This window comes from Rhinatrema bivittatum, chromosome 9 (assembly GCF_901001135.1).
Source record: "Rhinatrema bivittatum chromosome 9, aRhiBiv1.1, whole genome shotgun sequence".
NCBI classification, from domain to species: Eukaryota; Metazoa; Chordata; class Amphibia; order Gymnophiona; family Rhinatrematidae; genus Rhinatrema; species Rhinatrema bivittatum.
In genome coordinates this window covers 241057487-241634202 of record NC_042623.1, presented here as the reverse complement: position 1 = coordinate 241634202, position 576716 = coordinate 241057487, and the positions used below count along the sequence as shown (strand labels likewise).

General features: G+C 43.9%; 2 protein-coding genes across 2 annotated transcripts in view; one reads left to right on the top strand and one right to left on the bottom strand.

Annotated features, from left to right (window-relative positions):
- USP13 (ubiquitin specific peptidase 13) overlaps positions 1 to 164052 on the top strand; it is a 202053-nt gene extending 38001 nt beyond the window's left edge. Inside the window, 20 exon segments of the mRNA XM_029615535.1 lie at positions 1054 to 1114; positions 28771 to 28892; positions 29612 to 29671; positions 29673 to 29755; positions 39046 to 39230; positions 45630 to 45724; positions 52976 to 53163; positions 54087 to 54158; positions 54796 to 54889; positions 79856 to 79981; positions 104178 to 104331; positions 108098 to 108272; positions 112479 to 112567; positions 115381 to 115503; positions 137324 to 137350; positions 139356 to 139499; positions 140520 to 140686; positions 149715 to 149877; positions 159334 to 159418; positions 161074 to 164052. Coding sequence (XP_029471395.1) covers positions 1054 to 1114; positions 28771 to 28892; positions 29612 to 29671; positions 29673 to 29755; positions 39046 to 39230; positions 45630 to 45724; positions 52976 to 53163; positions 54087 to 54158; positions 54796 to 54889; positions 79856 to 79981; positions 104178 to 104331; positions 108098 to 108272; positions 112479 to 112567; positions 115381 to 115503; positions 137324 to 137350; positions 139356 to 139499; positions 140520 to 140686; positions 149715 to 149877; positions 159334 to 159418; positions 161074 to 161167 — 2307 coding nt within the window. The 3' untranslated portion in view covers positions 161168 to 164052.
- Positions 164053 to 185146: 21094 nt separating this feature from the next.
- PEX5L (peroxisomal biogenesis factor 5 like) lies at positions 185147 to 464935 on the bottom strand. The gene is made up of 13 exons (XM_029617366.1): positions 464927 to 464935; positions 384173 to 384284; positions 353161 to 353349; positions 318821 to 318944; positions 310603 to 310699; positions 288727 to 288822; positions 250167 to 250283; positions 247668 to 247811; positions 235192 to 235262; positions 204765 to 204962; positions 198881 to 199046; positions 191358 to 191515; positions 185147 to 185356 (listed from the first exon to the last, which is right to left on the bottom strand). Exons 1-13 carry the CDS (start codon positions 464933 to 464935, stop codon positions 185152 to 185154), a joined length of 1686 nt encoding a protein of 561 aa, XP_029473226.1. The 3' UTR covers positions 185147 to 185151.
- Between the last annotated feature and the right edge of the window lie 111781 nt (positions 464936 to 576716).

Below are 576716 nucleotides of genomic sequence, written 5' to 3'. Positions count from 1 at the left end.
GGATCCCTTGTCATGGCACAGGCCAGACAACAGGGCCGGGTCCTGATGCCAGGGCCTCAGCCTCTGACTTGGCCCAGGCCTCATACTTGTCGTTTTCTTTCTTTGTCGTCCTTTACAGTGATGGTATCTGCTAGGGATGCACGGGCGCTAACTCCAGTTCCTCCCTCCCTCAGTGGAGGGTGCCATTTTAGTGTACGGCAATTCATTTCAATTTCCGTCCAACCAAAATGGCGACCTCAGTTGAAGAGGGCGGCCCCGGAGTTAACTCTGGCATATCCCCAGCAGACGCCATCATTGTAAAGAAGAGAATGACACCTGCTTAGGCCCTGGCATCAGGACCTGACCTCCGGACTGGGTCATGGTGACGTAAGCAGGGGACCTGCCTTTGAAGCCTGGGCTTTGCGTAGGGCCTAGGCTGAGGTCATGGCAACCTAACATGGCTTGCCAAGGAGGCTTCAGCCTGGGTCTAGGCCACTTGTTCGGATTCCCTGGACCAGGTAAATGGGAGCAGAGAAGGATCCTGGCCTTGTCATTTTTTGGGTGGAAAGCAGGCCTTGGGGGGGGCCCTGTTTCTTTTTTTTCTTTGTTTTTTGGGGGGGGGTGGCTTTTTTTTTTGTTCGTTTTTGTTTTCGTTAGTTTAAAAAATGAAATAAACATTAAACAAAATTGAATTTGTGAGAAAAAAAACACCCTAACGAAATTTTAAAAATGAAACCAAATTGTTACCTCTGTGCATCCCAAGAAATAAGCCAGAATTGGCTCACAGCAACTCGTGGCAGATAAGCATAGTTGAGGTACAGTGTGGGCCCATAAGAGACCATTTTCTGCTGTCCTTAATGGCTCACTTTGCTGAGCCACTCTGAAGCAAATGGCACAAGTAGAAAGGACGAATGTGGGGCTGGTTACAATTTGTGGTCAACGTAGCCCAGCTCCCCAGAGGCATCCAGAGTACCAGCTCTGTCAATAGTTATGATTGCCGAGCAGAAGTTAACGTTTCCTGTTTCTGCCTCGCGTATCTCCTCTCTAATTATGCACTTCTCCCTTGGTTTATAGAAAGTAACCGGGGCAGCTGGTGGAGCTTTCCCAAGACGGAGGAATGGCAAGATATTTTTAGGTACTGTATCCATCAACACTTGAGTTGTGTGTGAGCGTGTCCATCCGATGCAGCACTGCTTTTGTTTAGGAATTTATGTATGCAAAAGAAGTGAATAAACAGTTTTATCTTTACTGGGATGAATGACTGAAATAAATCTGTTCACTTCCTAAGCATCTGCATTTTTCATATAAACACATGTATATAGTACAAGAGAAAACTCAACTTTGTCATAAACTCATGTTAAGTATTTCAACCAGAATCAGCATGTGATATAGCACCCGACCTTAAGCAGTCTCTAAACAAGCAAAGTCCCAGATTGTACCCTACTGTGTGTCCATTTGAATTTAGAGCTGAAGAGGGCGTCAGTACTGCTCTTTGCTTCAACTGTCAAATCCACAATACAGCAGCCTCTATCCGAAAGAAAAGCTTCAAATCCTGAAAGGGCACAGTTCAATTACTCCCAAGTCGTCCACAGCAGGGTTCCAGAAAAGAGAACCTTAATCAGCACAGATAATATTTATTAGTTCAGAGCAGGGCAGGAAACTCTGTTCAGGCTGTAGCAGTGATCTGCTGCACATGCCCAATACAATCCAATTTTGAATCTCCTTCCCCCCACCCCCAGCACTTAAAGAGACAGCACTTAAAGAGACAGCACTCTATTGTCTATTGTCTAGAGCAGAGCTTTCCAAACTTTTCATGTTGGTGACACACTTTTTAGACAAACATAATTTCACGACACGGTAATTCAGTCTACTAGTAAACCAGAGGTTAAAGTTTAAACGAACGAAACATATTTCGACAATTTATGTATGTTTCCTTAAATATATACATAAATAAAATGTTTCACGACACAACCTATCTCATGAAAATCTTAAATTTATATTAAAAATATATATTCCAAGATTCATGTTATTGTTATAATTTATGAGAAACAATAATAAAACAAATTGTCTGTCCCCCACACACTCATCTCTCTCCTCCCCCAGCACATGTCTGGCCCCCACACACTCATATCTCTCCCCCTCAAGCACATGTCTGTCCCCCCAGCACGTTTGCCCCCCACTCACTCATCTCTCTCCCCCCAGCACATGTCTGGCCCCCACACTCATGTACCTCGTCTTTTTGATTGTTGCCAGTTAAGTGCTTCACTCCCTTCCATGATCACCAGACACTGCTGCTTGCAGTCAGTACTCCTCATGGCCAGGCCTCATCGGCAGCAGCAGCCAATGCAAGGATGGCTGGGCTCGTTTCACCCACCAAGCCCCCCAAAAAAACGAGATTGACAGCAAAAATCACCAAATAATAAGCAACCCATAAACTGAAAAAAAAAAAGTGAATCTCTAGAAAAAAAAAAGCCCAAACTCGCATCAGAGTTGACCGGGCTTGCGCGACACACCTGCACACTGCAGGCGACACACTAACGTGTCCCGACACACAGTTTGGAAAGCTCTGGTCTAGAGGTATGTTACATATATATATAACAAGCCGTTAAGCTAACGGGGCTAATTAAATTTTTTTTTCAGTCCATTTTCGAACACAGCACCCTTCTATACTTTTTCTCCCTCACTCCCCCTTCCCCTCGTTCACTCACCCCTTCCCTCCACTCAGTCTTACTCACCCTCTGTCTCCCACTGCCTCCCTTCCCTCAGTTACTCCCCACCCTCAGTCACTCCCCACCCTCTCTCAATCCCATCCCCTCTCCCTCAGCCCTCCTCCACTCCCTTTTTCTCTGCTCCACAACGTCTTACCCTTCCACTTATTCACATCACTCTGTCTCTCACCTCCCTCCCCTCCCTCCCTCTCACTCTCCTTCCTTGCTACTGGCCGCCGTTCCTTGTCGCCGCCGCTACCGCTCGACGCCGCCATGTTGATATCCAGCTGACGCTCGCTGAGGCCGACATGCTTGCCCGTACGTGCGCAGTAGAGCTGCTCTCTGCTACGCATTTGCAGCTCGTCGGTCAAGCTTCGTTTATTAGGTTGATATCAGCCCTACTCTGTGCTTTATGGAGAGGGCCATTTAGCCAGCATAACTGGAGCTCTGCCATTAGAGTTATCTGCCATATATTTACCTGCCTTAATCTCCCCATGGCAGATACCTGCCTTAATCTCCCCATGGCAGATACCTGCCTTAATCTCCCCATGGCAGATAACTCTTATGGCAGAGCTCCATTTATGCTGGCTAAATGGCCCTCTCCTTATAGCACAGAGTAGGGCTGACATGCACAAATGGGGATCCTCCTTTCATGTATTCTGCTATTTGGGTTTTTGTTTTAGTGGGAGGTGCGAGGGACTTCAGAGTTCAACGTGTGCATTAAAGAAAAAATCTGATAGCTTTGTGGTCTATTTAGTTATATATTTGAAGGAGGGTTGGTTTTTTTTTTTTTTACTGTGGATGCGTTTAGTCCATTTGAATGCACCAAAGTAAAAATTAACAGAAAATATATAAGGCAGTACCTTTTTTCTGGACTCCTTTTTAATCTTGTATATATCTATTTTGTTTTTATTTGTTAACCTTTTTGTTTCTGTTTGAATTTGGCTGTAAGGCTGTTTAATACTATGGGAACACAGCAAGCAGGCCTTGCCCCGGTGTTGATCAAGCTGAGGTTGGCACGCAGGATCATTAGTGGGGCATGGCAGCAGCGAAGCAGTAAAACTTCCTTGTACTTCACTCATGGTTTTCTCTGGTTTAGTAGCTCCCCAGTCACTGGCGTTCTAGGTGCAAGGGGCCCGTGTCAGAGACTGTTGTGCTCTTCCGTCCAGCCAGTCCTGCATGGCTTTGTATTGTAGCAGAGCAGCTGCGCCGGGATAGATTTAGGATGGAGCATAGTATTCCTTCAGCAAGCCAATGAAAATCCAATCCCCCCCCCCCCCCTTCACCAGGATCCACAAGCATGTTGGGTGTTTGCAGTTTTGTTGTGGGCTTGATTTCTTTAAGACATTACAAAGGCCAGAATACATCTACTACTGGGAGGTGAGAGTAGATGAACTTCCCAGGACATCAGTATTGTGTGCAGCACTGAACAGGATTTATAAATCAGTTAGCAGCTAAAAGAAACCCAAGAACAGCTGGGTAAACCTAGAAAGAGCTCTCTTTAGAAGTTGTACCTAAGGCAGTGATTGACAGTGGTTTTCAACGAACAAGACATGCTTTCAGGCCGGTGCAATATCGGGTGCTGAGGTCAGTGCGCCGCTGAACGTGTGGTTGGAGGGCTCCTTGATGCACCTGCCTTCTCGGTGGCAGCACCCGCTCTCTGGAACACCTTTCCAATGGAACCCGGAACGTCTTACCGCACTAAAGTCCCGACTCCTTCTGAAAAACTTTGTTAAAACAGGCTTTTGGATAACAACGTTGATATTGGTCCTCCTGCGAAAAGTGTCTATGCGGTGATTTTGTTTGTGATGTAAATATGTGTTTTGTATTATCTACACGTTAATCCGTGAATGTTTTATTTTGTACATCGGTTAGGCCATCAGTATTGGGCGATAATTTTTTAATAAATGAAATGCTCTAGACTTAAGCCCGATGCAATACCGGGATTAACACGTCCAAAACGGCTAATAGCGCTCGTCACATGTAAATGAATGTGATGGAGGCTATTAGTTACTACGCCCGATGTAAAAAGTTACCCCGCACTGGATGCGCATGTTTTTAACGCTCAGAAGTTAACGTTAGCTCAGGAGGTGCCCCAAGTGATGCAAAGAAAAGCAGAAAATACTGCTTTTTTTGTTGTTCCTCCAACTTAATATCGTCGCGATACTAAGCAGGAGGAACCACAGAAGCAGAAAAAAGTCATTAAAGGAGTCAGGTTAGGAAAAGAGACGCTCAATTTAAGTGTCCATTTTGCTAACCTGCGCACAGCTATGTCGTCTGGGTGCTCGATGCCATGGACTTGCTAGGGATGCACAATTTATCCCTAGCGCGTCCTTTTAGCGTGGCGGCTCATTTTGCCTATTGCATTGTGCGCGCGTTTAAAAAAAAAAAAAAAAGCCTCCAGTTTGGATGCACGTTTTTAGCGTGTCCGTATTGCATCGGCCTGTTTCTCTGCATGTATGAAATACGAAGAATTGGATAAAACTGCAGCATCAGCAAACTCCTGGACACTCTGTTATAATGCGCCAACTTCCAGCCACTGTTTGCCATCCGTGTGTCTGGCTGCACCCGCTATAGCTAGAAGGCCCCATGGGTCGCTTTCTGTGCTTTCCCCTTCCCCTTTCAGGCTCGTGTGCTCATAGATTGGCAGGGGGGGGGGTGGGGGCCCCCCCCCCCCCCCCGAGCCCCAATCACTCCTTCCTTCCTCAGCACCCAGGGCAGTCTCCCTTCTTGTCCACTCCTTGCAGCGGCCCCGCCGTTACCCACCGCGTGCAGTAGCAGGGACTTACGTTGCTGTCCTCTGTTTTATCCCTCCCTTTCGTTACCTGCCCACGGCGGCGATGACCCCCACGAGATTGTGGCAGCACCGGCTTCCCTCGCAAAATGCGCTCCAAACCATAGTTCCACACTTAATCTTTTTTTTTTTCTTGTACAGCGAGGTGAACGTCCTTGGCAAAGCTTGCCCCGCAGTCTAATTATACCGCACTGGGAGGGGGGACTGTGTTCAGCTGGTAACTGAGCTAAATCTGAACTCGGCGTGTTCGGCCAAGCTCTCCCCTCCTCCACATTGGCTCACAGAGCGCTCTTCCGCCTATCACCCACTCAGCTGCCCTTTTCCGTCAGTGCACTTTTACTTTCACAACCATGTGTCTGAGCAGGTGATCCTTGCAGTAAATGGACTACTGCTCAAAATAACCAGCTCGGCCCATCATCGTTTGAGAGGGCCTCAGCACTTTCTGTGTGGTGTCTTTTTTTTTTTTTTCCTTCCTCTGCTTCCTTCTCTCCATCCTGATATCTGTAATCTGAGTATAAATCTGTGTTGAGGGTTTTTTTTTTTTTTTTGGAGCGCCTGTGTGAGACACTTGCTGGTGAATAGAAACATAACAGCCCCTAGCTGGAAGGTATTGTTGGCATGCTGTGCGTTCCCCCGTCCTCTCCGTAATGTGGCAGCGCCTCCTGTTGGCTGCTAATGTTTTGTGTGGTGGTGGTGAGTGAAAGACTTTTTTTGGCGGGGGAATGGGAATGAAATCCTCTTTCCCCTCCCCGCATTATCCGTTTCAGATCCAGGCCTCCGGACTGTTCCTTGCTATGCTATATTGAGCCATTTGCAGGCCTTCTCCCCATAAATATCTCCAGAAAATGGCTTACGAGTAGACACTTAGTACGTAGAGAACAATTTTCAGAGCTATTTACCTGGCTGAAGATTGCTGTTACCCGAACAGGCTGAAAGTGCAGGTGCACGTATTTTTAGCCAGCTAGAAGGGAGGTGGTTTTTTGGGGAGTGGGATTAGAAAAACACACAGATCGTATTTTCAAAAATGCGTGTGATTTCTTTTTTTTTTTTTTTCATTCAAATTTTGCCCCCACATAAAGCAGATGCAAAGTCTGCGGCTCCTTTCTACCAGTGAACAGTTTTGAAGAAAAAAGTCCACATGTACATCCCCCTTGGAAAAATTAGATATGGAATTTGCACCTAGGTGGGGAGTTCGAAAATTGTGCCTCCTCCCCCCCCCCCCCCAAAACCATTGCCAGATTTAAATGATGGTCAAAAGTAAACAATCACAAATAAACTTGCAAGTTATTTTCTCTGCACGATTCTGAAATAGCGTGTCTTTGTCAGCAGATGTAATTGCCTGCAGCTCCTGGAAGGAAAAAGAATCCACAGGAAATAATTTTTTTTTTTTTTTTAACTTGTGGGTAACGTCCTCCTCCCCACTCAAAGTATAAAATGGAAGAAGAGCTCCGGGCGCCACCCCTGCTGCATCACCAATAATCCTCTTGAAAAGCCTTCTTAACGCTCAATTTCTGTTAGTCTGGGACTCTAAACAATTCCTGTATCAGTTTGCTTATCAGATCGATCCAGATATGTCGAATTGCGGACAGAAAAAGAAAAAAAAATCGAAATGGCCGGATGACAAAATGACTTGACAGTCAAGACACTTCAGGCCCATCGGTCTTAGATGACTCCGGCAGTGATAAATGCGCCAGACCAGAAACTGGAAAAAATAAATCAAAATATCACTGACCCATCCACCGACATAGGCAGGTGGATGGGTACTGCCGAAGCCAAATATCCCTTGTATCGCTGGAAAGACAAGTAGCTGCATACGAAGAAAAAGTGATCTCTCGAATAATAGATCTCGCTGTAAGAATTTAAGGATAATTGGGCTGCCAGATTCGTTAGGTTTCCACCAAGCGATAGTCACTTGACAGACCTGGCTCCCTAATGTTTTGCAGTTGCCCACGCTGAACGGTAAAGCTACAATGGAGCGTGCTCACAGACTAGGCCCCAAGTTTTCTAAAAATACACTTCAGAGGGTGGTTTTGGCGAGATTCTTAAATTATGCACACAAACAAACTCATTTTAACATCAGCACATAAACAAGAATCATTGCTGTATAATACTCACAAAATCCACCTGTTTCAAGATTTCTCTAATGCTGTGGCTCTTGAGAGAGGAATTCGCTCTGGTTTGCGCTGACCTACATAAGCGTAAAGTCTGATTTCAATTGCAATATCCTGTAAAACTCCGAGTTTGGTTTGAAGGGAAAATTTTCCTTTTATGACTCAGCGGAGGAGGCTAAACGAGTCTTCCTCATTCAGAATTCTACAGAATCCAGCTTGGATGCAAACAATAATTTGCTGAGACAAATTTGGTAAAGTTTGGGAAGCCTGGATTTGAGATGACTACTCAGATTTTGCACTGAACTATAAAGTTGTGTTATGCTAAGAGGCAAAAGGATGCATGGTGAGTAACCACTTTTTGATAACCTGTTATTTGGTTACTTAATCATTAAGCTGTTATGGACTGGTGATTCATAAAACTGAACATTTGACTTTTTTTATTTTCTTTTTTGGCTGATCATATTATGGCAGCCTACATCATGAGAGATACTGTGCCTCACTCACTTGATTATTATGGTTTGGTGGGGCTGGCGCCCTACACATCTGTTTCCTGATCTGATCTATGTAACATTTCAGTGATTATGGTGCCACATTCAATGATTGATTGTTACTGATGGGTGTGTGTGTGTGTGTGTATTTTTTTTGGGGGGAGGGAATTGTGCTGGTTGGAGTATAACTATGGGAGCCAGAGAATTCTACATGGTTAATGGTTGATTCTTATTTCTCTTGTCACTTTGCCCTTCCTGGGTTCTTGTTCTTTTTGTGACATAATGTGGACTATGGAAGACTTGTCTGCCTTTATAAAAGGGACAGTATGGAAGTGTTTCATTCGTTGAGATACCAGTGTTTGACCTCATTTTCCTAATACACTGAAAAATGTCTGATCTAAAGTTAATTTCCTGGTATGTTGCTGGTCTAGGCAAGCGTATTAAGAGAAAAAAAGTTCTTAGTTATCTACATATGCTTAAATGTTCTAGCATGTTTCTTCAAGAAACACGTTTACATGATGAAAACATATTAACTGAGGCAGTGGCTTCCCCCAAGTATATTTTGCTTCTGGGACTACAAAAAGTAAAAGGGTGGCTACTTTGAATAAAAAATGTATCCTTTTAAATTGGATGAATCTATTGTAGATGAAGACGGATCTGTACTTGGACCTGTGCTTTTCAATATATATAAATGATCTGGAAAGGAATACGACAAGTGAGGTTATCAAATTTGCAGATGATACAAAATTATTCAGAGTAGTTAAATCACAGGCAGACTGTGATACATTACAGGAAGACCTTGCACGACTGGAAGATTGGGCATCCAAATGGAGATGAAATTTAATGAGGACAAGTGCAAGGTGTTGCATATAGGGAAAAATAACCCTTGCTGTAGTTACATGATGTTAGGTTCCATATTAGGAGCTACCACCCAGGAAAAAGATCTAGGCATCATAGTGGATAATACTTTAAAATCGTCAGCTCAGTGTGCTGTGGCAGTCAAAAAAGCAAACAGAATGTTATGAATTATTAGGAAGGGAATGGTTAATAGAACGGAAAATGTCATAATGCCTCTGTATCACTCCATGGTGAGACCGCACCTTGAATACTGTGTACAGTTCTGGTCGCCGCATCTCAAAGATATATTTATTTATTTATTTATTTAAGGTTTTTATATACCGGCAATCATGAAAACATATCTTGCTGGTTTACATAAAACAGGAGTGCAGTAGATACATCAAACTGGAACAGAGGTGCCCGAAGGTGCAGTTACATTTAACAAGGGTAGCAGAACTGGGATGAGGAGGAAGAGAGAGATAAATTAGTAACGCTTAAACAATATACAACTTAAATACTATGTACAAGAAGGATGGTTGAGGGCTGCTTGCTTTGAGGAGGAGATAGTGAAGTCATTATATTGTGTCCGGGAAGGCTTGCTTGAACAGCCAAGTCTTAAGTCTTTTTCTAAAAGTTGGGAGGCAGGGCTCCTGTCTGAGATCTGATGGAATGGAGTTCCATAGGAGAGGACCAGCTGTGGAGGTGGCATATGGTATAGTTGCAATGGAGAAGGTACAGAGAAGGGCAACCAAAATAATAAAGGGGATGGAACAGCTCCCCTATGAGGAAAGGCTGAAGAGGTTAGGGCTGTTCAGCTTGGAGAAGAGACGGCTGAGGGGGGATATGATAGAGGTCTTTAAGATCATGAGAGGTCTTGAACGAGTAGATGTGAATCGGTTATTTACACTTTCGAATAATAGAAGGACTAGGGGGCATTCCATGAAGTTAGCAAGTAGCACATTTAAGACTAATCGGATAAAATTCTTTTTCACTCAGTGCACAATAAAGCTCTGGAATTTGTTGCCAGAGGATGTGGTTAGTGCAGTTAGTGTAGCTGGGTTCAAAAAAGGTTTGGATAAGTTCTTGGAGGAGAAGTCCATTACCTGCTATTAATCAATTTTACTTAGGGAATAGCCACTGCTATTAATTGCATCAGTAGCATGGAATAGACTTAGTTTTTGGATAATTGCCAGGTTCTTGTGGCCTGGTTTTGGCCTCTGTTGGAAACAGGATGCTGGGCTTGATGGACCCTTGGTCTGACCCAGCATGGCAATTTCTTATGTTATGTTCTTATTTAGAGAACTATTTGCTAAAAAGAAATCCTCCGATCTGTATATGCACCCAATCTATATGACCATGACTATATGACCATTCAGTATGACCCTGTAATATTAAGAGGGGATTTTAATTGCATTGTGGACCCCAAATAGATAAACAACAAGTAAGGAGAGGTGACTCTGAACTCAAATAAGAGGGTACCTTTTTTTATGCTCTCATTTGGTTCTTCTTGACTTATGGAGAATACTTAAGCCTATATCCAAAGACTTTACTTATCACATGACACCTGTACCCGTACTGACTATATTCTGTATTTTTGCTATATTATTTGCTGTATTTAACAGCTTCACTTGTATATAATCCTTTCCTCCCTTTTCTCACTCTCATTTTCCCCTATTTAAATTTATACCCCTTCATTCCTTTTTCTCCCCTACAGTTTTCCCTTGATACTATAATAAGTTGTGTTATTACAACTAATCCATATTATATTATCTATATATATCTATTTATATTTTTATAACCTGTTTTTGTTAATGCATTTAACTGTTTTAATGTACTGGTTCCCAGTTGTTATCATACTGTTTATGTACAACGCAATTGCGTATTTTTTCGTTCTCTGTACACCGACGTGATATCTCTGAGCGGCGGTATATAAAAACCAATAATAAATAAATATATTCTATGTTCAGAGTCTTTAATAGGATGAATGTATTCAGAATTGAAAATATGGTGCTATCAGATCATAGTTTAATATCATATATATATATATATATAGCTCTATATACTAATCTATCTTTGAATTTTGTACATAACCTTATCCTATTTGCTACTGTTTTTCTCTTTCCCCACTCCCAATTACGACACTCCCAGTTATATATCCCCCCCTTAACATATCTAGTTTTGCTTTATTACTGCGTTTTTATCGTTCATTGTTCCATGTAAAGGCAATGCCTACTTATACCTTGGTTTCTAAGTTACATGTAAACCGACACGATGTACAAACGGTTGTCGGTATATAAAACTGTTTAAATAAATAAATATTATCCAGTGGTGGGGAGGCTGCTTTGTCGTCTTTGTGGAAGATGCCACCCTCTTTAGTTTTGGATAAAGACTTACCTGAGTTTTTAGTAAAGTGTTGGAAGAATTATGAAAGTCAAAATTCTATACATAAAGATAACCCAGTTTTGTACTGGGAAGCATGGAAAGCTGTGATGAAGGGTAATATTACTGGTTATATCATAAGGAAAAAATGGAAATTGAATGCAGACATTTTAACATTAGATAAGCAGGTCAGGAGTAAAAAAAATTAAAGTGGTTACGCACACTCTTTACAATTCATAAACAAGAATAATTGATTGCCCAACAGATTAAATGATTTGCTTCACTGTAAGGCTGGATATTCTATTCATTCTCTTAGACATAAATTTTACCTCTATGGTAACAAGGCTGACCAGATGTTATCAAATCTTAAGACTCAACAAGGATCCCGATACATAGCAGGGATTGAAGATCAGAGAGGGTATTTATTCATATCCCCAAAAAATATATGCTCAATCTTTAGGGAAATTTATGCTGCCTTATACACTGCTGACCTGGAGAATGCAACACAAAGAGAGGAGTTTGTTCGTCTTCCTCACATCACCTAGATGGAATTACATAGGCTAAATGCCCTGTTTACTTCCTTTGAAATTTTGCACGTCATGGGATCTTAAATGCTTCAAGGCACCAGGATCCAATGGGCTAGATGCACATTATTATAAGACTCTAAAGGATTTATTTGTAGAGGACCTGCGGGCTTTGAGTCTATGGCCAACAAGGTTTCTATGCCTGACTCTTATCTGTAATGCAGTGATAGTTGTATTTCCTAAACCAGGCAGAGATCCAACATTAGCTAGTTCATACAGGCCAATATCACTCCTAAACTTGGATATCAAAATTTATGCTTCTGTACTTGCCAATAGGCTAAAATACATCTTGCCTTCTTTAGTTAATAAGAGCCAAGCAGGGCTTGTGCATGGTAGGAAGTCTACAATTAATGTATGGAAACTACTGTTGGCCTTGGAGTAGTGTTTTAGGGGACGGTTCACAATCCTCTTTTAGTAGGCTTTGGTGCTGAAAAGGCCTTTGATAGGGTATATTGGTCTTTCCCAAAGCACACTTTACAAATTATGGGTTTATCTGGGTGTATATTTGACCGTACATGTACTCTGTACTCTAATCCCACAGGACAAATATTGGTAAATGGGTCCTTGTCTGATTGGTTTAATCTGAGGCTGGGTAGGAAAGACAAGAGTGTCCCTTATCCCCACTTTTATTTGTATTAACTTTGGAGCCTCTGATCTATCATTTACTACCTCATCCTAACATCACTGGCATGGGATGTGGCTCGACCTATCTTAAAAATTATTTGCAGATGATATATTGATGTCTGTCTCACTCAAGTATCTCCTTGCCAGAAATGTTAAAAATATTTGAAGTCTATGGTTCTTTTTCTGGACTGAAACTTAATTTAGATAAATCAGAAGCACTAGACGTGCTGGGTACCTTGCATCATGATTGGCCCAACTTCCCTCTTAAATGGAAGCTTCGCGCTCTCAAATACTTACACAATGACCCTTCCCAATGGTGTTCTATAAATATTACCTATTTTGGATACTTTTCAAACCAAACTGACTGGGTGGTCAAATCTTTCACTTGCCTTGCCAGGTCGTATAGTTTTAATTAAAATGGTATCACTACCTAAATTACTCTATTTTACAAATGCTTCCTATTCTTTCTTCTAGATATATTAGAATTCTTTATAGACTTTGTTCTCAATTTGTATGGAAAGGGAAAAAACCCAGACTATCTTTGGCTGAATTGATGCTTCCCAAAGAAAAGGGGGCTTTGAGTTTCCCTAACTTTAAACTTAATATGGCTTGTCTGAGGTCCCTGGGAGATTGGCTTCTACACTCTAATTTATACAAACATAGAATATGAGATGCATAAATTAAGAGGCCTCAACATATAAGAACATGCCATACTGGGTCAGACCAAGGGTCCATCAAGCCCAGCATCCCATTTCCAACAGTGGCCAATCCAGGCCATAAGAACCTGGCAAGTACCCAAAGAACACCAGTATTTGGTTCCTCTATATCCCCCATAGTTTCCTCAATGTGGAAAGCATGGGGGTTTATATGGGAGAAGCTACACCTTTCCTCAGATGTGTTGGGGTTCGTCCTGTTGGTAGGTAATATCTTTTCTCCTGGCAGCATTCATACTAGATATCAAGAGTTACATATACAGGCTTTTCAGACTTTCTCATTTTCTCAATGCAAACAACTGTTACAGTCGTTTTGCTTAAAGCCAATTTCTGTTTACAGGCCACAATCTAGACCGTTTTATTTACTTACAAATTCACAATTGTCTTCCTTGATGGAAAATGTTTCCTCTCCTTTAACCTCCTCAGAATTTAAAGTTTTAATTCAGCTATACAAGAGGAAGCATTCTTTTATCTATGATTTATCTGTATCTCCACACCATTTCTAAATATCAGAGATTGGGCGTTTTACCTGGGAGTTGGTGAAATGTTATAGGATGTGATATTCATATTAAGGATGTTAGTTTAATAACAATATCTAGATGCTCAGAAAATGTTATACATAGAGAAACTCAATTTCGATTTATACAACAAATAATTGTAACGCCAATTCATGCTTACAAAACAGGTTACTCAAATTGGTCAGCCTGTAAGAAATATTCTCAAGAACAAGCTACTTTTCATTGTATGTGGGAATGCTCAATAACTTGCTCGGTTTGGCATTCAGTAATTGGGGCATTGATGAGCTTGACGAAATACCCTGTTTCTATGACCATTTCATTTATTTTACTGGGTCTTGATGTTAAGGTTTTTGAAATATCCCCCCAAGCTTTTTCCTACTTAGTGGTGCTTGTAACGAAACACTGTATTTTACTACATTGGTTGGAATATAAATCACCAACCTTATCGTTGTGGCATGTTAAAATGTATGAGAGATTAGTTGGAATATCGTACTGCTACTTTGCCTACTGACAAATGTCAACTATTTCTGGACGGCTGGACCCCGTACCTCCAAAAGTTGCCCAGAGAATCTATGGCGGTAAAATAAGGACTTCGTGAACAGGGATCAACAGGATTGATTCCTCATGAATATGAAGATTTGGGACTCCTAAATGCAAATGTGGTCTTCGGTTATAGTTTTAGAATACAAGCTCTACAGAATGAACGTGTTCATAGTTATACAAGTAGTTTCTCTGGGAGAGTTGGGAAATGGAGGTGAAAGTGTTATGTTTGGATAGAAAAAATCACCATTACGTCTTTTCTTGCATTTGTTACTATCAGGCCGATTCAGTACGGTGCGCTCAAATCGAGCACACCATTAGCCCCCGTTTGGATGTGCGTTTTCCACACGCTATTATTACCCCTTATACAGTAAGGGGTAATAATACAGTAAGGGGTATAGCGCGTGGAAAGGTGTGTCCAACCCCCCCGAAACTAATAGCGCGCGCTCAACATGCAAATGCATGTTGATGAGCCTATTATTTAGTCCCGCTCGATACAGAAAGTAAAATGTGCAGCCCAAACTGCACATTTACTCTCAGAAATTGCCTGCCCAAAGGCAGGAGTTAATTTCGGCTGGCACTGGGAAAGTGTACAGAAAAGCAGAAAAAACTGCTTTTCTGTACACCGTCCAACTTAATATGATAGCGATATTAAGTCGGAGGCCCCCAAAAAAAAAAAAAAAAAAAAAATCTGCCCACGACTTGCAGGTTGGAAAATGGACGCTCAATTTTGCCGGTGTCTGTTTTCCGAACCCGTGGCTGTCAGCGGGTTCGACATCAGACTCCGGTAAAATTAAGCGCCAGCTGTCAGAACAGCGCTGACAGCCGCCGCTTCTTCTGCCAATAATGGAGGTGCTAGGGATGCGCTAGTGTCCCTAGCACCTCCTTATTAGCGTGGGCCCCGCATTTGCATACTGAATTGTGCGCCCAGGGGAGTGGCCTGGGCGTGCGTTGGGAGAGAGGGCGTTCGCCTCGGAGCGCGGCTCTCCCGCGCCTTTTACTGAATCGGCCCCTATGTAACTAGACTTTTGCATTGTTAATAAAGAAATTTACAAAAAAGGAAGAATCTGGCAAATGTCCCAAAGAGCGTCTTGTAGAAATGTTTTGGTTGTGCGGTGTTTTCTGTAGCGCTTATTTTCCTTCCAGAAGTCGTATGAAATCAAGACTGCAGTTTTTAAAGTGATTTTTACACAGGCAAAAGTCTGCTGTCTCAAAATGCTCTCACTCGCCCTGGCTATAGATCCCCTGACACATGGACTCAGCCACAGTGACAGGAGGCATTCCTGGGGGGGGGGGGGGGGGGGGTAACAACCTCTATGGATGGCATTTTTAAATCTATCACAAATCTCACCCCAGTACCACTGTATTCCAGTCACCCTGATTTGTATATCCACAATTCAAACAACAATGGTTCAATTCTAGGTCAAATTTTTAACACCAACTTTGGTTCACAAATTACTATGTTTGCCAAACAAAGCAAAGAACTTGAATACTCATCCATTAAAGATTCCCGACACGATCATGTTTCGGACAGCGTCCTGCCTCAGGGGATTCACTATAATCTCAGCACAGCACAGCACTCTTCCAAGAACATCATCTATGGTCCAGCATTTTGAATTCTTGCTTCTACTTCTTCGTTCCACACGCGCGGTTTCTCCTAAACCACGCTCGCTTTTAACATGGCGGCACTTCAGAGAGTTTATTTTATGCCAGTTAATGTCTGTGCAGCAGAGAGGTGAAAGTGACCCGGCAATGCGGTTTCATCCCCAGCAGCAAGCCTGAAAGCGAAAGGAAGCAACGTGTGGTGCAGGGTCCCAGGGGCTTTGTCTCCGTGCAGATGGGTTGAAACATTCCCCCTTCCCCTGACTCCATGGGCAGACTATGCCCCATTTCATTCATTCGTTTATTCTTTCTGTTAAAAACTTGAAGCAATTTGCAGCAAAGCAGGTGGCACAATTCTATGTCAGTAAACATCAGCAAAACCTACACATCCATTGTAAAAGATGTGGGCACAGACAGCCCAATCCTTCTCCAGCATTTTAAGCAGTTCTCATTATTGAGCAGGACACCCTTCCCCACAAAATAGATAAAGCTGTCTGAGTCCCACTCCTCGAGGGTGCGATGCAAACCTTTTGGCCTGGCGTTCCTCAGGAAGGCTTTCATTGGGCGCTCTGGTGAGCTGCTCCTTTTTTTGTTTTTTGGAGATGCAGATGCTCTATGTGGTGGCCGAGGAGTATTAAGCTCAGCCCTAAATATTTTTGAGACCGGGATTACTCTGAAATGCAAAGAGTTTGAGGAGACTGCTTTTTTCTAACCCCCCCCCCCCCCAAATTCAGTCCTTGCCTTGTGACGGTGTCTTCCATGAGTTCCAGGAAACAGTTAGCTATAACAGAACATAAAGACCTTTTGGAGGGGGGAAAGATATTAATTTTTTTTTTTAAATCCAGTTACGTTGGCTTTTCTGTGATCGTAGTTCTCAGATTCTAGCTGGCCTTCATTGGCTTCCGATAGCCTGGCGGGTGAAGTTTAAAGCCCTCCATGATCTGTCCCTCCAGCCATTGTTTCTTCTTAAGCAGACCCCGTCCCACCTGCTGTCTTCGCTCGTCATCTCAACATTTGGTTGAGATTCCTTCGTTCTACCTTGCCAGATTGGCAGCCTCTCAGAAGTGGATTTTTTTTTTTTTTGCATTACAGACCCTGCTCTCTGGCACAGCCTTCCAGTAGCCATTAAGCTGAGAGAGAGATCTATTATGGCTTGGGAAGATTTTAAAGACATAAGACACATCTTTTCTCTCTAGCTTTCCCAAGCTGTATCTGTTATAAATCTTTTTTTTTTTTTTTTTTACCTTAGTTCTTTAGCTATTTTGGTATGTGTGTGGTTTTTGTGTTGGATAAAGTGTATTGTTATGCTGTACTGTGTTTGTTGATTGTAATTTGCTATTGGTGGATCAGCGTAATAGAAATTGTTTAAATAAAATAAATGTGATTTAAAATTGTAAAAGTAAAACCACAGAACACGAGTTTTGCACCTTTATTTTATTTTTCTCCCCTACCCAAAACTTTTATCTGGACCTAAAGAAGGTAATCCACTCAGTAGGAAGATTAAGCTTTAGAAGAACATCAGCTGCTTTTTCCAGCACAGTATGGTTTCCGGAAATCTCATAACACCGAGACCCTCTTAATCTCGTTATCTGATACCATTCAAAGAGGCTTCGACCAGAATACCTCTTATTTACTAATTCTGTTGGCTATCTCGGCGGCATTCGATACCGTCAATCATGAAGCACTTATCTCAAGATTGCGAGAAATTGGCCTCCTAGATAAAACATTGGATTGGTTTAAATCTTTTCTCACTAATAGATCATACGTAGTTAAATTGGGAACAGTAGAATCCGAGGTAGTAGACCTCCATACTGGAGTCCCACAGGGCTCTTCCCTTTCACCAACTCTGTTTAATATTTATATGGCCCCATTGTGCAGATTCCTAGCGGGTCTGGGGTTGGTACATTTCTTATTTGCCGATGATATTCAGATTTTGCTACCTATAAAAGATTCCCTATCGGCCACATTGAAACTCTGGGACATGTACTATAAATCAATAAAACAACTTCTTACACATATGTCATTGGCATTCAATAATTCCAAAACTGAAATACTGCTTATTTGTAATAAGGTCACAGAGAAAATAGAGACAGACATCTTAACTTGTCCCCCTCCATATAATATTCAACACGAAGCCAGAGATTTGGGTTGTATCCTTGACTCTGAGCTTAATATGAAAGCAACAGTGAAGGCCATTATAAAAGATGGTTTTCATAAACTGCGAGTACTAAGGAAACTGAAGCCATTGTTGCACTCAAACGACTTTCGAATTGTTTTACAGGCCTTGATTCTACCTAAACTAGATTATTGTAACGCCCTACTGCTGGGTGTGCCAGTATCGACTATCCGTCCGCTGCAATTGTTGCAGAATGCCGCGGCATGACTTCTATCTGATACAAAAAAGTTTGATCACGTTTCCCCTGTACTGATGAAGTTTCACTGGTTACCGATCAAGTGCCTAACTTTAATTCATAAAGCCATATATGGTAGTAATTCAGAATGGCTAAATGCCTCATTGCGCATTCATGTCCCAGTCCGGAATCTGAGATCACTAGGTCAAGCCCTATTGACAATACCATCACCCAAATTAGCCCATCTCGGTTCAGTGAGGGAGAGGTCCTTGTCACTGGCAGGAGCAAAGATGTGGAATTCCTTACCTGTTGAAATTCGTACAGAGGAAAATATCAATAGCTTCAAGAAGCAGATAAAAACCTGGTTATTCAAGCAGGCTTTTATTCAAAATAATTGACCCTTCCTACCTCAGTTTTACTCAGCGGATGAGATAGAATAAGATTTGTATAAAGTGTTTGGAAGATTCCTGTTGGAGTTTGTTGCAGCTTCATTTGATTTTGCAACTTTATTGTAATGCTTGCTTTGTGCAGTTAGTAAATATCTGATGGGGATGGTAATATCTGATGGGGATGGTAATTTAGGGCCTTTTTTTTTTAAGAAGAATCTTCTCTGCTGTAATTTTCCAGCCCATTGATTAGAATGTGGAAATGCACAAAGATCTGTTTCTTTGGGTCTTTTTTTTTCTGGATTCTAGAATATTTTAAGTCACCTTGGCCCATTAGATGTATTTAAAACCAATTTTTGCTTATAAATGAGCAATCCTTGTCTGATATTCTTACATAAGAATTCTTCTAGTTAATTTTAGAAAAGACATGCACCTGCCAAAAGAGAGAATACTGAAATAATCCTAGGATGACTGACTGTCTGGCACAGACTCAGCCTGTGACTTTCACACTCTAGTACAGGGTGGGGACCCTCTGGCCCACTGCTTAATTTCATGCAGCCTGTGGCAAGACCCTCGGAAACAGTTGATCCCAGCAGGAGCTCCTGCTTGCACCTCTCACTTGCTCATCCACCTCTGCCCTGCTTCCTCTGTCAGAACAGCTGATGGCTCATGCAGCCCGTCATGTACAAAAGCTTCCTGACCCCTGCTCTAGAAGGCCTCATCCAATGTAGGAAAGACCAGGGCTGGAGCTTACTGGAAGTATAACACAGCAGTGAGAGCTCAATGACTGGCCTGTTTGTGTGCACCAGTCACTGTGCAGCCTTGAGCAAGTCACTTAGGCCAGATATACTAAGTATTTCCCCTATATACACAAAATGGGGAACAACGTTTAGTATATCTGGCCTTTTAGCTGCTGCGTGCAAAAAAAAAAAATTATGCACAAGAGTAAATCTCTGCAGGCAAAATTAAATTAGCCCTCCCCCCAAGATGACCAGACTATCTTTATTTGCAACATGAGAAATAATGCTGCTGGACCAATATCTCCAGGTATTTGGGCCATTCTGTGAGTTTTGGAGAACAGAGGCCCTTGTGCACTGTTAGACAGTGAACTCTTTGCATGATTACAATGTCTTTGTCTCGAGTTTTCTTGTACAGTATGATATAAAAATGGTGGTACATTTAAAGTTTAAAAGAGCCGCTCTCTGTTTAGATTATTTGTGATATGGTTCACTGTTTGTTCTAGGGTTAACTTTCCCTAAGGTGTTCAGTTCTTTGGGGACAGAGCTTTTAATTTGTAATTCATTTTTTCTTTTTAATTCTATTGTCTGGTTTACTAGATCGTGTGCAAGTACCAATTTTAGTTGTTCATCTGTTGTTTCTAGACTGCGCTGCAAACCACTACTTAAGCCCTCCTGCTGATGTAGTTATCACTGGGGGTGGGGGCTGGCATGTGACGACCGACCAGGATTGTCTATCATGACTCCTGCCTCCTATCTCGCTGGAACATCAGGTCTCTGTTCCTCCTCGGCTCCCACTGTGATGGAGCTCTCTATGGCCATTCTGCCAGCTTAGATAACAGCAAGAGGCTCTGGGCCTCTCTCCTCCACAGTTGTTGTCATGTGTCGGGGCAGGGATTGAAGAGCCAGCATGTGATGCTGTAGGTGCTACGTGCCAGAAGTGCACACATTCCATCACATGCACGGAGTGCAATAAAGGTGCTTCTTTGTGTGCTCCTTCATGTGCACTGCTGGCCGCCGTCGTTCCTGATTCCAAGCCAGACCTTTCCTCTACACCTACTGTTGGCAGTGCCTTTGGTCGATCTCAGGCGATACCAGCTATTTGTGGGAGAGGAAGGTATGGTCTTAAATCATCTCTATTCTCAGAGGCAGAAGCATTGTTTATCAAATTAGTATTTTGTGTAATCCCACCCAGGCCACTACGTTTTCAAACTAAGATTGTCTTGATGAACGCTCAGACTATCAGAAAGATTTGTGTGACAGTCTTGGATGAGAGATGCTGACAATGTTGTTTAATCAAACTTGCATTAATGGTTATTTAGTAATCTCTCAGCCGCGTGATAAGAGGTGGGTTTATTAATCCTTTATAAACATCATATTGTAATGTCTGTCGAGCACCATGTTAGAAGCTCAGCATATAAAGTGCTCATTTTTGTCTTCTCATGCATTCAGCATATTGTCTGATCTGTTGCCTCCTATACTTTTTAGCCACAAATTTCTCTCCAATATTTGAAATGTTGCTGAGTTGTAAGGATAAACCTCTATAATGTGTTATTGGTGAGTTCAACATTCATCTTGAACTGTTTCCTTTTGCAGTCCATGTTAGTCTTCCTTGAAGTTATGGCATATCTTGGGTGGCAGCAGATTGTCAACACTCCTACATATAAGTTGATTCATACTCTGTATGTAATCTTTATTAATGCCTCTGTTTTTGTATACATTTTTGCAAAATTTATCCATTAATTAAGCATCCTGGTTCAATCATTTCCTGTTAACCTTTTATAATCCGATGTTGGGTCATTGTGTTCTGCATGTGTCTATGGGAAGCTCCTTTAGCAGGAGAATTCAGATTGACATTGATCAGTTTAAGGAGTTAGAACCTTCTCTGACTAATTATGACTGTGCTTTTGTTGAAGCAGCTGTCGGTAATTGGGATGAGTTCCTATTAAATCTCCTTGATAAAATTGCTCCTGTTAAAACCTTCAAGGTAAGGAAGGAGAGAGCCAAATAGCTCACCTCTGACCTCCATTCATATGAGGTGTACATGGAGCGATACAGAGACATTATGACATTTTCTGTTTTATTCACCATTCCCTTTTTAATAATTTCCAACATTCTGTTTGCTTTTTTGACTTCCGCAGCACACTGTACCGACGATTTCAATGTGTTATCCACTATGATGCCTAGATCTCTTTCTTGGGTGGTAGCTCCTAATATGGAACCTAACATTGTGTAACTACAGCAAGGGTTATTTTTCCCTATATGCATCACCTTGCACTTACCCACATTTATTTATTTATTTGTTTGTTTGTTTATTGAATTTCTATACTGATATTAGTGGGGACATCATATCGGTTTACATCAAAAATATAAAGAAATGAAATTACATAAAACAGGGTGGAGGGGAGGGAGAGATAGGAACTGTAAGCATAGATTGGAAGTACATAGGAACCAGGCTACTCTGAAACAAATGAGAGCGACCAGAATTGTACACAGTATTCAAGGTGCAGTCTCACCATGGAGCGATAAATTTCATCTGCCATTTTGATGCCCAATTTTCCAGTCTCACAAGGTCTTCCTGCAATTTATCACAATCTGCTTGTGATTTAACTACTCTGAACAATTTTGTATCATCTGCAAATTTGATTATCTCACTTGTCGTATTTCTTTCCAGTTCATTTATATATATATTGAAAAGCACCGGTCCAAGTACAGATCCCTGAGGCACTCCACTGTTTACCCTTTTCCACTGAGAAAATTGTCCATTTAATCCCACTCTCTGTTTCCTGTCTTTTAACCAGTTTGCAATCCACGAAAGGACATCGCCACCTATCCCATGACTTTTTACTTTTCCTAGAAGCCTCTCATGAGGAACTTTGTCAAATGCCTTCTGAAAATCCAAGTACACTACATCTACCGGTTCACCTTTATCCACATGTTTATTAACTCCTTCAAAAAAGTGAAGCAGGTTTGTGAGGCAAGACTTGCCTTGGGTAAAGCCAAGGCACATCCACAGGTCAGTGAGACCTGTGGATGTGCCATCAGTTCATTTGTCTGAATTGCACAAGAGAATGTTTTTTTGTGGCAGGTCCGGACCTATGGAACTCTCTACAATTTACCCTACGGATCTCCTGAATGTACCACAATTTTTAAGAAGCTCCTAAAAACCCATTTATTTATTTTCCTATTTCATCAGGCATTTGATGACTGATGGGGCCTCTGTTTTGGTATCTATTAGTGCAGGAAACAGTATTGTATGTTTCTTTGGTCATTCATTTTATTTTTTTTATCTGATCTTTTAAATTATGAATGTGTTGTATGTAATCTGCCAAGAACCTTGTGATGGGCAGTCTATAAATCTGGGAAAGAAGTAAGATAATGAAATGAATATATTTGGTAGGGGGTGAAACAGTTCCATATAAGGGACCGCCAGAAAACAGTGGTTTCTAAGCAAGTCATAACTTGTGACAGGTACATGATAGCTGTCAAAACCCTTATTCAGAAAATTTTGAAAAGTATTTGGCTTCAGCCATTTCACAATTATCTCCTTGCACTGGGGAGACTGTAGTGAGCTGTCTCTCTCTCTGCCCTTGTTCAGTTTCTCTCTGGGGTAAGTAAACGTAGACAAAGTTTACATCTCCATTTCTAACTAAAGCTGGATTTTTTTTTTGTTTTGGTTTTTTTGGGGGGGGGGGGGGGGGGGGGGAATTTTTACCTTCTCGCTGACTTGTTAGCGGATCCAGCTTTTCAGCCTGCCTTTTGCCTACCGTTGGCACTTCTTGGGCAGTGGGTAGTACAAGAGAACACGAGTTCAATTTGGTTTTGCGTGGAGGTAATTCTCCGTCTCATTGTTACCCTTCTCTCGTCTAGCAGTCTCCATCTTTATTCCTGGAATCTCTAGCGCCTGCGTCCTCTTCCCCACTCGTGGAGCTTGGTGCATTTCCAGTCCCAGAATAGGAACCTACTTTCCTGGCCCCACTACAACATTTTCAGTTTGATTTTTCTTCTCTGTTGCAAAGCTAGGTTGCACATCTCTCTCGTGGGCATTGGGGGGGGGGGGGGGGTCCCTGTGGTATGCTGCCAGTTAAATTTTTTTTTCTGTGTATTTCTAGATCACCTTTCCAGTTGAAGGCGGTTTACAACATTTTTCAGCTATAAAAATCTTGCCCCAAGGAGCTTACAGTCTACGTGGGTACCTGAAGCAACGTGAGACCAAGTGGCCTGCTCAAAGGCAGGAGGGGAGCGTCTGTGGGAGAAACACGACTTGAACCCTGGGTTCCTTGGTTCTCGGCCTCTTGCTTTAACTGCTAAGCCAGGCCTCTCCACTCCCCTACTCAGCCGAGTTTTAAGGCTACTGGCCCCTGTGGTTAGGGCAATGGACCAGAAACCAGAGAAGCCAAAGTTCGTATCCCACTTCCTCCACTGATGCTGCTTGTGACCCCATTGCCTCAGGTATCCACTTGGATTGTGAGCTGTTTGGGGCAGGGATTTTATCATACCTGTTGTGCAGAGCCGTATCCATCTAATAGCAGTATAAAAATAGTGTTCTAGAAGGTCATTAACAAGTATTACGCTCTGCTGCTTGCCTCCATCACAGTGCCTCTGAAGCTTCGATTTCCTGCTAGTCTTTGCACAATAATTAGGGCATCCACATTTCCTGCATTCTTCCTTAAATTCTGGCAGTTCCTTGTCTTGTGAGTCTCTCTGCACATTGCCATGTGCTTTATGTCAGCTGCCGGGCAAATGTTGCATCTGCTTATTTAGTGTGACTTCTGTTTCTCTTGGCAGTCACTGTCTAAGATTTCATCCGATCTCGCTCTTACCATTTTGCCTCTCTAACTGTGACGTCTTCATGCAGATTGTCCATGCAGACTTTACCACTGTGCAGACAGTTACAAAATTATCCTCATAATGCACCATGCATCTGTCGAACACTTCAGCCTTGCTAACCTTTACTGAGTTTGAAGGAACCAGGAAAAAGCTGGTTCAAGCTGTGAGAGCTGATTTGAATCCGTGGAGCATTTAGCTGGTGCACTGCCCATGCCAGCATTTTAAAGATAATTTTATGGCTTCATCTCTAATTGGCTGTTGTGCACCATCCCAGTAATAACTTATAAAAATCCTTTGAAACTACTCAATTTGTCTGATCCATATTAGTACATGGCATCGCATGAACCAGATGTACATTACAACCAATTAGAAAACAGGTAGTGTGTGCTGCGCTCAGAGGACTGAGGAGGAAACGGTTTCTATACAGTAGGGGCCATGAAAAAAAGGTGGAAGTCTGCCTCGTGCTGTACAAGAGAAGTGAGTGCATCAGCAATGCAAGGTTTTACAGAGTGTGCTGTTAACTGCAGACTGGTTGGCAGCCAGGACTATGCTAATTAAATGGTAGACAGAACTTTCATTCTTTTTTTTTTTTTTTTAAATCCCTTTCCTAGTATTTGGTAATCTTCCTCTAATATGATAGAAGCAATCAAATCTGGGAGAGAGAGCAGTGACGGGAGCAACCGATCTGATTTTGCCAAAAGATTGACCAGAAATCAAAATATTCTAATAGATGGCACAGTTGCCAGGGCAGCATTGCATGACCTTTGTCACTCGGACACTTCTGCTGCACAAGGCTATTTTTTTTTTTGTACTGAATTTTTTTTTTCTCCTCTGGGTGGGTTTTTTTTTTTTTTTTTTTGTTATGATAAACCCTGATAAATTCTTGGGGGAAAATAAAATAAAAACTGAAAACAAATGTCCCTAGGGATGAGGCTTGGATATCCACATGCAGCAGTTTTCTAAATCTGAGTTCTAGCAATTTTCAGTTGAGGAAGGGACTTGACCTTATCTGTGGTGGTAGAATGAGGGATCAACGTATGAGAAGGACGGACGCAGAGGGAAATCCGAAGGGATGGGCTCCACCTTAACCAGGGTGGAACCAGACTGCTGGCGCAAACCTTTAAAAAGGAGATAGAGCAGCTTTTAAACTAGAACAAAGGGGAAAGCCGACAGTCGCTCAGCAGCGCATGGTTCAGAGAGAGGTATCTTCAAAGGATACTAATGATGCATTAGAATTAGGGCATCCCGACAGTGAGGTTCCAATAATAAGAAAAGTAGTCCAAGTGCCTGTAACTAAAAACGCATCTGAGCAAAAGAATTCTAACTTATCCCTATCAATTAAAAAGCAGAATAAAAATACAATCAAAAAACAAACTGAAATGTTTGTATGCTAATGCCAGAAGTCTAAGAAGTAAGATGGGAGAATTAGAATGTATAGCAGTAAATGATGACATAGACTTAATTGGCATCTCAGAGACATGGTGGAAAGAGGATAACCAATGGGACAGTGCTATACCGGGGTACAAATTATATCGCAATGACAGAGAGGAGCAGTCGGGAGGAGGTGTGGCGCTTTATGTCCGGGATGGCATAGAGTCCAACAGGATAAACATCCTGCATGAGACTAAATACAAAATTGAATCTTTATGGGTAGAAATCCCTTGTGTATCAGGGAAGACTACAGTGATAGGGGTATACTACTGTCCACCTGGTCAAGATGGTGAGATGGACAGTGAAATGCTAAGAGAAATTAGGGAAGCTAACCAAATTGGTAGTGCAGTAATAATGGGAGACTTCAATTACCCCAATATAGACTGGGTAAATGTATCATCGGGTCACGCTAGAGAGATAACGTTCCTGGATGGAATAAATGATAGCTTTATGGAGCAATTGGTTCAGGAACCGACGAGAGAGGGAGCAATTTTAGATCTAATTCTCAGTGGAGCACAGGACTTGGTGAGAGAGGTAACGGTGGTGGGGCCACTTGGCAATAGTGATCATAATATGATCAAATTTGATTTAATGACTGGAAAAGGAACAGTGTGCAAATCCAAGGCTCTCGTGCTAAACTTTCAAAAGGGAAACTTTGATAAAATGAGAAAAATTGTTAGAAAAAAACTGAAAGGAGCAGCTACAAAAGTAAAAAATGTCCAAGAGGCGTGGTCATTGTTAAAAAATACCATTCTAGAAGCACAGTCCAGATGTATTCCACACATTAAGAAAGGTGGAAAGAAGGCAAAACGATTACCGGCATGGTTAAAAGGGGAGGTGAAAGAAGCTATTTTAGCCAAAAGATCTTCATTCAAAAATTGGAAGAAGGATCCAACAGAAGAAAATAGGATAAAGCATAAACATTGGCAAGTTAAATGTAAGACATTGATAAGACAGGCTAAGAGAGAATTTGAAAAGAAGTTGGCTGTAGAGGCAAAAACTCACAGTAAAAACTTTTTTAAATATATCCGAAGCAGAAAGCCTGTGAGGGAGTCAGTTGGACCGTTAGATGATCGAGGGGTTAAAGGGGCACTTAGAGAAGATAAGGCCATCGCGGAAAGATTAAATGATTTCTTTGCTTCGGTGTTTACTGAAGAGGATGTTGGGGAGGTACCCGTAATGGAGAAGGTTTTCATGGGTAATGATTCAGATGGACTGAATCAAATCACGGTGAACCTAGAAGATGTGGTAGGCCTGATTGACAAACTGAAGAGTAGTAAATCACCTGGACCGGATGGTATACACCCCAGAGTTCTGAAGGAACTAAAAAATGAAATTTCAGACCTATTAGTAAAAATTTGTAACTTATCATTAAAATCATCCATTGTACCTGAAGACTGGAGGATAGCAAATGTAACCCCAATATTTAAAAAGGGCTCCAGGGGCGATCCGGGAAACTACAGACCGGTTAGCCTGACTTCAGTGCCAGGAAAAATAGTGGAAAGTGTTATAAACATCAAAATCACAGAACATATAGAAAGACATGGTTTAATGGAACAAAGTCAGCATGGCTTTACCCAGGGCAAGTCTTGCCTCACAAATCTGCTTCACTTTTTTGAAGGAGTTAATAAACATGTGGATAAAGGTGAACCGGTAGATATAGTATACTTGGATTTTCAGAAGGCGTTTGACAAAGTTCCTCATGAGAGGCTTCTAGGAAAAGTAAAAAGTCATGGGATAGGTGGCGATGTCCTTTCGTGGATTGCAAACTGGCTAAAAGACAGGAAACAGAGAGTAGGATTAAATGGGCAATTTTCTCAGTGGAAGGGAGTGGACAGTGGAGTACCTCAGGGTTCTGTGTTGGGACCCTTACTGTTCAATATATTTATAAATGATCTGGAAAGAAATACGACGAGTGAGATAATCAAATTTGCAGATGACACAAAATTGTGCAGAGTAGTTAAATCACAAGCAGATTGTGATAAATTGCAGGAAGACCTTGTGAGACTGGAAAATTGGGCATCCAAATGGCAGATGAAATTTAATGTGGATAAGTGCAAGGTGATGCATATAGGGAAAAATAACCCATGCTATAATTACACGATGTTGGGTTCCATATTAGGTGCTACAACCCAAGAAAGAGATCTAGGTGTCACAGTGGATAACACATTGAAATCGTCGGTTCAGTGTGCTGCGGCAGTCAAAAAAGCAAACAGAATGTTGGGAATTATTAGAAAAGGAATGATGAATAAAACAGAAAATGTCATAATGCCTCCGTATCGCTCCATGGTGAGACCGCACCTTGAATACTGTGTACAATTCTGGTCGCCGCATCTCAAAAAAGATATAATTGCGATGGAGAAGGTACAGAGAAGGGCTACCAAAATGATAAGGGGAATGGAACAACTCCCCTATGAGGAAAGACTAAAGAGGTTAGGACTTTTCAGCTTGGAGAAGAGACGACTGAGGGGGGATATGATAGAGGTGTTTAAAATCATGAGAGGTCTAGAACGGGTAGATGTGAATCGGTTATTTACTCTTTCGGATAGTAGAAGGACTAGGGGACACTCCATGAAGTTAGCATGGGGCACATTTAAAACTAATCGGAGAAAGTTCTTTTTTACTCAACGCACAATTAAACTCTGGAATTTGTTGCCAGAGAATGTGGTTCGTGCAGTTAGTATAGCTGTGTTTAAAAAAGGATTGGATAAGTTCTTGGAGGAGAAGTCCATTACCTGCTATTAAGTTCACTTAGAGAATAGCCACTGCCATTAGCAATGGTTACATGGAATAGACTTAGTTTTTGGGTACTTGCCAGGTTCTTATGGCCTGGATTGGCCACTGTTGGAAACAGGATGCTGGGCTTGATGGACCCTTGGTCTGACCCAGTATGGCATTTTCTTATGTTCTTATGTTCTTATAAGCTTAGCCTTCAGGAAGTACTTAAGCGGGAATGATTCCCATAGGCGGGCGGTCCTTGGGCCTTCAGAAGGCTCTTACCTGTAGTTTTTCCTTATTGTTTTCTTAACACGTAGTAATCTGGTTTCCCAGCTGACTTGCTGAAACTTTAAATGACCAACTTTTGAGTTTGACTGCTCGCTCACTAGCTGAGGCCTCTCCACTGATTGACAGAACTTTCTGCTATTTTTTTTTTCCAGATCTTGAAAGCAATGTGGATCCGAACTGCGATGATTATGAGTACGAAGATGAAGCTAAACTCGTTATATTTCCAGATCACTTTGAAATTGCATTACCAAATATAGAAGAGTTGCCAGCCCTGGTCAGTGAGTGTGCACTCCGGCAGAAGCTTTTGGGGGAAATAAAATGCCTCTTAAATCTTGTTTGTGTGGATACTACTGGGGCTGTCCAGCTGTCCAAACCTGAGCCCCTCATCCCTCCTGATGGGCTCTTGATTCCTGCTTGACTTCTACATCTAACTTTGCGCCCCCCCCAGCATAATTACTCTCATCAGAAGGTGTGACCCGTGCATCTAACCCCAGTGCCTCTCTTGCTCTGACCTGTAGGGCAGTGAGCAGGAGGGGGAAACCAAAATCCATGCTCGGTGTTGGCTCCCCCCGGGCTGCCCCAGCCAGTGGAAATACAAAGGAGAGAGTATACCCCATCTCGTCTGTCCTTCATTTCCCCTTCCTTGGTGAATGGAGGAGGATGCTTCACCCGCACATACATTTATTTAATGATTTTATATACTGACATTCATCAGTAGGTCTTCTTCTGGTCTCTTCTGCGCTGTGGCTAGCAGCGGTGCCTGTGCATAAGAACCTGAAGCCAGGCCGAAAGCATCTGATTGCAGTTCGTGACTGATGTGAACAGGTGCATTATTGGGGCAGCTCTGAAAACAGCTCACGTAGTTGAACTGTGCGTAGATTCATTTCCCCCCCCCACGGACGTTGCACAGTTCGGCAGCAAGTCCAGAGCTCGTAGGTAATTATTCTGTAATGCCAGGCATAGCTCGAGGCTTCATCTGTCCCTGTTTTGCAGGTAACAATAGCTTGTGATGCAGTGCTCCATGCAAAATCTCCTTATAGGAAGCAAGACCCAGGAATCCTGGGAAGAGGAACTGCAAGTTTCCAAGTATGCCAACAGCTTAGTGCAGATGGACAATGGCGTGAGGATTCCACCAAGGTGAGATGGGAAGAAAATCTCTCCCCCCTACCTTCACCCCTTGGAAAGTACCAGCAATTCCTCCTCATTTTACAATAGTTCAATTGGATCTGGTTTCAAACTATTTTTAAAAGCAGACAGTGATAACTGAAGGCGATATTGGTGTGAAACTGTTTTGCAAACTCATTGAACCATAAAGTTAAATGAGGATATTGTTATAATGTGTGTGTGTGTGGGATCATGGTATGTACTATAACACTGTTGTACCATGTGTAAGAACATAAGAAGTTGCCATACAGGGTTAGACCAAGGGTCCATCAAGCTCAGTGTCCTGTTTCCAACAGTGGCCAATCCAGGCTACAAGTTCCTGGCAAGTACCCAAAAACTAAGTCTGTGCCCATGCTACTGATGCTAGTAATAACTTAGAAAATAGCCACTGCTATCTTGATTAATAGCAGGTAATGGACTTCTCCTCCAAGAACTTATCAAATCCTATTTTAAACCCAGCTACGCTAACTGCACTAACTACATCCCCTGGCCACAAATTCCAGAGCTTTAATTGTACATTGAGTGAAAAAGAACTTTCTCTGATTAGTCTTAAATGTGCTATTTGATAACTTCATGGAGTGCCCCCTAGTCCTTCTATTATTTGAAAGTGTAAATAACCGATTCACATCTACTCGTTTAAGACTTTTCATGATCTTAAAGACCTCTATCATATCCCCCTTCAGCCATCTCTTCTCCAAGCTGAACAGCCCTAACCTCTTCAGCCTTTCCTCATAGGGAAGCTGTTCCATCCCCTTTATCATTTTGGTTGCCCTTCTCTGTACCTTCTCCATTGCAATTATATCTTTTTTTGAGATGCGGCGACCAGAATTGTACACAGTATTCAAGGTGTGGTCTCACTATGGAGAGATACAGAGGCATTATGACATTTTCCGTTTTATTCACCTCATGTTTCAAATTATAAATGAAAAGCTCTTTCAGATTTAGGACCTAGTGCAAGTCAGATTTTGTATAAATAAGAGGCTGCTTCGCATATATCTAAAACAAAATATGGGATTTAATGGGAAGGGTGCTTAAAAAAAAAATATATGAACTATCCATGTGTCTAAGTTTGAGGGTAAATACATACATTAGAGTACCTGGATGTGGAAGGATGTTTCTGTACATTGATATATGAATGCTGTGTAAGTGACAAAGCCCTCTCAAATGTTCTCTGATATGGGAAGGCCAAGAAAAGGCTCCTGTGGAAGTGAGGAATGGGATATGTCCATTAGGGGCTCTTCACTGATGCTGGGCGGACCACACAGCTCAGGAAGAAAATCTTCCTTGATAATGCAACCCAGGTGCTTGCTGTGGGAGCCCCCTTTGCATTGTCAACTTTCAAGGCAACAAATATATCTTCTTTGACCCTTCTCATCTGGTAAGGTTTCTGCTGGCTCATGCTCCAGAAGGGCAGTGCTCCCAATATTCCCATCTCATCGATCCTATGAAACCACTTCTGACTGGCCATTTTCTATAGCAACATGAGATGGGCTACAGCGGCAGCTGCCAAAGATAACACCATGATCCCGTCAAAATTCATTCCATTAAGCCGCAAAGCACGGAAGCCATCTTTGCTCCAGGCACTTCCACTTTCATAGATACTGTGCACTTAGACTGGAAATTGTCCACCTCTGTAAACAGGCCAGGTCCAGCTGGCTCCAGTGGCTCTGCCACCATTACCCAGGAGACTCATTGCCTCAGTCGTCCAGCTACTAGGACAGTCTCCAAAAAAAAAAAAAAAAGAATACCAAGTTGATCGTCCTTATTTCGATTGTAATTTGTACCCTGATATAGCACTGTCCCTTTGGTTATCCTCCTTCCACCAGGTCTGTGAGATGCCAATTATATCTCTCATCATACACTGCTATACACTCTAACTCTCCCATCTTACTTCTTAGACTTCTGGCATTGGCATACAGACATTTCATAGTGCATTTTTGTTTGTATTAACAACCTGTTTTTCAGTTGATAGGGATAATTTGGAATTCTTTAACTCAGGTGAATCTTTACTTATAGGCACATGGACTACTTTTGCTTTTATTGGAACCTCTCTATTTGGATGCCCTAACTCTCTTGTTTCATTAGTATCCTTCGAAGATACCTTCCTCCGAATCATGCACTGCTGAGCGACTGTCTGTTTTCCCCCTTGTTCTAGTTTAAAAGCTGCTCCTATCTCCTTTTTAAAAGTTAGCGCCAGCAGCCTGGTTCCACTCTGGTTAAGGTGGAGCTCATCCCTTCGGAAAAGTCTCCCCCTTTCCCAAAAGGTTGTCCAGTTCCTTACAAAACTGAATCCCTCTTCCCTGCACCATTGTCTCATCCACGCATTGAAACTCTGGAGCTCTGCCTGCCTCTAGGGACCTGCACGTGGAACAGGGAGCATTTCAGAGAATGCCACCTTTGAGGTCCTGGTGCCCACATGTACCACGAAAGCTGGCTCCTCCCCAGCACTTTCTAAAATACTATCTAGGTGATGCATGAAGTCTGCCACCTTCTCACCAGGCAGGCAAGATACCAGGCAGTCCTCATGTCCACCAGCCACCCTGCTATCTACATTTCTGATAATCTAAACGCCAGCTATGATGGCCGACCTAACCCTTCCCTCCTGGACAGTAGCCCTGGGAGACTTGCCCTTGGTGCGAGAGGATAATTCATCACCTGGAAAGCAGGTCCTTGCTACAGGATCACTTCTTGCATCACCAGGTGATGCTTTCCAACTGGGAGACCTTTCTGATCCAAAGCAGCACCGGTGCTGTCAGACTGGTTTTGGGACTTGGCTACTATGTCCCTGAAGGTCTCATCAATGTACTTCCTCTGTCTGCCTCAGCTCCTCCAGAACGTACTTGTTCTCTGAGCCAGGTGCACACATACAACTTCTCACCATTGGGTAAAAAATCATACATGTGACACTCGATGCAAAAGACTGGGAAGCCCCCCTCTTGCTGCCTGATTGATGACATCATCTTAATTTTGTTGAGTTTATTTTATTTAAAACTTTTTTATATTGGTATTTGGTTATGACCATCATATCTGTCTACAGTACATAAAAAAACTTATCTACCTAAAAAATACATCAAATAAAATATGACCAGCATCTTCATTCTCACAATATTAAGATTAATTATCAAATTACAATTTCATCTTAAACTTAGCTCATATACATAAACATTCATAACATTGATACTCTCATGCATTTCAGTTGTTAAGTAGTTCCTAGTTAAGTTTAGGTTTCTATGGGAGTTGGAATTAGAGTCCTTTAAATTTATAGATATATTCACTACCAGTAATTAATCTGGTAGAGACCTACAAGGGGATGAAAAAACTGTCAGTAAGGACTGTGCAATAGTATGATTTAGATAAGAGCCTGATTTGATTTTTAATGAGAACATAACTCTTGCCTATAAATCAAGGGATGAACTAGGGATGATTGGAAGGGAAAGACAGACACTAGAATTAACTCCTCTGGCGTGCTTATTATCTCAGATACACACAAACTCTCAAGAATATACCCCACTATTTCACTTCTCTCCAAACTTGAAGTCCTAAGATTTCCTAAAGCTATACTTGCCAATCCTCTTTAACTGCCAGCAAGTTGATCTCTCAGTGGCTTGAGATGTTTGGATTGCTCTCTGTGGCCTCTGGAGTCCTCTCCCAGGAGATGCTGGTAGCAGTATGCAATGAGCCTTCCAGTCCTCTTCTACTGCAAAGGATGCGGGGCCTCTAGAAGCTAGGGCTGTGGAGTTTGAAGCCTGGATTGCTCGCTGTGTGTGTGGGATAGAGACGTATAATGTGACTGCATTATACATGTGATCAAGGCATGTAATATAACAGTTTTACTGTGTGTGGTATATGTACTGTAGGCCTGTTATATCGTGTGTGTGTACTTAGCATCGTATGCTGTATGTGACATTGATATCACCTCCTATATTGAATCTCAACACATCTATTGCGTCTAAATCAACTCATGTGACGAGTGTGTCAAATCAAAGTTTATGTATCTATGAATTAAGCATAAAAGAGTTTTTTAAAGAGACAAAAGAAATTTTTGAGGAGTGAAGAGGAAGGTTTCATATAATTTCATATAGCACTGCATCCAGTGGTGTTTATAATTTTAATCATCAACCAACCTCCTCCCTCCCGTGACTTTGTGTTTATGCTTAGCGTGTAGTATTAATGCGATATGCTTTAATTGTGTACTTGCGATATTTAAATTTAAAATCGCATATATTAGGTCAAGACTATCTTGTAAATTGTGGTCAAAGCCACCAACTACTTTTGACTATAGCTTAGATTTCTTTCAAAATGCCAAACCTCTCCCAAAAACGCCGACACACTTCAAATATTAGCCAAAGGCTGGAGACACGAAATCAGAAGGCATTGGCATATACTGGGAATTCATAACATATTCCAAGAACCACCTTTTGATAGTGACATCCAGAGGCAGTAACGTCAGGGATTGTCTCGTACATGCACAAGCATTACAACAGACCGTTCAGGGTGACATTGGACACTCCAAATGCAGCCAATGTACTCATTGCATAAACTGTATTGAGGGCCAAACATGGATAGATCTAGTGTCTGAATATAAGGTGACACGCAAGTCACGCACGACGTGTAATTCAGATCACGTTGTATACGCTTTAGTTTGTGGTTGCCCTAAGGTTTACATAGGGAGGACAACTCAGAATATGAGAACAAAACTAAATGAACACAAATCTCATTTACATACTCAAACACTCACCACCGCGCCTGTAGTGACCCACTGTATGCAATGTCAGCATTCTTTTACCCAAATAAAATGGACAATTATTGATCATGTACGAGCAGCCCCACGCGGAGGTGATCGCACACATTTATTGAATTTGAGGGAAGCCTATTGGATTTTCACATTAGGTACACAATCTCCACATGGATTAAATGAAGAGCTCGGAATTGATTTCATGTCTCCAGCCTTTGGCTAATATTTAAAGAGTGTCTGAGTTTTTGGGAGAGGTTCGGCGTTTCGAAAGAAATCTAGAGCTATAGTCAAAAGTAGTTGGTGGCTTTGACCACAATTTACAAGATAGTCTTGACCTAATACATGCGATTTTAAATTTAAATATCGCAAGTACACAATTAAAGCATATCATATTAATACTACACTCTAAGCATAAACACAAAATCATGGTTGGGAGGAGGTTGGTTGATTAAAATTATAAACACCACTGGATGCAGTGATATATGAAATTATATGAAACCTTCCTCTTCACTCCTCAAAAATTTCTTTTGTCTCTTTAAAAAACTTTTATGCTTAACTCAGAGATAGGTTCATAAACTTTGATTTGACACACTCGTCACATGAATTGATTTTAGATGCAATAGATGTGTTGAGATTCAATATAGGAGGTGATATCGTGTATGAGTGACATTAGTATTATATCACTTTAGAGAACATAGTGCATAGTTGTTTGGTATGTGACATTGAAGCATGAATTATGACTAATAGCATGTGTAGGACTGAGGTGTGTAATAAAGTGCTTTTATGCCATGTGTGGGCATGTAATATAGCACTATTTTACCATGTGAGCTGTGTATTATAGCACAACAGTGCTACATGTGGAATTGAGGCTTGTATTATAGTGCTGTTATACATGTGTAGGATGTGTACCGTAGTTTTTATACCGAAGGTTTGATATGTTCTGTACCACTGTTATGCTGTATGTGGGATCGAGGCATGTAATGAAGCATTATTATACCATGTGTGGGATATGCACTGTGGCACTGTTATGCTGCATGGAATCGAGGCATGTATTGTGATTATGTAATAGCGCATGTGGGATTGAGCCTTTTCAGCACCATTGTTATAGTTATGTTTACTGTGCACCCCTGTTCTATGTGAACCAGCATGATGTGACTGCTGTCTCGAATGCCGGTATATAAAAATCTGAAATAAATAAATAAATAAATAAATGGGTACTGCAGGACTTTTTATACTGTGTGTGGGATCAAAGCATAGAATATGGTGCTGTTATGCCATGTGTAGGATGTTTACTGTAGAACTGTTATGCTGTGTGGTATTGAGGCATGTATTGTGACTTAATAGCATATGTGGGATCGAGACATGTAATATAGCATTGTTATACCATATGTAGGATATGCACTGTGGCACTGTTATGCTGCATGGAATCGAGGCATGTATTGTGATTATGTAATAGCGCATGTGGGATTGAGCCATGTAATATACTGTCTATGGGATCAGAATAGATCAGGGATACTCACAATGTTTTCGCTGGCCTCATAATGTGGCTACAAACTCTTGTTGCTCACATTGACAATTTTTTGCCTGGTGCACTCACCTCAACCTCCTTCTGATGCATTAATCTAGCCTTCCACTCCCCTTCCGTTGCACTAATCCCTCCTATCCTTTCTGACATGCTCTCCTCTCTCCCCCACTGATGCACTTAATTGTCCCCCTCTTCTCACCACCAATACACTTGGGTCACCCTTTTCTCTCCCCCCAGGAGGGAGCAGGAGGAGGGGTAAATGCATGGGGGATTAATATATCAGAGGGGAGCACATGAGAGACTGAGCACCTGGAGCAGAGAGCTAAAGGTGCATTTTTTCCTCTGCCACCCATTTACCCAGACAGCCTCTGCTCTGCCACACCTCCTGCTGTCAAAGGTCTTGAGGCCGTCCAGCACTTTGCCCAGCTGCTTCCAAACCTTAGTGCGGCTTAGTTTGAGCCCCATAATGTCTTACTCCTAAGTTCTTATTTTCCCAAATACACCGTGGGAGTAGGGTACTGGGTGGAGAGCCAGTGGCGGCAAGATCCCCGACGGCAGGTCTTGTGGCAGTTTAAAAAAAAAAAAAAAGCTTTTATGACCACATGTGGCTAGGATGGCTGCATTTGGGAAAATCTTAGAATCGATGTGACTGATGAGCACTAAGCTGTATGTTGTGTGTTCATATGTTATAATTAGAGGGGTTAGTCTGAGCTGGCCCAGTGACTTGGCAGCAAACTTGGGAACTTTTTTGTCCTGTGAGGATAAGTCAGAGGTAACGCACATTTTGACCTGGCAGAGATGGGGTGGGAGATAAATTCAAATTGTGTCCATTCGCTATGTGCGGTGTTCAGTCAAAAGCATTCATGGGGCCTTTCTGGGAGAAGACTTACTGTTGTAGCACCAGTTGGACCTTAAGTAAAGGTTAGCCGTACACCCTCTTGTAACATTTACCGGCCATATGGACCTGGGAATTGCCACAGAGCCCTGTTCCTGGCTGTAGCCATTTGTGGGAGGTGCCACGTTACTTAGAGGGGCTGCCCGTGCACTCCTGCAGATGTCAGTTGCCGTTCAGTGGGACCCTCCTATCACTCTGACCTAACAAACGTTACTAAAATTTGGGATTAACAGTCCGGCACGCGGATTGTCAGACTGCAGCGGGTAATTCCATCTGTGATAGGGCCTGATCATTTTTTGGCTTTTTGGAGAAGACTTTTTTGGGCCTGGGACTCCATTGGAGACATGATCATATAAATGATCATTGACAAAGCAGGAGACTAAACCAGCTCCTGAAAAAAGAAAATATAAAAAAAAACCCCAAAAGCCCTCAATGTAAAAAGAGGGTGGCAGTAGAAGATAAAATAAAACACACAGCTGAAAAGCTGCCACTTTTTTTCTCCATCGCTTTGCACAGTGAGGCCTGCAGCTTGAGTCCATGGCTCCCTGCCACTTCCTGGCAGGCCGTCCTCTCTTTTCCAACTCTGGGCCGCGCTGTTCGGCGTCACATTTTCAGTGATTAGCTCTGGTAATGCTCCCAGGACGGGGGAGAAGCTGGTGGTGAAATTGGGTGAAAGGTTGACAGGGGTTAAGCACCTTCACTGACTTACTGCTCCTTAATTGACCTGCTCTGTGCATTATGGCTCGGTGTTAGTAAAATTAATTGAATTGGGAGTGCACTGCATTTTAATTCCAGGATCCCACTACGTAAGAAAACTATTTTAGTTTGACACACATCTGGTAGATTAAACTCCAGGGTGAATTATAATTTACAGACAATAGTCTGGATATGGGCCTGGCATGTTATAAAAGTGCTGTTTTATCTCTTATGTTTGTTTCTTGCTAAACAGAGAAATTGCACCTTCCAGCTCTTTATTAATTTCAAAATAAAATACTGCATTTAAAATTGAAGTGCATTGTTTTAATATTGGAACGAATGATATGTTGGAGGTTTATTTCCCTGTTTGATTTCTAGGAACAGTTGGCTGCGGGTTTTGGTCTTCTCCAACACTTAATATTATTGGGCTATGTTAACATGTGCTTTGGACTCTTTAATCGAATCCATCAGATCTGGTTGAGGAAATCCTGGTGGATGTTTTTTGGGGGTATCTGGTGCGCTTCATAGCCAGAGGGAATTGGGCAGGAAATAGTATCCACTGCAGGGCAGCTAGGGGGCATCACTTTCATAGCCGAGCTGGTAGCCTGTGAACCGACGGCAGGAAGCAATTCCCACCACCTGGTCCCACTCCTAGAAGCTCAAGAGTTCCCAGAGTCACCCTCTTTCCTGGTTTTGGCCTCTCCCAGGTGACTAAAATTTGCTGTAGTTAGTCTGAGCCTCCACACAGCTCTTCCAGTCTTGTTTTGAACTGTTCTTGTCTGGTTGTCGCTGGTTTGATCTCCCTCCAGTGCTGGTACTGAAAAGCCCAGAAGTGTGTGTGCCCAGGTCTTTGTAAGTGTGGAAGTGAGTGGAAGCTGGTAAAGGAAGGGCTTGCACTCACTGAGGTGATGAGTTTTTCCAATTCTGGAGATATGGTGACCCCCCCCCCATGGTATCCTACCTCCGTGCCAGGTCTGCACCCACAGAGCAAGTGTCAGAGGGGATTCCTGACCCTGGCCGATTGAATGTGCATTTCAATATACATGATAAAGTAATAACTAGAGAAACTGGAGTCCTACCCATAGCAGTGCTGGTTAAATCTCGATCCTCATTACGGAGCTGCATGGTGCGTCATCAGAGCACATGGCTTTACTCAGGCTTCCATTTTCAAACATAATTTCCCTGTAGCCAGAATTTTGCTGCAATTCCTCATGGTTTTAGTAAGGATTTTACCCAGGGGAAGGAGCTGAGGAGTCCCACTTTATTTTTGCGAGAGAGACAAAAAAAAAAAAATGCCTCCTGCTTAACGCTGGGCCGAAACCTCATTTTGAGCAAATGATGTGACTGCCTGCTGCTGTCGTGTAAATCTTCCTCCAGGTAACCCATCTCTGCCTTTCTTGGTTTCCCTGCAGTGGCTGGAAGTGTGCGAAGTGTGACCTGCGTGACAACTTGTGGCTGAACCTGACGGATGGCTCCGTGCTGTGTGGGAGGTGGTTCTTTGACGGGCGTGGGGGAAACGGCCACGCTCTGGAACATTACAAGGACCTGGGGTACCCCTTAGCAGTAAAACTGGGAACCATCACCCCAGATGGTGCAGGTTAGTCAGAAGAAGGCCAGGGGGGATGTGTGGGTGCAACGGCAACGCAGAGTTCAGAATGGAAGAGGCGTGATATAGCGCAGGGATTACGTGGCCTAAAGCGCATACATGCGTGCGGTCCAACACCCCTTGCAGGGCTTCTGTTAGTGTTGGGTTTCATTATTTCTGGTAGAAAGAGTAATGGCAAGGCTAGAATGCAGGCATGAGGCTGCATCCGGCTGCGGCATCTGCAACAAAACCACCGCTGGGGAAAGAGAAATCGCGGCAGGACTTTGCTGTGCAGCCACTCCTACATCCAGTGGACAGAAAACGGCAAAGTATCGCAACTACACTGGATCATTTGTAAATCGCTGCTAGACATGAGCAACGCTATACAGATACACATCAGAGACTGTCCCTGATCCATGGAGCTTAGTCTAGTCAAGACAAATGTGCATGACAAGTCTATGGGAAGAATATTTATTATAGAGAAGTGGTTAGGATTTAATAGTAGCCTCAAAAAGGTGAATTGCTAGACTGGACCTGAATATGGCCAGTGAGGGAGCATGATGCACCGACTCAGCCTGTTCCAGGCATGCTGTACAGCAAGGTGAAAAGCACGGAGTCAGGTGTTGGTGGTGGTGGTGAAGGGCACGGACCAGATCAACTTACGTGATGAATGGAGTTCATGAGGAAATGTGTAGGGGGAGAGATGAGGTAATGAGGACCTGCAGTGAATGCATTTGTAAGCAAATAAGAAAAGCTTGAACAGTATGTGGAAGAGGATAGGTAGTGTGTAATGACTTGAGAAGATGGGGTTACATGGTCATAGGCTGAAAGAAGATATTTGCTCCAACCAAATTTTAAATAGATTGCAGTGGAGGAAGATACATAGAGCAAGTTGCAGTAGTCTTAAGCAGGAGGTAAGACAGAGGATGATAGTGTTTTGGTAGTGTGCTCAGAAAGGAAGGGACAGATTTCAGTGAAGAGAGGAAGAAACTACATTCTTTAGCAGTGTTTTTGGTTGTAGCTGGATAAATAGAGCAGCATCAAAGAAGACCCCAAGGTTATGAGCCATGGGAACTGGGAGGAAACAGAAGAGAGGGTATGGGTTCGACTGGAAAGACAAGAAGTTCCATTTTGGCCATGGTAAGTTTAAGGTGGTGGTGGGACATCCAGGTAGAGATGTCAGACAAGCAAACTGCTACTTGGAACTGGATTCCTGGTGTAGAGATGTAAATCTGGGTGTCAGAATAAAAATAGTACTGAAAGCCATGGGAGGAGATCAGAGCATCAAGGAAAGAAGTAGAGAAAATACAAGAGAACCTAGGACAGAGCTTTGAGGAATAGTGGTGGAAGGAGAATCATCATAAGATACAGTAAAAGTACAATGGAAGAGGTAAGAAGAAAACCAGGATAAAGCAGTCCCAAAATCATGAGCATCAGAACATAAGAAAATGCCATACTGGATCAGACCAAGGGTCCATCAAGCCCAGTAGCCTGTTTCCAACAATGGCCAATTCAGGCCACAAGTACCCGGCAGGATCCCAAATAGTAGATTTCATGCTGCTAAGGGAGTACAGTGTATCAAGGAGCAGACAGTGATCAACTATGACAAAATCAGTGAATAGCTTGAGGAGGAGGATGAGGCTATAGAGTAAAGGGCCTTGGCCATGAAGACATTGCTGGCAGCTTTGGCGAGAGCAATTTCTGCCAAATGTAGAGTAAAAACCAGACTGGAGTACATCTAAAATAGCATGAAATGAGAGAAAAATCAAGACAGCAGAGATGAAAGCATGTTCAGTTTGGACGCAAAAGGGAGGAGGGAGATGGGACAGGAAGGTCTGGTGAAGGTTTTTTTGAGGAGTGGCGTGATCACAGCATTTTGGACGTTAGAGGGGACAATCGCAGTTCCAAGTGATCGACTGAGTACATGATGCGTGGAAGAGGTGATTGCAGGGAAGATAGAACTAAGGAGCTGTGGGGAATGGGTTCAGAAGAAAAAGCGAGTGAAGAGGAGGAGGGAAGCTTCCTCCTTTTGTGAGCTCAGAAAAGAGTGTAGCTAAGGCAAAGGAAGGGGAGGTGAAGAGGGGGAGGAGGAAGCAGTCTGGGGGACAATACAAGATTGATCTTGTCCATCTTCATGGAAGAAGCCATCCATAGGCCGAGCAGAGGATGGGAAGTGGAGACATTTTTTGAGGGTGTTGGTGAGTGTGGCAGAGGTGGGGATGGGGGATGAGGGGTTTGGAGGCAACTGTGTCTGTCAGATGGATGTAATAATCTTGCTTGGTACGTGTAATAGCAGAATGGAAGGAGATGATCAGGATTTTGAAATGCATGGGAACAGGACTTCAGATACTCTGCAGAGCGGGAACGTAAGCAATCTGTGTAGCTGAGCAAGGCTGGGATTTAGCACAACCTACAGGTCTGGAGAGGCATGGAGCAAGAGTGTCCAAAGTAGAAGAGAGAATAGTGTTGTAAGAAGCAACTGCCTCGTCCACAGACACTCATGGTTGCAGAGGAGAGATGAGACAGTATATTCAGGAGGCAATAGACTGGATATTTCTAAGGGTAGGAGGTGGTAACTGGATGAGACTGCGGGGTCGGGGGGGGGGGGGGTGTTTGAAGTATTCAGATGGGATGATAGTTGCCTTGGAAGGCCAGGATTGGGATTTTATATCTTCAGCAGAGAGGAGGAGGAGGAGAAATGTACAGAGTAGAGATGCGATGACAATGACGAGCACAAGATACTGGTGGGGAGAGGTGGAGGCTGGATGAGAATTAGAATATTTTGAAGCTCGAGCACCAGATAGGGCAGGAGATAAAATGGCTGGGAGGCATGGGGTGGAAAATGTAGACCATGGACTTAATTCTTGCAGTGGTTTGTAGTGGGGAATAAGATTGGGTAGGGTAAGCATCAGAAAGTAGTGGAGCCATAGAAGTATGGAGAAGATGATGATGCTGCTGCTTGCCTGAGGAAGTCGTATGGCATGTGTTGAGGTGCTGGCTTTATGATCTTGATGAAGGAGCATGGGGTGGCAGATGCCCAGTTCTCAGTGGATTGTGGTGTACTGTTTATAAATTGTTCAGGTCCAGGTTAAGGTATTATAATTGTATCCGGGAAAATGCACGAAATGGGAAGGGAAGAGGGTGGGGCTAAAGTGAGCAAGTCTATTATAGGTGCAGTGGGAGGGTTAAAAGTCCCAAATGCAGATAGCTCAGCACAGACCTTGGGCTTTTGCACGCTTTCTCTCTCCTCAATTCTGAAAGGGGATTGGTCTCTTTGTTGACAGCTGTCAGTAAAGAAACCAATCATTGATCTTTTCACCCAGAGGGAAACTAACAATAATGTGCTGGGAGCTGTCAGCTGTATTGTAGTTAGTCCTCAGCCCAGCGGGCCACGTTTGGAGGTTCACAGGGTGGGGGAGGAGATTTGGTCAACACTTTTTTTTTTTTTTTTTTTTTTTTTTTTTTTAAATCTGGCTATATTTTATCTGGGTAATTTCTTATCAGGTTAAAACATAACCATTCGGCAGCACAGGATATTTAAAACTCTGGCACCATCCAACTAAGTCCCAAAATTTAACCAAATTCTTTTGAATATCAATCTCCCAATTATTAAGCGGGTCAGTGAGTGAGATTTTGTAAGATGAATTTGTCAGGGCTTGGTTTAAGATTATGGTGCCCATAGGCAGAGGACTAGGAGTGGGCGACTTTGACCCCAGGAAATCTCACAGCAGCAGGGGGGGGGGGGGGAAGACCCAGTTTTTGGGTGCCTCAGGGATCTCTACTTGGACCGGTGCTTTTTAATATATTTATAAATGATCTGGAAAGGGGTACGACGAGTGAGGGTGATCAAATTTGCAGATGACACAAAATTATGCAGAGTAGTTAAATCTCAAACGGACTGTGATGAATTGCAGGAGGACCTTGTGAGACTGGAAAATTGGGCATTCAAATGGCAGATGAAATTTAATGTGGACAAGTGCAAGGTGTTGCATATGGGGAAAAATAACCCTTGCTGTAGTTACACGATGTTAGGTTCTATCTTAGGAGCTACCACCCAGGAAAGAGATCTAGGCGTCGGTGGATAATTAATTGAAATCGTCAGCTCAGTGTGCTGTGGCAGTCAAAAAAGCAAACAGAATGTTGGGAATTATTAGGAAGGGAATGTAAAATAAAACAGAGGATGTCATAATGTCTTTGTATCACTCCATGGTGAGACCGCACCTTGAATACTGTGTGCAGTTCTGGTCACTGCATATAGCTGCACTGGAGAACGTGCAGAGAAGGGAGACCAAAATGACGAGGGGCATGAAACGGCTGCCCTATGAGGAAAGGCTAAGGAAGTTAGGGCTGTTCAGTTTGGAGAAGAGATGACTGAGGGGGGGGGGGGGGATGATATGAAAGAAGTCTACAAAATCATGAAAGGACTTGAACAGGTTTTATGTAAATCAGTTATTTACTCTCTCAGATAATAGGAGGACCAGGGGGCTCTCCATGAAGTTGCAAATGGAAGAAAATTATTTTTCACTCAGCGCATAGTTAAGCTCTGGAATTCATTGCCAGAGGATGTGGTTACAGCAGTTAGTGTAACTGGGTTTAAAAAACGTTTGGATAAGTTCTTAAGAGGTTAAATCCATAAACTGCTATTATGGTAATTATAATCCTGGGGGAATTCTGTGGAGCACAGAATTTTCTCAGAATTGCCAAATTCTGCACAGAAGATGGCAGAGGAGACCCTGGCATGCCACGAATGGAGCACGCCAGTTGCGGCGAAGATGAAGGCCCTGGAGTGCTGCAAACGGAGCGTGCGCACCTTTCACAGCGAATATGAAGGCCATGTGTGCCTCGGGACGCACTCCACTTGCGGCAAAGAGGAAGGCCTCGCTGAGCATGAATGTATGTAGAGGGGTGTGTGTGTGAGAGAGAGAGACGGGAGAGAGTGGTGAGAAATGAGGAGGGGGTGAGAGACAGAGAGAAGGGGAGTGAGCAGTAGGGGTGAGAGAGACCAGGGAGGGTAAGCAGGGAGTGTGTGAGAGGGAGAGCCTATATGTGGAAACTGTGAAGCAGTGTGTAAGTGTGTGAGAGATTGGGAGCTGGTATGTATATAAAAAAAAAAAGGATCCTGTGTATGTGAGAATGCTGGCCCGTGTAAAGGGACTGTGTATCTGTGAGAGAGAGAGACATAGGTAGCCTGTGTGAGGGTATATGCGTGAGAGAGAAAGGGAGCTTGTGAGTGTGTGCATGCAAGAGAGAGGGACCATATATGAGGGGATGTGTGTGTGTGCGAGAGAGTGAGGGAGCCTGTGTGAGGGGGGTCTGTATCTGCACTAGAGAAAGGGGAGCATGTGTGTGTGAGAGAGGGAGGGACAAGAAGGAGCCTGTGTGAGGGGCAGTACTGAACAGGGTCAAACTCTGGGAGTGGAGATAAGAGTAGAAGGGGTTGAGCCTAGAGGTGGAGGGGAGAGATACTGGCAGGTGGAGGAGATGGGGCCTGAGAGGGCAAAGTGGCCAGGGGAGTAGGGAGAGAGAGAGTGGAAGGGACACTCTTACAGTGAATTTCTAGGGAAATTCTGCTCAAAATATTTAAAATTCTGCACCTTTAAGTAATCAATTATTTCTTTATTAATTTAAAATGTAATTAACACAATTTACATGTCAGACCTTATTTTGACCAATATAAAGTTTGCCGAATTTTAAGTTTTTGTGCACAGAATTTATATTTTTTTTATGCGCAGAATTCCCCTAGGAGTATAATAAGCAATGGTAGCTTGTGGTTTATCTAATGTTTTGGGTACTTGCCAGGTTCTTGTGACTTGGACTGGCCACTGTTGGAGACAGGATGCTGGGCTTGATGGACCCTTGGACTGACCCAGTATGGCATGTTCTTATGTTCTTATGTTCTTATGCCTGTGTTGCCTGTTCATAAGTTTGGCCCGGATTCCAGTCAGACTTGATGTTGACTCTGGCTGGTGGGTAACTGGAGTTGCTACAGCTGGCTCCACCTGTCCCTGGTGATCTGTTACCCTCTGCCTATCTTAATTGGAGGAGAAATGTCATTTTTTTGATGAAGGAAACTATTTTTTTTTTCCCCTGAAATAAAACCAAAAGTTGCAACTTATACATTTCTCATGGAGCTTTTGGGAGGCTTTCGACTCCTGCTGTCTAGAACTTGGCTGAGTGAGCTAAATTTGCCCCTTAAAGTCTGGGACCACCTCAGAATAAGTTGTCGTAAGGTATCTTTCTGGGTGACCATATGGCAAGTCTGGCGCTTTATAGTGCAGTATTCATACGGCTGCTTGCTCCTTGATGTTCCGAGATTCAGCCGTCCTTCATCAAGTGCACGCCCTTCAATTCATGCTGTTGCACAGATGCAGTGCTAACTTTGTTTTTGCCTTTTTTTTTTTTTTTTGGTAGATGTTTATTCATTTGAAGAAGAGGAGGCAGTTGTGGACCCTCACATAGCCAAACACTTAGCGCATTTTGGAATTGATATGCTTCAGATGCATGCGGTAAGGAAAGTCTGCGTTCTGTAAAACTTAGCTGGCTTTTCTGGCTTCTTGTTTGCTTTTTTATTTTTTTTTTAAACGTGGTAAGTTGCATTGGGATCCTGCTGAGCTTGCATCGGTGTCCCACTACATTTTTACCCACTAGTTTTCTTCTGGAAAGCCACAGCTGTGAGGAGCAGCACTAGTGGCCTAGTGGTTAGAGCAGTGGGCTGAGAACGAGGGAAATCTGAGTTCAAATCCTCCTCCCTCCACTGGCACTACTTGCAACCTTGGGCAAGTCACTTTATCTCAGGTACCCCCTTTGGGGCGGCGGGGGTAATTTTCAAAAGCATTTCTGCGTAGAACGCAATTTTATGTGTAATTTCCCCGGGGTTGTGCATGTAAAAGTGAAGTGATTTTTGGGCATACATGAGAGATGTTGCTAGGGTTGGTGGGGGAGGTTGTGGAGTTAGGACAGGGAAACCGTTTTCACGCACACCCTCGATTTTTAGAATTGGTGTGTAAATATACCTGTGTGTGTCTGCACTTGCTCCCAAGCAAGTGTAAATGGAAGCATGATGGCAGAAAAAGACCAAAGGCCATGCAGGGTTCCCTGTACAGCTGCTAATTTTCAAAGCGGTCTTAGGTGCCAAAGTGTGCTTGGGAAATTAGGGCTGGAGTCCTTGTGTACTTGCTACAGTTCTGCGTGGGCCATTTATAAAATTGCCCTCCTCGATTCTAAGCTCTTTAGGGCAGGGACTTATTGTACCAGAATTCCAATAATTCCAATAAGCCGCCTGGAGCATCATTTGGGACGGTGGGTTAAAAGCCCTAAAATTATTATAAATAGTTTCTGCATTTATATGCAGTGTCCCTGTGTCAGTTTTATCATTCAAGCGGGTCTCTGAGGCACTTGGAAAGTGACTTGCTGAAGGTCACAATGAGTATCGGCGGCAGAAGTAGGATTTAAATCCAGGTCCATTAGTCTAACCATTAGGATACCTCCTCGATGCACTGCTAAGCTTTAGGCTTTGAAGGAATGGTTTCGTAAAAAATTGTTGTGTAGAGCAAAAAGCCTTGCAGCTGTGAAATCCTAATTCCATCTTGAAACGGCACAAAAGCGGACAACTGACCTCACATCCCAAATAATTGGGGGAAACCACTGCATGCTACTGCTGATGTTGCAGATCATTCTTTCATTCTTAGACAAAATAACTGTATGGCGGTGCTTTCTTTGCACTGGGAATGGGGGAGGCAGTGGTTTATATTTTCAGAAGTTGAGTGGGATTGACCTGTGATATGGAGTTTATAATTTTTTTTTTAAAATTACATTTTTATTGAAAAACAGTTGTTTTCCAGTCGCATAGAATATGAATAATACATGACATAAACCCTTGTAAAACACTTTACTGAATCCCTAAACCTACCCTCCACCCCTCTATTGAATTTCAACAGTCCAGGAAAGCTGCACTCTTGTGTTTATCCCAAACTTGAAAAACATTCCAAATTTTTTCAAGCTTCCCAACAGTTTTATATTTAAGTGCTGTCAGCTTTTCCATTTGAAAAATATGTAGAAGATGTTTATAAATTGAAAGTTTGCTAGGAGGTCTCTTCTTTTTCCAGTGGGTGGCTGTTTCGCATCGTGCCGCTAGATGGATTTGGGATATCAAGTAGTTTGTATGTTTTGTCATCCCATCCACTGGGGCCGACAATATTAAAACCAAAGGATCACTGTCCAGAGTAAATTGAGTAATATCCCTAACTAGCTTTTGAATCATATCCCAAAAGGGGTCAATCCCTGGACAAGACCACCACATATGGTCCATAGACCCTCGATTCCACATTCTCACCAACATAATCTGACAAACGTGGCTTTGTCTAACCAGGGTATAATACCAACATAAAACAGATTTTATAGGAATTTTCAGCTAAAGAAACAGCACCAGAAGTTTTCCAAACTCGCCACCTGATAGCTGCCCAGTCTTCTTCCTGGTTGAGCAAACCATCAGACGGGTAACCCAGTCTCTTATAAATATGTGAAATCAATCCCTTGAGCGATATCCCCTTAAGACAGTCATTTTCAAATATAGATGGCCCCTTGCCCATCCATATTGAACCCAGGGCCTGATGCATATATGACCTTAATTGTAAATAGCAAAATAATCACCCGCTACTAAACTTATATTTATTCCTTAAATCTGTAAAAGTTGGTCCCAGGAGCTGTCCCATGTGAATGAGACCCTTACTTTCCCATAAAAGGAATCTTGCACCTTCCATTCCAACTGGGAAATCTTCATTATACTTATAGGCATTAATTGAGATACATGTCTCTAGCTATCCTAGGTGATGTATGCTGCCATACAAAATTAAGAAATCAGTTCTGAATCGTTTTAAGGTCCCCTTGGAGAAGATCTACAGGAAGCACCTGAAAAAGATGACAAAGCTCGGCAGAACATTCATTTTTAATACGGCGATTCTCCCTAACCAGGAAATATTAATTTTATCCCACGTATACAGGTCTTGCATTAATTCTTTAAGATAGGAATAATTCAGATTAGCCAATTGAGTGATATCAAACTCTTTTCACTGCTAAATATTTGACATGTTCTGAAGCCCAATTAAAAGGGAAACAATCACGTAGATGATTTTCTAGCTCTTGAAGAACGGACAAATTAAGAATTTCGGACTTACTCATGTTCATCTTGAATCCTGAGGCTCTACTGTATAATGTGAGCTCATGCACCAAAACCAGTAAAGACATCAAAGGGCTGGACAGGTTGAACATGACATCGTCCACAAATGATGAAATCTTATAATCTACACTGCCTACCCTAATCCCTGTAATATCCACTCTAATTCTGATCCTTTCTGCTGATGGTTCCATAACAAGGGCAAAGAGAAGTGGGGAGAGAGGGCACCCCTGCCTCGTCCCCCTCTCCAAAGGGAATCACTCAGATAGCCTGCGGCTTATCGTAAAGCTTCCATATCCAAATATTGAACTGTACCCCCCCAACCCATATTTTTCTATAATTTTATACATAAATTGCCAATGGACTCTATCAAATGCCTTTTCAGTGTTGATAGTTAGTAGTAAAGCCTCTTGTCTGTCTGGTTTCTTTCATTGCCCAAATAAGATTCAAGACCCTCCGAATATTATCTGATGTGTTCCTTCCCATTATAAATCCTGATTGGTCTGCATGCTCCAGACCTGGCATCAACTTTGCTAGCCGATCAGCCAGTACTTTGGCGAGGATTTTAACATGAATGTTAAGTAACAAAATAGGTCTATATGACCCACAGACCATATTGTCCCTCCCTAGTTTTGGAATAACAGTAATGCTTGGTAACTTCATCGGGGGTAACTCACCTTCCATTAGCAGTGAGTTATATAATCTTCTAAGTGAAGTCACCAACTGAGGAGAAAATTGCTTATAAAGCACACAGAGTACCCATCTAAGCCCGGTGACTTATCTAATTTTAAGCCTTTAATAGCCAAGGCAACCTCTCCCGTCAAAATCTCTTTAACATCTTTTGTTCCGGGTTTAGACAAATATCCATCAATATCTTCATCCTTAAATCGTCTCCCTTCTTGCGATACAGGTCCCAAAAGTCCTGAAACCTTTTTTTTTTTTTTTTTTTTAAATTAGACTACTGTCCTGTTCTAAACGCCCCTCAATTTTTATCTCCGAAACATGAGACAGTACCATTCGTTCCTTCAATTTCAATGCTAAAAGCTTTGAGGCTTTGTTTCCCTGCTCATAATAACTTTGATAATTAATTTGATCAAGCATTAACATTTTCAAATGATCCTGTGCCCTTTCCAAATTAGCCAATACTTTTGGTGTTCCCTTTTCTTTTATGTTGTTTCTCTAAATCTCTCTGATAAGAGTTCCTCAAGTCTGTCGCCTTCTATTGTGCTTTCTGCTGCTTCTGGGAAGCCCACGTAATGAGTTCTCTTAAAACATATTTTAATCTGCCCCATAGAATCGTGTCATTAACTTCTCCAGTCCTCATAATCAAAATAATCTTGTATCTCTTGTTTGCTTTTTTGACAAAGATTCTCATCCCCTAATAAGGAGTCATTCAGTCTCCAGGATTTCCTTGGCTGGAATGGACTAAAATAAAAAATGCAGCCCAAATGGGTACATGATCAGCCCACACTCCTGCATCTGTTTCCACCCATGTAAGCTTTCCTACTAAAGTAGCTGAACAAAATAGCATATCAATACAACAATAAGATTTATTTGGATTGGAGTAAAAAGTAAAATCTTTTGTAGTAGGAAACCTAAATCTCCAACTATCCACCAACCCATACATTTCAAGAAGGTGTAATTGCTTTTGATGAGCTTTTTGAGAAGCTCCAGTAATTCTGGAGTTATCAATGGAGGGACGTAGTCAAATTTAAAATCACCTCCTAATATCATTGGACAATTAACAAATCCCACCATTTGTTTTGTCAGGGATTCGAAGAAAAGGCCCTGGTTCTGATTAGGGGTGTATATGTTAGCCAACATATCCATGCCTTCAGTATTTGCATGAAGGAATATATACCGACCCTCTCTCTCTTTGTACCTCCCTGATGTGCAAGTTCAAAGATCTATGCAAAAGAATCCCCACTCCTCTGCTCTTTTTGTCACCTGCTGAAGCTAGAAAAATGTGTGTGTAGTTTCGGTGTTTGAATAGGTGATCATCTTTTTTTCCTAAATGTCTCCTGAATAAAGGCAATATCTAACCCTTTGTCTACCTAATTCCTTAAGTTGTCTCTTAGTATGTATATTAGGACCCTGGACATTTATAGAAACAATTTTCTTAATAGATGCCATTGGTTAACATTAAATTGCCCTCTCCCCCCTTGCCCATATGAGGAAGTTCGACCTCCTGCCCCTTCTGACAGACAGCTTTTCCCCTCACTGTATTCCCTCCCTCTCCCTCTAAACTCTCCCAACCTCCACTTCATAACTGGCTGACAGCGCCCTATCGAAGAATGGCCCCCATCCTCCAGATGCAGAGCAGTATTTGAAATATCAGTATAGATACTGTTTACAAAAGCATAGTCGTATTCAGCAACAACAAACTAAAACTCCTTTTTTCCTTCAAACTTACTTAGAGAAATCAGAAAGCAAAATAACTCTCCTATTTTTATCCAGGTATTGCGCACTGCGTGGAAACATTTCACTGTTACAGATCTTCCATGAAAAGGTTCACATAAATTGGCTTCTCTGAAAATCTTCCTTTATGCCAGAGATGCTTTCTTTCCAGGAGATAGAAAAAGCTTGCCAGGCCCCCATAGATATTCCTGTCTTTTTCTTGGGTACAACCAATTGCAGATATGTGACATCCATAGCCACTCTTTGAAATGCGTGAAACGCCTCTTCTCTGGACTTGACTCTGTAACTGACTCCATTTACCGTGAATGCTAGACCAAAGGGAAAAGTCCAGCGACACCTTATATTTTCTTCTCGGAGTTTCCCAGTTATGTCTCTTAACTCTCCACAATGGCGCAAAGTAGCCGGAGCCAGGTCATTGTATATGGTCACTTTATGACCTTCCCAAAGCACAGTTCCTGGAGACCTGGCCACCCCCATGATTTTTCTCCTTAACTGAAAAATCTTTCAAACAGGCCACAATGTCCCGGGGGAGGTTTCCCTTTTGTTGCCCCAAAGCCCAATTTGTGCCCGCTCATCTGAATCGACACTACCATCATTCCATAAAGTGGAGCAGATAACACTGTGTCTGAGCAATTTCATCCTCATATTGCACACTTTCAGGCAAGCCTCGGATGGAAATATTCCGCCTGGATCTCTTCTCCAGATCCTCGATCTTAACCAAAATTTCTGCTTGACTATCCAATACTATTGACGTGGAACTCGCCGCCTTCCCGTCTTTGCTCGACTCCCTCCACCCGGCCTCACAACTTGGACATCTCACCCCACATCTCGTTCATAAAATTCATTATCTCTTTCTTAACGAACATTATGTTCTGGTAGAGATTGTGAAACCATCCCTTCAGCTCAGCTCAGTTAAGTGCCTGATCTGCCGATGACTTTCTCTCCCGCCGCACTATCAGCCTCAGAGTCAGATGAGGCCTGCGACCTGCTCACATGCTTTTCCGACTTTGCTGCTATGCTCAGGGAAGTGCTTCGAATTGGCGATTTTTTTTTTTTTTTTTTTTTTTAAGGGTCCCCATCCCAACGATAGTAAGTTAGGTGCACAGCATGCTTAAACTCCCATCTCAGAGATCACTTTCTCTCCATGGAGTAATTTTTATTGTTTTGATTGGGAAAGGAATATTTGTTTAGTTATGTTCTATGGTCTTTTCTGTTTTACCTAGTGGGAGGAGGGGACAGGACAGGTTGTATTAGAGATTTTGTTTACTGGAATTGTAGGGATATGATTTTTTTGAATTTAGTGATTTTGTTTAATATACTTATGTATTTAATTATTTTGTAACGTGTTGAGCATGGGTTTACCTGTAGAAAGGCAAAACACAACTGAAATGCATATAGATATACATGTATATTATATATCTATAACTGTATGGCTAAGATATATCCTTAATGGTGGTAGTGGTCTTTAGGTGAGTGGTCAGTCAGGACAGTGCATGAAAGCACTTGTTGTAAGGAAGACCACTGAGTGGCAACACATTTCGCTGTGGTCAGGACCCAGAATAACTGCAGACCGCTCCAAAGCTGTGGTTCCAAAGACCAATCTGACTTTATTTACGCAGGAAATCTATTTACATGCTGCTTTTCACAGGAGCAATAAGTGTGCACAATTCTCAAATTCTGTGTTGAGCATATGGCTTAGGCTTTACAGATGCAACAGAGAGTTCCCTGGATTGCCTGGCAGTTCTTCCTCTGCCATACTTCCAGTGTACTCTGTCTCTCAGCTCCTTTCTGCTCTGGCTTCTTTCAGCATACGTGCACTCGCTGCCTCCACACAGTGAACCAGCTCCACAACTACTGAACATCTCCCCTTTGAGCATGCTTAAAACATTCCCTGTTCCACTATGGACTTAAATATAGGGCTGCACAATTCTCTAGGTCATTTAGGCATTGTGGCCCTTGATCATTTTACTCCTATGGTCCAGGGACCGCAACTGCAGTACATTTTTTTTTTTAAGTTTATTTATTTAATGAACTTGTACGCTGATCTGCAATTCTCATCAGCACATGTAAAATTAAAACCTAGCAAAGACATGGTTTTTATAGGTGCATGGGAGAATTCTAGTTTAACTAGAAGGACTGTGCTGCTTATACAATATCTTTCCTCCAGACAGAGAATGGGGTGACAGACGATGATGTGAAACCTCGAATCAGCGAGTGGGAAGTGATTCAGGAGGCAGGGCTGAAGCTGAAGCCAATCTATGGTTCTGGATACACGGGCATATGGAACCTGGGAAACAGCTCTTACCTATCTACGGTCATGCAGCTCATCTTCAGCATCCCCGAATTTCAGCGCATGTAAGTATCTCCCTAGTATCCGCTGTGTGTTCTGGGGTGTGCACACCGTATGGAGAGATCTATTATGGAAATGCTCACGAGCATGTGGCATGCCTACAGGACTCCTGTCGCAAACCTTCGAAGCACAGATGCAGAAATCCAGTCCTTGGTACAAAACCGGTCTGCTTTTCAAGGTATTTGTGCTATGCAAATTAACCTGCTTCCTAACCCACATCTATGCCAATCTATCTGTATATTCATTGTTGACTTCCTTAAAGCTATACCTGTTTGCAGCCTGGTCTGGGAATGTTCATCTTTGCTTTATCTGCAGGTGATACACAAGCAGACGTTACTCCTGGAGCCATGTTTTCCGCGTCTATTAAAATTGAAAGAATTCATTTTGTGCTCACCTAGAAAATTTTGCCGTGTGAAGGAACCATACTGGGATGCTTTATGTGGCTCCTGAGACACATGGGGTGTATCACTACACTGCAGGGATGTGCATCCATTCGTTTCATTTGTTTGGATGCGTATTGAATGAATGAATGTACGCACGAGAAATGGTGTGTGCCCAATGGATTCACTTCAGATGGACACACATACCATTCGTTTTGTGCATGCATTTGCCATTATATATGTGTGAAACAAATGGATATCCAAAAACTAATGAATGCAAATCCCTACTATACTGTGAGAATGTCTACTCCAGATCTTCCTTGTTGCATGTCCTTGATCATGACCCACTTTTAGATATTTCACAGCTGATTAGACGGCATATGGAGCTTGTGCACTAGGAGGGAGGATATATTACCTTCTTTCTAAAGAGCACCACGCTCATTGTCATGGTGACACATCCCAATTGATGAGTTTTGGAAAGCTGCAAAGTCTTGGGATGCCATTTGTATAACCACTACAGACGCACATATTTTACTGTTGCTCACCAGGTATGTGGGAAACCTTCCCAGGATATTTGACTACTCTCCTTTGAACCCAACACAAGATTTCAACACACAGATGTAAGTGTCAAGTGTCAGATTTCTGGTGTAAAGCACATTGAACGGTCAAGATGCCAGAAACGGAACATATGCGGCCTTATTTTCAAAATGCGGACCCCTTTTAGCTCTGTTCTTTGGAAAGCTGCGAGACCCACAGGAAGTAGTTTGGGGGAGATTATGAAAGGTTGTATGTAAATTGTTGTGAAACATGTAATCAGTGTTTCATGTGCCTCATGATGGAATGAGCCATATATATAAAAAAAAAAATGCTAGATTCTGAATTCATGGGAAAGAACAGGAAAATTTAAAAAAAAATGAACTTCATGTTTTTCTTTATGAAGGATGTTTCCATATTATAGGTGGTTTGTGGGAGGGGGAAACAGAAAATCAGGGGTTAGTCTTATCAATGGGAAATAGAATTGGGGGGGTTATCAGGTGTGGGGGAGCACATTAAGGGGAGTCTTAGTCCCTGGAAAACATGGTGGGAGCATGAGGGGGGAGGTAGGTTGTAAACTATGAGGAAAACACATTAAGGAGTTTATGAGGGAAGAATTGAAACCTTAAGCTTAGTTTATAGATAATCTTTCTTGTCAGAGCCTATCTGATATAAAACCTGTTCACATCAGATTTTTTTTTTCTGTCTGTTTTCCCTTCACAGGACTAAGTTAGGACATGGGTTACTTTCCGGTCAGTTTTCCAAACCTCCCATGAAATCCGAGCTGATCGAGCAGGTGATGAAAGAAGAACACAAGGTATCTGGGCGCATGCATGTGCCGTGTGATATCTTGAGGGGGGGGAAGAGTCACGGAGCGCGTTGTCCCCCCCCAGCAACAGGTGCAGGAGGCAGGAACTGATGAGCACGACAGTTGGCGCCTTTCAGCCTTACTCAGGAGAATGGCGAACCGGACTTCCAGCTGATCAGAATCTGTTTCCGGACAGCCTGCCTTCCCATGGATTTAGGGGACCTTTTATATACTTAGAGAAAGATTTGGTAGAAAACGACATAGCCTTTCTTGTTTTAGAGAGATTATCACCTGGAATCTGTAACTTTCCTCTGCCAAGGAATTTCCTTGAGGGGAAAATTCTTTCTCTTCTCCTGTGTAGTTTTAAGCAGTGGCGCAACCGTACGGTCACATTTGCAGTTTTCAAGATTTTATATAGGTTTTTATTGATCCCGACTCGCTTCCTCGAAATATAGTAGCAGCATTTGCTGTCTGAGGGAGAAAAGTGCTCTTAAATGAAGTGGTTTTTTTTTCTGATTCAGAGCTTGTTTCTGGGTGCTATGTGCCCCCCACTTCCCCTCCCCAATAGGGACCTGGGTCTTGGAGCATAGGGCTCCCTAATAGGCTCAGCAGAAGTTTTGAGCTTTGCTGGAGAGGGGCATTCCCTAAGCCCAAGCCACGGATGGAAAAAAACCGTATCCTTTAAAAGTATTTTACTGCTGTTCATCCCAGGTAGTATAAACCAGGTTTTTGGCTGGGCTGAAATACCCCTTTGGTGGTGGTGGTGGTGGTGGAAAGGTATAAGCTGTCTGAAATGGAAGCGCTTTTTTTCCTTTCACTGTTACTCGTGGCGTTTCTGTTGCGTTCGGTAGGGCTGCAGTATAGTATTGGTCACGGGGAAAGAAGCTTCTCTGCCAGGTCGTCAGCGACATCATTAGGAAACAAAATGGCTCCCTCCAGGTCAGTTTGATTGGCTGTTCAGTCCAAGAGAAAATGGGGAATATTGTGAGGAAAAAAAATTCACTTGGCAAGGTGGGTTGTTAATTTCACAGCATACCTTAGAGACTGAGTCAGAGGCCGGTCTCCTTTCTAAAGTGTTCCCCACACACCCTGGCCTACAGTCTTTACGTGAGCAGACTCAAAAGCTCTCTTGCGCTCCACCAGCTGAGGGGCAGGCCTGGTATCTGGGTCAGTGTCGGATGCTTCGCCGTTCTCACGACCTAGCAGTGTACTTGACCAGTGGCAGCCTGTAGTTCCCTGTACGTACCAGGATCAGTCCAGGACACCTGGGTTGTGACTCCGCACCAGTAGGTGGAGACAGAGCAAAACTTGTGGGCGGAGCCATATATAAGCCCCTGTGCCAGTCACAGCCCCTCAGTCTTACTCTGTCTCCAGTAGGTGGTGCAGGTCTAGTCACAGCCTCTGAGTGGCCTGAGGACTGATAGTTGGTTAGTCAGGGTCATGGTGGTTTTATTGGTTTCAGTTTATCGGTTTTGGTTATTTAAAAAAAAACAAAAAAACAAACAAAGAAAGAAAAGGATTTGAAGGTGAGAAGAGACATGAAGAAGCTGTCCGTCCTGCCTCCCAGGGGGGTGGGAAGGTTCTGAGGGGACTATCCCCCCCTGGTTGAGGCCGCTGCTGAGGGTCGAGGACCCGGCCTACCACTGGCAGCAGCGTGGGGGTGACACCGGGGAGCCCGGTTCACTCACCCCCAACAGAAGCAGGAGACCCAGGACCCTGGACAGCGTCAGGTTTGCATATAAAAAAAAAAAAAAAAAAAATTGTACTTTTATTTTTCTTGTGCGGCTCTCCGTTTTCTTCGCCGGTGGGGAGTTTTCTCGGTTCGGCGAGGCGCGGGGAGTGTTTTCGGCAGTAGGAATTGATTATTTTAGTTTCTGTCTTGTTAGTGCGCCGTCCGTTCCGCCGCGACCGCATGGAGGCCGAGGGGAACGGTTGGCCATGCTTGCGGCTCGGCGCGCGCGCAGCTCCCGCGTGAGGGGATTTGCTCCGTTTGCATCCCGGGCGGGAGGGACCGTCCGGGACAGACAGGGGGAGCCGATCCCGGTCGGCACGTTTGCAGTCGCGCGTTTTCGCCGCTCCAGTCATGCCGGCTGACCCCTTCCCGCTCAGCGCGGGAGCGGCGGCCATCTTGGGGTCAGCTCGCGAACTTGTGCGCGAACCGGTAGGGAATCCCGGCATGCCTCCCGTGTTGTCTCCTTAGCGGAGGCCTTCGGGGGGAGTCCCCCGGGGGGGCTGAGTCCTCGGATGAGGCTAGCGTGGATGGGAACTCCTCGTTTCGGGGTCCTCATTTTTCGGACGTTTTCGCGCCCACGCGCCTCTAGCAAGCTCGGCTCTCCTCAGGCTGCGCAACGAGGGGCGCAGTATCGTTGGCCTTGCTTCGGGGGGTGCTTGTTCGGCGGCGGCATTTCGCTCTTGCGGCGTACTTGGTCGCGGGGACCGTCCGGTGGCCTTCCCCAAGCAGTTTTCTGCCTGCCGCGGGCAAAGATTTAAAAAAAAAAAAAAAAATTCTACACAGACTTTTCACGCGAAATTTGGCGGGAAAGTCGGCCATCTTGGTGCGGCGTCGAGCGCGACACCAAGCGCGGCAGGCCCCAGGGGTTTGTTCCCTCATTTCCGTTCCCCCCCCCCCCCAGTTGCCGGCTCCGCGGTCTGTTTTGCCATTGGAGGCGGTGGGGGGGGAGGACCGGGGGAGACACGCCACGATCTCTGAGGGACTCTTTGTCCCTGGTTTTTCTTTTGGCCAGGCATAGGCCCTTTAAGGCTGCAGTGCCCACAAGCGACCTTCTGGCCAGGCGGAGAGCCTGAGAGGCCAATCAAGTTAGGACCGGACGCGTACTCGGCCGCAGTTCGCGGTGGGGCGATTCATAGCCAAACGCCCGTTGCGGGCCATACCGCCTGGTTTGGGCACGGTCCCTACCTCTGCCTCGTCGGATCCGGTAATTTCCTAGGTGTCCTCCCCTCCTCCGAAGGGGGCTGAGGGAGATGTCGACGTTTGAATCTTCTGGTCCGGAGATTTCCAAGGCGCCCTCCCCGCCTCCGAGGGGGGCTGAGGGGGATGGCACGCCGCCGCAGTGGACGGCTGGGCAGGCACAGCCTTCAGAAGGGGATTACTCGAGCTCTATCCACCTCTTCATCAGGAAGGAGCTGGCCCTTGATTCCCACCATCCTGGAGGGGTTGGTCATCCCACCCCGCTGGGGGTAGTCTCGGCTGGGCTTCATTCCTTTTCACCTGTCTGTGTCATCCCTGCTCTATCGAGAATAGGATACTCCGGCTTTGCACCTCCAGGTCACGAACGCTATGGGTAAGCTCTCTCTCTTGCCGGAGATCGACTGATTCCCGAGGCTCGAGGATAAATTCAGGGTGCGGTTTTCATTTTCGACCAGGTCCCGCTTTCGTGATCCCAGGACGTTGCGTTCTCCAAAGTCTCCTGGTCAGTCGTATAGGTCTTCTTCCTCCCGGACCCCGCCATGGCAGCAGCAGTCCTTTCGGGGGAAACAAGGGAGCCCCGGCAAGCGCGGTTGATTTCAGTTGTAGAGAGATGGGCCGGTGTATCGTCAGACCAGTGGGTCCTCCGCGTGATCAGACTCGGCTGCCTCCTCCGTTCCGGTCAACCGCACGGCAGGGGCCGTTACTCCATTTACTTCGTCGTCCCCAAGAGAGGCGGTACGGCAGATCTATTCTGGATCTTGGTAGAGTGAACTGATGCCTTCGCGATGCCTTCGCGTTTCTCACTTCAAAATGGAGTCGGTTCGGTCGGTAATTGCTGCGGGGCGGCCCGGCGAGTTTTCTGGCCTCCCTGGATTTCGCGAAGGCGTATCATCACATAGGCATTCAGCCGTCGTTCCTGTTCCTCATCAGGTTCTGCGTTTTTAGGATGGCACTGCCAGTTACAAGCGCTCCTGGTTGGTCTCGCGACGGCCCCCGCACGTTCACGAAGGTGATGGTCGCGGTGGTGGCGCGGCTGCGCCAGTATGATCTGGTCTATCCGTCCCTGGACGATTGGTGGATTCGGGCGAAGCCCGAGGATCAATGTCTGTTGTCAGTGGGCCAGGGTCTTATACCTTGGCAGTCCCTAGGATGGGTGGTCAACTTCAACAAGAGTCATCGGGCACCCTCGCGGACCTTGAAATTTCTGGGAGCCGTTGTCGACACGTTGCAGGGCTAGGTGTTCCTGTCACACGATTGGAGATACGAGCTGCCAGCTCAAGTACGGCGCTTCTTGTCTGCGACTGCCTTGCGGTCCGGGGTTATATGGCTTCTGAACGGCAAGATTCACGCCTGCGCTGGTTTCCTGGGCGTTCGCTCATCTGCGGCCTTTTACCATCGTCCTTACTATCTTGCTGGGCGCCGGTTTCCGAGGAGTTCCACTTACCGCTTCCACTAGGGGGACTCGCGAGGTCCAGCCTGCTCTCGTGGCTGGATTCCAGTCATCTGTCCTCTGGAGTGTCTCTTCTGGTGCCCAATTGGACGGTGGTGACCGCGGATGCCAGCCTCTCCGGTCGGGGAGCGGTCTGCCTAGGGAGCTCGATCCAAGGCCTATGGTCAGTGTCGCTAGCCCAGTGGTCTATCAACAGACTAGAGACCAGAGCGGTCCGTTGGGCTCTGCAAGCCTTCCTACCGGTAGTGCGGGGAAAGGCAGTCCGAATGTTGTCGGACAACGCGACCACCATGACCTACATCAACCGCCAAGGCGGGACAAGGAGCCCACAGGTGGCGGAGGAGGCTCAGCGCTTAATGGTCTGTCAGGACTCCATCTCGGCCACATGGCAGCCTCTCACAGTGCAGGAGTCGGCAACGTTCAGGCGGATTTACTCAGCCGGCATCGCCTGGATCCCGGTGAGTGGGAACTGGCGGACGAAGCGTTGCCTCTCATTTGCGAGAAGTGGGGAGTGCCCCACATGGATCTGATGGACACGTGGCACAACGCGAAGGCTCCGCGATGTTTCGGTCGAAGTCGAGAAAAGGGGGCGGAAGGCGTCGATGCGTTGGCGCTTCCCGGGCCGACGGATGTTCTGCTGTACGTGTTTTCTCCCGTGGCCGATGAACGGCAAGATTCTGCGGCGCATAGAGTTGCACTCAGCCATCGTGCTCCCGGTGGCACCGGAGTTGCCGCGCCGGCAGTGGTTCGCAGACCTCATCCAGCTCACAGTGGCGGCACCCCTTCAGCTCCAGGGGATGGCGGGTCTACTCCATCAGGGCTCCGTCTGTTTGGAGACTGCGGATCACTTCTGCCTCGCGGCATGGTTTTGAGAGGAATCGGCTGAAGAGAAAAGGTTACTCAGCTGCGGTGGTAGCCACGTTGCTACGTTCCAGGACACAGGCGACGTCCCTGGCTTATGTCCGTGTCTGGGTGGATTGGAGGAATGGTGCGTGCAGCGTGGGTGGTCCCTACTGCGGCTTCTGGCGTTCCTCCAAGCAGTTTTTTGCCAAGGTAAGGTCTGGCTTGTAGTTCCCTACGGGTCCAAGTGGCGGCGATTGGTTGTTTGCGAGGTAAGGTCCGTGGTACTTTCCTGGATCTTCACCCGGATATCTCCCGTTTCCTTCGGGGAGCTAAGCACCTTCGTCCTCCATTGCGTCTCCCCTGTCCAGCTTGGAACCTCCATTCCGTTCTCTCCGCTTTATGCGCGGCGCTGTTTGAACCCTTGAAACGCTTAACTATTCAGGATCTCACGTTGAAGACGGTGTTCTTGGTGGCGATTGCTTCGGCACGGCGTGTTTCAGAGTTACGGGCTTTGTCCTGTAGGGAACCCTTCTTGTGTATTTCCGATTCCGGAGTTTTTTTGCGGACGGTTCCTTCCTTCCTGCCGAAAGTGGTGTCGGCTTTCCATGTTTTTCAATTGAGCTATCCGCTTTTGCGGTCGGGGAGCCCTCTGATCCAGAAGCGAGGGATTTACGGAAGCTTGACGTGCGGAGATCCCCCCTTCGCTGTCTGGAGGTCAATTATCCATTTCGGGTCACGGCTCTTCTCTTTGTTTTGTTATCTGGTTCAAAGAAAGGAGTTGCAGCGTCCCGCACAACGCTTGCCACTTGGCTCAAGGAGGCCATTGGTTCGGCGTACTTGGTGCGGGGGAAAATCACTTCCCATGGGTCTTCGGGCTCCCTCGACTCGCTCTCCAGCTGCGTCTTGACCAAAGCTTCTCAGGTGTAGCCTCAAGAGATTTGCAGGGTGGCTACCTGGAAGTCGTTGCATACCTTTATCTGGCATTACCGGTTGGATGTCCGGGCTCACTATTCCGGGGGATTTGGAGAGAGGGTTCTCCGAGCGGGACTCTCTGCTTCCCACCCTCGGTAAGTTGGCTCTGGTACATCCCAGGTGTCCTGGACTGATCCTGGTACGTACAGGGAAAGGAAAATTAGTTTCTTACCTGATAATTTTCGTTCCTGTAGTACCAAGGATCAGTCCAGGATCCCGCCCGCAGGGCTTCGCTACAGTAACGGAGAGTCCGCTCATCATGTTTTCTTAGTTTTGCTGTTAGCTTGTTTAGCTCTCCCGGTTGGGGAATCCGGGTTCAAGTAGGAGTTTGGTGTTAGTTTAAAGTTAGAAGTGCATTTTCTAGCCAGTTTTGTTACTTGGTTGCATGGCTACTTTGACATTACGTATGACTGAGGGGCTGTGACTGGCACAGGGGCTTATATATGGCTCCGCCCACAAGTTTTGCTCTGTCTCCACCTACTGGTGCGGAGTCACAACCCAGGTGTCCTGGACTGATCCTTGGTACTACAGGAACGAAAATTATCAGGTAAGAAACTAATTTTCCTTTAATGATTTCTACAAATTGGCTAAAAAAAAAAAGGGTGGGGGAGGCAGCTGATCTAAAGGATGAAATGTGCATATTTTTATGCACAAAACCTGAATATACACCCCCTTGCTGGAAAAGTACTGGGAGTTCAGAAGCAGTAGTCTGCGCAGGTGAGAAATCATCTCTCGGGATACTGCCATTTCTCTGCATTCCTGTGTTGTAACGACAGAGGGCTGGGAGCACCGGGCACAGTTTGTATCAGAGCTGGGTTCTGTATCGGGAATACTTGTAGCAAGCTGTTGTCTCATTGCTCTTGTTTACTGGGGCACTATTGGTTGTTATGGATCAGTTTCTTTCCTGGCAGGGGTTTGGTTGAAGATTTTTGTTCAGCGTAGCGTCAATAATAACAGAGCTCTCTGTAACAAGAGACCAGCTTTGGTAGCGTGTGTTGGTTTTTTTCCTAAGTAACTAATATAAATATTTTGTTTTGGTTTTTTTTCTATGTAGAAATCTCCAGCAAATTTATTTAAGATAATTAAATGCAGACTTAGGCTGCTGATGGCAATTTTTTTCTTTCTGTGGTACAGGGCTACTCCTGTATCCCCCTTAGACGGTGGCTAATTCAGGTTCTTATCGGAAGATTCCCTGAGCACTAGTGCCCTACCGGCGCCGTGCACAGTGTTTAAGCCAGTTTTGCAGAAAACTGCGGGCCAGCAATGGACGTCAAGTTCTCGGTGGCTACTCAGCAAGCAATAAATTATACACTTATCTGAATTATAAATTTATATGCAAAAAATCTAAAATGGTTGTTGAAAGTGTCCACACACCTCTTTCCTGTCCCAAAGGAGGGCCGACTTTTTAGTGTTTGATAACCTTGTCATAGTTCGAAGTCCCTATTTCTTGCAGAACGTCTTAGTCTGAGACGTCCAGCACACAGGTAATTCTGTGTAGATGCTTGGTCCTCTCTAGTCCTGCATCGCTCTGGCTTAGTGGTATTCACTTCCTGTCCTCAAGGGCCGCAACCGGCTCAGGTTTTCAGGATATCCTTCATGAATATTCATGAGAAATTTGTATTGCAAACCTACCTCATGCATATTTAATAGGGATATCCTGAAAATCTAACCTGTCTGTGGCCCTCAAGGACGGGTGGTGAATACCACTGCTCTTGCTGCTTGTCTTGAAACAATACCAATATTCAGTGATCTCAGAAAGGTGAAAGTAAATATACCAAATCATTGATCAATTCACCTTAGTAGATGGTTGAGATCAGCACCTTCAGGGGCGGATTGGCCTATTGGGGGATCGGCCATCCCCTGATTAGCTGGTCACGAGGTCTCCCCTGCTCCTGCTTGCATTGTGGCTGTTTCCTTGCGCTGCCTGTAGTGGTGAGCAGCTGTGACCACAAAAAAGCTGGGAAGGTGGTGGGCCGGTCCTGCAAAGAGCCACGCCACTTCTGGGTCTGATTCCGACTTTCCAATTTTGCTCCACTCTCCCCTCACTAGAGGGAAAAGCCATCAAAGGGGTGTCTGCAGGCTGTGGGAGCCGGGCCACGTTCTGCCGGTGTTGCCTTAAGATTTTGCACCAGGCATAATTTTGGAACCGCTAGACTTCGATGGGTCTCCAATTAGGCAGGAGCCGGACAGCGTTGGCAGAAAGTGTCCCCGGCTCCCGCAGCCCACAAACAAGCAATAGAAGAGGCCCAGGCTCTGTAAGGCTGATAGCACCAACCCTACCACCTGTGAACAGGGGAAAAAAAAAAGTCTTGTACAGCCGCTGATATTTAGCCTCCTGCCCGAGACTGAATCAAAAACCCAACTTTCCCACCCCTGGCCGAAGAAAGGAACCAGAGGGGGTGAATAGGAGGCTTAGCGAGACGGGGCCAGCACACCCCTCCCACAGGATATAAATGCAAAGGACCTGCAGGGCTGCCGGCACTGTCATTCCCGCTGCAGGCAAAGAAGAGGCCTACAGGAGCTGGCACACCCCTCCCTGCATTTGCTAAATACAAAGGCCCCAGCACATCTCCTGGCACCTGCAGCAGGTGGCCTGGTCTGTGAGAGAGCCAGTGAGTGTGTGAGGGGGAGAGACAGCCTGTGAGTATGTGCTAGAGAGCTTGAGGGTGAATATGTATGATTGTGTTTGAGAGAATGAACTTGTGTGGTATATGTGTTTGTGAGAAGATATTTCATTCGCTCTCCTGCTCCCCTACACACAACAATTTCAGGGTGATTGAAAATCAAAAAGTTCCAGAGTATGGCAGACTTTTTCATCTCTATTTGTTTTAATTATTGGATAGTATTTGATGTCTGCTGTTTTGAAATATTTTATGTTTGATAAATTTTAAAACATTTGAATGAGCTTTAAAAATTATTGGATATCCTAATTGTCAGCTATTTTGAAATATGTATTCTGTTTTATTAGTATGTTGAGGCTTTTGTTTTGTTTGTTTTTTACATTTTATTGTTTTATTAGGAATGGTAGTGTTTCTGTTTATCTATAGTTGCACTGCATACAGAATCTGGCAGTTTCTAATTCAGTTTTTGTTTGCACATTTCCATTTATACTTTGTTTCTTTATTCTGCATGTGTGACCAAGGTGAGGGATTCTGCTAACATGCAATTTCTGTATATGGATCTATAGCAGCCTGGCTTGTTCTGTTTTCCTAATAGGGGGTGTATTGGTGTTTTAGGGCCTGATGTTAAATTTCCAGTTTTGCCTTTTTATAGGTAGGGCTGATACTGTTTGAGTCTAGCAGTTAGAAGGTTATCCGTATGGCAGAAGTACTTTCTTTTTGCTGGATTTTGGATTAAACAATGTTCCTGGTAGTGGAGGGAATTGTTGCTGTTGCTGAGGTGATGCAAACATTTGAATATATTTATTTTTCTATAGTGAGTGGTAAGGGGAAATGTCCTAGTTCAGCTTTTTCTGACTCTGGGATTAAGCCCATCATCTCAAGCTGTCTGTGACTCACGGGCACACAGCATTGTTGTGTTGCCACCTGTTCTTCCACTGAAAATAGAAAATGTACTCAAACTAGTAGGTAACGTTAATTGAAAGTGCTTACTAAAATACTTTATTTTTCATTTATAATATATTTAAACATTTCCCTATATTACAATGTTGGAACTTTCTATTTTTTGCCTTTTGTTCAATAATTGTTACACAAATTTCTTGACCACTTAAGTATATGTAGGGTATATATATAAATATACTGTATATATACATTTTTTGTGTGCAATTGTATACCCATGGACCAGTATAGATAAAAATCCCCTTGGGCTGATATTTTCCCACAATTTAACTCACATTTTAGCATGCTTTTTAACTCCTGCTTGATTTGCATCCTGTGGGGACCTCTGTTTTTAAAATGTGTGTTAAGTAAAACCCGCCCTAAAACTTAACTCCAATTTTAGGGCAGGTTTTATTACATCAGCCCCATTATGATTTGTGCCATCCAGACAACGAGGCCATCCTGTTCTATGCTGTGATTACTCATAACATCACTCTGCTTCAACCCAGCTAATCACAGCGAAATCCTAAGGCAATGTAAAAGCATAGCACATGTATACAACAGGATAATATTATATAGATTATCAGATAATAAATAAAAGAAGGGGTGGGCTTTTCAAAATAGTACCCCATTTCCAAAACTTATATAAATTGCAAATGTTACTGTGTTGGCCAGCAGTTAAACACGTGTCCATTAAAAATCAGCAGCCAGAAGACCATGCCTCCCAGGATATATCTATCAATAAGAACATGCCATACTGGGTCAGACCAAAGGTCCATCATGCCCAGCACCCTGTTTCCAACAGTGGCCAATCCAGGCCATAAGAACCTGTGTGTATATGTGAATTGCTTAATATGAATCTGTGATGTACCATAAACAATCATAAAAATTCAAAACGCACAGAATAAAAACACAATATATAAATATCTGCATCAAAACTTACATGCTTCTATGGTCTTAATCATCTGACTTCCTGACAAAATTAATATTTTTGTTTAAGCAAGCATATCTTTAAAATAGACTTAATTTTCAAGCTGTCTGACAAGCTCTGGATCTCTGGTAAGGAGTTCCAGAAGAACGGGGCAGCAACTGAAAAGGCCATGCTTATTGTAATGGTGGAACATCCAGAAGACCTCTCTGTGAGGATCTTAGCTGGCAGGGAGGGCAGTACATATGTGACAATGCATTATTCCAAGGGGAGGCTGAGGAGGAAATCAATCTGAAAATTGTAGTGCCAGTCTTGTACTGTATCCATGGATTAATTGGTAGCCAGTGAAGAAGGATTAAAACTGGACTGATATGGTCCCACCACATGTTACCCGATATTAAGCGGGCCGCTGCATTCAATAAGAGCTGCAATGGTTTTAGTATCTTTGCAGGGAGGCCTACATAGATAGAATTACGACTTCCGAAATTCAGACTTATCTAGCAGATGTTTCGGGCTGCATAAAACTCATAGGGGGTCATTTATCAAAGTGCAATGTGGCGTTTTCGCATGGTGCAATGCAAATTAGGAAAAGGGGAGGAGTTTGGGGTGGGATTTCTGGCCGGCTTCGCAATTTGCAAAGCCATATCGCACGGCTTAATGCGAATTTTAACTACACCTTTTTCATTTGCATTAAGCCGTGCGATATGGCTTTATCGCACTTTGCGATGTTTTCGCAAATAGCATTTTCAGTATTTTAAGCTGCTAGGGGAGAGAGAACCTCCCGGGGGGGGAGGGAAGGGAGAGAGAGAGAAACTAGCTATAAGGCCCTCATTCTAGGTAGGTATTTATACTTCTATATGAGGCCCACCTAGCTACTCTAGGTGAGGTGTAGGTATTAGTGTAGGGGTTAGGGGCCACTTTGACATGCAGAGTGTGATGTACGAACAGAACAGTGCACTCTTGTGAAGATTTGATGACCTTCGGAGTGAGGAAGCTCACCCAAAGATGAGATTTGTGCAATGTTCTGGCACAAGTGTCCTATCTGTTTTTAGAATTGAAATAATTCAAGGGTTCAAGGAACAGTATGAGGTCCATATTTGACATGTGTGAAAGTTACACCTTACATGTACAAGCCATAGAGTAAGATTAGTCACCTGCGACACTTAGGAACTTATCGTAGTGTACCAGTGAATTTCACCAGGAGTGGATTAGTCCATCGGGGCTTTGGGCATGCCCTGGTGGGCTGGTCAGGCCATTCACGTGGCTCACACATCACTTGCTGGAGGCTTCTTGCAGCCTCTGTGGAGAAGGGGAATGAGTGCTGCAGAAAAATGAGCAATGGCAGCAGTGGCAGAGGCGAGAAGATGAGGGCCGCAATTCCAGCAAGAGATGAAAGTTAGGTCTCCGGTGGCAGCAGCAGGCAGCGAATATTAGGGTCATGTCTGCTGCAGGATGATGAAAATGAAGGCCACGTTGGCTGGGAGGTGAGGAGAGATGAGGGCTGGGCTGCGTCAGTGGCAGCAGTGGGAAGATGAGGGCTGCAGCAGGAGCAATAATAGCTCAGTTAGTTGAAATGGCAGTGACAGCGAGAACATTAGGGGAGAGGAGGAGGGCTGACAGCAAGAGCTAGAGTTTGCAAAACTGAGACTGCTGGATTGAGGGAGGGGGTGAGAGGGGGAGAATTAGAATGAGAATGTAGGCAAAATGATTGGGATGGAGTGAATGGAGAAGTGAGACTGCTGGGGAGATGCTGATGTAGGGAGAATGAGAAGGGTGAGGAATGGGTAGGGGTAGGTGGAGAGTGTGGGGAAAAGTGAGATTGCTGGGTAGGGCATGGGATGGGGAGAGACTGCTAGGGATGCGGTGTGGGAGAGGGAGACTGGGGAAGGTGGGATGGGTTGGAGGGAGGGAGATGGGTTGGATGGAGAGTGCGTGAGATGGGGTGGGGAGAAGAAGATGGATTGGTAGGGAGGGCAACTGCTGGGGACAGCCAGTGAAAGTGAAGGAGTTCGATTCCGTGAACCCCTGAACAATGCACAGCTGTGACGCCTCTCGTCTCATCATGCTGCAGTGAAACGCACAGCCATTTTGATTTACTAACATTTGCAACGCAAACGGAACCTAATACGTAATGACGTACTTACGCACTAACGTTTAGTGAACGTAACTCCATTTTGGATTTATATTTTGTATTGTATTAATACGAACGCTATCGCGAATGTCTAACCCGTCAATTAAATGACGAAACAATAGTCTGATCATAAGCTACACCTACTAGAGACCACGCTAGCTATTGCTTGCTCAGCAGTTTGTAAAATGTTTGTTCAGCAAAACCAGAACGCATGTGTGAAAGATAAGAATTGTAAAGTGTATAAAGGTTTGCTCCGAAGGGGGCGTGGCATGCAGTTGTACTAAGCCGTTGTCTTAGCTGCATCTTGCTGGCAATAAAAGTCTATCTTTGCGGATCAGTTGTCTGGACCTCCTTACTGACAGAAAAACAGACGGTTACATTGGCGAGCCCAGCCAGGAGGTACCGGAGACGCTATTTTAGCTCTCCAGAAGGTCCGGTAGTTTGGAGGCGGAGCAGTCCCCCAGACATACCTGGTGAGTGGCCACCGCTGAGTTCAGCGATCAGGTTTCTGAGGGGATCGTTCCACAGAAATTCTGCCGGAACCTCTGGATTGATGATCCGGGAAGAAGGCTTTCATGACGATCGGAAGACCCCTGCAGGCGAGTATTAAGGGAATCTGGAAATAAGTAAAGACTAGCTAGCTCAGGAAATAGCCCGGTCTTTTCTGGCTGACCGAGGGGGGCCTTGATCACGCCCCATGCAGTGTGGTTAGTAGGAATTATGCTCCGAAAACCACGCGAATAATCTGTCTGAAAATAATAATCTGTCTGGAAATAATAATCTGTCTGGAAACAATAAGTAGCGTATACGACAGTGGGAATAGGTTTCTTGTTGTGTGAAAGAGAGTGAATGGCCTCGCAGTTCTAGACCGGGCGACCGCGTTCTAGTCGGGGCAATTGTGACCCTTTGTGTCTGACGGATACGGACCCCTTACCTATCCGTCTTCCCTTCCCTCCTTTGTCTGTGAATTCTATCCTAATGGGAGGGAGCGGGTCGACTCCGTTAAAAGTCATGACGGAACACTATAGCGAAGTGTTTGATGACCATAAATGTACAAAACCCGGAATGATTCAACGATGCACCCATAAGTGGCCCGGTTTCTGTGTAAATTGGCCTCCTACAGGAACCTTTAATTTCCAAACGGCCACACGGGTTCAGAAAATAGTTATACGAGAAGGGAATCCGGGTTGCCCTGAGGATATACCATATATAACCGCGTGGATCGCGGTTATTGAAAATCCTCCATCCTGGGCGAAGAAACTAGTAGAGGGAGCCGCCCTCGTAATGGTGGCTCAAGCATGTAAGATGGGAGACCGGAAATCCCCAAACCGGAAGAGAAAGGGCAAAGCGGCCATATTGGACTCTACAGAGCATGCGTCAGCTGAGGCGGCCATATTTGTAGTACAAGGGAATCCACGGACTCCAGAAAAAAAAATTAAACCCCTGCCGCCTCCAGCATTGCCCGACGCTGAAAATATTTTGCCGCCGCCATATGCCCCCAGTTATCCCCCCACATATCCCACGCCACCAAGCCCCCCAGTCCCCTCCAATGCGCAAGCTGATCCAAGGATGGCACCATCTCATGAAGAACGACCCGGAACGGCGACCGCAAAGGAAGAAGGCGGCGGCGAGGCATCCGTGTCAGACGGAACTCGCAGTAAGACCCAAGCCGCAGCTAGTTTGCAATTACCAATCAGGGAAACATCAACTGTTGTTCCCGTAGTCCCAACTGAAGAAAACGAGCATCGTACTACGCAAACAATAAGATTATTCACTTATATACCTTTCACATCCAGCGATCTTTTTAATTGGAAACAGCTGGGGCCATCATATGCTGAAAAGCCAGAACAGATGGTAGACTTTTTACGGGGCATTTTCGCTGCCCACAATCCTAACTGGGCTGACATCCGGCACCTAGCCTCTATTCTTTTCACCACTGAAGAACGCCGGCAAATACAGTTAAACATGGAGGAGGCAGCTCGATTAGGAGCCGGATCAGACGGACGTCCCGAAGACACAGTAAGAGGCTTAGCCCCGACTGCGGATCCCAACTGGGATTTCCAGACTGCGGCAGGGCGGGAGCGCATAACCGCCTATCAGACCGCATTTCTTGAAGCTTTGAAGAAAGGAAAGCAGAAGGTTGTAAATATGGGAAAAATCAAAGACGTGGTGCAGCAGAGAGATGAATCCCCCGGAAACTTTTTGGAGCGATTAATGGACGCATATCGTCAATACAGCCCATTCGATCCTGAGGATCCCAAGTATCAATCTATTATACTGATGAGCTTCGTTAGTCAGTCCTGCCCAGACATCCGCCGGAAGTTGCAAAAGCAGGAAGGGTTCGAGGGCATGAATATCAGCCAATTAAAGGCAATGGCTGATAAAGTGTATGTAAACCGAGAACCGGATGGAGACGGCAAAGAAAAGAAAGAAACTAGAAAGTTAAGAGAACGTGTTAGTCTGTTAGCCGCAGCGTTGGAAGAAACTAATTTCGGGAACCCGTCTAGGCAGTACAACGGGTATCCCGGATTCCGAGGAAGGGGCAACCCACCCTCAAGAGGGCTGCCAAGAGGACGAGCGAATAGAGGAGGATTGGTTAGAGGTGGGAAAATGCCATTGGGAGCCAACCAATGCGCATATTGTAAACAAGAAGGGCATTGGAAGTCTGAGTGTACGGTGCGCCGGCAAGCAAAACCGGGAGAATACGCACCGCCCAAATCTAAAGAAACGGAATGGCAGATGACTGTAGGCGAAACTTCCGGCGAGGATAGTGAAGCATGACTAGAAAGGGGAACTCTTCCTCTAGACCCCCTTGTGGAGATAAGAGTGGGCGCTGAAACGTTCAAAGGACTGTTGGATACGGGGGCTCAACGATCTGTAATGACCACAGCCATCACCACGCCTACTTCAAGAAACATCTCTATAGTTGGGGCTTCCGGAAAACCATTAACTGCTCCTTTCCTTCAGAAACGGCAAGTTACAATAGGAGGACAGTTAGTGTCCCATCAATTCCTCTACGTGCCAGGGTGCCCAGTACCCCTCATAGGAAGAGACCTCCTATGTAAATTAAGGGCTACCTTGCAATTCGAACCTACCGGTGAAATAAAGGCATCCTTTGCCGATAGTCCAGTTTCCCTGATATGTCCACTACAAGAAGAATGGAGACTACACCTCCCCGTTCTTGAACAAATCACTCTGCATCGATACGAAAGGGATACCCCTCTTAACAAACAACGCAGACAACTGATGGATAGTGTGCCCCAAGTATGGTCCGAACAGAATCCGGGAGGAATAGCTATCGACGCTATCCCCGTATGGATAGAAATGAAGCAGAATGCACAGGTGATCAATCAACCTCAATACCCCATTCCATACATGGCCAGAGAAGGAATTGAAATGCATCTGCAAAGACTGTATGATTTGGGAATTCTCAGGCGAATCCGATCTGCTTGGAACACCCCTCTACTGCCCGTAAAGAAACCCGGTTCTACTGATTACCGACCTGTACAAGATTTACGGAAAGTGAATAATCAAGTAGCAGATCTAGTAGCCCTTGTACCAAATCCATACTCAATCTTGGCTCAAGTTTCCCCTACCTCTAAGTGGTACAGCGTCATTGACCTCAAAGATGCTTTCTTCTCCGTTCCAGTAGCAGAAGAATGCCAGAACATCTTTGCCTTCACATGGGAAAATGCACAAACTGGAATCAAGCAGCAGTACACATGGACTCGCTTACCGCAAGGATTTAAGCACTCACCCACGATGTTCGGGGAGCAACTGGCAAAAGACTTAAAGATGTACCAAGTAACGTATGGGCCAGTCATACAGTATGTGGATGACCTTCTGTTGTTTCGTGAAACGTATCACGAATGTGCTATAGCCACACTCCACTTGTTAAAGACGTTGTACTCAAAAGGATACCGTGCAAGTAAAAAGAAGGTGCAAATTTGTGAATTGGAAGTAGAATACTTGGGATTCCAGATCCGGGAAGGTACCCGTTGCCTTGGAATATCCCGTACCAGTTCAATACGAGGTCAACCTGTACCCACTTGCAAGAAAGAGCTCCGAGCGTTCCTTGGAGCTGCAGGATACTGTAGGCTGTGGATTGCTAACTACGCTGTTATCGCCCAGTCCCTGTACGATAAGCTGCGGGGAAAGGAGGCAGAATCTCAGCCTTTTCAGTGGGAAACCCATGAACTGACAAGCTTACAACAACTGAAAGATGCCTTGATTGAACCACCTGCACTAGGACTGCCAGATGTAATGAAACCATTCCATCTATTTGTCGACGAGAAAAAAGGCATGGCCATAGGGGTATTGACTCAAACTCTAGGCTCATGGGAGCGACCTGTTGCATATCTCTCGAAAGGAATGGACAATGTTGCAAAAGGATGGCCAGGTTGTCTAAGAAGCATTGCGGCTGCATGCTTACTAATTCCAGAAGCAGTCAAATTAACTTTTGGACAAATCTTGAATGTAACGACCCCCCACACCATTCAAGGACTGCTAGAAACTCATGGACCAAAATGGATGACTAATTCACGTCTTGTAAAATATCAAGCTCTGCTATGTGAAACTCCTGAAATCCAAATACAGGACAGCAAAAACTTGAACCCGGCCACTCTTATGCCGGCACCTGAACCCGTCGCACATGACTGTGAAGAGGTCATGACTACAATACATTCCAGCAGACCAGACTTGAGAGATCAACCATGGCAGGGAGCATGGACATTATTTACTGATGGAAGCAGCCAGGTTATTGATGGGATTCGAGTTGCTGGATATGCTATAGTTTCTGAAGACGATATTATTGAAGCTGAGCCCTTACCACCCGGGACATCAGCCCAAAAAGCTGAACTAATCGCTCTCACCCGAGCTTTACAATTGGCAGAAGGACAGACTGTGAATATTTATACAGATTCCAAATATGCTTTCCTCACAATCCAGGTACATGGAGCCCTATATAAGGAGCGAGGGTTCCTAACAGCCGAAGGAAAGCAATTGGCCAATGCATCTGAAATACATCAATTACTAAATGCTGTGTGGGCACCACAAAAGGTAGCTGTCATGCATTGTAAAGCCCATACCGGAAAGTCAGATCCCGTTGCAAAAGGAAACCAATGGGCAGATAAAACAGCAAAAGAAGCAGCCCGTGCACATTTATTATCAATTCCAACTACGACATGTCCACTTCTACAATTCCCAACAGAAACTCCCACCTATTCAACAGAGGAGAATGACTGGGCACAGGCTGAACAGATCCACCATCACAATGGCTGGTGGATTCTGCAAGATAACAGAATATGGATTCCAGAAACATTAGCTTGGACTATTGTCAAGGAAGCACATAACAAGACCCATCTCGGACGAGATGCACTGGTAAAGTTGCTGGGAAAGACGTATTACATCAATAAAATAATCCAACTAACAAAACACGCGATCAGCCAATGTGTCACATGTGCTAAAAATAATCCCAGAAGTGGACCTGGTCCATCACCTGGACATATTTTAAGAGGAACTACACCTTTCCAAGTTTGCCAAATTGACTTTACTCACATGACTCCGTCCAAAGGTTACAAAGCAATGCTGGTGGCTGTTTGCACCTATACAGGATGGATCGAAGCCACACCAACACGAACTGAAACCTCCAAAGAAGTTGCATCCTTGCTCCTTCACCAAATCTTACCACGCTACGGATTGCCAAGACAAATCAATTCAGACAATGGACCAGCATTCACCAGCGATGTTATCCAAAAACTAAGTAAAATCCTCGGTATCACATGGCATCTGCACTGCGCATGGCGACCGCAGAGCAGTGGATCTGTTGAACGGGCTAACAGAACACTGAAGAATCAGATAGCTAAACTATGTCAAGAAACAAAGACCAAATGGCCAGACATCCTACCCTTAGCATTGCTACATCTCAGATGCAGTCCAAAACGATCAGGGCTAACACCGTATGAGATGATGTATGCAAGACCTCCACCTCTCCCTTCTTTTCCTGAATCATTGCAGATACAAGGAGAGTTGTCACTAAGTAATCAGCTCAAAGGACTATATAACACAGTCATTGCAATTCAAGACTATACATGTGACGTTGAACCGCTAGTTTTGTTGACACCAATTCATCCATTCCAAGTTGGAAATTCTGTATGGGTGAAGGACTGGGATGAATCCGATTTCCTTAAACCACGTTGGAAGGGTCCATACACAGTATTACTCACCACTCCTACTGCTGTAAAGGTCTCTGGATGTCCTTCCTGGATTCACTGGACTCGCCTAAAACCTGCTGCCTCCAATTGGCAGGTCTCTAGGATTGGAGACCACAAGTTAAGATTCACTCAAAACAGGCAACAAGATAGTCCAGATTAGATGGTTATAGTACTTTGCTAAAGAGTACTAACGTATACGTTTTTTCTTCCTTTCAGAATTAATCTACTGAACTACTTACAACTCAAGTTCAACGTGTTCACCCTCAACTTTCGGCTATGACAACCAGACTACTACTAGTTATTCTACTACTTTCCTGTTCTACAGCAACATCTCTTGTTCTACCTCTAAGCAAAAACTGCACTGAATGTGTCAAGTTAATCCATACCACTACTCCAGATGGATTCCAGATTGTCTCTACCATTATACACCAATCTCAGCCACCTGACTCATGTGCAACTCAGCCTGCGTGCTCATTGAATACTACTCAAGGATACCAATCTTTTCACCGGTGCCTACAAAATGACAAGGTCATTTGTCATACACCTACAACTCCCAAGTACTATAACATCACTTTGACCGCCGGATTACCAAAGAGCTATACCTCAACCATCGTTCCAGAAGGAAAAGGCATCCTGTACTACATCAACTCGACCAAAGTCCTTGTTGGAGGAGAAACTACTGCCACCATTATCTTCAACGCCTGTGAAGCCATTGGAAAGCACCCGAACGCCCTCCACTGCGGATCCAAAGCCTGGAAACAGGCCTATACTCACAACCATAAGTACCTTTGCCCTTACAATCGGGTGGCCAATCCATCGCAATGGCTACCATGTCAAGGAGACTTAATTTCATCAGGATGGGCTCTGGTATGTGACTATACAGGAGGAGGATATCATGGTTGCCATGGAATTGGCCGGTTAACTGCAGTAACTGGTAATACCATGTCCATACAATGGCCCATACGGGGTGAAGGATATCCCTGGCAAGATACTTGGGGCTTTGGAATCGATGGAACAGGAAAAGACCCCATGACCTATATAACAATTACCCAACGTCGAGACAAACCTCGACCAATTATTCATCAGACTACTGTAGTGGGCTATCAGTCCTTCTTTGATGAAATATCACACGCCTCAGAAGAATTGAAAAAACATGCATTCTCCAAGCAAGCAAAGAATATGTTTGTCAATCTGGCTGAGAATATAGCTCTCTCTCTTGAAATTAAAAATTGTTTTGTCTGCGGAGGAACGCACACTGGGGAACAATGGCCATGGGAAGCTAAAGAGGTCTTCCAAACCGATCTAAATCAATTGAACGCGACAATAACTTACAAACGAAAAACTCACCCATATGAATGGGCTCTCCAAACAGATGTCATTGGCAGACATTGCATATCTCGACAACATTCCCGAGTATATACTACCTCTGTTGGTAATTCCCCATGTACTGGGGTCCTTACTGCTAACCTAACCAAACAAACCTGGTGGCAAACTGAGAATTTGACAATGCCCACCACCATGTGGACTGAAGCAGTCCTCAACAAAACGTGGACTGATGCTGGAATGCCAACCACCCTCTTCGCTGCACCAGACGGCTATTATTTCGTTTGTGGCCGCCGGGCATATGAATTACTCCCGCTAAACTGGTATGGCACCTGTTTCCTAGCCACCATACGACCAAGTTTCTTTCTCTTACCAATCACAGCGGGTGAAACATTGGGTGTACCTGTCTATAGCCCTATGAAACCAAACAAACGTCGCAGAAGTCCTAAAGTTTCCATTGGTGACTGGAAAGATCAGGAGTGGCCCCCTGAGCGAATTGTACAATACTACGGCCCTGCCACATGGGCTGAAGATGGATCCTATGGATATAGAACCCCAATATACATGTTAAATCGCATCATTCGCTTACAAGCAGTACTAGAACTCTTGACCAATGACTCCGCTATGGCACTCAATATTTTGGCCAAACAAAACACCAAAATAATAACAGCTGTCTATCAAAACCGTTTAGCCTTGGACTACCTCCTTGCACAAGAAGGTGGTGTCTGTGGCAAATTTAATCTCTCCAATTGTTGTTTACAGATCGATGATAAAAGCAAAGTTATCGAAGAGATTACTGATCGCATGATACGATTAGCTCATGTCCCTGTACAAACATGGACCGGTATCCTTGATTGGACTTCCTCACTACCAAATTGGCTTACTTCAATCCCCGGATTGAAGGACATCTTCATTCCTCTTTTATTTTTTATTCTAACTTGCATTCTGTTCCCTCTTTGTTTACCTCTTATTTTCAGAAATCTACGATCTATGATTGAAACCATTGCTGATCGCAGAGCTGCAGCACATATTATGATGATCAATAAGTATGTGTCAATTTCTACTTTCCCTGATTCTGATGGTTCAGACTCTGATGATATCTCTTTTGATTCTGATTATTTTGATACTAAACTCTAAAACCACCTAATCCACCGATAGGACCACTTTTGTTACTAGGGAAAGCCGGGCTACAAAGGGGGTTGACGCCATTAGGGCCCATCCGTCTCAAACCCGTGAAGAAACCAACGACCTAGTAACATTTTAGGGTCCATCTTAACAGTTATTAGTATTGATTTTTTGCTTCTCTTTTCAGTTACTTAACAGCAACGAGTGATACTTCCACTATACATCGTCGTTGAAGTATCAAAGGGGGGAATGAAGGAGTTCGATTCCGTGAACCCCTGAACAATGCACAGCTGTGACGCCTCTCGTCTCATCATGCTGCAGTGAAACGCACAGCCATTTTGATTTACTAACATTTGCAACGCAAACGGAACCTAATACGTAATGACGTACTTACGCACTAACGTTTAGTGAACGTAACTCCATTTTGGATTTATATTTTGTATTGTATTAATACGAACGCTATCGCGAATGTCTAACCCGTCAATTAAATGACGAAACAATAGTCTGATCATAAGCTACACCTACTAGAGACCACGCTAGCTATTGCTTGCTCAGCAGTTTGTAAAATGTTTGTTCAGCAAAACCAGAACGCATGTGTGAAAGATAAGAATTGTAAAGTGTATAAAGGTTTGCTCCGAAGGGGGCGTGGCATGCAGTTGTACTAAGCCGTTGTCTTAGCTGCATCTTGCTGGCAATAAAAGTCTATCTTTGCGGATCAGTTGTCTGGACCTCCTTACTGACAGAAAAACAGACGGTTACAAAAGGACTAGATAGCAGCCTAGAGAGCTACAGTCCGTGGGGCAGCAATGACTCCTCCTCCCCTCCTGTGCTGGCAGGAAGGAGTATCATCGCGAGCAGGAAGCAGCAAGGATGGCCCATGTGCCCAGAGCAGGAGGCAGTATCGATGGCTCGAGGGGCCTGAAAGCGCATGAAGCAGCGGGGTCACCCTGCAGGGCTTTGAGAAGCCAGAAGTATCGGGGTTGGCCTGTATGCGGAATAAAAAGCAGCAGCGTTGACCCTCTGAGCTGGAAGGAGTGGGAGGCCAGCAGCACTGGCGCTGGCCTGTGCACCAGGAGGAGGAAGGGGCTGGAGGCAGATCAGCATTGGACCCATGGGCCCGAAGAAAGAGAGGCGTCCTGAGGGTTAAGGGGATTGAAGAAGGAGGCTGCTGCTGCCCCGTATTTGTGCTTCCAGAGGGAGACCGCGCATGTTTATTTTATGAAGAACGGTGATCTTTGTTTTTCCACTGTTGCTTTCGTATGGTATCTGGCTTTCAGTTCCAGTTCAGCTTTTGTCTGCACATTTGTATTTATACTTTATGATCTCTTTATTCTATATCTGGCAAGGGTCTGTCTATGTTCTGCATGTGTGATTGAGTTGAGGTATTCTGCGCTGCTGGGTACTTTCTGTGTAGTGCTCTATAGCAGCCTGGCTTATTCTGTTTTCCCAGTAACAGGCATATTGCTATTTTAGGGCCTGGGGTAATATTTGCAGTGTTACCTTTTCCTAGGTATAATTGTTGCTGGCAGTTAGTGGTGTTTTGATATGAGAGGTTTACTATATGCATTGTTGTGGTGCACACCAGAAAAACAAGAGACCCTTAGAACCCACATGGTATTAGGCCTATTGTAATAGGTGTTCAGTGTTGGCTTGGACCTCAGAAAGCCTTGAGTAAACAATCACAAGTGATATTTTTAATTCAACTGTAATTTGTTTTTTCTTATAAAACCTATTATAAATGCATAATTTTTTAATTGTGTGTGAGGTGGGTTCGGCAGAGGCCAGGCACATGGCTGTAAGCTTTGCTTAGGGCACCTAATTTCCTTGCCCTTGCCTTGGAGGGAGATGTATGGGGTGGGAGACAACAGTATAATACAATTACAGGTTTAAGAGAGGACAGTAACAATTCCCAGGTTTTGGTGCTGGTCCATATTGCATCTAGTCAGATTATATTTCTGGCCATGGGATAAAACAAATTTTATTGTAACTGTAGTTTCTCCAGCTTTTTAAATTTTTTTTCTTAATAGAGGATGGATGTAGTTTTAGAATAAAGGTGGTATGGTGTTAGATAATTTTCTGCTGATGTTTTTAGATATTTTATGCTTATTATATTCTTGTTGTAAACCATATTGGGTCTCCTTTGGATTGAGGAAGGCATTATATAAAAGTGAATGTTATGGTCTTAAAGCATTTAATCTTTTTTCTGTTAGTTTTGGGAAATGTGCATCTCTGATATCTCTTGTATTTTGCACAGTATAGGAGGAAATGCATTTCTTTTTTTTTTTCCTAATTTTGGACAATAGACTAGCTTATTTGAGTTTTCAGTTCAATTTTTGTCTGTGTATTTCCAACTTGTGGTGAGGGTCTCTGTTTTTTGCATGTGACCATGATTAGGTATCTGTAGCAGTCTATTCTTCCAATCTGCACTTCCCAGTAGAGTTCTAGGACATTGGTTCTCAACTTTTCATTACTATATATCCCTTTACATTGTGGGCTGATTTTGATAAAATCCCCCATGCTGATATTTTCCTACAATCTACCCCTGATTTTCACTTTCATATTATCTGGGTAACAATATGTTTAGTCAAATGTAGAGCCAAGTCCAACCTTACAGGTTAGGATTTTGACAAAACCATGTGTCCAGTTTTGAGTTTTTCTGTACCTAGAATGCTGTGTTGGATCATACTGATGATTCATTGAGCCCAGCATCCTGTCTGATAGTGGCCAATCTAGAAATTCCCAGCAGATCTCAAGGGGGAGATTCCCTTCTATTTTGCTTGTATGGCATAGACACATTGAACCAACAGAATTGCTCTCCAAGCAGTTGACTGCTTGAAGGAACCCCTAAACACATGCAGTGTTTCTGCCTGCTGGTAGGAGGTAGGATGCTTTGCTGTGGGTTTAGAGAGCATGAAATGAGGGAGAGGCAGGCTGATGGTGACACTTATAATTGAATCTCTGTTCAGCACGTCACAGTTTCCACTATTTTCCTGTTTCATATTGTTGAGGAGAAAACGGAATCGCTCTTAAAATAAATAAATAAAAACAAAAAAAAACAACTTGTTTCACTGACCTCAAAAGTTGTTTTATGAAACAAATTTTCAGAAAGATCTAGAGGGTTTGTAAGAATTCTCCTTTCACAAATCTATTGCGTTTCCTGACTTTCCGTTATTGCAATTGTCGAGCATTATCCCATAAATCTTCTTGCTACAGCTCACGTAATGGAGGGTGATTGCTATTGTTGAGTGCACCTTTTCAGCCCAACCCTAGCTGGCTCATTTTTTTTTTCTTAAATAAAATTAAGAACAATTGGAGGATTCAGCGTCTGCCTTCTCGCTTCCTGCAGTAGTTTAATTGGCATTTCCCTAGCTGAGCTGACAGGTGTATGGAATTAGAGACAAGAATTAGAATTAGAGACTGGCCCATTGGTATGTTAGTGGACATTCTATGGTAATGTGGTTCTGTGATCACGTGATCTAATTTTGTTTGTTTTATATGCTTTTAGCCTCAACGGCAGGGGATCACATCACGAATGTTTAAAGCTTTAATTGGTAAAGGGCATCCAGAATTCTCCTCCAATAGACAGCAGGATGCCCAGGAGTTTTTCCTGCATCTTATAAATCTGGTGGAGGTAAGTAGGAAAAACAGCTACTTCCTTTTGACTCATTTTTAATTTGAACAAAACAAATTAAATTTTGGCTCTTTTCTTTTCATTTTGGTTTTAGAACTAGCACGCACTATGTATTTTTTTTTTTAATTTATATTTTTATTGGGCAAAACAGTCATGATCATAACATGAAAACCATGTACATTGTCCAAGACACTTGAACCTAATATACAATACATAAACTGCCAATACACATTTTACTGCCCCCACCCAATCCCCCCCCCTTTGTTATATCACACATCTGAGCTTTCCTCTTCATAAAGTACCAATAACAGCAATAAAAATAAGATACAGTAAGTAAAAAGGAAAGTTCCCCATCCGGGTATCCAGTATCATCCCCATCAGTCTGAGCCCAAGCACCCATCCCCACATCTGCTGTCTTGTAGGTCCAGAGCAACATACTTCAGAAGGTTTTATACCAATGTAGAAACTGTTCCCAAAGTCCAATGTGAGAGACCAACTTGTCTGTCTGCCCTGCGCGCAAATAGTACCAGTAGTGCACAGCCCATAATCTTTTTATGACTGTTTCCACTGCTGAAGGGACTTCTTTGCGCCAATGTGAGGCCAATTCCTGACGGGCTGCGCAAAGTATGTGATTAATCAGGATCCGTATTTGAGATGGCCACTCCGTAGGATAAGCAGATGATACGTATATTTCAGGGATGAAAAGGACTTCCACCCCCCAACATCTGTGAAATAATGGTCGCAACCCACTTCCAGTAGGGCATCACCTTAGGACACGTCCACCAGATATGTATGAAGGAGCCCTCCGACTTACAGTTCCTCCAACAGGTAGCGACTCTAACCGAATGCATTTTGCTAAATTTAAGGGGAGTAAGGTACCATCAATATAACAATTTATAATTTGTTTCCACCGCATTAGCAGAGAGAACTTTTGGCAGCATTCATATAACACTGTGTCCATTGTTTGGCAGAACACGAGTTCCCCCAGTCCCGTTCCCATTGTGTTTGATAAGGACTAGGATCAGTAGAATGTTGTCCCAGCCACGCGTAGATGTTAGATATCACCCTTTTAAATACCCCTAGATTGAAACACATGTCCTCAAATTCTGTCCTCAGACGACTGACAAGCTCCCTCAGGTAGGCGTCCTGTGCACAGTGGCAGAGTTGAAGATGATGGAAGTGTTCAATACCAGGGATCTGAAACTGACGTTGCAAGTCCGCAAAGAGAATTACTATCATGTTGTCTATTTGACCATAACACCATACGCTCCATTGATTCCACTTATGAAAAGCACGTGCCACATTGGAGACTGGACGACCCGACGACCCGCTTCATAAATACCCAAGGGCAGGAGTAGTGATATCTGCTTATGACCAGACAATACTTACCTACATTTGTTCCAAATCTTTAAAGTCAGCTTAGTAAAGGGATTCTGAATCCCACTCCCCCCAACTCCTTCGCGGGTATTCCCCAAATTAGATTATATCTCCACATGTTAATTGTTGTTTTCTTCTATTGAAACCCTAATATCATTCGTGTTTTTTTTATTAATATGTTTATAGTTTGTACCATATCTTAATTTTACTATGTTAACCAATTGTTCCATGTGAATGTTATCCTTTATTATTTATTCACCCTGATCTATGTAAACAGATACGTTGTGCAAACAGTTATCGGTATATAAAAGCCTTTAAATAAATAAGTAAATAAATAAATATAAAGTATCCCCATTAAGTCCCATCTGTTCACTATTTATCCACTGTTTGTTGATTTGACGGGCCGTCCACTCCGGAATCACCCTAAGCTGCGCCGCTCGGTAGTATTTAAAAAAAGATTTGGGACTGCCAGTCCCCTGTTTTCCTTGGGGCGGTGAAGAATTTTCCACGCAATGCAGGGTGGCAGTCTCCGCCAGATAAAATGGAAAACCTTGGTGTGCAAGGATTTCAAAAACTTAGTTGGAATTTCTATGGGAAGCGTCTGGAACAGGTATAGTCACCGTGGGAGCACATTCATTTTAATAACTGCCACCCTTCCCATCCAAGAAAGCCGATATGAATCCCTGATCTCTAGATCTTTTGTGGTTTTGGACATCAATGGTGCATAATTTAAAGTAAATAATTGCCTCCAGTCTGCTCCCAACTGTATGCCCAAATATTTAATGCTGTGAGAAGTCCATTTAAACAGAAAATGAGCCTGGATGATGATGGATGCCTGGTCGGCCGTGAGGGATAAGTTCAGGATTTCCGTTTTTGTCATATTGACCTTAAACCCCAATAAAGCACTAATTTTATCCAGCTCCTGGACCAATATGAGTAGGGTGAGCTGAGGATAAGCTATTGAAAAAAGAATATCAGCAAATAATGAGATCTCGTATTGGGTGTTCTCTGCTGTAATCCCTTTGATATCAGCATTGTGGCGGACCATCGACGCAAGGGGCTCCATACAAAGGGCAAACAGGAGGGGGGAGAGGGGACACCCCTGCCGTGTTCCCCTTCCCAGGTCAAAGACCGGAGAATATGATCCATTCACCTTTGGGAGAAGAGAACATGGCAGATAACAAAGTTCTAAAATTGTCCCCAAGGCCTACTTTTTGTAAAACTTGAAACAGAAATCCCCAATGGACCCCATCAAAGGCCTTCTCCGCATCCATGGCCATTAGCACCGATGGAATCTGGCGGCAGCGGGCTGACCACATTGTTGGTTATTTTGCGCAAATTATCCCCCACCTGCCTGCCAGGGATGAAACACGATTGATCATTATGTACTATCATAGGTAATAGCTTGTTGAGTCTACATGCCAAAATTTTCGCTAAAATCTTTGTCTAGATTTAAAAGGGATATTGGTCTGTAGGACCCACATACAGGCCAATACAGAACGGTGCGCTCAGCTGAGCTCCCCGTTTGGACATGTGTTTTTGACCTGCTATTACCCCTTATACAGTAAGGGGTAGTAGCACGTAGAAAACACGCGGCCAACCCCCCGAAACTAATAGCGCTCATCATATGCAAATGCATGTTGATGAGCCTATTAGGTAGTCACCCGCAATGCAGAAAGCAAAATGTGCGGCCAAGCTGCACATTTTACTCTCAGAAATTAAGTCCTGCCAAATTTGTCCTTAAAATTTGACACTGAGAGATTTGTTGTTTCATAGCAATATTAAGTCAGAGGCCCCAAAAAAAAAAAAAATTCTGCCCACGGGTTGAAAAACGGACGCTCAATTGTTCCGAACCCGTGGCTGTCAGTTAGACAACAGACGCCGGTAATATTAAGCGTCAGCTGTCAGACCCGCTGACAGCCGCCGCCTCCTTATTAGTGCGGGCCCTAATTTAAATACTGAATCGCGTGCCTGGGCGCTTGTTGGGAGAGCGGGCGCTCGCCTCGGAGCGCTGGCTCTCCCGCGCAGTTTACTGTATGGGCCTGATAGATTTATCTGTACCTGGCTTTGGCAAAATAGTGATACCTGCTAAATCCATTGACGGTGGCAGTCGGATTGACAAATATGTTATACACTTTTTATAAATTTGGTATAAGTAACTCCCCAGATTTTTTGTAGAAAAGGCTATGTCCCTATCTGAAATTGGGTGCTCCTTCATATATAATTCTCGGTAAAATTGTGCAAGCTGCTTCCTAATATTCTTATTGTGAATGAGGAACTTTCCTTGTTGGTCCTTAATCCTTAAAATTTGACACTGAGAGATTTGTTGTTTTGTCTGGCTAATAGTTTACCGGGTCTATTACCCTCAGCAAAATAGGTACCCCTAGATTTATCCAACTTATTACTAGTCTCTCCGTCTAATATCTCTCTGAGTTCATTCCTTTTCCTGTCCAACTCTCTTAATATCTTCCCGCCTCCCCTGGTTTGTGTTTTTCTAGTTGACTAATATCTCTAAGCAGGTCTCTCCGAGTTTGTTGGGATTATCACTTACTGGCAGTCGCCTTGGCAATCGGCTTTCCTCGGATAACTGCCTTGAAGCAGTCCCAAACAACCCCTGGTGCTACTTCACCATTGTCATTAAGAGTAAAGTATTCTTTAATGTCGTCCCGTAGAGTTGATTATCAGGGAGCAATGCATTATTCAATCTCCAATATTTAATCCCGGTGTCTTCTATTTGCAGGGAAAAAGACCCCAGAATGAGCGAATGATCCAACCACGTTGTAGGTCCAATTTTCACATTCTTGCATCCCACACACCAGATTTTGCTACCCAACCACATATCTATGCGGGAATAAGTGCCGTGAACCCGGGAATGAAAAGTAAAGTCCTTAACCGATGGGTTTTATAGTCACCATACGTCAGACACCCCATGTTCCCATAAGTGCTTTTAGACGTTGTCTATGACTCTTAGGCCCTCCTCCAGGGGGGTTGCTATGGTCCATTTTGGGGTTTAAGATAGTATTAAAATCGCCTCCCATCAATAATGGACCTTGTATAAAGTCACTTAGGGACTGTTCTAGGTGAGTAAAAAAGTCCCCCTGGTTGATGTTAGGGGCATAGATGTTAGGGTCATGAGAATATTATCTAACTTAATCACCGTAGCGATGTACCTTCCCCCTTTATCTCGTCTGCAGTCAAGTACTTCCACTCTGAGATCCTTTACAAATATAATGCCCACCCCCCTTGTCTTCTTAGCTTCGCAATTGGAGGCCAAATAGTATCTGTGGGTATACCATATCACGCAGTAAATGCTCATCCTTTCTAAGAAGATGCGTTTCCTGTATAAAAAAGACACTCTGTGTCTTGGCATCCGCAAACAGCAATTGTCGTTTTCTAGGGTGATTAAGTCCCTTAACATTCAGGGATACAATTTTCAGGTCAGCCATTAAGGATACTGGATGAACAATATAATAAAACCTTTAAGCGCTGTTCATTATCCTGAAGCCCACCACTAGTGATATATACAATATTTCCTGTAGAGTATGGAGGCAAGGAACACACTTGAGACAGCTTTCATCGCAGGCAGGAAGAGAAGGAGAAAAGGGCTGAGCCCTCACGAGGCTCTTCCTTTTATTGTACATTCATACAAAGGCAGATGATGTGTCATTACATGATTGGCTACTTTCCCATAGCAACAGACGAGTCCCTACACTATTGGCTTTGGCTCAGGGGGTGTGCACGGATCATTTCATTGGCTGCTGAAATCTATACCTCCTGACTTTGTCCTGCCTCTGACTAGGGAACACCCAGCCCCTCCCCCAGGAATTCAGGGCTAAGCACAAGCCGGAGAAATACATGAAGTCAGGTATCCTTTCCTAGGCAGAGAGGCCTAAGCACAAGTGATGCTTTTATTCAGGCAAATGTCAGGGAGAAGGGAAGTTAGTGTTTAAACCCTGATGAAATGGCTTGCTGGCAAGCGCATATTTCCCACATCTCACCCTTTCTGTTTTTGTTTAGGTAGCTCAATAAAGCTTTAGACCCTTACTGAAATCTGTTATGTCTTGGTATGGGCTGGAAATAGGGGAAGGGGGATTATGGAGAGAAGAAAGCTAATTCGACGTGGTGTGCCAGCTGCCGATGAGCTCCTGAATCTCCATATCACCCAGAGCAGGTGCAGGTGGTGTGCCAACGCTGCAGGGCTCAAGATTCCCTATTAGGCATCTTACAAGACATCTTTGTATCCGGGCTGAGAGCAAGGTTTCAATATGGATATGAGGGTTGGGTATGCACTGAATACAGCATCACAGGCAAATAATTAAGATAATTACAGTAATTATAATAGAAATCACCCTTTTGAGACCAGAAATATCAGGGAGTCAGGACCATAGCCAATCCCATGGAGAAGTAGGTATTCTGCCTGAAAATGGTGCATCAGCAACCATGGTTTCTATCTGCTCTATGGTATGTGTGAGGTTTGCTTTATAGTCTGATATGTATACACAGCAATGAGATCCAATTAATGCACAAACACCACCCTTTAAGGCTAAAATGGTTTCTAAGGTATAGCTGTTCTGTAATGCTACTTCTCTAATCTGAGAGACTTCTGTTGTGAGTAATTTTAATACATGGACTGTCTGATTAAATAGGGCAGTCGTCCAGTTAGCTAGGATGTGTAAGTCTCTGTAATTCATAGCTGTCCCCATTGGGGGAAACAGGCTTCTAGCTATCTGAGTTTCTGTATACTTTTCTATGGGATTATTTATCGCCTCCCTTTTGTTACGGAGCCTTGCTTTGGGTAAATTTTTGACTGCATAGTATGAGGGGAGGATGTAGCCTAAAGTGCATCTGTCTCTCCATCTTGGGGAAATGTACATATATGCTCTACGCCCACATAACATCCATATGTTTCCTAACAGATTAGTGGACATGTCATTGGTTATCATTTGGGCTATATAACTACAAAGGGTAAATCCTTCATCCCCTCTATACTTTCTGTACCTGCTTGGGTCTCCCACTGCACATCCTGAAATCTGCCAATTGCATACATATATGTGGTATAATTATGTAAGTGTTCAGTGATTAATACAAAGGTTCGGTTACAATATGGATATTTCCCACCTGAAGTCCCTTTCCATCCCCTGTATCATAGTCCCAACAACAAAGAGCGGCAGTCTCTTGAATACAGCTACCAATGTGTAGTATGGTATTATTAACTGGAGAGTTAATGAAAACCTCTCTGTAAAGGATAATTAGTCCATACTGTAAGGTTAAATGGTACAGCATGCATCAGTAGTTCTCCGCAGGCATGGGTTGGCATGTGTGTGCAGATCCAACAGTCTGTTCGATTCAACAGGTGTGAAAAGTTCTGTCAGAGTCCTTGTTCTGAAATCGCCATAGCTGGAGAAATAAGGCAAAGGAGGAGGATGCAGAACACAATTGTTAATGAGTTGGCATTCAGGCAAGAAAAAGCGGCTAATAAGTTCTCTGGAGTTTTCTCAAGGCCTTGCTGTTCTAAGAGTTGTGCAGATTGGTTGGATAGGGCCTTGATCTTTCCCCAGGTCATGTGGTGCTGCTTTTTGCAAGGAGTCCGGTCTCTGTCCTTCTGAGGGCTGTGGAGGCTCATGGAGAAGTTGGGGATCGGGTCCTGTAGACCTGGACACCTTTCCATCTTTCCACGGCTTGATATAACTGTGGAAGCAAGCAGAGAAACATATCCTCGTTCCCCATTTTAAGGGAACGGGACCGTACCAGACATTAAATATTCTATACAAAACTGATGGCTGTGGGTGACTAACCCTAGTCCCATATATTCTATACAAAACTGATGGCTGTGGGTGACTAACCCTAGTCCCATAATGATTACTCATGGCTGTGGTCTTATGTAAACCTGATATGTTTAGATGATTTAAACAATACTTTGTTCAGCCAGTCCTTCTTAGGGGAAAATTCAGGGGCAATCCCTCCTTTTTCTTTTTGTTTGGTCCAGAGCTCTTAAGGGTATGATTGCTCTCTCCACAATGGCTTGCCCTGTGGTGTTGTAGGGGATGCCAAATACGTATTTAATGTTCAATTATTGACAAAATTCATGTAAAGGAATGGCTGCAGTAAATAGAGCCATTATCAGTTTTCAGGACAGAGGGTAGCCCCATTATCAAGCAAGTTTTTATGCAGTGATCAATTTTCATTCAGGAAAATAGCAATAAATGTAAATTAATCATTAAAAGGAAAAGTCATTTGCTGTAAGCTGAATCAAATGACAAGTATATTAGACATTACATTAAACATATGTTACACAAGACTGACATGTATTCATTCATCCTGCAAATCTGCAAATATTCATTCATAGTCTTCTTGGCATCAAGACAGACAACAGATAACACATAATTTAAGCTAAAAATCTTATCAAAAAGTAATCAAAAACAAAATTAGATCAAGGATCAAAAGTCAAAAGGTGTTAGAAAAATGTTAAAATAAACTGCAAAGTGTTCACCTTCACATCTCATGGCAGGAAGGCTGTAAATCTGGAAAATATTAAAAACTGGCATACAGCAAAAAATTACTAAGGTAAGGATTAAAGTGAAATTCTTACTTTTTTAACCTTGAAGAAATCAATTCTATTATTCAATTTAATAAAATCAATTTGGATTTGCAAGAAAAGGCTTGGGAGGGATTGCTTTAGAAGTAGCAACCTCTATCAGTAAAAATTATAAGGTTCAGAATTCTGTAAAAATTTGTGAAAAAGAAAATAAAACTGAAGTGTCCTTAATACAGAAGGTCTGTAGGCCTGAAAAATAAAAACTATTATACAACAGAATTATTAAAACAATAATATAACCTGTAGAATAACATAGCGCCTCCTAGTGGAGACACCATCATTACTTTATAGAATGCAACTATTGTGCCAAGTTGCAATCAATAATACTCTGAGCTTACTTTCAATGTGGAGTATCAGAATAGAATTTCTTCATATAATTATTAGAATAGGAAATTAAACACGCTGTTTGCTCTGCTCTGTCTGGTGCACGCTAAAGTTTGAAAGTATTAAAAATTAGACGAGGAAGGGCTAGTGCAGGAATGCTGAGTTATAACATATAGAAGCTAGAGAGAGAAACTGCAGGACTAAGTCCAGTTTTTTTTTTCTTTTCAAAAGTTCTCCCTCCCTCCCCCATGAGTGGCAAGCAAGAGTTACAGTAAAGGTGGGGAGGAGCAGTGTTTCTCAAAAGAAAAGAACTGCACCCAAGGAGTTAATCCTTCAGTCAATAGGAACTTAAAGATAGCATTGTTTAACAATTGATAACATCGACCACAGACAATGGCTTGGCAAGGATTTGCTGATTCCTTGCAGACAGATACTATTTTAATTTACTTTTGTCCTGAAAGGGAGAATTACAATAAAAATCTGTGCACTGGCAATTCAAGCAATTGCTTTAAACTTAAATCTCAGAGAAATGGAGTCATTTTAAATGTGAGCCAAATAAACTTTGCAAAAGGGAAACTTTCACATGTAATTTACACAGAATATTATTCAAATTTCAGTACAGTTTTAACATAAGGCTGTGCATACACTTTGTGGGGGAAAATACTCTCAAAGTATGCAGATTTTCTGTAACTGAATTCAAAGACTAATAGAAACCATTTTTTCCAAGTTTGCTGTGCCTGCTCCAGCACTAGATGTAGTCTGGTTTGTAACAGGTCATTGTACTGTCTCATTAAATCATTTTTTTCATAGTGATTTTTTCTTTGCTTGTAACGCAGGAGTCTAATTAAATCCTTTTTTTCATATTGATATTTTCTTTGCTTGTAACGCAGGAGTGCAGCTGCCTGGCCCAAGGTCTTATATGCTGATTTCTTTGAAGACCTGGGGGCATAGCCACTGCTCATGGCATTTGCTGCCACACCCAGCTCTTTAATCCCTTTTGTAATAGGAGAGGCTTGAATCCCTTTCAATAATTCCTCTCTTGTGAGATTTCCATGTTCTAGATGAAATCCCATGCTGACCACGGCACATAAATTGTTACCGGGAGCAGTGGTTTGAGATGGTAATTTACCTGGACAAATTGATGATGCAGAATCAATGACTGTCTCAGGCAATGGCAAATGAGGGTACAGGGAGTGGTTGGTGGGGGAAGGGGGTTGCAGGCAAGATGGAGGAAGGCTAGTTTTTCTGACCTCAGTGTTTTCTATTTCCTGGGGCCTTTTCTCTGAGGTGGACGCAGAGGAAGCCACAGGAGCCATGTGAGTGTGTGTCCCCAGATGTTCTATTTCATTTTCTGTCCCCCTTTGTTCATGGTTCTTTTCTGTGATGGGGAAGGCTTGAAGTCCTTCTAATAATTCTTCTTCTGTAAAGTTTTCTTTCTGCTGAAATTCAATGCTAATCGCCCCACCCAGGCCAGGTTGAGGCTCTATTGTTCTCAAGGGTTGCTTTTCTAAAGAAATGGGGAAGGTGTGAATGGGCTTGGGTGTGGGTATGGAGAGCTGATACAAAGAATTTGCTGTCTCTGAGGGAGACTGAGCATAAGATGGGGGAAGGGTATTCTGATTGAGTCTGCCTGCTTCTAAAAGCACATGGTTTGAAACTGCTGTCTTTAAACTTTTTTTTTCTATGTGTTCGATGGCCTCTGTGCATTTTTGCCAGATTAATCTTTGCTTTATGGGAGCTCTGGGAGCCATATGAAGACAATTGCCGATTGAAATCCATTCCTGGGTATTTAGAGTATTTAGAGTTCCAGAATACCAAGGGCAACGGCAAGCTATTTCACTTATTAATTTTTCTAAGTCCCCCAGGCTGACTTGCGCTATTTTTCTTCTGGTGATGAAATAATGATTATTGATTATTTTCTGCAGCTCCCTGGCATGTAGCCTCTGCTGTACAGTCAAATCACTGCCCATGCTTACGAGTGTGGGGAACAAACTTGCTGAGAAATACTCTAAAAATTACTAAGAAGTACTTTTTTCAAAATATTACGACCAGCCGAAATAAGCATGGAGTTTATCATCACTGTCGGGCTCACCAGATGTAGAGTATGGAGGCAAGGAACACACTTGAGACAGCTTTCATCGCAGGCAGGAAGAGAAGGAGAAAAGGGCTGAGCCCTCACGAGGCTCTTCCTTTTATTGTACATTCATACAAAGGCAGATGATGTGTCATTACATGATTGGCTACTTTCCCATAGCAACAGACGAGTCCCTACACTATTGGCTTTGGCTCAGGGGGTGTGCACGGATCATTTCATTGGCTGCTGAAATCTATACCTCCTGACTTTGTCCTGCCTCTGACTAGGGAACACCCAGCCCCTCCCCCAGGAATTCAGGGCTAAGCACAAGCCAGAGAAATACATGAAGTCAGGTATCCTTTCCTAGGCAGAGAGGCCTAAGCACAAGTGATGCTTTTATTCAGGCAAATGTCAGGGAGAAGGGAAGTTAGTGTTTAAACCCTGATGAAATGGCTTGCTGGCAAGCGCATATTTCCCACAATTTCCACTGCCCCCTCCTATAGTTATCCCATCCCCTGCCCGCCCCATATCAATCATCAGTGAGGAACCCATCCTCACCCTGTCTAGTAAGGAGGAATGAAGTCACCTCCTGTAGCCTGCTAATGATTACCCCAATATATGGTGTCATTAAGTAACAAACATTTTTACATTTCCTCCCCCCTACCCATACCGTCCAAATGTTCGCTTCAGATCTTAGTTCATCACACTCGCTTATAAATGGGCCCCATCAGCGCTAGGCCCTCTTTATAAAGTGGTTCAGTGAGGAGGAGTATGGACCAATCTGTGTCAAGGTGGCACAAAGGAGTTCCACTCTCGTCCCTGGTATCAGACTGCTTCATCCTCTTCTTGTGCTTTGGCGTCTTGATTCCTTCTGAGTCATTTACCGCCCTTGCTGGTTCTCTGCCACCGCGGTGCTGCTGTACGCTCTAGGGGTGTGCATCTTTCTGCTTGCGATTTCACCTCCATGCCCTTTTGCCTTAGGAATTTTTCAGCTGTCTCCGGATTTCTCACCGTGCATGAATGGCCACTAATGTTAAAAAGCAGCCCGAAGGGGTGTAGAGCCATTTATATTGGACGTTTTCTGCTTTCAGCGTGTCAGGTGACATATTTCATGGCTTTGTGCCTTCGGAGCGTGGTGGCTGAGAGATCATTATAAAGTTGTACTGTGGATCCCTTCCATAGTATGTTGCCCATTGTTCATAATTTTTTCCTTAATAGAATAATCATGTAGGCATGCAGTGATATCTCTGGGCTGGTGGTTGTTAGATCTGCCTAGCGAGCGATGAGCTCGCTCGATAGCAATTTCTTTATCATAAGGGTGAGCAGCATCTGAGCTTAAGATGGCCTTACGTATAGCCTGAACCAAGGCAGTGTGGTCAGTCGTCCCTTCAGCTTCGGGTACTCCCCTGATCCTAATATTATTGTGTCTATTTCTATTTTCTAAGTCCTCCATCTTAGTAGTCAGTTCCTCTGTGGCTTGTCTTAACTGTGCCAGTTCCTTCGTCTGCTGCATCAGCCTGGTGGTGTGCTCTTCAGCGGCCTGCTCCACCTCGTGGGTCCGTCCTCCCAGCTCCTCCACTTCTTTGCGGATGTCCCCCAGGGCGTCCTGTATTTCCTCTCTGAACGCTTTTATAATTTCGATTTTTATGTCCTGGAGCCATGATTTGAGTTCCTGGCGGGACGGGCAGGTTTCCGCTCCCGTTTCAGCGTGGTCTCCGGCGCCACTGCTTCCTCCTCCCCAGTGGATGTTTCAGAGCCGCGGGACTGCCCCCGTACGAAAAGTCCACCAGGTCCGCTGTCCTCCGTTGGGTCGCCGCCATCAATACCGGACCGATTCAGAAAAAGTTAGTGGGCTGGGGGCCGAGTGCTAACTGCTGACCCCTCTAATAGTCCTCAGATACCCGGAGCCGAAGATTCAGGCGGCCATTCAGTGAGGCTGACGTCCCTGCCTCCTAGCACCCACTACATAGTTTTAGTGTTCGCCATGTGCAAATAATGCATGCTATTTCTAAAAGCAAAATAAAAACCCCATAAAAACAAAAAGGAAAATTTGGGGACTGCAAACCCCCCCTAGTAAGTAACCGCCCCCTATCAACTTATTCCACACAGCTTGTGATTTTGTTGGCATCAATCACGTTTGTTTGCTTATTTATTTAAAAGGACTTATTGCCTGCGCCCTCCAACGTTCGGGGCAGGTTACAGATAGCACAATCATAATAAAACAACAAAAGGAAAAAAAAAAGGGCAGAGTAGAAGAGGAGAAATAGTGGTGAGGAAATGTAGGGTTCACCTAGATCTTTGAATGCTAGGTTAAGTAGATAGTCTAGTACTTTAAGGATCTCAGGGTGGGAGGAATGGAGTTCCATATGATTGGATCTGCGATGGAGAAAGCCCTTTCACGGGTCGCTGCGAGCCTGCTGCTTCCAGGAGAAGGAACTGAAGAGCCCTAAACTGTTTCGCCTTCCTTCATAAAGGAGCTATTCTAACCCCTTTATCAGGTTTGTCCCTCTTCTGTGCACCTTTTCTGGTTCTGCTATTTATTTTTGAAAAAGTGCTTTAAAAATGTTAGAAATTTACTCCTGGGGGAATTCTGCCCACAAAAATTAAAATTCTGCAAACTTTATATTGGTCAAAATAACACAATTTACATGACAGTCTTTTTAAGTAATTACATTTTAAATTAATACAGAAAAAAGTTATTACTTAAAGATGGAGAATTTTAAATATTTTGAGCAGAATTTCCCTAGAAATTCACTGTAAGAGTGTCCCTTCCACTCTCTCTCTCCCTACTCCCCTGGCCACTTTGCCCTCTCAGGCCCCAACTCCTCCACCTGCCAGTATCTCTCCCCTCCACCTCTAGGCTCAACCCCTTCCACTCTATCACCACTCCCAGACTTTGACCCTGTTCTCAGTACTGCCCCTCACACAGGCTCCCTCTGTCCCTCCCTCTCTCACACACACATGCTCCCTCTCTCTAGTGCACATGCACACCCCCTCACATAGGCTCCCTCACTCTCTCGCACACACACACATCCCCTTATACAGGGTCCCTCTCTCTTGCATGCACAGTCTCACAAGCTCCCTTTCTCTCTCACTCACTTCTTCACACAGGCTCTCCCTCCCATACACAATCCCTTCACACAGGCCAGCACCCTCATGTATACAGGATCCCTTTTTCATACACACCAGCTCCCAATCTCCCACACACATACACACTGTTTTAGGTTGTGCTGACTGACTACATTCATTTTAAAAAGTGATACTGCTGCTTTAAATCTAGGGGATGCTTTAGTAGTATAAATCAGTGGGCTGAGCATTCGCTTGCTTTTTTTTTTTTGAGCCATCTGAAATGAGTGTGCGATCCATTTATATTGAGAAGGATCTGTGTCCCTAGGGGTTGAGGGCATTTATACATAGTTCATAAAGGATACTGTGCTAATCCAAACTTATTCACTAGGCACTGGAAAGCTGCTGCATTTATTATAGCCTGGCTAATAGTTTCCATGGCTCGAGTTTGGGAGGTTAAAATGCATAGGGATCATTGGTGTGGGCTTTATGATGGTAATAAAAGCTGCACATCAATACAGTTAATATATATATGTGTGTGTGTATAATCATGCATATGCACATAATCTTTCCATATTTCTGGACTCGCTGGCATCTGAGACCAGAAAAAAATTACTTTTCCCAAGGAAAAAAAGTATTTTTAGTTGATACGTTGCCATATTAATTGTGCAGGAGCCATACAAGGATTTATATTGGATACAAATATTTTCTACAGTAATTACTATAGCACTGCTGACTGTGATAACTTTACTAGGCACCTGGAGTGTTTTTCAGTGTAGTTCCTGCTACTGTTACATAGTAGATGAGGATGAGTCAGCCCACCTAGTCACTAGGCTACCCAAACCCTCCTGTACACCAAATTGACCTGACCTCTGCCAAAAGTACATAATACCATAAATTGTCATACTTTCTAAGCACACTGATTTATACTACTAAAGCATCCCCTAGATTTAAAGCAGCAGTATCCCTTTTTAAAATGAATCAATAATACCATAAAATGTCATACTTTCTAAGACCTCGCTTTTTGCCTTCATGAAGGTTAAGTCCTTAACATGACAGACATCACAATCCCAAAAACCCAGTGGCATGGGGCACCCTGAGTGTAGCGCTGGGCCCTAACAGTAGAAACTGTAGTGTTAAGATGGGAGGTGGGAGGACATCTTTACATCAGTTTAATCTGCCTTCACATACTGCAAAAGTTCACAATGCCCTGGTTTCCCCTATAGGAATGTCCCAAATCAGTCCAGACCAGTGGGTTGTGCATTCCTACCAGCAGATGGAGTCAGAGAACAATTAGAACTTTGGGCACTGCTACATAACGAGAGGGCCACCTGCTGTCCCCTCAGTATTTCTCTGACTCCAGCAGATGGTAGAGATGCAAATCTGCAGTCTGATAGTTAACTTTTTTTTTTTTTTTTTTTTTAAATTAGGGAAAGGTTTTTTTTTCCAGGGATAGGCTAGTTCAGGGGTCAGGAACCTTTTTGGCTGAGAGAGCCATAAACGCCACATATTTTAAAATGTAATTCCATGAGAGCCATACAATATGTTTAAAACTAAATACAAGTAAATGTGTGCATTTTATGTAAGATCACACTTTTAAAGTACAATAAGTCTCTGAAAATATTACACCAGGCCTTAAGACACCAATACATCTCCTATTAGGAAAACGGACCAAGTCAGGCTGCTATAGAGTCCTACACAGAAACTACACGCCAGCAGAAAACCTCACCTGAATCACGTGCTGTCCCTCACCTAACATAGAATAAAGAGACCAAAACGCATAACAAGAAGCATGCAGACAAAAACTGAATTGGAAACTGCAACAAGCCAGAGTCTCTGTATGCAGTGTAACAAAGGAAAAAAGAAACATCACACATCCTTATAAAACAAATCAAGAAATATAAAATCATCAGCAGTAAAACTGTACTAACAAAAAGAACATATTTCGAAACAGCTGATGAGTGGAATATCCAATAATTAAAAACTCATATAAAACATTTCCAGATACCAACAAAATATTTCAAAATAGCAGACACAAAGATCCAGTAATGAAAAATAATAAAGTAATGAAAAATAATAAGGATACAAAATTTTTTTTGCTCTGCATACCTGGGAACGTTTGATATCCAGGTGTCCTGAGATTGTTCTGAATTAGCAGGAGGTGGGGTGGTTTGCTTGGAACTTTCTCCTCTCTCAGTCACATACCAGCGCTCTCTCTCACACTGGCTCTCAATGACACACCTATACACACATGCTCTCAGTCACTCACATATACAAATGTTTTTTCTCTCTCACTTATATAGGCTCTTAATTACACATTTACACACATGCTGTCTATCTTTTCACGCTTACACACACACAGGCTTTCAATCACATAAATACATGCTGTCTTTTTCTCTCACACACAGACTCTCATTCACATGCTTACAAACATGTCCTCTCTTTCTCTCATTTACACACAGGCTCTCAATCACATACTCACATGCTCCCTCACCTAAATCAGCTCTCAATCACACACAGACACACATGGTCTCTCTCTCTCATTTAAACACAGGCTCTCAATCACATACTCACATGCTCCATCACCTAAACCAGCTGTCAATCAGACACAGACACACATGATCTCTCTCTTACTTATACACACAGGCTCTTAATCATACATACACATGATCTCTCTCACACACAAAGGATCTCAATCATACACACATACTCTTTCAAACAAACAGGTTTTCAATTACAAACTTACACATACAGGTTCCCAATGGTAAACTTACATTCATGCTCTCTCTCTCACAGGCAGGATCTCAATCACAGACATACTCTCTTTCACATATACAGGCTCTCAATCAATCATTCACATACATGCAATCTCTCACTCACACACACAGGATCTCAAACACACATGCTTGCTCGCTCATTCACTCTCCCCCCCCCCCCCCCCGGGAACTCGCGGCAGCAGCAGCCACCTCCCAACGCTAACCTCCTTCATTTTCAGCCCTCGCGGAGGCGAAGGCGGAGTCCCATCGGCCGCGGTTGAAGATTTTCATTTTCCTCCGAGCCGCGCTGCAGTCTTCTTCCCGCGCAGGCACCCGATGCTCTCCACTTCCTCTTCCGGGCCGCGGGAAGAAGAGAGCACCGGCGTGCTCTCTTCTTCCCGCGGCCCGGAAGAGGAAGTGGAGAGCATCGGGTGCCTGCGCGATGACTCCAGCGCTGGCACCCGGCTGACACCCGATGACTCCCGCGCAGGCACCCGGATGACTCCAGTCGGCGTGCTCTCTTCTCCTCCCCCCCCCCCCGCGGCCCGGAAGAGGAAGTGGTGAGCATCGGGTGCCTGCGCGGAAGAAGAGACCACGCTAGTGTGGTCTCTTCTTCCCGCGCAGGCACCCGATGCTCTCCACTTCCTCTTCCGGGCCGCGGGGGGGGGGAGGAGAAGAGAGCACGCCGGTGCCGCTGACTCCAGCTGTCCTGCCGCGTTCTGCCCGGGCTGACAGCATTTTAAGCCCGGGCGGCGGAGGACCGGGGAGCAGCTGGGTCAGCGGGGAACCGCGAAGTATGGCGACACTTGTCTGCGAGCCAGATGCAGCCCTCAAAAGAGCCATATCTGGCTCGCGAGCCATGGGTTCCCGACCCCTGGGCTAGTTTGTAGTTAGTAATGTAGCTTCCTGAGGTGTTAGGCACCTTCGTGGGCCATCCCTCAGTTGAAGCTGGGTATCCAGGGGGCTGGATACCCCTGCCTATGTCTCGCCCACATCGGTGCCAGTGTCTCGATATCCAGGGGCTCCTGGTTTCCTCGAGCACTGAGGAGGCTCCTCTCACTCCTTCCCTCAGACTCCAACTCTTGTCAGGGTAAAAGTTTTCTTCAAAAAAAAAAATCAGAAAGAAAGCAAGGAAGAAGCCTTTCAAGGTAGGAGGAGTTCATTTGGGGGTCGGGCTGTGCCGTTTCGTCGGCAGGCCAGCTGGAGTGGTGAGCTTAACCCTGCAGGTCCTCACGACTGCCCGGGGCTCCAAGTACGTCAGCGGGGGGGGGGGGGGGGTAGGCCTTTGCACGTGTGAAGCCTCTTTTTATTTTCACACTGGCAGCTCTCCTCACAGCAATTTCGCGCCAGTGGGGAGTCTTTCTATTTTTAGCTCCTGCAGTCGCGCAAAGGTTTTCTTACTGGCCGACCACATTGCTGCTAGTTTTTCTCAATGGCACCCCAGCCTAAATTGGGAACCTGCTGTGCATGTGGGGCATCAGGGCAGGCCATAAATGCTAGTTCCAGTGTTCTGCCTGTTCAGGGCAAGAGGGAACTTCCTCAGGGGGAGCAGCAAGCAGGCAAGGGCTCTGGTCCTCCTTGGCGGGGGAGGGTGGCTCGTGGCAGCTGCCGAGGGGAGGAAGAGGCCCCCTCCCATTCTTTCTCCGGTGGACTAAATTCCAGCTTTTGGGGATGAACCTGGGCCCCCGGACCCTCCTTCAGGGGGTGGTGTTGATTCAGGGGAATTTTGCCCTGAGTTTGTGCTCCTGCTGCATCAGGTGTTCCTGGCCAGGAAGCAGGAGATCCTGAAGAGAGCAGTGCAGCCGGACCTTTTGGCAGAACCTCCACCAAAGCGGATACCCACGGGGTCCCCGGACTGCCATCACCCTGCAGGGGCTCACCAAGGGGCTCAAGATGTGGATAGATTGCTGGCCCCACTCGGGGATCCCTCAGACTCTGGGGCGGATCAGGATCCGGGACTCACCCAGGATATGGGTGATCTGATACAGGACAACCCGGACAAGATGACCTCCCATCCTCTGAAGACTATCTCAGCATAGTGCGCTTGTTTAAGCGAGAGGAGCTTCGACCTCTCATTCCCCAGAGCTTGGAGGTCCTGGAGATCAGTTTCACAGGGGGAATCAGACAGTAAAGGTGTCAACCGGTCCTGGATGGGATTTGGGGTCCGACTTCCTTCCCATTACCTATGAAGGTCCATAAGCTAGTGACCCAGGAGTGGGACTCGCCAGATGTGGGTTTAAAAGTGGGAAGAGCCATGGTGAAACTTTACCCGCTATCGCAGGATGTTTTCCATTTTCTAAAGATACCGAAGATGGACGCGGTGGTGTCTGCCGTGACCAAGAAGACCACCATTCCTGTGGCCGGGGCCGCTATGCTGAAGGACATTCAGGACCGCAAACTGGAGATTCATCTGAAGCAAGTCTTTGAGGTCTCAGCGTCGAGTCTCAGGGCGGTGAATTGCGCCCACCTCATGCAGAGAGCCTGTCTTTGCTGGGTTCAGGAGGCGGCTGCAACCCCCAGTCCCGACGGGGGGGCGGCCTTGCAAGCTGCGCATTTGAAGGCAGGAGTTGCCTTTGTCGCGGACGCATTGTATGACTTGATTAGGTCCTCGTGATGTAGTATGGTGTCTGTGGTTACGGCTCGTAGACTGCTCTGGTTGCGTAATTGGTCAGCAGACTTATCTCCCAGTCTCAACTTTGTAACCTCCCCTTTAAGGGCAAGCTTCTCTTCGGGGAGGATCTCGACGAGTTGGTGAAATTGCTGGGGGAGTCCAAGGGCAACAGATTGCCAGAGGATAGGAAACCTTCAGGGAAGGTTTTCCCCCCCGCGGGCTCGTTTTCGGGATTCTCGCAGATTTCGCCCTGGTAGGTCTTCAGCTCCTTCAGGGTCCAAGCCGGGCTCGGGACGTCAGCAGTCCTTTCGTTAAGGTCGGTGCCCAGGCAAAGAGTCCACGGGCCAGGTGCTGGTCGTGGAAAACCTACCCAATGAAGCCAGGGGCACCCATTCCGTTGTAGAAGCTGTCTGAGGCAGATTGTCTCGAGTTTTCGCATCTGGTGCGGGAGGCCTTATAACGTCAACCGCGAGGCAGTATAGGGGACGCTACAATGGCTGCTTGATCTCCTGACCATTGTTCCAGTTCCTCTGGTGGAACAGGGCAAGGGACTATATTCGGTCTACTTTGTGGTTCCCAAAAAAAAAAGAGGGTACCTTTCGTCCCATTCTGGATTTGCAGAAGGTGAACAGGTGTTTGCGAGTTCCCCGTTTTCGCATGGAGACGTTGAGAACTGTGGTGGCCACAGTACGCAGAGGAGAGTATCTTGCATCATTAGACCTCACTGAGGCATATCTCCACATCCTGATTTGCTGGATTCACCAGCGGTTCCTCTGCTTCAAGGTGATGGGCCAGTTTTTCCAGTTTCAAGCTCTTCCTTTTGGCCTGGCGACGGCTTCACGTACTTTCACCAAGGTCATGGTGGTCGTGGCGGCGTTCTGTGCAAGGAGGGAGTCCTTGTTCACCCATATCTTGACGACTGGCTAATCTGAGTGAAGTCTCAGGAGGACTGCGTAAGATCGGTTCAGAGGGTGTTGCTCACCTTGCAGTCGCTCGGCTGGGTCATAAATGTCCAGAAGAGTCATTTGGAGCCCACGCAGTCATTGGTCTACTTGGGAGCTCTATTCGACACTTTCCAAGGCAAGGTTTCTCTGGCAGTGGACCGTGTAACAAAGTTGCAGGATCAGGTCCAAGCCCTGCTTCAGAGGAAGAATCTGACTGACATCACTTTCAGGTTCTGGGATCCATGGCCTCCACCTTGGATTTGGTCCCATGGGCGTTTGCTCATTTGCGTCCGATGCACTGTTCGCTGTTATCGTGGTGGTGTCCGGTGTCGTCATCTCTCCTTCTAGAGTCCAGAGTCAGTCTATCATGGTGGCTTTCACGCAGCACCCTGGAACAGGGAGTAGACTTAACCACCCAATTTGGAGGGTCTATCTCCACGGATGCCACTCTATCCGGATGGGGTGCAGTCTGCCTCAACAAAGGGCTTTGGTCTCCAATGGAGAAATCCTGATCCATCAACCGCCTTAAGACGAGGGCTGGCCCTCCAAGCATTTCTTCCTCAGGTCAAGAACACAATGGTTTGAGTGTTCAGAGAACGCGACGATGGTAGATTACATCAACCGGCAAGGCGGGACACGGAGTCTCGCGGTGGCATTGGAGGCGAGGCTGTTGTTCGCTTGGATGGAGTGCCATCTCAAAGGAATCGCCTTGTCTCATGTCGCAGGTGTGGAAAATGTACAAACGGACTTCCTCAGCAGGCAACAGCTCAATCCGGGAGAGTGGGAGTTAGCTCCCGAAGCATGGAACCTCATTTGCGCCAGGTGGGACATGCCTCAGTTGGATCTGATGGCAACTTGAGCCAATGCAAAGATGGAGCGCTTCGTCAGCCGTTGTCGAGAAATAGGCTCGGTAGGACTGGACCATCTGGTATGTCCGTGGCTCACGGGCATTCTTCTCTCTTTCCTCCCTGGCCTCTCATCGGTCGGCCTCTATGGCGCATAGAGTGGCATCCAGGCAGTGTAGTGTTGGTGACTCAGGAGTGGCTGCGTCGCCCGTGGTTCGTGGACACGGTGCGATTAGCCTTGGAAGGTCCTCTACAGCTGGCACATTTTCCACATCTACTCCGTCAGGGGCCCATATTTTCGGATCGGGAGAATCACTTCTCTCTCGCGGCCTTTCTTTTGAGAGGGGATATTCAGAGCAGGTCATTTCCACTCTTCTTCAGGCGCATCTGTCTTCTACTTCTATGGCCTATGTTAGGGTCTGGAAGTTATTTGAGGCATGGTGCTGCCAGCGCTCTTTGGATCCTTTGTCAATGGAGATTCCCCAGGTGTCGAACTTCCTGCAATAAGGGTTGCCAAGGGTTTAGCTTTCAACTCTCTTAGGGTTCAGGTGGCTGCCTTAGGTGCCTTAAGGGGCACAGTTCACGGTTGGTCGCTGGCAGTGCATCCAGACATTTCGCATTTTCTCAAAGCATTTACGTTCTCCCGTACACCCGTTATGTCCGGACTGGAGTTTGAACCTGATGCTTCGGGTGTTTTGCAGAGCTCCCTTTGAGCCTTTATGGAGGGCTCCCATTAAGGATTTGACCTTGAAGACAGTTTTCCTCGTAGCCATTTGTTCTGCTCGATGCATTTCAGAGTTACAGGCTTTGTTGTGTCGAGATCCCTTAGGATTTACGAAAGAGTTTTGCTGTGCACTGTTCTTTCCTTCATGCCCAAGGTGGTCTCTGCTTTTCATGTCAATCAGGCGGTGGATCTGCCAGCATTTCCGAACTGGTTCAGGGATTCTCCTCAGGAGAGGGAACTTCATCTTTTGGATGTGCGTCGCATTCTTTTGCGCTATTTGGAGGTTACTAATGACTTCCGGCGTTCGGACCATCTGTTTGTCTTGTTTGGGGGTCCTAAGTAGGGTGACGAGGCTTCGAAGGTGACTATTTTGTGCTGGATTAAGGAGGCTATCGCTTAATCTGCCTTCACATACTGCAAAAGTTTACAATGCCCTGGTTTCCCCTGTAGGAATGTCCATCAGACCAGATGAACATGTGGTTGTAAACAGAACTTTTCTCAGCATTCAGACAGGTTAATCCACGACCAGTGGGTTATGCATCTCTGCCAGCAGATTGAAACGGAACAAAGCTGACGTCATGGTATATATACCCCAGCACTGACATCTGCCCACCAGTATTCTCCATCTCCAGCAGATTAGTGGATGTACATCTCTACTGGGGATTGCTTGTTTAAAAAAAAAAAAAAAAAAAAGAGGAGAGTAATTGCACATCACTTTTCCTGAGGTGATAACCTTTTAGGCCCTCCCTCTGAGTTCTGCTGAGGTGATATCTGATGATCCCTCCCTCAGTTGAGTGTCTGTCTGGTAGCTGGTTTTCCAGCATGGACTTAGCTGCCAGGAGAGGATCAGCTGAGTCTGGCAGGTGCGGGAAGCCAAGCATGGTGCAGGAAGCCCTCGCCGCTAAAGCTGGAGACAGACTCTGTACTTGGCCAGGACAGGCTGGTTTCAGGTAAGGGGGGATGTAAATAAATAAATACATAAGAGAGAATTTTAGGATTCCTCTCCCCCCTCTTCTGGTCTGATCTCCAAGCCTCGGCACGCTGATCCAATGTTCATTTTCACCTCTGTGAAGGGATTGTGGAGTCTCGTCTGTTTTGGTGATTGAGCAGTCTTTTGGCTAGGCCCCGCTCTCAGGCTTCTCTGAGATGCTGCGTGGTAGGCTGTGGCTGCGTTTGCGTGCCTTCTGCACAAGTCTGTGGCAAAAAAGTGACAGTCCACGCCTGCACATTAAGGTTGGGCATCCATTTAGACTGCGCAAATTGTGCATCCAAATTTTGGGCATCTGGGGTTAGTGTTCATAGGATCCTAGTGCCTTGTGGGAGTACACACATGGAATGTCCCATCTCACATATATGAAAAACCACAAAATCCTTCACAATAAATTTATCCCTTCGCTCTGTTGAATTTCAAATCTCAAAAAAGAGTAATATGGTTCGCAAATATTAATAAGTATTACCAGAAAAATTTTTATGGAAGGAGAGGAACGTTTCATATACAATTGTCATAAATCCCCACCGGGGTAATATGGTTGTGAAATATAATCATAAACGGACCTCCTCCATCCAGTGTGTACTATCAACATGTGAAAACATTGAGTGAAAATTGTTTCAAAAAAAACTTTTTTGTGTCTATATAAAATATTTGTATTACTAATAAAGGTGAATGAAATCACTCCCGCAATGAACTGTTTCAAATTGACACTTCCAACAGCCTTTTAAATGATCCCAACGAAGGGTATAGGTGGAACTATTGAAACGCTTATAAAACAACCTAGATAGGCATGATAGGCAGTCTCTGGTGGCTTGAAAAATAAGCTCATTCAACACCCCGACTTATCTGATGGTTTGAAGGGTCACCGACGTAGCCATGTTTCAGGTCCGTTCCAGGACCTTTCATCAGGGAAATGGTCCTCTGGCGATGTTTTATCGGTGGATGTTGAGCCGTTGCCTGCTAGGTCTGAAGCGTGAGTCCTTAGACTCTATCCAAGGCAACAGCCTCTTTGATAGAGTCTAAGGAATGCTGAGAAATTACTACTTACCTGATAATTTCCTTTTCTCTAGTGAAGACAGGTTAATCCACCTTCCCGCCCTTGGCTGCCGGTTTGAGTTCTGTGGTGGTCCTGAGTGGCTGCGTGTCTGGGAATAACTGGTGTCTGTTTAGTCCCTAGATTAGTGATGTTTTCCTCTTTGTCTGAGCTCAGTGTTTCCTATTGACTGAGTACTTGAGTAGTTGTCTGATAAGTTATAATCAAGTGGTGTTAGTTGTCCACAGTTGGCTTTTGCAGAGAATACTGACGGGCTGATGTCAGTGCAGGGTATATATACCATGACATCAGCTCTGCTCAGTCTTCATCTGCTGGTAGAGGTGCATAACCCACTGATCGTGGAGTAACCTGTCTTCACTAGAGAAAAGGAAATTATCAGGTAAGTAGTAATTTCTCATTCTTTAAAAAAAAAAAGTCTTTATATACCATGAATGCAGTAATACAGTAACTGTATTAATTGTGCAATTGTTTATAAAGCACACTGGGACCTTTTGGACACAAAGCACTGTAAAAACAGTGACACTGTTTTGTTAATTACATTGCCCTTATCTGTGTAAGTTCAATCTTCAACCTGAGGAAAGGGCAGGTAACTGGTATTGGTCATTCCCCAAAGTACCTGTCTGTTTTCTGCGCAGGAGGAAGCTAAATAAGAAAAACAGTCTTATTGTAAATGGTAAATCCACAAAAGAAACATTTTTATTATAGCATACTGTAATCTGTATTCTTTTTGGTTCAGTCTTCCTCTGCTTAGAAAAGCCCATGTTTTTGGTGGGGGAGAGGGTGTGCTTAATTCCTCTTGGAAATCCCCCTGACTCTCCCTCTCCGTCCATCGCAGAGAAACAATATCGGTTTTGAGAACCCCAGTGACGTCTTCCGGTTTCTTGTGGAAGAGCGGATTCAGTGCTGTCAGTCCAGGAAGGTGCGCTACACGGAGAGAGTAGACTATCTCATGCAGCTGCCGGTGGCCATGGAGGCCATGACCAACAAAGGTAAGAGCGGAGCAGGTGGGTTTTTCCAAAAGGATCTCAGCAGGCATAATCTGAGGTGAGAGAAAAGTTGTCCCTTTGCAGTCTTGAGAAAATGGAATCACTCCAGAAATATGTTTCCTCTTTGAAGAATTCTTCAATGCACAAATGCTGTCGCACACCTTTCTGCTTGGCAGCTTAGAGTCACCTCCAGAATGACTCTCATGTGTGTCTGGACAGTGCTGACTACATGTGGCAGTGCTGCACAAACGATGAAGGATGCTGATAAATAGTGACCCTGGCTGGAGATCCCAAGATGGCGTCGTAGGGAGAGGTCGGCGTTTGAGCTCCCCAGTCTGACTACTTTACCTCAAATCATGCCTCATACGAAGAGGAAGGGGCAGGGTGTGATTGAATACCTCTACACCTACCGTACCTATCCCTTCCCAACCTACAATTGAGGGGTTCTTCATGCTGACAAGCGTTCTACACCGGGAAGAGAGTCCGCGGAGGAGCCGGCTATAGAACATGGCCAGGCCCTCATGGACGAACAAGCTTCGCTAAGCCCAGGAGCACCTGAGATGCCCTCCCCTCCGTACCAAAGCAAACTTCCGGACCAGAATCGAAAGCCGCGGCAATTGTTGGCCGAAAGGGGCTCGATGTTGGAGGCTGGTATCTGAGGTATGGCGGCGGTTACGTTACCTGCACCTGCGGGAGCCTTAGCAGGCAGCATGGAGGCTGCGACTGCTGGAGAGGCAGGAAAGATTGTGCCGGGCTCGAGCGGAGTGTTCAACAAGCAGGAGAGGAGAGAGGACACGGCAGACGAATCCTCGCAGATAGAAGAGGTCTTCCGGCAAAGTGGGGTAAGACAAGACCTTCCTATGCCAAAGTTACCGAGACCAGGTGTGATTACTCTGGACTCTCTATGGAAGGTTCTTGTTGCATTAGAAAAATCTGTTTCTTCTTTAGTCACTGTGGTGAATGATGCACAGAATTCGGTTCAGATTATGGAACCCCTGATAAAAGTTCAAGAGAATAAGATGGGACATGACTAAGCAAATAACTTCCATTAAGGAAGTACAAACAAAATTGATTCAAGGTGAAGATATTGCTGCAAAAAAAATTGAAAACTTGGAGAACAAATCAAGGTCCTTTGAACCTCAGGGTTCTAAATTTTCCTTCTATTAAATTGGTTCCGATAAGGGATCAATTTAAAAAATATCTAGTTGAAATTTTTTCAGTGCCTATAGAAGCAATACCACCAGTCTTCAAAATATTTTTTGCTGCTTCACCAAGAAATATGAGTGAATTACCTCCACCAGAGCAAGCTCAAGATGCGGGAATTGAGCTCACTGCTTTCCTGGAAACTTCATTGGAAGAGCAAATAGAGTTCTGTGGAACGTTACTAGTTTCTTTTCTGTTCCCCACAGATAGAGATACGATATTAAGAGTATTTCTACGGAATAGGAACAAGCTATATTTTGGTCAAAAAGTCTGGATATATCCAGACTTGACAAGAGTGACACAGATTCGGAGGAAACTTTTCTTGGGCATGAGTCAAGAAGTTAGATAAATGGGTGTTCAATTTAATATCAGATATCCATTTAAATGTATATTAAAGTTAGAAAACAACAAAAATATTTTCTTTGAACCAGCTCAGTTAAGGAGTTTGGATAATCGCATAGCGGAGGCTAGTACTACCTAACTGACAGGTGATATAAGAAGGATGAGTTTTTACTCCCTATTTCTTTCTAAAGAATTTTTCTAAAAATGTTTTTGTCCTAATAAAGTCTTGGATCTCCATATTACCTTATGACCTTACTAACAGAAAAAGTTTGTAGATTGTGAAGTGCAGTGGTAAAAATCTGTAAAAAAAAAATGTTTTCTTTCCTTTTTTATCTTTGTAATGTTTGCCTTAATTTGAATGCGGTGTGAGTTAACAGGCTTTTCTGCTTTGTAAAAATTGAAAAATTGAATAAATGAAGAATTATAAAAAAAAAAAAAAAAATGACCCTGGCTGTGTAGGCAAGTGGCTGCAGCTTAGCAAGCAGGATCTTGAAGCCTTCTCTTCTAATTATAACATCCTGCAGGTCACTTTTCAAAACATGCCCACATTTCCAGCCAAATTTAGGCCCCTAACTTTGCAGCTGATGGTCTCCCTAAACTGGTTAAAGAGCTACCCACTTGCAGTAATTCCATTGTAAATGCAGCAAGGTCGCATCCGGGAATCATCCTCCCCAGGATGAAGGAAGCCGAGGTGGTGGGGCAGTGCCTGGGCTCCAGGATCTTTCCATGAGAGAGATTTTGAAGTGACGGCCCCCCCTTTTTTTTTTTTTTTTTTTTGTTTTGGCTTCATGCGCCGAGCCTCTGGTGGCAGGTGAATCAGCCATGGCTGATCTGGAGGTTTCCCGGGCTCCACTGTCTGCAGTCGGTGTTTTGCATAGAAGTCTGTTGGTTCACCTGCTCCTCTGGCGGCTGTTTGACTTGCTATGGTTGTCCGCAGCTTTTGTTTCTTTGGTTAAATGTTTGTTTACTGTGGACCTTCTCCCCCTGCCCTCCATCCCATCCCTTCACCCCCTGACAGTGTAAGTGCAACAGGCCGTGAACCCTTCCAGCTGTGTCAGGGCACAAGGGAGACTTCGCAGCTGCCTTCATGGCGTTGGACTGACATAAAAGAAACTGGAATCATTTTCAGGTCTTGATCACGATTTTCAAAGCCACTGGCCTAGCTGAAAGTTGTCCTCCCTCCACCTGGGTAAAAGGGTTATGCATGCACCTTTTAGCTGGGACTATAAAGAAGAAAACGTCGCATATACGTAGCATGCATGCTCTGGAAACAGCTGCTTGAGGCACAAAGTCCCTGGATATTTTTAGGTGTGTCCTCTATGCTACCTGGGCAGCTTCTCTTTGAAAGTTAGCCACAAATCAGTGCAGTAAAAGTACCGAGGTAATTGGCACCTGTGGAGGCCTGTTGTAAAAAATGTGACGTTCCTCATTGCGACGGGTTCTTGCTAAATTTTGCACCCCTTTAGTTTGATTTCTTTGCACTCTGTAGACCGAGACCCAGTGTTGTAAAGCAACAGCCCAGCTTTCTCAATGTAAGTAAATCAGGCCACTGCTGTATCTGGGGCTGCCAGCTGGTTCCTTTTGGTTTTTCTTCAGGGCAGGCAAGCTCTTGCTTTTTTTTTTTTTTTTTTAGTATAAGCAGAACCAGCGCTTCCTGCATGCAATGAAGGGAGAACAGGACTGGACTGGCCTTCCCCGAAGGGGGGGGGGGGGGGGAAGTATGCTGATCCTCCTCGGAGGCTCCTGCAGGTTTCACATGGATGCAAGTAAATCCGAAATACATATAGCATGAACTGCTGCAGGGATGAAAATGTAAGGAATATTGGAGCAAAAAGGAACTTTGAAATAAGACCCAACAGAGAGGCACTGGAGTCAGGAAATAGACTGGGTAATATTTAGATGTCTCTAAGGCAGTCGTTCTTGTCTATTTTGGGGGACTCCCAGCAGGTTGGGTTTTCAGGATATCAGCAATTAATATGCATGAGAGAGATTTGCATGCACTGCCTCCATTGTATGCATATTCATTGTGGGTATCCTGAAAACCCAACTGGCTGGAGGTCCCTCAGGACAGGTTTGGGAGCCACTGCATCTGAGGCTTTACTGCTGCCGCTTCTTAAACGCTGATTACTTGGTGGGAATCAGTGCTGCATTGCCAGACAGAGAGAGAGAGCTTCTGTGTAAGATGCTGTCAGCCATTCATTTGCTGCCCTGTGCTTTTCATCAGATGAAGTGATTGCATATGAGCAGAAGAAAAAAGAAGCAGAGACATTGAGGAGGCCTCCGCCGGAGCTGGTGCGTGCCAGGGTGCCCTTCAGGGCCTGTCTGCAGGCCTTTACTGAGCCAAGCAACGTCGACGACTTCTGGAGCAGCGCTCTGCAGGCCAAGTCTGCTGGCATAAAGTAAGCTCAGCAGTTTGTTTACTTTTTTTTTTTTTTTTGCCTGCTTTCACCATTTGCTTGCTCCATGTATACAGGTGTTAACCCAGGTACTCCACAGGTTACCAGAGTGCCCTAGTGCTTAGTGACAATGGGGGCCGATGCAAAACAGTGCGCTCAGTCGAGCGCAATGTTTACCCATGGCTGGACACATGTCCATGTCCCTTAGGCTATAAAGGGATTAGCATGCCCAAAACGTGCGTCCACACCTCTGCGAAACTAATAGCGCTATTCACATGCAAATGCATAAGAACATGCCATACTAGGTCAGACCAAGGGTCAATCCAGGCTATAAGAACCTGGAAAGTTCCCAAAAACTAAGTCTATCCCATGCTACTGATGCTAGTAATAGCAGTGGCTGTTTTCTAAGTCAACTTGATTAATAGCAGGTAATGGATTTTTCCTCCAAGAATGTATCCAATCCTTTCTTAAACCCAGCTACACTAACTGCACTAACCACATCCCCTGGCAACAAATTCCAGAGTTTAATTGTGGGTTGAGTGAAAAAGTCTTAAATGTGCTACTTGCTAACTTCATGGAGTGCCCCCTAGTCCTTCTATTATCCGAAAGAGTAAATAACTGATTCACATTTACCCAGAGCAGGCGTTATTTTCTGAGCTGCCCAAAAAAATGTGCAGAAAATACTGCTTTTCTGTACATCCTCAGACTTAATATTGTGGCGATATTAAGTCAGAGGAACCAAAAGGTTAAAAAAAAAAAAAAAAAAGGGCCGGCGGTCAGGTTAGGGAAACAGACGCTCAATTAACGAGCATTCATTTTCCTAACCAGTGGCTGTACCCCGGTTAGGAAAACAGGCATTCGTAAAATTGAGCATCTGTTTTCCTAACCCGCTGACAGCCACCTCTCCTGGGCACCCACTGGCAAGGAGCAGCTAGGGGCGCACGTTAGTTCCCTAGCGCCTCCTTGGCAGCGCAACCCCTCGTTTATTATATAGTGCATCGCTCACTCAGGAGAGGTGTCTGGGCACGCGTTAGGAAAGCGGGCGCTCAACACTGAGCTCCTGCTTTCCGTGCTCGTTTGTTGCATCGGCCCCATTGACGATTAGAGAGAGATTAGGTTAGAGTAGAGGGAGGTTCCATTCAAATACAGCTCCTCCCTTTTGAGGAGCCTGGCGTGGCCCTCCCCCCTGTGAGTCTGTCTGGGAGCTCGCCACACTGAGCTCAGGGAGCAGGCCTTTAGGTTGTCAGAGAGTAAGGAGCTAGAGAGAGTTTATCTCTTTTATTTTCCAGGCCCAGTCAGTAAAGGCAGGCTAGCCCAGCTTGCTGTTCCTGACCAGGGTCTGGAGGGATTTCCTCTTCCAGCTGAGTTCCCTCTGGGTCTAATGTTAAGGGATTTTTGATCATTTTATTTAGGAGCTCACTGGACACTGTTTTGGGGATTGGAGAACCCTGCGTGTGAGCCGCCCAGGGACAGGGAAGATAACGCGCCGGACGTGGTGGTGACCTGCTGTGAGGAGGGGACTCCGCTGTTAGTTTTTGTTCCAGTTTGGGGAAAGAACCTTTTTGTTAGGAGAACAAGGAGGAGGGTTTTTTTTGGCTGCTCCTTCTCTCCTGTTAGAAGCAAGAGAACTGCTTGTTTCCAAGAAGGTCCCTCACGTCAGGGATCCAGGGAGAGTACTAAAGAGACTGTGTAATATCAGGGAGATCCTGAAGGTCTGCGAACCACGAGTAAAGGAAAAATAACATCACTGGGGCTGCCTCCCCCTGGGGAGAGAGAGAGGATTTACTCTCTCTGCCACATACTTTGCTATTTTTATCAGCTTGGAAGGGGGTTTGATCATCCTAAAGATCCTGCCCATCGGGGAACTTCCACTTAATTAAACCAGGAGAATGGAAGTCTCCCCTTACCCTGATATAAGTGAGTCCTGCACAGATAGAGGGATTTCTGTGGGGCTGCAGTTTGAGTTGTGACATTCACCGTCCGTGTTTAACAGTAAAGCCTTTTCTTTTGGACACTTAACCAAATGGCTCCAGAGTATTTATTTCTGTGCTCACTGCCTGCACAACAGGGACCAGTACCCTCCCCATGGGAGAGACACAAGGGAATGTGCAAAGGATCCATCCCTGTCACATCGGGAGCCGAGAGGACTCCTTTCTTCCCCCCCCCAGCCCAACGAACCTACACCTTGGGAAGTCAAGGCGCGGTACAAGAGCGAGTCGGGGTTCCTGCCCCAAAGAGTCCAAATAACTTTATGGCCTCGCCCATGCTAGACCGGCACACGGGGCTGGGGTCACGCAAGGAAAGTGTTGCATTCTCCACAAGCAGCGTCAAGGCAGGCAGTGGTGCAGGCTTTCGGAGTAATGGCAGGAGAAATAAGCTCAGAGGGGAGAGGCGTGTTACCTGTCTGCTTTCCCTGTGAGGTGCTGACCACCTTTAGAGGGGGCAGAGGCGCTGAAGGCCATGTGTCGTGTCCTGGGCTTGTCACACTGGGTGAGGCGGGGGGGAGGACATGAAGGGGAAAGACACAGAGTGCTAAAAGTGAACCACCTCAGGGGAGGGGTGGTCCCTTTTTCACGTGACTTTTCTCATGGGAGCAGAGTTGGAGGAGCTGCTTTCAGGCTAGGGCCCTCCAGGCGACCTTGACTGTGATTCCAGTCCTGCTTTTCTTGGAAGACGGGAAAGGGGGCACACGGGTAGAGTTGGCTTTCAGCCTGACTGCATCCCTGGATTCTCGAGCCTTCTGGGTTTTTAGATGGTGCGGTCTGCAGGCCGGTTTCCTAGTGTTCGGTTTGGCAGGCCACAGCAGGTACGGCCCGGCCAGTCGCATGCTTTTCCTGGCAAAGGAACTTAAGAAAAGAAGCAAAAAAAAACCCCAAAATGGATCATCTGTTCCACCAATTTACCCAAGCCCTACTTTTTTCTGGTTTTGCAAAAAAAAGATAAGACGTCTTCATAAAGTGTTATGCTAGGGATAAAAAAACCCCACACAAGGACATTGTTGTTCAATAACGTAGGTGCCACGCCCCACCTTGCTCATGCCTGCGTGTTCGTACTGGGATCACTGTGCTTGGGACGATGCACCGGGGTCCGAGAGCTGCCTTCCCTCCCAGTGCCGGAAGCTGGTCCCTCGGCGGTTTCCTGTTCGGCCCCACTCCGCAGTGCAAGGAAGCACGAGCACGCCGCCGTCACCTGCCCGAAGGCTCCTCTCCAGTGGCAGCCGGGAGCAAATAGTCAAGATGTTAGGTTACCACTGAAACTGTGTTCATCCAGCCAAGTGGGATGAAAATGAGGCACTCAAGTTTGTTTTTATTTTTCTGGATACCTGATAAAGAGGATGGAACATATAAAGAAACTGTACGGTGTTTATATTCAAGAATTATCAACACACACTTAAATTATTTACAAAAGTTCACAGATGTTCTAAAAGTTTTGGGGTTTTTTTGTGAAAAAGTAAAAACTGCGCATTGAAGGAACCGGCCCAGCTGCATTCTGCCGCCTGAGGGATTTGGGTCCTGTTTCCCATTCAAGTCTTCGCTTCCTAGGTTGGCCGGGGCTGGAAAGGGAGCTCACGGTCAGCACATTGTGGCAACCCCCCAGTGGCCGGATTTCGGGTTCCCGGGGGGCTGTGGCTGCAGTTACTGGACTTGTCAGCGCATTGAGAGGAGACGTAACGTAGTGGGGAAGGCTCCCTGGGTTGTTGCGTACGAAGGCTCCAGGGCGTCTGATCCCAGCCCAGGGTCCAATTGAGCTGGAAGTACAAAAGGAGAACTACCGGACCCAAAGTCTGCACTTCATTGCGTTGACGCATCCTCTGCTGACGCAGTGGGTCGCATACTGGCTCCGTCTCTTCAGGACAGGCTGAATCATGAAAGATGAAGAGACATCCGCTTGATGGACACTCCAGAAAGTGGCAGCTCCTTTTGGGTAGTTTCCAGGAGGTAGTGTTAGCAGAGGTAAGTACATCTCCAACAGTACAGAACAGGGGCTGGGAAGTCCAGGCCTGCACAGTCTCTTTAAATTGCCATTTTCTGATTGGGGGGGGGCATTTATTTTTATTGTCCACACTCCCCCCCCCCCACCCCCCGCCTGTTTCGAAAACCTCAGTTGTCGTGAACGTGCCGCAAATCCTCACTCTGCCCCAGCGCCGTTGAGCTTGTTCAGAAATGCTGTTGGCCCCGTTGTCGTTGACGATCTGCTTGTATTTCCCAGAACCTCTCGCTTTGCCTCGTTCCCTGAATACTTGGTGGTGCAGATCAAGAAGTTCACGTTTGGCCTCGACTGGGTACCCAAGAAATTTGGTAGGTGTCTTGCATGCTCTGCCGCTGAAAACGTTTGGTGCATAATAAAGCATGTGGGGGCCGGGAAGACACAAACCCAGCTCCACTTCGACCCTTTCTTTGTGGAGAAGATTGCAGAGAGGTGATTTTATGAAAGCAGTGAGAGCCTTTCTCCTAAAAGAGGTGACCCAGGAAATAGGGAACTCCTTTCTCGTGCTGCTGACTGACATTTTTAGCAAAAATGAGATGTCGCAATTGTCAGCGGTCTAAAGGGCCTGGACGTATGACGAAGCCTCATCCTCTTTCCGATTCCTGAGATGAGATCTCGGCTGGCTTTGGAAAGGTCTTCTGTATGTTTTTCTGTCCCCTCCCCCATGTTTACAATAGAAAAGCACAAAAAAGATGCAAAAAAAGAAACATAAATCTACAATAACAAAGAAAATTGAGCCATCAATTCACACACACAAATATCCAAATAAATAGATGTAAACTAAAATATCCAAATAATGGGATATACAGAGATCTTTAGCATTCCTAAACCCGGTCTTCATTTACTTTTAAAAACACACTTATTCAACCACAAACATTAAACAAATGCAAACTACTCTGAGAGTCATTTTCAAGGGACTTCTGTGCAGAAATGGCCTTTTATAAATCTGCCCTCCCGATGTCCCGTTCGTGCTTTCCAACCCCACTCCCGGGGGTGGGGTTGGAAAGCCTTGAGTGGGTATTTCTGCCTCCTTAGGCTGTCCCTGGGCCTTGGGAGAGCCTGCAGGCCAGTGTGTGATTTGCTCCTTATCTTTGTATTATTGACTTATATTATAATCCACACTGTGCAATTTTACCGACCAATGTAGATCACAAATGAAATCAAATAAAACTGTTCCCTGGGTCAAAGCGGAAGGCGGCGTTTGTACATTTCACACGCAGAAAGAGGGTGCAATGGAGACGGTAAGGAGGCGCTTCGGAGCAGCTCATGGAGTTGCAGAGTTTGAGGATACATCTGCATGGACTTTGCGCTTTCGTTGTCGAAGAGAAACCCATGGTGGGTAGTTTCCCGCTGAAAGTCAGCTGGCAAAAATGATGCCCTTGATAAAAGCATTCACACGCTTTGTGCCTGCTCTGTGTGGGTGGCCGAGCAGGGTAAAACAGTGCGTGCGTTCTTGAAAATGTTTAAGTCTTCATTCTGTTTTGTGCCCCCTTTTAAGAGAGCTAAAAGTACACTTATTGTGAGCCATGTGTGGACTTTCACTCTGAGGAAGGGGGCTCCCACTCAGGCCAAGTTGCCCGGGACTTTGTCTGTGGCTCCGAGCATTACCCTCTGTTTTGCTGCTGTAACTGTGACATGGAAGAGGCTTTAGGCTTTGAAAATGGACAACTGCAGAGGCCTGCTCAGACCAGGAGAGAGCCTACAAAGCTCGGAGATCCTTTCGTATTGCGCTGCTAAAGAATTCTGCACACTGCTGCCAGCAACAGGGTCCGATGACCTCTGCCTGCCATGATCCAAAAAAACCCCCAATGTGTACCCTAGCACTATGAAAGAAATTTAAATTGCTTATCAGCAGATGCCCTGTCCTGGGCCACAGCTCATCGCGATTTTAGCAGAGACTCAAAACACTCCAGCGACGTGCAGGAAAGGCTAGGAACACGAATGAAGATCAGTTTTGACACGAGGCAGTCCCATGCACCCTTCCACTCCTCCTGCCTTGCACCAAGCAGCTCAGTTGGTTTCTTTGCACTGAATATTTGGTTCTCAGAACTGTTTCTCCATGAGTCAGCAGAACTCCTCTAACACAAGTCTAAATGGTCTCCTTCTGTCTGTGAAGATCTTTATTAAAATATATCGAAGCAACAAGCATAAAATAGTGATCTACAAAACAAGATTACAGCATGTCACTGCTTCATCCAAACCAAGCCATGCCAAAAGTCTTATCATACAAGCGGACAAACTTAATGAGCTCCTTCCCAAAGACATGCATTTCCAGAGTATTATAAGCACTCTTTGCTCCACCTGCTCCCAGGGGATGCTGGTGTTGCTGGACCAGATCAGATTCGGGATGATCTAAACTAGGTGTGCAAGACCCAGTCCCTCAAGGGTCATGAATGCTCTCAGAAGGATTTGGGAGGTCCCAGACTGTCCAGGTCTTTGATAGCTTTGAAAATCTTCTTCAGTCTGGCTGAAATGGCCTGGATGGAAATCTTAAAGTACCCGTGGCTTCCACCATGCATGTGCTGCTCAGCCTCAATAATGGGATACGTTTCTGTGGACGTGTTTAGGTTTGGGGGTGGAGGGAAGATGGCTCAAGTGCATGGGATTTCCAAAAATATGCATGCTGTGTCTGCCTCCTCTCAGCTACCTGCACAAAGAGCAGGCACTCAGTTTCCGGGCTTTGTACCTGCGAAGGGAGCGATGTGGCTTGCTTTTCTTTTGAGAGCTGGTACACTGTGCATGAGCTACACTAACCCGCCTGCTGTGCAGACAATGCAGGCCATTGAATATGGCCCCCTTAATGCTCTCTGTAATGGCTCTGGCCTGCTTTCTCGGTTAATTTTGCTCTTTGTCTGTTAGCACTGGAATGCTTCCATGTTTGAGTTGCGACTTGTATGCAAGTTGGTCTTCAGCAGTGCATGGTTGCTAAGCAGAGGTGGTAGGACTGAGCCCCTATGTCTGCGAGGCGATGGGCGTCTTTCCAATGGTAGGCTCTGTGCTTGGCCTGTGAAGCGATTGGATCTGTATCTTGGTCTGAGAACACAGCGCTGCATGCTTTTTAAGTTCTGACGTTATACAATCTGTTGGGTTTCCTGAGTGACGGAGCCGCCTCCTTGTTTTGTAGATGTATCTGTGGACATGCCAGACCTGCTGGACATCAGCCACCTCCGGGCCGCAGGGTTCCAGCCTGGTGAGGAGGAACTTCCAGACCTTGCTCCACCCATTGTTGTTCCTGATGACCCTAAAGGTACCGCCTTCTGCTGCCAGGATTTCTTCTACTGCCCCACTGACAGAAAGTTAGTCCTTAATTTCCACCTCTCTGATACGTTGGCTGAAGCTTTGGGCTGCAGTGTCCCGTTTTCAATATCCAGGGTATTTTGGAGTAGGGCAGCAAAGAGTGAGCCACTAATAATGCAAGCCTCATAGGATGTCACTCTTTGTGAAGACACAAGACGAAAACATTGCAGAAGGGAAGAGGATAACTGAATAAACCTTACCTGCAGATCCCCCTGTTTTTTTCGCACAGTATTTTTTTTCCCTTTCTATCTTCAGATCCATTATGAGTAACTTTATGTAGAGTTACGTATATATACACTACAGATATAATCCAACATGAAACAAGGAGAGGAGATATGCACTCCAAAAAATTATTAAACACACAATATGAGGGAGATGCCAAAAAAAAAAAGTAATGGTCCAAACAAGGAATAAAGTTAATCTTTTCCCAAGTTGTCATTTATTAGGTTTTCATTTTTCGGCTGCTCCAGAACTCAACATATTAGATTACAGTTCTCAAACCGGTCCCCTGACACGGACCCGTGTTTCACTCCAAGCTGCGTCGGGAGGGACTAGAAATAATTTTAAACACTGTAAATCAAAGCAAAAAATACAAATATGTGAATAACACTGGACCAAATAAAAGGGGGCTGTACTTTAAATAACGCTGAGACACATACCTTAATGCTGGTATTTTGTTGAACATAATTCGACTAAAGGAGAGCGGACAGAGCTGACTGTAGCGTCCATTTAAAGAGCCGGGTTTTGGCACGAAACGCTACACCAATCAAGGAGCACAAACACAAAGCAAGTGAACCAATAAGAAAACAGTAAATCAATGAAAAAAATGAAGAAAAAAAACAAACAAAATAAAATGAAACCATTCTATTTCATTGAGACCTTTAGGAGCTAGACAATCCAATTTGAAAATCCATTTTTGCTCCCTGCGTAATAAAGTTTCTGAAAAGTTGCCCCCACGTTCTGGTGGGGGAACAACATCAATAATCAAAAACTTAAGATCTGCTTCTGTATGAGATTGCTGGGACCAATGGGGCACCAAGAGAGCTGTTTCACGACCAGTCCGAATATTAGACCTGTGTTCAATGATCCGAGTACGAACTGAGCGAATAGTTTTACCCATGGGCACACTATCACATCCTCCTCGTGAAGCACAGGTGGTAGAAACATTTAAATGATACACACGATGTTCAAAGGTAGAGCTGGGTAGCCCGTCAGGGCATACGGAACAATGACCGCAGGGTAAGAAACCAGATGACAGAGAGAGATTTGTATCCTTTAACTGGGAGTGAGCTAATAAATCTTTGAGGTTACGACCACGTCGAAAAGTGAACCTTAAAGGAAAATCAAAACATTTATGTAACGCCAGAATGGGCCAATGGCGACTTATAATAGTTGTAAGATCCCGGGTGTGAGTGGTGAAAGGTAGAATACAATTAATGCACCCATCAGAGGAACGGCGAGGATACCCTCTCTCCCTAAACCGGGATATCATCTGCTTAGCTTGATAAAAAAAAAAGTCAGCTTTAGATGAGCAGAGCCGGCATAGCCTTAATAGTTGCCCCATGGGAATGTTCTTCCTTAAATGAGAAGGATGGTGACTGTCATATTTTAACAGAGTATTTCTATCAGTAGGTCCACGGAATATAGATGTGGAAAAGGAACCGGACTCAATTGTAATAGTGACATCCAAAAATGCAATTTGTTGAGAACTGATACAAAAATTAAATTGTAGATGTTTATTACATGAATTTAACCACTCAATAAACATGTAAAATTGTATGTCAGTGCCAGTCCAAATCATAAATACATCGTCAATGTAATGTCTCCATGTGTGAATGAATGGAAGCCAAGTAGATGAGTAAATAAACAGTTCCTCAAACTTGGAAACATAGAGACAAGCCAAACTGGGGACCATAGTGGCCCCCATGGCTGTCCCTTTAATTTGTTGGTAAATGACAGATTGGAATTGAAAATAATTTTATCAAGCAGATGATATCCTGGTTTAGGAAGAGAGGGTACCCTCGCTGCAAAAGGCTTTTAAACGAGCACTTTTTGTGAATCGTGATCTTTTATTTTTTCCTCAAACCCGTTCCTCTGATGGGTGCATTAATTGTATTCTACCTTTCACCACTCACACCCGGGATCCTACAACTATTATAAGTCGCCATTGGCCCATTCTGGTGTTACATAAATGTTTTGATTTTCCTTTAAGGTTCACTTTTCGACGTGGTCGTAACCTCAAAGATTTATTAGCTCACTCCCAGTTAAAGGATACAAATCTCTCTCTCATCTGGTTTCTTACCCTGCGGTCATTGTTCCGTATGCCCTGACGGGCTACCCAGCTCTACCTTTGAACATCGTGTGTATCATTTAAATGTTTCTACCAGCTGTGCTTCACGAGGAGGATGTGATAGTGTGCCCATGGGTAAAACTATTCGCTCAGTTCGTACTCGGATCATTGAACACAGGTCTAATATTCGGACTGGTCGTGAACCAGCTCCCTTGGTGCCCCATTGGTCCCAGCAATCTCATACAGAAGCAGATCTTAAGTTTTTGATTATTGATGTTGTTCCCCCACCAGAACGTGGGGGCAACTCTTCAGAAACTTTATTACGCAGGGAGCAAAAATGGATTTTCAAATTGGATTGTTTAGCTCCTAAAGGTCTCAATGAAATAGAATGGTTTCATTTTATTTTGTTTTTTTTCTTCATTTTTTTCATTGATTTACTGTTTTCTTATTGGTTCACTTGCTTTGTGTTTGTGCTCCTTGATTGGTGTAGCGTTTCGTGTCAAAACCCGGCTCTTTAAATGGACGCTACAGTCAGCTCTGTCCGCTCTCCTTTAGTCGAATTATGTTCAACAAAATACCAGCATTAAGGTATGTGTCTCAGCGTTATTTAAAGTACAGCCCCCTTTTATTTGGTCCAGTGTTATTCACATATTTGTATTTTTTGCTTTGATTTACAGTGTTTAAAATTATTTCTAGTCCCACCCGACGCAGCTTGGAGTGAAACATGGGTCCGTGTCGGGGGACCGGTTTGAGAATTGTAATCTAATATGTTGAGTTCTGGAGCAGCCGAAAAATGAAAACCTAATAAATGACAACTTGGGAAAAGATTAACTTTTTATTCCTTGTTTGAACTATTACTTTTTTTGCATCTCCCTCATATTGTGGAGTTATATATACACACCATACATTTTGGTCTGCTGTGTTAAGAACAAAAACCTCAGCGTTCAAGCCTAGAGGCAACCTTTTCCCAAACCTTTGCCTTCTATCCTGGAGCAGATCTTGTCTTGTCACTTGTGCCTATGATATTGAAAGTTTAAAAAAGAAGAAAAATACCGCAACTCTTACTATTGCTACAGCATATTTCTGTAGCAGCAATAGACGTATGCAGCATTGTTCAGATATACACAAGAATGGTCCCTACTCCATGGAGCTTACAATCTAAAGGTGCACACAATGCGCAAACGAAGCTTCAGGAAATTTTATTATACAAAAATAGTTTAAAAAAAAATCAAGGCTTTGATTTAACACTATTATGTTTACTGTTAGTGCATACATTGTTTTACAGGATACTTCAGGTGTTTGTAAAGGCCTTTTCCTCGTGTGTGTACAGTCTCAAGTTTGAAGACCGGGTGGGTAGATGACATTTTGTGTAATGGTTAGAGTGAAGGGTAAGCAATGGGTTTGAACCCATCTCTCCAAGTTTTACAGATCTCGTGTCTAATCTCTAGGCTACACTGCCAGGACCAGAAAAATTGAACTGCCTTAAGATCTTCAGATGAAGAGAGGAAATTTGTTTATTTTTTGTTTAAAGTAATAAATGCTGTGTAGATATTTTGAAAAGCCTACACTGGCTACCTGTCAGTTTCAGAATACTCTTCAAAGTGCTTTCATCAATACACAAAGCATTACACAATCTGACCCCACTCAAGCTCAAATTCCCTCTCCAACTCCACACCTCTACTAGACCAGTGAGACAAGCCTACCGAAACAATCTACAGATACCACCAATGAAATCAGTGTTAAGCAAAAGAGCATTCTCCACAGCTGGTCCTAAACTCTGGAATACGCTCCCGCCAGAACTCAAATCAGTGCAATGCCACATTATTTTCAAAAAAAGACTTAAAACTTGGCTCTTCCACCAAGCTTTCCCATAACATTAGACTTTGCACAACCCCACACCGATGTTTTTCTGCCTATATTAGGCCATGTATATTTTATATTGTATCTCACTGTTAGTATCTCATTGTTAGTTAACCTATATATTTATCTCCAAGTTATTTCTACCTGTTTTTTGTAAGACATTCTCTTGTCACTGTTATTGTTCAAAATGTAAACCGAATTGATCAGTAATTCTGTTATTGGAAAGTCGGTATAGAAAAGTTCTAAATAAAATAAATAAGTCTGTTCTGTGCACATAGTTGAAGGTCGGTAGAGTGCTGCAGCTCAGGAGTTTTAGGCTGGCTGAATCGCCCCCAGCCTGTATCGGCTGGCCTGATGGCAGGAGCTCTATCACTGCACTGCAGCAGAGGTCAGAGTTAGTGGCTATCCTGGCTAGCAAAACTCAGGGATTTACTGAACAGATCCAGCAGCACTGGCCGAGGCTTCACGTGCTAGATGTGTGTTAACAGCAGATGGTGCCCCACTGTTCACACATCTGTGTCTTCACCCAAACTGTCACAAGCTAATGTTCTTAAAGTAGTAAGAAATGTCTAAATTTCCCCTTTAACTTGCATTACACTCAAAGCCATTTTTTCAGCTTGATGTGCAAATGGAAGGTCCTGAATCCTTAGAGCAGAAAACTACGCAAGCTTATTTACAGTTCTGTTATGTCCTGTAGAGCATTCTTAGATCCTGCAGGGCAAGCTGGACGTTCTTGTGGCCATTTCTGTAAGTTTAAGCTAAAAAAACACAAATTGTCTGCGCTTCACTGCTCCTTGTGCAGGTCTTTCTGTTTGAAAGCACCTTGCATCTTGCCAGCTTTAGCCACCCAGAATACCAAATGATCCTGCACACAAGCCATCTATCAACTCTGCACAAGAAACTGCCTTTCAAACCTAATCCAGTTCTGGACAGAGACTGCAAGCAAATTCCTTCTAGCATGACAGACCCATCGCTCAGGCTGTCTTTTGTCATCGGTCATACTGCAGCTTCTGTAATTATTCTCTTGTTAGTCCTGGCTGATGGTAATCTACAAAATGAAAAAGCAAAAAAGAAAAGTATAGATCACATAATGCGGAGAGGACGTTCTGCCTTGCGCTCCAGGTGCCTTCCCCCCGTGAATCCAATAACATTTGGTTAAAGGAGTCCTTCCTTACTATTTTTTTATCCTCTGCCTGCCCTCATTACAGTGCAAGTGAGCCTACTCAGTTTGTGGAGTTTGTCTGCGGGATGTCCGTGTGGCTCACTAGGAAAGAGAAGGAGAAGCTGAGCGTGTTAAAAGGTAAAATGGCTGCCGTACCCGACCCGCTGCCAGCCCTGAGTTGATCTCACTGCAGCAGTCGTTGCAGTGCTAACCCTCCCCCCTCATTTGATGAACTAGCTGCTCAGATGGCAGAGGTTAAAGCCTCATTATCTGATTATAATTCTTGCTGGATAAAGTGGAGGGCCAGTTGAAGATACTACTGCTCTACAGGTCAAGCTCGCTTCATTGGAAAAGCTGGTGGCCTCACAAGACACAAAAATAGATGACCTGGAGAATCGGTCCTGGAGGTTGAACTTTGGTTTGTGGGATTTCCCAATCATATTACAGATATTAAGCTGTAGGAATTGCTTGAGACCTGGCTGCCTTTGGAACTGGGTCTGCCTGCCCTGGTAGGGTGCCTTAAAAGTTGAACGTGTGCACCATGTGGTGTGTCAGAGGCAGGCAATTAAAAAAAAAAAACCCCAGGGACATGGTGGCTAAGCTTCTCAACTATGTCCACAAGGTACTCATTATGCAGGCCTACCATAAGAAAAGTGAAAAAACGAATAACCCACTTGATAAAGCAGTTTTTTACACAAATGTTTTTCGTTTTATCTGCTCATATCTCTAAATATCTGAGAGATGAATGGTGGTAGTTTCTTATGTTCATTAATCAAGGTACCATCCAGGTTACCCAATAATCGACAAATTATAATCATTAACTGACCATCGACCACCCTTAATTGCAGTACCAGAAAATTATTTTTTTAGAATTTGTCATATGAAATATACCATTGTAATTGATGGATTCATTTCTTAAATTTCTTAATAAATCGCCATTTAAAAATTGTTTGTTTACATATACTTTCTACTTTCTCACACCAAAAATTGCTTCAGTTCATATGTGCTCTCTTTTCTCACCCCAATATATGATAATTTTTTATAAAATGTTTAAATAGACTTGAATCATATGTAGCTTTAATTCACCCATGATTTCTTAGCTTGTCGTCCAACATGGCCAGTTTTGGAACTGGTTATTCATCAGGGTAAAAGATGTGGTGATGGTGCTTATATCTTGAATAGAATTAATTCATATATCCAACAACTTCAGTGATTTTCTTCAAAATGGCGAAGAGAAACTTTCAAACATTCAGATTTAAATATACTTTCATGTGACTCAGAACCTACCAATAAGATGATAGAAAAATTGTCCAAGGGGTTTACGGATACAAAAAGAACCCATGTTGTTCACTGAAGATAGTGAGTTTGTGGGCACATGGACAGCCATTCTAAATGAAAGTTCCCTAGATTTGATGTTGCACATAGTGAATTGAGTTAAGAAATACACTGAGCTTAATGAAAAAATGCAAGAAGCTTTAGATTTGGTCAAATCAACATCAGATTTTGATGCCAAATTAACAAAGTATAAAATGTTAGAACAATTTCAAACATCAATTAAGAATGTTAAGAGTAACAAGTTAAGTGTGAACAATCTGATTATTCTACTAATCGAGTATACATTTGGACTGATAAGAATCGTCAGGAGAAAATCCAGAAGCGTGAACGCATTACATTTTCATCTAGTGACAGTTTTAGTGAGTCTGATGATCCAGAAGACAAGACGGACAATCGAGTGGATGAAAGAACCATTCTTTTAAATGTTTTGGAAGGCAACTTCCAAAACACAGGATCTCTGCTGGAGTCTCCTTTGTAAATTTTTCTGACCCCCATCAAGAACACCACCAACTGCCAGGGAGAACTACCCACCAACAATCCTACAGGAGTCATCAATAGTAAACTTGTCTTCTATGGAGCTTAATATAGCTCAAGTACAGTTACTAGACAATGGTCTCTTGTTTGTTCCAACTAACTTTCATAAGCCTTTTGATAGCAGAATAGCAATACATCTATTACAAATCATTGGCATATTTTTGCTCTTCATAATATTTTTAAAGAGCCTCTGTTAAGTCATATCACATGGGTCAAATATACAAGACCAAATAGTACATTCTTATTTGAGTTCTAATTTAGCTCAAGCTCCTGGAAACCATCGGAAGTGCAATCAATGCAGTATATGTAACAATGCCATTGAAGGGGAAATTTGGATAGATCTAATCATGGGGTATCGGGTGAAGGGAAAATTTATTACCAATTGTGAGTCTAAAAATGTAATTTATGTATTAATCTGTCCTTGAGCTAAAGCATATGTGGGATGCACAAGTCAGGCAGTAAAACTTCGATTGATTGAACACTGGTCCCGATTAAATACTGCAACGATGATGGCTCCTATAGTGTCGCATTGTTTGAAAAAACAGCACACATTGAACACATAATTCATGGCGACAATTATCCATCACGATTGAACTGTCAAGAGCAGTATTGGATTTATATTTTACAGAGTCCCCTAATGGCTTGAATGAAGAACTCTATTGGTTATCGCTGATTTGACGCTTTTTCTATCAATTTATTGGTAGGTTCCGAGTCACATGGTAGTATATTTAAATCTGAATGTTTGAAACAATTTTTCTTCACCATTTTGAAGAAAATCACTGAAGTTGTTGGATATATGAATTAAATCCATTCAAGATATAAGCACCATCACTACGTCTTTTCCCTGATGGACCAGTTCCGAAATCTAGCCATGTTGGGTGACGACAAGCTAAGAAACCATAGGTGAATTAAAGTTACGTATGATTTGAGTCTATTTAGATGTTTTATAAAAATATTATCATATATTGGGGTGAGAAAATAGAGTATATATGAACTGAAGCAACAACTTTTGGTGTGAGAAAGTATATGTGAACTGAAACAATTTTAAATGGCGATTTATTAAGAACTTTAAGAAATGTATCCATCAATTATAATGGTATACACTTCATATGATATATAAAAAATTTTTTCTAGAAAAAATCATTTTGTGGCACTGCAATTAAGTAAGGATGGTTGGTGGTCAGTTAATGATTATAATTTTGTTGATTATTGGGTAACCTGGATGGTACCTTGATTAGTATATGAAACTACTACTTTTTATCCCTTAGATATTTAGAGAGAGGAGCAGATAAAGCAGTTTTTTCCACAGATGTTTTTCATTTTATCAAGTGGGTTATTAGTTTTTTCACTTTTGTTATGAGCTAACCCTCTGAGTGGAGATCTCTTCACGTTTGGCCTACCATAAGAAGCAGGAATTGAATTATGAGGGACAACACTTAGTGATTTTTCAGGACTTTTCGCCCAAAGTCTCTGTTGCGGAGGGCCTTTCCGCCAATTTGTTCTGACCTGGTTAATCTTCATTTTCGCTTTGTGCTCACCTGAAGATCTGGGCCAAGGATGGTGCTCTTTTTTTTTTTTTAATCATCTACAGCAGTGGAGGCCTTTCTACTTGAGCTTCCCAAGCCTGTGACATGAAGCATAGATGGTGGACTACGTGCCATTTCACATTTGCTGGCTAATGAGGTGCTCTACATCTCTTGTACCGCTACTTTACTTTTTTTTGGACATTTCATCTAGACTGGACTGGCTAAACTTTTTTCGTGGTTCAGGTCTTTTGTTTGCTGGGAGTTCCCACTCAGTGGGAGACTGTTCGCTGTGGGTTAGCGACTTTATATGTTTGGATGTTTTCAGGATTTTTAAATGTTTTTCTGGACTGTAGTGTCTCTTTTCTGCTGTTCTTCGGGGACACTGTTACTGACAGCCTTGACTTTATTATCCATGGGGGTCCACTATTAAACTGTTGTGTTATGGCCACAGCGGTTACACAGTCATTTAAGCAATTTCTGTTTTTCAGTAGTTTGTCAGGCTGCTTTCTATGGGCTGTTTATTTATACTTTTTTATATACAGACATTATATCAGTGATGTCACATCTGTTTACAGAAGAACAGAACTGAAATAAGAATGGGGTTCTTATTTTTTACAGAGAACGTAATAAACATAACTGGTCTGTAACATGGTTAGCTAGCAAACGAGCAACGAGTGGAGCAGGGGTCTAATGGGAGAAAGCCCGAAAACCCAAATTTCTCTAAAAGACCACAAAACCTCGTCAAAGGTCTTCTCAGCATAAAACCCCCACCAGGACAGGGTCAACAAAATGGTGGTGTTTGTAAAGGTGAAGTAAAAGAGAAATATGGTAAATGTTGATAATAGAATGCCACTTTTTCATGAACCCAGCCTGGCCCGGAGAGACCAAGAATAACCGCCAAGTGGTTGGCCAAAAGCTTAGCATAAATTTTAACAACATTTAGCAAAGAAATCAGTCGATAAACAGATGGCTCTTTGGAATCTCGGCCAGGCTTAGGAAGTACAATTATATTTGCCATACGAAGTGTATTAGGCATCTCCCCCCTTGACCACCATGGCATTAAACAGACTTCAAAATCAGTAGTACAACTGAGTTCAGTACTTTTGGTTGGGTTTTTTTGGGGTTGTTTTTTTTTTAATAAAGTCAACCCATCAAGGCCGGAAGCTTTGAAATTTTTTAGGTCTGTAATCACCGAAGCATTTTCCTCTGCCCTAAAGGGCATGTTTAGCCTAACTAGATGATCAGAATCTGTAAAGATATTTTCTCCTTAAACTGGGCTCTAGCTGAGAGGTCCTCTGCAGTATATAATTGATGATAATTCTGAAAATAGCACCAATATCATTAATGGAAGTGGCCAGTTTCCCATCAACCCCGGAGACTGGAAATAAAAACAGATTTCCATTCCCCCCCCCCCCCATTAAATTGGCCAACATTTTATCAGACTTATTTCCAAATAGAAATAGTCTGTTTCAACAAAAACATATCACTCTCTTATGTAAGCTCTCATTTAAAGTTTTCCACAAAAAAGAAAGTTGCATTGGAGGACCTGGGTTGAATGTGCATTAAGGTCCTGCTTACTTTGATTTAACTGATTAGTAAGTTCCAAAATATCCTTATGCAGTTCCCGTTTACAATGAATAGAGTACCGAATGATTTCTCCCCAAGCATAACTTTTGCCATTTCTCAGAAGAGCATAGGGTCAGATTGATGTTACTGATTGTGCAACTCATAGGCAGTAACCAAGGAGCCATTTGCCAATTTAAAAAGTTTTGCTCAGAGCTCGGCCCCTGCAAAACACAAGTCATCAGGCAGTGATCAGCTACCACCCCATAGGTTCAATAACACAGAGCTCTGTAATTGAGAGAAAAGGGAATCCGAGACCAGTATACAATCAAGTCTGGATTTAGAATCGGCAGATCTTGCACAGTGAGTGAAGTCCCTGGTGTAGGGATTGAGCACTCTCCATGCATCAAGAACATGTAGGGAGTCACACAGAAAAGGTACTCCTTTAGTGCTACTAAGTGGTCTACCCAGGGAGCGCAACTGATGATCTAGAACAGATCAGCCGCACAAAGAGGCACTCTACCTAAGGAGACCCCCCGAAAAACAAGATCAGAAAAAAACCCATGATCATACTGATTTGGTCCATAAACCAAAACCAATATTGTGAGCTTACCAAAGATGAGCCCCACAATAATATAGCACCCCCTAGGGTCCACTGTGGACTGTTGCCATTGAAGTGAGACTGACGAATTAAGATGGTAATGCCTCTACTATGAGAAGAACCTGGTGCCACAAAAACTTGATTAAAATCTTTTGTTTTTAATTTGAGATATGCTTTGGGTTTCCTGCAAAAAAAAAAAAAAAGGGAAGCTTGAAGTTGATTTAGGTTAGAAAGTACCTTTCCCCTCTCACAGGGATGCCCAGTCCCACCACACTTCACGTGAGGAATTTAATTGCACTACCGATTAGCCAATAGATAAAGGGGACTCCACAAAAGCTGAACAAAGGAAAAAATGGAGTATACACTAGTCTACAGTAAGACTGGGCATTATGAGAGGCATAGCAGAAGATTCAAAATAAGCAATACTCCATGCTATAGTTACATAATGTTAGGTTCCATAGTAGGAGCTACCACCCAAGAAAGAGATCTAGGCGTCATAGTGGATAACACATTGAAACAGTCTGTTCAGTGTGCTGCGGCAGTCAAAAAAGCACACTGAAACAGAGGATGACAATGCCTCTGTATCACTCCATGGTGAAACCGCACCTTGAATACTGTGTACAATTCTGGTCGCCATGTCTCAAAAAATATATAGCTGCAATGGAGAAGGTACAGAGAAGGGCAACCAAAATGATAAAGGGAATGGAACAGCTCCCCTATGAGGAAAGACTAAAAACGTTAGGACTGTTCAGCTTGGAGACAAGTTTGTTGAGGGGAGATATGATAGAGGTGTTTAAAATCATGAGAGGTCTAGAACTGGTAAATGTGAATCTGTTAGTTACTCTTTCGGATAATAGAAGGACTAGGGGGCACTCCATGAAGTTAGCATGTGGCACATTTCAAACTAATCGGAGAAAATTCTTTTTCACTCAATGCACAATTAAAGTCTGGAATTTGTTGCCAGGGGATGTGGTTAGTGCAGTTAGTGTAGCTGGGTTTAAAAAAGGATTGGATACATTCTTGGAGAAGTCCATTACCTGCTCTTAAGTTGACTTAGAAAATAGCCACTGCTATTACTAGCAACAGTATACACCAATCACCAACTCAACCACTGTTTCCCTCCAATATCAAACATCAACAAATCACCATCAGGGAAACTCCCTAATGTGTGGTAATGTGCGGTTGCTATCTATGAGGAAACCACTCTGTGATCCCCTCTTAATAGCTACTGGCTTTATTCTTCAAAATCTTATTTTTATTTTATTTTTTTTATTTTTATAATGCAACCATGTACTTGTTCATAAATGAACCGTGTGTTTCATTTCATTTCAAGTAAGTGTCCTCCCCCCTGGCGGTCAGCTCAACCTTGTGTAGCGTTCCCGCTCCCTTTTATGAATACTTATCAGTTCCGACCGAATTCCTGCGCTTCAACAAGGTCATAAGAGAAACTACAGGTACTTCGAAATTGTTCAAAGCGTAAAGTGGCAAAGAAATTTGAACTGTAAGACGGTGAGCAAGATTCCTCCATGGTCCCTGAAGCAGGCAAGCAGTCATAACATGGCCAGTGTCGGGCAGGAGGCTTCGACCTTGTAGAAGCTCAAGAGTTCGGTCAGAACTGATAAGTATTCATAAAAGGGAGCGGGAACGCTGCACATGGTCGAGCTGACTGCCAGGGGGGGAGGTCACTTACTTGAAATGAAACGAAACACACGGTTCATTTATGAACAAGAAGTACATGGTTGCATTATAAAAATAATAACAAAAATAAGATTTTGAAGAATAAAGCCGGTAGCTATTAAGAGGGGATCACAGAGTGGTTTCCTCATAGATAGCAACCGCACATTACCACACATTAGGTAGTTTCCCTGATGGTGAGTTGTTGATTACTAGCAACAGTAGCATGGGATAGACTTAGTCTTGGGGAACTTGCCAGGTTCTTATGGCCTGGATTGACTACTGTTGGAGACAGGATGCTGGGCTTGATGGACCCTTGGTCTGACCTAGTATGGCATGTTCTTATGTTCTTAGACCAAAGAACTATGCACACAGGACAATTTCCACTGAAACCAACTCCTCACTGCTTCCAGGATACCACCCTTATTACCTTCCCCCTTCCTTACAGCCCCCAACTCCCTCCCATCTGCCCACCTATACTAGAAAACACATTCTCTACCATCTGAGAACTGAAGTCACCATTGATGCACACAGGTGCCTTCCCCCTTCCCCTCCTCACCCATCTTATAATAGTGTGCAGGGAAAACAGAATCAACCACACGAAGAACAAACCCAGCCACGCACCCCCTCAACCCCAATCCTATAAAATGCCTCAAGCAAGTCCCAAACATCATTGCCAAACCAATAGCCGACATCATCAACCTCTCACTAGAACAAGGTACCTTCCCTGACAGACTCAAATCTGCAATCATCAAACCCATCCCCAAAAAACCCAACCTTGATACTGCTGATCCCTCCAATTTCAGACCTATCTCCAACCTCCCCTTCATTGCTAAGATCCTAGAAAAAATAGTCAACAAACAACTCTCCGAACATCTGGAAAACCATAACATTCTATACCTGGCACAACATGGCTTCAGAAAATTCCTTAGCACAGAGACACTTCTTCTATCCCTCACAGACTCCATCCTCAGAGGCCTGGACAAAAGGCACATCCTTCCTACTGATCCTCCTGGACATTTCTGCAGTGTTGACACCATCAACCACAACACCCTGCTAACCAGACTAAAAGAAATTGGCCTATAGAAATATAGAAACATTGAAATGATGGCAGAAGAAGACCAAACGGCCCATCCAGTCTACCCAGCAAGCTTCACACTTTTTTTTCCTTCTTATAATCTGTTTCTCTTGACTCTTAGTAACCTTTTGGTTCTATTTCCCTTCCACCCCCACCATTAATGTAGAGAGCAGTGTTGGAACTGCATCTAAGTGAAATATCTAGCTTAATTAGTTAGGGGTAGTAACCGCCGCAATAAGCAAGCTACACCCATGCTTATTTGTTTACCCAAGACTATGTAATTCAATCCTTGTTGGTTGTTCTCTGTATATAGATCCACTTTTCTTCATTCCCCCTGCCGTTGAAGCAGAGAGCTATGCTGGATATGCGTAACACCACACTCAAATGATTTGACTCTTATCTCTCCGGCAGATCCTACTCAGTAAGAATAGACTCCTCACAATCCAAAGAAATTCCCCTCCCACATGGCATACCCCAAAGATTCTCCCTCTCCTCCACCCTGTTTAACATCTACATGCTCCCCCTCTGCAAGCTACTTTCCAACAGAGGTCTTACCTACTACATATACGCAGATGACATTCAGGTTCTATATGCTAATTCTGGTGCTCGTATTTGGGTTGTAAATAGTCTTGCTCCTTCCTTCCCTCTGTCCAGGGGTACCTGTCAAGGTTGCCTCTTGTTCCCCCCCCCCCCCCCCATTCATCTAGTTGATTGAGCCCTTGGTCCAGGCTCTTTGGGACCTCCTTCAGGCCTATACAGTGTTTAATATGTTTTCTTTTATGAGCATGTTCTTATTTGCAGATATCCTACTTTTTATCCGTCAGGCCAGATGCCTTCTACCTCAAATTCTGGGACTTTTTCGGGAATTTGGTTCTTTTTCCGGCTTTAAATTAAATTTGGACAAGTCCGAGGTACTAGATGATATGGAGCATTTACAAGATTCATGGCCAGATCTCCCTTTGTGCTGGGTGGAGGATTCGTTTAAATATCTGGGCGTCCTTATTCATAGGGATACTGATAAATGGTACCAAGTCAATATCCCACTGTTGTTAGGGGATATTCCTAAACACACTCTGGGATGGATGAAACTTCCTTTTTTGCTCATGGGCCGGATAGCATTGTTCAAGATGTCTCTTCTCCATAAATTACTCTGTTACAAATGATGTCTCTCTCATTTTTCACTTCTTTGGATCTTAAGGGCTTTTATCGTGTTTATTCCAGGTTTATCTGGAGGGAGCGTAAAGTGAAGGGTGTCTTTTGCTAAGCTGATGGTACCCTCTTGGGAAGGGACCTGGGGTTTTCCTAATTTGCAGTATTATAATTTGGCATGTGCTTTGAGGGCCTTAGGAGACCGGCTTCTGGGTAGTCCTTGTTTCGCAGATGAACCTGCGGAGCAATGTGTTGCTTCACCTTATGACTTACGATTTCTGCTTCACGTGAGTTCGAAAGATCTTCCTCATCATTTATCCCATAACATATTTGTGACGTACATGTAGTTTGGCTGGAAATCTGTGAGGCAGAGGATGTCGCTCTGTTGGAAGACTTCTCCTTGGTTGCCCTTATGTGGTAAGCCATGGTTTTGTGAGAAGGATTGTAACATTTTTGTGCAGTTGACGCGTGTGGGTCATTAGCACATTTCATGATTTTACAGACTACCAATGCCAGCAAATTTATTCATTCCCCCAATGCCAAGAATTGTTTGGCTTTGAGCCCCGACACGTTTTTCACTATTTTCAACTTGCAAGTTTTATGTAAAAAAAAATGTTGGTTCTCGTCAACCCCCTTACTTTTTGGGTCCATTTCAAAGACTTTTGTCCTTATTTCAGGGACAGAAGCAATCCTTGGCAGGTTTGTACAAATTCCTGCACTCCATTACCTCTTACAAAATGTTTATGGTACTGGCAGAGTTGTGGAATTTGGATTTGGGATTGCAACTTGATGATGATTTTTATAAAGCTATTCCATTAGTTTGGTTGCAGGAGCAGTATTTTCGGGTGATTTGTTAATTATCTCTCCCAATAGGGCATATCATATGAAGCTTATTTTTACTCCGCAGTGTCTTAAATGCTCTCGGGCTAACACATCCTTGAGTCATGGGCTCTGAGAGTGGCCCTCGATTTATAGTTTCTGAGAATCTGTTATGCACTATTCGTCTGAATTACTGGGGAGTACAGTCCCTGTGGGTACCTCTTTGTGTTTTGGGAATTCTCACGGATGAAGTGGAGTGTATTACTTCCACTTGTATACTTCTGAACAAGGGGACTTGCATTGCTTGGAAATGCATTTTATATAAATGGATTCAGAGTGATGCTCAGCTGTTTTACTGGTTTGTAGAAATGTTAGATCTTTTGAATCTGGAATATAGGTCTTGGACCATGATGTTGCAGGGCAGGAAAGCTGCCTTCGCTAGGATCTGGGAGCCATTCATTAAGCAACGTTCAGTCGCATGCATAGGAGGTACATGCCTTCCCAGCTAGCATGTGATTCTCTGTCATCTGCTAGATGATACTCCACTGTTTCTTTTTCTTTTTCTTATTCTTTTTATTTTGTTCAAGGATGTTTCCTGTGTGTCATTTCTGTGGCTCCAGGATGTGGTAGGTGGAGATATTTAGGGTTTGGTCGGGAGGGTTGACTGTTGTATATTCTGCTCTTTTTGTCTGTTAAAATTCAATAAAGACATTTTATACAAAAATAAAAGTATATCTCTGCCTACAGGAAACTCTTTATTGTTTTAAGAGCCATGGCAAAATAAGGAAAAAAAAAACTCTGTACAATCCCTGTAAGTCATTTTTTCTTGCATAGCGTTGAATTGTTGTATATTTTTGTCCAAGGATTCAATTTCACAGGCAAAAATAGTGCACAGCAGATTTGTACCAAAATGTCATGTGGATTAAATGCTTGGATAAAGGATATATACTGTTTTCCAAATCATTCAAGTGAGCTGCCTGGTCACACGTTGGATTTAGAAACACAGAAATATGACCTGCCTAGTTTGCCCATCTCTACCATCCCCACCGCTCCTTCAGAGATCCCCTGTGCTTGTCAGGGCCTGATTAAAGGTATGAGTAAGCTCTTTGGATCAGTGACTGTGCTAGCAGGTGGTTTACTTCATACAGAATTGCCCATTATGGATACCGATACAGAGAGAGTTCATGCTTTGAAACATTTTGTTTCCACAGATTTATTTTTTTTTAATTACAAATCTCAATGGAATTCTCCTCACATAGAAGAAGTTAAGAGTATCTGGCTATAAGACGCTGTCAGGTTTGGATTTCACTCTGTTTCTTTGTCAGTGAAAGAATTTGATGCTGTACATAACATATAGCTTGTGAGACATACCAGTGACTCAAAGCTTACAGTTGCCCAGTACTTTAAATTTTTTTGGCCTGATAGTTTTTTCTTTCTCTTATTTATTTTTCAGTTAGTGGAAACCAGAGCTGGGATTCTGGTATCATTAACCTTCATTCACAAGCACCCAGAGATTTTTCCCCTGTTTTAATGGGTCCTTCCAACATTCCTAGGCTGGTCATTGCAGCGGCTGGCCTAAGGTCAGGAACTCCTTCTGAACATTATACCATGGGCTCTAAATCCAAGCACCACGTGTCATGCTTACTGATGACCATGACTCGCTCCCCCTGCCCCCTCACGTGCTATGAATGTTGCTCTGCAGCACATCACCCAACTGATCCTTAATGATTAGGGAAGATAGAAGTGAATTTCCTGCTAGTCTCCTGACCCTGAATGGGATGCATCCAGAGGTGAGGATGCCATGTGACTTGGTATCTGGAAGGGGATTTTGTCATTCCTGGGTTTCTAAGCTACATCTGTTTCACACAGTTTTGACTGTACATTAGCAGTGTGGTATAAGTGGCCTAGTGTCTATTAGAAGTTGACCCTAAAATAAGTATTGGAATGCATCTTGAAGACGTGCCTGAAAGCCTCCCAGCAGAAACCAGATCATTTAGGAGTTCCCCAAGGGCAAGCTGCCTCCTGGCATGAAGGGGTTAATAGTAATACTTGCGCTATTTGAAGGATTCAGTTTATGGTGTTAACCTTTCATTTTGAAAGCTATTACTGGTCTCAACACTAAACTGAAACAGCAAGGGGTGAGAACACATCGCCTACTCTGCTCTTCGTTTTGTTAGTGATGTTCTCGAAGTAACCGCTTGACAGTTTTTCAGCCGACATATAAGCCTTAACACAGTCTTTTCTTATTAAAATATGTTACCGTACTATGTTGACACATGAATAATTTGTAATCTATACCAATTATAGTTTTGGGGTTTTTTTTTTCTTATTGTGCCTTTCTGTAAACCGTTGTGATGGTGAATTAACTTAACGACGGTATAGAAGAGTTTTAAAGTAAATAAATAAAATCCATCCGCTTGGAATGCGAGAATGAAACTTTGACTCGTTTTAGGAAGCATCTGAAAGTGCTTTGGCTTACTCGGGCTTTCAATGATTTGATTTTTCAAGCTTGTTGTTAGTCGATAGCTGCCTCCTCTTAGAACTGAAGACATTTCATCTGCTCAACTGAACAACCTGATGTCTCTTGGTAACCTCTCCATCTTTGGGCAGAAGTTGTATTAGTGCCTGATGCTGTAAGCAGTGTTTGTTCTGGTGTAGGTTGTTGTGGCTGATTTTACAGTATGCTTTGTTTGTATAACTGATAATCAGATTTGTCAGTTTTCATGTTTGTTTTATTGTGACCTGCCCAGAGCTGTGGATGGAGCAGGATAGAAATATTTGGAATAAATAAATGCGTGATCTTCACAGCTCAGAAAACCTTTCTACACGTTGCAATACTTCATGGGCTCAAAAAGCAAACTCTCTCCTTACTCCCTAAAAAGGAATGTTTACTTTTTTCAGGTTATTAATACTGCTTTCATAATTTTAATTGCAATTTATTAAGCAAATATAAATCAATGTGATGTACATATAAAACCAAAACAGGTGAGATAACTAAAGCAATAAAATCTTAAATAATGAGCAATAACATAATATAAGACACAAACAATCTGAAAATAAAAATGAAGCCCTAATTAAAACAATGATCAAATTATAGTTTAAATTAAAACAAAATTAAAAAGCAACCTTAACATAACAAAAAATACTAGTTAGATGGGAAAGCTTTTCATAAACTGTACAGACTAATAGGAAGAGGACTTATTTCTAAATTTAAAAAAAAGTGAAAATTATATTGAAAAGACCTGGGGACCTCTCTAATAAAACGTGTGCTATATAAGCAAACACATACCTTGGTAAAATATTGTGTACATTAAAATGAGATATAATGTGGCACACAAATATTTAATTTTTTTGGTAACACACTATCTGGCCGATACAGTAAAAACGCGGGAGAGCGGGCACAGGCCACTCTCCTGTGTGTGCGATTCTGTATTTAAATAAAGCCCAGTGGTAAACAGGCAAAAGGAGCGTCCCTAGCGCCTCCTTTTGGACTGGAGCGGCGGCTGTCAGCGGGTTTGACAGCCGACGCTCAGTTTTGCCGGCGTCTGTTCTTGAGCCCGCTGACAGCCACAGACTCGGAAACCGGACGCCGGCAAAATCGAGCATCCGGTTTTCGACCCAACAGCTGTGGGCTGACTAAAATTTTTTTAGTCCGAAGGGACCTTAGTTTTTTTTTTACCCTTCAGGACCTCCGACTTAATATCGCCATGATATTAAGTCGGAGGTTGCACAGAAAAGCAGTTTTTACTGCTTTTCTGTGCACTTTCCCGGTGACCGAAGAAATTTCTGAAAGCAAAATGTGCGGCTTGGCTGCACATTTTGTTTTCTGAATCGCGCAGGAATACCTAATAGGGCCAGCAACATGCATTTGCATGTTGCTGGCCCTATTAGGTTCGGGGGATTGGACGTGCGTTTTCGGCCCCTTACTGAATAAGGGGGTAACGCTAGTGCGTCAAAAATGCGCGTCCAATGGTGGGTTAACAGTGCGCTCCTTCGGAGGGCACCGTACTGTATCGGCCCGATTGTTACTAGAAACAATTATAGCTCATTTTTATCCAAAGGATAATCCAGATCCATAAACCTTTGGGACTTTAGTTTCCTAAATTAGCCCCTTTGAAGATTGGCTAGGATTGAGCACCTAAAGTGCCTGTTTCCACTGGGCACCTAAATCTAGAAGCCTAAAAAGTGAGTGGCTCTGGAGGCGGGGAAAAATGTTAGTTGCTTAGCACCAATTTTCAGCCAAAGTTAGAGGCCTCCATTTAGGCTGCAATTCATTTGCATAAGTTAGGCGCCAGTGCTGAAACATTTAGTGCTTAGCACTGATTTTTCTCTTCCTTCCCCCAGTTCTGACCCCATATGCACCCACTCTTTAGGGTCCTCAATTTAGGTCTTCAACTCCATAGCATCCATACTAGCTGCCTAGAGATGCAGTGTGTTAACAAGTAGAAGGGCCGGTTAGCAAGGGGGGATTTTAGCCCTCCCAGTACAGATCTGAAGGGGCCAGCATGCCCTGATGCCCCCCCACCATACATGTACAAGACTGAAGGGATTTGGTGACTCTGGCCTTGCCCTGTAATAGGCATGTTGATATCTGATCACACCTCCCAACAGGTGCGATTGATGGGGAGGGGTTGGCAACCCCAAAATCCAGTTTTTGTGGCCCTCTCCACAACATAAATAATAATAGATGGGGTTTATGTATCCCAACAGCCATCCTGGAGCAGGGATAAAGGGGATCAAAGGCCCCGCTCGATTCTTCCCCCTCACCACTTCCATCCCTTCTGTTGTGGGGTAAGGATGATACAGACCTAAAAGAGTAAACTTTCCTCATGCCCTACTTCTTGTGCCTTCAAATTGGCACAGACTATGTTCTTGTACTACTTTGCCCCATTGTGAGGAGATAAATCCTACCCTGGATTCTATTTAGGTTTTCATGAGACTTTTTTGTTATCCGGACAGCCAGAGTAATCCATCCTGTGTTTATGGGGAAGACCAAAAGGCTAAGACTGTCAGGCAGGCAGGCAGGAAGGAGTAGATGTTTTTCTGTAACCGAGCAAAAGAGGAGCATAAAGTGCTGTGTCTGGAATCAAAGAAGTCTGCTGCCTCCTCAAAGCAGGGACACCAAGAACACTGTGGTACCTCTTAGACCAGTTCTCCATGCCGGATCATTCTATCGACGACCTTATGATGAGGATACTAAACAGGGGGGATATTTAGAAGTACCCAGGGACATATGAACACCAAGGTCTTTCTCCCCAGCCCCATTCTTGCGCAGCACAGATCTTCACAACTTGGAAAACAAATGCTACTGTTGTAATCAAAGCCACGGTTGTATATTGCATACTCACACAGTCATCTTCCATTCACTTTGCACTGACTTGGTGAGGGAGAGCCAGTCACAGATGGATCAAATTAGTCCAGTGGAAAGATATCACCTGCAGCTTGCTTAACACGTGAGTGCGTTAAAGTAATAATAAAGAACTGCACAGCACAAAAAAAATGTGGCATTAATGTGATTCCTTGTTCAGGCCTTACTGAATGAATCCTTATTCACAGGATATGACGTTGGCTCCCTGTATAGTTTGCCTCCATATTTTCTTGTTAGATGGCAAGAGGCCGCTAGTCAAAAAAGCTGAGAACCTGACCCCATTTAGAAGCCTAAAATGGAGGTGCTTGCTGGTCACTACCTAAATGTAGGTGTTTTAAGTTAAGCGCGTAGGTACTGGCTATTGGAGCTGAACGCCAAACTTTCATTTCCCCAATCTGACCCTGCCCTGGGCCCCACCCACATTTTAGGAATCTAAATTTTGTCATTCAGCTCTCAAAGAGCCAAAGTTAGGCACCTAAACCCTTTCAATAGCATCCTTGGAGATGTTTGTGCGTTTCTGCCTTTGCCCTGAGCCTCTTGACGTCGTGTTTACAAACTGACACAGGGGCAGCTGATTGTGGCCACTGCTCAGAGGCAACACAAACATTCATGAGCAGGCATAGAATTGTCATCTTTTGATACCAGCTTGGACTCGTCTGTGTGAAAAATTAAATAGTCCATAAGACATTGTATTTTCAGTAAATGTACACAAGAGGAAGAATAAACTCTCACTTTGCTGCCTTGTGTTTCCTATTCTCTCTGGGTTTAAACAGTGCATCTCATTTTGTGCTTTTGTTTTTTTCATTTCCAGATCGCTGGATGAATCATTTCATGGACTGTACGTATCTCATTTTGTATTTTGGGGTTTTTCAGTTGTGCTCATTCTGTTGATTCCGTGGCCTCACAGTCACAGTCGCCACCAGCGCAGAAAATAGCGAGCTGCTCCAACTGTCTGCATAAGATTCACCTTTTGCTTTTCCAAATGTTCCAAAGTACAGATCTGCCAGGTCACAGAATCCCTCTCAATAAGGCTGTTCTCTAGAAGGAGCCTAGAAACTCAGGTGGTGATACAATAAGCCAGGGGGCCCGATGGAATTCGGAGTCAGATGATAGCACAACCTTAAAAAAAAAAAAATGGGGGATAAAGTTTATTTGGATACCTCAGTTATATTATTTTTTCAAAACTGACCAACCAATGAAGAGCTGAGCTGCCTGCCAAGATTAGAGCTTCAGATAAAGTGCAGGTTTGTTAGGGTGCACAGGCAGGAGCATTGAACTATTATGGGTGATAGCCCAGGGACTATACTGTGCATTCTGTTTGGGCCTTGTGGCCCCTATCTCTGGTTTTCCTTCACATTCTCGCAGCTAGGGGTCATCCATGCTTTCTCTGTGCCTTCATGCATTCTGTCACTGGGAGGCTGTCCTCTGCATCTGCCACAGTTGTTGCGAAGTTTATAGAGAAAAATGAAGTAGTAGATGTGCATGGATGAAGCTGGAAGAAGGGACAGAGTGTGCAGGTCCAGAAACAAAAGTATTTAAAAAAAAAAAAAAGCCACACATCTCTCATTTTAAAGAGCATATTTATCATTTTTTCCTCAAAGAAATATCCAATACTTAGATCCAAAATAAATAAAGAAATGTGGAAAATATTACTTTGTTGTTGAATTAAGTAAAAAAAAAAGAATTAAATGCAAAGTGAAAGCATAAAAAGAGAATGCAATAAAATATTTTAAAATCAAGTCCTTAACGCTTCTGTATCATCAGAAGACTTCCCTTGGCTTTCGTTTATAATTGACTGTGTAAACTGCTTTGAAGAGATGGGTCAGTCAGTTGGGATACAAGTGCTCTTGCTATACTATACTAGTTGTACACATTGGGGTAGAATTTCAAAGGGGTACGTGTGTAAGATACGCACGTACCCCCCAAAAACCTACCCCAACCCCCCCCCCAGCGCCCCGAGCCTATTTTGCATAGGCTCGACGGAGCGCGCAAGCCCCGGGACACGCGTAAGTGTCGGGGGCGTGTCCGGGGGCGTGGTTCTGGCCCGGGGGCGTGACAGCGGCCCCTGTGCCAGCCCCCGGATCGGAACATGGAGCACGGCAGCTGGCCCGGCGCGCGCAGAGTTACGCCTGCTTCGAGCAGGCGTAACTTTCGTGATAGAGGTAGGGGGTAGGTTTAGACAGGGCCGGGGGGGGGGTGGGTTAGGGAGGGGAAGGTGGGGGGAGGGCGAAGGAAAGTTCCCTCTGAGGCCGCTCCGATTTCGGAGCGGCCTCGGAGGGAACGGAGGCAGCCTGCGCGGCTCGGCGCGCGCAGGCTGCCGCTTTTGGGCAGCCTTGCGTGTGCCGACCCCGGATTTAATGGATACGCGCAGCTACGCGCGTATCCATTGAAATCCCGCGTACTCAGATTTATAAAATCTGCCCCATTATCTCTACGTACTTGCTATGATTTACTCTAATGCACCCATGTGAGACTGTCCCCGATGGATAGGGGTAACCAAACCTGGATCCTGTGTATTCCAACATCTGCTGCTTTTACCTTCAGTAACATATGTTAAGAGTATGAGTTCATGACAGTTCTCCTTTAATGGATGGTTCTATAAGATACTCTCTTAATTTTGGTTTGACTTTAGATAGATGCAGTTTTCTCTAATGTACTACAAAAAGTGTATACCATCCTAACTTACTAGTCATTCTACATTTATTTGACTTGTGTACTAAGTGCATAAGGAAAGCTTGGTCTGATGTCGGTGAGAAGTCGCCATGCAAGTTATAGAGTTAAGACAAAATCTGAATGCTGTGGAACAGTTGGAATTATTTTTCATGCATGTATCTTGTTTGTAGCTCCTGAAATAGATGAATCCTCAGTAATGCAGCTAGCAGAGATGGGCTTCCCACTCGAAGCTTGTCGGAAAGCCGTCTACTACACAGGAAACATGGGGGCAGAGGTGGCCTTCAACTGGATCATTGCACACATGGAGGAACCAGGTCAGTACTTATTAGGGATACTTGGTTGCTGGTTGACTTGACGACATAGTTCTGTCAGTGCAGTACATCATCCATGCCACAGCACAAAAGAAGTTTTGTCTTAACACGAACACTTTTATGTGAATTAATGTTTTCTTTTGTGCACATGTAATATGTACAATTTCTAGTCATCGAATGCTTGGCTTTATAGATTTATGCAAGGTGCTTGCAGTATCAGTAGATACAGTGCATCACTGTCTCTTCCGGTCTGAAAATGCTAGCTGTTATACCCACAGTTATAGGATGAATGCCCAACCTGCAACAGTGATGTAACATAGTAAATGACAGCAGAAATAAACAGAATTGGTCCATCTGGTCTGCCTAGCTGCAGTACTTCCAATTTGAGTAGATGAGTTTAAACATAATAATTTATTTTCTCAACACCAGCTCCCCACTCCCTGTGCTCTTATCTGAACTCTCACCCTCTTTTCTACCTCTGTCCTCTTATTTCAGTCCCAAGTCTGCCCAGAATCTGTAAAGTACTGCCTCTACTGGTAGGTAATTTCAGGCCTTCTCATTTCCCTCTGATTCTTACAAGACAAACATTAAACCAACATCCAAGCCCCCTTCCATGTCTTATCGAGGTTTCAGTAATCCATACAGCTATAAAAACCAGTGAAGCCATTGTCTGGAACATCTGACCACCCTCTGCTCACTGAAGTTGGGTTTTAACCATGTAGGTTACCCCAATGCCTTCTTGGTAGCCCGATGAAGTCCTATCGCTGCTGTTAGGTCGTAACTGCCGCTCTGTTTAGGTTACCCCCATGGGCTTTGGTGCCAATAAATGATGTTTTTGCTGTCCCTTCACTATTTTGCAAACAGGGCTCCTCTGTGTTTGTTCTAGAACTTTTTTGAAGTCCATTTACATGATGGGTCGCTTCTTTCCTAAGGGGCCGAGAAAGGTGGTGGTTTGTTTCTTGGATGAAAGTTAATCATGCCTTCTGTCTTTAAGAATGTTACCTGAGAGTTTATCCGGTTCAGATTTTGCAGAGCCATTGGCGATACCTGGTCTGGGAGCTGTGATCTCAGCTGGCACAGCCGCCATACGACCTCTTGGTGTGGATAGCTCGCCCCCAGAAGAGATTGTAGCAATCATTACTTCAATGGGTTTCCAGAGGAGTCAAGCCATTCATGCACTAAAAGCCACAGTAAGTCTTTCCCTGGACTTAGGATTGTTGCAGCTGCTTGCCTTTCTTTTGCTGTTGTAGGCCATGAGCATGTGAACATCTTATTCTCCAACTCTTTTTTTTTTTTTTATTTCTAGCTGCCCCGGCTTTCCCCTCAGTTTTCTACTACTGGTAGTGCCATTTGGAAGAGAATCCCTTACGATCTGATATGCTCAGAGCTTAGTTGTAAATTTTTATCCATTTTACTGATTTTACTGGAGACTCAAATAGACTTTCAAATATGTTGGGTAGGGCGGTAGAAGGTAGGACAATACAGGGCTCTCCAGTAGCAGTGCAAACAGAGCTGGAGAGGCTTTGGGGCATGGTTGATTATTCTGTATCAATAATCAGAAAATAGTGGGCTTGGGGAAGGGCGAAGACATACAAAGATGTGATGTGGCCTCTTGGATAGCAGAAAGGAGCGACTCTTCCAGTATTGACTCTTCTTGGGTCACGTCCCACAATTCTTTCATAGGAAATGGCCCAAGAATGGTGATGCTGGGAGAGTCTCTCCTCTCTGCGGTTTATAGCTGAAGAGCTTTGTCTGTTACATCGTATAAAGCCATGGCGATGTGGGAATAAGAGCGAGACGAGACAGATCCTGTTGTATTTTATGGTCTCTGGAGAAGGGTTTTCCTGTGCACCATTTTGTTTTATCGCCTGAGAATTTCCCCCCCCCCCACCCCAGGCTTTGGGCCTCATGAATTTTTGTGTCTGTCGGCAAAAGCTTAATAAGAGGGTCTGGGTGTAGAAAGTACCCACAGATTTTAGCCTGAATTTTCAACATGAACTTGTGTGCAGAAGCGTACTCTTGGAGAAAGCAGCTGGTGTGTGGGAAACCCTGCGTGGTTTCCCGGGTGCATTTCCACCTGCTCCTCGGTGATTAGCAGGGTAGATTTCCACACATGCTTTGGAAACTCAAAGGTTTCTCCATTCCTTTAAGGCTTCCTTGTAATGCACGTAAATGTACACGTGAAGTCGCTTTTGCTTGTACTTTTAGGTGCACGGCCCCCCCTCCCCCCCATTCTCATATCAATCTTCAAAAGCTCATTTAAATACATAACACTTCTTTTTTTTTTATGTGGAAATATTTTTGAAAGTTCAGTCCAAGATAGGGAAAACTTGTTAGTCCAGTCTAGCCTTCAGCTATCTTACGGTTGTGCCCGTAGGTCGCAGACGGCTGCGCCCTCTATTGCTCACCTTTTTTTCTACCTGATTCAGCTCAGTTTGGGAAGATGGCTGCCTCTGCTTCTCCACGCCGACCCCTTCGGTGTTCCCAGTCTGGCATGGGCGATTGCGTTTGCCTTCTTTCTCCTGGAGTCACCTAGAGCACCGACGCACGCAGCCCCGTCCTTTACGTGCATCATGGCGGGAACCTCGGAGGCGTCCCCGCCACATGATGTCACAAGCTCTGGTATTTAATTTCTGTTCACGAATACAGATACGAGTTTCCAAGGAATCCTCCATGCTGATCTCTCCTCGCTACCAGACGCCTCCGCTCTGTGTACTCTTGTTCCAGGACGACTTAGGTACCCGCTCCTCGGGGGCCTTGCCTCGCTCCTGTCTACCCTCCGGGGTTGCCTACTACCTTCAAGAACGCCTAAGGCACCCGCTCTTCGGGGGCCTTATTTCGTCCCGGACCTCCACTCCTCGGAGGATTTCTGCTTCTCAACCGCCAGTATCAGAGAGAGTATTACCACTCCAGTTCTGTATCTGCATTGTCTCATCTCTCTTCTCAGATCCTCTGCCTACCCTGCAACATGGACCACTACCGGATCTATTCTCACTGGCCTTTCCATCTAGGCCTGGGTTCTTGGCCTACCCCGCTTTGTGGACCACTACCAGACCCATCTCCCTCTTGGGACCTGGTGAGACTGTGGAACTGCCTTTTCCACCTTGCAGCCCTCAGAATGGAACATTGCCATCCGACATCTCCTCTTCTGGCTGGGAACACTACCCGTTCCTCTACATCTACATTGCAGTATAATAAAAACTACACTTCTCTGTGTCCATCTCTGCTCGGAGCTAGCCTATCGTTGCAAGTCCCCACAGGGCAGAGCCCTGTGGGAGGTGCCATCTCTTGCAGCAACCAAGGGCCCACACCTCAATGTCCAAAGTACAACAGATTGCTAACTCCATGGACCCGGCTCAGCTCACAGCCCTACAGGCCATTCCTGGCCTGGCCCAACTGATTACAGAGCAACAGAAATCTCTGAAGACACTAGCTGCCACTTTCAACCAGTTAAATGCCTGACTGAATACGCCAACAGTTTCAGAGAAAGATTCTTCTCCTTTAGTGGTTGCAGTTCGCACCACTGTACCTCTTCCAGCTCCTACACGCTTCTCTGGTGATGCCCAGATGTGCAGGGGTTTTATTAATCAGTGCTGTATGCACTTCTTGTTGCAACCGAACTACTTTCCTAATGCTGTTTCCAAGACTACCTATATTCTATCGTTTGATGGAAAAGCCCTGGCCTGGGCTTCACCTCTCTGGGAACGTAGCAACCCTGTTTTAAATGATCTGACTGAATTCTTGAACCTGTTCAAATCAGTATTTGATGATCCAGCATGTCAGACCATCGCAGGGTCTACTCTTCTTCACCTTCAACAAGGAAGTAAGCCTTTACCGGACTATGTTATTGAATTCAAGACACTAGCCTCTGAACTCCATTGGGACTCAGGATGTCTACGTGCTATAATTTTAGAGGGCCTCAACACCCATATAAAAGACGAACTAGCGGCTCCTGACTTGCCAGACACCTTGGAATCTCTCATTGAATTAGCTGGGAGAGTGGATCGCAGGATACGCGATCGGACCCAAGAAGCAAAAGGTCACAAAAAGCAGTCTGTGGGAGGTAATCGCCTTTGAGCCATGCACACGACTTCAGCCCAGTCTTCTGCACCCAGTGAAGAGGAAGAAGAGCCTATGCAGGTAGGACGCAGTCACCTGATCTCTAAAGAGACGTTTTCGCAGACGCTCTGGTTTCTGTATGTATTGCAGCCAATCCAGCCATGCTGTCCAGATCTGCCCTATCTGTCCAGGAAAAGGCCAGACCTAGGATCTGCAGGAGGACTCCTCCTAGGTCTAACTGCTCTTTCTCCTGCATTATCTCTCCCGTCTCTTTCATCTCTGGAGGCCTTGAATTCTCAACACTCGCACTCGTGGACTCTGGTGCGGGAGGAAATTTTATGCTAAAGAGAATTGCAGACCACTTGCGAATTCCTACTACACCTATAGCTACCCCTCTACTGCAGTCCTTTATTCACAGAGAATCACTTCCAGGAGAGGTCTCGCTGACCACGCAACCCATATGGCTTCACACAGAGGCCTTACACACTGAGAACATCTCCTTCCTACTCCTGGAGAATGCCATTCACCCCGTGGTGCTCGGTCTACTGTGGCTACAGGAACACACCCCTCAGTTCAACTGGACCACCATGGAGCTTTGAGTGGAGCCCTGGTTGCCATGATTGTTGTCTAGCCAAAGTTTCACCGCTGCCCTGCATGACAACGACTCCCTCACTACTTGGTCTACCACCACAATATGCGTCTTTTCAGGAAATCTTCTCCAAGCAAGTAGCAGAAGTATTACCTCCGCACAGGACCTTTGATTGTGCGATAAACCTCAAGCCTAACTCTGAGCCTCCCAAAGGAAGGGTCTACCCCCTTTTAATAACAGAAACTGAGGCCATGTCGGCCTATATTCAAGAAAACCTGCAAAAAAGGTTTATTAGACCTTCTAAGTCCCTGGTTGGTGCGGGGTTTTTTTTTGTTGGGAAAAAAGATGGATCGTTTCGCCCTTGTTTCGATTACAGAGGTCTCAATGAAATCACCATCAAGGATCGCTACCCTCTACCATTGATAACCGAGCTATTTGACAGGCTTCAGGGGGCCAAGGTGTTTACTAAGCTGGACTTAAAAGGGGCCTACAACTTGGTCCGAATCCGTCACGGGGATGAATGGAAAACAGCTTTTAACACCCATGATGGACACTTTGAATACCTAGTCATTGCTTTTGGACTGTGCAATGCACCAGCGGTGTTTTAGAATATGATGAATGATATTCTGCAAGATCTACTGTACCAGTGCGTAGTGATATATTTAGATGACATCCTGATTTTTTTTCTCAGGACCTTCAATCACACTAGGCAGACGTGAAAAAGGTACTACAAAGGCTACGGGACAATAGTCTATATGCGAAGCTCGAAGTGCGCTTTCCACCAAGAGCCAGTGCCCTTTCTGGGGTACATCGTTTCCAAGAAAGGCTTCCAGATGGACCCTCAAAAATTGAAAAGCATCCACGATTGGCCTCAACCCACTGGCTTGAAAGCATTGTGCCATTTCCTCGGCTTCACTATTACCGTACCTTCATCAAGCACTACTCCACCCTTACAGCACCACTCACTGCCATGACCAGAAAAGGGGCTGATCCATCCCAATGGTCTGCTGAGGCTGTAACGGCCTTCCAAACTAAGCCTTGTCTTCACCATCCTAATCCGCAGCATCCTTTCATCGTCGAGGTTGACGCCTCGACATCGGCGTGGGAGCAGTACTGAGTCAATACAGTGATGCCAATGTTCTCCATCCCTGCTCTTTCTTCTCACGGTGATTCTCTCCCATCGAGAAGAATTATGGTATTGGAGATAAAGAATTGTTAGCTATAAAATTGGCCTTTGAGGAGTGGTGTTCATGGCTGGAAGATGCGCAGCACCAAATAACTGTGTATACCTATCATAAAAATTTGGAATACCTTCGACATGCCCAGCGTCTTAATCACCGGCAAGCGAAGTGGTCATTGTTTTTTCAACCGCTTTGACTTCCTACTAAAATAGTCCTGCAGAAAATGTTAGGGCCGATGCCCTTTTGCACTCCTTCTCTATGGTAGACATACCTGACAAACCTAGTCACATCATCAGTCCGGAGAAGGTGGTGTTAGCGACCACTCACACCGTCCCCGCTGGAAAAACTGTGGTGCCGCTGGGAACGAGAGAGAAATTACCAAAATGGGCACTTGACTCTCGCCTGGCCAGCCACCCTGGTCAAGGCCCTACATTAGCCATGCTCCAACATTTCTATTGGTGGCTTACCATGAAGACTGATGTCCAGGCTTACATGGCCTCCTGCGCCACCTATGTGAGACAAAAAAACCCTGCCGGACGTCCTTGGGTCTCCTCCAACCTCTGCCTGTACCAGAGGAACTTTGGATGCACATCGCGACCAACTTTGTGGTGGACTTACCCCCTTCTGCCGGTAACAATACGATCTGGGTGACCGTTGATCGATTCTCGAAAATGGCACATTTTGTGGCTCTACCAGGTCTACCATCCGCTGCTGAATTGGCTAAATTATTCGTGAAGCACATCTTCGGAAGTTCAACATTGCCTTGGATCTGACCTCGGCCTATCACCCACAGTCCAATGGCCAAACATAGCGAATGACTAGAATGCCCAAACAATTCCTACGTTCTTACGTGAACACTAGACAAAGTGACTGGGCAGAATTACTCCCTTGGGCCGAATTCGCCCTAAATTCACATCCAGCTGCTGCTATGGGATCAAAACCTTTTCAAGTGGTGTATGGCCGCCAACCATTAACTCCGTTACCACTGCCACTCTCCATGACTTCTCAAACAGCTCAGATCACAGCAATGGAATTGCAACAATTGTGGAAACAGACTAAGGATCTACTCCTCAAGGCAGGAGAAAGGGCCAAAAAGACTTAAGATGCCCACTACAGGAAGGCACCTCAATTTCAGCCTGGGGACAAGTTATAGCTTAGTACAAAGTTCGTCCGTTTAAAGCTGCCCTCTGCATGCTTCGCTCCACGGTACGTCTGACCTTTTGCTGTCCTCCAACGCCTTGGGAACTTGACCTATAGTTTGAAGCTACCACCATCCATGAAGATTCATAATGCCTTTCATGTGGCACTACTGAAACCTCTTGTCCTGTCTGAATTTTCCAGCAAAGCTCCAGAGCCAGCACCGCTTGATGCTGAAGAAGATATCGCATATACCGTTGATGACATCGTGCATGTATGCAAAAGAGGTAGATGTTGGGAGTACCTTATCTCCTGGAAGGGATATGGACCGGAGGAAAACTCCTGGGAGCCCATGACCAATATCCTAGATAAAGATATGCTTCGTCATTTCCATCAGTCTCATCCTCACAAGCCGAAACACCCTGGGGCAGGCCCTTGGAAGGGGGGGTACTGTTGCGCCCATCGGTCGCAGACTGCTGCGCCCTCTATTGCTCACCTTTTTTCTACCTGATTCAGCTCAGTTTGGGAAGATGGCTGCCTCTGCTTCTCCACGCCGACCCCTTCAGCTTTCCAGTCCAGCATGGACGATTGCGTTCGCCATCTTTCTCCCGGAGTCACCTAGAGCACGCGCGCAGCCCCGTCCTTTACATGGCAGGAACCTCGGGGGCGTCCCCACCGCATGAAATCACAAGCTCTGGTATTTAATCTCTGTTCACGCATACAGATACGAGTTAGCAAAGAATCCTCCATGCTGATCTCTCCTCGCTACCAGACGCTTCCGCTCTGTGTACTCTCGCTCCAGGATGACTTAGGTACCTGCTCCTCGGGGGCCTTGCCTCTCTCCTCTACACCCTCCGAGGTTGCCTACCACCTTCAAGGACGCCTAAGGTACCCGCTCCTCGGGGGCCTTATTTCGTCCCGGACCTCCACTCTTCGGAGGATCTCTGCTTCTACAACCGCCAGTATCAGAGTGAGTACTACCACTCCAGTTCTGTCTCTGCATTGTCTCATCTCTCATCTCAGATCCTCGGCCTACCCCGCAACATGGAGCACTACCAGGTCTACTCTCACTGGCCTTTCCATCTAGGCCTGGGTTCTCGGCCTACCCCGCTTCGCAGACCACTTCCAGACCCATCTCCCTCATGGGACCTGGTGAGACTGTGGAACTGCCTTTTCCACCTTGCAGCCCTCGGAACGGAACATTGCCATCCGACATCTCCTCTTCTGGCTGGGAACACTACCCATTCCTCGGGTCACCATCTACATTGCAGTACAATAAAAACTATACTTCTGTGTCCATCTCTGCTCTGAGCTAGCCTATTGCTGCAAGTCCCCGCAGGGCTCGGCTCCCCCCCCCCCCCCCCCCTGTGGGAGGTGCCATCTCTTGCAGCGACCAAGGGCCCATGCCTCAATGTCCAATACAACATTTTTAAGTTTTCTACTTCCTAAAACTATATAAGACTCTTAATAAAGAGAGTGGATGCGTTCAGACAAATAGTTCACTTTAGTTTTGTAGGGGGGGTGTGGCTTTTTTAATAGAAAGGCGTAATGCTGGGACTCTTGGACAGAAGATCAGATCTTGAGGAAAACAGTACAAAATGCTCCTCCTAGGGTTGCCAGCTGACTTCAGATCTTCAGGACAAAGTTGATTCGGCCCTGGTTTTACCTCATTGCATGCTGGGACTTGTGGTTCTGACTTTCCTATTGCATTCCTTAAAAGCAAAACTGCAGGTTCCAGCATGCAGTGGGGAAAAGGCAAGACTGGATCCAACCGGTCCTTAAAAAAAAAAGTCATCAGCTGGAGCCAGTTGGCAACCCGAGCCCATTCCCTTATGTAGCAGAGCGATTGTCCCTGAATTTATGGATGATGCTGGGAAATCCGGACTCTCCATAGGCTTGCTTTTTTCTGAGAGCCTCTGGTGGCCTCGCCTTTACTTCCAAAGGGCCTCCAGCAGACAAGTCACAGTTGCTGCCGAAGAGCTGTGGGGGCTGGGAACAGCCCGGCACCACCAGTCCTGCTGCCAGATTTGTGTCAAAAGCTAGATGCGTCTAGCACAATGTAATTGATCTGGGTGGATGATACATATTTTAAGAAATCAATAGATTCTGGGACAGTATTGCACAAGCACAGAAGGTTTAATTTTGTTGGCTATTATTTTTTATAATACTTACAATTAAAGCAATACTTTTTTTTTTTTTTTTTTAAATTATAATCAGGGACTTAATTTTTGTGGGTTTATTTATTTTTCCTGACAATTTCAGAGTTCATTCTAACAAGAACAAACATGGAAGAAAATCAATGGAAAAATAGGAATCCTTATTCTTCTGGATAAATATTGGAGTCTATTTAGGTGGACAGGAGCCAGGACAGTTTAGAGCAAACAGTAAATTCTGCTTAATTTTTTTTTTAAACACTTGATGCCTCTCTCACCTTGCTCAATAGCATCCCTCTCTCTTCTTCCAGGCCCCTGCCTAGTATGTTTGTTTATTTATTTGCTTTTCTATACCTATGTTCGTTGGCACATCACATCGGTTCCTCTCTTTCTCTCTTCCCCTGCCAAGAATCTCCCTCTCTCCCCACCACCTCAACAGCATCCATCCCAAGCTTGCTGGTGGTGGCTCCCAGCTCTTCCTCCCCTCTCCACTTCTGATGGGCTGCTTGCATGCACTTGCTGTGGCTCCCGTACTCTGCTGCACTTGTCTGCAAGGGTTCTGGGGAGCCTTCTGCCCGCTGTGCTCTCCAGCAGCTTCCGCGGTGGGTGGGTTGGGGGTGTGCTTGAATCAGCACATTGGTGGCACTGGGCGGCGGGAACTTCGGCCAGGGAGGTGGATGGAGGGCTCTCAAAATCCCACATCGGTGGCACCCGCTCTTCCTTCCGTCTGTGGCAAGGAGGGCGGGGGATGCTTGAAATGGTGCGTCAGTAGCTTCGGCATGGTAGTCAGGACTTGAAGCTCCTCATTGGCGGCAGATGCTTGAGCCCGCTCTGGAGCTGTTCCTTTGTCTTTAAAAAAAAATTGAAGGTAAAAAGTTTAAATCAAATTTCATCTTTGTAAAAATCCAGGAATGCTAAATGAAGAATTTTACATACTGTGTGTGGCTGCTAATAAACTCTACAAATATACTTCTGCATCCAGTTAGTGGTTGAGTGTGAATGTAATATGCACCCTTAAAACTTGTTCTGGGATTTATTTGTTCTAAGCCTAATAATTTCAGAGTTTTCTTTTTTTTTTTGCTTTTGTTTAAATTGCTAGAAGAATAATTTGGAGCGAGCACTGGAGTGGATCTTCTCTCACCCGGAGAGCGAGGAAGAGAGCGGGAGCACTTCAGGCGCCGTGGAAGCAGAGAACGGCACCAATGTCCACATCACGGCGGAAGCCCAACCAGAAGAACCCCGCATCAAAGACGGGTCTGGAAGTAAGCAAGCCTGCCCAGGTGGAGTTAGAGGAACATTACTTGGGTGTCTGGAGGACTTTTTGACAAAGATTCTCTGTGCCCGACAGGTTATTGATGCAGGCCTGCTGCATACAGTCCCCGCTATCAGAGAGGGCGAGTTGAGCTCTTCAGATCAAAAATGGTCAGCAAAGTTTTAGTGGTCTTTAGAGAGCTAGACTGGTTTAAAAGGCCCGCTGAAGAGCTGGGATGTACAGTAGTCCCATCACCATGCGGATGTCAATCCACAGATCCATAAAAATCTAACGCTTTGAAGGAACAAGCAAAAAAAAAAGCCCTTTCTATAAAAATGGAAACTCAATTCACTTGCTGTCTGTTATAATAATGGGGAGGGCAATGTTCAAAGCTATTTGCTGGGATAATTAGCAATTTTCCTGGAGAAATTGGCTCAGAAGTTTGCCCTTCCTCGATCAGACTGAAAGTGTGCTCAGGACTGCACGGCGTGCGTGTTAGCCACATACAGAGGATCTGTTCCCAGGGGCAGAGAGTTAGGCATGCAAATTCAAACTACAGGCGTATCTGCTTTATTTTCCTTGCCAAATCAGTCTTCACAGAAAGCAGCTGTCCAGGGGGAGCACAGGTGTACTTCTTAAAGAAAACTTAATGCAAAGTCCATGGGTAAAATGTACCTATGGCCTTTCCCCGAAAGCAAGCGTTCTTAAAATCGTCCCCAAGCGAGGAGCCGACACAGTGGGTCCCTCAAGTTTTCGAGGTCCGTGTTTAGATGAGTCTTCTCTAGATGAGGATCTCTGTGCGTGGCTCATGATTCCTGCCCTGGGAAAATGTTCACGGACTGTGGGTCACAGAATTCTGCGTACCACCAGATGGCGCTGTTGTGAAAGAAGTTTCTTGTTGTTCAGTGCCTCCTGCTCCACTCCTCTGAGGCACACCTGCTTTTCGCACTAGCCACAATGAATATGCAAGAGTTGCATGCTCTGTGTCTCCAGTGTATGCAAGTCTCATCTCATGTTTATTCATTAAGGATATCCTGAAAACAGATTGGTCAGTTGTGCAAAGTTGCCAACTCCATTAAATCTTTTTTTTTTTTTTTTTTTTTTTTACTGCCGACCTAATTTTATTACAGACACACGTTTTTCTACTATTTCCATGTGAGGGAATGTTCTCCTTAGTAAACTATTTGTGGTGGGGGCTTGTCTTTTTTTTCCCTCCTTCCCACGGGTAAGGCATGACATATAGGTTTTTATCTATCTTCACTCAGTCGCAACCAGTAAATAATGGATTCCCTGTACATACCCGGATCACAAGAACATAAGAACATGCCATGCTGGGTCAGACCAAGGGTCCATCAAGCCCAGCATCCTGTTTCCAACAAACCAGGCCACAAGAACCTGGCAATTACCCAAACACTAAGAAGAACCCATGCTACTGATGCAATTAATAGCAGTGGCTATTCCCTAAGTAAACTTGATTATTAGCCGTTAATGGTCTTCTCCAACAACTTATCCAAACCTTTTTTGAACTGCACTAACCACATCCTTTGGCAACAAATTCCAGAGCTTTATTGTGCGTTGAGTGAAAGAATTTTCTCCGATTAGTCTTGAATGTGCTACTTGCTAACTTCATGGAATGCCCCCTTGTCTTTCTATTATTCGAAAGTGTAAACAACCAATTCACAACTACTCGTTCAAGACCTCTCATGATCTTAAAAACCTCTATCATATCCCCCCTCAGTCGTCTCTTCTCCAAGCTGAACAGCCCTAACCTCTTCAGCCTTTCCTCATAGTGGAGCTGTTCCATCCCCTTTATCATTTTGGTTGCCCTTCTCTGTACCTTCTCCATCACAACTATATCTTTTTTGAGATGCGGCGACCAGAATTGTACACAGAATTCAAGGTGCGGTCTCACCATGGAGCGATATAGAGGCATTATGACATTTTCCGTTTTATTAACCATTCCCTTCCTTAATTCCTAACATTGTTTGCTTTTTCGACTGCTGCAGCACACTGAACCGCAGATTTCAACGTTTTTTATCCACTATGATGCCTAGATCTTTTTCCTGGGTGGTAGCTCCTAATATGGAACCTAACATCTTGTAACTACAACAAGGGTTATTTTTCTCTATATGCACCACCTTGCACTTGTCCACATTAAATTTCATCTGCCATTTGGATGCCCAGTCTTCCAGTCTTGCAAGGTCCTCCTGTAATGTAGAATAATCTGCTTGTGATTTAACTACTCTGAATAATATTGTATCATCCGCAAATTTGATAACCTCACTCGTCGTATTCTTTTCCAGATCATTTATATATATATATATATATATATATATATATATATTGAAAAGCACTGATCCAAGTACAGATCCCTGAGGCACGCCACTTTTTACCCTTTTCCACTGAGAAAATTGTCCATTTAATCCCACTCTCTATTTCCTGGCTTTTAACCAGTTTGTAATCCACGAACGGACATCTCCTCCTACCCATGACTTTTTAGTTTTCTTAGAAGCCTCTCATGAGGGACTTTGTCAAATGCCTTCTGAAAATCCAAATACACTACACCTACCGGTTCACCTTTATCCACATGTTTATTAACCCCTTCAAAAAAATGAAGCAGATTTGTTAGGCAAGACTTCCCTTGGGTAAATCCATGTTGACTGTCTTCCATTAAACCATGTCTTTCTAAATGCTCTACTATTTTGATCTTGAGAATAGTTTCCACTATTTTTCCTGGCACTGAAGTCAGGCTTACTGGTCTATAGTTACCCGGATCACCCCTGGATTATGCCTCAATTTCAGCAGGTGGAGACAGAGAAAAACTTGAAAGGCACCCTCATTTAACCTGATGTGCCTCCTGCATCCCTTCAGTATTTCTCTGTCTCCAGCAGATGGAGGGTGTGCAAACCCTGCAGTCTTGCCCTGTTTCTGGGGTTAGGCTATCCCTTAAAATTAACTAAGAGTGAACTAGCTATAAGTTTGAATCTAGCAAGTTAAAAAAAAAAAAAAAAAAAAAGAAGCAGCTCTTCTACAAGGGAGTGTTTCCCTATCCTCCCAGAGGATTGTTAGATCCTGCGGGGTCATCCTCTCTGGTGGCAGGTTATTGGAGCTGGGGTTGGTAACCCCACGGGGCTCCAGCCAGGTAAGGTGCTGGGGAAGAGATTACTGGTGGTCCAGTCCCTCTTACCCCGTGGTGATTCTGAGCATTTAAAAAAAAAAAAATTGAAAATTTTCAAAAATTTTCTTTTTTGCTCTGCTGCAATCCAGGACCCCTCCCCATCTGAATTGCCACGTTTTTGACAAATTTCACCGCGTTTTTCATTTGTTTTGGGCCGTTTCCCCCCCCCCCCCCCACGATGCCACAGCCATCTTTGTGTGTGGTATGTGGAGAATCGTCCGTGCGGCTTTCGAAGGCCGGTATTTGCTCCCGCTGCCTAGCTGGAGGGGAAGGCAGCTCTTTTTCAGGATCTGCAGCATTAGACAAACCTCGAGGGGCTCAAAAACGCTCTGCTCCGCAAGAGCTGGCTGATCAGTTTCCTCTCAGTGCAGGGACGGCAGCCATTTTGAACACCTTTGCTGAAGCTCAGGAAGAGCTATGGCGGTGGGGGAGCTTCCCCCAGCTCTGTCTCCGGTCCCTGCCAGTCCTGAGGATACTTTAGATCACTACCAGGATTCTTTACAGGAGGATCCTATTTTACCAGGAGGACAGGATGTTGATTCGGATTCCTTTTCTTTAGATTTTGTCCTCCTTGTGCCTAAAGCATTTTTGGCTTCCAAGGTGCTGCTTTGCCGTTGAGACCTGCACAGGGACTATCCCCCCAAGGTAGCCAAGCGCACGGATGTATCGGCGTCTCTACGGGTCGTGAAGTTAAAAGGCATTGTGGCTTCGGGAGGCTCAGCCGCTCCAGTGGTTCCGGGCAGTGCGGCTCCCCCCCCCCCCCCCCCCCCCCCCCGCAGGAGGGGGATTGGATGATGACCAGGGGAAACAGAACCTCTTGGATGGAGATGACCCTAAGGTGGTTCGTCTGTTCCAGAGAGAGGAATTAGAACCCCTTATTCCTGAAATTCTTTCTGAGCTTGGAGTGGATCTCCCCCCGCAGGCTCCGCCGAAGGACATGGTGGATCCAGTCCTGGCAGGATTGCGAATGCCGACCCGGGCTTTTCCTTTCCATCCCATGCTTCAGCAGCTGATGACCAGAGAGTGGGATGCTCTGAATGCTGGTTTGCGGGTTGGTCGAGCCATGGATAAGCTTTATCCATTATTGGATGAGTTTCTGGAGCTCCTGCGGTCCCCTAAGGTAGACGCTTGTTTCGGCTGTTGTCAAGTGGACCACTATTCCAGTTGCAGGCTCGGTGGCTCTCAAGGATCTTCAGGACCACAAGCTGGAAATCCTGCTTGTGCATTTTTGAGGTGTTGGCCCTGGGTATCTGGGCGGTGCTGTATAGCAGTTATATGCTGCGAGCGAGCCTAGCTGGGTCTAGTAATTACTGAAGTCTCGAGTTCTTCCTCCGGGAGAGTCCAAGCAAGTGCAGCATTTGGAGGTTGCGGTGGCATATGGGGCGGATGCACTATATGACTTGCTCCGCACCTCCTCTCGCACCATGTTGTTGGCAGTGGCTCTGCAACTGGTCAGCATATGTTTCCTCCAAAGCTCAGCTTGGGGCTATTCCATTTAAAGGTGGTTTTTTATTCAGGGATGATTTGGAGCAGTTGATAAAGCCCCTGGGGGAGAACAAAGTTCACAAGTTACCAGAAGACAGACCGAAACCCTCCAAAGAGTTTCCATCTTCCCGCTCACGCTTTGGGCAGCGGAGGTTTCAGCAGAACAGGCAGCAAGCGCCCGGACAGCGGCAACCTTTGGCCAGGAACCAAGCCTTGTCCTCGTCCTTTCAGGGACACAGAACCTCTCGAGAAGGGGGTCCTTCCTCCTCTCTTGCCTCCAAGACCACACAATGAGATGGGGCTGGCCCATCCCTCGATCCCTCGGGTTCGGGGGTCGCCTGTCCCGGTTTTACAAGGCATGGGCCAGAATTACTTCCGCTCAGCGGGTGCTAAGCATAATAGAACGAGGCTACGCTTTGGAGTTTGCTCGGCCTCTCAGAGACTTCTACTTAATATCTCCATGTGGTCCACAAGTCAAATGTCAGATTGTGCGTCAGACTCTCGAACATCTCCTAGCTCTGGGAGCAGTAAAGCCGGTTCCTCCAGAACACTGGAGGAAAGGAAGATACTCCATTTACTTTGTGGTTCCAAAGAAAGAGGGATCCTTCCTGCCAATTTTGGACCTCAAGAGAGTAAAGACTCTCAAGGTGCCACACTTTCGCATGGAGTCTCTGCGGTCCGTCATCGCGGCTGTACCCAAGGGAGAATTCCTGGCTTCTCTGGATCTGATGGAGGCATACTTGCACATTCCCATCTGCAAAGATCATCAAAAGTTCCTTCGCTTCATGGTCCTGGGAATGCATTACTAATTCTGCGCTCTGCCCTTCAGTCTCGTGATCGCACCCCGTACATTCACCAAGGTCATGGTGGTTGTGGCAGCGTCCCTATGGAGACAAAGCCTCCTCATTCATACCTACCTGGATGATTGGCTCATCAGGGCGAAGTCAAGGGAATGCTGTCTGGAAGCGATCCACAAGGTGACCACTCTCTTGGAATCCCTAGGCTGGGTAATCAATCAGGCCAAGAGCAATCTTGACCCCTCTCGGATATTGGAATTTCTGGGAGCCCAGTTCGACTCCTCGGTCGGAAAAGGTTTTCTCCCAATGGACCGAATGAACAAAATGATGGGGCAAGTTCATTGTTTGTTGGCTCTCCCCCTGCCCAGGGCCTAGGACTACCTTCAAGTACTCTGCTTGATGGCATCTACTCTGGAGGTGGTTCCCTTGGCTTTTGCTCATATGAGACCGCTACAATGAGCATTGCTTTCCCGGTGGGATCCCAAGTCGGAGAATTTCCAATTCCCTCTGCCACTCATCAATCACGCCAGGTCCAGTCTTAGGTTGTGTGGGCAAAGCCACCACCCATCTCAAGGGGTGGATCTAGAAGTTCTGAACTGGATAGTGGTGACCACGGATGCAGTCTCTCCAGCTGGGGAGCTGTTTGCCAGTCTCTTTCAGTACAGGGCAGCTGGTCCCCGGAGGATTCCGGATGGTCAATCAATCGCCTGGAGACTAGAGCGGTTCGCTTGGTCTTGCAACATTTTCTCTCCCGATTACGCCATCAGGCGAGTCGCGTCCTGTTCGACAATGCGACGACGGTGGCCTATATCAACCATCAAGGAGGTACCAGAAGTCAAGCTGTAGCCGACGAGGCGGAGCTACTCATGACTTGGGCGGAGCAAAATCTTGCGATGCTAGCGGCTTCTCACATCGCTGGGAAGGACAACATACAAGTGGATTTCCTGAGTCGGAAGCGCATAGATCCCGTAGAGTGGGAACTCTGACAGAGCAATGGATCTCATTTCTTGCAGATGCAGGACTCCCCTCATGGACTTGATGGCAACGTGGGACAATGCCAAGGGTCCTCGCCTTTTCAGTCGCAGGAGAGATAACAGCGCAGAGGGGATCGATGCACTAGTACTTCCCTGGCCTACCTCAGTTCTCCTGTACGTGTTCCCTCCTTGGCCTCTGGTAGGCAAGGTGCTTCGCAGAATAGAGGTCCACCCAGGGAGGGTAATACTCGTGGCTCCTGAGTGGCCCCATCGTCCGTGGTTTGCAGATCTCATCAATCTGGCCGTGGATGGCCCTCTACGACTCTGGCATCTTCTCTGTCAAGGGCCTATATATTTCGACAGGCAGCTTGCTTTTGTCTAGCGGCTTGGCTTTTGAAAGGCGGAGATTAAGGAAGAAAGGGTATTCTGAGGAGGTGATCACTACTTATTCTTTTTCCTGTCAGTAAGTTTGCTGCTGGCAACCCTGTATGTGTGCCTCCAGGTCAGGCTGGGAACCATTGGTTTCATCGGAAGATATACAAGTTGCATCAACAGTTTCTCTTTCTAATGACAGCAACATTAGCCCTAGGGCAGGGCTTCCCAAACTTTTAGCCAATGTGACCCCATTTTAGCACTTGAAACATCACATGACCCCCAGAGGACAACCAAACCCAATTAGCGGGGGTGTAGTTTGCCTCCAACAAGCCCTCCACTCACCATTCCTGCACTTCAACCGATCCCCTCTCTCAACCTTCATCCCCCTCCAGAGGGCCTCTCAACCTCTGCCCCTCCAGCTGATCCCCCTCTTACATCCCCCAGTTCCTCTCCCCTTCCCAGCCTAGCCTGTCACTCACCCACTCCAGCTTTTTACATCCTTCCCACTGAACCTCCCATTGATAATCTGTCATCTCCTTCCTCTCTTTTCTCACATACCACCCCCAGTTGATACTCTCACCCCTAGTTCCTCTCTTGCATCCCCCCTCTCACCTTCCACAGCCGATCCTTCTCCCACTGATCCAACCCTCAAACCCTTCCTGTATCGGATCCCTCCCTTCAAACAGCCCCCATCCAAACATCCCCTTGACTAGGATCAGCAGCAACATTTTCCTTTGGGCCTCAGGCGATGTGGATGACAACTAGTGGGAAGAGAGGGCAGGCTGATGACGGGCAACATTTTTCTCTTAGGTAAGTTCAGTGAGGGGAGAGTATAGAGAAGAAGTGACAACCTGCACAGACCTGTGCACACTCTGCCCACTCCTCCCCAATGACTGTTCCAATGCCTGATGTTGATCTGCAACTGGCAACAGCATTAATAATGAAAGTCAGCACAGGATCTGTGAGCCAGTAAAAGCTCACAGGCCCTGCAGTGGCCTGGTCCCTCCTCACACATGGCTTCCTGTTAACGTGGAAACTCAAGTGAGGGCGGGACCATTGCAGGACCTGAGAGTGCATGCTAGTTCAAAGATCCCATGCTGATTTCCACTACTTCTGCTGCTGGAGAGGGCTGCTCTTTGAGGAATTTGTGATCCCAACCCATCGTTTGGGAAGCTCTGCCCTAGGGGAACCTCGGACCAGTCAGGTTTACAGAATATCCAGACTGAATTGACGTGAGAGAGATTATATGCAGATCTATGTCATGCATATTCATTGTGGATGTGCTGAAAACCTGACTAATATAGGGGGGATCGCCTAGGACCCGGCTGAGGTTTGCCAACAGTGTCTAAATTTGACTGTGTATTCCATGCTTGTTGTGAAAACTAAGTTGAATCCCTATTTATCAATTAAAGAATCTAATCAGTTTGCTATGGAGCCTGTCCAGCGAGAAACGTGGCTGCACAGGATGCCTTCTCTTTGTAGAAACCCCAAAACCCAATCCAAGCTCCAGCTTATGTGAGGTTTTGGTATGTGATTGATTGAATCTAAAGAAAAAGAAGAGAATATTGAATAAAAATCCACAGGTTCGGAGCAGGGAGGTGGAAATAGAGGTGTAGACCTGATGTTAACACCCTAAACTCTGTATGGTCAAACAGAGTCCTACAAGGACAGAAAAAGAAGTTTATTAAGAGACAAAACCAGGATTGTAGATACTGTTTCAGGAGCAGAAGGGAGTTTAAAGCAGACTGAATGCAGGAAAAGGAAGTGTCTGAGAGCTCCAGTCAGTGCTGACTCCACTTCTGTGTCTGTTCTCTGAAACACGAACCATGTCACATGTTTGCAGTCTGTGGTGTGAACCCTCTGCTCTTTTCGGTTGTTTTTTGATTTCTAGGTGGCCTTTGTATTAAGACAATAGATTGAAAGCTCTTGTAGGTAAGAGTAGCTTGAGCTGCATGCAGGAAGGGATAGGAAGTAGAGACGTGAGAAGAGGGTAGTGACCTTGACGCTAAGTTGTGTAGCTGAATTCTGGAAAGATTGTAATGGAAACAGTTGGTTCGCTGGGAGACCTGTGACGAGCAGGTTGCAATAGTCTAAGCTGGAGGGGACCAGAGAGTGAATAAAGGTTCTGGATTTTGGTGGTGGTTTTAGATTTCTGTATAATCTAAAATCGATATAGGGCTATCTGGTCAGTAGTAGTCCTACGCAAGCAAGTGCAACAGTGAGAACTGGTAAGGGACAAAGCCAGAAGACCCTAAAAACGTGAATGTATTGTAGAAGCAGCGCTAGAAGAGACTTTCCAAGGCTTGCACTAGGTGAACTTCCACAGTGGCTGCCAATTGGCAGCAGCTTGGAGAGTTGCCCAATCTGAATTTATAAAGAAGAATAATGTTTTTATTTAGAATAAGAGCTGCTGTTTTGTAAATTTAAGCATGTGTGTCTAAGTGCACTTATCCCACGTGAAAAAAAAAATCTACTCAGTGTACACAGTGAGTTAAACAAATAGCATTTAGAAGAGAGACCCACAGCAAATAAATAAACCTATAATCAATTGCAAAGAAGCTTCCAGTGCTAAGAGGCAGTGAGTGTGGCTAGTTTTTATAAAACAGAGAGTTTGTGTTGGGCAGACGTGAACGTCCATATCTGATGTTTCTCCTCAGGATATGAACTTTTTGGCTTCATCAGTCACATGGGAACCTCCACGATGTGTGGCCATTACGTCTGCCACATCAAGAAGGAAGGCCGGTGAGTTGTTTGCTTGGGTGGGAGTGAAACCGAGGTGGAATATTGCTTGTGCTTTCTCAGTATAATGGGTTTCTATGAATTCATCTTAAACATCTCAGAGCAGTCTTTATTTACTTTTGACAATGTAAATGATAAAATGTCTGGGAAGTCTGCTTCCACGTAATACATGTGAAGATGCTATTTATGATTTATGTTGCCATCCCTTTTGCTTTTGGGGAAGCCTTTCCTGCCCAGGGTTTACTGCCCTGTTTCAATAAGTTGAAGACGTGGGCATTAGCAGAGAGCAAATACCCTGTCCAGAGGGGATTATTGCTAAAGATACCTTTATTTTAGGGTTATTCTGAGATCTTGAAAGTCCATGATATTGTCAAGCAAGCAGATGACACAGACACGGGAATATTTAAGTGCGTGAAACAGAGCAATTTCCGGGGGATCCGTGCCCTGTGTTGCAGCCAATCGGATTGGTAGAAACTTAGTCTTGAATATTTCTGTTCATAATATCAAGGGTAAGCGGCAAATCCTGGGTAAAACAGAGCTTCACCCGCAGAAATGAACTTTTCGAAAATTGCCCTCCTCGCATGTGGGGAAACCTCTTCTTGAGCGCGGGGTCAGGGAGAGTCTCTCAGATAAACCACCTGCTCAGACTGGCAGGTGTGAAAGCGTGAGTGGGTTTCCGGGGATCGTAGTCTCTGTATTTTCCCTTTTGCAGGTAAAAAGTACCCCCAGACTTTGCACGAGTGCGAGCGGTCATAAAGTCCCCCCCCCTCCCACGACGAGCAGCAGTCCACTCGCAGTCTGGATTTATAGCTGCAGTTTTCAAAGGGATTTCCACAGGCCACCGTTGGCAGTTCAGCAGGGAAACACCACCTTTCAGCACTGCCTCTAAATATCTTTACTCTAGTCAGTACTTTGGTTACTCAGTTTGAAAGATTTTTTTACTTTCAAAAAAATGTATTTTTCTTTTAAAATGTGAGGTCCCATTAACTTGTGCTCTATCCACCCACCCCCCACAAAGGTGAGAATTTTTACAGATTTGAATGGATACACATTTTTTTTTAATTTACCATAACGTTTTCATTTAACCTTTTATGTAATGTTAAAAAAAAAAAAGCCCCTGGTTGTTTGTCTTGTACTGGTTCGGATGTTTCCAGAATTCCTCAAAGTACTTATGTAAAGGACACACACAATGGTATGGAGCATTAAAACCAATCAGCTTGTGCCCATATTATTCTGACAGTGCTCACTTGTGGTTTTACTCCATGTGGAAGGCTTTGTGCTTACCTAGCGAAATATAAAATGCAGGTGTTAAATTAACCTACTGTGCACCTTTTTTCGTCATGTGTAGCCATCCTTCAGTGCGAGTGTGATGTCATCAAGCATAGCCAATTCCTGCCTTGCCATTGGCCATTGCTTGTAGATATCACAAGAATGTAGTGGTGAAGGCAGCCTGGCATGATCCAGACCCAGGGTCAGCCACTTCGAATGCTTCCTAGGTCATTCTCATTTTTAATAAATTGTAGTATGAGGTTTTTTTTTTTACTTTGTTCTTCCTACCATATTTTACACAACAATAGTATATTAACACAAAATGCTAATCCTTTCCTGCTTGAGTGGTTGATTATCCTGTTTATTTTTCATCTTTTTTTTTTTTTCAGGTGGGTGATCTATAATGATCATAAAGTCTGTGCCTCAGAAAGACCTCCCAAAGACCTGGGCTACATTTACTTCTATCACAGGATACCTTGTTAGGCCTCAGAGGATTGTACTTGATTTATAAAAGCCATGCACTGTTTTTTTAAATCTGCCAAGGAAAAGCTAAAAAAACCAAACCAAAAAACCCAAAGGAATACACTGAAGTATTTATAACTTATTTAAAAAGATGACATAAACTGAGACCTTGTTACATGTCCGGGACATTTTCTATTAATGCTGTAGACTTTTTTTTTTAAATGCACATTAAGTGTTGCCTTAATACCATGCAGAAAAGATGCAGTGTCGGGAGCCAGTGGTCTGCGAAATCCATTTGATAGCCTCTAAAATAATGCTGTATGGATCAACAGTATTCCTCTAGAGAAGTGAAAGCGGTAGGAACTGGTTACTGCTCACACCTGGGAAACGAGGGATGACGTTTTCTTTGCTTGTCCTCAGAACTCACTCTCTGTGTCACTTCCTTAATGCTTTTATTACTGTGGGAAATTTAGGTGTGAATGTGTTTCCAAGTTACCAGTGGTGTTCAAAATTTAGAGCTAAATTCATGGAAGAAACTGGAGGTTAGTCCACACACATCTTATGTGGGTTAAAGAAACTTTCAATGAGTTAGCGTGCCATCCCTATCCGGAAACTGGCCTCTAGTTAGGCGTTGTGTATCACCATATTTGGATAGACAAATCAAAAACACTCAGTGTGGGTCTGTATCATATAAAGGTTTTTTGTGGGTTGGGTTTTTTTTTTGGTTTTTTTTTTAACAAAGTTTAATCTTCCTGCTTTGGCCATGGTTTATAACATTTCTGTGTCCCCAGTAGGGCCAGGTGGGAGGGTGTTAACCTATTTTCTTCCCCTTACTCCCCATCCCATATTGCACAGGTTCTGAATCCTAGCTAAAAGGCCAAGCACAGACAGACCATCCTGAGCTTTGTGGCTTAGACCTTACAATTTGATCTTGGCTAAAAGAGAGACTGATTAAGTTTGATAGATTTGCCATTTCCTTTTATCTGCTGGCAAGAGTTTTGTCAACGTCCCAGGGGTGCACAGAGAGACAGTATCGTGCTACGATGCTGCTTACCAAGGCTGTGCAATGAACCAGTTATCAATTACAGTTCTTCCATTGCTGGAACAAACCATTTGTTTATTCATTTGTCAAGTTGACAATCTCCCCACTGATAGGTGCTTCCAGACCCCCTGCTCCTCTGAACTTTTGCAGAATTATTATTTGTATAGCACATGTCAGATGTGCAGGGTCATAATGGCCATTCCCTACAGTTTACATTATAGGCGAGACAGACAAACAAGACCCACACAAGCAGGAGGTTGTGAGATAAGGTTAATGGGGTCTTTTTGTTGGATGCAGATTCTTTACTTGGTGCTTAAAAGGTCTCCAGCAACTCGCAGGTCTTTCTGTCCCAGATCTGCCTCTTCCCACTCTCTTCATCTCATTTGACCTTGCATTGTTTGTACCAATGCAGGAATCTGCTGCTCCTCTTTGTTCACTTCCTTTCTCTATCCCTGAAAACCTACTGAATGGTGTACACAAACAAATGTTATCTGTGTTTGAATTGTTCTTCTTCTGGAAGTGGAAAACAGAGCAGCGCATACTTCATTTGGTTTCACATTCTGTGAAATTGTCCCTGATAATTGTTTTTGATATTGAATTGCAGTGTCTGTCCTTTGGAACATTGGAAGCCCTCTCAACCCCATAGGACAGACAGACACACATTTGAAACAAATTGAGGCTCAACACATAGTCACTGCTGTGTTTCAAATACTGCGAGAGCGCCATTAAGGTCAACAAACACGTTGTAGGTGATACTTTTTTTTTTTTTTAAATCACTTAGAACTTGTTTGACTCTTAGTCTACTTGGAATTAACACGCTCTCCACAGTTCTTTGCTCAGGGTGGAAGATGCTGCGGGGCAATGACTGGAGGTACACGGTGATGCCTGACAGCCAGATTAGCTGTTGCACTTTAATAATGCAGCACCCTTCTCATGAGCCGGTTGAAACTGTCTTCTCACATGCCTTGGTTCTTCTGAACTTCCTGTGCAGAGGGTGCATCACTTCCCCTCCACACCATGCAAGGAGTTAAATAGGCTGTTACAGAGGACGTGGCAAGTCAACTCTGCGGTAGGTTCAGACAAGGGAGAAGATGAGAACCACCACAAATAACATTTTATTCATCTTTCCCAATATTGAAAAATATACCACCTACCTCTGCAATTAGCAACCAAGACCGGGAACTTCTTCTGCAGTCAGAACGGATCAAAAGCCATTTTTGCTAATTGTAGTAGGCCTGATATTAATTAAATTGGGGAACCACCCCTCCACCTTTATATTTTTGGGCTTGATCAAAGATGGTGTGAAAACCCACGCTACCATGAGGTCCTATGAACAAGCTGCAGTTATGACTAGAATCATCAATATTAGAGGTTTCCAAACCTGTCCTCAAGCACTTATCCCTTAGCCAGTCAAGTTTTCCAGATATTCGCAATGAATATGTATATGAGAGATTTTCATACAATGAAAGCAGCCCCCCCCCACCACTGAATTCAGATGATATGCAAATTGTCACTCAGCAGATTTTTAAGATAAGGATGCATCTAATGTAACATTGAACGGAGTCTGTTATTTTTCCTGGCAGTCATCTTGGGTTTTTTATGCGCGATGCAGTGACTTACTATGCAAGACGTATCTGGAGAAAATATCCTTGTTTTCCCTTTCTAATGGTTCTCAAACATTTCTGATTCCTGGTCCACCTTCCAGGTTGTACTGTTCTCCTGTGGAAGAGTTTGTATTGATCTCTTTTGCACCATTTTGGAATGGTTTGCTTGAAGCACTTCGAACAGATTGAGAAGTATCTATTTGATAAGAGAGGATGTGAATGATTGCCACAACTATTTTAAATTAAAAGATATTCTCACAGCTCTAGTTTCCATGTTATTGATTCTTCAGTGGGGGGGGGGGGGCATGATTCATTTTAACATGAATGCATACTTTTTTTTTAGTGATTTGATTTCTCTGCCTTTGAATGTGTGGCAAATTGCTTTCGTTTTTCCACGGCAGCTGGTTTGGAAGGTGGAGGCTGCCATTGGGCCTGACCCACCCACTCCTTTATTTTTGAGGGGGAGGGGCAAAAACAACTGCTTTGTTAACATTTGCCTGTTAATTGGTAAGCTGGTATTAAACAATGTATGCTCATCTAACTACATTTGAGGGAACAGGCACGGGGAGGTATAATTGATTGGCTGAAATGTTCACAGTTCATGTGTGAGATGGGTTTCAAGTAGCAGGAGAGATGCTGGCCCCATTCATTGCACTAATAATCACTGAAGCAAGGTTCATGGACTGGCACAGGGTCCCGTCAGCCTTTCTGCTTATCCTCCGAGCCACGGTGATTGTGGGAGGATGAGGAAGCGAGACCTGCCCGTGCTGCACCACAGCCAGCAGACTTCCTCACCCTGCCCTGCCCTGTGGACCATTTCCCCAGCGGGGGGCAGATTCTGAGGCCCCCATCTCTAGGAGGGGGACTAATTAGCCTGGGGTGAGACTGAGCCTGGGGGCTGCTGTGCCGTATGGAAGCAGGGGGCCACCATGGGGCCCGAGAGCACAGCAGACACGGACTGCCTCATGCAGGCTCGTTACACTGGGCCTTGGGCCTGGTCCCATCTAAAAATAAAGTCCATGGGGCAGAGCTATTAATTGTAACAGAGGGGAGGGGGAAAGAGGGAGGGATTTTTAATTTATTTTTAATGATGAGCTGGTGACTTGAGGCGGGGAGGGAAAGAGAAGGATTTTTTTTCTATTTTATTAATGGCTAACTTAATTGGAGGAAATTTTTTTCAATGATTAACTGTGGCTAAAGGAGAAGGCTTTTTTTTTTTTCTTTTATTAGGATGCTTGGCTGGCTAGAAGAGGGACGGGGAACAGGGAGAGGTTTGTTTGTTTTGTTTTTTTTAAATAAGAGCAATTTTTTTTTTTTAAAAGAAAGCTTTCTTAAACTGGCTACTAACCTTCTGAGAATGATGCAGACCAGCTGAGGGCTGACCCATGTGATCCAGTACTGAGAGAATGGGGAGGGAGTATATCCTTGCTCCCCCCACGGCTGAAATGGGTCCACTTAATTTAAGGAAGGCAGCTAACTGGGCCCTACACACCAAAGGCTGAGAAACACTGAGCTGCAGCATAGCTGCTTCCCACATAAGGTTCAGATACAAGGAAATGCATTATTAGCCGTGTATTGTATATTTCTTTTGTTCTCCTCGAACCCTACCAAAAGGCTTTTAATAGAGACGTGAATCACAGCTAATTTCTACAGTAGCTTGAAAAGGTGTGGGGGCATACCCAGTTCCTTAACAGGCTGTTGGCCAGCAGTGTGCGTCGGAGGTCTCCATCCAGACTCTGCCACTATAGGTGAGATGTGTTAATGAACTGGACCCTCTCATTGGACAAAACTCCTGTGCCCACATGACAAGAGGGAGTCAAGAATCAGCCTTAGCAGAGGTCTGAGGGAGCAGGTGTCTCTCCTGGCGGGAGGACACTTGGTGGGCTTTATCCCTATAAAGGGAAGCTGGGAGGAGAAGAAGAGGTTCAGGGTTGCAGGAAGGGAAGTCCTGGGGCCATAGAGGGAAGAGGTACTGAGATTACAGAGAGGGTTTGGAAGAAGTGTTCCAGAGGTTGCACATCGCTTTAATAAATCATAGAAATACATGTTTAATAGAATGATTGAGTTTATTTTAAAGAGCAGTGCAAGTAGATCGATTTTAAAATAGTATGAAACTATAGGTCTACATTGGCTATGCACCATGCAACAAGCAGAACGATGCAGGATTCCTTCTGAAATTACTAGAGCTGTGCTTCCAATTCCTTGACATTTGCTGATGACCAGAAATGTCTGAATGTGCAACATAAACTGTAGACAAAGATTGCAAATGCTCCAAAACCAGTTTTGCCTTACAGCACATTATATTTGCTTTAAAGAGAAGATAAAACCATTATGCTATTTGCAGCTGTTTGAAAAGTTTATACAGTGACCAAAGAATGAACCACAAAACAGCTTTCCAAACTATAGATTTAGCTTATTCATATTTTATGTATTACAGATATACAAAATTTATATACACAAATCTTCAGTTTTGTGTTTTTACATCAAATGCTGTGATAACATTTTTTTAAAAATGCTTTTTAAAACAAATGAAAAGTGAAAGTCAAGCATAATGTTTCAACATGGAAGTCATGGCAGCTTGTTTGCTTCCTGTAGATGAGGCCGTGCTGTGAGCTTTCAAGTCCAGCAGATATGGTCAGGGCTTGATTGCTGTCAGGTTGTCTTCCTTGCTGTAGTATTTATCTTTTTTTTTTTTTTTTTTGTCTGCAAGAGAATTTTTACTCCTCTTGAAGCTGTCACCAGGAACCAACGTTTGTTTCTCGTCATGGCTCAGCTTTGATGCCATATATTCTCCTGGGCTTTCTTGCATATTTATATTGTACTCCATGGTCCATTATGAATATTGGTGGCCAAGTGCCTGACACTGCCCACTGCTCCTCCACCACTGTCAGAGTTAGAGTTTGTGTTTGAAACCTTGCTGAAAGCATCAGCTAATTAGCTGACTTATGGGCCTCGGAATGGAATAACTTAGCTAAGAATACTGCAGCTGAAAGTGATGGGGAAAGATAAACAAATACTATGGTCTTTTTCTAGTATTTAAAATATTGTGAACGCAAACTTTTTTCCCTTCCTTCCCTATAACTACCATTTATATTTCGATTTTGCAGAAATCAAGATTTGGTTGAGCAATATCTGCCCAAAGGTGGTTTGTTCCTGTGTTTGGGGAACTAGTACCATTCAGTTCTGCTTCATGAATCTTCCAACCCAGTATCATAAAACCTGTAAGGGACCAATTAAGTAAGGCCTTTTCCCATTCTGTGTCTGTAGGAAAAAGATTTGCACAAATCAGCTTCCATTACTATATACTACAGACAGACGTGCTGGACTTCACGCTCTATAGTTTTTAGATAACCACTTAACTTCATGAACTACACTAAAGGCTCTCAGATGTCTTCATCACCTTAGCCAGTTGCTTTATGACATGGGAGCAGCTCTTGTAACAAAATTAATCCAATCTGTCATAAAATATTTAGTTTTACATATATACAAGGATCATCATATAATAAACCCAAAATGCCAAAGTTGATAAGGGTTCTACAGTTTCATACTCATTGGTCCAATAGTGTTTGTTTTGTTCTTTTTAAACTTGCCATTGAATTTGAAGACTGTAGTGTTGAGAGTTGTGGACAATGCCATATCCCCTGATGCAGACTGTGCTTGAAACATGAATTCATGTTGGGATCTATATATGCAGCTAAGTAATTCTGTTCAGATTTGATGTTTTGCAGCCACTAAGTGATGTTAGTTTATTTGTTTTATTTGCATACTGTTGTTCAATGATCAGTCACCGCAGTTTACAGCAGAGGCTTAAAAACATGTCAATATAATAAAAATTTGTGAAGTCATGACAGTTTACAATAAAATTTAGTGATATAACAATATCATACAACATTCCTAACTTTTCGGTATATCTAGCTTAAAGCTAATACAATCCAAATAAGCCTGTTTTTCAATTAGCTTTCTGTCTCCCTCAATTGCAATTATTTTTGTTAATTCTCTGTTTGCATTACTGCTCTCATGTTTTGAGGTTTTTCTTAAATAATTTAAAATCTCTGTGTTCTTAACTCTCAAGGTATGGAATTCCATAATTTAGGCCCTGCTATCGATATTGCTCGTTCCCTTAGCTCATTTAAGGGTGCAGTTCACAGAGATGGAATATTTGAGTCCTTTCTTAGTTGATCATAAGTTTCGTTGTGGGGTGAAGAGATGTAGTGATGCATTTAGCCATTCTGAATTGTCAGTATTAACCACTTTATGTAATAGGCATAATACTTTAATTGTATTCTGAATTTTACAGGTAACCAATGAGGAGAGATGAGTGTTGGAGTAATATGATCGTATTTTTTATTGACCATCAAGACCCTTGCTGTGGCATTTTGCAATAACTGTAAGGGTCTTATTGTGCTTGCAGGCAAACCAAGTAAGAGCACATTACAGTATCTTAGATTGGAAAATATTAGTTTGGAGTACTGTACAGAAAAGTAAAGGTTTCAAATGCTTTAGCAGATATTATATATATATATATTTTATTTTTATTTTTTTCACAAACGTTTTTAGTTTTTTTTAAAGGAGACACTGTTGAACCAATGATTATATAAATGCAGAACCCTTTACCATTTTGGATTCTTTATATGACTATCCTTGTATATAAAAGTAAAAAAATTTATGACTGATTAGATTCATTTAGTTAAATGTATTTTTGTCCCTTTCTCAAGTCAGTGTAAGTTATTCTATTCTGGTTTTTAAAAGCCCTCCGCATGCCAACGCTGGGAGATATGCGCGTGACTCAGTCTGCTGCATGTCGCACCGATTTTAAAACCCACACAGGTATGCACACAAAACTTTTTCTCACCAAAAAGGGGGTAGGGTGTGAGTGTGGTCTAAGATAATGGCGGGCTGGAACTGCATCATGAACTCTGCACCTACGTGTTTGCATGCACCGGGGGCTCCTACCGCGTAACTACTGCTATGGACAAGCGTGTAAGTCGTGTAACAAAAAAAACTAGGCGAAGCAGTGGGGATTATAGGGTAAAAGGGAGGCAAGTTAGCTTGGGGGTTTAGGAAGTCCTCTCCCCTACTGGGCTGAACGGGAAACAAACTGGGGAAACAGGTAATTCCATCAGCACACTTAGCTACTAAAATCCCCCCCCCCCCCCACTTACACACGTCAGTAAAAAATCATGCGCACATGTATGAGCATATAGCAGACTATAGCGTGCACCTGTTATAAAATCGCTGCATCCATGTGCACGCACCAGTAAATGCACGTACATGTGCGCCCGTGACTTCATTGTTAGTAACTCTTGTATCAAGAGTGCAGGTACAGGTAAAATCAATTTGCTTGGAATTTCTAAAGGACTTAGTGTCTGAACTGAAACCATAACGGCAAATTTTAAAATTCCTATGTGTGCCGAAGCTGAGAGATATGCGCAGAAGTTGGGCCAGCGCATGGATTTTTAAAAAGTGCATGAGTACGCGCGAATCTCCCAGTACGCGCACAAAAATATTTTTACAAAAGGGCGTGAGCGTGGTGTGGGTGGGGCATGGGCGTTCCAGGAAATATGAAACCGGCATGTAAGTATTTTCACGTACCAGCGCATGCCGGGGTCCCTATCCATGTAACTTCACTTCTGCTATGGATGGCAAGTAACTAATAAAACAACCACAACAAAAAAAAAGGCTAGGTGGTGAGGTTTTAAGGCTTGGGGATAAAAGGGAGGTTTATTAATTAGGGGCGTTAGGAAGTCCTGTCTTTTAACTGGGCCAACCGGGTACAGACTGGGGAAACTGGTAATTGCGTCAGCGTGTGTATCTACCAAAATCCTCCCTACTTACGCGCTAGAGGTGGCATCTGTGCGCACTTGCATGCGTCTCTATAAAATTACGCGAACATGTACAGCCTATTTTCTATCATGCGCACATATAGGTGCATATGTTATAAAATGGCCGCATTTTGCACAGGCCAGCATACACGTCTACATGTGTGCCTGCGTGGTTGTTTAAAAGTTGCCATCAGAGAGAAGAGAACAAAAACTGACAGTTAAGCAGCAATATTTTACAGTCCCTCAAGTTTCTAAGACTGGTGACTGGGCTGAATGTAGACCGTAATAACTAGGCAGACTACATAGACCAGTATGGTGGTATTTGTCACAATCCTCTACTATGCCATGATGTGATTTATTTTGGTTTTTAGAATATTTGCAGGCTTTGTTCCATCCCCATGACTTCAGAATCTAAACAGCTTTTGTTACCTAAGTTCTACCATTTCCAAGTTTAGGTAGTGCATGCTGAAAATGCCTAACAGTTTTAATGGCCAATGTACCAATCACAGTGCTGCAAAATAGCAAATTATGCTTTTAAGTCGTGCACATGGCTACAACAGTACAGGGGGATGTTGTACACACAGCCCTTAAAGACAGTTTTTTTTAAAGGGAAATTACACAAGTAGTTTTCCCTTTGAACATTTGCCAACAGGGTGCTTGTGAACAAGTCCCCCCATTCATCTGCGCCTTCTTTTTCTGTGGCTGGTGGAGCAGGGGGCGTAGTTTTGAAAATATGATTTACAGGTGCTGTCTTCCTCCCTAATCTAAAGGCAGAGTCCTTGCAATCCAGCTAAAAGTAGAGATGCCGTGAAGGCCAGGGTGCACTCTTAGCCAGGCTCAGGAGGGCAATTAATGCTGGTAATTATATAGAGGGGGGTTATGGCTTTCAAAACTGCCTTGTAGGAAGACAATTTTCTAAGCCATTTACAGGGATTTAAATCGCTGTGTACCAGAGTAAAGTGCCTTGAATGAAAATGACTGCCCCCTGCCTGGCTGAAAGCCCATGCCGGTTTTTATAGCTTTTAGCTGGCTTAAAGGGAGGAGTTTGGGTGGGTGGGTCTAGGCTGTTTATCCTCCACTGGGCTGCCCACACCAATAACAGGTGCAAAATATGCATCTGCTTCTAGTGCAAGTACTTTGCAGCTGTTGGATATCAAAGCTAAAGAGCACGGCTAGTTTTTTCTTTGAAAAGCAGCTGTACTGTACTCGGACTGAAAGTGTCCACATAATTTGCAAACAATGCTGGTTAATTATAGCTGCCCCCTTCATAGCTATGTTAAAATATAGATTATACTAGGAAAAACACAAATGTCTAATGGCAGGAAGCATTCCCTTAGTTTTAAAAATAAAAAACAAATCCCTATTTTGCAAATCCTATATCAGAATGGGTCATGCAGCCTGCACACATTGCATTTATATTCAAATGTTCTACTGCTCTGGATTTATAATGTATTTGTTCACAGATATTAACACATGCAACAACACTTTGCTGTCTTTTCACCTGAGATTATATGGTATACATTTCAAAAACAAGATCGCTATTTTACAAATTGTATGTCTGCAGCCATCTAAGAAAACAATTTAAAAATATATATTTTTTAATCTAAACCTTCAAACATTGATTCCTGTGGATGTATAAATACTTGTACAATCTGGGATACATGACAAGCAGGAACTTTTTTTTTTTTGTTTAAAATCTTAAATCGATTTAACACAATTTAGAATTTTCTTGGTTGGGCAAATTTGAGTAAACCCTGCTTTCAATATATATTTACCATATCTGTAAAATGTCAATTACACAACCTTGCTCTGATTGCCCATCGACCACATTTGAGGGTGGGCTGGCAGCACTGATGCCATTTTCGCAAAGCCTGGGTCAGTTATCTGCAACTGCTAAGATGCATAGCTCCTCTTAACTCAAATCTATAAGATCCTCCTGGAGCCGCCTCATATTGCTCCCTATGAAGCACTGTGATGTCTACATCTCTACACAACAGAGCCCAGAATACAGAAAAGACAAAGCAGTGCCAGCCTGTGGCAGGAGTGACTCTCTTATCTCCTTTTTAGCTGTCCTCTTTAAAACTGGTCCATGGCCCTGTTCCCCATGGGCTTATCTGAATCCTCATTGGTCAGTTGCATGGGATGCTTTGTACGGTTGGAGCCTCTGAATCATCCCTGATTTGTTGTTCAAACTCTTTTAATCTAAATACTCATTTAGTGTGAATGGTGAAATTACTACTTACCTGATAATTTCCTTTTCTTTAGTGAAGGGTAGATCAATCCCAATGAGTGGGTTATGCACCTCTGCCAGCAGATGGAGATGGAGCAAAAGCTGACACTACAGCCATATTATCCCACCCCGACGACATCCTGCAACTATTCCCTGGAAAAGCCAAACTGTGGACAGACTGATTATACTTGAACATTATTATCAACAGGCAAACATCCATGTTTCTCAATCAACAGAAACATAGGTATCAAACTAAGGGCTAGAGAAGCAACTTACCAGTTGACAATGAAGAGCAGGAATATACTGTGCATAGCTTGCCCTAAGAAAGGCTAACTACAAATTCAAACACCAGAAGCTGAGGGTGGGTCTGAGATTGACCTACCCTTCACAAAAGGAAATCAGATAAGTAGTAATTTCTCCTTCCTTAGCATTTTGGGTAGGTCATTCCCAATGAGTGGGATGTACCAAAGCTAATCTTGAAAAAAGTGGGAGCCTGTCAGCAGTCTAGACAATACTGCCTGCGAAAACACAGCATCTTCCCTAGCTCTAACATCTAAGCAGTAATGCTTGAAGGTGAGCAAAGCTGACCATGTTGCCGCTTGGCAAATTTCAACAGGCGACAACAAATGACGTTTCTCCCATGATACTGCCTGAACCCATGTGGAATGTGGTCTAATCTGTCTTGGTAAGGCAACTTCAGCAGCCACATGGGCTGTTGTAACTATTTCCTTAACCCAGCGAGCAATTGTTGCCTGTGTCGCCAGTGCTCCCTTACCTCCACCATGGAGCACAAATAGCTGATCAGTAGTAATCTACTAGCACTACCATACAGAACGCTTGATATCAAAGGAGCACAAAAGGTGGTGTTCATCTTCATTTCTATCACTGTCCAAGGCAGGCAGAGAAAGGGACTGATTCAAATGAAATTCCAAAACCACCTTGGGCAAAAAAGGAAAGCACAGTCCAAAGTTAGACCACACCCAGGTCATATGGAGAAAAGGCTGTTGGCAGGAAGAGCTTGCAGCTTAGAGATCAGACGTGCTGAACAGATTGCTACACAAAAAACCCCTCTTCAAGGCAAGCAGCCTCAAGGAAAGAGTACGCAATGGTAGAAAAGTTGGACCTGCCAAAAATTCGAGGACCAAGTTAAGTTTCCACAGAGGCACCGGAAGCCACAACGGGGGTGAAGATGTTTAACTCCCTGCAAGAAATGGGACATGCCCAGATGGGAAAACCCTTCCCCTATAAAAAGCCAGGCTGCAACATAAACCTTCAAGGTGCTAAGGGCCAAACCCTTAAGCAAGCAGTCCTATAAAAATTCCAAAATCAAAAGAATATCCACCTTGAGCAGTTGAGCATCTCACTCAGAACATCAGGCTTCAAAGACCCTACAAACTCTAACCTCGGCTAGAGCAATAGAAAATTTCCAGGCCTGAAGAAGAGTGGAAATTTCAAGCAGCTGAAAAACTTTTTTTCAACAACTGAGATCTTTCAATGGCCAAACTGTAAGACCATTTTGACCTGGATCCTTTTGCAGAATGGGCCCCTGATGTAACAGGTCCATTGGAGATGATAGCCTAAGGGGACTGACCATCAGAAGTTTCTGGAGATGGGTGTACTATGGCCTTCCACCCAATCCGGAGTAAGCAAAAGGACAGTGTTGATTTAACTTGTAAACCTTCTGGAAGAGCCTGCCTATCAGAGGCCAAAGGAAAACGCATACAGCTGTGTGGCCACTCCTGAATAAGAGCATTGATACCCATCGCTTTTGGGTCCTGCCTATGACTGAAGAAGTGTGGAACCTTCAGGTGGTTGAAGTTTGCCTAGAACCTATAGGCTCCAGCGGTTCACCAGAAGAAGAAAGCCTTTTCCGTCAGCCCCCATTCTACTACATCCAGGTTTCTCCTGATGAGAAAAGTGGTTCTGATTATCTTTCTGGCCATAAGAAAGGTGGATATGCGTAGGAGAAGCTGGTCTAACTGCTCGGCAAATCACCGGCACAATAACCACACTGCTCTTGCTTCCAGTTTGTTGATGTTCCACTATTGCTCTGCTGCATTCCAGTGCCCTTGCACCACCAACTCCTGTTCGTGAGCCCCCCTCAGTCCCAGAGGCTTGCATCTGTTGAGTACCAACCAATCCAGAGTCGTCGGAAATTCCTTTCCTAAAATGAACCACCTGTAATCACCAGTCCAACGGATCAACAGCCTCATCGTATAGTTCAACTGTGGACTCCAACAAGAGATCAATGGGTGCTGAAAAGGACGCATATGTGCCCTCTCCCAGGGACTCGTTTCTAATGCGGCAGCCACAATCCCTGGACCTGTAGGTAAGACCTCATGGATGGACAAATGGGGTTCTGCAGGGATTGAACTCGCAGCATCAAGGTGTGGATCCAAGACTGTGGCAGGTATATCCTGCCCCGCCTTGCATCAAACTAACCCTCGAGATACTACAGGTCCGAGGCAGCTACAAATCACTCTAGGCCAGGTTCAGCACAGACCTAGTTCCTGTAGCAAGGAACCACCCTGTAGGAAGTGTGAAGACTCTTTTCCACCATTTTGGTTTGAATCAACCAGTCCAGATAGGGGTGAACTAGAATGCTCTCCTTGTGGAGAACTACTGCTACTACCCCCATGACCTTGAAAAAAAGTTCTGAAACTATTAAAGGTGATCCAAAATAACAAAATGGACTGCTAATGTTCCTGAAGGATGGGAATATGCATCCAGTATGGGCCAAAGCAACTTTTCTTTCTTGAGCATGACCAACAAAATGGATAACAAGCTGTATATCTCTGTGATTTGGTAACGGGAATCGCTGTTTTCAGGTTCAACATCCATTGTAATGTCGCTTCCATTTCTACCTTCTGCTGAGGGGAGTTAGAACATGAAGGCATCCAGAGGAATGTGAAGAAATTCTAGAGCATCCCACCCAAAAAGCTTCGAGAACACATTGATGTGAAGTACTCTGGACCCACATGTGGTAAAAATGGGATAAATGCCATCAATCACCTGTATCAACAGGTGAGCCTGCAAACCTTCATTGGAAGACAGAGGGTCTCCACCTCTGGGGTCTGTATCTTTTCAGGGTCCTTGGGGGTGAAAGAACTGAGATCTGCAGAAGGGACGGGCCCTCTGGGAAGAACCTCCCCTATCAGGTTGAAAACACCTCAAGGCTTTGCTTTAGGATAGCCTCAATCCTCATATTCTGAGCATCCTTCAGTGCCACACCTTTGTCTACCATGATGCTGATACAGGTTGTGAAAGAACACACCAAGGAGTCCACTCTAGGGAACTGCAGCTACTCTCGGGTCTGTGGATCCAAGGGCTATAAACTTGCCAAGATGTGTCCTCCTTTAAAAGACGGCCCTGGCGCACTCCTTTCCAGATCACTGAACTCCTGGAGTGCAACCCAGAAGGGAACGAAACAAGAAACCTTGCATAGGGTGACCAAAATAGTTTCTATCTTCTGCAATCCCAAGGAGTCAGTGGCAGCCACTCGAGGGTCTTCAATGACTGAGAGACCAAACTTGGCACCTCATTTCTAAAAAAAGAAACTGACTAGAGTTCGATTTTGCTCCAAAGGTGTGGAAATGTTCCCCATCATCATCATTGGTATCATTTTGATTCACCTGCATTTGAGCTTAGTCAGGCCCTACTGTGTTATGCTCCTTGGCCACAGAGCCAGGCAGAGGAGGATTTGGAACACAGGGCCCAACCTTAGTAGGCACTGCTGATACAGAAGACCGGTCCTGTAGAAACATCTATAAATCCTGGAAGGGTCCATTCCAGGCACATCAGACTCGAACCTGATGTCCTGAGAGCTAGCAGTTCATGACTACTCAGCCTGTGCATCAATCAAGGGAGGGGATACTCTTGTGTCTCCTTCGGTCCCAGCCCCCACAAATTGTGGGAAAATCAGAAGGGAGTAAACTGCCCTGAGCATCCAAGCAATGTTGACACAGGCTTAAAGAAACTGTGGCTGAATGACTCTGAAGTGGCATGCAGCCTAACTAGATCAGGGCTTAGGTTTCCTCGCGGAGGGCACTAGTTGTAAGCATGCAAAATGGTCAAAGCTCATGCCTGGAATATGTGCCCATATACCCGGTGTCCAAAAAGTGAGCGCACATGTAAATATATGCACCTAAGCTGCATGCCTAACTAAGCACCCAATCTAGGCGCTTAGTACACCAAAGCGCCTAAGCAAGATGCAAAAAGGGGCATACAGGTGCACGCTGTGCACAAAACCACACAAACATCTTGCAGCTGATCACATGCTCAAAGAGGGAGAAGCCTGTGAGCAAGGCCTAGCCAAATGCCTGGTCACCTTGCCATGCCTGCACTGCCTCCTCAGCTCACGGAACTCCTCAGAGACGTGAGTGGACTAACCTATGATTTTTCTTCCCTTTTTTTTTTAAATAAGAAAAATGTTCACCTGAGCACAGCCCTCTGTGGCTGAGAGCAGGAACAGGTCTCGGCTACAGGGGGCACGAGATAAGCTCTTGCCACAGAGCCTTTCGTAGCTCGTAACTGCTTATTTATTTATTTATTTTTGGTTTTTTATATACCGATCTTCTTGCATTGGATACAAATCAAACCGGTTTACAGTGAAACAGTTAAACTTGCCTAAGAGCATTACATAGAACGAGGAACATAAAACAAATTAAAATTGCTTGAGAGCATTACATAGAACGAAGAACATATAAAAACTTTTTGGTAACATGGAATTAAAAGTAAAAAGTAAACCTCTTATACAAGATGTCTTGCAAAAAAGCCATCAATGTTAAAAGCAATCAAGCAGTTGATTGCCTCGAGTGAATTTAGTCTAGAGTGCAGGGAGGAGGAAGTCAGAGGGCGGACGGGGGGATGGGGGATAGGGGATAAGAGGAACAGTGGGTCCAGAATTGGTGGAACATGGGGGGTGGGGGGGTTTAAGGGTGGATTAATAACATAAAGAACAAATCATGGTTGCCAAGAGAAGTAAACTGTGAGCCATCAAGGAAACGCTAGGCTGAATAGCCATGTTTTCAGTTTTTTCTTGAAGGAAAGCTGGCAGGGGTCTTGTCTGAGGTCTGGTGGGAGTGTGTTCCAGTGGGTAGGACCTGCAGTGGATAGAGCCCTATTCCTTAGCAAGGTTTTGGCTTGAGGGACAAAAAGGGTGCCTTGGTAAGCTTTTCTAATCGGTCTCGTGGATTTGTTGGTACGCAGCTGATATGTAAGATCCATTGGGGCTAAGTTGTATAAGGATTTGTGCACGATGGTCAGAACTTTGTAGAGAATTCTGTATTTGATCGGAAGCCAGTGGAGGTTGTAGAGGATGGGTGTGATGTGGTCTCTCTTATTAGAGTTAGTCAAGATCCTGGCCGCGGAGTTCTGTAGCATCTGTAGAGGCTTAATGGTGGTAGCTGGTAGACCGAGTAGCAGAGAGTTACAGTAGTCAATTTTGGTAAGGATGATTGATTGTAGAACCAGGTGGAAATCTTGTGAGTGCAGAAGAGGTTTTAGCTTTTTCAGAACTTGTAATTTGAAGAAGCACTCTTTTGTCATGTTGTTTACAAATCTTTTAAGGTTCAGCTGATTGTCAAGGAGCACGCCTAGATCTCTTACAAAGGACGAGTTTTTGAGGTTGTCCAGGATAGTTGAAGGGAGGTTGGAGAGAGAGTTGAAGTCATTTTGTGGTTGACCAGTTATAGGTGAGGCTGCCTCTCTAGACATGGGGTTGCACTTTTATGGCACTTTAGGGTCAGGCCTCTCAAGGCTATCGGGCTGATGCACTCTACTGAGGGAGAAATTGCATGGTCTCTCTCAGGAGGCAAGCAGTGCTATATAGCTGTTTCCCTAAGTTGGGTGCACAACTTGATGCGCAGGAGTGCGCCTATGGCCCACAGTGAAAAAAGGCACAAAATCACTTTGAGGCTTGTTGTGGCAAAGGAAAGCCTGGAAGCGGGTCCTAGCCTAACAGCTGCTCAACTGGCCGTGCCTGCACTACCTCCTCACCTCAGCCTTCACCTGTCCTGCTCATTGCTGGGGAGTTCAGTGAGGTAACTAACACTTTCTCCTGCTTTCCTCTTACTGATTTTTTTTTTTTTTTTGTATAGCAAAAAGCTTTTAGCTGATGAGAGCCTTCCCTAGCTGAGAAACGGGTCCCAGCTAAGGGGGGGTAGGGAGAGGGCTAAGCCTTCACTGCTGAGACTCTTCTTTGGGAACAGGTCCTGGCTATGAGGGGAGAGGGCTAAAACTTTCACGGCTGAGCTACCGGACTGAGGGCACTCTGCTGAGGGAGGGACTGCACAGTATCACCGTGAGAGGCAAGTGGTGCTCTTAGCCTTCCATTATCTCCTTTTGATTTTTTGTTTTTCCATAGGCAAGCCTCCAAAGGGAAATGCATGTCCACCATCTACTGGAGACAGAGAATACTGGTGGGCTGATGTCGGGGCGGGACTATATGGTTGTGACGTCAGCTTTTGCTCCATCTGCTGGCAGAGGTGCTTAACCTACTCCTTGGGATTGCACTTCCCGAATGCTAAGGAAGTTTGTCATCTTATGACTTTTTGGTGTGGGGTAGGTTAAGGGAAGCGATCACTTCTCTTACCTGCTGCCTGCCTTCTAATCCAAAAGATGTGCCCGACTGCCAAGTCTGTGATGTGAGCATAAACAACAAACAAATGCCAGAAGTCTGCATTGACTCCATAGTGGGCGAGATGTACAAAAAGGCTTCTCTCCTCCCCACCCTTTTGTGCCTATAGAAAAGAAGCACTTTACTAAATCTCATACACTGTCCGGGCTGCACCTCGCTCGGAGGGGAGAGAAGAGGTTTAGGATGGTAAATTATATTCACTCTGCATCTTATTCAAAAATATTTCCCGTTCTGTGCTGATGGGATAAAGAAGGAGTTTCTAATTCATTACCAACCATAACAAGGGGGACAGACCATAGAATTCCTCTAACATCATCTTCCCTTACTTCCTTTTCCACCACCCCTGTGCCAAACCCCCACTCTAATGTAATCTGTGATGCACATGTATATTCAGGTACGGTTGCCCTTTGCCTCGATCTGCTTACTTAGATCAGATGGCAAATTAGCTCTCTTGAAAGCTAATCAAGAACTGTACTAAGTTAGTTTAATCAAAAGGACTCACTTTTTTTCATGCTCTTATTTCGGTACTTACAGAAAAAGACCTTTAACGCCAACCTCCTCAGCTCTGGCGCTGGACTTCAAAATGGATTCTATTAAAAATCAGAGCATTGTTACTTTCAATAACCTGCACTCTTTCAGATGGCAATTTTCAAAGGCCATTTGCCCTTCTAACTGGTTTTGTACTGAGAAAAAGCGCTTTTTGCAAACTGAAGCAAGTCGTGTTGATTGGACACGGCGAGTGGAACAGAGGGAAAGCGCGCGAACTAGGATAGTAGCAGGGGGAAGGGTAGATTTATGAGGGCGGGAAAGAAGCAGTATGGAGTGGGGGGGGGGGGGGGGAAGAGCGGAGATAATTCAAACTAGAAGACGTGATTGGTTGGGGGGGCTGACGTCAGCTGAACTCAGGCAGTTGCCGAGGGAGAGTCAGAGGACAGGCAGGCGAAAAGTGTCCCACCCTCCCTCCCCTATAGTTCAGCAAGTTATGTGTTAAGCTTTGTCGCAGTGTCAGCGGTTAACCCGAGCCCAGAGTTATTTGTTGTTAAAAATGTGAGTTGGGGGGGGCACTTGGAGGAGGGGTCAAGGCCCCGCGTAGCTTGGGGGGGGGCTGCTACGCAGAAGACCGGCGAACCGCGGGGATAGGTTCCCGGTACAAGCTTGCTCACGCTGGCACGAGGCGGAGCAGGTGAGGGGTGGGGGAAAGGTAGCTCCACCATTAGGGATCAAGGTGGTGGGGGCATAGGAGGAGGTGGGGCAGGGGGGGGTTTATATTCATGATTGTAAGGGCTCGGGTTCATTGGAATAAACTGCGACCAATTTTACTGCCATTGGAGAGTCATTGTCTTTGGTGGGATGGTGGGGTGGGAAGGGGTCAGACGATGTGAGCGCATGTCTTTCATCCTGCTGTTACTCCTCCCGTATGTGGGTAAAAGCACACGTTCCACAGCACCTACCCTTTTACCCCCATACAAGGGGCGGCATTGCCAGGGCGGAGTTAGGCCAAGGAGAGCAGCCGGGGCTAGAGTTTTTTTTTTGCATTTTTAAGAAGTGTGCACATTGTTTTGGCAGGGCAAAAGTATCTCCAGGAAAAAGAAGGTGCAATTCTTATCCTTGGGCAATTTTTGAAAGAGAAGGAATGTTTGTACATTCTCTGGGCGAACCAGTACAATATCTACAGGGAAAAGTCGCTGCAGCCTTTTGAAAATTGTCCCATACCCACTATTGAATTCTTTTGGGAGGTAATAGAATTTGACACGCTACCCAGTCACATATACAAATAAAAAGATGGGATGATCGTAGCCATGCTGATAAAATGATTGACAGTGAGGAAGACAGAGAAGGCATTAATGGTGAAAGGGGTAATGTGGAATAATGAGGAGACGGTGTACCCTCTATCTTTTGCTAATAGTTGAGGCCTTTTCTAGAAGAATTTTTACCAGGAGTTGACAGTCATTCTATACTGACTAAATTATTCCTCATTCTGTAAAGCATGGGTCTGGGATGGCTCTCAGCTGCTCTAAGGCTTTTAAACACAAACTTAATCTGTGTAATTTCTAATTGAACTCACTTAATCCGAATTTAACAATGCTCTGCCTACATCACTCTGAAATTTCTACCACTCCCTTTCATAAAACACCTAAACCTGAATGAAACCCTGATTGGCTCTTTTGCCCTCTACCTTTAAATGAGGCCACTTTCTCAAATGCTGTTTTTAAAGGGGAATTTGGTAGGTCATTAGACTTTCAAGTAGATTTATCAACAAAAGCCTTTGGGGAAACAATGCAAATCTGCTTTATGCTTCTCTAATTTAATATTTTGTGTATTCTTAACTACGCTGGGAACATTTCAAATATTTCATGCTCAAAACAAGAGGCCCAGCTGCTTGAGGCAGGGGCAGGTGTGCTACAGGCAGCTCGGGGGAAGGGTAGGGAGCAAGTGGCCACCAAGGCTCCCTGGCTGATTTAAAACTAAGCCTTGAGCCAATGAGAGGGGGAGAAGCAGCAAGGGCTCAGGAGCACTAGGAGGGATTGCAGCACATTTTGCCAGAGGAAGACAAGGAAGCAACGACCCTACAGGGGCATAGGTTGTGGGTGTCACAGCCTTTTAAGCTTACAGCAACAGGCCCCTCACTGGCACATAGGGGGATGCTTTGGTGTTTGTGAGAGGGGGAAGGGTCCAGAAACCAAAGATTAGGCATAGGGGGAAGCTTGTGGGGATGCCTGAAGCAGGGTGCTATAGGTCAGCCTATTACTAGGTTGGGGGGGGAGGGGAGGGGAGGGGACGATGGACATGCAATGCATGGTGCAGACCGAGATGGTGGCCAGTCTGGGGCTGGCCAAATGGAGCCTGCTGTAAATAAATAGGCGAGGATGGCCAGGGGGTTGGTGCTGCGGTGGCCACGGCAGTAATCACGGAGTGGGATGCCAGTGGGTACCACCTTCACAGATCGGAAGATTGGAGGGCTGCTGCCTCACCGGGATAATGGCAGCAGGTGGGGGATAACAGCACAGCATGCAGTCTTTGCAGGGGCGGGTGTAAGCCAGTCTCTTATAAATGGTCAATATTAAGTTTGCATAAAGTATTTCTGTATTGTTGGGTTTAAGTTCATGCTTGTAATGCTGTGGCCATTTTTATCCACGTAATAAAGAGCATTATGGGAATTGTATTGTGTCTTTGCTGGTAATGGAGGCCGGGGGGGAGGGGGGGGGGTGAAATTCCAGGAAGCTATGACATGCCCAAGTTATGTTAAACACGTAGGATCAGGCCATGAGAAGGGAACAACCTCAGGGGCTCCCAACGTTTAACTGGAGCTGAGGTAAAAATCAACTCTAAGGTGGCTGGCCACATGAGTGGGCCCTGTAGCAGGCCAAGTAAAAATGTACATCGGACGTCGTGGAAAGAAAACCAACATCATCTGATCTTAAAAGTGGAATGTGGTGTCGGAGGATGTGGTAAAAGCTGTTAGTGTAGTTGGGCTCAAAAAAGGTTTGAACAAGTTCCTGGATGCAAAGTCCATAAACAGTTATTAAGCGGGAGCTGAGGAAAGCCACTGCTTTGTGATAAGCAGCATGGAATCTTATCAACCTTTTGGGATCCTGCCAGCTACGTCTGACCTGAACTTGCCACTGTTGGAAACAGGATACTGGGCCTGATGCACCTTTGGTCTGACCCAGAATGCCATATCTTGCGTGCTAGTAAATGCCCCAGATCCCCTCCACTCATTCCTGCCACATATCCATAGGGATTCTGTTTCTTCCCTTTTATCTTTCTTTGTTATTCTGTATAGAGGGCAGAGGAATAGACCTCATCAATGGCAAAGAAACTAGCAAATATTCTCCAGTTTGCTCCCATACTAATTAACCAAGTCCCTTTCAGTTAAATGAAAATGCTGAATATGCTGAAGGCACATGAGGCCTCACTGTTTCTGTAGAAGATGCCAGATAAAATTAGCACATCCATATGATCGAAATCACTGAAACTGTCAAGCCAAATCTAAAATCTTACATTAACACTGGTGCATTCCATGTCTAGGATAAGGATTCAAATCAGGTCAAATGATTTAGCAGGAAATTTTTTGTTTTTCAATAACATTTTATGCATATACGTATATACTAAATACAATTATAGCATCTATATAATTAAAAGAATGTTTCTTTTTAAGAAAATAGGAAGTACTGTATAAATCTGTAAACTACAGCTATATTTTATGTTAAAGTATGCTTGTTCTAGAGGTTGGTGTGTGGCACTTGACTAACATTTTGTATGCTCCTAAGAAGATTTTCATGCATGGCTTCTGTTCATTTACTTGCCTGCTCCTACATGTTCTGTAGCACACTCGTGGCTGACAGGTAGATGCAGGCCACTGAAGAGCCATTTCCATTTGCCCTCTGTGACCAGGCTAGCGGATAAGCAGGTCCCAGCTCTCCTCTCAAGGGTTTTGAATACTTCTGCAGCAAATTAGACCCATGGTGGGGATAAAGCCTGAGCTCCCACCAAAATTAAACCCATACATCTTGTGTGGCAGTGTCAAATATTTACATTCTGCTTTTTGCAGTGCTTCAAAGTGGATTACATTCAGGTACTGGAGGTATTTCCCTATCCCCAGGAGGGCTTACAATCTTAAGTTTATACCTGAGGCAGTGGAGGGTAAAGTGACTTGCCCAAGGTCACAAGGACCTGCAACAGCAGGACTCGAACCCTGGTCTCCTCACACTTAGCCCTCTGCTCTAACCACTAGGCTGCTCCTCCACTCTGTTAAGCACTAACCATTGTGCTTAACACTTTTCCAGGGACGTGATGACAAATCTCACAGGGTGCATGTGATTGTCTCAAGAAGGAAAGAGTGACTTATTACACACTGTGGGGCAGATTTTAAAACCGGCGCGCGGGCGCAGATTTCTTCGCGCAACCCGGCGCGAACAAATCTGCGCCCCATTTTATAACATGCGCGCGCATGTTATAAAATCCAGGGTCGGCGCGCGCAAGGGGGGTGCACAATTGTGCGACTTGCACGTGCAGAGCCGCGCAGCTGCCTCGGAGGGAACTTTCCTTCCGCCCCCCCCAACCCTACCTAGAATCCCCCCTTACCTTTATTGAAGAAGTTATGCCTGCCGGCCTGCGATCCCGGCCACAGCGGCAAATGGCCGCTGTGCCTGGAGGCTCAGGCCCCGCCCCGGACCGCCCACACCCCGCCCCTTTTTGCAAGCCCCGGGACATACGCGCGTCCCGGGGCTTGCGTGCGCCGCCGAGCTTATGCAAGATAGGCTCGGCGCATACAAGGGGAGGCAGGGGTAGGTTTTTGGGGGTTGCGCGCATATCTTACGCGCGCAACCCTTTGAAAATCTACCCCTGTATGTCATGTTGGTGTTTTGGTGCTATTATTAAAAAAAAAAAAAAAAAAAAAAGGAACTTTTTTTCCCTAAACTTGGTTACAAGAATTAAAGCTAAAACGATTTTTTTTTTTTTTAAAGAAGGTATTGACCATTTTAATTAGGCAAAGGGCCTGACTTTTATTGTTGATAATCTCCTAATGCTTATTTGAAAACAAAGGATAGCTCTGATAGGGACTCTGCTCAGGGTACCCAGTGAGGAATGGAGTGATGCCCTAAGAACAGTTTAGCACCTATGTCAGCTGAGCAGCACAGAAACGAATCCGGTTCTTACTTTGAGTCAGTGTCTTTGCTGTCGGACAGTTAAGTTCTAGACCTATGAGTGCCCCTTTTCTTCCCGCAAAAACTGCAGAGCTCTTATAAAGCTGCCTACACAACAGCATTCAGATTACATTCAAGTTAACCTGCTCGAAAACATATGAAATCTTTTTTCTTTACCCATCAGAATATGAAAAACATCCGGCTTATTTGGTCCAGTATGTCAACATGGCTGATTCTTTGAATCATTTATTTCCACAGTACCTAAAAAGATTGCATAAATTAAAAAATACTAAAGTGCAAATGTCCATCACATAAATTAGTATGTACAGCATAAATTCTAGTGCAAATTACTGCTTTCTGTATGTAAAATTAGATCTTCAAGAAAAAAAAAAAAAAGCTGCATCATCCATATACAAGAGTAGGGGTTAATGGAGGTGCTTTGTCAATAAAAGCCCTCGCTGATTACTAGCCAGTGTATTCACAATGAAACAAGTTTACATGCATCTATTGTTGGAGCTAACTTGTTTTTTTTCCCCCCATGGTAATGGCTTACTTCATTGTGGAAGAAGCACCTTGCAGGAGGACATCAAACAGGAAGATAAGAGGTATTCTGTTTTTCCTGCAGTGCTTCAAAACACTTAGTGCCCTGATGATCTAGGGATGATGTGCTGAGCTGTCGTGAATGTGGCTCACTGTGCTAGTAAGCAATCGGATATTGTTTGAATCCCTCATAAATGATGCATGAAGCAAACGTTTGGCGCTCCTTAGTAAGTCTTGGTCAGATTTTTCTTTCCCAGCAAGTGATTAGATTAGTTGGCTAGTTTTAGCTGACAAATCAAGCTTTCATCCTTATACATTTCTATTTTGTGCTTTTCAACAGCAGCTGAGCCATCTTTGTAAAAATTAAGGAGTTTATTCATGCCCAGTCATTTGGAAGTATAGTTAGTGCTGTGTTTTGTTTTCTTCTATAATTGATAATAAAAAAAAAAAAAAAAGTTCTGCATTTCCAAAGCTCTCTCTTGTCATGGATCCAAGTTAAAAGCTCTTAAAAGGACATCGAGATCACCAACATTAGCTGCCTGAAATAGCTCGGGCTGGTCCATCATAGAAAGAGCGATTCTGAGGGCAGCCCAGATGTTGCCTGAGATCACAGGATAGGGAACTTGCTGCTGATATCTACTCTTTCTCTGCAAACTTAGGGCTGTGAGAAAATTACTGGCAGCCTCCCTGCAAAATAAAGGACAAGAGTATTAAAACATGGTTTTATTGTTTTGGTTTGGTTTTTTAAAGCGTAGCAAACAAATTTAAAAATTGTAACCTCTGTGTCTTGTTCACCTTTTCAAAAGTTCATATGACAAGTGGTTTTATTTATTCATTAACCAGCAATTTTAAATTGATAGTTTTTTTTAATTTTTTTTAACCAAAATTGCCATGGAAAGCAAGATGACACATGACCTCATATTCACTAGATCTGATTGGTTCATAGTGGCAATGATTTCACATAATACTTTTATTTACATGTTCAAAGCATGATATCGCATTTGTAAAATATACAGAAAAATAGATACAAAGATCAAATAATAAATATACCATCAAACAACATCATAATAAATATAAATCACACCATATTAAATAGAGCACAAATAAAAACATGAGGTCAATATTCAAAAGCCCTTTAGATAGATAACTCAAAAGTTATCTGTCCAAATGGCACAAAAGACATAATTCAGCCACTTATCTGGCTAAATGATAGCCAGATAAGTAGTTATCTGGCTATCATTTAGCTAGATAAAAAAGGGGCATTCTGGGGAGGGGTTGAGATATCTGGCTAACTTAGCTGAATATCGCATATATCCACCTAAGTTAGCTGGATAACTTTTAGACATGCTGCAGAGCAGGTCTAAAGTTGTCCAGCCTTGTGTGGCTGGATAACTTTACACTTAACCAGCTGTATTCAAATGAATATATCCGGTTAAGTTACGTTCCTTTAAAAAAAAAAAAAAAAAAAATTACCCCACATCGTGAGCCTACAGGCCCAAATGTTCCTCCTACTCTGGTTCTAAAGGCCCACTGGACCTCCTCAGCTTAAATCATCACATATCCCACAGCAAAATCATCACATATTCCACAGCAAAACTTCACAAACAAAATAAAGTCATAGGGCCCTCAAAGTCAGCATAAAAAAATAAAACAGCAAAACCTAAAAGCACTTTCTGCTCAGATTACTCAGTAAAGCTAAGGAAAATAGTAAAGACTATAATTTTTTTTTTCCAAAACAGAGTCTTACAACAAATACCTAATGGAAGAGAGGTTCATAGTACAACTGATGAACAAAAAATGTATGACTGCACATCTTTGAGAGATGAGTTTCCCTTGCTGATGGGATGATAGTCTATCAAAGACTACCTAGGTCCAGGACCATGCAATGCCCTATGCAGAAGTATCAAAATCTTAAACTGGGCCTTGAACCCCAATAGTAGCTAACGGAGCCTCTTTAGCACAGGTGCTATGCTAGCTCGCCATTTTAACCCCAAGAGGGACTCTGGCAGCTGCATCCTGTACCATTTGTAATTTAGGAACCATGTAAGCACTTTCACCCAGTACCAATAGACATCTCTCACTATACCATGGTTCCTTTCTTACATACAAAACCTGTTTTTGAGTCATTTAAACAAAGTCTGTTAGACGCTAGCCAGCATCTAATCTGCTCTAGACATTGGCTCAAATGATCAATCTGTTTCCCTAATGGAACAATAATCTCAAAATGGTCTGCGTATGTGTAAAACCTTAGAGGTAAATTTTAAAACAAACGCGCGGGTGTACATGTGCGCGTGCTACCTGGCATGCATTTTATAAAATTGGGGGTCAGCGCATGCAAGGGGGTGCATACTAGTGCATCTTGCGTGCGCCGACACTCACAGCCTTCCCCCTAAACTAACCTTCCCACCCCTTCCCCTAACCTTTCCACCCCCCTAGCCCTATTCTAAACCCCCCTCCCGACCTCTATCTTACATTTTGTGCCTGCCTCTGGCCAGGCGCATGTTGTGTGCGCCGGCAGCCTTCCAGCACGCGATCCTCTGACACAGCGGCAAATGGCTGCTATGCTGGAGGCCTTTGACTCCGCCCCCACCCCGCCCCCTTTTTAAAGCCCCAGGACTTAGATGTGTCCCGGGGCTTTATGCATGTCGCCGGGCCTTTATATATTAGGCCCGGCGCGCGTAAACCCCTCTACTTGCATAAAGCTTTTAAAATCCGGCCCTTAGATTTTATTTTTTGAATAAAAGCTGCCAGTGGTCTCAATTAAATGTTAAACAGTAGTGTGGACAATATTGAACCCTGCAGGAGTCTGAAATCAAGGGGTCTTCTAGTTAAATTCACTTCCTGAGATCTCCAATGAGATAGTTTAAATCAGACGGATCCATTTATTCTAATCTTTCAAAAATTTGATAACAGGATGTTCTACATTTATCAAAGGCTGCAGAGAGATCAAGTGACAACAGTGCACCCCTGGTTCTCTGTTAATAGCAGCATCAAATCATCTAAAAAAAACTGTCTCAGTATTATGAGCGGCTCAGAAACCAGGCTGCTGTTCATCTAAAAACTGATGTACCTCCAAAACGTGGGTAATCTGAGCAAATATCTTTGGCTAGGAAAAGCAAAATTGGAAACCAGGATGAAAATTTATCAAAGTTCTTCTGGTCCAAGGTAGGAATTTCTTCTTTTTTTTTTTTTTTTTTTAAGAGTCTAGTAAATGGGCCCCTAATAAAAAGGCATTATTTCAACCACCCAAATCAACTTTCGATGTCCTAACAAGACAAATAGGACATGAGTCCAGGCTACATGTTGATTTACTACTGTAAACTGCTTTGAGCACTCCCTTCAGTACAACAGGACAGAAATAACCCAAGTCTTTTGCCTGTCCTGAGCATGCAGCCACAACTAGCGGTACCTTAAATGAAGCCACGCCTACATCTTCTATAGCACTACTCGATGCGCACAGCTCTGTGCAAGAGCACATAAGAGATTGTCTCTACTCAGTAGAGTTTACAATCTAATCAAGGCAAATATAGCGGGCAAAAGAGAGTTTGGGAATTTCATTTACTAAGAAAATGAATGAGAGATGTGAATCGGAACTGAAATCCGAACCGATTCTGGTTCCGATTCACATCTCTATGATTATTCCCTCTTTGCCAAGGTTAGGGTGGTAACCTTGAAAGGCCTTTGGGATGCAATCAATGTTATTTCCACTTAAAATGTCTCTCTTCCTTTCACAATATCAGTCTCTTTCCTGTTGAGTACAGGATAATCAGAAAACCATGGCTACAACACAACAAAAAGTTGCAACGTTGGAAGGGACGATCTCTGTACTACAAGACTTGGGGACTTCTTTACTGGGCGGACATTCCCAGATTCAATACAGGGTTGAAGCGCCTGATAATTCATTTAGACAAAAGAACCTATGTCTGATTAATTTTTCTAAGCAAAAATATGTGACACCTTTGGAAATATTTAAAAAGGTATCTTTCGGAGATTTTGAATGTGCCTGAAAATGTAATTCTGCCAGTCTCTAGAATATACTATATGTCACCGTATAAGAAGACAGATGGCGTGGAAGTGTTAGGAGCTCAAGCTTCTTTGGGTTTCTCCAATCTGACTGCTATTCTTGAAAAATCTAATGAAGAAGAAATATCTTCAACTTTGTCAGTTTCCTTTCAGATTCAGGTAGAGACTATTTGCTGAAACTATATTTTTGGAAGAGAAATGTTTTGTTTTCTAATTTAAAGATTGCTATGTACCCGGATATAGGAAACTCAGAAGGAAGCAGTTTCTCCTATTAAGACCTGGAGTTGATCAGAATGGTTAAATGTCCCCTGTAGTGAAATTAGCTGCTGTGAAATGTTTTTTTTATGAGCCTTCACATTTGCCACAATTTATTACGGGTAGTTGGTGTGATGTCTTCCCCAGTAGTTACTTCTCCACCTGTTGAATAATTCCTCCTAGATATCACAAAATTTAATATAGGCGAGTAATAGCAGCAGTGAGTGTCTTTATCTTATTATATAAGATAAAGACTTGACTTTAGGTAACTCCTACCCTTAATTGTCGACTATAATTTCTTTTTATTTCCTTGAAACATATGGCATATGTATATATGTAATTTTCCTTATGTTTATTTCACTATTCCTATTGTCTGTTCTGGATTATCTTGGGTTCTTCTTTTGGTTTTGTCTGGATTATCTCAGAACATGTATAAATAAATTGAAAAAAGAAAAGAAAATTAATGATTACATCATTTGTCCCTGCGTTTCTTTTCAAGGGTCCTAATAGAAAATGTTTTATTCTGTAAATGCCTAGGAAAACACTCTCACATTCCTCCTGTAGCATTAAAACTGAGGAGTCAGTACCTGGAGTGTAAGCAGGTAATTTTGTAAAGCTATTTCCTGATTTTTATGTATGTGAATGGTTGTACTAAAACAGTCCAGGGCTCTGTGAGTGTGAAAGTATGTGCATAACAGTTACATGTGTACTTTTACGTGAACCACAGAGAGACATTTGGAAGGGAGGGGGGAAGAGTTAAAATTACACGCATACTTTATGATTTTTATATGTATGCATGTACTTGGCTAGTTACCCAAGGATTTTCAAAGTGAATTCATGCACACAAGTTTGCTTTGAAAAACTCAGTATAGTCTGCATGTACAATGTATGCACAGACTTTATCACTATGTGGACTACTTAATGATTACCCTCTAAATAATTCTTTTAGATGAAGTATGTGCAGCTGCTAACTTCCCTGAAAAATCTTCTTAGCTTACATTATAGATCTGTCATAATTTCCAGAGCAAATATTGCACATCAATTTATCTTCTACCGCCTTAGACTAATGCCATTTATGTTCCAGCTAATGCTATTCTAACTTTGAATATACCTTTAAAGTTATTAACTTTGAAAAGGAGATCAGCTTCCTGGGTTTACAGAACAGCTCATAATTCTAGAGTGCTAGGAATCTTCTAATTCAATCATTGACAAATTCTCCCAGCCTCTATCAGGCAACCTCAAAGCACTTAAAACGTCTTCCAGCTATACCCTAGTCCATGCCTGCACGCTCTTTATAAGTACCTTCTTTTCAATTTTCCTAACTATGAAATCACACACTGCTACGTGTATTGATGCAATAAAACTGCAAACCACATACCCACTGCGTGGACCAATCCTATCTCATTCCATATAAGGTCATTTTGTGGCACTGCTCTGAACATGGCGCTCTGGGGAATATGGGGAAATTGCAGTTTAAAGAATTAAAACATTAATGATAGCAACATGTATTTCAGTAGAGGATAGGTATCAGTGCTTGTACAACATTTTAGAATATGCAAAAATATTTCCTGTAGCACAGTTTAGTTGATATACAGTCCAGAGAAAAACGCATGGATTAGTTATTGACTTCATCCTGGGTCATTTAGTAAAGTCACAAAACTGCCTGAACCCAACTCTCCTTCAGAAAGAAATTCATTTTGATGGATGCATTTTCTTTACTTACTTCCTTGCACTTCACAACACCAGTGAAATGCAGGGAGCTAATTCTGACTAAGTGTCCAGGCTGTGCATTTTCACACAGTGCCACAGTATTCCTGTTCAGCAGGAAAAAAGACTTGCAGTTGCTATTCAATTATGGCAAACAAAGATTGGGGGAGGAGGGCCTTTAAATTTGTGCTCCTTCCATGCATTCTATGGGACACTGATGGCTGGCTGGCTGTAATAGAAATTTACAAATTGAATACATTATCTATCTGATTTTTTTAAATATTTTGTTTTTCAACACTTCATAGCAGATTACATTCAGGTACTGTAGGTATTTCCCTACATTATTTTATAACTGTAGTGCATATACAGATGTGTGCAAACTAAAGTCGGGAATGACCCATCCTGTTGAGACACTTCCTGTTCAGATGCTGCACAGCCTAGGATGGTTCTCTTTTCTTATCTTTGCTGCTGCAGCACAGCTCTAGAGAAACCTTAGTTTTAATGGATATGTGGCACACCATAAGCTTTAATTTTCTAATTTTCATTTACATCTTAAAAACATACAAAAAGCCATAGAAAATTAAAAATAAAACTATACTCAGGATATGGAAACAAGTGTGACAGGAATAACATTTCTTTTTCAGAGATTTTCAAATTCTATTACTAACCCCCCCTGCAAGGGTTCCTTTCATGAATAACTTACCTGTGAGCTCCCAGATTAATGCAGCTTATTCCTAAATTGTATCTGGACCTAATGAAGCCTGGTTGTATCTCTAGAGCTCTGGTGTAGGCCTCCACCGCTTCTTCACTCCGGTCACCATTGGCCAAAGTTGCACCAAGACGGTTCCATAAAGAATAGTCCTAACAATAAAAGAAGGGGGTTATTTTTCCTTTAAAATGTTCAAATTCACAGTTTCATCTCCAAGTACTACATTGTGAACCCCCCCCCCAAGAGATGGAGGTTAAAGAGCATGCTACCATTTAAATGAACTGCAGCAGAAAAAAAAAAGAAAAAAAAAAAGAGGTCAATGCAGTTATGTATCATGAGCTGCCAGCCCAGGAAATCCAGAATGAAATTGAAAAGGTTGCCAGACCCCTTACTGTGAAGGTGCTTAAATGACCATTGATTAGATGAATCAGAGACTCAGGGAATTTGCATGTCATAGACTCCTGGACTATTGTTGATAACTTGCAGTGAAATATCACTTTAAATCAAAGACTAGCAAAATCCTAAATTACAGAACCATGACTGGAAAAGTCCTTCATTGGAGAATGAGAGGGGATTTGTGAGAAAAATGTACTGAAAAACAGCAATAGGAGACAAACAGATTCTCACCCTGACTAACAAGAGGAGTCAGACCCTTGGGTACCCATTTCTTAGACAACAGAAAATAAAAAGCCAGGCAGGATGGAACAGTGTGCACATATTCTCTTTCCATGGTCCTGCCTAGGTCTTAGCCTTTTGGCTGAAAGATGACCCATCCAGGGTGGGTAATAGCAAACGACTAGTCATGAGCTTAGCAAAGCTAAAAATCACTGAAAGCTGAGACTGCAGAGGGCCTGAATCACTGAATAACTAAACAAGCCATGAGCCTAGTGGAGCTGTAAACCCAAGGTAAGAAAAAACCCTCCTATGAAGGGAGAAGAGCCGAAGGACAGCGGAAGATCGAGGTGGAACAGTCCCCTAGGAGAAAGGGGACCCCAGCAGCAGATTGGCAGGTGACCTTGGGTCCCCCTTGAGCAAAGGGTCCCCAGTGGCAGATTGAGCAGTCCCCCAGGAGAGTGTGAACCCTCAGCAGCATATCTAGCATTCCCCCAGGCGGGTATGACCCCATCGGCAGATTGAGCAGACCTCAGGAGGGTGGGGACCCCAGCAGCAGATTGAGTAGTTCCCCAGGAAGAAGGTGACCACAGCAGCATTCCAGGAGATGGTCGGGTCCCCCAGGAGGGTGTGGACTCCAGTGGCAGACCAGGAGACAGAGTCAGGTCCCCAGGATGGAGTGGACCCCAGCATTGACACGGAACTTTCAGCAGAGCAGAAGCAGCACCAAGGAGAAGGCAGCAGTTTAAATACCCCCAGGCCAACACTGCCCACCAGCCCAGTTGTATCTTTTCACATGGGTAAGACTTGGGGAAAAATGGGGGAGGATAATAATAACACTTGATCAAGCAGGAACTCAAGAGGTCCTTTCTATTCTATATGGTGTTATACTGTGGGGGCCAACAATTCCAAATTGCCAAAAATTAAATGTTCTTGCTAACTTGAAGAAATGTATATAGTTGTGTAGCCTGAGACTATTAACCACAAGTAGATAACTGTTCTGTTTGAGATCCTATTAGTGATGTACATAGTCATGTAGAAATGTATATTCTTATATAGTCTAATAAACCTGTATATATTTGTACATACTGCCAGACTTGTTCACGGTCCCATTTCTTTTTGTGGGATGAAGAGAGGGAAATCCCACCCACTAACATCTTCTTCCCCAGGTGCCAAGAACATGAGGACAGACAGAGTCGGGGGGGGGGCTCCCGCCAGGTTGCTCCCGCCAGGTTGCTCTTGGACCCAGGAGCGCTTCACGAGGTAAGCGGCCAAAGGAGTGTTACGCTTGTTTTTGAAACTCCTTGGTTTGAAGCAGCAGCTCAACAAACCAACAACAGGACTAGAAGCACTAAGTAGTATTTCTACAGACACAGAGCGGTCTGTACCCTGCTGTGTAAAGATTAACTAATGTAGCATGTACTGCTGCACTGTGCCATTAGACATCTTGAGAAGGGGGAAAAAAAGGAAAATTTCCTGAAAAATCATCTGACCTGCGCCAGACTCTTGCCACTCTTTTCTCTTTCCTGAGGGTTCCAGTCTGAGAGCCCTCATCTTAGCGCTGCCTTTGATTAAAATAAGATGGGCTGGTGAACACATCAAAGACCAGCTTATGGAAAAGAGAAACAAAACTACTAGTGACATTTAAAAAAGCTTTTTATTATTCAGATGTCCTTCTGCCACTGGGTAGCACTAACTAAACAACTGGATTTTTCCTTCAGTTTTGGTGCGTTGAACTTGCAGCTTGAACCTGCACATCATGTATATGATTCAGCACGTTGTGTGTCCCATCTGCGGCAGGCCCGCAACCAGGCCTACTCACCTCCGGTGCCCAGCTCCTGGTCTTGGCCCGTCCTCTCTCGTGGTTGTGGGCAGCCACCTATGCTCCCGAGCCTCTGTTGCCTCCTCAGCCATTCCTGACTCCACCACGGACCTCTCCAGCTCCCGGTCCAGTGTTCTGCTGTCCTCTAGGCGCATGCGCGCGCTTGCCTTGCTGTCTTTTAAAGGGGCCGCGGCAGGAAACTAACCCGCGGACCTGGATGATGACATCCCCGAGCCCTGCTATTTAAGGCTGGGCCCGCCACTAGTTCCTCGTCTTGGCAATAGGTCTCCACGCTTGTCATATGCTCGTTGCTTGTTCCTGACTTTGTTCCTTGTTCTTGTTCCTGGTCCCTTCCTAGCCTTGCGTGGATTGAATGCTGGCTTAGACCCTTGCTACGTTTTGGACCATGCTCAGGACTGACCTCTGGCTTTGACCCTTGCTACGTCTGGACCATGCTCAGGACTGATCTCTGGCTTTGACCTTTGCTACGTTTTGGTTTACGCTTCAGACTGACCCCCGGCTTTGACCCTCGCTCTGTTGAACTCCGTACCTCACCTAATTCAGCTGCCTGCCCTGACGCCAGCCTGTTCTTCATTATGCCTTTTGGTATCTTCCTGGACTTGGCCCTCTCAGGCTCCGGCCTACTACTACTACTACCCGGGCATCACCCATTCTTGTTCCTGGCCCTCCTTGGCACTCCCTGCCTCATCCGGACCTGCTTCAGTCTTCCTAATACCTCTGCTGCTCCCTGGCTACCTACGACTTTTTCAACTGGGAGTCATCTGATGGAGGTCCGCCTAAGACCAGCCGGCCCCGGCACCCAAGGGCTCAACCTGCGGGGAACATGGGCTGGTATTGGTGAAGCTGCAGTTGGCCTCTGTCTCCCAGCCAGCTCTGCCTCCCGACGGAGGGGACCTGTTGGGCTTGCCCTGCGAGTAGTGTCAACCCCACCTCCGACTAAGGGTCCACCTCCAACGCAACAGCACTACCATTGCTGATCTAACTCAAAGCTCTCTAGCCTCAGTAATGTACAATGTAATACAGCAACATTGCCATACACAGCATGGATAATGTTGCACATCTTGGCATGCCTTCTGTATAATGAATAGTTTAGCAGCCAACAATGATGGTTATAAAAGGGATAAACTTTCAAAAGTTTCATCTGGACATACGCGCGCTTCAAAATAAGGCGTTATGCACATAAGTTGCTTGTATATTCTATAGTGTATTGTCAGCCACCTCAAAATCCACATATAAGTTCATAATACACATAAATTTGGCTGCATAAAAAAGGAGGTATTTCAGGGGCATATTAGATTACATTTTTGATTTACACATTGCCCTCCTTTCAAAGGACCCAGGGTGTCTTACATCAATATCAATAAATATAAACACATAAGAGTATAATAACATAATACAATAGCATAAATAAAATGAAATACAAAAGCATGTACACATGAAAAAATATAACATAATATAATAATATATCAATGCACTAGCATAAATAGAAATGCATTTCAACCTACCCAAATAACCTATCATGCTTAATTTCCTAAAGTCTCCCTCTCATAGAGATGCCAGGAAGAAACAGAACATCTCCACCCATAACAAAGAAAACTAGCCCACCCAACCTTCCCTTGCTAACCCAGTACATAAAACCTAATAAACCTCCCTTTTCTTTCTGGTTGCTCCAGAAGGAGATCCCAAAGGGGCAACCCCCCTTTGAGTCTCACTTTTGGAAGTGACTCACTCCAGAACCATAGCTAGCCTATGGCTGATATGGCGTCGGCCATAGGCACCATCCTTCAGGGGTGCTGTCAGTTCCAAAATTTGTGGATCAGCCTCCCCTCCACTGAAACAGCTTTATTTATTTTTATATACTGACATTCATCTCAATTGAGACATCACACCGGTTTACATTCAGGTACTATAGGTATTTCTCTATCCCCAGAGGGCTTATAATCTAAGTTTTTGTACCTGAGGCAATGTAGGGTAAAGTGACTTGCCCAAGGTCACAAGGAGTGACAGTGAGACTTGAATCTTGGTCTCCTGGTTCATAGTCCACTGCTCTAACCACTAGGCTATTCCTCCTCCGCCTCAAGAGCTCAGTTCTCATTATACTTATTGATTACATTCCACATTTTTAACATGCCCTTCCACAATCACAGCGAAAGTTCCTTTTTATGTACAGCTCAAAGTTTGTGCCCTTCGTGGCACTTGTAACTGCAAGTCAAGCAGATCCCCGCTAGTTCTTCTCCCTTGAGTGTGCAGGTATTACAAGTGCACACTGCTTGTCTCTTTATGTAACCGTCTGGGAAGGAGCTCTTCTCAGCATCGCTCCAGCCCAGCACCCTGCAGGCCTTGTTCTATAGCTCTTCATCATCCTCCTCCAGCACGTCCACCAGGGTCAGAACCAGGTCCTTGGTGCCCTCTTCCTTGGACTGCAGCCTGTGCTTCGAACCACCCTCACTGGATGCCATGTTGTGCTTCCCGCTGGGGCTGCCAAGCAGAGCAGAGTGGCGGGAAAGATGAGCCCCATGCCCTAGAGAAGGTCCACAGCTGCTGTGCTCACGGGCAGGATCAACTCTTGCTGACAGAGGGGAGAAAAACAGCTGCAGTGCCTGCTTCTGACGTCCCGCTTACCATCTGGGCCATCTTTGGGTGGCGGCCCCCCAGATCAGAACAAAAAATATCAACAAAGCTGCTGCTCTCCCCATCTGTGTACAATCAGAAGCACAGTGGCCCATATTGCTGCAAGAAGAAGCATCAGCCTCCCACCCCGGGAAGTCAGGAGAAGCACAGTCCATGGAGCATCGGCCTCTCCCATCTCTTCCAGCATTTAGAAAGAGCATGGCCCCTGGTCCGAAAAAAGAAACATCGACCTCCCACCCTGGCCCAGCAGTCAGAAGAAATACGGCCTGCAGAGAGAAAAAAGGAGCATGTGTGTGTGAGCCAGAGAGAGAGCAAAGGACTGTTTGTGTGTGATGAGGAGAATGTGTATGTGTGTACAGTTGATCATGTGTGTATGAGAGAGAGAGTACAAGAACATTTGTGTGTCTGAGCATGTAAGAGAGCGAATGAGTGTGTGTATGATTGAGCATGCATGAGAGTGAATGAGCATGTGTGTGTGTGTGTGTGATTGAGCATGTATGAGAGGGAATGAGAGTGTGTATGATTGAGCATGTATGAGAGAGCAAACAAGCATGTGTGTGTGTGTGTGTGATTGAGCATGTAAGAGAGGGAATGAGTGTGTATGATTGAGCATGTATGAGAGAGCAAACAAGCATGTGTGTGTGTGTGTGAGCATGTATGAGAGGGAATGAGTGTGTATGATTGAGCATGTATGAGAGAGCAAACAAGCATGTGTGTGTGTATGAGTGAACATGTGTTTATGTGAGAGAGAGCAAAGGAGCATGTGTGTGTTAGAGAGAAGGGAGAAAGTTTGTGCGTAGCAAACGCCTTCCCTCTCCCTGCTAATCCACAACAACCTCAGGGCATCTGGAAATCAAATGTTCCCAGGTATAGAAAGCGGGGGATATATTAATCCTTATTAGTTTTAATTATTGGGTGTTATTTGATGTATCTGCTGTTTTTAAATATTTTATTGCCATTTGGAAAAGTTTTATTTGAGTTTTTAATGATTGGTTGCTATTCTATTCGTCAGCTGTTTTGAAATAGATGTTTAATATTTCTTGATTTTATTGATTGATGTTTTATGAGGACTGGTGATGTTTCTCTTTTTTCCCTGTTGCACTGTTTACATAATCTGGCTTGTTGCAGTTTCCAATTCACTTTTTGTCTGCACATTTCTATTTATACTTTATGGTCTCTTTATTCTGTATTTGGTAAATATCTGTCTGTGTTCTGCATATGTGACAGAGGTGAGAAATTCTGCTAGCGTGTAGTTTCTGAGTAGGGATATATAGCAGTCTGGCTTGTTTTGTTTTTCTAATAGCAGATATATTGGTGTTTTAGGATCTGGTATAATATTTGCAGTGTTGCCTTTTCATAGGTAGGATTGTTACTGTTTGAGTGCTAGCAGTTAGTACTGTTTTAGTATGGGAGATTAGCAATACTGTAATTGTAATTCAGTTTACTCATGGCTTTCCCAGGGCCAATTCCACACCCAACCATGTTACCATAGGCCTAATACCATATGGCAGGGCTTCCCAAACCTGTCCTGGGGACCCCACAGCCAGTTGGATTTTCAGGATATCCACAATGAATATACATGAGATAAATTTGCATATACTGAGTCTCTATCAGGCAGGGCAAGAACATTCTGGAGCAGCTAGATGGACCAAGCATTCAGCTGTGGCTCTGCATATTGAACCTCAAGCCTCACCTTGCAATGGGTCAAGTTACATGTATGTATGCACAGTACCCTGGTATTCAAATCCAAATTATGCAGGTACTTTGTGTTTGAAAATCAGGTTGTTTTGTGTATGTTTAAAATTTTGTGTTAAATGTTGCAGTTGGAAGCACCACTAAAAGTTTACCTCCAGTAGGATTTGTTATAGAAGAATCTAGTATTTGCTCTGAAAGCTTCAGTTTATTACATCCCAGGTTTATTTATAAACAGGGTTATAATAAAGTCAGCTGATTCTAGGTTTTACTTGAGAAACATTAAATCACAAGTCCAGTCCTTGTGATTTTCCTTTCTGTTCCTAGGTTATGCAATGCTATAACTATTAAAAAAAAAAAAAAAGTTAAAAACACATCCCAGGTCCAAAAAACACTGAAAAGAGTTTGGAAATTAGCCAGGACTGATCATGTTCTTTCAATCTTGCAAATCAATGAAGACTAAAGAAATTGATTAATTGCTTTGAGCACAGAAAATGAAAAGTAATTTCTGAAAGTAATTATAGGCAGCTATGTATAACCACAAGATTAATCTATGCAAAACGGAAATACCTTTTCATAGATTTTGTTTAAATGGGACTTTCTCCCAGCAAACATGATGAACAGAGGCATTAAACTATTGATAGCAAAAATGACATCATGGTCTTATTTCTGAACTTTAAAAGGTTTAAAAGAGAAGGCTTTTGGAGCCCGATTTTCCAGCTAAAGTCACAAAATTTACCTCTGGCCGAACAGTTAAAGCAGCATTAAATGCATCGACTGCTCGACCAAATTCTCCACTGAGATTAAAAAGCACACCGAGTCCCGTCTGCAAATCTGGGTCTATTGCGTCCCCATTTTGGTGAGCTGCCTCCAGGTACAAGTCCTTTACTTCTTCTAGTGAGGTGCTGAAAGGAAAGAAAAGAAGAGCGAAGTAAAGGCCTCACATTGCACATCTATTCCATTATATGGAAAGGCAGGTTAAAAATCCTAATTTTATTATTAGCAATATTGGGAAAACAGAACGAGCTGAACTATACAGAAACTATGCATTAGCAGAATACCTCACATTGGTCACATGAATAGAACACAGGAAAATCTCACCATCTCATAAATTATCAATACAGATATGCAGATAAAAACTGAACTCTTGTCCATTCCTTCCTCCTCCTCTGCAGGACAAGAATGAAGGAGGGGAAGGGGTGGGTGTAAGGAGCAGGGGGTCTCTTATTTGCTTTGTTCTGTTCCCTGCACAGGCCCAGCGCCACCAGGTGTGCAAACTGTGTAACTGCATGGGGCAACACACCCGGTGGGGCAGCATCGGGAGCAGGGAAGGGGCCTGTGTTGCCACCGGTGGACCCAATTCCACCGTCGGCAGAAGATTTTCAGTTTTTCTGCCGCCGGTGGATCTGGTCCACCGGCGGCAGAAAAAGCAGGAAACAGTTTTGCATACTGAGGGAGGGTGGGGGCGGGGGTGTGTGTGTCTCTTTGATGCTGTGTGCTGGCCACGCACAGCAGGAAGATTGGTGGGGCCATTGTGCAGCTCATCCCACCATGGGCCGAAGAAAAATTCACGTCTAGTTGCCCTTCCTCCTTCCTGCCTGTGCCACCCTAGAAGAAAAACATTGCCGGAGCTGCGCGGACAGGAAATGGCCACATGCAGAGGAGAAATAGCGAATGTAGCAGGGCTGCTGTAGATCCCACCTCGCTGCGGCTTGAGAAGATCAGGGCCGCCACGGAGCCCATCCCATGGCAACCCATGAAGTGGCGGCCAAGAGGTGTGAGAGAGGCTGAGGCCCTGTAGAGTGTGTGTGTATGAGAGTGAGTTGAGAGATTGTGAGTGAGAGAGAGTGAGTTGAGAGACTGTGTGTGTGGGAGTGAGAGCCTGTATGATCAGAGAGACAGCATGTGAGAGCCTATGTGTGTGTGTGTGTGTGTGTGAGACAGCATGGGTGGAAGTGAAGGTGGGAGATCAGTGGCTCTCTTTTATTTTTACTTAACTAGTTACCATTGATTTTCTCGATTAATCAGCTAAGAGTCAACAACCTGCAATGTACATTAAAGGCTGGAAAGACTTAAAGGAGACACACAATGGGGAAAATGAGGAGGTGCTGTCAGAGCCATAGCGTGCCTATGGCTAATATGGCCATGGCCATAGGTGCCGCTACCAAAAGGTGCACTAGCTCTGCTATGTGCCAATGAGAGCAGTGCAGCCGGTGAGTCCTCAGCAAAAGAAAAAGCAGCGTGGCACAGTCAAAACAGAGTGGTCGGCACGGCCTTAGTAAGTGGAAAAGCAGTGCAGCCCTGCTGGTAACACTGCTGATTCTGGTGGGGCTGTTCTGCTTTTCTACTTACTAAGGCCGTGCTTACCCCACCATCAATTTCAGCAGGGCCACGCTGCTTCAGAGGCGGAGGAGGAGTGTGCCCTGCCAGAAGTAGTCCAATGCTAGAGCTGGCTAGGCCCCGTGGCCAGAAGTCATTCCCTTGTCCACGGGTACTGAAGAAAGAGATTGCTGCTGACTTCTAAGTCAAGGAGGAAGTGAGTGAGAGAAAGCATGTGTACTTGTGTGTGGGAAAGTGAGAGAGAGCATGTGTGCATGTGTGTGGGATAGTGAGAGAACATGTGTGCAAGTATGTGGGAGAGAGCGCATGTATGTGGGAGTGAGAGAGAGCATGTGTGCTTGTGTGTGGGAGGGTGAGAGACAGCATGCGTGCTTGCATGTGGGAAAGTGAGAGATAGCATGTGTGAGAGGGAGAGAGCATGTGTGTTTGTATGTGGGAGAGTGAGAGAGAGCATGTGTGTGTATGAGAGTGAACATGTGTGCGCACAACTACCCCAGTTACTCTCTGCCATGACAATTTCAGGGCATCTGGAAATCAAACGTTTCAAGGTATGGATAATGGGGAAATTTTTAAAATCCTTATTTTAATTGCTGGGTGTTATTTGATGTGTCTATTTTGAAATATTTTATTGATGTTTGGAAGATTTTTATGAGTTTTTAATTATTGAATATTATTCTATTCTTTAATTATTTTCACTTATGCCACATACGGTATAAACTGCATATACCACTTTGTATATTGTATATCTTCCCGAACTGTTGCATATACCACTGATCCTTGTATATAGCTCATTGTTAATTTTAATGTTATGCCTGTTCCTGGCAAGTTCATTTTTTGTTCCTCTCTCTCTCTCCACCTTGACCTCTTCGTTCCTATTGTTCCCATCCCATGCCCTGTTCTATGTATTTTCCAACCATTTGTTGAATGTAAACCGTCATGATGTGCCCTCGAATGCCGGTATAAAAAAGTTAATAAATACATAAATACATAAATTTTGAATTATTCTTTTTATTGGTATGGTTTTACTAATTTTGTTTTATGAGGAATGGTAATGTTTCTGTTTTTTACAAGGTTGAAGTGCATATAGAATTTGGCTTGTTGCAGTTTCCAGTTCAGTTTTGTCTCTGCATTCCTATTCATACTGTATGGTCTCTTTATTCTGTATTTGAGGATCTATCTGTGTTTTGCATGTGTGACTGAAGTGAGTTATTCCTTTAGGGGTAGATTTTCAAAGGGTTACGTGCGTAACCCCAAAAACCTGCTCCTGCGCGCGGCGAGCGCAAGCCCCGGGACCCGCTATGTTCCGGGGTTTTGAAAAAGGGGCAGGAAGGGGCGTGGGCGTGGCACCAATCTGGGGCGGTCTGAGGCGGGACCGAGGCCTCCGGCACAGTGGCTGTGCCGGGGGATGGCGCGCCGGCAGCCGGCCGGTGCATGCAAGATACGCCTGCCAAAGGCAGGCGTAAATAAGTAAAACAAGGTCGGGGAGGATTTAGGTAGGGTTGGGGGTTGGGTTAGATAGGGGAAGGAAGGGGAAGGTGAGAGGGAGTGGAAGAAAAGTTCCCTCCGAGGCTGCTCCGATTTCAGAGCGGCCTTGGAGGGAACGGGGAAAGCCATTGGGGCTCCCCTTGGGCTCGGCGCACGCAAGGTGCACAAGTGTGCATCCCTTTGCGCGCGCCAACCCTGGATTTTATAACATGCGCGCGCTACTGCGCGCGCATGTTATAAAATCAGGTGTACATTTGTGCGCACTGGGTAGCACGCACAAATGTACCCTGCGCGCGCTTCTTTAAAAATCTACCCTTAGTGTGTAGTTTCTATGTAGGGATCTATAGGAGTTTGGATTGTTCTGTTTTCCTAATAGGGGGTTTATTACTATTTTAGGCTTGGTATAATATTTGTAATATTAACTTTCATAGGTAGAGTTGTTACTGTTTGAGTGCTGGCAGTTAGTGCTGTTTTTATATATAAATTCTTTTTATTCGTGGCTCTCTGAGGCTCATGCCCATGCCCAAGATGCATTGCAGTAGGTCTAATACCATATGAGTTCCAAGCATCTCTTGCTTTTATGTAGGGTTTTCTGGTTGGCACATCAGCAGTGCATGTAAATAAAATATACATATTGTAAGTGATATTTTTACCTCAGAAGACTGCTTTGAATGTTCTTTTTCATGTAAAATCTTTTATTATAAATGCATAATTTTTAATTCTGTGTAAGGAGGGTGTGATGGAGTGAGGGTGCAAGGCTGTAAAGTTTTCCTAGGGCACTTAATACCTTTGTACTGGCCATGGGAATTGCTGTATAAACATTGAATAGAGCCTCCCAACTCTTGGTGTCATGTGTTGTGTAAAGAGGAGGACACGGCTTTTCATTTGGACATAGGTACCAAATTGCCTGGCTACAGCTCTGGGTGCTGTGTGCATTGTGTGCCATATAAAGCGGAATCCAGCTAGCTGTGCCCTGCATGCGGCCCATTAATTACTGCTCTCCAAGGTTCATGCTGTAGCCAGGAGGAAGAGGCATGCATGATTACACGTGTTCTCAGAAAGGAGCTCCTACATGTTTAAGAGCCACTGCTGGCATCTTTGTTGCTGTGAGGTGCTGACAGCAGAGCCCAGATGCTGGCCTGTATTTGAGCATCAGGCAATGGTGACTTTTCTGTGGCACACCTGCTCAGATATGAGGGCACACTGGATGGGTGATAATGAGTTAAGGTAAGTAAAATAGATCTTGGTGGTTTTTTTTCTAACATCAATATTTATTTGTTAGAAATTTAAAAAAAAACTTTCCCAAATTACTCAAGAAACAAACTGTCAATGCTTCTATATTGTAATATATTATTTCAAGGTAATTTATAAAAAAAAGGACCAGTTATATCAACTAGGAATTGCAAAAAGTAAAGTAGCTGAAAAATATTGTGTCACAGATGATGAGATTAGAATGAAGTAGAAAAAAAGAGATATTTAGTCTGGAGGTTAGGCAAAGAGAATGCAAAGGAGAAGATTATGACAATAAACAGAATTCAAGCATGGAATAGGGCAGGAGCAAGGGAGAAAAAATGAGAAAAAGAAAGAGCCAAGAGGACAAGATGAAAAAAATGTACCTACTCTGTGAGCACAAACCAATCAAGGTATCTGTGTATGTGTGCAACATCTATATTTCTGGTACCATATTTGGAAAAAACTATATTAATAGGGAATTTTATTTCTATCAGATGCGGTTTACATAAAATTAAGGAAAATCCGTCCTAAGCAGGGTCATTCATCAAAATGCGTTATGGCGCGAATGTAAATTTTTCAAAGGGGCGGGATTAGGGAGGGGTTTGGGCTGCATTAATGAAAATGAGGGGCATTATCGCACTATGCGATTGCATAACGCACGCTATCGCACTCTTTTAACGCCAGAAATAACTGCACCTTTTTCCTGGCGTTAAGCTGTGCGAAATGGCCATAACACAATGCACGATAAAGATTGCAAATTGCATTTCGGGCATTTTTGGCTGAGGGGAGAGGAGCGAGGGAGAGGGAATGGTGTGGAGTAGAGAGAAAAAGAGAGAGAGAGCCCCTGGGATGGCACACATAGTAGTCATCTATTTATACTGCTGTAGCAGGGCCAGCTAGTAACTTGAGGTGAGGTTTTGTTGGTGGTGCAGGGTTTAGGGGCCAGTTTTACAAGCAGAGACGTACGAACAGCACAGTAGACCTCAGTGAAGATTTAACATCATTTGGAGTGAGTAAAGTCACACAAAGATGAGATTTCTACAATGTTCTCTCGCCCTAGCTTAATGGACTCTTTACCAGGGTTCTATCAAGCTAGGGCGAGAGAACCCTGAAGAAATCTCATCTTTGTGTGACTTTCCTCACTCCAAATGATGTCACATTTTCACTGAGGTCTACTGTGCTGTTTGTACGTCCCACTTTGCATGTAAAACTGGCCCCAAAACCCTACGCCACCTCCAAAACCTCACCTCGAGTTCCTAGCTGGCCCTCCTATACTGATATAAATAGTTCAGTACTATGAAGCCATATAAAGAGTCTCTCTCTCCATCTCTTTCTCTCTCTCTCACTCAGTAAATGCCTGAACATAACCACACCCCTTTTTCTTATCGCAGGCATTATCATACAAAAGTATAGCATTTTGATGAATCTAGGGGTTAGATAGACAATGCATTTTTCACTGACTCTGGTTATATTTCTATGTTTGAATAATTTAAAATCTTGTATTTTTTACTCACTGAATACGGATGGACCTCAGACATTGTTGAACACAGTTACTTCTTTCTTACCTGCCGACTAATGTTTTGGATGCCCTCCTGGTGAGGCCAGGTGATCCATTTTTCTTCTTCGTCAGGAATTTGTACCTTGAGTTTTGCTTCATCCAATTCCTTAGAGCCTCGTAGGCCTCTTGGTGCTGACCAGTGTTAGTGTAGCTTACAGCCAAGGCCATCAGAGCTTTCAAGTTATTTGGCTGCAGCTCTAAGCATCTGTGCAAAAGGATGAAAGAAAGAACATATGTGTGATTCTAATTATCAGTCGACATTTTAAAACAATTCTTCCTGTTGTATATCTTTATTTTAAAAATTCCTTAGTTATAGTATCCAAGATAGATTATGATGTAAAGCAGTCTTGCAAATATTTCACTAGCTTTCAAAAACAAATGCTGAAAACAGAAATGAAAAAAACAAATTATTATTTAAGGAACTTTTGCCAAGTTCTGTAAAAAAGACATTCATCCTCTCAGTAGTTGTTGTGTAGTAGGCCTTCCCCTTCTCAATGCTGTTATACTAGAAACCTGTGGTTTCTGTCTGGTGAGAGTTAAGTGTTCCAGCTCTCCCAGATTGCGTTCATGTCTTATTTTTGAAATTCAATAAAAAATTATTGTACTATGAAATGTTCTTTAATATGCCTAGAAGTTTCATTTGACATTTATTTTATTTACTAAATATTTAATGACCCCCATTTTGAAGGTTGTGACAATTTACAATAAAACATTCATAATATAACATAACTTCTACATACTACAATTATCTTATATAACAGAAATAAAATAAAAATTCAAAAAATAAAAATAATTTTAAAATACTAAGCACTATAAAATCAAAAGAAAATACACAATAAAAGAAAAATATAAAAGAAAATAAATCTCTATCATCCTTGTAAAAATATTTGCCTGTTTAGTGCTATCCCACCATCTTTGCTTCTAATGATCAATCTTTAATTGTGCTAACCTGTAAAGCCAAATTACAAAGCCATGTTTTCAAACTCTTCTTAAAAAATCTTATTGTCAGAAATAGTTCTTAGATCATCTGGCATTTTATTCCATAGGACTGGGCCTGCCACAGACACTGCATGATTTCTTACATCACCTAAGCATGCCTGGGAAATATTTGATACTTCTAACATGCTCAGATTTCTTAGTTTTGACTACACAACTACTTAATTACCATAGATAAGTGTCACTCAAAGCATATTTATAAAGCAATGTACAAAAAGGAAAGCAAGAAATTATATATTGACATGCATAAATAGTGTAATTTGATTAACCAATTCAGATCGTATAACAGTTCAAATAAAGTTCATTTCAATACATTGTTTCCCAAACAGGTGATGGAGCATCCCCTAGCCAGTGATTTTTAGGAGATCCACAATGAGGCCGATATTCAAAACAGCACTTAGGCCTGGATTCACCATTCTATCGCAGAATGGTGAATCCAGTGAAAATGGAGGGGGGGGGGGGGGGCGGTGCTGCCCTGCGAAAGCCAGCAGCCTTCGCATCACCGCAGTGTTTTTGCTGCCGGCTTTTGCACTCAATAGTGCCACCATGAGTCTGCCGAGTCTGCCTCCTCGCCACCCCGACTTCTCCCCTCGCTGCCCCGATTCTGCCACGACTTCTCCCCCAGCATGCTATCGCACGCGAAAAGGGACTTTTCGCGTGCGATAGTGGCTTATCAAATGCAATAAGTGTTTGAAAATGACCCCCTAAGCTAGATAAGTACTACTTATCTAGCTAAGTGGCACCACTGAATATCTGGCTTGGTTTTCAGCTGGCTAAATCAGGAGCAGGGAATGGGAAGATCAGAGAGGAGTCAAGTTGGCTGGATAAGTTCACTGGTTGGACAATAAAGCTATTCTAACGTTAGCCAGTTTAACTTTATTCGTTTACCTTTAAGATAGCCAGAGGTATATTCAGTGGTGCACTGGGTTTATCTGGCTAACTAGCACAGCCACATAACAGCTGAATATGGACCTCAATAAATACACATTAGATTTGTATGCAATACAGACAGTGCATATGTAATGGAATTTACTGAGACTAGTTTGAAGGCCACAGGCAAACCTCTGAATGAACTCATATTTACTGTTTTTCACTGTGAAATGCTAAAAAATGCTCACAAACAGACAAGAAAATGAGAACTTTAGTGATTGACAGCAGTTCCAAGATGGGAAAGTAAACAGAACACTCAGTAACAGAACATTCTGTGCTTAGAACTGATAAGAAGCAGTGAGGGAGGGGGACATTGCTCTTATGCCAAGTAACTTTACAGCCAAAGATTGCAGAGTTCCTTATCCACACTTTTGCAGCTTCTCTGAGTGCTGATTCAGATGCAGGTTGTACCGTAGAGCAAGCAGACTCCCCACTGCACATAGAATCATCCTTGAGCCTTGGAGCACCAGTGGTTCCTCCTCCACCTCCATTGGGTGACATCTGCAGGTGATCCTTCGCTACTGCTTGGGTGGTTAATGAGATCCAAAGCAGCTGCATCTGGAGGATTTTTGCCATGCAATGGGAGAGGATCTTTCCAGTAGCAGGGAGCCTCATGCCTAGTTTTAAGGCATAATTTTCTAGAATTCTCTGTCTTCATATGATTATTTTTTCATTCAAAATATATTTTACAAAAGCAGTAGGTGTACAATAAGGTAACTCTTAAGCTAGAGGCAACAACTCAGCTTTATTGATAATGTATTTAATATTTATAATCTGCTTTTCAAAATAGCTGAAAAAGCAACAATCATTAAAAGAAACATATTACATTTAAAATAAATCACAGTAAAGATCTCAGAATCATCAAAGTTCAATGTAAGAGAACATTTGATTATAAAAGATGGACTTAACATATATGTCGCAGGTAGAGAGAAACCAAGATGGCGTCCTGAGAGGTCGCAACTCCATTTGCTCAGTCTTCTCAGATTTTTTGGATTAAGCTTTGGCAAATTTTCCTTGCAAAGTCATGCCTCATAAGAGAAAAGGCAAAGTCCGGGTATATCCACCCGACCCGGACATTGCTACTGGGCAATGATTGATATCCGAGTTCGCCTCTTCCATACCTGTTTTGAGGGCTTCAACCCCGGCTGGAGAGCAGGCGAGAGGAGAGCCTTACTCCCCTGGGGAGCTTTCGTTGAGCCCTCCAGCTCCGAGAACACTGCTAGGAGCTTTGCCGCATGCCAACGACGGAAGGGCTGAGGCTCATACCGATGACATCATCGGGGGCGCCTGGCTGGGTGGCCCAGAAGCTGCTGGTTCGCTTGGAGGAGGATTGAGAACCCAAGCTTTTGCTTCGCCGGGAGGAGAGGCGCAGGAAGCAACTGATATCCCCATACCAGCAGGAGAAGCCAGTGTATCTACTGGAGTTGGGGTAAGAAAATCCCCTCCACTGCAATTTATTAAACCAGCAGTAGTAACCCTTGATACAATCTGGGACCTTATGGCGAGGATGTCGGATAAACTAGACAATCAGGCCCTAAAGTTGGATGAGATTGCAGCTAAAGTTGTGACACAGGAACGGGACAATCAGCAGAAATTTGTTGAATATGATGACACTTTCAAGAAAGTAAATGAGGAAATAAAAAGCCTCCATAGTTTAAATGCCACGATGATATCTGAGAGGGCTTATATGTCGAGGAGATTGGAATCCATAGAAAACTATATGAGGCATTTGAATATAAGATTATTAAATTTTCCTATTGTAATGGGTGAGATACCCCTGTTAACTTTTAGGAAATATGCAATGGAGACTTTAAAGATTCCACAAGAGGAGATTCCAGCTGTAAAGAAATTATTCTTTTTACCTAAAAAAACCAATTCGGTCTCAGCCATTTCAAATGTTCAAAGGTTGGACTTTCAAAACCTAACTGGATATTTAGAAAATTCTAGTATTGAAATTGTGGACAGGGCTGCACTCTTTATTTCCTTTTTTGATTAAACAAGTGTTTCAAAGATTATGAAGAATTATTTTAAATATATAAATGAATTATACTGCCGTGGTCTTGTACATGTGTATCCAGACTTAGCTAAATCCATGCAACAGCGTAGGAAAGCTTTCTTACAAATGAGATCTGAGACCCTAGCACTAGGAGCCAGTTTCATGCTGCGTTATCCTTGTAAGTGCATCATTAAACTGGCCAGAAATACTTATATATTTTTCTTACCGGACCAACTGCGGGTCTTTTTGGATGGGAGGAGACAACCTAGTGAACTATAAGGGGAGAATTAGTTTGGGAATGGAAAACAGGAGCTAAAGTTTGTATTTTGTTTTTTCCTCTTTATGCTCCTCTGTTATGTTTCTTTTCTCTCCATGTTTACCTATGTAACAAGAGAAATTTAAATAGCAAGTGTAATTATAAACCCTCTGAGTTAAGAGGGTTAATTATTTCGAGATGATAGTTACTTTAGTGGAAATTCTCTGTATTTCTAATGCAAAAGTTTATTTTGTATATTGTTAAAAGATGAAAAATAAAAAACCCCCCAAAAAACCCCATATATGTCAAGGTATATAGGGGCCGATATATAGCTATCCAGTTAATTTAACGGAGATACTCAGCAGCACCACCAGCTATCTTAAAGTTAGCCGGATAAGTATATCCGGTTAACTTTAGGACAACCATATTGCGGAGTAAGCCGCTTAATCAATGTGGTTAACTCTGGCCCGCCCCTAGACTGCCCCAAATTATGCGACTAAATTCTGGTCGCATACAGCGCTGAATATCCTTGGCTAGCCATTTAGATGGTTAACTTTTCAGTTATTGGTCTAAACGGCTTTCGAATATTGTCTTCTGAGTAAAAGCATATTTATGAAAATGCATAAATGAGTAGTTTATTTAAAAAGTAGTTTACATAGTACCCATCCAATGCCATACTGTGAGATTTTAATCCTGTCTTGCTGTCTTCATAGATTAAATTTTCATAACATGCAACAAATAGAATAGTAGCGCCAGGAACACTTGGCATGGGATAGAACTAGATCAGTATGATGTTGCTATGGAGTTAGATTTTCAACACTTCTTATGGATATCATGCCAGGAATATCCTCTTTGTTTGCTGATTTGCTGTTCTGGAGTCCTCAAATAATGTGCCATTGTAAAGTTATTTATTCCGAGAGAAGAATCTTTTTTTCTAAGTCTTTAAATTAAGATTTTTACCATTTACTAAATTTGAAAGGCAATTTTTACTTATGTCTAAGCATAAAAAAATGTTAAAAGGTTATTATCTAACTACAATTTCTTGCATTAAATTGTAGTTAACATGAATAAAAAATTACACACAATACACTTCTACCACCATCAGATGGCAGCAGAAGGCTATTTATTTATTTATTTGTATAGCTTTTCTATACCGTTGTGGAGAGAACAATGTCTCTATGTCTACGGTTTACAGAATAACAGTAAAAAAAACAATAGTTGATAAAATATCACAGTTTAGAATTAAAATTACATTAAAACAATCAATAAAAAATGTAGATAAAAGTAAATAAAAATGCAATTACTTAAAAGAAAAAGCATAAAAGAAGGAATAAAAAGAATGAAAAAAATAAAAAATCAGGTTTAAAACTCTCCGTCTTGGATTCAGGCTGCATCTTGTGGATTACTTGTTTAGGCTTGCCGAAAGCACCAGGTCTTTAACTCCTTCTTAAATATTTTCAAATTTGACTGCAGTCTCAAATTGGGTGGTAACGTGTTCCATAATTTCGGACCGACGATTGATATCGCACAGTCTCTGACCTCACTGAGGTGTGCAGATCTTACCGTAGGAATGGTGAGCAGACCTTTATTAGCAGATCTTAATTTGCGTTGGGGTACATGTAGTCTTATAGTCAAATTTAGCCAGTCGGTTTTTTCTCCATATAGAATTTTGTGAATAATGCATAACATTTTGTGTTTTATTCTAAATTCAATTGGTAGCCAATGAAGATTTTGTAGAACGGGGGAAATATGTTCTCTACGACTGGTATTAGTCAGCACCCGAGCTGCAGCATTCTGTAAAATCTGTAATGGCTGAATCGATGATTTAGGTAGGCCCAACATTGTGGAGTTACAATAGTCAATACCTGTGAACAGCATCACCTGGAGTACATTTCTAAAACTGTCTCTGGAGAGTAACGGTTTCAAATGTTTGAGCATCCTCAGTTTACCAAAGCCTTCGTTAACTTTCTTTTTAATATGGGTCTTTAAATTTAATTCAAAATCAATAAATAAACCTAAGTTCCTGGCTACATCAACTAATTTAAAACTAGTATCATCATTCAACACTATAGTTTTTTGTTCCAAATTTACATTTTTTATATCTAACACCATAAAAACTGACTTTTCCAGGTTTAAAATTAATTTCATTTGGATTAGCAGTTGGCTGATAATCTTCAAGTACATCTCAATACTTTTAAAAGTGTCTTCTAAACTACATTTAATTGAAAATAAAATCTGGATATCATCTGCATAGATAAAATAAATTAGGTTAAGACCAGTTAAAAGATGGCACAACAGCAATAAATATATATTAAAAAGGGTAGCTGAGAGGGCAGAACCCTGTGGTACTCCAGTCTCTAATTTTATTTTGGCAGATGTCTTATCTTTAATTTTTACTGAGAATGTCCTATTGTTCAAAAAAGAAGAAAACCATTTTAAAGTATTGTTTAGGAGACCTATTTCCTGTAACCTCGTAATAAGAATTTTATGATCTACCATATCAAATGCAGAGGAAAGATCTAACATTACTAATAAATAGCTTTGGCCTCGATCGAATCCTCTCAATACAGTGTCAGAGAGAGACAACAATAGTGTCTCAGTACTGTGTAATTTTCGGAACCCATGCTGGGAAGGATATAATACCTCATTCTTTTCAAGATGATCAGTTAGTTGTTTATTAACAACTTTTTCGATTAGTTTAGCCACAAAAGATAAATTTGAGATGGGTCTGTGGTTCTTCAAATTAGAAGGATCAAGCCCTTTCTGCTTCAAATGAGTTTCACTATAGCATTCTTTAGTATGGATTGAACTTTGCCTTCTGTTAAGGAGTAATTAACAATGTTTGTTAAATACGGACTAATTGTTTCTACACACAATTTTAAAGTGGCTGTATCAATTACATCTAAAGGATGATTAGCGGGATTCAATTTTTTTTTATCAATGATTCTATTTCTATCTTTGATATTGTTTCAAAGTCTGACCAAACTGGAATGTCTCTATTCGGCATATTTATTGTTTGGGGGGCGGTAGATTCAAATATTTTTAAAAGAACATCAATTTTCTCCTTGAAAAAGGAAGCTAGTTCATTACAGCATGTATCAGCTAAGGTTACAATTTTTTGAGGGTCACTAGTTAGTTTAGATACAATCTCAAAAAGCACTTTGGGACTGTTAGAGAACCTTTGAATCTTAGCATCATAATAGGTCCTTTTTGCGATAGTAATTTTTTTTACGGTAATGGGCGAGAAAAATACAATAATTGGTTAATGCTAATAAAGATTTCGTTTTCTTCCACATTCTTTCTTTCTTATGTAGGATAAGTTTAATTTGTCTCAATTCGTTGTTATACCATGGGTTCTGCTGTTTAGTAAGTTTCACAGTTTTAACTTTCAGTGGGTTTATCTTATCAGCTATTTCATGAGTTATCTTATACCAGTTCTCAGTTGGATCCAAGAATGAAGGAGTTGATGAAATAGGGTGATTTCTATTTTGGGTCTTGGATAAGTATTCCGCCAGTTCAACCTGAAGCACTTCCGAATTATACGGTTTCCTATATTTAAAGGTTAGAGGCTTTTTTTCTTCATTTGAAACGTAACTGAGATATGATAGTTTAGAACAAATTAAGTAATGGTCTAACCAGGGCACAGGCCAGATACTAGTTTTAGCATTTTTAATTAGAGTCGAATTAACAAAAATTAAATCCAAAGCATGTCCATATATATGAGTCGCCTGTTTATTTTACTTTTTTTTACTTTAAATCAAGATTTTATATACAGTATAAAGATTATAGGTTAAATGTTCCATCAGCAATTTACTGTAACAATTACTAACAATTTTCTTTATTACAATGTCTTTAATAAGAAGCACACTTACTACTACTTAAATACCTACAATACTTCTCTTTCAGAATTTTTAGGAAAAATATACTTCAAAGAGCAATATTTTTCTTTTTATAATAAATTATTTTTGAGTCTGAACTTATTGATAGCAGAAATTCTTCAGTGCTGTGGTGCTGATTTCTTTTTCTGCTGCATGTGCATATATCTATTGGATTCTGTTTTCTCTGCTGGGTTTTTCTGGGATTATCTGTGCATACGTGGATCTCATTGCATGAACGGATCTTCTTTGTGAATCTTTTATGTATATGTGAGAAACTCAATCTGCATCTCCTAGTCTCTGTTTTCCACTTGTACGACTGCAGGGACATAGGCCGCATGTTTTGTAGTGACCCAAACATATAGCAGGAAGAGGTGAGACCAGCCTTTTCTGGTTCTTGACATGGATATGGTGGGGAGACTGAACTAGTTTTATTTTACTGACACAAGAGGTGAACATTCACTTGAAAGTGAGGTGGTCAGCTGCTGATTGTGATACATCCAGAAACTTCCAGATTATTGCATCAGAGGTCACCAGTACTTGACATTTAAAGGTGAATTTTCAAATATTGCGTGTGTAAAAATTAGCATATGTGTGTATAAGTAGCCTCTACTTACATAGAGGTAGATTTTAAAAGAAAGCGCGATCGCGTACTTTTGTTGGCGCACCAGGCGCAAACAAAAGTACGCTTGATTTTATAAGATACGCGCGTAGCCGCGTGTATCTTATAAAATCCTGGATCGGCGCGCGCAAGGCTGCCGATTTTGGGCAGCCGGTGCGCGCCGAGCCGCGCAGCCTGCCTCCATTCCCTCCGAGGCCGCTCCGAAATCGGAGCGGCCTCGGAGGGAACTTTCTTTCGCCCTGCCCTCACCTTCCCCTCCCTTCCCCTACCTAACCCACCCCCCTGGCCCTATCTAAACCCCCTCCTACATTTATCCACGGATTTACGCCTCCCGGAGGCGCGCCGAGACCCGACCCGGGGGCGGTTCCGGAGGGCGCGGCCACGCCCCCGGAACGCCCCGGCCTGAAACCACGCCCCCGGGCCCGCCCCCGAAAAGCCGCATCGTTCGGCCCCGCCCCCGACACGCCCCTGACACGCCCCCTTCCAAAAACCCCGGGACCTACGCGCGTCCCGGGGTTCTGCACGCGCTGGCGGCCTATGGAAAATAGGCGCGCCGGCGCGCAAGGCCCTGCTCACGTAAATCCGGGCGGATTTACGCGAGCAGGGCTTTTAAAATCCGCCCGTCATTGCATATTTTATAAAAGTTCAAAACATGTGCATATTTTCACTTATGCGCACACATATACGTGTGCCATAAAGGGGTAGTCTAGGGTGTTCCTTGGTGAGGCCAACAGTTATGCAAGTAAGTTATTTTAAAAGATACTTCCGAGCATACATTTTCTAATTTGCTTACATATTTTTATACCTGCTAATTATCTGACATAAGGAGAAATTACTATGTACCTGATAATTTCTTTTTCTTTAATAAAGATAGGTGGATCCACGACCAACTGATGTCACGATATGTCTACCCCTGCATTGACATCAGTAGAGGAGGACCGGAAGGCTCATCTGCATACTGCTCCCAGCATTCCCCGGGAGAAGAGTTCAGAGATCACCGCAAGCGATCCAGGGATTGACTTCCACAACCCCAGCTTCCAGAGGCCCTTCATCATTTGCAGTAGAGGACCGGAAGCGCGCGCCATTCTCAAACCCTTCCATTAACTGAGTGAAGATTAATTTAATGGTGGTTAAAGAGGATTGTAAGTATAGATTTCAGAAATTTTTGGGCGTATAAAAGTTTGATGAAATGTGAAATTAAGGGATATATTCTTTAGAGTTTGTGTGCATCAGGGGTAATAAGCAAGCCAGAGATAGTTAATTCTAGTGTCTGTCTTTCCTACCCTCTCAACCCTTGAGTTTTAGGCATGAGACACTTCTCATTAAAAATTAATCAGGGTCTTATCTAAATCATACTTTTGTACCAGCCTTTATTGAAAGTTTAATCATCCCCTTGTAGGACACTAGCTGATTAGTTAGTAAATTCACCTGTAAATTTAAAGTACTCTCATTCCAACTCCCTTAGTATCCTAAACTTAACTAGGATCTCAATAAAACGAAGATGAAGGCAGCAGTCCAGCAGCAAGAGGGGGGAGCTTTCCAGTCTTTTGTATTGAGTGTCACATGTATGATTTTTTCCATGCCAGTGAGAGATTGTATGTGTGCACTAGGTGCAAAGAGCTCCTGGCTCTCAGGAACAAGTCCGATCTCTGGAGGCTAGAGTAGCAGACTTGGAGGAACTGAGGCAGAGAGGTACATTGATGAGACCTTCAGGGGCATAGTAGCCAAGTCCCAAATCCAGTCTGGCAGCCCTAGTGCTGCCTTGGATCAGAAAGGTCTACCAGTAGGAGAACATCACTCTGGTGTAGCAGGAAGTGATCCTGTAGCAAGGACCTGCTCTCCAGGTGATGTATTGTCCTCTCGCACTGAGGACAAGTCTCCCAGGGCTACTGCCCAGGAGGGAAGAGTTAGACCGGTCATCATAGTTGGTGATTCGATTATTAGAAATGTAGATAGCAGGGTGGCTGGTGGACGAGAGGACTGCCTGGTAACTTGTCTGCCTGGTGCGAAGGTGGCAGACCTCACGCGTCACCTAGATAGGATTATAGACAGTGCTGGGGAGGAGCATGTCATGGTACATGTGGGCACCAAAGATATAGTAAAATGTGGGAGAGAGGTTCTGGAAGCCAAATTTAGGATTTTAGGTAGGAAGCTGAAATCCAGAACCTCCAGGGTGGCATTCTCTGAAATGTTTTCTGTTCCATGTGCAGGTCCCCAGAGGCAGGCAGAGCTCCAGAGTTTCAATGCGTGGATGAGACGATGGTGCAGGGAAGAGGGATTCAGTTTTGTAAGGAATTGGGGAAACATTTGGGGAAAGGGGAGACTTTTCCGAAAGGATGGGCTCCATCTTAACCAGAGTGGAACCAAGCTGCTAGCACTAACTTTCAAAAAGGAGATAGAGCAGCTTTTAAACTAGAACAAGGGGGAAAGCCGACAATCAGCAGTGCATGGTTTGGAGAAATGTATCCTTGAAGGATACTAATGAAACAGGAGAGTCAGGGCTTCCCAACAGAGAGGTTCCATTAAAAGCAAACATAGTCTATGGGGCAGATTTTCAGAGCCCTGCTCGCCTAAATCCGCCCAAAACCGGGCGGATTTAGGCGAGCAGGGCCCTGCGCGCCGGTGAGCCTATTTTACATAGGCCTACCGGCGCGCGCAGAGCCCCGGGACTCGCATAAGTCCCGGGGTTCTCCGAGGGGGGGCGTGTCGGGGGTGAGTCGGGGGGTGGGCCCGGTCGTCACGGCATTTCGGGGGCGTGTCGGCAGCGTTTTGGGGGCGGGTGCGGGGGCGTGGCTACGGCCCGGGGCGGTCCGGGGGCGTGGCCGCGCCCTCCGTACCCGCCCCCAGGTTGCGGCCCGGTGCGCAGGAGGCCCGCTGGCGCGCGGGGATTTACGTCTCCCTCCGGGAGGCGTAAATCCCCGGAGAAAGGTAAAGGGGGGGGTGTAGACAGGGCCGGGCGGGTGGGGAAGGTGAGGGGAGGGCGTTAGAGGATTCCCTCCAAGGCCGCTCCGATTTCGGAGCGGCCTTGGAGGGAACAGGGGGTAGGCTGCGCGGCTCGGCGCGCGCCGGCTATACAGAATTCATAGCCTTGCGCGCGCCGATCCAGGATTTTAGTGGATACGCGCGGCTCCGCGCATATCTACTAAAATCCAGCGTACTTTTGCTGGCGCCTGATGCGCCAGCAAAAGTACGCCTATTCGCGTATTTTGAAAATCTACCCCTATTTGCCTATATGTAAAAAATCACCGAAGCTAATGATTTCCGAATTATCCCTAACAACTGAAAAGCAGGTTGTTAATACAAACAAAAAAAACCACTTTGAAATGTCTGTATGGCAATGCCAGAAGTCTAAGAAGTAAGATGGGAGAGTTAGAGTTTATAGCAGTTTGTGAGATTGACATAATTGGCATCACAGAGACTTGGTGGAAGGAGGATAACCAATGGGACAATGCTATATCAGAGTACAAATTATATCGCAATGATAGGGAGGACCAACTTGTTGGGGGGTTGCACTTTATGTCCGGGAGGGTATAGAGTCCAACAGGATAAAGATCATACAAGAGACTAAATGCTCAGTAGAATCTATATGGGTAAAAATCCCATGTGTGTTGGGTAAGAGTATAATGATAGGAGTATACTACCATCCACCTGGACAAAATGGTCAGACAGATGATGAAATGCTAAGAGAAATCAAGGAAGCTAACCAATTTGGCAGTGCAATAATAATGGGAGAGTCCAATTACCCCAATATTGACTGGGTAAATGTAACATCAGGACTTGCTAGAGACAAAGTTCCTGGATGTAATAAATGACTGCTTCATGGAGTAATTAGTTCAGGAACCAACAAGAGAGGGAGCTATTTTAGATTTAATTCTTAGTGGAATGCAGGATTTGGTGAGAGAGTTAATGGTGGTGGGGCCTCTTGGCAGCAGTGATCATAACATGATCAAATTTAAACTAATAACTGGAAGGGGGACAATAAGTAAATCTGCAGCTCTAACACTAAACTTTCAAAAGGGAAACTTTGGTAAAATGAGGAAAATAGTTAGGAAAAACTGAAAGGTGCAGCTGCAAAGGTTAAAAGTGTTCAACAGGCATGGACATTGTTTAAAAATACAATCCTAGAGGCGCAGTCCATATGTATTCCACACATTAATAAAGGTGGAAGGAAGGCAAAACGATTACTGTCTTGGTTAAAATGTGAGGTGAAAGAGGCTATTTTAGCCAAAAAAAATCATCCTTCAAAAATTGGAAGAAGGATCCATCTGAAGAAAATAGGATAAAACATAAGCATGGTCAAGTTAAGTGTAAACATCAAAAGGAGCGGAAACTGCTCTCCACAAACAATATGTAAATCACCACGGAGAGACAGAAGAATTAAATCAGTCCCAAAGCATCCACATTTTTTAAATATGCAGTATTTTTATTCATCAAATCGGCAACTCCATTGCTCAAAGATGCGGAATTAACTTAACACGGGTCCCGGTGTTAAGTTAATTCCGCATCTTTGAGCAATGGAGTTGCCGATTTGATGAATAAAAATACTGCATATTTAAAAAATTTGGATGCTTTGGGACTGATTTAATACAAGTTAAGTGTAAAACATTGATAAGACAGGCGAAGAGAGAATTTGAAATGAAGTTGGCCACAGAGGCAAAAACTCACAATAAAAACTTTTTAAAATATATCCAAAGCAAGAAACCTGTGAGGGAGTCTGTTGGATCATTAGATGACCGAGGGGTTAAAGGGGCTCTTAGAAAAGATAAGGCCATTGCAGAAAGACTAAATGAATTCTTTGCTTCCGTGTTTACTAATGAGGATGTCGGGGAGATACCAGTTCCGGAGATAGTTTTCAGGGATGATAAGTCAGATGAACTGAACGAAATCACTGTGAACCTGGAAGATGTAGTAGGCCAGATTGACAAACTAAAGGGTAGCAAATCACATAGACCAGATGGTATGCATCCTAGGGTACTAAAGGAACTAAAAAATGAAATTTCTGATCTATTAGTTAAAATTTGTAACCTATCATTAAAATCATCCATTGTACCTGAAGACTGGAGGGTGGCCAATGTAACCTCAATATTTAAAAAAGGCTCCAGGGGTGATCCGGGTAACTATAGACCAGTAAGCCTGACTTCAGTGCCGGGAAAAATAGTGGAAACTATTCTCAAGATCAAAATTGTAGAGCATATAGAAAGACATGGTTTAATGGAACACAGTCAACATGGATTTACCCAAGGGAAGTCTTGCCTAACAAATCTGCTTCATTTTTTTGAAGGGGTTAATAAACATGTGGATAAAGGTGAACCAGTAGATGTAGTGTATTTGGATTTTCAGAAGGCGTTTGACAAAGTCCCTCAGGAGAGTCTTCTAAGAAAACTAAAAAGTCATGGAATAGGAGGTGATGTCCTTTCGTGGATTACAAACTGGTTAAAAGACAGGAAACAGAGTAGGATTAAATGGTCAATTTTCTCAGTGGAAAAGGGTACAGTGGAGACCTCAGGGATCTGTACTTGGACCAGTGCTTTTCAATATATATATATATATAAATGATCTGGAAAGGAATACAATGAGTGACATTATCAGATTTGCTGATGATACAAAATTATTCAGAGTAGTTAAATCACAAGCGGATTGTGATACATTACAGGAGGACCTTGCAAGATTGCAAGACTGGGCATCCAAATGGCAGATGAAATTTAATGTGGACAAGTTCAAGGTGTTGCATATAGGGAAAAATAACTCTTGCTGTAGTTACACGATGTTAGGTTCCATATTAGGAGCTACCACCCAGGAAAAAGATCTAGGCATCATAGTGGATAATACTTTAAAATCATCGGCTCAGTGTGTTGTAGCAGTCAAAAAAGCAAACAGAATGTTAGAAACATAGAAACATAGAAATGACGGCAGAAGAAGACCAAACAGCCATCCAGTCTGCCCAGTAAGCTTTTACACTTTTTTTTTCCTCATACATATCTGTTACTCTTGGCCCTTAGTAACCTTTTGGTTCTATTTCCCTTCCACCCCTGCCATTAATGTAGAGAGCAGTGCTGGAACTGCATCTAAGTGAAGTATCTAGCTTAATTGGTTAGGGGTAGTAACTGCCGTAACAAGCAAGCTACACCCATGCTTATTTGTTTACCCAGACTACGTAATTCAGTCCTTCTTGTTGTTGTCTGAATATAAATCATCTTTTCTTCATCCCCCCCTGCTGTTGAAGCAGAAAGTTACGCTGGATATGCATTGAAAGTGAAGTATCAGGCTTATTTGGTTTGGGGTAGTAACTGCCATAACAAGCAAGCTACTTCCTGCTTTTTTGCGAATGCAAATCCTTTTTTCCACATTTCCTCTTGCCGTTGAAGCATAGAGCAATGTTGGAGTCGCATTAACCATGTGTATGTTTATTGAATAAGGGTATTATCTCCAGGTAGTAGCAGTCATTCCTGCAAGCCACCATCTCTTCATTCACATCCTCTAGACTTTATGGATCCACAGTGTTTATCCCATGCCCCTTTGAAGTCCTTCACAGTTTTAGTCTTCACCACTTCCTCTGGAAGGGCATTCCAGGCATTATTAGGAAGGAAATTGTTAATAAAACAGAAAATGTCATAATGCCTCTATATCGCTCTATGGTGAGACTGCACCTTGAATACTGTGTACAATTCTGGTCACCACATCTCAAAAAAGATATAGTTGCGATGGAGAAGGTACAGAGTAGGGCAACCAAAATGATAAAGGGGCTGGAACAGCTCCCTTATGAGGAAAGGCTGAAGAGGTTAGGGCTGTTCAGCTTGGAGAAGAGACGGCTGAGGGGAGATATGATAGAGGTCTTTAAGATCATGAGAGGTCTTGAACGAGTAGATGTGAATCGGTTATTTACACTTTTGAATAATAGAAGGACTAGGGGTCATTCCATGAAGTTAGCAAGTAGAACATTTAAGACCAATCAGAGAAAATTCTTTTTCACTCAACGCACAATAAAGCTCAGGAGTTTGTTGCCAGAGGATGTGGTTAGTGCAGTTAGTGTAGCTGGGTTCAAAAAAGGTTTGGATGGGTTCTTGGAGGAGAAGCCCATTAACGGCTATTAATCAAGTTTACTTAGGGAATAGCCACTGCTATCAATTGCATCAGTAGCATGGGATCTTCTTAGTGTTTGGGTAATTGCCAGGTTCTTGTACCCTGGTTTGGCCTCTGTTGGAAACAGGATGCTGGGCTTGATGGACCTTGGTCTGACCCAGCATGGCAATTTCTTATGTTTTTATGCCAGTATTTTCTGCAAAAGCCAACTGTGGACTAACACAAACTTGATTATTAAGAGACAACCACTCCAGCACTCAGCTAACAGGAAACCACTGAGCTCAGACAAAAAATGTAATAACACTAGTCTAGGGACTGGATTAACATTTACCAGTAACTCCTGGAATACACAGCCATGCAGGAGAACAATAGCACCTCCATCTGGCAGTCAAGGGCGGGAAGGTGATCCACTTATTTTCATTAATGAAAAGGAAATTATCAGGTACGTAGTAATTTCACCTTTCTTAGCATTCAGATAGGTGGATTCACGACCAGTGGGATGTACCAAAGCTACTCCCAAACAGGGCGGGAGGCTGCCCACGGTCTGATCATTACCGCATGTGCGAAGGCTGAGTCCTCCCGGGCCTGCACATCCAAGCAATAATGCCTGGAAATAGTATGTGAGGAAGACCATATCTCAGCTCAGTAAATCTCGATGGGAGAGAGCAATCTAATCTTTGCCCATGACACTGCCTGAGCCCTAGTGGAATGAGCCCTAACCTGACTAGGCAATGGCTGCTCAGCATCCACATATGTGGCTGTGACTACTTCCTTAATCCAGCAGGCTACTCCCCCTGTTTACTCCCACCATAAAGTATAACCAGCTGGTCCATCTTCCTGAGAGGTTCAGAAACTTCTAAATACCTCAAGCTATGCCTCTTGACATCCAAGGACAGTAACAGGAAATATTCATCCACATCTTTCTCCCTGTCCAGAGTCGGCAAGGAAATTGACTGATTCAAGTGAAAATCTGAGATCACCTTTAACAGTAAGCTTCTGTATCATCCCTAGAGTCACTTGCAAAAATGGTTCCCAGCAAAACAAGGCCTGTAGTTCAGAGGGAGGGAGCACTGGATGGCCGGTGCCATCTTTAAAAATGGCGCGGGCCATCCAGTGCTCCTACCATGTGACAGGGGCCGGCCAATAGCACGGATACCCTGTCACATGGTAAGGGTAAAGGGCCATCGGCGCCATTTTGATTAGTGGCAGCTGACGGCCCGGGAGTGGGAGATTGCTCCCGGGACCCCCACTGGACCACCAGGTACCTGTAAAATGTTTTTGGGGGGGGTCGGGAGGGTGGGGGAAACTAAGGGATTAGTTTTAAAGGGTCGGGGTGGGTTTTTTGTTTATCGGCTTGGGGGCAGCCGATAAAAAAAACACGATGTGAATCGGAACCGGAATCCGAACCGATTCCGGTTCCGATTCACATCTCTAATCACTGCAGAGGAATATCCATGCTTCAGCATATGAGCCCTCTCAAGGGCCATACCATAAGACAAAATCGAGTTAGATCTTTGTGAAGAACAGGCCCTGCCTTAGCAGATCCCTGTGAACCGGTAATCGGATAGGAGGGTCAGTCATGAGCCTTCATAAATCTGCATACTACGGTTTCCTGGGCCAATCAGTTGCCACCAAAAGCCCCATCCCTGTGTGATTCTCGATTTTCCGAATCATTCTACCCAACATGGGCCATAGGGGAAAGGCATATAGAAGCTTGCTCACCAGCCACTCCTGCATGAAAGCATCGATGCCCAAGGACTTTTGATTTCTCCTGTGATTGAAGAAGCGAGGAACATTTGCATTGTGAGATGTCACCAGCAAGTCTAGAAACAGGAAGCCCCAGATCCAAGATGGTGGATCTGATCAGATGTACATGAGGCTGCTCCTTTCGGTCCTTAATTAAAATACTTTTTCAATATGCCTCATACAAGGTGGAAGCGGTGAGCCAAAAAGTGCGAGACTCAATCTGCTTCCCCTGGCTTACCAGTTTAAGGCCCGGGAAGCTCTCATGCTGGGAGTTTGCTCGCAGTGGGGTGAGCGGGAGGAAGCTGAATCCGCCGTCTCACAGGAACTCCAGACAACTCTGTCCCTGGCAGATCATAAACCTCCATTGGATCCGACGGATGCACGGTTTACTAGCTATCCTCCCACTTTGCAAGTGGGCGAAGAAGTGGAGGAAGATGGTTTGGGCCTGGAGAGCAGGAGCGATTATGGAGGCCCGCTGCTGCCTCTTGGAGAGCTAGTCGGCAATAGAGTCGCTGCAGTCAGCACAGACACTCATTCATCTGAAAGGGAGGTACCTATAATTCTTTTTCCACCTAAAAAAGAGCTGGTGAGACCTGAAACAATCTCTCTTGATATTATTTGGGATGCGATCCAGACTGTGAATGACAATTTGTTTCAGCAGTTAAATCCACTTGTTTCTTTTCTCAATAATATGGATTCCCACTTAAAAAATGTTGAAAAAGTGGTAGAAGAAAATAAAACTTTTCGAATATCTTTGGAAGGAAAGAATCTTCTAAATTACAACAAAATATTATTAGAGAAAATCAGATTCTGTTAAATACTATGGAACATTAAGAAAATCAAATTAAAGGGAAAAACCTTAGATTTATAAACTCCTCTAAAGTTCCTCTGGTAACTCCTCGAGATATATGGAAAAAATATCTTGTTCAGGTTTTAAAAATTCCTGAAGCAACTCTTCCTTCAATGTCTAAAGTATATTACATACTACCCGTTAAAAAGGATCCTAATTCTTGTAAGGGGTTTCAGGTTCTTATGCTTACAACACTCAAACTGGATATTACAAACATCTTAGAGACTACCTAAAAAGATCAAGTTATGCCTGCCTCGTTGATTGTTTTGTACCTGCTGGAATCTGATAAAGAGTGGATCCTACAAATGTTTTTTCGCCACCGTTCTGAGATATTTTTGGGTTTGAAAGTTGGTGCTTTTCCAGACCTAGCCAGGTCTACTCAAATGAGGAGAAAACAATTTCTTCAATTAAGGCCCCAAGTTTAACTTTTGGGTGCCCTATTTCTATTAAAATATCCTTGCAAATGTGTAATCAAATACCAGAATAATACATATCTTTTTTCTCCCCTTTACAGCTATCTAATTTCCTGAAAAAGAAAGTGCCATCTTTCTCCATTTCCTCCCCTTCAGCCCCTGAGTGAATGCATATATGTCTGCAGTTTGATCCAGTCGTAAGTAATAGCTTCCCGTAATTCAGATTCTATTTTCCTATGTTGTTTAAGATATACCTCTGAGTGTGACTGGATCCCCATTTGAGGACTTAATGTGCAGAATAATCAGTGGTCTAAATTTGTTTATTTTCTAATTTGTTGTTAGTTTTTCCTATTTCTGCTTGCAAATTCAAGTATATTTCTTGAACTGTATTGTGAAAATTCATAAATAAAAAATAAAAAAAAGAAACAGGAAGCCCCAGCGGTCCATTATGAGCTGGAATGCCTCATTTGACAATTTTCATTCTCCTGGGTCTAGACTCTCTGCTGAGAAAATCAGCTCTTATATTGTCTTTTCCTGCAATGTGGGAGGCTAAGATCTCCTGAAGATGCACTTCTGCCTATTCCATGAGCTGAGCTATCTCCGGCGACACTTGCTGGCTCTTGGTTCCTCCCTGGCAATTGATGTAATCCACTGTCGTTGCATTGTCTGACATTATCCGGACCACTCAACCCTGCAATCAGGGTACAAATCGTAGACATACCAACCAGAAGACTGGGCTTCTAGCCAATTAATGCTCCAGAGAAACTCTTCTGTACGCCTGCACCCTTGTGCCGTCAACTACTGACAGTGGGCCCCCAACCTTGGAGGCTCACATCCATCATGAGTACCAGTCAGTCTGGTGATAGTAAGGAAACCCCCTTCCTTAGATGGTCTACTTGCAACACCACTGCACCTGTATGTTGATGTCCACTGGCAGGTGAAGCTGTATCAAATAGTTTCAAGACTGTAGACTCCAAGGAGCCAGCAGAGTGCACTGAAGAGGGCGTATATACACCCTTGCCCACTGAACCAACTCTAGGGTGGCCGCTATCAACCTGAGCACCTGTAGCTAAGACTACACTGTCGGGCATATTGTTTCTTTTAATAGTCGCATCCGCGCCATGAGCTTCTGAATGCAGCCCTCCGGCAGGAAGACTCTGCCTTGCTTCATGTCAAACTGAACACAGAGATATTTCAGTGTCTGGGATGGGTGTAGCTTGCTCTTGGCCAAATTCACCACCCAACCTAGTTCCTGAGGCAAGGAGATCACCTTGCGAGAGACCCGCAGGCTCTCTTCCAGACTCTTAGCCCAAGGACAGCAGGATGTTAGTGCTCATACATGGGTGACATCATCCGAGGGAGCCCAGAACGGAAAAGCGTTGTCTAGATACTTTGACTGGCACAGTGAGCATGTCTAGCATGCCACTAACCACGCATCCGCGCAGGGTCCCTCTTCAGTCTTATAACAGAGTTCATGAAAAATAAAATAACAAATCGAGAGAAAAGACCCAACTCTGTGGGGTGGTGGGTGGGTTTTGTGAGGACTAACATCCTGCTGACCTTGGAGAACACCTGTTACAGGTAAGAAACTCTCCAAGCATAAGCAGGATGGTAGACCTCAGACATGGTTGACTAAGTAGCTTCAGGCCTCTCCAAACATGTGCAGGCGAGAACAGGTGCCAACGTGCACAACAACTAGAGCTGGAACAACCACAGGCACAGGCCTGCACCCAAGGACAGTGTCCAAGGAGAAAGAGTTGGGTTTTCATGGCTGGAAGAGATTACGGAGGATGAATTATGGAGGACGGATTGTCCAAATCAACTGTCCAGGCAATAATGTGAGGCAAATGTGTGAAGAGATCTCCAGGTCGCTGCTCTACAAATCTCGTGAATGGGGACTGCACGCAAATGAGCCACCAAGACCAACATGGCTTGTACTGAGAGAACCTTGATGTGACCATCAAGCTGCAGACCTGCCTGTGCATAGCAGAAGGCAATGTAGTCTGCAAGCCAACGGGATAAATTCTGCTTGGAGACAGCAATCCCTAGTCTATCCTTGTTAAAGGAGACAAAGAGTTGAGCAGAGAGGCAGTGAGGCACTGTCCACTCCAAGAAAAATGTCAGCGCTCTCTTTCAATCTAGAGTGTACATTCACCCCGGTGAGTGTGAGGCCTTGGGAAAAAGGAAGGCAGCACGATGGACTGGTTAAGGTGGAACTCTGAAACCACCTTGGGAAGGAATTTCAGGTGTGTCTAGAGGACCATTTTGTCGTGACAAAATTTTGTATAAGGTGGGTATGATACTAGGGCTTGCAGTTCGTTGACCCTGCAAGCTGATGTCACTGCGACCAAGAAAATGACCTTCCAGTCGAGGTTCTTCATGTTGCAAGATTGCAATAGTTCAAACGGAGATGTCATGAGTTGCCACAAGACGATGTTGAGATCCCAGGAAACCGCTGAGGGGCAAGTGGAGGGCTTTAATTGCAATAAACCCTTCAAAAACTGCCCCACAAGCAGATGAGAGGAGACCACCATACCATCCGTACCCCGGTGGTAAGCCCCTATGCTGCTGAGGTGAAACCTTACCAATGTGGTTTGGAGACCGGATTCGGAGAGAGACAACAGATAGTCTAAAAGCGCAGGAGCGCCTCTCGCACCAAGTGGAAAACCTCTTCTACTTCATATTGTAAAACTTTCTGGTAGAAGGTTTTCTGGACTCCAGAATAACTCGCGATACCCCTTCCAAAAGGCCAAGGGCTTGTACAGTCACCTGGTCAACATCCAAGCAATGAGGACTAGGGCTTGCAGTTTGGGGTGATTAGGTCCGGATCCATCCCCAACTGTATCGGGGATGTGAGGTCAGAAACCAGACCTGATAGGCCAAAAGGAGGTGATCAGAATCATGGTGCCCTGATCCTGCTGAAGCTTCTGGAATATTTTTGAGATGAGTGAAAGGGGAGGGTAAGTGTACAGCAGCATGGTGCTCCAGTGACTTGTGAATGCATCCGCTAACGATCATCTGCTCCTCTGACCTAGGGAGTAGAAGCGGTCTACCTTCTTGTTTTCCAGGGAGGCGAAGAGGTCTATGGTATGGGGTTCCCCATGAGTGAAAAACATCCTGTTTGCCAACATTTGACTGAGGGATCACTCATGATCCAACCTCTCCCCGATCCCTTCTTTCCCACTATTACTTTATGCATCAATGTTTTTAATGGTTTATTCTCTGTTTGATTTTTGTAAACCGTTATGATGGCTGCACCGGATGACGGTATATAAAACTGAACAAATAAATAAATAAATAAATAAATAAATGATGTCGAAAGGCACGGCTCAAGGAGTCCACCAGGGTGTTGTCCACCCCTGGGAGGTACACTGACCTGAGAAGGATGCCATTGTCAATGGCCCACGACCAGATGTGGACTGTCACTTGACAGAGGGTGAAGCAGACTGTGATACATTACAGGAGGACCTTGCAAGACTGGAAGATTGGGCATCCAAATGGCAGATGAAATTTAATGTGGACAAGTGCAAGGTGTTGCATATAGGGAAAAATAACCCTTGCTGTAGTTACACGATGTTAGGTTCCATATTAGGAGCTACCACCCAGGAAAAAGATCTAGGCATCATAGTGGATAATACTTTAAAATCGTCGGCTCCGTGTGCTGCAGCAGTCAAAAAAGCAAACAGAATGTTAGGAATTATTAGGAAGGGAATGGTTAATAGAACGGAAAATGTCATAATGCTTCTATATCGCTCCATGGTGAGACCGCACCTTGAGTACTGTGTACAATTCTGGTCGCCGCATCTCAAAAAAGATATAGTTGCGATGGAGAAGGTACAGAGAAGGGCAACCAAAATGATAAAGGGGATGGAACAGCTCCCCTATGAGGAAAGGCTGAAGAGGTTAGGGCTGTTCAGCTTGGAGAAGAGGCGGCTGAGGGGGGATATGATAGAGGTCTTTAAGATCATGAGAGGTCTTGAATGAGTAGATGTGACTTGGTTATTTACACTTTTGAATAATAGAAGGACTAGGGGGCATTCCATGAAGTTAGCAAGTAGAACATTTAAGACTAATCGGAGAAAATTCTTTTTCACTCAACGCACAATAAAGCTCTGGAATTTGTTGCCAGAGGATGTGGTTAGTGCAGTTAGTGTAGCTGGGTTCAAAAAAGGTTTGGATAAGTTCTTGGAGGAGAAGTCCATTAAAGGCTATTAATCAAGTTTACTTAGGGAATAGCCACTGCTATTAATTGCATCAGTAGCATGGGATCTTCTTAGTGTTTGGATAATTGCCAGGTTCTTGTGGCCTGGTTTGGCCTCTGTTGGAAAAAGGATGCTGGGCTTGATGGACACTTGGTCTGACCCAGCATGGCAATTTCTTATGTTCTTAAGGATTCCGTTCCCCCTTGTTTGTTCAGATACCACATAGCTACCTAATTGTTAGTCTGAACAAGAACTACCTTGTTCAGGAGCTGCTCTTGGAATGCCTGGAGTGCATATAGAATCGCTTGTAGCTCCAGGAAATTGATTTGAGACTGATTCTTGTGCGGACCAGAGACCCTGGGTGTGGAGACCCACCAGATGCTCCCTACTCTGTCCAAGATGCGTCTGTGGTGAGGGTAGCCTGGGGTTGGGGTTGTGACACCAGAAGGGGATTCCCCTTTCCAGATTGGAGGGAGTTGCCCACCACTGGAGGGACTGAAGTAGCAGTGTGGTGATTAGAACACACGCACGCAAGTCTTGAGAAGCCTGACACCATTTAGAGCGTAGCATTCACTGCGCCCTGTGCATGTGCAGTCTTGCAAAGGGGGGTGACATGCATTGTTGCTGCCATGTGGCCTAGCAATCTGAAAAACTGGTGTGCTGAGACATGAGAGCAAACGGAGACCGCGTGAACAAGAGCCGCGAGGATCTCTGCCCTGTCCCGAGGCAGGAAAGCCTTCACCTTGGCAGTGTCCAGTCAAGTCCCAATGAAGTCCAGTTGCAAGGACGGTTGGAGGTGGGATTTTGAATAGTTGATCAGAAATCCCAGAGTTTCCAGAATGTGGATCGAGGTGCGCATAGCACTCTGTGCCCCCTGTCCTGAAGTGCTCTTGATAAGCCAATCTTCGAGGTATGGGAAGACATGAATCCCCCGTCTCTGAAGATATGCACTGACAACCGCTAGACATTTGGTAAAGACATGGGGTTCGGATGCCAGGTCAAAGGGCAGAATGCGATTCTGGTAGTGATTCCCGTCGACTAGGAATTGAGGGTATTGCCGATCCTCCTGAAAGATGGGGATATGGGCATATGCGTTTTTTAGATCTAGGGAGCAGAGCCAGTCTCCCGCTTTGAGAAGGGGAATCAAGGTGCCCAGTGAGACCATATTGAACTTCTCTTTTACCAAGAAACAGTTTAAGGCCCTCAGGTCCAAAATGGACCAGAGTCCCCCGTCTTTTTAGGGATTAGAAAATACCTGGAGTTAGAACCCCTCGCCGTGCTGACTGGGTGGAATGGGTTCGAGCTCTGCCTGAAGCATTTGTAAGATCCCTGTTGGCATCCACTGAGGACATGGAGGTGAACAGGGTGGAACTCGCTGGAAGTGCAACCTGTAGCCCTGATGCATGATGGACAGGATCCAGAGGTCCGATGTTATGGAGGTCCATCAGTCTGCAAACAGCAGGAGCCGACTCCTGATTGGGGGTTGGTGTCCTGTGGTGAGGACTGGTTCGTGCTCCCTGGCCGCAGAACCCCATTGAGGGGTTCTGTGGTGGAACCATGGTTGCTTGGGGTGTCCGAGGCTGCCTGGGCCTCACTCTGGAGGGAGGTCATTGAGGGCTGGCCCTCAGTGCCGGCGGGTAGTATTTGCGTGGCCAGTAGAAGGGCCTCTTTGGATATTGCCAAGGGGGCTTCATGGGTGGCTGGGTGTCAGAGGTGCTAGCTGACAATTGCTGAAGGGTCTCCTGATAGTCCTTCATTGTGTCACTGCCTCCTTGAATTTGTCTCCAGACAGATTTTCCCCTGTGCATGGCAAGTCAGCCAGGAGGTCCTGGCTTTCAGGGTGTAAATCTGAGGCATGGAGCCATGCCGTCCACCAAGCTCCAATGCCTGCCGCAACGGTTTTCATTGCTGTTTTGAAAATGTCATAAGCAGAGCGAGCTTCGTGCTTATCGCACTCCAGGCCCTGCTGCACAATTTTTTGGAAGACCTCCTGGAATTGCTGTGGTAGGCATTCACTAAATTCAAGGGCCTGTTTCCACAGGTTCCTGGAGTACTGCCCCATGTACAATTGGTAGCAAGCAATTCAGGCAGTTAACATTGTGCTCTGAAAAATCCGGTGCCCAAGGGCATCAAGTGCCCTATGCTTCTGCCCTGGGGGAGCTGAGGCATGGGTACGGATCCTCTTTTCCTTCTTCAAGACTGATTCTACCACCACCGATTGGTGGGGAAATTGATGGCACTCGAACCCGGTGGTAGGCTGGACTAGGTAAACTGCATCCATCTTCCGGTTCACCGGTGGCACCGAGATGGGGAGCTTCCAAAGGTGGGCTACCAGCTCCTTGAAGATATCATGGACTGGCACCACCACTACCTCTTTATGGTCATTCATGAACTGCAGAATCTCAAGCATCCTGTGCCTGGTGTCTTGCTCTGTTAAAAGCTGGAAGGGCACCAATTCTGCCATGGCTTTTACGAACCCTGTGAAGGAGAGTTCCTCTGGAGGAGATTTCCGCCACTCTTCTGGTGGAGAGGGCTCAAGGGCAGATCCTCCAATTCCTTGGAGGAGGACATGGATGCCTCCCCTTCCCAGGGGTCATAAGGGGCCTCCCCCTCTGCATCCTTCCAGGGATGCAGGGGAATGAGCACCCAATAGTGGTCGAGGTGCAGGCCTCGAAGGCACCAAAGAAGGAGCTGGAGGCAAGGAAGAAACTGAAGAGGGACCCTGCGTGGACACATGGTTAGCGACATGCTGGGCATGCTCAGTATGCGAGTCAAAGTTTCTAGAAACTTTTTTTTTGTCAAAGTTTTTTTTGTCAAAGTTTCTAGAAACTTGCTTCAAAGGCTTGCTTAAGGATGGCCTCAATTCTTCTATCTTGTGCATCTTTCAATGCCACTCCCCATTCTACGGGGATAGTTGACCGCTTGGTGCTCGCACACACAAGCGCAACCACTTTTGGAAAGCACAATTGCTCTCTTGCAGCTGGATCCAGGGGGTACAGCCCGTCTAAGGTTCGTCTCCCTTTAAAATTAGCTTCTGGGGTGCCCCATTCAAGATCAATCAATTCTTAAATAGCCTCCATAATACAGAAGAAACATGAGGCTTTACGCAAAGAAATCAAAATGGGATCTTTCTTTGACTCAGACATGGAATCAGCCCCCAGTAACCCCAGCATCTTCAATGTCTGGGAAATCAGAACTGGTAACTCATCTCTGTGAAAGAAGTACAACATAGTTCTGTACAGCTCCAGCCTCAGAGGAATCACCCCATCCTCCAGGCAGTAAGGATCGGCTTCATCATCCGTGCCATCCGAGCTCCTATTGGCATGACCCGTGGCAGGTCTAGGCATACTCCGATGCTTATCTGCAGTACTAGGTACGCGGGAATCTGCAGCCTGTGATCCTGATCTGTTAAGATTGGCTGGGGCCAATGACTACATCTAAAGAAAGGACTGCACCCCTTGAAAAAATTCCACCCAAGAAAAGGCAGAGGGGTCCATGCCAAAACTAGGGGGCGTCAGTCCTGCACCTGCTGAACTACCTTCTCCCACTGACAAAACAGTTAGGGGACCCCCAATTCCAGCAAAACCTCTGACAACTATATATCCATTCCCGTAGCATGCTGGGAAGGACCAAGCTTAGCAAAATCAGATGGAGACAAGTCTCCTTGAACCTCCAAACAGTGCTGACACAAGTTAGAGAGGACACCAGGCTGAGATGCCTGAATATTGCAAGCAGCACATAGGATAAGGCGCATAGGCTTCTTTGCTATCGGCTCCATAGTCATTTGTCAGTATGCTCTAAACAGGCATCTGAGAACTGTGTGCCCAACTGTGCTCGCAATAGGCGCTTGTAAAAAAAATAAGCGCTCAAAAAATATTCACTCAAAAATTAGGTGTCCAATGCAATATTCAAATAGACACATGACCTGAGCGTCCACCTAGGCACCCTTAAGCACACAACTGTGAATCCACTTAGGCACCCTATGCGCCCAACTGAGCAACCAGCTAGGCACACAACTAGTTGCACGGAGGGATGTGTAAGGATGAACTGACTTATCTGAAGAGGGTAGTTTTATGCACAGAGAAAAGCGCACAAACGCCGCCACAGCTTCCCATGCGGCGAACAATCTAAGCCCGAGAGCGGGGCCTAGCCCAGAAGGCTGCTCAACCTGCCAAGCTGCCCGAGTCCCCCAAACTCCCCAGGAGATGGGAATGGAAGTCAGATCGGTGCACCGAACACAGAGACCGGAGAGGGGAGGAATCCCTAAAATCAACTCCCCCTTACCTCTTTTCACTTCACACATCTGCTGGATGTGTGAAGTATCAGTTATTCTTCTCCCCTGTCATTGAAGCAGAGAGCTATGCTGTATATGCATTGAAAGTGAAGTATCAGGCATATTTGGTTTGGGGTAGTAACCGCCGTAACAAGCCAGCTACTCCCCTCTTTGTGAGTGCAAATCCTTTTTTCCATTACCTCTTGCTGTTGAAGCTTAGAGCGATGTAGGAGTCACAGTAAGCATGTGTATGTTTATTTAATAAGGGTATTGTGTCAATAGCCATCATTCTGGCGAGTCACCCACTCTACATTGGCGGCCTCTTGACTTTATGGATCCGCAGTGTTTATCCCACGCCCCTTTGAAGTCTTTCACAGTTCTGGTCTTCACCACTTCCTCCGGAAGGGCATTCCAGGCATCCACCACCCTCTCCGTGAAGAAATACTTCCTGACATTGGTTCTGAATCTTCCTCCCTGGAGCCTCAAATCATGACCCCTGGTTCTGCTGATTATTTTCCTACGGAAGAGGTTTGTCGTTGTTTTAATGATCCAAAAACAACGACAAACCTCTTCTGTAGGAAAATAATCAGCAGAACCAGGGGTCATGATTTGAGGCTCCAGGGAGGAAGATTCAGAACCAATGTCAGGAAGTATTTCTTCACGGAGAGGGTGGTGGATGCCTGGAATGCCCTTCCGGAGGAAGTGGTGAAGACCAGAACTGTGAAAGACTTCAAAGGGGCGTGGGATAAACACTGCGGATCCATAAAGTCAAGAGGCCGCCAATGTAGAGTGGGTGACTCGCCAGAATGATGGCTATTGACACAATACCCTTATTAAATAAACATACACATGCTTACTGTGACTCCTACATCGCTCTAAGCTTCAACAGCAAGAGGTAATGGAAAAAAGGATTTGCACTCACAAAGAGGGGAGTAGCTGGCTTGTTACGGCGGTTACTACCCCAAACCAAATATGCCTGATACTTCACTTTCAATGCATATACAGCATAGCTCTCTGCTTCAATGACAGGGGAGAAGAATAACTGATACTTCACACATCCAGCAGAGCTCTCTGCTACAACGGCAAGGGAGAAGAAAAAAGGGTTCGCACTCAAAACGCGGGGAGTAGCTGGCTTGTTACGGCGGTTACTACCCCAAACCAAATGTGCCTGATACTTCACTTTCCATGCATATCCAGCATGGTTCTCTGCTGCATCGGCATGGGAGAAAGACTGATACATCACGCATTTCCAGCATAGCTCTCTGCTTCAACGGCAGGGGAAAAAAAAATTAACAAACAAACAAACAATGGCAGGGGGAAAAATAAAACAAAAACAAAAAACTGATGCTTCACGCATATCCTGCATAGCTTCAACAACAGGGGTGAAGAAAAAAAGGATTCGCAATCACAAAGCGAGGAGTAGCTGGCTTGTTACGGCGGTTACTACCCCAAACCAAATGTGCCTGATACTTCACTTTCAATGCATATCCAGCATGGCTCTCTGCTTCTACAGCAGGGGAGAAGTAAAAAAAAACCAACAAGAGCTGTACAACATAGTCTAGGTAAAACAAATAAGCATGGGTGTAGCTTGCTTATCGCGGCAGTTACTGCCCCTACTACCCCTAACTAATCAAGCTAGATATTTCACTTGCATGCAGCTCCATCACTGCTCTCTACATTAATGGTGGGGGTGGAAGGGGAATAGAACAAGGAGCTAAGAGTAACAGATAAGAATGAGAGAAAAAATGTGTGAGGCTTGCTGGGCAGACTGGATGGGCCATTCGGTCTTCTTCTGCCGTCATTTCTATGTTTCTATGTTTTCTTTTTTTTTTTTACTCTTTACCTGAGCTCAGCCTGTCCTGGTTGAGTACAGAGTCTGTCTCCAGCTGTGGGGATAGAGGGCATATACCTTCACTGCCGCGCTCGGTTTCCTGCACCCGCTTGCCTTTCAGCTTTTTTTTTTTTTTTTTTTTTTTTTTACAGCTAAGTCCAAACTGGCAGAAACCAACTAACGAGACCAAGGCACTCATCGGAGGGAAGGATCCGAAGATATCACCTCAGGAATTTGACTGAGGGAGGACTATAAGGTATCACCACAGGAGAGTGGGGCAATAAACTTCTTTTCTCCTTCTATAAAAAACTGTTAACTCAATCCCCAGTAAGGAGATGCACGTCTACCATCTGCTGCAGACGGAGAATACTGGCAGGCTGATGTCAGTGTGGGGTATATATACTGTGACTTTAGCTTTGCTCCATCTCCATCTGCTGGTAGACGTGCATAACCCACTGGTCGTGGATCCACCTATCTGAATGCTAAAAAAGTGATATTAACATGTTTTATTGTGTAGTACTGACTGGGTGGAAGGTCTGGGTGAACTAGAAGGAGTTCAATCTGAAGAAACAGGAGAGTCTTGATGAGCTGGAGAAGGATTGGGCAAACTGTTAATTTCACTCACATATGTATGTTTTAAAATAAACTGATTTACATGAGAAATCCTGACTTAACATGTCCTACTTTATTTTCGCTCATAAAATATATGCACGCATAATTTTAAAATAGTTGGAAATCTACACGTATTTAATGCATTGATAAACATGGTTTCAAAGCATTGCATGTAGTTGCTGGTTGTGGGGTAAACATTATGCATATTTTATAATACGCACATATGTGATATGCCCATGTTATAATATTCAGTGGTAAAACTACGCATGGCCATGCAGAGTTGTTTGACAGTTATCCTCCCTGTTAGTAAAGCTCTGCCCAGTAGTTGTAGGCCATTGTCTGAAAACATTCATGTCACAACAGGGAACTTGGTCTATCCTGCTACATGCTCAGACCTGTATATCTCTGCTGCTTTGGGTGTGGAGAAGGTTACAACAGTATCACATACTAAGATGGTTTCTTCAGCCATTTCTCTCATAACCAGATCATGCAATGTCCCTGCATCAGTGTAATTAATAATTCAGCACAAAATACATATTCACCTTATACTACATAGTGTACTCTCTATGCTAATCTTTCTTTGCTTAACAGCATAAATCTTGGCCCTTATGGCAAACAATTTGTAGCATTTCATTTTTGTATTAATTTTGCAAACACAACTAAAGGGTCAACTCATCAATGTCACATTAAATAAAAACAAATCCTTTAGTCAAAAATATCGATGAGTCTGTTTTTCAATTAATTTTGTTTACCTCTGGAGGGAGACAATTGCTGCCTGTTCATTCTCATTCTCTGCTTGTGTTATTCCAAGATACTGCCAAGCCTGAATAATAATGATAGTGATAACAAAGATTACATAAGTACAGTAATAGTGTATTGAAATAAAATCTGTCATCATTGTTGGTAAGTTTTCACTAGCAATGAACCCAAAGGCCTTCAGCCAACTGATGAATAGCTTTCTGTGAATGACACTCTATGCGTAATAGAACTCTCTTGTGCAAGAAGTTTAATATGTAACTAATATTAGTATTTTTAGGAACTATATTTATGATCAAAGTTACATTAGGAATTTATTTTTAGTCAAATTTGGGTGCCTACATTTTTGGCTGAAAATTCACTGAAATTAAGGGTCTAAATTTGGGTCTGCTATTCTTTTTCCTAGATTTGGGTTCCTACGTTAGGTGCCTAGTGCTGAAAATCAGTGTTTATCCCCATCCTAACTCTGCCCTTTAGGTACTCACATTTTAGGTGCCTAAATTTAGGAGCCTAGTAGAAGTAGGAGCCTAAATTTAGGCCAGTACTTCTCAATCCAGTCCTCGAGCCAGTCAGGTTTTCAGGATATCCATAATGAATATGTATGAGATGGATCTGCAAGTACTGCTTCCATTGTATGCAAATCTATCTCATGCATATTCATTGGCATGAATATGCATGTGTCTTCAAGGCACACCCAGCCACGTGACTGGCTGGGTGTGCCTTGAAGACTGGGTTGAGAAGCACTGATTTAGAGATTCAGCCCTAGTAAATTTTCAAAAAGGCGAATTTAGGAGCCTAACTCCAAAAGCTAGGAGCCTAAACCCTGATAATTGGTTTGGTGAGTTGCCCCACACTTGTATTGCCAGTATGCAAATTGAGCTTTGCCCTCTCTCTCCCTGTACTCTCCAGGTTCTTCTCACTCTCCAGCTCTGTCCTACTCTCTCTCTCTTTCAGGTCGATGCAAAAAGGTACGTTCAGCAGAATGTAATTTTCTGCCCACATTTCAATGCTCATTTTCTGTGCACAAAACTTATTGCCAATGCAGCAAGGAGTACTGCCCACAGAAAACGCATGTTTCCAAACAGGTCTAGAATGGGTAGATGTGAATCGGTTATTTACACTTTCGGATAATAGAAAAACTAGGGGGCACTCCATGAAGTTAGCATGTGGCACATTTAAAACTAATCGGAGAAAGTTCTTTTTCACTCAATGCACAATTAAACTCTGGAGTTTGTTGCCAGAGGATGTGGTTAGTGCAGTTAGTGTAGCTGTGTTTAAAAAAGGATTGGATAAGTTCTTGGAGAAGACCATTACCTGCTATTAAGTTGACTTAGAGATTAGCCACTGCTATAACTAGCAACGGTAACATGGAATAGACTTAGTTTTTGGGTACTTGCCAGGTTCTTATGGCCTGGATTGGCCACTGTTGGAAACAGGATGCTGGGCTTGATGGACCCTTGGTCTGACCCAGTATGGCATGTTCTTATGCTTAATGTCCTTGCATGGAAATACCATTGCAAATAAAGGCATTAAGCATCACCACGGATGCAGACAGACTGAAAACTTAACCCCTGGTTAGAGTTAAGTTTCCAGTGCTATTTAAAAAAAACAATTTTTTTTTTTTTTTTTTACAAAGTTTAAAAAGTAGTCAAAAACTCTCTGGCCAGCAGCTGCCACCACTTACCTGAATAATAACTGACGTCACAGTGTTTCCCCAACCTTGCATGGGCTTTTACTACTAGAAAATATATAAAATATGAATGAGGCTGATATTCAGCCGTGGAATGGCAAGTTAAGTTAGCTGGGTACACCTATCCAGCTAACTTAACCAGGATTTTCTGCGGCGCGGCTGAATATACTCGCCATCTTAAAATTAGTTGGATAAGTATATCCGGCTAATTTTAGGACAGTCCTACGATGCGACCAGAGTTAGCCGCATAAGTTAAGTGGCTAATTCCGAATATCATTATGTGGCTAATTCTGCTCCTCCCGGAAATGCCTTTGGCCCACCCCCAAAGTGAGGGAGTCAGTTGGACCATTAGATGACCGAGGAGTTAAAGGGGCTCTTAGGGAAGTTAAGGCCATTGCAGAAAGACTAAATTAATTCTTTGCTTCCGTGTTTATGATTGAGGATGTTGGGGAAATACCAGTTCCGGAGATCATTTTCAGGGATGATGAGTCAGACGAACTGAATGAAATCACTGTGAACCTGGAAGATGTAGTAGGCCAGATTGACAAACTAAAGAGTAGCAAACCACCTGGCCCGGATGGTATTCATCCTAGGGTACTGAAGGAACTAAAAAATGAAATTTCTGATCTATTAGTTAAAATTTGTAACCTATCATTAAAATCATCCATTGTACCTGATGACTGGAGGGTGGCCAATGTAACCCCAACATTTTAAAAAGGCTCCAGGGGCGATCTGGGTAACTATAGACCAGTGAGCCTGACTTCAGTGCTGGGAAAAAAAGTGGAAATTATTCTCAAGATCAAAATCGTAGAGCATACAGAAAGGTATGGTTTAATGGAACACAGTCAACATGGATTTACCCAAAGGAAGTCTTGCCTAACAAATCTGCTTCATTTTTTTGAAGGGGTTAATAAACATGTGGATAAAGGTGAACCGGTAGATGTAGTGTATTTGGATTTTCAGAAGGCGTTTGACAAAGTCCCTCATGAGAGGCTTCTAAGAAAACTAAAAAGTCATGGGATAGGAGGTGATGTCCTTTCGTGGATTACAAACTGGTTAAAAGACAGGAAACAGAGAGGATTAAATGGTCAATTTTCTCAGTGGAAAAGGGTAAACAGTGGAATGCCTCAGGGATCTGTCCTTGGACTGGTGCTTTTCAATATATTTAAAAATGATCTGAAAAGGACTATGATGAGTGAGGTTATCAAATTTGCAGATGATACAAAATTATTCAGAGTAGTTAAATCACAAGCGGATTGTGATACATTACAGGAGGACCTTGCAAGAATGGAAGACTGGGCATCCAAATGGCAGATGAAATTTAATGTGGACAAGTTCAAGGTGTTGCATATAGGGAAAAATAACCTTTGCTGTAGTTACACGATGTTAGGTTCCATATTAGGAGCTAGCACCCAGGAAAAAGATCTAAGCATCATAGTGGATAATACTTTAAAATTGTCGGCTCAGTGTGCTGCAGCAGTCAAAAAAGCAAACAATGTTAGGAATTATTAGGAAGGGAATGATTAATAAAACAGAAAATGTCATAATGCCTCTGTATCGCTCCATGGTGAGACCGCACCTTGATTATATTATAGAGGTCTTTAAGATCATTAGAGGTCTTGAACGAGTAGTTCTTGGAGGAGACGTCCATTAACTGCTATTAATTAAGTTGACTTAGAAATTAGCCACTGCTATTACTAGCAACAGTAACATGGAATAGACTTAGTTTTTGGGTACTTGCCAGGTTCTTATGACCTGGATTGGCCACTGTTAGAAACAGGATGCTGGGCTTGATGGACCCTTGGTCGGACCCAGTATGGCATGTTCTTCTTAATGCCTCTATATCGCTTCATGGTGAGACCGCACCTTGAATACTGTGTACAATTCTGTTCGCCGCATCTAAAAAAAGATATAGTTGTGATGGAGTAGGTACAGAGAAGGGCAACCAAAATGGTAAAGGGGATGGAACAGCTCCCCTATGAGGAAAGGCTGAAGAGGTTAGGGCTGTTCAGCTTTAAGAAGAGACGGCTGAGGGGAGATATGATAGAGGTCTTTAAGATCATGAGAGGTCTTGAATGAGTAGATGTGAATCGGTTATTTACACTTTCGAATAATAGAAGGACTAGGGGGCATTCCATGAAGTTAGCAAGTAGCACATTTAAGACTAATCGAAGAAAATCTTTTTTCACTCAATGCACAATAAAGCTCTGGAATTTGTTGCCAGAGGATGTGGTTAGTGAAGCTGGGTTCAAAAAAGGTTTGGATAAGTTCTTGGGGGAGAAGTCCATTAACGGCTATTAATCAAGTTTACTTAGGGAATAGCTACTGCTATTAATTGCATCACTAGCATGGGATCTTCTTAGTGTTTGGGTAATTGCCAGGTTCTTGTGGCCTGGTTTGGCCTCTGTTGGGCTTGATGGACCCTTGGCCTGACCCAGCATGGCAATTTCTTATGTTCTTAGGTTCTTAAATGGCTTTTCAATATTGACCTATGTTACAATGTGTATAACATTGTAACATAGTGATGATGGATGAAAAAGACCAATTGATCCATCCAGTCTGTCAAGTTATTTCAGTCCACACTGCAATAGATATAGCCAGCTGACAGCCATAGAAGCTTGGTTAGTTGTAGGATATTGCTCCTTATTGAAGTCAATTTTTGTTGTCTTCCTCATGGATAATCTTTTGTCTTGGGTAGATATAAGTTAAGTTCCCATACTTAAATAAATATCCAGCTCCCTCCATGGCTTACCAGGAAGCTTTGTAATAATCTAAGCAGCTACCATAATCACTGAGACAGTTGCCCTAACATCTTGCCTCCTAAATCCCAGTGACCTTGCTGGACAGTACCCAGCCAACTTTAACCTCTTGGCAGCAATCTGGTTGGTTACTGGGGAGTGATAGCCTGATGTTGCCAATGCAGTTAAACCATGGCCTACAATGTTGCTAGGTTATGTGTCCTTTATCTGCCACGTGATTTCTCCTTAGCACCCTGCTGCAGTGATAGATTTAGAATTTTGCCATCCTAGGCACTGTCAAACTCCCTCCTCCCACCCCCTCCATACTTTCCATAAGGTCAGAAAACAAGGACGACAAGGACAGCAGAAGATCTAAGGCACAGCCCCTTCCATAGTTTCCTGTGGCAGCTCAAGGCACCTAACCATCTCTTTTCCTCCGACTATGCTTCCTTCATGTTTTCCTATGCTACTGTAAACTATGCTTATTGTAAACCATGAGGCTAATGTAACACAAAAGTAATTATAAAGTTGATTATAATCCACTTTGAGACCAGCTTGGTAAAGGCAGAATACCAAATGTTTATAAATAAAATAGACCACTGCAGTAACAATTAGAAAATCTTTTATTTAACATTACTTATATAAAGTAATTTTCCAACCTTGTTTGTGTCTGTAGAATTTCTTTTCTTTTCTTTTTGGGCGAGGAAAAGGGATCTTGTGTTTTAGTATAGGGAGATCTCAGTGGGTAGGAATGGTGTGAGGCGGTGGTGAGTGGACTTGGGATGGGAGGAGAAGGAAAGAGGATTGGGAAAGGGGGAAGGAAAGGGAAAGCGGATTGGGGATAGGGAGGATGGGAGGTAGGGAAGGTCAAGGAAGTGGGGAGGAAAGATCAGAAATCTGGGATGGGGAAAAGGAGAGAAATAGGGAGAATCTGGGACTGAGGGATTAGGAGGGGGCACTTCCAGAATCGGGAATAGAATTCAAGGTCAAGGGAAAGCGAACAAAATTGTGGTAGTGGTGTTTGGTGGAGGGGGGGGGGGGGGGGGGGAGGGAAGAGGCAAGTGTGCCTACTTTGCTCTGATCCTTCATCCCTCTAACCACCCAATCAACCTAGTATATGTCACCCCACCCTTGGCACCAATCTCTCTCTCTCTCTCTCACACACAAAAACTGCTCCACCCCCCACCATTCCCTTCTCTTACACACCAACACGTGAGCCCCTCATTCCCCAGTCCTCACCCTCCACTGATCCCCACTCAGCCCCTCCTAACCTCTCCAAAATAACCCCCCTTTAATCTGTCTGATCCAGGCTCATACCTCACCCCCCCCCCCTCCCTTCTTATCTCTGACAGGAAGGAAGGATCTGGATTAGGGAGCATAGTAGTCTCCCCTGTTTGCTCAAGTGTTTCTACTCCAGACTCACCTCCACTCCTCCTGTTCCCTGCAGGCTGGCTAAGAGGGGGAGGGCCTGGATAGGAAGCAGAGCACTGTTCTCTGCTGAGTGGGATTCAGCACAGCTGGAAGGCAGCAAATCTTCAGCCAGTCTGCTGCCTCCAGAATTTTGCCGCCCTAGGCAGGCACAGGCTTGCCCAGCTGGGCGATTCCTACCCACCACCAAGCTGGCAGCATTGCCCCAATAGGCTTCTGAGGAGTTATAGTTTGCTAGTTCCTTTATCCACCCTTTGTATTATTCTTACTGCTTCTCTTTAATCTCTGAAGGGCGAGTTGTTTGAAATAATTCAAACTCTGTCCTCTGTCTGTCCCAAGCATGCTTGCAATTACTCTAGGCATCTACCACCCTCTCAGTAAAGTATTTTCTCATGTTTCCTCTGAGCCTGCCTCCCTCCAACTTCGTATCATGACCCCCTGGTCACTGAAATTCCTCTCCTGTCAAAAATTTCACCTTCCTGTATTTTATTGAAACCTGTCAAATATTTGACTGATTCCATCATATCCCTCTTTCCCTACTTTCCTTCAGCTTGTACATTTTGAGTGTGTTAAGCCTTTCTTTGTGGGGTTTATATTTCAAACTTATTTTAGTATCCCTTTTCTTTACCATTATATCCTTTTGACCTCCTTACAAAGATACGGCCTCCAGGACTGAACTCAAGGTGGGGTGTCTCACTAGTGATCTATACAAAGGCAATACTACCTCCTCTTTTCAATGATGATCTCTGCTTGTGCCACTAAGCATACTATTAGCTTTTCCTGCAGCTTTATTATATTGATTGGCTACCTTAAGCTATGGTGAAATATGATAAAATATACCTATGCAATATTATATAAGTGACCTCTGTCTCTTGGCCACCTCAGACATTATTAGATGGGCAAAAATATCTGATTTTACCTTAGAGTTCTTGCTAAGAACATGCTGGGTAACACCCTTGCCAAGATGGCTACAGGGATTTGGTGATTCATTGGGACTGTGCGCATGCTGGAAGGGGGCTTCAATAGCTTAAAAAGGGCAAATGATGTGACTTTGGGAGACTGTCGGTAAGATTTATGAGCCTTAACATTCCCAGCAACAATTCTGCGGCTGTTCATTAGTCAAGACATTTACTGATTTGATTTATAGCCTGCTTTTCAGACACTTTAAAGCAGATTACACTCAGGTACTGTAGTCACTACCCATACAGGAATACATGTTTTGTATGGCATTTTGAAATCAGTTCATATGACTGGCTAAGGGTTTAGTCTCTGTCTTTAGAGTACAGTAATCATATGGGTGAAGGATCATAAACATTTCTCTGTCAACTATCTCCATCACAGGAGACTTGGAATTTTAAAGCCTACAAGAAGGCAACTGAACAATTAATTGGTACAATACAATAAATCACTGTTTAAGCTCATAGATACCATTTCTGGTTCATGGTAAGGTTTGTTGCAATTTATTGAAATGGAATAATGCTGTAAGTTGCCTTGAGCCTCATTTGGAAAGTGTTAGGGGAGTTAAAAATAAATAATAATAATTATAAATTATAACTACAGTTTTCATGAACCTAGCACCTCACTGCACTCTCACTGCGACTGTCCAGTTTTACCTTTTGTTTCAAGAGGAACTGTCATGATTGATAAAATGTGAATATGAAAATACTGATAAAATTTACACTTTTTCATCCTACCGCTGCTTGCTGTCTTCTGTTTAGTTATGCAGCTGCCTTGTGTAACTTGTTGAGACTTTTGGTCAGCTAAGCGCTTTTAAATGAAGATAAGCAGGTTTTAGGGCCATGGCGTGGCGCATTTGAGTACAGCTCTGTTTTGACAGCAAAGATGTGCATACTGAGGGAAAGGAGAGGCCGCTGCAACTCAACAGGAAATGGTTCAGTACAGTGATGCAATCCTGGGAATCTTCAAATCGCATAGTTGGAGACAATAAAAAGGACTGGAATCAAAAAAGAGATTAGACCAGTTACAGGGATGCCACTCCAGGTCCAGTGTGTGACTGCTAGAAATTGCAAGAGCATGATAGGGGGATAGACAATTCTGCACATGTCTTACTACTTATACATTTCCTCCTGCTTGCCTCTGATGGAGACAGGGTTCTGATGTAATTGGGCCTTTGATCTGATCCAGTTTGGCACACTGCACCGCTAGAACAGAATTTCTTCTGCTTTTTTTTTTTTTTTTCATTTTACCAGCAGACCATTTAAATGTACATCCCCCAACAAAGGTAGCCAGGCCCATACATTCAAAACTTTTGGATTTTTCCTGCTGTATAGCACATATTCCTCATTATATGAAGAAAAGCAAATTAAACAACCTACAATTATAATTAATTTTCAGCATTTGCTTAGCATCTTTTATTTAAATAAGATCCTAAGGTATAACAGTCATGAGACTGCAGCCAGGGACATAGTGCCACCTCCAGAGAGGACAAGTCTTTAAAGTTATTGCATGACATCATCTGATATAAGTACATAACAAATTGCCATACTGGGTCAGACCAAGGGTCCATCAAGTCCAGCATCCTGTTTCCAACAGTGGCCAATCCAGGCTATAAGTACCTGGCAAGTACCCAAACACTAAGTAGATCCCATGTAATAGCAGTGGCTATTCCCTAAGTCAACTTAATTAATAGCAGTTAATGGACTACTCCTCCAAGAACTTATCCAAACCTTTTTTAAACCCATCTACACTAACTGCACTAACCACATCCTCTAGCAATAAATTCCAGAGCTTAACTGTGCGGTGTGTGAAAGAATTTTCTACGATTAGTTTTAAATGTGCCCCATGCTAACTTCACGGAGTGCCCCCTAGTCCTTCTATTATCCAAAAGAGTAAATAACCGATTCACATCTACCCGTTCTAAACCTCTCATGATTTTAAACACCTCTATCTTATCCCCCCTCAGCCATCTATTCCCTAAGCTGAACAGCTCTAACATCTTTAGTCTTTCCTCATAGGGGAGCTGTTCCATCCCCTTTATCATTTTGGTCACCCTTCTCTATATCTTCTCCAGTGCAACTTTATCTTTTTTGAAATGTGGTGACCAAAATTGTACAAAGTACTCAAGGTGCGGTCTCACCATGAAGCGATAACAGAGGCATTATGACATTTTCCGTGTTATTCACCATTCCCTTCCTAATAATTCCTAACATTCTGTTTTCTTTTTTGACTGCCGCAGCACACTGAATGTATTATCCACTAAGATGCCTAGATCTTTTTCTTGGGTGGTAGCTCCTAATATGGAACCTAATATCGTGTAACCACAGCAAGGGTTATTTTTCCCCATATGCAACACCTTGCATTTGTCCACATTAAATTTCATCTGCCATTTGGATGCCCAATCGTCCAGTTTCGCAAGATCCTCCTGCAATTTATCACAATCCTCTTGTGATTTAACTATTCTGAATAATTTTGTATCATTTGCAAATTTGATAACCTCACTCGTCATATTCCTTTTCAGATCATTTTTAAATATATTGAAAAGCACCAGTCCAAGACAAGTACAGATCCCTGAGGAAATCCACTATTTACCCTTTTCCATTGAGAAATTTGTCCATTTAATCCTACTCTCTGTTCCTATCTTTTAAACAGTTTGTAATCCACGAAAGGACATCGCCTCCTATCCCATGACTTTTTAGTTTTCTTAGAAGTCTCTCATGAGGGACTTTGTCAAATGCCTTCTGAAAATCCAAATACACTACATCTACCGGTTCACCTTTATTCACATGTTTATTAACCCCTGCAAAAAAATGAAGCAGATTTGTTAGGCAAGACTTCCCTTGGGTAAATCCATGTTGACTATGTTCTATTAAACCATGTCATGGTTTAATATGGAAATATGCTCTACGATTTTGATCTTTAGAATAGTTGCCACTATTTTTTCCGGCACTGAAGTCAGGCTCACTGGTCTATAGTTTCCCAGATCGTCCCTGGAGCCCTTATAAAATATTGGGGTTACAATGGCCACCCTCCAGTCCAGGTAAAATGGATGATTTTAATGATAGGTTACAAATTTTAACTAATAGATCTGAAATTTCATTTTTGAGTTCCTTCAGAACTCTGGGATGCATACCATCTGTTCCAGGTGATTTGCTATTCTTTAGTTTGTCAATCTGGCCTATATCTTCCAGGTTCATGGTCATTTGGTTCAGTTCATCTGACTCATCACCCTTGAAACCATCTCCGGAACCGGTATCTCCCCAACATCCTCATTAGTAAACACAGAAGCAAAGAATTAATTTAGTCTTTCTGCAGTGGTCTTATCTTCTCTAACAACCCCTTTAACCCCTCAGTCATCTAACAGTCCAACCGACTCCCTCACACATTTTTTGCTTCAGAAATATTTTAAAATGTTTTTATTATGAGTTTTTGCCTCTACGGCCAACTTCATTTCAAATTCTCTCTTAACCTGCCTTATCCAAGTTTTACATTTAACTCAACAATGCTTATACTTTTTCCTATTTTCTTCAGACGGATCCTTCTTCAAATTTTTGAAGGATTTTTTTGGCTAAAATAGCCTCTTTCACCTCTCTTTTAACCATGCCAGTAATCATTTTGCCTTCCTTCCACCTTTCTTAGTGCATGGAATACATCTGGACTGCACTTCTAAGATTGCATTTTTAAACAATATCCACACCTGTTGTACACTTTTAACCTTTGCATCTGCAACTTTCAGTTTTTTCTATTTTCCTCATTTTATCAAAGTTTCCTTTTTGAAAATTTAGTGTCTGAGCTGTAGATTTACATATTGACCCCTTCCAGTCATTAGTTCAAATTTTATCATATTATGATCACTATTACCAAGTGACCCCCACCACCGTTACTCTCTCACCAAATCATGCATTCCACTAAGAATTAATTCTAAAATAGCTCCCTCTCTCATTGGTTCCTGAACCAATTCCTCCATGAACCAGTCATTTATTCCATCCAGGAGCTTTATGTCTCTAGTATGTCCTGATGTTACATTTACTCGATCAACATTGGGGTAATTGGTTAGCTTCCCTGATTTCTCTTAGCATTTCATAATCTGTCTAACCATTTTGGCTAGGTGGATGGTAGTATACTCCTATCACTATACTCTTACCCAACACACATGGGATTTCTACCCATACAGATTCTACTGAGCATTTAGTCTCTTGTATGATCTTTATCCTGTTGGACTCTATAGCCCCCTGGACATAAAGTGCCACACCCCCACCAAGTTGATCCTCCCTATCATTGCAATATAATTTGTACCTTGATATAGCACTGTCCCATTGTTAGTCCTCCTTCCACCAGGTCTTTGAGATGCCAGTTATGTCTATCTCATCATTTACTGCTATACACTCTAATTCTACTATCTTACTTCTTTTTTTTGTTTGTATTAACAACCTGCTTTACAGTTATAGGGATAATTTGGAATTCTTTAGCTCAGCTGATTCATTACTTATAAGCACATGGACTATATTTGCTTTTATTGGAACCTCTCGGTTGGGATGCTCTCTCCTGTTTCATTAATATCTTTCAAAGATACATTCCTCTGAACCATGCACTGCTGAGTGACTGTCAGCTTTCCCCCTTGTTCTAGTTTAAAAGCTGCTCTGTCTCCTTTTTAAAAGTCAATGCCAGCAGCCTGGTTCCACTCTGGTTAAGGTGGAGCCTGTCCTTTGGGAAAAATCTCCCCTTCCCTAAAAGTTTCCCCAGTTCCTTATAAAACTGAATCCCTCTTCCCTGCACCATCGTCTCATCCATGCATTGAGACTCCGTAGCTCTGCCTGCCTCTGGGGACCTGCACGTGGAACAGGGAGCATTTCAGAAAATGCCACCCTGGAGGTTACATATCTACTCCAGTACATTTATTTACCAAGAATGTTTTTTATTCTGTGCTTTGCATTCAGCGGATTAATCTTTATTCCCATCTCTTCCCTTTTACTGTGTCCCTATTCTAAGCCTCATTACATCACAAAATTACCATCACTTTAATAGCTAAAGATGATTTCTTTGTCATTAGTTCATTTTTACTCTTTTCAATTATTTCTAAATATTTACATTCCCCTAGCTTTTTTCTTTTTTTTCAGTTTGTCAAATATTTTATTGTTCCACACTCTGATGCAAGGTGAGAAAGTATTTAAACTTTTATCAGTATAAGAAACTTACTGCTTAGTTTTCTACAAACACTCAGATGCAGAATCTGTTTGGGATTTAGATTTCTTGAGAATCTGATCTCATGAACTCTCAGAGGCTGAAGTATATTTAGCACTCTGCAGGACCTGAACGTGAAATCTCTAAGAAAATCCCTATGTTGCGGGAAGTGATATTGGTGTATTAATTAGGTGCATTGTTCCCTCTGATGGTGCATGGAACCCATATCTCAGCATGGATGCTGAGGGTGCCAACATTAAGGTGACTCATTGAAGTGAGGGCTCATCTTCCCTGTGCACACCATTTTTGTACATGCTTGGATGGTACCTGCCAACATTGTCCCTTTATAAGGACCAAATTGGTATTAGGAAAAAAACTGCCCCATTCTGTTCTACATATCTGCTATTAAATTAATTGCCAAGAGCTTTGCATAAAAGTGCTACACAAATCCATAACAAAGATGAAGAGTAAAATTTACCTCAGCATCAGCTGGATCATGAAGAATGGCAGCTTCGAGATATAATATTGCCATAGGCAGATCTCCTTCCTTTAGCTTTTTCATGCCTTCCTCAAAGGCTCCAGGCCATTCTTTGAAAGGGTTCTCCTTGTGAAAGGAATAGCCCTGAAGCATAAACTGCAATTAATGGGCTGGTAGTAAAGAAAGTTACAAAGTAATATAGCAACACACTGGTTGTCTACTGTCCAATTGCCCCTGTCTACACTTTTATGCTCTGGCCAAAACCCTTCCTTGACTTTAACCATTGCTCTTTGCACAAAACAGATCTCCCAGCTGTCAGAGACATAAGCTTGCTAGAGGTAGCATCTTATCCTGATGTACCTTTAGACAGAGAGTGTAGCCAAGCCATCCTGCGCTGCTGCCCATGCTAGACAAACTTTCCATCGCCCCCTCCCCCCAATTATACCTACAAATGTACTAAAACCTTGCTACTGCTCTGTAATGGTCAACCTCTCCCTGAGAACTTGACACAGCATGATCATTGCTTCTTACCAGTTAAAGCAGAAAGCAGCACAGCTGGAGACTGTAGTTCAGTTCTAATATTCACCACTCACCCTAGTCAAGACATTTAACCTCCTTGATCTTAAATTTTAAGATTGTAAGCTTGTTGGGATAAGGACACTGCTACTATAGAAATAATTATTATTTATGAATTAATGATGAAACACATAAGCAATGATTCCTAAATTAGGTACATACACTGCAAAATGTTAGCTTCAAATTTTTCAGAAGACTAATTGAATAAAAACATCATCATACTTTTTTTTTTTTTTGCACAGAGGTAGTCTTGAAAGTCCATTTACAGCAACATATTTGGTTGAACAGAAGACTACCACAACATGCAAACCAATACAGTTACTAGAATTCTTCCAGTGTATTAATGAAACCAATCAGGGAGTTGGTTTCTTCTTCAGATTTTACAGGGGACAACTTTAATGGTGACCAGTGCCATATGTGACGTCCATGAGATGTGCTCTTAACTTAGGAACTTATTCTCCCCCCCCCCCCCCCAATCACAAGCGGGGACTCCCAGCATTCTGTCTTTCTGTTGTAATTAACGAGGCATCGCTGCCATGCTGTGAGCAACAGTAAATACAGTAGAGAGAGTTTCTCAATAATAATTTCAAAAAGGAAGAAAATATACTTTATATACTTTTTTTTTTTTTTACTTTATCTCATCTTACTGATGATGCAATATTTTTACTTTTGTGCTAGAAAGAATTCGGCCATGAGTTATTCTCCTACTGCTCCTGCGAATTATCAGATCGGTTTGAATGTGGTCCAAGATGAAGGGGTAAAGGGGAGGAATCCTTGGGGGCGGGGGACGGACTTGTTGGCTTTAAAAAGAAAATGTTCATACTTAGTAAGGATGGGTGGACAATTTGTTTTCCCAAACTTAGGACCTCATTTACTAAGCATGTTTCCCATAGAAATAGAATGGGAGAATGGCCTTTGTAAATCAGGCCCTTAATTATGCAACTTTTGATGAATTTAAATTCATGTATATTTTTGCATTTTGCAGGAAAGGTGTGTTCTTTAGGATTCGACCTATCTTGCAGAAGAAACGCTGCCATTTTATTTTATTTTTTTAAGAACTGCTGTTTTATAGAGTGACACTTACATAAAAGTACATTCCACGCTATTGCTTTTGCTGATACTGGAATAATATGAAAAGCTGATGAAGAAGTTATAATGGCAGTGCAGGCCATTTCTATTAAGGAAGGTTCACCATTGCATCGTGTGGAATAAAAGAGCTATTTACAACAGAAATTAATAGAACAGGCTGAGATTGCAATTATTTCTTTCAGTAAACATTGCAAATATTATGTACGTAAGGTTGAGCAAGAAAATAAAAATCAGGAACCCTAAGTCAGTTTATCCTCATATCTTTGTCATTATGGACCTAAGTCCAAATACAAGGAAAAATAAGCCACTGTCTTGGATTTAGGCCCAGGCAACTGCCTAGGGTGACAATTTTTGAAAGACCTAAACAAGAACCTGCTTGAGCTTACTTTAAGGTTGTGTGGCCACTCCTGTTGCAGATCCTTTGGCAAATGAAGAGACCTAACCCCAGAGTTTGGGCATAATTTCACTTCTCCACACAAGTATTAATGTTGCATGCTGTGTGCCTGTGCTTGCTGTAATGAAACTATTGTGGTATTCCACTCTGAACAAAGTGCCATTAAGGACAGGTTGATTCAGCCCTGGTTTTAACACCACTCTATGCAACAGTTTTGATTGCCCTAAGAAAAGCAGCACTACATCTTCACATATGCATTGGGAGATGAGGGGAGCACGAGAGGTTAAATCAGGATAGCTCAGCTTATCTGTTCCTCTTAACTCCCAAGGCTGGTACTTGCTCAATGTTTGCATGTCTAATCGATCTGTGATATCTAGCATCAAGGGGCTGATGAGGCTGTAGGAGGTCACATTTTTCTTACTGTATGTAGATTTATCTACCATCTCTCCAGGTGCAGCGCCCGTTTGATTTGGGGCATCGGGATTTTCTGAAATCCAATTCCTTCGAGCCATTTCTTCCCATTCTGCTTGCATCTTATCCCAGAACTCTGTGTCCGACTAAGGGAAGGGGAGAAGAAAAAAAAAAGGGGGGGAAAGTGTTTTAGAATGCAGCAGCAGCAGTAGGGTTGCCAAACATCGATACACTTACTGGCAGCAGGTATTAAAAAAAAAAACAAAACAAAGTCTATAAAAATAATTTTATGTCACTAAAAATGTTATGAGTGAGAGTGCCTGTCTTTGATGCAATGAATTTAGGATCCGTGAGGTTGTACTGCTCGAAAGTTAGGAACCATGCTTCAGTACATGGAGAGGTAAATCTCAGCTGTGCATAATATTGCAATGGTAAAATGTGGGGTCATAAAAAAGTTAGCTTGCCAGAAAATATCTGGCTGACTGTCAGTAAAAAAAAAAACCAACCCAACATTTTCATTAGCTGGCAATCCCGAACAGAACACCATCCTTACTAGGCTCAGAAATACAGATTAATATATGTGGCAGCACGAAAGTGACCTGTTTTAGATTAAAAGCTTTGAAATCGAATGTTAGTACTAACAATGTGGGAAATGGCAGACAGCCTGGGAAATTTGCATTCTAATCCCTAATCCTTGTAATACAATCAAATGACTGATAACATTTTGCACTTAAATTTACACTACAATATTTTTTTGTTGGTTCAGTAATAGGTACGTTTGATTTCTTTTGCAGGACACAGCACAGAATTGCAGCTAACTTGGGCCTGGATTTTCTTACGGCGCACCTCTTCTTGAATCCCGCGGTAATGGGGGATGGGGGGGAAGCGGGGGGGGGGGGCCACGGGCCTGCGAAAGCCGGCAGCGATCGCACCACCGCGGTGTTATCGCTGCCGGCTTTCACACCCAATAGAGCCACCGCGCCACTGTAAAAGGTGGCGCTATTGGGTGTGCTACTGGTGGCGCTAGCGGGTCTTACCTCATCGCCGCCAGTGAAGTTTCCATGGCGTCCGCCCCAGCGCCGCCTCAACTCCTCTTCTGGTCCCGACGCCACCCCGACTCCGCCCCTATCTAGCTATCGCACGCGAAAAGTCCCTTTTCGCGTGCGATAGGGATAGAAAATGACCCCCTTGGTGCGATACATAACAGAATTATAAATGCTTTGCAGCCTACATGCATGTAATACCAAGCTTTGTGAACATAAATGCTCAAAGCATTCAGCAGGTTTATTCCTGGGAGGCATAAGGGTTTCTTGTGTGATCGTGTGTGACTGGTTTATTGTTCAACCCTAATTTTTCGAAGGCAGGTATTCCACATGATAATTTTAACCTCATGAGAGCGGCCCTGGACAACAGGCTGAGAATCTTGCTTTTTGAATGACTGAAAAAAACCTAACCTCAAACCAGCATTTTGTCGGCTTCAAAAATCTGTCTCAGAATGTTCTCAGTGGCAATTCAAAAACAGTTTTAAAACTGGAATTTATAAGTCTGGCCATTAGGTTTTGCTATTCCACAATGACCTACATCCCTCTCCCAGGTCATCCCCAGCCCCTGGCCAACCTGATGAGTGGAAGATCAGAGCTGGCAATTAAACTGAGGTCTCTCCCTGGACCAATACTTTTTCTTTTTTTTTTTTTTATTTATCTTGAACATAAGCTCATGAGCGTTTTGGAAAATTTTGGTCATAGAAAACAGATCACTTTTGCTTTACCCCAATACAGAATTCTTTCTAAAGCAACTCTAATGTGTCTAGAATCAGAATGATAGTATTTCCCAAAGACTGAAGACTAATACAACAGATAATTTTTTGTAATGTATAATGAGCACCTTTCCATCTTCCCTGTAAAAATGGATCTCAAAACTTCCTGGTTCAGTGTATCAATTCTGGGCACTAATGCTGACTCCTCTGTGCTCATGCGGTACTTTTTAAAAAATGTTTTTTTTTTATATCAATACAAACTGCAAACACTTCTTCATGTATGTTCTCCTTTCCAATAAATATTTTTCAGGGCTCATTACACATTTCAGATTTGATAGGGGAAGAATTTCATTCAACTGCTTTCTTATGGAACTGGCAACAAAGCACTTGATTAAGCTGTACGTTAACATTTCTGGAATACCTGCTGGTACTTTCTTATTCTCAGATCATCCTGCTTTTTCTCACTTGCCTCAGGTGGCTGAACTATAATCCTATAAACACTCTCTTTCCAAACCCTGCCTTGCCTTATTGGGTGCCTTCTCTTTGTTCTATATCCTTCTCCCCCACAATCCTCACCCATCTTCATAAATGTTTACCCACCTCATGCATCTGATTAAATGGATCCTGGTCCTTGAAAATTCTTGCCTCAATAAATTACTTAGTTTATAAGCAATTTATTGAGGCATGCCCCTGTCATTTTTGCTATATCAGACAGACCCAGCTAGCCCTCCGAATATTCTACTGGTACTTGTATAACTTAATTTTAGTGTCCAACTTTCCACTGAACCTAATTTACTAAGATTTGCTCAAAAGGCAGGAAACGGGAGAAAACCCTCAATAACTCATGTCCACTATTGCATTTTAAAAAAGATATTGCTCATGCTGTAAGACTAGAGTGCTAAGGGGCACCACAGTGAAAAAAGAAAGTCCTGCCGTAGGTCCCAGATGAAATAGATAAATAAAACCTTAACATATCTGTCTAGGCCAGGATGTAATAGACTCTACAAACTAATGTGATTTGGGAGCCAGTGCATTTGCCGATCATTCTAAGAACGTAAGAACATAAGATTTGCTAGGTCAGACCTCTCAACGTACAATAAAGCTCTGGAATTTGTTGCCAGAGGATGTGGTTAGTGCAGTTAGTGTAGCTGGGTTCAAAAAGGGTTTGGATAAGTTCTTGGAGGAGAAGTCCATTAATGGCTATTAATCAAATTTACTTAAGGAATAGCCACTGCTATTAATTGTATCAGTGGCATTGGATCTTCTTAGTGTTTGGGTAATTGCCAGGTTCTTGTGGCCTGGTTTGGCCTCTGTTGGAAATAGGATGCTGGGCTTGATGGACCCTTGGTCTGACCCAGCATGGCAATTTCTTATGTTCTTATGTTCTATGTTCTTATGACCAAAGGTCCATCAAGCCCAATATCCTGTTTCAAACAGTGGCCAATCCAAGTCACAAGTACCTGACAGGATCCCAAAAGGTCGATAGATTCCATGCTGCTTATACCAGGGATAAGCAGTGGATTTCTCCAAGTCCACCCTAATAATGGTTTATGGACTTTTCTTCCAGGAACTTGTCTAAACCTTTTTTAATCCCAGCTATTCTAACATCTTTCACCACATCCCCCTGGCAACAAATTCCAGATTTTAATTATGTATCGAGTAAACACATAGGGGTAGATTTTATAAATCTGCGCCCGCACGTACCTTTGTTCGCGCACCAGGCGCAAACAAGAGTACATGAGATTTTAATAGATATGCGCTTAGCCGCACGTATCCATTAAAATCCGGGGTTGGCACGTGCAAGGCTGCCCAAAATCGGCAGCCTGTGTGCGCCGAGCCGAGCAGCCTGCCTCCATTCCCTCCGAGGCCGCTCCGATTTCGGAGCGGCCTCGGAGGGAACTTTCCTTCTGCCTCCCCCCACCTTCCCCTCCCTTCCCCTACCTAACCCACCCCCCAGCCCTATCGAAACCCCCCCACCTCTTGTTGTACAAGTTACACCTGCCCGAAGCAGGCGAAACTTGTGCGCACCGGGCCGGCCGCCGGCGCACGATTTTCAGGCCGGGAGCCGTTTCGGAGGCCTCGGCCATGCCCCCGAAACGCCCCCGGGCTGGAAACACGCCTGCAGCCCCACCCCTAAATGACGCGCTGCCGCGACACGCCCCCCCAGGAAAGCCCCGGGACTTACGTGCGTCCTGAGGCTTGCGCGCACCACTGAGCCTACTCAGGCTCGGCGTGCACAGGAGGTACTTCGGCCAGGTTTTCGGTGGGTACGCACGTATCTTACGCGCATACCCCTTTGAAAATCTGACCCATATTTTCTCCTATTTGTCTTAAATGTATCACCTAAAAAATCATTGAATATGCTCCTAGTCTTGTACTTTTTGAAAGAGTAAACAATAAATTCATGTTTACCTGCTCCAGTCCACTCAATATTTTATACACCACTATCTTCCCTTGGCTCTTCCCCAAACTGATCAGCCTCAACCTCTTTAGCCTGTTCTCAAAAGGGAATCGTTCCATCTCTTTTATCATTTTAGTCACTCTTTTTGTACCTTTTCTAATTCTATGTCTTTTTAGAGATGCGGTGAACAGAACTTCACACAATCCTCAAGGTGTGATTGCATAATGTTTTATTCTCCATTCCTTTCCTAATAATTCCTAGCATTCTAGTTGCTTTTTGGCTGCTGCTGCACACTGAGCAGAGGATTTTAACATATTGACCACGATGATGTCTAGATCCTTTTCCTGGGTGGTGACTTCCAATGTGGAACCTTGCATTGTATAGCTATAATTTGGGTTGCTCTTCCCTACATGCATCTCTTTACACTTGTCCACATTAAATGTCATCTGCCATTTGGATGCCCAGTCTCCCAGTGTCGCAAGGTCCTCTTGTAATTGCTCATAATTCTCTTGTGATTTAACAACTTTGAATAATTTTGTACCATAAGCAAATCTGATCATGTCACTTGTTTCCATCTCTAGATCATGTATGAATATGTTAAAAGAAGTTCCTAGTATAAATCCCTGGGGCACTCCACTATTCATCTTTCTCCTTTGAGAAAATTGACCATTTAGCTCTACTCTCTGTTTTCTATCTTTTAATCAGTTCTCAATCCACAATAGAACATTGCTTCCTATCCCATGACTTTTTAATATTTATTTATTTATTTAAGCATTTTATATACCGTCATTCCAAAAGAAGATCACAACGGTTTACAAAAGCGACATTCATATTATAGGTTAACATAACACTTAGAACATATTAACTCAGGGTTTATAAAGTGATTTGTGCTACAAAATTTCCTTTTCAAAAGTCTTAGTACATTAGTCAGGGAGTTGTTTTATGATACTTTATATTATTCATTTCTTGTCATTCATTCTTCAAGCATTGTTCATAGTGATATATTATGTTAGATTGTACGCATTTCTGAAGACCCATGTTTTCACCTCATGTTTAAACCTATTTCTTTCTGTTAACAGACGTAGCAACTCTTGTAGAGAATTCAATAGTTTGGGGCCTGCTATGGAAAACATTCTGGGGCCAATGCAATAATTATGCGCAGAAAGTGGTCGCTGAACTGTCAGCGCCCGCTTAACGTGCCCCCAGGCGCCCCTCCTGGGGGCACCATGCAATATTTAAATTAGGGGTCGCATTAGCAAGGAGTTACTAGGGTTGCTTGCATGCCCCTAGTGCCTCCTTGCTAGCGAGAACCCGATCGGCGTCGGCCATCCACCGGTTTTTTTCTTGCATCGGGAGTGAATAGCTAATAGACTCATGCACATGTATTTGGATAAGGGGATTAGTTAGCACCTCTACAACCCGCATCCAACTGCATCGGCCCCTCTATCTCTTATTTGCATTAGATGTGTGTGTTTCACGTTGATGGTACAGTTAATAGTCTTTTATTTCGCTGTGACGTGTACAGTTGGAGATTCACACCTATTAAGCAGTTGTTTCTGTCATTGATGATGTTGAAGATTAGGGTTAGTACTTTATACTGGATTCTAGCTTGTACTGGCAGCCAGTGTAGTGCTATCAGTGATGGGGTGATGTGGTCGAAGTTTTTTGCCCCTAACAGGAGTCTTGCAGAAGCCTGTTGTAATAGCTATATTTGTTTTAGAAGTTCTGAAGAAAGGTCTAGTAATAGGAAATTGCAGTAATCTATATTAGAGAACATTAGTGTTTGTAACAGTGTGGAAATCCTGGAATGTTAGCAATGGTTTCAACCAATGTAGGAGTATCCAGTTTAAATAATGGGTCGGATTTTTAAAAATTTACGCGCGTAACCTATCTTACACGTGTCGGGCCTATTTTAAAAAGGCCCTGGGACGCGTGTAAATCCTGGGGCTTTACAAAAGGGGCAGTCTGGGGGCGGAGCCAGAGACCTCCGACATAGTGGCTAATGCTGCTGTGTTGGAGGATTGTGTGCTGGCAGGCTGCCGGCAGGCGCAAAAGGTAAGACGAGTCGGGAGGGGGGGGTTAGAGTAGGGCTAGGGGAAAGGCGGATGAAGGCAGTGCGGCTCGGTGCACGCAAGGTGCACAATGGAGCACCCCCTTGCGTGCGCCGACCCCGGATTTTATAACATGCGTGCACATGTTATAAAATCAGGTGTACATGTGCAAAGCACATGTAGACCGCGCGCGCTTCTTTTAAAATCTACCCCAATTTGTTTGTGTTTTTTCATAGTGATGTTCTCATTAATCTGTATTCCTAGGTCTCGTATTTGTTCAGAGGGTATATCCTGAAAATTACCCAGGTCAAGGGGAGGTGTGTTTACTGTGGAGGGGTTTCTCTTTAGCCATACAATTTCAGTTTTATTTGTGTTTAGTGTTAGTTTAAGCTATGTCAGTTCATTCTGTATTACCTTCATATATGTTGAGAGTGTTGATGCTATAATTTCATTTGATTTGGTGTAAGGAATATAGAACTGAATGTCATCTGCATATAAAACGAATTTGATACCTAGTTTTGCTAGTAATGTACACAAAGGAAGCATATAAATGTTGAAAATGTTTGCTGATAGTGCTGAAGCTTGAGGAACACCAGTTTCAATAGGGAATATGTCAGAGATGTGGTTGCCCAGTTTGACTTGGAATGTCCTGTCCACTAGGAAAGAAGAGAACCATTTGAGCACAGTTCCTTCTATTCCAATTTCTCATCTGGTAACATACAGGCCAATACAGAAAAACGCCACTCTCCTGGGTGCACGATTCAGGAGGGTGGCCTATGCAAATTAAAGCCCACGGTAAAAGGAGGTGCTAGGGACAGGGACAGGGACAGGAGCGGTGGGTTGACAGCCGATAGGAGCAGTGGGTTTGACAGCCGACGCTCAATTTTGCTGGCGTCGGTTCTCAAACCCGCTGTCAGCCACGGGTTCAGAAAACAGACGCTGGCATAATTGAGCATCCGTCTTCCGACCCACGGGCCGATTTTACATTTTTTTTTTTAAATTTTTACTTTTTTTTTTACTTTTGGGGCCTCCGACTTAATATCGCTATGATATTAAGTTGGATATTAATGCCTGCCTTTGGGCAGGCATTAATTTCTGAAAGTAAAATGTATGGCTTGGCTGCACATTTTACTTTCTGTATCGCGCAGGAATAACTAATAGGGCCATCAACATGCATTTGCATGTTGCGGGCGCTATTAGTTTCGGGGGGAGGGGGGGGGGGGGTTGGACGCGCGTTTTCGACGTGCTATTACCCCTTACTGTATAAGGGGTAAAGCTAGCGTGTCAAAAACGCGCGTCCAAATCTGGGCTAACAGTGCGCTCTACCAGAGTGCACTGTACTGTATCGGCCTGATAGTAGGGTAAGGTCCACTGTGTCAAAAGCAGCTTTTAAGTGTATTAAAACTAGTATACAAGATTCATCAGCGTCAAACCCCTGTAGAACAGGGTCTATTAGAGAAATGAGAAGAGCTTCTGTTGAGCGATCTTTTCTGAATCGGAATTGGTTTGAGTATAGAATATCATTGTCTTCTAAGTGGTTTTCCAATTGAGATAGCACAGCCTTTTCTAGAATTTTTGTGATAAAAGATAGGTTGGATATTGGTCTGTGATTGTCACAGTCATCTATTTTGCCAGTTTTATTTTTTAGGATTAGTTGATAACAGCTTGTTTCGCCCTATAAGGGACTATACCTTCTGAGTGCAAGTGGTTGATTATGGTTGCAATTGTTGGGGTGATTGCGTCGTGTACTAATTTAATGGAACTCACAGGAATTGGGTCTAGTGGGTGGATCACTGATTTAATTTTGGTAAATATTTGATTTATTTCCATTTTAGTGACTGTCGAATGTGTTCCAAATAGGCTGTCCTTGCTTCAAGTGTTTTTAATGGTGAGCAGGTGGGGAATTGTGTTTTTAAGTTATTAATTTTATCTAGTAGTGATGAGGCATATTCGTTGCAGGCATTCTTTGAGAAGTTGGTTACTCGAGATGAATGAAGATGGGTCTTTGATTAGGTGTTTTACTGTTTTGAAGAGTAGTTTGGAATTAAATATTACTCCGTGAATCCACTTTGCATAGTAATCTCTCATGAGGTACTTTTTCAAATGCTTTCTGAAAATCCAGATACACTATATCAGCTGGCTCAACTTTATCCACATGTTTATTCAAGCCTTCACAAAAATGTAGCAAATTGGTGAGGCAAGACTTCCCTTGGCTAAATCATTATTTACTTTGTTCCATTAAACTATGTCTATCTATATGTTCAGTAATTTTCTTCCTTAAAATAGTTTCAACCATTTTTCCAGGCACTGATATCAGGCTCACTCATGGATGACCCCTGGAACCCCTGGACCCCTGGAACCCTTTTTAGAAACCGGCATTACATTGGCCACCTTCCAATCTTCAGGAACTATAGCTGATTTTAATGATAGTTTACAGATTATCAACAGTAGGTCTGCAATTTCATTTTTCAATACTTTCAGCACTCTAGGATTTATACTATCTGGTCCAGGTGATTTGCTACTTTCCAGTTTGTACTGAATTGCTCTAGTACCTCATCCAGGTTCACCAAGATTTCTTTCAGTTCCTCTGAATTATCATCTTTAAATATCACTTTTGGCATGGGTATCTGCCTAAAACAAAAACAAAAATGAGAGGGAAAACCAAAATCTTCCAAAAAAAAAGATCTAATTTTATAAAACATGTTACTTAATAAACTTCTATTAGCTTATGAAGGGATTGAAGGTATCAGAAATATTCCTGCAACAATTATAATCTGCTGTCTCTCACCCACAATGGGCCTCATGCATAATCAGCATTTCTTGCACTCTAGGTTTAAATCATTTACCATCTACCTCCAACCAATCCAATTGTTCCAATATACTAAATTTTATTACTTCCAAAATCCATCCAAGTAGTAGTACAATAAAGTCAATCCACAAAATACTTAGCTGTTCATGGCCACTCACAAAATCCTCCCAACATGGACCATTTTTCGGGGAATACTGCCTTCCTCAGGAGTATATATGCATGCTCATTGCTTGCAGAGACACCTAATACATAGTAACCAAAGCATTACGTTATTTGCCGGAATAAATAATATCGGGTGATTTTGTGAGTAGCCATGAACGCCTGTACAGCTAAGTATTTTGTGGATTGACTTTATGGTACTGTTTTGGTGGATTTTGGAAGTAATAAAATTTAGTATATTGGAACAATTGGATTGGTTGGAGATAGACAATAAATGATTTAAACCTAGAGTAAAAGAATCCCTGATACTGCCTGAGGCCCACTGTAGGCGAGAAACAGCAGATTATAATTGCATGATTATTTCTGATATCATCAATCCCTTCATAAGCTAATAGAAGTTTATTAAGTCGAATTTTTTATAAAATTAGTTCATTTTTTGGAAGATTTTGGTTTTCCCTCTCATTTTTGTTTTTGTTAATTTTAGAGCAGTGGTTCTCAACCCTGTCCTGGGGACCCCCCCAGCCAGTCGGGTTTTCAGGCTATCCACAATGAATATGCATGAGAGAAAATGTGCATGTTCTGGAGGCAGTGTATGCAAATTTTCTCTCATGCATATTCATTGTGGATAGCCTGAAAACCCGACTGGCTGTGGGGGTCCCCAGGACAGGGTTGAGAACCACTGTTTTAGAGAGATGTTGCTCTGTATTGTGATTGTTAGATCATGGGTATCTGTCTTACATCTTCATCAGTAAATACCAAAGCAAAGAATTCATGTAATCTCTCTGCTATGGCCTTGTCCTCCCTTAGTGCCCCTTTTACCTCTTGATCATCTAATGACTCCCCTGCAGGCTTTTTGCTTCAAATGCACCCAAAAAAGTTTTTATTATGAATTTTTGCTTCCACAGCAAACTTTTTTCAAATTCTGTCTTTGCCATCCTTACCAATGCATTACATCTAACTTGCTAGTGCTTATGCTGTTTCTTGTTTTATTCATTCATATCCCTTTTCCATTTCTTGAAGGATGTTCTTTTGGCTAGAATAGCCTCTTTCACCTTACCTTTTAACTACGCTGGCAGTCTTTTTGCCTTCCTTCCACCTTTTTAAATGCATGGAATACATCTGGTCTGGGCTTCCATTGCCACTGGTGCCAATTTTCTAATAAACACCCAATATTTTCCAATGTGATTTCTCCAGACTTATTTTTTAATTTGTTTATTTTATATTTTAGAAATAACATAGCAGAAAGCAATGCAGACACAAGCTGCTGCCTGGTACGATTGTAAAACTCTTGCCCTGAAGTGGCATTTCTGCAAAACATGTCCATGTCGGCAGTACTGTTTAAGCTAAGTACTAAATGAATTTTTGAATGGGTCTTTGTCACGAAAATTGATTCTTAAATTTATATTGTGTGGAATTGATTCAAGAAGAACAAAGTTAATTAAGATGCCAAAAACAGTGTTCTAAATAAAGGTTTATTTTTCCCAATGAGGGCAGCTTGACGCTGAGCATTTTGCTATAAGAGGTTTTCTCCTTAGTAAAAATTTATTTGTAAAGTTTGGTGTGTTTAGCTTATTAACAAAAAATAAAATAAACAAATTAAAAAAATAGGTCTGCAGAAATCACATTGGAAAATACTGGATGTTTTTTTGGAAGAATATTAGAAAAGGAGGCAGTCTTAGGAAAGCCTCAGGAGAAGCAGGATCAGATAGGCCCAAAGGCTGGAACTGGGCAGGGCACAGGAGGAAGGGGACCCCAAATGTAGATCCACAGAGTTGTGACTTAAAGAGAATATGTAAGCCTTGAGGAGAAAAGAGTTTCAGATGGAACAATCTAGAAACTAGTCTAGAGAACTTTTAGGAGGGAGTTGAGGGGTCCCAAGGCAGAAAGGAGATTCATGACAGTATGAGGATCACCCATTTTCTTACACAGAAAATATTTATAATTCACTTTTATACAAAAACAAAATATGAAAAAAATTGCATCCTTTTATGTTATACAAAGCTTTTCTTTTAAAATACATGTTTTAGACTAGGCAAACCATATGCTCTGTAAAATATGATTTTCTTTCCATTAGATCATTATTTTAAAAAAATCTCTATACTTATAATAGATTATTGTGTATTTGATAAAAAGCTTTCCACTTCACAGGTGGTGTACATTCGATATGATGCAAAGGTTGCTATAGTAACTAGAAACGCAATGCACAAATAAATAGCCACACACAAGGGATAACTACAGTGCTGTAAATAAATAGAGCATTGCTAAAACAAAAATGTAGTACTTTAGAAATGGAATCCCTGTTGCGCTTCCTCCCACGGCTGGAGCCACGGGAGGCTGCTTACCTTCGTAGAGCGGTAGGCCGCATCCCCGGACTTTCCTTGCGGAAGGAGCCGCTGCCATTCCACGGCCCAGAGGCCGCATTCTGGGATCTCCCCTGTGGCAGGCTGCCACCGACCGGGTCCTCTACGCAGCTCTGGCTCTGCGGCCTGGAGGCCACATCCCTGGACTGTCCTTCGTGGCTGAAGCCACTCTCCCTCCTCCTTCAGTGGCAGGAGAGCCGCCTCGTGCGTCGGGGCCTGTTTCCTCGGCCCAGCCCTGCTCCATCTCCACAGCGGCAGCATGGCCGCTGTCCAGGGTCCTGCCCCTTCTTTCCTGAGGGGCAGGCCTGCGGCTTCCTTCCAGATTTAAAGGGCCAGTGCAGGTGTGGTCCTCTTCAGGCTCCTCCCTGGGTGTTTCCTGCTTCGCCCTACAAAAGGGCTCCGTGCTCAGTTCAACTTTGCCTTCGCAAGGAGCTTGGTCCCTCCTGGAACTGTCCTTCAGGAGCTAGTCTTCTATTGGACTTCCGTGTACTCCTCGCTCCTTCTTGGCATTCCATGCTCTTTGTTGGATCCTTCATTGTCTTCTCTCCTGGTCTCTGCTGATGCCTCGCCCATCCTGATGTCTCCATTGTCCTAGTCTTGATGTTCCTTGACCTCGTTACCATGTACTGATGTCTGTCTTCGAGATGTCTTCCTGGACTCGACTTGATCCATCCCAGCATGGTCCATGACCAGCCGGTTGGGCTGTGTAGGGTGCGCTGTGGCCCAGTGGTCCACGACCACCCCAAGCGCAGGGTGTAGGGCGCTGGTGGGTTTCCCTCATCTGGAAAGAGGATAACCAATGGGACAGTGCTATACCGGGGTACAAATTATATCGCAATGACAGAGAGGAGCACTTGGGAGGAGGTGTGGCGCTTTATGTCTGGGATGGCATAGAGTCCAACAGGATAAACATCCTGCATGAGACTAAATACAAAATTTAATCTTTATGGGTAGAAATCCCTTGTGTGTCGGGGAAGACTATAGTGATAGGGGTATACTACCATCCACCTGGTCAAGATGGAGAGATGGACAGTGAAATGCTAAGAGGGAAGCTAACCAAATTGATAGTGCAGTAATAATGGGAGACTTCAATTACCCCAATATTGACTGGGTAAATGTATCATCGGGACACGCTAGAGAGATAGCTTTATGGAGCAATTGGTTCAGGAACCGACGAGAGAGCGAGCAATTTTAGATCTAATTCTCAGTGGAGCACAGGACTTGGTGAGCGAGGTAACGGTGGTGGGGCCGCTTGGCAATAGTGATCATAATATGATCAAATTTGATTTAATGACTGGAAGAGGAACAGTGTGCAAATCCAAGGCTCTCGTGCTAAACTTTCAAAAGGGAAACTTTGATAAAATGAGAAAAATTGTTAGAAAAAAACTGAAAGGAGCAGCTACAAAAGTAAAAAATGTCCAAGAGGCGTGGTCATTGTTAAAAAATACCATTCTAGAAGCACAGTCCAGATGTATTCCACACATTAAGAAAGGTGGAAAGAAGGCAAAACGATTACCGGCATGGTTAAAAGGGGAGGTGAAAGAAGCTATTTTAGCCAAAAGATCTTCATTCAAAAATTGGAAGAAGCATGAGTAAAAAATGTGCACTCAGCCTTGCGCACCTTATTATATTGATCTCTCTTTTAAGGAACTTTAATCTAACTTGGAGCCTCCAGCCCTGTGATCTATGGTACAGCCTCATAGCACTATACCATATATGTCTCCTTACTGAGATAACCATTTTCATGCTTCTGGAGTCTGCCTAGGACACTGCATTTTTTTCTGGCACACACAAGCCATAATTTCTCTGCACAGGTTAAAACGTACGCATACTTGCTGCTGTTCTGTGGGAAGACTCAGTATGAGCTTTTGAAATTAAAACCCTTAATTAGCTAATGTGTAAATGTACAGCTGCCTTAAGTAGTCATTAATTTCTCAGTCTGTGCATTCAGAATATTTGTTCCTTTTAATGCTTTAATAACCTGGTAATAGCAAGACAATGCACTGTTAAGCTTATTAGTTCTTAAAGTTAGGAAAATTACACCTAGGATTAATTTTATGGTGACTCAGATTATTCCTTTCTACTGTGTGTTAAATTGCAAAAATTGGCGGGGGGTGTAACCAAGATGGCCGACTGAGAGGCAGCAGGTCACGGACGCTCTGATCTTTGTTCGGATTTCCACAGTTTAGCAGCACGGTATTGCTGTTTTTCTTGCAGTATGCCTCACAAAAAAAAGGGCAGAGTGAAGGTATTTCCCTCCGAACCTTCTCTACCCACTGATCAGAAGCTAATCTGCGATTTTGCGATACCTACGGGACGGGCTGTCTCTCCCGCGGGCGGAGGGGTAGGAGGAGAACCCCTCTCGCCGGGAGAAATAACGCTGAGCCCGCCTAACCCGAGGAATATGCAGCTAGTTTCCCCCCTGGAGACACCCGGAGCTGCTGGTTTGATCCGAGGAAACTCGATAGAGGCGGACCAGCTGGAGGGAGCAGAGGGAGCCAGTCCAGGGGTAGCGATGACATCGACCCCGATAAGGTTAAATGGAGCTGCGGTAGAAGGAGAAAGTAAGAGGCCTGCAGCTGAGAGGATAGATTCGATTTCTAGAGATGACGGGGTGAGTCAGATCGCTTATTGGATTGAAAAACCTGCTATTGTGACTTGACTCCCTATGGGAGCTAATGGCTGGAATGGATATAAAGCTACAGGAACAATCTCATAAGTTATTAGGCGTTTCAGCCAAACTAGATGTGGTAGCCCATGATCACCAGCATATATTACAGGAACAAGAACAGTTATCCAGAAAATAGAATCGGAGGTAAAAGATTTAAAGGAAGTAACAGCTGCTTTCTCTAGGGAAAGATTAGCAACGCTGCGTAAAATGGAGTTCCTCAAACTCCATAAAACATTTGAACCTATGTTTTTTTAATTTTCCGATGATAAAAGATGAACAGTGCATGGGAACGCTAAAGAAATATCTGGGAGAATTCTTGGAAATATCCCAGGAGAAAATTCCTGTGATTAAGAAGATACTACATCTGTCCCAGAAGCAAAGTACACCTAGAATTAGTGTTTTGGACAATATGGATAACTTGACGCAGTATCTGGAAGCATCTGATGTAGAGGTCACTGGAAGAGAGACTCTTTTAGTGACTTTGAGTGTAGAGGAAGATATAAATTTAATAATGAGCAATTACTATAAGAAATTAAGGGTACCTTTCTGTGGCGGCCTAGTCAGGATTTTTCCTGATCTGGCCAAGGCCACTCAAGTAAGGCATAAAGCTTTCTTCAGATGAAGCCCGAGGTTATAGCTATCGGTGCTAGTTTCATTGTAAAGTACCCCTGTAAGTGTGTTATTGGCTGGCATGGGTCAACCTATATTTTCTTTGATACTCCACAACTGAGACAATTCTTGAGCTCTAAATATCCAATGACAGTTGTAACATCGAATGAAGGTTGACCATGTTTAAGTTTAAATTACCTAATGCTAGACTCCTCTGTATTTCTATACGCCCCCCCACACTATTTCCTCTATAATGTGAAAGTGCATTAAGTAGATGAGGTTTTTTCATATGGAAAAAGTATTTACGTTATACATTTTGTTTCTTTTATAAGCTCATCGATAATGCACTTGTATTTCTTTATAACAAAGATTTTGTTATTGTAAATTGTAAATTCAATAAAAATTAAATGGAAAAAAAAAATTGCAAAAATTGGTTTTGCTGTGTCACATAAATGCAGCTCACCAATGTGTGAAATATGGCACATAAAATGAAAGTTGCTTACCTGTAACAGGTGTTCTCTGAGAACAGCAGGATTATAAGTCTTCACATGTGGGTGATATGATTGGATGGAGCCTGGTGCGGAAAGCTTATAAAAAAGCTTTCGGAAGATTTTGGCATGCTCGATTGTGCAGCACAACTTGCATTGCACTGGGCCCCCTTAGTTTTTGACATAACTATGTATAATGTAAGGAACTAACTCCAAGGGTAGATGGGTGAGTTTTATAAGCACTTACATCCTGTTGTCCTTGGAGAACACCTGTTACAAGTAAACAACTTTTGCTTTCTTTGAGAACAAGAAGGATTGTAATGTCCTTACATGTGGGGAATTCTTAGCTACAGACTTCCCCGAACGAAAAAGGGGAAATGACATTAGAAAAATACTACCAATGGATAAAATATTTTTGGTGGGAACCAGCCATTTTTTTTTTTTTTTAATAAGCAGCCTGGAAAAGAATGGGTTCTAAACCTTAAAGAGACTGCAGGATAGATTGACCAAACCTACTGTCGTGTTCAGGACCAGCTCTATGGCAAGTGGTGCCCTGGGTAAAGATTGTCAATGGTGCCCCTCCCCCACACATACTCTCCTTCTCCCCCTCCCTCCATTCAATCTCCACATTCTCTCCCTGTCTCCAGGCAATCTCTCCTCTCTTCTGGCATTCTCTCCTCCTCCCTTTTCTACAAGTATTCCCCCCCCCCACTCTCCCTCCCTCCAGGTGCTCTCTCCCTTCCCTCACCTTCCCTCCTTTCTACCAGGCACATTCTGACATTTCCCCCACCTCCACTCTCCTTCAGGCATTCCCTTCCCTTTATCTCCCCCTCTCCTGGTATTCTCTCAATGTACATAAAATACAAAAACTCAATTAGAAATTCTAAGAAGTCAGATAACACTGGAAAAGAGAAACAGAAATGCATTTCATTCTGTACTGTACAAAATATAAAGACCTCAGAGATGCACATTCCCAAAGCTGACAAAATTCCAATCACTAAAATTATTATAAAATATTTTCTACCCTTTTTGATAGGCATTTTATTTTCTCTAATCACATTGATCCTTGTCTTTTTCTGCTTTCATTGCATTCCTCTTTCCAGTTTCTATTTCTTCTCTCATCTCCTCTGTGCTTCACTTCCTCCCCTATGTCTGTCTCTGATATTAATTTTTTCCTTTCATCTCATTTCTGTCTCAGTTCACTCTTAGCTAGATTTCATCCCATCCCATAGAAATAAAACACACTTTGAAATGTCTGAATGCCAATGCCAGATGGGAGAGTTAGAGTGTATAGCAGTGAATGATGCGTGTTGTATTTTGGACTTTGAAGCGTGGGCCCTTGGTCGCTGTAAGAGATTAACACCTCCCACAGGGTGGGGCCCTGTGGGGACTTGTAGCGATAGGCTAGCTCAAGGCAGAGATGGACACAGAGAATTAGCTTTATGGTACTGCAATGTAGATGGTAACCCGAGGAACGGGTGATGACTCCAGCCAGGAGAGGAGGAACCAGATGGCAATGTTCCGTCTGTAGGTTGCAGGGTGGAAAAGTCAGTTCCACAGTCTCACCAGGTCCCAAGAGAGAGATGGGTCCAGTAGTGGTCCGCGAAGCGGGGTAGACCGAGAACCCAAGCTTAGATGGAGAAGCCAATAGATCTGGTAGTGGTCCGCGGTGCGGTGTAGGCCGAGGATCTATGGAGAGAGAGATGAGACAATGCAAAGACAGAACTGGAACGGCAGTACTCACTCTGATCCTGGTAGTTGTAGTAGAATGGAATCCCTGAGGAGCGGAGGTCCCAGACGAACAAGGCCCCCGAGGAATGGGTACCGTAGGTGTCCTGGTAATGGGTAGGCAACCCCGAAGGGTAGGTAGGAGCATGGCAAGGCCCCCCGAAGAGCGGTACCTTAGGCATCCTAGTTGGTAGGAGGTAACCCTGGAGGGTAAGGAGGAATGAGGCAAGGCCCCCGTGGAGCAGGTACCTAAGTCATCCTGGAGCAAGAGTACACAGAGCGGGAGCATCTGGTAACGTGGAGAGATTAGCATGGAGGATTCCTTGCTAACTCATAAAAGGAATCATGAGCGGAGATTAAATACCAGAGCTAGTGACGTCATGTGGTGGGCATGCCCCCGAGGTTCCCGCCATGACGCACGTAAAGGACGGGGCTGCGCGCATGCGCATGCCCTAGGTGACTCCTGGAGAAAGATGGCGAACGCAATCGCCCATGCTGGACCGGGGACGCCGGAAGGTACGGTGAGGAGAAGCGGAGGCAGCCATCTTTCCAAAATGAACTGTCAAGTAGAAAAAAGGTGAGCAATAGAGGGTGCAGCCGTCTGCGACCAACGGGCGCAACAGTACCCCCCCCTTCCAAGTGCCCCCCTCAGGGGGTTTCGGCTTCCGAGGATGAGACTGATGGAAGAGACGGATCATGTCTTTATCCAAGATATTGGCCATGAGACCAGGTCAACAAACTATGCAAAAACACATTGCAACTTCCGAAACACCAATGTATTCCCCTATCCGGAAACCAGTATTTCTCCTATGTTCCATACCTCCCAGTCCCTCCCACCCATCATTCCCCCCCCTAGTCCCTCCCACCCACCATCCCCCCCTAGTGCTGTTCTCCAACCCCCTCCCCCTTCTGCATTCTGAAACGTGAGACCACTCTCCCGTTCCCGTCAGAGAAAGGGAGATGGAGGAGCCCCCCTGTCCCCCTACCATCCCCCATCCAGCCCCACCCCCACATCATCATATTGAAACAGCATACAACTGAGATATACACATACAAAACTAGCAAGAACAGTTGTTAACAAACATACACGTTAGAAGTGCAGAGGATTATGACCCCACAATACATAGAAAAAGGCCAAAGAAATCAGTTAGCATTACAAGAGAGTTGAAAGTGATGCACCTCCCAGGGAGGAAACCAGCCCCAGCATCTGACCACATAATAATTCCCAGCCCCTGTAAACCACAAAAAAAAAAACGCTGTTGAAAGCTAAGCAGGTTAAGCAAGATACGGCATCCCAGGCAAACCCCCCCCCCAAAAACCCCCCCTACGATGACAGAGAACCCGCTCCCCTCAAATGAAATCCCCAGCCTTGCAATGTGGTACTATGTCCCCCCAACAAGGCACGGACCTTTCAAAAATAATCGAGGGGAAATCATATCCATAATTGAGTGTTTGGATTCCAGCGGGATAGTAGAAAATAATTAAAAAAACCAGATGGTCCGTATATGAAAACACCAAGGTCCTTCACACCCTCCTCCCTCAAATTAGCTGATGTGTCCACCGGATCAAAGGAAAGTCACGCCAACAGTGCCCAAAAAACCGGGAAGAAGCTCACCCGATCCCTGGAGAACAAGATATCTGCCACATTAGGAGCACCCGAAATAGGAGAAGGGAGGGGGAAAAAGAAAAAAAAAGCCATATAGATTGTTTTTAATCTTTAACTCATTTGAAATATCCAGTTTCAAACTACCCTGGTCACAGGCAGGATATGGCGCGTAAACAGTCTTTTTTAAAAGGCGTAGAAAAGAAGGTACTCCTACAGTATACTTTGGTCTGACAGTGAAGGTTGAACAATAGCAACAGGTACATAGATTTTGATTTAGTTTATCTGTTCTTTTATTCTTATGTAAAATTGACAGTTCAGTCACCACTGCCCTCTTATATCACCTGTAATGCACAAATATTTTGTTCGGTTTGCCATTATATAGATGTGGATGAGCACACTACTAGAACTGATGACAGTTGAATCTAATGCTAACAGATACCACCGACTTCAACAGGTAGTCATTTCTTTTTAACCATTGTTTTATTCATATTTATTTTTATTCTTATGTTTATTGTAATCTATATTAGAAATATAGGTACCTGTTATTTATTCCCTATACTTTTCATATTATAACCCATTTAATATCTTAATGGGAGCTTAAGGTTGCTGATACAACTATTTTTGATAAGGATCAACAAAAATGTGACCACAGTGTTATAACAGTATAGCTATGGGCTTACTACATTTTCTCTTTAAATCATTCTTGTTATCGTTTATCATGATTTAACCATTAATGTCTGTGTGGTGTATATATGTCTATATCTGTTTATATGTATTTGGTTATATCTATTATGTTGTTTTTATATTAGCCCCTGAAGCAGCTCAGAATTGAGCGAAACTCGGCCTGAGTCGGGCATTTTTTCAATAAAGTTCACTTGGTGTCTACCGATCCTCTCCTTTTGGTTGCTACTTGCAATATTAGATCGGTTTCCGGTTTGTTTCTTTGGGAGTGAGAGTTTGCAGAGACAGCATGTGAGAACCTTTGTGTGTGTGTGAGAGACAGCTTGTGAGAGAGCCTGTGTGTGTGTGTGTGAGAGTGAGATAGCATGTGAAAGAGAGAGCCAGTATGTATGTGAGACAGCATGTAAGAGTGAGAGCTATGTGTGTGAGAGACAGCATGTGAGAATGAGAGCCTGAGTGTGTGTGTTTGAGGGAGGAAGGGAAGAAGACAGGTGGAGAGAGAAGAAACAGAAAATAAGGAGACCCTGCAAAAGGAATTGGCAAAAGACCAAGAAAGGGAACCTGTGACCAACTGTTTGGAAAACTAAGATCAGACAGCAAAAGTAAAAAAAAAATTATTTTGAATTTTTAGTGATTGGCACATGTAATCTTTGGGAAAGTGCAAGAATAGCACTTTCTCTCTGCTGATCTCACGAGGTATGAGATTAGCATGGAGGAACTGGAAGCCCTGCAAATTTTTTATACCATGGGCCTGCACAAAGGAGGCAGCAGCACAGGTTTCAGTACCAGTAGCAGCAATTAGTGGCTCCCGAATAGCCACGTGGCAGCAGTGACAGCAGCAGCAGAGGAACGAGAGAGGCCACGAGGTTGCTGGCAAAAGAAAGAGAGGGGGGGGGGGTGTCTGCCTTCAGTGTGTGCATGTGTATGAATGGTATCTGCCTGGATATGTGTGTGTACGTGTGTGTGAATGAATGGGTGCCTTCCTGGGGTCTGTCTGTGTGAGAATGGGTGCCTGCCTAGGGTGTGTGTGTGTGTGTGAGTGTGTGTGTGTGAGAATGAATGTGTACATGCCTGGGGAGTTTGTGTGGGGGAGAAACTGTGAGATTGAATGTGTATGTGTGTGAGAATGACTGGGAGCTTGCCTGGGTGTGTATGTGAGGAAGCCAGTGAGAGTGAGAATGCGTATGTTTATGAAATAATTTGGAGGAGTAAGAGCTTGTGTGTGGGGAGTGGGAGGAGAGAGAGGGTCAGACCCTGAGAGTATGTCTGTGTGAGAGAGAGAGGATGTGGGTGTGTATAAGAGCATGTATGTGTGTGTATGTGACAATGTAAGTGTGAGAGAGAGAATGGGCATGTGAGTATGTGTCAGAGAGAGAGAGGACGAAGTTTGTGCCCCCCTTCCCCCCCAACCCCCTAATCCTCGACAATATCAGGGTGACTGGAAATCAAGAGTTCCCAGGTATGGACAGCAGGGGCTTTCTAAAATCCTTATTAGTTTTAAGTACTGGGTGTTATTTGATATGTGTGCTGATTTGAAATATGTTATTGGTGCTTGGGAAATTAAAAAAAAATGTATGATTTTAATAGAATTTATTCTATTTGTCAGTAGTTTTAAAATATTCTTTTATTAGTATGGTTTTACTATTATACTTGCTTCTTTATGTTTCTTGATTTTATTTATTTTATGAGGATTGGTGGTTCTGTTTTTCCATTGTTACACAGAGTCTGGCTTCTTGGGGTTTCCATTTCAGTGTTTGTCTAATTTGTCATCCTTTATTCTGTATTTGGTGAGGGTCTGTCTCTGCTCAGTGCGTGTGACCAAGATGAGAGATTCTGCTAGCGTGTAGAATCTGTATAGAGATCTATAGCAATCGGATTTGTTTTGTTTCCTCAGTAGGCGGTGTATTGGTATTCTGGGACCCAGTGTAATATTTACCTCTGCTTTTTCACAGGTAGGGATCTTGTTGTTTGCGTCCTTGGTGTTACTACTGTTATGATAGGTTTGCCTTATAGATTTTGAGTGTCTTTTTTTGCGGGGTTTTGTGTTAGCTCATAACATGACTGGCAGTGGAAGGTGTTTGTGCTGTTATTACCATGAAGTGACACCAGAATTTGAAAATATTTTTTTGTATGATGAGCTGTAAGGGAAACATCCAAGCTCCATTGTTGGGGGAATTTCTGTGGATGCACAGTGTTTTACAGAACTGGAGGTGCTGTTAAGCTCAGGCTTGTGAACCCTTGGGCCGACGGGAGGATGGTATACCTTGCAGAAGATCTGTAGGTTCTCTCGTCGGGTGGCGAGGCAGAGCAGAAGACGAGACCAGCTGACCCTCGGCACTGGAGACTGAGGCGACTGCGGAGGCAGATGAAGAGATGAGAAGAGGACCTGTGTCTTCGCCACTGGAAGTCTGCGATCCCCCCAGGAGGAGCCCGTAGGGACCCAGACCACTGGGACTTAGGTGGACCTTTGGGAGGTCAAGGTATCGGTGCAAGGGCTGACTGGATCTTCGCCCTGGAAGCCCGCGGTTCCCCCATGAGGAGCCCGTAGGGACCCGGACCGCTGGGACTTAGGCGGGCCCTTGGAGACGGTAGACCGGAAGAAGTCCAAGGTCAAGTGCCAGAGGGTCGTCGCTTACCAGTCCGAAGTCACGCACCGAGGGATCACCACTTGCCAGTCCAAAGTCACACACCGGAGAATCACCGCTTGCCAATCCGAAGTCACACACCAGAGAATCACCATAAGCCAATCCGAAGTCAGGAACCGGGAACACCAAGATGTAACAGGAACAAGGATCCAAAGCACAAGGAACTCACAGAAGCAAGCAGACTAGACAGCACTGGAGAACGTTGCCAAGTCAGGGAACGAGCAGAGGAAGCCTCCCTTTATACTTCCCCTGCTCAGGCTGATCAGGAACAGGTGAAGCTGTCCCTTTAAATCTGTGAAGGAGGCGTGGCCTCACGCCTAAAGATGGCGGGGGCCATCTTTGATTTTTCCCGCGGAGGAGAAACGCTGCTGGACACCGCGAGGGGGAAGCAGGGACGGCTCCCCCTGCAGCGAGTAGCACCAAGGCCTGTGCCGGAGCGACGGGCCTGAAGTCAGGGCCCTCCCCTGGGGCTCCTGCGGCGGCGGACCGCCGTGGGCAAGGTAGGGGGCCACGGTCGTGGCCTGCCTCGGCCCTGGAACACAACAGGTGCAGGATTTGTATTAACATTGTTTCCCTTCCTGTAGACATTCCAGACTTCACTCTCATTGCCATATAAAATTGGTTGAATGAGGCTATCAAATAATTTTAACAATAGTTTTACTGTAAGTGTGAAACTAACCAGCTTTTATAAATTATGCAGAAGACCCTTTGGACTTTCTTATGAAGTCTTTTTTTATAGCCAATTTTAAAGCAAGGGGCCATGCTATGGAGGCGGGTGTGATATAAGAACATAAGAACATAAGAAAATGCCATACTGGGTCAGACCAAGGGTCCATCAAGCCCAGCATCCTGTTTCCAACAGTGGCCAATCCAGGCCACAAGAACCTGGCAAGTACCCAAAAACTAAGTTTATTCCATGTAACCATTGCTAATGGCAGTGGCTATTCTCTAAGTGAACTTAATAGCAGGTAATGGACTTCTCCTCCAAGAACTTATCCGATCCTTTTTTAAACACAGCTATACTAACTGCACGAACCACATTCTCTGGCAACAAATTCCAGAGTTTAATTGTGCGTTGAGTAAAAAAGAATTTTCTCCGATTAGTTTTAAATGTGCCCCATGCTAACTTCATGGAGTGCCCCCTAGTCCTTCTACTATCCGAAAGAGTAAATAACCGATTCACATCTACCCGTTCTAGACCTCTCATGATTTTAAACACCTCTATCATATCCCCCCTCAGTCGTCTCTTCTCCAAGCTGAAAAGTCCTAACCTCTTTAGTCTTTCCTCATAGGGGAGTTGTTCCATTCCCTTTATCATTTTGGTAGCCCTTCTCTGTACCTTCTCTATCGCAATTATATCTTTTTTGAGATGCGGCGACCAGAATTGTACACAGTATTCAAGGTGCGGTCTCACCATGGAGCGATACAGAGGCATTATGACATTTTCTGTTTTATTCATCATTCCTTTTCTAATAATTCCCAACATTCTGTTTGCTTTTTTGACTGCCGCAGCACACTGCACCGACGATTTCAATGTGTTGTCCACTATGACACCTAGATCTCTTTCTTGGGTTGTAGCACCTAATATGGAACCCAACATTGAGTAATTATAGCATGGGTTATTTTTCCCTATATGCATCACCTTGCACTTATCCACATTAAATTTCATCTGCCATTTGGATGCCCAATTTTCCAGTCTCACAAGGTCTTCCTGCAATTTATCACAATCTGCTTGTAATTTAACTACTCTGCACAATTTTGTGTCATCTGCAAATTTGATTATCTCACTCGTCGTATTTCTTTCCAGATCATTTATAAATATATTGAACAGTAAGGGTCCCAATACAGATCCCTGAGGCACTCCACTGTCCACTCCCTTCCACTGAGAAAATTGCCCATTTAATCCTACTCTCTGTTTCCTGTCTTTTAGCCAGTTTGCAATCCACGAAAGGACATCGCCACCTATCCCATGACTTTTTACTTTTCCTAGAAGCCTCTCATGAGGAACTTTGTCAAACGCCTTCTGAAAATCCAAGTATACTATATCTACCGGTTCACCTTTATCCACATGTTTATTAACTCCTTCAAAAAAGTGAAGCAGATTTGTGAGGCAAGACTTGCCCTGGGTAAAGCCATGCTGACTTTGTTCCATTAAACCATGTCTTTCTATATGTTCTGTGATTTTGATGTTTAGAACACTTTCCACTATTTTTCCTGGCACTGAAGTCAGGCTAACCAGTCTGTAGTTTCCCGGATCGCCCCTGGAGCCCTTTTTAAATATTGGGGTTACATTTGCTATCCTCCAGTCTTCAGGTACAATGGATGATTTTAATGATAAGTTACAAATTTTTACTAATAGGTCTGAAATTTCATTTTTTAGTTCCTTCAGAACTCTGGGGTGTATACCATCCGGTCCAGGTGATTTACTACTCTTCAGTTTGTCAATCAGGCCTACCACATCTTCTAGGTTCACCGTGATTTGATTCAGTCTATCTGAATCATTACCCATGAAAACCTTCTCCATTACGGGTACCTCCCCAACATCCTCTTCAGTAAACACCGAAGCAAAGAAATCATTTAATCTTTCCGCGATGGCCTTATCTTCTCTAAGTGCCCCTTTAACCCCTCGATCATCTAACGGTCCAACTGACTCCCTCACAGGCTTTCTGCTTCGGATATATTTAAAAAAGTTTTTACTGTGAGTTTTTGCCTCTCCAGCCAACTTCTTTTCAAATTCTCTCTTAGCCTGTCTTATCAATGTCTTACATTTAACTTGCCAATGTTTATGCTTTATCCTATTTTCTTCTGTTGGATCCTTCTTCCAATTTTTGAATGAAGATCTTTTGGCTAAAATAGCTTCTTTTGGCTAAAATAGCTTCTTTCACCTCCCCTTTTAACCATGCCGGTAATCGTTTTGCCTTCTTTCCACCTTTCTTATGAGGAAATGTCATTTTGGCTCCCCCTATAAATTCTTCTGTTTAGAGACACCACTTATTTCTGTGACCTTAAGCATTAGTACAAGAAGGATGGGGGGGATACTGCTGCTGGAGAAGCACACAAATACATTTGCCCCAGAGCGCTTGAGACCCTCAGTATGCCATTGTCCAAATGGCAGATGAAATTTAATGTGGACAAGTGCAAGGTGTTGCATATAGGGAAAAGATAACCCTTGCTGTAGTTACACGATGTTAGGTTCCATATTAGGAGTTACCACCCAAGAAAGAGATCTAGGCTTCATAGTGGATAGTACATTGAAATTGTCGGCTCAGTATGTTGCGGCAGTCAAAAAAGCAAACAGAATTTTAGGAATTATTGGGAACAGAATGGCAAATAAAAACTCCTTGATGAGGCTGCACCTAGAGTACCGTGTGCAATTCTGGATGCCACATCTCAAAAATGATATAGTAGCACAGGTACAGAGAAGAACGACCAAAATGATAAAGGGGATGGAACAGCTCCTCTATGAGGGAAAGGCTAAAGAGGTTAAGGCTATTCAGCTTGGAGAAGAGATGGCTGAGTGGGGATATGATAGAGGTCTATAAAATCATGAGAGGACTAGAACAGGTAAATGTTCTAGTCCTCTTTCAGATAATAGAAGGACTGGGGGGCACTCCATGAAGTTAGCAAGCAACACATTTAAAACAAATCAGAGAAAATTCTTTTTCACTCATCGCACAATTAAACTCTGGAATTCATTGCCGGAGGATGTGGTTAGGCCAGTTAGTGTAGCTGGGTTTAAAAAATGTTTGTATAAAATCCTGGAGAAGTTCATAAACTGCTATTAATCAAGTTGACTTAGGGAATAGCCATTGCTATTACTGGCATTAGTAGTATGGGATGTATTTAATGTTTGGGTACTTTCCTGGTACTTGTAACTTGGATTGGCCACTGTAGGAAACAGGATGCTAGGCTTGACAGACCTTTGGTCTGACCCAGTTATGGCAATTTCTTATGTTCTTCTCCCCCTTCGTTTCTCATTGCTCCAACTTTATACCTCCCTAACTTTCTCTTCCATTGTTTCCTCTCAGCTCTCCATCTTCCCCTCACTGATATCCAGATATCTTGCTCCAGTGTCCTTACTCCCCCTCCCTACTGCCACTTCCTTTCTGACTCTCTCACTCCCTGCCATCCCCAAACTGACTCTCTCTCCAGCCATCCCACTTCAAGTTCTCCTATCCTCTCTTTCTGTGCTGTCTTCAAATCTTATACTGTTTTGCATGTCCTTTTATCCTACTTCTCTTACCTCATTGTCCTTTTCAGTCCTCACAATATTCCTATCGTCATCTCTCACATTCTATCTCCCAATCTCACCCCCTCCCTAACCCTTCTTCCCCCATTCTCACTCCTTTCCCAGGCTTCTGTTTCTCTACCTGTCTTTTACCCCATCCTCAGCCCTCATCTACTTTTTTCCACCTCTCATCCCATCACCAACTCAAGCTCTTTCCCTGTTACTTACCCATTTCTGTGATCCCAGTCCATTTCTTTTACCATTTTAGATCCTTTTCCCCTCTTCATCCTCTCATCCCTAATAACCTCTACATCCCCATGTCCTCTCTCTCTCTCTCTCTCTCTCTGCCTCTCCCTTTCATTCTAAGATTTGGTCTGCCCTATTCCCAATCCCTTGTACACTTTCCATCTACTACAATACAGTCCTCTCTTCCACCAATCCCAGTCCTCACTCCTATCTGTCAGATCGATACTCTAAGGCCGCGGTAGAAACAGTGCGGCAGTGTCAGGCGCACCCTCGTTCCCCGCACGCACAGTTCTTTTCACCTACCGCTCGATACTCTCTTCAAATTGCATGCAAATGCATGCCGCGGCTGCGTTAGACCCGCGCAACCCATTTTACTGTATTTATTTATTTATTTATAATATTTTATATACCGCCGCTCATCAAAGATATCAGGTCGGTGTATAGATACTGTATAGAGATACTGTATAGAGATACTGTATAGAGATATCAGGTCGGTGTATAGATACTGTATAGAGCGCCTATACAGTATCCTGGGTTCACGGGCCTAACGCTTCACGGCCACGCTGGTATCTGTCATTTCAAATGTCATTTCAAATGACATTTGAAATGACAGGTACCAGGAAGTGGACAGTTATGTTCCCCGATGCTCAGCAAACTTTCCCCCAGCCCCCGCTTACCTGCCCTGGCCCCGTCCGGTCTCCGGTGCAGCTCCAGTCCTGTCCCCTCCTCCCGAAGCAAAAAAAAAAACCGAAAAAGTAGCAAGGCTCGGGCCTGCTACGGTAGTCCCTTCTCCCTTCTCCTCTCCTCCCAATTTCGGTGCTCAAGGCGGCCGGGTGGGCGTGCATTCATCCAGGCAGAGGGAGCCGGCGGCGAAAGCGGCCTCCGGCTCCTCTGCCTGGATGAATGCACGGCCCCCGCCGGCAGTGAATGAATGCCCGTGCGATTTCGGCGCTCAAGGCGTGACGTCACACGCTTGACGTCACGGCATGTGACTGCCTTGAGCGCTGAAATCGCACGGGCATTCATTCACTGCTGGCGGGGGCCGTGCATTCATCCAGGCAGAGGGAGCTGGCGGCGAAAGCGGCCTCTGGAGGCCGCTTTCGCCGCCAGCTCCCTCTGCCTGGATGAATGCACGGCCGCCTTGAGCGCCGAAATCGCACAGGCATTCATTCACTGCCGGCGGGGGCCGTGCATTCATCCAGGCAGAGAGAGCCGGAGGCCGCTTTCGCCGCCGGCTCCCTCTGCCTGGATGAATGCACGCCCACCCGGCCGCCTTGAGCGCCGAAATCGGGAGGAGAGGAGAAGGGAGAAGGGACTACCGTAGCAGGCCCGAGCCTTGCTACTTTTTCGGTTTTTTTTTTTTTTTGCTTCGGGAGGAGGGGACAGGACTGGGGCTGCACCGGAGACCGAACGGGGCCTTGAGCACCGAAATCGCACGGGCATTCATTCACTGCCGGCGGGGGCCGTGCATTCATCCAGGCAGAGGGAGCCGGAGGCCGCTTTCGCCGCCGGCTCCCTCTGCCTGGATGAATGCACGACCACCCGGCTGCGGCCTGGATCGAACACGCGCCCACCCGCCCGCTGGCTCCCACCGCCGCCTGGATCCAACGCGCGCCCACCCGCTCGCTGGCTCCCGCCGCCGCCTGGATGAACGGGCGCCTGGGGGATTCAGAAAGTGACAGGTATTTATACATATAAACAACTTACGCTGCAATGTTTTTTACACTTTACGGTTTTACCCCCATTTTTTACACTTTATTCCCGTTTTAATTTTCGAACACCACACTAACACCAAGTAGAGGGTAGGCGGTAAACTAACAGGTTAAGGACGCGGTAAAATAGCGGGTTACAAAGGAGATAATCTGAGCGCACATCACAGTATCAGAGGGGAATAGCTAATTCCTTCATTATACAGCTAATTCGTTCATTTACATATCATATACATGCTGCGTGCGGAAAGGGTTATGCGTCTGTTTTAAGAAGCGCTAAGGACGTGTGAAACAGGAGACTGTATCGCTGGATCGCCTTATGCGTCCGAATTGTGCGCTCCCAGCACGTTACAGACGGGAAATCTTCAACCGCATGTTACAGTATCGACCTGTGTGATCTTCTGTCTCCCTTTCCCTCTCTTTCCTTCCCTCCTCATCCTGTGTCCTTCAATCTAAACTGGATCCTCTCTACCACTTCATGTATACATCTTGAGGAGTCCTTCTATCACCCTGCACCCCCATTACCCCAGGTACAGTTTTTGTCTCCCCACTCCCTTGTCTCTCTTACCCTGAATGAACAGATTGAACTGCTCCTACCAGCTCCCAACTCCACTCTGGGAGCTTCTCTGCCTTGCTAACCCGCTGGAACCTGCTACTGACTTGTTTTTGCTGCAACGAAAATCGTGCAGCCCCCCCCCCCCCCCCGTGCCACTCAAATTGTTCCCTCCCTGCCCCTCCAGTGACATCATTAGGGCACTGGCATAAGGGGCCCAGCATGATGTCGGAGGCTTACTATCTCTGCTGCTCCTACCAGCTCCCAACTCCAATCTGGGATCTTCTCTGCCTTGCTAACCTGCTAGAACCTGCTATCACTTACTTGTTGTTGCTGCTGCACACGTGGGTTGTTCCCACCCTGCCCCTCCAGTGACATCATTAGGGTGCCGGCATAAGGGCCCATCATGATGCCAGAGGCGTTGCACACCAAAGGAGTGCGACAAAGGGGCTTGCACCTTTGTGCGCCCCTTCGAGCCCCCTTCTGCACTCATTCACTATAATTCTCTCCACTGTTTCTGGACTTATTCATTGGTCCTCATAGGCTCATATCAATTTGTTTTACCCCTTTCAATTTATCTGTATTGCATATCGCATTGCATATCCCAACTGTCATTGGTAAAGGGAAATATGGTGACCTCAATATGTATCATCGTAAACCTCCTCCATTTCATAAACCATCCTTGATTACCATCACACCCACCTTTAAAGCAGCCACCCTAATGCTTACTTCTATTTCACTCCTAATCCTCAACATTCAATTCATTAGGAAAAAAGTCACAATTATCCATGATCTAATTTCTACACATTTGCCTGATGCTGTCTTGATCTCTGAAACATGGCTTTTCAACTTTGACAACTTAATTCTACATACTATTTGCCTTGAAGGTTATATCCCTTCCTCAGAACCACGAACCAACTAAAGAGGAGGAGGTTTACTCATCATTATCAAGGCTTCCCTTCACCCATGCAGGAAAGCTTTGACCTCAATACATCCATATGAACTGATGCTCATCTCCTCTACTATTGCTAACATCTGTATTGTATACTGTCCTCCTGGATTACTCACCAATGATTTGTCTCCCCTTCTAGAATCCCTGCACTACTCTGCCTGTGGACGTATCCAATACTTTACTTGTTGGTGATTTCAGTCTCCACCTTAACTCAAAGCCCCTTCTACCTGCAGCCTCATATTTGCGAGAATCCGCTGTGCGCTGATTTTGCGAGCTCTGTTTGCCTTCAACAATTGGTATGTAATACTGATATTTTTAAAGCTCTGCTTTGAAACCTAAGGAACCTCCTCTTGATTGCACCTTGCGTTATTTTAAGCCAATTGATGTGGCTTGTAAGCCCCTGAGGCAGTTCTTTGAGCGAAACTCGGCCAGAGTTGGGCAAGCTTCAATAAATATTTTGTTTACACCGATCCATCCACGTGTTTCATTGCTGACAGCCATCTTGGATCGGCTACCGGTTTGTTTTCTTGGACTAAAGAAAAATACTACTGACTACTGACTATCAATTTTCGTCCAACAGCATCCTTAACCACCCTAGCAAAAGTCATAAGAATCCACAGTTCTCCATCAACTAACAATATATCAATGACAACAATATTCTCCACCTAAATCAACATGGCTTTCATAAAGGACACAGTACTGAAACTTTACTTCTTTCCTCTTTCAATTCTATCATTGGATGCTTTGATGCCAACACAGACTACATCATAGTCCTTCTTGACATCTCTGCAACTTGTGTTACACTAAACCATGATATTCTTCTCACCAACTTACAATTCATAGGTATTAAGGATGTAGTCCTTCAATGGTTCACTTAATTTATTTCCAACTGCCCTCAGCAAATCATCTTTGGTACACATTACTCAGATTGGTACACCACTGCATCTGGAGACCCACAAGGCTCCACTCTGTCTGTTATGTTAGTTATAGTTTATAGTTTATTGATTTTTCTATACCGCCACATTGGCGTTAGCCTTCACAGCGGTTTACAGCTAAACAGCTAAAATAATTTATTTAACATTTACCTACTTCCTCTCTGCCATATTTTAAGAGGTCTAGGCATAGATTTCAAAATCTATGCTCACGACATACAAGTCCTCATACCTTACACTTCCTCCTGGTCCCACACACTCTCATTAACTGTACTCTATTTAGAGACTCTTAAAACCTGATTATCACACAACCGTTTAAAACTTAATGCTGCAAAAACTGAAATCGTACACCTATCCACCATACTCCAATCTTCCTGTTGCCCACCCTCACATCTCATATTTGATAACCATACAATTCCCATCACTAATCAAACTTGCAACCTAGGAGTCATTCTTGACTCCAATCTATCCCTGTCCACCAACATTGCTAAAAAACATTCTTCTACAAACTCAATCTTCTCAAATGATTAAAACCTCTGTTATACCCGGCTGGCTTCAGAACTGTTCTACAAGCTCTTATACTCTCTGGACCAGACTATTGCAATGCGCTATACACATAGGCCTCCCAGATTCACCAATCCGTCTGCTACAATTAATTCAAAATGCTGCAGCTCGCCTCCTCACAAATGCTAAAATTAGAGAACATATCACCCCAGTCCTCCTCGATCTCCACTGGTTCCCAATTTGGCAATGTATCCACTACAAAACTTTGATGTTAATTTTCAACTTAATCCACAACTCCTTTGCTGTCTGGCTGTGCACTTCCTTAATGCTTGTATCAACTCCCGCGCCACCTATCTTCAGTTGGCAAAAATCTTCTTCAGGTCCCAACAATTAAAATAGCTAGGCTTAAAATGACCAGAAATTGTGCCTTCTCAGTGGCAGATCAATCCCTTTGGAACTCCATCCCAGCAACACTCAGACTTCTGACTAATCCCAAATAATTCAGGAAAAAATTAAAAACTTACATATGCCCTATTGCATTCAGTACATTACAATCAGAATGATATCTTTCCATTTATGTTATTTATTACTCCTTTTTAAGTGTATACCCAGACATACGTCGTAACTGTAAAACTTTTTATTTGAGTACTTATTTGTCTAATCATGCATGTTTACTTTTTGTAAACTGCCTAGATCTCACTTTGTATAAGCAGTATACAAAAGATTTTAAATAATAATAAATAATAACTATATTGGCATCAAGAGACAGGAGAATTACTTTTGTAGTTAAGAAATCCACCAAGAGCTTCTTGGTGGGTAATTTTGTTTGTTTTCCAGTAGATGCAATCTGAATCCATTCCTGATTATGCTGAGATCCCAAGTGCCTGAAGTTATGTTGGGCCAATGGTTTATGTAAAACCTCAGCCTTCCTCTGACAGGAATATTCTCTGGCACAAATACTGGGATCTTGGCTATACTCTCCTGCATACAGTCAAAACCCCTTCCCAGGTTTTGACTAAGGAGCTGGCTGTGGCTTTGTAGGCTGGGATGAGAGCAAAGTCCCTGCCATTGACAGGGATGAAGGAGTGAAGGATAACATTTCCTCAATGGATAGAAAGGTCTTCTCTGAACTCCAATTGTAAATCTTCTACATGAAGGTGGTGGGCCTGGAGTAGCAGTAGAAAGGGTCTGAAACATAGCACAGTAGTCTTATTTGAGCCATTGCTTCTTTGACCTTATTCAAAAAATACTCTCTATTGCAGGGCCCACAGTCTTGCAAGTCTACAGGTGCCAATACTTACTGCAAGGACTCTCCATGCCACACTCTATCCCCTTATACACTAGTCCCTCCAGGGTGTCATGCTGCTCTTGAGGGAGATTCTCTGATAAACCCTTCAGGTTTCACTTGTACTGGCTCATGAAGAGCTGAAAGGATGCTATGTGGGCACTGAGCATAGATACCTGGTAAATATTTCTCCCAATAAATGTCAAGCGTATGAGAATCCTTCTCTGGGAGCACCGAAGAGTGTGTTCTATACTTCTTGGCCTATTTTGAGAGTTGGTTTGACTATAACTGTCTGATGAGGTAATTGCTGCATCTCAAATCTGAGATATTGTGTCTGTCTTCCAATTCACTATTGACACAGAGGAGGTTTTCCCATTTTATTTATTTAATAAAATTTGATTGCACACTTCTCACATTAAAAAACCACCTCATCATTTCAACCCCCCCCCCCAACTAAAGTCCATTTCAGTCCACATATAATATAAAAATTATATCGCTCATCCCTCTAGTTATAAATCAAAACCCACTAAAATTCCCAAACAATCCCCCCCAATCCTTTCACAGTGAACTTCAGCTAACCTCAAAAAAGAAAAGATAACAGATTCTCATTTCAATATATCTTAAACTAGCCTGAAATGCATATTCTCATCTGCATCTCCTGAAGGATTTCATGGATGGACATTGTCACAATTTCCTTGGGGTATCCACAAACTGGAAGATGTTGAGTATTTTTGCCCTGAAACTCTCTTCCTGCATATTAAATCCATTATCTTTATAAAGTCAGCAAAGGAGAGATCCTCTGGAGGAAACCTTCTTCTTCTTTCCTGTGGAGAGACTGAGTGGAAATCTATTGACCCCTCCTGATCACTCAGATCAATAGGCATAGCCCCATGACTACTCAGAGTCAGAGCCAGAATGGTAAGTTGGCAGTGTGGACTGAACTTTTATCCAGCTAGCGGACAAGGGCTCAGTGAGGACAGTTTAAATTAGTTGGAGTCTAGAACCCAATGAACTTCTGTGTCTTGGGTAAGTTTCCTGTCCCAATGCACTAGAAATTAACACTGGTACAGTAGTATCTGATGTTGTTGACTCTCCAAGATCCAGCATTGGGGCCCCTCCATCAGATGCTCTTAGAGTTTCCAGCAGAAGTAGTACTTCAGTCTGCAAGGAAGCCAATGTTGTCTATGCTGGTGCAGTGCCATCTTTCGGTCCATTGCCTTTTGGATTCTTCTGTTTAATTCTTCCTTGAAAACTGTCGAAGCTAATACTGCTTGGATAGCAGGAGGAGAGGCCATGTCTTCCTGGGTCACTTGAAGAAGATTAGTGGCTAACTTCTGGACCCTTGGAGTCTGTTGCAATTTCTGAGAGTGATGTGAGGATGATCTGTTCTCTACAGAAATGCTTATGGGGATTTATGATTATAGCAGCCAGAATTTGCCTGCTCGCAGCATCATAATCCAATGGAAACCAATGCCCTCTTGATGTCAATGCATCACCAGCAGTTGGTACAGCAACTGGATCCCTTAATTTTGATGCCTCTGATGCTGATGGGTTACACTTAACTCTCCTGAAGAGCTTTTCTGTCAGTTCCCAGGGGAATGGCATCTTTCTGCATGTGGAACATCCCGAAATGTCATGATCCTCCCCCAGGCAAAGCCCACATCTGTCATGGGGACAGACATGATGCCTTGTAACAAAGGCACTTATTGAAGCAACTAGCCTTCTTCACCTGGAACATCAGCCAAAAGACAAATAACACAATATCAAATTGCTCTGCTTTACCAAAAACCTGAATTGATACTGCCTTGTTCACAGATGCTGGTGCACACAGTGGTCAGAAAAAAATTAAGAAAACTTGAAAATGATCAGCAAAATCTATCTAGTGAAACTAAGAAGGGTGAGGTCAGAAGATCTGCAAGATCCCACATAAAAATTACTGAAAATTCATGGAAAAACAAGAACTGAGAGGGTCCCATATGACGCAGTGAAGTGAGTCTTAATGCACATGCTCAGTCAAGCATGCCAAAAGCTTCTAGATGCTTTTGTATAATTTTCCCACACCAGGCTCCATTAGATGATGTAACTCATAAGTGAGGCATTCACATCCTGCTTGTCCTCAGAGGAAAAACTTTGTTTCACTGTTGATAGCAAGATGCACTTATGAGCAGGATATAACAAAGGAACACATAACCTTGAATTACCTTTCACTGAAAAATAATGGGGTAGATTTTATAAATCTGCGCCCGCGCATACTTTTGTTCGCGCACCAGGCGCAAACAAGAGTACGTGGGATTTTTTTTTTTAATTCTTTATTTATTACTTTTTCAAAATGTTTACAATAAACAAAACATTTAAGAAATCTCATAATGACTGAGTCCTTACTAAGAAACAGGAAAAATTTTTTAGCCTAACATTAAGCATACAATTCAGTCATTATTATACTTAAGGAAATTCAAGTGAGTCTCAAGATATTTGAACGGATATAGAAAAAACATTAGTCAAGGAAAAATGCATTGTCAATACTCTACTAATCATATAAGCCGATCATTTTCCTGCTAGGAGATCCCTAAGACCTACTGGCTCTGTGAATGTGTAGGTATTCCCCTCTAACTTAACAGTACACTTGCATGGATATTTTAAAATAAAATATCCACCTTTATCTGTTACTTCTTTCCTATAAGATAGGAATTTCTTTCTGCGTAATTGAGTCGTCTTAACTAGATCTGGAAAGATCCATACTCTTTCCCCATAGAAAGTACTTAATCGATTTCGAAAAAAGGATTTCAAAACGTTTTCCTTATCAGTTGCAAAAGCAAACTGAATTAATAATGTTCCTCGTTCTTTAACAACCAAGTCTTGTTGAGACTTTTGCAGTAAATCAGATAAGTTTATAGAACTATTTTGAACTACCTCTATTTCTAATTTTTCCTTTTCTTTTTCTTTAGCGCTCTCTACAAGTTGTTCTTCATGATCCCCAAATAAAAAGCTTTCACTATAACTGGTAAACATTTCTCTGGTATTTTTAATATCTGCAACATATATTCCCTAAATAATTCCACCGAGTTTATTTTATTTAAAATTGGAAAGTTATTTACCCTTAAATTTAGGGATCTTATAGAGTTTTCAAGAATTTCTAATCTCTTATTTATATTTCCTTTTGCTGTAACCTGATAGCTCTGAACTTTTTCAATCTGAGAAGCACGTGTAGTCAGTGTCCTAATTTCTTTATTTTGTTTCTCCAGTTCGAGGGCATTTTGTACCGCCGAATTAGATGTTTTCAAAACTGCACCAGTTAATTTATTAATTGAGTCATCTAATTTCACTAAATAGTTCCACAAACTTTCTAACGTTATATTTACTGGTTTTTTAATTTGAGAATCCGTTTTTATTAACACTTCAATACTATCCTGTTTTTCTACCGATGGTACAAAAGTCTTTGGGGTACTTGTTTCTTTTGGGGTCGGCACAGATTTTTCTAACACACTCAGTTGTCCTAATTGCACAGATATATCTGTCTCCTTAGCAGAATGCACAAACTCATTCACCCGCTCACTAGGTCTCTGAGACTCCATCTGCGGATCCCCTGGATTTACTGAAGTGAAACCTTCAGCTCCTCCAGGGGGAGGTGGTGTATCCGGTGCCCCTGGACTTAAAGATGTTTCTAGGGCCTGGGAGGAGGCATTCCGTTCTAATGCTTCTCCTCCAACGGTCTATCCTACAGGGGTATTTAAGTTAGAGTCTATCCATTCTGTTACAGTTCTCTGTCCGGAATCTGCCATAATCACTCCAGCTGGAGGCCTTAACTTGGCTTTCCGTTTGGTGTGTGGCATATTTATATCAGAATACTAAAAGGAAAAATAACTAAACCAGGACTTATACTGAGCAGAATGGAACAATGCATATAACAAAAAAGAGAATCACTTGTTGGAGGCTTTTTTTAAAGGAGACACACCATATTAAACATTTAACAATCCTACCTGAGGTAAATCTTTAATCGAACAATTTCCAGGCAAACACGGCAAATCCCGGCGAAGCCCGGCTAAGCCCTACGTGCTTAGCCGCGCACCCCTTAAACACGCGCCGGCTCTGCTGCGTGCCGCTTATGGCTTGAATTTATAGTCTGTTTCCGGGCTCAGGCCACGCCCCTCAATCGAGGAATCAGCTGGGGTAGATCTTTACCGTAGGAGCAGGCAGCGCTTACCCCCGGGTCCCTCTGCTGCAGGTAATAACGTCTCTTTTCTGCCTCAGTAAAACCAAAGCAGTCAGTTCAATCAGCTGGGGTAGATCTTTACCGTAGGAGCAAGCAGCGCTTACTCCCGCAAACGCGCCGAGCCGTGCAGCCTGCCTCCGTTCCCTCCGAAGCCGCTCCGAAATCGGAGCGGCCTCGGAGGGAACTTTCCTTTCGCTTCCCCTCCCTTTCCCTACCTAACCCACCCCCAGCCCTTTCTAAACCCCCCCACCTCTTGCTGTACAAGTTACGCCTGCCCGAAGCAGGCGTAACTTGCGCGCGCCGGGCCGGCCGCCGGCGCGCGATTCCCAGGCCCGGAAGCCATTTCGGAGGCCTCAGCCACGCCCCCGAAATGCCCCCGGGCCGGAACCACGCCTGCGGCCCCGCCCCCAAATGACGCGATGCCGCAACACCCCCCCCCAGGAAAGCCCCGGGACTTACGCGCATCCCGGGGCTTGCGCGCGCCACTGAGCCTACTCAACATAGGCTCAGTGCGCGCAGGGGGTACTTTGGCCAGGTTTTCAGGAGGTACACATGTATCTTACGCGCGTACCCCCTTTGAAAATCTGGCCCAATGGGTTTATGTGGCATAAGGGTCAGTTTAAAAAAAAAAAGGCTCCATGCGTCACTTAGGTGGCCAAATTTGGGCTGTCCATAGTTATGTGAATTTTTAGCTGAAGTTAGGAGCCTCAGATTTTGGCAGTAAATGTTCTTAAATCTAGGTAGTCAAAATCAGACTGCCTAGATTTAGGCCTGCTTAAGTTGGGAACTTAGAAGTAGATTTTAAAAGCCCTGCGCATGCATGAATTAGAGGATGTGTGACTAAGTTAGGCTCGCGTGCACTGATCACATTTTAAAAGCCACCCAGATACGTGCATCTCCTACAGTGCACACATCTTCAAAGATTTAAAAAAGGGGTGAGGTTTGGGTGTGGTATGGGCAGGGCATGGGCATTTCGGGGCGTGAACCAGAGATGTGCGCTTCGATATTTACACGCCCCAGGGTGCACTGAGGTCCCCTGCTGCATAACTTTATTTCTGCTATGAATGACATGTAAGTTAAAAAAAAAATAAAGAAAACTAGGCATATTTGTGGGGTTTTAAGGGTTGGGGCTAGCTGGGGGGAGTGAAGGTTATTAAACTAGGGGGTTTGTAGGACCTATCTCTTAACTGGGCGAAATGGGGACAAACTGGTAAAATTGGGAATGGCATTAGCGCACGCCCCTTTAAAAATCCCCTGATTTATGCGGTAGAAGCAGGATTTGCGCACACATACGTGCACACACTTAAAATTTGGCGCACATGAGTATGCGGTCAAACTATTTTATAACACGCATGCAAATGCGTGTGTACGTTATAAAATGGCCGGCTCCCTGGGCAAGGGCTGATATATGAGCACAAATGTGCACCTGTGCGCCTGGGCAGAAAATGAGTGCTAAGCTCCTAACTAGCTTCCCTTGCCCTGTCCCTGCCTACATTTTGGCTTCCTCAATAAAATGATCTTGTATGCAAGGCACCTAAATTTAGGCACTCATCCTGGCTCAGTTTTCAAAGAGGGGTTGATTTAGCTTTCTCCCAAAATTAAAAGGCTAAACTCTTTGAAAATGGCTCTCATAACATAACAGATAATGGCAGAAAAAGACCAACTGACCCATCCAATCTGCCCAATTATTTTGTCCACACTGCAAAGGGTATATATCAAATGCCAGCCATAGATTGTGCTGCCTGTAAGACATCGTTCTTTATCCAAGACAGTTACTATCTTCTTCCTTTTTTATACACCGCCTTTTCAGGTAGATGAGCATGCCAGATCCTCTCTTTAGTTCATACCCCAAACATCCCTCTCTTCCCATATCTAACCTCAAAGCTTTGTAAGAAAAAAAAATGGTGACATGGAATGTATTCATTCTGTAGTTCTAAAAGGTTTGTTCAATGTGTATTCACAAAATAAACAGACTTCTGGATCATGAAAAAAATAAAACAAGTTACCTCAACGGCTGCCTTTGCTCTTTCAAATTCTTCCTCTAGGGAATGGTTTCTGGACAGAAATGCACTTCCCAAGTGATGTTCTTTGGTCAACCGTGCCTAAAGAGGCCAGAAAGACAAGATTGTGAAATACACATGCTGGCATGAGCTTCTTTCTGCCTTTTCCACAGATTTCAGCAGGGCCTAAAGTGTCATTCTTTTGGCATGCAATAATAAACCTCTCTGAAATGAAACCCTGCCACTTTCAGAACTGGCAGCATGCACCACTCTAGTGGAGCAAGGCAGCTCATATTTCCCTTTACTTTCTATTAGCATGGGATAGACTGTAATGAATAATGGTACCCTTCTTGGGGTAAACCTTAATTAGCAATATTTGCTTGGGGTTTCTGTGTAAAAGAGTAATGAAACATAGTTAAAATCTATATGACTGAAATATCTTTCCTTCTTTTCAGTATACAGCTGGCACAGTCATAAGAAACAGAAGTGACAGCATGCATGCTTCTGAATTATTAAATTGTAAAACAAAGAGCAGGATGAAAGGTGCTATGTAAATCCACATTACCATATAATTATTAGAGCAACTGAAGTATTCTTTTCACATATATGCTGCATATATAATTTATAAATCACAACACAAAAGTGGGAACGTGACATAAATTTAACATTGCCAAGCTACTCAGAATGAAGGTGTCAGCAAGTCCATTGGTGTTCCTTCATAAAAACAGAGGCCACCCGGTCAACTCATTCATCCACCTTATGTAGAATTGGCTAAATGTCCACCTCAGAATTTTTTTGGATCGCTGATTTAGTTGTCATGGATATTCAGTGACTGTTTTAATTTGCATATAAAATCCCAAAATATTTTTGAGGACATTTAGCCAGTCCTACATAAGATGGATAAATGAGTTGACCGGGTGGCCTCCAGGTTTTAAAGGCAAACCGTCTGGCTTATTGACAACTTTATTCTGAGTAGCTGGGTGATGTTAAATTCCCACTTTTGTGTTGTGATTTGTACTGCTTTGTGGGATCTTTTGGCTCTTTGTTTATTTTGGCATATGTAATGTAACCATTGGCTTATGAGTCAAGATAAGAACAGTCTAAGAGTAAGGCCTGGAGAGATAGCTGTTCCATTCCCCTCCGCCAATGCCTTTGTACCACCAGCTACCTCTCCCCCACGGTGTCCCAGTTTGTATAACAATTTATAACATTGCTCCAGTGTTGTCCCCCTCAGGAGTAAACCTTGGTGCTGCATCTTCTTCATGAAATTTTTTATAATATATTGAGAAATAACTACTTACCTGATAATTTCCTTTTCTTTAATCATAGACAGGTGGATCCAGAACAAGTGGGCTATTTACCTCTAACAGCAGATGGAGACGGAGCAAAGCTGACATCATGATACATATACCCCTGCAGTGACACCAGCCCGCCAGTAGTCACTGCAAAAGCCAACTATGGACAGACTAACAAAACTTGATTATTAACAGATGGAACCATTCCAGCACTCAGCCAACAAGAACACTGAGCTCATACAAATAATGTATTAACACTAGTCTAGGGACTGGATTAACACTTACCAGTAACCCCTGGAAACACGCAGCCATGCAGGAGGACAATAGCACAGCCTGCCGGCAACCAAGGCTGGAAGGTGGATCCACTTGTCTCTACTAAAGAAAAGGAAATTATCAGGTAAGTAGTAATTTCTCATTTCTCAACATTGAGACAGGTGGATCCAGAACAAGTGGGATATACCAAAGCTTCTCCCAAACAGGAGGGGAGGCTGCCCGCGGTCCAGTCAAAGCTGCACATGCAAAGGCTGCATCGTTCCGGACCTGCACATCCAGACGATAACACCTGGAAAAGGTATGTAAGGAGGACTATGTCGCAGCTCGGCAAATGTTGACAAGAGACAACAATCTCACCTCTGCTCATGACACTGCCTGAGCCCTAGTGGAATGAGCCCTAACCTGACTAGGCAATGGCTGCTCTGCATCCACATACACAGCTGTGACTACCTCCTTAATACAGCGTGCTATTGTAGCCCTTGAAGCCGGCTCACCCTGTTTACTTCCATCATGGAGGACAAGCAGCCGATCCATCTTCCTGAGAGGTTTAGAAACCCCCAGATACCTCACGATATGTCTCTTGACATCCATGGGCCACAACAGGAGATATTCCTCCGCATCTCTCTCCCTATCTAGAGACAGCAGGGGATGGACTGATTCAAGTGAAAATCCAAAACCATTTTTGGCAAAAAGGAAGGAACAGTATGCAGCTGTATCACTCTCAGAATCACTTGAAGGAACAGCTCTCGGCAAGACAAGGCCTGCAGCTCAGATACTCTGGGGTAGATTTTAAAAGAAGCGCGATCAGCCTACTTTTGCTTGCGCATCAGACTCAAGCAAAAGTACGCTGGATTTTAGTAGATACGCGCGGAGCCGCGCGTATCCACTAAAATCCTGGATCGGCGCGCGCAAGGCTATCGATTTTGTATAGCCTGCGCGCGCCGAGCCGCGCTACCTCCCCCCGTTCCCTCCAAGGCCGCTCCGAAATCGGAGCGGCCTTGGAGGGAACTTTCCTTTGCCCTCCCCTCACCTTCCCCTCCCTTCCCCTACCTAACCCACCCGCCCGGCCCTGTCTACACCCCCCCCTTACCTTTGTCGGGGGATTTACGCCTCCCGGAGGGAGACGTAAATCCCCGCGCGCCAGCGGGCCTGCTGCGCGCCGGGCCGCGACCTGGGGGCGGGTACGGAGGGCGCGGCCACGCCCCCGGGCCGTAGCCACGCCCCGTACCCGCCCCCAAAACGCTGCCGACACGCCCCCGGAACTCAGCGACGACCGGGCCCGCCCCCCCCGACACGCCCCCGACACGCCCCCCTCCGAGAACCCCGGGACTTACGCGAGTCCGGGGCTCTGCGCGCGCCGGGAGGCCTATGTAAAATAGGCTTCCCGGCGCGCAGGGCCCTGCTCGCCTAAATCCGCCCGGTTTTGGGCGGATTTAGGCGAGCAGGGCTCTGAAAATCTACCCCTCTATGCGCAGAACAAACTGCCAAAAAAACCACCATTTTCAAGGTCAGTAACCACAAGGAAAGGTTACACATCAGTTGAAAAATAGGGCCTGCTAAGAAATCCAAAACCAGATTAAGATTCCACAAAGGTACCAATAACCGCAAAGGAGGATGAAGATGTTTCACTACTTTCAAGAAATGGGCCAAAGGTCAGGTTCCCCATTCACCTGACCCCTGAAACAGGCAAGAGCTACTACCTGTACCTTTAAGGAATTAAGGGCCAACCCTTTATTCAATCCATCCTGTAAAAATTCCAAAATGAGCGGGATCTTAACTGAACAAGGAACCACCCCTCGATCTTCACACCAAGCCTCAAACACTCACAAAATACACAAGTAAGCCAAGGAAGTGGAAAACTTTCTTGCTCACAGCAAGATGGCAATCACCGCAGTAGAATATTCACGCTTCAGCAAGCGAGCCCTCTCAAGAACCATACAGTAAAACAAAATTGAGTCTGATCTTTGTGAAGAATAGGTCCCTGAGGCAGCAGATCCCTGTGTGCCGAAAGCTGGAAGGGAGAGTCCATTAGGAGCCTTCGCAGATCTGCATACCATGGTCTCCTGGGCCAATTTGGTACCACCAGTAGCACTATTCCCCTGTGACTCTTGATCTTCCGAGTCACCCTGCCCAACATGGACAATGGGGAAAGGCATACAGCAGCTCACCCTCTAACCCCTCCTGCACAAAAGCATAGATGCCCAAGGACTTTGGAACTCTCCTGCAACTGAAGAAATGAGAAACCTATGCAGTGCGAGAAGTAGGTCCAGAAACGGAAGACTCCAGCAGTCCACTACCAGCTGAAACGTCTTGTTTGAGAATTCTCATTCTCCTGAATCCAGACTCTGCTGAGAAAGTCCGCTCTTACATTGCCTTTTCCTGTAATGTGAGAGGCTGACAGCTCCTGAACTTGCACTTCCACCCATTCCAAAAGTTGGGCTATTTCCTGCAACACTTGCTGGCTCTTGGTACCTCCCTGCTGATTGATGTAAGCCAGTTGTTGCATTGTCCAACAGTACTCAGACCGCTCAACCCTGCAATCGATCGCTGAACCGCAAGCATGCCAATCAGACCACATGGGGTTCCAGAGATACTCCAGAGAGACTCTTCTGCACTCTGTTGCAAAGTGGAACCTTGGACTGAGGGGGAGTTAATGCAACCTGCAGGGAGGAGCCCTGCAGGTCCCCACAGTTGGCAGGCGGAGTCAGTTGGAGCAGAGGCCCAGCTAGAACTTCGCCACTACCAGCCCACGTTTCCCTTAGGTTGAGCCCTCGGGTGCTGGGGTCAGCTGGACTTAGGGATGTGCCGCCGGGTGGATGAATCCTACATGGTGCAATATGACAGGCCAGGAGTGGGAGCAATTCAATGGTGACAAAATCTGAGCAGAAGGTCAGAGGTGGCAACGAATCAGACAAAGACCAAGAGCCAGGCTGAAGGTCAGGACAGGCGGTGATCAGACGAAGTTGAAGAACCAGGCAGCAGGTCAACCAGAGGATGATACCATGTAACACTGAAGCAGGATGCAAGAAGCAAGGCAGGAATCCAACAGCGCAATATCCCAGGGGACCAATGAAACAGGAAGCCACGAGAGGAATCTGGTTGCTAAAGCACTGGAAAGGGAGAGCGCTGTCCTTAAATAGGCCAGCTCCTCTGATGTCATAGAGGGAGTGCCGCTGGCCATTCCCACCATTGGCTCTTTAAATGTGGGGGAATCGGCTGCACGCGTGCCTAGGAGGCGGAGCTAGCATTGGGCTATGCCGCAGCCCTGCCAGCTTCCTGCAAAGGAGGCGTGGCTCAGCCTCTTGCCATGCTCTGGATAACCAGCCATGCCGGGCCCGTCGTGGGCAGGAGGCACATGGCGGCACAAGATCACACAGCTGGACCCAGCAAAGGGGTAAGGTCAGCGGGACATGGGATTGGCCGCGGACTGCCACATGGGAGGAGGAATAGCCTAGTGGTTAGAGCAGTGGACTATGAACCAGGAGACCAGTGTTCAAGTCCTGCTGTCACTCCTTGTGACCTTGGGCAAGTCACTTTACCCCACATTGCCTCAGGTACAAAAACTTAGATTGTAAGCCCTCTGGGGATAGAGAAATACCTACAGTACCTGAATGTAAACCGGTGTGATATCTCAATTGAGATGAATGTCAGTATATAAAAATAATAAATAAATAAAATAATAAATAAATAAAACATGTAACAGTACCCCCTCCTCTAAACCTCCTCCCTGAAGGTTTAGGTTTCCTGGGATGTGTGGCATGGAATTCGTGCAGGAGATTCTTGTCTAGAATATTGGAAGCAGGCTCCCAGGTGTTTTCTTCTAGGCCATAACCTTCCCAAGAAATGAGATACTCCCATCTTTTTCCTTGTCGATGGATGTTGAGAATGTCCTTCACCTGATATATGGTAGCGGTCTCGGAGGAAATCTCCTGGGGCTTTGGTGATCTCTGAGAGGGCCAAGAAAGGATCAATGGCTTGAGAGGGAGATATGGAAGACATTATGAACCCCGAAAGAATTAGGTAGACGTAGCTGGTAAGTTACGGGCCCAATCTATTTGATGATAGGTAAAGGCCCAATGTATCTGGGAGCTAGGACACAGATGGTAGCCTAAGACGGATATGGTGAGAACTGAGCCAGAATTTATTTCCTGGTTTAAATTGGGGTGCAGATCTCTGATGGGCATCTACTGATCTCTTGGACTGGTTAGCTACCTTCTGTAACATTTCTGAAGTGTGAATCCATAGCTTCTGAAGTTCCATTGCCGTCAATTGAGCCGTCAGAGATGGAACGGTGAGAGGAACAAGTAATGGAAGTAGGGGCTGCCTACCATACATGATTTGGAACAGTGATGATCCGGAAGAGGTGCAGATATGGGAGTTATGAGAGAACTCCAACCAAGGCAAAAGGTAGGCCCGCTTGTTGTGGTGTAGCCCTTGAGGAAGGTCTTTAAGGAGTGGTTGGTTTGCTTGGCCTGGCCAACGGCCAGGCCAAGCAAACCAAACCACTCCTTAAAGCGATTGTAAAGTCCAGTGCTATATTGAACTTTTTACATAGAGATAGGCCAGAATGGGGCTGTGAATTGGGATCCTTAGTTGGAGACCAGATGCTGGGGTAGCCCATGAAGGCAGAAAACATGCTGAGAGAAGAGTTGGGTGAGCTTGGGTGCCATAGGAAGGCCTGGAAATGGAACAAAATGGGCTATTTTAGAGAAACGGTCAATCACAACCCAAATAACAGAGTAGCCATTTGAGAGAGGGAGGTCCACCACAAAGTCGGTGGGCAAGTGGGTCCAGGGTTCCCTAGGTGCTGGTAATGACTGTAACAGCCCCCAGGGTCGCCCCTCCAGTGGTTTCTGCTGTGCGCAGGTAGAACATGAGTCCACATAGGCTCAGTCATCACATTGCATTTGAGGCCACCAGTAGTAGCATTGGGGAAGAGCAAAAGTCCGAGCCTGACTAGGGTGACCTGCTAAACGGGAGTCGTGAGACCATCTCAAAACCTTTTCATGGAGCCTGCAGGGCACGACTGGTTTCCCTGGAGGAACAGTCAGGGAAGCAGACAAGAGGATCTGTGCTGGATCTATGATATTCTGCGGTTGTTCAGGGAGATCCTCTGTCAGAAAGGAGCGGGAGAGCACATCAGCCCAGGCATTCTTGTTCGCCGGACAATACCTCAAATCGAAAATGAAGCGGGTGAAGAAGAGTAACCAGCAGACCTAACGGGCATTCAAATGTTGGGCGTGTTGAAGGTGTTCTAGATTCTTACAATCGGCGTAGATCGTAATTCCATGCTGGGCGCCCTCCAGCCAGTGGTGCCATTCTTCTAGGGCTAACTTGATAGCGAGGAGTTCCCAGTCTACTATTCTGTAATTATGTTCAGCAGAAGAGAACTTCCTTGAGAAGAATGAACATGGGTGCAGGGTGTGTTGCGGGAGTGCTAGGGAGCGGTCTCAATTCCGGGGAGGTTAGTGTGCCCCTGGACCACGGCGTAACTGCAGAGGAGCTCAGAGGAAGTGCCGAGGCAGGCATGACATGTTCAAGCACGGGCAGTCAGGCTGAAGACCAGGAGCTCTGACTTCTGCCGAACCTGAACGCACCAGAAGAGACCCAACAACGCAATGCTGGTCTCTGGGGTAGCCCTCCGGCCACTCAATAGCCCTTTCGGACCTGCCTCCTAGAAACGGCAGATGCGACAGGAAGGACAGAGGTCGAGGACAGGCAATGGTATTGGAACAAGATGAAGACAGGAAGACATGGTCGGGCAAAGGTACTTTGAGACATGGATGGATGAGAACACTAGGCAAAAAGGCGAGGCTAAGGCAAGGCTGAGACAAGGCTGAGGCTTCAGGATGAAGAGAGGAACATCAGGAACATCGACAAGGACACTTGATGAATGGATAGAGGACAGCAGGGTTAAAACTCAACATGAAGAGGAATCCGGGCAACACCTGAAGCAGCCTCCGACCTGGACAGAAGCTTCAGTGACCCCACGTGATTGACACACCTGACAGGTCAACCAGAAGAAAACGAAACTTCAGACCCGGCATGGAAAATGCACCAGAAGGTCATCTCGAAGCTGAATAGAGGACGGCAGGAAGCTAGTAGTTGAATCCGGAACCAGGACATCCGAGGACAAGGATTCCAAGGAAAGGAGCCAGAAGGAGTGAACGCCTGAAGGCGGAACATCTGAAGACATAGACATCAGGATCATTTGAAGACGAGGACATCTGGACATCTGAAGATGAGGACATCAGGATCATCTGAAGACGAGGACATCTGGACATCTGAAGCTGAGGAGAAGGGATTCAATGAGAGACCAGAAACCATAGACAAAGACAAGATGAAGGACCAGGAACCACCGAAGAAACCAAAGGAATTCCCACGAAGAAACAGAGTGCCTTGAAGAAGCAAGGATGGACTTCGGAGCCTCCTGGACGAAAAGCTGGAACAGCGGAGAATCCAGGAGTAGGCAGCTCCTTGCGAAGGTGCTGGAAAACTGGCGAAGGGCCCTTTAATAGGGCTGAAGTGGAGACACCTGGATGACATCATCAATCAGGGCCGCGGGGCCTTACCCACCGCGGGCCCTTTAAATAAGCTGAAGAGGCGCAGCCACGTGCCTAGGAGGCAGGACCAGAAACAGCGGCAGCCATGCCACAGAGAAGGAGCAGGAGCGGCACTAGGCCGTGAAGCCAGGTTCTTGCTTCAGTGGCAGCCACCAGGCCGCAAGGAGGAGGCTGGAGGCAGAGGCCCCCATGCAGGGGGAGAAAATGATGCATGTAAGCACTGCGGCACAGCCCGCCGTGCAGGAGAAAGATGTGGGTGGCTTCCTGGCTCCGACTGCCGCAGAAGACAGGCGGCGGCCTCCGGGCCACGAGAGACTGTCAGGACGGCCTGGGAGACTGGCGGCAGAGAGGTGAGAGGCTGCTTGCGGCTAGGCCCACGAGCAGCATCATAACAGGGTGCCCTTAGGGGTGTACTGACTCAAGACGACCTTAACCCCCACCAAGGTTGCATCCACCTCTAGGATGAAGGGGTGATTAGGGCCTGGATGGTGCTGGCAGTGTTCCCATAGAAACTCACTCTTCAACTCTTGGAAGGCTGTCATAGCCTCAAGAGACTGGGTCTTAACGTCGGCTCCTTTACATTTGAGGCCTGTGAGGGGAGCAGCAATTGAGGAGTAATTAGCGATGAAATGTTGGTAATAATTGGCAAAGCCCAGGAACCTCTGTTGTGCCCGCAGTCCAGTTGGCTGGGGCCAGTCATGGATGCTTTTGAGTTTATTCGGATCCATGGAGAAGCCTCAGCTGGAAACAATGTACCCTAGAAAGGCTTTCTTTCTCAAACAAGCATTTGTCTGGTTTGGCATATAAGTGATGTTCCCAGAAGCATTGAAGAATAGGCGTATGTCACAACAATGGGATGGAAGGTCCTTGGAAAATATAAGGATATCATCCAGGCACACCATGTCACTGGTATAAAGAAGATCTCGGAAGAGGAGGAATAGCCTAGTGGCTAGAGCAGTGGGCTACGAACCAGGAGACCAGGGTTTAAGTCCCTCTGTTACTCCTTGTGACCTTGGGCAAGTCACTTCACCCTCCATTGCCTCAGGTACAAAAACTTAGATTGTAAGCCCTCTGGGGATAGGGAAATACCTACAGTACCTGAATGTAAACTGATGTGATATTGCAGATTGCGCCGGTCTTGTCCGTTGCCTCAGGTACAAACTTAGAGGTGAATTTTAAAAGCCCGATGCACGCATTAATAAGGGGTTGCACGAGGGAGTGGAGCTTGTGCATGCCGAGTAGATTTTAAAAGCCGCCAAGATTCAAGCATATCTCCCGCAGCGCGCATATATCATAAGTTTTCAAAAATGGGTGGGGCATAGGTGTGGTCTGGGGGGGTATGGGAGTTTCGGTCATGTACCTAAAATGTGTGTGTAAATACTGAGAAAGCCCAAAAAAGGGCTGGGGAATGGGCATGGTCTGGACAGAGCAAGCAGGGACATGGGCGTTCCAGGACTTTAACATGAAATGTGCGCAAAGTATTTACGTGCACAAGCGCGCACTGGTGTCCCCTGCCACGCAACTTACTTTACCACTGCTATGGATGGCGTATAAGTAATAAAACAAAAAAAACTAGACTAGTCAGCGGGATTTTAAGGGTTGGGGCTAATGAAAGGAAGATTAATAAACTAGGGGGATTTGGAAGTCCTATCCCTTAACTGGGTGAACTGGGAACAAACTGGGAAAACTAGTTACTGTGTTGGCGCGCTTCCATTATAAAATGTCCTCACTTACGTGGTAGAGGCGACATCTGCGTGTATGTTATAAAATGGCCAAGTACTTTGCTGAAGCCGGCATACACGCATAAATGTGCGCCCTCACGCCGATATCAAAGTTACCGTCCCTAAGAATTATGGAGAATTATTGCAAAACACTTTTAAAATTATCTTACATTGCAAGCAATCAACTAGCTCATGCCAAATCATACGATAACCATTATCTATTAATTAATTAACATTTTACACATTATTTTAATCGAATAAATGGACTGGAGTAATGTTGGAAAATACTGAGGTAGTAGTGCTCCTTGTCAGATCGACAAGTAATGATACACTTACAGAGTGCATGGGCCATGGTGTAGTGTCTTGATGTGAATTCCTTGTTTTGATTGTCTAGAGCATGACGGGGGCAGGGGGCAGGGAAGAAGGGAAGTGGGTCATTATACATAGACTAGCCACTGTACCCGTTCTACGCCCGGGCGGCGAGCCTTTTTATTGGCACATATGCTCTTGTATGGAAGCGTTAGCTGAAAAGGAAAAACTGAATTGTTTTCACCCAGGGCAAGGGACGTGGAGGCACATTTGCTAAAGCCAGGGCTGGCAAAGTTTATTTACCAAGCTGTCTCTCGCACTCCCCCACACCCCCTCTCCTCTCTCACACACACATTCTCTTTCACCGGCATCCCCCTCCCCTCATATAGGCTCCCTCTCTCTGAAACCCACACTCAAGCATCCCCCCACCCACCCTCTCTTACCTCCCATGCTCTCTCTCACACCCTCCCCACCCCCCTCTTACCAACCATGCTCTCTGTCATCCCCCTCTCTCACACACACATTCTCTCTCACTGGCAACCCCCCCTCCCCATGCTCTCTCTCACACCCTCCCCACCCCCCTCTTACCAACCATGCTCTCTGTCATCCCCCTCTCTCACACACACACATTCTCTCTCACACCCTCCCCACCCCCCTCTTACCAACCATGCTCTCTGTCATCCCCCTCTCTCACACACACACACATTCTCTCTCACTGGCAACCCCCCCCCCATGCTCTCTCTCACACCCTCCCCACCCCCCTCTTACCAACCATGCTCTCTGTCATCCCCCTCTCTCACACACACACACATTCTCTCTCACACCCTCCCCACCCCCCTCTTACCAACCATGCTCTCTGTCATCCCCCTCTCTCACACACACATTCTCTCTCACTGGCAACCCCCCTCCCCATGCTCTCTCTCACACCCTCCCCACCCCCCTCTTACCAACCATGCTCTCTGTCATCCCCCTCTCTCACACACACACACATTCTCTCTCACACCCTCCCCACCCCCCTCTTACCAACCATGCTCTCTGTCATCCCCCTCTCTCACACACACACATTCTCTCTCACACCCTCCCCACCCCCCTCTTACCAACCATGCTCTCTGTCATCCCCCTCTCTCACACACACACACATTCTCTCTCACTGGCAACCCCCCCCCATGCTCTCTCTCACACCCTCCCCACCCCCCTCTTACCAACCATGCTCTCTGTCATCCCCCTCTCTCACACACACACATTCTCTCTCACACCCTCCCCACCCCCCTCTTACCAACCATGCTCTCTGTCATCCCCCTCTCTCACACACACACATTCTCTCTCACACCCTCCCCACCCCCCTCTTACCAACCATGCTCTCTGTCATCCCCCCTCTCTCACAAACACATTCTCTCTCACCGGCATCCCCCCCCCCCCCATGCTCTCTCTCACACCCTCCTGCTTTCTCTCATCGTCCCCTCCCCGACACATTCTCTCTCACCAGCATGCCGTGGGACCCTCGCCGTTACCGGTGAGCCGTTCGCGGCAAAGATGAAGGCCCAGAGTGCTGTTCGCGGCACACGGGGGCCTTCCATTTTTGCCTTGAGCAGAAAATAGCAGCGGAAATCCCGGCATGCCGCGAACAGAGCGCGTGCCGCGGCACACTCTCCGTTCGCAGCGAAGATGACGGCCCGGGCGCGACGATCGCGGCATACAGGGCCTTCCCTTTTCACCGCGAATGGTGCGCCAGGCCTTCATCTTCACCGCGAACGGAGCGTGTGCCGAGGGACGCACTCTGTACGCAGCATGCCAGGGTCTCCTCTGCTAATTTTCTGCCTGTCCCGCGATGGCCGCTATCCTTCCAGTTTTGAATAGTCTTCCGGCGAGGGAGGAAATTGGCGAGGTGAGGGAGGAAATCTGCGGGAAGGAGGAATTCTGCGCAAAATCTGCATTCCGCAGTAGCGCTGAATTCCCCCAGGAGTACCTCTTGTAGCTGGTGTTGTGACATGGCCGCTGTACGGCGTGTTTGAGCCTCCAAGGTGGCCAGAGAGCCGCCTGCGCCATCTATCGGCAGGCTGGGGAACATGCGCGAACACTTACGGACATACTACCAAGCCCGATATATTATAGCGCCATCTATCGGCGGGCCGGGGAACATGCGCGAGCACTGACGGACATACTACCAAGCCCAATATATTATGGGTATCATAGTCACCAGGGTAAATAGATGCTGATAAATGGTTTGAGCAGAGTAAAATAGTAAACAAACTTTTTTTTGCTTTTTATTGATATATAATAATACTAGAGCTTTTTTATTTTCATTGTAGACAATGTTTTTTTGCTTCTTCATCTGCTGACCTTCAGTCAAAAATTGGCCTACAGTAAATAAGAAAATCTTGGTTTAATTATAAAAGAACTTAGACTAAAGAAGGATACTTTATTGCTGGTGCACCTAGTTCAGTGAAAGTTTTAAATTAATGTAGCTCTTTTGCTTGCACAGTAGTGTCCTGAATCAATATTGAATCGAGTCCATTATTTCCCAATAGCTGGTTGTGCACGTTGGCATCATTACTTAATTTCATGTGTCTATAAATTTATAGACAGCCTGAGGAGTACAGCTTGGCTCTGTGGCAAAACTGTTTATATTCTTGAATTTAAGCCCTTGCAAAACTGTAACTTTAAAGTTTCAGCTGTCTGGAATTTGAATGTGATTATGTGGTTTGTAGAAGGAGCTAAAATAAGTAAAGAGAAGTGACTGGAATGTGGAGCTAAAAATCTATTACACCTGTGAAGTGTAGATGGAGACAGATGGGAAAATACCAGGAGATTGATTTTTGTTACATTTTTACAGTAATTTCTATATTTACTGTGTAAGTGTAGCACATATAAAAAGAATATGAGGAATACTTTTTCTATTTTATTTATTTAGGAACTTTTACCAGTCCCGTTGAAGCATGCCCAGAACAAGTTACAATAAAAACATTCAAACTGATTGATTGTACTTTTTCTTTGTTTCTGAGTGAGTTTGCTTTGAATGCACTATGACGGCAATATTCAGTAGGCCTTTTAGAGGACAAGTTATCCGGCTACACTTGTCCATTATATTTAGCAGGATAAACGTCCTGCTGACTGTACTTGCTTAAAGATATCTGGCTACATGTGGCTGGATAACTTTGAAACTTAACCAGCTATGGTGGTCATTTATCAAAATGTGCTAAGGCTTTTTCGCATGAGTTAAGGGCTTAGTGCATGCGAAAAGCCCCATTAATGCATGTGATAGGTCCTTACTGCATGCGAAAATGTGTTTAATGCATGTGATAGCACCATATCGTATGGTGTGATGCAAATAAGGAAAGGGCTGGGTCTGCCAAGAGCTATTGCACAGACTTAACAACACCTTTTTGAATTGTGTTAGGCTGTGTGATAGCTGCTGTGACCATGCGGTAAGGTTTTATTGCCTTATGTGATGTCTTTTGCAAGGCCTATTTAGTTGAGGTTCAGAGAGAGAGAGAGAGAGAGAGAGAGAGAGAGAGAGAGAGAGAGAGAGAGAGAGAGAGAGAGAGAGACTGGCCATAATGTCATCTCCCTAGAAAGGTATTTGTATCCCTATGGCAGGCCCACCTAGTAACTCGAGGTGAGGGTTAGGTATCAGTGTAGGGGGTTAGGGGCCCCTTTGACATTCAATGTTAGATGTACGAACAGAACAGAGGTCTCTTGTGAACATTTGATGACCCTCGGAGCGAGGAAACTCACTCCAAGATGAGATTTGGGCAATGTTCTCTCCACCTAACTTGATGTTACCCAGGTAGAGAGTTCATCCATATTTACCGCATTTTGATAAATCCAGGCCTATGTTTGAATATAGCCGGTTAGGTTATAAAGTTATCCTTCCACATGTGGACGGATAACATGCTACTTTAACCAATATCTTTAACGATATCCGGCTATATAATGCTATCAAAAGTTGAAAAGTATTAAATTAAGAGAGCGGGCCATCCCCTCCCTCAGCTGCCCCCCCCCCTCAAATATCTTTAAACGTCTTTTCGGGCCGTGCGTTCTTCACTCCCTCACTCCTAAAATTTTTAACTAGACCCCACTCCGGCCCATTGTATTGTCAATGTTAACATTTGGTGGCCTCTTCCCTCCCAACCACCCACAAGGGTATACTATATACTATATTATACATACTATAACTTTTTATATAGTTCTGTTTCATTTATTTATTTATTTATTTTTGGCTTTTATATACCGATCTTCTTGCATTGGATACAAATCAAACCGGTTTACAGTGAAACAAACAGAATACTTGCCCTAGAGCAATTACATAGAACAAAAAACATTCAAAAACAGAAAACTTTGAGTAACATGGTATAAGAGTTAAATAATATCATAAACAAAAAACCTTAACAGAGCAAAAAGAAAAACATAGGCTTACGATTGCCCAAAACAATTTGGGCAGGTTGCAAAAAGGGGTGAACGGAAAGACTGAGAAAGTGCACGGAGCATGAAAGAAAGGAGACATGAAAAAGGCAGAACCAGAGGGGATCAATGGCCCTTATCGAGGGATAAAGGGTGAATAGAGACTATGAGAGTGAATATGAGAACAAGTTGAAAACATTATATACTTGAGAAGGAGAAATTAGAAAGGGAATGTTGAGGCATGATATGATGGTTGTAATAAATGGAAGCAATTAGCACAATTATTTTGTTCTAAGTCAGTACTCAGTATGAGTAATTTGTATGGGGAAATCTCCCCTTCGCCCCTTTCCATTTCTCTCTCCCTCCTCATGTTGCCTGGGTCAGATGTTCTGTAAATTTCCCTCTAAGGGCTGACTAGGTAAACGGCTTTTTTCCAAGCATAAAAAAAAAGACTAATTTTTTTTTCTAAACCTGCCTAAACCTGTTTAAATGTAATTCTGGCTAGATGAGGAAGTAACTCGGAGAGTTCAGGATACAATAGTTTAACAGGCTACATGGCAGCATGTCTGAGGTCTTATTAACAAAGGAAATGTGTGGCAGTTTTGCTTTCTGTCTTGTGCTTTATTGCCCTGTATGTTGAAAACACACACCGTGGAGTGAATTTTCAAAGGAGTTATGTGCGTAAAAGAAGAATATATTTGTCAATTTTCAAAAACTCATTTACATGCATAAAGTCCTCTTACGCGCATACAGGTGAATTTTCAAAGAAGTTATGCGTGTAAATGTAACATACTATCATAGCAATTTTCAAAAGCCATTTATGTGCATAAAGTGCACTCACGCAGGTAAATCCTATAGCCAATTCAATGGCATATATTGTAGCAATTTTCAAAAGCCGATTTACACGGGTAAAGTACATTTACACATGTAAACTCCAATTTTAAGCATGTAAATGCTTTTTAAAATCAGGGCCATAGGGTGGATAACTTTCAAAACTGCTCATGCAAAGCTGCTACCGTGTTTTATAACCAGCATAGAAAGGTTATAAAATATAAGTACATATGCACGCACAAATGCTTGCATCTGTAAAAACCATGAGCCATGCAAGATTGGACTTGTACGGATAAATGCCGATTTATCCAGCTATGTAGCAGCACACAGACAGATAAATCTGAAAAATGCTACTTGGTCAGACAAGTAGCGCTTTTCAGATTTATCCGGCTATGTAGGTCTGCTGCTACTTAGCCGGATAAATTGGAATATAGCCAGATAAGTGCCACTACTTATATGAAGAAGTTCAAATTTCTCTGTCTAAGTAGCAGGAAAGGCACTACTTGGCTGGAGAAGTGTATGCAACTCATATAACCGTGTATTTCTACTTCAAGTTTTACATGTGTTTGTAGATTTTTATAGCATTAGTTTGACGCCTTTAAGCCCCGTAAGGCGGCTTTTACACACGCAAGTCAGGGGATTTTATAACATGTGCTAATGAAATAACCAGTTTTGCTAATTAGTCTACCAGTTCACCCAGTCCATGTGCAGCTTGCGAAGACCCTCTTGACTCTTCATCCTGAAATCCCCCCATTGCATCCAGACCATCTAGCCAGTCGTTTTTTCACTTTAACAATGCTTATGATCATTTACACCAGCTACTGAGCAGAAGTAAATATAGACACGTAAAAGACCTACACGCATTACTGTGGCACGTTTTAAAATAGCAAATTATTTGAATAAATGTTAGCCCTGCCCCAGAATACACATGCAAAGTTACTGGCAGACCCCTATTCACATGTGTAAGTTGAAGTTTTGAAAATAGCATGTATTTGCATATGAGTTATTTTATGTAAACAACATTTGAAAATTCACCCGAAAACATTTTGAAAATTCAGCCCTATGGACTGAATTTTCAAAGCAGTTACACACAGTTTTCAAAAGTCCATTTACTTATTTTAAAAATGTATATACCGTGTAATCAGTGCAAATACAATAAAAGCAGTTCACAATTTTACATATGTAATAAAAAACACAAATCAATACATCAACAAAACAAAATCTACTTGTTACCACTGTCCTCTATCAAAATGCATCCACAATGTACCACCCTCACTTCCCACACTAAGAAGGAAAATACACTTTTTAATCATCTTCCTGAACTTGGAATAATTATCCTAATAAAATCTGGAAGGGAGATGTTACTGATTAAAAAGGCCTGCTTCCATCCCTCACCAGATTTGAACTTATGCCCAAATGAAAACTCCAGTTGAGTCCCTTGAGAAGATCTAAGGGCTTATGCCTTACCAATTTTACTGACAAATACCTTGGCCCATCCGCACTCATACACTGAAAGTAAGAGATAGCAATTTAAATTTAGCTTGTTCTATAACTGGAAGCCAGAGCAGATATGCTATAAATGAGAACATCTTCTCCTGCCTAGACTTTCCACACACATACCATTCTAGCAGTGCTATTTTGAACAAGTTGTAATTTCCTTATCAAAGTATTAGGCAACCCTACCAAAAGGGAATTACAATAATCCAACACCCCAATGACAAGTGAAAACCTAGTTTTATGAGCATAAATCCTTTTGAAAATTCAGTCATATCAATTGTTTCTTTCCTTGTAAAAAACAAACATTGATGTCAGATATTAAAGGTTTCCTCTAACTTCTGACCAGACTATGGCAAATAAAATTCTGCTGATTGTTACCTATGACTGGCTTGGTCTTTATGTGAGTAAGAAGTAGGGATGTGAATCGTTTTTGAACGATTAAAATTATCGTCAGATAATTTTAAAATCGTTCTAAATCGTTAGAGTGCACGATACAATACAAATGCCCCCGATTTATCGTCAGGGGCATTTGTATTGTATCATTAAATAGGGCACGGGAATTATTTGGGGGAGGGCGGGAAAACCGGCACACCAAAACAACCCCTAAACCCACCCCGACCCTTTAAAACCAATTCCTTACCCTCCCCCACCCTCCCAAACCCCCCCAAAATGTTAAAGTTACCTGGTGGTCCAGTGGGGGGGGGGGGGTCCCGGCGCGATCTCCCACTCTCAGGCCATCGGTGCCATTTTTTTTTAGGGAGGCTCGTGCCGCTAAAAAAAACAACCCACCCAACCCTTTAAATCTACACCCCCCTCCCGACCCCCCCCCCAAACCTTTTAAAATTACCTGGTGGTCCAGAGGGGCCTCGGGGGGCCTCGGGGCCATAAAGATGGCGCCGGCCATCCAGTGCTCCTACCATGTGACAGGGGCCGGCCAATGGCACGGATACCCTGTCACATGGTAAGGGCAAAGGGGCATCGGCGCCATTTTTTTTTTAGAACAGCTGATGCCTGGGAACGGGAAATCTTTCCCTGAGGCCCCCCTGGATCTCTCCTCTCACCCGAGGCCCCCCTGGATCTCTCCCCGAGGCCCCCCTGGACCACCAGGTAATTTTAAAAGGTTTTGGGGGGATCGATTTAAAGGGTCGGGTGGGTTTTTTTTTTTTTAGCGGCGCGGGCCTCCCTAAAAAAAAATTAGCGATGTGAATTGGAATCGGAAACTATTCCAATTCACATATCTTAACGATCAGATTTCCCCCCCCCCCCCCCCAGCCAAATCTGATCGTTAAGACGATCTGGCACACGATTCACATCTCTAGTAAGAAGTGCTGCTGGTCGAGCTTCATGAAGGTTATCTATTACAAATATGTGGCATCCCTAAGGGTTGACCACTAGATGTCACCTAGTCCTTGTAGAAAGAACAATTTAGCTAGAGGGAATAGCATTTCACAGCTCCTCCTCTGTGATTCATGGAGTGCTCCTTAGTCTTTGTATTATCTGAAAGAGTAATTAACCATTTCACATTTACCCATTCAAGTCTGTTCATGATTTTGTAGACATTTATCATATCCCTCCTCAGCCATCTTTTCTCCAAGCTGAACAGACCTAACCTCTTTAGTCTTTCCTCATAAGGGAGCCGTTCCATGCCCTTTATAATTTGGATCTTATTTATTTAGACTTTTATATTCCGCTTTTCAGACTTTTTTCAGCACTTCAGTTGATTACATTCAGGTACTGTAGATATTTCCCTATCCCCAGAGGGCTTACAATTTAAGTTGTACCTGAGGCAATGGAGGGTAAAGTGACTTGCCAAAGGTCACAAGGACCCTGCTATATAACTAGGGGAGTAGGATGAGTTTCAGGAGGAGTGAGAGGGGAGAGTCTGAGGAGAGAGGAGCCTTATTGGAGTGGTTGCTTTCTTTTGGGTGAGGCCTACAGCTTCACCACAGATATTCTGAGAAAACCACCTGCCTGTGTGCTTCCTGCCAGGTCAGGTGCTACTATAGAGATAACAAGATAATTTATTAAGGATTTGGACTGTGTTAAAGCAGAGTTGTCTGAGTTATAGTCCGGAGCTCTGAGGAAAGATTACCACTTTGGATCCAGAGACCAAGTCACTGAGCCCTGTTAGTAATCTTCCAAAGTCAGTGAAGGGCTGCAGGGACAGTGGGCTCAGAAGATATAGAAACAGTCACTGAGATACCCTATCTACATTGAGGGAAGGTTGTTTACCCTTCTCTCATGTTGAGCGATTTAATGCCTTCCCTTCTGTGAGGCTCAGAAGAAGAAAAACACCAATAAGAGATTGAGGAGCATCAGTAAGACCCTCAACAGGATCTTCAAATTGCACACAGGTGCAGGTTGGGTCATGGTGTGAAATCTGCTGGATCCAGGTAGGACTAAGAAAATCAAATGGGAATCTGTCATAGCCTGGGACCCTTCAGGAGTAGGGGGACCACTACTCTCTCTTAAAGGGAATTAGGAATTCCCCTGGAACCTGGAGTGTAGCACTTACACAGAGAAAGAGAAGGGACACTCATTTGTACAGACATTTACATCACCTGGAATATTGATTACCTTTTCACTAAATCAGTAAAGTTAATTTTGAGCACCCAATCCTGTGTCCTGCATTTATTGCCCTGATCGGCCTCAGAATTACACTAACCAGCTGCACACCAGAAAGGAGGTCACCTCACCACCAGGGTCATAAGCATTCTGCTTTTCCCCATTTCTAGAATCTGGATACTTGTTGCTGAATCTCTACTAAAGGAGCATACCAATTCATTAAGTAGGTAGAGAAAAGAGTTAGATTTAGTTGGGTAACAGCTCCCTCATATGGGAGAATTGAATGGATTTCGAGTTGTCCTTTTCAGAAGCAGCATGGTATCATACTTGCTTCTGGCTTTTGTTTAGTTTTTGGGGAGAGGCCTTTCGGAACCAGGTACTCGCTCCTCGAGGGCCTGCCCTCTGTTCTGGTGCCAGACCTCTCATCTAGTGGAATCTCTGTTACTGCTACGTGAGCACAAAACAACTGAGTGTCTCTGCTCTAAGGGATCAGGTACTCGCTCCTCGAGGGCCTGCTCTCCCTGTCTCGGAGCTTCTCCTATTTCTATCTGGGACTCTGAATGCTTCTCATTGTGTTCTCATAACTCTCAGTCTCTTTCCACTACAGCACAGCCAAGCAGAGGATTCGCTGTTCCAGCGTCCTGTGTGAGACCTGCCCAGCCGGGCTCAACATCTATCCCTCACTACTGCCACCTCTGGTGGTTTCCAAAACTGTTTAATAAAAGATTCAAATCTGTGTTTGTGTGTCCAGAGTCTAGCCTGACACTGTGGTCCCTCACGGGACTGCCCCCCGTGGGCATGGTCAGCTGCCACAGTGTCCAAGGATCCACCCAAACATCAATAACCATAACACACAAGTACCGGAAAAAACACTTACCGAGCGTCGGAGGGAACGGAGTGCGATGGGTGACCCCGGTGAGGGATTTTTTGAGAAGAGAAACTTCAAATAGTTCCGTGAGGAAAGTTGTGAGAAATTTCTCACAGAGCTCCTAAATCGCAAGGCAACTGCTGCGTGGAAATAAAGAGACTGAAGGGGGACCCCTGGGGGCTGCAGGCTTAGTGCCATGCTCAGTGTGCAAAAGTGTTCCATGACAGGGCTCCTTCTGATGATGTCACCCATATGTGAGGACTACCATCCTGCTTGTCCTGGGAGAAATGAAAAGTTCAAAAAAGGAATGGGGCATGGGTGTGGCCTGGACAAAGTTTGGGAGTTACTGGATTCAAACTTGGTATTTGCGTGTAAATATTTATGCACATAGGCACGCGCCAGGGTCCCCTGCTGTGTAACTTTACTTCTGCTATGGATGATGTGTAAGTTGCAAAACAAAAAATTTTAGCAGACTAGTGGGGTTTTAAATATTGGGGCTAACAGGGGAGACGGGAGGCTATTAAACTAGGGGGGGGGGTTTGGAAGTCCTATCCCTTATCTGGTTGAACTGGGAATGAACTGGGAAAACTGGTAATGGCTTCGGTGCGTGTGTCTTTTAAAATCCTCCTACTTACGCGGTAGAAGCAGCATTTGCATGCATAGGCATGCATCCACTTAAAATTGTGCATTCAGTCAGGCTGTTTTATAACATATGCGCACATATATGCGCATATGTTATAAAATGGCCGTGTCCCTGGGCGTGGGTTGACAAACGCTTGCACATGTGCGCCCGTGCACCGGTTTAAAAGTTGCTATCTTAGTCCATACCATACTATAAACAAACTATTTACAACTTCTGTCTCTTGCTGTGGATGATAATGGCATTAGTATCATAATAGAGGAGAGCAGATTCCAAAAAAATTGAAAAATAAATAAATGGAGACCCCCAACCCCAACCCCTCCCCATCTCCCCCCAATAGACACTGTGCTGTAAATTCTGTATCTGGTTGAAAACCAATGTAAGAAACACAGTTGAAAAGTGATTGTGTTTTTTAAAAGGTTGTGTAAATAAGAAGAAACCTCATGATAAATCATTGTCAGTCAACCTCCATAGTATCTGCAGCCAGACAAAGTCACAAAGGCAACAAAACTTGCACCACTGAAATTTCTCATTTCATGGATGATTTTGTTTGAGAGGATTTATATCCTCTTAAGAGGGGGTCTCTTATTGTACTTTCTATTGATTTTGTTTGAGAGCCACTTTTTTTTCACATAAACTTTTGCCATGGGTTTCAATTCAAAATCTTTCACGTAAAATGAAAAATCTCCTGTTTTACTGAAACTGATGGCAAATTCTAGAGGGGAAAAAAAATGCAATGCAAACAAAACATGGCTGTGTACTAACATGATTCTATGGATGAGTGAGAGGTAACATATTTATTTCCCAGTTTTTGCAGGAAGGAAAAAAATGCCTGTTTCCCCCCCCCATTTTTACTTTTGATGCAAAAACGATTGTATATCTCTGCTGCTGAAACACTCTTTTCATGTGGTTTACTTACCCTGGTTGCCGGTGCTAACTCGAGATCTGATGTGGATTCAGACTCCAGGGCCCCTTTGCTGTTAGTTAGTTCAGGCTGTGATTTATTCTCTGCAGACCTGCATGGGGGGGCGGGTACATTTTTAGAAATTATTCAAAGCTTTCCACGAAACCAAAAATATAATACACCTTGGAGACCAGACACTAAACACATCCGTTTGGCCGACCTTCATTTACTGACTGGCAATTCTCCAAGTAAGCATTCTGTAAAATGGTTTGTTGAATACGTTAAAATATTTTGTTTCGCTTCAGCCCCACCACGTGCACTGATGCAAGAAATAAACTGAACATTGTGATTTCAAAGAACAATAATATACACACAATCAGGAAATTTCCTGAACAAAAGTTATTCTTCTTAAAATATTCTTATAAAACAGAATGGGCAACACTGTTTTGAAAAGCATGATATACCAAAGGGCCCTACTTAATTAGGGTACATTAGAAATGTGCATTCCACATTGAAAATGGTTCATCAAATTAAGGCCTGGATTTATCAAAATGCACTAAATATTGCCGGGCAGATTTTAAAAGCCCTGCTCGCGTAAATCCGCCCGGATTTACGCGAGCAGGGCCTTGTGAGCCGGCGCGCGCAGAACCCTGGGACGCGCGTAGGTCCCGGGGTTTTCGGAAGGGGGCGTGTCGGGGGCATGTCGGGGGCGGGGCCGAACGACGTGGCGTTTTGGGGGCGGGACGCGGTGTTTCGGGGGCGGGCCCGGGGGCGTGGTTTTGGGCCGGGGTGTTCCGGGGGCGTGGCCGTGCCCTCCGGAACCGCCCCCGGGTCGAGTTTCAGCGCGCCAGCAGCCTGCTGGCGCGCGTGGATTTATGTCTCCCTCCGGGCTAAAGGTAAGGGGGGGGTTTAGATAGGGCCGGGGGGGTGGGTTAGGTAGAGGAAGGGAGGGGAAGGTGAGGGGAGGGCGAAAGAGAGTTCCCTCCGAGGCCGCTCCGATTTCGGAGTGGCCTCGGAGGGAACGGAGACAGGCTGCGCGGCTCGGCGCACGCCGGCTGCCCAAAATCGGCAGCCTTGCGCGCGCCGATCCAGGATTTTAGAAGATACGCGCGCTGCGCGTATCTTCTAAAATCCTGGATCGGCGCGCGCAAGGCGCGTTCGCGTACTTTTGTTTGCGCCTGCTGCGCAAACAAAAGTACGCGAACGCGCTTTTTAAAAAAATCTACCCCTGCATGTGATAGGAAAAGGGGTGTGTTTTATGGTAATAGGCAGTTTATGCTAATACCTATGTGACGTGCTATCTGTGATAACTTTTTTGAACTTTGTGATAAGTGCCAGAATTGATGTATTTCTACATACATGAAGCTAGCTTGATGTTACCCAGGTAGGGAGTCCATCAAGCTAGGTTGAGAGAACATTGCACAAATCTCATCTTTGGGTGAGTTTCCTCACTCCGAAGGTCATCAAATCTTCACAAGAGAGCACTGTTCTGTTCGTACGTCTCACTTTGAATGTCAAAGTGGCCCCTAACCCCTGCACTAATACCTAAACCTCACCTCGAGTGGGCCTCCCATAGAGATATAAATACCTATGTAGTGTGAGGGCATTACAGCTAGGTTCTCTCTCTCTCTCTCTCTCTTTCTCCCTCCCCTAGCTAGGCTGGCTCTTCAGGAGCTCAAAACAGCATGTGCAAAAAACATCACAACTGCGATAAAGCCCTATCATATGATTTTACACAAATGAAAAAGGTGTAATTTAAATTGGTATTAAAGTCATGCAATACAGTTTCACAAAACTGTGAGCCTTTTTCTCATTTGCATCACACCAAACATTATGGTGCTTTCGCATGCGTTAATGTTGTTTTCGCATGCGTTAAAGGTGTTTTTTGCACGTGAAAACGCCTTAACGCATGCGAAAACGCCATATAGCACTTTGATAAATGACCCCCTAAGCTGGAAAAATTTCAAAGGTTCATCAAGCTGCTAAATGCCACAGCATGACTCATCACTGGCTTCAATAAGCGCGAACACATCACTCCAGTGCTCTCTGAATTATATTGGCTCTCGATTGCAGAACACATTAAGTACAGATCGTAACAATCACCTTTAACCTTGTCTCCTCTAATGCTTCACCGTGGAGCAACGCTCTTTTACGGCTTTACTGTCTGCCCATCAGCTTCGATCTGCACAATGAGACCCTTTTAGATGTGCCCTCACCACTGCACGCTAGACTTAGTGTTACCAAAGACTGCGCTTTCTCTGTGGCCGCTCCGGTTATCTGGAACTCTCTTCCCGAAGCCCTACAATTGGCAGACAGCGCTAAGACCTTTAAGACTCCACTAAAAACATGGCTATTCAGACAAGTGTTTTATTAAGTCTGCAGAAGGTTCCTGTATGTGTGAATTCTATTGTTTATTTATTTATTTATTTATTTACTTAAGCGTTTTTATATACTGAAATACGTTGGGAACATCATCTCGGTTTACAGTTAACTTAATACAGCAAGAAGCTTTACAAAGAACAGATAACAATATGTAACAACAGGATACAAGTTATAATATTGATTAACTGTGTATGATGAAGGTATTTACAAGATATTTACAAGGAAATTACAAGGGAGGAGGTGGGTGAAGGGGACGGGTACATAGAGGGGGTTTAGGTGTAGGAGTGCTTAAAGAGCCAGATCTTGAGGTTCTGTTTGAATCTTTTTGGGCAAGGCTCCTGGCGAAGACTAGGAGGCATCTTGTTCCAAAGGGTTGGACCGGCAATGGAGAGGGCACGTTCTTTGATAGACTTAAGCTTTGTCATTTTAGGGGAGGGAGTGTGTAGCGTGGCATGGTGTTGTGACCTGATGGGTCTGTTAGGGGGTTACCATTGCTAATGGCAGTGGCTATTCTCTAAGTGAACTTAATAGCAGGTAATGGACTTCTCCTCCAAGAACTTATCCAATCCTTTTTTAAACACAGCTATACTAACTGCACTAACCACATCCTCTGGCAACAAATTCCAGAGTTTAATTGTGCGTTGAGTAAAAAAGAACTTTCTCCGATTAGTTTTAAATGTGCCCCATGCTAACTTCATGGAGTGCCCCCTAGTCTTTCTACTAGGGGGCACTTGGGGGGGGGGGGGGAGCGGAAGCGCAGCGCACAACTTCCGCTTCCTCCCCCTTCCCCCCCAAGCAGGAAGATTGACAGGCCGTATGGCCCGACCTCGAAGATAGCAGGAGGCCTGTGGCAGCAGGAGAGGCCAGCTGATCTTCCTGCTTTGGGGGGAGGAAGCAGAAGCTGTGCACGTGCTTGAATGTGTATGTGTGGATGAGAATGGGAGTCTGGGTGTGTGTGTGGATGAGAATGGGAGTCTGGGTGTGTGTGTGTGGGTGAGAATGGAAGCTTGAATATGTGTATGTGTGGGTGAGAATGGGAGTCTGGGTTTGTGTGGGTGGGTGAGAATGGAAGCCGGCCCGTGATCCTGGACACAGTGGCCATTTGCCGCTGTGTTCGGGATCACGGGCCGGCTGTTGGCCGGCGCACACAATCTACGCCTGCTCGGAGGCAGGTGCAACTTATAGGACAAAGATAAGGGGGGGGTTTAGGTAGGGCTGGGGGGCGGGGAAGGGAGGGGAAGGTGGGGGGGGGGGGCGGAAAGAAAGTTCCCTCCAAGGCCGCTCCAATTTCGGAACGGCCTCGGACGGAACGGAGGAAGGCTGCACGGCTCAGCGTGCGCAAGTTGTACAATTGTGCACCCCCTTGCGTGCGCCGACCCTGGATTTTATAAGATGCGCGCGGCTGCGCGTGCTTGTTATAAAATCGGGATTAGATTTGTGCGCTACGGGTTGTGCGCCCAAATCTACGCCCGCGCGTAGTTTTTAAAATCTGGCCCTTGGTGTACAAGGTAAGGGTAATGAGAATAATCCTGGCATTTCTACTTTTTTAGAAGAATCATTGGATATTATCAATAAGAGGGCTACATTGTTTGTTTCTTTTTCCTTGTAAAGAGTTAAAGAAATGGTCTGAGAAATTTTTTAAAAACAAAGAAATGTTATTTTGTGGACAGAAAATTAATATTTTTCCTCATGTCTCCAGACCTACCCAGGCTCAAAGGAGACATTTCCTGACCTTGAACAGTAGAGTTTTGGGTATTGATGTGACTTTTTTTTTTTTAATTTCCCTGTAGATGTTTTATAATTTTTCAAGGTAAGAATTTTATATTTTCTGACCCAATTTATCTCAAGTCCTTTTTGATGGATAAATATGAGGTAATAGTGAGTCCATCAATAGCAACTTAATTTAGGACCTAATTGGATTTTACTTCCTCTCTCCTAAGTTTAATTGTGTATTTTCCTTTTGATATTTTTTTATTGTCCCCCTATTTTTATTGGGTCCTTGTGGTGCAGTAAATATCTTGGCTGGTATGTTTCCTTTACTTGAGAGTACTGTACACAAGTTTTCTTTGTATTATTTCTTTATGTTTGTTTGTAAAAAGCTCAATAAAGAAAAAATTATAAAAAAAAAAAAAAAGTCTTTCAAATTGATTTAGCATTTTCCCTAAATCTGGCAGTAAAAATTAGATCAATCTCCCCAGCGAATCTGGGGGAAATTAGAAAATGCTTGTAAACTTAAACTAGGCTGAAATGTGTGTTTGAGTTTGACTTTGAATTGCTCACACATTTCCAGTGCATACCAAGGTCAAAATGAAATATATGCCCTGCAGGTAGCTCCAGGTGACTAAGATGCTTAATCCATGAGTAGGATAATTTACAAAGCAATTTCAGAAGGTAAAAAAACGTTTTACCCAGTTAAAATTGGCTACCTATATGGCTCAATATGGCTAAATGTTCATGAGGCAGATGCAATAAATCTGTGTGGAAAACAGGCGCTCAGTGTTGAGCGCCCACTTTTCTAACGTGGGCCCAGCCACTTCTCCTGGGTGTGCGATCGAATATTTAAAATGAGGGGTTGCACTAAAAAGGAAGCACTAGGGATAAACGTGTGCTCCTAGCGCCTCCTTGGCAGCAGGTGCCCTGGAGAGGTGAATGTCAGCTGGTTAGGAAAACAGATGATCAATTTTACCAGCATCCGTTTTCCTGTGCACAGCCACGGGTTAGGAAAATGGACACTTGTTAATTCCCTAACCTGACCACAGGGACACTTAAAAAAAAATGTTTTTTTTAAACATTCTGGACCTTTTAGTTCCTCTGACTTAATATCGTGGCGATATTAAGTCAGAGGAAGTACAGTAAAGCAGGATTTTCTGCTTTTCTGTGCACTTTTTGGGCTGCTCAGAAATTAACGCCTGCTCTGGGTAATCCCCTTATAGAATAAGGGGTTGTGGACACGTGGTTTGGGCAGGGTGGGGCAGGGGGCAGGCTGGGTCAGCGTCATTCGATTCTGTCCTGGGGAAGCACGCGCCGGCAGTCGGCCAGTGAGCAGAGATTACTTCTGCTTCAGAGGAGCAGTAAGTACCAAAATAAAAAACTTAGAAGCAGGTTAGGTTTAGGGGGCGGGGAGGAGAGGGGAAGTGGGAGGAAGGTTAGGTAGGGGGGGTAGGGAATTTCCCTCCCAATCTGCTCCTTAATTGGAGCGGACTGGGAGAGAAGTGGGGGAGGCGCGATTGTGTTGCCACGCGTATTTAGCAAAAATCCAGCGTGCATGTGTGTGTGGCCATCGTATTTTATAACATGTGCATGTTGAAAATTACCCCCAAGTACATACTCTCATTCTCCCCACACAAAAAGCATGTACAAGTCACCATGCGTACTTTGTACTTGCAGCATTTTTCAAAGAGAAAGTACATGCATATCTTTGCTTCAAGAATTGGAGCAAAGTCTGCGGGTAAAAAAAGCTATGCATAATCTTTGTCCCACTATGGACAAATGTGCATTTTCAAAGAGTTGCATGCATACAAATCAGCATATCTGCATGTAAATAGCATATACTTGCATATAAACCTCAAAATACACGCATAAATAAAGGCATGCAAGTAAATTTGTGCATGTAAAAAAGGGGAGGACCGGGGACGTTCCAGGGCAGGGCCAACATTTACATGAGTAACTTGCTAATTTATAAGCATTTTATGCACGCATATTTGGCAGCTTACTTGCATATATTTACACCTGTTCTACATCTGGAGTAAGTGTTCATATATTTCTTAAAAATGAAATACAGACTGGGTGGGAGGGTCTGTGTGAAATAGGGAGAGTTGAGGCTGAAGAGCCAGGAGGCTCTCAATGCCCTACAGATGAACTGGGTGAACTGGTAGACTAATTGGTAAATCTGGTAATTTAATTGCCACGCGCATGTTAGAAAATCTCCCAACTTATTTGTGTAAAAACCTACTTACGGAGAGGGGGGTAAATGAATGTAAATTATGTAGGTAAAATCTCTATGCGTATATTTTTAAAGTTAGTTGTAAACATACACAAGTATAGCAGTTGTGCACTACTTATTTGGATAAATTTATATAGCTAAATCCTGAAAGCGGCATTTATCTGGAAATGGTCCAACTTATCTGGTTAAGTAGCAACACTTATCTGACCAAGTTCCGACTTTTCCAGCTAAGCAGTTTCAAAGTCACTACTTATTCGGATAAGTCTTAAAACACTACATATCTGGCTAAGTCAGATTGCCAGAAAAGTCTAAAATGCTCTATTTATCTGACTATCTGACTTAGCTGGATAATTGGCAATTTAAGACTATGTGGACAAGTCAGAACTTATCTGGATAAGTACAATATGTATTTACATTTTCTTTTTATGTTTGCGCATGTTGCAGGGTGCATTTATGTAATTTATAACCTATACATGCGTACGTGTATTTTATATCATTATTCATGCATATTAGAAAATACAAGAGAAGACTTTTGCACGTCCATATACACGTGAATATGGGTGCACGGGCAGCAATTTGAAAGTTATCTTCCTTGTGAGGAAGTTTAGGTGTAAAATTAGGGGTAGATTTTCCAAACCTACACGCGATTTTATAACATTTATTTAATTTATTTATTTTGAGGCTTTTTTATACAGATGTTCAAAGGACATCACATCGGTTTACATGTAACAGGAGGAGAAACAATATATAAAAATTGTAACTGTGCAGTACATAAGATGAAAAATAAGGCAAACTAACAAGGTATAACTGGATAAGGAGCAAAAAAACAAGGTATAATATTATAACATTATAAACATGGAATTTACAGTGTCAATAAATATGCGCGCGCATTGTATAAAATGCCAGGTCGGCGCGCGCAAGGGGGAGTCTACTTTTGCAATTATGCGCAGTGATGCATCGGGGCCTTTCCCAGTTCCAACCCAGTTCGCTCCAATTAAGGAGTGGACTGGGAGAGAACTTCCCAACTCCCTAGCCTAACCTCCCTTCCTCTTCCCCTATCCTGCCCTCCCCCTATCCCTATCCTAACTAGCCCTAATTTTTCTATTTTACCTTTTGCTTCTGCAAAGGAGCAGGAGCAAGTTGAGCGTGCCGGCACCCTGTCGGCGCACAATCCCCCAGCACAGCGGTAAATGGCTGCTGTACTGGGCCTCTAGCCCCACCCCGGACCACCCCGCCCCCCCAGACCACCCCTTTTTCAAGCCCCAGGACTTACACGTGTCCCGGGGTTTACGTTTGTGGCCGGGCCGTTTGAAAATTGGCCTGGTGTGCATAAGGCCCGGGATTTATGTGCACCGGGATTTGAAAATCTACTCCTTAATGTTAATTGTATAGGAATATTTATGCATTTTTATCCTATTATAGACACAGAAATGTTTAATGCACACAAATAGTAGATTATGGAAAGAAATGAAAGCAAAAATTCACTAGGCACATTTTGTGTGATCTAAATAAGAAAAAAGAAAAATCAGCTGTTATTGGTGCATACAGTTTTCCACCCCTAGGCTGTATTAGAGCATGTAATGTAGCCAGCTTGGTTTGCAAGAGACAAATTAGTCAAATTGGATTATGATTCTGAAATACAGAGCTAATGATGAGATTATAGAAGTTCCCATGTAATGAGAAAATATATCTAGAAGATGTTCTTTTTGGTAGCATAATGTTTTAAAAAGTGGTCAGCATGCAAAGATGTTACACTCCGATTTACAATCCATTATATGCAATATCTCAGAAAAGCAAATTTCTAGTAAAGCACCAATTACAACTCTACCTTACAAAAGAATAATTAAAGACCATCAGTGAGGACAAAACTATTATGTGTTGTTGATTGGAACTTGAGAAACACTTTACCACAAAAGCTCTTTTGAAGCCGCCTTGGATGAGGATTTTCTTTCCAAAATTCGATGCCTCTCATTGCTTTTATCGCCACAAAGAGTTGCTTCATCCCATTTTTCCAGTTGTGCACGGATATCAACTGAAGAAAGAAAAAAAAAAAAAAGAGCACTTGGCAATGACAATATAACTTGGAGAACATTATTCATCCTGGAGCTCTGTAAAACTGTTCAGGGAAATACCAATGTCTTTGACCTGCCTGTCTCTCTTTTTATAAGAATGTGAAGCTAGTAGCAAACACCATCCTCACACAGGTGAATTTTAATCTACTAGAGATTTTGATTTTAGCAAGACAGTGTAATTGATGCCTTGTGAAATAAAATGACTTCGATATCAACATTAGGATAAATGACACCACTGCCTCTCCTTTTGAAGTTTTAATTTTAAAATCCAAACAACTTAACATATGCTTGTCTACTGTCCCCCAGGACTATTAATTCACAACGTCACCTCTAATTGAGTTATTAAGAAATTGTGGCTTAAACACTGAATCTACTATTGTACTGGGAGACTTTAATCTTCATATTGATGTACTTCATTTGTCTGATGTGTTCAAAACTTTCATGGAATCCATGAATGCCTTAGGATGGGACCAGATCATTCAAGGTCTCATCCACAAAGCCAGGCATACACTGGACCTGGCTTTTATGAATTTAACCTCTTTCTTGGTATATGGACCAACATTAAAATATCTGACATTCCCTGGTCAGACCACAATTAAATTCCACACAAAGCCATTAATAGAGAATAAAAAATCCTTAATTAAGCACGGACAGATGGACATCGTAAAACTCAAATAAAAACTACCCTTATAGCTCAGTAAAATTGAAGCTGAAGACATTGCTTTGGCAATTGATGACTGGAATAATATGCTTAATCAGTTTGCTGATGAGTTGGCTCCTCTGAGCACAATTAACTCAGTCAAAAGAAAAAGGGACCCCATGGTTTTCTAATTAGCTGAAGGAGGCAAAGCATGAATTACGTCACACCGAATGCAAATGGAGGAAAAGGAAATCTACCTCTAATCATAAATTTTATTTACAAAAAACATTTAGGTAGCTATAGAAAAAAGATTAATGAAGCAAAAAACCCCAATATTTTTCAAAGAAAATTTATGAAATTGGATATAATCCTTAAACTGTTATTCTCTACTGTAAAAAACTTTACAAAGTCGTCAGAAAATAGTCAACTAAATAAAATCTCTTGCCTATACCTCCAAAATTTATTTATTTATTTATTTAGAAACTTTTATATACCGGTATTAGTGGGGACATCATACCGGTTCACATATTAACAGAAGGTTTAAAAATACATTTCAACAGGGAAGGCGAACTGGGCAGGGGGTTAACCTAGGGCAGTAAGGAAAATAGCTTAAACAACAAGAAATCAACAAGAGGTCATAACAAGAAGACAACAATGTACAATGTGATTAAATTCCTTAATATAAGGAAAAGGGCGGTCACCTAGGGGGTATGAGCAATAGAGGGGAAGGGAGGATCTATGACCTGAGCAAAATGATTACAAAATTGTAATCATTTTGCTCAGGTCTCTAGAAATAAAGTGAAGAGATAAGAAAGAAATTTCCACCGATTACAGACTCCATATTATCTGCTTCAATTGCTCTGATATCATGCTGGAACCACTTTGAGTTGGTCTCCAGCACTGAAATACAGCAGATTTTAGAGAAACTAAATCCTTCCTTTTGCCCCTTAAATTCAATTCACATCAGCGCATTAAAAGCAATTAGAGCAGATAGCCCCAACATAGTGTGAGTGAACCTTTCACTCACACAAGGTCATTTACCTGACTCTCTAAAAGTGCCCTATGCGCAGACCCCCTCAAGAGTTTTCAAGCTACAGATCCATATCAAATTTACCTTTTTTTGGCCAAAGTACAGTCATTGAAAATGCAATCCATAAGCAACTAAATGATTACCTTGAAGAGAACAGCCTACTGAATCTTAACCTATTTGGTTTCAGGAAAAATCACAGCACGAAAACCTTACCCTTATCTGTAACAGATATACTTCATAGTGAATTTGATAGTGATCAGGATTATGTCTTGGTGTTATTAGATATTTCCATCACATTCAACATGGTTGACCAAACAATAATTTCTAAATGGTTTGAGGAATTTGGTAGTTCTGGATCCATCCTTAAATGGCTCACTTTTTCACTATCCCATCACAGACAATAGATTCAAATAGAGAATGAAACCTCAAACTGAATCCCAGTCAAGACCAGAGTGCCTTAGGGTTCTGCACTCTCATCCACTCCTTTCAACCTATACATGATCCCTCTATATAAGCTTCTTGGCAGTTTGTGATTACATTTCCACATCTATGCAGATGACATACTATTCTTCTTCTCAGTCCTCATTTAAAGAGTTAGAAATGTATTTGACAGCTATTCAGAAGTGCTCTTACAATAGGCCATCCCCTAAACATATTAAAAACCAAAATTTTCAATTTGTCACGCATCCTGCGAATGGATATTCCATCAAAACTGAAATCTGAAGGGATTGAGATATGGTCTCAGGCCTGGATTTATCAAAATGCGGTAAGTACCGCATGCGATAGCAAAAGGGGCGTGTTTTATGCTAATATAGTATTTATCGCAATTTGCGATAATTACCTGTGCGAAGAGCTAAGTTAGTGCACATTGCGATACCATTTCAGATTCTGCGATAAGTGCCAAACTTGATGTATTTCCTGCATTCAACCACTGGGGGACCAGTTTTTCAATGATCCCAGACACAAGAGAGAGAGAGAGAGAGAGAGAGAGAGAGAGAGCCTGGCCATAATATCATGGCCCATAGGCAGGTATTTGTATCCCTAAGATAGGCCCACCTAGTGGGCCCGTATGACATAGTGAGGGCAAAGGTAGCGCCGGCACCATTTTGAAGATTGGCAATACGGCCCACGTGCAGGAGGTCACTCCCGGACCCCCGCTGGACTTTTGGCAAGTCTTGTGGGGGTCAGGAGGCCCCCCAAGCTGGCCAAAAGTCCCTGGGGGTCCAGCGGGGGTCCAGGGGCGATCTCCAGCAGGCGTGACGTCGGGAGCCAGGAAACAAAATGGCGTCGGCGCTACCTTTGCCCTGTCACATGATAAGGGCAAAGGGCCACCGGCGCCATTTCTCAACGCAGCCGTGGCCAGAGAGAGAGAGGGAGATCACGTCAGGAACCCCCAATGGACCCCAGGTAATTTAAAACATTTTTGGGGGGGGTTGGGAGGGTGGGGGATTTCTTTTAAAGGTTCGGGGTGGGTTTTAGGGTTTTTTTGGTGTGCTGGTTTTCCCGCCCTCCCCCGATTTACGATTTTTAACAATTTTTTAAAACAAAAAAACCCGACAATAAGATTTCCCTCCCCCCCAGCCAAAATCGATCGTTAAGACGATGACACAATTCACACCTCTAGGGTAGAACCAGACTGCTGGCGCTAACCTTTAAAAAGTAGATAGAGCAGCTTTTAAACTAGAACAAAGGGGAAAGCCGACAGTCGCTCAGCAGCGCATGGTTCGGAGGGAGGTATCTTCAAAGAATACTAATGACGCATTGGAATTAGGGCATCCCGACAGTGAGGTTCCAATAATAAGAAAAGTAGTCCAAGTGCCTGTAACTAAAAATTCACCTGAGCTAAAAAATTCTAACATCCCTATCAATTAAAAAGCAGAATGAAAACACAAACAAAAAACAAACTTTGCAAATTTGATTACCTAACTCGTTGTATTTCTTTCCAGATCGTTTATAAATATATTGAAAAGTAAGGGTCCCAATACAGATCCCTGAGGCACTCCACTGCCCACTCCCTTCCACTGAGAAAATTGTCCATTTAATTCTACTCTCTGTTTCCTGTCTTTTAGCCAGTTTGTAATCCATGAAAGGACATCGCCACCTATCCCATGAAGAAGCCTCTCATGAGGGATTTTGTGAAACAACTTTTGAAAATCCAAATACACCACATTTACCGATTCACCTTTGTCCACAGGTTTATTCATCCCTTCAAAAAAATGTAGGAGATTTGTGAGGCAAGACTTCCCTTGGGTAAATCCATACTGGTTGTGTCCCATTAAACTGTGTCTATCTAAATGTTTTGTGATTTTATTCTTTATAATAGTTTCCACAATTTTTCCCAGCACTGAAGTCAGATTCACTGGTCTACAGTTTCCTGGATCACCCCTGGAGCCCTTTTGAAATATCGGGGTTACATTGGCCACCTTCCAGTCTTCAGGTACAATGGATGATTTTATTGATAGGCTACAAATGTAATGAAATAGTTCTGAAATTTTATTTTTTAGTTCTTTCAGAACCCTGGGGTGTATACCATCTGGTCCAGGTCATTTACTACTCTTCAGTTTGTCAGTCTGGCCTACTACATCTTCCAGATTCACCTGATTTGGTTCAGTTCATCTGAATCGTCACCCTTGAAAACCATCTCTGGAACAGGTATCTCCCCAACATCCTCTTCTGTAAACACCAAGGGCCTGATTTTTAAAAGCATTTACTTGAGTAAAACTGGGCTTTATTCGAGTAAATGCACTTTACTCGAGTAAGTGGGTTTTTGAAAATTGCTACAATATATGCCATTGAATTGTCCTTAGGATTTACTCACATAAATGCACTTTACATACAGATTATATACAGATTATATATATATACAGATTTATTATATATATTATATATATATAATACATCTGTATAATAAATATAATAAATATATATAATAAATATAATGAATAATATAATATAATATAATATATAATAAATATAATAAATATATATTATATATATATATACAGATTTATATACAGATTATATTACATAATTTTATTAATTACAATGTTAATCTATAATATTTATTATCATTATGTTATATTGTCATCCAGTTATATTGTTACATATGTGCCACTGTTCTATGTAAAGCCCCTTATCTCTGTTGGGCAGTTTATTGTTATATGTAAACTGGAGTGATTTGTAGTCTCTATAAGAACCTCGGTATATAAAAATTAAAAATAAATAAATAAATATAAATATTTACGTGAGTAAATAGCGTTTGAAAATTGCTACAATAGTAGTTACATTTATGCGCATAACTCCTTTTGAAAATTACCCCCTAAAGCAAATAATTTGTTTAGTCTTTTTGTGATGGCCTTATCTTCCGTAAGTGCCCCTTTAACTCCTTGATCATCTAATGTCCAACTGACTCCCTTGCAGGGTTTCTGCTTTGGATATATTTTTATTATTAGTTTTTGTCTCCACGGCCAACTTCTTTTCAAATTCTGTCTTAGCCTGTCTCAGCAGTGTCTTATATTTAGCTTGCCAATGCTTATGCTTTATACTGTTTTCTTCTGATGGATCCTTCTTTCAATTTTTTGAAAGATGTTTTTTGGCTAAAATAGTCTCTTTCATCTCACCTTTTAACCATGCCAGTCTTTGTTTGACCTTCCTACCACCTTTCTTAATGTGTGGAATACATCTGGACTGTGCTTCTAAAATGGTATATTTTAATAATGCCCATACCTGTTGCACACTCTTAACCTTTGCAGCTGTACCTTTGAGGTTTTTTTAAACTATTTTTCTCATTTTATCAAAGTTTCCCTTTTTGAACATTTAGTGCTAGAGCCATGGATTTACTTACTGTCTCCCTTCCAGTCATTAATACAATTTGATCATATTATGATTACTATTGCCAAGCGGCCCCCACCACCATTATCTCTCTTACCAAATCCTGTGCTCTACTAAGAATTAGATCTAAAATTGCTGCCTCTATCATCAGTTCCTGAACCAATTGCTCCAAAATACTGTCATTTATTCCATTCAGGAACTTTATCACTCAAGCATGTCCTGATCTTTCATTTACCTAGTCAATATTGAGGAAAATGAAACATCAGGACATTTGGGTATAGTCAGAAATCTGTCTATATTGGTTGCTGGTCCTAACCTGTGGAATACTATGCCTGTACAAATGAGGACATTATCTGATACTAAAGCATTTAAGAAAGTATTGAAAACCTGTTTGTATAAACAAGCATTTGGGGAAACCGCATCATGAATACAGTATAATCTACATAGGTACTTTAGGATCCCTATAAATATTTATGGAGTCATTTATCATCAAGACCTCAGTCATTTTAGAATAAGATTTGTCAGCCTATGTTATTAATTGGTTTTATATATGTACTTCTGTTTCATAGGATTTATTTGAATTATCTATATTGTGAATCAATTTTATGTAGGCATTTTGTTGTTACATGATTTTATGAATGTATATTTGTCAGCTGCCATGATCTAATGGAGTATGCAGAAAAATTCAAAATTCCATCAACCAAACAGTAATACTCCATATCAATATTTTCATCCCATAATTCCCCTCCCATTAGTTGCTATATATATTTGTAAAAATCATCCCTTTCCCTCAATGTTCCCCTTTTTTCCATATATATACAGTAGCTGTAAGATGGCACTTGATTTTGATTTTTGATTTAACTAGATAATTTATAATTATTAACCTTTTATTTTATTATTATGTGATTTATGTAATTTTTTAAGTTATTTTATTTTTATGTTTTTTACAATTATGTAAACCATTTTGACTAAACTGTTTGTAAAAGCGGGATAGAAACACTTTTAAATAAATACATAAATAAATTGAAATAAATAAAATAAGGTGTTGGATATCCTTATTGGACTTGATTTATTCAAGGTGTTCCCTATAGATATAAAATGTTAGAGAAATTTGCTAAATCACTGAATTTTAAATGATAGTATTGAAAAATATACTCCCAAGATTGGTTTATAATAAGCTTTTTTATATATTGCTCTTATGCTTTCAAATCCATATCTTTGAAATCTGTTTGAGCACTCGATATTGTAATCAGTCATATTGTGAGCACTGACTCATTTGGAGGAGTTACTGCCTGTGCTAATGAGGACAGCAAGATAGCCTAACCCAAACTGGCAATAAGCCAGGCCAAAAAATAATTTGAGGAGCATTTTGCTACTGAAATAAAACTAATATATATGTGCTTATATAAAAAACAATGAAAAATCACATCAAGGATAACACCAATGAAACACCAGTTCCGAACTAAGATACCTAAAGAGCTTAATTCAGTGAGGAAAGGAATACAAAAGTATCAGTAAAATAATGCATTGCGGAGATTTAACAATATGCTAACATAGAAGAATAGCTTTCATATTGTTCTGACAATGGTAAATGAGTAATGAAGTGTACTAGCTGATAAACAATGCAGCATAACAGAATAGTGAAAATACTTGCTACCACTTATATTCTGATTGAGTCTAAACAATACATGTATCTGACCAAAAATGTAACAAAGTCCATTCAGAAATAAAAACATGTGCTCATGCCAACAGCAACTAGCCACTCTGCCTCTTAAAATGATCCAACTGAAAAAGACAAGTTCCAGATCGTTCAGAGATGCAGCACCAGATATATGGAATGCTGTCCTTATAAGGAATCAAAGACAACTTAAACTTTCAGTGCCTACTAAAAAAAATGGCTGTTTACTGAACAGTTTGAGGCCCTCAGTAACCTAGCACCATGATCAGCATTGTAACACTGAATAACTGTACTGTAATGTACTGTGTGACAGTGGCTCCAAAATATGTCCTGGCCATTAGAGTTTGTTTCTGGAGAAATTCCAGAGCAGCTTACTAGTGGGTTATGGTGAGGTGTCTTTATGACAGAGGTTTTGGTATATTTCCTTATAGGAGTATAATAAGGGACAATATAAGGAGGTGTTCAGAGCAGTGCCATTCAAGTCACCTAGGAGAATCATAACAGAGTCACAGAGGAAGAAAAAGTATTTGTGAGGTTTTTTCTGTCCAGCATGTTGCGGTCCCGGGCCGTGCCCCGGTCCCTCCACCTACCTCGGGGGCGGCCCGGGCCGTTTCGGAGCTCCCCCGGGCCTGCAGGCCCCTCAGCGCGTCTCTCCCTCCTCGGGAGAGACGTCGACGACTCGGCGTGGCTGGCCCCGCCCCCTGACACGTGCGAGCGGGGAGGAGCCTTTCTTAAAGGGGCCAGTGCGGGAAAATCAGCTGTACAGCTGAGGATGACGTCAGACGTCTTCAGCCATAAGTATCTTGCTTCTAGGATCCTCCAGTGCCTTGCAACAAGGTTCCTGGACTTGTCCTATGTTTGCTGCGTTCCTGGTTGTCTTCGTCCCACTTCTGCCTGCTTCCCTTGCTGTGGATTCTTCTGGACTTGACCCCTGTACTGGCTTTGGATCGCTCTCTGGCTCTGACCCCTGGACTGGCTTTGGATCACTCTCTGGCTCCGACCCTGGACTGGCTGCGGACCGCTCTCTGGATACCGACCCCTGACTAGCTGCGGACCATCCTTGGACTCCGACTCCTGGACTGACTTCTGGATTTCCTACAACCTGCTGGAGGTGCCAGCCGTCCGGAACCACGACCGGCAGGAGGCGCCTGCATCCGGACCACCCGCATCATCAGGAAGTCGCCTAAGTCCCAGCGGCCGTGTCCCTACGGGCTCTTCCTGGGGGGACTTCGGCTTCCAGGGTGAATCTCCTAAAGTCCCAGCGGCTGGACTCCTAAGGGCTCCTCCCGGGGGAGTGCTGGTCTCCAGGGCGAAGAGTCTTCTTCCTCTCCGGTCCAACACCGTCCATCCGTCCAGTGAGGGTCTAGTCCTTGGTCGCAAAGGACTTCACCGTAGACAAGAGCGTCAGCCAGCACCGAGATTCCGAACCGCCTCCTGGTTGGGACATTCGCTGTGGACTTCTACAGCACTCCATCTTCTGTTCCAACCAGCCCAAGGGTCCACAATCACAACACAGCATAGGCTATACAATCATTGCCTCTGTGCCAGGTCTATGACATTATCGTCTCAGCCATTTTTATTCTTTTTGAACTCACAGAAAGACTGGATCTTAGTTATTTAATTAATTTCTCTACCTTTCGGCACTTCAAAGTGGATTACATTCAGGTACTCCTCACAAACAGGCAACAAACACCTCTCTTATTTTATGTGCCCTATCAGGGGGTTTCAAAGTTAATGTAGTGCCTTTTCATGCAATGCCCTCATCCCTTGACCTAACCTCTCTTTAATATGACTTATAATGTGATGCCTATAATTTAACACCACTGGCCTTGCCTACCTCACTGTAAGCCACCTTGAAGTGACTGTCCAGCCGCGAAAGACAGAATGGAAATATTAAATTAAATTTTAAAACTCTATTAAACATCATGCTGCAAATTATGTCAGCATACATCACAGGGCCCTACAAGTTACCCACATGGGGAAGATGTTCAGCATAAAGGGTTTACACTTATGCTCCTCTATAAATATAGTATATATGATCTGATACAAAAGGGATGCTAGATGAATGAATCGAGCCAAAAATTAAGAACAAGAATGAACCTTCACAGACAAAACAGAGTGCAGAGAAGAACAAAGTGACACCTCAAGTAGGTGAACATTTTTCAAGGAAAGACAACTGTGTGAATAATCTTACAATTAAGATACTTAAAGGGAGCTTCAGAACTACAAAGAAACTCAAAATGTTTGAAATTAAGGTGAACAAATATTTTGGCACAAATACAAGAGGTCTTAATAAGGTTATTGGCTTCCTCACTTAGGACATTGGCAGTAGTCAGGACTGAAGTTGCTTCACCATTTGGAGGCACCAGAATGCTTTCTTCATAAGGCCCCATGTAACAGTAAAGTGCTACTCTTTCTGTCAAACCCCATCCCATTCCTGTCCTGAGCTGTAATTGTAATGCAATTTTTACCTTCCTAGAATATGCAAGTAAATGAGGCAACCTCATACTAGCCGATTCTGTACTACTTAAACCCATTATGACGGGGTCATGTGATGTGGTGAGCTGAGGTGGACGCTTTCTCCTGAGCTCCAGGTGCCAAGCTCCTCATAATCAGCTGCAATCTTCTGTTTTTGAAACACTTTCACAGTGCTTCTTCTGTGATTGATCGGAGTCTATGTCAATAGTACCCTACATGCAAAAATCATTGTCAGTGATGCCCAATAAGGGAGGAAAAAAAGATAGAAACCCCATGGAACAGATACCAAAATGGCGGCAGTGCAAGACTAAAGTGGAGAAAAGTTACACAGTGAAGCCATGATTGCAGAAATCAAGTCTGTTGTGCTAACAGCCCTAGATGAATAGCTGTCCGGCATTTCTACGCAACTTTTAGAGGTAAAAATGGTATTTACTGAGCTGGGTCTGTGCACGGAACACACCGAGGGCATCTCCTTACTTGAAGATGACTCTCTAGCAACTGCTGCTAAAATGGCGGCTTTAGAGAAGGCTCGGGTGGAGCAGGCCAACAAATATGATGACTTAGAGAAGAGATTCAGGAGATCTAATTTACAGTTCTTAGGCTTGCCAGAATCCATCGAGGACAGAAACCTTGGAGGGTTTCTAGAAACTTGGCTCCCCGATGCCCTAGGTATTACAGATCTGAAATTGTGCTTTTGCAAGAAAGAGTGCATCGCCGGGGGTAAGGTCAGACGGGGCCTTGTGACCATTCATAGTGATAGCGAATATTTTAAACGTCACAAATAAGTTGGTGATCATTCAAACCTACTGTAAGTGCCATGACTTGGTGTACAACTCCACCGGGTGCGCATCTTCCAAGACTACTCAGCAAAGGTTTCAGCACTGCACAAGGGTTTTTCACTGATGTGCTCTATACCAGTGGTTAACCTTTTTTCTGTCGGAACACACTTGATAGATGATCCTCACATGACAGTCACAGGGCTAACCCCACCCCCCCATCCCCACCCCTGACCTTAGTAATGGGTATAAAGCAAAACAAGAACATACCCCGTACAACTCACCATGCAAAAAAGATATTCTGGTGTTATCTCAATAACAGCAACACAAACTTCCTCTACTACCAGATGCAAAAGCCCTACTTATAAAAAGACAGCAGTTCACCACCAATGCATGTCCAATTGAGAAAACACAACAGATATTCAGGCTGATACAGTACAGTGTGCTCCGACGGAGCACACTGTACTGTAACCTGCCCTTGGATGCGCGTTTTCCCTTATCCCTTATTCAGTAAGGGGCGGAAAACGCACATCCAACCCGCGGAACCTAATAGTGCCCTCAACATGCAAATGCATGTTGAGGGCCCTATTAGGTATTCCCACGTGATACAGAAAGTAAAATGTGCAGCCAAGCTGCACATTTTACTTTAAGAAATTAGCGCCTACCTTTGGGTAGGCGCTAGTTTCTGCCGGCACTGGGAAAGTGCACAGAAAAGCAGTAAAAACTGTTTTTCTGTGCATCCTCTGACTTAATATCATGGCGATATTAAGTCGGAGGTCCTGAAGGGTAAAAAAAGTAAAAAAAAAAGAAAAAAAATGTAAAATGGGCTGGCGGCTGTTGGATCGAAAACCGGACGCTCAATTTTTCCGGCATCAGGTTTCCGAGCCCGTGGCTGTCAGCGGGCTCGAGAACCGACGCTGGCAAAATTGAGCGTCGGCTGTCAAACCCGCTGACAGCCGCCGCTCCGGACAAAAAGGAGGCACTAGGGACGCGCTAGTGTCCCTAGCGCCTCCTTTTGCCTGTTTCTACCGCCGGGCCTCATTAGAATAGAGAATCGCACGCACAGGCGAGTGGCCTGTGCGTGCGCCAGGAGAGCGGGCGTTCGTCTGCTCTCCCGTGGACTTTACTGAATCAGCCTGAAAATGAGGTATTTTATGTGCCTACATGCTAGTTAAATATCTCACCTCAGTCATACACACAAGATCGACCTTCACCAAGTACAGAAAGACCACAAATTACAAATATGGAGACAAACTGGAATGAAAACCCAAAAAAAGCCACTGTGCATGCAGAGCAAACCTGGAAAAATGGAAGCCAAGATATAGCACCTAACAAAGTCCCAGGATCTGCAATAATGCACACAAACTACTCCAGACAAAGTTACACCTGCATTATGGCAAGTACTCAAATGGAACAACCCTACCTATAAAAAGGCAATACTACAAATATTAAACCAGGCCCTAAACACCAATACACCTCCCATTAGGAAAACAGAAAAAGCCAGGCTAGATTCCCACACAGAAATAATTATAAAACTATATGAAAAAATGTTTCAAAACAGCTGATGAACAGAACATCATCTAACAATTAAAAACTCTTCAAAATTATTAAAAATTCTTCAAACACCAATATTTCAAAACAGCAGACACATCACATACTACCCAATAATTAAAATAGCAGTCAATCAAGAAAAATGAACTTAAAAAGCCACCTTTACTTACCCTCTCCTGCAGTTCTCCTACTCCTTTTCCCTTGCAGGCCACACCAGAATCAGCTATAGCTGCTGAAGCTATCTTCACAGTCCTCTTCCTTAGGGACCACAACTAGTCTTTTCTCTCTCTCTCACACACAAACACACACACCAGTCGCACCCTCAGGACCAGTTTCTGTCTCTCACACACCAATCATCTCTCAACCAGTCTCTCTCTCTCTCTCTCTCACTGTTGCGTTTGTGCCTGTTCTCGCCCTCGCTCCACCTTCTCTACCTTTGTGACGACTCCCTTCGGGTCTGACGGACAGATGCTGCTGCGGCTTCTCCTCGCCGCTTCTCCCCAGAATCCCCGGGCTGGCCTGACGCGGCAGATCCGCCATGTTCCTGAAGAGGGCGTGCGCGCGCTCCAGAGTTTGTACCTGCAAGGGTGCGAACCTCGGAGGCGTCCCCCCGTAGTGACGTCATCCGCTTCCAACTTAAAAGGTCTTTGCTTGCAACTACGAATCGAGTTAGCAAGGGGGGAATTCTCTCTCTGCTACTCTGCCTCCACAAACTTACCAAGGGGTACCCGCTCCTTGGGGCCCCACTCTCTCTTCTTGATTTCAGATTGCTAAGATGGGATCCAGTACTCGCTCCTCGAGGGCCTACGTCCCTGAAAGCTCAGAAGACTCCTTTCTGCCTGGAAGCGATTGCAGACGTGAACACTGTGAGTTCTATTACAGATAGGAACCGGTACTCGCTCCACGAGGGCCTATGTTCCTAATCTCTGAAGACTCTCTTCTGTCTAAGACGTTATCACAGGTATGGAGATCATGAGTTATTATTGCAGATAGGAACCGGTACTCGCTCCACGAGGGCCTATGTTCCTAAAGCCCTCCAAAGCTCTCTTCTATTCCAGAAGCCATCTCATACACAGATATTGTGAGTTCTTATTCCAGACTGCATATAGGAACCAGTACTCGCCTATGGCTCCTGTTCCTGAATATACTGAAGACTCTCAGGTGCATAGAAGCCATTACAGATATCTACAATTGTGAGTGTATCATCTACTACTGGTTATGTATCCAGCATACCCTGTCTACTCACTACCTATAGTCTCTCTCTACAGCTCAGCAACCCAGAGATCGCAGTTCCAGGATCGGAGGGACTTCAGCCCTGCCGGGCACATCAGCTCACTACTGCCATCTCTGGTGGTTCTCCTTCCTGTCTAATAAAGAACTATCTGTGTTTGTCTCCATACTCCAGCCTAGCCGGTGGTCCCTCTCAGGATATCCTCCTGGGGGCGCTGTTATCTGCCATCAGCCCAAGGATTCACCAATTTACATTAAAGTGTTAATTCCTTACACTACTAGAGCGGTATCATAACAGGCTGCCACTCTGTGGGGAGCCAACCCACAACAGATCACTAACTCCGTCTACGGAGTACAACGGATTGCTGGCTACTCTCCTCGGGGGAGCAGATTCCATAACAGATTGCTACTCCTCATCTCTGGAGGAACAGATCTACATCAGGTTGCTAACTCCTCTCCTCTGGAGGAGCTGATTACTAACAGTCTGCTAACTCCTCCCCTCTGGGGAAGCAGATCCATAACAGATTGCTACTCCTCCCCTCGGGAGGAGCTGATCGATAACAGATTGCTAGCTCCTCCCCTCTGGGGGAGCAGATCAACAACACTCACACACACACATAAGCATACACATACCAGTCATCTCCCTGATCAGTCTTTCTCACACATACACATGTCACCTCTCTGACCAATCACACAATGCTCTTGCTCTCTCTTATTTACACACAGGCTTTCAAACACACACATGCTCTCTCTATTTCACTTACATACAAGCTCTCAATCACACACACATGTTCTCTCTATATCACTTACAAACAAGCTCAATCACACACATGCCCCTTCTCTCTCTCACAGCCACAGCCAGCCAAAAACATGCTCCATCTCTCTCTCGCACACACACATTGACACATACAAGCATGCTCTCTGTCCACATATACACTACATACACACACAGAAGCAACCTCCCTGTCTCCTATACACACCACACAGAAGCACCCTTCCTGTCTCACATACACACCACACATACACAGAAGCACCCTCCCTTTCTCACATTTTCACCATACACACACACACACACACACACACACAAACACACACACACATAGAAGCACCATTCCTTTCTTATATACTCACCATAGACACACACACAGAAACACCCTTCCGATCTCAAATACACACACACATATTCACACACAAAGGCCCCCAGCTGAACAGCTCGTCTTTGGCCCACTGGCCTGGTCTCTGGCGGCGGCTAGCAGCAGAGACCTGGCCCTGCTGGCCAGATTTCTGGCAGCAGCAGCCAGCAGCTCCAATCTTCGGCCCCACTGGCCTGGTCTCCAGTAGCAGCTGACAGCACCAGTCTTCATTTCTTCGGTCCCTCAGGCCTGGTCTCCGGCGGCAACAGCCAGCAGCTCCGATCTTCGGCCCCACTGGCCTGGTCTCCAGTGGCAGCTAGCAGCACCAGTCTTCATTTCTTCGGCCCCCGCCGGCTGTGAGTAGCACGCGACACACCTGCCAGATTGAAAATCGCTGCTCTATACTATTCAAAAAGCAAATAAAATTTTTGCTTTAATTCCCTGCAAAACTAAAAATTTGGCTTGCAGGAAGTGTTAAATTTTTTGACTTGATTATCAAAGCCCAGAAATTTATGGCTGGAATGATAAAATAAGTGACCCGCATGGCAAGATCATTTCTAATCTGCAGCTACTGGGCACTGGATCTTGTTGTGTCTACTTTTTCACACAGTCCATGTAGCCTGTTTGCTGACACAGAGCGTGCAATCTGTGAAGCTGGAGAATGAAAGATAGTTTGACGTGGGATCATTTATCCTTGTTCTTTTTCCTTTCCTCATGAGATGGAATTTATAACTGTTGATGCCTGCAAGTCTTTAATGAACTACTGGCACGGATGCCTCCATTTTGTTTCTTATAATCTGGTCTCTGTAGTGGTTAAGATTAAAATTAGATTAACATCCCTTTGCTAAACAACTGCCGTGGCAGGCCAGGCTTCAGAGTAGCTTTGTTTTTAGACAGTGCTTTGTTTTTGTTATGGCTGTATTTTCTGCACACTTTTCTCTGGCCTCTGCGGCTCGGACAGAACATCAGAGCCCTAGACAACATCAGTAATTCTCACTCTCAAGGTCTTCAAAGTGACGATTGATGGTTTCTCCACCGAGCAGATGAATGGACCCTTTCTATTTCGTTGTGGCTGCAGACTTAGACGGTTTTGCTCTTATACCTTTACCTAGTTTGATATTGCTTCAGTTACCAAATCCCACATAGAATAAATTTCGGTAATCTTTGGAGATCTAGAGGTACCTAATGGGAATATATATTTTATATTAGCTAATGAGTTTTGGGAATTCATATATTTAGCCATCTTATTTACCTGGTAACTTTTTAATTTTCTTTTTTTCTTTTTACCTTTGTATCATCCTTCACAGAAAGAAGTGGGGGCGTGTCACCCGAACAAATGTAGCATGACCCTATTCCCCTACTTTATTGGGTGATGAGAACTTATTGGGGATGAAGGGGGGAGGGGGTGGTGGGTTGTAGAGGGCAGGAGGGAGATATGCTGCAACATATGGTTAGAGGATTGGGGGGAGTTTGGGTGGGAACAGTTTCAACAGTCAGCAGATTGCCCATTAGCTCAAGATAGAATGAGAGAGCCTGGGTCACGTGATCCAAGATGGCGACATAGCGTGTAGCCTGGGCGTCTGTTTTTTCCTTGTTGGATATCTTTTTCCTTGGATTAATGCCGCATTCAGCCTGCAAACGCAGGGCAAGGGAGTGTCTAGCTCTGGAGACATCCTCTCCACAAACTTTGGCCGGACCCATGGACACACATGTATTTCAGGTCCTTGGAAATACCGTGGAGGGCTTGCTGGGAGAAGAGCGTGGGGAAGAAGTGCCCGCAACCTCCCCTGAGCTGATGACAACATTATCTCTGGTGGAGAGATCACCACCTGAGAATCCAGCGGAGGCGTGACCCCAGCATCGGTTGAGGGACTCAGAGGGGTCAGAATTCGGCGCCCAAGGTGAGTCCTTTTCGGAGCCTCCGGTGCTGGAGAGAGAGGCCCCTATATCACCGGGCGAAATTGTGGCTCAAGTTGCCCAGTCCCAGGGATATGGGAAAGAACCTAAATATCCCCCATTTCAAATAACGGAGCTGGTGAGACCTCAGCAGATTAGCTTTGAAATGACATGGGAAGCCATTTATATTTTGAACACTGTTTCATTCCAAATTAATAATATTTCTAAAGCAGTTCAAGATGTGGATAGAAGATTGGAACTGGTTGAAAATGATTTGGGAGAAAGTAAAAAGATTTGGGACTTACATAGTACTAAAATTGAAAGTCTTTCTCTTACTCAGCAAGAGATGATTAAAGAAAATATCTCTTTCAATTTTAAGCTGGAAAATCTATCATGTGCAAAGAATATTCGTTGTATAAATTTTCCGAAAATCCCATATGCTTCACCTACAGATATCTGGAAAAGGTATCTAATTGAAACATTGAAAATTCCAGAAGAAACATTCCCTATAGTAGCTAAAGTGTATTATATACTAGAGATGTGAATTGGAACCGGAATCAGTTTGGTTCCGGTTCCGATTCAAATCTTATAATTTTTATTGTCCAGCCCGATTGGTTTTCTGTTTATCGGCTGCGCCCGATCCGATAAACAAAAAACCCACCCTGACCCTTTAAAACTGACCCCTTAGCCTCCCCCACCCTCCCGACCCCCCCCCCCAAAATGTTTTAAAATTACCTGGTGGTCCAGTGGGGGCGCGGGGAGCAATCTCCTGCTCTCGGGCCGTCGGCTGCGCTAATAAAAATGGCGCTGATGGCCCTTTGCCCTTACCATGTGACAGGGTATCTGTGCCATTGGCCAGCCCCTGTCACATGGTAGGAGCACTGGATGGCCGGAGCCATCTTTAAAAATGGCATGGGCATGGCCGGCGCTATCTTTAAAAATGGTGTGGGCATGGCCGGCGCCATCTTTAAAAATGGCACGGGCATGGCCGGCTCCATCTTTAAAAATGGTGCGGGCATGTCCGGTGCCCTATGTTTTTTGCTTTTTCCTTTTTTTGTATATGTGTATTTTATTATTTATTTATTTGTGTGTGCACACCTCATAATCTTTATCATCGTCAATGTAGCATAAACAATTGCTTTTACTGTTTAGCTGTTAAATAGTTACTTAACTTGCGTTTGGAAAGTCCCCAATGGTAAATGGTTACAATGTCCTCCGACTTGTACAAGTTTCGGCATGAAATGCCTTCTTCAGGAAATTTTTTCTCATTTTTTCAAAACGCTGTCTTGCAACTGAAAATCACTGTTTCTCCTTTATCGGTGCTTAAAAAGCCTCCGCCCGACGCATAACCGTCAAGCGGAACAGTCAAGCGGAACCTCACAGGCTTTCTGCTTCGGATATATTTTAAAAAGTTTTTACTGTAAGTTTTTGCCTCTATGGCCAACTTCTTTTTAAATACAAACAGTCTAACTTCAGTTAGTCAGCCAGAGTGACTCACTGCTCTCTTGATTAACAATGTTGGTACCTAAGCAAACCAAATCACACTACCTTAACACCTTTCCAAGGTGAGTGCTGAACTTTTCAACCTTTTTACTTAGGTATATTTATTTATTTATTTATTTAAAACTTTTTATATACCGGTGTTAGTGTGCACATCACACCGGTTTACATCATAACAAAATGTTTAGAAAATACATTTAACAAGGGTACAACATGGTAGGGCAGGGTGCATGAATAAAGAAAGGCATAGAAAAAAATAGCGCAACTGGCGAGAGGTTCTTAATATAAGTGACTATTGTAATATATCATGCTAATTGTGTGCTATTATATGCATATATTATATGCATATAATATATATTATATGCATATATATTATATGCATATGGTCATATAGTACAATGGTAATAGCGAAAGGTGGGAGGTAATGGATTATTGTAGGCAGATAGAGGTAGGGAGAGAGAGTTAGTCAGGAAAGGCCTGTCTAAACAACCATGTTTTTAGTGTTTTTTTTAAAATTTGAAATGACAGGATTCGGTACCTTTTGATAGTGTTTGTTCGGAAACCAAACTGTACAGGATGAAGGATTTTGTGGTCTTCGAGGTAGTCTGTCAGCTGTGCATTGACAACTCTTTCCATTATTTTGGCTAAGAATGGGAGGTTTGAGATGGGGCGGAAATTGGCAGGGTCCTTTGGGTCCAGAGAGGGTTTCTTAAGGAGGGGTTTAACCACTGCTTGTTTTAGTGTGTCTGGGACTATGCCTGTGGAGAGGATACAATTGATGATGTCAGATAGAGATTTTGCAATGGAGGTTGGAACAGATAGGAGTGCCTTGGTAGGGATGGTATCGTGAGGGTGGGAGGTTGGTCTGAGCTTTTTAAGGATAGATTCAACTTCTTTGGTGGAGATGAGATCCAGAGAGCTTAAGGAAGTGGCGGAAAGGCTGGTCCCTGATGGTGTGGGGTGTGGGGGGTTGGAGAATCTGGAAAGGAGGTTTGTTATTTTATTGTTCTTCACATTTGGTGTGGGCTTCGGAATCGGGGATCGTATGTGGAATGGATTTGGTGAGGCTTGATACATAGGAGAAGAGCGCTTTGGGGTTGTACAGGTATTGGTGGATCTTTAAGGCGTAGAAGTCTCGTTTGTGGTTGTTTTTTTTTTAATTCTTTATTACTTTTTCAAAATGTTTACAATAAACAAAACATTTAAGAAATCTCATAATGACTGAGTCCTTAATAAGAAACAGGAAAATTTTTTCAACCTAACATTAAGCATACAATTCAGTCATTATTATACTTAAGGAAATTCAAGTGAGTCTCAAGATATTTGAACGGATTATAAAGAAAACATTAGTCAAGGAAAAATGCATTGTCAATACTCTACTAATCATATAAGCCGATCATTTTCCTGCTAGGAGATCCCTAAGACCTACTGGCTCTGTGAATGTGTAGGTATTCCCCTCTAACTTAACAGTGCACTTGCATGGATATTTTAAAATAAAATATCCACCTTTATCTATTACTTCTTTCCTATAAGATAGAAATTTCTTTCTGCGCAATTGAGTCATCTTAACTAGGTCTGGAAAGATCCATACTCTTTCCCCTTAGAAAGTACTTAATCGATTTCGAAAAAAGGATTTCAAAACGTTTTCCTTATCAGTTGCAAAAGCAAACTGAATTAATAATGTTCCTCGTTCTTTAACAACCAAGTCTCAGTAAATCAGATAAGTTTATAGAACTATTTTGAACTACCTCTATTTCTAATGTTTCCTTTTCTTTTTCTTTAGCGCTCTCTACAAATTGTTCTTCTCTTAACACTTTCTTCATGATCCCCAAATAAAAAGCTTTCACTATAACTGGTAAACATTTCTCTGGTATTTTTAATATCTGCAACATATATTCCCTAAATAATTCCACCGAGTCTATTTTATTTAAAATTGGAAAGTTATTTACCCTTAAATTTAGGGATCTTATAGAGTTTTCAAGAATTTCTAATCTCTTATTTATATTTCCTTCTGCTATAACCTGATAGCTCTGAACTTTTTCAATCTGAGAAACACGTGTAGTCAGTGTGCTAATTTCTTTATTTTGTTTCTCTAGTTCGAGGGTATTTTGTACCGACGAATTAGATGTTTTCAAAACTGCAGCAGTTAATTTATTAATTGAGTCATCTAATTTCACTAAATAGTTCCACAAACTTTCTAACGTTATATTTACTGGTTTTTTAATTTGAGAATCCGTTTTTATTAACACTTCAATACTATCCTGTTTTTCTACCGATGGTACAAAAGTCGTTGAGGTACTTGTTTCTTTTGGGGTCGGCACAGATTTTTCTAACACACTCAGTTGTCCTAATTGCACAGATATATCTGTCTCCTTAGCAAAATGCACGGACTCATTCAGCCGCTCACTAGGTCTCTGGGACTCCATCTGCGGATCCCCTGGATTTACTGAAGTGAAACCTTCAGCTCCTCCAGGGGGAGGTGGCGTATCCGGCGCCCCTGGACTTAAAGATGTTTCTAGGGCCTGGGAGGAGGCATTCCGTTCTAATGCTTCTCCTCCAACAGTCTGTCCTACAGGGGTATTTAAGTTAGAGTCTATCCATTCTGTTACAGTTCTATGTCCGGAATCTGCCATAATCACTCCAGCTGGAGGCCTTAACTTGGCCTTCCGTTTGGTGTGTGGCATGTTTATATCAGAATACTAAAAGGAAAAATAACTAAACCAGGACTTATACTGAGCAGAATGGAACAATGCATATAACAAAAAAGAGAATCACTTGTTGGAGGCTTTTTTTAAGGAGACACATCATATTTAAAACATTTAACAATCCTACCTGAGGTAAATCTTTAAACGAACAATTTCCAGGCAAACACAGCAAATCCCGGCGAAGCCCGGCTAAGCCCTACGTGCTTAGCCGCGCGTTGCTTATGGCTTGAATTTATAGTCCGTTTCCGGGCTCAGGCCACGCCCCTCAATCGAGGAATCAGCTGGGATAGATCTTTACCGTAGGAGCAGGCAGCGCTTACCCCCGGGTCCCTCTGCTGCAGGTAATAACGTCTCTTTTCTGCCTCAGTAAAACCAAAGCAGTCAGTTCAATCAGCTGGGGTAGATCTTTACCGTAGGAGCAGGCAGCGCTTACCCCCGGGTCCCTCTGCTGCAGGTAATAACGTCTCTTTTCTGCCTCAGTAAAACCAAAGCAGTCAGTTCAATCAGCTGGGGTAGATCTTTACCGTAGGAGCAAGCAGCGCTTACCCCCGGGTCCCTCTGCTGCAGGTAATAGCGTCTCTTTTCTGCCTCAGTAAAACCAATGCAGTCAGTTCAATCAGCAGGGGGTAGATCTTTACCGTAGGAGCAAGCAGCGTTTACCCCCGGGTCCCTCTGCTGCAGGTAATAGCGTCTCCTTTCTGCCTCCCTCGTTTGTGTTTAAGTGTGGTGATTCTATAGCAGTGAAGGGCCGTCTTGTAGTTAGAGGTATGCTGTGGGGTGGGGTTCTTGCACCAAATTCGCTTTTTTTTTGTCTTAGTTTATTTTTCATTGTTTTTAGCTCCGAGGTGTACCATGGGTTTGAGTGCTTGGACTCCGTATTTAGTTCACGTTTGGATATTGGGCAGAGGTTGTTGGCAATCTCTAATGTGATGTTGTACCATGAAATCATGGCCGAGTCAGGGTCGGTGCATTAAAGATTGGGTAAGGAGGTTGCTAGAGCTGAGACAAGGTCATCAGTGTTGCAGGATTTTCGGGAGATTATATTGGAGCTAATGGTGGTGTGGCTCGGGGTAGAGGTTTTGATGGAGAAGAGGGTTTCAATAAGGAAGTGGTCAGACCACGGGACTGGAGAGCAGGAAGGGGGGGGGGGGTTGTATGTTGAAGGCCGGCATTAGTGAAGATCAGGTCTAATGTGTGTCCAGCTTTGTGGGTGGGGGAGGCAATGATTTGTTTAAATCCTATTGCCTGGAGGGAATTGAGGAGGGTGTCACATGAGGATGTCAATGGAAGGGAGTCAACGTGGAGGTTGAAATCTCCCAGGATGATGGTCGGAATATCAGAGTTGATATTGTCTGCAATGAATTCAATAATGGGTGACGGGTTGGATTCCAGGAGGGCAGGTGGGGAGTAGACTAGACATACTTGTAGTTTGGAATACTTGAAGAGGCCGATTTCAAGTTTAGATTGGGTGACTATGTGGATATGTTTGAGATTCAAGGGTTTCTTGGTAGCAAGTAGAAGACCACCGCCTCATTTTTGGGTCTGGGGATGGAGAAAATATCATAGGAAGAGGTGGGGAGTTGGTTGAGAAGTACAATATCAGAGTCTTTAAGCCAGGCCTCAGTAACGGCGCAGATGTCTGGCTTGCAATCAATCAGAAGGTCATTGAGGATGGGAGTTTTTTTAGAGAGTGATTGTGCATTGAATAGCACTAAAGAGAGAGTGGTAAGGCCCAGGAGTTGTGTCAGCAGAGATATAAGGATCGGAATTAGGGATTTACGTTGGTAGAAGGATGGTGGATGTGAAGGAAGGGAAGTCTTTGAGAAAGGTGGCGGATGCAAGGGATGGGGTATGTGGCCATTGCAAGTGAGTTGGGGTGGTATGGCGAGTAATGTAGAGGTAGGGCGGGGGGTATATAGATAGAGGGAGGGAAAAAAATAGGAGGAGAGGGAGGTGGTAATTAATGTTCCATTGGGTGATGGAGGTGCAGAGAGGGGAGGTGCGAGACCCTTAAGCAGGGTCAAAGCAGCTAGAGAGTAGATTAGGGGAGCGATAGTGGATAGCTAGTGATATTCAGGGATCAGTGGAGGTACAATAGAAATCATGGAACACTGTGAGGTAAAATGTACAGCGATGCAGAATTCAATATAGGATGTGTTCAGGGTAGAGGTTTCTTGTACTAAGCATTCAGCAGGTGATGGATAAAATCATTGCTAATCGTTGGGCTGGGTAGCAAATATAAGTAGAGTCAAATTTCACATAGAGGTGCAAGGTGCCATAGAGTATCTCTGGTATGAGTGGTAGTGGAATTGCTATCGCATATAAGGGGGGGGGGGGATAGGGGTAGGGAAAGATGGTATAAGGGGTAGTGGGAGGGGAGAGGGACGGGGTAGGGAGGTCGGGAGGTAGGGTAGCGGGGATGGGGGATAGGGGGCACAAAGGGGCGCACTAAGGTCGCGCTCCTTCGGGCGCGCGATGCCCGGCACGCGGCGCCTGGAGTGAGTTAGAATTTAAAAGACTCACTTGGCGCCTCCTCTGATGTCAGGTGGGGGCGGTCCTCAAAAGCTTCGTCACATTGGTGGGCCTCAGGGGCTGGGGCCTTGGTTGATCCGGTCACGGGGGGACTTGCTGTGTTTTTCCTCGACGTCAGGTGTGTCAGGGGATGGACTCAGGCCTCCGAAGCAGGATCCCTGAAGAATCAGGTGAGTCGGGCTTTCGGATGGCTGGGGCCTCTCTCTTCCGGTCGCGGCTGGTAGCAGCCTCCTCCGGTGCTTGAGTGCGTCGGTGGGGGAGGGTGGAAACCGGGCCTTGGAGCTGGACCCCGATGGGTCTCTGTAATGGACGGGACGGCTGGTAGTGATCCTTCCCGGCAAAGAGGAAGGCGCCTGGAGTGAGTTAGAATTTAAAAGACTCACTCGGCGCCTCCTCTGACGTCAGGTGGGGGCGGTCCTCAAAAGCTTCGTCGCATTGGTGGGCCTCAGGGGCTGGGGCCTTGGCTGATCCGGTCGCAGGGGGACTTGCTGCGTTTTTCCTCGACGTCGGGTGCGTCGGGGGATGGACTCGGGCTTCCGAAGCAGGATCCCTGAAGAATCAGGTGAGTCGGGCTTTCGGGTGGCTGGGGCCTCTCTCTTCCGGTCGCGGCTGGTCGCGGCCTCCTCCGGTGCTTGAATGCGTCGGTGGGGGAGGGTGGAAGCCGGGCCTCGGAGCCTGGACCCCGATGGGTCTCTGTTGTGGACGGGACGGCTGGTAGCGATCCTTCCCTACACTGCTCCTAGCTTATTTCTACAAACACTCTAACTTCTGCTTATTAGCTGCCTTACTGACTATTTAAAAATACAAAGTCTAACTTCAGTTTATTCCTGTTGCGCCGGGAGGTGGACCCTTGGCCTAGTGCAGGAATGGTAGGCTCACTGGCGGGACCCAGAGAGCGCCTGCCACCAGGAGGCGGAGCACAGGAGGAGACAGATGCTAGCTAGAGCTTTACCACTAGCAACCCAGGGTTCCCTTGGTTACCTGGGCCGCCTGGTTTTAGGTGGGCCTCGTAGGATCTCCTTGAGAGATCAGAGGTGTGCTCACCACGATCAAGGGTGCGCAGTCGATGTTCAGGACAGAAGTCCGGGGTGCCTGAGAAGGCCAGAAGAGAGTCTCTAAATGTAAGGCTAGGATCAAGGCCATAGTCAAGGTATCGTGGTCAGTCAATGCAAGGGTCAATGCCAGTGATCAGTCCGTGGATAGTCAGCCAAAGCAGGTGTCAAATACCAGAAGTCAGTCCGTGGGCTGTCAACCAAAGCAGAGGTCAAGTTCCAGGAAGCAGTCTGACGTGGTCGAGTTCAGGCAGAGGTCAGTTCCAGGCAGTGTGCAGACATGGTCGGTAATTAGGCAGCGGTCGGTTCCAGGCAGCGAGTAGACGTGGTTGTAGAAACAGGCAGAAGGTCAGAGGCAGGCAGCAATCAACATGGTCAAGAACAGGCTGAGGTCAGTACCGAGAAGACAGTCCTAGAGGTACTACCTGAGGAGACGAGGAGACAGAAGGACGCTGGAACAGGAGGACTTTGGAACAGGAGGACACTGGAACAGAACTGGAACGAGACTGGAACAGGACTGGTACAGGACTGGAACTAGACAGGAAAAAGGCTGGAACAAGACTGGAACACAGACTGGAAATGCAGAGGCAAACTAGAAATCATGAAGTGATCGATCTGATCGCCAAGGCAAGGAAGTGAGGGCAGGAGCTTCCTGTTATACTGTGGTTAATCAGGGCGCGCTGAGGAGCTGGGATCTGCCCCTGGCCCTTTCAGGAGCCGGGCGGTCCGTGCGCACCTAGGGGCGGGGAACGATGCCACGGAGGACACCGAGCCCCGCCGTGAGGCCTGGCTGGAGGAAGAAGGCCCGGCGACCGCCGCGGGATGCCGAGGCCTGGCTGTGCTTATCACCGCTGCAGGGGAGGATGACCCAGGACCCTTGGAGGAGCTGGAGAGGTGAGCAAGCCCGGGCGCGGGCAGAGCACGGACGGGACACGCAATAATTCCTTGCCTTAATTATTAAAAGCACAAATACACACAAACACACTAAATAATATTTCCAAATAGTTAACTTCATCCCAATAATTTTAAAAAGAAAATTTCCCAAGCAAAAACGTACTGATTCCTTTCAGCCACCAGCAAGGCGATCCTCTCCTCTCAGTGCTCCCACTGGATTGTGGGTTACTGAGTTCTTCCCTTACAATATATATTGTGCTTCTAAGGTAAATTAGTGCAAAAAAAAAATCCCTTTGGAGATTTACACTGCAGTTAGTTGTCCTGAGTGACTCACTGCTGTTCTGATTAACAAATGATGGTACCTAATCAAATTTATCATACAACCTTAACACTTCAGTTAGTCAGCCAGAGTGACTCACTGCTCTCTTGATTAACAAATGTTGGTACCTAATCAAACCAAATCACACTACCTGAACACCTTTCCAAGGTAAGTGCTGAACTTTTCAACCTTTTTACTTAGGTATACACTGCGCCTAGCTTATTTCTAGCTTCTGGATATATATATTTTTTAATATATAAACACTAACTTCTGCTTATTAGTTGCTTTACAGACTATTAAAAATAAACACACTAACTACACTATTTAAAAATACAAACAGTCTAACCAGTTTATTCCCTGCCTGGAAGGAAATTGGACAATCTGCTCCCTACTGGAGGTGTCTGTGACGGTGGCAGCATAATTCCTAAAAACCTGGTTGGGTTTTGCAGGTTGAGGGTCAGCTTGTTGACGTGGCTGACAAGGGGCTCTGGCACGTTGGCGTGATGGCTGGTGCTGATATGGCTGTTGCCTCAATGGTTGATAGGATTGAGGCTTGTAGTATGGGTAAGGTTTATAGGCTTTGAAGTTGGTTCTTCTATATGGAGCAGAAGAAGAATTCAGTGGGAGTTGTCCACTTTCCTGTTGCTTTCGGTCGCAAAGAGGTTGATGGAAGGAACACCCTAAATGGAGAATATGTGCTGTGCAACCTCTTGGTGTAGTTCCTATTCGTGGGGAGGAAATATTCTGCTGCATTTGTCTGCTCTGGAATTGCTGATTCCGAGCAGATAAGTTTGCTCGGAATCAGCTTGGAGAGAGATGGATCTGTGGTGAGCCCACTCCAGTATCTGAACTGTTTCCTTGCAGAGGTTCCAAGAACCAGACCCTCTTTATTAGTTTATGTAGAACATTGTAACCTGGTTGTCTGTGTGAATCATCACTGCTTTTCCCCATAAGGAGCTTTTGAAGGCTCGAAGGGAGTTTCTGACTGCTCTGAGTTCTAGAAAATTTATGTGTAGTTTGCGTTTGTATGTGGTTCACAGACACTGTGTTTGTAGCTGGTCCAGGTGACCTCCCCATCCCTTGAGGGATGCGTCTGTGGTGAGTATTACTTGATGTCGAAGGAGTCATAGAGGTGAGCCTGTTAATAACGTTGATGGTAGCCACCATTGCAGATCTTTCTTCATGCTGTTGGTTAAGGAAATGGGAGTGGACATTGGATGGAGAAATTGTGTCCATTGGTTTTTTAGACCCCCATTGTAGGTGACGCATATGTAGACACGTATGTGGGACTACATAGATGGATGCTGCCATGTGTCCTAGAATGGTTAGGATTTGGCGAGTCGGAACTGTTGCACTGTGAAGTAGAAATGTAGACAGTGTGGAGAGAGCTAATGCTCGTGGGTGTGGTAGGAAGGCCTTGTCTTGAACTATGTTGATGTAGGCTCCTATGAATTGTAAGGTTTGAGTGGCTTCTAGATTTGACTTTTCAAAGTTGATTAAGAGACCTAGATTGTCCAGGCAAGAAGCAGGTTGTCTCGTAAGAGAGTCTGATTTGGTGCTACTAGATGCCAGTTGTCCAGATAAGAAAATATTTGCACTCCCTGATGATGGAGGTGTGCCACCGCTACTGCCAGACATTTGGTGAAGACTCTGGGGGCAGAGGAAAGGCTGAATGGAAGAACCTTGTATTGGAAGTCTTGGTTGTCCATTTGGAAACAGAGGTAACACCAGGAGTTGGGATGCATTGGTATGTGAGCATATGCATCCTTCAAATCCAGTGAACATATCCAATCCATGGGTCATAGAAATGGAAGAATGGATTTGAGAGAAGTCATTTTTAACTTCTCCTTGCGGAGGTGTTTGTTGAGTGAACGTAGGTCTAAGATGGGACGCAGTCCTCCTGACTTCTTGGGAATAAGGAAGTATTGTGAGTAGAACCCTTGATGAAATTGCGGGTGAGGCAATTTCTGAATGCACTAGTTCTGGAGAAGAATTTGGAGCTCCTGTAGGATAGTCCTCGGTGTACTGTTTGCTGTTTCTGAGGAACTAAGTGCGGGAGGGATGAGAAATGGAGAGAGTAACCTATTATTGTGAGGATCCATTGATCCGAAGTGATGTGGTTGCAGGCTGGAAGGAAATTAGACAATCTGCCCCCTACTGGAGGTGTTTGTGATGGTGGCAGCATAATTTCTAAAACCCCGGTTGGGTTTTTGCAGGTTGAGGGTAAGCTTTTTGATGTGGCTGACAAGGGGCTCTGGCATGTTGGCATGATGGTTGGTGCTGATATGGCTGTTACCTCGATGGTTGATAGGATTGAGGCTTGTAGTATGGGTAAGGTTTATAGGCCTTGAAGTTGGTTCTTCTATATGGAGCAGAAGATGAATATTGACACTGAGATTTGGATGGTTGGTGGATGTGGATGGTTGAGGAGAGGATGTGAGCGAAAGAACTGCTGTTTTCTGTTCTTTAAGGTTTGTCGCTGTGTCAGTGAACTTATCCCCAAATAAGTTATCTGGATGGCAAGGCAGATTCGCTAATTTATCATGAACATCATCCTTTATTGCACTGGAATGGAGCCATGCCAGACGTCTTGCTGCTATGGCATTATCCAAAGTTTTGGAAGAAACATCAAATACTTCGTAAATAGACCGCAGCAGGTGTCTTAAACCTTCCTCTAGGTTGTGGTACAGTACAGGCAAACTTGTGTCCTGGGTGGCCTGTTGGAGATGTGGCTTCAGCGCTTGTAAATTTTCGAAAAGATATTGTGCTATATAGAATTGGTGGTTTTGTATATGGGCATTCAGCATCCCAGATTGAAATGACTTTTTTGCAAAGCCGTCAAGCATTTTATTATCTCTGGTTGACAGTGTATTCGAATAGAGTCACGATTTATGAGCCTTCTGCATTGCCGACTCTACCACTACTGATTGATGTGGGAGCTGGACTGTTGAATGGAAGGGGGAATCCTTCATTCGATATTTCAAGTCTATTTTGCGTGATGTTGGAGGAATGGATAGCGAGGTATCCCATGTCTTCTCCATCAACGCGGTCAATACCGAATGTTGTGGTAGCGCCACCAGTTCATTAGGAGCATCAAAAATTTTGAGAATTCCTAACATCTCCTGATGTGGATCAGGGACTCTCCTTGTCTCCACATTGAGCATCTGACCCACCTTTTCTATAAACTGAGAATAAGTAGGATCCTCTGGAGGAGAGGAGGGCTCAGGGGGCACCTCTGCTGGATCAGACGGATAGCCCGTCGATGGATTTGATGAAGAATCTGAGTGTGGAATATCTTCAACTGGCGAGGAAGGTGCAGTCGGTAGGTCTTTTGGTGCTGGACCAGGGAGTGCGGGTCCCTCTGGAACCATTGGTGATATGGGAGGAGAATGCTGAGGCGGCAGACGAAATTGTTCCACAGATTGTAGGAACTGGCTCAAAATAGAGGTTATCTGTGACATAGCTTGGTTAGCTAATCCCGAGATAGACCCATGGTGGTGGGTCTGCAATGGGTGGTATGTCTGCCTGCATAAGTTTTTGTATGAAACCTTTTCTGGAGGTGGAGTAACTGGTGGCACTGTTGGAGGATGATCAGGGGCAAGGGTGCCCATGGAGGTTAGAGAAACACTTGATAGCGCACCAGGTGATGATGAAGCGGTGTCTGACAGAAGAGGTGGAGAGATGTCTGGATCAGACTCAATAACTAGAAGGGGTGATAGCTCTCTGGGTCTTTTATGACCTGTGTGGTGTTTTTTGGGCTTGATTTGTGTCGGTCGCTTTGGTGAGGCGATATCTGTGCCGATGTGTGCCAACTGCGTTGGTGGTGCGTCGGTCGGGCAAGGATGTGATGCACCGCTATCCTTGCGTCGATGATGTGCTGGCTGGGCGTGGATTCGACGCACCGCCCTCCTTGCGTCAATGAGTCGGTGCTTCGCTTCTTAGATGGTGCATCGATGCCTCGATGCTTTGGATCTGAGCCGGCGTTGTTCTTCGGAGTGCCAGTGCGTCGACTGCGTCGGTGTAGCACGCGGCCTCGAAGATACTGACGCATCCCCTGTGCTTTGCGCCGATTTTTGGCGGGCCAGCAATGGTGCATGTTCTGACCAGGGGGGGCGAGGTCGACTGAAGAAGCCCTTCTCGAAGAAGGAGACTTTTTCCTCCTTTTTGGGCCTGGGGAGGATCTGATGGAAGCCTCCAAAGGGGCATAGGAGCCCGATGATCTTGACTTCAATTCTTGAAGTTTAGCAGCCCATTGACGCAGCGCTCATGGGGACATGCGCTGCAGTCCACACAATTTGCCTGGTCATGGAGTGAACCCAAGCATATATATATCAAGAAATGTGGCCATCGGTAGCCGACATTATCTTACCGCAGACACAAAATTTGAATCCTGGATGAGGCATGTCGCTGGATGTTGTCCTGCTAACGATTTTAAACTTTTTTTTTTCTTACAGAATGTTTCTCTCAGGAGAGAAGAGCTCCACGTGCTAACCGTCGCACAGAAAAAAACTGACTGAGGAGCCTCAGGCAAACCCGGGAAGATACAAGAGGGAGCACCTAGCTGAAAGACTTTACTAGACTTAGAGAGCTCCGCCACCTAGTGGCATGGAAGGCATACCGAGATAGCTAATGGCTAATTCAGCTGCTTATCAATGTGAAAAATGAAAACACCTCAAAATCCTGGAAGGTATGTCTGGCTTCTGAAAGAAATGCTTCCAAGATCTGAGAGACATAGCAGGTATTTTTTTTCAGGTTTAAGAACCCAGAAGAGAAGAGCACTGTCTGTTGCTGCCATGAAATATATATATGTTTGTATTTATGTTCATATATGTATGTCTGTGTGTGTGATGTAGCTCTTATTAACATGTGCTATATATCTATGCTAGAAAACTCAGTAGGAAGACAGTAAGGTGAGATACGTTTTCTACTGCTAAAGTCCAAGCACCATACCAGGAACTAATGGTGGCAAAGCACATAATAAAAAAATTTCTAAGCTTTCGCTATTACTGTCTAGTTAAAATCCAAACTTGTACCAGGGAAAGTGCTTGCTAGAAGAAGTACTTATAACTGTTTAAGCTCTTGTTTTTGCGTAGCTTTGTTTTGTATGGGAACACATTCTACTCGAGAGCACCTTTTTGATGTGAATAATGTTGTATGTTCCATTACAACAACATCAAATAATCTGACAGAATGGGAGCTGGTTTGGTCTGCATGCCTCACCTGACCTGTTTCTAATTTCAAAACATCTATTGATGCTGCCATTAGACATAATTCACATAGAAGACAAGGGTCCACAAGGTTAGATTAGCCATTAGAAATGTCTTTCTATAGGAAGACAGAGCCATTCCCCTGTCCTGTGCTCAGAAAAAAGAAAGAAAATGAAAAGGGGACAACAGGCCCAGGAGACAGTCACTGTCAGAATCATAAGAACATAAGAACATGCCATACTGGGTCAGACCAAGGGTCCATCAAGCCTAGCATCCTGTTTCCAATAGTGCCTCTAATTTGTGGAAAATGCATTTGGTATCACAGATCAGAGAACCAATGCTGGGCTTAGGCAAAGGGAGGATGTCTGTTCATGTATGTATGTATGTTTGTATGTGTGTATGATGTAGCTCTTATTATGATGATGGCCCTAGTGGAAGTACTGCCTGCTGCACTGTGAAGCAGTCAGGCATGGCTCCTGAATTTGGCTTCGGCCCCTCAGGCTAATCGCTGCTGGGGATGCTGTTCCTGGCCTCAGAGGGGAGGGAGCCTCAGCCATTGTATAACAGTGACCAGTAGAGATGTGAATCGTGTGATCGATCGTCAACGATCGATTTCGGCTGGGAGGGGGAGGGAATCGGATCGTCGCAGTTTGGGTTTTTTAAATATCGTGTAAATCGTGTAAATCGAAAACCGGCACACTAAAACATCCCTAAAACCCACCCCGACCCTTTAAAATAAATCCCCCACCCTCCCGAACCCCCCCAAAATGCCTTAAATTACCTGGGGTCCAGTGGGGGGGAGGGGAAGGGGGAGGGCGGGAAAACCAGCACACTAAAACAACCCTAAAACCCACCCGACCCTTTAAAATAAATCCCCCACCCTCCCGAACCCCCCCAAAATGCCTTAAATTACCTGGGGTCCAGTGGAAGGGTCCAGGTGTGATCTTTTACTCTCGGGCCTCCAGTGCGTTGTAGAAATGGCGCCGGCGCTACCTTTGACCTGTCATATGACAGGGCAAAGGTAGCGCCGGCACCATTTTGTTTTTTTGTCCCCCGACGGCAGGAGCGTAGGAGATCGCTCCCGGACCCCCGCTGGACCCCCAGGGACTTTTGGCCAGCTTGGGGGGGCCTCCTGACCCCCACAAGACTTGCCAAAAGTCCAGCGGGGGTCCGGAACGATCTCCTACCGCGAATCGTTTTTCCGTACGGAAAATGGTGCCGGCCATACACCGTATGGCCGGCGCCATTTTCCGTACGGCCGGCGCCATTTTCCGTACGGAAAAATGATTCGACTGCAGGAGGTCGTTCTGGACCCCCGCTGGACCTCCAGAGACTTTTGGCCAGCTTGGGGGGGCCTCCTGACCCCCACAAGACTTGCCAAAAGTCCAGCGGGGGTCCGGAACGACCTCCTGCAGTCGAATCGTGTTGCCGTATGGCCGGCGCCATTTTCCGAACGGAAAAACGATTCGCAGTAGGAGATCGTTCCGGACCCCTGCTGGACTTTTGGCAAGTCTTGTGGGGGTCAGAAGGCCCCCCCAAGCTGGCCAAAAGTCCCTGGGGGTCCAGCGGGGGTCCGGGAGCGATCTCCTACGCTCCTGACATCGGGGGACAAAAAACAAAATGGCGCCGGCGCTATGACAGGTCAAAGGTAGCGCCGGCGCCATTTCTACAACGCACGGAGGTCCGAGAGTAAAAGATCACACCGGGACCCTTCCTCTGGATCCCAGGTAATTTAAGGCATTTTGGGGGGGTTCGGGAGGGTGGGGGATTTATTTTAAAGGGTCGGGGTGGGTTTTAGGGTTGTTTTAGTGTGCCGGTTTTCCCGCTCTCCCCCTTCCCCCGATTTACGATTTTTTGACGATAAATCGGGGGAATTGTTATTGTATCGCGGCTCTAACGATTTTTGACGATTTAAATTATATCAGACGATATTTTAAATCGTCAAAAAACTATTCACATCCCTAGTGACCAGACTTGGTGTACATGTATAATGGGTTTGGGTTCTGGAATACATCACATTCTGTGGCCCCTGGTTCAAGGATTATCATTTTAATGGCTGGATGAGATAGATGAGAGGGTTAAAAAAGTTGAAAAAAACCCACCAGGAAATTGCCAGTGAAGGCTCTTGGTATCATTGTCTGAATAGTAAGTTGAAGCTCAAACGAGCAGGAAGAAAATATCAGATTAAATTAAAGGAAAGATATCAGTTTTTGGCACTAATCAAATGGAAGATGCACAAAATTCAGTTTTAAATGTATTTATGAGCATTTGCTTATAAAATGGTATCAATATATCCAAGGATGTGTGGGACTAGAAAGCTGTATAAAAGTTATATAAAATATGCTAAACCTTTAAAATATCCATTATCTCAGACATATTTAAATTTATATGCACCTGTATATATATATATATATATATATATATACTAGCCGTTAAGCCTGTAACAACGGGCTACATTAAATTTTTTCGGTCCATTTCCTTCCCCCTCCCTCTCCCTCTCCCTCCCTTCCCCCCTCCCCCTCATTCTCCCTTCCACCTCCCCCTCCCTCCTCTCCTCCCTCATTCTCCCTTTCCCCTCCCCCTCCCCCTCCCTCATTCTCCCTTCCACCTCCCTTCCCCTCCCTCATTCTCCCTTCCCTCTCCCCTCCCCATTCTCCCTCCCACCTCTATTCTCCCTCCCACCTCCTCTCAGCCCTCCCTCTCACCTCCCTCCTTCTCACTCTCTCCTCCCTCCCCCTCCCCTCAGTAACTCCCCTCCCCTCAGTCACTCCCCCTCTCTCAATCCCCTCCCCTCCCAGCTCACTCACAACCCCTTCGGATGGCGCAGATGGAAGATCTCCGGGGGGGGGGGGGAGGTCCCTCCCTCTCTCCCTCGTGCGTGCCACCGCCGCTGCTGCTACTGCTCCTCCCAGCGCCATTTTTGTTAACAGGCAAGCTCTGACCGATGTGCTCACCCGCGCATGCACGGTACAGCTGCTTTCTACTGCACATTTGCGGCACGTCGGTCAGGGCTCCTTTATCTAGTAGATGTAATATGACAATGAACAAAATAGTCATATGCAGAGGTATGAGCCCAATCTATATATCCACTCCTACTGCTATAAAGAACTGCAGGTGACTACTAACTAATATTATTGCATAACTTCCTTTCTGTTTAATATGAATTTTATATGAATATGTGTAGGAACTTCAAAGAGTGGCTAGGTATGCAAATATATATCACTTATTTAATACTAGCTCTCAAGGTAGGCCGCTATTGACTCTTATCATCCGTCCTTTTCTAAATAAATTTTTGGTTTTGCATTTAAAATCTTTCAAAAATATCTTCAACAAAAAAGCAAGCATCTTGACAAGATGAGTCAATAGCAGTCTGTCTTGAGAAGTGGTATTAAACAGCTCTGAAGGTCCTACACATATTCATATAAAATTCATATTAAACAAAGAGAAAGTTATGCAATGATATCAGTTATAGTGGTCATCTGCAGTTCTTTATAGCAGTAAGAGTGTTTATTTATAATATAATACTCCATACTGTGGGCAATCTATAGTGGTAGTTCCCCATTAATCAACTGAGCCACAGGAATCTATACTTTCCCAGTGCTCTGTATGATAGTTTACTGTCCGCTCATTTTGTGACCTCAAACTTTCCAACACAAACTGACCAGAAAGTGTAGTTTAGGTTACAGGCATATAGCATGAAATAAAAATGATCTTTAGTTCTTACTTAAGTCTAATGAAGACTTCCCATTTTTCTCAGCTTCTGTTTTAATGAGGTCGGTACTGTTAGCCTTCTTTCTGTGTGATGGGCCCTTTGATCCCTCACCCCTGGATGTAGCCTCCAACTTCTTTGCTTTGCTTTGAGCAGGTGCGACAGGTTCACTCAGGTCCAAGAGATCCAAACCAGTGGATAATACTGTCAGAAGCAGAAGATGTCAAGATTTCAGTTAGGTGAGGGAAGAACAATGTGACATTGGTTAGCTTGTAGCTTCTTGGCTACGATGACAACTTTTAACATTCTTTTATTTTTCCCCCAGCAGTTTCCTCATACTCCTTTGTACTTTAACGTTCAATCAGAACCAGAGATCTGGTGCCATGTGTCATTATTCACAACTACCCAGGAGATGTTCCTCCTATTTTATATCCTCCCCCTCCCCTCAATATACCTAGTCTAGTCATTGACCTATCTACTGCTTTTGACATTGTTGATCTCTGTCCTCACTTGCGTTTCAGGATTCCATTCTGTCTTGGTTCTCTTCTTACCTTACCCATCACACTCTAGAGTATGTCCTAGTGGATCCTCCTTCACCACTGTCCCATTACCAATCAATGTGCCTCAAGATTCTGTCTTGAGACTCTCTTTTCTCTATATTTTTTCCCTCAGTGCTCTGATCTCCCATAGCTTTCAGTACCATCTTTATGCTGATGACTCCCAGACAGCAGAGTTGCTTACCTGTAACAGGTGTTCTCCCAGGACAGCAGGATGTAGTCATCACATGTGGGTGACATCATCAGGTGGAGCCCTGTCACGGAACACTTTTGTCAAAGTTTCTAGAAACTTCGACTGGGCCACTGAGCATGCCCAGCATTGCACCAACCCTGCAGGCACCAGAGTCCCCCTTCAGTCTCGTTTGTAGCAAAAAGTACGAGTGAAAAAATAAAATAAGAAAATGTAAGCGAACCCAACTCCGCGGGGTGGCGAGCGGGTTTCGTGAGGACTACATCCTGCTTTCCTGGGAGAACACCTTTTACAGGTAAGCAACTCTGCTTTCTCCCAGGACAAGCAGGATGGTAGTCCTCACATGTGGGTGAATAGCAAGCTACAGACTGACTCATGAAAATCCGCTCAAGCAGCACTGAACATGTGCAACAGGCACAACAACTGGGGTGCTGTTGGTAACTATGAGTCAGTCTGAAATATAGAACGGGTCGTGGTAGTACGAGTTGCATTTCCATATGAAAGAAATTCTGTTGTACAGATAGGCCAAAGGTAGTATGATTTGTTTTGATCTCATCTAGGTAATAGTGGGCTGCAAAGGAATGAAGATAACTTCGTGTCACAGACCCACTGGTGCAGTCAGTCAGTATTCAATGATAGTGTGCTACTGATGCTGTTATGGTTCTGTGCATTGTTTGAAGCAAGTGAAGGAAGGTGTTACAGCCACCATACTCCTAGGTAAGCTTTAAGAAAGAAACTAAGAGTCTGGTGGATTTCACATGGACTGTAGAAAGTGCATAGAAAATGCAAGTTGTATCTTACAGTTCAAGTGAGTAAGGGTCTATCACTCTAGCGAATGTAAGTCCTTGAAGTGGATAGCTGGATTCTGATTGTAATCAGATAACACCTGAAGAAGGAATGTAAGTGAGTGTACAGAACTATCAGGTTATGTAGATAAGCTTCTGATGAAGTACCTCACCCGGGATTGAACTGGTATGGATTGTCCCATCTCTGGTATCGTGTAATTAATGGTAGTGTAGTAACTTCAAACAGAGAAGACTGGAAACTAGAGTTGAAATATCTGCCATAGAGAGTGTACCAGTTGTCATGTGGCACTTTCTGAAGAGGCCCATGAATATCATGGGGCCTTTTGTGTGTCGTAGGTCCACAAGTGTCTTGCTATGAGTGGTGTCTGAGGATACATCTATAGCAGACCTAGTTTCCAAGGAAGAGTTAAGGTCTCTATGGATGGTGGCCTGCCATCTCTGTGTTGAGAGCAGATTCATTCATTTTGTGGTTCAGAAGGGACGCAAGAAGAGATGCCCAATTAATTTTATCGGTAGATGCTTCTGCTCTCAAAAGAGGGATTAAGACCATCCTAGGGCTGGAACTGTTCATTGAGTCAGGTCACTAGTGATTTGAATGCGTGTGCCAGAAATTGGCATGCAGTAGGAAGGAGTGTCGTATGAAAAAAGGCCGATGGCATAGAAGGAGTCAACATGGCACCGATGAGCTCATCTAGGCGCTCGAAAAGTGGTGCAAACATTGAGTGTTCCAACTGCACCGATGGCGAATGAAAGCCCTGGAGGGCTTTAAGCACTGCCTCTTGGACCATTTCGTCCAATTCCCTCTTTGAGGCTGGCATTGAAAGCACTGTGCCTGGGGAAGGAGGCAGGCTAGGCATTACTGATGTTTCCACAGTGATCTGTGGAGATTCAGTACCTGGCACCGATATCGGTGGGGAATGCCTCGGTGAGGGGATGGGGGCTCCTCTCCCTGGATCTTCTTCGCAGGTGGCTCGATGGCCATCGATGCCCCTATGGAATCAGTGCCGGCACCGGGCGTGGGATCGTGACGGTGCCAGTAACAGTGTTTTCCCCGGTGCTCGGCTCAGTCTTTCCCCGCTGCTGAGGATGAAGAAGCTGATGTCTGCGAGGGGGGCCTGCTCTCCTGGATTGGAATGGGGCCTAGGAAAAAAGATAGGTAGTATAATGGATTGATTGAGATGAAACTCCGAAACTACCTTAGGCAAGAATTTAGGGTGAGTGCGGAGTACTGCCCGGTCCTTCAGAAGTTTAGTGTAAGGCGGATAGGTTACTAGAGCCTGTAATTCACTAACTCTGCGAGCGGAAGTGATTGCCAAAAGGAAAATCACTTTCCATGTGAGATATCGAAGGTCACAGGATTGAAGAGGCTCGAATGGTCGTTTCATGACCTGACCCAACACTAGGTTGAGAACCCAGGAAGGGGCCGGAGGACGCAGAGGAGACTTGAGGTTAAGCAAGCCCTTCAAAAAACGTGTTACAAGGGGTTGTACTGATATGGGAACATCCCCGACACCTTTATGGAAGGTGGCTACCGCACTCTTGCATCCTGATGGAGGAAGTTTTTAGACCTGACTCTGACAAGTGCCAGAGATAGTCCAGAAACTTCATGATTAGACAGGTAAAGGGGTCAAGGGACTGAGAAGAACACCATGTCATAAACCTGGTCCATTTGTAAGAATAAGATTTTCTTGTGGAAGGCTTCCGTGAAGCAATCAGGACATGGGAAACTGGTTCAGAAAGGTTAAGTGGCTGAAGGATTAACCTTTCAACATCCATGCCGCCAGGGACAAGGCTTGAAGAGTGGGGTGGCGTAGGCACCCGTCGTTCTGAGTGATTAGAAGCGGGTCCTTTCCCAAGGGAATGTGCTTGCGAATGGAGAGATCCTGAAGAATTGGAAACCACACTTGGCATGGCCAGTGAGGTGCTATCAGGATCATGGTTCCCTTGTCCTGACGTAACTTCACGAGAGTCTTCGAGAGAAGTGGAAGTGAAAGGAATGCATATAGGAGACCGGTTGTCCATGAGCGTGAGAACGCGTCTCTTGGCTGATAGTGTTGGCTGCTAGTGAGAGAGCAGAAGTTGTCTACTTTGTGATTTTGAGGTGACGCAAAGAGTTTGCTACTGTGGGGTTGAGAGACCACTCGTGCAGTTGAAAAGTGTGACTCAGCTTGTCTCCCAATACATTGTCCACTCCTGGCAAGTAGGTGGCCCTGAGGTACATCGAGTGGGAGAGGGCCTCCGCCCATATCTGTGCAGCTTCCTGACACAGAAGGTAGGAGCCCGTCCCTCCCTGTTTGTTGATGTACCACATGGCCACCTGGTTGTCCATCTGGATCAGGATGACATGATTGGAGAGGCGATCCTGAAATACCCTGAGAGCATATCTGATTGCTCGAAAAGTTATTTGGTGTTTGGCTTCCTCTGGAGACCAAGATCCTTGCGTCTGCAGATCGGCCACGTGAGCTCCCCAGCCGAGGTTGGAAGCATCGGTGGTGAGAGTTATTTGAGGGTCTGGAGCCTGGAAGGGCAAGCCTTGGTGGAGATTGACCTGATTTCTCCACCAGGCGAGAGACTGACGGAGTGAGTCGGTTACATGGACACTGGTCGACAGGGGCTGAATGGATTGAGTCCATTGTGACCTTAAGAGTCCACTGCATGACTCTCATGGCCAAGCGGGCCATTGGGGTGACCCGAACTGAGGACGCCATGTGTCCCAGGAGGATGAGAAAGTGATGTGCAGTCATGGAGTGCTGAGACTGCAGCTGGTGTGCAAGAGATGCGAGAGTGAGAGCTCGCTGTCGAGACAGAAAAGCCTTTGCCTGCAAGGTGTCCAAGTCTGCCCCAATGAACGATAAGGTTTGAGACTAAGTAGGATTTGTCGTAGTTGATGAGAAATCCGAGCGAAATTAGAGTGTGTAAGGTAAGATGTAGGGATGACAGAGCAGCTTGTTGAGTGGGAGCCCTGATCAAATAATCGTCTAGATAGGAGTAGACGTGAACACCTTGAGTCCTGAGGAAGGCTGCAACTACGACGAGGCATTTCGTGAAGACTCGTGGTGCAGACACGAGGCCGAATGGAAGCACTCGGTACTGATAGTGCTTGGGGCCTACTAGAAACCTCAGGTATTTGCGATGAGATGGAATTATTGCGACATGAGTGTATGCGTCCTGAAGGTCTAGAGAGTACAGCCAGTCTCCTCTTGTAGACAAGGAAGAAGAGAGCCTAAGGTTACCATTTTGAACTTCTCTCGCTGGAGGTACTTGTTGAGAGCACATAGGTCCAGAATTGGATGAACACCCCCCGATTTTTGGGGATTAGAAAGTACCAGGAATAGAACCCTAGGCCGTGTTGAGAGTAGGGTACTGGTTCTATTGCCTTGGACTGGAGGAGGAGGGAGACCTCCTGTTCCCGAAGGATGGAGTGATCAGATGTTCTCCACGTCGATAGAGGTGGGGAGTCCGGAGGAATGGAGAGAAAGTTCAGATGATAACCCCGAGCAATTATCACCAGGAACCACTGGTCTGAGGTAATCGAGTTCCACCTGTTGTTGAAATGGCACAATTGACCTCCCACCGGTATGTGGGGCAATGGAAGCTGGCTGCTGCTCTCTATGCAGGAGTCAAAAACCGGAAGCAGGACCTGGTTGAGGAGCTGCTTGCGATTTTTGTTTTCGTGTCTGATGAGACTGGGTCTTTTGAAATTGTCTCGTAGAACGGGTTCTAGCTGGTGGCGGGTAGGATTTCTTCGGGCGGAATAATGACTTCTTAGAGTCCTTACGGAAGGGCTTTTTTGAAGAGTACTCAGAAGGCATCAGAGAGTGTCTGAGGGTCTCATGATGGTCCTTGAGTTCTGCCATCGTTCGTTGAATGTGCTCGTCAAACAGATTATCTCCTACACATGGCAAATTCGATAATCTGTCTTATACTTCAGGGCGAAGGTCGGAAGACTTGAGCCAGGCCCATCGTCTTGCCGAGATAACAGCTGCAGATACCCTAGTAGCAGTGTCAAAGATATCGTAAGATGATCTGATCTCATGCTTGCCTGCCTCAAAACCCTTGTTTACTAGGGTTTGGAGTTGATCTTGAAATTGCTGAGGCAGGGAGTCTGTCAAGTCTTGTATCTGCTTAAATAAGACCCTATTATATTGGGTCATATAGAGCTGATAAGAGGCAATTCTGGAGATAAGCATTGATCCCTGGAAGACACGGCGACCAATGGTATCTAGAAATTTCTGTTCCTTGCCAGGGGGAAAGGAAGTGTGAGGTTTTGATCTCCTTGCTCTTTTCTGGGGAGATTCTACAACCACAGATTGGTGATCCAACTGAGGTTTGTGAAAGCCTGGAGCTGACTGTACGAGATAGGTGGTGTCAGCTTTCCTGTTGACTGGAGCAACAGAGCCAGGATGTTCCCGGTTCTTTTTGAGGATATCCAGAAGAACTTGGTGGATAGGGATGGAGGTTATTTCCTTGGGAGCATCCAGGAATTGTAGCAACTCCATCATTTGATGCCTATCATCCTGTTCCGTCTGTAATTGGAAGGGAACCAATTCAGACATCTCCTTCACAACAAATGTATAAAGGAAAGGTCCTCTGGAGAAGAACGCTTTCTACTTTCAGTAGGTGAAGGTGGTGAAGGCAAATCATCAGTATCTGGTGAAGAATCATCAGTCCAGGTATCATAGGGATCAGCACCTGCTCCTCTAGTGACTAGAGGAGGACGGGGTGGTGGGATCCCTGAAGGTCCTGTCTAGGTTCCGAAGGACTCGAAGGAATAACTGGAGGCACCGATGAAGGCATCGAAAGCACCGGTGCAGGCATCCAGGGCATCGATGGATGGCTCGGTGGTGCCGATGGATGGCTCGGTGGTGCCGATGGACGTATCGGCACCGATGTATGGATCGGTGGCACTGACGGATGTATCAGCATCAATGGCTAAGGCATTGGCAGAACTCCCAATGGAGGGATGCGGAACGGTGTTTCTCCTGATGACAAAGTAAGCGGGGAGGGCACCGGAGCCATCGGTGACCCAGGGTCCATCGGTGGAAAAGCGGCCATGAGCACTTCCATCCTTGAAAGCAGCAGTGCCAACGCTGCTGGAATCGGATCGGTGGTCGGTTCTGCAATCGGTACCGGTGTCGGTGCCGGAGGAACTTGGAGTTGATGCATCGCCTTGTCGATGGCCTCCTGAACCATCCGGTCCAGTTCTTCTCAGAGACCTGGAGCAAGCAGCCCCGGCTCCGGAACAGAAGAAGGAGGCAGAAGCATAGCCAGAGGGACCACCGTTAAAGGCGGAGTCGCGGCTCCCGATACCCTGTCGGGTGAGGGTTGCCTCGGTGACCCGGTCGCCGAAAAGGTTGGTGCCTTTTCTGGACGGGTTTTCTTCGACGGCGGCTCGGACGATGGCGAGGTCGATGATTTCGCTCCCTCGATGGTCCGAGACTTTCAATGCCAGTGGCGATGTTTATCTCTACGATCCCCACTGTCCTGAGGGGGAGTAGAGGGTGTTAAAGGCTGAGAAGTTGTCGATGCCAGATGGTCACCGGCTGGAGGTTGATACTGGCGCGAAGTTGACGGTGCCGGTTCTGACTACGTCAATGCAACAGATGGCGTCGGGGGTTTGAGCATGGAAGAGAAGTTCCATCTTCTCCATTCTGACCTTGCGACCTTTTGGTGTCATTAGGGCACATTTGGTGCAGGTTAGTACATCGTGCTCACATCTGAGACACATTACACAGACTTTGTGAGGGTCTGTGATGGACATGGTGCGATTACAGTCCGGGCACCGGTGGAACCCCGACACCATGGCCATGAAAAAATTGAGCCACTGTACGTTCGACGGCCAGTAGGCCGCGAGGGCCAAACTCTACGGTAATTGACGGAAAACGGGTAAAAAACTTACCGGAGTACCGCGGCTTGTAAAAGTTGAAGGAGGGACCCCTGTGGGGTAAATTAAATTTTAGTAATTCCCTGAGGAAAATTCCTGTCAGGAATCTCTGCAGAGCTCCTTAACCGCGTGGCTATCGCTGCGCGGAAAAAAGAAGACTGAAGGGGGACCCCTGCTGGCTGCAGGGTTAGTGCCATGCTGGGCATGCCCAGTAGGGGCCAGTCAAAGTTCTGGAAACTTTGACAGAATTCTGTTCCGTGACTGGGCTCCATTCTGTGATGTCACCCATATGTGAGGACTACCATCCTGCTTGTCCTGTGAGAAAACAGAAATTCTGCTGCTCACTGAGAAAAAATCACCATCATTTAAAATTCCTACTATGCATAACTTCCAAGGACATTGCATCCCAATTGTCCAAAATGTCAGAAATTTAGGAATTATGCAACAGCATATTAAAAAAAATTGTAACTTCCTTATTTTACAAACTTTGTCTACTCAAAAAAATTGAAATCATTACTTGAACTTCAGGATTTTCAATTAGTGTTACAATCCCTGATACCACCTAGATTATCATAACTCATTAATTTTTTGTTTCCTTGCGATTAAAATACACCCCTTGCAAGTCGTTCAAAATGCTGCAGCTAGGATTCTAACCAGTTCATGGCTCAGGGACCACATTATGCTTGACCTATGTTCCTTGCTCTGGCTTCCAATACCTTACAGGATTCAATGCAAGATGTTAACACTCAAACACAACCTACTTTATGGGAACTTTTCTTTATGGCTGAGCTTGATTTCTCGTCTACAAACCTTCTAGGCAACTACGCTCCTCCACCAAGAACCTCCTCAATTCCCATCTCCAAAACTGGCCAGACTGGATATTACAAGGAACAGAGCTTTTTCAGTTGCTGGCCCATAGTTGTGGAACTGTATTCCAGAATGCTTGCATGACCTTCCTAGCTCTAAGACATTAAAAAAGGCACCAAAGACTTTTCTCGTCTCCAAGGCCTTTAATCTGCCTTACCAGTATCCAAAGCAGTAAATTGTTTTGTCTTATTTTATCATGATGTGTAACCTTTTATCTGTCTCTTTGCTCCTGTATTATGTATATTTTTAACGATGTAAGCTGCTTTGGGCTAAAATGAAGAGTGAGGGTTAAAAATTCTTTTAAAATAAATAAATAAAATATATCTCATGCATATTCATTGTGAATATCCTGAAAACCAGACCTTATTATGGACTGGAGGCACTGGAATTGTCTGCCCCTGTGCGAGAGGCTGACCTGCTGACCAGTTTGAGCATCACTGAATTGCACCATGGATAGATGTGTATGAATGTGATGGACAAAAATATTCTTAAGAGTTAAGTCTATAAATAAATGAAGAGGAATAAGAAGCCATTAGGAGTAAATTTAAGATATTGAGACCATTCCTAACATACCCTGACAAATGAGGATTATTCCTGTCAAGGTATGGGCAAAACAAACTCATTTAGAGAAACTGTCAATCATAATTTTGTGGGCATGCATCAGTATGAAATATTTATCACATTAATGTAAGTGAACAATAATGCAGTTGTCCACCATACCTTAGCTGACTATATTAATGGTATTGGTAAATGGTAATGGTAATATTTAATTTTGCTATACTGATTTTAAGTTAAAAAATTTTCAAAATGAATTGCAGAAAAAAATGATAATAAACATATAGTCAAATTACAATCTTAGCACTCTAGGAAAGTTACTTATGCTCAAGGGGTTGTTGATGTTGGCGTACAATTCTAACATCAGATAGATATATACAGGGTACCAGTTTTAAATATGAAACTGCTGTAATGGGAGGAGGCGGGTACCTTTTAGGGCTGTCGTTCTGGGATGACTATTAAAATGTTGTTGCGCACCCCATGTGCGCTCGGCCCGCGCATGGGCCTGCTCACCTCACTAGCTCCTCTGTAGGTCATGGGTCGGCCTCTCCAGCTACAGCAGCGAGCTCCTCCAGGCCTTGGTGTCCTGCGGCGGCGGTCGCCGGGCCTTCCATTGTACACCAGGCCTCACGCCGGAGTTCGGTATCCCCAGTGGCATTGGCCACTACCCTAAGTGTGCGCGCACGGACCACCCGGCCTCTTGTAGGGCCAGGGGCAGGTCCTAGCTCCGCGGCGCACCCTGATTGAACGTACGATATAAGGAAGTCCCTGCCTGCACTTCCTTGCCTTGGCAATCGGGTCGGCACTGTAAGTGTACTAGTTTGCCTCCATGTTCATAGTCTTGTTCCAGTCTTGTTCTAGTCTTGTTCCAGTCTTGTTCTAGCATCCTACTGTTCCAGCCTTGTCCAGTGTCCTTCTATTCCAGCGTCTGTCTGTCCTGTCTCCCCAGATAGTACCCTCAGACTGTCTCTCTGGTACTGACCTCGGCTTGCTCCTTGACCAATCTGTTCGCTGCCTGGATCCTGACCGCTGCCTGCCTTGTGACCTCATCTGACCTCTGGAATCTGACCCCTGCTTCATTGACTACTCCTTGGACTGATCCTCAGATTCTGACCCCGGCTGCCATTGACCACGACTCCTGATTCTGGCTTTGACCCTTGCCTTGTCATCGCCTACGCTGTACTGGCCTTACTTGCTCCTCCTGACTTACAGCCTAGAGTCCGACCGCTCTCCTTTGCTGCTCATGGGCATGCCTCTCTACTACCTCTCCTGGGAGACCCTGCGAGGCCCACCTATATCCAAGTGGCCCGGGTCCCTACGGGCTCCACCGGGGGGGGGGGGGGGGACGGGGGACCGCAGGCTTCCAGTGGTGAAGCTCATCCTAGCCTCTGTCGCCTCCTGTGCTCCACCCCCCTGGGGGCAGGTGTTTCCTGGTCCCTACCAGGGATCCGTTCTCCACTGCTCCAGGACAAGGGTCCACCTCCAAGCGCAACAAATGTTATATTATTTGTTTTAACATTCTGGCTTATTTTAATGTTTTGGAAACTTTTTGTTGTCATATGTGTACATCGCTTTGGAAATTTTATTATAAAAGTGGAAAGCGATTAATAAATTTTATAAATAAATATTAATTAATTAATAAAATAAAACATATTAATTAAAACAAAATCAAATAAAAAATCTTACAGATAATAATATAAAATAAAATACAATAATAAAAATCAATAACATAAAATAAAGCATGTCAATAAAAATAAATACTTCAGATGACAACAGTTTATATTTTGCCTCTCAGCTAAGCTATTAATGACAAAGGAAGCTATGGCATTAGCACAGAGGTCCTCATACCCGGTCTTCAGGGTCACAACCTAGTTAAGTTTTCAGGATTGCCACAATGAATATACATGAGATCTATTTGCATGCACTGACTCCACTGAATGCGAATAGATCTCATGCACATTCATTGTCAAAATCCTGAAAACCGACTGAATTGTGGCCCTCGAGGAATGAATTTCAGAACACTTGCTTTAGTGTACTGAGCAATATTTCAAGCACACAAATTTAGTGATACTCACTCTGTGTCAATTAAAATGGTACTATTAATTATTTTTAAAATTCTCTGTTTTGTAGCTTCTCAGAAAGATGAGAATGGTCATGTTAGTGAAGCAGTCACTTTACACTCAGTGGAACTGATTAGTCAGTAGTGGCTACGATGTCACCAGTAACAACATACACTGCATAAACTAATGAGATCCTATGAGGTAATTTGCGGCACCACTCTGAACATGTTGATTTTCTGGAGTTCAGAGAAACTTTAGGTGAGTTTTAAATATAAAATTGACTTGTCAACAAATTCTCAGTTGAGAAAGTATGGAGTATTGCTATTTTGAATCTGAAATATTGTACAGCATATAGAGGCCACAACTTTCTTTCAAATTCACCTGTCCCAGAGCAAAATACTTGCCCTCAAATAACAAGCTAATTTCAATTTCTAGGATTATCTTATTTATGTATCCCATTTTCTTTGGAATACAAATCAACCATTGAAATTTGTTGAAACCCTGTGAGAACAATGTCTAAGAATTTATTTCTGACACAACTGAAGGCTATTTTTCACAGAAGCAGCACAATGAGGACCAAATAAATTTTTTTCTGGTCTTTGATAGTGTGCTCACATCTGAATTTTAAGCCATTTAAAAAAGTCAGCAATGAATAGGGTTATTTATTGTAAGGAATGATTATGTGCTTTTTGTGAAATAACTAGTTCTGACCTGTAGTACAAAGGACATTTTTCAAAGTCGTTTATACAGGTGAAAAGCATTTTAACTGCATAAATTGGCTGTCTGAAAATTGCCCACATTCAATGTGACTAAAAGTACTTGCGTTGCTCCACAACATGCATTCTTTTAGCCATGGCTGATGTAAGCACTAGGAGAACTAGGTAGCCACTAAGTTGCCATGGTTCTGGGGGTGGCACCGCAAAGGCGTCTCTTCCTTCCCGCCCGCACAAGATCAGAGGAGGAAATAATGCTATTGGGGGTCTTTCCTTTCTATGGAAAGTAGCTGGAGTGGGACCTTCTCACCCCTGAGGACTGTCCGGAGAAAAGAAGAACTTTTGTCCAGTAATGTAGTAACATAGTTAATGATGGCAGATAAATATCAAAATGGTGCATCTAGTCTGCCCAGCAAGTTGCTTAGGATAATAACTGTGCTCCATGCAAGTTACCCCCATTTCTTCTGTTAAGGCTAGTAACTGCTATTCCATGCAGGTACTCCCATGCAGTAATGTAAACTTTGAATTTAATAGAGGTTCCCACTTCTATCCTTTAGCTTCTTTGGACTTTCTTCTATCCTGCGTTTAATTCATGTACTTTTGAATTCCATTATCATTCTTGCCTTCACTACCTCATCCAGGGAGACATTCCATTCATCCATCACACTCCCCCCGTTTGTGAAGAAATATTTCCTGTCACAATTTGTAAGCAATCTCTTCAAATATATTCCAATGAACAAAAATAAGCAACCAAACACCAACTAAATATCATGAAGAAATGGTATCAGAAACAAGAAGGTGCTCAAAAAGTAATCTCATGTCTCCTGCCCACAATGGGCTTCAGACAGGAATCCGAAGAATAGCACTGGGATTGAGATCATTTACTTATTTCTTCAAATCTCTACTCAACAGAAAATATTGTAAATAATTAATCTCAATGATGGATATCAAATATCTCATAGATGAATGACCAAAAATATTCTCAATAAAAGATGTCGTCTGGAATCACTCAAGTCAGTGCTCTCCGCTCCTAGTACCCAACATGGCCAATGTTTTGCCAGTAATCCTGTGCTGCCATTGTTTTAAAGATGTAGATGAGTGCTTTATGAAAATGTTCATTGCTTTGATCCCTGAGGAAGGCAGGATTACTGTCGAAACACTGGGCGAAAAATAAGCTTTTTGTAAGTTACAACAGAAAACCACTAACCCCATTGTATTTCTCAGTTCAGTTTGTTTTATAAAAATTAAAATAATGCGTATCAAACTTCCCTTCTAAATTCTGGCCAGAATATAAGCATAAGCTCTAAATTTAATCTCACATGATGATTGAATCCTTTTGACAAATTTCTCTGTGGTCCAGATGAGTGATGAAGCAGTGACTCATGTGTAGGAGATCCGTGAGCCATGTAGACTAGATGATCCTCATCAAATTAAAAGAAAATTCCCTCTCTACTCTGCACAAACACAGCAAATCTTCTGAAAATCCCTGCAACCAAATTAGACTAATACTAATAGTGTGCATCGTTTATCTAGCTTGAAATAAAACAAAAATCAGGAAATATTTAAAATTTACCTTCCTTTTCACCACTACAAAATAACAAACAGCTATCTGTCTTAGCATTGCTAGATAAGTATTTCTCTTCAGCTAATGACCACAAGGGAAAAAAACCTGCAGCCTGCTGAAACTGTCCCTTTGTAACCAAACTCTAATGTAAAAAAAAAAAAAAAAATACCATTCATCAATTCAAATATAAGTTAGGATCTCATAAAAAGTTAATTATAATAAGTCCTAATATCTTCCCCTCCATTAACATCCAGTTGGTAACTCTGTTTGTCAAAAAATAAAGCATTAGCTTCCGGCCAAAGGTGCTCCCCACTTCATGCTGTGACAGGTACAGCAAACCATTTAACAGTCCACTATAAACACAGTTAATTACCCTTCCCATTATCTTTCAAACATTTGTCATTTGCATTCCTCTAATTGACAAAAGAAAGATTTCAAGTAACCACTTCAAGTTACCACTAGCCATTTCCTGAGTTCAATGGAAAGTGGCCAAGGGCTCTTTTGTAATTTAATATACCCTAGCCAAGCAGGGAAAAACAACAATTTAATAAGCTACTAGCTTACATTTATTTTACCTTCTATCATAGTAACACAGTAAATGACAGCAGATAAAGACTCAAATGGTCCAGTGCCAGAAAAACATTTTCCCTTTGAACAACAGTCTGGAAGTCTTAAGTGGTGCTTTTGCTTGTGTTTTGTTTTTTTTCTTATTGACTGGATGGTAGCAGCAGAGACCCATCAAGGAAAAACCCTAAGAGCTTTCAAGAGTTAAATCTTCCCTCCCCCCACGCGGGATCCCCAGGGGTAATGATGCCTGTGCTAGGCCATGAGCCTCCCTGTAAGCCCCAGTGACCAGGCCAGATCAGGGCAGGAGCTAACAGAATTATCCAAAGAAGGACTGGGGACATTGCCTCTAGTTACATGTAATTGCTATAAAAAGAGAATATATGTAATCTTCATAATTTTTTTTGTGTTAACTGTTTCTCTTATACTTCAAACACAGCAAAGTAACATAATACCATAGTAAATGAAAGCAGAAAAAGAAATAAATGACCCATCCAGTCATCCCAGCAATTTTTTTTAGGATTCTAACTGCTGCTTTGTATAGGTTACTCCATACCTTCTGTGCATGTTAACCCAGTACTTTATTACCATCTTAGGGATCTTATGTGTTTATCCTGTTCCTTTTTAAATTCTGGGACCATTTTTTTCTCCACTGCCTCCAATGGGAGTACATTCCAGGTATCCGCCACCCCTTCTGTAAAAAATAATTTTCTGAGATTGGTCCCGAGGCTACTCCCTTGGAACTTCATATCATGCCCCTTAGTTCCAGAACTTACTTGCAATTGAAAAAAGTTTGCCTCCTGTGCATTACTAATACTTTTCAGGTATTTAAAAATCCATATTTCCTTCCTGTTTTTCCTCTCCTCTAAGGAGTCATTTTTAGATAGATCCCCAAGTCTTATCTCATATGGCTTTTGATGTAGACCTTACATCATTTTAATTGACTTTCTGTATACTGTCTCTATCTTCTCTCTATCCTTTTTGAGCTATGGCCCCCAGGATTGAACATAGTATTCCAGATGAGGCCTCACCAATGATCTGTATGGTAATCTAGACCACTTTTTTTCTGCTGGTTATGCTTGTCTCGATGCATCTCAGCATTTTTCTGGCTCCAGCCATCACTATGGGGCAGATTTTTAAACGAGCGCGCGTGGGGTACATTTGTGCGTGCTACCCGGCGCACACAAATGTACACCCGATTTTATAACATGCGCGCGGCAAAATCCAGGGTCAGCACGCACAAGGGGGTGCACACTTGTGCATCTTGTGCGAGCCGAGCCCTAGGGGAGCCCCAATGGCTTTCCCTGTTTCCTCCAAGGCCGCTCCGATTTCGGAGCGGCCTCGGAGGGAACTTTTCTTCCATTCCCCCCCCCCACCTTCCCCTCCCTTCCCCTATCTAACCCACCCCCCAGCCCTACCTAAATCCCCCCCACACCTTATTTCAGCCAGCTGCCGGCACGCCATCCCCTGGTACAGCCGCTGTGCCGGAGGCCTCGGTCCAGCCCCCGGACCAGTGCCCCGCCCATGACCCCGCCCCTTCCCACCCCTTTTTCAAAGTCCTGGGGGTTTTAAAGGGTTACGTGCATATATTTGAAAATCTACCCCTATGTGTCACTGTTTCATTTCCTTGAGATCATCAGATGCTATCACCTCCAGGTCTCTCTTCTGGTCATACACATTAGATTCTTACTCACCATGTCATATAGCACCTTTGAACTTCTATACTCCAAATGCATGACTTTGCATTTGTTTGCATTGAATCTCAATTGCCCACAGTACTTGACCACTTCTCAAGCTTTCTTAGATCACCTCATTTTGATTACTCCCTTAGGTATATTCACTTTCTTGCAGATTTTTGTGTCAGCTGCAAAAAAAAGACACTTTTCATTCTATACTAATACTTTTGTAAGCAACATAGCTCTCAAAAGTATTAAGCAGAACTGGCCTCAGGACCAATCCCTAAAGTATTCAACTAATCACTGCTCTTTCCTCAGAATTAATTTCATTTACTACTTCTCTCTCTCATCTATCCTCAACCAGACTTTAATCCAATCCTCCACCTTAAGAAAATGCATCCACCACCCTTTCCTTAAAAAATTATCTCCTGATATTGGGGCCAATGCAATAAAAGCGTGTAGAAAGCGGGCGCTGAACAGTCAGCACCCGCTCTCTTAATGTGCGTATGGTGCCCCAAAGGGAGGGTGCCATGCAATATTTAAATTAGGGGGTCACGCTAGGAAGGAGGCGCTAGAGTCGCAGAGTTTATCGACGGTCATTTTCATTACTGGCAGACGGCCGGTTATGAAAACCGATGCAGAGTTTACCGGCGTCGGTCTTCATAACTCAGTGGTTTGCCAAGTTATTTAGTTTTATTTTTTTTACTTTAAAAAAGAAGTACAGAATAGCAGTTTTTTCTGCTTTTCTGTACTTCTTTTCAATGTGCTCAGCTATTAACGCCTGCTCCAGGCAGTCATTAATATCTGAGCGATAAATGTGCATCTGAGATGCACATTTTTCTTTTTGCATTGGGAGTGAGCGTTATCTCATTCACTCCGCGTTAGACACGCGTTAAATAGGCGCTAATCACCTTATTGCATTAGGGGATTGATTAGTGCTCATTTTACCCGTGTTTAACTGCTCGTTAAGAGTGCACTCGGCATATTGTATCAGCCCCATTATTCCTAAACCGCAAATCATGATCCCTCGTTCTAGAGCTTCCTTCCTATCCAAAACGTTTTCTCTTGTTCGTTATTAATAACTTTAATACCTCTAAATAATGCAATCTAATTTCTGGAGTGCTCAATGATGATCTTTTCACAAGAATAAATACACATCTTGTACATCCAAAAATACACGGTCTAAAATTTAGAATATGCTTAACAGTGAAGATTGAAAATAGCCCTTACTACATTATCAGAAAACAGTAATGAACTCAGGAACAACTCCTGACTTGGTCCATTTTATTACTTTAATTGGGTCATTCATCAAAATGCGTTATGGCGTTAACGCATGCGGTAACACGCGATAACATGTTAATGCATGTGTTAACACCATAAAGTATGCAATAGGAAGGGGTGGGATCAGGGAGAACTTTGGGCAGGATTTAGTAAAATGAGGGGCACTATCACACTGTGCAATAGCATATCGCATGCTATTGCAAGGTTGGCCATAACGCAATTTGCAATACATTTTTAGAAATGCATTTTGGCAAGAGAGAGAGCGAGAGCCTCTGCAGAGGACCTCATAGTGTGCAACTAATTATAACTCTATAGGAGGGCCATCTAATAGGTCGAGGTGAGGTGTTGGTGGTGGTTTAGGGGCCAGTTTCTCATGTAGAGTGAGACGTATGAACAGTACAGTACACCTTGGTGAAGATTTGACGTCATTTGGAGTGAGGAATGTCTCACAAAGATGAACATTTGTACTATGTTATCTCACCCTAGCTTGATAGTACTCTGTCCCAGGGAAACGCATGCCGGCCAGCTGCTGGCGCGCAAAACTTACTGCTGCTCAAAGGAGCACGTAAGTTATTAAACAAAAAAAATATAAAGGAGTTAGGATGGGTAGGGGTCAGAGAGGAGAGGGGAAAAGAGAGGAAGGCTAGGTAGGGGGATAGGAAAGTTCCCTCCCACACCGCTCCTTAATTGGAACAGACTGGGAGGGAACTGGGAAAGGCCTACTTGTGTCACCATGCGTATTTTTTTAAAATCCACCTCCCTTGTGCGCATGAGACGCCACCCACCCGCACATGCATGTGCCGATATTAAAAATCGGGTACGCATGTGTGTGCAGGAATCGTATCTTATAACATGCACGCAGCAATGTGCACGTTATAAAACTGGCATGTCCATGTGCACGTGCTGGGAACCGCACACACATGGACGCACGTACGCTTCTTTGAAAATCTACCCCTATGTTTGTTGGTGCCTGCAGTACTATTCCATCCTAACATGTTGCACACCTGCTTTATTGCCTTAGAGAGTAAGGCTTTCAGCATCTTTCACTCCTTTAATGCCTGGATACTATGTACTCTAGCTATCTGCTGTAAATGTGCCTCACTGCCGCATCAACATGCAGCCATCTCTGATCAGTGGTGTTGCAATAGCCCTTGTTCTAACATTATACGTAAGCTATGTGCACTGCAGTATGCTTAATTTCCTAAAACGATGTTGATGTTAAGGCAATCATTTATCTATCAGGACAGATTTAGGATTGAAGTTTTTTTTTTTTTTTTTTTTAATAAAGGCAAACAGAATGCATTTTCTGTAACAGTGGAAACAAATGGGCTTAGTCAGTCAGATTTCCAATGAGGGGTAAATTATAAGGGAATACCTACGTAAGCACATGTGATGATCAGCAGTAATGTCAACACTAAATTTATCAGTGTTACTGCAAAAAGTGCTAAGTAGGACACTTACAATATTACAGAGCTCCATTTAAATCTTATTTTGATTAATTAACTGCAATATTATAACATTTATCATATTATATATTTTTTTAAATCTGTCATCACTTACTCCATTCTACTCTATCAGAAGCAATATTGTGCACATATTGTCCTTAGCTTGTGGTGGATAATCATATTTTGCTTTGGATATATTATAGTGAAGTATGAGGGTGAATAGGATACTCTTCAACTCAGGCTGATGGCATGAAACCACAAAATGCTGACCTTTGACAACTGTTTTATATTAAAAATGATACATGTAGTGTAACCAGATGACTCTGTTTTGGCAGGACAGGTATATCGTTGCCTGGCTTTAACTTATGGCATCAGGGCCGGCACTTTCTTTATGAACCTAGGGCAATCACCTAGAGCAGGGATGGGCAATTCTTGTCCTTTGGGCCACAAACCAGTCAGGTTTTTGGAATATCCCTAATGAATATGCATGAAATAGATTTGCATACAACTAAGGCAAAGTGCAGGCAAATTTCTCTCATGCATATTCATTAAGTATATCCTGAAAACCCAACAGGTTCATGATCCTCAAGTACCAGAATTGCGCACCCCTGGTCTAGAGACCCAAAATTTTGGGAGCAGCACACCAGTGTGAGGTCTTGGGCCACTGGTGCAGCCCATCCTGCCAGCAGCTGAAGAACAGGAAGAGGTCTAAGACCACTGACAGAATCCATCCTTCAAGCAGCTGAAGAATGCAGGAGGAGACCTGGAGCTGCAGAAAGAAGACAGATTGGAGTGATATTAGTATGATAGGCATGGAGTGGAGAGGGGGAGAAAGAGGAGAATGGAGAAGAGATGCTGGGCATGGAGAAAAAGCAGATGCTGAGCACTCTGGGTAGGAGGCAAAGAGAGGGATGTGGGGCAGAAGATCAGGGAAGAGAATGAGAGTGATGCTATTACAGGGCCAATGCCACCAAAGAAGGAAACACTGTGCTGGAGTTGACTCCAGTAGGTAAATTTTGGGTTGGGGGATTGGGGTGCAAGACCAAAGGTTTGCATAGGGCACCAAATACCCTTGCTCTGGCACTGAATGGCATGCACGGACTTGTCATACTGATTTCCCTAATAAAAGCAAGACTAAAAGTCTATACATGCCATGGAACTAAATATTATCTGCCTGTCCTGCAGAAGCAGGGCTGCTTAGTTATCTTAATCCAGGGATTATAAACTCCAGTGCTCAGGTGCAGCCAAAAGGTTTGGTTTTCAGGCTAGACAGATTTTGGAAATGAATTTGATTCTTGAATCAAATGTATGCAAATACATCTCAAATATTCATGGTGGAAATCCTGTAAACCAGAATGACTTTTCAGCGGTATTATAATAACTAATAAAATGGGTGAGCGATAGGAGTCTCATTTTCAAGCATGTCCTCAGGATATTGGGGGGGGGGGGGGGGGAGGGATATTTCTCTTTAAAAACCATGCAAGGGCCACTCAAAGAAAGAATTCCTGCCCAGTTCTAATTCCAGAGTATTGAAGTAGAGGTGTTCGATTTTTCCTTAGAAATCTGCCCAGCTAGAATTTTCAGAGAGCTGCAAGTTAAAAGAAAACTGCTCAGCTCAGTGAGAGAACAGAAAGCAGTGAGCTGTACCTTCAGTATGTCTGAGGGAGTCAAATGCTGTAATATTTTCCTATGGATAGATTTAAACAGCTGGACTCATCCAATAGGGATTTGCTGTCATTTGAAAATAGTGAAATGACAGTATATATTGTTTTGTATTGGAAACATTAAAAAAAACAAACAATAAAATAGTTTAAGAACATAAGAACATGCCATACTGGGTCAGACCAAGGGTCCATCAAGCCCAGCATCCTGTTTCCAACAGTGGCCAATCCAGGCCATAGGAACCTGGCAAGTACCCAAAAACTAAGTCTATTCCATGTTACCGTTGCTAGTAATAGCAGTGGCTATTTTCTAAGTCAACTTAATTAATAGCAGGTAATGGACTTCTCCAAGAATTATCCAATCCTTTTTTTAAACACAGCTATATTAACTGCACTAACCACAACCTCTGGCAACAAATTCCAGAGCTTAATTGTGCGTTGAGTGAAAAATAACTTTCTCCGATTAGTTTTAATGTGCCACATTCTAACTTCATGAAGTGCCCCTTAGCCTTTCTATTATCTGAAAGAGTAAATAACCGATTCACATATACCCGTTCTAGACCTCTCATGATTTTAAACACCTCTATCATATCGCCCCTCAGCCGTCTCTTCTCCAAGCTGAAAAGTCCTAACCTCTTTAGTCTTTCCTCATTGGGGAGCTGTTCCATTCCCCTTATCATTTTGGTAGCCCTTCTCTGTACCTTCTCCATCGCAATTATATCTTTTTTGAGATGCGGCAACCAGAATTGTACACAGCTTTCAAGGTGCGGTCTCACCATGGAGCGATACAGAGGCATTATGACATTTTCTGTTTTATTCACCATTCCCTTTCTAATAATTCCCAACATTCCGTTTGCTTTTTTGACTGCCGCAGCACACTGAACCAACGAGTTCAATGTGTTATCCACTATGACTCCTAGATCTCTTTCTTGGGTTGTAACACCTTATATGAACCTAACATTGTATAACTATAGCATGGGTTATTTTTCCCTATATGCATCACCTTGCACTTATCCACATTAAATTTCATCTGCCATTTGGATGCCCAATTTTCCAGTCTCACAAGGTCTTCCTGCAATTTATCACAATCTGCTTGTGATTTAACTACTCTGAACAATTTTGTATCATCTGCAAATTTGATTATCTCACTCGTTGTATTTCTTTCCAAATCATTTGTAAATATATTGAAAAGTAAGGGTCCCAAAACAGATCCCTGAGGCACTCCACTGCCCACTCCCTTCCACTGAGAAAATTGTCCATTTAATCCTACTCTCTGTTTCTTGTCTTTTAGCCAGTTTGCAATCCACGAAAGGACATCGCCACCTATCCCATGACTTTTTACTTTTCCTAGAAGCCTCTCATGAGGAACTTTGTCAAACACCTTCTGAAAATCCAAGTATACTACATCTACCGGTTCACCTTTACATGTTTATTAACTCCTTCAAAAAAGTGAAGCAGATTTGTGAGGCAAGACTTGTCTTGGGTAAAGCCATGATGACTTTTTTCCATTAAACCATGTCTTTCTATATGTTCTGTGATTCTCATGTTTAGAACACTTTCCACTATTTTTCCTGGCACTGAAGTCAGGCTAACTGGTCTGTAGTTTCCCGGATCGCCCCTGGAGCCCTTTTTAAATAATGGGGTTCCATTAGCTATCCTCCAGTCTTCAGGTACAATGGATGATTTTAATGATAGGTTAAAAATTTTTACTAATACGTCTGAAATTTCATTTTTTAGTTCCTTCAGAACTCTGGGGTGTATACCATCCAGTCCAGGTGATTTACTACTCTTCAGTTTGTCAATCAGGTCTACCACATCTTCTAGGTTCACCGTGATTTGATTCAGTCCATCTGAATCATTACCCATGAAAACCTTCTCCAGTACGGGTACCTCCCCAACATCCTCTTCAGTAAACACCGAAGAAAAGAAATCATTTAATCTTTCCGCAATGGCCTTATCTTCTCTAAGTGCCCCTTTAACCCCTCGATCATCTAACAGACCAACTGACTCCCTCACAGGCTTTCTGCTTCGGATATATTTAAAAAAGATTTTACTGTGAGTTTTTGCCTCTACAGCCAACTTCTTTTCAAATTCTCTCTTAGCCTGTCTTATCAATGTCTTACACTTAACTTGCCAACGGTTATGCATTATCCTATTTTCTTCTGTTGGATCATTCTTTCAATTTTTGAATGAAGATCTTTTGGCTAAAATAGCTTCTTTCACCTCCCCTTTTAACCATGCCGGTAATCCGTTTGCCTTCTTTCCACCTTTCTTAATATGTGGAATACATCTGGACTGTGCTTCTAGAATGGTATTTTTTTTTATCAATGACCACGCCTCTTGCACATTTTTTACTTTTGTAGCTGCTACTTTCAGTTTTTTTCTAACAATTTTTCTCATTTTATCAAAGTTTCCCTTTTGAAAGTTTAGCACGAGAGCGTGGATTTGCATACTGTTCCTCTTCCAGTCATTAATTCAAATTTGATCATATTATGATCACTATTGCCATGTGGCCCCACCACCGTTACCTCTCTCACCAAGTCCTGTGCTCCACTGAGAATTAGATCTAAAATTGCTCCCTCTCTCTTCGGTTCCTGAACCAATTGCTCCATAAAGCTATAATTTATTCCATCCAGGAACGTTATCTCTCTAGCGTGTCCTGATGATACATTTACCCAGTCAATACTGGGGTAATTGAAGTCTCCCATTATTACCGCACCACCAATTTGGTTAGCTTCCCTAATTTCTCTTAGCATTTCACTGTCCGTCCCACCATCTTGACCAAGTGGACGGTAGTTTGTTTTAGCTAAAACAATTTAAAGCATGCTAAAACTAGAAACAAAATGAACATGAAATCAAAACAAATAAAAAAAAAAGAAATAAAATGTTTTCCCTGCATACCTGTATTATCCAGAGCTGAAACTGTAAATAAACTGCATGTGAGAAAGCAAAGCCCTTGGCAATCAGTCTTTAGTGTGAATGTTCCGGTATTGGGTTGAGGGTAATTCCCTACTAGAATAGCTTGCTGGGTAGGAAATAGGTGGAGCTTCTGCTGGAAGAGAGTAAGGACTTTTCCAATAAAATAATTTCTACACATCACTTCTAAAATGACTATGTGAAGAAATTACCTGTACTTTTTAAATGAAGCAAGATTTCTTTAGGAACAACAATTTAGTGTTGAGTGTTTCATGTCAGATATCAGCTGAATGTAATCCTTGAGAGTGGTTTCTCACATTGGAGAATCTTTGAGATTATTCATCTCTTTGCACCCCAAATGGACAAAAACCAAGTGCACGTTTTATGTCATATAGCAAGGCAGGGTCACAAAAGAACCAGACTAGATTAAAACTCATCTATAGACCATGGTCTCTATTCTTCAAAATTTGGAGCTTTACCAAAATAAATTATACAGGAGAACAGTAATTCTCAAATTGGTTCTTGTGACCCTCGCTTCACTAAGTCAGTCTGTTTTTATGCTGTCCCTACTGATTATGCCTGTGCAATTCAGTCCTTGTTGATTGTTGTCTGGATATAAATCCTCTTTTCTTCATCCCCCACCATTAAAGCAGTGAGCTGCACTGGATATGTATTCCAAGTGAAGTTTCAGGCTTAATTGATTTGGGGTAGTAACCGCCATAACAAGCAAGCCACTCCCACGCTTATTTGTTTACCCAGCCTGTGCAATTCAGTCCTTGTTGATTGTTGTCTGAATACAAATCCTCTTGTCTTCATTCCCTCCTGCCGTTGAAGCAGTGAGCTGCGCTGGATATGTATTCCAAGTGAAGTATCAGGCTTATTTGGTTTGGGGTAGTAACCACCTTTTCTTTTTTGCAGAAAACCCATTTAAGTGCATCGGAGCACATTAAGTTGTGAGGAGCATCCGTGGGCACAGTTTATTTTGCCTCTGCATCCAAACGTTCTGCAGGGGTTGTTATTCTAATCCATAAACATGCATCCCTTACTGTTAAAACAAGAAATAAAAGATCCTGATGGAAGATTTTTGCTATTGGTGGCTATCTTTGATAATCAACCTATAGTGTTATGTAATTTATATGCCCCTAATATGTTGACCACTCTTTTTTTTGTAAGATCTATCAGTATCTCCTCCCTTATGTTGATCAAGGCTTGATTCTGGGAGGGGATTTTAATTTGGTCCGAGATCCCAATATAGATAAATCTTATAGGGCAAAGGCTATCAAATGTATGTCGGGGAACGGTATAGAGTTTCTAAAAAACGTTACATGTGGTGGATGCGTGGCGGATATTGCATCCTTCTGAAAAGGATTTCACCTACTTATTTATTTATTTATTTATTTATTTATTTCTTTTGTATACCGACATTCGATCGAGATATCACATTGGTTTCCAGATAACTAAAGGAATAGGGTGGTAACAGCCCTATTTTACATTATAACATGGTATTAAATAGATATAAGAATATTTTACATTATAACATGGTAATAAATATAACAAGAATATTTTACATTATAACATGGTAATAAATATAACAAGTTGTAACAGAACTAACAGGAGTACATGGAACATTAGACTATAGTATATAACATATGTACATAAATGGCTTGTTGATGAGGATAAATTATGGTAAGGAGAGCAGGTAGTGTAGAGGGGGGAGGGGAGAGGAAGGGATGTGTGGGAGGAAGGTAGTGATAGGGAGGGAAAGGGTGGTGGGAGATGCTTGTGTAGGGAGGGAAAGGTGTGGGGCGAGATGCTTGTGGAGGGGGCATGGAGTTCATTCCACTTATTCCAGAATAGATTATATTCTGACGGGCAGGGAGATTTTTTCACAGATCCTGGCCACTGGAATAGATGGAATTGCGATTTCTGATCATGCCCTGGTATGGATTCAAATTTCTTTCCACTCAGGGGACCCGGTGTTTCCCCTACTATTAAGTGACGGATTAAATAATCATGGTAGGAAATTTCATACTTTTTCTTTTGCCTGATACCTTAAATAGTAAATACAAAATAAATAAACAAAGAAATGCAACAGTGGACATCGCTGTCCAACATATTATGTATTTGACAATGATGACAAATATTATATGTAAAAAAATTACCATTTATCTTGGAGGAAAAGGAAAAAAATGAAGAGAGGAAGTGGGACGAGAAAGCAGAGTTGCTTACCTGTAACAGGTGTTCTTACAGGACAGCAGGATGTTAGTCCTCACATGTGGGTGACATCATCAGGATGGAGCCCAATCACGGAAAACTTCTGTCAAAGTTTCTAGAACTTTGACTGGCACCACTGAGCATGCCCAGCATGGTACCAACCCTGCATTCAGCAGGGGTCCCCCTTCAGTCTCGTTTGTAGTAAAGTACAAGCAAAAAATAAAATAATAAATCGTAACAAACCCAACTCTGCAGAGTGGCGGGCGGGTTTCGTGAGGACTAACATCCTGCTGTCCTGTGAGAACACCTGTTACAGGTAAGCAACTCTGCTTTCTCACAGGACAAGCAGGATGGTAGTCCTCACATGTGGATGATTAGCAAGCTACAGGATGCCCGAATGTCAAATAGCCAAAATACCTAACATCGTGCAACAGGCACAACAACTGAGGTAGTTTTGGTGAGTTGGGCAGCCTGATCATCTTCCTGGGTCGCAGGAAGGGGTTATTCTATGAGAAACAGGTTACGTAGGACCGATTGGCCGAAGATGGAATCCTGTCTGCCAGCTTTGTCAAGACAATAACAAGCTGCAAAAGTATGGAGAGAGCTCTAAGTAGCAGCTCTACAGATGTCAGCAAGAGGAACGGAGCGGAGGTGTGCCACTGATATTGCCATTGCTCTTATATAGTGTGCTTTAACACGGTCCTGCAAAGGAATACCTGCTTGATGATAGCAAAAAGAAATGCAATCTGCTAGCCAGATTGAAATGGTCTGTTTGCCTACTGGAGTACCCAATTTGGTTTTATCAAAAGAGACAAATAGTTGAGTGAACGACCTGTGGGCTGCAGTATGATCTAAGTAAAAAGCAAGAGCGTGTTTGCAGTCCAAGGAGTGGAGAGCTTGCTCACCTGGATGTGAGTAAAGTCTGGGAAAAAAGGTTGGAAGAGTTATACATTGATTTAAATGAAACTCAGAAACTACTTTTGGTAGGAATTTAGGGTGAGGAGAGAGTACAATACTGTCGTGAAGGAACCTAGTGTAAGGTGGATATGTAACTAGTGTATGTAACTCATTGACTCTGCGAGCGGATGTTATGGCTACTAGAAAGACCACCTTCCAAGTGAGATGGCGAAGCTCAAGGAATGTAACGGCTCGAAGGGAGGCTTCATAAGTTGTGCCAGAACAACATTAAGGTTCCAGGTAGGAACTGGAGGATGTAGGGGAGGTTTAAGGTGTAGTAAACCTCTCATGAAGTGAGCTACGAGTGGTTGTGCTGATATCATGGTGTTGCCGTTACCTTTGTGATAAGCCGCAATAGCACTAATGTGTACACGAATAGAGGAAGTCTGTAGTCCAGATTCCGAAAGATGCCATAGGTAGTCTAGGAATTTTACTACGGAACAGGAAAAAGGATCTATTTCCTTTGTATCACACCATGAGGAAAAACTTTTCCATTTTGCACGATTCAATTTTCTGTAGAAGGCTTTCGTGAAACCACGAGGACTTGTGAAACACTGTCTGAAAGGTTTAAAGATTGCAGCGTCAACCTTTCAACATCCAAGCTGTCAGGGACAGTGATGGAGGTTGGGATGACGTAATAGACCATTGTTCTGCGTTATTAGCATTGGGTCCGTGCCCAGGCGAATGGGTGGTTGGACTGATTGGTCGCAAAGAATGGGAAACCAGACCTAATTGGCCAGTGAGGGGCTATGAGAATCAGTGTTCCCCTGTCCTGTCGTAACTTCACGAGAGTCTTGCTGATGAGTGGAAGTGGAGGGTAAGCATAGAGGAGACCTATTGACCACTAGTGGGCGAAGGCATCCCGTGGGGGAGCTTCGTGGCTGTGGTGTAGAGAATAAAAGTTTGCTACTTTGTGGTTGTGTATTGACGGAAAGAGGTCTATGTGAGTATGGCCCCAAGGGTGAAATATGCGTTCTGCTACTGTGGGGTTCAGGGACCATTCGGGAGGATAAAAGGTCCGGCTGAGATTGTCCGCCATCACATTGTTTGTGCCTGCTAGATAGGTCGCTCTCAATAGTATGAAATGGGAGAGAGGCCAGGCCCCATTCTGCGCCATCTCCTGACATAGTAGATGAGCCTGTGCACCCTTGTTTGTTTAGATACCACATTGCAACCTGATTGTCCATTTGGATGAGGATCACTTTGTTCGATAGGCAATCTTGAAAGGCAAAAAGGGTATATTGAATTGCTCGGAGTTCCAGAAAGTTGATCTAATGCTTGGACTCCGCCTTGGTCCAAAAACCCTGAGTTTGGAGGTTGTGGACATGAGCTCCCCAACCCAGGGGAGATGCATCTGTGGTTAGTATAATTTGGGATTGTGGAGGTTGGAAGGGTAGTCGTACCAGGAGATTGGCCTCCTGTATCTACCAATTCAGGGAGAGATGTAGCTGATTTGTAACGTGGACAATATGAGACATCTCTTGATTTAACTGGGACCATTGGGATTTTAAAGTCCATTGTGAGACTCTCATGGCTAAGGGAGCCATGGGAGTTACGTGAACTGTGGACGCCATGTGGCCCAGTAGAGTCAAGAGATGACGCGCCATAATGGTCTGGCGAGACTGTAATGATCTTGCTAGGATGGATAAGGAGCATGCTCTGGTCCATGGAAGGAACGCTTTTGCCTGGATAGTGTCGAGATCTGCTCCTATGAATGAGATTTTTTGAGATGGAGTCAGATGTGACTTGGGGTAGTTGATAAGGAACCCCAGTGATTGGAGCAGATTGATTGTGTAATGTAGGGACTGAAAAGCTCCCGTTTGAGTTGGAGCCCTTATAAGCCAATCGCCCAGGTATGGATAGACATGGACATTGCTTTTCCTTAAATGGGCTGCTACAACTGACAGGCATTTTGTGAAAACCCTTGGGGCTGATGCAAGCCCGAATGGTAGTACACAGTATTGAAAATTGAGTTGACCTACTGTGAATCTGAGGTATTTGCAATGAGGAGGATATATCGCGATGTGTGCGTAAGCCTCCTGCAGATCCAGAGAGCAAAGCCAATCTGTTCTTTGAATCAGTGGGAGCTTGGTACCCAAGGTTACCATTCTGACTTTTCTTTTTTGAGATATTTGTTTAGGGCTCGTAAGTCTAAAATAGGACAAATAACTCCTGATTTTTTTGGAATCAGGAAGTAACGAGAGTAGAACCCCTGATCCCAATGCTGTCGAGGTACTGGTTCTACAGCATTGGATTGTAAAAGGGTCGAGTTCCGCTTCGAGGAGCAGGGAATGAACGTTGGGGTTTGAGAGTGGAGGGATAGCCTGTTTGGCGGTATGGTGAGAAAGTTTAGATGGTATCCTTGGGTTATTACAGTTAGTACCCACTGATCTGTTGTGATGGTGTGCCAGAGATGGGAGAAGAGGCACAAATGACCTCCCACTGGAGAGGCAAGAGAAGGAAGAGATTGGCTGTTGCTCTCTAGAAGAGAGTCAAAAACCCAAATCAGGACCTGTCTGTGGGGCTGGTTGGGTTTTAGGTGTCCTAGTTTGACGAGTCTGACCTCTTTGAGGAGGTTTAGATTGTCGAGGCCGAGACTGAGGTGGATAATATCTTCTCGGTTTATATGCAAATCATCTAGGATCTCGTCTAAAAAATCTCTTTGACGTAGATGGATAATTCTGAGGAAGAGCAGATAGCTGACGTACGGTGTCGTGGTAGTCTTTTAACTGTGCAAATGTTTCTTGGACTTTAGTTCCAAATAAGTTGTCGCCAGTACATGGGAGGTCTGCAAGAAGGAGGTCTGCAAGATGGAGGACTTAAGCTATGCCCAACGTCGTGCACTGATATCTGCTGCAGAGACCCTGGAGGGGGTGCCGAAGATATCATAAATTGCTCTTATCGCATGCTTGCCAGCATCTAGACCCTTTAGGAGAATGTTGTTTAGTCCTTCCTGGTATTCATCAGGTAAAGATTCAGAATACTCCTTTACTTTCTTCCAGAGATTTCTGGAGTACTGAGTCATATATAACTGGTATGCTGCAATGCGTGCAATAAGCATTGAGCCACGGAAGACCCTTCGTCCAAAGGCATCTAATGACTTTTGTTCCTTACCTGGAGGTGCTGAGGAATGAGTCCTGGACTTTTTAGATTTCTTTTGGGCCGACTCTACAACTACTGGCTGGTGAGATAGTTGAGACTTTTGGAAACCTGGAATTGATTGCACCAAACAGATAGCATCAGCTTTCCTATTTACAGGAGGAACTGAGCAGGATGCTCCCAGTTACGGTTTAGAAGGTCCAGTAGTACTTCATGAATAGGAACTGCCATGACTTCTTTGGGTGCATCTATGAATTGCAGCACTTCAAACATTTTATGCCTGGCATCCTCTTCTGTTTTCAAATTAAAAGGAATTGTGTCAGACATTTCCTTAATAAAATTTGCAAATGTCAAGTCTTCCAGTAGGGAACGTCGACGTTCATCTGGGGGTGAAGGTTGTGAAAGAAGATCATCTGAATCATCAGAGTCAGTAGTATCAAATCCCCATGGATTGTAAGGGTGGTCACTGGTGCTTCCAGGACCTTGAGGTTGATGTAAAGATGCAAATCCAGCCGGATCTGCAAGTGGCACAGATGGGAATCAAGGCGGCATCGATGGAGGAACCGAGGGTGAAGGCATCGAAGGCATCAGTGTTTTCGAAGGACGATGCAATGGTATGAAACCTGATGGACCCGGTATTGGCTCAGGCATCGGCCGATCTGGTTTCTCGTCCGAGGACAAGGGTATTGGCATCAGTGTTGTGACTTTGCAGGAGCCGATGGCACCGCTGGAACTGAGAGAAGAGCACAGATTAATGAATCTAGTCTTTCCAGAAGAGGAGCCAGCATCATCGAAGTGGGATCGGGCATCGGCATGGGAACCGATGCCAGTGTCGCTGGAGACTGGAAAGACCTTAAAGCCTGAAGCACCACCTCTTGGACAATCCTGTCCAATTCCACCCAAGAAGCCGGCATGGAGGGCATGCTATTGGGGGTGGAGGCTCAGAAAGTGTAGCCGGAGGCTCCACTGGTAGCAGTGAAGTTCCGGATCCTGGCACCGATACCGGTGGGGAACGCATTGGTGCCCCGAGTCCAGACGGGGATGGGGCCTCGTATCCTCAGGGCTTTTTGGTTGGTGGCTCCGTCGCCGATGTCGATGGTTTTTCGATTCCTACATTGGAGGAAACACTTCGTCGATGATGGTGTCAATGTTTATCCCGATGATCAGTGCGCTGTTTATCTGGCATCGAAGATGAAGATGTCAATGCTTTGGACCGAGAAGAGGCAGGTGAAGGGACTTTGATGGGGATGGAGTCTTCGAAAGAGGGTTTTGGCTCGATGTCGGTTTGGTAGAAGTCGATGGAGAGACCTTAAAAAGGAGTTCCATCTTCTCCAAACTGGCCCTGCGGCCTTTTGGAGTCATTTGTGAACAGCTTGTACACTGTTGCACATCATGAATGGGTCCAAGACACAGAACACACACATCGTGCAGGTTTGTGATGGACATAGTTCTTGGGCACTTGGGACACTTGCGGAACCCAATGGCCATGATTTTTGAAAGAAAAAACGGTCATGCGGTCAATGACCGTCAAATACCGTGAGAGGAAATCTCTGGGAACCGACCGAAAAAACGACGGAAACAACTTACCGGCATAGACGGTGGTCGGTGGTTGATGGGGGACCCCAGGATAAGGAAAAAATATATAATTTTGAAGTTTAAGTTCCGTGAGAAAAATTTGTGAGGTAAACTCACAGAGCTCCAGAATCCGTGAGGCTACTACTGCGCAGAAAAAAAAGAGACTGAAGGGGGACCCCTGCTAGATGCAGGGTTGGTACCATGCTGGGCATGCTCAGTGGTGCCAGTCAAAGTTCTAGAAGCTTTGACAGAAGTTTTCCGTGATTGGGCTCCATCCTGATGATGTCATCCACATGTGAGGACTACCATCCTGTTTGTCCTGTGAGAAATGTCTAAAAGGTAAATCTGGTTAGATGGAGGGTAACCATTTGTGAAAAAATATTTAAACTGATCAGAGTATAAAATCAGTTTTCTTCAGGAAGCTAAACATGGAAAATAATTACCTGCAGTATTTGACGTTACCGGTTTTGCTTTTGCCTCTGATTTGGTATCACAGAGAAAGTCATCAATGGAGGGACTCAGAAGGGGTCTGCTTTCTTGCTGCTCATTTACCAGCTGGAAATAGAAAAAAAATGCCTTTAATAGGTGACAGGAAATCAAGTTGCAAAGAATTTGAAAGCAGTTTTGTAAGTAGAAATGTCTAGTTCAGGTTGTGGCTTGCTCAGGTCTTTGAGGGCCACAAGCAGGCCTAGTACTGATGTCAATCAAAATATGCAAATTTCCTCTACTCTTAGGCAGCAACTGTATTTCATTAAAACACCTGAAAATATTTATCGATATTTTCTGAAAACAAGTTATCAAAGCATTATCTTGTCAGTAGTACTCTTCTCTGTAAGGTTCATAAAATACCACTGCTGCATTGCCACTCAGATGAGTGAGAAATGGAAGGTATGGTAACAGATATATTGAGGAGCTATGGCCTGCAGATCAGAGAGAGGCCCTGCTAGGACATAAGTTACACTGATCTCTCAACCTCAGTACACATAGCAGCAGGAGCTAACATATACTGGGATGAATACATAATGCTACTCTACTTTAGAGACATAGTTATTCAGATGATGGGGTTCAAACTTGAATATGGTGCAATCTTGTGATATGTTCAGGAGGTGCTTAATGGTGGGTGGTGGTAATGATGGCATTGCATCTTTGAGTACATTTGACTCAATAATTGCATTAACAGGTATTCCATCTGATCATTGTGTTGCGCTGGTAGTGGACCCTTGGCCCGAGGTGGGGTTGATGCTACCTGTAGGGCAAGCCCCACGGGTCCCCACCATCGGGAGGTGTAGTAGACCGGGAGACAGAGGCCGACCTGAGCTTCGCCAATACCAGCCCTCGTTCCCCGCAGGTTGAGCCCTTAGGTGCCGGGGGCTGGCTGGTCTTAGGCGGGCCTCCGTCAGATGAATCCCAGTGGGTGTGAATCCCAGTGGGTGTTCAAAATAGGCAGCCAGGAACCAGCAGAGGTATCGAGGGACCTAGATTGCTCCGGAAGAGGCAGGAGTACAGAGGCCCGGGCAGCAATGATGAACCAAAGTGGAAGGATAGGTGACCCCCGGGCAGTAGAAGGCCAAAGCCTAACAAGGCCAAGTCCAAAAAGATACCAGAGGCGAGGTCAGGAACAGGCTGGAGTCAGGGCAGGCGGCAGTGCTAGGCAAGGTATGGCGGAGCAAGGTTCAAAGTCAGAAATCAGTCCTGAGCATAGTCCAACGAAGCAAGGGTCAAAGCCAGTAATCAGTCCTGAGCGTGGTCCAACGAAGTAAGGGTCAAAGCCAGTAATCAGTCCTGAGCCTGGTCCAAGGAAGTAAGGGTGAAAGCCAGTAATCAGTCCTGAGCCTGGTCCAAAGAAGTAACGGTCAAAGCCAGAAATCAGTCCAAGGCTAGGCAGGAACCAGGAACGGAGTCAGGAACAGGAATCAGGAACAAAGTCAGGAACAGGAATCAGGAACTGCTTCTTGGAGCAATTGGTTCAGGAACCAACAAGAGAGGGAGCTATTTTAGATTTAATTCTTAGTGGAATGCAGGATTTGGTGACAGAGGTAATAGTGGTGAGGCAACTTGGCAATAATGATCATAACATGATCAAATTTAAACTAATAACTGGAAGGGAGACAATAAGTAAATCTACAGCTCTAACACTAAATTTTCAAAAGGGAAACTTTGATAAAATGAGGAAAACAGTTAGAAAAAAACTGAAAGGTGCAGCTGCAAAGGTTAAAAGTGTTGAACAGACTTGGACATTGTTTAAAAATATAATCCTAGAAGCTCAGTCCAAGTGCATTCCACGCATTAAGAAAGGTGGAAGGAAGGCAAAACGATTATCGGCATGGTTAAAAGGTGAGGTAAAAGGGGCAATTTTAGCCAAAACAAATCCTTCAAAAATTGGAAGAAGGATCCATCTGAAGAAAATAGGATAAAGCATAAGCATTGTCAAGTTAAGTGTAAAACATTGTTAAGACAGGCGAAGAGAGAATTTTAACTGAAGTTGGCCGTAGAGGCAAAAACTCATAATAAAAACTTTAAAAAATATATCCGAAGCAAAAAACCTGTGAGGGAGTCGGTTGGACCGTTACATGATGGAAGGGTTAAAGGGGCTCTTAAGGAAGATAAAGCCATTGCAGAAAGACTTAATGAATTCTTTGCTTCTGTGTTTACTAATGAGGATATTGGGGAGATACCAGTTCCGGAGATGGTTTTCAAGGGTGATGAGTCAGACGAACTGAACCAAATCACTGTGAACCTGGATGATGTAATAGGCCACATTGACAAACTAAAGAGTAGCAAATCACCTGGACCAGATGGTATGCATCCTAGGGTACTGAAGGAACTCAAAAATGAAATTTCTGATCTCTTAGTTAAAATGTGTAACCTGTCATTAAAATCATCTATTTTACCTGAAGATTGGAGAGTTGCCAATGTAACCCCAATATTTAAAAAGGGCTCCAGGGGTGATCCTGGAAACTATAGACCAGTGAGCCTGACTTCAGTGCCAGGAAAAATAGTGGAAACTATTCTAAAGATCAAAATCGTAGAGCATATAGAAAGACATGGTTTAATGGAACACAGTCAACATGGATTTACTCATGGGAAGTCTTGCCTAACAAATCTGCTTCATTTTTTTGAAGGGGTTAATAAACATGTGGATAAAGGTGAACCAGTAGATGTAGTGTATTTGGATTTTCAAAAGACGTTTGACAGTCCCTCATGAGAGGCTTCTAAGAAAACTAAAAAATCATGGGATAGGAAGCGATATCCTTTTGTGGATTACAAACTGGCTAAAAGACAGGAAACAGAGAGTAGGATTAAATGGACAATTTTCTCAGTGGAAGGGAGTGGGCAGTGGAGGGCCTCAGGGATCTGTATTGGGACCCGTACATTACAATATATTTATAAATGATCTAGAAAGAAATACTACGAGTGAGGTAATCAAATTTGCAGATAATACAAAATTGTTCAGAGTAGTTGAATCACAAGCAGATTGTGATAAATTGCAGGAAGACCTTCTGAGATTGGAAAATTGGGCATCCAAATAGCAGATGAAATTTAATGTGGATAAGTGCAAGGTGATGCGTATAGGGAAAAATAACCCATGCTATAGTTACAAAATGTTAGGTTCCATATTAGGAGCTACCACCCAAGAAAGAGATTTAGGCTTCATAGTGGATAACACATTGAAATCATCGGTGCAGTGTGCTGCGGCAGTCAAAAAAGCAAACAGTATGTTGGGAATTATTAGAAAGGGAATGTTGAATAAAACGGAAAATGTCATAATGCCTCTGTATCACTCCAAGGTGAGACCGTACCTTGAATACTATGTACCATTTTGGCCGCCACATCTCATAAAAGATATAGCTGCGATGGAGAAGGGTGACCAAAATGATAAAGGGAATGGAACAGCTCCCCTATGAGGAAAGACTAAAGAGGTTAGGACTTTTCAGCTTGGAGAAGAGATGGCTGAGGGGGGATATGATAGAGGTATTTAAAATCATGAGAGGTCTAGAACGGGTTAATGTGAATCAGTTACTTACTCTTTCAGATAATAGAAAGACTAGGGGGCACTCCATGAAGTTAGCATAGGGCACATTTAAAACTAATCGGAGAAAGTTCTTTTTCACTCAACGCACAATTAAACTCTGAAATTTGTTGCCAGAGGATGTGGTTAGTGTAGTTAGTATAGCTGTGTTTAAAAAAGGATTGGATAAGTTCTTGGAGGAGAAATCCATTACCTGCTATTAATTACGTTGACTTAGAAAATAGCCACTGCTATTACTAGTAACAGTAGCATGGAATAGACTTAGTTTTTGGGTACTTGTCAGGTACTTATGGCCTGGATTGGCCACTGTTGGAAACAGGATGCTGGGCTTGATGGACCCTTGGTCTGACCCAGTATAGGCATGTTCTTATGTTCTTATGAACAGGAATGAGCAATGGAGTACACCACTAGCGTGACCAAGGCAAGGAGTGGGCCCTGCCTTAAATAGCAGGGCCTGATGATGTAATCATCTGGGGCCGTGGGTTAGTTTCCCGCCACGGCCCCTTTAAAGACTGACGGGATGCGCGCGCGTGTGCCTAGGAGGAGGCAGGATGCTGGACAGCAGCATCTCCCAGCGGCACATGTGGGGAGACCAGCTGGGAGCTGGAGTGGTCTGCGGAGGAACTGGGAGCGCCTGAGGAGGAAGTGGGGGTGCAGGAGCGCAGGCAGCTGCCCACCGCCGCCAGTGAGGATGGGCCAGGTCCAGGAGCAGGGCACCGGAGGTGAGTAGGTCCAGTCGCGGGCCTGCCGCAGCCGGGGCATGCAACACATTGTTCCATGGGTTCAGCCAGTTCTGTAGCAAGTCGTGGTGTATCTATTAGGCTCAGTGACAGAATTTCTATTGGTCCAGAAACCACAGTTTGTTTTGATGGTGTTTCCTGCTCAGGGCATGGAGTTTCTCATGTAAAATTGATTAAATGTTCTTGTGGTGCTTGAAATGATTCCAGTTACCTCAGTGGTAGTTGGCAGACATTTTAGCTTTGACGACTGAATCATCCTTTTGATATTTCTGGTGCTTTGGATACTGTATCTCAATAGCAGAACCCTGCTTCACTTTAAGATTTGCAGCTGAGTGTCTGCAGCCTAGTCTGAGTGTAAGTGATTAAAACAAGTCTTCAGACTATGAACCATGTGTATTTCTGCTGGATCTCATCCTGTTAAATAAGTTGTAACATGTTGTTGTATTAGGAAACAAGGGTATTAAGATGACCAGTCTTCAATGATATTCTTCTGTGAATGTTTGATCTTCTCTACCATCAGGACTGGTACAAGAGTATTTGGTGTCCTAGGTGAAACTTCAGTCATGCATTCATTCTACCCCAACTTATCTATTAGTTGTCGTTCCAGTACAGCGCACCCTCCTACTGGCGGCAGTGGCTCTAGCACCATGCTACCTTCTTTGCTATTGGTTCTGACACAGCATCCTTCTTGACCTTGTACTGGTGGGATCTTGCTACCCCTAAACGTTTGGTGCGCTATTAGTTTGTCTAATGGAAGCACCGTCTCTGTGTATTATTCATTTGACTAGACCATTTCATGTGGTGTGAAAAGTGCTATGATGAGTCAGATTTTGCTTCATAAATTAATTCTTCAGATGTGAAAAAGGACTCTTATTTGGCACGATGTCTGGAGTTCCATGTCATAATAGGTGGCATAATACAGTGATAGTGATAATTGCAGATGTAGTCCTGATCAAGACAATGTCTAACCACTTGGAGGAAAGGAACACATTGTTGGAATGATCCAGGAAAGTCAGTGTATTCTTAACTGTGGGTTCATTGTAATTTCCTAATGGTGTAGTGCAACCTTCATGGCTCAATTTCTTGAAAATAAGTTCAATTTCAGCATCTATTCCTGTCCATCAAAACCAACTGCTAGCAATAGTTTTCATAAGTAAGATTTCTGGAAGTGAAGTCTGCAGAATTCCAGGGGACAATGTTTCTGATGTGGTAATAGATGATCACTTGAGATCCAGTAATCACTGGATGATATGGTTCAGTATTAAAGCAAAGGCAGTGGTGGTTCATTTTGAGGTGAGGCTGCTAGACATCAGGAAAACTAACTTTGATAAAATGGGGGAGTACCTCAAGGAGTTGTTAGCTGCACAGGAAAATCTAGCAGGAGGAAAAATTAAAAGGAGATATCATATGTACAACTAACCTTTATGTTAGGAAAGCAAATAAAGGTAAGAGAAAAAAGAGGCTGTTTTGTTTTGTTTTTTTACAGAAATAGCTGAAAAGGTAAGGAGAAAAAGATTAGCATTCATAACCTTCAAAAGATTAGCATTCATAAACTATAAAAGATTGTAGAAAAAGGAAAACAGGTGACAATATCTGGAAAAGCTAGAGAAGCTCGGAGAGTAAAGATGCACATGGAAGAAAAAGAGAGAAGGGGAAAATAATTTTTTAAAGATATGTTAGTGGTAGGAGAAAGTGCAAAAGTGGCATTATGACACTAAGAGGTGAAGGGGAGAAATATGTAGAAGCTGACAAAGAAAAAAAACCAGACTGAACAAATATTTATGTTCTGTGTTTACTGAGGAAGGGCCAAACCGCTGAGGAAGGAACACAGAAAATGGACAAAAATGGGATTATAAGTGAGGTAAACCTCAAATGATTTTCAGAAGACTGTTCGTGAGGAGCTAGCTAAACTAAAAGTAGATAAAGCAATGGGGACAGATGGGATACATCAGAGGATTTTAAGGCAACTTAGAGACGTTCTGGCAGCTCTGCTGGGCTGATCTTTTCAATTCTTCTTTAGAGCTGGGAGTAGTTCTGGATAACTGAAGATATGCAGATGTAGTTCCTCCAGAAAAGTGGAAGTAAGGAGGAGGCTGGGAACTATAGGCAAATTAGTATGACCTCTGTGGTGAGTAAATTAAAGGAATAATGCAGTTTCTGAAATGCAACAGATTACAAGATCTTAGGCAGCATACTTTTACCAGAGGTAGGTCTTGTCAGACGATCTGATCAGTTTCTTTCACTGGGTTACAGAGAGCTGAAGCAAGCAGAGTGCTAGGCATTGTGAACTTGGAGTTCAGTAAGGTCTGCAAAAATGGCTCTAAATAGGTGACATAAATAAACTGAGTGCCTTTGACATTGGCTCTAAAGTGATTGGGTTAGAAACCAGTTAGGTGGGAGGAGACAAAGAGGAGTGGGAAATGAAGTTCCCTCCAAGGTAAGGGATGTTGTTAGTGGTGTGCCACTGGGATTGTCCCTTGAACTGGTCCTTTTCAACACAAAAGAAAATTCAATATTGAATGAAAAGTTTAAACTACTCCTTCTATGTGCCTATCCACATATAGACCTGGTCCTTTGATGCTACTTCTGCAATATAGTTTGCATTCAGGGGCAACTCTGGCATTTCTGCCAGCATCAGGACTACTATCAATGGCAGAATATTAAATTCTTGACACTTCAGTAGCAATCAGTTCAAGGGATCATATTTGTGAGATTTTCTAGGGTAGCAGACTAGGTTATAATTGCATGCATTCAACAAAATCCCCAACAGAGCATTCAGGAAGACATCACATGTGGTATAGGCTTGTCTTTGGCTAGCAATCCTAGCAATGTTTTATGTTCTGTTAAATTCTTTATCTCATGAGAATAGACTCCTTGAATTATAGAAAGTGCTTCACAATTTCTGCATAGCCTTTTTCTGCAAATGTAGTGAAAACAAGTAATAAGCCAGTTCCAACTGGCATTCTGTACTTTGTACAGCATTCAAGTGTATAGGACCTAAAAGATTCTGTACTAGAAAGACTAATCCAATTCTTTTAAAGGGGAGCAGAGTGATGTAGTTAGCAGTATTAGTGTGTTTTGGCTCCTCCATATGGAAGATTCAGATGGTGTGCTCTAATAGTTTATAAACCTCTGCCAACCTCTCACGGCATTGATTTTTATTTTGGATTTTGTGTGACAGGATTCTGGGGTCTTTTGAATTAAGACATGGGTAAAGAATGAGACACAGTGCCTCATCCCTTACTTATTTGGTTTCCTCTTTCAATATGATTTTTCCTTTTTGTTTTATTTCATTAACTGAGTGCCCTAGAGTCCAGGGACAGATTCTTTGACATCTGGAGCAAGTGGCATCTATATCATCAGGGAAAAACGGATTTACAACCATCACCAGAGAGAAGGGGTTTGAGAGTATCATTCAAGAGCAGATCATTACCGACTCAGGTGAGAAACACTTGAATGGAAAGGAGTAACAGTGTCAACCCGGTACAGCTAGAAGAAGAAAAGGAGAATAGGGAAGACTACAGGAGAGGTATGAGAACTGGGGACTTGAAATTCATTTAAGCAATTGGGACTACATTTCTAACTATTTCACAAAGGGAAGAGCTAAACCAAATTGTGCTGAATGGCAAGGAGAAGGAGCTTAATTAGTGAAGGAATTGACTTTATTCATCTAAAGACATTTGCTGGAAGTTGAAGGTCACAAATTTTTTGAGAACTTAAAAAGTAACAGTAGCTGTGAAGAACATTTCATTCAATTCTACCGAATTATTCATAAAACTGAGTTGGAAACCAGAGTAGCTTCCAGCATTATTGATGCTGTTTACCTACTTGAGATCATCATTGCTGTTTACAAGGGACTTAAAAAGCAACTTGGTGTTAAGCAGTACATTAGGGCCTAGACGTTACCCCCCCCCCCCCCCTCCATACACACACACAGAGAATTCTGGACACTGAGAGTGAATTGACACCTTTTTAATAACTGAACACTTAGGGCCGGATTTTAAAACCTTTATGCGCGTAGAGTGCATTACGCGTGCCGGGCCAGGGCTGAAGTAAGTTTTGAAACAAAACAAAAAAGAAGAAAAAGGTAGGGGGGAAAGGGCAGGGGAAGTAGGGGGAAGGGAAGGTGGGGTGGGGGGGGTAGGGAAGTTCTCTCTGAGGCCGTTCCAATTTCGGAGCAGCCTGGGAGGGAACGGGGGAAGGCAGCGTGGCTCGGCACGCACAAGGTGCACCCCTTAATATTTGAACTGAGACTTATGCTCTGGGCCCTTATCCAGAACTACCCAGCCTGGGGATTAGACACATTTATATGGTAAAGGGTCAACATGAAAATCAGTGGCTTCCTTTCATTGTAGTATAGCAGTAGTGCTTCAGGTGACAGTATGTTTAACTGCAAAGAAAACATCTTTGTGATGATTCATCCACTTCCACTGTGCTCCTTTGTCAAAACTGGTGGAGGTCTGGCATCTATGACTTTATCTTTCAAGAAATGATGATAGAAGGGTTAAGAACTGCAAATAAAGTTTGCAACTTTGGTTTGGAATGTCATAAAGTGGCATTGTGGATGGTTCTGGCTTTATCCATTGGTCAAAGTTTTTGTTCATCAATACAATAATGTAAGAACTTTATGTTGAGTACTCTAAAAACCTCTTTTTCCATCTTTAGTCATAAGCCAATGTCTCCTAGGCAGCATACAATCTCTCATAAGATTTTGGCTGACACTTCTTTTGAACCAGTCACAATCAAGATATTTTCAAAATACAAAAAGAATCCCCCCCCCCCCAATTCAACAAGAAATATCCATGAATTGTTGAAATATTCTTAGTGTGGTTGCTGCGCCAAACTGTAGGCATTTAACATGAACTGTTCCTTGATGAATGATGAATATGTTTGTATCTTCCAATTGTGTCAATTTCCAGCTGTAGTCAGATCTGGACTAAGTCCATTTTGGTGAAAATTTTCCCTCTTCTTATGTCATTAACCGTTGTTTTACAGATAGGAAATAATGATACTTTATTTGATTTCAAATATTTACAATAAAATACATTCATAATCCAGTATTGATACCTTGTAGATGCCACAGACACATGCCTCTCAATCTTAAACAATGTACGATACCAAATCAGGTAACATGATAATACATTGACCTTCATGTGTTTTAAAGCCTAAGCCACAGAGGGTTCTGTGGAAATGAACCGGTAATGTGTGGAAGGTTTTGCATGTTACCAGCCCACAAATATGCACTTTTTTTTGCTGACCAAATTTACAATAAAAATTGCGCAAAATCAAATTATTGTAAAAAGCTTTGCACCTCTCTGAGGAATAGTTAAGTTTCACTTTTGTAAAATTTTTCATGCTTAATTTCACTAATGTTGAATTGCTAAGGAGCTGATTTGCCTGATTTTTCAGCTCATTAGCCATTTAGCATAATTTTTGTGAAAAGCTTTGCAAACACCAAATTGCAAGCATTAAAAGAGCAAATAGCATGCATTAAAATTTGCATACAAGATTATGAGTGCCACCTGCTATTTTAACATTTGAAAATGCATTTGTGAAGCTGTTCACAACCTAAAACATCAACCTCTTTGTAAAGTATTTTGTGCAACCCGTATATTGGGTTTTGCTTGAAACACAAATTCTATCATTCTGATTGGTGTCACTTTTGGGTCTAACTTCAAAAAGACATGGTTATTAGTAAATGTCAATTATTTTGTGAAAACATCTTGAATGTGAGTACTGTTTTTATTAGATCATCTTGAAGCAGATGAACACTTAGTTAAATTCCAAGTGCACTGTGTCCACTGGTGACCAGTGGCTGCCATAAACATTGGCATTTGACTCATTGGACATTCACACACAAGATCTCACAATACTTAGATAGTCACATAGCATGCGCAACGTCTTAACCACCGACAAGCTAGATGGTCCTTTTTCTTCAATCGCTTTGACTTTGTGCTTAAATATCGCCCCGGAGACAGGGCTTTGTAACGCTCCTTTCTCTCGGAGGATGTGCCTGAAGAACCTCAGCACATAACTGACCCGAAGAAAGTCATCTTGGCGACTACACATTCTGTGCCCCCTGGTAAAACCATCATACCTAAACACCTCAGGAAGAAAGTGCTCTTTTGGACACACGATTCCAAGCTGGCTGGCCATCCTGGTCAATGCCGCACCCTGCTCAAAATCCAGATGTTCTATTGGTGGCCTACTATCAAAAAAGATACGCTATCCTACGTGGCATCTTGTACCAACTGTGCCAAACACAAACCCGCTTCTGACCAACTGTGGGGATTGCTGCAATCGCTGCCAGCTCCGGAACAGCCCTGGTCACACATCGCTACTGACTTTGTAGTTGATTTACCCCTTTCTGGAGGAATGAATACCATCTGGGTAACAGTCGATCGCTTCAGCAAGATAGCTCATTTCGTGGTGCTGCCTGGCTTACCTTCAGCCTTGGAGCTTGCGAAGCTCTTCATATTGCACATTTTTTACCTTCATGGCCTACCAAAATACATAGTCTCAGACCGAGGATCCCAATTCACGGCAAGATTCTGGAGGGCCTTGTGCAAGCTATTCGACATCTCTCTAGACTACATTTCAGCCTATCATCCGCAATCAAATGGCCAAACAGAACGGATGAATAGAACCTTAAGAGTTCATTCGAGCCTACGTGAGTTGCTGTCAGAACAACTGGGCTGAACTGTTACCTTGGGCTGAATTCGCCATCAATTCTCATCCAGCAACATCAACTGGATCAACACCTTTTGAAGTGGTATATGGACGTTCACCAACACCGCCACTTCCACTGAAGCTCTCAGTGACGTCCCCAGCAGCTCAATCTACTGCTGATGAAATCCATAATCTGTGGACTCAGAAGAAAGACATGCTAATTAAAGCGAGTGACCGAGCTAAGAGGTTTTATGACGCTCACCATTCTCAAGCGCCTGTCTTCAAACCAGGTGACAAAGTCTGGTTATCCACCAAACATCTCAGACTGAAGTTACCTTCTACTCGATTTGCTCCTCACTACGTTGGACCGTTTCCAATCCTCCGACGTCTTGGCAACATCACTTACAGTCTGAAGGTACCACCGGACTAAACATCCACAACGCTTTTCACGTTTCACTCTTGAAACCTCTCATACTCAGTGAATTCTCTTCCAAGACTCAGGAACCACCTGCCATCAATGCAGAAGTTGACCTAGAATATAAAGTCAAAGCTATTCTTGATGTCCGAAGACGAGGCAAAACATTTGAATACTTTCTTTCTTGGGAAGGATTCGGCCTCGAAGAAAACTCTTGGGAGCCTCAGGCTAATATCCTTGATAAAGAGATGCTCCATCAATTTCATCTCGCGCATTCTTTGAAGCCAAAACCTGGTACCCGCAGAGGAGACCACCCTTTGAAGGGGAGTAGTGTTACGACTGTTGCTGCCCGACGTCTCCACTCCGCCCACCTTACCTTTTTTGCGACCCCTCCTGCGGTTGATGGATGTCTGGCTGTCGCGGCGTCTGCCTGCCGTTCTCTCCTGCGTCCCCGGTCCGGCTTGGGCGCTGCATTCCGCCATGTTGTCCAGGTACCATAGGGCACGTGTGCCACGCAGCCCTGCTTCTTATTCTCTCTTTGGCGTGAACCTCAGGGGCGTCCCCCTGTGATGACGTCATGCATCCCGAATACAAAAGCCTACACTTTTTGCTAGCTAATCGAGTTAGCAAGGGGAATCCTTATGGATGGGATTCACTCTCCGTACTCTGCCTCTCCAACTTTTGGACTTTATCCTAACGGGGTACCTGCTCCTCGGGGGCCTCTCTCATTTCTTGCAGGTCGCTATCAGGAACCGGGACTCGCTCCTCGAGGGCCCATGTTCTCTGACTCACTGCCTAAACCTATCTCTTCTGATTGGAAGAAACCACTGCCTACATCATCAGTGAGTTACCAATTTTATTTCCTCAGAGCTGTTCTCTGGAACCAGGTACTTGCTCCTCGAGGGTCTGCCTCTATTCCAGCTTCTGTGTGGTTCCAATAATTAGAAAAATAGTCCAAGTGCCTGTAACTAAAAACTCAACTGAGCTAAAAAATTCTAACTTATCCCTATCAACTAAAAAGCAGAATGAAAATACAAACAAAAAACAAACTTTGAAATGTCTGTATGCTAATGCCAGAAGTCTAAGAAGTAAGATGGGAGAATTAGAATGTATAGCAGTGAATGATAATAAAAACCTCAAAACAAATCCTTCATAATGCCTGTGTAGCTTTTCTCTCTACAACTCCTCAATCCTCATAAAAGAGTGTAAAGCTTCAACTTTTAGCAAGGAAATTTTTTTTTTGGAAGGAGAGGAACGTTTCATATGCAATAATCATAAATCCCCACCAGGGTGATATGATTGTGGATTGTTTATAACATTTATCTATTTTGTATACTACATTTAAATTGTATATTGTTTAACCATTTTCTATCCTCTTTTCTATTTTTCCTACTCCAAGTTTGGCCACCTTGTTAAATGTAACTGTACCTTCTGTCACCACAGTTCTAGTTCTTTGTTCTTAAGTTCTATGTATTTTATTGCACCCCCATTCTATGTAAACCAGCAAGATATGTTTTCATGATTGCCGGTATATAAAAACTCTAAATAAATAAAAATAAAATGTAATCATAAACGTCCCTCCTCCAACCAGTGTGTACAGTCAATGTGCAAACAGTGCTACAATCCAAAAGCTTTTTATTAGATAATTTTTTGTGTGTGTGTCTCTAAAACATTTTTCGTTTATTGATCAAGGTGAAATCAATCACTCCAAATATTCAAAATACTTTCAAATCAACTCTCCTCGCAGCCTTGTAACTGCAGCCTTTCAGATCTTGAAAAACGCTGATTACATGACCTAGGTAGGCTTAATCGGCAGTCTCTTATGGCTTAAAAATAAGCTCGTACAACACCCCGACTTATCTAGTGGTTTGGCGGGTCGCCGACGTAGCCACGTTTCAGGTCCGCACTGAGACCTTTCATCAGGGAATTGGTCCGCTTACGATGTCTCGTCGGTCAATGTTGAGCCATTGCCTGCTAGGTTCGTAGCGTGAGTCGTGCGACTCTATCCAAGGCTGACGATTAAGACTGCCGATTAAGCCTACCTAGGTCGTGTAATCAGCGTTTTTCAAGATCTATTTATACCCTTTGTTGGGATCAGTTACAAGGCTGCGAGGAGCGTTGATTTGAAAGTATTTTGAATATTTGGAGTGATTGATTTCACCTTGATCAATAAATGAAAAATGTTTTAGAGACACACACACAAAAAATTATCTAATAAAAAGCTTTTGGATTGTAGCACTGTTTGCACATTGACTGTACACACTGGTTGGAGGAGGGACATTTATGATTACATCCACAATCATATCACCCTGGTGGGGATTTATGATTATTGCATATGAAACGTTCCTCTCCTTCCAAAAAAATTTTTTCCTTGCTAAAAGTTGAAGCTTTACACTCTTTTATGAGGATTGAGGAGTTGTAGAGAGAAAAGCTACACAGGCATTATGAAGGATTTGTTTTGAGGTTTTTATTAGCATTGTAAGGATCCTTCTTAAATTACTTTGGTGCCCATTGATAATAGGTTAGCAGTGAATGATGACATAGACTTAATTGGCATCTCAGAAACATGGTGGAAAGAGGATAACCAATGGGACAGTGCTATACCGGGGTGCAAATTATATTGCAATGGCAGAGAGGAGCACCTGGGAGGAGGTGTGGCGCTTTATGTCCGGGATGGCATATAATCCAACAGGATAAACATTCTGCATGAGACTAAATACAAAATTGAATCTTTATGGGTAGAAATCCCTTGTGTGTCGGGGTAGACTATAGTGATAGTGGTATACTACCGTCCACCTGGTCAAGATGGTGAGACGGACAGTAAATGGTAAGAGTAATTAGGGAAGCTAACCAAATTGGTAGTGCAGTAATAATGGGAGACTTCAATTACCCCAATATTGACTGGGTAAATGTATCATCGGGACATGCTAGAGAGATAACATTCCTGGATGGAATAGCTTTATGGAGCAATTAGTTCAGGAACCGATGAGAGGGAGCAATTTTAGATCTAATTCTCAGTGGAGCACAGGACTTGGTGAGAGAGGTAACAGTGGTGGGGCTGCTTGGCAATAGTGATCATAATATGATCAAATTTGATTTAATGACTGGAAGAGGAACAGTGTGCAAATCCAAGGCTCTAGTGCTAAACTTTCAAAAGGGAAACTTTGATAAAATGAGAAAAATTGTTAGAAAAAAACTGAAAGGAGCAGCTACAAAAGTAAAAAATGTCCAAGAGGCATGGTCATTGTTAAAAAATACCATTCTAGAAGCACAGTCTAGATGTATTCCACACATTAAGAAAGGTGGAAAGAAGGCAAAACGATTACCGGCATGGTTAAAAGGGGAGGTGAAAGAAGCTATTTTAGCCAAAAGATCTTCATTCAAAAATTGGAAGAAGGAACCAACAAAAGAAAATAGGATAAAGCATAAACATTGGCAAGTTAAATGTAAGACATTGATAAGACAGGCTAAGAGAAAATTTGAAAAGAAGTTGGCTGTAGAGGCAAAAACTCAAAGTAAAAACTTTTTAAAATATATCCGAAGCAGAAAGCCTGTGAGGGAGTCAGTTGGACCGTTAAATGATTGAGGGGTTAAAGGGGCACTTAGAGAAGATAAGGCCATCACGGAAAGATTAAATGATTTCTTTGCTTCGGTGTTTACTGAAGAGGATGTTGGGGAGGTACCTGTAATGGAGAAGGTTTTCATGGGTAATGATTCAGATGGACTGAATCAAATCACAGTGAACCTAGAAGATGTGGTAGGCCTGATTGACAAACTGAAGAGTAGTAAATCACCTGGACCGGATGGTATACACCCCAGAGTTCTGAAGGAACTAAAAAATGAAATTTCAGACCTATTAGTAAAAATTTGTAACCTATCATTAAAATCATCCATTGTACCTGGAGGATAGCAAATGTAACCCCAATATTTAAAAAGGGCTCCAGGGGTGATCCGAGAAACTACAGACCGGTTAGCCTGACTTCAGTGCTAGGGAAAATAGTGGAAAGTGTTCTAAACATCAAAATCACAGAACATATAGAAAGAAATGGTTTAATGGAACAAAGTCAGCATGGCTTTACCCAAGGCAAGTCTTGCCTCACAAATCTGCTTCACTTTTTTGAAGGAGTTAATAAACATGTGTATAAAGGTGAACCGGTAGATGTAGTATACTTGGATTTTCAGAAGGCGTTTGACAAAGTTCCTCATGAGAGGCTTCTAGGAAAAGTAAAAAGTCTTGGGATAGGTGGTGATGTCCTTTTGTGGATTACAACTGGCTAAAAGATAGGTGAATCAGGCCATTGAGGGGTCTGGCATAGAGCGGATGCCAAATCTTCTGGCCGAGGCATCTTTGAGTCCCGGAGCCCCAGATACTCCTCCTCCACCTCAAATACTTTCTACTGATTTTTTGGTTATTGATTCTTCTAAAGATGAGATGGGAGAAGGAAACCAGGCTAAAGAGGGTCAAGGGGATCTTAGTACCCTGAAAGGTGACGCATTGATAGTGTCAAAACCAGAAGAGATTAGTATGGACTCTATCTGGACAGCTATAAAATCGCTTGAATCTGCAATTGTAAATTTGACTAAAATAACTGAGTCATCTAACCAATGTTCTAACAAAATTGAGGCTGGAATTTCAAAACTGGATAAAGAACAACATGTAACTGATGGAAGACTAAATAAGTTGGAATTGTGTTATCAGAGATTTACCAGAACAGAGATTCTTAACGATAAAAGACTCGAGGCTATTGAAAATACTCTAAAGTATTTAAATTTAAGGGTCTTGAATTTTCCAAGACATGACTTAATAGAACCTATAGATATGTTTAAAGAATATCTCAGTGTTATTTTACAGATGCCATTAAAATCGCTTCCCCCAATATCAAAAATTTATTATGTTACATCAAAAGAGAATGATTTGACTGTAGATGGTAAATCGTCAGAACCACAATTAAACTTGTTAGAAATTATAGAAGCATCCACAGAAACTATAATTAATACCAGGTCGACACTACATGTCTCATTTGTTTTTGCAGCTGATAGGGACGCTGTATGTCGCATATACATGAGGAAAAGATCAGAGAAATTCCACGGGGCACCTATTTGGATATACCCCGATTTCTCAAGACAAACACGGTTAAGGAGCAAGCAATTCCTTGCTTGTAAAACTGATGTAGAGAATTTAGGGGGGAAAATGATTATAAAATTCCCTTGTAGATGCGAGATATTTCGCCTAAATCAGAGATATACTTTTTATGAAGTGTCACAATTAAGAGTGTATTTGGATTCACTAACCCACGAGTCTTTAGTTCTGGAAAAAGAGGCAGAGTAAATTAGAAGGCGCAACCTTAATTTTCAGTTGTTTTAGTGTTTTCACTTATTACCTTTAACCGCTTATGTTCCTTATCATACTCCTAGAGGATTTTCTTTAGATTAATACATGCAGAATTAATGTTGCTTAAAGTTTTTCGCATAATTTCTGAATGTCTGTAATTTCTGAATGTCTGTAATGAATTATTGCCTATTGTAATTTAAAATGCATAAATAAAAAAAATTAAAAAGGATTGGATAATTTCTTGGAGAAGTGCATTACCTGCTATTAATTAAGTTGACTTAGAAAATAGCCACTGCTATTACTAGCAACAGTAACATGGGATAGACTTAGTTTTTGGGAACTTGCCAGGTTCTTATGGCCTGGATTGGCCAGTGTTGGAGACAGGATGCTGGGCTTGATGGACCCTTGGTCTGACCCAGTATGAAATGTTCTTATCCTCATCATCATCAAACTAAAGGGCGAATGCAAAAAGATGCATTCAGCAGAGTGCACAATATTAGCCTTAGTGTACACATTTTTTGTGCACAAATATCACTCTTGATTGGTGTAAAACTGTGCATCCTGCTTAGCGCCCTCGCATGGAAATCCATGCAAATGAACGCATTAACTATTGCCCCCACAATGCAAAGGGGTACTTTGGCTTAACTCAGGTTTTCTTAGGGCTGGAAATTTTACTCCTGATCAGAGGTGGAGTAAAGTTTCTAGTGCTTGTGTCAGTCTATAGGCAGAAGCTGAAATTCTGACACTGATACTGTATGCACATTTTTGTGCACATACTGTAAATATTGTATATGCACAAATTATGTTGTGTACATAAAAGTCTTTTATGCACACAAAATATGTTTTGTGCTCATAAATCACATCTGAGTTTAAAATATGCATTCAGCCTCTGCTGAGCGCACATTTTCCAGTTAGCTCACTTTAACTCCTGATATATTCGCATACCATTAGTTTACTGCATCGGGAGTTAAATTTTTAACCTGTGCATTCAATTGTGTGTTGAGTTTCAGCACACAGTTTATTTACCCACCTTATTGCATTGGCCCTGCAGTAAGGAGAGGCAGGAAGTAATGGTATGATAACATAGGAAGTGAGTTTATATATGTTTACACAGACAGGGAATCAACAAAGTCCCTCTGCAGATGCTATTATATCAGCTATAGACTAGTGAAATCTCAGCAACAATACACTTTGCCACCTAGTGTCTCAAGCTATTACATGCTAGGCTGAATACACAGTTATATTTAATTAACTGTGTGCTTGCATTGTGCTTTTATCCATACAGATACATATCCATACAGATTTTATCCATTTTATTTTATCCATACAGATTTTGAAAGGCATTTCCACAGGTAAAACGATACTGTACCTGTGGAAAAGGCCCGTTATAAAAGTACCCACCCGATATATGGGCAAACGTACGAGCATATGTTGACTCAGATTGAATGGAGGCATTCGGAGAGGTGGAGTTGGGGAGGGAGTTGGATTTGCCTGCATGCTTTTCGATTTTTCAAAAGTATGCACATACACAGGCCACGTAGTTTTGGCGGAATAATTTTCAAAGTGAACATACCCACAAATTTGTTTTGAAAATTGGCGAAATGTATGCACATATTTGCCGACTTTCTTACATGGGCTCTTATAAAATTACTCCCTTAATAAGGAATTTCTATGTAAGATAATACATAGCAGAATATCAGACCTAAAATGTTCTCAGATTAGTGGTAGGCTTGCACTTTCAAAGTATAACCACACATGAAAGATGATGAATCTGGCAGTAAGAAAAAAATAGGTAATTGAAAAGTTCTCTCTGTTGCACTAACTATATCACATCTTGGCAGCAATTAATGATTCAAAACACATACTCTTAGTTAAGGATGGTAATGGAACAGAACATTTAAAATGACATCTATTAACCTTTTTAACTATTCTGTACTATTTCCAGTGTTGAAATTTGATATTTATGAGATTTATGTTTAAAGGGAAGCTTCATCTTTCATAATCCATTGTCTTCTTCTTTTGCAAGTTCATACAAAGAGGGACCCTAATCTTCTTGCTGACACATCTTCCCAGTTCCCACAGCAACTGGCCTATGAAGAGCTGCTGTAATCTCCTACAGCCCCATTCAGAAACAGCTTCTCTCTCTCAGCAGTTTACATTCTTTTTCACTCTTATATGAATGGCCAAAACAGCATATTCTTATCACCATATTCATAAGAATATCCAGCAAAATACCATCTGACAGCTGTGGTGCTTTCCTATTACTGGGAAGACTTTGGTATATTACACAGGGTACTAATGCAAGTAACCATCAAACTACCATGTACTAAAGAACATAACCACACACTGGGGTGAATTTTCAAAGCCACTTATGCACATAAAATATGGGTTTATGCATGTAAATGGTTTGCTATAAAATTAATCAGGGGTTGTGTGCATAAAAGTATGTGTGAAATCCCGTTTCACACATACTTTTACATGTACAAAAAAAATGAGAGGCATTCAGAGGGAGAAGTTGGAGTGAAGTCTGGATTTATGTGTACACTTTTGATTAAAATATGTATGCACATAAATTCACATGCAAATGTAAAAGGAGGTTAGGTTTTCCCCACAGTCTATTAGGAAATACCAGCAATGGGAGCTTTCAGGAGAATGCTGTATAACTGGAGTGACAGGTGGGTCCAACCCTTATTAAAGGGTGGAATATTTTGGGAGTATAAATGAATCATTTGGGGGAGTTCTGGGAGTTTGCTCTAAGTTTCTCGATGGTCTATGTCCAAGGAGTTGGTGAGGAGCAGTCAAGGGGAGTCTAAAGATGTCAGATTCAAGCTGGGTTCCTTCATTCCAAGGTTGCAGGAAGTTGATACAGCCATCAGGTAGAGTACTACTGCTTTTTTTTGTGTGGGAGAAGAAGATTTTCCTGGAATCCAAGTATTTCAAGGGGAGAAGATTCCTTTTGGAAAGCTAGAAGGGATCTCCAAGTCCTGCCCTAGTATTCAAGTGATTTGAGGATTCTGAACGTGTATGCTTCGGACTGGGCTTAGATTTCTTGTGGATAAAAGTTCTTCCTATTTTTGAACTGCTGAATTTTGGATCTTGATCAGTAAACTATTTTTGTTTGGAATACATTTGGTATCTGGTCTGTTTATTTTCAAGACTGCTTCCCTTTAGGAGGTTTATCCTCATCCCATCACATGTCAGTGCTCAGCAGAGCAACTCCCTCTTGTTAGTGTGTGGTTTACACACAAGTTATGTGTTGCAAACAGTAGATGTAACTTTGTATGGGTCAGTGTCTGCAAATACTAATTTTCAGAATGAACTTATGTGTATAAATTACACCAATTTTCAAAACTAACCAATGTATATAGCTATCACATAAGTAAGTTATTTGCACTGTTACAAAATTACCCTCCCTATGTGCAATATTTTAATGATGTGGACAAATATCTACTACACCCATTCAAAAGATTTCTGGAATCAAAGCCAGTAGATAAAGCTATGTCTCCAGTCATGAAGCGATAATGGATTGGTGCCCTGCTGAATCTTCAGGATAGCTCCACATTACCAGTGTTTCCTCAAGAACCTGAAGAACCTGAGAAGTACAAACAGTAGATTCTGCTGTGAAATTATTATGCTATTGCCAGTAATCAATCAATTTTTTTTGGCCCAGTAGTTTTCTCCTGCCACTTTGGGTTTCCAGCTCAATCGGAAATAGCCTCTACTGGGCCACAGCACTATGAGCCTCCATTCACAACTATCCAGAAAATGTTGCCCCTATTTTATATCCTCCTCCTCCCAACTCACTTAACCCATTCACTGCAGATACAATCTTGATGGAGGAGTCATACACCAGGTGTCCCTCTGAAACTCTGTAATCGCAGACCTCAGTTCCAGCTGCTAGGTTTGCCATTGCTTGATAACTAACTCCCTCCGAGGGGGAGTGCTATACTGTTGGTCCAGGGAGTGCAAGACCTGACCCAGGAATTGAATCTAGGTGTTCCACATGCCAGTGCGCAGCACTGACACTGAGCTACTAGGGCAGCTCAATCACTTATTTTTATACAATCCTGCATTTTTTTTCAGGTCATGATTCCTTTCATTGTTCCAATATAACTTATCCAAAGATGAGGCTGTGCATATGTGTTTGAGATATATGGATCCCTTCTTCATATTTTTACAGAATGGGACACTTTTAAGGCAAATGCATTTCACTACAATGGCCTTAACTAAAACAAAACAAAAAAACAAAACGAAAAACACCCCACATACAAGTTTCGTGGATGTCACTTCGATATGAACCTTTCCCTTGGAATATGTAAGGATGCACACTCACATAATGACAAACCTTTAATTGTAAACAGCCAAAAATCATGCTGCTATTTACCAATGAAGTGCAATGATCACTTTTTCCCATGTGGAAACTCCAGGAACAAAGAATTATTTACTGTTCAGTGGTCCACAAAGCTGAAAATTTATAACATCATTCTCACAATGGCTGCATTGGGGAATTTTTTTCTCTTGCTATCACAACTACAGTAGGCCAGCACCTACTGTAAAATGCCACTGAACAGATGGTGCTTACCACAGTGGAACATAATTGCACAAAAGCTCAATGGATAGACACAATATACAGAAATGATTACAGAATGCCATCAATCTGATTCAGTTGTATATTCAGGCAACGTCATCCTTAATCTGTTCAAGTTGCTTTCACTTGATTGAAGGGAGTATAAATCCTGAAAGCTAGTACTGTTAGCCCAATATAAAGGTAGCACATTATGGGGCGGATTTTCAAAGGGTTATGCACTATTACTCGCTTAACCCTGAAAACCCGTTTCTGCGCGTGCCGAGCCTATTATGTCCCGGGGCTTGGCCAGAAGCCTCTGAAGGCCTACTAGGCCGGGGAATCGTGAGCTGGCACTTGACCGGCGCACGCAACCTACGCCTGCCCAGAGACAGGTGCAACTTAAATAATAAAGGTGTGTGGAGGGGGGGGGGGATTTAGGTAGGGCTGGGGGGGCGGGCGAAAGGAAAGTTCCCTCCGAGGCCGCTCTGATTTCAGTAAGTTAGAATTAGGTGGTCAGCAGGAGTTTGCAGATCATCCTTTGCAGGCACCTCCTGTGAGACTGGCTGGAATGATCAGCCAGCCTGTATAAAAGCAGGCAGAGCACAAGGAGCTGGTTGGGTTTCTGTAGTTTTGAGTTTGAGTTTTGGAGAACCTGAAGAGTTTTTGGAGTTTTTGCCATTTTTAGGCCTCACAGCCTGATACAAGGGGAAGAGGAATATTTCTGACCAGTACCTCCTTGATCTGGCAGAGAATGTCCTGAGAGTGGTAGAAGAGATTTTGAGAGTATCTGTTCTTGAAGAGTTAGGATTTTTTGTGGAGCCTGGTTCTGCCTCAGGAGGATTTTCCCCCTGCCTGGAGGTGGTCAGAGCCCATCCTGCCACAGCTGGAAGTGAAGACTGTGGTTGCCACAGCAGAGCCCATCCTGCTATGGTCTGAAGAAAGGCCTGTGGAGCTGCAGCAGAGCCCATCCTGCCGCAGTCTGAAGAGAAGCCTTCAAGGCCATGCGGCCTTTCCCCCTTCTAACGTTGCAGAAGCAGCGTGGCCTCCTTCTGCCTCCCTTTGGGGAGTGAGGAGCAATGCTGAGATTCAAAAACTGGCATAGAGAAGGCCCTGAAAAAAGGAGAAGGCCTGAAAGGTATGCTTGTGTGTATGAGAGAGACAGACTGCATGTGTATGTGAGAGAGAGAGAGAGTGCCTGGGTGTGTATGTGAAAGAGAGCCTGCATGTATGTTTGAGACAGCCTGCATGTATGTGTCAGAGCCTGTATGTGTATGAGCATAACAGAGCCTTCATGTGTGTGTAAGAACCTGCGTGTGTATGCAAGAGCAAGGGAGAATGCTTATGTATGAGAGACTGTGTATATATAAACGAGAGAATCTGTGCATGTAATAGCAAATATATGAGTGTGAGGAAGCCTGTGTGTGTGACAGCATGTGTGTGTGTGTGTGTGGTGGGGGTGTAGGAGAGAGATTGTGAGGTCCCCCTCCCCCAATCCACAACAATCTTTGGATGACTGGAAATTGAAAGATCCCAGCTATGGAGATCTGGAGATTTTTAATCCTATTTTAAATGTTTGGATGTTTTAAATATTTGAAATATTTCTTGTGTCTGATGTTTGAAATATTTGGTTTGGGAAATATTAGAAAAATATGAGTAATTTTAAATATTGGATGTTGCCTTCTTGACATATTACAACCATACTAATAAAAAGAATAAATATTATGAATGATGTTTTAAATCTCTTGACTTTATTGCTTAATGTTTTATGAGGCATGATAATGTTTCTGTTTTTCCATTGTTGCATTGCATAATACAGTCAGATCTGCAGTGTTTTCCAGAGCATATGTGTCAGTGAGAGTGAGTGAGTGAGCATGTGTGTTAGTGAGGAGGAAGGAGCATGCCATTGACATTATGTGTGAGCAAGAGAACTATTTAAACCAATGAGTCTATATGTAGGTCCAAGAGCGAGTCAGTGAACATGTGTGTGAGCCAATCAGCATGAATTGAGAGAGAATATAAGGGAGTTTGTGTAAGAACGAACATGTATGTTAGAGTGTGGGGCGGATTTTCAGAGCCCTGCTCGCGTAAATCTGCCCAAAACCGGGCGGATTTACGCGAGCAGGGCCCTGCGCGCCGGTGAGCCTATTTTACATAGGCTCACCGGCGCGCGCAGAACCCCGGGACTCGCGTAAGTCCCGGGGTTTTCGGAGTGGGCGTGTCGGGAGGCGTGTCGGGGGGTGGGGCCGGAGCGCGTGGCGTTGCGGGGGCGTGTCGGCAGCGTTTTGGGGCGGGTACGGGGGCGTGGCTACGGCCCGGGGGCGTGGCCGCGCCCTCCGTACCCGCCCCCAGGTCGCGGCCCGGCGCGCAGGAGGCCCGCTGGCGCGCGGGGATTTACGCCTCCCTCCGGGAGGCGTAAATCCCCCGACAAAGGTAGGATGGGGGTTTAGACAGGGCCGGGCGGGTGGGTTAGGTAGGGGAAGGGAGGGGAAGGTGAGGGGAGGGCAAAGGAAAGTTCCCTTCTAGGCCGCTCCGATTTCGGAGCGGCCTAGGAGGGAACGGGGGTAGGCAGCGCGGCTCGGCGCGCGCAGGCTATACGAAATCGATAGCCTTGCGCGCGCCGATCCAGGATTTTAGCCGATACGCGCGACTACGCACGTATCTACTAAAATCCAGCGTACTTTTGTTTGCGCCTGGAGCGCAAACAAAAGTAGGCTGTTCGCGCTCGTCTGAAAATCTACCCCTGTGTGTATAAAGTATATGTGAGGAGAAAGTTTGTGCATAACTCCTATCTCTGAATACTCCATGACAATCTAGGGTGACTAGAGTCTAAAATTCCTAGGTATGTTTTTAAATATTTTATTGATGTTTTAAAAAAAAGTTATATGTTTTTAATGATTAAATGTTCTATTCATCAGCTGCTTTGAAATATTTTTCTTTTTATGAGTATGGTTTTACTATTATGATTGATGGTTTATATATCTTGATTTTATTGTTTGATGTTTAATGAGGAATGGCGATGTTTCTGTTTTTCCATTGTTTCTCTGCCTATGGAGTCTGTCTTGTTAGGGTTTCAAATTCAGTTTTTGTCTAAATGTTTCTAGTTATACTTTATTGTCTCTTTATTATGAATTTGATGAGGGACTGTGTGTTCTGCTATTTCTGTGTAGGGTTCTATAATAGCTTGCCTTGTTCTGTTTTCCTAATATCAGGTGTATTGGTGTTTTAGGGACAGTTGTAATATTTGCAGTGCTGCCTTTTCATAAGTAGGGTCCTCCCCTCCATGCCCCCATCCACTTCTCCCAACTACTCAATCATCCCTTCACATGCTCATATCCCTGTCCAACATTCCTGATATTCCTCCACCCCACATCCTCTTCCCTGTGCTCCCTCTCTCCCCTACTCAACTCTCTCTGCTCTTCCCTACCACAGAATACCTCTGACCACCTCTTTCCTACCCCTTCCTGCCCACCATCCCCCATTCCCCGCTTCCCTCTCCCCCAACCCAGCAGTCCACACCTCCATCTCTCTCTTCTCTATCTAGCTGCCCCCCAACCCCTCCCCTCCTCCACCTCTCCCTACCCAGCAACCCCAACCTCCTTTCCCCCACCCCTTTCTATCCAGCAAACTCCTGACTTCCCATGCCTTTCTGCCCAGTACATTTTCCCCTCCTCCTGACTCTCAGTCAGCAGAAAAGACTGCAGCCCAAACCAGAATCTCTCCCCCCCCCCCACTCTTTATCAGCAGCAGATAAGGGCAAGAAGCAATGAGGAGAGGAAGATGAGGAGGCAGCAGCAGATCTACACAGCATGCACCTTTCTTCCTTATGCTCCTGCTTTCACATCTAGGCCCCATGGGGTGACCAGAGCATCAGCAGCCTCACTGCCAGGCCAGGCAGAGAAAGATAAAGTTGATGTCCTGCCGGGTCCATATGAACAGGAGTTTGTGATATCGCGCTCTGATCTGGGTGAAGGAGGAGGGTACAACCTTGCACTGGCCAGGAAGAGAAGAAGAAAGAAAGGCAGCTTCCTGTCATACCCAATAAAAGAGAAGTCAGCCACCTCCTGCCCACACTGATGAGGAAAGATCAGTCTTCTGCTGGCTCTGCGACACACCTTCCAGGACTTTGCAACACACTAGTGTGTCTCAACACACCTGTTCAGAACCACTGTCCTAGAGAATGGGATTGAGAAAGGGAGGGGGCTGCTGCAGAATGGGGAAGGGCTGGCAGCAAGCAAGAACTTCACATCATGATGCAGCAGTGCTGGACTGGGGCACATAAGCAGCAGCACAACAGTAACATGCCTGTGTATGTGTGTGTGTCTGTGTCAAAAAGAGAGAGACACCCATACCCATACACAATTTGTTTTGAGAGAGAGAGTGTGTGTATGGGTGTCTCTCTCTCTCTGACACAGACACACACACACACACACATACTCTATGTGTGGGTGTGTTTTTGTGTCTGAGAGAGAGTATGTGTCTTTGTGGGTGTCAGTGTGTACATGCCAATAAAGTTTCTGCAATCTAAAAATCCTTTTGTGACTGAGCGTGTGTGTGTCTGACACTGACTGGCAGAGTCATTACTTGCAACTACTACAACAGCCAGACCAGGAATCCAGGATATATCTCTATAAGAGATATAAGCAGATGTGTAGAGGGCCCAACCAATTTGCAGTTGTGTTGAAGTTTATTTTAGAGATATTTTGGCTCAATTGTGCCAGATTCCAGTGTTTACTTGGTGTGCTTTTGGGAGCTGTTGACACATGTGCTGCAGAGAAGGTGCATGAGGATGTCAGATAGCCCTTGGGCCAGTTTTGAACAAATCCCCTGGGCCAATATTTTCCTGCAATCCGCCCCTGGTCCTGGGACAATTGTGTATCACTGTATTCAAGATACCAACTGAAAAGGGGATTTACATGATTTAACTGAGCAGTGTTTTTAAATGCATTTGAGATTCTTCATGTTTTTTCCTATTTAGTTGTCTCTCATCTGCCACTTTTCCCTCTTCACATCCTGGGTAAAGCTGCTGCTATTTCTTGATGTAGCTTGCACTGGTTCTTTACTGTCCTTGCAGCTGTCATGTTTGCTTTGCATCTGCTAGATAACAGTGTAGGATCTATTGCAGTAGTAAAAAGTAGAAGACAGAAGAGAAGATTACCTTTAAAGATAGATAAACTATCTGTGGGGATTAGTTATATCTGGAAGAACAAATTCTTCCCTTTTGATTTTTGTTCTCATTGAATCCAACATTGCTCTCCAACTATTCTATGAAGTGACCCATCTGGATTTATGATAGATTTTGCATAGCTCAATTTTATTTATTATTTTTTTGGAAAAAGGAAACACAGTCTGGCCTCTCACACCAGTCAATACTAGATCCTTGTCAGTTATGGTTCAGATCTATGGGCAATGTGATTTTCTCCCAAGTCTGATGAGGTTTATCAGGCTGACCTAGCTGAGACTCAGGAGAAGCAACTAAAATCTGAACCAAGAAACAGCTAACTGTGGGGGTCATTTATCAAAGTGCTATATGGCATTTTTGCATGCGTTAAAGTGTTTTCGCATGCAAAAGCACCATGATGCAAATAAGAAAAAGGAGAGGATATTGGCCAAGCTCACAGTTTTGCATGGCTTTAATGTGAATTTTAACTATACTCTTTTCATTAAGCTGTGTGATGAGTGAGAGAGAGAGAGAGAACCTAGCCATGATGGCCTAACCCTAGATAGGTATTTATATCTCTATGGGAGGCCCACCTAGTCACTCGAGGTGAGGTTTAGGTATTAGTGTAGGGGTTAGGGGCCACTTTGACATTCAAAGTGAGACGTACGAACAGAACAGTGCTCTCTTGTGAAGATTTGATGAACTTCAGAGTGAGGAAACTCACCCAAAGATGAGATCTGTACAATGTTTTCTCAAGCTAGCTTGATGGACTTTCTATCTGGGTAACATCAAGCTAGGTTGAAAGAACATTGTACAGATCTCATCTTTGGGTGAGTTTCCTCACTCCGAAGTTCATCAAATCTTCACAAGAGAGCACTGTTCAGTTCGTACATCTCACTTTGAATGTCAAAGTGGCCCCTAACCCCTACACTAATACCTAAACCTCACCTCGAGTGACCAGGTGGGCCTCCTATAGAGATATAAATACCTACCTAGGATGAGGGTACTATGGTTAGGTTCTCTCTCTCTCCCTCCTTAAACCTACTAAACATGGTCCCCCCCACTAGTTGTATATAGAAATACATCAATTCTGGCACTTATCACAAAATGCAAAAAAGTTATCACAGCACTTCACATAGGTATTAGCACAAATTGCAATAAACTGCCTATTACCATAAAACACACCCCTTTTCCTATCACATGCAATATTTAGTGCATTTTGATAAATCCAGGCCTGTATTTCCCAGAGCAGAGAACAGGTCTTTTTCTTTAATAAACCACATGTGTCTGTCATATCTGAATCGGTTAATAAATATAACGGGGTCTAGTAACAGTATTTTGGTGGGACCTGAGACCAATAAAGTTTGAAGCTAGAGAAAGATATATTATGTTCCTATTTTTGTCACTACAAGCCTTACGCTTTATCTTCTTTGAGATTAATGGCATCAGTATGTCATTACCCTACAACACAAACATGATACCATATTAATTTCAGCCTCTGTATGGCTTTTCATTACAAACAGCATGTTGCCTTATAGAAAAAAAAATCAGTTTTCATTGGACTGCTTAGCAAAAATCACACAAATTTATATATTTAAATATTGCTATGCAACATCTTGCCAAAGGTACTCGGGGCATGCTATAATACTTAAAAAGTAATATACAATTTTTTTCGATGAGTGAAATATTGTATTTGTTTTCGATAAAAAAAAAATACAGCTATCTGCTAATAACCTTTCTTGGAGAAAATGTGCCTATAGTAAATAACAACTTGGGCTTAAGGGGGGCATTGTCAAGTGAGGGCATGGATTTAATTCTTGGCCTTTGCTCCTTCTCCTTGGGCTCGCAGAGAATGGGGAGGCTAAAGAGGCGGTATTTTCATTCCCAACCATTGCTCAGTGTCACCTACAGACTGACTTAAGGAAAAGACTTGTGCTATATTCTAGGGATGGATGAACTCTGCTGTTTGGATGGTGGTCTACCACTGCAATGGCTAGACTGTATATGAGAGAGAGTTAGAATAAAAGGGAAAACCTTGATTAGCCACAAATGAAGACCAATGAGGCCTTATTCTTGGATCTTCCTCCATCCATTATAAATGATGGCAGCAGGCAGGGGTAAACCTGGCCAACTATAGCTACAGGCACAGAGTTAAAGAATTTAATTGAAGACTTCATCTGTTCTGGTACTTAACAGAACAGAAGCAGTAAACATCAATGCATTTTCTTTTTGTACACGCATTTGTTATACCTTAAGCTTTATTAAAAATATGGCTAAAATGTTAAATGTTCCTAGGTAACACAAAAGCAATGGTTTCTTAGCTACCAAATGCTATAATCAAAGCCTCTAGTCTTTTGTAATTCTGCAGAGGTAGAACTGGCCATATAATTTGCTTATGGCTGCTGAAGTTTTGTTTTTTTTTTTTTATTAATTCCATATCAAAAATTTAATTTTTACATTAAGTAAGTTCTACCATGAAAGAAAATGTTCAAGCAAACCCAGTATTCTTACAGAATGCCTCCAGCAGATTTTGCAGAGATATAAAATCACTGAGGCAGCTGAGTAATCCTATTATGCTGAGGTATGATGTGGCTTGCTCTGTGACCAGCAAGATCATTGTTAGGCCTAGTTCTCTTCAGTGTCTTTAAAGGTGATGTTATTGTGGAAGGGTTAAAAGGAAAAGCATGAAAATATGCAACAATAGACATGGCAAGGAGGATAACTAAGATGAAAAAAATTGGAGAAATGGTCAAGGGTTTGACACCTGCATTTTAACTAAAAATAAAAAAGTAAAATCATGTATTTGGAGTTCAGAAATCCAATAAGTATACACTAGTTTGGTAGGGAAGAACTGACAGATACCAGACAAGAAAGGAACCTTGAGCCATTATCTCTAATGATCTCAAGGTAGCCAGTCAGTGCGACAAAGCAATTGGGAAAGTTAATAATCTACTTGGGTGCATAAAGAGAAATGTCACTAGTAGAAAGAGGGAAGTAATATTACTTCTGTGCACATCTCTAGTGACACCTCACTTTAGACACTGCATTTAATTCTGAAGACCGCAGCCACAAAAGACACTATCTCATAATGGAGAGGCATATCAAAGGAGGGTAATGAAAATAGTGTATGGTTTGAACTAGATGAAAAAGGGAAATAGGGGATATGATTTCAACTTCCAAATATTTTTCAGGCTTTAAAAGCGTACCAGAAGTTATCACTTTTCATAAAATGAGAATCTCGAAGGAGGGGTCATCACATGAAGCTGGAGGGAGCGATGCTCAAAAGGAATGTTAGGTACATTTTCATATGGATCAGACTTCTAGCAGAAGTGGTAACAGAATTCAGTCCTACTTGGAAAGAAAGAAAGGGACCTTAATGATAGGATAAGGAAGAAAGACACTTAAACAGCGTAAGATCTGTGGCAGCACATTTGGTAGGCACAAATGGGCAGGCTGGGTGAATCAAATGATCCTTTTCTGCCTATATCTTCTATGTTTCTTTGAATGAATACCAAACCTTTCAAACTAGATGAATATGATAAGGTCAAGACTATTTGTTCTTAATGGGGTTGTGCATTTGATCAGTGTGTTAAGCAAACTTTCCATACCACCACAATAAGGATAAGATTTCAAGGAGAGTCAATGAATCATGACAACATCACGTATAGTTAAGTAGTTATAGATACATGGTTCTGAATACCTAATGACTAAAGAATCATCTTCCTTCCATGTGCATTGAGCTTTCAGTAGCTAATGACAAAATACAGACATATTTTACAAGGAAGACAATGCAGATCTGCTTAGAATTTTAAAAAGTTTGGCTCAAGGAATCCTACAGAAAATCTACTGACAGACAGCTAAAGACCGTGATCACAGTGACTGCTGACCAACTCCAATGACAAGTGAATAACATTGGGAACTCTTTAATATTTACTAATAACCTGATCCAATGCAAAATGTCAAGGCACCTCAAGTGGGGAGAAGAAGACTATGAAAGGGTAAACTTTTAATCATTTAACTTGCAGTTACTGCAGGATTTGTGTCAATTGTAAACTTGCTCCTCACATACCCCCTGGATGACGCTCATCCCTTCTGTAGGGTCTCCAAAGTCAAAATAGAGCAGGATCAAGCCCCACTTGCTCCGGTCCTGCAGAGTCTTGTTTTCAAAATGGTATTAGCCAACTCTAAGGCTGGCACTATTTTGTTTTACTGCCAAATGCTGTAAGGTTAAGGAAACCGTGCTTATAGAAATTAACTTTGGAAAAATGAAAGTAACTATTTCAGTTTTTAATGATTATAACATTGTAGCTGTTCTATGGTTTTCTTAATTTTGTTGGCTTTTTTTTTGTCTGTCTTTTAAGTGACATACATTTCAGTAGAGAATAAAGAAACACACCTGGATCCATTTAAACCTTCTCCTCCTTCCCATCATAGTTAGGGTTTCCAGCTGAACCCAGGTCAATTGAACAGCCTGATCCAGTCCTGCTTTTTAACCCTTTGCATTTATGGATTTGTTGTTCCAATTGTCCTATCGATTTCCCTATGAAAATCGGGCCAGTCCTCTTGCAGTAACCCTGGGAGTATACCTGGCAGTGGAACCCCTGTCCTCCCCCCTTCCCCCATATTCTGAGCTCGGAACTCGGGACACCTCTGAACAGCTAAGTCACAACAACACCATGTGACTCCTGCTCAGGTCAATTAGTGTGGCCCTGCGGGATGCAGGGCCACAGTCGTATCTTGGATCTTGTCGAGAGGCAAGGCTAACGCCACCCTCCCAGAGTGTACAGGGATGGCCTGAAATAGTCCCTATGAAAATCAGGGATCATTCTTTGATATAAAGTGCAACTAGTAAGACAATGAGGCCAAAACAAAGCATACCAAGTAGATTATGCAATTCATTTTCTCCTTTTGGATTCTTGCATACATATGAGCCTACCCTAACTCCTGTATAACATTCTCTTTTACTTTTCTACTTATGAGAGTATTTATTCCATCAGGAATAGAATATTTCTAGCTTTTTTCTCTTTCCTTCTTTCACATTGCTTCCTGTGGAATCAAACCACATACATGGTCTGGAGTAAATAAATAGGGCAGTGTGGTGACTGAAGTGTGACTTCTTGCCCTTAATTGGGGCAGATATCACAGCAGGAACTTGCTGAGTGGGTGTCCTCAGCCAAAGTCCAGTAGAACAAACCTGTATATCAATAAGCAGAAAATGATGGTGATAAGGTATAATATTATACAGTGTGATGGCTGACCAAAACCCATTGTAAAGAAGGCTTATTTGTTGTCCCTGAAATGAACAGTGCTTATGATCTATGGGTTTATTTTTTTAGATACCAAATGTGATTATTTTTTAAATATCAGTTGATGTATACCCTTTTTTGCTGGAACATTTTCAAAGGTGTACTAAAACACTACTTAGGCACTTTTAGTTGTTGCCAACCATCACTGCCAGATTGCTTTTTTGGGGGTGAAAAAGACAGATTTAGTCACTCCAATCCTATATAAGCTCCATTGGTTACCTTTAGTGTATAGGATTACATTTTAGATCTTATCTTTGGTGTTCAATATACCAGGGGGCATCCCTAGTATATTGCAGATCAATTATTCCTTTGCAGAGCATCTTGTACTTTATTGTCAACCCAGCAGGATCTACTGATTGTGCCTTCTCTTACAATAAGGTTGGAACAAACCCAAAGATCTATGTTTTATTTTATTGCTCCTTCCCAGTGGAATACCTCTTCCTTTAACCATTAGGAATGAGAACAATTACTTAAAATTCTAGAAAAAAAATTGAAAACCTGGTTATTCAATCAAGTTTACAGTGAAGTTTAGATTTATATTCTCAGAAACTATTTCTTGGTCATTGAATTTATTTTAAAGTTGGGTCCGTGTTTTTAGCCTGCATTTTTTTTAAGACTGGTTGTTTTATAATTGTTTACTGTTTTATTTTGGTATTGTTTCATCAATTTTTGATCTTAACTATTTGTTATTATATATGGTTTCTTGATTTATTACTGTCTATAGAAATGGTGTAGTTTATGTTTTTTATCTGTAAATTATACGTTACTGTTTTCTGAACTGTTTTGATTTTCAATGGAATTATGGTATTTCAAATAAAGAATATGGTTCACATTTTATAAAGACACTTTGTATTACTTTATTAAACTGTAGATATTCTACTAAAACATAAAGAGGTCCATGAAAAAGGGGTTTGTCTGAGAAACTTTTCAGTTAACTGAACAAAAACCTTTAATTGGAAACTTCCTCTTTCACTAGCTAAAGAAACTTTTTACCCAGGTAAAATTTAGCATGGTAAAAAGAGAGAAAGAGAGCAGAAGACATTCCAGGGTAGGGCTTAAGTTTGGTTAGGTAGCATGAATATTGTGCATTCCTGACTAAACTTATCAAGTTATCTTGATAACTTGATAAGTTATCAAGATAACTTGTTATCTTGATATCTGGATAACGTTTTCAGTGGCAGACTTACCCAAGTTAGTCCTGCTCAATTTCTCACCTAATGTGACAGAGAGAACATTACGCTTCTTAGGTTGTTGAACATAGGCCTCTAAAGATTACGATATTTAACTAAACCTTTTTCCCCATAGACACAGAATGGGAAAAAAGTTTTAATAAATCAGGTCCTTACAGCTAAATGCTAAATTTCATACTTATATAGCTGAATTTGCAATTCAGAAAGCACCTTTTTAAAAAAGCAAGTCACATGAACAACACAACACAGAATTTTAGACCCATCAAGGTATAGCAGAGGTAAACAAGTTCACTTATCTTAACTTTTGAAAATTGATGCATGCTATTATTCTTAGCTGACTTGAAAATTAATCCTCTTACAAATCCAGCTGACATGTCAAAGCCATAGAATGTCTTTTTCACTAATCTGTTTCAAATGATTGATTATCATTCCAAGAGATAATATAAAAAGGTATCCAGTATGCTTTAAACTTCCTAATGCCACAGATTATGGTTTGCTTATTTATTTGCCGCTTATACATAAGCCCTAAGCGGCTAACAAAAGAATATACAAAATAGGATCAATAACCACATGTCATACAAAACCCCCCAAAATTCTAAAGTATTAAAAACATACAATTGTGCTATATCATCTTAAAACAATCAGGAAACAATCTTAAAATCATCTCTAAACACATTAAAAATAGACCCTTAAACCAGTTCATTCAATAAAAGTATCCCAAGAATAAGCATCAATAAAAAGAAAAGTCTTAATTGTTTTTTAAAAATGTTAGTGCATGAAATGGATCTCAAATCAGAAGGCATCCTATTCTAAAGATCAGGGGCTGCTACTGAAAAGGTACATTGACGAGGCTCAAAGAAATGTACTTGACGTACAGAAGGAACTTCTAAAAGCGCCTTCTGAGAGGTACGTAATGATCTTGATGAGATATAGGGTTTAATTGTGCTGTATATAAGACCACAATACAAAGCATTGCAGTTGTCAAGCAAAGGCATAATCAGAGCTTGAACTGCTGATCAGAAGTCATTAGGCTGAAGCAGTGGAACAAGTGAATATAACAGATGTAGTTTGTAGAAACTGGCTCTTACCCCAGATTTCACTTGTGATATGAATGATAATTTGGATTAATTCATGTTGCACCTACTCTGAAGCTCTAGCCTGTCCTCCTATCAAATACAGTGAAATTCACCCAAAGCTCCCTCCCTGGCTTCTGAAGAATAGACTGACCTGAGACTGTCAGTGAGTAAGCACTGCTCTTCTGCCTCTCCTATGCTTACACAAGGATGTGAGCGCAACCTTTGCCATGCCACCTTAGCCTGAGCTAAGAACATAAGAAATTGCTATACTAGGTCAGACCAAGGGTCCATCAAATCCAGCATCCTGTTTCCAACAGTGGCCAATCCAGGCCATAAGAACCTGGCAATTACCCAAACACTAAGTAGATCCCATGCTATGATACCAGTAAATGCAGTGCTTATTCTCTAAGACTCTCTTAGACTCTTAATAGCAGTAAATGCAGTGCTTAGTAAATGCAGTGCTTAGTAAATGCAGTGCTTATTCTCTAAGGGCCGGATTTTCAGAGCCCTGCTCGCGTAAATCCGCCCAAAACCGGGCGGATTTACGTGAGCAGGGCCCTGCGCGCCGGGAAGCCTATTTTACATAGGCCTCCCGGCACGCGCAGAGCCCCGGGACTCGCGTAAGTCCCGGGATTCTCCGAGGGGGGCGTGTCGGGGGGCGGGCCCGGTCGTCGCGGCGTTTCGGGGGTGTGTCGGCAACGTTTTGGGGGCGGGTATGGGGGCGTGGCTACGGCCCGGGGCGGCCCGGGGGCGTGGCCGCGCCCTCCATACCCGCCCCCAGGTTGCGGGCCGGCGCGCAGGAGGCCCGCTGGCGCGCAGGGATTTACGCCTCCCGGAGGGAGGCGTAAATCCCCCGACAAAGGTAAGGGGGGGGTGGGCAAAGGAAAGTTCCCTCCGAGGCCGCTCCGATTTCGGAGCGGCCTTGGAGGGAACGGGGGTAGGCTGCGCGGCTTGGCGCGCGCCGGCTATACAAAATCCATAGCCTTGCGCGCGCCGATCCAGGTTTTTAGCAGATACGCGCGGCTCCGCGCGTATCTACTAAAATCCAGCGTACTTTTGTTTGCGCCTGGAGCGCAAACAAAAGTAGGCTATTCGCGCGCCTTTTAAAATCCGCCCCTAAGACTCTCTAAGACTCTTAATAGCAGTTAATGGACTTCTCCAAGAACTTCTCCAAAACTTTTTTAAACCCAGCTACACTAACTACATCCTCTGGCAACAGATTCCAGAGCTTAATTGTGCGTTGAATGAAAAAGAATTTTCTCTGATTAGTTTTAAATGTGCCCCATGCTAACTTCATGAAGTGCCCCCTAGTCCTTCTATTATCCGAAAGAGTAAATAACCGATTCACATTTACCCATTCTACACCTCTCAGGGGGGGCGAAGTGAGGGGCAGGCCTGCAAAAGCCGGCAGCGATCGCACCACCACGGTGTTATCACTGCCGGCTTTCGTACCCAATAGCGCCACCGTGAAAGGTGGCGCTATTGGGCGCACTACTAGCGACGATGAGTTTTACCTTTCGCCGTCAGCGAAGTCATCGCGGAGTCCGCCCCGACGCCGCCCCGACTCCTCCCCTTCCAGTGCGGACTCTGCCCTGATCTAGGTATCGCACACGAAAAGTCCCTTTTCGCGTGCGATCCCTTTAGAAAATGACCCCCTTAATGTTATCCTGCTCTCAGTGGGGAGTGAATGGAGCTCATACAGGATAGGCTTCACATGGTCATTGGATCTGTCCCCTGCCAAAAGCCTCGCTGCTATGTTTTGCAATAACTGGAGGCACTTAAGACTATGATGTGGATACTGTGGCATACGGAATTGCAATAGTCAGTTTGGCTGGTGAAAAAGGAGTGAATGATGGGGCAAGACCATGTTTTTATAGAAATGTATGCCAGACATGATAATACTGAATGTGACTTCAATATATGTGATTTATTCAATTTACAATGAAACCACAGGACCAGTTTTTGTTTAGGCAAAAGTAATGTTAATTATCAAAACACTTCCCAAACTCTAGGCATTTACGATCACCACATATTTATCTTGAAAGACCAAAAGGACATTGCAACCAGATCATGGGCATCCATTTTCACTGTAGACTAATGGGATTGAACTGCAAGTGAATGGTAACTTTTCTTGCCTTGGCAGAGAGCCACTACAATGTTAAATCATTACAATGCTGAAAGCTGTGCAAGAGATGAGACCAGGATAGTGTATCTATTGCTGGATTAATGCCAGGCTGGAGCCATAAAAGAAACAAAGGGTAAGATGTAATACCCTTGGAATCACATGTGATCCACACTAATGAGCCAATGTACTAACCAGCACTGAAGTTTGTAAACATGTTAACACACAATAAAAATGTAAAAGATACATTTGAGAAATATTGGCACATTATTTACCAATTTATCATGCATTATTTAGCCATCAAGATTTTCTGCGCAACATCTACTCAAAAGCAGATGTTGAATTCCATAATTATATCAGCTCATTACTAGATTTGCAAAGCAAAATAACACACATTAAAGTAGGCAAATATCAATGCAGAAACATTATTGTGATGACTGTGATTATGTGAGAAATTTAATGCGTGCTAGTATTTACATCAGAACTCTTTTGTATGTGATTAATATGGGCCATTATAGTGCATTATCATGGCCCATGTTATCACAATTTAGTACACTGGCATCCAAGAATCTTATTAAAAAAAAAAAAGATTTTCCCATTATCGAAAAAATCTTTATTGAATAACGTCCCAAATATGCTACACAATACTATAAGCAGGTAGAGAGAGTAAATTACAGAGATGCAGACAAAGCTACTTGAAATAAATTGCTTCTTTTAGCTGAAGAGGACTTCTTAATATTCTCTCTCAGAGAAAGCTTCTTAAAAACTTCAATGCCAAATAATGACTTGCTGAACTGAACAAAGCCTGACTTCAAGGGAAAACAAGAGTGAAATGGAAATCCAGAGCTATTCTTTTGAAATGAACATAACTATATACTTCAGGAGCAGATATACTGCTATATATACATAATGGTCATTTTTTCTTTCCATTGTATCCTGGGTTTATGGACTTATAAACCTAATATTAAACCTCCTGATCTTCAATCTTATGGTTTATGGAGTCATCAGAACCCTGAGCCAGAATTATGTCCTTACCATGTATAACACTGACCAGTTAAATACTGCAGGCCATCTACAGTATCCTCAGTGTTTCAAAGATTTCCCTGACCACTTCCGACTAGCAACATTATCTTCAACTATACAACTGTAGCTCGTGATAGTTCCAAACTGCTGGTATATGCATGTACACATGCATGTGGCCCAGACCCTAAATTCTGGTTCTGTGTTACAAATAATGGGCCCTTTACTTTGATTCAACATGTTCACGAAAGACCAGATTTCCAAAGGGACTGTGCATGTGTCCATGTGTGCGAGGTTCCCGGCGCGCATAAATGGATGCGATTATTTTATAACATGCATGTGTTGACTTCTTCCCAGTTAACTCCCAATCCGCTTCAATCGGACTGGGAGGGAACTTCCCTACCCCCCCTATCTAACCTTCCTCCCTTTTCTCCTCTCCACCCGGACGCCTAAATCTAGCCTAATCCTTTTTTTTTTTGTTTTGTAACTTACCTGCTCTGATGAGCAGAAGTGACGCACTGGCCGGCTGCCGGCGCGCGCTTCCCCGGGACAGTGTAATGGCGCTGTCCTGGCCTGCCCGGCCCTTTCATCTGGCCCGGCACTTTAGCGAGGGTTGTGCTCGTGGCCAGGCCCTTTAGAAAATGCGCGTGCAGGGCCCGGTCACTCGCATAACCGCTGAATTTTATGCACACGGGCATTTTAAAATCTAGGCCTATTGGGGCGGATTTTAAAAGCCCTGCGCGCCGGCGGCCTATTTTGCATAGGCCGCCGGCGCGCGTAAAGACCCGGGACGCGCGTAAGTCCCAGGGCTTTCGAAAAGGGGCGGGAGGGGGCATGTCCGGGGGCGTTCCTGAAACGACGCGGCGTTTCGGGGGAGGGCCCGGGGGCGTGGCGCCGGCCCGGGGGCGTGGTCGAGGCCTCAGGACCAGCCCCAGGGACCGGAGGACGGAGCGGGGCTGCCGGCCGACGCACGCAAAGTTACGCCTGCTGAAAGCAGGCGTAACTTTGCCGACATAGGTAAGGGGGGGTTTAGATAGGGCCAAGGGGGTGGGTTAGGTAGGGGAAGGGAGGGGAAGGTGGGGGGAGGGCGAAGGAAAGTTCCCTCCGAGGTCGCTCCGAAATCGGAGCGGCCTCGGAGGGAACAGGCAGTGCGCGCTGGGCTCGGCGCACAAATGTGCACCCCCTTGTGCGCGCCGACCCCGGATTTTATAAGATACGTGCGGCTACACGCGTATCTTATAAAATCCGGCGTACTTTTGTTCGCGCCTGGTGCGCGAACAAAAGTACGCGATCTCGTAAGTATTTAAAATCTACCCCTTAGTATCTATTTTTAGTTATAATGGGATAATGGTGTTATAGAAGCGGATGGCACTGGTTTTTTTGCCTTTCTTTAAGTAAGTGTTGGTATAGGTGACCGTTTAAATTTAAGTTTGAGCTCAGAGTGGGAATGTATTTTTTCTCTTTGGAGTGAATCAGAGGGCAATACTGAAGTGATTGTGGACCTGTTCTATCTTCCAGTCCAGCAGGGCCCTCTGTCACCATGGGTGCTGGTATGCTAAAGGAATACTCTTGGGAGGACATAGCTACATTATGATGAATTTGGTAGCCTTATCTAGATTATTCCTTTTGTGAAGAATTCAGTGATTTGTGTGAGTACTGATAAACTTACGTAAGAAAAATGACTAATTCACCAGGGTTGTTTGAAGTAAGAGTTAGAGATCTAAATGCTCAGCTAAAGGAACAGGAAAAGTGTTTATTTTGTTGCTACTGTTTCTCTGCTGTGGAATCCTGCGACTCATTCTTTTGTGATTTTGATTGTGATTGACTGTTGGTACCCCAGAATAAAAAACAAAATATATTTTTTTATAATTTTGAAATACAAATTGTATAAAACTCTAATTGAGGGCTCAAGTCTACCAGTGACTAGAAAAGAAGAGATTAGAGATTTATATGCGGGGCTGCAATCTGATGATCAAAGAGGAGAAAAGTGGATTTTGTATTTTCCCTCTACAGCAGTAGAAAATATTGCTCTTAAGCTTCTGAGCTTGGTCCAAACCAACCATCTACTCAACCATTACATTTTTTGAATCTACAGAGCTGGTGCCAGGATGACAAAACTCCATCATCAGACTTCTTTTATGTGGCCCAGACTATGGATACAAAAATGTTTGTATGTATCTACCTATATATAAAATCATACACACAATTACACATATGCCTGCTTTGAAAAAATTTCTCTCTCATTCTGTGATGGAGAAAAATAAAGATAGGAGAGGTTTATTGCAGACTTATTTTAATTGCTTTGTTTTCTTATTTTCTTTTTTTCGTCACATTTTAAGGGTAATTTTCAAGTAGTCCTTTACCTGCAGAAATGGCCCTTTGGAAAACTGCATGACTGATACATAAAAATTACACACACACACTGTAGGGAGTAGAGTCTGGGTGGGGTTCAGACTTACACACATCCTTTTTGATTTTAAAAAGTATGCATGTACATTTTTTTGGCACGACTACGCCCACCAAATAGCAGGTGTAATTTGTGTGTGTGTGTAGTTTTGCTGGGATAATTTTCAAAGGAGACTTATATGTGTAAGCCACTTTGAAAATTGCTGTAATTGATGTGCAATGTTACAAAATGACCCCCCCTTTATGCACTGGTTTTTGAAACCGTAAAACAAGAGTGAAATGTCAAAAGATGTATGAGAAATGCTGTATAAACACCAAAGTCAACTCTTGACATTAATTCTTTTTTTTTTTTTACAAAGCACAGATAAAAAGCAAAATAACATCACAATGATACTATTAGATGGATGCAATCTGTAAGGACTGCAGAAGTTTTATCTTTACATAACGGCTTGCTGTGAAAATGTATGTCCTGGTACTTCAGCTGTCCAGAATCACTGATATGCTTGTATTCAAGTGTGGCAGGAAAACAACATTTTTACATATAAAAGTCCAAGCTGGGCACAAGTTTCTGAAACCTGACCTGCTCTGAATCTCTTCCAGAATATCTGAAACTGCACAGCCAAGCAAAAGACATTCAGTGTCAGAGCTTTTATTCTGTTTCCAGGTCTGTTTTTTCACAGCTACACCATAGCTCATTCCCTGTAGCTACAAGTTAAATTAGTCATGCACTGTACAGGCTGGCCCCAAAATCCAGACAACCACCAAAACTCTTCCAATTTGACATGTTGTTAAGCCACTAGCAGTAGGTTCAGTAGTCCTCTAACTGGAATGGCACTGACAAGCAGGGCTGGTGATTTCATTTGGCAAACTAGATGGTTGCCTAGAGCACCAGCATTTTAGGGGCAGCAAACTCCTGCCGGCAGGACAGCCAATACTGCCAAGGAAAGGAGTGCTGTGTTGGAGTTACTGCTTCCTGTAGGAGGAAGGGCTGTGCTGGAGGCGAGTTGCAGGAAGGGGCCACATGGCCAAAGGTTCGCCTCGGGTGCTAAATACTCTTGTACCGGCTCTGCTAACAAGCTTGCCAGTGTCTTACTCTGACCAGTCCGTGTTTCTGGTGACATTCCCCAAAGCACTGGCCTCTGCTCCTCTGGCAGTTTGGCTCTGCCGGAGATTCTTCTCCCACTCAAACCACATCCGGATTGCCTTCACCTGGCCTTCCCAGGTGGGACTATATTTCCAAAAGTCTCTCTCAAATTAACATAACTGTACCTTGAGAATCACAATTTCACCTGGAGGCTCAGGGGAAACTGGTACCAGTTGCCAGGTCTCCAAGGGAAGCACTAGAAAGCTCTGCGCTTATCTCTCTATTGCTTCAACCACTCCCCTTCAGGAAGCCTGCAGGGAACAGAAGAGGAAACCTGGAGCACATACTGCAGGCAGCAGGTGGAGAGAAACTGGAGAGGGCCTGCAACAGACAACTCGGTCTGCAGCTGTGATTCTGGGGCTCAGGTGAAGGCAGAGTGAGGGCCTACAAGCCAGGTGGCTGTCATCTATAGGGGGAGGTGAGAGCAAAGAGTGCTGTCAGAGACGGAGAAGGAAAGAATGCTGGGAATCATCCTCGGTGGTGGGAAAGATACAGAGAGAGAGAGCAAGGAAGGGAGGGGGAGAGAGGGAGGATTAGTGGAAGGTGAAAGAGAGAAAGCTGATACACATTATTCCTCCCCCCCCCCTCCCCCCACTATTTAACAGCAATATCAGCATGACCACCACTCAAACGTTTCCATGTATGATCATACCACCTTGAACTACGATTCCCAGCAGTCCATTACTACTTCCTTCTCTGCTCTGGCAGACTAACTGATCTGTGCCTCTGAGCTGCAACTACTCATATGTAGTCATTGCTTTGTGCCAACCAGTCACAAAGAAACACCAGTCTTGTTAGGCTCCTGGTCGAACCAAAATGAAGACCATTACCCTCCTGGACCTAACCTGATAAAAGGACTGAATCTGCCCAATATTTTGAAAGTGAGGCATTGTTAGTCCATCTTCATTTCATTGTGATACTATATGTATCCAAAGACATACCTGTGCACCAGTGCAAAACCTAAACAAGAATTAAAACAAACACTCTATACCCTTATAAGAAAATCTAAAAAAAACAAAAAACAACCTTTCCATGATCCTTTTGAAGATTTCATTATATGTTATAATATTAGAAACAAATCATTGTCACTTTTATGCACATTTAGCCACAATGGCAGCATAATACAGTATTAACACGCAGTGTTTTATTTCAATTACACTACATCCAAAAGGGGACAAAAACAGCAAAATAAATTTCACATGAAATATTTATTTCAGCACATCCTCTGTAGTTTCAGCACCCCCTCCCCCACTTAAAAATTCAAAATGCAGTAATGGTGAAACAATTTTTAAATGAAACGGCCACTGAGCCATGCATGAGGAGGTTGCACTGTATTAAGTGTCACAAGGGATAGTTGATGTCATTGCAAAAGCATGTTTGTTTTTTCTAATCGAAGCCCAGTTCTGGCTATATAATAAGCTATAGCGGTTTGCAATAAATAACTTAACAATACCTGGGTAGCGAGGTAAGATAACATTTGCAGATTTTTTTCTGTATGACAATAATCAGACCCTGTTAATAATCTCAGAAAGTCCCCCACCCCCCAAAAAATATGATTACACTGAATTTGGGCCCATATGATCTTAGTTTAGAAGCTGCAAATGAAGTTAATTAATTTAATGAATGTGAAAACATTGTACTGGATATAATCATACATATGTTGTACACACACACAAACACATACACTTGACAACACTGGTAATGGTTGACATTTATCAGTTAATAACACCGTACTGGCAAACTGACATATGCAAACTGTGCTGGCAGTAAAGCAGCTTATTTAGAGCTTTTCTTATAACATTTATTCATTTTTATTTTGCACAAAATGCTGTATAATAAAATTTGAGTAGGTAAAATTTAATTGCACAGACAGAAGCCATACAAGGAGTGAGCTTCTCTTCAATTGTTTTAATGTTTTAAATTTCATTTTGACAGCTCTGTAATGTGTTTGTGAAAATTATTCTGTATGTTTTTGAAAAATATTGTCTCAAATTTGTAAACATTGCTGGGTAGATAACAAAAATTGCATCCTGTAACAGAATTGACATATGTCAGCCTCCTACTGGAAATCCCATCGTTCTGCCCACCTGTGATGTCATAGTAAGGAGGGGCTTTTCTTCTGCAGACTCCTGCCTCGGTATCTCCTTCATCACCATGGCAACAGCCTTATCTGCCGCCCTAGAGCCTTTCCCCTACAACAGTGAAATCAACAACGACTTGTGTCAAGAAACTGCATTTTGAACCTGGTTTCCAAAAAATTATCTTTAGATCATGAAGGCTAAAACTGAAAAGGAAATGTTCTCGTTTTGTTTCAGAACAACTATGTCTTTGATAAAGGTAAAGAAGTGCTTTGAGAGCCAGGCAACAAGCTATACTGTTAGTCAGAGCTGGTTAATAATGCTAACCATTCTTAGCACCCCTGTAGCTTTTTATTTCAGGTTGAAATGGGAAAATATTTGTCATTCAAAATGTATTATCTATGTGGGTGTTTTGAAAGAAAAAAAGTGAAATTCATCTGCAAGGCCACCTAAACTTTATAAATTAAATTAGGTAATACAAGTGCTTAAATATTTGTTTGAAAATATTAATACTTGTTCGATATTAAACCAGAATGGACTGTACTTTCAAAAGGTGAGCAAGCAATCTAGTTGCCACGTTCAAATACACTCAAAAAAGAAAGGTCAGCAAATATGCTGTAGGCCTAACCTAATGCATTTCTGAGTTGCTGCCAAGCGCATGCTCCCTTCTTCCCCATGTCATAGTTCGCGTCTCGATGAAAGTTAGACCAATAAAAAAATAACATTTTACGTCCCGATGCTGACCTTTGTATGATTAGGCTGTGCACTTATTGTTGCCATTTGCACATTCACTTTGATTATGTGCATTATTATAGAATCTAAAGAAATGCATACATTAATCAAATTGGGCACACTGCAGAAAATAACCAAGCATATCACCCGAGGTATGCACATAACTGGGGCCCTTTGATTTTGCTACTTTTGCAGAATGGAGACCAGCAAGCTGGACACTAAGATGTGCAGTTTGTTACCATGATGGGATATTCGTAACATGATAACAAAGGTATAAATATCATTCTAACTTTGAACTATATACTTTTTGACTGTATCAAGAAGTGGAGCTATCAAAAATGAATTATGATGATTATAATTCTTGGATCATAGGTTCTTCAGGAGATATATAAATATATGCATGCATGCTTTCAGCTGTAAAAATATTGCATATCATAATATTTAAAATGTATCATATGGCTTTAACAGCTGTATAGATTTTACTTAATAAACACTAAACTCAATAAGGTTTCTATTTTTTTAACATGGTTATCATATAACAATAGAGCTGATTTATCAAGAGTATTTTCCCATTCGATGTCTATGGGGAAAACTTTTGTAGAATCAGTCCCACCGTTAGTAAATACAACACAGTGCTGTCACCCAAGGAGAATCCTTGCATGCTGTAAGACATTCTCCTTGGCATCTCATTCATTATACACAGACACATGCTATATCCAAACACTGTGCATAGCATTAGAAATGCATTTTAGAAATAGCTGCTTTTGATTTGACTTTCATCTTATGGAAATACCTTTCTAGGACTCCAGTCCATATTCATTTCATAGCATGGGACTATATACAAATGCTAAAACTGCATGAAGACAGTTTACTAGGTGACCCCCCCCCCCCCCTCCAGCTATTATGTTGCATTTACTGCAGCTATATCAGCGGCATGCTTCTTTGGTTTTGAGAAAAAAAAACACATTTTCTTGTTGAATATTAGAGTGAAAGCCCAATCAGCTAGAAAAGATGCTTCGGAAGCATGCAGCGATTTTACTCTTGCACAATACAGTTAACCCACCAAAGTCCGGGTCAGGTCGCTTTTTTGCAAACTGAGCCACTTTTTCTTCAAGTTCACACCTACTGCCTGAAAAGAGTCACAATACTTGCGTTAGTGCCCACTGTCAGCTTTAAAGTTAAGTGCACTGCTGGCTTTTGACTGTACACACCGCCAGTTACATTTTCCAATTTATCAGTGTGACATATTTTTCAGGACACGCCCCCAAATATTACAGAGCATGTAAACAAAACCGATGGCGTTAATGCTAATACATGGTTGGGCACCCAAAGTGATATTGTCCAAGTCGGAATAACTTTATGTGCACAATATTTGTTAAAGGTTAATTCATACATCCTCTCAAAGGTCAACAGAATCAGTGCTTACTAATATTTTACTGAAAATGAGAAAAAATGAATTTTGGGCTAGCCCAAGATAAAGAAAGGCGATGTTAGAGCATGAGAAGGGAAGGCATTTAGAAAGACATGGTGTGGAGAGGGGAGGATATGGGGTTTGTCACCTTGTTAATTTATTTAGCAAAGAAAAACATTTTACCACATCTCCCTACTTTTGTTTTGGTTTGTTTCTATCTTCTGGTGCTTTCATTTGTTTGTTTTTATTTACCTTTAGTTTTTCCCACATACCCACTTTTAGGGTGGGCTAATAAAGCTTTCCCCCACTCTTGAGATATTACTATAACATTTTCACCTATTTATTTATTTATTTATTTATTTAATAGGTTTTCTTACCTGCCCTTCCAAAACATTCGGAGTGTGGAAGCATGTGATATGTTAGGTACAGTATTACTATATTCTGATTAATAAAATTGCCTAAGTGAACAGGCACTCTGGCACAGGCAGTGAGCCAAGCTGATGTGTTATCCTGTTCAGTTGGGCAATTACTTCATGAAGGAACATGCCAACACATTTCACTATGCTAGTGTGATCCTGTGTTAAAGATTTATTATATTTAAGGACCATCATTTTCAGTTTTTATTTTATTTCTTCTGGGAATTTCAATGTTACAGTTAAGGTCCCAGTCGCGACCGGGGCCTTACCTTCCCTTCCTGGGCCTCGGTGGTGCAGATGTCAGCGGCGTTCCCGCGGAGGCCTCCGCGGGAACGCCCTTTTTCTAGACGCACGCGCGTGCAGGAAGGGGGCTGAAATAGCCCGCTTCCCGCCGCGCGACGCTCCGCCCTCTTCGAGGACGTCAGACGCTGTGGGGGGATTTAACCCCGGCGTCTGCTCTCACTCAGGGCCTTGCAACCGGGTTCCACCACGGTCCCTAGTTGATCCAGGCCCCGAGGTGTGCTACAGTGCCTACCTGTCTGCCACAGTGCCTGCCTGCCTGCTACAGTTCCTGCCTTCTTGCTACAGTGGCCGGGCCCCTACGGGCCCCTCCCGGGGGGGCTCCGGTCTCCGCTACAGTTCCTGCTACAGCTTCCAAGTCTTGCTACAGTCCCTGCCTGGTTCCAGTACCTGTCTTGCTTCAGTTCCAGTCTGGTTCCAGTACCCGTCTTGCTTCAGCTCCAGTCCGGTTCCAGTATCTGTCTTGCTTCAGTTCCAGTCCGGTTCCAGTACTCGCCTTACCTGTCCTGATCCACTACCCGCCTAAGTCCCAGCGACCGGGCCCCTACGGGCTCCTCCCAGGGGGGCTTCGGCTTCCAAGGGTGAAGCCACCTAAGTCCCAGCGGTTGGGCTCCTACGGGCTCCTCCCAGGGGAGCACCAGCTTCCAGGGTGAACAGCATCGTCTACGTCCTGCCAGATATCCGCCTCCCGACCTGCTCATATCGAAAGACATTAGAACTCCTTATCCCAGTCTCTTGCAGGTCAGCCCAAGGGTCCACTAAACAGAGATTTCCACAATAGACTGCAAGGCCATGGACTCGGTGGATCTGTCAGGCCTTAGAGCCATCCCAGGAATGGCCCAACGATTGCAGCAATTACAGCAATGTTTTGATGGCTTGGCAGCTATGGTGGAGCAACTAGCTGCCCGCCTAGACAAGATGTCCACGAATCCTCCGCCCGCCGATGGGTCGGCACCCAAGGAACAAGTTATCTCGACAACTCAATTACCCGCACCTTCTCGTTACACCGGGGATGCAAAGACCTGCCGCGGCTTTCTGAACCAGTGTTTCTTACGGTTCACTCTGTTGCCCCGGCAGTTCCCCACTGACTCGGTGAAGGTGGCCTACATTCTCTCCCTGCTCGATGGAAAGGCCCTATTGTGGGCCTCCCCATGTTGGGAACATCCCTCGCTTGAGGATTTATAGCAGTTCATCTCGAGCTTCCGACAGGCTTTTGACGAACCGGCCCGCTTGGTCACTGCTACGACTGAACTGCTCCAGTTATGCCAGGGGGTCCGTTCCCTGGCAGACTATGCTATGGATTTCCGTACTCTTGCCCAGGAGGTCGGTTGGCAAGATGGCAGCCTAAAAGCTATTTTCCTAGGACTATCCGGGCGTATCAAGAATGAGCTCGCGGCCCGTGATCTCCCGGAGGACCTCAATGCACTAATAGACATGGCTGGCCGCCTCGACCGCCGCCTTCAGCAGAGGGCGAGAGAGCAACGAGCTGCCGAAGTAAGTCCCCGTTGGTTTCCGCGTATTCCGAGGCATCATCTTCTCCTACGATTGAGTGTCTGGAGACTACCCCTACTGAACCTATACGGTTGGGACGTTCCCCGCTCTCCACGGAAGAGAGACAGCGTCGCCGCACACAGGGCTTGTGTCTCTATTGCGGCCAGCAAGGTCATTTTCTGGTCAACTGCCAGGAGCGTTTGGAAAGACGCCAGAACCTAGGAGGTCGTGAGGAGCTCCTCCTGGGTTGTGCCTCAGTTCCTCAATGCACCGTACCAATTACATTGGAGTTCCCAGGAGGGTCACTGGAGACCCTCGCATTCCTGGACTCTGGAGCAGGGGGTAATTTTATTCGACAGGAGTTAGTCTCTCAAATGCTGATTCCCACGCAAGAGCGGGAGACCCCGCTACGAATCACCTCCGTCCAAGGCACGCTCCTTCCGGGGCGTATCAAGATGTCCACAACACCCGTTACGGTCCGCACCGGGGCGATTCACTCGGAGGAGATGGTTTTCCTAGTCTTAGAGAAAGCCATCCACCCCGTGGTGCTAGGGTTGCCGTGGCTGCAGAAGCATTCACCCACAATTCAATGGGATACCCTGTGAATTACCCAGTGGAGTCCATCTTGCCACTCCACCTGCTTGCAGACGTCTGAGGATCCTGCTTCCATCTCTTGTGCCATTTCCAACTCGGTTCCCGCTTCAAAGCCTTGCCGTGATCCCAGTCCGGGTTCTGCTTCCGTTATCATGGGGAAGGAACTACTACGGCAGTTTCCCCAGGTTCACTCCGGTAAACCCAGGCCTCCCAGGAGGGGGCGTAAGAGGGGAGGTACTGTTATGGTCCCGGTCGCAACCGGGGCCTTACCTTCCCTTCCTGGACCTCGGCGATGCAGATGTCGGCGGCGTTCCCGCGGAGGCCTCCGCGGGAACGCCTTTTCTCCAGACGCGCGCGCAGGAACGGGGCTGAAATAGCCCGCTTCCCGCCGTGCAACGCTCCGCCCTCTTCGAGGACATCAGATGCCGTGGGGGATTTAAACCCGGCGTCTGCTCTCACTCGGGGCCTTGCAACCGGGTTCCACCACGGTCCCCTAGTTACTCCAGGCCCCAAGGTGTGCTACAGTGCCTGCCTGCCTGCCACAGTGCCTGTCTGCCTGCTACAGTTCCTGCCTTCTTGCTACAGTGGCCGGGCCCCTACGGGCCCCTACCGGGGAGGCTCCGGTCTCCGCTACAGTTCCTGCTACAGCTTCTGAGTCTTGTTACAGTCCCTGCCTGGTTCCAATACCTGTCTTGTTTCAATTCCAGTCTGGTTCCAGTACCCGTCTTGCTTCAGTCCCAGTCCGGTTCCAGTACCCGTCTTGCTTCTGCTCCAGTCCGGTTCCAGTACTTGCCTTACCTGTCCTGATCCACTACCTGCTTAAGTCCCAGCGGCCGGGCCCCTACGGGCTCCTCCAGGGGGGGCTTCGGCTTCCAAGGGTGAAGCCACCTAAGTCCCAGCAGTTGGGCTTCTACGGGCTCCTCCCAGGGGAGCACCAGCTTCCAGGGTGAAGAGCATTGTCTATGTCCTGCCAGATATCTGCCTCCTGACCTGCTCATATCAAGAGACATTAGAACTCCTTATCCCAGTCTCTTGCAGGTCGGCCCAAGGGTCCACTAAACAGAGACTTCCATAACAGTTATAACAAAAAAAAAAACAAAAAAAACCTGTAAAAAAAAAAAGACTTTCCACTGATTTTTATCCTGTGTTATTCCTGGGGGAATTCTGAACAATTGTGGACAATGCGCCCTCCAAGGAGTGACTAGGTATGTACACATGTTTTTCATTTGAGCAACAATTATTTTAAACCAACAATTTTTGAGCACCAGTATTAGCGTTGCATTTCTGTATATAGCACAAAGAAAAATTTATGGAAGCAACCATGTAAAACTATGAGCGATGCTTCGAAATATATGAGCAATCGCTCACATGCTCACCTTAATGGGAACTATGACTGTGGAGCACAGAATTTGCACAGAATTCTCCTCCTGTACAGAATTTTAATTTTTGGTGCAGAATTTGGAGAGGCACAGGCCATGAGTGGAACCGATCCCATCCCAGCATGCCACGAGCAGAGCCCATCCTGCTCGCGATGAAGATGTCACATGGCTTGCTGCATGCGGAGCCCATCTCACTTGTGGAAAAGATGTCACAGGACTGGCGATTGTGAGTGGAACCCATCTCATTCACAGTGAAGATGAGTGAGGCCCGGCGGCCACAACAGAGCCCATCCCGCTAATGGCGAAGATGTCACATGCCCACCGGCTACTCGAGGTGAAGATCTGACAGGCCTGTGAGAGAGAGTTTGTGTGTGGAGGAGGTGTGTGTGTGTGTGTATGTGTGCGAGAGAGAGAGAGAGAGAGAGGGAGCCAGTGTACAAGAGTGTGAGAATGAGAGAGAGGGAGCCTGTGTGAGGGTGCATGAGTATGTGTGAATGTGAGGAGAGATTATGTGCACGAGTGAGAGATTGGGAGCTAGTGTATGTGTATGAGAGAGTGAGGGTGCATGTTTGTGATAAAGGGAGCTTGTGTCAGGGTGTGTGGGTGTGTATGCAAGAAAGAAAGGGAGCCTGTGTGCAGGGGTGTGTGTGTGTGAGAGACAGAGAGAATAGAGAGTGTGTGTGTGTGAAAAAGAGAGAGGGAGCCTGGGTGAGAGTGTGTATGTACTAGAAAGAGAGGAAGACTGTGTGAGGGGACGTGTGTGTGAAAGAGAGAGGGAGCCTATGAGAGGGTTTCTATGAACAAGTGATAGAGAGATCCTATGTGAAGGAGTGTGTGTGTGTGAGAGAGAGGGAGGGACAGAGCTTGTGTGAAGGGCAGTATGAGAGAGGGGGTCAAATTCTGGGAGTGGAGGGCTGGGGAGTAAAGACAGAGTGGAAGGGGTTGAGCCCAAAGGGGGAGGGAAGAGAGGGTGGAGGAATTTGGGCCTGAAAGGGCAAAATGAAAGGGGTCTGGCCAGGGGAGTAGGAAAAGAGGGTGGAAGGGACACTCTTACATTGTACTTCTAGGGAAATTCTGTTCAAAATATTTAAAACTCTGCATCTTTGAGTAATATTTTTTCTGTATTACATTTTAAATTAATTACTCAAAGACTGTGATATACATAGTATTATTTTGACCAATATAAAGAATGCAAAATTTTGCAGAATTTTACATTTCTGTGTGCAGAATTCCCACAAGAGTGTATTATAACAAACTCATTGTTCCGCTGATTTTTTTTTTTTTTTTATAACATTGAAATTCCCAGCAAAAATAAAATAAACACTGAAAATGAAAGTCCCTATTATGTAATGGTGACTAAGATAAGTTGTGTTAGTCTTAGCCAGTCCAGTCTTTAATTTTCCCTGCTGCAGTTCAGCTAGCACAGGGGCAGCCAACTCCAGTCCCCAAGAGCCACAAATAGAGCTGGTTTTCAGAATATCCACAACGATTATACATAAGATAGATTTGCATTAAGTTAGCAGAGGGCTTCAGACCGAACATACAGAAGCAGATGAAAGTTTCCAGAAACAAAATGTTTTGGGCAGCCAAATTTCTGCTAGGATGGCAACACATCTAGACATGATGTGAGATAAGAGGGAAGTGTATATGTATCTCACCCCTCTGTGGATCAAGCTAGACTAGCTAGCATGGTCAACAGCTCTTTGGACTGCTACAGAGTTTTAGGAATGTGTTGTGGATCCTGTTATCCGATTGCCTTAGTAGTTACTACCAGGGCTCAGATTTGGAAGGACAGGTCTTCAGAGTGAATACAGTGATATCTCTGCTCAGGGAGTTTTAGAAAGACTTTGTGCTTTCATTTAATGCTTGTTCTTGAAGTTAGTTCCACTTGTGAGGTTCCAGGTCGCTGAGTTTGCCCCTTCCTTCGAGAGGCTTGATTTTTGATCTGTATATACCTGCTATCTTCTGTCTGGAAGCAATTTCCCACCCAGGAAGAGACTTTTGGTCAGTTTGAATCATGCCAAACATTCCCACACTCAGTTTTATTTTTGGATTTTCCTCTTTTGTTCTGTGTTTAACCAGCTAAACCATAAACAGTATTTTGCAATAAATTTTGTGTTTGAATTTTTATTCCTGTTGTTGGACTATATTTCCTTTGCATTCACTCTGTACATGAACTATAGCTGAAACTAGGAACATCCTAACAAACATCTGCTTGTCCCCAATTCATGGTTTTTGAATATCCAAACGCAAGACCCATCTGAGGACCCTAGCTTGATACTCCAGGCTAGGAAAGGGCTATTGATTAAAAATGTTTACTATCAAGTACATCCAAGCTATATAAAATCTGTAATTTTTTATTATTTTGTTTAAAATTTCCCAGAAATGTAAACAGATACCGCCCTTTTCTTGCATTCTGAAACTTATCAAATCTCAGTCCCGGGTACTATAAAATTGAGATGTCATTTGTTTTTAATCACTTGCCTTCCATCATTTAAAAATATACTTTTAAGAAATTCTCAGAAAATCTGATTGATAGCTGAACTTGACTTGTTACCCTCTATTCATACAACAAAATCTATTTGTATATATGCAAATGGAGACAATGACTTGTCAGTATACTTCTGTGCATAATATATAGATGTGTGGTATTGTGAAGGGTCAATGTGCATACTTGCAATAGATCAATATTTTCCATTGTAAAATATTTAATGTATTTGAAATAGAAATCTGTATCACAGAAACAGAGAAAAGTGACAGCAGAAAAATAACATATGGCTTATCTAGTCTGCCCATCCACACCGACTACTAAGCTTCACAATCCCTACCCCTCCCTCAGAGATTCCCTGCACTTATCACAAGCTTTCTTCAATTTAGATACTGTCTTTGCCTCCATCACATGCACAAGGAGATTATTCAACACATCCACCACCCTCTCTAAGAAATATTTCCTTAGATTATTCCTTAATCTACACCCTTTCACCGTTATTCCATGAACCCAAATTCTAGAACCTTTTTTCCATTGATAGAAGCCTACTGCCTGTGCATTGAACATAATCCTTGCTCTACAAAATCATTCCTAATTTTACATTGAGTATATTGTGTGCTCAAGATCTGTGACTTTGCAGAATGAAATAATACAGTATTGTATTTCACAGTCCAGTGCCTTACAATGAATCTGTCATCATACCAAAAGCATTGACTAAAAGCAACTTATAATTTTGATAATTCAGAGAATCAGTAATGGATACAAATCTGTAGCATGCAGATTTTTATGTTATGATGCAAAGCATGTGAGCTGCAGATTCCTGAATGATAGCAGAATTTATTTATTTTTGTTTTCATACAAGTGTTTCCAGCTAATATCAGGATAGTATTTTTTGATTCCTGAATGATGGCATCCAGTTTGACTTTCAAATTCTCAGCACTCTCCTACATAGGAATGACAGAAGGTTATGTGCTATAGAACATATACATAAAGAGTTTCTCTTGGGAAATGTCTTCAAAATTAAATGTATGTTGCCAGAAATTTCAGTATTGAGAAATTACTACTTAACTGATAATTTTTTTCTTTAATGAGGACAAGCTAATGCACACCAGTGGGTTATGCACTTCTACCAGCAGTTGGAGACGGAGCAAAGCTGACATGATGGTATATATACACCCCTGTACCAGCATCAGCCCGCCAGTATTCTCTGCAAAAACCAATTGTGGACAACTAAAGAAAACATGATCATAACCATTAAGACAAATTATCGCCCAATCTCAGTACTGCCGTTCTTGGCAAAACTACTTGAAAAAGTGGTTAACCAACAGCTGATGGAGTATCTAGAGGAACATCAAATACTGTTCCCAGCACAATATGGTTTTAGGAAAGCTCATAACACTGAGACTCTCCTGATTTCACTTTGTGACACCATTCAAAGAGGCTTTGATCAAAATACTTCCTATCTACTTATCCTGCTAGATATTTCAGCGGCGTTTGACACCGTCAGTCATGAAGCACTTGTTTTAAGACTACAAGAAGCTGGGCTTTCAGATAAAACATTGGATTGGTTCACATCCTTTCTCACTAATAGATCATATATAGTCAAATTAGGAACAGCAGAATCCAAGGTAGTGGACCTCCAAACGGGAGTACCTCAGGGTTCCTCCCTTTCGCCAACCCTATTTAATATTTACATGGCTCCACTCTGTAGATTTTTAGCAGGACTAGGTTTGGTATATTTTTTGTTTGCTGATGATATCCAGATTTTGATGCCTATAAAAGATTCCTTAACAGCTACCTTAAAACTATGGGATATTTATCTCAAGTCAATAAAACAACTGTTGACACATATGTCGTTAGCACTGAACAACTCCAAAACGGAAATACTGTTTATCTGTAATAAGGTTACTGAGAAAATAAAAGCAGAGATTTCAACCCATTCCTCGGTACACAAGATTCTATACGACACTAGAGATTTAGGCATTATCCTGGATTCCGAAATGAATATGAAATCATCAATAAAGGCAATCATAAAAGATGGCTTCTATAAATTAAGGGTGCTAAGAAAATTGAAGCCATTATTACATACAAACGATTTTAGAATCGTGTTACAGGCCCTGATACTACCAAAAATAGATTACTGCAATGCCTTATTTCTTAGGGTCCCGTTATCAACTATTCGCCCGCTGCAATTATTGCAGAATGCTGCGGCCTGACTTTTGTCTAACACAAATAGATGTGATCATCTTTCTCTCGTATTGATGGAACTGCATTGGCTTCCTGTGCAGTTCCGTATTCATTACAAGTGTCTCACACTAATTCATAAGGCCGTATATGGCTCTAATACTGAATGGCTGAATGCTTCATTACGCATTCATGTTCTGGCTCGGAATTTAAGATCACTTGGACAGGCACTACTTACAATTCCATCACCCAAATTAGCCCATTTGGGATCAGTGAGAGAGAGGTCATTGGCCCTGGCAGGTCCTAAATTGTGGAATTCCCTCCCGGTAGACATTCGCTTAGAGGATAACATCAACAGTTTTAAGAAACTGATAAAGACCTGTGGTTATTTCAACAGGCACTCAAGGTAATTGATCGATTACCAGAAATATAAAGTTGAGGAGAGCTGAAGGAATAAGTACAACATCAAAATGGTTTCAAGGGTACATAAAGAGCAATAGGAATAAGGGAGGTTGGATAAGTTTAGTTAAGGGCTTGAACGTGGATGGGTTCTTATATACTTTTTAGAATTATTTTAAATTTAATTATATTTTTTTAAAGTGTTTTTTTTAGTGTTTTAATTGTATATTTTATATTATTTTTCAGATTAATAGATTATTGAAAGTATGTAAAAGTTAAACTGACAAGTTGCTTATATATATTTTTGAATTTGCTACTGCAAACTCTATGAATGTAAACCGCCTTGACATGTATTTGAAAGTCGGTATATAAAGTTGAATAAATAAATAAATAAATAAATAAATAAGACAACCATTCAAACACTCAGTTAACAGGAAAACATTGAGGTCAGACAAGGAGTGTAATATTACTAATCTAGGGACTGGATCTGACACTTACCAGTAATTCCCGGAAACGCAGCCACTACCATCCAGCAGCCAAGGACAGGAAGGTGGATTAACCTCTCCTCATTAAAGAAAAGGAAATTACCAGGTAAGTAGTAATTTCTCATTTCTTAGCATTCAGACAGGTTAATTCACGCCAGTGAGATGGACCAAAGCTACTCCCGAACAAGCTGCCCATGGACCAGTCAAAACTGCATGTGCGAAGGCTGCGTTTTCCTGGGCCTGCACATCCAGACAATAATACCTGGAAAAGGTGTGCAAGGAGAACCATGTCAAAGCTCGGCAAATGTTGTTGGGAGACAACCATCTAATCTCCGTTCATGACACTGCTTGAGTCCTAGTGGAATAAGCACTAACCTGACTAGAAAGTGGATGCTCAGCATCCACATATGTGGCCATGATAACCTCCTTAATCTAGTGGGCTATCGTAGCCTGCAACGCCAGTTTATCCTTTTACTCCCACTGTGGAGTATAAACAGCTAATCTATCTTGTTAAGAGGTTTAGAACCCGCTCATATCTCAAGATATGCCACTTGACACTCAAGGACCATAACAGGTGATATCCATCCACCTCTCTCTCCCTGCCAGGAGTTGGCAGGGACTGATTGATTCTAGTGAAAATCCAAGACCATCTTTGGCCAAAAAGATGGAGCAGTTTGCATCTGAACTGCTCCCAGAAACACTTACAGAGATGGTTCCCGGCAAGTCAGAGCCTGCAGTTTGGAAACTCTATGTGCAGAGCATCATCCTCTAGTAAGTAACCTCAGGAAGAGGCTGCAAGGGGTCAAAAGATTGGACCCGCCAGAATTCCAGAACCAGATTAAGACTCCACAAGGGCATCAGCAACTGCAAGGGGGCATGAAGATATTCATCCCTTTCAAGGCTGTGCCGACAAGGGTTCACCATTCATGTGACCTCAGAAACATGCCAGAGCCGTACCTTCAAGGAATTAAGGGCCAAGTCGTACCTTCAAGGAAATAAGGGCCAAGTCCAAACTGAGCAGGATTTTAACTGAAAGATGATGAACCCTTCGTTCCTCACACCAAGCCAAAAACATTTGCCAAATGTGAACATAGGCTAAGGAAGTGAATAACTTTCATGCTCGAAGCAAGATGGAAAACACCGCAGTGCACTACCCATGCTTCTGCAATTGAGCCTTCACAAGGGCCACTTTGTAACACAAAAATCAAGTCAGATATTCGAGAAGAATCGGCCCCTGCTGTAGCAGATCCCTGTGGACCAGTAATCAGAGAGGATATTCCACCAGAAGCCTTTGCAGATCTGCATACCACAGCCTCCTGGGCTAATTTGGTGTCACCAGAAGTACCAACCTCATGTGTGTCTTGAATTTCCGAATCATTCTGTCCAACATGGGCCACGGGGAAAAAGGCATACAGAAGTTTGCCTTCCGGCCACTCCTGCACAAGGGCATCAATGCCTGAAAACTTCAGATCGCTCCTGGGACTGAAGAAGCGAGGAGCCTTCGCATTGTATGATGTTGCCAGCAGAAATGGGAGGTCTTAGCAGCCCACTATGAGCTAGAAATCTTCACTGTACCATTCCTTCTCCAGGATCCAGACACTGCTGATAAGGTCAGTTCTTACATTGTCTTTTCCTGCAATGGGCGAGGTTGAGATCTTCTGAAGATGTACTTCTGCCCATTCTATGAGTTGGGCTATTTCCTGTGACACTTGCTGGCTCTTGGTTCCTCCCTGTTGATCGATGTAAGTCACTGTCATCACACTAACATTATTCGGACCACTTGATCCTGCAAGTGATCGACAAATCGCAAGCATGCCAAACAAATGGCATTGGCTTCCAGCCGATTGTTGCTCCAGATGTACTCCTCTGTACTACAGCGTTCCTGCACTTTCAACTCCTGACAGTAGGCCTTCCAACCCTGAAGGCTCATATCTGTTGTGTGTAGTAGACAGTCCAGTGTTCATAGGGGAATGCCCCTCATTAGATGATCGCCTGCAACCACCACTGCAGTTGGATGCAGATCTCCACTGGTAAATGAAATCATATCAAAGAGTTCTGAGACTGTGGACTCCAATGCATAAGCAGTGTGCCCTGAAGAAGATGGAAATGCACCCCTGCCCATGGAACCACCTCTCAGATGGCTTCCATCAACCCATGAACCTGTAGATATGTCTACACCACTGGGCATATCGTTTCTGTGAATAGTCGCACCTGCACCATCAATTCTGAATGCAGACCCCCGATAGGGACACCTGTCTTGCTTTGTAATGAAAACAAACACCTAGATACTACAGTGTCTGGGATGGCTGCAGATTGCTCTTGGCCACATTCACCACCCAACCTAATTCCTGCAGCAAGGAGATTACCTTGTGTGGGGCCTGAAAATTCTCTTTCATAGCTCTTGGTCCAAATTAGCCAAACATCAAAGTACGAGTGGATCAGAATGCCATCCTTTCTCAACAATGCTGCTAACAGCACCATGACCTTAGAGAAGGTTCTGAGCATGGTGTCCAAACTGAAGGGTAGCACTCAAAAAGTGACAAAGTTGCCCCAAAACAGCAAAAGAGATGCTCCAGCCAGATGGGAATATGCAGATACTCCTCTGACAATCCAGAGATTTCATAAACTACCCGACTTTACCACTCTTATCAGCGAGCGCAAAGTTTCCATGTGGCAGCAAGTCACTTGCAAAAGTCAATTGACTCCCTTGAGATCCAGGATGGGGCGAAGGAATATCGGCTCAAATTATCTTGAAACATGGGCCCTGGGCCCTGGGCCCTGGCATCACAGTCCACAGGCTGAGGAGTCCTGACAACTTACACTCCACTGTCTGTATCTTCTTTGGAGAGCTGCAAGGAGACACCATGAAAACATCCCAAGGCATGCTGAGAAATTCCAGAACATAGCCATTATTTATCACCTCCAGATCCCACTGATCTGACATGATCTTGATCCACCTCCAATAAAAAGGAGAGACAGGCAAACCCCTACCTCCTAATCCTGGGAGTGGGTCAGCACACCCTCATTGCCGAGTCCATACCCCATCTGGACTGCCTGGGACAAAGGACTGAACCCACTCAAAAGTCAAGCCCTTGAAAGGTTGCTTCTCTTTAGGGTTGAAAATGTTTGAAACCCCCCAGCACAATATACTGTGCTGAACGAGCATGGTGCCTGCTTTTAATCCTCTGCTAACCAAGGAACCTGAGACTCACCTCACTTACTGGCCAATTCTTTTTTTTTTTTTCCACTCCCAAACCAATGTGATCCTTAAAACGTCATTTCATAAGAGTAGGCTTTAGATTGTCTCGGCACCCATTCATCAGCCATAGTTGATGCTCAACCCTGCTTAACTTCCGAGATCAGATGAGATTGGGCTTATCCATAGTGGAAAGGTTGTAGAGCACTGCCTTGAATTCAAACCAGACTCACTGACTTCCTGAGAGAGAGCAAGGAAGAGAGATTCACCAGGCAGCAGCAAGAGGCCATCTGCAATTCATTGCCACCGCCTCAAGGCCTGCTTAAGGATAGCTTCAGTTCTCCTATCCTGTGCCTCCTTCAAGCCGCTCCCTCTTCCACAGGGATAGTCACCTCCTTGGTGACTATCCACTTTCAACAAGTGCAACTGCTCTCTCTCTCTGCCGGATCCAGGGGATATAGCACTACCAAGGCTCGTCCCCCTGTAAAAAGAGCATTTGAGGTTCCCCATTCAAGATCAATAATTTCTTCAAGTAAGGAATCTAAATGGGATTCTTGTTTGGCTTCAGCACCCGGCAACCCCAGTGTTACGGCTATGGCTGCTGTGCAACCGCCTCACCACCAGGGGTCCTTCAAGAGCAGGCTCTCCTGGCTGGCCCAATCAATCTGCTCTATATCTTGGATGTGCCTTTATAGCCCTGCCTACCCTAGACTCCAGTGCTTCGGCATCGAGCTCATTGGGCTCCCTGCTCTAGCCTTGCCTTGCTGTGTGTGGCCTTCTGCCTTGTCTTGCCTTGCTGCCTTGTGTGGCCTTCGGGCCTTCTGCCTTGCCTTGCTGTGTGTGGCCTTCGGGCCTTCTGCCTTGTCTTGCCTTGCTGCATGTGTGTGGCCTTCGGGCCTTCTGCCTTGTCTTGCCTTGCTGCATGTGTGTGGCCTTCGGGCCTTCTGCCTTGCCTTGCCTTACTGTGTGTGTGTGGCCTTCGGGTCTCCTGCCTTACCGTGTGTATGTGTGGCCTTCAGGTCTCCTGCCTTGCTCTGTGTGTGTGTGTGTGGCCTTCGAGTCTCCTGCCTTGCTGTGTGTGCGTGGCCTTCGGGTCTCCTGCCTTACTGTGTGTGCGTGGCCTTCAGGCTCTCTGCCTTGCCATGTGTGTATGGCCTTCGGGCCCTCTGCCTTGTCGTGTGTGTGTGTGGCCTTCGGGCTCTCTGTCTTGCTATAAGGTTCTTGTGACCCTGCCTGGACTTTGTTGCCTGCCGCCTGCCTTGACCCTGCCTGGACCTTGACTCTGTTTGCCTGCCGCCTGCCTTGACCTTGCTTGGACCTTGACATTGTTCCCAACTAGTACTCTGCTCCATATGTCACAGCCATCGTCCAGCTCCATACACTCCTGCCGCATCACATTCCTTCCCAGCCATCATCAGAGACATTCCAGCTATCCCTGTCTCTCTCTACCTGGAGTCACTCCCGAAGGTGGTGTTCACTACACCGGATCACTGCCCAAACGTAACACCCAGCATCTTCAGTGCCTGGGCAATACGAGCCAGCAACCCATCTCTATGAAAGAAATGCAGCATTATGCTTTACAGTTCCAATCCCGGAGGAATTTCCCATCCTCCAGGGAGTAAGGGCTGCTTTCACCATCCATGCCATCTGGGTCCCTATCTAAGTGACCCGCAGTAGGCGTAGACACACTCTAAAGCTTACCTGCAGCACCAAGTGGGTGGGAATTTGCAGACTGCGATCTGGAACTCTTAGGCCTACATTTGCGAATGAGCAAAAACTGCGGGTGGGGCCTAGCCAAACGGTTGCTCAACCTGCCAAGCTGTTTTGTGGCAGACTTGTGCGTAGAAAAGTACGTGAATGCTGCCGTGGCCCATACCAAAACCAGGGGGTGTCGGTCCAGAAGCCTTCTTCTGCTAATGATCCAGTTGGAGGAGCCCCAAAACCAGGCAGATACTTCTGACAGGTCCCCCTCTGGACCAATTCCTGCATCATGCTGGGAAGGGCTGACTCAGCAAAAAACAGTCAGAGAAAACTCTCCCTGAGCCTCCAAGTAGCGCTGATACTAGTTAGTGGGGGGCGGGGGGAACGGAAGCCAAGCTGAGATGCCTGAATATGGCAGACAGCACAAAAGTAAATGCCCAGTAGCAGCACACTCCAAAAGCATCTGACCATTGTGCGCCAGGCTGTGCACCCGCACAAGCGAGTGTGGACAGGGCGGCCAAAAACAAGGCCTGTCCTATAAGCGTCCAAAAATTATAGGTGCACTCGGTCCAGGTAGGCACCCACCCGAACACCCACCTGTGTATCCACCCGAGCGACCACCTGAGTGCCCACCTAAGCGCACACCTGGGCACACAAGCACGGGCCAACTTCAGACAGTGTTTCGTGACAGTCTTGTGCACAGAAAAGCGAGTGAACGCTGTCGCAGCCTAACACATAGCATCATTGTTTTTTTACTCCTTACCTGAACTCAGCCCGTCCTGGCTGAGTATAGAGTCTCTCTCTGGCTGCCTCGCTTGGCTTCCTGAATCCGCTACCCTCTCAGCTGTTTCTCTCTCTACAGCTAAGTCCATGCTGAAAAACCAGCTACTGGTTTTTCAGCGTGAGACTGAGAGAGGGAGCCACAGAAATCACCTCAAGATAACTCAACTGAGGGAGGGACAGTAAGGTATCATCACAGGACAGTGGGGCAAATCAATTTTCTTCTTCTTTTCTCTTTCATTTTTACATTTTTTTTTTAACCTAATCCCCAGTAGGGAGTTGCACGTCCACCATCTGCTGGAAATGGAGAATATTGGTGGGCAGTTGCCAGTGCGGAGATTTATATATCATGACATCAGTTTTGCTCCATCTCCATCTGCTGGTAGAGGTGCATAACCCACTGATGTGGATTAACCTGTCTGAATGCTAAGAAATAATTGGCCTGATTTTAAAAGGGCCACTCGCGTGAAAACTGGGGTTTACCTGTGTGGCCGGGTCCTTAACTGGAGCAGACTGGGAGGGAACTGGGGGAGGCCCGACTGCATCACTGCTTGTAATTTTCTAAAATTCACCCCCGTGCGCGGAGCAGGCCACCCGCCCACACATGTGCACGCAGACATGAAAATCCGGCACGCATGTGCACCCGGGACTGGTATTTTATAACATGAGCACGCCAACGCGCGCATGTTATAAAATAGCCACATCCATGTGCGCACACCAGGAAACGCTCGCATATTTTTAAAAATCTACCTTAATATCTTTAAAGCAAGTATAAGAAATGTCACAAGCCTGATGGCTCAATGCTAGTACTGCACACTGCCACCATGCAGGATTTCTAAACTACAATCTCAATCTTTGCTCCTTAGGTTTGATGGGGCTATGAATTTTGCTCACAGCCCTCCAAAGGAGAAGGGGGAGAATTCCAGCCACTGATCAACAGTGACATATATTTGTCCATATTCAGGGTGCATGTATACCAGTTGCATGAGGAAGCTATTGTCTGTGGATTTTGATTGAGAAATATCACAGCAATGGCTGGGCTAGATGAGCAAGAGTTTACAAAAAATGTAAGAAAACCCCCCAGGCTTAAGCAAAAGAATACTCTCAGTCCGAATGCCCAGTATAGGCTGGTTCTGTCTAAGCTGGAAGCCTGAAGGTGGGGGAAACTACTGAACCAAATAAAAAAAGCAACAATACTTTGGATTCACTCAAGACATGGTCTATCAAACATCAATTTACCGTTGTGCTGACAAAATCACCAGATGGCAGATTCAATGGATCACTGCTCAGCTGACATCAGGAAGATCTGATGTCAAGGCACCAAGCAGTACTTAACATACTGAAAAACCAGCAGTAGCAGAGGCTTCAACATAACAATTACCAATTTATATGTTTTTAAAAAAGATTTTATTTGTTAAATAATGTTAGACACCTTTCCCTAATCTATTAAGGGAAAGTGACCCTACTAGGAGAAAGATATCATTAATAAAGGTGTCCTTTTAGGTTTTTTTTTTTTGGCCCAACAGATTCTGTCTGCTTTTTTGGGCTTTGAACTCAATCAGAATCAGTCTCACCTTGGGCCTTTATTTACAACTACCTAGCAATTTTTCCCATATTCTGTATCCTCTCCTATTTATAGTACTTTGAAATGGAATGCATCAGTCATATAGCTTTTAAAGCATACAGAATATTATTCCTTTCTAAATGCTTCCACTCAGAAGCTATGGGGCAATATCTTTCCACTGTTAAAGCTGTCTTGTCATTTATCTTCATGATAGTTGTATGCAGGTCTTTGAAGAGCTCTTATTGTGAAGTGGGTTCAGATGCAATACATTATGTAGCTTGTAATAATTTTAATGATTGTTTATAATATACAAGGAATATGTCACGGTTTTTGAAATTGTGCTATAAATTATATTTCCTTCTACACACAATCAATATAACATATAACATGGTAATGCAGTAGATGATGGCAAATAAAGACCAATTGCCCCATCCGGTCTGCCCAGTTATTCTATTATATAATGCTAAGGATATGTCACAGCTGCTAGCCATAGAAGCTGCAATATTGTTCCTTATCCAAGTCTTGTTGTTTTCCTCTTTGGTTCTTTACCATCCTGGGTAGATGAGCATACAAATTCCAGTACTTAATGAAACACTCAGCCTCCCAATGTCTTACCACTAAGCTGTGCAATAACCTAAACTACCAAAACTAGTGAAGCTGTTGCCCAAACATTCCACCACCCAGGTCTCCATGGCCTTGGTTGAAGGTACCTGGCCACAACCAATCTGCCAGCATCAATTCAGTTGTTTCTAAGGACCTATAAAATGGAAAAATATCATAAGCCCTCTGTATCAATTCATGGAGGGACTATACCTTCCGTACTGTGTGATTGCTCCATTGCAAAAAAGATACAGTAGAACTAGAAAAGGTACAAAAAATGTAACACAAAATGAAAAGGTAGATGGAACATCTCCCCTATGAAGAAAGGTTAAACAGGTTCAGGATCTTCACTTTGGAAAAGAGAAGACAGAGGGAATATGATAGACGTTTATAAAATCATGAGTGGAATGATTATTTAACTAGAGGGACACTCCATGAAACTAACTAGTAGCTGATTTAAACACATTGGAGAAAGTGTTTTTTCACTCAATGCAAAATCAAAGTATGAAATTTGCATATTGTGGTCAAGCATTCTGGCATAGCTGAATATAAAAGTGGTCTGGAAAGTTCCTAGAGGAAAAGTCCATAAACAATTATTAACATACATAGAAACATAGAAATGATGGCAGAAGAAGACCAATCGGTCCATCCAGTCTGCCCAGCAAGCTTCACACTTCTTTTTTCTCATACTTATCTGTTTCTCTTGGCTCTTAGTAACCTTAGGTTCTATTTCCCTTTCACCCCCACTATTAATTTATTTATTTATTTAACAGTTTTATATACCGACCTTCATAGTAAATAACTATATCGGATCGGTTTACATTTAACAAGGGTATAACTGGAGAATAATTCAAATAAACGATAGATAACAATAAGTAGGAATAAGTCAAAGTTACAATCAACAGGGAAAGAGAAATTGGGAGCTTGCAACAAGCTGGAAAGAAGATAAGGCCGGAAATAACTATAGATGTTACCATATAATGCACGGGATAAAGCTTAATAGGTGCTTTAACCTGTAAGTGTCAGAGTCCATTGTTCGTGAGTATAGACCGGTCAGAGTGAAGGACATCTAGTGATTGTCTGGTGGGTCGGTGAAGGCTTGGTGAAAGAGCCAGGTTTTAAGTCTTTTTCTGAAAGTTAAAAGGCAAGGGTCCAATCTGAGGTTTGATGGGATGCTATTCCAGATCGATGGGCCTGCTATCGAAAAAGCTCTGTCTTTGGTCGTAGAGAGGCGTGAGGCTTTAGTGGGGGGAAATTTCAGAGTGCCTTTGAGAATATCTCTAGTTGGTCTGTTAGAGGAGTGGAGTTTAAATGGGATTTCTAACTAATTAATGTAGAGAGCAGTGATGGAGCTGCTTCCAAGTGAAATATTAAGTTTGATTAGTTGGGTAAGCGGCAGCATAGCTCTCTGCCGTTGAAGCAGAGAGCAATGCTGGATATGCGTGAAGTATTAGTTTTTCTTCTCCCCTGCCGTTGAAGCAGGGAGCTATGCTGGATATGCATTGAAAGTGAAGTATGCCTTGAAAGTCACATTAACTATCATCAAATATTGAAAAGCCTAATAATTGGTAATTGAATAAGCCTAATAATTGGTAATACCTATAGCCCATGAACCCATCCCTGTTTTTATTTTTTTGTTTGTTTTTTTTCTTTTTTTAATTGGGAGATGGCAGCCCTCCATCCTTCCGCTCCGTGAAGGTGGAACACCAACCACTGGCCACTGGCATCCCGCTCCGTGAATGCCTCTGTGGCTACTGCCGCTCTGTGCAGTGTTTTGCTGCCTGCTCTTTATACGCGTCCCTTAGACCTGATGGATCCACAGTGTTTATCCCACGCCCCTTTGACATCCTTCACAGTTTTGGACTTCACCACTTCCTCCGGAAGGGCATTTCAGGCATCCGGAGGAAGTAGTGAAGTCCAAAACTGTGAAGGACTTCAAAGGGGCGTGGGATAAACACGCCCCTTTGAAGTCTAGCCAGGTAGACTTGAGAAATTCACCACTTGTCTCTGGGAGTGAGAAATAAGGAACATATCTACTATTATTTGGATCTTCCAGGTACTTCCTAGTGACCTGGGTTGGCCACTATTGGAGAAGATGCTGGACTCGATGGACCTTTGGTCTGACCCAGCATGGCACATTTTATGTTATCTGTTGGTTCCAACTGGCTATTCATATCCTGTGATATTGTTTGGGTATGTGACTTTTATCTGCTCTTTGTTTTCTATTTGTCACTTTGCTGGACTAAGCCCAGCCACCAGCAATATGCCATCATTGTCCTGGTTGGTTTCTGGCAGACTCCTCTTGGTCAGGTTTTCCACTCAGAGCATAAAGAAATGAAGTTGGCCGTAGAGGCAAAAATTCATAATAAAAACTTTTAAAATATATCCGAAGCAAGAAACCTGTGAGGGAGTTGGTTGGACCATTAGATGACTGAGGGATTAAAGGGGATCTTAGGGAAGATAAGGCCATTGAAGAAAGACTACATTAATTCTTTGCTTCTGTGCTTACTAATGAGGATGTTGGGGAGATACAGGTTCTGGAGATGGTTTTCAAGGGTGAGGAGTCAGATGAACTGAACCAAATCACTGTGAACCTGGAAGATGTAGTAGGCCAGAATGACAAACTAAAGAGTAGCAAATCACCTGAACTCAAAAATGAAATTTCAGATCTATTATGTCACTCATTCAAAACTTGAAGTTATGTACTTTTGTCACTCATTCAATGGTTGTTTTTACTTCTGTTGTCAGGGTGGGAGGGGGGTTGAGGGTTGTATTACTATTTTCAGTTATGATGATTGCTATTCTGTATGTACATACTGTCTTGTGTTTGCTACGAATTGACAATTATTTGCTTTATTGCTCTGACAAATCTGATTGTAAGGCTTTCTTTTGTACAATCATTTAATAAAAAATATTTAAATACAAAAAAAAACAAATTGTAACCTATCATTAAAATCATCCATTGTACCTGAAGACTGGAGGGTGGCCAATGTAACCCAATATTTAAAAAGGGCTCCAGGGGCAATCCAGGAAACTATAGACCAATAAGCCTGACTTCAGTGCCGGGAAAAATAGAGGAAACTGTTCTAAAGATCAAAATCACAGAACATATAGAAAGACATAGTTTAATAAAACACAATCAGCATGGATTTACCCAAGGGAAGTCTTGCCTCACAAATCTGCTTCACTTTTTTGAAGGGGTTAATAAACATTTGGATAAAGGTGAACCGGTAGATGTAGTGTATTTGGATTTTCAGAAAGCGTTTGACAAAGTTCCTTATGAGAGCTTCTAAGAAAACTAAAAAGTCATGGGATAGGAAGCGATGTCCTTTCATGGATTACAAACTGGCAAAAGACTGGAAACAGAGGGTAGGATTAAATGGTCAATGTTCTTAGTGCAAAAAGGGTAAATAGTGGAGGGCCTCAGGGATCTGTACTTGGACCGATGCTTTTCAATAAATGATCTAGAAAGGAATACAACGAGTGAGGTAATGAAATTTGCAGATGATACAAAATTATTCACAGTAGTTAAATCACAAGCTGATTGTGATAAATTGCAGGAAGACCTTGCAACACTAGAAGATTAGGCATCCAAATGGCAGATGAAATTTAATGTGGACAAGTGTAAGGTGATGCATATAGGGAAAAATAACCTTTGCTGTAGTTACATGATATTAGGTTCCATATTAGGAGCTACCACCCAGGAAAAAGATCTAGGCATCATAGTGGATAATACATTTAAATTGTTGGCTCAGGGGCAGATTTTTAATCTTACGCATGCGGGGTACATTTGTGCGTGCTACCCGGCACGCACAAATGTACACCCAATTTTATAACATGCATGCGCTGCCGCACGCATGTTATAAAATCCGGTTCAGCGTGCACAAGGGGGTGCACACTTGTGCACCTTGTGCACGCCAAGCCCTAGGGGAGGCCCGATTGCTTTCCCTGTTCCCTCCGAGGCCGCTCCGAAATCGGAGCGGCCTCGGAGGGAACTTTACTTTCGCTTCCCCCCACCCCCTCCCTTCCCCTATCTAACCCACCCCCTGCCCTATATAAATCCCCCCCTACCTTTATTGCAGGAGCACAGCCGCTGTGCTGGAGGGCTCGGGACCGCCCCCGGACCGCCGCCCTGCCCCCGCCCCACCCCTTTTTCAAAGCCCCGGGACATACGCGCGTCCCGGGGCTTGCGTGTGCCGCCGAGCCTATGCAAAATAGGCTCGGCGTGCGCAGGGGTAGGTTTTAAAGGGTTACGCGCTTATATTACACGGCAGTCAAAAAAGCAAACAGAATGTTAGGAATTATTAGGAAGCGAATGGTGACTAAAACGAAAAATGTCATAATGCCTCTGTATCGCTCCATGGTGAGACCGCATCTTGAGTACTGTGTACAGTTCTGGTCACCGCATCTCAAAAAAGATATAGTTGCACTGGAGAAGGTACAGAGAAGGGATGGATCAGCTCCCCTATGAGGAAAGGCTAAAGAGGTTAAGGCTGTTCAGCTTGGAGAAGAGACGGCTGAGGGGAGACATGATAGAGGTCTTTAAAATCATGAGAGGTCTTGAATGAGTAGATGTGAATCGGTTATTTACACTTTCAGATAATAGAAGGACCATGAAGTTAGCAAGTAGCACATTTAAGACTAATTGCAGAAAATTCTTTTTCACTCTGTTGCGTTCGACGCTGCTCTACGCTCTCACTCCACCCTCTCTACATCTGTGGCGACTCCCTCCGGGTCTGATGGACAACTTGCTGCCGCGGCGTCTCCATGCTGCCTCTCTCCGGTGTACCCGGACCGGCTCAACGCTGCGGATCCGCCATGTTCCTGATGACGTAGGGCGCGCGCTCCGATGTATGTACCAACAAGGGCGCGAACCTCAGGGGCGTCCCCTGAGATGACGTCATCCGCTTCCAGTATAAAAGGTCTCATACTTTTGTTAACAGATTGAGTTAGCAAGGACTACGAATCGGACATGAATTCAGACTTTGATTCGGACTCACTATGGATTCGTCCAATCTACTCTGCCTCCTCGGACTTACCAGGGGTACCCGCTCCTCGGGGGCCTCGCTCTCTTTTCTCTATTCCAGATTGCAGATAGGAACCGGTACTCGCTCCTCGAGGGCCCATGTTCTTGGACACTGAAGATTCTCTACTGCCTGGAAGCTATTGCATATACAGACATTTGTGAGTGATAGGAACCGGTACTCGCTCCTTGAGGGTCCATGTTCCTGGACACTCTGAAGATTCTCTATTGCCTGGAAACTATCGCAGATACAGACATTTGTGAGTTACCATTGCTCTCTCAGAGCTTTCCCTGGAACCAGGTACTCGCTCCTCGAGGGCCTAACTCTTTCCAGCTACTGAGCCTTCTTAAGACCTTATGTGAGATTTGTCATCTAGTTCTGGCTATGAATACAGCATACCCTGTCTACTCACTATTTATAGTCTTTCTACAGCTCAGCAACCCTGGCAGCACTGTTCCAGTATCTGAGGGACTTCAGCCCTGCCGGGCACAACAGCTCACTACTGCCACCTCTGGTGGTTCTACTAACCTGTCTAATAAAAGAACTATCTGTGTCTGTCTCCATAACCAAGCCTAGCCGGTGGTTCCTCTCAGGATATCCTCCTGGGGGCGCTGTCATCTGCCATCGGCCCAAGGATCCACCTATTTACATTTCTCTACAGCTGAGTGCTCTCTCTACACTCCGCTGATACAGATTGCTAACTCTGCAGTCTATATCCTAAATACGTTATTAACTCTGCCTACGGAGCATAACAGATTGCTAACTCCTCCTTCAATGGGAGTATCCAGCAGCCAGTTCATAACAGATTGCTAACTCCCACCTGCTTGCTCCTCCTATCAGCATAGCAGATTATAACACACTCAATGTACAGTTAAGCTCTGGAATTTGTTGCCAGAGGATGTGTTAGTGCAGTTAATGTAGCTGGGTTTATAAAAGGTTTGGATAAGTTCTTGGAGGAGAAGTCCATTAACTGTTACTAATCAAGTTGACTTAGGGAATGGCCTCGGCTTTTACTGCCATCAGTAGCATGGGATCTTCTTAGTGTTTGGGTACTTGCCAGGTTCTTGTAGCTTGGTTTGGCCTCTGTTGGAAACAGGATGCTGGGCTTGATGGACCCTTGGTCTGACCCAGTATGACAATTTCTTATGTTCTTATGTATCGCTCCATGGTGAGACCATACCTTGGGTACTGTGTACATTTCTGGTCGCCGCATCTCAAAAAAGATATAGTTGCAGTGGAGATGATACAGAGAAGGGCGACCAAAATGATAAAGGGCATGGAACAGCTCCCCTATGAGGAAAGCCTAAAGAGGTTATTGCTGTTCAGCTTGGAGAAGAGACGGCTGAGGGGGGATATGATAGATGTCTTTAAAATCAAAAAGGGTCTAGAACAGGTAAATGTGAATCGGTTATTTACACTTTCGGATAATAGAAGGACTAGGGGGCACTCCATGAAGTTAGCAAGGCCGGGACAGCGGCAGCAAATCAGTGTCGCCAAAACGTGCGCACTGGGACCCAACGACGGCATAACCTGCTGCTGCTCTGGACTGCGGGTAAGTATTAAAACAAAAACTTCTAGGGTAGTCAGCGGGATTTTAGGGGTCGGGGCTGGTAAGGTAAAAGGGAGGCAGGATAGGTAGGGGTTTAGGAAGTTTGGTTATTTGCAGGGGCGCACTGGAGGGAAGAGGGAATTGGGCCTTTCGCATTGCCATGCATACCTACTAAAATCTCCCTCTTAAGCGATCGAGATAGGATTTGTACACACATGCGCACGTCGATGTAAAATCGTGCACGTATGTGCACTTGGGTAGACAATTTTCTAACATGCATGCGTTTATGAGAGAGTGTTGGAAAATTGGTGCATCCATGTGTGCATGCCAGCAACCGCGCACACATGGATGCCCTTGTGTTGGTCTTAAAATCTATCTTTTAGGGAATAGCCACTGCTATTATTGGTATCAGTAGCTTGGGATCTACTTAGTGTTTGGGTACTTGTCAGGTACTTGTAGCATGGATTGGCCACTGCTGGAAGCAGGATACTGGACCCTTGGTCTGACCCAGTAAGGCAATTTCTTATGTTCTTAAGGAAAATCTCCTCATCCTAACTCGAGGAAAATAAAAAGGGCCGATTAGCATGGGGGATTTTTGGCCTCAGTATGCACACTCAAAATTTAACACCTGGTATGGGGGAGGTGTTAAAATGTTACTCTTTATCGCCCTTGGTAAATAGCAGGAATGAAGAGTATAAGACACTTTTATGAAGTGCCTGGTAAAGCCTCATTTGCACATGATGCTCCCTCATTTACAAGCAGGTAAATGCTAATTTGAACACATACATGCTAATATGCTAGGGAAACATTTTAATGGGCATAAGTCTTTCTTGCATAGTATGCAATTTTACCGGGCACATAAAGCCCTTCGGGGCCCTCTAAATTTTATTGCATAGGTTCACTGGTGCCATACAGATACAGACCTTCATTTTTAGTTTTTATTTTATTTTTCCTGGAAATGTATCAGTGTTTATTACAAGGACAAAAATGGGAGAGATCAGGGGGAAAATGGCACATCATTTTTCTGGATACATTTAATTTTTGTTCTTGTTAAAATAAGCACTAGTAAATTCCTGGGAGAAAAACATAAAAAATAAAAACAAAGATTCCTACATACAGTAACATTTTTTAGATTTCAGCTTTGGCAGACACCTAAATATATTTTTTTATTCCTATAAAAAACCTTCTTATTACCAGTTGCTTCAGATAATTTGGAATAATTCATATTTGTATGCTCTTCATTTAACTTGAACTGCCTCTGCTTCCTCCGTATCTTTTCTGACCCAGCCCTGCAGAATTCTCCTCATTTTACCTGTCCATTTCTGTGGCCCAGACTGTGCTGGTCATTGTTATCCCCAGTTTATGAACATAAAACATTTTTTTCATGTTAATAAAGTTTGGAGTGTCTGCAAGTAAAGACCAAGTTAAGCTATCTATTTAAGCTGCACATACAAAACATGTAGTGGAGAAAGAATAGTAAAATGAGGGATTAAACTATAGAGATAGTAAAGAATCAGCACCCCAGTGGTTCCTACAGTAGATTCACTCCTATAGCTGCACCTCTACAGTCAGGCCTCTCCTCATGGCCACGCTTCAGACATACAGTCAAATCCAGGAGTGGAGCACAGGCTCCAGATATGCTGTCCCACTGACTGATGTGACTTCTCAATATCCAGCTGATCCATAACAGGACTCTAAGCAGTACTATTTGAACTCTTGTCAGTTTTCATCCTTGCTGCAAGATAGTTGCCTTTGTTACCAATGCTACAGACTCCTAAGCAGTGCATCATGGCAGAACCTAAGCTCATAGACAGCACACTACTCTTTCTCCAGAATCAGCAGAGGCCGAAATCCTAACTCAGCAAATTCAGGAAAGTAGAATTAGCGGGTTAAAGAGGCACTTAGGTCTAAGGGGTTAAAGATAAGGCCATCGTGGAAAGATTAAATTATTTCTTTTCTTCTGTGTTTTACTGAAGAGGATGTTGGAGAGATACCCGTTCCGGAGAAGGATTTCATGGGTGATGATTCAGATGAACTGAACCAAATCACGGTGAACCTGGAATATGTGGTAGGCCTGATTGACAAACTGAAGACTAGTAAATCACCTGGAATGGATGGTATATACCCCAGGGTTCTGAAAGAACTAAAAAATGAAATTTCAGACCTATTTCAATTAATTTGTATCCTATCATTAAAATCATCCGACATATATGAAGATTGGATAATGGACAATGCAACCCCTATATTTAAAAAGGGATCCAAGGGTGATTCGGGAAACTATAGACCGGTGAGCCTGACTTCAGTGCCGGGAAAAATCGTGGAAACTGTTATAAAGAATAAAATCACAAAATATTTAGAAAGACATGGTTTGATGGGACACAGCCAACATGGATTTACCCAAGGGAAGTCTTCCCTCACAAACCTACATTTTTTTGAAGGGGTGAATAAACATGTGGACAAAGGTGAACTGGTAGATGTGTTGTATTTGGGTATTCAGAAGGCATTCGACAAAGTCCCACATGATGAGCTTCTAAGAAAACTAAGAAGTCATGGGACAGGATGCGATGTCCTTTTGTGGATTGCAAGTTGTTTAAAAGATAGGAAACAGAGAGTAGGATTAAATAGTCATTCTCATTGGAAAAACATAAACAGTGGAGTGCCTCAGGGATCTATACTTGGACCAGTGCTTTTTAATATATTTATAAATGATCTGGAAAGGGGTACGACGAGTGAGGTGATCAAATTTGCGGATGACACTAGATTATGCAAAGTAGTTAAATCTCAAGCGGATTGTGATGAATTGCAGGAGGACTAGAAGATTGGGCTTCCCAATGGCAGATGAAATTTAATGTGGACAAGTGCAAAGTGATGCATATAGGAAAAAATAACCCTTGCTGTAATTACACAATGTTAGGTTCTATCTTAGAAGTTACCACCCAGGAAAGAGTTCTAGATGTCATAGTGGATAATACATTGAAATCGTCAGTTCAGTGTGCTGTGTTGACAAAAAAGCAAACAGAATGTTAGGAATTATTAGGAAGGGAATGGAAAATAAAACAGAATTGTTGGGTTTGTGGCATAATGTGGACTCTTGGTCGAAGTGGCGATGACTCCTCCCACGGGGAGGGGCCCCGTAGGGAACCACAACGATAGGCTGAATAGCAAAGCGGACACAGAGGAAAGGAAGCTTTATTATACTGCTGTGATGAAGATACTTGTCCAAGGAACGGACAGTGCTGTAGTCCAGCGATATCACAGTAAGGCTCCAGATAGTCTCAGTAGTAATGTAGTTGATGATCTCACCCAGATGTAGCAAAGGTCCGGTAGTGTTCCACAGCACGGGATAAGCCGTGAACCTGAAGGGTGGAGTGAGGCAAGCTTGGAGCGTAGTGGTACTCACAGAGTAGCAGCGATGATAGCTTCCTTCGGTAGTCGAGTGAAGAGAAGGACCCATGGTCCGAGGTGCAGGATACCCAGAGCAGGATAGGCCCTCGAGGAGCGAGTACCTAGGAGCACCGAGGGTACCTGGAATAAAGCAGACAAGATCCCCGAGGGGCGGGTGTCCTGAAGGTTAGGCTGAATAACCCCAGAGGGCGAGTAGAAGTGAGGGGCACCCGAGGAGCGGGTACCCAGAGCTTCAGTAGGTAGTGAAATACTCCGGAGGGTAGTGAGGAATCCAAGCAAGCAGCTTAGAAGCGGTCAGAGTAGCAAAACCGAAGACCTTTCTAACTCATTGTATTGGAGCGGAGCGGAGGTTTAAATACCCGGAGGCACTGACGTCATGCGGTGGGGCCGCCCCCGAGGTTCCCGCATTGACGTGCATAAGAACGTGGGCAGCGTGCGCGCGCGCGCGCCCTAGGAGGCCTCAGGAAGAAGCATGGTGGGCGGGGACGCCCATGCTGGCTCAGAGACACCGAGGAGTTCGGCAAACAGCAGCGGAGGAGAAAGGTAAAAGAGAGGTAAAAGGTAAAAGAGGAGAAAGGTAAAAGAGAGGTGAGGCAGAGCAGTCGCAGCTGTCTGCAACCAACGGACGCAACAGGAGTATGTCATAATGCCTCTGTATCGCTCCTTGGTGAGACCGCACCTTGAATACTGTGTACAATCCTGGTCAAGGTACAGAAAAGAGCGACCAAAATGATAAAGGGGATGGAACAGCTCCCCTCTTTTTGAGACATGTTTACGGCAAGATGAGATTGAATTGAATAAGACATTGTTTGGCAAATGGTAGATGATGATAATATAAGATAGTTGGCGATACCTTTTGTGTTGACATGTTCTTATGTTCACCATATCTCAAAAAGATATAGCTGCACTGGAGAAAGTGCAGTAAAGGGCAACCAAAATGATAAGGGTCATGGAACGGCTGCCCTATGAGGAAAGCTTAAAGAAGTTAGGGCTGTTCAGTTTGGAAACAACTGAGAGGGATATGATAGAAGTGTACAAAATCATGAAAGGACTTGAACAAGTTAATGTATATCAGTTATTTACTCTCTCAAATAATAGAAGGACCAGGGAGCACTCCATGAAGTTAGCAAGTAGCTCATTTAAAACAAATCGAAGAAAATTATTTTTTACACAGTGCATAGTTAAGCTCTGAAATTCATTGCCAGAGAATATGGTTACAGCAGTTAGTGTAACAAGGTTTAGAAAAGGTTTGGATAAGTTCCTAGAGGAAAAATCCATAAACTGCTATTATGGTAATTAATAAGCAATAGTAGCTTGTAATTTATCTAATGTTTGGGTACTTGCGACTTGGACTGGCTACTTTTGGAAACAGGATACTGGCCTTGATGGACCCTTGGCCTGACCCAGTATAGCGTATCTTATATTCTTATGTTCTTATGATTCTCGCACAGAAGGCCAGAGAAAACTATGAAATTGTCAGAGACAAGTATTAGAAATTGGACAAAGCCTGGAAAAAGATTCAGTGATATGTGTACAAGCACAGAAAGTAAATAAACTGTCAGCCAGGTCAGAAGTTACCAATTCCTGTCACAAGAATATTTCACTTTCCTAACATGGATCAATTCAGATAAAAACTTGCAGGTGCATGATTTTCAGTAAGCTAGTGATCAGAGACATGACAGTTTGATCAGAGAGATTACAGCAGAAGTAGAATCTCAAATGGAATGTTCAAAAGAAACAACATCTCAGTGCTCCAGGTCCTCCAGACACATCTCAAAAGTCTCAAAATCACTATCAGGCCGATTCGGTATGGAGCGCACCTTTAGCCCTGGTTCGGCTGCGCGTTTTCTACGCGCTATTTTTACCCCTTATACAGTAAGGGGTAATAGTGCGTTGAAAACGTGCGGCCAAACCCCGCCATCCCCCCCCCCCCCCCCCCGAAACTAATAGCGCCCGCAACATGCAAATGCATGTTGCGGGCGCTATTAGTTATTCCCGCTCGATTCAGAAAGTAACGCCTGCCCAAAGGCAGAATTTCATTTCAGCCGGCACAGGGAAAGTGTACAGAAAAGCAGAAAAAACTGCTTTTCTGTACACCCTCCGACTTAATATCATAGTGATATTAAGTCGGAGGCCCCAAAATTTAAAAAAATTTAAAATTAAAAAAAAAAAAATTAAAATCTGCCTGCGGCCCACGGGTTGGAAGACGGACGCTCAATTTAGCCGGCGTCCACTTTCCGAACCCGTGGCTGTCAGTGGGTTTGAGAACCGATGCCGGTAAAACTGAGCGTCGGCTGTCAAACCCGCTGACAGCCTCCTTTTACCGTGGGCCCTCATTTAAATACTCGATCGCGTGCCCAGGAGCGCCGGCTCTTCCCCGGTTTTTACTGCATTGGCCCGTATGTGCTCAAACTTACATTCAACAAGTGCACTTGCCACCAGAGTACATACTGAAGCAGAAACTGCACAGATATGTACATCTTATAGCAAGAAGGAAGCAGTCTTAAAACTAGAAAGAATTAGAGCACAGGAGGAAGAGCGGAACATTGTTGCCACAGCCATTGCTGCCTTTGCTGCTGCTGCACACAAGAAAGCAGAGTTGGAAGACCAGGAATAGAGTTCTGCCACCACCACTGCTGCTGCTGCTACATGCAAACCCATTCAATGGTTGAATTCTACGGGGATGGGGGAGGCCTGGGAGGGGCCCGGTGAGGCCCTGGCTGAGCTGAACCAAGCCCTAGAGTATTGGTGGGGGATTGGACTCAGAGGAGCCCACAGAGACCCTGGGAAGCTGCAGCAGAGGCCCCAGGGGAGTCCGGGGAAGTCACTAATGTTTTTTTATAATCAAACCAGAAATACCAAAAATTTGAGTATTTTCGGGCAAGGCTATTTTCAGTTTGTTCCATTTGGAATGAACCAAAAATGGCCTTTCGGGTGGATGTGCCATTCATTTTAAACAAATGCACATCCTTAGTACACGTGTACAGATTAAAAACCATAATGGAATTGACTATATTTATTTATTTATTTTTATATACTGACATTTGATCTGAGATATCACATCGGTTTACATTCAGGTACATATATGAATGTGTATGTGTTGTTCCTAACCTCAGAAAATCAACCAACAAATTACAGATTGGTACACTTAATTGTTATCCCAACAGGTTTACAATCTAATTGGGTACTTTGACCGTGAGAGACTGATTTGCCCAAGGCAACTGCAAATGGCAGTGACAAAAGATAAACTAGTTGCCAGTCCATTATTCTAACCAATGGGCCACTCCATGTACACAAATATATTACTAATGAAAGTAATGGGGAGTGGGGGGGGGGGGAGGGTTTGGCATAAATAACAATTTAAAAATTTCATAGAAATACTATATAATTGTAGTATATAATTATTTTCCTGCATACCCATTAATATAATTTATACCACGTCATGTAATTTTCCAGCATCAGCTGCAGCACCAGCTGGTACACCAGTGATGTTATAAGAACATTTTATCCTTATGAAGATATTTCTACAGTCACACTGCCAAGATAGGCATCAGCATAATATTTCTGACACGCAAATACTGACTGAGCCAGTTTAAATTACCCAGGCAACTTTGTTTTAGTCTGACAATTTTATACACAGCTTTAGAAAAACCAATTTCTAAATAAGTGCATCGGTACTGTGGCAAAGACTTCTCTAAATGTGCATTCTGATTTGCACAAAAATGAATTTTTCCTTATTCCCAACTATGCACTGGCTATATCCTAAATTAAAATAGTACAAATTACTGATTTCTCACAATTTACTATAAACCTTAGCAACACATTCTGTTTTTTGTTGTTGTTGTTGTTGTTTAACAAGATGCAAGAAACTGGAGGGGACTGGCTGGTTCAGAGGATTGGAAGAGGATTAGAGAATTTCCCTTCTAGATCACTGGCTTAGATCTGTTATGCTGCGGTGGAGGCCTTGAGCATCGGAACGCTTGGAGGCCTTGGCAAATCTGTTGCATTGTGGTGGAGGCCTTGAGCATTGGAACGCTCAGAGGCCTTGGCAAATCTGTTGCGCTGCGATGGAAGGGAGCACTAGGGGGCGCTCCTCATAGCGGGATGAGGGATGTGTGCCCTTGCAGCGAGCCGAAACCTTGTCTAGGAGTGGAGCTTGGACATCTGGAGACAAGACATGGAGCTTGGAACTCTGAAGACAAGACGTGGAGCTTGGGACTCTGAAAACAAGACGTGGAGCTTGGAACACAGAGGATGAGACATGGCGAGCAAGGTCCCTCAGGTGCCCTACACAGCCCGTAGGCTGGTCACGGACCACACTGCGCGCCCTCCACAGCCAGGTGGCTGGTCACGGACCATGAGAGGAGCAGGCAAGCTCTGGACATAGACACAGGTCAGGACAAGTTAACCCTTGGATCCTCCGGAGTCGGAACAGGAAACAGTCTTTAAAACCACGGAACTTGGAACCGGAATTTCGGATCAGGTAAAAGCAAGGAATGTCCGGAGGCATAGGTACTCAGGACCTGGGACAACAAGATGAGGACATTAGGAACTCAGACATCAGGAACTCAGATGCCAGGTAGGAGCAAGATGCAACGAAGTCCATGGAGGAGAAGCTCCCAGGAGGACAAGCTCCATACGAAGGCCAGGATAGACTGACTCCTTGCCAAGGCAAAGATGGACTGAGCTCAGAGCCCTTTTGTAGGGCAGAACCAGGAATGCCCAGGGAGGGGTTTCCAGAGGGCTACACCTGCGCTGTCCCTTTAAGAAGGGAAAGGAGGTGTGGCCTCATCCCTTAGGGGAAGGGGCAGGACCAAGGAGAGCAGACATGCTGCTGCGCCAGGAGAAGCAGGCCCTGAGGCATCGGAGCGGCTCCTGCCGCGAAGAGGAGAAGGAGGGCGGCTCCTGCCACTGAAGAGGAGCTCCGAAGCGGCCCACCGGCGGCGGAAGAAGACGGCGTCAATGGCGGCTTCCACGCCGCAGGAAAGGCCCTGGCTTTGGCGGCCTCCAGGCCGCAGGCCGGAACACAGCAGTGGCGGTCTGGACTGTGGAAGGCCGCGGCGTTGGGAGAGGTGAAAGGCCTCCTGTGGCTCCAGCTGTGGGAGGAAGCGTAACAAGATCCAGGCTAAAATCAGATGTGGCAAAAAGTCAAGTAAAGATTATTAAGTTATACACCCTGGGCCTCGCAATGCTATCCACTGTAAATTTGATTCAACTGTGATTGAAATTAACTTTCAACCAATATACTGCAAATGAAAATTGGTTCTTACCTGCTAATTTTTGTTCCTGTAATACCACAGATCAGTCCAGAGAAGTGGGTTGTGTATCCCTACCAACAGGTGGAGTCAGAGAGCAAAACTTTGGGCATTGCTATATACACAAGAGTGCCACCTGCAGTCCCTCAGTATTGGCCTGTACCCAAGCCCATGCTAACAGAACTAACTAGCGGAAAGAGGTTGAACCCCAAACAAATCAACAACCTCTTCGCCATCATAACGAAAATTAATGAGAACGAACATGAAGAAACTGCTCCATCAAGAAATTCTGTCAACCCGGAGCTCTATAACTAAATACAGCAAATCTCAAGCAAAGGCAATCTTTCGGTGTCTGAAGAAAGGGGTGGGCCTCTGGACTGATCTGTGGTATTACAGGAATGAAAATTAGCAGGTAAGAACCAATTTTCATTTCCTGAACATACCCAGATCAGTCCAGAGAAGTGGGATGTACCCAAGCCACCCTACACTGGGCGGGAACCCGAAAGACCCGCAAGCAGTACACTCTCACCAAAGGACGATTCATCAGTAGCTTGAACGTCCAATTGATAATGTTTAGTGAAAGTGTGTAAAGAAGACCACACTGCCGCCCTACAGATCTCCTGAGGCGAAAGAAGTTGACACTCCACCCAGGAAGTAGCCTGGGCCCTGGTGGAATGAGCTCTGAGGCCCAAAGGCACTTGCTGCCCTCGGGCAATGTACAAGGAACCTATAGCTTCCTTAATCCAATGAGAGATGGTCGCCTTAGACACCTTGACCCCTTTTTGGGACCCACAAAAAGGATGAACAAATGATCTGAACGTTGGAAGTCATTGGTAACCTCCAGATAGCGTAACAAGGTGCGCCTCACATCCAAAAGATGAAGATCCAGGTCCTGAGTGGAGACCCGAGACCTCTGTGGAAAACCCAGAAGCTCCACTGTCTGATTGACATGAAAAGCTGAGATGACTTTGGGAACAAAAGACGGAACCGTACGCAACGAAACTATCGTCGTAAATCCGCAGGAAGGGGTCATGACAGGACAACGCCTGTAATTCGTAGATCTGACGAGCCACCAAATGGCCACCAAAAATACTGTCTTTAAGGTCAGATCTTTCAATGACGCTCTTCAGATAGGCTCAAAAGGGGCTCCGCAGAGAACACGAAGCACTAGGTTCAAACTCCAATCTGGACACACAGGAAGGACTGGAGGACGGAGATGTTTGACCCCCTTGAAAAACTGAACAATAACCGGATGGACAGCCAGAGAAACACCATTAACACGTCCCCGCAAGGCACCCAGAGCTGCGACTTGAACCCGAAGGGAATTGAACGCTAAACCTTTAGCGAGCCCCTGCTGCAGGAAGTCCAGCACCCGTGGAACATTCACAGTTAACGAATCACAGGAAAGTTGATGGCACCACGACTCAAACAGCTTCCAGACTCTAACATAGGCCATAGAAGTGGACGGGCGCCTCTCCTGAAGGAGAGTGGAAATGACCTGTTCAGAATACCCCTTCAAGCGTAAACATCACCTCTCAAAAGCCAAGCCGCGAGAGAGAAGTGATCCTCCCGATCCGAAAAGATAGGACCCTGGCGAAGTAGATGCAGCAGATGAGCCAGCTGCAAAGGACCCTCCAGAGCCATGCGAACCAGATCCACGAACCACGAGCGACGCGGCCACTCTGGTGCCACTAGCACCACCCTGCCTGGATGGAGTTCTATGCAACGGAGAATGCGACCGATGAGCGGCCATGGAGGAAAGGCGTACAGAAGAATTCCCGTGGGCCAGGGGCACACCAGCGCGTCAAGACCCACCGAGCCCTGCTCTCGCCGATGGCTGAAAAAAAGTTTCATCTTCGCATTCGCCCTGGTTGCCATCAGATCCAACTGCGGCACGCCCCATCTGGCGCAAATGAGATTCCATGCATCGCGAGACAGTTCCCACTCCCCTGGATCGAGTTGTTGTCTGCTGAGAAAATCGGCCTGCACATTCTCCACTCCTGCAACGTGAGAAGCTGCGATTCCCTTGAGATGGCATTCCAGCCAAGCGAACAGGAGGCACACCTCCAGCGCCACCGCGGGACTTCTTGACCCTCTTTGCCGGTTGATGTAAGCCACTCGAACCATTCTGTCTCATATCCAGGGAAGAACCGCTTGTAGGGCTAGCCGTATCACTCTCGTCTCGAGTCGATTGATGGACAGGAGCCCTGCGTCAGAGTCCTTGGGCGGATCTGTCTGCGCATACCGCTCCCCAGCCGGACAGGCTGGCATCGGTGGAGATTATCAGCCAATCCAGCGTTTCCAAATCCACTTCCCGGCCCAGATTGTCGCGCGACAGCCACCATGACAGACTGAGTCTGGACTCGGGAAGCAGCGGCATTGGAAGGTGGAACTGTTCTGACACTGGACTTCAGCGTGACAAAAGTGCATGCTGTAACGGTCGTAAGTGAGCGAACGCCCAGGGAACCAAATCCAAGGTGGAAGCCATGAAGCCCAGGACCTGCAGATAATGCCATACTATGAGATTCTTCTTCTGAAGCATAGCGTGGATCTGGTCCTGTAATTTTATCAGACGATCCTCCACAAGAAACACCTTGCCTTGCCAGGTATCGAATCACGCTCCCAAGTAAACCAGTTCCTGGACGGGTTCCAGTGACTTTTCTGCAGGTTGATGATCCACCCAAGCGATTGTAAGGTGACCATCACCATGTGTATTGACCTCTCACAATCCTCCAGAGACTTGGCGCGAATCAACCAGTCGTCCAGGTAAGGATTGACCAAGATCCCTTCCTTGCGAAGAAAGGCCGCTACCACCACCATCACCTTGGTGAAAGTCTGGGGAGCTGTTGCAAGACCAAATGGGAAGGCACGAAATTGGAAGAGCTGACTCAAGACCTTGAAGCGCAGGAACCTCTGGTGATTCAGCTGGATTGGAATATGAAAATACACCTCCGTGAGATCCAGGGACGCTAGAAACTCTCCTATTCTCACCGTTGCCATTACCGTCCGCAGGGTTTCCATATGAAAACGAGGGACACGCAGACGATTGACCTTCTGCAGATCGAGAATGGGACAAAACGTGCCCTCCTTTTTGGGAACTACGAAGTACATTGGGTACCGACCCCATCCCTGCTGTTCTTCCGGAACCGGGACAACGGCTCTGAGCTCGAGCAGCCGTTGCAGGGTATTCTGTACCATCACGCGTTTGGAACAAGAGACCACTCGGGACTCCACGAATGCCTCTTGAACCGGACGCAAGAACTCCAGGGCATAACCATCTCTGATCACCTCCAAGACCCAGCGGTCCAAAGTAATTCTTGTCCATTCCGTGTAAGTTGGATAATCTGCCTCCAACAGCTTCAATGACGGAATGGGTACTTGTGGCTTCATTGGGCGGGTTTACTGCTTCCCGCCCCGAGGGGACCGGAGTCCCTACCGGAGCGGTGACCACCTCGAAAGGACTGCTTGCGTCCCGACACTTGCTTAGTACCAAACGGAGCGGAATATCTGCCAGATCGAAAATGGCAAGAATCCCGAAAACGAGCTTGAGGGGGAAAATCTTTCTTAGAAGTTCTTCTATCCTCGGGTAACCTATTGCCCTTGGATTTCCCGAGCAGCTTGACCAATTGGTCCAACTCTTCCCCGAAGAGCAGCTTGCCCTTAAAGGGAAGGTTACAAAGCTGGGATTTGGAGGACAAGTCCGCTGCCCAATTCCGCAACCAAAGAAGACGATGAGCTGCCACCATGGACACCATGGACCGAGCCGAGGTCCAAACGAGATCGTAGAGTGCATCCGCTCCGTACGCAATGTCTGCTTCCAAACGGGTAAGCTGCAGCGTACCAGCGTCGGCGTCCCCAACATTGGTGCCAGCCTCCTGGATCCAGCACAGGCATGCCCTCTGCATAAGACTAGCGCAGACTGCCGCTCGCAGGCTCAAAGCGGACACCTCAAAAACCCACTTCAACTGGATCTCCAGTTTGCGGTCTTGCATGTCTTTTAAGGCGGCAGCTCCAGCTACGGGTATCGTGGTCTTCTTCGTGACCGCAAAGACAGCCGCATCCACCTTCGGAATCTTCAGCAGGTCCAGAGCATCTGACAGTGGGTAGAGCTTACCCATAGCCCTACCCACCTTTAAACCTGCCTCTGGAGCATCCCATTCGCGAGTCACTAGCTTGCGGACCTTCTTAGGGAGAGGGAACGAGGTCGTCGGACCCTGTATACCATCGAGGACCAGACTGACCCCTTTACTATCGGATTCCTCCTGAGAAATCTTAAGGTCCAGAACATCCAGAATCTGAGGGATAAGCGGACAGAGCTCATCTCGCTTAAACAGGTGGACAACACAGGGATCATCTCCCTCCACCGGAGTAAGGTCCTCCCCATCAGGATCATCCGTGTCCATGTCCACCAAACCAGGATTCTAACTACACTGAAAAAATGACTAAGACTGCAGGAGTGCACCTCTACTGCCTGCTGGAATCAGAGAAATACTGAGGGACTGCAGGTGGCACTCTTGTATATATAGAAGTGCCCAAAGTTTTGCTCTGACTCCACCTGCTGGTAGGGGTACACAATCCACTTCTCTCGACTGATCTGGGTATGTTCAAGAACTGTTATTTAAAACTTGTTTTGCAATCTACCTTGCATCCATTCATGGAAAAAGGCAGAATAACAAATGACTACAAATAAATCAGTCTGATAGCCTATGTGAAATGGTGTCGTGTTTTCAGTCCAGTTCCCAATGCACAGGAATCCATGAGAAAAAAATATTCCACTATTACAACATGGCTATAATTGACCCCCTTGTGGGCACTCTTAGCAGAAAGGCCAAAAACAGCATAGGGATGCAGACTGAATTACTCCCACCCTCTGGAGGGGAACCTCCCAGAGTAAGATTGAAGTACACTAGTAAGACAGTTTGGAGGAAACTTAAATGCTGCAGCCTGTGCTGTGCCTGTTGTGTGGAGAAATGAAAGACTTTGCTTTCCAGTGCAATCAAGCCAATACTTTTCACAAACTCTAAATAAATATTGAGCGACAGTTATGGTTCAGGGCAGGAGTGATATGGTTGCATTGTGCTTCCTGGAAGGCATGGGGTAATCTGCACACAGTAGCACTTGCAACCCTACAGGGGACACAACAGTATTGGGGGTTGGGTTCCATGTTTCTTCACGGAAAGGGCATTGGATACTTGGCAGGCCCTTCCAGAAGGGCCTGCCAATTACTACCACCCTTAACAGAAGGCTTGGAGGTACCCTGCACAGAGTGGCAGTTGCTACCACCGTAAAAAAAAACTTGCTGGGCAGACTAGATGGACCATTTTGGTCTTTCTGACATCTTTTACTATGTTACTGTTTTAATTTTGTATTATATTAATACGAATTCAATACTCTCTATACCACCCCACTGTTCTTTAGAAAAGAATCCCAATCCAATACCAAAACAGTATCAATAAAGATTCATAAAATCTAGATACCCATAATCATCCATTTTATTATAAATACAAACTTTATATTCAAGAAAAATTTTTACTTTTTGTATAAATATAATTACAGTAATGAGCCAAACCACCCTATTAATTAAAAGCTAAAATCCCATTTCCACTCACATACTACAAGTGCACCACACATTCACATCACATCATAAAACCCAAACCATTTTCCTGCTTATGGTGTATATCAAATGTACATCCTAAACCCATATATAACATTCAATTGCAAACAAGATGTGCTCAACAAAGAACAAATTCCAAAAGTATCTTAGTACCGATGAAACTACCATAGAAGGAAAAGTAATCTTCTTGTTCCTAGGGGCCATCATCGCCAATTTAAAAATATAGGATTGTTGACTCTGCACCAAATATTTCTCAAAATCCCCACCCCTGACTATGTTGCTCAACTTTTTCCAGTACTGTGAATCTCAGATTTTCAGTAACGTCCCTTATATATCCAATAATGACCTAAAGGAGCCTCACGCCTCCCCCATCTAATGCAGCTCACATGTTCCTGTGCTCTAATCTTGACAGGTCAAATTGTCTTACCAATGTAACATAATTTACAGGGACATCAAATTAAATAGATGACTCCCAACAACTCACAGGCAGTGTATGATAACAATCTAAATGGACGGCAGTCAGAGAAACATAACAAATCTCCACTGAAAGACAAAGCACACATGTTGCAATGTCCACATTGAAAATGACCCCTCTGACCATACTACGCTGAACCCACCATGTTTTTGGGGAAAATGGACTTACGTGGTCTAAATGACCTAGTAGGTACAGAAGAAGGGCGACCAAAATGATAAAGGGAATGGAACAGCTCCCCTATGAGGAAAGACTAAAGAGGTTAGGACTTTTCAGCTTGGAGAAGAGACGGCTGAGGGGGGATATGATAGAGGTGTTTAAAATTATGAGAGGTCTAGAACGGGTAGATGTGAATCAGTTTTTTACTCTTTCAGATAATAGAAAGACTAGGGGGCACTCCATGAAGTTAGCATGTGGCACATTTAATCGGAGAAAGTTCTTTTTCTCTCAATGCACAATTAAACTCTGGAATTTGTTGCCAGAGGATATGGTTAGTGCAGTTGGTGTAGCTGTGTTTAAAAAAGGAATGGATAAGTTCTTGGAGGAGAAGTCCATTACTTGCTATTAATTAAGTTGACTTAGAGAATAGCCACTGCCATTAGCAATGGTAACATGGAATAGACTTAGTTTTTGGGTACTTGCCAGGTTCTTATGGCCTGGATTGGCCACTGTTGGAAACAGGATGCTGGGCTTGATGTACCCTTGGTCTGACCCAGTATGGCATGTTCTTATGTTCTTATAGTACTATCAGAGTTTCCAAATGTTGAAAATCCAGCTACCATTCAGAGTATACAGTTAGGAAAATATCATACAGTGCTGGCTTTATCTAACGTGTTTTTCTGTGGCCCCCCTCCACCCTGACAGTCGCCCCCTCACTGCTTTTCAGTCAGACCTATCAGTGGACTAGACTCCCACAAGGATATACTAAAAGCCCCTCAGTATTTCCACGTATACTTTCACGAGATTTAGAAGCCTTTGAATGTTCCCTGCCAGAGGATGTGCAGCTAGTTCATTATGCAGATGACTTACTGCTTTCTGCCCCTACCTCAGATGCATGTTTGAAATATACTGAGTTATTACTTGACCAGATTGCACAGGCAGGATGCAAAGTAAATCTGTATAAAGCACAGATATGCCTGAAGTTTCTTTTTTTAGGATTCACCTTAGGAATCATGGTAAGAAGCTCCAGTGCCCTTTGCGTAAGGAATTAAATGAACTCACTAGTCCACACACCATCAAACAGTTAAGAGATTTGCTAGGACTTTTGAATTTTTGCCACTTATGGATCCCTGCATTCAGTAATGAACAACTCCTTTGCGTAGACACTTGAAAGGGAATCCAGCGGGGTCTACCCAAATTGCTTTATTCCCTAATGATGAGGAAATCATTGCGAAAATAGTCTCTGTAATTTTAGAAACTCCTTTCCTAGCTCTGCTTAATCTGCAATTACCGTTTAAGTTCTATGTTTATCATGGGGGAAGGGCAGCTGCTGCTTCCCAGGATAATTGCACTATCCCAATTGCATTTTTATCTGGTACAGTCACACCTGTGGAACAGGCTTTTTCCTCCTGTGAACAAGGGCTATTGGTAGGAAGTGCTGCGGTTCTAAAACTCTTAGCCCATGCTCCTGGTATGATAATCAAATTACACATCTCCCACGATGTAAAAGTTTTGTTGGCTTGTCCGCAACTCACATTTACAGCTCCCTGGTTGGGGGTCTTGTGTGACAACACTATTAAATTCAGGAGTGACCCTAGTGCCTTTGACTAAATCTGACCCTTTCCAATTCCTTCTTGAATACCTGGAGGGAGGCCCAGCAGTGGAGCATTTGTGTGGGATCAATGCTCTGCCACTCCCAGGGAATTTTATCGCAGGAATTGATCCCTTACAGCTGGGGCCAGTGTGGTTTACTGACGGCTCCTTCCATGGGACCATTGTAGGATTTGCAGCCGTACATTATACACCCGATGGCAACATTCTACAGTGTGAACAGAGACTGTTGCCTCCGGGGAATTCAGTCCAGCGGGCAGAGCTTGCAGCTCTATGTTATGTGCTGCTAAATGCATCATCCACTGAGCCAGTAACTATTGTGTCTGATTCACAATATGTGATTGACTCTTTGCATGAACATTTAAGAAAATGGCATAAGAGAGGTTTTATTTCATCTTCGGGTGAACCTATTGCTAATTTGCCACTCTGGGAAATAATTATTGGGACCCTACAGGACAGAAGTAGAAATAAAACTGAGTCTGCCCTTTGTTGTCAGCGGGCTCGTCAGAGCCCTGAGCATTGGCTCACCCAAGGAAACAGCCTGGCAGATGCTGCTGCTAAAGAGGCTGTTTCTGGCCACCATGACCTACAGTTACAAGTAGTACAAACACAAAATAGTTCCTCTGCACCCCCTGTGCTGTCAGTAGCTGATTTCCAACAATATCAGCTTTAACACAGCCAAGACCGAATTACTCCTCATATCCTCGGACTATAATAAACTTTCCCTCCCTGACCCCGCCCCCACCACGGCTGCCCAAGCAAGAGGGCATGTAATCTAATGAGCCGATGTGAAGAAACTGTTTCCAGTTGATGGATATGTACAACTGCTGTGCCCAGGCATGGAATATATATCCCAGAGGGACATATTCCTAAACCCTTTGTTATGACCGTCGGTCGCCTTGTTCTGGGACTCCACATGGCTTCCCCGCTCTTCGGGTAAGTCTATGTCATTTCTTCCGTGCTGACTCACCCCGTGGCTCCGCCTCTTGGGGTTGTCCCCTTAGTAGTCCTCCATACCCTGCCTTGCATTCCCCGCTCCTCGGGGCCTGATCTGCACGTCACCACAGTGAGTTCCTACTCTGGCACTTGCATCCACACCTCAGTCTCTCTCTCTTTTCCTGTATTCTCTGGGCTGTGTCATCTGCTGCTACAGACCTTGCCTCCCGATGGTGAGGCCCAGTGGGGCTCCTCCCCATGGGTGGTACCATCTTTCACCTCAGGTCAAGGGCCCACTAACTCACAGATCCTAACACCTAGGGATGTGCAGACAAAAAGTTTATGTTCATAAGACCTTAAGTCGAAAGGGGGGGTCAATTTCGGTCAATATGGACATATGTAGAATTCTATAAGTTGAGTCTATGTCCATATGTGCCTCCTGACCCCCCCAAGCTGGCCAAAAGTTCCGGTTGTGTCAACGAGGGTCCCGGAGCGAACGCGCGGGGAATCACGTGACGTCCGCGTCACTCCGACGTGATGCCGACATCACGTGCTCCTCGCAAAGGAATACAGAAATGGCGTCCTGACTCCCCGCTCGACCACCAGGGAGTTTTGGTAAGTCTTGGGGGGGGATTAAGGAGGGTGAGGGGTTTACATTTTTATTTAGGATCAACAATCGCGATTTCCAACGTATTCAACATAGCTATGTTGAATAAGTTGGAAATCCGATCGTTTTCGCCTCATCACTTTTTTAAGTTAAAAAAAAATTAACGTTGCGTTTTACATATGTGTTCAAAACGAATGCACACCCCTACTAACACCCTTAGGTCCTTACTTGGAATGGCATTGTGATTTCACAGATATGATTGACACATGTAAAGGATTTAGATATTTACTTGACTATGTGTATCCATTTTCTCAATGGATAAAGGCTATTCCCTGCCGATAGGAAACAGACAAGGTTATGGCTGAGACACTGGTGAGTCATATCATTCCCAGATTTGGAGTGCCACACAAAATAGTTACTGATAATGGGTCACATTTCCAGAAAAGTCTTTTACAAGACTTGAAGGGGCACTTGGCATTTGACTCGAGGTATGTGTGGTTTGCTGAAAACTAAGCTATACCAGTTAATAACAATCACTGGCCAATCGTGGTTACAGGCATTGCCTGCCACGTTAATGATTCTCAGAAGCACTCCACTGCGAGTGTATAAGATTACTCCTTTTGAGCTTTGCTCTGGTAGAGCTTTATGTCCACCCATGACTGGGAATGCCCCCAGCACTCCTACACTTCCTGATGACCTTTCTGTTTTTGTCAGTAATTTGTAGGTGGGCAATCAGCAAATAGCAGTCATAAGAACTGAAGTACCACCCTTGCTATTGCTACTTTATCGATATCACACTGAGGATCTTGTTTACAGGAAGAACTTCACACACAAGACTTAGAAAGCCCCTGTGTATACAGGTCCATTTCAGATCGAGACTGTTACTCCTACAGCTGCCATTCTTGCTGGAGAAACTAACTGGACCCACTTAACTGATCTTCGCTCTTGTCCTTTTGCTGCTTATTGACAGTAACATATTTCCACTTTGTGGATTTAAAGAACTTCTTAAGTACATTTGCATTTCATTTTTTATCACTTATTTCAATTACTCTTTTATTGCATTTTATATTTGTTTTGCTTTCTAATGATGTTTTCCTTCCTGTTCTTTATTTTGTGTATCATTGCCACTGATGCCATACTTCATGAGAACTCTGTAATTAAGTGTTGCAAGCGCGTCCTCCACGCTGCTGACGATCCGAGGGCTGGGAGGCCTTTCAGATCCTGCTGCGAGCGTGAGGAGCACGGTCGCCTCTGAAGCAGGTGTAGTGAGCCCTTGGGCCACGGCGAGACAGGGAGGAGCCCCAAGCCACACTGTGGGAGGTGAGCCAGTGCAAGCATGGAGAGCTAGACGAGGCAAGGCTGAAGCAAGGACAAGAGAACAAGGTCTGACCCTCAACCGGACCTGCACGCCCACGGCAACCAACAATGCAATGTTGATTGATGAATGGTCCTCCGACTGTTCCAAGCCCTTTCGGACCTGCCGCTGGGTAATGGCATTGGGCAGCAGGCCGGACAGAGGACGAGGGCAGACAGATTCCTTGGAACACAGAAAACATCATAGACGAGGGCTGAGGCGGAGACATCATTGACGAGGGCTGAGGCGGAGACATCAGACGAGGGCTGGGAAGGAAGACATTGGCACAGTCCCTCAGGGCACCCTACTCAGCCCACCGACACGGGCAGACCCAATGGGCTGGTCGCGGACCACCCTGTTCCACTGCGCGCCCTACACAGCCCAGGAAGGCTGGTCACGGAGCACGCTGAGAATGGGACAAGCGCAGGGAAGAAGCGGGTTACTTCACTCCTGGCAGTCTGAGGCGGGATACTGCACTCCTGGCAGTCTGAGGCAAGCTGGAACATCAGAAACTGGAACAGGAACAAACATCTAGGAACATCTGGAACCAACATCAAGGAAACAGGCAGAGACACAGGACAGGGAGCCGTCAAGACAAGCGAAGACCACGGAGGACCTGGATCAGTCAGAAAACACAGGCAACTGTGGAACCCAATCCAAAGGCAAACAGGAACTGAAGTGAAAGTCCTTTTATACTGCTGTATGCAGACAACTCCCTGGGAGGAGTTCACCTGGACCGTCCCTCACCGGCCCTATAACTGCGGTGGAGTGCTGCGGGCCGGCCTCTAGGGAGAAGGGCGTGGCCGAACCAGGAAGTCCAAGCAGAGCCAAGCAAGCCACAGGAAGGCCTCAAGAACAGCGAGGCCTCCCAGGCCCTGGAGCAAGTCCTGGATAGTTCGCAGGCGAGGCCCTGGCTTCGGAGCAGCACAGGAGGGATCGCAACATTAAGTATGTGACCAATCTAACCTCCACTCTGAACATTTCTGAGAGTTGGGTATGTGTCAGTACTCCACTTTTCATTAGTACAGGGATGCACTTCTTAGCTTATCCCCTGACTCCATCACAATTAACTGCCAATGGTATCTACTGGTTCACTGGTTCCAACCCTATAAGTAATGGTTCCCGAAACATTGTCACAAGGGACAACAGTTTTTTTTACATTAGTCAACACTTTTTTTTTTTGCTCAGACCCACTTTTAAAGCCGTCACTTGTTTTTCAAACTGGGGTAACAGTACATTTTTAGGTAATTCCCCTGATAGTTGTATCTGGTTCTTAATAAGTTTGGTTGGACTGCTCATAATGGGTCCGTGAAGCAAGGTTTCTGTTGGGGTAATACTCATCAATCAATTATCCCATATGAGGTGGATATTATACAGACCACTGGGGGGCAAATAGTTCAGATGCAACTCAGAGTTTGCTCCCAAGGGTATGGTCACTCTCCTTGGACAGTATTTTGTTTGTGGCAACACAGCACTCAGATCCCTCCCAAGCAACTGGAAGGGCACATGCAGTTTGGCTTTTATTCATCCTCCTGTGAAGGTACAAAAAAACATTACTGAAATGTCATACTCCAACACATGGCTATCCCATAGAAAAAGAGACCTTAAAGAGGCCTATGATATATTAAACTGGACCTCACCTATGACTGAGGAAAAGGCAGTAGGATGGTCCATTTTGGGGTCAGTACCATTGTTAACAGGAATAACTGATGCTGTCCTATCTACTAAGATCCATCACCTTAAGGCTTTATTAGAAACTATGGCCCATGATTATGAGATAGCTTTTTATTCACTAACCTCAGAGTTAAACCAGCTCCGTACTTTTTCTCTCCAGAACCGTATGGCTCTGGACTATCTGCTTCTCTCATAAGGAGGCATTTGTGGTCTTATTCATGATCAATGTTGCCTTTATGTTAATGATTCCACACAGGTGGTTATGGATGCTGCCCATCACATTTCCAATCTCACAGCTGTAAAGGACACCTTGCCTATCAGATCCTGGTTTCAGGATGTCTTTGCCTGGCTCACCTCCTGGGGGTTCTATGGACGAGTTTGATTTCATCTGCTTTCCTTATTTTGTTTTCAATCATATTATTTGTATATTGTACAAATGTAAAGTTTTCTACCTCCCCTCCTCTCAATTCTATCGTTTTGCTGTCATAGATTAGAGAACATTATGCTATGCTGCAGCACACGCCTTGTGTTTGATTGCTTGCACTCTATTGTTCCATCCCCAATTTCAGCCTAATTGTATATAGAGGGACTCACAGCAGACATTCCCCTTGTGAACAAAGCTGTGAAATGGAGTATATTTGTTCTTTGGTTTTATTTAGGGTTACCTCTTTCCTGTCTGTTATGCTCAAATGCTGAAGAACCCCAGGTCCTTGTATTTCCTCTGCGGATAATGAGAAATCCCTAATTATAAGGAATTTCTCAAGAGGGATTATGTAGAAATATATACAGCTGTGAGTCCAAAGAATGATTAGCCCGTGTGTGCAGGGCCTGGCCAGCTCTGTTTCACTGGGCAGAAGGACATTAATGGACAGAACATACAGGTATAAAAAAATGCATATTCCCAAATGAGATTGAGGATACCTGGAGGAGGGTGTGCCTTGAGCTGGCAGCCAGAGTGTCTCGGTTCATACAGTGGGGGGCAGAGTTTGCATCCTGTGCCTACAGGAAAGGGGGATGTTATGGCCTTCGGCCACGGCAGTCCACGGCCAGGACCAAGTACTTACCTGCGGCGTTGGGTTAGCACCAACAACCCTGTCTTCGGCATCCCGATCCCAAACGTCCATTTATCGTGGAGGTGGACGCATCTGCTGAAGGAGTAGGAGCTGTTTTAATCCAAAATGACAGGTCCGGGACATCTCATCCCTGCTCATATTTTTCAAAACAATTTTCTTCAGCGGAACGTAACTACTCCATCGGGGATAAAGAGCTGCTTGTCATAAAACTGGCCTTTGAGGAATGGCGGCAGTGGCTGGAAGGAGCTCAACACCGTATAACGGTATATACAGACCATAAAAATTTGGTATATCTACAGCAAGCTCATCGTTTGAACCCACGACAAGCTCGTTGGGCACTCTTTTTTACACGTTTTCACTTCGAACTTGAATATCGCCCAGCGAACAAGAATGTTAAGGCAGATGCCTTATCCCGATCCTTTGCTACAGATGACACTGAGGAACCCATTCAACACATCACGCTCGCTGCAACCTTCACTGTTCCACCTGGTAAAACGGTGGTACCTAAGAGACTACGTAACAAAGTGTTGGGCTGGGGGAACGATTCTCAGCTAGCCGGGCACCCAGGAAGAGCCCGGACTCAAACACTTCTTCAACAGTACTTTTGGTGGCCTGGAATGTGCAAAGACATACAAGCATATGTGGCTTCTTGTCCAACCTGTGCCCAACATAAGATTCCTACGGGGAAAATTTAAGGACTTTTACAACCATTACCGGTACCCTCGAAGCCTTGGACACACATCTCCACAGACATTATTGTGGACCTTCCTCCATCGGAGGGTAACACAGTAATATGGGTAGTAGAGGACCGGTTTTCAAAAATGGCCCACTTTACCCCACTGCCCTCCCTCCCGTCGGCTCCTCGTTTGGCTCAACTGTTTATGCTTCATATTTTCAGACTTCACGGCCTACCACAGCACATTGTTTCCGACCGTGGTCCTCAGTTCACAGCACATTACTGGTATAGTCTCTGTAAAAAATTTCATATCTCATTAGACTTTACCACTGCGTTTCATCCGCAAGCCAATGGCCAGGTTGAATGTACGAATCGCACCCTAAAACAATTTCTGCAAATATACGTCAACTCTCGTCAAAACGATTGGGCGAATCTTCTCTCGTGGGCTGAATTCTCCCATAATTCTCATGCATGTACTTCTACGAGGGCCTCTCCCTTTCAAATCGTATTTGGACGGCAACCCAGGCCGCCCTTACCTTTGCCGTTACTAGTTCCATCCCCAGCAGCCCAGCTCACTGCTACACAACTAAGATGACTCTGGATTCATACCCAACTCATGCTTCGTAAAGCGGCTCATACCACTAAGACATTTGCCGACAGACATTGGTGATTGGCTCCACGGTTCCGTCCGGGAGAAAAGGTGTGGCTTAGCACCAGGCACATCCGTTTGAGAGTTCCTTCCATGCGACTGGCTCCCCGTTATATTGGACCGTTTCCGGTGCTACGACAGCTTGGTCCGGTAACCTATCAACTTCATCTGCCGACCTCATTGAGAATACAATTCCTTCCACAAGTCTCTTTTGAAGCCTTTGGTCCTCACCTGGCCTACTTGGAAGGTTCCTGAAGCACCTCAGCTCAGGGCGGAGGAGGACACTATATATCAAGTGTGTGAGGTACTAGATGTTCGGAAACAAGGCACCACATGGGAATACCTCCTAGCGTGGGAAGGATTCGAATCTGAGGAGAATTCGTTAGAGCCTGCTAAGAACATCCTGGATAAAACTCTTCTCAAGAACTTTCACAATGAACATCCAGGTAAACCCAAGCTTTCTAGAGAGAGACCTAAAGGAGGGAGTACTGTTATGGCCGTCGGCTGCGGTGGGCTGCGACCAGGGCCGACTGTCATGGCCACTGGCCGTGGCGGTCCGCGGCCAGGACCAAGTACTTACCCGCGGCGTCGGGTTAGCACCGAGGCCCCTGCTGGAGCAGGCAGGCCCCTTAGGCGCTCTTCCCACGGCCATGGCTGCTGCGGAGGCTGGCCGCTGGGCTCTGCACGGCCGGGACGACTCCTCCCCCTTCTGTCTACTAAAGAGCTGCGCGCGCGGCTGAAGAGAGATTTAAAGGGGCTACGACAGGAAGTGTCGTGACTCCTTCCCATGACTCCTCCCTCGCCTTGGGTATTTAAGGCAAGGTCTGCGGAGTAGACCTTGCCTTGGTATTGAGGCTTCTGGTTGTTCAGTCTCGGTACTGGTGTTCCTGGTTCCTGACCTTCGTTCCTGTTTCTGTTCTTCTCCCTCGTTGGATTGATTCTTGGCTTCTGACCCTTGAACCGGCTGTCATTCTTCGCTTGGCTTGACCCTGGACTGGCTGCGGACCCTACTCCTGGCTTGCTTCTAGACTGGCTGCGGACCATTCTCCTGCATTGCTTCTGGAACGGATTTGACTCTTCTCCTGGCTTCGACCCTCGGAACGGCTCCTGACCACTCTTCGGCTTCTACTCCTAGACTGACTCGACTTGCTGGAGGCGCCAGCCGTCTAGAATCCACGACCTGCAGGAGGCGCCTGCATCCAGACCAATCTTCATTCAAGAAGTTCTTAAGTCCCAGTGGCCGGGTTCCTACAGGCTCCTCCTGGGGGAACCACGAGCTTCCAGGGCGAAGTCTTCATTCGACTGCTGAACCTTCAAGCCTTGCCCTCCTACGGTACGACCAGAGAGGGTTTACTCTCTTTGGTAACTCTAACTTACCTCGGAACAGGGGTTCACCTCCGGATTTGTAACAGGGGATATTAGCGATATAACACTGTTTTTTTCTTAATGATCATAGAAAACTAAAGAACAAAGGAAGAAAGGGAGTATATGGTCAGTAACAAGGAAACGGTATGAACAGGTGCAGGCTGGACACTGGGATATAACAAAGGATTGCCAAGTGAATGTGTCCTGGCAGTCACGTGTACACACATACACAACCCACACACACACATAAAAGTTACCTATTAGCAAGATGTATTTTGGAGAGGTGCATAGGGATATCTTGCAACTTGTAGCATTCTTTCCCCAGGAAGAGGGAACGCTGGCAATAAACCCTAATTTTATGTACTAAGATATTTGCTGGCTACAGAATACATTTTTCAAAATTGTACATTGGCTTTATGTGAATCTTTTCTTGTCCATCAGTTTCTGGTAAGAGAAAAATTGTAATTACAGCAAAACCTGGGGACACCTGGAAGGTTTAGCCTGCATCATTCCTTACCCCTATCAGGGAAGACAGACAAAGAAAAGGATAAACAGGAAGAACACAAATCAATCTTGTATTATCATAGAATGGGGAGCTGTTTGTAAAAATAAGTCCTGATTAACCCAATGGCATTAGCGGGGGAGGCATGAGGCACCTTTAGTTCCTCATTGGATAGATAAGGGACATGTTACTAAAGATCTGAGATTCACGGTATTGGAAAAAGTTGAGCGATGTAGTCAGGGTGGGGATTTTGAGAAATATTTGGTACTGAATGAACAATCCTATATTTTTCAATTGGTGATTGTGGCCCCTAGAGGATTGAATAGGGAGATTAAGTGGAACCAGTTTTTTGGGGTTTTTTTTTAATGTTTTGCTATTTCTAACACATACAAAAATGAGATGGAGTAGTTTATAGGGATTGCATATGAGACATGTGCTCTGTCATTGGACAGTTTGCATTTAAATAACACATAGACTCTTGCAATGAGTGTTTGATACTGTCATCTTGGAATTAAGAATGGGTGCTGGTAACAGCGGTAAGTGCTCTGATAATTTTTTGCTTATGTTTAAATGACTGGACACATTTTTATTGTAATTATGATTATTATTTTTTAGATTGAGGTTTTGATTCCCCTGATGCAGAGGTAGAGATATGTTAAAACGCTGAAGCATCGGGTTATCATTACTCATGTAATGCAGAATTGAGAAGCCATTGACAGTGAAATGCATAGATCCAGTAAAATAAGGGATATTATGATTCATGCAATGTGTGATATCATTACTTATGTAATGCAGGATTGAGAAGTCATTGACAGTGAAATGCAGAGATATGGAAAAATAAGAGATATCATTATTCATGAAAGGAGAAGCTATACAAAGAGGTCTGAAGTTTGACGTAATAGAGATTTAATTCAATGAGAATATCTGTTGAGTGAGAGGAATAACATTACAGCTGACTATACAAAATCTGGATCTTTTATTGACAACCAGCATAACTGGACATTATAAAAGTTTTGGCAACTTTGCCATGATGAACCGATGAGATGTTCCCAACGTTCGTCGGTAATTTTATAAGAGATAGCAAACTATACAAGAGACTTCACATTATAATATAAATAATGTAAATAATGTAATCCTTACTGTTCGGCTCTCTTATTCTAATTTCTCTTCCCAGTTTAAGACCCTTGTTGTAATGTAACTTTGATCTCCTTGCACTTGTTTATGTTTCGTTTCTTGTTCTCACCCCTTGTTGCATGTAAACCGGCATGATGTGGTTTCTAATCATGAATGGCGGTATAGAAAAACGCTAAATAAATAAATATAAATAAATAAATAAATAAATAAATGTTTTGGTGAACTCTTCAATTTCAAGGAAAAAAAAGATTGCTTTTCCTTCTATGGTGATTTCATCGGTACTTTTGGAATTTGCTCTTTGTTGAGCACATCTTATTTGTAATTAAATGTTATATATGGGTTTAGCATGTACATTTGCTACCCACCATAAGTAGGAGAACGGTTTGGGTTTTATGATGTGATGTGTATATGTGGTGTACTTGTGGTATGGAAATGGAAATGGGATTTTAGTTTTTAAATAGTAGGGTGGTTTGACTCATTACTGTAATTACATTTATACAGAAAATAAAAATTGTTCTTCAATATAAAGTTTGTATTCATAATAAAATGGATGATTATGGGTATCTAGATCAGCGATTCTCAACAAGTATGTTGCAACACACTAGAGATGTGAATCGTGTGATCGATCGTCTTAACGATCGATTTCGGCTGGGAGGGGGAGGGAATCGGATCGTCGCAGTTTGGGTTTTTTAAATATCGTGTAAATCGTGTAAATCGTGTAAATCGAAAACCGGCACACTAAAACATCCCTAAAACCCACCCCGACCCTTTAAAATAAATCCCCCACCCTCCCGAACCCCCCCAAAATGCCTTAAATTACCTGGGGTCCAGTGGGGGGGGGAGGGGAAGGGGGAGGGCGGGAAAACCGGCACACTAAAACAACCCTAAAACCCACCCCGACCCTTTAAAATAAATCCCCCACCCTCCCGAACCCCCCCAAAATGCCTTAAATTACCTGGGGTCCAGAGGAAGGGTCCCGGTGTGATCTTTTACTCTCGGACCTCCGTGCGTTGTAGAAATGGCGCCGGCGCCATTTTGTTTTTTTGTCCCCCGACGTCAGGAACGTAGGAGATCGCTCCTGGACCCCCGCTGGACCCCCAGGGACTTTTGGCCAGCTTGGGGGGGCCTCCTGACCCCCACAAGACTTGCCAAAAGTCCAGCGAGGGTCCGGGAGCGATCTCCTACCGCGAATAATTTTTCCGTACGGAAATTGGCGCCGGCCATATGGCGCCGGCCGTATGGCAACACGATTCGACTGCAGGAGGTCGTTCCGGACCCCCGCTGGACTTTTGGCAAGTCTTGTGGGGGTCAGGAGGCCCCCCCAAGCTGGCCAAAAGTCCCTGGGGGTCCAGCGGGGGTCCGGAACGATCTCCTGCAGTCGAATCGTTTTTCCGTACGGAAAAACGATTCGCGGTAGGAGATCGTTCCGGACCCCCGCGGGACTTTTGGCAAGTCTTGTGGGGGTCAGGAGGCCCCCCCAAGCTGGCCAAAAGTCCCTGGGGGTCCAGCGGGGGTCCGGGAGCAATCTCCTATGCTCCTGACGTCGGGGGACAAAAAAACAAAATGGCGCCGGCGCTACCTTTGACCTGTCATATGACAGGTCAAAGGTAGCGCCGGCACCATTTCTACAATGCACGGAGGTCCGTGAGTAAAAGATCACACCGGGACCCTTCCTCTGGACCCCAGGTAATTTAAGGCATTTTGGGGGGGTTCGGGAGGGTGGGGGATTTATTTTAAAGGGTCGGGGTGGGTTTTAGGGTTGTTTTAGTGTGCCGGTTTTCCCGCCCTCCCCCTTCCCCTCCCCCTTCCCCCGATTTACGATTTTTTGACGATAAATCGGGGGAATTGTTATTGTATCGCGGCTCTAACGATTTTTGATGATTTAAAATATATCGGACGATATTTTAAATCGTCAAAAAACGATTCACATCCCTACAACACACCAGTGTGTCGCCAAGCACCTGCAGGTGTGGCGCGGCTCCCAGTATCCCACTGCCCTGGTTGTACTTCCCTTCTCCCTTTTTCCAGCCCCCCATGGGCCAATGGGAAGTCTCCTTTCTTCCTGCCCCCGCTGCCCAATAGGAAGCCTCCTTCATTCTTCCTGTCACCACGCAGGCCAATCGGAAGCCTCCTCCCTTCTACCTGCCAGTGGGAGTAGGAAGAAGGGAGGAAGCCTCTGATTGGCCAGTGAGGCAGGAAGATAGGGCATTGCATAGCCCGGGGATGGGGTGAGAAGAATGGCAGTGTTGAATCCCGACGAAGCAAGGCCGCCACAGGAGATCATCCCCATGGTGGCGAAGAGGAAACCTGACCCTGACCAAGCAAGGCTGCCACAGGAGCTCATCCCCGTGGTGGCAAAGAGGAAACCCGACCCCATCCAAGGCCGCCACAGGAGCTCATCCCCAAGGCGGCGAAGAGGAAATCTGACCCTGACCAAGCAAGGCCACCACGGGAGCTTATCCCTGTGGCCGCTGTGTCAGAAGCCTCTGGCCCCGCCTCCGCCCCGCCCATGCTCCTCCCCTTTTGTAAAGCCCTGGGACTTACACGCGTCCCGCGGCTTTACGCGCGTCGCTGGGCCTTTTTAAAATAGGCCCGGCGTGTGTAAGACCGGTTATGCGCGTAATTTTTAAAAAAATCTGGCCCTTAGTGAAAGACTAACTTCGCATGTCCGTGCAGAGCGCGGAAAAAAATCAAACTGAGGAGATTCGCTCGAGATGCACAGGAAGAGCCGCGCAGCTGCAAAGACGGAAAACTCTTCAAGCTTAGAGAGAAAGCTCTGCCCCGTGTAGCCCGGATGATATCACCCAGAAAGCATGGCTAAATAGCTTGCTTATTGATGGAAAAAGAGGATAACTTTCAAACAGCCACGCAACCATACATGTATGCGCGTATGCAGGCTCGCGCCCAGAGACGTGGCCATTTTATAACATATGCACGAATATGTGTGTATGATATAAAATTGGCTGTATGGTCATACATGTGCATGCAATTTTATATGGACGTGCCCATATGCATAAGTGCACATGGGCACTGCATAAGTGCATAAGTGAGGGCATTTTATTAGATACATGCACTGAATCATTTACCAGTTTCTCCAGTCCATTCCTAGTTCGCCCAGGTAAAGGATAGGACTTCCTAACCCCCCCATATGCCTCCTTTTTCCTATTTTAGCCCCCAACCCTTAAAACCCTAACTAGCCTTGTTTTTTTGTTTCATTACTTTCATGCCATTCAAACTTTATGGAACTCCATTCCCCCGGATCTTAGAATGGAACCCAGCATCTCAACATTCAAGAAAAGACTCAAGACGTGGCTGTTCACGCAGGCCTTTCCTAACTCCAACATTACTTAACTCCCTTCAATCAACATACTTCGCTAGTAATAGCATTAATAGCCACCCCTTATAATGTTATTATATATATATATAATTATCTGATCTTCATTTTCCTTCTTACTCCAAGTTATTGTTTCCCTGTTACATGTAACTGCTTTTCTGTACTATTGTTCAAATTGTAAAGTTTATTTTAATTGCACCCCTGTTTCTTGTGAACCTGCGTGATGGGACTATCGTCTTGAATGTTGGTATATAAAAAAAACTTAAATAAATAAAAATAAAAAAAAATAGCAGAAGTAAAGTTATGTGGTAGGGGATCCCGGCAGATGCTGGACCTTCCAGACCCCACTTATGCCTTGCCCCTTTTTTGCTTTTCCCATTTGTGTGCATACTCGGGCACTTCTTAAAATCCATGTGGTGCGTGCCGGCCCGAGATACTCATATATCTCCCGATTTTAGCACCTTAAAATCCTTTCCCATGTTATAAATTCCAAGCAAATACTTGCCATTTGACCACATCTACTGAAATGATAGCATCAGTCAAATAACGAAGTCAATGTGGCCTGAAAGGAAATTATTATTCTACTGTATCACTTTTTCCTAAGGATGTGCACAAACATGTTTTGCCAAAGTCATCAAATTTGAGACAGCACATCAGTTTAGCAGCACCATTAATAAGGCTTGTTATTTTTATCTTAATCCCTTTAATATAGCAATACAAAATATTAACAGATAGCGCAACTAAAACCTCTTTCTCATTAAAAACACAAATATTGCTTGCAATAAGAACAAGTGATTACAATTATAATATTGCTTTTTTGGTTGGGTAAATAATATTACCTAAAAAATTGTGCTCATTGTACTGATAAGAACCCATGCATATTATGAATTCTTCTCAACATGATTTGTGCCTTTTGGCTCATAGATTGATAGTGGCTCATCAGTCTCAGACGGTTTTAAAGAACCTTTATGGATAAAGGAGAAGGCAGCAAATTATACAATAATGAGCACTGATCAAAACATAGAAACAAATAGAAGCATAGAAGGATAGAAATGACGGGCAGAAAAGGACCAAACGGTCCATCCAGTCTGCCCAGCAAGCTTGTGGTAGCATCAAAAGCATCAGGCTTATTGGTTAGGGGTAGTAACAGCCGCATCAGCAAGTTACCCCCACTCCTGTTTGTTTTCCCAAATCTTAAAATTTAGTGTCCTCGTTGTTGCAGTCCGATTCCCTCCATTTTTCCTTTTTTTTTGTTTTAATTTCCCCCTACTGTTAAAGCAAAGAGTAATTTTGGAGCATAATGCAATATTGTAGTTGCATCAATAGCATGAAGGCCTATTGGTTAAGGGTAGCAACTGCCACACAGCAAGTTACCCCCATGCACTTCCCTCTTCATTTCCATCCTTTAGTCCCTAGGGATCCACAGTGTTTATCCCATGCCCCTTTGAAATCTTTCACTGTTTTTGTCTTCACCACCTCTATTTCTCTGTTTATGCTGAAGGCGGCACTGCGAAGGTAGCAAAAGAGTCAGATTCCAGGATATCCCTAATAAATATTCATGAGATAAATGTGCATACCATTGAGGCAGTGTGCTCACAAATCTCTCTCATGCATATTCATTAGGGATATCCTGAAAACCTGACTCTTTTGCAGCCCTTGAAGACTAGAAGTGAATACTACCATCTTAGAGGGAAAAAGAAAGCAGAACTTTAAAATAAATTAGAAAAAAGATACAGGAAACATCTATGCCTGATGAAACATTTTTTTCTTTCTGTTATTCTGCAATTATTTGCTTATACAGCATTTGAAATTGATTGAATATATTTGCTTTGTCTTTGGAGATGAACACAAGGGAACTGCATGCATGGGCAAGCTTATGTAAAGTCAGCAAAGGAACCTTAGTGACAAATTAGAGATTAAAAGGATACGGGAAAACACAATCAGCAAAAGAAGGTGAAAGTAGTTTGGAAGTTGGGAAGAAATCCAAATAAGAAGTAAAATATAGTATTTATTTTTCCACTATAGTATTCCTTTACAAAAAAAGCATAAAAGAGTTCAGTAAGATGCATTCGCTCAGCCACAGTTTCCAGTATAACATTGATTCGGCAGTTTGAAAAAAAGAAAAACTACTATGCTGGATATGAGTCAAGGAAGATGAAAGTAGGAACTTGGAGAAGAAGAAGAAGAAAAATACAAATCAAACATTCCATCTAGCTTCATGGAGCTAAACAGAATGTAAAGCAGAAGTGACAGGACGATCCACAAACGAACAAAAGCAAGATAACCAGTATAATGGCCCCTTGGGCTCATTACCATTAATACCCTTAGTTACTCCTCTGAGCTAAGGATAGAGTATTATAGGTCAGAGATTAGGGGATGTACCATTCATATGCAACCTCTCCCTTTGAGGGTGCTGGAATGGCCGTCTCCCTGGTGAGTTAACAAAAGTAGCTCTCTTCTGAATGTTTTGGGGGCAGTGCAGTTTGGTTTTGGAAGTAAGAGGAGGTGCTGGAATTTTGCTTTCGTTGGATTTTGGGCCTACCCTTGGACTCAGGTACCATATGCTTGCCAGTTCCTGGGCAAGGTCAGGGAACATCTGTTTCAAACCCCCCTGATCCACTGGCTGGGGTTGTATCCCGAATTGTTTTTTGGGGATTTTGAATATTTTCTTTGTAAGAAGACTGTGAGACTTCTGGGTGTTGCTTGGGGTGAGAAACCGTATCCCTGGTGGCCTCAGGATACGGAAGATCTGCCCCGCTGTGACTTTCCAAGGAAGCAGAGAATGATGGTGACCTACTGCAGCACCTTCTGGTATTAAGATTTATTTTTTGGGAAAAGAGACATTTTGGATTAGAAGATCTATGAGGAAGAGTTTTGCTGCCCCTTCATCCATTGAGAGCTCTGTGTTCCAGGGGATCCAACTTGGGATTTGAGAAAGTGTCTAAGATCAAGAAGGACTGAGGAGAACTATGAGTAATCTCAAACTGAGTTACACTTGAGGACCACCACTTGGAATGATCACCTCTGGGAGAAAGAGAATTGGGATTCTGTGCAGAGACTGTGTAATAGATTTTTGGCCAGTTGAAGGGGTTAATCCATCCCAACAGGATACTCTTGCCCACTTGGGAAGCTCATTAATTCAAGCCCTGGATGGTGAGTGTTTCCCTTATCCCTAGAACAAGATAAAGAGACCCTTGCACCGATAGAGAAGGAAATCTAACAGCCACCTGTGGAAAAAAGAGTTTATTTGCCATTGTGCCATTTACCATTCAAAGAACCCTGTTAGTATAGATTGATTTTGGACCCTCAACCAATCTCTCGAGATGTTTTTGGCACTTTCGGTATCTATAGTGTTGGGAAAAGTGAATCTTCCAGGGAATAAAAAGTAAAATCATCCTTATCACATCTGGGTCTTGAAAGGGTTTTTCCTTTCCCCCCCCATCTACAAAGAATCCTGTCCCTATGAAAGGGTCAGTAACAGAGCTAGCCAGAAGTTGTTCCAGCCCTGAAGAGACTTTCAATTTCTTTTATGGTTTCATCGGAGTGCAGTAAGCTCCCTGGGATGGGATTACATCAGTTTAACACTTTCTGCCTTGAGTGTCAACACTGAAGACACTGCTATGATACCCCCATAAGAGCACTTCAGATTCCAGTGTGTGCACAGAAATAAAGGCATTGCATGGACAGAGGCTAGTTAGCAAGCAGACCTTTTTATTTCAGAGCTGTATATGAGGAAGAAACTAGCTAGAAAAATATCTGAAATTAAACAAAATACTACTACTACTTATTTTTAAAGTGCTACTAGACACACTGCTGTACAGACATATATAGCCTCTCTTCTAGGCCCTACTACGAATTTTGGGGGGGGGGGGGGGTCATACTCAGTCCTGGGGCTGTCCAAACAAACCCTTAGTATCATCAAAATGCGTTATTAATGGATAAAGAAAAGGAGCATGTTTAGGGTAATTTTATAATTATACCACTTTGCATCAGTAGTACTGGATGGTGCAGTAAACGTTTTGCATATATGTGAGAGAGAGAGAGAGATACAATCCAAAAGCCTGTCATAATAGACTATTTATATCTCTATAGGAGGGCCATCTAATAGCTCGAGGTGAGGTGTTGGTGGTGGTTCAGTGTTTAGGAGCCAGTTTCTCATGTAGAGTGAGATGTCCAAACAGCACAATACACCTCAGTGAAGGTTTGACATCATTTGGAGTGAGGAAAGTCTCACACAAATGCCTTTGCTACTTTGTTCTCTCACCCTAGCTTAATGGACTCTATAAAAGGGAAAAAAAAAAAAAGGGAACCATCAAGCTAAGGCGAGATAACATAGTACAAAATTTCATCTTTGTGAGACTTTCCTCACTCCAAATGACGTCAAATCTTCACCAAGGTATACTGTGCTGTTCGTACGTCTCACTCTACATGAAAAACTGGCCCCTAAACCCTAAATCACCACCAACACCTCACCTTATCAAAACCCAAATTCAGTTCAGTCTGTGAAAGTGTCCCTCAGTGTTGCAGGCTCTAGGAGTATCCTCTCCTCTAGAATATGGAAAGAAAGGCTCCCAGGTTAGAACAGGATCTCCCTGTCCAAAAGTAAGAAAAATACCTGAGGTCACAGATGTTAGCCAAACACTCCATTCCTCTCAGTCCTTTCTTCTTCAAGGGTAGAGACTTTTGTAGGGGGTGCCTCCTGCTGAAATTCTTTTTTACTTCCCCAACTCTCTTCTCAAATGTTAACTGGATCTTTCTAGCTGAAACTCTCAAAAATCAATACAGCGGGGAAAAAAATCTCCTTTCTTCTTCTCCATTCTTAGGTAGAAGGGTGGGCAAAACAAATGCATTCTTTCAAACCCAAAAAGTAAAAAATCACTCAAAACATCACAAAAGGTGGAGTCAGCAACATTCCAACCACTGGATGTGAATTAGGGGACAAAATTTCAGGCCTCTCTCTTCCTAGCCTTTCCCAAAGCAGGGGATATTTCCCTCTTTGAGCAGGACTAGGGGAATCAGGAAAAAAATCAAGAAATTAAAGATTTTTGGACTGTTTGCCTTCCAAAATCACTGAGGCATACTTGCTCTCTTACTTCCTATTCTGTGTAGCCAAGGATGTGAGACCCAACCTAACAAGAAAATGAGAAACAAAGAAAATAGATTCTTCTCTTCCAAAAGCAAAAACAAAAAGCCACACTGCATCCCCTTCAACATCCAAAGCAGAAATCCACATATATATCTAACACCAACTGTTCTTGAGTAGGTAGTAAACCCATTATTGAGGCAACCTCAAAAGAGGTACTTTAGCAAAGTTATGTACAACTTCATAGGTCTTATACTAGGGCCCAATTCTCATGGAGATCCCAAGAGAGGTCTCAGCATATAAATGGCAGTCCTTGCTCTATGGAGCTTTCAGTCTAGTCAAGATAAATGTACATGATAAACAAGAGTCTGTAGAACGTGTTGAAGACAGGTGAGTTTTTAGATTAGACGAATATGGTCGGATAGGGGGCATGATGCACCAAATCAGGAAGTCTATTTTATGCATATGGTGCAGCAAAGTGGAAAGCTCGGATTTGGAAGTTGAAGAAGGAGGAGCAGGAGGAGGAAGGGCATAGAAAAAAGCAACTTGCCCAATGAACAGTTCACAAGGAACGGTGTAGGAAGAGAGAAGATAGGTAATGCAGAGTTGCAGAGCGAAAGCATTTGTAGGTAAGAGATCTTGAACTGTATACAGAAGTGGATGGGGAACTAATGTAGCAACTTATGAGGGTTTATATAGTCATAGTGATGTTGAAGGAAGATAACTTGTACAACAAAATTTGGAATAGACTGCAGTGGAGAAAGATGTCTCAATGAGAGGCCAGCAAAGAGCAAGTTGCAGTAGTCTAAGCAAGAAGAGATAAAAGAGTGTATGAGTACTTTGGTAGCATGCTCAGAAAGGAAGGGACAATTTTAGCAATGTTATAGAGGAAGAAACTCATTTTACCAGTGTTTTAGATGTGCATATGGAAGGAAAGAGGCATCAAGGATGACCCCAAGGTTATAGGCTGAGGCAAGCAGGAAAATAAGATTGCAATCCACAGACAGAAAGAGGGAGGAGGGGAAGTGGGTTGGGGGAAAGACAGGAAATTCCATCTTGGGCATGTTCAAGGTTGGAGTGGGACATTCAGGTAGAGAGGTCAGACAAGTAGGCTAAAATTTGAGACTGGATTCTTGGTGAAATTTCTGGTGTGGAGAAGTAGATTTGGGAGTTGTCAGCATAAAAGTGGTATTGAAAGCTATGGGAGGAGATCAGAGCACCAAGAGAAGAAGTGTAGAGAGAAAAGAGAAGAGGGCATAGAACAGAGTTTTGAGCTACACCAACTGGTAAAAGTATGATGGGAAAGGTAAGAAGAAAGCCAGGATAGAGAAGAGTCCTGCAATCCAACAACATACTGTGTCAACAAGTAGACAGCGATCAATGGTATCAAATACAGTGGAGATGTTAAAGAATGAGTAAAGGCCCTTGGTCCTGGAGACTTTGGCAATATGAGGGCAAACGTCAGACTGAAGCAGATCCAGAATGGCTTGAGATAAAAGAATGTCAAGATATCGGAGGTGAACAGCAAGTTCAAGCAGTTTGGATGCAAAAGGGAGGATAGAGATGGGACAATAGTTAACAGGGCAGGCAGGTATAGTGAGTTCTTTGAAGAGCAGCATGATCATAGCATTTGTGAAGCAAAATGGGACAGTCAAAGTAGCAAGTGATTGAGGATGTGAAAGATGGAGAGGATGACTGCAGGAGAGACAGAACTGAGGAGCTGGGTGGGGAATGGGATCAAAGGAACAAGCAATAGCTAATATTTGTGCTTCTCCACAACCTTTCCAGGTTTTTACCTCGAAACCTTATTATGGGAACAGTATCTCCTGTGAGTGGGGAATGATGTAAAGATGATTTATATTCGGACAACAACCAACAAGGACTGAGTTGCACAGGCTGGATAAATATGCATGGGAGTAGCTTGCTATGACGGCGGTTACTACCCCTAAACAATTAGCTAGATAGATACTTCACTTAGATGCAGCTCCAGCACTGCTAACTACATTGATGGCGGGGGTGGAAGGGAAATAGATCGATGGCGGGGGTGGAAGGGATGGCGGGGTGGAAGGGAAATAAAACAAAAAGTCACTTACAAGGGACAAGAGAAACAGATAAGTATGGGGGGAAAAAAAAGTGAAAGCTTGCTGGGCAGATTGGATGGACCGTTTGGTCTTCTTCTGCCGTCATTTCTATGTTTCTATGGTCCATAGTTGTGAGTTTAGCACAATAGAGTGTGAAAGGTATACATTGAAGTATGATATAAAGAGAAAGACGAAGAGGCAACAACACTACAAAACAAATGAACAAGATAGAGTGGTGGAAAATAGCAAGGAGGTATTTTATCTTATTCATACTATAAAATAAAACATTAGGTCAAGTAGTCTTTACTAAAGACATAGGGCCAGATTTTCAAATGGTTACGTTCGTAAGGCCCGGAGGCGCACATAAAGCCTGGGACACTTGTAAGTCCCGGGGTTTTACAAAAGGGGCAGTCCGGGGGCAGGGAGGGGTGGGGAAGGGGCGTGGCCAGAGGCCTCTGCACGGCCGCTGGGCCGGGGATCGCGCACCGGCAGTTGGCCGGCGCTCGCAACTTACTTCAGCCCCAGGGCTGGAGATAAAAAAAAAGAAGACGAAAAAGGTAGAGGGGAAAGGGCGGGGGAGGTAGGGGAAGGGAAGGGAAGGTGGAGTGGGGGGGTTGGGAAGTTCCCTCCAAGGTCGCTCGATTTCGGAGCGGCCTGGGAGGGAACGGGGGAAGTCTGCGCAGCTCGGCACTTGCAAGGTGCACAATTGTGCACCCCCTTGCGCGCATCGAACCCGGATTTTATAACTTGCGCGCGCAAGTTATAAAGTCGGGTGTACATGTGCATGCGCCAGGTAGCGCGCACACATGTACGCCTGAGCGCAACCTTTTAAAATCTACCCCATAATACATTAGCTGGGGGTCTAACCCTCTTACATATGAATACAGACTTATGGCACAATACTCCAGTGTTTAAGAACATGTTTATTTTTTCCACACAGGTTTTAGAACACTGTGTTAGAATGTATATTGTGATTAAGAGAGATAAAAATGTTGCTGTATATTTAAGCCCTATTTATATCCACCTACTTTAAATCTTCTCAGCCATGGCCTTGCTCTCTTAACTCAAAGCCTCTTATTTATTTTTGTTGTATGTGTTGTCTGTCTTGACTAATTTGTAAGTCCCAAGGAATTAGGACTGTCCATTATGTGTCTCTGTACAGCACTGCATACAGTGGTATGTGCTATTCAAATGATAATTAGGGTAGATGCCATGTACAGCTACTGGTGTGTTCTGTAGTTCATATTTTTATTCTCAATAGCATCCTGGTAGGTGTTTCCGCCAGTGTTACTATATCCTGTATGTGAAGGAAATTCATGTACTCGTGTTTTAAAATCTCATCTTCTTAGAGCATGTTTTCTTAGTGTCAAGAATGTCTTCCCCTATTATTATAATACAGATAACCCCGACAAGATTTATAGCCATTTTACAAAAAAAGGAAAACTAATCTCATATATGAATGAAACATCTGGCTGACTCCAGTTACAGAGAAACACTTGGAGATTTCTGATACTGTATAAATAATTAAGGGCCTGATGTACTAAAAAATTTTTTTTCCCATTTTGGGCCCAATTCACTGTGGCTTTTCTCCCATTCTGTTTTCAGGGGGAGGGGGGAAAGCTTAGAAAATCAGGTCCTAAATATAATCATTCCTTTTGAATATATTATTTCAGTTTGGCTGACACATGCCAGAGCTTTATAAAATGCTCTTCATTGAAAGAAAATGTTAAAAATTTAAATGCAGAGACATAATGACAGTAACTTTCAAAGGGGCGCACATTGACACGTGTGCATTGGTGCAGGCCAAGGGATGCAGCTATTTTATAACATACGCACACATTATAAAATAGCATAGGTGCGCTTATGTGTGCACCCTATTTTGCAACTGGGCAAGCACAGACGCGTGTTACCGGAGAGCGCTAGGAAAGCAGTCCCCCTTATAGAGAGCGTGCCCTTGGGCCCCCTGGCATGATCCCGCACCAAGGGTAGGTGTGGCGTGGACCCGACCCCTAGCCGGACCTGCAAGCCTCTGGAACCAACATGTGGAGTGTTGGTGATGAACGGTCGGAGGGGGACGGGCCCGCGGCTCCTCTCCATTCTTATAGACCAGTGAGGGACGGCTCATCTGGACACCTCCCAGGGAGTTGTCTGCTCCTGGGGTATAAAAGCTTTGCTTCAGCACTCATGCTCTGCCTTGCATTCTCTTACCGGAGAGCGCTAGGTCGTTCATCACCAACACTCCACATGTTGGTTCCAGAGGCTTGCAGGTCCGGCTAGGGGTCGGGACCACGCTACACCTACCCTTGGGGCGGGTTTGTGCCAGGGGCCCAAGGGCATGCTCTCTATAAGGAGGACCGCTCTCTGGTAACAGAATGCAAGGCAAAGCATGAGTGCTGAGGCAAAGCTTTTATACCCCAGGAGCAGGCAACTCCCTGGGAGGAGTCCAGATGGGCCGTCCCTCGTTGGCTCTATAAGAGTGGAGAGGAACCGTGGGCCCGCCCCTTAGGAGAAGGGCGTGGCCCACACCAGAGCATCCAGGCTGCAATGGAGCAGGCCTCGAGTAGGCCCCAAACAACCCTGAAGGCCTCCCAGGCCGTGGAGCAGGATCTGGACAATTGCTCAGGCGAAGCCCTGGCTTCAGAGCGGCCTCCAGAAAAAGGTGAGATGCCTCCTGTGGCACAGCTACAGGAGGAATCGTAACAGTACCCCCCCCCCTCTCAAAGGGGTCCCCCCCTTTCAGAAGGACCAGAAATACAAGACCAGAGAACACGAGACCAAGGGAACACGAGACCAAGGGAACACGAGACCAAGGGAACGCGCGACCAGAGAATGCGCGACCAGAGAACACGAGAATGACATTAAAAAAAAACAAAAGAGGGAGCATGTGAAAGGGGAGCTCATGAACGGGGAGCACGAGAACGGGGAGCGACAAGCGCAACCGCACACAGCACAAACGAGCGCAACCACACACAGCACAAACAGAAGACAGCACAAACCAGCAACAAGTGGAAGACAGCACAAACGAGCAACAAGCGGAACAGCAGAAACAAGCAAAAGCAGGACCACAGCAGAAACAAGCAAAAACAGGACCACAGCAGAAACAAGCAAAAGCAGGAAACAAGGGGAGGAATCCAGGGTGGGAGCAGGCCATGGCAAAAACATCAGGAGAAACGCAGGCGCCTCCTGCAGGTCGTGGAACTCCATCCTGGAAACAAAGAGCAGATGGTCTGGATGCAGGCGCATCCTGCCGGTCGTGGGAACCAGACAGCTGGTGCCTCCAGCAGGTTGTAAAAAATGGCAGAAGCTGGCACCTCCAGCAGGTCATGAGACGAAAACCAGAAAAAAAATTCAGAGTCCAGATACAAGCAAGTCCCAACACCGGACCACGTACACCAGGCACATGGCCTTGCATTCTGCTACAGGGGAGCGCTGGGAGAGCGGTCCCCATTAGAGAAAGTGTGCCCTTGGTGCGGGATAGTGCCAGGGGCCCAGGGGCACACTCTCTCTAATGGGACCGCTCTCCCAGTACTCCCCTGTAACAACGTGCACATGCGGGTCTGAGCCGCATACGTGAAGAAAGTTTTATAACCAGCCGCATCCATGCCATGACTATTTTCACCAGTTCATCTGCTAGTTCACCCAGTGTAGGGCTAGGTCCTTCAAACCCCCTGGTTTAACAGCCTACATTCCCCCCAGATACCCCAAACTCTTTACGCCCCTCAGAAAAGGCTGTTTTTTTTATTTTTTAAGTTACACTTCGTCCATAGCAGAAATTATGTTATGCAGCACTATATCTGGGCATGTGCCCAGGCATGTAGCTATTTGCATGCACATTTCTTGGCCCCACCCAGAAATGCCCATGCTCCACCCACACCATGCCCACATCACGCCCATTTTTAAATCAGATTGAGATATTCACATATCAGCTTTTAAAATCTGATGCACATGCGCATATCCTACAGGTATGCGCATCTCCCGATTTTGGTGCACGCCCGGCTTTTAAAATTTAATTCAATATGTCCTGTTTACAGAGCCAGTCCTTGAGTTGGCATGAAGAAGGAGCACCCACTTAAAATGAGTGACCAGGTTGGTAGTCTGGAGATAAAAATTGATATGGCCTGACTTTGGAACCACAGATTGCCTCTTTGGTACAAAGCTGATATTTACAGCTTAGTCAACTTTGGTTTGCTGCATTCATTCTTTGATCAAAAAACTTTGCAACTATCATGTAACTTTGACGGCCTGTTTAAATTACTGTAATCTCTTATACTTTGCTCTACCAAACAAAAAGATTTTTTAGGCCTTAAATTAAGAGAACATTTCCACGGTTTTGGTGAAATTTCACTAGTTGCCAATCAGATGGATTTTGTCTTCTTCTGCCCCTAGACACCATCAGTGCACAAGCAGTGGCACCATACCTCCCTTTCCCCACCATACCTTTGTCTCCACAGATCTGCAATTTCTTTCCCTTTCCTCCACCCAACCAATCCCCCTCTAGCCAGGTTATTTTCCCCTTCTGCTGCCTCACCACCCTATAAGCCTCAAAACTGCAGTTCTGATACAGGTACTTTTCTTCTGACAAGGCAGCGTGTGCCCTGCATGGGGACTTAGTGAGCTCATAGTCTGGCACTCACAGGAAGGGTAGTGTCTCCAACAACAAATGTTGATCAATGAACAGTCCTCCGACCGTTCCAAGCCCTTTCGGACCTGCTGCTGGGTAATGGCAATAGGCGGAAGGCCGGACAGAGGATGAGGGCAGACGGAGACCTTGGAACAAGAAGACTCTTGGTCATAGACATAGGCGAAGACTCAGGCGAGGACGCTGTAGACGAAGACTCAGGCGAGGACGAGGATATGAAGGCAAGGATTAAGACACTGTAGACATAGGCTTAAGGCATAGGATCAAAGCACTGTAGACGAAGAATCAAGGCATAGGATCAAAGTGCTGGGTCAAGACTGCGACGCAGCGCGCCCTACACAGTCCACCCACGGGACTGGTCATGGACCACGCTGGGCTTGAAGCAGACTCTAGGAGAGATAATGGAGTCTGATACTGGAGCATGGCGAAGATACTGAAGAGGCCTGCACCGGGGCGCGCCCTACACAGTCCACCTGCAGGACTGGTCACGAACCACGCTGGTGTGAAGCAGGTTTGAACAGAGACTTTGGCATGGACGGACACAAATGCAAGAAGCTCCGAAGACTGGGACAAGATTCAAGCACAGGATTCAAAATACACGATTCTTCAGACAACTCGGGATTCAAAACTTCAGGAGACAAGAAGTCTTCTGGAAGCTTGCACTGCATAGGAGAAGATAGCCTTGTACCTTGAGGCACCCTACACAGCCCGCCCATGGGCTGGTCGTGGACCACGACAACGGCACGCCGAGAAAGTGGACATCAAGGAACCAAAGCATGAAGGTGGAGATGAAGGCAAGGTGTCAGGAAGGAACAGCGGACTTCAGGAACATGGAGACATCTGGACACACAGATGAAGGAAGGAGCTCCGAGGAAGGAGGAGACCAGGCCATCAGAAACATCAGGACGAGGAGACCAGGAACATCAGGATCAGGAACAAGAAGAACAAGAAGAAGAACAAGAGGAAGAACAAGAAGAAGAACAACAAGAACAACAAGAAGAAGAATTAGCCATCATAGTAAAGGAGACCACAGAGGACCTGGACCGGAGAAGAGGACACAGACGACTGTGAAGTCTGATCCGAAGGCCAGGAGTGACTGAAGAGAGGCCCTTATATAGGGCTGAACCAGGAAATGAAGACCAGCTGGATTCCAGTGGGGCCAGGAGCACTTCCTGCTACTGGCCCTTTAAATACATTGAAGAGGTGTGCGCCGGGGCCTACAGGAGGCCCTGGAGGAAGCAGGACCATGGACAGCGGCGTCTTCCTGCATGCAGACGCGAAGGAGCAGGCAGGCTTCGGGGCAGCCTCCAGGCCGCAAGCTGACGTGGGGATGGCAGCGGCTTCCTCTGCTGCTCGAAGAAGACCTTGGCAGCGGCTCCAGGCCACAAGGCAGGTTGGCGGCGGCTCTAGGCCGCAGAGAGAAGCGGGTGGGCGCGGCCTCCAGGCCGCATGCAGATGGCGTTAGCAGCGGCCCACCACGGAGGCTCCCAGCGCGGGTATAGCCCTGCTGAGCAGGGCAGGAAACTGCCACGGCCTCTGGGCCACAGGGGACGGCAGCAGCGGCAGACTGCCGCGAAGAAAAGCAGATGGGTGGAGGGGCTGCCCGCGGCTCACAGCGGGTAGAACCGTAACAATATTATGTTATGTATGCGATATCTTGCTGTATTATATGGATGTTTTATGTGTTAATAAGATTGTATTACTGTTACTATGTAATAAATTATAAGCCACCTTGATTGTTTTTAGAAAGTTGGGGTTTAAGCATTGGAAATAAATACATTGAAACACTGCTAACTATGTTGCATGAGAACTTTAAAACAGTTTTTGTGAAATCTGAATTTGTATTTCAGGTGATAATGCAAGAGGAAATCAGTCACATTTAAGTATCTTAAACACTATATACATTTATTTATGAAATGCTTACCATTTATAGTAATAACTAATATCATGTTATGCTAAAAATGAAAGAAAAAGGCCAAAAATAGAAAACAAATCCAGGTCTCTTGCTTACCATCCAAACTGTTAGCCAGATGAAGCATTAGCTTGGTAATTATTTATTTTACACATGATTTATCACCTTATAGCAAAACCCCAAAGTAATTACATAGTAAAAATGCAAAATTTATAAAAATTCATCTCCCCCCCACCTTCTACCTAGAATTTGGAGCTTACCTGCATAAACCCTAGAGCCACCTACAAAATATGCAGAATGCATTGGGAGCACTGTTGAAGGGTCCATGGCACAGGAAAGGAAAGTTATGTGAAAGGGCCAATGGCGTTAACTATGGAGAATTTGTAGGCTGTACTAGAGAAACTATGATCCAGTGTGGCAGATCCTTTTTCTTTGAAACTTGCTTTAGATGGAATGGCTATTGGATCCAGTGTGTAAAAATAAAATAAGTGGTGCCGGCCCCTGGACATTTCCTGTCTCTATTTGGAGCTAAACAACTAGCCCTAAAGAGCATAACCATGGATGGAATTTGGCAGATTATCTCCAGGATTAAAGGCATTTTATCTGGCTGTCTCGTTCAGCTTTGGTTTTTTTTAACAAAGAAGGAGTATCCAAATACAAGGCCCAGGACATGATACTAGAAGAGCATGAGAGTAAATTATCTGTGCTGGGGAACCAGGTTTCTAATTTGCAGGCCTCCAATCTGGCTATTACGAAAGACAATTCAGTATGTCACAATTTAATTTATTTTAAATTTAAGTTTTAATTTAATCTGTGATATGATGCAAGGTGGTGAAACCAGAAAATCCAGGAAGGAGCTGGATCCCATCCAATATCTATCTGCATTGGAGGATGTTCCATAGAAGTTGGAAGGACTTCTGTTGAAGGAGTTAGTTACTGGGTAGTGTGTGAATTTATGAGCTGTAAATATTATTGCTCCTCTAAACCCAAGAACTATGCATATAACTCATTCCTTTCCTTGGTTTTCAAAAGAACTTTGTGATCTGAAGAGAACAAAACACAGATGTGAGCTTATCTGGATGAAACCTAATAGAAAGTTTACACCCCACCCCTCGCAAATAGTCTTATGATATCTGGTGTTTTTATGCAATAGAGACCCAACCTCAACCAGCAATGAAGAGCAAGACTTTGTGATGTTGACCTGGTAAGGAGTTCTAGTCATTATAGCAGCAACCATGGACTGCTAAGGATTAACAAAATTCTTTAGTATGTTAAGCATTAGTCATGAAACATCAACTCTGTAAAATCTGATGTGTGTCAGAAGCATTTTTTTCAAATTAAACTATAGACTGAAGTATTTTTTTCCAGGAGGAAAAGAAAATCAAATTAATATTGCAATATTCCACCTATGTTATTTGGAACAGTGGAATATAAATGCTTTAAATACATATATGGTAATTGAAAGGACCATTTTGGCCAAAAAGATATATCGAATCATATTGGCCAGCTTCAAAAACACATACAGTAGAATGTTTACATTTTTTTTTTACCAATATGTTTAAATTGTCAATTAATGAAAAATATATAGCCCACGGAATGGAGGCATCTGACGCTCTAGTCCAACCTTCAGTATTTTTGATTATTTGTTATTTTTTTAACTTTGAAGTTGCAATTCCCTAATTTTATACATTGTCCATCAAGCTAGCTTCAAATGGGGAATGCCTAGCTGGAAATACCCAATAAGTTCCAGTTTACAACTGCTCAAACATATGAGAAGTGTTGCAAAAGACCAGTTCAGCATAAAAAAGTTTAATGCCTGAAACTAATAAATCCATAAAATCTGAAATGGAAAATAATGCAGTCATGTTGACAGCTTGTTAAAATAAAAAGAAATTGTATCTAATTAGTTTATCCTGCCGTTACTGGAGGAGTCAGAAACAAAATGACATTCCTGAACACAATAAAATAAAATTTTCCTCAGAATGAAATAGCCAAAATTTAGATGTATGAGTCATGTGAGTACATAATTTTTAATTCCACTACTGACAGGACAATAGTACACCTCTGGTTGTGGAAGGGCAAATTTTAAAACCCAGGTAAACAGGCCTGTCTTCAAATTGTTGTCCTCTACCTGACTGAACGTGCATTCAGGATTCCATAGCGTGCTACTTTTGCAAGGTTAAAAAGAGGCATTCGGGGAGTCCAAGATGGCCGCCGAGTGAATAGGCTGTACAGGACGCTCGCTCTGACTTCCTTAAAAATTAGCTGCTTTAAAATAACGCCGCATTCAAAACGGAAGGCCAAGCTTCGGGAGGCGATAGCTACATCTTCATCGCCGAACCCAGAAGCTGGCCAGCCACGGATCGAGACTTTCTTCACCGCCGAGGTAACAGGAAAAACGCCGGTGGAAGCAGCCGCTACGAGCCCTGATTTGGGGCGGATATCAGACTCGTTGGCTGAAGAGGTCACCCTTAGCCCCGGCGCTCCGACTACCCCCCCCTCCCCAGTTCCGTCAGAAGCTGTGCTTGCAGGGGTGAGTACACCTATTTTTCAAATGATGCCTGGAACTTTTGAAAATAAAATAATTTTGCAAGGTGACTTACCCCAAGCCAGCAAAGATGACGAGGAAAACGCTATCAGGGGGATAGTGAGTGGGGAAGCTACAGGAGGGGGAGAAAACGCCCAGAGGCCTCTTTTGGGAACATACACACCTGCAGTGTTGCCAAAGACTATAACGCTGGATTCTTTGTGGCATGCGATAAAGGGCTTGGAGAAAGCTGTTATTGATTTGACAAACATCACTCTACAGGCTAACACTAAGATATTAAAAATGGAGAAAAGCTTAGTGGAACATACGGACACTCTGCAAGAAATGGACCAACGTATGGGAAAAATGGAAAAGTCACAATTTGAGATCATGAGAGTGGAAAACATAAATGTGAAGAAGTTGGAAAATCTGGAAAACCAAACTAAATATTTAAACCTTCGGGTTTTGAATTTCCCATACATAAAAGAAATATCAGCATATGATATGATTAAGGAATATATGATAAAGATACTGAAGATCCCTACTGATGGACTACCTGTGCTTGCAAAGGTATATTATATACCATCTAAGGAAGAAAAGGAGAAAGGGAAAGAATCAACTCGAGAAGAAAATGAACTGAATTTGACCCAGATCCTGGAAATGTCATTTGAAACAGAAATTAAAAACAGAATGACGCTATTTCTCCAATGTACCTTTCCCTCAGATAGGGATCTCATACAAAAGATATATGAGAAACAGGGAGGAAGTATACCACGGGAGCAAAATTTGGATATATCCGGATATTTCACGTGTCACCCAAGAGAGACGTAAAAATTTTTTGGCTCTTAGGCCTGATGTTGTAGCTAAGGGATCCAGTTTTAGTCTGAGGTACCCTAGCAAGTGTGTAATTAAACACTTGAATATGAAATATATTTTCTTTGAACCGGCCCAGTTACAGAGGTTTCTGGAGCCTAGTAACCCCCAGAGCCTGTAGCTTTCGAAGCTATTAGTAACTCCTGTTACGATCACACGACGGTTAAATATGTTATAAAATGTTTAAAAAATTTCTTGTAAACCGCCATGTTAAATTGACTCCCCCATATTTCTTGGAATAGTAGATAAAAACTAGATGTATGACCGAGTAAGAAATGAAAAGTCTGTTTGTTATAAAAAATTGATGATGGATGTAATCTACGCAATGTATTATATTTACTGGAAGTGAATATTGAAAATTAATAAATATTAAATTTAAAAAAAAAAAAAAAGAGGCATTCCTCTGGGCATGTTTACATCAAGGGAATAAAATACACTATGGGCTGGATTTTAAATGCCCTGTGCGCGTAAATACGGCCGGATTATGGAGGTTTTTCTTGACTAATGATTGACGAGAAGGATTCGCCATTAGTTTTACACACTGGCAGTTTGGTTCTGAGCTCTTGTCCTCAATGCATTTTTGTATGCTATGAATATTTAAATTTAATAGTCTAGTGGACTTTATTTTTATACTTTTATGCAAGGTTCTACTATTCCCAAGAAATTTGTTTGAAATTTGTTTGATTTGTACTTTTTATGTTTTTGATATTTTAGAAGTTCCTTTGTTAAATATTTTTCTTTTTGCATATATCGCCTTGGTTCTTTTAGGGAAGAAAGATGATTTTATCAAATGAAATAAACTGCCTAACTAGTGGAATCCTGGGCAAATTACATGTTTTCAAAGGATGCTGTTGAATTGCTGTTTTTTGTTGTGTTTTGTTACAAAACATTTTCAGTTAGAGGGAAGCAGTATTTTGGTCTTTCAGAATTTGGTCATAAGTGCAGGCTGATACAGAAAGGTGATTAACCTATTTACCACTGCTAAAATCAACTGGGATTAAGTGTTATGCTCAGGCTTGTGGACCCTTGGGCCGATGGAAGGATAGTATACCTTGGAGGAAGATCAGTAGGTTCTCCCATCGGGTGGCGAGACAGGAACAGAAGAGGTGACCAACTGACCCTCGGCACTGGAGACAGATGCAACTGTGAAGGCAGATGAAGAGTTGTGACGTCAAGAAACGGAGGTGTGTCTTCGCCACTGGAAATCCGCGGTCCCCCCAGGAGGAGCCCGTAGGGACCCGGACCGCTGGGACTTAGGTGGACCTTTGAGATGTCAAGGGACAGAAGTGAGGTGCAAGGGCTGTCTGGAGCTTCACCCCTGGAAGCCCGCGGTCTCCCCGGGAGGAGCCCGTAGGGACCCGGGCCGCTGGGACTTAGGTGGGCCCTTGAAGACGATGGTCAGGAAGAGGTCCAAGGTCAAGTGCCAGAGGGTCGTTGCTTACCAGTCCGAGGTCACACACCGAGGGATCACCACTTGCCAGCCCAAAGCCACACACCAGAGAATTACCGCTTGCCAGTCCGAAGTTAATACCAGGAATCACCACTAGCCAATCCGAAGTCAATACCAGGAAACACCACTAGCCGATCCAAGGTCTGGAACCAGGAATACCAAGACGAAACTGGAACAAGGAGTCAAGATGCTGGAACTCACCAAAGCAAGCAGACTCAAACAACTCTCACAGGAGACGTTGCCAAGTCGAGGAATGGTCAGAGGAAGTCTCCTTTTATTCTTCCTCTGGCCCTGTGGATAGGAATCAGCTGCAGGTAATTAAAGGGACGAGGTTCCTTTAAATCTAGTGAAGAGGCGTGGCCTCGCACCTAAGGATGGTGGTGGCCATCTTGGATCCGGGCCGCGGAGGAGAGCAGCAGCGGCCGCGAGGTAGGAGCAGGGACAGCTCCGATCCCGGAGGCCAGCCCGAAGGCCTGCACCGCCGCGTGGGGGTGCCGAGCTCGGCGCGGGGCAGTCGGCCCCAACGCTGCCGCTGGCCTGGTCAGCAGAAGAGGTAGTGGGCCGTGGCCATCCGCGGGCGCGGAACACAGCAGTAAGCGTAATCTCTGCAGTTTCAAAATCTTGTTATATTAGTTTTACTGCTGTTTAAGATAGATTGTAATACCACGATCAGATCAAATGCTAAAGCTGGTGCCACAGTTGAATGCTGTGACTGAGAAGAAAAGCACAGATATCTGTAATTACTCACATACTACCACTAACAAAAATATTGACATTTTAAGAATCACATGGCTTGATTAAAATATCAGGAATTAGTGGCTTTCTTCACAGTACACGGTCTGATTATAGTTTTTTCGGTCTCAATCTTGTCTTATAATTAAGGATAGCTAACGTTTTCTCATTCTGTGTTAATATGAAATGTACTATAATTTGTAAACTGGGAATTCACTGAGATGGCAGAATTTAATTCTAACTGCAATTAGCTTGAAGAGTTTCATATCATGGATTTACTCAACCATTTAGCTTTTCATCTAAGTAAACAAGAAAAGCAGTATTACATTTTTAATAGTATGTGCTTTCATTTGACATTAAAAAAAGGAAATTTCAATAACATTTGTTTCATTTTGTTTTGCAAATAAAAAATGAATTTTGTTTTTGTTTCATTTCATTTCTACAAGATAGTGCTAACCACCTTGTTCCTAGGCCCCCCCAATACATAACTAACTGCCCAAATCACTTGCCCCATCAGCAGATCTAAGGGACTTGAATGATTCACAGTCGCTTGCCCTGTAGGATCTTTCTCTCAATATGGTACCGACTGGCTCTGAGGTCAGTGCCATTTTGTTGTACAGAAAAAGGGTGATACAGAGATATCACCAGATAGGGCCAACTAGTGCAGTTTTAGATGGAGACCTAGCAGGGCAGAAGTAAGTGGATATCATTCCCGTCCTTAGACTCATTAATGGGTAAAGTGGTTTTGTATGTCTTGGGGTGCTGTGGAGTTTTGATGGCAGTGACAGCAGCAGAGGGGAAAGGGGTAGGGGGTGGACCTGATATATTTTCCTTTTTTTTTTAATTTATTGCTTGTTTCAATTTACATAGATGAAATAAAAACAAAAAAAAAAGTTCAGTGAACATCTCTAATTTTTAAGGAAGCCAATGGACCAAAAATCTAAACATTCAGTGGGTGTGGCCACATTTCAACCAGTCCTCCAGAGTAAATCTATTTTGCTTCATATTTTTTTCAGGGATTCCACAAAACATTCAATTATTTGGTATCTTTGATTTAGCCAGATACAAAATACTATCCAAAGTGCATTCTCTCTCTAATGGACAGACTAGAGAATCCAGAAGAGGAAACTGGAGAAGAATAAACTGATACTTCAAGCATATCCAGCATAGCTCCCTGCTTCAACGGCAGGGGAGAAGATAAACAACCAATAAGGGCTGTATAACATAGTCTGAGTAAAACAAATAAGCATGGGTGTAGCTTGCTTATTGCGGCGGTTACTACCCCTACTACCCCTAACTTATCAGCTAGATATTCACTTGGATGCAGCTCCATCACTGCTTTCTACATTAATGGTGGGGGTGGAAAGGAAATAGAACCAAGAGCTAAGAGAAACAGATAAGTATGAGAGAAAAGTGTGTGAAGCTTGCTGGGCAGACTGGATGGACCATTTGGTCTTCTTCTGCCGTCATTTCTATGTTTCTATGTAACATTTTGGATCCAAGTAGCTGAGAATTAAGCAGCAGTATGGAACTGCTGTTCCTGAATCAAACTTCCTGTTAATTTACCTGCTTGTATTTTTCTACCTTTGCTTAAAAATAACTTTCCTTAGGGTTGGCCTGGGTGGCTCAACCGCCATACAGCAGGACCTAGATTGATTCCTGGTTTGAGTCTTCTACTCCTCCAGCCAGGGTTGGGAATGCTGCAAAGACAGCCTTGACACTTCCCAAGGGAGAAAGAGTTATGTGTGACAGTGATACCCAGTGGCTGGATTTAGGGCCATGGATACATGGTTCTGGAAAGAGCCCTGGTGCAAGACCTATGGCAGAAGATTGTTGCTGCAATGGACCAGACCAAGTTGGAAGCAGATATAAAATAGAGAAAAAAAGATTCCCCCTGAGTGGCTGCAAATGAAAGTGCTTGGGATCAGATTCCAGATCCCAGCCCAGATTTTAATCGAGCTGCAAGCCCAAAAGATCAAGAGGAAAATGCCAAATTACTTTCCTTAAACATCAAGGGAGTAATTTTGTAACAGCCCTCACAAATAAGACATCAGGTACACACACAGGTTACACCAATCTTCCATGAGAATGTGTGTGCATAAACTTTCATTTTAGAAAATTACCTCACCAAAACTACATGCACACAATTACCCCTGCTACATTTTAGAGAAATTTATGGGGACATTTTAAGTACATACTTTTCAAAATGCAAAACGTATGCAGATAGGTGCAAACCCCTCCCCAACCCCACTCTCAGGAACCCCTCCACTGAATCCAAATTAATTGATGCATGAACAAGACATACACGTGTAAGTCTGTCTGCATGCCTGGTGGGCAATTTTGTAAAAGGCCATTTCTGCATGTAAAACAGTTGTAACAGCAGAAATCCTTTTGAAAATTATCTTATAAACGTAATACTTATGAGATGCTACTGTAAGATAACAGTTCCTTTATTCTTTGTTTTATTCTTAGCTTCCACACATGCAAAAGTACAATTAGTTTAACTCATCAGAAGTGAATATTTGATGCTGATGATTTCCCATGCCAGAAGCTTGTTTACTGAAGATGATTTTCCACAGGCACAAATAAGAGGTAGCCTCTAGTGAATTGCACTCTTGAGAAGTGTAGGAATTGCTAACAAAGTATATTAAAGAAGCAACAACAAAAATTGGCAGTGAGATCAAATCAGACACATTTACAGATAAAACATCCAAAATGTATTGAGAACCCATACAAAACAAGGGAAACATGTCCCTTATAAACATATTCAGATGTGCATGTCTCTTATGCCAGGGTGAGCAAACAGGGGGGGTGGGACCCCAGGGGGCTTGAACAATCCTGAAGGGGGCCCACTAGCTGCCCAATCCAGGAAGAAAAAAATGTCTATGCTGTGAAGTCTTAGTGCTGTAAAGGCACTGCAAGCTCAGGAGGGAGGGAGCTGCCAGAACCTAGTGACATCATTTGTAAGCATGCAATGGCTTAACTCTGGGGCCAATGCAAAACAGTGCATTCAGCCCAGCGCACTGTTTAACCAGTGGTTGGATGCACAATATGGATATGCATCTACAACCCCATATGCTATAAGGGGATTAGCGCGTCCAACCCGCGGCGAAACTAATAGCATTCATCACATGCAAATGCATGTTGATGAGGCTATTGGTTATTCACCCCTGATCTGAAAAATGATGTGTGCCTGACCCACACATTTTTATGCTCAGAAAGTTGTACAGAAAATCAGAAAATACTGCTTTTCTGTACATCTCCGACTTAATATCATGGCGATATTAAGTCAGAGGAACCAAAAAGTTTAAAAGGTTTAAAAAAATGTTTTTTTTAAAAAGTGCAGGTGGTCAGGTTAGGGAAATGGATGCTTAATTAACCAGTGTCAATTTTCCTAACTCGTGGCTGTGCACCGGTTAGGGAAATGTACGCTCGTAAAATTGAGCATCCGTTTTCCTAAGTTGCTGACAGCCGACCTTTCCTGGATGCCCGCTGCCTAGGAGGCGCTAGGGGTGTGCAATTGTCCTTGGCACCTCCTTGGCAGTGTGGCCCCTCATTTAAATATTGTATCACGCACCCAGGAGAAGTGCCTGTGTGTGTGTGTGTTAGGAAAGTGGGCGCTCAACACTGAGCGCCCGTTTTCGACGCTCATTTATTGCATTGACCCCTATGTGTCTCTTTCCGTGGGCCAGGGAGAGGGGCTGCTTGGGTTGTGATGGGCCCAGGTGGGGATCTGCTTGCTCTGTGGCAGATCTGCACATGGGAACATCCAGGAAGTGTTCTACAACCAGGAAGATCTGCCACCCTGAGGCCTCATCCCAGTAGGAGTTCCTGCTGCTGCCAGGGCCTTATCCAGGGAGAAAGATCACAGCTGTTGCTCGCTGGAGAAAAAGAAGTGGTGAGGTTGGGATGGGCAAAGAGGCCAGAGAGAGCGAGGAAGTGGAGCGGAGAGAGGGAGGAGGTGGGGAAGGGAGAGTAAAAGCAAACAATGTAAAAAAGTTAAATAAGCAAATAAAAACATGAGCAAATAAAAAAGATGAGTAATCTAAGAAAAATGCAAAAACAGAGAGAAAAATAGGAAAAATTAGTGAAAACAGTAAACAAGCAAAAAAATTAAATTGAGCAAGGTGAGATGGAGTTTTTCTCAGCTCCTAAAAATTTTTTGCTTGCTTCTAAGTTTCTTGAAAACATTTTCAGACTTCATTTGTCTGTGATGCGTGGTCTGGGTCTGAGTATAGTGTAGAATCTGTGTCTCTGGGTTTGCCTGGTGTGCTTTGGTCTGGTTGTAATCTATGTCTCTATGTGCGATGTGGTCTGTCTGAGTGGTATGTCTGCCTGTGTTTGGGTATGATGTGTCAATGACTCTCTGTGTCAGTCTGTGGTGTATCTCTGTGGCTGTCTTCTGTTTGGGAGTAATATGTGTGTTTTTTTGTCTAGGGGCTAACTTCATTAAGTCTTTGCTCCCATTCTGTATCTATGGGAAAAGCCCTTAGTATATCAGGAACTAAGTGTGGTATGTCTGTGTCTCTGTGCCTATCTGGGTGCTAGGTTTCTGTTTGTCTTTGGGGTATCTTTGTTTCTCTGTTTTTGTCTGGGTACAGGGAAACTGTGTTTCTGTGTGTGTGGAGTCTATATTTCCATCTGGGTATTTGTATTACTCTCTGTCTATGTGGAACCTGGGTCTATCTGGGTATGAGATATCTTTTTCTCTCTGTGTCTGTCTCAGTACATGGTATCTGCCTCTTTATGCCTATGTATGTGCGTATGTGTGAGCTCACTACTTTCAGCAACTTGAAAAGAAACAACATGGGGGCTTGAGCCACTGGTTGGCAACGTGGCTGCTTGGTGAATATTTTTCACATATGAAGATGTAGTAGGCCAGATTGACATAATAAAGAGTAGCAAATCACCTGGACTGGATGGTATGCATCCTAGGGTACTGAAGGAACTAAAAAATGAAATCTCTGATCTATTAGTTAAAATTTGTAACCTATCATTAAAATCATCCATTGTATCTGAAGTCTGGAGAGTTGCCAATATAACCCCAATATTTAAAAAAGGCTCCAGGGGCGATCCAGGTAACTATAGACCAGTGAGCCTGACTTCAGTGCCCGGAAAAATAGTGGAAACTATTCTAAAGATCAAAACCGAAGAGCATATAGAAAAACATGGTTTAATGGAACACAGGCAACATGGATTTACTCATGGGAAGTCTTGCCTAACAAATCTGCTTCATTTTTTGAAGGGGTTAAGCCTGTGGATAAAGGTGAACTGGTAAATGTAGTGTATTTGGATTTTCAAAAGGTGTTTGACAAAGTCCCTCATAAGAGGCTTCTAAGAAAACTAAAAAGTCATGGGATAGGAGGTGATGTCCTTTTGTGGATTACAAACTGGTTAAAAGACAGGAAACAGAGAGTAGGATTAAATGGTCAATTTTCTCAGTGGAAAAGGGTAAACAGTGGAGTGTCTCAGGGATCTGTACTTGGTCCGGTGCTTTTCAATATATTTATAAATGATCTGGAAAGGAATACGAAGAGTGAGGTTATCCAATTTGCGGATGATACAAAATTATTCAGAGTAGTTAAATCACAAGAGGATTTTGATACATTACAGGAGGACCTCGCGAGACTGGAAGATTGGGCATCCAAATGGCAGATGAAATTTAATGTGGACAAATGCAAGGTGTTGCATATAGGGAAAAATAACCCTTGCTATAGTTACACGATGTTAGGTTCCATATTAGGAGCTACCACCCAGGAAAAAGATCTAGGCATCATAGTGGATACTTTGAAATCGTCAGCTCAGTGTGCTGCAGCAGTCAAAAACCAAACAGAATGTTAGGAATTATTAGGAAGGGAATGGCTAATAAAATGGAAAATGTCATAATGCCTCTGTATCGCTCCATGGTGAGACCGCACCTTGAATATTGTGTACAATTACATGTTATTTACTATATAGATTCTCGTCATTTGATGAGTCACTGTTGTTTATTTAATATTTATTCTCATGTTCTGAAACTCCGTTTATTGTAACGCCTCACCGCGATTGTTTTGTTTTATGTAAACCGACCTGATTTGATATTTGTATCGAGAACGTCGGTATATAAAAATGCTAAATAAATAAATAAATAAATAAATACAATTCTGGTCGCCGCATCTCAAAAAAGATATAGTTGCGATGGAGAAAATACAGAGAAGGGCAACCAAAATGATAAAGGGGATGGAACAGCTCCCCTATGAGGAAAGGCTGAAGAAGTTGGGGCTGTTCAGCTTGGAGAAGAGATGGCTGAGGGGAGATATGATTGAGGACTTTAAGATCATGAGAGGTCTTGAACGAATAGATGTGAAACGGTTATTTACACTTTCAGATAATAGAAGGACCAGGGGGCATTCCATGAAATTAGCAAGTAGCACATTTAAGACTAATTGGAGAAAATTCCTTTTCACTCAACGCACAAATAAGCTCTGGAATTTGTTGCCAGAGAACGTGGTTAGTGCAGTTAGGGGTAGATTTTAAAAGCCCTGCGCGCGTAAATCCTGCCGGATTTACGAGTGCAGGGCACTAGCATGCCGGCGCGCCTATTTTGCATAGGCCGCCGGCACGCGCAAAGCCCCGGGACGCGCATAAGTCCCGGGGCTTCGTAAAAGGGATGGGAGGGGGCGTGCCCGGGGGCGTGTTGGCAGTCTGGGGGTGTGTCCGGGGGCGTGTCCGGGGTCAGGGGGCGATCCAAGGTGGGTCTGGGGGCATGGCAACTGTTCGGGGGCGGGCCGGAGGGCGGTCCCGAGTCCCCCGGTACTGCGGCCTGTGCCGGGGGATGGCGAGGTGGCGCGCACAAGTTAACTTGCACAACAAAGGTAGGGGGGGATTTAGATAGGGCTGGGGGGTGGGTTAGATAGGGGAAAGGAGGGGAAGGTGGGGGGACGCGGAAGGAAAGGCTACGTGGCTCGGCGCGCGCAGGCTGCCGATTTTGCGCAGCCTTGCGCACGCCGACCCCGGATTTTATAAGATACGCGCGGCTAAGATCTACCCCTTAGTGTAGCTGGGTTCAAAAAAGGTTTGGATAAGTTCTTGCAGGAGGTCCATTAACTGCTATTAATCAAGTTTACTTAGCTAATAGCCACTGCTATTAATTGCATGGAATCTTCTTGGTGTTTGGGTACTTGCCAGGTTCTTGTGACCTGGTTTGACCTCTGTTGGAAACAAGATGCTGGGCTTGATGGACCCTTGGTCTGACCCAGCATGGCAATTTCTTATGTTCTTAGGTTCTTATGTGTGTGTGTGTGTGTGTATATGTATCTATATCTATGTGTGTGTGTTAACCCTTCTTAAGGGGCCCCAATTAATTGCATGAACGGAAGGGAGGCTGGCTCTATAAATTTGCTCACCCCTGTCTTATTCTACCATAGTACATCCAGATGCAAATGCTTTACTCTGCCTCAGGCGCAGATTATGTTAGAATTGTGAGATCTCATTTAGCCTGTCAATCAATTGTACAACTGAGAACACCACTTCTTTTATATGCACGTATATATTATCCCCCAACTGATTCTTAATTTACAAAGTACATTCCTATCCCAATAAAAGCAAAGTACCAAATGACTGATTAATGAAGGGTTTTCACCTAGTCTATGATTTAGGAAAAGATGTAAATACAGCCCTCCAAACACTAACGAAAGCTAGCAAAACAAAAAGTAAGTGAAATGTCCCAATCAAACTGGTAATTAAGACAAACAAGAACTATATATAGCTCTGCAATTTCAAATATAGCAACAGCAAATGATGGAAGATAATACAAATTGGCCTATCAACTCTGCCCATTTTGGATAAATTAATATTTAGGGGGTAAATTTCAAAGCTACTTACGCACGTGCGGGTACATTTTAAAAAAGAGCGCGCACGCGTATTTTTGTTCGTGCACCAGGCGCGAACAAAAGTACGCCGGATTTTATAAGATACGAGCGTAGCCGCGCGTATCTTATAAAAACCCGGGTCGGCACGCGCAAGTTGCACAAATGTGCACCCCTTCCCTCCGAGGCCTTCGAGGCCGCTCCGATTTCAGAGCGGCCTCGGAGGGAACTTTCCTTCCACCCCCCCCGCACCTTCCACTCCCTTCCCCTACCTAACCCATCCCCCCCCGGCCCTATCTAGACCCCCCCCCTACCTTTATTCGAAAAGTTACTACTGCCTCCAGGCAGTAGTAACTTACGCACGCCGGCTGTCTGCTGGCGTGGCAGGCCACGACACAGGCCGCTGTGTCGGGGCACTCGGCCACGCCCCCGGACCGCCCACACGCCCACGGACACGCCCCCGAGGCAACACCACGCCCCCGACCACCCCTTTTTGCAAGCCCCGGGACTTACTCGCTTCCCGGGGCTTGCGCGCGCTGCCGAGCCTGTGCAAAATAGGCTCAGCGCGCGCAGGGCCGTTTTAGAAGGCTTACGCACGTACCTTATGCGCGAAACCCTTTTAAAATCCAGCCCCGAAAAACCCGATTTTGTGCACATATGTAGATCTTTGAAAGTAGCTCTGGTGAGTATGTGTGTAAATGTACATGTGTAATCTGATTAGGCACATACTTTTACATGCACTTATGGTAGGCATTCCAGGGAACTGAATTGGGATGGGGACAGGACTTACATACAGACTTTTGGATTTAAAATAAGTTTACCTGCAGATGGTATGCACTGCTAGGAGCGGATGCAACTTCCAGGGTGCAATTTCTACGTGTACTAGGTGATTTTACCCCAATATTTTCAAAGCAATTGTAAAATCACTTAGAAAATTAGTGGTAGAATATGTGCATAACATAGGCTCTGACATTTACAGGTATGATGTTCTAATATTACCCTCAAATTCTCATACCCAACCCAACATGAACGAGCTTGCGGTCCCTTTCCTAACTCTCCTCTGATTTATTTAAGATCAATAGCTGTATTTTGTCTGATGATCTTTGATATTGTTTGCATATTTGAATTTGTGGGGTTTTTTTAAATTTTATGTTTACAATTTTATGAATGTTTTTATTATAACTCACCTTGTGGACTTTTTAAACACTACCCAGGGCCTTGGAGAGGAAATCTTCCCCCATATTGAATCCTGGAAGGAGTTATAGGGTTTATGGAAAAATATGGGACTTTGAAAACAAAGTAAACCCCCAGTATGAGAGCAGTGTCCTTTGACTCCAATGGAGGTTACCAGCCCAGAATATTCTGTATTTGATGTGAGTCTGTGCTCTGCATGTGTAAGTATTCTGGAGTGTAGTTTTGTGTAGGGATCTATAGCAGCCTGGCTTGTTCTGGTTTTTGTAATAGGAGGTATATTGGTGTTTTAGGGCCTGATGTAATATTTGCAATGTTGCCTTTTCATAGGTAGGGTTGTTGCTGTTTGAGTCCTGGCAGTTAGTGCATTTTAAGTATGGGAGGTTTGCTGTATTGTAATTGTAATTCAATTTACTAATGGCTTTCTGTGGGCCAAGCCCACGTCCAATATGTGTTCCAATAGGTCTGGTACTTTGTGTGTTCCAAGTGTTTTTTTTACATTTTTGAAGGGCTTTCTGCTTGGTACCACAGTAGTGCATGTAATTATAATACACATTTTTTAGTGATATTTTTACCTCAGAATGTCCTTTTCCATGTTAAATCAGTTATTAAAATATACAACTGCTTGACAGAATATTCAAAACCTAACTCATTTTCCCACAACTTTTCTAATTCTTTATAGCAATCAGGTTGAGTCTTTTCTCAATAACCTATAGAATTCAGAGAGAAGATGCCCTGATGCTTGTACCTTAGCAAAGATTAGGGAGAAGATCCGACTCATCCTGCAGTCATGGAATAGCAACTGAGTCATGTGCAGACAGTGCTTCAGCTGAACCTCTTTAAACCCATGGGACACAGGGAGATTATATTTAGTCATTAGCATCGGAAATAATAAGCCCTCTCCCTTCTAACACCTGCTCTAACCTCCAAACTCTTTTAACCTGCCATCTTAGCCAAATAATACACGAGTTATTAAAGGAAGGATTAAAAACCATAGCAGTGTTTTAACAATACTTCCCCAGGGTGCTTTCTTTCATCCAAATCACATAGTGGCATGTGTGAAACACACCACTGTAATATGTCTGAACTTCTTAGAAGCAAAGGCTTCTAAGAAGCATTTGAGGGAAAGGAAGAACCAGATTTCTCCTCCACCCATCCATATGGGAAAAGGCAAGTCACCCCTCCCTTTCAACCAAAGCCTACTCTGTCTTAAAATAAATGCATGATATAGTGAAAAAAAATCCAGATTTGGCCACCTTCCCCCCCTCTGCCACTCTTTGTCCCTGAATGACTTTTAGCTTATGAATAACTATCTTTCCAAAGAAATTGTGATAGTGGCAGATTCACTTTTAGAATAAAAGGTTATGCAGAAGACCATAGGAAGAATACCCTAAAAATATAACTGATCTGTGGAGCAATAACCATTTTATAGATTCCAGATGGAATAAGTTCTTATGAATGTAAAGGAAACCATTTAATTCAAATATTACATCTAGTATATTTAAGCATACAGGGCTGTGACTTTAGTGCTCAGTTTTGCTCTTATGTCATAAGAACATAAGAAATTGCCATGCTGGGTCAGACCAAGGGTCCATCAAGCCCAGCATCCTGTTTCCAATAGAGGCCAAACCAGGCCACAAGAACCTGGCAAGTACCGAAACAATAAGAAGATCCCATGCTACTGATGCAATTAATAGCAGTGGCTATTTCTTAAGTAAACTTGATTAATAGCCATTAATGGATTTCTCCTCCAAGAACTTATCCAAACCTTTTTTGAACCCACCTACACTAACTGCACTAACCACATCCTCTGGCAACAAATTCCAGCGCTTAATTGTGCATTGAGTGAAAAAGAATTTTCTCTGATTAGTCTTAAATGTGCTACTTGCTAACTTCATGGAATGCCCCCTAGTCCTTCTATTATTTGAAAGTGTAAATAACCGAATCACATCTACTCATTCAAGACTTCTCATATCCCCCCTCAGCCGTCTCTTCTCCAAGCTGAACAGCCCTAACCTCTTCAGTAGTTCCTCATAGGGGAGCTGTTCCATCCCCTTTATCATTTTGGTTGTGCTTCCCTGTACCTTCTCCATTGCAACTATATCTTTTTTGAGATGTGGCAACCAGAATTGTACACAGTATTCAAGGTGCGGTCTCACCATGGAGCGATACAGAGGCATTATGACATTTTCCATTCTATTAACCATTCCCTTCCTAATAATTCTTAACATTCTGTTTGGTTTTTGACTGCTGCAGCACACTGAGCTGACGATTTCAAAGTATCCACTATGATGCCTTGATCTTTTTCCTGAGTGGTAGCTCCTAATATGGAACCTAACATTGTGTAAATAGAGCAAGGGTTATTTTTCCCTAATTACAACACCTTGCACTTGTCCACATTAAATTTCATCTGCCATTTGGATGCCTAATCTTCCAGTTTTGCAAGGTCCTCCTGTAATGTATCACAATCTGCTTGTGATTTAACTACTCTGAATAATTTTGTAACATCCACGGATTTGATAACCTCACTCTTCGTATTCCTTTCCAGATCATTTATATTTATTTATTTATTTAGGTTTTTTATATACCGGCATTCGTGAAAAAATCACATCATGCCGGTTTACATTCGAACACTATTGAAAAGCACCGGTCCAAGTACAGATCCCTGAGACACTCCACTGTTTACCCTTATCCACTGAAAAAATTGACCGTTTAATCCTACTCTCTGTTTCCTGTCTTTTAACAAGTTTGTAATCCACGAAAGGACATCGCCTCCTATCCCATGAATTTTTAGTTTTCTTAGAAGCCTCTCATGAGGAACTTTGTCAAATGCCTTCTGAAAATTCAAATACACTACATCTACCGGTTCACCTTTATCCACATGTTTATTAACCCCTTCAAAAAAATGAAGCAGATTTGTTAGGCAAGACTTCCCTTGGGTAAATCTATGTTGACTGTTTCATTAAACCATGTCTTTCTATATGCTCTACGATTTAGATCTTGAGAATAGTTTCCACTATTTTTCTCGGCACTGAAGTCAGGCTCACTGGTCTATAATTACCCAGATCGTCCCTGGAGCCCTTTTTAAATATTGGAGTTACATTGGCCACCCTCCAGTCTTCAGGTACAGTGGATGATTTTAACTAATAGATCAGAAATTTCATTTTTGAGTTCCTTCAGTACCCTAGGATGCATACCATCCGGTCCAGGTGATTTGCTACTCTTTAGTTTGTTAATCTGGCCTACTACATCTTCCAGGTTCACAGTGATTTGGTTCAGTTCGTCTGATTCATCACCCCTGAAAACCATCTCCGGAACTGTATCTGCCCAACATCCTCATTAGTAAACACGGAAGCAAAGAATTAATTTAGTCTTTCTGCAATGGCCTTATCTTCCCTAAGAGCCGCTTTAACCCCTCGGTCATCTAATGGTCCAACTGACTCCCTCACATGTTTCTTGCTTTGGATATATTTTAAAAAGTTTTTATTATGAGTTTTTGCTTCTATGACCAACGTCATTTCAAATTCTCTCTTCACCTGTCTTATCAATGTTTTACACTTAATTTGACAATGCTTATGTTTTATCCTATTTTCTTCAGATGGATCCTTCTTCCAATTTTTGAAGGATTTTTTTGGCTAAAATAGCCTCTTTCACCTTACCTTTTAACCACTGCGGTAGTCATTTTGCCTTCCTTCCACCTTTCTTAATGCGTGGACTGCGCCTCTAGGATTGTATTTTTAAACAATGTCCATGCCTGTTGAACACTTTTAACATTTGCATCTGCACCTTTCAGTTTTTTTCTATTTTCCTCATTTTATCAAAGTTTCTCTTTTGAAAGTTTAGTGTGAGAGCTGTAGATTTACTTATTGTCCCCCTTCCAGTTATTAGTTTAAATTTTATGATGATATGATCTCTATTGCCAAGTGGCCCCACCACCATTACCTCTCTCACCAAATCCTGCATTCCACTAAGAATTAAATCTAAAATAGCTCCCTCTCTTGTTGGTTCCTGAACTAATTGCTCCATGAAGCAGTCATTTATTACATCCAGGAACTTTATGTCTCTAGCAAGTCCTGATGTTACATTTACCCAGTCAATATTGGGGTAATTGAAAACTCCCATTATTATTGCACTGCCAAATTGGTTAGCTTCCCTGATTTCTCTTAGCATTTCATCATCTGTCTGACCATTTTGTCCAGGTGGATGGTAGTATATGCCTATCACTATACTCTTACCCAACACACATGGGATTTCTACCCATGTAGATTCTACTGAGCATTTAGTCTCTTGTATGATCTTTATCCAGTTGGACTCTATACCCTCCCGGTCATAAAGTGCCACACCTCCACCAAGTTGATCCTCCCTATCATTGCAATATAATTTGTACCCGATATAGCACTGTCCCATTGGTTATTCTCCTTCCACCAAGTCTCTGTGATCCTAATTATGTCAATCTCATCATTTGCTGCTATACACTAACTCTCCCATCTTACTTCTTAGACTTCTGGCATTGGCATACAGATATTTCAAAGTGTGTTTTTTGTTTGTATTATCAACCTGCTTTTCAGTTGTTAGGGATAATTTGGAAATCATTAGCTTCAGTGATTTTTTACATATAGGCACATGGGCTATGTTTTCTTTTATTGGAACCTCTCTGTTGGGATCCCTAACTCTCCTGTTTCATTAGTATCCTTCAAGGATACATTTCTCCGAACCATGCACTGATGAGTGACTGTCAGCTTTCCCCCTTTTTCTAGTTTAAAAGCTGATCTATCTCCTTTTTGAAAAAGTTAGTGCCAGCAGCTTGGTTCCACTCTGGTTAAGGTGGAGCCCATCCTTTCGGAAAAGTCTCCCCCTTCCCCAAAAGTTTCCCCAGTTCCTTACAAAACTGAATCCCTCTTCCCTGCACCATCGTCTCATCCACGCATTGAAACTCTGGAGCTCTGCCTGCCTCTGGGGACCTGCATGTGGAACAGAAAGCATTTCAGAGAATGCCTCCCTGGGGGTTCTGGATTTCAGCTTCCTACCTAAAATCCTAAATTTGGCTTCCAGAACCTCTCTTCCACACTTTCCTATGTCGTCGGTGCCCACATGTACCATGGCAGCCGGCTCCTCCCCAGCACTGTCTATAATCCTATCTAGGTGACGCGTGAAGTCTGCCACCTTCGCACCAGGCAGGCAAGTTACCAGGCGGTCCTCATGTCCACCACGTCCACCACGTCATCCAGATCCAATTATATGTAATGCCTCTATGCTGACTGTTTAAAGTGGCATTGTTTCTATATGACTGTATGAAAATTGTGTCTTTGTTTTTATTATTATGTACCCTGCCCTGAACCTTGGAGGGAACAGATAAATGCTTTTAAATAAGTAAAATAAATACATAAATAAATAGATAGATAAATAGTATTCTGCAACAATGAGGATTTTATCTATACAAATAGTAAGCTCCAAATTATAAAAGAATACAAGTACTAGTTAGTGCCCATTTAAAATATTCTTCCAAAACCACTGTGGCACAATGGATATTAAAAGACAAAACTTTGGATTTCTCCCAATTCAACTTATAGCCAGATTAATTAAAAAAAATTCTCTGACCTAAGAGCACAGATAGAGGAAGCTCAGTAATAAAAGCTAACCTCCATGTTAATGACTCCTCTGACTCTTTTGCCTCAAAATTCCTCACCTTAACTTCTTCATTTGATCTTAAACTATGTTCTAGTGCTCCCACTCTGCAGCATAGCCACTGCTTTGACCTAGTTCTTGCTTCCAACTGCACACTCAAGCTTCTCCACTTCTGATCATTATCTGATAACCTTTACGCTTAAAAATCCTCCCCCAAGGTCTCATCTTATCACTACCAGCACCTTCAGGAATATCTAGATTGTTGTCCACAGTGTCTGCCCCGGTATTGTCTCATCTCTCCTCTCCTTTATATCCTTGCCTGATTCCATGGATGAGGCTTTTTTTTTTATAACTCTATAGTCTTCTCTGCTTTAGGCACTCTTGCTCCACTTCTCCACTATCCTTTTTCCAGCCTTGACTCATCTCTAGATTTCACCTTCTGCATTCCGGGGCCTGCTCTGCTGAATATCTCTGACTGAAGTTCCATTCCAATGCTGACTTCATTCATTTCAAATTCATGCTCACCTCTTTCGGGTCTGCTATTACATTTGCTAAGTGAGATTATTATGTCTGGTAAACACACTTTCCTCAGTCTCTGCTGTGTCTTTGCCATACTTATCTTTCTTCAAATTGTATCTGCCTCCATTTGCCCTTCACTCTACACCCAAACTATAGCTGACTTTCCATGAAAAGACTGAAAAGATTAGTCATGAATTCTCCTCTAGACCACTACCTCTGCCCCAACTTCATCACTTTCCCTTGCTTTGGTTCCTGCCACACTTTCATCCTTTTCAGAAATCATCAAGGAGGAAACTGCCTATCTTTTCTCCTTCTCCAAACTCACTACTTGTTCCTCTGATCCTATTCCTACCTAACCTCCCCTTTCTATCTTTCCTGCATTCATCTTTTCTATCTGCCACATCCTCAATTGCTCACTTGCCACTGCAACTACCCCCTCTTCCTTTAAACATGCTGGGATCATGACACTCCTCAAAAAACCACTAACTATCCTCCAATCTCCCTCCTCATTTTGGTATCTAAACTGCTTGAATGTGCTCTTCATCTCTGCTGTCTTGACTTTCTTTGATCTCAAGCTGTTCTGGATTCCCTCCAGTCTGGTTTTCACCCTCTGTATTCCACAGAAACTACTCTTGCAAATTCTTCAGTGATCACTTTGTGGCCAAGGCAAAAGGCCTCTACTTGATCCTTATCCTCCTTGACCTATCTTCTGCTTTGGATACCGCTGATGACAATCTACTCTGTTGAATTTCGGAACTCTGCTCAATCCTGGTTTCCTTTTTACCTCTATCATACTTTAACTGTATCCACTGGTGGTTTTTCCTCTGCTATCCTGCTATCAATTGGTGTACCTCAAGGCTCTGAGCCCTCTTCTCTATTCTATCTTTACTTCCTCCCTCGGCGCTATAATCTCCTCCCATGGTTTTCAGTACCACTTTTGTGCTAATGACTCCCAGATCAACCTCTCGTCATCAGAAATTTCACCAAGAATCCCAAATTTCAGCCTGCTTATCTTACTTTGCCACTTGGATGTTCTGTCTTCACTGTAAACTTAACTTGGCCAAGATGGGACTTCCCATCTTCCTCCCAAAACCCGCTTTCTTGTGTCCTTTTTTTCTGTCTCTCTGGATGGCACGCTCCTCTTCCTGGTTCTCTTGGCCCGTGATCTCGGGGTCATCTTTGATGCCTCTCTCAGCTTCTCTAGCACATCCAAAACACTTCTGAAGTGTGTCAGTACTTCCTCTAGAACATCACTAAAATCCATTCCTTCCTTTCTGAGCATGCTATCAAAACATTCATCCACTTTTATCAGACTACTCCAAATAGCTGACCTCCTCCTGAAGCATCTTTGTCCACTGCAATCTATTCACGATTCAGCTGCCTGACTTGTTTCTTCAACATTGCTATGTCTATGTAAACCCTCTTTTCAAATCACCATATTGGCTTCCTGTCTACTTACGCATACAGTTCAAACTTCTTATCTATAAATGCATTCATTCTGCAGCTCATTACCTATCTTCTCGTCTCTTTCTTTACACCCTTCTTCGTGAACTCTATTCATCAAGCAAACTGATCTTATCTGTACCCTTCTCCACTTCCAACTCCTGACTGTCACAGTTTCGCCTGCTAGGCAGTGTTCCTATGTCAAGGTTCTGCCTCCTGCACAACCTTCCATCCACCAGGGATCCTCAGCAAGCTTTGCTTACAGCTCTGCCAGTTACCTCCTCGCGGATCATACTACACCCAAACCTCAGCCCTACTTATCCCAGCCTGCTCAATGCCACAGTGCCTCTTCATTGAGTCACCTCGACTCTCTGACCTGGCCTCTCTTACCTTGCTATCCTGCCTTGTGGCCTCTCTTGGCCTCTTGTCTTGCTCCATGGCCTCTCTTGGCCTCTTGCATTGTACTGGGCCCTTCCAGGCCTTCTGGCCTTGCTCTGCAACCTCTCAGGCCTACCTATCATGCATCCAACATTTCTTTATTTTTCTACCATAAAATTTGATGCTTCAATGATACCAAAAAGGCAATAATATTCACTGCCTCATTCATTACTTCTGAAACATGATTCACAATCTGTCGCCTTATAAACAAATTAGCAATCCAAACATTAATGATCTGAATGTTCCTCCTATTATTTCTGGCTCTAAGGTATTGTACTAGCAATCTACCATCTTTATTGCCATCAGAAAAATAACCTATGCTCTAGTTACACAATGTTAGGTTCCATATTAGGAGTTGAAATCGTCGGCTCAGTGTGCTGCGGCAGTCAAAAAAGCATACAGAATGTTAGGAATTATTAGGAAGGGAATGGTGAATAAAACAGAAGATGTCATAATACCTCTGTATCGCTCCATGGTGAGACCACACCTGAGTACTATGTACAGTTCTGGTCACCACACCTCAAAAAAAGATACAGTTGCACTGGAGAAGGTACAGAGAAGGGCTACCAAAATGATAAGGGGAATGGAACAGCTCCCCTATGAGGAAAGACTAAAGAGGTTAGGACTTTTCAGCTTGGAGAACAAATGGCTGAGGGGGGATATGATAGAGGTGTTTAAAATCATGAGAGGTCTAGAACGGGTAGATGTGAATCGGTTATTTACTCTTTCGGATAATAGAAAGACTAGGGGGCACTCCATGAAGTTAGCATGTGGCACATTTAAAACGAATCGGAGAAAGTTCTTTTTACTCAACGCACAATTAAACTCTGGAATTTGTTGCCAGAGGATGTGGTTAGTGCAGTTAGTATAGCTGTGTTTCAAAAAGGATTGGATAAGTTCTTGGAAGAGAAGTCCATTACCTGCTAGTAATTAAGTTGACTTAGAAAATAGCCACTGCTATTACTAGCAACGGTAACATGGAATAGACTTAGTTTCTGGGTACTTGCCAGGTTCTTATGGCCTGGATTGGCCACTGTTGGAAACAGGATGCTGGGCTTGATGGACGGTCTGACCCAGTATGGCATGTTCTTATGTTCTTAAAGGCTAAAAAGGTTAGGGCTGTTCAGCTTGGAGAACAAATGGCTGAGCGGGGATATGATAGAGGTCTTTAAAATCATGAGAGGTCTAGAACGGGTAGATGTGAATCGGCTATTTACTCTTTCGGATAATAGAAGGACTAGGGGGCATTCCATGAAGTTAGCAAGTAGCACATTTAAGACTAATCGGAGAAAATTCGTTTTCACTCAACGCACTATAAAGCTCTGGAATTTGTTGCCAGAGGATGTGGTTAGTGCAGTTAGTGTAGCTGGGTTTAAAAAAGGCCATTAACTGCTATTAATCAAGTTGACTAAGGGGTAGATTTTCAAATGTGTGCAGGTGTCCATGTGTGCGTGCTTCCCAGCACGCACACATGGATGCACTGATTTTATAACATGCGCGCTGACATATGCTCGTTATAAAATCCGTGGGCTGCATGTTATGCATGCCAGATTTTATAATCTATGCGTGTATGTGAGGGCGGTGCGTGCAAGGGGGTGGGGACTTTCACAATTTCCATGCGGCAATGCATTCCAGCTTTTCCCAGTTCCCTCCCAGTCCGCTCCAATTAAGGAGCGGACTGGAAGGGAACTTTCCTACCCCTCTACCTAAATTCCCTCCCTCTTCCCCTCTCCTCACTTCAGTTCCCGAGTCTTCAGGACAGTGATCAATAGTGTTATCCTGGCGTGCCCTTTGCCCCACCCCTCCCCACTCAGAACACGCCCCTCTAGGCCCACCCCTTCGAAGATGACCGGCACTTATGCACGAACTGGGGTTTACGTGCGTGGCTGGGCCCCTTTGAAAATTTGCCCGGCATGCACAAGGCCCGGCTACGTGCGTAAACCCCAGGATTTACGCGTGCGGGCCTTTTAAAATCTACCCATTAGGGAATAGCCTCTGCTATTACTGGCATCAGTAGCATGGGATCTACTTAGTGTTTGGGTACTTACCAGGTACTTGTAGCCTGGTTTGGCCACTGTTGGAAACAGGATGCTGGGCTTGATGGACCCTTGGTCTGACCCAGTATGGCAATTTCTTATGTTCTTAGAATTTCATCTCACCTTTTGCAAGGAAATGGACCTACCAGCTTGTTGACTTAATGGTTAATTGCACCTGTATTTCCAGCTTTGCAGCTAGACCTATTATTCCTAGTATTTATAGGCCTCCCCTCAATTTGTTCAATTTATTTTTCTTTAGCCTTAATCTTCTTTGCATTAAAACTAATGACCTGTATAAGGAGCGATATCCTATAAGTGGTCAAGCTTCTACCACTGGCAGCTGGGATACATCATGATAGCAGTGTGCATGCACCAGAATAAACAGGCAGACTGGATGGGCCAATTGGTTTTTATCTGCTGTTATTTACTGTCAGTGCCCCTGGTGTCCTTCGACACATTTTTCAAGATTTTGTGGCAGAAACTGGCAAATTCTGTGGCAGATTTTTCATAATTCAGAGCAATAACACACAAAATTTGCATATTTAAATGTTTTTTTCTTACATTATAAAAATTAAAAATCATTTTCTGACATGTGTGTCCAGTTTATTTGGTCCTTTAGAGGAAAAGACTATTTTTTTTATATTTAAAGAGTTAATACCTTCACTGAATGATGCTAGGAGACTAAAAGGATAAGTTTCAAACAACTCCATGTGGCCCCATATATGTGCATATATGGCCACAGGGAGATCTACAACAGTATTTTATAACCTGCTTGTATCAGGTATGCACAGATTATAAAATACACATATGTCTACCCCTAAAATAAGTGCCTATGTTGCAGCATGCGTGAATGCCTACAATGCAAAAAAAGCGTACGCTTTCCTACCTATTTCATAAATATATGTGTGTATATTTTAAGCATGGAAAAAAACCACAACTTGCATAAAACCCTGATTTATTCACAGAAGTCACTATATTTTAAAATATGTGCACGTAATTAAAAGCACCAGTTTGCTGATATCTCCACCAGTTCACCAGTTCCTTCTTCAGGTCAGAGACCTTCCTAATTCTTCACCCTGAACTCTCCCCAATTCACCCAGTCCTCCAGCCCAATCAATAGCAGACAGACAAATCTGATATCAGTTGTACTAGATAGTTAGCAGATGTAAAATTGTGCAAATACGTTGATTAATATATTAGCAGAAAACTCTTATAAAGTTATAACATGTGCATACCTCTTGGCCCTGCCCAAGAACACACCCCTAATATGCCCCTTTTTTGCACAGGGAAATGTGTGTGCAAAACCAAAAATACATGCATACTTTTGATGTTATTTTGGTGCCCCCTTGGGTCAGCCACTAGATGACCCCAGGTCCCTGTTTAGAAACAACATGCTTGTGAGTCTTCCCTCCTCCTCAGCCCCTCCCAATCTGGAGGGCTGGCATTGGTTGCCTGTGCCTATTTAGTGAAGCCTTTCTACTATTCATTCCCTGCCAGAGGGTCCCTCTACTATTAGTTACAGTGAGATAGATTTTTGGGCCAGATTCCCTTTGGGGACTCTCATTCAGAGAACTGAAGACTTGTGAGCTCCACTCTACTCCAAAGGTGGAAATGACTGGTGACCGCACCTTAAGAAGGAAGTTTTGATGGCTGAAGATATATCCTGATTTTTGCATTATTAAAGTATTTTGGATATTAATAGTGGGGAGGTTTTTGACTCACCCCTCCCCATGGGGATTCAGGGCTTGGATAGCCTAGTTCACATGTTTTAGAGACTTTTCTTGCAAGAAAAGTCGCAAGTACCAAGACTGTGAAGTAAGGACTAAGATCTATTGAGTTGCCCCACCAGATCTCCAAGCCAGGGGATCAGGACAGGTTAGGTGTACGTACAGACCTGGACTCAGGTAAGGCTTTGTCATGTTTGAGGGGACCCCCTTCAATAGGATTCCTGTTTGACAGCTGGGAAAGCTTTGCACACTTTAAAATCACCATGGGAAGCTCAACCATCACAGGTGTGACTGCCTCCTCTCACCTATCTATAATTAATCCCACTCCACCCCTACCCCTGTCCAAAAGTTCTTGTTGCATTTGTAAGAGACAATTCGATCCTGATTACCGATGAAGTTCTCTGAGGTGCAACGAAGTCTTGCGCCGTAAAAGAGCAGGTGTCACTCATTAGGTATGCCAACACAATTTAGGTGGTGCACATGCCAATCCAATTCATCTCACTGTTTCCCACTGATGCAACGTAGGAGCAAGAATATCTCACTACTTTGTAATCTCTATTTGGCCAGCTTTGAATAATTGCACATGCCATGCACCCTGGGTTGTGGTCAAACCCTGTCACAAGCACATGGTAGTGATATCTTACGTACCAATGGGCACCCAACTAACTTAGCTGCAGCCATATCTTACAACCACTGATGCAGTCTAGAGCTTGATGCTCTTGTCCAATGACTTGGTAACCCAAAATAATGCTGAAAACATACTGCATATTGCTTCGAAGATAGCACAACCCTTCCAAAACCACAGGAGGATACTGCATATTGGCACCGACATATGTGATTGCCTCCATTTTGGAATGTGCTGAATACTGCCATGTGCCTGTCAAAGCCCCAATCCTGAAACCTGCGAGGTTTGTCACGTGGAATGTGCTGTATGCAGTAATGGTCCATACCTGTCCAAACCTTGACTAAGTGCAATTATTATAACAGCCAACTGCTACCCACCGAATAACACCTCTGCAACCGATCCATAGTAAGTAGCTCAGCAGGAGACCACACAAAGAAATTCAATCTGCCTGCCAGACCTAAGGGACACAAATTGGCAAGGAAGTATGAGATGACTAGGCTAAATTATGTGATTTAGAAGAATAGCTCTGCCAAATTGCATAGCACTGGGTATGAAGACCTGGCCCAAATGCAATAAATAACTTACAGGCCCAAAGCTGACCATGTTATGCTCAGGCTTGTGAACCCTTGGACCGACGGGAGGATGGTATACCTGAGGAGGCGGATCCGTAGGTTCTCCCGTCGGGTGGCGAGGCAGAGCAGAAGATGCGACCAGCTGACCCTCGGCACTGGAGACTGAGGTGACTGTGGAGGCAGACGAAGAGTTGTGACGTTGAGGAGTGTCTTTGCCACTGAAAGTCCGCGGTCCCCCCAGGAGGAGCCCATAGGGACCCGGGCCGCTGGGACTTAGGTGGGCCCTTGGAGACGATGGTCCAGAAGAAGTCTGAGGTCAAGTGCCAGGGGGTCATCGCTTACCAGTCCGAGGTCACACACCAAGGGATCGCCGCTTGCCAGTCCGAAGTCACATACCAGGAATCACCGCTTGCTAGTCCGAAGTCACACACCAGAAATTATTTAATCTTTCCGCAATGGCCTTATCTTCTCTAAGTGCCCCTTTAACCCTCGATCATCTAACGGTCTAACTGACTCCCTCACAGGCTTTCTGCTTCGGATATATTTTAAAAAGTTTTTACTGTGAGTTTTTTGCCTCTACAGCCAACTTCTTTTCAAATTCTCTCTTAGCCTGTCTTATCAATGTCTTACATTTAACTTGCCAACGCTTATGCATTATCCTATTTTCTTCTGTTGGATCCTTCTTCCAATTTTTGAATGAAGATCTTTTGGTTAAAATAGCTTCTTTCACCTCCCCTTTTAACCATGCTGGTAATCGTTTTGCCTTCTTTCCACCTTTCTTAATGTGTGGAATACATCTGGATTGTGCTTCTAGGATGGTATTTTTTAACAATGACCACGCCTCTTGCACATTTTTTACTTTTGTAGCTGCTCCTTTCAGTTTTTTTCTAACTTTACAATCTATATAAATAAAAATGTTAAATAGTTTGTACCAAATCGCTAATCTCAGCAATCACTTAACCGATTGCATTCAAATTTGGACATACGTTTCAGTTCACATACGGCAAGGATCTTCTACACTTACATTACATATATGTCACACCGGGGGCTGGTAAAATAGTTTTAAAATTTGGTTCCACAAAACAGCGACATCTGGTGGACGTAAGCGGAAGCTCTTACACCTTGCACAAACGCTCACACCACCACACACACGTGACCAATGTTTACGATTCACACACCCTCCGAGCAGACACAAATCCACCCTCCTCACACCCCTCCGCACACATGCCAATTGTACTTATTTCACACACCCTTAAAAAACACACAAAAACCCACTAAATACCAGCATGCTACACCGGGAGGCCACTCACATGCCACATGTTTGCAATTCCCACACCCTACGAACTCACACACAAACACCCTCCTCACACCCTCACGCACATGACTTTTCTACTTACTGCCCTCAACCTCCGAACGCACGGAAAACTGCAGAATAGTTCGGGCTGCTCCAGCGGGGGGGGGGGAGGGCAACACCGCTCCGGGACACATTGCATACACTACGGCTGTCGGCTGCCAGCAATCAAAATGGCGCCGACGGTTCTTTCCCTTACTAGGACACTCGGGAGCGCCAATAGCGGCAGTAGCCCATGTGACATAGTAAGGGTGAGGGCCCGTCGACGCCATTTTCTGAGCTGGCAACCGGCGCACCTTCGCCCTTACTATCTTAGCGAGGCGACCACTCCCATTGCTCCACCTCGAGGGCCCGGCGCCAATACTTCCATGCCGGAACGAACGCCCGCTCCACCGACTACCATTTTTGAAAGGTATCGTCGGGCCTGCAGGGGGGGGGGCGTGGGGATGTTCTTGCGTCCATGTTCGGGGGGGGGGGGGGCCAGGGGGCAGTTCCGAGATTCGGCAACTCTTGTGGGTTAGTCTATTTCGCCGGCCTGGGGGGGCGGGAAGGGAGGGTGGGGGAGGCTTATATAAACACAACGTTTCTATGGGGATTACTTTGGGGTGCAAAGGGGGAGGGCACACACAAACACATACACAAAATGTGCACCATCTCCGAAAGGTTACAAAACAGCCCTCACCAGGTGGGGAGTCACTGAGGTGACAGTGAGGGGAGGGAAAATGAGGAGGGAGGTAACTGTCTGGAGAGGAAGAATGAGGGGAGAGGTGAGTGTGAGGGGACAGAGTTGGAGTGGGGGGAGGGGAGGGAAGGGGGGGGAGTGACCAAGGGGGAAGAGGATGAGTGACTGAGCTAAATGAGCAAGGGGAAGGGGCAGGGAGGGCAAAGAATCTGACTCAGCCACTGCAACGCATGGCAGGGGTCCGCTAGCACACCAATAAAATAGTGCTGCTATCAAGGAATACTGTCACCTCATTGATTGGAGCCTGGTGACAATAAGTGAGTAGCAGAAGCCATGGCTCCTGAAAGATACATCGTGTCATTCCAATGAACAGAATTTGAGTTGTGGAAAAGAACAGATTGTAAGAGCTGCACTAGACAATAAAAGATGTGACACAATTTTGGGGGATATGGACACTCACCCAATGATTAGTTTTCCCGCTAGGGTTATTGGATAACTAACGAATGCAGGTAATCTCAGAATTCCTCCTACCAGTGAGTATAATTGTATACCTAACATATAGAAACATAGAAACATAGAAATGATGGCAAAAGAAGACCAAACGTCCCATCCAGTCTGCCCAGCAAGCTTTCACACTTTTTTTTTTCTCATACTTATCTGTTACTCTTGGCTCTTATTAATAACTTTTTGGTTCTAGTTACCTTCCACCCCGCCATTGATGTAGAGAGCAATGCTGGAGCTGCATCTAAGTGAAGTATCTAGCTTAATTGGTTAGGGGTAGTAACTGCTGCAATAAGCAAGCTACTCCCACGCTTATTTGTTTACCCAGCCTGTGCCATTCAGTCCTTGTTGGTTGTTGTCTGAATATAATTCCTCTTTTCTTTATTCCCCCCTGCCGTTGAAGCAGTGAGTTGAGCTGGATATGTATTCCAAGTGAAGTATCAGGCTCAATTGATTCGGGGTAGTAACCGCCTTAACAAGCAAGCTACACCCATAATTATTTGTTTACCCAGACTATGTAATTCAGTCCTTGTTGGTTGTTGCCTGAATATAAATCCTCTTTTCCTTTTTCCCCCTGCCGTTGAAGCATAGAGCTATGCTGGATAAGCATGGAAAGTGAAGTATCAGTCTTTCCCCCCTGCCGTTGAAGCAGAGAGCTATGCTAGATATGCATTGAAAGTGAAGTATCAGACTTATTTGGTTTGGGGGAGTAACTGCCGCAACAAGCAAGCTACTCCCTGGTTTTTTTTGTGAATGCAAATCCTTTTTACCACATTTCCTCTTGCCACTGAAGCATAGAGCAATGCTGGAGTCTATGCCTGAATTGGCGAGGATTACTAAATAAGATGTTCACCAATGACAAGGAGCTGTACCTGGTCTCAAACTGGGGTCTGCTCAGTTTTGGGGACAGTGCAAGCTGGGTTACCTTGCCCCGAGATCTAAATACAACAGCCATCGCCTTGCAATAAGAGTGTAACAGAATTAGAAATAGCATTGAATTTGAAAGCACGACTGGCTCTTGGCTGCTCTTATCTGGTGGGGGTAACCTGTACTACCAGTTACTACCATTAACAAACGGAATGGGGCTATATTGCATGGACTGCAGCTACTGCTCTTAACAGAAGGCATGGGGTAATTTCTATGAGGTGGCAGCTACTACCTTTCATATGGCATGTAAGCAGCCAGCACAGAGCGGCAGATTACCATTGTAAGCCCCAGTTACTAAGAAGACTGAGTGGACCATAGTATTTTTCCTGCTCTCCCCTGATGACTCTGAATATGAGCCACCACATAGAGCCTTATGGTGCTGCCCACAGGGAACTGCAAAACTGCTTTTTTGCATAGATTACCTAAAAAGACTTGGCCATGTGTATTGTTGGTCTTCTATCTGGCATTGCTTCTGTGGGGGAATGACCATCCCGTCACACCTGCGGTATGGGAGGAAAGGAAACCACAACTGGGCTGCCACTCTAGGAGGTCCTCAATTCATTGGGATACCCAGAACATACTGTGCCAATGAGTGATGGGTTGCAGAATGACTCGCCCCTTAAGATGGGTCATTCTGTCTTAAGACACCACACTGTGTGACTCAAACCTTGAAGGCCTAGAGCCTGCACTATGCTCCAACTATTCGAAGGTTGATTGCCCTTAGGCCCGAGAAAAGTCCTTGTCGCCATCGCAGCAAACAATTTTATTTCTTTAAATTCAGTCAAAGCTGGCACACCTCCAATGGCCAGGCTTCACAAAAAGCAGGCCATGCGACTTGATGTGGCCTGCATCCCCTAGATCTGCTCACAGCCATTTGGATGCCCTCATGGTGCTGTGGTGGGGGTCCAAGAATTGTACGCTGGAATCTTCTAGGTCTCCTCCCCCTCTGTGAAGCAGGTCCGCTGCTTCTTTTATCCTTTTTTAAAATTACCCAATGTCTCAAATGGCAATTGCCCGACTCCATATTTAAAAGAAAGCCCACATAACGCCACCCGATCCATGCCTGCTGGTGCACCCCTTCCAGCTTACCAGATACTGCACATATTTAATGATGGTGCCGGCATGAAAAAAGAGGCACGCATATTAGCGGGAGCTGGATCTGGGGCTGCTGCAGCCTGCATATTCCTGCTCATTATCTCCCACACTTGCTGTCAGCCCATCTCATAAACTGAGCCAATTTGTGTCATTAACCACTGCCCAGACCATGAGAGGCTCTCTGCCCCCACCCTGCCAGTTCCCCGAGCTGCACTCACCTGGCAATCACCACAGCCACCTCATGCCCTACCACGCCTTTCATTGATCGGGCCGCTACACATAGCCCATAAAACTGAGAGACTGCTAGCCACGGAAGCAAGGAATAACCCTTTCCTCTGCATGGGACCTGCTGAGAGCTGTAGAGTTCAAAAGAGCCAGAAAGGAAAAAACCATGCACACTGTTTCCAGAACACATTGAGAGGCCCAGTAACTTCCGCCATTGGAAATTGCCCCCGACATAGCTTGACTAGACTGTTACAATCCCACACCCAAATTGGCTGGGAATGGGGGTCCAGTGGCACTGCTGTGTGCTCCCCTCCTCCCAGTACCTGGTGTTGAAATGATGGCTCCGTGTATCATGGATCTGTCATGTAGCCGCAAAGCACTTCAGGCAGGCAGATGGCATCAAGTGCAGTAACAGACAGGGGGAGGAGGGGGAGGGAGGAGGCTGTGGATTATACCATCCAAACAGACCTCTAGTTCCGATGCAAAACGGTGCACCGAATGGCTGCAGGAGTGGTGCTGGGGAGAAAGCCAAGTGAGCAGCCATGCAGGGCCCCGGCAGACATGTGTTGCGAGGAAGAAGAACCACGACCATTATCTGCAAATAAGGGAGCCAACAAAACAGAAAAGCAGCAGATACAGCTGAGAGTTAAACTCACTAAAATGCTGGATTTTGAAGAGGCAGGTCAGGCTGTCCTCACCATGCCAGTGCAGCAAAGACCAATAACCCGTCTAATTGGGGCAGGACAGGTACTCGCGCAGGGCTCGGGGCCAGACAAGCAAGCATCACGCTTTGAGGGAAACAGCATTGATCCATTCACCAGCACCACAGGGGCCTCCACCCAGGCCGTGGGCCATCAACAGATATGTTGACCGTGTGACTTCCTGCTCAACAAGGCCGTCTGAGACCGTGACAGAGCCCAAGCCCAAATCTGCCTGCCTCTGCCCCCTGTAAGCCTCAACTCTGCACAAGCTCCTGCCTTGCATCTGCCCCTCCTCCCTCTCTGGCTGCATCAGAAGAAAAAGCACAATGGAGGTTGCATTGAGGCCCAATGCTGGATGGGAGCATCCCAAGACCAGCAAGGCTTCATCAACTGCCAACCCAAAGTGCAGAGGCACTAAGAGGTCTAAAGCTCTAGGGGAGAGAAGGAGGAAGGAGAGGGCTGTCGGCCCCTTTCCTGAGGCTTACCAGGTAAGGAGAGGCCCCGATTATCAATAGCTGGTGAGAAAGAGACTGAGTCGCGTGGCCACGGCACTCTAAATCTGCCGAGGCACGATTGGAAACCGGGGAGTGAGAAGGAGGAAGGAGAGGGCTGTCGGCCCCTTCCCCAAGGCTTACCAGACAAGGAGAGGCCCCGATTATCATCAGCTGGTGAGAAAGAGACTGAGTCACGCTGCTGATGCCAAACGGGGGTGTGACCATGGCACATTAGGCGTGGCTGAGGCGTGGCGCAGACGCCTAAGCCACACGCCCAAAGGGGCGCGCGGCATGGTCCAGCTTAGTTTGGGTGTTTGGGCAGAACCCCTTGACTTTTCTCTCTTTTTCTTTGTGGATGGGGAAGAAAAGGAAAGTGAAGATTTTGACTTCTTCCCCTGTGCAACATTAACGCACCGGCTCAATGGATCATCATGTCATGAGGCAGATGCCAATGCCAAGAGAGGATGTAATGGGAAGTATGACTTTAGCCTCCCTTAGTCCTGGCGACAGACCTGTTTCTCCACCGCAGCCAAACAGGATTCCATCTACTTAATTGGCAAGAGAACTCGTAGGAATGGTCCCTTTGGAAGTAAGCTTGATTAATCAGGCAGAAAACCAAGGGACTGAAAAAGTTACCTTATGTGTGGAAAATATTGATATACTCCCAGTTTATACTAGTAGCACTATCTTGGCTATACCGCCAGATAATGTTACTTTATCTGATTTCTGGAAAATAATTTCAAAGCTAGATAATAATATTACCAAAGAGGTAGATCTTCAAAACATATGCGTGTGCGCGTATGTTTTGTTCGCGCCACTGGCGCGAACAAAAGTACACCAGATTTTATAAGATACACGCGTAGCCACGCGTATCTTATAAAATCCGGGGTCAGCGCGCGCAAGGCTGCGCAAAATCGGCAGCCTGTGTGCGCCGAGCCACGCAGCCTGCCTCCGTTCCCTCCGAGGCCGCTCCGAAATCGGAGTGGCCTCAGAGGGAACTTTCCTTCCACGTCCCCCCACCTTCCCCTCCCTTCCCCTATCTACCCCACCCCCCAGCCCTACCTAAATCCCCCCCCCCTACCTTTTTTGGGCAAGTTTAGGCGTAACTTGCACGCACCGCCCCGGCATCCCCCGGCACAGGCCGCAGTGCCGGGGGACTCGGGACCACCCTCCCGGCCCGCCCCCGAACCGTTGCCACGCCCCCCGGACCTGCCCTGGACCGCCCCAGCCCCTGGACACGCCCCTCGGGCACGCCCCCTCCCGCCCCTTTTACGAAGCCCCGGACTTGCGTGCGTCCCGGGGCTTTGCGTGCGCCGGCAGCCTATGCAAAATAGGCGCGCCGGCGAGTGAGTGCCCTGCACACGTAAATCCTCCCAGATTTACGCGCACAGGGATTTTAAAATCTATCCCATAATGAATAATTCCTTGTCTGCAGTGATAAAAGTAAATAGTGAAGCAATTAAACATTATGGGGTAAAAATGTTAAAGTGTGAAAAAGATATAATTGCTTTAAATGCTAAAATGCAATTAGTACAATCTACGGAGACTACTTTTATGCGTGATAGTTTGAATATGCATAAAGAGTTAGAGCAGATGGAGAATTTGCTAAGATCAAGGAATTTGAGAATAGTAAATTTTCCATTAACTCGCTTGCTATCCCCTATGGAAATAAAAACATTTTTGAGAGAAATTCTAATGTATAAAGATGAGGAACTTCCTAGACTATCTAAAATATATTACTTTACTAAAAAAAAAAGAGAGGAATGACCAAAATGTAAATCTAGAAGCTCCTCCAAGTTTGGGAATCACAACCTTCTTGGAGGAGTCTATAGATATAATTGATAATAGAGCAACACTTTTTGTAGCCTTCCTGTCTGAACAAGACAAAGACAATTTATTTAGACAGTTTTTTTAGGACTAAGAATGTATCTTTTTATGGACACAAAATTCAAATTTTCCCAGATGTCTCCCGAGCCACTCAGGCAAGGAGGAAAAGCTTCTTGTCATTAAAACATCGAGTAGTAACTTTTTTTTCTTAAATTTCCTTGTGTTTCTCATAGAAATTACCAGAGAAAAAAAACATTTGGGTTTGTGGATCCGGCTCATTTAGAAACATTCTTGTTAGATAAGTCTCAAGCTGAGAATTTAGAGATAGTAGGTCCTTAAAATAAGAAATTACTTCTTCCTCCTATTATTTATCTAATTAAAACCCAAAACGGTGGATTGGGGTTATATTAGATAGAATTTTTTCTTGGGTAACACATATGTGTTATTTTCTTGTTGTTCTCCCCCAAGATATGTTATGTGTAGAACAATAATGATTATATAATGGAGTAAAGTGTGATGATTAGATGTTGCCTTAATTATTGTGATACATATTTCTTAAACATTTTCATGATGTAATCATTGAAGAAAATTAATAAAGTATAAATAAAAAAAAAAGGTCTAAAGCTCCATCAGCAAGGTAGGATGAAAAAAATGGAGATGGGGAGGAGCGGGCTAAGGCTGGAGCAGAGGACAAGATAAGTCACTCACCAAAAAAGCGCTGAACAAAGAGACTGGAAGGCTGCAGGGTAGGCCAGCCCACCCTTTAATTATGTTCACTGGCCCACGTCCAATCTCTGCCCCCTCCCTTGCTCCGGAGGCGGAACACCTCCCTAGTTGTTGCCTTCCCGCCTTAGCTTGGGGTGGGTTGGCTCTTTTACTCAGATATCTGAAATAAAGGACATCTACCCAGAAAAGAAAAAACACCTTTGTACATCAGTCAGCTGTAGTTTATGGAAAAAATGGACTTTAATTTAAAAATGAAACATAGAAATGACGGCAGAAGAAGACCAAAAGACCCATCCAGCCTGCCCACCCAGCTCTCACACTTATTTTCCCATACCATTCTATTACCCCGACTGCTGAGTTCAGGGCCCTTACTGGTAACTTTTTGATTCCAATTTCATTCCACCTCTGCCACTGATGCAGAGAGCAGTGTTGGAGCTGCATCAAAGTGAAGTATAAGGCTTAATCTTTGAGGGTAGTAACCTTTGTAACGAGAAGTTACCCCGATGTTTCTATACTCATACTGCTCAGATCAATGTTGTCTGGATGTAAATCCTCTTTTTTAAATGTTTAAGAATCAGTAAACTTTTAATTTAATACCCAGAGCCTTGTCCTGCCTGCTTTGTTCCAGCATCTCACCCCTTGGGACGCAGCAAGTAATAGCACACACATAAAGGAACACACTACTGCCTGGGCCATAAGCAAGAGCTTCCCCCCACAAAAAGATTCCACCCTTGAGAGAGAGAGAGAATAAAGTCATGGGAGACGTGCTAGCTGGAACAGCCCAGAAGAATAAAATACAGTTGTGTGCCCTTGGGACCTAAACCCCCCAAGCACGGGTCACACCATAAAATAGCATGTATGCATGCAAGTTCAGCTACTTACGCACGAATTGCTAATTTTATGCATGAAACTCCTTTGAAAATTCACTTCAGATTTTTTAAATTTCTGATCATGCTGCACTTTCTATCAATATGAGGAAAAAATTACAAGGAGTCCAGTGTGGAGATTTAATTCAGCATTATTAGGTAGGTAAAAATACAAAAAAAGCAACATGAAATATGAAGTCCCTCTGTTTCATTTATACACATCTGTATAATATGAAATGTATCCCTGATGACACTTTTCTTCATCACATATGACCAAACCGTGTTGCATTTGTAGATTTCTGCTAGTGCTAGTTGTATGTATAATATTTTCCCAGCTGAAAACAGATCATAAATCTATATTACAGCTAAAATTATACATTTTTCATTTCAGTATCAAAGTGACAATATAATACAGTAGGTCACTGAGAAAAATCTATAGCTAGTTTATCTATAAAAAAGCAATTAATTTATCTAGAAGCCTTCTCCAATGAAAGAAAGGTGAGAAGTAGCTTGTAACTTGATTTACAAAACAAGATGTTCTAAATCAAGATATGAATTTGAATCCAACTTTACATATCAAACTCTTACCAGTATAACCAACCCTAGAATCCCTTTCCCACCCCCCACCCCATCACCCTGTCTGTACTAACAAATCAAATTATTACACACTTTTCGAACAAAAGAGCTTGGAGCAAGTTACAGCTAGTTCAGATTTACAATAGCATTTGTAAGCATTTTTGATACTAATAATGTATCTGCGTGACTGCAAAGTAAGGTATCAATAGGTGGAGGTAAACAAAGTGCAATAGAGTAATATTCATTATTTTGTATCTTAATTTATGTTTTCAAAAGTTTTAACTCCAAATAATAGCTAGTTTGAATATAATGTATTTGTTCTGCTGTCTGTTATTCAATCATAAATACATTTCTGTGTGGTTTTCGATGAATCACATTGCAAGGTATGGAAACAAACCTTACAATTAAAAGAGGTTGAGTGTGCAGAGACCAAATATATTTTCCAGTTACACTTTACAGCATGTACATCATTATTTGGGGTTTATATATTAAAGTGCCCTTGAAATAAAATGTATGTGGGAAAAACCAAAAGGAAATTGAGAATACGACTGGGAAAACACAAGAGTTGAATACGCAATGCCAGAGAAAATGCCCCATTGGTACAACATTGCACGTCTAATTTGCAATCAGTTGATGAACTCAGATGATTTGTAATAGATAGCGTACCATCAAATCCAAGAGGTAGCAATAGAGAGAGGCAGTTATACAGGTTAGAGCAAAAATGGATTTTCAGACTACAGGCTGAAGAACCCGTAGGATTGAATGCAAAGATAGAATGGAATACTTTAATTTGAACACTCATTGAATTTGAATCGATCACAAATATACCGATATGACTGTGTTAAAGGAACAAAATACATAGCTATATTTAGTAGGGATGCGAATCGGTACCGGACTCGTTTCCGGTACCGATTTCGGGTAAAAACCGCGGGAAATCTTCGTTCCCGCGATTCTTATCCGGTTTACTCGGCTGTGTTGTGCCGAAAAAAAAAAAACCCCAACCCTTTAAATTTAATCCTTTTGCATCCCTCACCCTCCCGACCCCCCACCCAAAATTTTTAAAGTACCTGGTGGTCCAGCAGGGGTCCCAGGAGCGATCTCACACACTCGGGCCGTCGGCTGCCACTAATCAAAATGGCACCGATGGCCCTTTGCCCTTAGCATGTGACAGGGTATCCGGGCCATTGGCCAGCCCCTGTCATATGGTAGGAGCACTGGATGGCCCTGTCACATGGTAGGAGCACAGGATGGCGTGGGCGCCATTTTGATTAGTGGCAGCCGACGGCCCAAGCGTGGGAGATCGCTCCTGGGACCCCCGCTGGACCACCAGGTACTTTAAAGATTTTGGGGGGGATGTGAAAGCATTAAATTTAAAGGGTCAGGGTGGGTTTGGGGTTTATTTTTAAGTGCCCTTTCTTCCCACCCACCCCCCCAAAATGATAAGAGAACCCCGTTTTCCTATTGGGTTCGGGGACCCCCCAAATTCTGACGAGTTTGAAAATATCTTCCGATATTTTCAATCGTCAGAAAAATGATTCACATCCCTAATATTTAGGGGGGATATTGATTGGTCAGTGATGATTTGAAATTCCTGCAAAGTTCATATATTAGATATGGGATTTTCAGTCTCTAAACATAGCCAATCAAAGAAAAAATGCACTATTAGACAACGGTGAACATTTGTGATTGGTTGATTTTGAACTTGTTTCGCGGTTGCGATTGGACATATGCAGTATATAGAGTAAATATCTAGCCATTACTCGGTAATGTTTGTATAGTCAAGATGGACACTCATTGAGAATGAAGTCTGCAAAGCACTAGTAGTATAAGTAAGTGAATAAGAAGACATTTTACACCATAAGATTAAGTATGATAACTGTTTCAACATTGTCTTTTGCAGAATTATTCACAAACCCTGATGCAGCTACTTAGCGAAACGCTGGCAATGTCAGCGTTTTTTTTTTTTTGTGAAAATAGAGGCAATAAAACATATGAAGCTTTAAAGATATGTACCCTTTATATTCTTGGCTATGTTGTGATTTCTAAAAAATAATTAAATTTGAAATATATGCAAAAGAAGATGCCAACGAGAAACTTTAATTTGACTTCAAGATAAGTGGATTTTTCAAATAAAGTTTTTACTCATTACTGGGTACGCTGCTGTTTTTAATGGAAGCCCAAACCAATTCAGGCAGTTAGTGATAAAAGACTTTACAAAACGTATTGGAAATAAAAAATAATTATAATAAAAACAAAAAAGAGAGGTCTTTTAGACCCATGATTGCAACAGCTGGTTTCAGATTCTGTTGTTGATGTTTCCTTCCAGTACTGAGGTCGTTTCCTCTCCCAAAAAGATATTTCTCTTTGTGATTCATCGAAAACCACACAGAAATGTATTTATGATTGAATAACAGACAGCAGAACAAATATATTATGTACACATTAGCTATTATTTGGTGTTTATTTGCATTTACTAGTGTCTTCCCTAAGGTCGTTGATTTATTTAAAAATTTTAAAACAGTTGTAATGTTTTTACAGGGTAGTTTTCAAAACAACCCTCATTGGGCTAAAGTATGCAGGTATTTTGTATCAAAAGTATGATAGGTGCTTATATTGGGAGGAATTTTGTGAAGGCCCGCAGAAGAAAGTCAGCAAACACACTAATTTTCAAAGTGAACTTGCATGTGTATGTTTGCTTTGAAAATGATCCCACTGAAACTACCTGCACACAATTACATCTGTTAATTTAGATGCAGGAAATTTAGAGGACATTCATGCACATACTTTTGAAAATCCAAACCCCCCTTTACTTCTGCACCGGGAATGCTCCATTCTGCTCAGCCTAGATAAACTTACATGCATACAGGACATACACATGTAAGTTTACCAGCATATCAGGTGGGCAATTTTGTAACAGGTTATTTGTGTGGTTTTACCTGAGGAAAGGATTTTGAAAATGTATCCCATTAGTGTCAAAGTTAATATAATTATAGCTTATGGGAAAAGCGACAAAACATTGTGATATAAGGGATTTAGTGTGAATGATGCTACATATTCAATGAAATATAATAATTTTAGCTTAGATGAGAGGTTCACAGATTGGAGCGTCTTTTGACTCATATCTGTGTATTTAATTTGCAAGCCCAACTGTCTTCTTCGTTAAGAAGTCCTCTGTGCAAAAATGGTACTTTAAGCACCATTTTGATTGACAAACTACTGCAAAAACATCCTGAATTTAAAACTGCCTGAGCCATTAATTCTGCTGTCTGCTGGTTTAACAATGCAATGTAATTGCATTTCTCCTTTTGTGTCAGAATTAATTTCAGTAGAAACTGTATGATGTTTAGAAAAAGCTACTTCAGTTCTTTAATTAATGAGGTTTGCATTTATTTTCTATCTGGGCTACCATTTATAGCACTCACTGAATAGTTCTGGATGACAAAATAGGAATAACTGTGCTACAGCATTGTCAGTGAGAATATTTTCTCCTTTTTTCGTTTACAAGGAATAACCAAGTATAATTCTTCTCTTTAAACCTAGTTAAACTATTTCTTCCTTTCTAAATATATTTTTATAATATGCATACTTCATTCTTATGGCAGATTTGGGAAGAGAATCTCTGGAATGAGTCTTTATACAATAAGATACTTATAAAAGTAACAATAGAAAAATTGACTAATTAATAATCTAAATTTGAGTAATAAGAGTGCAGGGCAATTAGGCACTTTCTACTTGCTCCCCCCCTTTAGGGGGCACAAGCCATGTGGGGCTGCAGCAGCAAAGAGGGGTGCTGATTACCCACTCCTCTTGAATGTACAGGAGAGAGAGAGAGAGAGAGAGAAAGAAAGAGAGAGACTAGCCATGTTGCCCTCATCCTAGGTAGGTATTTATATCTCTATAGGAGGCCCACCTAGTAACTCAAGGTGAGGTTTAGGATTTAGTGTAGGGGTTAGGGGCCACTTTGACATTCAAAGTGAGATGTATGAACAAAACAGTGCATCTTTGGGTGAGTTTCCTCACTCCGAAGGTCATCAAATTTTCACGAGAGCACTGTTCTCTCTCTCTCTCTCTCTCTCTCGCTCTCATTATAGAAGGGCCCTGACAGCTAGGCTGGCTCTCAAGGAGCTTAAAACTACTAAACATGATCCCTCCACTATTACCATAAAACATGCCCCTTTCAATATTTAGTGCATTTTGATAAATCCAGGCCTTAGAGCTTCCATTGGCCCTGTAAGAATGTCAGCAGATAAAAGCCATTTGGCTCACAAAGTCTGCCCAATTGCCTGTATTGTTCTCTTTTATGACCCTTCCAAGTCCCTAGCATCACTCTCTACACTAACAAGACCTTCTAGTGGTTAGATGTACACGCTTGATAGCCTGTAGGGAGTTGCTCCTTATTCTGTTTGCTGTTAGCTGGGAAGTGTTCTAAAGTTATTTTGCTACCCATGCCATGTTATCTGCTACCTTCACCAATTATACCTGAGAATTATGAAGGCTCTGCCACTGCTTCATTGTGGTCAACCTTGCCACCTCTCTCTGGGAGCTAACCAACTCTCCCTGCAAGTCAGCTTTGTTTCCCCTTTTTGATCTTCTACCATTGTGAGTAGATGGGCACCTGAATGAACGAAGAAGCTGATCCCACCCCATTTCTTTAACCTTCCTCTCCCCCTCTCATGCTTTTATCAGTTCCATCTATATCTGTCCCAAGTATGCTTAAACTGTAACAGTTTTTGGTACTCTAAACCCCCACCTATGGGAAGTGCCACATAAATAACGCCACCTCTCTCTCAACTTGTGATTCAGAATGGGCATGTGTAACATGCTCACACAACCAAAGGTTCTCTCAGGGATGGGGAAGAGGCTGGAGAATAAAAAAATAAATAAATAACAAAATACAACTATTATGAATAATGTAAACATGCACGTTTACATAACACATTTAAATTCTTATAGAAACATAAAAATGATGGCAGAATAGGACCAAATGATCCATCTAGTTTGCCACGCCATGCCGGTTACCCCCATGCTTATTAGTTTCCCAGACCATAAAAGTCAGGGACCTCATTGGTTGCTGTTTAAATCCAATTTCCCTTTACCCTTTGCTGTAGAAGAAGAGAGCATTGATGGAGTTGCATTAAAAATAAGAGGTTTATTGGTTAAGGGTTGTAAAAGCTGCATCAGCAAGTTATCTCCATGCTTATTTGTTCCTCAGACCATAAAAGTCGGAGCCCTTGTTGTCACTGTCTGAATCCAATTCCTCTTCCCCCCCCCCCTATCGTTAAAGAAAGAGCAATGATGGACAAGCATCAACAGTATCAAGGCTTATTGGTGAAGGGTACTAACTGCCACAACTCCCATGTACTCTTTTCTTCATTTCCATCCTCTAGTTTTTAAGGATCCACGGTGTTTATCCCATGCCCCTTTGAAATCCTTCACTGTTTTCGCCTTCACAACCTCTTCCGGAAGGGCATTCCAGGCATTCACCACCCTCTCCATGAAGAAATATTTCCTGATGTTGTTTCTGTCATCCTCCCTATTGTTTAATTTCGTGACCCCTAGTTCTACTGATTTCTTTCCAATAGAAAAGGTTTTACGATTGTGCATCATTAAAATCTTTCAGATATCTAAAGGTCTGTATCATATCTCCCCTACACCTCCTCTTCTCCAGTTTACATATTCAGATCCTTCAGCCTCTCCTCATAAGTCTTCTAATTCTGACCCCACACCATTTTGGTCGATCTTCTTTGGACCACCTCCATCCTATCTTTATCCTTTTTGAGATGCAGGCACCAGTACTGAACGCAGTGCTCCAGGTGAGGCCTCACCAAGGGCATCACCACCTCCTTTTTCTTACTGGTTATTCCTCTCTCTCTGCAGCCAGGCATTCTTCTAGTTTTAGCTATCGCCTTGTCACATTGCTTCACCACCTTCAGATTGCCAGACATTATCACCCCAAGGTCCCTCTCCCAGTCTGTGCACATTAGTCTTTCACCTCCCACATACAGCTCTTTCACACAAGCTCTTTTGGATTACCGCACCCCAGATGCAGGACTCTGCATTGCTTGGCATTGAATCCCAGCTGCCAAACATTCTATAGGAAACAGAAGCACATGGCATTATAGTAAAAGAATTTATTAACATTGTAAAAGTAACCAAATTAGCTTTTCTAGTTTATAACATAAAACTACTAACCCCACCCTATATCTCAGTTTTCATTTCAAGCAAATTTAAAAAGGAGTTATCAGTTCCCATCTATATTTTGACCAGATTATTTTCATACGATTTCTTAGTTTAATTTCACTTGATTGTTGAATATTTTAGATGAACTTCTCTGCAGCCCCGATGGGTGATTCAAGCAGTTGCAGATGCTTGGGTAATCCTCAATGATTTCTAGTGCTCCATGTAGACCATATGATTTTCTCCACAATAAAATTAAAATTCCTCTTTATTCTGAAATTATTTTAAGACAAATCTTTTGAAAATTCCCTCAAAACTACATTTGCCTACTACTCTGATGACCTGAAGGCCTGTTGTCAGTTCTTGCCCTCCTCCCCAATACTATATGCAATTAATATGTTTTATTGTCATCTTTTATTTACCTGGCAGTTTTCTTCTCTGTTGGGCTTCTTTGCTTACCTAACAATCTTTCCTGCCTCCCTTTGTTTTTATTGGTATTTTTGCCTGTACTCTTCCTTTTATGTTTTCTGAATGCTTGTCTTTTTCCTCTTATGGTTTCTGCAACCTCTTTAGAGAATCATATTATTTTCTTTCTTCTCTTTACTTGACTTGTTTCACAGAGATTTATTGCATTCGTTAAAAGAGATCCATGTCCTCAGTTTTACAACAAATGCCAAGCCCACACTAAGATATGTTATATCTCTTAACAAAAAAGAAACTAAAGGTGAAAAATGTGAAAACTGGATTTGAGAAGCTGGATGCTAAAAAAAAAGTGCGATGACACTTCTAAGTGGATTGCAAATAGAGACAAATGAAACAAATCAAGTTATAAACAATGAAAACATAGAACAGCATTCGTTTCAAATGAAAAATATACTTTTAATTAACAAAAGTTGTTATAGATATAACAAATTATACACTGGTTGCCTAAATAGATGTTAATATGTTCAGTCCCCTGACACAGGATCAAGTTTCGCAGAGCTGCATCGGGAGGGACAAAGGCTGTCTTTACAAATATAATAGACAATCTGTCTTGACTGAGAGGGTAACAATGATTTATGAAGAACTTAAATGTAAACAAAATGTATCCAGATGTTCTGCTTTAAATGTTTAAAAAATATTTGTGAAATTGAAACGTATGGTCCCTGCAGTGTCTCAAACTGATAAAGAATGTGGAAAAACGGCAAAAGTGGAAAAACGGCAAGTTGGTCAGCCACGGCAAAAACTGCTGAACAAGTGGGTCAAGATATTCAATATTACCCAAACATCTTGAAAATCTTGAAGCCGGGCAGTGGTGTCCTGGCAGTAGGATCGCCGAGAGAGAAGAACGATTAAATCACAAGCTTAGGATTCATACGATTCAGCACTTCTAAGTGCTTGAAAGCATTGAATGTGTGAAGCTAAGCAGGAAGGACCGGTGTATAATTTATTATAACAACCTTTGATAATTAAAAGCATATTTTTCATTTGGAATGAATGCCATTCTATGTTTTCATTGTTTATAACTCAATTTGTTTCATTTGTCTCTATTTGCAATCCACTTACAAGTGTCATCGCAGAACACAACTTGCTTTTTGATTCTCTTATTGGTGTGATATCTGCACATTGGTCCACTGTGCTAAAAAAAGGTAAAAGAATGTCAAACAAAGGCCTGGATTCTCCATTCTCGCACAGAATGGTGAATCCAGCAGTAACGGGGGGCGGGCCTGCGAAAGCCGGCAGCCATCGCATCACCGCGGTGTTATTGCTGCCGGCTTTCACACTCAATAGCGCCACCGTGAATGGTAGTGCTATTGGGCAGGCTACTGGCAACGATAAAGGTGTTTACCTTATCGCCGCCAGCGAAGATATCGCAGCGTCCGCCTCCTCGCTGCCCCAACTCCTCCCCTCCCCAACTTCGCCCCCGACAAGCTATCGGACGCGAAAAAGGACTTTTCGCGTCCGATAGGCTTGGGAAATGACCCCCTAAATCTGAACACTACAAATGTTATTACTAGCACAGTGGACCAACCAAACTGTCTCAGAAATATGTAGTTGCTTAAAGAAAGCAGAGTTGCTTACCTGTAACAGGTGTTCTCACAGGACAGCAGGATGTTAGTCCTCACATATAGGTGACATCATCAAGATGGAGCCAATCACGGAATACTTTTGTCAAAGTTTCTAGAACTTTGACTGGCACCTACTGGGCATCCAGCAGGGGTCTCCCTTCAGTCTTATGTATAGCAAAAAGAGTGTGCGAAAAATAACATAATAAATTGCAAGCATATCCAACTCCGCGGGATAGTGGGTGGGTTTCGTGAGGACTAACATCCTGCTGTCCTGTGAGAACACCTGTTACAGGTAAGCAACTCTGCTTTCTCACAGGACAAGCAGGATGGTAGTCCTCACATATGGGTGAACAACAAGCTGAGGATGCCCGCGCATGTAGCAAAAACACCCAAAGATGTGCAACAGGCACAACAACAGGGGTAATTCTTTGGATAATGGGCAGCCTGAATATCCCAGCGGGTGTATTTATTTATTTAAAACCATTTCTATACCGTCTTTTCACAGGCAAATAGCTGACCAAAACGGTTTACAATAAAATTTATGAAATAAAAACAAGAATTAATATAAAATAAAAATAGAAGGAAGTTGGATATTACGCTGAGAAGAGATTGCGTAGAACAGACTGGCCAAAGATAGAATCTTGAGTGCCAGCTTTGTCTATGCAGTAGTGGGCTGCAAAAGTATGGAGAGAACTCCAGGTTGCAGCTTTACAGATATCAATAAGAGGTACAGAACGAAGGTGTGCAACCGACGTTGCCATTGCCCTAATGGAGTGCGCCTTAACTCGTCCCGGAAGGGGAAGGCCTGCCTGCTGATAGCAGAAGGAAATACAGTCCGCCAGCCAGGAGGATAGGGTCTGCTTTCCGACCGGGAGTCCCAGCTTAAGTTTATCAAAGGAAACAAATAGTTGGGTGGATTTCCTATGGCCTGCAGTGCATTCCAAATAAAAGGCAAGCGCACGTTTGCAGTCCAAGGAATGCAGAGCCCACTCAGCAGGAAGTGAGTGGGGTTTTGGAAAAAAAGTGGGTAGTACTATGGATTGATTTAAATGAAATTCAGATACCACTTTCGGAAGAAATTTAGGATGAGTGAGAAGGACCACCCGATCATGTAGAAATTTCGTGTAATGGGAATATGTGACTAGCGCCTGTAGCTCACTGATCCTGCGAGCAGACGTTAACGCTAGAAGGAAAAGGACCTTCCAAGTGATATGCCGCAACTCGCAGGAATGCAGAGGCTCAAACGGAGGTTTCATGAGCTGTGCTAAAACCACATTAAAACCACATTAAGGTCCCAAGACGGGGCCGGTGGACGGAGAGGAGGCTTCAGGTGAAATAATCCATTCATAAAGCGCACCACCAGGGGTTGTGTCAAGATAGAGACATTCCCCGTACCCCTATGGTAGGCAGCCACCACACTGATATGACTCTGATGGAAGAGGTTTGTAAACCTGACTCTGAGAGATGCCAGAGGTAGTCTAAAAACTGATTCGTGGGGCAGGTAAAAGGATCTAACTCCTTTGAATTGCACCACAATGAAAATCTTTTCCATTTAGAATGATAAGATCTTCTAGTAGAAGGCTTTTGTGAAGCTACCAGTACCTGTGATACAGATTCCAAAAGATTGAGCAGTTATAAAATCAACCTTTCAACATCCAAGCCGTCAGTGCCAAGGCCTGAAGGTTGGGGTGGTGCAATTGGCCATTTCTCTGAGATATCAGGGATGGAGCCAAGCCTAGGGGAATTTGCGGACGCACCGAGAGATCTCGAAGGATGGGAAACCATGCCTGATGCGGCCAGTGGGGGGCAATGAGAATCATCAGACCCTTGTCCATGTGCAGCTTCACGAAAGTCTTGCTGATGAGAGGAAGTGGTGGGTAGGCATAGAGGAGGCTTTCCTTCCAGGACAGGGTGAACGCATCCCGAGGTGGAACTTGACGACTGCAATGTAGAGAGCAGAAGTTGTCCACCTTGCGATTCTGAAGTGATGCGAAGAGGTCGGTGGTCGGGTGCTCCCACTTCCGAAATATTCTGTCCACAACTACAGAGTTGAGGGACCACTTGTGGGGCTGAAATTCCTGACTGAGATTGTCCGCTAGAACATTGTCCACACCTGCCAGGTAGGTCGCTCTGAGAAGCATGGCCTGAGATAGAGCAAAAGCCCAAATCTGTGCTACCTCTTGACATGGGGGGTAGGATCCAGTTCCCCCCTGCTTGTTGACGTACCACATTGCTACCTGGTTGTCCGTTTGGATCAGGATTGTTTTGTTGGACAAACAATCTCGAAATGCAGAGAGAGCATATCTGATCGATCGAAGCTCCAGAAAATTTATTTGATGTTGTGACTCCTCTGCTGACCAGGTTCCCTGAGTCTGCAGGTTGTGGACATGTGCTCCCCAACCTAGAGTGGAAGCATCGGTCGTCAAAATTATTTGAGGTTCTGGAGCTTGAACGGGTAGACCTTAAAGCAGATGGGACTGTATCTATTTTTTGACTGAATTTCCTGCCTTCAATCAGTAAATACTTTTACACTGAACAACACCAGCACTGGTGTGGATCACGTCTTCTTTGAGAGTTGACTGATGAGCAAAAAGAGGCCCTGTGAGTACAAAACCATAAGGGCCTTGAAAAGAGTGATATTTTCCCCCCCTGTGTGGGAACCCCAAAATGTCATGGGGCTTTGTGTGGTTCAAGGTCTGTGGTCCTCCCTGAGTGCCTTCATGCCCAAGAGCTGACCAGGATGGGGGCTACACATAAACCCAGAATGAGTCAAGCTTGCCTATTGCACAGTTCAGAATGGACTGTGCAATAGGCAAGGTGTTTAGTTTGTCTTACATTGCAGTACAGTGTATTGTAATTTTAACAAAAAAAATCTAAATTTTACTTTTTTATGGGGTGGGGGGAGGTTACTGGTCTATTGGGATGATCTGAAGCTGTGAGGGTAAAACTCTAAAAATCCATATTCAGCTGCTGTGTGGCTCAGCTAGTTAACCACTGAACATAACTGGGTATCTTAACATTCCAGCTAACTTCAGGATAAGTGTATGGGCCGACCAGAGGTAGCCAGATAAGTTATCCAGCTAATTCTGAATATCGGAGTTATCTGGATAACATATTCAGCTAACTCAGCTCCTCCCAATTACACCCCTGGAATGCCCCTGACTTATCCAGCAAATTTTTAACTGGGTAAAAAGTTATTCAGCTAGAATTTAGGCGGATAAGTGTCCAAATATTCATTTAGCTGGATAATTTCTGAGTTACTCGGCTAAATGCTTCTGAATATGGACCGCCTTATGCCCCAGTCATTGTTTTTTTGCTTTGTTCAGGCTATAAGGATTTTTATTCAAAGAGCAAAAAAAGAGAAAACACCTACTGGAAAGGGTCCTAAAGTGTAATATATATATATAAAGTATTTACCTAGCTTGCAGTAACAACATAGTGATGGCTCCATGGCAGATATGCTTGGTTAGCTTAATAGGATTAGTACAATTTGCAATTGCCCATTACACATCTGTCTTTTTTTTAATAACAACTGGCTTGCTTCTCGCCTCTCTATAATTATGTGTTCTGCATGGTTATACACTTCTGTTTTCCAATGCACTCGTGACATTCTGTCTAGTAATGCTTATAAGATATGCTTTTGATTCACTACTGACCTTTTACAATTTTTTTGTGTGGCTCAATAGTTTCCTCCTGCTCCCTGGGGCTTCCAGATCAAATCAGAAGAGGCTTCTACTGAGGCTATGAGCCAGAAACCTTCATTCGCTATTACTTGGGGATTTTCCCTGTTTTTGTTTTTTTTTATCCTATGCCTGTAGCTCAGCCACAGTAGCAACAATCTTTAGCAAGAGGCGACAGACATTGGCTTTCTCTGCATGACCATGCATTCTGAGTCTAGCCCTGAGATATGATGCTAAGATTCCTTTTCCCAGTGGGGGGATATGAACACAGTCTCTACAGCTTCCCAGCCCCCTCTTCCTCCACCCCCCCATGCTGTGGCCAGCTTGAGGAGCAGAAGCTTGTCCGCATAGCTGCAAGCTGAGCCAACCAGCCAGTCCTACCATTTGGAAATTTTATGTACAGAAATACAGTTAAAGAAGACAGTCAAATTTATTAAGTGCTTTCTTGATAAACAAAATTATCAAATATATGCACAAATTACATCACTTTTCAAAGGAAAATTATGCTTGTAGTTTTCCGTTTGAAAATTATCCTACTGAAAAGGTTCATAATTACACCTGCTAAAAATGTGTGCAATAAGTTTTTGAGAAATTTTACACTCACTTTAAAAAATTAAAAATTACCGTATATGCATGAGTACAAACCTCTTTCCCATCCCTGGGAATGCTTCTGCTCAGTAAGGAAAAGTGTATGCACGAACATGATATACATAACGTAAGGTTACCTGCATATCAGGTACGCAAATTTGTAAAAGGTTATTTCTGGACATAAAACATTGTTTTACCTGCAAATCTCTTTGAAGATTACCCACAAAATGACAATTTGAAAAACAGAGCAAGACAAGTCTGTACTCTTGCCTCTGACTAATATTTGCAGAAATTCACAGTCCTATGTAACCTGGAGGCTCTTGGATGTAGCAGGTGAAATGTTCAGAACAAACAGGCCTTTGATGAAAATAGTCTGTCTCCCTGATTTTACAGAGCTGATTTAGCTAATTAGTTGAAACTTCTCTGAAGAGCAGAAGGGCCCTTCTAGATGAAAGGGAAGGAGGATCAACAATTAAATATCACAAATATGCTTATTTTGAGAGTGTGTGAAGAAAATAAACTGACCCCAGAGGTAGAAATGATAGAAAGGGTATTGAGAATTTAAGTGCGAGAGGACAGACCAAACTATATATTCAGTATAGGAGGCAGGCCCATAGATGGTTCTAAAATGTGAACTTCAGGAGAGCTGGAGGGGGTGAGGGATGGCTAGTGCAAGAGAATGAGCACAGGAGAATTAAATAAAATAAGATTTATTCCTTATATTGACATGTATAATATGCTGTACCATAACCAAGTTGAATACTTGAATAGTGCCTTTCAATCATCTTTAAATATTTAGGCCTTACTCAAGAGATTTTTTTTTTTTTAACTTAAACAAAGAATGAGAAAAAGGTTTTTTTGAACAGAGTCTTAATATGGTAGTCAGAGGTTCTAGATCTTATGGTTTGATTTAAATTAAGAGGATTCCTTTACAGCCAGTGATAAAATGAAACTCCTCTTAGACATTAAACATTTTCCATTTATATATTAAAACATATGTGTTGCTGGTTGGTTCCACACAAAGCAAGATCCTTTGAAGGATATATTTTAAATGGATCAATAAAAAATATATACATAGATGCTAATTGTTCATTTTGGTTGGTCCAACGGAACACATCATAGTCTTCAGAGAATTATATAGGAAGACAATCTAGTTACATGTAAAAAGATAAATACATTCTTCCTCCCATGAATCTCTGGTTTGGTTGAAACCACAATTTAAATCTAATGTAGATTTCAGGACAAAATTATTTTAATGAAGTTTCTGCAATACTTTATAAAACACATTTAGGTCAGTAACACAAAGTAATTAAATAAAGTGATACAAAGATTAAGGCAATGTCTAAAATCTGCATCTTAGCCCTGGGAATGACAGCTTTTCATTGTCTTATTTTGGGTATGATTCACCAAGACAGGGTTTATCAAACCTGTACTGGGAGCCCCAAAGCCAGCTGGGTTTTCAGGATATCCCCAGTGATTATGCACGAGAGAAATTTGTATATATTGGAAACCCAGTATACGCAAACGTATGCATATTCTTTATGGATATTCTGAAAACTCAGTTAGTTGTGAGGTCCCCAGGACAGGTTGGGGATACATTTTTTTCCCATCCTGTGCCTATGAGAAAAACAAATCACACGCTTATGCAGCTTATGGCAAACTACTAGCTGTATTAATCTGGAAGTTCCCACAGAATATCCTGCAGCATATTTGACTTCTTTCCAGCTTTACACATGGATAAATAAAATCATGATTTTCTCTATATATTATAAAAATATTAGGGGCACGGGTGCTCACCTCAGCATGACAACCCATGCGCATGCACAGCCTCATGCATGGATCCAGCAACAATTATGGTAGGGCAGACCCCAGCAGCAGAAATATGCGCAGAGCCCCAGAGACTGTGCAAAATGTGGGACTGCTGCAGTGCTTTTGAAATAAACACCCACAAATCACTGACCTGGCTGGTGGGGAGCGCAGGCACCAAGGGTTACACAAAAACCTCCAGCTCTGATTGCAGTACCTGGGGAATTACTAACGGGGCAGTGAGCTGGGAGAAGAACTGAGCCGACAAAAAAAAACCTGGAGCCTTGTGAAAACTGTACCTTACATGGCCAAGGGAGTAGAGGGAGGGGAAGAAGGGAAGTGTGGGAGGAGGGATGGAGCTAGGGACAAGTGCAGAGAATCTGTAGAAGGGGTGCAGAAAAGGTGAGGAAGTAGAGGGATAGTAGAAAGGTTATGACAAAGTGGAGAGTAGAATGAGAAAAACGTACCCACACTCCTGTACTCTCCACCCCACAGACCCAAAGCATGCAACCCACAAACACCCTTCTTCCCCCACCCAACACTTTTCACACCCACTCACACCACTCACACATCTCCCTACTCCCTCACTCACACAAAGCCCCCTACTGCCACTCATGCCACACGTACCACCAGAAAGCCACTCGCAACACTTGCCCCTCCGCACACCACCGACACCACCACCACACACAAAGCAAGCTGCACCTCTACCGCCACACAACCACCCACACTACTATAAACCATGTCATGACAATAATCCCCTGACATCATTGACAGTTCCATCACAACCCACAACACACTTCACGCCTCCATATAAACATCACAAACCCTGTCACAACATGCAGTCCCTTTCCTCCAAATCTATTTTCCTCCTGGTGACTTAGTCCCCTTATACCACAAAAACATACCCCCCCCCACACATACCCCTAACCACAGCTACCTACACCATGCATACTACTGGAAACCCTGTCCCAATACTCTTCCCCCCCCACACATCCCTCGCCCCCCTTCACATTACCTACATATGCATCCCATACCTACACCTGCACACCCCCACAAACCCAGATACAATACTCAAGCCCCCTGTACACCTATTTAAAGCTCAGCAAAAGGATGAAAGTACAATGATAAAGGTAATCTAGTAACCTAAACTGTTAAAATGTAAACTGGAAATGACTCATTACACTTACCAATTAATATAATTTACAAACTATGTTACCGACCCTAAAATGGCACCTATGTAAATTAAGATATGTTAGCCTCTTTTTATGTGCCTTAATGTAAACTGTTGTGACGGTCCCCACCAAACGACGGTATAGAAAAATGTTAAATAAAATAAATAAATAAATAAATTTACCCTCCCCACTCACCCCTCACAGTACCACACACTATTCACATCACAAAAACATATCTTCACACACACTTCCACCCACACACTACCCTCCATATCAAATCATACCACATCAATCCCACATTTTACTCACCTCCTCCTAGCATCACCATCACCTTCCACTGCTACATGCCTCCCACACCTACACCTTACCACTCACGCCATACAAACCACAAACTCAGTTGCAACACTCAGCCCTCTCATGCCACCATGCACCACCCATACCCACACCTCCATAAAAGCCATACACCATCAACACCCACCTACACATAGATCCCAAGGCTCCCATATAACCCCCTAATTACATATATAACCCCCTCCCCTGTATACACAAATCCCATCCACATATCCTCTGTGCACCATCACATTCCACTCTCAGTCTCAAATCAAGGTGAGCATCGCGATGCAGCATATCTACACATGCACATATGTAGCAATGCTCATCTGAAGGACAGGGACAGGCCAGCATGCCACCAAAGTTAATGCAGGCAGCATGGGACTAGGGCTGGTAGAATCATCACCATGGCAGTGGTGGTGGTGGTGGAGAGTAAAGGGGGTGGGGGGGACAGAAGGCTTCTGGGGTTTCCGAGGCCCCACCAGCAGAAGAGAAAAGAGGTGCAGTGGATGCATGAAGGGCTGGTGAGATTTCCCAGACCCTATCAGCAGCAGGAAGATGAAGCCAGAGGTGGAAAAGAGGGGAGGGGAGGAGAGGTGGACATGAGTTAGAGGAGCTGAACAGGAGAGGTAGAGAAGAAAGGTGAGTGAAGAACAGAGGGTATGAATTAGAGGAGGGAACATGGACACATGGAGAGAGCAATGGGGAAATTGTACATGCAACCACTTATCCTTCATCTCCACCTTCACATCTCCCATACACCCCCTCACATACACTCATTCCCCTACACCCATCCACCACACCCACCCACTTCACACACATACTCCATCTACACCTCACCACCCCCACCTACACTACTATCACAAACAAACATAGAAACATAGAAATGACGGCAGAAGAAGATCTGCACAGCAAGCTTTCATGGTTATTTTTCACATACTTCTGTTACTTTGACTGCTGATGTCAGGGCCCTTATTGGTAACTTTTTTGGTTCTAATTTCCTTCCACCCCTGCCATTGATGTAGAGAGCAGTGCTGAAGCTGCATAAAAGTGAAGTATCAAGCCTAATTGGTTAGGGGTAGTAACCGCCGCAGTAAGCAAGCTACTCCCATGCTTGTTTACCAAGCCTGTGCAATTTAGTCCTTGTTGGTAGTTGTCTGAATGTAAATCATCTTATCTTCATTCCCCCTTTCATTGAAGCAGGAGGGAATGAAGATAAGAGGATTTACAAACCCTTTAAGACACCCCCCCCCCAACACACAAACACACATACACACACAGGGGAGATGGGGGGAGGGGGAAGGAAGTGGAAAGTGGGTGGAGGAACTAAACGGAGAGTGTCATGGGGAAAGTGTGCGCAAAGACAACCAAGCCCCATCATACCCAAAACTGCCCCATACCTTGCTACATCCCCCTACACACACACACACACACACACACAAACACTACAGCACTCCCCTTCCCCACCATCACCCCACCATCACCCCACCCATATCATCACCCCTACACACAAGGTGGGGAGGAAAAGAAAAGTAGCAAGTGCGAGGAGGAATTAGTGCACACTCTTTCCCCCAACCCCCCACGCCAACTACCTCCTGCACACCCAATACCACCCCTCTGTTCCCCAACACACATACCTCAGCCCCTGCATTCCCTTACTCCACTGCAACCCCTCCATAAATCTCACCTACACCACCACCATTTTTGCACACATGGGGGAGAAGACGGAAAGAGGAGCAGGACAAAGTGTACGGTGCAAGAGGGAAAGTACCCCACACTCCCCGTAAGCCTGTTGACTCGTACTCTACCACACCTTGCCCACTGAGCCCCATAAATACACGCATACCTACCCCTGCTCTCCCATAGAGCAAATACAAGGCACCAACACACCTGGAGCTTCTATAACACACATGCAGGTCTTGAAGTCAGAAAATGTACTCTTTGAAACTGATATCAAGCAGTTCTAAACTCATTTTTTATGGGATTTCTCTTAACATATAGGCATGCTCAGTTTGAGGAAAAAACATGGAGGGTCAGGGTCAGCAATTCTATAGCTCTCTCTCCAGTCAGTCGCTCCACCTAGCCATTCCTTGCATTTTATGTGTAGGCAGGAACATAGAGTCCAGAGTTAAGAACTAGTATTCAATATGGTTTTTACATGTACTCAATTTCTGAACCTAGAAACTCTGAAGAACTTTTAAAAGCAATTTCAGACTTGAAAATTTTCTTCTGTTAACATTAGAGAAAGTGATAAGTTCTTCTGAAAGCATGAGGTGACCTAATGCCTCCGTGAGCTAGAAGTCTTTCAATGGCCTGGACAGGGTTGATTATTTTTCCCTTCTGACCCTTAGGTATGATGGCTGGTGCTACCAGACCCTGGTCATGAATGCGGATCGCTAGTCATAGGGGTTGCACCTTGCAATGGTTATTTCTTAGAAGGGAATCTGGGAGAAGAATGGAGAGGAAGATATGAAGAAAGAAGGAAAGGGGTAGGTTGAAAGGAGAGAGAAAAGGACAATAACAAAAAAAAGGAAGGAAAAAAACCTGCATGATACAGATTAAGTACAGCAGGATGAAGATTGTACCTGCTACTGTAGAGCAAAATCAATGGAAGTTAACACTGTTAATATCCTATAATGCAAAACTAAAGTGTATGTAGATAGGACTGGCATATTAAAAATACAACTTGGTAATAACTTGGTAATAATCAATATTCTACAAATGATACCTCTGTGGCAGTTTAATTCTTATTGTGGAGAAAAGACCTGCAGTTACATATGTGGTTTACGCTTGCAGCTCTTGATCAGTGCTTTTCAAAAATTAGACATAAACTATGGCCTCCTTAACATGCAAATTTTATCTCATGCATATGCATTATGGATATCCTGAAAACCTGACAAGATGGGGTTCCCCAGGGCAGGTTTGGGAAACTTTGCTCCAGAAGATTATTCCCATGTCCAACACATTTCCATACTCTGGAGCTCACTGACAAACAGGATATCTCAGTATTCACATTTTTTATCTTGTTTAAAATTTTAACTCCCCCCTCCCAAAAAAAATATCCCCCCCCCACCCCACTCTGTTTTTTTTTTTAACACAGAATTTTTGTCATTTTCCCAATAACCAAAAATATAATAGAAACTGTCAGTCTCACACTCTGTCTCAGGTGTCCTTTCCTGCCAAAAAATCCCTGCTTCCTCTGGCAATCTAAAGTTTCAAAATTGCACATCCCGTGAACCTATCTTATCCCATCTGCAGGTCCTTAATTCCTAAATAGTGCAGGAATGATTCCCAGGTGCTCTTGCCGCACCTATCAATATGTAAAATGGTGCCTGCTGGGCCCTGCAGTCGGCGCCATATTATTGTACAGAAAAACATGTACGCTGTGGCGCCAACCAGGAAACTCTGCAAACAAAAGACACTTGAAACCCATAAGATATTAGGCTTATTGTAATGTATTTTGGGTTTGGGTTTGGCCTTTAAAAAACCTTGAATAAACTGAATGACAACAATATAGTAAACTTCCCATAACAAAAAAGTACTAACTGCCAGCACGCAAAGAATGACAACCCTACTTATGAAAAGGTAACACAGCAAATATTAAACCGGGCCCTAAAACACCTCCTATTAGGAAAGCAGAACAAACCAGGCTGCTATAAATCTCTACATGGAAATGACATGCTAGGAGAATACCACACCTCAGACACACATACAGAAGAGTCAGACCCTCATTAAATGCAGAATAAAGAGACATTAAAAGTATAAATAGAAATGTATAGTCAGAAACTAGAAACTAGAACAAGCCAGACTCTGTATGCAATGCAGCAATTGAAAAAAAGAAACATCACCAATTTTCATAAATCATCAAACAATAAAATAAAAAAATATAAATCAATCATAACCAACATACTAATAGAAAGAATGTTACCAAAGAGCTGATGAATATAACAATATCCAATAATTAAGAATGCATATAAAAAGTTTTAAAAATTTTCCAAACAGCAATAAAATATTTCAAAATAGGAGACACATCAAAACCTAATAATTCAAACAAATAAGGAGGGAAAAATCCCCTGCTTTCCATAAAAAAGCAGAGTTGCTTACCTGTAACAGGTGTTCTTCCAGGGCAGGAGGATGTTAGTCCTCACATATGGGTGACATCATCGATGAAGCCCTATCACGGAACACTTTTGTCAAAGTTTCTAGAACTTTGACTGGCACACTGAGCATGCCCAGCATGCCACTAACCCTGAATCCAGCAGGGGTCCCCCTTCAGTCTCGTTTGTAGCAAAAAGTACGAGCAAAAAATAAAATAATAAAACGTAAGCGAACCCAACTCCACGGGGTGGCAGCGGGTTTTGTGAAGACTAACATCCTGCTGTCCTGGGAGAATACCTGTTACAGGTAAGCAACTCTGCTTTCTCCTAGGTCAAGCAGGATGGTAGCGAGCTACAGGATGCCCAAATAGAATGAACCAAAGCACCCAACGACGTGCAACAGGCACAACAGGGGTGCTGTTGGTTATGAAGGCAGCTTGAATTTCACAGTGGGTCGTAGGTAGGAAGTTGGGTTTTTAAACTGGAAACAAATTACGTAGGACAGACTGGCCAAAGACGGAATCCTGCCTGCCAGCCTTGTCGAGACAATAGTGAGCTGTGACGGTATGGAGAGAGCTCCACGTGGCAGCTCTACAGATATCAGCAATAGGTACAGAGCGGAGGTGTGCCACTGACATTGCTATGGCCCTGACCGAATGCGCTTTCAGGAGTTCCTGCAGCAGAAGGCCTGCCTGTTGGTAGCAGAAGGTAATACAGTCCGCCAGCCAGGTGGACAGGGTCTGCTTGCCCACTGGAACTCCCAGTTTAGTTTTATCAAAGGAGATAAAAAGTTGGGTGGACTTCCTATAGGCTGCAGTGCGGTCCAAATAGAAGGCTAGTGCACATTTGCAGTCCAAGAAGTGCAATGCCCGCTCACCTGGGTGTGAGTGAGGTTTTGGAAAAAAGGTAGGAAGAATTATGGACTGATTTAAATGGAAATCAGAAACTATCTTTGGCAGAAATTTAGGGTGAGGGTGGAGTACCACATGATTGTGGAGAAATTTGGTATAAGGTGGGTATGTGACCAGTGCCTGTAGCTCACTGACTCTGCGAGCCAAAGTTATAGCAACCAGAAAGATCACTTTCCAAGTGAGATGTCTAAGCTCGCAGGTGTGTAGGTGCTCGAACGGAGGTCGCATGAGCCACGCTAGCACAACATTGAGGTCCCATGACACAATTGGGGGACGCAGTGGAGGCTTCAACTGGAGTAGGCCTCTCATAAAGCGCCCTACCAGGGGTTGCACCGAAATCTGGGCATCTCCTACACCTTTGTGGTAAGCGGCTATGGCACTAAGATACACTTCGATGGAGGAAGTTTGTAGGCCAGACTCCGAGAGGTGCCAGAAGTAGTCCAGGAACCTTGTTGTGGGGCAGGAAAAGGGGTCTATTTCTTTTGCTGTGCACCACAAGGAGAATATTTTCCACTTGGAACAATAAAATTTCCTAGTAGAAGGCTTCCGTGAAGCTACAAGGACCTGGGACACATCGTTAGAAAGGTCAAGTAGTTGCAGAATCAACCTTTCAACATCCATGCCTTCAACGACAGGGAGTGGAGATTCAGATGACGCCAGTCCATTGTTCTGCGTTATTAGAGTTGGATCTGTGCCCAGGCGAACTGGTTGCTGGACTGAGAGGTCGCGTAGGATGGGAAACCAAACCTGCCATGGCCAGTATGGGGCTATGAGAATCATTGTGCCCCGGTCTTATCGTAACTTCACGAGAGTCTTGCTGATGAATGGAATTGGAGGGTATGCATATAGAAGACCCGTTGTCCATGAGTGGGTGAAGGCATCCCTTGGAGGTGTCGTGCGACTGTGGTGTACAACAGTGGTTCTCAACCGGTGTGTCGCGACACACCGGTGTGTCGCCAAGCACACACAGGTGTGTCGCCACACTGCCCGGTCCCCTGCTGACCCAGCTGCTCCCCCTACCTGAGCAAGATAGGTCCTCCACCCGGGCTTAAAACGCTGAAAGCCTGGGCGGAATGCGGCAGGAGAGCTGGAGTCAGCAGCACCGGCTTGCTCTCTTCTGCCCGCACCCCGCTCCCTGGAAGAGGAAGTGGTGAGCAGCGGGTGCGTGCGCGGGAAAAAAAGACCATGCTAGTGCAGGCAGCATCGGCCCGAAGAGAGCCATGGCCTGAGGAATGAGCAGCGCGGCTTGCAGAAAAATGAAAAACAACGTCAACCCCCACGGCTGATGGGACTTGCTCCGCGAGGGCTGAAAATGAAGTAGGTTGCTGCTGCCTTTAGGGTTAGAAGTGGAGGAGGCTTCTGCTGCCACTAGTTCGGGGGAGGGGGGGGAGAGTGAGTGAATGAGCAAGCATGTGTGTTTGAGATTCTGTCTGTGTGTGAGTGAGATAGCATGTATGTGAATGACTGAGAGCTTGTACATATGAAAGAGAGTATGTGAGTGATTGAGAGCTTGTTTAGGTGAGGGAGCATGTGAGTATGTGATTGAGAGCCTGTGTGTAAATGAAAGAGAGAGAGCATGTTTGTAAGCATGTGAATGAGAGTCTGTGTGTGAGACAAAAGGACAGCATGTATGTGTGTGATTGAAAGCCTGTGTGTGTAAGCCTGAAAAGATAGTCAGCATATGTGTAAATGTGTAATTAAGAGCCTATATAACAGGCCGATACAGTAAAAATTGCGGGAGAGCGGGCAAGCGCCCGCTCTCCTGTGTGCGCGATTCAGAAAAAAAAAATATTCAAATTAGGGCCCGCGTTAAAAAGAGGCGACGGCTGTCAGCGAGTTTGACAGCCAACGCTCAATTTTGCCAGTGTCGGTTCTCAAACCCGCTGACAGCCACGGGTTCAGAAACTGGATGCCGGCAAAATTGAGCGTCCGGTTTTCAACCCACAAGCTGCGGGCTGATTTAAATTTTTTTTTTTTAATTATTTTTAACTTTTGGGACCTCTGACTTAATATCGCCATGATATTAAGTCGGAGGGTGCACAGAAAAGCAGTTTTTACTGCTTTTCTGTGCACTTCCCCGGTGCTAGCAGAAATTAAAGCCTACCTTTGGGTAGGCGCTAATTTCTGAAAGTAAAATGTGCGGCTTTGCTGCATATTTTGCTTTTTGTATCTCGCGGGAATGACTAATAGGGCCATCAACATGCATTTGCATGTTGTGGGCGCTATTAGTTTCGGGGGGGGGGGGGGGGTTTGGACGCGCGTTTTCGACGCACTATTACCCCTTACTGAATAAGGGGTAAAGCTAGCATGTCGAAAACGCGCGTCCAAATGTGGGTTAACAGTGCTCTCCGCTGGAGCGCACTGTACTGTATCGGCCTGTAAGTGAGAGAAAAAGCATGTGTATATGTGAGCGATTGTGAGCCAATGTGAGAGAGAGAGTTCCAAGCAAACCACCCCTCCTCCTGCTAATTCAAAACAATCTCAGGGCACCTGGATATCAAACGTTCCCAGGTATGCAGAGCAAAACATTTTTTGTATCCTTATTATTTTTCATTACTGGGTCTTTGTGTCTGCTATTTTGAAATATTTTATTGGTATCTAGAAATTTTTGAAATTAGTTTTTAATTATTGAATTTTCCATTCATCCGCTGTTTTGAAATAATCTGTTCTTTTTGTTAGTATGGTTTTACTGCTACTGATTTTATATTTCTTGATTTGTTTTATAAGGATGGGTGATGTTTCTTTTTTTCCTTTGTTGCACCGCATACAGAGACTCTGGCTTGTTGCGGTTTCCAATTCAGTTTTTGTCTGCATGCTTCTAGTTATGTGTTTTGGTCTCTTTATTCTTTGTTAGGTGAGGGTCAGCACATGTAATTCATGTGAGATTTTCTGCTGGCATGTACTTTCTGTGTAGGGCTCTATAGCAGTCTGACTTGGTCCGTTTTCCTAATAAGAGATCTATTTATTTATTTATTTATTAGCTTTTCTTTACCGACATTCGTAAGGCACATCATGCCGGTTTACAATGAACTGAAAGGAGGAAAATTACAATAAACAAGGGAGGGGAGATTGGGCAGGCAAGAAAGGGAGACGAGGGAAGGGGAAAGAGATGAGGTGGAAACAAAGGAAGGAGTTGGAAATCAATAATAAACTGGGTACAAAGGAACTGCGTACCAGATAGAAGTGAATGCAATAGGAACTATATACATCTTATATATCACTATGTACATCTGTAGACATCTTATCCGTCAAGGCTGCTATCAATTGCATAAATATGTAGGAAGTAAAAGGTGGAAATGAGAGAAGGTAGTTGGGGAGGAGCTACGGTGGGGGTAGGAAAGGGGCAAGGGGATGGATTGAGGAAGCCATCATGGCAGTACTGTTCAGAGGAGACAATCTATGTTTGCAGTCCAGAGATGTATTGGTGTCTTAAGGCCTGGTGTAATATTTTCAGTGTTGCCTTTTCTTAGGTAAGGTGGTTACTGTTAAGTTCTGGAGATTGATGCTGTTTTGGTGTGGGATGTTTACCGTTTATGCAATTTCTGTTCAAACAGAATATGTATCTTTTCCTTGTGTCATTCTTAACAATAAAAATAATACTGGACCTTTATTTTTTATTTCCGCCGTAAATTGTAATGAGCAGTGTGTCACACATGTGAGTGTGGTCTGTTAGGTGTGTCACGATGGGAAAAAGGTTGAGAACCACTGGTGTAGAGAGTAGAATTGGTCTACTTTGCGGTGGTGAATCGACGCAAAAAGGTCTATGTGCAGGCGGCCCCACTGGTGGAAAATCATGTTCGCTGCAGTGGGATCTTGGGACCATGCGTGTGGATGAAAGGTCTGGCTGAGATTATCCGCCATCACTGTCCACGTCTGCCAGGTAGGTTGCTCTCAGTATCCTGGAACGGGAGAGAGCCCAGGCCCAGATCTGCACCGCCTCCCGGTATAACAGGTAAGAGCCTGTGCCCCCTTGCATGTGTTATGGTTTTGAGGTGTTGGAATGGATTCTTGGGTACTGCGGTAATGGCCACTCCCACAGGGAAGAGCCCCGTGAGGAACCACAGTACTAGGCTAGACTCGAGACACGCAAACACAGAGTTTTGGCTTTTATTATACAGCTGGATGGTACCACCAGAGGTGGCAGTAGTGAGGTGATCAAGTAGTTGCAGTCCAGGGGCCCTCGGCAGAGGAGACCCGTCACAATGGTAGATGTTAGCTGCACACAATGGTATAGCAAATGTTGCTTACCTGTAACAGGTGTTCTCACAGGACAGCAGGATGTTAGTCCTCACATATGGGTGACATCATCAGGATAGAGCCCAATCACAGAAAACTTCTGTCAAAGTTTCCAGAACTTTGACTGGCCCCTACTGGGCATGCCCAGCATGGCACTAACCCTGCAGCCAGCAGGGGTCCCCCTTCAGTCTTATTTGAAAGCTACAGGCAGTGCCGAAAAATAAAATAACAAAACGTTACGAACCCAACACCGCGGGGCGGCGGGCGGGTTTCGTGAGGACTACCATCCTGCTGTCCTGTGAGAACACCTGTTATAGGTAAGCAACATTTTCTTTCTCACAGGACAAGCAGGATGGTAGTCCTCACATATGGGTGAGTACCAAGCTGAGAATGTCCGAACATGCACCAAATGTACCCAACAGCGTTCAAAAGGCACAACAATTGGGGTGGAATTTGGTAGAGGGCATCCTGAACCCCACCGGGCAGGTGGAAGGGTGTTGGTACGTCACGTTGGAAACAGGTTACGCAGGACAGACTGGCCGAAGATGGAATCTTGTCTTCTGGCTTTGTCCAAGCAATAGTGGGCTGCGAAAGTATGGAGGGAACTCCAGGTGGCAGCCCTGCAAATGTCAGGAAGCAGCACCAATTGAAAGTGTGCCTCTGAAGTCTCCATGGCCCTCACAGAGTGTGCTTTAACACGATCTTGAAAAGGAATTCCTGCTTGCTGATAGCAAAAAGATATGCAGTCCACTAACCAGGAGAGAGTCTGCTTACCTACAGGTTGCCCTAATTTGTTGGGGTGGAACGAGATGAATAACTGAGTGCTCGTCCTGTGGGTAACTGTATGGTCTAGATAAAAAGCTAGAGTCAGTTTGCAGTCAAGGGTATGCAGAGTCTGTTCCCCTGGATTGGAATGGGGCCTGGGAAAGAAGGTAGGTAGTATGATGGATTGATTAATGTGAAACTCCGAAACTACCTTCGGTAAAAATTTAGAGTGAGCGCAGGAGTTTAGTGTAAGGCAGATAGGTAACTAGGGCCTGTAACTCACTAACCCTGTGAGCTGAGGTGATAGCCAAAAGGAAAATCATTTTCCAAGTGAGATATTTTAGATGACAGGAGAGAAGAGGCTCGAATGGTGGTTTCATGAGCCGACCAAGAACCAGGTTAAGGTCCCAAGAAGGGGCCAGAGTACGTAAAGGTGGCTTGATGTGGAGCAAGCCCTTCAGAAAGCGTGTTACAAGGGGTTGTACTGAGATAGGGACATCCCTGACCCCTTTATGGAAGGCGGCTACCGCACTGACATGCATTCTGATGGAAGATGTCTTGAGACCCGACTCTGTCAGATGCCAGAGATAGTCTAAAAACTGTGGGATTGGACAGGAAAAGGGATCAAGGGACTGAGAAGTGCACCATGAGGTAAACCTTTTCCATTTATAGGAGTAAGATTTTCTCGTGGAAGGCTTCCGAGAAGCAATCAAGACACGGGAAACTGGGTCTGAAAGGTTGTGGTTGAAGGATTAACCTTTCAACATCCATGCCGTCAGGGACAAGGCCTGAAGATTGGGATGGCGTAGGCTCCCGTTGTTTTGAGTGATCAGAAGTGGGTCCTGTCCCAAGTGAATGTGCCTGCGGATGGAGAGATCCTGTAGTATTGGAAACCACACTTGGCATGGCCAGTGAGGTGCTATCAGGATCATGGTTCCCTTGTCCTGACGTAACTTCACGAGAGTCTTCGAGAGAAGAGGAAGTGGAGGGAATGCATAAAGCAGACCGGTTGCCCATGAGAGGGATAATGCATCTCTGGGCTGAGAGCCTTTGCTGTGAATGAGGGAGCAGTAATGGTCTACTTTGTGGTTCTGAGGGGACGCAAAGAGGTCTGTCTGAGGATGACCCCATTGTCGGAAGATGGAGTTTGCTACCGAGGGGTTGAGAGACCACTCGTGCGGTTGGAAGATATGACTCAGCTTGTCTGCTAGAACATTGTCCACTTCCGGCAAGTAGGTGGCCCTAAGGTACATCGACAGGGAGAGAGCTTCCGCCCAAATCTGCGCAGCTTCCTGACACAGAAGGAAGGAGCCTGTGCCTCCCTGCTTGTTGATGTACCATATGGCCACCTGGTTGTCCGTCTGAATCAGGATGACTTGATTGGAAAGGCAATCCTGAAAAGCTATGAGAGCATATCGCATTGCTCGAAGCTCCAGGAAATTTATCTGGCTTCCTCTGGAGACCAAAATCATTGCGTCTGCAGATCGTTCACATGGGCTCCCCACCCGAGGTTGGAAGCGTCGGTGGTGAGAATGACTTGAGTATCTGGCATGTGAAAAGGCAATCCATGGAGGAGATTGCTCTGATTCTTCCACCAAGCGAGAGACAGACGGAGTGAGTCTGTGATGTGGACAATGGCCGACAGAGGCCGAACAGCTTGAATCCATTGTGACTTCTGAGTCCAATGCATGAGTCTCATGGCCAAGTGGGCCATCGGTGTGACATGGACTGAGGACGCCATGTGACCTTGGAGGATGAGAAATTGGCGTGCAGTCGCAGTATTTTGAGACTAACTGGTGAGCGAGAGACACGAGAGTTAACGCTCGTTGTCGAGGTAGAAAAGCTTTTGCCTGCAAGGTGTCCAAGTCTACCCCAATAAATGACAAGGTTTGAGATGGAACTAAATCGGATATCCCGTAATTGATGAGAAATCCTAGTGAAAGGAGAGTGTGTAGAGTCAAATCGAGGGATGACCGAGCCGCTTACTGGGTTGGAGCCCTGATTAACCAGTCATCCAGATAGGGGTAGACGTGAACCCCTTCTTTTCTGAGAAAAGCTGCGACAACTACGAGACATTTGGTAAAGACTTGTGGTGCAGATGCCAGGCCGAACGGAAGCACTCGGTATTGATAGTGCTTGGAGCCTACTAAAAACCTCAGGTATTTGCGATGAGTTGGAGTTATCGCAATGTGTGTGTGTATGCGTCCTGGAGGTCCAGAGAGCAGAGCCAGTCTCCTCTTTGTAGAAGAAGTAGAAGCGATCCCAAGGTAACCATTTTGAACTTTTCCCGCTGGAGGTACTTGTTGAGAGCACGTAGGTCCAGGATTGGACGAACACCCCCCGATTTTTTGGGGATCAGAAAGTACCGGGAATAGAACCCTAGGCCTTGCTGTGAGTATGGAACGGGTTCTATTGCTCTTGACTGGAGAAGGAGGGAGACCTCTTGTTCCAGAAGAATGGAGTGGTCGGACGTTCTCCACGTCTGCAGAGGTGGGGAGTCCAGTGGCAGGGCGAGAAAGTTCAGGTGGTAACCCTGAGCAATGATTGCCATTACCCATTGGTCGGTTGTGATTGACTGCCACATGTTGAGAAAGTGGCACAATCGACCTCCTACTGGTATGTTTGGAAGAGGAATCTGGCTGCTGCTCTCCAAGCGGAAGTCAAAAACCTGAAGCAGGTCCTGGCTGGGGAGCTGCTTGTGGTTTCTGCTTTCAGACTTGGCGAGATTGAGGTTTCTGATAAGGTCTCGTAGTACGGGACCTTGCTGGTGGTTGGTAGGGTTTCCTTGGACGGTAGAAAGACTTCTTAGAGTCCTTCCTGAAGGGCTGTCTTGAGGAGAAGTCTGAAGGCATCGAAGAGAGCTGTTTAAGGGTCTCATGATGGTCTTTTAATTCAGCCACCATTCATTGAATCTGTTCACCGAACAGATTATCTCCCACACACGGCAGGTTGGACAACCGGTCTTGCACTTCTGAGCGAAGGTCAGAAGATTTAAGCCAGGCCCACCGTCTTCCTGAAATGGCAGCTGCAGACACTCTGGTAGAGGTGTCGAATATGTCATAAGATGTTCGAATCTCATGTTTTCCTGCCTCAAAACCTTTGTTAACAAGGGTTTGTAGCTGGTCTTGGAATTATTCAGGCAGGGGCTCAGATAGATCCTATATCTGTTTAAAGATGACCCTATTATATTGGGTCATATAAAGCTGGTAGGCAGCAATTCTGGAGATGAGCATGGCTCCTTGGAACACTCGTTGACCAATGTTGTCTAGGAACCTTTGTTCCTTAGCAGGTGGGGTGGATGAGTGAGGTTTTGACCTTTTCGCCTTTTTTTGAGCTGACTCTACCACAACTGAGTGGTGGTCAAGCTGGGATTTTTGAAAACCTGGGGCTGACTGAACTAAGTAAGTAGTGTCAGCCTTCCTGTGAACTGGAGCAATTGACCCAGGATTTTCCCAGATCTTTTTGAGAAGATCAAGAAGACTCCCATTCAACCACACAAAACCCAGGCAAGCTCCCATTCATATGCAAACACCAGACAGGCTCCATTCATACACAAAAACCCCAGGTAGGCGCTCAGTCACACACAAACCCCAGGCAGATTCCCATTCACACTCACAAAATCCAGGTAGACTCTCATTGACGTACACACACGAAAACCAGGCAGGCTCCCATTCACACACACACATACATACATACATACATACAAAACCCAGACAGGCTCCCATTCATACGCACATACACACACACACACACACAAAACCCAGGCAAGCTATCATACCCACATACACACAAAGCCCAGGTAGGCTCCCATACACAAAACCCAAGTAGGCTCCCATTCACACACACACACAAAACCATGGCAGGCTCCCATTTACACACACACACACACAAAACCATGGCAGGCTCCCATTTACACACACGCACACACACACACAAACAAAACCCAGTCAGGCTCCCATTCACACAAACACACACAAAACCCAGGCTGGCTTCAATTCACAAACACACACACACACACACACACACACAAAACCCAGGCCATATCCCATTCAAACACACACACAAAACTCAGGCCAGCTCCCATTCACACACACACACACACACACACACACACACACACACACACACGATAAAAACCCTATGCAGGCTCATATTCACACATAAACTCCAGACAGGCTCCCATTCGTACACACAAAATCCAGTCAAACTCCATTCACATGCAAACCCCAGACAGGTTCCATTCATACACAAAAACCCCAGGCAGGCTCTCAGTCACACACAAACCCCAGGCAGATTCCCATTCTATCACAAAATCCAGATAGACTCCCACTCACATACACACATGAAACCCAGGCAGGCTCCCATTCACACAAATAAACACAGAATCCAGACCGGCTCCTATTTACACACACACGCAAAGCCAGGCAGGCTGCCATTCACTGACATACACACAAACACACACAAAACCCAGGCAGGCTCCCATTCACTCACACATAAAATCCAAGTAGGCTCCCATTCACTCACACACACACACACAAAAACACACAAAACCCTGGCAGGCTCCCATTTATACACTCACACACACACACAGACAGACACATACACATACACAAAACCCAGGCAGGCTCTCTGTACAGAATAATAAATATAGAGTATTAGAAAATAAGGAAGCTTTTTAGAACAAGAAAATCTTGTGTTATTGCATGCTAAAAGAAATAATTCTGCACTCTTAATTCATAGAAGAATGTACAAGTAAATCATGCATCAGCAATTCCTGGATATGATGAATTATGACAACCAGTATGGGGGCAAGATACATCTTATAACCTTTGGGAATGCTAGGATATGTTTAAGAATAGGTTATTCCATGCTTGAACACATATAACCACTTATTCTATTCATACTCATTACAGAAGACATTATACAAGAAAGCATCCAGGAAAAAAATATGCTGTAACAAATGTTTAGCGTTCTTATTGGGTCTGTTTTGCTGTTACCTCGAAGCAATGCAGCTGCTTGCAGAAAATCAAGGTTGTGAAGTCCTTTCTTTTGAAAACTAAAAAAACAAACTCAATTTCAGCCTATGGTAGACTGAAAGAGTGGTTGGTATATGGTGTAGTAAAGCTTGATGGTGTTAGGGCAATTACCACAGAGAGCTGAAAATAAATGTGGACCCAAATGTTTGTCTTGAGGTGAAACAATATATGAAATGAGGTCCCTGAACTAACTAGACTGCAAAAAAAAAAAAAAAAAAATGACATGACACAAAAAACTATATTTTGTATCTTGCTACAGTTTACTTGATTTGACTAGGACATCACAGTAGCAATGATTTAATTATATGCTGGGCTGCTAGTGATGCCTAGTAGCCATGACAATAGCAAGTTATACTACTACAAATATATAGTTTATAAACCCTCATCCTTGCATACAGTGCTTAGGATCTAATTTACATGGCAACACTGACACTGCTATAAGGAATTTATCTTGTAAGTTTTTTTTTTAACTTTTTAATTAATTTATACAAAATCCAAACTTTGCAACAGTAACACAATGGAAACATCATAACACTAATCAAACAAAATAAATAGAAAGTATACATTTTTATTACTTGGTCAAATAATATTTTGAGGAGAAGAGTGAAAAAATCTAGGTGAATGTAAGAAACATCAAAGCTGAAATTGCATTAGCATGTAAATTCCTGCAGTTAAAAAAATAAAAACAAAAATAGGAGTCAGGGAAGAAATTAACAATCTTCTAGAATCCAAAAAAAGCTTTCAGTTGCTCAGGGGCAAAAAACCCCATAACATTCATTGCAATATTTAATCATACCCTTAGATGGACATCTTAACATGAAAGAAACACCTAGAGCAATGGCCTCCTGTCTTAAAACAAGGATGCCTTTCTGCTTTTCCTGAGGTATTCTATAAGAATCAGTATATATTCTAATAAATTGACCAAGAGAACAATCATTCATGTTTCTGAAATATAACTTTATAATCTTACTAAAATCCTGTTCAGTTACAAAGTAGATTAATCAATTTCAGGACCAGAATTTTCCAAAATATTCTTCAAGTTCAGCATATCCATAGATGGTTGAACTGCCTGATTTTGCTGAGCATTAAAATGAGCAGTAGTTGGCAAAAAATACACCCCATTTAAAATTAGAATAGCCTCAGCCTCCATAAGTAAGATTTCAACAAAATATTTCTTCAAAGTCAAAAGTGATAACTCACCTATAACTTTAGGAAAAGTAAATTTGCTTACAGTAAATGGTGTTTTCAGTATGCAGCAGGATGAATTAGTCATGCTGTCTGGGACATCTTCCATGCGGCCCCGGGAAGAGCTTCTCTCTAAGATCAGAGCTTTGATTCTGTGCACCTGCATGACTCTTCCTGCGCGATTACTGATCCTCCTCAGTCTATAACATAGTATATAAGTGCAGCGAAGGTAAAGAGGCTGTCCAGGGAGATGGGTGGGTTAGCATGGCTAATTCAACCTGCTATCTATGGAAAACACTGTTTACAGTGAGCAAACTTGCTTTTTTCCCATCAATAAGCAGGCTGAATTAGCCATGCTGTCTGGGAGACCCCAGTTTAGAGTTGTGTCATGCACACTGATGTATGCTAAAGTAGAGGGGGTGCCCACCCCTTGCAGAGGTAATGTTCATTGTGTGTTCAACCCATAATGGTTGTGGACAGGCTCAACTTCCTGTCGAGTAACGTAATACTGCCGAACCCACTGCAGCATCCAAAGTTGCCTGCTGGTCAAGACAATAGTACAACTTGAAAGTATGTAGAAATGACCATGTGGCTGCTTTATAAATTTCCAAGAATGGTTCCTTTTGGAGATGTGCAATTAAAGCTGCTATGGATCTCACTTTATGCACCTTGATTGGATTCGACAGTTCTGCTGAGTAGTAAAACTGAATGCACTGGGATATCCAATTTGACAAAGTTCTCTTTGTTACCGGTAAACTTGGAGCAATAGGATTGAAAGACACACAAAAGTTGAGAAGATTTGTTCACTGCATGTGTTCTTTGCTTGTAGTAAGCCAAAGCCATCTTACAGTCCAAAGTGTGAAGGAGCTGCTCCCTCTTATTTTATGTGGCTGATGGTTGGATTCAGATGGAAAGCTGAGATTACCTTTGGTGAAATTGCAAAAATAGAGGGTAGTGAACCAAGGCCTATAGCTCACTGATCCACCTTGCTGAAGTTACTACGACTAGGAATATTACTTTCCAAATCAAATATTTCATATGGTTATTGTCCATAGGTTCATAAGGAGAATGAACTGTTCCAATACCAGATTTATGTACCAGGGAACTGGAGGTTTTGCCACGGGTGGCCTCAATTTTAAGATCCCTTTCATGAAACATGACACTAGAGGATGGCTGGAAATGGGAAGACCAATGATACGCCACTATAGCGCTCATGTGAACTCTGATGGATGATGTTGCCAATCCTGCTTGGTAGAGCAAGTACTCCAACAATATTTCCAGTGTACAGGAGAATGGGCATATACTTTTCTCATCATACCAGGTTGTGTAACGCTGCCAATTGTATTGATAGATTTTCCTTGTGGAAGCCTTTCTAGCTGCCACTAGGATGTTCTGGATCCCTGCAGGTAACTGATGGTGATTTAATACTCTCTTTTCAATCTCCATGCCTTGAGATGTAGGGAGGAATGTATGGGATGCAACAGGGTGCCTCCTTCCTGAGTCAGCAGATTCGCACTGCTCCCTAACGAGATAGGAGGGCTGATGGATAGTTGAACTAGTCTTGGCCAGGCCGGATTGATGATGATCAGATCCACGATGTCCATGATTTATTTCTAGATTATCCGGGATTTAGCGCAGTTGCTTACCTGTATTCTCCTAGCACAGCAGGATGTTAGTCCTCACAGATGGGTGACATCATCAGATGGAGCCCTGCACGGAAAACTTTTGTCAACGTTTCTAGAAGCTTTGACTGGCACACTGAGCATGCCCAGCATGCCATTAACCAGGCGTCCACGTGAGGTCCCCCTTGTAACATAGCAAAATATGAGCGAAAAAATAAAATAACAAAATGCCGGAGAACCCAACTCCACAGTGGCGGGCAGGTTTCCTGAGGACTACCATCCTGCTGTCCTAGGAGAACACCTGTTACAGGGAAGCAACTGTGCTTTCTCCTAGGACAAGCAGGATGGGAGTCCTCACAGATGGGTGAATGCCAAGCTGCAGGCTGTTCCCGGCAACAACCAAGACCAACAAGTACCAAACAAGGTGCCAACGGGCACAAAAACAACTGAGGACTGTTGGACGGTGGGGAGATTACCTGGCCTCATCTAAGGGGCCCTAGGTAGGAAGAGTGGGGTTTAAGTCTGGAAGAGATTACGCAGGACAGATTAGCTGAATTTACCATCTTGTCGACCACCCTTGTGCAAGCAGTAATGAGCAGCGAACGTGTGTAGGGAGCTTCATGTCGCATCCCTGCAGACTTCAACGAGGGGGACCATCTGTAGGTGAGCCATTGATACCGCCACAGCCCTCACAAAGTGAGCTTGAACTCGGCCTTCCAGTTGAAGGCCAAATTGGGCATAGCAGAATAAGATCCAATCTGCTAGCCGAGCCAACACAACGTTCAGATCCCAGGAAACCACGGGGGGCCGGAGAGTGGGCTTTAGCTGAAGCAGGCCCCGCATAAAGCCTGAACCGAGATGGGTGTGCCAGTGACACCCCAATAGTAAGCACTAATCACACTTAGATGGACTCTGACCGAGGTGGTTTTAAGCCCGGCCTTGGAAAGGTGGCACAAGTAATCCAAGAATCTGGGAAGTGGGCATGTAAATGGATCTAATCTATGCCCCTCACACCACACTGAGAACCTCTTCCACTTCAACTTGTAAGACTTCCTAGTGGAAGGCCTCCTGGAAGCTACCAGCACCTGGGATACATTTTCTGAGAGATCCAGGGGCTGAAGGACTAGGCGCTCAATATCCAGGCCATCAAGGCTAACACCTAGAGATTTGGATGATGCAGAGCGCCCTGATTCTGTGTTATCAGATAGGGGGCAGTCCCCAGGCTGATGGGATCCCTGATCTACAGTTCCTAAAGGAAAGGAATCCAGACCTACCTAAGCCTCTAGGATCATGGTCCTCTTATCCTGCTGGAGCTTCAGGAGAGTTTTCATAAGAAGCATAAGACACATACAGGAGACACATACAGGAGACCTATTCCCCAATGAAGGGTGAAGGCATCAGAAGATGGACAGCCATCTGTCCTAAATAGGGAGCAAAAATTGCTCACCTTGCAGTTCAATGGGAAGGCAAAAAGGGCCACATCCAGAGTTCCCCACAGCCGGAAAATCCGGGCTGCCACTTTCGGGTCGTGACCACTCGTGTGTTGAAAGGAGTGGCTTAGACGTTCTGCCAGCATGTTCAGTGACCCAGGCAAGTACATTGCTCAATTAGGCATCCCTTGCAACAGAGCCCAGGACCAGATTTTCACAGCCTCTTGTCAGAGGGGGAGCAACCCTGTGCCTCCTTGCTTGTTGATGTACAACATCGCAACCTAATTGTCCATTTGGATCAGGACTGTTTTGTGGGACAAGCAGTCTCAGACTGCCCAAAGCGTGTAACGAATCACCTGAAGCTCCAAGAGGTTTATCTGACATAGAGCTTCTTGAGCGGTCCATTGACCCTGCATGTGGAGGTTGTCCACATGGGCCCCCCAACTCTGGGGAGAGGCATCAGTCATGAGCACTATTTGAGGCGGATCTCCCACTCCAGATTGGAGAGATTCTTCCACCAGGATAGAGAGACTCTCAGAGGCTGCATGATGGAGACATGGGCCTCGAGGTCCTGGGATGCCTGCTGCCATTGAGATCGCAAAGTCCATTGTGCTCTGCGCATGCAGAGACGGGCTAATGGGGTAACATGAACCAAGGCTGCCATGTGGCCCAACAAGCGAAGCAGTAGGCGGTCACTTACGCACTGACTGTTACACACCAAGGCTGCTAGTGAGGATAGGGCAAGGGCCTGATTACAGGGCAAGAATGCTTTTGCCTGAACCTTGTCCAGCCTGGCTACTATAAAGTCCAGCTGGGGAGATGGACAGAGGTGGGATTTCAGGTAATTGATAACAAAACCCAGAGACTGCAGTGCTCGCATTGTCAGAGCCAAAGTGTGTCCAACACTCCTGCTTGGAAACCGCTTTTGACCAGCCAGTCGCCTACATAAGGAAAGACATGCACCGCACGGCGTCTGAGGTGTGCTGCCACCACCGCTGGGCATTTGGTGAAGACGTGAGGGGCTGAGGCCAATCCAAATGGCAGCACTCTGTACTGGTAGTGAGCCTTCCTGTGTCTGGGGAAGATGGCAATGTGGGCATAGGCATCCTTGAGGTCGAGTGAGCAGAGCCAGTCTCCCTTTTTGAGTAGTAGGATCAGAGTACACAGAGAAACCATTTTGAACTTCTCTCTTCAGAGGAATTTGTTCAAAGTCCTGAGATCGAGAATGGGGCACAAGCCTCCAGTTCTCTTGGGTATTAGGAAATACCTTGAATAGAACCCTTGACCCTGCTGGTGATGGAGAACGGGTACTACCGCTCCTGCCATTAGGAAGGCGGACAGCTCTGCAAGAAGTATGTCCTGTTGGGTGGACGAACCCCACGATGGACATGGGAGAAAGTCCTCCAGGATTTCTCTGAAATTTAGACGATACCCCTGTCAAACAATAGTGAGGACCCATTGACCGAGATGATGATTGGCCAACGATGGCAAAGCAGAGAAGTCTGCTTCCCACTGGGGGATCGGGTGCCAGGGGTACAATGTGCAGACTCATGCTCCCTCGCCTCCAATCAAAACCCCAGAGCCAGGGCCTGTTGGGGGACCAGCTGGGGTTCTCTGTTGATGGGAGTGGGGCCTCTGGAAGCAGTATGGGGCATGCGAGTCCAGGAGGCAGGGGGATAATACTTCTGCCTATAGAAAGACCTCCAGGAACTTGGTTGGGAAGGTTTCCTAATGTAGGACAGTGGGTCCGAAACACTGGCAGATAGCTGTTTAAGGGTTTCAAGGTGATCTTTCAACTGGGCTTCCGCATTCCTGATCTTGTCCCCAAAAAGATTCTCTCCTGTACAGGGAAGGTCAACCAACTTCTCCTGGACCTCTGGCTGTAGGTCGGAAGCACAGAGTCTGGCCATCCTATGGGTACCGATGCACGGCGGCCACTCTGGCAGCTGTCTCAAAGACATCATAGGTGGATCTCACCTCACGCTTTCCTGCTTCGAGACCTTGCTGTGTGATAGCAGAGAATGACTCCTGCTCCTGTTGTAGTAAAAGATATTAATATAGTGCAACATGGTTAAGTTAAAGCAAAGATGTGGATTAAAATAATAGAATGATTAAATTTGACATATTTGGTTATTCTTACACTGTGTAGGATTACATTTATTGTAATTGTATTTTTGAACAATTAATAAAGTTGTAAAAACAGATTTAAATTATTCAGAATAGCTATGATTATATTGTCTATTATATTTTAGATATGCGAAATGATACATATGTTATGTAGTGGACCGAGCTTATAGGAACACATGTACTAGACCTTGTGAGCTAAGCTACAAATGAGAAACCTTTAATCTATGATGTCCACAAATCTGCTTCACTTTTTTGAAGGAGTTAATAAACATGTGGCTAAAGGTGAACCGGTAGATGTAGTATACTTGGATATTCAGAAGGCGTTTGACAAAGTTCCTCATGAGAGGCTTCTAGGAAAAGTAAAAAGTCATGGGATAGGTGGCGATGTCCTTTTGTGGATTGCAAACTGGCTAAAAGACAGGAAACAGAGAGTAGGATTAAATGGACAATTTTCTCAGTGGAAGGGAGTGGGCAGTGGAGTGCCTCAGGGATCTGTATTGGGACCCTTACTTTTCAATATATTTATAAATGATCTGGAAAGAAATATGACGAGTGAGATAATGAAATCTGCAGATGATACAAAATTGTTCAGAGTAGTTAAATCACAAGCAGATTGTGATAAATTGCAGGAAGACCTTGTGAGACTGGAAAATTGGGCATCAAAATGGCAGATGAAATTTAATGTGGATAAGTGCAAGGTGATGCATATAGGGAAAAATAACCCATGCTATAGTTACACAATGTTAGGTTCCATATTAGGTGCTACAACCCAAGAAAGAGATCTAGGCGTCATAGTGGATAACACATTGAAATTGTCGGTTCAGTGTGCTGCGACAGTCAAAAAAGCAAACAGAATGTTGGGTATTATTAGAAAGGGAATGGTGAATAAAACGGAAAATGTCATAATGCCTCTGTATCGCTCCATGGTGAGACCGCACCTTGAATACTGTGTACAATTCTGGTCGCCACATCTCAAAAAAGATATAATTGCGATGGAGAAGGTACAGAAAAGGGCTACCAAAATGATAAGGGGAATGGAACAGCTCCCCTATGAGGAAAGACTAAAGAGGTTAGGACTTTTCAACTTGGAGAAGAGACAGCTGAGGGGGGATATGATAGAGGTGTTTAAAATCATGAGAGGTCTAGAACGGGTAGATGTGAATCAGTTATTTACTCTCAGGTCAATACAGTAAAGTGCGGCTGCGGTTACCCTGCTCCTAACCCGCTTTCTACTCACTTTTCGGCCGCGTTAGTTCAACCCGCGATACACTATCCCCTTTAACCTACTCGTACCGCCTCTTTAAATCACCGGGTAACCCCTTCCGCCCACGGCATGTATATTACATGTAAACGATCGAATTAGCTATTCCCTCCCATACAGTAATGCGCGCCCCGACTATCGCTTTTTTACCCTGCCGTTTTGCTGCGCATTTAACCTGCTAATTTACCCCCTACCCCTGCATTAGAGGCAGGGGTAAGGGTAGACGGCAAACTTTCCCCCTAAAGGAAACCTAAAAACCTAAAATCCCCTCCTCCCGAAGCGACTTGACATGTTACCAACTTACTTTTTGTTGCTTTCAGCCCCTTCCCTTCTCTGCCGTCCTCCAGAGGGGGCAGCCAGCGGCGAAAGCAGCTTGCAGCGGTCCCCCCGTGCAGGTCCCGGTTCTCCTGGCTCAGCCCTCATCTGAAGATTGTGAAGTCAGGTAAGAGCCCACTGTTCTGTGCCCTCTCCAGTCACGGCGCAAGCAGAGCGAAGCGAAGTGTACTTTCATCGGCTTGAGCGCCCGTCAATTTAGGCGCTCCAGCCAAAGAAGCACATGGACGGGCAGGTGATGTCACGCCCGCCCGTCCATGTGCTTTCATTGGCTGGAGCGCCCGAAATGACGGGCGCTCCAGCCAATGAAAGCACATGGACGGGCGGGCATGACGTCACGGCGTGCATCACGCACGCCCGTCCATGTGCTTTCATTGGCTTGAGCGCCCAAATTGACGGGCGCTCAAGCCAATGAAAGTACGCTTCGCTTCGCTCGCGCCGTGACTGGAGAGGGCACAGAACAGTGGGCTCTTACCTGACTTCACAATCTTCAGATGAGGGCTGAGCCAGGAGAACTGGGACCTGCACGGGGGGACGGACCGCTGCAAGCTGCTTTCGCCGCCGGCTGCCCCCTCCGGAGGACGGCAGAGAAGGGAAGGGGCTGAAAGCAACAAAAAGTAAGTTTTCATGGGTTAAAGTTGGGATCCACTTCCTGGTGCCTGTCATTTCAAATGTCATTTGAAATGACAGGTACCAGCGCACCCAGGATACTGTATAGGCGCTGTATTAAGTGCCTATACAGTAAAATGGGTTGCGTGGGCCTAACGCGTCACAGACTCTTCCTGTACGCGGCTTGCATTTGCAAGCTATTTAAATACAGTATCGAGTGGTAGGTGAGCAGGACTGTGCGTGCGGCAAACGGGGGTGCGCCCGGCACTAACGCAGCTCTTCTACCGCTCCTTACTGTATCGGCTCGTCTTTCGGATAATAGAAAGACTAGGGGGCACTCCATGAAGTTAACATGTGGCATATTTAAAACTAATCGGAGAAAGTTCTTTTTTACTCAATGCACAATTAAACTCTGGAATTTGTTGCCAGAGGATGTGGTTAGTGCAGTTAGTATAGCTGTGTTTAAAAAAGGATTGATAAGTTCTTGGAGGAGAAGTCCATTACCTGCTATTAAGTTCACTTAGAGAATAGCCACTGCCATTAGCAATGGTAACATGGAATAGACTTAGGTTTTGGGTACTTGCCAGGTTCTTATGGCCTGGATTGGCCACTGTTGGAAACAGGATGCTGAGCTTGATGGACCCTTGGTCTGACCCAGTATGGCATGTTCTTATGTTCCTATGAACTGGAGAGTTTGAGTTGGTTGAAGGCTGGACTTTTTGTAAATTATTATGATCCCAGGCTTTCCAAACAAAGTACTATGTCCATCAAGTGTGTGTGAAGATTAGTTGCCTGTAACAATACTAGAAGTCAATCGTCAGGTTGAATTCCCTTTTTTCTCAGGTGGGTCACCGCTACCATTAAATATTTCTCAGGGCAGAAGAGAGTCCAATGGGGATAACTTTGTATTGGTAATGCCACGCATTGACTTGGAAAAACAAGTAGCGCCATGAAGAATGGTGAACTGGTACGTGGGAGAAAGCATCCATGAGATCCAGTGAGCACATCCAATCGTTGGGCTGAAGGAATGGCAGAATGAACTTGAGGGATGTCACCTTGAACTTCTCTTTCTGAATTTGCTTGTTGAGGGCCCGTAAATCTAGAATCAGGCAGAGCCCCCTGGTTTTCTTCGGAATGAGGAAGTATTGGGAATAGAATCCCTTGTTGCATTGGTATAGAGGCAGTGTTTGGATTGCCTTTTTTGAAGTAGTGAGTCTACTTCCTGTTGCAACAGCTGCGCTTGTACTTGGTCTTGCGCTGAGGTAACAAGGTGTGGGAGGGACTGGTTCTTTTTGAAATTTAACCTGTATCCCTCGAGGATGGTGTTTAAGACCCAACGGTCTGATGTGATTGCTTCCCAAGAACAATAAAATTGGGACAGACTGCCTCCTACTGTCAATGGTAGCTGTAGTTGAGTCCCTCTCAAAATCTCTGTTGTGGTTTTTGATTGGTGCCCTGTTGTTGTCTTTGCTGACGTTGGTCTCTTAGCCTGCTTTGAACGAAAAGCGGAATATAAAAATCTAAATATATAAATAAAATACCCCTGGACTGCATCTGCTGTGGCTGCTCTCTGGGCAGCTGATACGCCAGTGGCCAGTAGGTTGTGAACGGTCTAAAGGAACACCTTTAGTAATAGGACTTCTTGTAGCCCGGGTAATACTTCCTGGATGAGATTGTTGTTCTGCTGTGGAAGCCAGGAACAAGACTGCCACGTTCTGCTCTTTGAGCTGAGAAACTTTCCCGGAGCTTGTCACCGAACAAATGGTCTCCCTTACATGGCAGATCTGCCAGGCTATCCTCTGGGCCGCTATATATGCAAGCGAAGTATGGGCTGAGGTTTTGAAAGCCTCATACACCAAAGGAGGTGGCACAAGACTTCTTCTAAATCCGTAAATGGCTGGGGTAGAATGTGGGATGTTAGCCCAGGCGAGATATGTTACTTGAGAGACTGCAAACATTCGTATAAATACTGAGTTATGTAAAATTAGTATTGTTGAATCTTTGCATTCAACATCGCCACTTGGAAGGTTTTATGTCCAAATTCATCCAGGTATCGTCTTCACTGGGAGGAGTATTAGTTTGCAGGCATGATTTTTTTTTACTTTTTCATTGCTGATTCGACAACTAACAAAGGATGGGCAGCTATACAGCCCCATAGTGTGGCAACTTTCTCATCTAGAACTTGAGGTCTGTTTTTCTAAACGTCGAGAAGGGGGACTCCCATGTCTTGTCCATTACCACATCAAGAACCACATGGGAGGGCAAGGCTGTGAGTTCAGCTGGGACATCAAAGATCTTCAATATCCCTAAGACCTCCGATCTCGGATCTGGCACTTCTTGGTTTCAATTTTTAGAAGGGATCTTACTTTGCCAATAAATTTGGAGTAGGATAAGCCCTCTGGGGGTGAGGACGGTTCAGGTGGGTCTTCTGGAGGGTCTGACGGGACTCCTGTGTAAGATCCTGGTGAAGTTGGTGGAGAGTCTTGGGGCTTCTTATCCAGTTGTGGAGAGTTGTGGCAGGGTTCTTCATCTCGTCCTGAGGGCTGTGATCATCCTGGATAAGGGATGGGGGTTCTCTTCTTTGGAAGAGTTTCTCTACTGGAGGACTAGGTAGCGGATGATCTTGTTTGCTGCTTCCTAGCGATGTGAAAAAGTTCTGCAGAATTGCAGATATTTGCGACATTGCCTGCAAAGCTGGTCCCATATTCTGAGGAACCTGCTTCATCTTCTTTAGGGCAGTGGGTGCATCCCATTCTTGTCCCACACCTGCCTTAGCCTTATCAATCTTGGCCCTTGGGGACACGACTGCCAGGAAAATGTTAGAATCAGTGCCTAAAAGGTGCTCTACTGGTTCCTGGGACCTATGCTACACCTTGTGTCTTTTCGTCAGGGGCTCCTGTAACTGAAGGGAGTGCAA

Coding starts and splice junctions, on each gene's coding strand:
- PEX5L (XM_029617366.1), bottom strand. Junction 310,700..318,820: donor GCTTCAAAAGAGCTTTTGTG/GTAAAGTGTTTC, acceptor CCCCCCATGCAG/GTCTGCAGAGAATAAATCAC. Junction 247,812..250,166: donor GCGCTGCACCTGGAGAGATG/GTAGATAAATCT, acceptor TTTATGCTTCAG/GGCTATTCCTTTCACAAGGA.